Below are 476,443 nucleotides of genomic sequence, written 5' to 3' on the forward strand. Positions count from 1 at the left end.
CTTTAAGAGCCAGTGTACTTCACAATGACCAGCTTATTTTCCTGTGGCCAGAATGGTGTTCCACAGTAGTCTGGGGCCCTGCAGAGCTACTTTAGAGCTGCTGTTGAGGTGGAGGGTTATGTGTGAAGACATTGATTAGGATTAGATTAAACTGTTTATTTTTTTAAATCACAAAGTAACAATGGCTTAAATAAGACAGAAGTTTATTCTTTCACATTTTTACTTCTTTTACAAAGTTCAGAAGTAGCTAGCCTAGAGCTGGTATGGTGATATCACAGGTTATCAGGGATGTAGTTTCCCTCCAGTTCTCTGCTCTGACATTCCTAGGATGTGGTCCTTGTCCTCATAACCCAAGATGGCTGCTAGAGCTCCAGCCATTGCATCTGTGTTTCAGGTAGTGGAATGCAGGTAGTGGAGGGGGGAGGAAATTCCCCTTTCATTTTAATAAGACTAGAGGTCATGTACAACATTTCCACTTATTTCTGACTGGCCAGGATGTAGTCACATGACTGTACATAGCTGAAAAGCGGACTTTGAAAAGAGTCTTTTTTTTTTTTTTCCAGGCAGCAGTATGCCCAGCTAAAAATAAAGTTTCTATTAACAAAGGAGGAAGAGGGGAAAGGATGATGATGTGGACAGTTGGTAGGTTCTGCTGCAGAGGGAGCTGAGACCTTAGAGTTCTGAATTCTTTTCTGTTTTAACCAGAGCTTGCTTCTATCTGCTTAAAAAGTTGGTATCACTGTAAGATTTAAACATAAGAACTCTATATTTTAAAGATGAAGAATCAAAACCACAGTGCCCAAGCAAGTGTCCCTAGCTTATAGAACAAGTGAACAGAAAAAATATAGAGCCACCAATATACCTCCAACTCCTTTGTGGGCCTGGGGCTGCAGCCAGGGAGACAGGGTCCAGACTCACGGTTTCCATCTCCTGGAGAACATATTGTGAGAGCAGGACTTGTCCTCTGTGAGGTGAATCCAAACCTCTCAAGCCAGGAAGGAAAGGCTAAGCCAAAGCCTAGAAGATAAATGGTGGGATTGTGTATTAGTTAGGGTGGGCTAAGCTGCAGAACAAAGATGCCAAACATTCAGTCACTTAACCAAGAAAAGGCTTCTGCCCCTCACATAAAAGTCTGAGGTAAGGCCTTAGGTCAGTGGTGGCTCTTTGCCATGCTGTGGGGTCCATTGGTTAGTGTGAGGTCAAAGAACAAGCATTTTAAAAATATATATTGTACTATGGAAGATTTCAAACATCTACAAAAGAGGGAATGGTATTATGAAGCACTCTCAGAGAAATCTAGACTTTCTTTCGCCTTCCACCTCTCTTAATAGGTAACCATTCAAAAATTTTTTTGGTTATCATCCCAATTAAAAAGACTCTCTGTTTGCATGTGTATGCATGCTCTCTCCCTCCTTTCTTGAATAAATGGCTGTATACTAAACATACTTTTCTTCACCTTTCCTTTTTTCTTGAGAGAGAGAGAGGAAGAGAAGCCTTTGTTCCAAATAGCTTGTCTGTTAGTAGCTTGTCGAAGCATCCCGTGTGAAACAGGCAAAAGTACTGAATGTTCCTGACTCCTATATTCAAATCACACTTTACATACCATTAACTCATTCTGTTTGTGTGTGTTTCCAATTTAGAATCACCCCCGCTTTTATTTTTACTTTTTAACCTTTTTTTATTGAAGTATAGTTGGTCTACAATGTTGTGTTAGTTTCAGGTATACAGCAAAGTGATTCCGTTTTATATATACACACACACACACATATATATAATTTTTCAGATTCTTTTCCATTATAGATTATTATAAGATATCGAATATAGTTCCCTGTGCTATACAGTAGGTCCTTGTTGTTTATTTTATATATAGTAGTGTGTATCTGTCAATCCCAAACTAATGTATCCCTCCCTCCGCACACCCTTTTCCCCTTTGGTAACCATATGTTTGTTTTCTGTCTGTGAGTCTATTTCTGTTTTGTAAATAAGTTCATTTGTATCACTCTTCTAGATTCCACATATTAGTGATATCATAAGATATCTTTCTCTGTCTGACTTACTTCACTTAGTATGATAATCTCTAGGTCCACCCATGTTGCTGCAAATGGCATTATTTCATTCTTTTTTATGGCTGAGTAATATTCCATTGTGTATATATATGCCACATCTTCTTTATCCATTCATCTGTCAATGGACATTTAGGTTGCTTCCATGTCTTGGCTATTATAAATAGTGCTTCTGTGAATATTTGGGGTGCATGTATCTTCTCAAATTAGAATTTTCATCTTTTCTGGGTATATGTCCAGGAGTAGGATTGCTGGATCATATGGTAACTCTATTTTTAGTTTTTTAAGGAACCTCCATACTGTTTTCCATAGTGGCTGTATCAATTTACATTCCCACCAACAGTGTAGAAGGGTTCCTTTTTCTCCACACCTCTCCAGCATTTGTTATTTGTAGACTTTCTCATGATGGCCCTTCTGATCAGTGTGAGGCGATACCTCATTGTAGTTCTGATTTGCATTTCTCTAATAATTGATGATGTTGAGCATCTTTCCATGTGTTCTCCACCTTTTTTCACTTAACATTTTATCTGAGAGATCACCCCAAAGCAGTATATAGAAATAGTCCTCACCATTTTAGCAGCTGCTTGGAACTCCATTGCATGGATGGACCATAGTTTATTCAACCAGTCCCCAGCTGATGGGCATTTGGGTTGTTTCCAGCCTTTTACTACCAAAAGTCATGCTGCAACAAATAGCTTTGTGCAAGTATCTTTTGTATTTTGCCATTGTGCTTTTGGGACAGATTCCTAGAAGTGGGATTGCTAGGTCAAAGGTAAATGCATATGTAATTTTACTAGATACCGCCAAATTCCCTCCTATAGTAGGTATACCATTTTGCATTCCTGCCAGCAATATATGAGCACACCCAGAACAAACATCACTCTCCCAATGCTATGTTTTATAGATGAAAGAACAGAGATACAGGGGCATTAAATAACGTGCCCAGGTCATTGGACCCAGCCAAGAAATGTTTCCCCAGTGGATAAGATGTATAGCATTAGTCTGGGAAGACCTCACTCTCTACCCTTTGGGGAGAGGGCTTAGAGAGGTTAACCCCCCCATAACCAGCATCCTGGCCTCCTGTGACTGGCTCAGTCTCCAGTAGTTACATTCCAGTTCCGGAAAAGCTCTGTGTGTTTCCCACCTTTGGGGCTGTACCTCAGGGACCTCTCAGGATGGGGTGTCATCCTACCAGGGTGACCCCTGTTAGAAGCAGCTTTTCCTTCCTGTCCCATGTGAGTCATCACTGAGCCACCACCAGACTGGAGCTCATGCTTCTTTCTCTCCTAATTAGAGCATCTATTTTCATGCTCAAATGTGATAGATGCATGAAAAGGAGGAACGAATGTGCCTGGAGATCAACCACTTCTCTGGAGACAGTCATTTAAGAGAGCACTTAAAAATTTTAATTTTTATAATAAAATGACTCAGCATCCCTCAGAATGCACTGAGAGAGAGCAGCTTCTGCCACCAAGGAGAAGGCAAAAGGGAGGCACAGAAAGCTTCACACGCAGAACCTAGTACATCCTTCACACAAGTAACCTTCATACAACCCTTTTTTTTTTTCCTCAATATGATTTTTTTTATTGGAGTGTAGTTGATCTACAATCTTGTGTTAGTTTCAGGTGTACAACGAAGTGAATCAATTATACATATACATATATTCATTCTTTTTTAGATTCTTTTCTCATATAGGTTATCACAGAATACTGAGTAGAGTTTCCTGCACTACACAGTAGGTCCTTGTTGGTTATCTGTCTTATATATAGTAGTGTGTGTGTTTAAACATGATTTTCATAGCCAACATGTAAGCTTGTGAAGCCTGCTCATTCAAGTCTGTGTCACCAGTTCCTAGTCACACAACCCTTTTTTAAAAAATAAATTTATTTATTTTATTTGTTTATTTTGGGCTGCGTTGGGTTTCTGTTGCTGCACACGGGCTTTCTCTAGTTGCGGCGAGCGGGGACTGCTCTTCCTTGCGGTGCATGGGCTTCTCATTATGGTGGCTTCTGTTGTTGTGGAGCACGGGCTCTAGGTGCGCGGGCTTCAGTAGTCGTGGCACGTGGGCTCAGTAGTTGTGGCTCGTGGGCTCTAGAGCGCAGGCTCAGTAGTTGTGGCGCATGGGCTTAGTTGCTCTGCGGCATGTGGGATCCTCCTGGACCAGGGATTGAACCCATGTCCCCTGTATTGGCAGGTGGATTCTTAACCACTGTGCCACCAGGGAAGCCCTCGCACAAGGCTTTGATGTGGGTATTATTACCTCTTTTTCACAGGGAATGCAACTGAGGCTCAGAGAGGCTAAATGAGTTCCCAGAACTCACACAGCTGGTAAATGGCAGAGGTTGTTCAGATCTAGCCACTCTGGCACTGTGTTTTTTCCAGTGCATTCACCTCCTCTCCAGTAGAAGATCCAAACTATACACAGGAAAAGTTCCAGAACTGCTGCATTCAGGGGTAACAGCCCCCTTTCTTTGGAAAACTTTCACTAGCCTTCCTCTGGGTCCACCCACCTCCTGGTTCATCTACACTCTCTTCCAAGGAGATGGCATCTAGTGCCATGGCTATTATCCATTGGGTTGTGTTCAGCTGCAAGTAACAGAGATCTCAGCCCAATCTGGTTTAGATCATTGGGTGGATTTCTTGTCCCACAAAACTGTGATGCAGGTAGGCTTCAGAGACTAAATGTCAGAACTTGTACCTTTTTCCCCCCCTCATGTCCTCTCTTCTACCTTCCATTGTGTTGATCTTACCATCATCCTGGCCCTCCCATCACCTTACTCCTGCCTCTTGGTTGCAAAATGGCTGCCAACAACCTCCAGATTCTTCATGTTCAGGGAGAGAAAGGAGGTTTCTTCCAGAGTACTCTTGAAAGGACCAGAAAGCCTTAACACTTGTCTTTAGTTTCTTTGCCTCAAATAGGGTCCAGTGGCCATTCCAGACTGGTTACATGGCCAGAGGATGGGATGCATTGCTGCTTAGGCTTGAGCTTCATGTCCCATGCCTAGTGCAGGGATGGAGTTATTCCCCCAAGCACATGGGAGATGTGGACACCAGAGCATAAATTAGGGTAGTTATCATGAAAAAGCATATGGATATTGGACAAGCAATCCTGATGTCTACCACAACTCCCAAATCCATACCTCTACCCTGACCTCTGAGTCCCAAACTACTAAATCTGGTTGCCTATGTAGTATCTCCACTTGAATGTCTAATATGCACCTCAAGGGTAACATGGCCAAAATGGATCTCCTCATTCACCTCCTGCCATCTATTTCTCCCTCAGTCTTCTCCATCTCAGTAAATACATAAACTATTCACCTGGCTGTTTAAGCCCAAAATGCATTAATCTCTTACCACTCTCCCTTTCATGCAGCAAGCTCTAGCCACACTGGCATTCTTTTGGTTCCTAGAATTGTTCCCACCTCAGGACCTTTGCACATGCTCTGCTTGATATGCTCTCAACTTAGAACTTTACATCACAAACTGTTTCTTGTCATTCAGGCCTTTATTCAATATCACCTTTCCTGGCTACCCCATCCAAATTAGGCACCCACCCTGTCTTCCCCCGCCCCCATCACTGTCTGTCACGTCACCCTGTTTTAACTTCTTCTTAGAACTTATCACTATGTGAAATAATCTTGTTCATTCATTTTGTTTGCTTGTTTGTTGTCTGTCCCTCCTCTAGAATGAAAGATCCATGCCAGCAAAGACCTTGCCTGTCTTGTTCACCTCTGTGTCCAGTGATCTATGCAAATATCTATCTATGTGATACCTATGTGAATATCTACATGCACACTGCTCCCTGGGGTTGTACAACGTAGCAGCCCCAACTGTATCCCAGAACCTGGAATATGCCAGTACATGGTAAATGCTTAATAAGCATAGATATATAATTGGATAGATGAACAGGTGAATGAGTAGAGGGATGAGTGGAGAGATGGGTGGATGGGTGGATAGATGGATGAATGGATGGATGGACGGACGGATGGGGTGGATGGGTATCCTTAATTATAATCCTGCGTGAGAGTAGAAAGACTATATGTCCAATAGGTTCTTGTTGGGCCAGGGATGTTCTCTGGAATCCAGAACCCCATTTATTGCCTTCCCTCTACCATTTCATTCTTCAGTTAGGTTGGGAAAAAAAAGAGTTCTAGCTTTGAAACCCCTAATTATTTCAGTTATCCATTTCTACAATCCCATGTGATTCCCAATCCAATAGTGCATTTTGACCCAGACACCTCACCCCAACCCAGGCAGGCCACTTGCTGCTCATGCCTCTGCCTTAAAAAGTGTCAAAGAAATAGCATCCTAGAACTAAAATAATAACTATTATTATAATAACTAACATCTGTATAGCAGTTTACAGGTTGCAAGATATTATTTGCATAGATTATCTCAGTTATTCATCACAATAAATCTGGTGCCATTATCATTATTATTATGTCACTGAGGTTCAAAGGAAACCGTAAAGATAATCTAGTCCAGAGATAGCAAACCCTTGACACACAAGCCAACACCCTCTCACCTGCACCCATGGCAGACATCACTAATCTATTAAGGCACTCCTTCCTATTTAGCCCAATCTCAACCCTGGAATCCTTCTCAATATTGCAACCCAGGCAGCCACCTCCAGTCAATCAGACTGACACACATGACAGAAAGTTTTCCTAGTGGGCTGGTCCATGTCCTTCATTTTGCATGTGTGGAAACTGGGGACTAGAGATGCTAGTCAGTGAGTTAGTGGCAAAGCCAGCTCTAGAACCCTGGACTCTTGGCCCGTATGTAGTCGGAGGTTTTCCCAATGGCCCCTGCACATGGTTCAAAGTGATCAAGATTCTGATTTAACTGAGCATTGGGCTTTTAAAAGCCCAATTACAGGAGACTGTAATTTGCAGCCAAGGTTAAAAATTACTCAAATGTTCTCCATCTATAACAGTGCTGGTCATATTTTCCTGATGTTAAGAATTACCTGCAGCCACTTGTTAAATGTCTAATGAGCATATGTAAATATACAGGTCTCTCTCTGGGAGAATCTGATTCAGGTCTGGCCTGGGGCCTAGGTCTGGCCTAGGAATCTGCATTTTATAAGCATCCTGGGTGACTCTGATCATCTGGGAAGTTGGGCCATGCAGCTCTGAACAGGCTCAGCTGGGACTCTTTTTGGGGAACCCAAGAATGAGGCCAGTCAGCTCCTGAGTGTCAGGAGGCAAGGAGTGACTTGGGCTTTGGCTCTCTAAACAGTTGCAAAGACTTCTGTCCATTTACCAAGCTGTTGCCTTTCTTTTTAAGTCTCCAGTCTAGATTATTATGTAATCCATCTCAAGAATTTATAAGAATAATATTGCCCTCCTGCCTGGCTTATGTAGAAAAAGGGACAGCAAGGAGAAAGACAAAGTAGAACACAGAAGAATGAAATGAAAATTATTTATCTATTTTAGACAACCAATTTTCTCTAATGTTCTGTTCTCTTGTTTGGTTGTCCTTCTGAGAGCTCAAGGACCTTTTAAGGTGGGGCAAATCCGGGGGTTGTTCTTGAGGCAGACGATTAGCCTTGGATGGCTGGGAATGTGGGGTAGGCATCACTGGGATCAGGGCCCCGGAGGAACCAAGTGTTCAGTGACAACATGTGGGCCAGGAGACCCCATTGCACACCACCTGGCCCTGAGGGGTGGGACAACACAAAAGTGCTGAGATTTCCCCAAGTGTCAGACACTGAGCTGGGTTCCTTTCACCCACAGGAAAATCCTGCAAAGTACTGTTAATATCTCCATTTTACAGATGAGTAAACTGAGGTTCAGGGAGATTGCAGTGTTTTGGGCTTCACCTGGGAACTTCTCACTCTAGAAGGGAAAAAAACAGCATTTAACCCAATTCCCAGTACTACCAGGAAGAGCCAGGCACACTGGAATATCAGGGTGAGAATATGCTTGGGACTTTAAAAATGGAAACTAGAGTCATTTTTTTTTTCAACCATACATATTAATGGAAAGACGTAGCCTGGAGGATTACAAATAGCAGAATCTCTACCTAAATTTATTTGTCCTTGAGCTAATGCTAAAGTGGGTGACAAATCCAGAGCATGAAAGAAATGGGTCTGGAATTAAGAACAAGGCACAAAAATGCACCAAAAGCCTTGAATATGTGCACACCTCTGACCCAGCAATTTCACCTCTAGGAACTTATCCTCCCAAAATAGCTGAGAAAGTGGGCCAAGAAGTATTTATAAGGCAACATTGTTTACATTTTAGACAAACTAGAAACAATGTAATTGTCTGACACTAGACTTAATAACAATGGTAGCACATTCACAGAGGCAAATACCATATAACTATGAAAAATAGTGATGCAGATGTAGATCTGTTAAGACAGAAAGAGGTTCATCACACATTTGCTGTGGGAGAAAAAAGCCTGTGTTGGAGTGGTATGTGTGATTGTGGTGTTAAAGAAATAATATTCCAGTGATGATAAGTGATCTGTTATCTATATCAGATATAAACCAAAACTTAAGCAGTGGATGATTGGATTATTATGTCTATATAATGGGATTAGCGATCATTTTTTAAATATAAATTTATTTATTTTTGGCTGCCTTGGGTCTTTGCTGCTGCGCACAGGCTTTCTCTAGTTGTGGCGAGCGGGGGCTACTCTTTGTTGCAGTGCACGGGCTTCTCATTGCAGTGGCTTCTCTTGTTGCAGAGCATGGGCTCTAGGCGCACAGGCTTCAGTAGTTGTGGCACGCAGGCTCAATAGTTGTGGCGCACGGGCTTAGTTGCTCCGCGGCATGTCGGATCCTCCCAGACCAGGGCTTGAACCCATGTCCCCTGCATTGACAGGTGAATTCTTAACCACTGCGCCACCAGTGAAGTCCCTAGCAATCATTTTTACTTGCTTCTTTTTTTCCCATTTATCCAAACAGGCTGAATATTTATACCTTGCTCTATTTGTTTCCAGTTTTATTGAGATATAACTGACATTCAGCACCATATAAGCTTAAGGGGTACAACATAATGACTGGAGTTGCATATATTGTGAAATGATTACCACAATAATCATTACCACAATAATCACAATAAATTTGGTTAATATTCATCATCTCATATAGATTTTTTAAAACGAAAAAGAAAAAAATGGTTTTTTTTTCCTTGTGATGAGAACTCTTAGGATTTACTTCCTTAACTTTCAAACATACCATATAGCAGTGTTAACTATAGTCATCATGCTATACATTACCTCCCAAGTACTTATCCTATAACTGGAAGTTTGTACCTTTTGACTACCTTCGTCCAATTCCCCCATCCCTCACCTCTGGTAACCACAAATCTGATCTCTTTTCCCATGAGTTTGGGTTTTTGTTTGTTTGTTTTTTTAGATTCCAAATATAAATGAGATCATAGAGTATTTGTCTTTCTTTGTCTGACATTTCATTTAGGATAATGCCCTCAAAGTCCATCCATGTTGTCACAGGTGACAGGATTTCCTTCTTTTTTATGACTGAATAATATTCCATCGTGTATATACACACAACTTCTTTATCCATTTGTCCATCAATGGACACTTAGGTTGTTTCCTGCCTCTTTCTTTCCTTCTTCCCTTCCTTCCCTTCTTTTCCTTCCTTCCCTTCTTTCTTTCTTACTATATTTTTCCTAATTTTTTCTCTTCAGAGAACATGTGTCAATTGCATACTTAAGTGGAAGTTAGGTCCACTTTCAAAGGAGGATACTCCCAAGTTCCTGCATAACTGACCCCTGTCCGTGGTTTCTCCAGAAACTTCAGAACTGAGCCACGTGGAGGGGGCTTATTAATGCCACCAGTGAGGGGGAAGTAGGGGACAGACCTGGGCGTGGGCAGGGGGTAGGGGACATCAGTATCAGGGGCCCTGGCCAGATCATGAGCAGGGAGGTGTGGAGGGCTCATAAACAGCCATGAACCCACCTCACAGATACACCCAGCTTGCAAGCCACATGGGCAGGTTACATCATGCCCTTCAAGCTGGTCCCTGGCTGCTTTGTGGCATGTGGAGCTGGGCACTTGCCACACCCTCTGTCCCCCACCATATATCTAGGTGGGTCAGCTGAGTTACGTGGAGGCTGAGAAGCCTCTTGGGAAGAAACACATGAACCTTGAACCGCACACACAGCTGGAGTCATTCATACTGAGAATGACTGGCCACCCTGGAGATGATGAGCTGGGTGGAATGTGCGGGTCCCTGAAAAGAATTCGTGAAGAGGGGAGGGGCCTCCCACAGAGGGAGCCCCACTTAGAAACGGGCCTCGGTGGTGTCGGCGAGGACCCTCCTGTCTATGATGCGGCAGCTGCTCTAGGCTGAGGTGGGTCTGTGCTCAGGGCAGAAAGCTTGTGCTCATGCGTGACACTCGGGACCCAGGAGAAGAGCAAACTACTGCTGTTCCTTGGAGATTGCCAACATTTCCTGCTGAACAAGCAGAGACTTCCAGACCTTGGGGCCTCTCGGGGAAGCCCACGTGAAGACTGTGACCGGCAGAGGTGGCTGTCTCAGAGTCATCAAGGAAGCAGCGGTGGCCCAGCGGAAGGGGCAGAAGACAGGCAGGGTGGCCTGTAATGAACCTTCCCAGAAGTGGCCATCTGTCCGTGGTAGCTGGTTGCAGCAGTATTCATTTCCTATTGCTACTGTGGCAAACTACCACAAACTTGGTAGCTTAAAACAAATTTATTCTCTTAGAATTCTGGAGATCAGAAGTCCTAAAGCCAAGGTGTTGGCAGGACTGCATTCCTTCTGGAGGCTCTGGGGGAGAATCCATTTACTTGCCTTTTGTGACGTCTAGAGGTTGCCTGCATGCCTTGGGTCATGGCCTTTTCCTCAAATCACTTTGACCTCTGCCTTCTGTCCTCTGCTTCTGTCATTGCATCATCTTCTGGGACTCTGACCCTTCTGCTTCCCTCTTATAAGGACCCCTGTGATTGCATTGGGCTCACCCAGATAATCCAAGATAATCTCCTCATTTTAGGATCCTTAATTTAATCACATCTGCAAATCCTCTTTCGCCATGAAAAGTAATGTATTCCCAGGTTCTTGAGATTAGGATGTGGACACCTTTCGGGGGCCATTATTAAACCTAGCACATAACCCAGGAGGGCAGGCTGGACGTCTTCTTGGGGGCTCTCAAAAAGATGTGAGGGATTAGCACTGCTGAGAGTAGAGTTTGGGGTTTGGAGTTAGCAGGCTTTGGGCATTCATACTAAGTGGTCGTTCAGCCTCACAGGGTAGTGAAGCTTGGGCACACTTATGGGTCAATACAAATGGGGAAACTGAGGCCCAAGGGGAGCTAAGGATCTGTCAAAAGTTGCTGGGCTAGTTCTCCAGCTTCCCTCCATGCTGTCTGTTTCACTCAACTGACATTAGAGAAAGGGGTGCTGTCGTTTGTGGTTGCTCTTGTTTAAAGCAGAGAACAAAATCTACCAGATTTGGTGGGGGTGAGAGTGCTTTGCAAGGGCCTGGAGCCCTCAAGCGTGAGCAGCCTGCAGAGACTTGCTGGGCGTCTGTGCTCTTTGAAAGGCTCTCCCCTCACTGCGGCTTTCCATCCAGGGAGGGTAGAGAGGGGCCAGTGCCACCTCAGGGAGTGATGGCAAAGGGCTGGTTCCCCTGAGGCTACCTGGCCGCTGTGGTTACCTCTGGCTCTTTCCACAAGGAGGAAGCTCTCCTCCGGCCCCAGATTTAGAATGTGGGGTGGGTTCTGGGGATGAAGGGAAAGCATTTGGTACCCAGCCAGCAAGAAGGCATTTCTCTCTCTGTCTCTGACCCTCTGGAGAACCCACAGGTATGCGTGCCTGGGTGGTGAGGGGAAGGGGGAGGCGAAGCTACATGCTTTAATTTTTTTTTTCTTTCTATTTTATTTTATTTTATTTTATTATTTTATTTTTAGGCTGCGCCAGGTCTTAGTTGCAGCATGAGGGATCTTTAGTTGCGGCACGTGGGAATCTTTAGTTGTAGCATGCGGGATCTAGTTCCCTGCCAGGAGTCTTAACCACTGGACCACTAGGGAAGTCCCTTTCTTTCTATTCTTGAGTCGGCCAGCTCTCAGTGAATTTGTTAGAAAGAACCACTGATAACAGAACATCGGGATTTTAGTCCCGCCCCTGCTTCTCTCCCAGCATATGACTCTAGATATGTCATGTGACCTCTCTAGGCCTCGGTTTACCCATCTGTAGCATCAAGGGTCAAACTGGATGATCTCCAAGGTGCCTTCAGATTGATCCAGCTTATGCTCGAATGCTTATGACAGCTCCCATCCCCGCCAGTCGCCCCACTGCTTCCTTGTACTCCTGGGCTCTCAAGCCCAGCTGGTCGCTAGAATCAAATCCCTACCACCACCATCACACTCGTTTTGTTCTCCACTGTGCCCAAGCAGCTAGCCTGGGGCCCGGCCCGCAGCAAACCAGGCTCCCTGAACAAGTAGGGAATGAATGAAAGGAAGAGGGCCCAGGCAAAGGGTCACACTCCCTGTGCCCAGGGATGGGCAGGCCCTGGTTCTTGCTCTCTTCTGCAGAAAACTGCAGCATCCCAGGAAACCGGTTGTTAAGGAGCCAAAGGCCGGCTACCAAGTTAGATAATGAGCGCTTGGGTTTTTCTACCACTGTTTACCTTGTGTTAAGTACATGAAAGTGATGTCATTTCTGCACCCATCCAGCTGGCGCAGCCGACGGGGGCTCATCAGGGGCGCCTCGCCTCCCCATTCCGGCCACCCCAACCCTCATCATTATGGGGTGGGCCGGGGGGGTGGGCATCGGGGCCAGTCAACCGCCCCATGTCATTGCTCTCTCGCAGTCCCCCATCTCTCTCCCTCCCCCTCCCAAGTTCATCCACTCTCATCTCTCACCAGGAAGGCTGTGCTGGTGTCTCACTGGCCCACCTGCTGCCAGCCTGTCTCATCCAACCCTTTCAACCCCGAAGGCCAGAGGGAGCTCACTAAACAGCATCCTGCCTGGAAGCCTTGGCTGCCTTCAGTTTTGTGTTCAGAGGAACGTTTAGCCTCACCCACGGCCCTAGAGAGCTGCCCACCCATCCAGCCTCCTGCTACTTCCCCACCACACCCCGGACTCCAGCCTCAGACCTTCAACCAGCCAGAGGTTCTTCCACATTCTGGAAGGTTTACCTCCTTTTCTTCCCCAAGAGCTTCACCCCTGGGGACCCCTCTTCCCTTCACCCTAGTTCCTCCTCAGGCTCAGAGTACATCTCAGAACCAACCCTCTCCAATCCCCCTCCAGCCCTCTTCCCTCTTATGTGTCCTCACTGCGTCCTGCTTGGAAGAAAAAAGTCAGCAACATTCAGAGACTGTCAGAGGCTGCAAAGTTTGCAAGACACAGAAAAGGCCCTGAGGCTTGCTGATCACCTTAGGGAGGAGATGTGTGTGGGGTGAAAGGAAGGATGAGAACTTTGGTTGGGGAGGTAGATGAGGCATTCCGGGCCAGGAAGGGCCCCTCTTGCCTCTGGCGTCAAGGCAGTGAGAATCCACCTCCTGTTGACCCTGATACCCTCTAGCTGGCCCCTCCCTCCATCCCTCCCTCCCATCCTGCCTGGCTTTGGGACAAGGGCCTGAGCCTTCAACAAAGCCCTCACAGCTGCTTCAAGCATCCTCGGGGTGCAGTGCGCACTGGGTCAGTGAGGATGGCCAGCAGGCGGTCACAACAGCCCCAGAGAGTGGCCAGATCTGGGCCTCAGGAAGGAACCAAGGATGGGGGAGGCCCCGTGGGATATAAAGGAAGGCATGACGGCTCCTCGCACGTTCTCTGAGGGTGAGAGCAGATTTGCTGTATCCACTGCGGCCCTTGGCTGGTTTCCTCTGAAGCAGCCCCAGTAGGCTCAGTTGGAAGGGTCTCCTGTTCCGGAAATTGGTTCCCACCAGAGGACGTGATCAGAGATGCAAGCTCAGCCGAGAACAAAGTAAATAAACCATGTGGATGGTGCTCCATAAAGAGATGGCGAGGGCTTCCCTGGTGGCGCTGTGGTTAAGAATCGCCTGCCAGTGCAGGGGACACGGGTTTGATCCCTGCTCCGGGAAGATCCCACATGCCGCGGAGCAACTAAGCCCATGGGCCACAACTACTGAGTCTGCGCTCTAGAGCCCACGAGCCACAACTACTGAGCTCGTGTGCCATAACTACTGAAGCCCGTGCACCTAGAGTCCGAGCTCCGTAACAAGAGAAGCCACCGCAATGAGAAGTCTGCGCACCACAACAAAGAGTAGCCCCCGCTCGCCACAACTAGAGAAAGCCCACTCACAGCAACAAAGACCCAACGCAGCCAAAAAATTAATTAATTAATAAAAAAATAATAAAGAGATGGCGACAAATAACAGCCAATGTGAGCTCGTCCACTCCTCAGAGCACCCGCTGACAGGGCACTGTAGCTTCCCTTTTGCACATTTTGTACACTTAGTACACATTTGTGCACACGCTTAAAGCCAGGCAAGTACCTTAACCACCCTGAACTTCAGTTTCGACTTCTGTTAAATGGGCTTATTGATACCTATGTTACAAGGCTTTGTGAGACTGAACGAGGGAATACAGGTGACAGGGCTCAGCTCATAGTAGGGTATCAAATCTTAGCTTCCTAGGAATAAGGAGCCATCCTGGCCACGGGGCAAGATGGTAGCTAAGGGCGGGCAGGGGTCTTTGACCGATGAAGCAAGTTGGGACTCCAATATGGGAAGATTAGGATGAGTTCTCTGAGGCCAGACTTCAGGATGCCTGGCCTCTGGGCACTCCCTTCTCCTGGCCTCTTCCCACCGTGCCCACCCTTCCAGGCCCAGCCACCCGGTGTCCACCGCCTCCTGTCACTTGGCTCATGGGTCATGCAGACCCTTGGGCTCATTTCCTGGCCCATCCCAGCCTGGACCGTTCTGGAGTGGAAGGGCTAGTCCAGTTGACTCCTCGTCTGGAAACCCCCGAGGCAGGGGGCGGGGGTGGCGAGGCCTGGTTTCATCCTGGTTCTAGAATCGCTGTTCCCATTCCCCTGACTTGCCAGCCATGGCCACTTCCTCCCCCCAGGCTAGGCCGGCAGTTGCGCTGCCTATAAATAGAAGAGTGAGATTCCTCATGGCCCAGTGAATGGGCCGACATCCTGCCTCTGCCTGACTGAGCCCTGAGTCACAGGCCCCCACTGGAGGCCCGCCTGGGGCGGACCAGGCCCGCTCCACTGACACGGCCTCAGAGGAAGCGCTGGGCAGCGGAGAGTCCCTGGGGAGGCTGAGAGAGGCTTAGAGAAACGCGGCTGGCATTTCCTCCCTGTGAGGCCGCCCGGGGCTCGGCACACTGGCTGGCCCACCGGGGAGCGTGCTGAGGGACCCGCGTGTGCGTGTGCACGGCGTGTGCCAGGGAGGGGTACTGGCTTCGGGAAGCCCAGCGGCCTCTGCATCCTCGTCCGCGAGGGTCACGGGCAGGGGATTCCCTGAGAGCCTCGTCTGTGCTCACAGCGCTCTTGCTCTGGCTTTGCTCGTTTCAAAGCCAGAACGAAACCCACACAGAGAGAGGCACATCCAACAATCGATGGGAAGGCTGGAAAACAGGCCTGGGCAGGGGTAAGAACCTCGACAGCTCCAGAAGGCCAAGTGGCCAGAAGGGCAGGCGCAGACTGGGAGTAGGAATGTCGGGCAGGAGGCGGCGGGGGGGCTCCGGCCCTCTTTGTCACTCTGCCCAAGAGTCAGAGAGAAGGAGGCTCTGATCGGCTGTCCTGGGGTCCCGTGTCCACCCTGTGGCTAGGGCAGGGTGGAGGGCCCCGGGTCACAATCTGATTCCTGGAATGTGGTTTTGCTTTCTTGTCTATTTCTCTCTCCTCCACTAGATCCACTAGGTTACACGCTCAGTGAGGACACGGCAGGGCAGTGTTTGCTCACCACTCTGCACCCGCCACATATTTGTCACGTGAACGCTTGTCTACCCACTCACACTCATCCACATACTCTCCTCCGCAGACTCACTTGCACATGCATTCACACACACACACACACACACACACTTGCTCCCCTCCATGGGCCTCTTCAGTAATTTGGGAAGCTTGAGCAGCCCCTCATCCACTGTCACCTCCAAATCTCTCTTTCGGGACTTCCCTGGCGGTCCAGTGGTTAGGACTGCATGCTCCCAGTGCAGGGGGCGTGGGTTCGATCCCTGGTCGGGGAACTAAGATCCCGCATGCCAACGCAGCGCGGCCAAAAAACACAAGAAAAAAACAAAAAAAACCACCCACAAGTCTCTCTTTCACCCGGCTGCCCCCCAGGCAAAAAATCCCAGCTGGGGAATTGCAACCTCTGCAGTTTGGACCCATGAGTTCTTCCTAGGAAGAGTGAGACATTCTCCTGATTCATACATAGGCATCCAGTGATTTCTTCTTCCAGAGGGACCAGGGTGGAAAAATGTCCTTCTGCCCCCATTTGAAAATCCTTGCTGGTTCCCTGTTGTCCACAAGTTGATGTGCTATCTCCATTGCATGGTTTTCCAGGGGCTACAGGGAACTCCTGCCCTTCTCCAAACACTCCATGCTCCTTCATCCCTCTGTGCCGTGCACGGGCTGATCCTGCCACCTAGAATGTTCTCAGCTCCCCCCCTTCCCAGCCCCCGTCACTTGCTCAATTTGCAAACTCCTAGTTGTATTTCAAGACCCACCCAAATATCATCTCTCTGTAAGACTACAAATCACATTAAGTTTCTGCCCCTCCCTTCCTCAGTTTGTCCTGAATTCTCCAGAAACACAGAACTATGGGCTTGGCGAGGTCCTTAGAGACCCATAGTAGTTTGCAAACCAGGAGTGGTTGGAAATGTGTGGGGCGTTTTCTGGTTGCCACAGCAACAGGGACTGCTGTGGGCATTTAATGGCCGGGGCCGGGAATGCAAACTAGGAAGAATTGTCCATCCCGAAGGTCAATAGCAGCCCACTGAGAAACACGGAGCAGCCTCTTTTTTGATGGGGAACCCAAGGCCAAGAGAGGAATAGCGTCTTGTCGAGGTCATGCAGTAAATTGGGCACTAAGGTGGTCGGCACCAACTTCCTTGGGGGACCACTCCTGGGTGGTGGGCCTGAGAGTGGCCCTCTAACCCTCCAGGTCCTCAGGTCCTGGCCCGGCCACACTACTGGCACCAGGGATGTCATAGGATGTACGTCGGGGAATGACCCCCACCTCCCACCAGCTGCTGCACCTTCTCCTGCCTGTGCTGGTGGACGGATGGCCTGACATGGCTGAGGATGTGCCTGGAATATGAAACTAGTATCCCCCGGGGAGGACAGAGCTGGGCTTGCGGGCTGGGGCCAGGGTTCTACAAGTAGAGTGTCTGACTCCGTGAGCTTATCTGAACACCAAGAAACCTACCCTTTAGGTCTGAGCCTGGGCACGAGTGACTGCAACATTCCAGGGGTCAGCCTGACCATGGGAGGCGGTCAGGGAGAGGCAGGACCTGGTGTCCCCTTTGTTAGCCCCCAGCCCTGCTCCGAGAAGGCATGGCCATCCTTCCCCGATCCCCAACCCTCAGCCCGGCCACCCCTGACCCCTCCCATAGGCTGGAGGGACTTTTTAAAAACTGAAAATTATACACAAAACCAGAGACAATAAATCATTCCGCTGTGAAAGTCATCAACCCATGGCCCATCTTACCTCATCCAGACCCGCCTCCCCATCCACATCCCTCTTCCTGCATCACTTTGAAGCAGATCCCAGGCATGACATCAGCTCATCCATAAACACATCAGTGTGTATCTCTAAAAGGACCCTTCCTTACAAATAAACAGACTAAACCATAATCATAACACCATGATCACACCCCCAAAATTAATAATAATTCCTAATATTATCAGAGTCAGCGGTCACATTTCCAGTTTTGACATAATTATCTTTTTACAGATTGCTTAAATTTTGATCCAGATAAGGTTTCTACATTACAATTGGTTACTATGTCTTTTGAGTCTCTTTGGGCCTAGTGTTTTGTTGTATTTATTGGAAGAAACTAGTTGTCTATCTTGTTGCATTTCACTCCATCTGGACATTGCTGATTGCTGCTCTTTGGTGCAGTCGGATGTGTTCCTCTATCCTTTGTCCTGTAAATTGTTAGAAGCAGAGGTTTGATCAGATTCAAGTTTGGTTTCTTTTTTTTTTTTTTTTTAATTTATTTAACTTATTTATTTTTGGCTGCATTGGGTCTTCGTTGCTGCGCGCGGGCTTTCTCTAGTTGCGGCAAGTGGGGGCTACTCTTCGTTGCGGTGCGCGGGCTTCTCATTGCAGTGGCTTCTCTTGTTGCAGAGCGCACGGGCTTAGTTGCCAAGTTTGGTTTCTTTATTCTTTATTTTATTTATTTATTTATTTTAATTTTTTAAATTTTTTTATTTTTTCTGGCAAGAATACCTCATTAGGTGGTGCTGAGATCTTCTATCAGGACGTCCATGGTGTCAGATTCTCTTTGTGATGTTAGCTGCCATTCAAACAATTAATTTGTTAGGGACTGCAAAATGATACTATATTTTATTCCTTCTGCTTTTATTAGCTGGAATCTGTCTATGGAAGAAACTCTTCTATTATTAGTTACATAGTGATTCTGTTTGAAAGGGACTTCTAAAGTTTATCCACTCCCTCAGACTCTGGGGTAGGTGGTTCAGAGAGGGCAAGTCCCTCCTGAAAGGACACACAGCAAATTGGGAGCAGGACTAGAATTCAAACCCAGCTCTGCTGCATCATGTGTGGCACTGGTCTGGAGGCAGGGTGGTGGAGCAGAGAAGGTTTGGGTCTGGGAATCAGTTACCTGGACTTGAATCCAGGACCTGCCATTTATAAGCAGTGGGACCTTGGGCAGATCATTCAGCCCTGATGCTCTCATCAGGATAATCCCTCCTCCCTCATGCAGCCCAAGGCTCACCAACTTTTCAGCCCCTTTGTAAGAAGGAGCAGGCCAGCCTGACATCACCACGTGGGGCACATTCACAAGCCATCACTCAGGTCCGTGGCCTATCACTTTAATTTTTTGTGGCTACTTCAAGACCTGCCTAAGTACCCCGCCTTTCCTCCCAAGGGAAGGTGCCCGAGAGAGTGTTTCTTAGATCACTCAGGCCTCTAGCAGCAAGGCCGTTAGCTCAGGACTAACCACATAATTGTGGGACCTTTTGTTCAAAAATTATTTAGAATTTCAAAACAACAACAGGAAAGCATCAAACCAAGCACAGGGCCCTTCTGAACCCAGGCCCTGAAACTGGCAGAGAGGAAGCTTTGTCCCAGCGGCCGGAAGGTACATCTCATCCAATTCAATAAAATGTGACCAAACACAAACCCCAATCCAACTAGCTGCAGTTAAAAGGAGGTGTTTACGGTAAATGGTATTTAACGATTATAGTCATGTAAATGCTATTCCATGGCTTTTAATCTTTTGAGTCAACCTGTGGACAAAGCAGTAAAGGCTTGATTGTGGAGCAGAAGAGGATGTGAATGTCAATAACAGGAACAATGTAAAAAACTTAGAGTTTACCGAGGTGGGGTGTGAACTGGCAGAGGAGAGGGTAGGGAAGTTGTCGACTTCTCTTTGAAGATAGCTAATTGGGTTAGTTCCAACTTAGCTTAAAACCAAAATACACTCTTTAGAGTGGTTTTATTATCTGGTCTGCAGAAGAATACCAGAAAATTATCCAAATGCCTAAAATAACCTAAATGTACCAAAATTGTCAACATACATCCCCAGTAGAAGCTCCCTGAAGGCTGGCAAAGCATTGTTCGTTTTGCATCTTTCCCTGGTTCCCTTGACATGTGGGACCTTAGTTCCCCGACCAGGGATCGAACCCGTGCCCCCTGCAGTGGAAACACAGAGTCCTAACAATTGGATCACCAGGGAAGTCCCTCCGTCATCTTACATAGGTACAATAAGAAGAAAAAAATTAAAATGTTTTCTTCCAAAAAGGGGGGGAAAAATGCATATGGATTGGAATGGAAAAAAGTTAAACCATCCTATTCAGAGACAATCTGATAGCTTTTTGTAAAAACAACAACAACAAAAAAAACCCTAAGGAATTAATAACAATAAAAAAAGGTTCTCAAACTAATAAGTGAGGTTCACAAGACCTGAGGTTACCAGAACAATATACAATTATATTTCTATGTACTAGAAGCAAACAACTGGAAAAGAAAAAACAAATTCCTTTTACAATTGTAAAAAAAAAAAAAAATGTTTTCTTCCTTGTGACTCTTAGGATCTACTCTTTTTTTTTTTTTTTTAAATTAATAGCTACTTTATTTATTTATTTATTCTTAGCTGTGTTGGGTCTTCGTTTCGTGGGAGGGCTTTCTCTAGTTGCGGCAAGCAGGGGCCTCTCACCATCACGGCCCCTCCCGCTGCGGGGCACAGGCTCCAGACGCGCAGGCTCAGCAGTTGTGGCTCACGGGCCCAGTTGCTCCGCGGCATGTGGGATCTTCCCAGACCAGGGCTCGAACCCGTGTCCCCTGCATTAGCAGGCAGACTCTCAACCACTGCGCCACCAGGGAAGCCCTACTCTTATTATTATTTTAAATTACTTTTTTAAAATTAATTAATTAATTTATTTATTTATTATTTTTTTGGCTGTGTTGGGTCTCCGTTTCTGTGCGAGGGCTTTCTCTAGTTGCGGCAAGTGGGGGCCACTCTTCATTGCGGTGCGCGGGCCTCTCACTATCACGGCCTCTCTTGTTGCGGAGCACAGGCTCCAGACGCGCAGGCTCAGTAGTTGTGGCTCACGGGCCCAGTTGCTCCACGGCATGTGGGATCCTCCTCAGGCCAGGGCTCGAACCCATCTTCCCTGCATTGGCAGGCAGATTCCCAACCACTGTGTGTGCCACCAGGGAAGCCCCTATTATTATTTTTTTTTAATTGAAGTACAGTTGATTTACAATATTGTGTTAAGGATCTGCTCTCTTAACTTTCAAATATACCATATAGCAGTGTTAGCTATAGCCATCATGTTGTATATTACACCCCTAGTTCTTATTTGTCTTATAATTGGAAGTTTGTACTTTTAACTGACTTCATCCAATTCCTCCTCCTCTCAGCTCCCATGCACCCCCTACCCCCACCTCTGGTAACAAATCTCATCTTTTTTTTCTATGAGTTTGGCTTTTTATTTTTATTTTGTTTTAGATTGCACATATAAGTGATATCATATAGTATTTGTCTTTCTGACTGACCTATTTCACCTAGCATATTGCCCTCAAGGTCTAGTCATGTTGTCACAAATGGCAGGATTTCCCTTTTTATGGCTGAATAATATTCAGTTGCATGCATGTATATGTTTGTGGGTGTGTGTATATACCACAACATCTTTATTCATTCGTCTGTCAATGGACACTTGCGTGTCTTGGCTGTTGTAAATAATGCTGCTCTGAACATGGGTGTAAAGATATCTCTTTGACATAGTGTTTTCATTTCCTTCAGATATATTCACAGAAGTGGAATTGCTGGACCATATGGTAGTTCTGTCTTTAATTTTTTTTGAGGAATCTCCATACTGTTTTCCATAATGGCTGCACCAATTTACGTTCTCACCAACAGTACACAGGGGTTCCCCTTTCTCCTCATCCTTGCCAGCATTTGTTCTCTCTTGTCTTTGGATGATAGTCATTTTAACAGGTGAGGTGACATTGTGGGGTTTTTTTTTTTTTTTTACTTATTTATTTATGGCTGTGTTGGGTCTCCGTTTCTGTGCGAGGGCTTTCTCTAGTTGCGGCAAGTGGGGGCCACTCTTCATTGCGGTGCGCGGGCCTCTCACTATCACGGCCTCTCTTGTTGCGGAGCACAGGCTCCAGACGCGCAGGCTCAGCAATTGTGGCTCACGGGCCTAGTTGCTCCGCGGCATGTGGGATCCTCCCAGACCAGGGCTCGAACCCGTGTCCCCTGCATTGGCAGGCAGACTCTCAACCACTGCGCCACCAGGGAAGCCCGACATTGTGGTTTTGATTTTCATTTCCCTAATGATTAGTGATTTTGAACATCTTTTCATGTACCTGTTGGCCACTCATGTATCTTCTTTGAAAAATGTTTATTCAGGTTCTTTGCCTGTTTTTTAATTGTATTATCATCATCACCATCTTCATTATTATTATTACTATTTTGCTATTGAGTTGTAGGAGCTCTTTATATATTTTGGATGTTAACCCCTTATCAGATACATGGTTTGCAAATATTTTTTCCCATTTCATAGGTTTCATTGATCATTTCTTTTGCTGTGAGAAGCTTTTTAGTTTGATGTAGTCCCAGTTGTTTATTTTTTATTTTGTTGCTTGTGCTTTAGGTGTCATATCCAAAAACATAATTGCCGAGACCCATGTCAAGGAGCTTTTTTCTTGTTTTCTTCTAAGAGTTTTATGGTTTGCAGTCTTACATTTAAGTGTTCAATTCACTTTGAGTTAATTTTTGTGACTGGTTTAAGATAGTGGTCCATAACGTACACTTCGAATAAAGATATTTTAAACTGTATATATGAACGAATAAAAGGATGAATGAGGCCCTAGAAAAGACACTGTGAAAACAAGAGATCAGTTTGCAAGACAGACTCCTGGCAGACACCCCAGTGGGTTCAGATGTCAGCCAAGGACAAGCAGAGAGGGCAAAACGTGAACCTGGGCCTGGGGGCCAGGTGGCAATGGACCAACTTCATTCGTTCACTTAGTGGATGTCTATTAATCACCTACCCTGCACAGACACCAGGCACCTGGGTATATCAGCAGCAAACATGAATCCCCCGCCCTGGGGAGCTGATATCTAGGGTAGGATAACGTATGGAGAGCAGCAGTGGCCCCTGGGGGAACATGGCCTATGCATCCCCAAGACTGCATCCTCCTGGAAGTGTGTTTGTAATAATATTATTAATTGCAATAACAGCAGCGATCATTTATAAAGAACCTATGGTATTAGTCAAGACCATTTCAGTTTTAAGTAATAGAAACACAACTTGAACTGGCTTAAGCAACCAAGAAGGAAAATTTTTGTGTATGTATTAATTTCTAAAAATACCAGGGGTTACCTAGCTGCTGGCATGGTGGATCACAGAACTCCAAGGGCGACACCAGGTGTCTGTGTCCTGCTCCATCTCTCGGCTTTGCTTTCTTCCGCCGTCACTGCACTAACTTCATTCTCAAATGTCCACATAGTAAAAATAGCCTCTGGTAGCTCCAGGCTAAGGATCTCAGCAAAGAGCAAGCATCTCTTTCCTTATTCCAGAAATTTCAGGGCACTGTTGCAGGGACCGGTTTGACTTAGGTCTTATGCCCAGGCCTGAGCCAATATTTGTGGTCAATATTGAGATGTGCTGGTTGGCCTGGGTCTGGTGGCAGGTGTGGGAATGGGGTGGGATGGGGGACAGCCTCAATTTGCCCAGTAGGGACTGAGAATGGAGGAGGGGTGCTTCCCAAAAGAGAGCAGGGCTGTAGTTGGACAGGCAGCCTCAATGATGCCCTTCCCCGACTCTGCACCAGGCACAAACCAAGTGTCAGTTAGGCATCCCAACAGTCCCAGGTAGTGAGACCATTCTTATCCCCATTGTACAGATGGGGAAGCTAGCTCAGAGAGGCTGAGTACCTTGCCAGCCTCACACATCTGGCAAGTGGAGGATAAGGAGCGTGGATTCTTTTGTACCAGACAGAGGTTACTGGGGGAGGCCACAGCCTCTGACATAACAGCATGGAGTCAGAGAGGATTTGGCTGATTAGGCCTAGTGAATGGAGGGGGAGAGAGAAAGGAGAATAATCTGTGATGAATTTGGCACCATGCTTGCCCCCGTCCAGTCCCCAACCCCATGGCCATGACATGTCGTGCATCTATTCTCTTGTTCAACATTCACTGAGGCCGTGTAGTGAGGTCCCAGGAGCCAGGCTACAGAGTTCCCTAGAAAGCGCGGCCCTTGCCAAGGGATTAAGTGCTGATACTTTAGCTTGGAAGTGGAATTCCAGGGTGCCAAAAGTGAAGGAAAAGAGAAAGGAGGTCGGGAAGAATGGGAAGCAATGCAAGGTGATGTATAACCACACTGCTGTACAACAAACCACAGGTGGAAAATGTGCCTTAAGTGGTCCAAGGGACAGAGGATGAAGGAATTTATCCTCATCTCGTCTCCGACTGTTACCGAACTCAGGTCTGGCTGCTCGCTGCTGAGAAATCGACACCCGAGAAGCAGTTGCTGGTAGAAAGGAAAGTTGCTTTTAATCAGAATGCCGGCAATCTGGGGAGATGGGGGACTCAGTGTCCCCCCAAAACCACCTCCAAAGATTCTGCTCGGCCATAAAAGTTTTTAAGGGGAAACAGGGAAGTAATCTCAGTTAATCGTTGAGATAGGGGGTCAGAGTCGTCGCCATCCCGCACCGTGTGCAGGCTTGTCGACTTCTTGTGATTCTTCTTTAGCCGCTATCTTGTTCGCACAGTTTGCTCGTGGGATTACTGCAGGGGAAGCTGGGGAAGAGATCTGGTCATCTGTTAATTACTTATCCTTCATTTCTACTTCTTTGATCTACAGAAAGAACCAGAAAGTTAGGCAAGGTTTTGTGTGATCAAAAGATCTGAAAGGTGTGCTAGGTTACTGGCAAGACAAAAGGGCCTCCTGCAGAGAGCTCTTTCCTGCCAAAAGCTGCTTACACTACCGCTCAAAGTTCCTCCCTCCCTCCCCGGGCGTATGGCTTGCATTCTCCAGCCCCTTTGGCGGCCACGGGGGAGCCAGCCCCCTTACCCTGGGATGTGGGCTGGGAGGGGTCAACTTCACTTGTGAGACAGCCATGGCTGAGGCAGAGCAAGCAGCCAGGAGTCTGGCGGACAGAGAAGCTGTAGAGGCCACACAAGACCCACATCCCAGTAAAATGGGGATAACAGTACCTCCCCTAGGGTTGCTGAGAGGACTTGAGATAATGCATGTAAAGCACTTACTAGTGTCTGGCCCCCAGGAGGTGAGCTGGACTGATGGTTGATTTTGCCTAGGGGGGGGTCCTTGAGGGGAGCTTCACTGAAGGGTGCGGTCCTGGCTGAGCTGTATTAGCCAGGACTCCTTCCGTGGCAAGCTGGCTCAAATGAAGCAAAGGATGTACTGGACCACAGAACTGTGGGACCCAGAGGTGCCTCTGGCTTCAGCACATTTGGACCCAGGGGTGACTCTGAGTCCCAAGGGAAATGACCCACATTGACCCACAACATGAGCATCAGGGAAACGCTCTCCTTGACCTCCAGGGACCTGACCAGAGAGAAGACTGAATGAATCTCTAGAACAAAGGCAGGTCAGTGGTTGCTTGTGGTCAGAAGAACTGACCATAAAGGGGAATGAGGGTACTTGAAATGTTCTACAGCTCGACTGTGGTGGTAGTTACAAGGGTGTACACATTTGAAAAAACTTATGAATTAGACACTTAAAGTGGGTGGGTACCTCAAAGTTGATTTCTTAAGTAAGTGAGACCAAAGAAAAACATAACTTTATTAGGACCCTTTCTATGACAGAAATCCGACTCAGGATAGTTTTAGAAAAAAAGAAATGCATTCATTGGCTCATATAATCAGGTTAGTCCAGAGGTGTGGTTAGCTTCAGGCATGGCTGGATCCAGGGGCTTACTGAGGTCTGGGGACAGCATACTTTCTCTACCACTTGGCTTCGTCCTCAAGTGGAGAGCAGGAGTTCCATCAACCTGGCAACTCCCATGAAAAGTGAATGCCTCTTTTCCCATAGTTGCTGCAAAAGTCCCAAGAGGGAGTCTCAGTGTCCAGCTTGGGACACATGCCTGCCTCTAAAGCCAGTGGATGGGGAGTGGCCCCATGTGAATCCCAGGAGGTGGGGAGAAGTCATCCCCTGAAGGAAAAAAAGGGGAAAGGGCTGTGGACCTTGGGTCGGGAAAGCCGACAGATGGTCATCACATCTCTCCGTACCCAGGGGGCGGTGTTATCACCCATTCCTACCTCCAGACATCTCTGCAGAGGCCAGGCCATCAGGGACAGGCCCCAAACTCATTCAAGACCCAAGTCTGCTTTTCTGCGATGTCACAGGCCCTGTGTTGGTTAGATACAATAGTCAAAACAGAAAGCGAGCACTAATCTCTTCCCCACCAGCCAAGGCAAACAGAAAGCCCTTCCGGCCTGTGCTGGGCTGTCTGTCTGCACCCCAAGGAGGCTGGCGGAGGAGGGAGGAGCTCTGGCCCAGAGGGAACTCCTTGGAGCTGATGGCATCCGGACTTGTAAGATGAACCCCAAGGAGGGGAAGGATGACTCCCTGGGCCTCAGGGGAGGCCAGACCAGAGAGGCACACAGGGCAAAGGGGCAAGGAGGACAGCTTCTCAGTCCAGAACCACCATCCTAACAGGGTCTGGCCAGGGCAGGAGGGCCAGAGAGAGGACTGAAGAAAAGGTCATCTTTGTAGAGATCACGGACAGAAGACACTATCCAACGCCTGGAGATCTACACTCACTTCCTACTGCAACCAGCAAGAAACGAGCATGTTCTCCACGCCAGACACCTCCCCGAGTTCTCTGATGAAGTGTCCTCCTGGAAGGGGAGAGACAGGGAGCCACAACATCCTACCTGTTCAGAATATGCCTAGAAAGTGGACATACTCCTCCAGGGCACTATTATGTCCATTAAACAAACAAGGCAACAGGCTTGGAGGGGAGGGGGCTTTACCCAAGGCCCCGGCTAAGTGGCTGCCCCTGACCTGGCTCCTGGGCAAACGCCCACCAACTCCAGAAGCTCAAAGCTCTGCCCTCATCCTGGCTGCTCTAGGCTTTCAGTTGAGCTGAGGTTATTTCTGACCCAGGTAAGCAAGGTAGCTTAGGGCCACCTCCCTGCCCAGCTCCCCAAAGAAAATGGGCAAGAGAAGCCTGAGCCTAGGGTCCTCACCCCATCTCCCACCAAGCTGCCAGCTGAGTCTGCCTCCTCAACCGTCCTGTCTTCTGCGAAGCAGGTTAAATGGATGTCACTGCCAAGAGCGTGTACTCTGCCGCAAAGATCTGGTCAAAGAATATGGGCAAGAGAAGCCTGAGCCTAGGGTCCTCACCCCATCTCCCACCAAGCTGCCAGCTGAGTCTGCCTGCTCAACCGTCCTGTCTTCTGCGAAGCAGGTTAAATGGATGTCACTGCCAAGAGCGTGTACTCTGCCGCAAAGAGCTGGTGGGGAGCAGGGCGCGAGCCCAGGCCCAGCAAGGGAAGGTGGTGTGGACAAAGCTCTGGCCCTCCCTGCCAAAGGAAGCCCGTGGGCCAGGCCCAGAGCTGCTGGGCCCTGGGAGAGGGGCGTTCTCAGCTCCCAGCTCCCGTCTCTGCTGTCATGTCCAGGCCCTCCAGCCCTGCGGACCGGCCCAGGAACAGTGACACTTCCTAGAGCCAACAGTGTGCCTGCCCACTAGTTCCCTGCCCTGGCAGCCTGCCCAGGCCCTGGGAGTCCAGCTCTGCAGGAATGAGGGAGGCACCCCCAGCAGGGGTCCTGACCCTGAGGGCCGCCAGCTCGGAGCAGGGCCCTGACGAGCAAAGCCCCATGCGGGCTGTGCTGCTTCCTGGATGCCTCTGTCCAGGCAAGGAGCAGGGACCGCTAGGCCTGTGCCACCCACCAGCTGTGTGACCTGAGCCACACCTCTTGCATGTTCTGCAAAAGGGGCTAAACCCTGCCCTGCCCAGAGCTGGGATCCTTGGCACAGCAGGCTGATAGGGGCGGGCCGTGGGTCCGGGCTGGCCATGTACATACTCAGCATCAGGGAGACGAAGGGACGATCACCCAGCCTCCCTGTGGGACAGATACCTCCTCTGTGAGACAGGGGCACCCACCCACCCAGCTCAGGACACTGTGATGACCATATCTTGTTATAACTAAATATGCTAATTATAAATGGCAATTTTAGAAAGAGCACTAGCCTTGGGAGTCAGAAGCTGCAGATCTACACCCCAGCTCTGCTGCATCCTAGACGTGTGTCCTTCAGGAAGTCTCCTGATCTCCTTAGCCTCGGTCCTCCGTCTGTAAAATGAGGATCAAAAGGTGACTGAGTGGCAGAGAACATAATGGAAGTGAAAGTCTGCCAGCTGCAAATGGTCCCATCTCCGCCATCAGGCTCTGAAGGCAGAGCTGGAGGAACTCTTCCGTCACTAACTTGTGGGTGTGGACCTGGAGAGTTCTCTGGCCGCTTAACAGAATCACCTGAGGAACAGAAGAAAAACAAAGGTACCAAGGCCTGGGTCCCTCCCCACACCCAGCAAGTCAGATCCAATTGCTCCTGGGCGGGGCGGGGTGGCACTGAAATTTTTTTATATGTTTATTTATTTATTTATTTTTGGCTGTGTTGGGTCTTCGTTGCTGCACACGGGCTTTCTCTAGTTGCAGCGAGTGGGGGCTACTCATCGTTGTGGTGCGTGGGCTTCTCGTTGCGGTGGCTTCTCTTGCTGTGGAGCATGGGCTCTAGGCGCATGGGCTTAGTTGCTCCGTGGCATGTGGGATCTTCCCAGACCAGGGCTCGAATCCGTGTCCCCTGCATTGGCAGGCGGATTCTTAACCATTGCGCCACCAGGGAAGTCCTGAAATTTTTTTTAACGTTTAAGTGATTCTCCCGTGTGCCCAGAGTCAGGAAGCAAAGCAGCAGCCCGCTTAGAACGCAATCAGGGCACAGCCTCACATTTTGGTTTGTGTTGCTGCTGTCTGGCCGAGCAGCTTGTGGGATCTTATTTCCCTGACCAGGGACTGAACCCGTGGCCCCTGCAGAGGAAGCAGGGAGTCCTAACCCCGGCACCGGCCAGGGAAGTCCCAGAGCCCACATTTCTAGCACCCTCCCCAGCAACTTCACCAGTCTCGGTTTAGAGACCCAGTGCTGCCCCAGCACCTCCCAACGAGCTTGCTAGCTGGAGGTAAGTTTTGGCGCACCCTGGCCCACTTGGCAAAAAGAAAATCAGAGCCTTTCTGCCTCCCAAGGGCCCAGGGCCGTCGCTCAGATGGGTTACGAGCTTCACCACTTTTGGAAGCCCCAATCCTGCTAACTGGGTGAGGGTATACATGCAAAGAGAAAAAAAATGCTGGAAGGATCTATTTCATTAGCAGACATGATCTCTAGGTATGGGTATCTATAAACCTTCTTCATCCTTCTGGATTTTTGAAATGCTCTCCAGTAATCAGTTTTATTTCTTATGCATTATCTTTTTTTGCAGATGTTTTGGGGTAAAGAATGAGGAACACACTCAGGAAAAAGGAGGTCTGTGGGGATGGAAGAGCAGGGCAGACGGGCCTCAGGGAGGGACAGCTGATTTGAGGTGAGCAAATGCTTAGCTGTGAGAGGGGATGGGATATGCTCTATCGCCCGGCTGTCCACTGTGGGATGTGAGCAGCTCATTTCACGAGAGCCCCGCCCACGTTTTACCAAGAAGGAATAAACATCACTCCCCCTGCCCTCATCCCCCCTATCCCGTATTGACCTTTACCTTGGAGCCGTCCCTTCCCCTGGGCAGAAGAATGCTGAGCAAACTCAGCCCCTTAAAAGCTGGCTCTGGGAGCTGGGATGGCAGCACAGTGGGGACCGCAGGGGGCTCGGCTGGCCAAGGAGGAGGATCGTGGCCGTCAGGGTCCCACAAACACCCATCTTCTGGCGCGACAAGAGCTTTTGCGTTGGCACCTGGGGGGAAACCTGAGAAATACCTCGAGGATGAACTTCCTCCGCTGACTGGGAGGCGGACAGGACCCAGGGTGGACCACGGGAGCAGGTACAGTCCTGCTTACTGCCTATCCGGCTCCCCGTCTGCCCATCCACAGGCTGGCCACCTGCCCAGCCTCTCTGCCAGAGAGGACAATGTTGTGGGATCTGGTGACATGTGGGATGGTGGTGTTAAGGGGGGCGTGTCACCAATTGGTATTTCTGCTTGACAGTCCCCCGGGACCCCCACCTCCACCCATAAAAGCCTTGGCTCAGCAGAAGTATCTGTGGGTGGGGCACCTGCTGAGCATGGTGGAAACCCAGGAGGTGAGAGACGGGTAGAGACCACCTGGGCGAGAGAAAGCAGGCTCTAGGGTCACAGCTGGGGGGGAAGACCTCGATCCACTGCAGGCGGCTATGCAAAACGGCCAGCTCACTGGGTCTCAGTGCATGGACCGAGGCTCCTTCCATTTTAAAACCCAGTGCCCCTAAACAGTGCCAGCTTCTCAGGACAGGAAGGGCATCCCGGCCAGCCCAGCACACAACTGCCCCCGAAGCTACCCTTCCTCGGGCTGGACATGTGCAGCTGGGCTCTACGGAACCCTCCCCGCACGCAAACCGGGGAGACCCTGCATTGTCCTGGGCTCCGATCTGCACGGGAATGTCTCGAGGCCCGGCCCTCCCCAAAGAAGAAATTATAACAGTACATGCAAATCAATGCACCGACCAACAACATGTTTTAGTAATCAGTCAGTTCCCCTTCACTCTCACTTCAGGACGACGGGGGAGGACACGCCCGTCGAACCCCAGGTAGCCCTTCCCACCCCAGAGCAGCCGGGTGGGCTGGGGCCGCTGCCTGCTGCACACTGCAAGAACAATAAGGATTTTTAGGGGCATTATGACTGAGTCAGAAAACACAGCTGCCCCTGAAAGTCCCTCATTTTTCTTGCTGTCCTTGAGCACTCTCCAGGTGAGTAAGGAGTCGACCGGCTGGCCCAGGTGAGCCGCGGAGGAGATGGTGGCCCACGGGAAGCTCTGTGGCAGGTGGGGTAGCTGCGGGGTCTCCACGGTGGCATGATTCTCTCCAATGCTCGGCCTGGACTGTGGCCGGCTTCACTGCCCCCCCCACCCCCCCCGCCACGTACCCCGAGGCACGCCCAAGAGTGACCAGCCTCTGTTCAGACTCGGAACCCAGTGCCTTCTGCCCGCAGGGAGCCGGGGGCTAGAATCCTGGTGGAATCCCAAGTGGCGTAGGGGCCCCAAGAACTAGGCAAAGCAGGAAGACCCGGAGGAAGGGCCATCTGGCCCTCGTCTTCACATGCGGGGCGTGGACCCGTCTTGCGGGTACTGAGCTCGAGAGGCTGAGTGACGGTCACAGGCCTGTCGTGACGCAGGAATAGTAGAGACTCCCCACCCACTGCCCGCAAACAGCCTGTCATGGGCAAAGAGCAGTGCAGGCTTCTGGTTTGTCCCGATGGCCTTCAGGTTCAAATCAGCGAGCTGCCCGCTCTGCTGGAAGAGACTGGGGGTAGGGTGAGGGGAGGGCCAGAAAGCGGCCAAGGAGAAAAAACAGGAGGGGCCGGTGGCTGATTTTTTTTCTTACAGGAGGAAGAAAGGGGCTCTGGAATCAGAGCTTGGTTTAAGGTCCTCCTTTATGAGGGACCCTTGTGCCCCCAGACTCAGGTGAGCTTCCAGGGCGGCAGAGGCTCAGCCCCGAGCATCAGGGCCCCCGACCAGGAAGGCCCCAGCAGGCCCCTCCCACAGACCCTGGGCCTCTGACTCCTCGGGATGCCACCCATCAGCCGGTAACCCGTCCCCTGAAGCCAGGCCATCCCAGCCAGGGCCCCAGCTCAGCTGGAATCTGCCCAGCTGGCTGCTGGGAGCCTGCCCCACCCAGCCTGCCACTGCACCCACTCAGGGAGGGGCCTGGGCACCAGTCCTGCCGTGTGTGCAGGACATGTGGCCTCTCAGAACAAGGGGGACCCCGCTGCGGTGAAAAGCGCATCCCACAGAAGACAGACCTGGTGCCACTACCTGCTTACTTGCTGTGTGACGGTGTCTAAGTTACTTTACTTCTCTGTGCCTCCGCTTGCACATCAGTAAATAGGAATAAGCAGCCCCCTTTGCAGGGCGACGTGAGGACTGAAGGAAGCATACAGAGCGGCTTGGTTGGCTCCCAACAAAAATGTCTTCCCCTCTCCAAGCGGTTTCCCCCTTGCCCTCAGACCCCAAGAGCTGGGCCAGGCTCCCTGGAGTCTCCAAGGACTCAGACCATGGAGAATTCTTCCTTCTCAGAGGGCAACTGGGCCAGGTGTGAGGGCACAGGCCTTGCTGCTCCCCGGGCACTAACGCTGCACCCTCTCCCCACACCCCGGGGTCCTGCCTTGTTCAGACAAAAAGCACGTGTTCCCAGAACCCCGGCTGCCCGACTACAGCCTCAGCCCCCTCAAAGCTATGTTACAGCAGCTGTCACCTTGCTGCAACCTTCTGCCCTAACCAAGACCATGGCCGTATACTCCACCAGCAAAACCCAACTGTCCCCACACACTACAAGCCGAGCCATCTGAACCATTCAGCAACATGACCGCATCCTAAGAAGCCCCAGCCCTGGTCTGCACAGCCTCTGCATGAGCGTGTCTTGCTGCCTGGGGTGCCCCAGCCCCAATGCAGTGGAACAGAGGAGGAGGGTGAGACCCAGTTCACCACTGACTAGCCGAGAACCTTGGGCAAGCTCCTTAACCCCTCTGTGCTCCAAGATCATGGGGCTGCTGGGAGGATTAAATGAGTCCATTCCTGGATAAAGAAGATGTGGTACATATATACCATGGAATATTACTCAGCCATAAAAAGGAACAAAATTGGGTCATTTGTAGAGACGTGGATGGACCTAGAGTCTGTCATACAAAGTGAAGTAAGTCAGAAACAGAAAAACAAGTATCGTATATTAACGCATATATGTGGAATCTAGAAAAATGGTACAGATGACTTATTTGCAAAGCAGAAATAGAGACACAGACGTAGAGAACAAATGTATGGATACCCGGGCGGGGGGAGGGGAATTGGGGGATTGGGATTGACATATATACACTACTACGTATAAAACAGATAACTAATGAGAACCCACTGTATAGCACAGGGAACTCTACTCAATGCTCTGTGGTGACCTAAATGGGAAGGAAATCCAAAAAAGAGGGGACATACGGAAAAATAAATGAGTCCATTCCTATAAAGACTTAGAGCTGTGCCTGGCACCAAGCATTCAATCAGAGTTAGCGATCATTACTTTGCCCTGCTTTGTGTTTCAAGACTCAGCTCACCTTTTCTGGGTGACCCTTCCTGACCACAGCCCCTCCCTGGGTTAGAGCCCCTTCTTTCTCCCTGCTCCCCCTGATTCCACACATCACGCTGCTTTACCTACTGGCCACCGGCGGCACGGCCCTGGAACCACCAACATCACAATCACACGCACTTATTAACAACGCTGACCCCAGGACCCCTAGGTCAACCGAGGGGCCCTGGAGTCGTCTGCGCTGCTAACAGGCTCCCTGTGTGGTTCACAAGGACGCCCAAGTATGAGAAGCACTGCTCCGGGCCTTCTTACCACCATGGTACAGGCAGTGCCTGGCCCCGGAGCTCAATAACGAGATGAGGTCAGGAAGGCTGCCCCGGGCAGCGGCCAGAGGATCCCCCATGCCGTGCCAGGTGTGCGACGGGGACCCACCTGAGCCTGGCTCTGACAGCTAGAGCTAACCAACACCGAACACACACACCAGCCCCTAGAGCCATTCCTCGGGGCCTCCCTAAGCCCTCGCCCTGTGCTGAACACACACTGATGACATTGCTGGGGCGCTGAAAAGCCATCGAGTCTTCCAAGGGAGCTGCAGAGCAAGGAGGCTCCACTCCAAACTCAGAGTCCCTAAAATAGCCGGCAACCCACAAAACCACGCTGGAAGGAAAAGAAAGGCTAACGACCAGAGACGTCAGCCCTTGTTCGGAGTTTGCTTAAGAAAGAAAACCGTACAGCGGTTCCACCCGGACTAGGGAAGGAGGTGGTTGAGCAGAGGGCAGCAGTCCCAGAATGTCCTGGGGGCACCCCTCCTGCAGAGAAGCAGCTGGACACAGCCAGGGCCTGCAGCAGGGGCTGGCCTGGGGGCCGGCCTGGGGGCCTGGAGACGCCGGGCTTAGGGACGCCGGTGCTCCCAGCGCTCAGGGGCGTGCGCTCTGCAAGGTGCTGCCCTCCTTCCAGCCACCCCACCGTGGGGTGGAGCCAGAGGGCTCGGCTGGATTTGCGCCTCCACCGCAGTGGAAAGCCGCCTTGGACTCGGCTGGCCTCATCCACCCTTGATGGCCGCTCCAGGGCTGGGATGAACACGGCCAGGAGACCTGAAACTCACCCATCAGAGCCCCTGGGTTTACGTTCACCCATGTGCCTCTGCCAGAAATTCTTTGGCTGAGAACACCTCCTAAACGCTCACGCTCACCCCGCTCAGCTCCCGCCACGCCCCACAAACTCCAGCCCTGCCTGGCCCAATGCTGACAGCCAGCCTGCCCCGAGGTTGGCTCAGCCCCCAAAAAACTCCTCAGTGGGTAAAGGCCCGAGCGATGTGCCTTCGGCGAGGCTAGACCGGAGCCCAAACGCATTCGTCCACACAAACACCCACTCCCACGAACCAGGCCGGTCCAGGGAGGGCAGCGCCTCCCTCTCGGCCATGTGTCCAGAACATGGGAGGAGCCGATGCCAGGGGTGGGCGCTGCCTTTATCTCTTTGGTAAAGAGACTCCACTGGGGCAGGGAAACAAGCAGACCAGGCCTGCAGACAGCAGGGCTAACAGAATGGGGAAGGGTCTACATTTAGGATGCGTTTATCTTCCTCATAGGAGTCAGCCAACTGTGGGCCCACAGGCCAGACCCACCCACCCACCCACCATCCTTACAGTTTTATCAGAACACAGGTACTCACCCATTTACGTATTATCTACGACTGCTTTTCACACTGCTTTTCACAGCAGAGCAGAAGAGTTGCAACATAGGCCCCACGGCCCTCAAAGGCTAAAATATTCACTCTTTGGCCTTCACGGACAAAGCTGGCTGACCCTTGCTTCTGATCAGTATTCACTCAGCACCTAGGAGGCACCAGGCACCCAGCTGGGTACCGAGGATACCACAGTGAGCAAAACTTGGTGAGCCTTCATGGAGCTTAAGGCCTGGGGAGAGAAGGGCTCTGCAGGCCATGGGGCCCGCCGTCTCGGTTAGCTGACGCTCCTAATCCGGGGCTGCAACCTCTTATACCCCAAACCTTCAGGCCCTACCTGGTTCAGAATTTTTCAGGTAACGTGGTGCACAGGCCACATACTATGCCATAGGGCGGCCCCCGGAATCACAGCCAGTAATGTCTCCGCAGTGAAAGCCATGAAGATTCACACCCCCAAGAGAAACATAGACTCTAATAGTCTCAAGTCAGTTCGGGTCAGGATTCCCCAGGAAATTCATTATAAACACAGCTTTTGGTTTTCAGAGTTTTCTGGAGTTCAGAATTTTGGATAAAGGACTGCGGGCTTGGGACTTCCCTGGTGGTCCAGTGGGTAAGACTCCACGCTCCCAGTGCAGGGGGCTCGGGTTCGATCCCTGGTCAGGGCACTAGATCCCACATGCCTGCCGCAACTAAGACCCAGTGCAGCAATCAATCCATCAATCAATGAATAAAATGATCATGGGCTTGCACCGGCAACTGTTACAAAGTGCAAACCCTGGGTCCTGACTTCACGTCTTGGTCTTGGTTGGAGGTCCCTACTCCTGGGGGGGCTACCGACCCCCCCAGGCCACCAGGCACAGAAACCACACACAAGGCACACAGAAAATACGAACTGAATGAACTCAGATCACCAGAACTTTTTCTCCAAAGAACAGCTACTAACATAACTGCTGAAAAATGTAGAAAAAAAAAAAGTAGTATTTAAACCCAAACTTCATCTGCCTGCTCCCCTGGCAGGAGCAGAGAGAGGCTGACATAAATGAGTAACTTTTCCAACTCCATCTACTTGGGACAAGGAAAATAAAACTGTTTTCTTGTCACTGTTGCTGCCTGATGGGCAGGCACATTAGGTGTTTTGGGGGGAGCAGGTGAGTGGGTGGTAGCCAAAACTGAAAACCAGTGATTTTTTCCCCTGGTGTACCTCCCTGTGGCCAAAGTTTCATTGGAAATCTGAAATAACTGATCCCATCACAAATTCCTAACAGCTAAGTAGAAAAATGTACTAATTAGAGAATCTGGTTTCAGGTGTTCTATTTATATTCCTTTTGGGGGTGGGGGGAACCGAAAAACAATTTTATTTTAAATATGTAACAATAGCACTTTTTCCACAAAGTCTAAAGTATAAGATTGAAAAACTACAGACCTCACACCTTGACAGTAGTGACACTGAACTACAGACCTCACACCTTGATAGTAGTGACACTGAAAGAATATTTTAATATGCAATATCTATAAATAGACGAACCAGTTCTTCTGCATTAAAGGATGATATCTGAAAAGATATTTATTTCAGCAATAACTTTCATTAGATGTCCCGGAATTACATGGATTTTTCCTTTTTAATGCAACACAGTTTTAATGAAAGGTTCTACCCTATTTCTTAATAGAGCACACCTACGAATGGACTCTCAGAAATTTCCTCATCGCCTAAGATTTCTAAACCACGAATTGGGAAAGAAGTTCTGGACACCACTGGTGATCTCTACCAACACCCCGGCCCTGGGCAGATTTCTAGGAGGGATTTTTACTCCGTGAGTGATTGGGAGACGTTCTTAGTGATTGCCTGACACAGGGTCTGGGGTTAGAAGGTAAGAGGGGATGGTTGCATGGGGAGGGGGCCTGCAGGTGAGAGCGCCATCCATATGCAAATGCCTGGAAGATGGTGCCTCCAGGGGCCGTGGGCGGGGCCAAGCAAAGCCTTCCAACAAACCGAAAGCCGCAGGGACCTCCAGGACTATATTTAGTCCGGCCTGACTGCCCCAACAGGGGGGGCTTGGGCCAGGCAGAGGACAGCCACCTGCACACACCAGCGCCTGCAGCCCTGCCATCGAGGTGGAGACGTGCTGGGACACCACGACTCCCGGTGCAGAGGCCACAGGCATCCTCTCTGGCATTTCCTTCAGCCCTCTGCCGGGCACGTGCCACCCATCTGACTGCCAGATATGGTCAGCGACAAGGGAGGGACCACGCTGGGCACGCAGGGCTGCGGCCACACTGGCCAGGCGAGTTAGTTTCACTTTCTGTTTTTTTTTTTTTCCCTGGGTCGCTTCTCACCCTGATGGGAGAAAATGTCCTTGAAATGCCAAGCGACAAAAATCCTCAAAAATGTTCCTTGTTGTTGTCTTTTTTTTTTTTTTTCCCCCTCTGAGGACACACTGTTTCCCTCTGAAGACCGGGTAACAGCCTTTGGTGAAAACCCCAACTATGTAACTTCAGTCCCCGGGGCTGCTGAGCCCTAATATGATTACACATCTAAATGCAATAAATGGGGCAAAGTGGTATTATTTTTCTGGGAAAAACCAACATCATAAAAGGGTCTTTATTGAATCAAGGGCCCATGAACTGTTCTCTTGCCTAATTATGGCTCCCAAGTGAACTGGGCTGGGTTTCCAGTGAGGACTCCTCATAGCTCCCTGGCCCAAAGGGCAATGGGATATTTGTCACGACCTGTCTAATTACAACAAAATTCACCCAAAGGACAAAAGGGAGGGTGCCAAGGTAGGCTGGCCGCAGCCCCCCTCCCTCCCCACCTCGGGCTCTGGAAACAGGGGGAGCTGGTTCTCGGGGCCTACTTCTATTTTAAGGAGGGCCCTTCGCTGCTCCACCTTCACCCCTTGTGTTCAAAGTCAGGATCCTGGACCCTGCCCATTTCCACTGTCAAGGCTTAAGTGGTTTTCCAGCATCCCAACACTGCCCCCTCTATCCCCAGCTCCACAGAAAAGGCCCATTGTCGAAATGTGATATTTTGCCAGATGTTTTAACATTCAGCGATTTGGCCAAGGTTCGCATGCACCCAGACCTGGGCGACAATGAACGCCTGCTATCACCAGACATGGGAGGAGAGGCAGGGCAGGGGGAGAGGGAGAGAGACGCAGCCCAGGGCGGCGGGAGAACCCTCCGTGCTAACCAGCTGGGAGCAAGTGGTCTGGTTGACTTTTCCCAGATATACAGTGGTCTGGCCAGGCAAGTTGGAGACCAACATTTTGCTTATATGCAAGTCCTGGTCCAAGTACCTGTTTAATCGCCCTCTTGGTTCCAAGAGCAAAGACACATTTTTTTTTTTTTTAACTTTTTTTCTTCCCCCATGTTTTTAAGCTCACCGCAGCAAGCTCCAAAGGAAAGGATTCAAGAGAACGTTATCCCGCCTCTCCCACTAATACGTGATGAAATACACCCACCCCTGGAAGAGTCGGTGACTTCGCCCCACAGCCACCCCTCTTAGGTTGTACTGGGCATACCTCCCCGGAGAAACAGGAACCCCCTCCAGCCCTACTCCACATTGCTTTTCTTCCAATGTTTTCTCCCCAGATGTTAAGGCAGCAAGCAGGCTCGCCAGGCTCGGGGTGCGCTTCCTTGACCTCACTGGGCTTTCTTCGCTGGCCCCATAGGCCCTGGGGTGAGGTACGGTGTCACTTAAGAATAGCTACCACGTACTCCCCCGCCGTCCCCCCAAACCACCCGGCGTTTCACACCGGCCTTCTCATGTGGCCCCTGTATCACACTACACAGTGGGCGTGTATCATCACAGATGGGGAAACAGTCTCAAGAAGGCATGTCACGGGTCCAAGGTCACCCAGCTAGTCCACGGGAGAGCCTGCAAAGCCAACGCCCTTTCCCCAATGCCTGCCTTCAGCCTCCTGGAAAGCCAGGTGCCATCAGCATATAAATAGCAATGCAAGTGACTTGTTTTCAAAAGGGTGCGGGAGGAGGTCTACCTTACAGTGGACACGGAGACAGAGAATTGAAAAACCAGAATTTAAGCCTCAGTCACCAAGAAGCAGCCAGCGTTCTGCCTTGAACCCCACACACCCCAGGGCAGAAATCCCTGCCCTGGGAAGCGCATTTCATGAGAATGAACCACCAAGTCCTCACAGACTGATCCAAATTTCCCAGCTGCACATCTCTGAGTCCTTCCCCCACCCCTCCCGCCCCTCCCAACCCCAGGCCCAGGTCCCAGGCCCGGTGCCCTCCTCTGCGCCTCGCCTCAGGGCTCCGAAACTTAGAAGGATGTTAAGACTACAAGGGGTGTGCACGCTATTTGGTCCAGCCACCCACTTGACCACTTGACGGAGAAGGGGGCTCTCAGGCCCAGAGTGGCAGAGCTGAGATTAAAATCAGCCGATGGTTTGTCCACACAGCACCTCCTTCCCCAGTCCTCCTGGGCAGCAAACACAAGGGGTCTGGCCACAGGGCAATTTCAAAATTCCCCAGAGCGTGCCAGAGGGAGGAGGGAGGGAGCTGCACAGTGGGTGAGAAGTCACCTGCTCTGCGTCCCAGTAAACCCTGCCCACTGCCCCGGGCTCTAACGCACTGAAGAGATTATGGTCCATCTCAACCTCCAGTTCGAAATGCAAAATAAAAACATCACTAAGCCATAAAAAAGTATAAGGAAGTCCAATGAAATCCTGATTTTTATTTCCCATGGTGATTACTCTGCAGATATTACTTTTTGTAATATCAAAGTATTTCCTTCCCCTCCCCCAGCCCTTCGAGTCTGTACCCTGCTTGACTGGTCCCACTAGAGTGCATTTGGCTTGCCAGCTGGGTCAATGAGTGAGCGGGCCAAGAGCAGCTGTGGCAATTCGCCTTTCATGGGGACCTTCCATGAAACGTGGAGTCTTGGGACCTTTCAGGCTGGACACATGGCAGAGCAGACGTGAGAGGCAGCCACTTCTGCGCACCCAGGGTTCCTTGAAGCAACGGGGCTAATCCAGACCCACCCAGCTCCTGTTCCACAGCCCGCTGGCTCCTACCCTACCCGGGAGGCCCTACTGCACCCAGAAGGCCGGGCTTCCCGCTCCTTCGGCCCCAGAGGCAGCTGTGAGAATCTGGGGGAGCCTTTCCCCTCGGAGTCGCAGCCTCAGATATAACAAGAGGACTCACCATACCCTTCATCTGCGCTCAGAGCTGGGGTACAAATCGGAGTGGGCAGCAACGGGCCATGCCCATCTTACCCACGGTCGTAACCCCAGCCTGGCCGGGTCCCTGCCACGTGGCTGGTGGACAATAGACTCGGACAGGGGAAGGGGTTCCCAGGCATCATCCCGCTTGAGGATTACAAAGCTTCTGTTCCCAGTGGGTTAAATAACTTGCCCAAGGCCCACCCGCGCTTATTCAAAATAAGAGGGCAGAGGAGATGAGGACAACCAGTTGAAGGTCTACTGGTGTGTGCCAGGCACTGTGCCTGCATTTTGCATCTAAGCCTCACCAAAGCGTTACAAGGGAGGTCTCAGAACCCTTGTCCACAAGGGAAGAAATGGGCACAAAGAAGTTACCTGTCAAAGGCCACCCAGCTGGCAAGTGGCAGCTAGGACTCCAACTTGAACACATCTGGACCCCAAATTCGCCTTCATGGCGCTCACACTGGGCTGCTTCGAGAAAAAACCCTTCATGGACCCCAGATGGATCCCTTGTTTCTGAGACAACTCTTCCTCGGACTTGTCCCAGATTAGGAGCGCTGTTCTTTTGTGTAAAAGAACTGAGACAGGCCAAATATTTACCATCCCGCGCAGAGCCGCAAACTGGCCTGACAGCAGAATCGACTCCATGCAGGAGTGAAGGCCAAGCTGTCGCTAAAGTGGGGGACAGAATCCTGACCGTTGCTGAGGGTTCAGACAGCTCAGCTTTGGGCAGAGGAACTGAAGGAGACCTGGGGAGGCAGCTCAGAGGCCGTTCCCCACAACTGCCACCAGAGAAACCCTGGAGGGATTTCTAAGTAGCAGAATTTCCTGAGTTGCTAGGACTTCGGGGTGGAGGGGAGAGGGTCGGCTTCTCCCAGTGCTCCTTTGTCAATGCAAGCATGCTGAACAAAAATTGATCTCTAATCTTTCACAGGTTGGGATATTATTTTTCTAAAAAAAAAAAAAAAAAGGAAAAAAAGCAAAATGGGCAAGGTTAATTATTCACCAGGTTGCAATTTACTTAAGAGTTAAGGGAATGCATGTTTCCTCCCAGTAGGTAGGACCATGAGTCCAGCTGGATTTCACAAGTCTTCCGTGGGTCTCCCTGGGGGTCTGGCTAAAATCCTACCCTCCCACCAGCTTCCCACCTTGCATTTAGCTGCTTTCTGAAGATGGCTCTAGGGCAACCAAGTCTGCCGGTCAAGCCACTTCCCGCGCGAAGCTCCTAGGTACCCAGCTTAGAGGGATGGATTGGGGTTGGGGTGGGGGTGGGGGGGCGGGAGGAGGCATCTGCTTCAGGAACTATGAGAATTCAAAAGGGGCGGCGAAATCAAAAAGCTCGCAGCTAAAACACAATTCCTAAATACCACAGCCTAAATCAGCTGCTGGAGGCCAGGCCAGCCCACGGCATAGCTGACTCGATTACATCTTGCAAAGGAAAAACCTAACCTTTCACTCCCACCCCCACCCAAAGAAATGAAGCCCCGAGGCATTTCCTAAAAATCCTTAAAACCTGGGCAGCCCCTGAGAACCGGGCACAGCCTGAGGGAAAACTGCCGGCTACCTGGGAAAGGCCAGGGGAGGCCTGGGGCGCTGCCCGGCTCCTTTTCCCTTATTCCCAGTGATTTCTGCCCCTCGTCCCCGTGCGTGTCCCCTCCAGGATGGTTGCAATGCTTTTCCGCATCTCACTGCTCCAGACCAGTCCTGCGGATGTTTTATGACCATGCAATATTCTGGAGATTTCCACTTCATTTAATTTAAGGTACTGATCTGCAGGGCCAGGAGAGGCATGGGTTCAAAGGGAGATCTCTGTTTTCCCAACCTGACTCAGTACTCTGAACGGAGCGTTTTCCTTAATTAGGGCAAAGCCTCCAGCTGAAACTCCCACCAGTCCACTCAGAGATGATTATGCCTCAAAACTGATCAAGATGCCTGTACATTTAGATACTTGGCCAAATAAACACTTCTCTCCCACAATTCTGACGTCTGCACAGTCCACTGGTTAGAGCCAGCAGGACAAAGCTCACATGGAAAAAATGCCGGCCAACTGCAGTTTGGGGCTATGCCCACTCCTGGGCTCACGGGCCCAACCCTGCCTCGGTGATCCTATAGCCCATGGGGCTCCCCTCTGTTCACGCCCCCTCATGGCCACCAAAACAGGGACACAGATGTGGTAGGTACCCTGTGAGGTCTATCTCTACACGGACCCACAGAAGTTGGAGAAACCTCTAGAAGAAGCTTCCACAACTTCGAGAGAGGTGGGCCAACCTGGCTGGGCTGGTTTCTCCCTCTCCCTCCTCCCTGCTTCTAGAAAGCTCTACTGTTTTCCAAAGCCAGGAAGAAGGGGGCCCAAAGTGCCCTATTTTGTCAACTGGTCCTTCGCACGGTTCAGGTCACCTCACTGCCAAGACAGCCAAAACACAATACAAATGAACAAAAATAAAAAGTTCCAACGCCAGGCAGACCGGAGGTTTCAGGGGTTAGTGTGGGGTTTTTCTTTTGCAGGAGGAAGGTAGAAGCAAAGTTACTGAATAAATGGTTTAGGAAGGGAATCTCAGCATAAAACATTAAGGGGACTCAGGGTGGGTCAGCATTATGCTGCAAATGTCAGGGAACAAAAGGCTAGCCATTAGGAACACACCCACAAAGATGCATCTTTAAAGAAATGGTGGTGGGGCGCAGGGAGAGGGGGCAAAACCTCCACATCTCGGCCCATACTCCCAGGGACAACTCTAGACTTCGGGCGGTCCTCACCACCCCCAAGCTCAAGGCTGCGGCTCCGGAGCGCGCAGCAGGGCAGGGCCTGGTAGACGAATAGGCTCCGCCGATTAGGAAGAGGGGCTCCGTCTCTCCCTTCCCTCCAGGTCGGCCCCGGCGGGGATCCGGCTCCACCCGGAGAAACAAGAACCGCACGCAGTGACCAACTCGAAATTCCGAGTGCGTTCCCATTGCTCCTGCCAAGCCCAGGGATCCCTCGAACCTCCGCACAGAATTCGCGGCGAGCGTGCCTTACCACCCCACCTCTCCAGTGTGGACCCCGAGAGGTGCGGCCCGGCCGGGGTCCCTGACCCGCCTGGGCGCCGAGCTGTCGCCCGCCCGGGAGAAAACGGTGAAGGGCGAGGAGGAGCCGTCGGTCCCGGGGGCCGAGAACTGGGACTTTGTAGGCCAGTTGAACCGACACCCTCATCTCGCCCGCAAAGACCCAGCTCTCAGCTCCCGCGCGTCTCGGATTCGGGCTGCGCCCCCGACGGGCTTCCTGGGACTGGATCCGGCTGCCCGCTTTCCAGGCGCTCTGCTCGCCCGAGATTCTGGGTTTTCCCCAAGCGGCGTCCCCCAAAGGCGGCATCCTGCTCGCCCGACCTCGACCCGAGGGCTCCGAGACCAGCCCCCGAAGGGTTACACGACACCTAGCGCGCGGCGGCGTCCGGGCCGCCGGGGTGCAGGCCGAGACACTGAGCTGGGGTGGGGGAGGCACAGGAACCTAGCCTTCCCCCCATCCTCCACCCCCGGTCGAGCGCAAGAGTTACACGCCGAGAAACTTCGCCGCGATCCCACGCCGCGCCCGCGAGGCCCAACTCCGCGCCGCCTGGGTTACCTGCGCTCAGATCCGCCGGGCGCAGGGCCGGCCGGGCGGCTCGCACCGCAGGCCTCGCCCTCCCGCGCCGCCGAGCCCGCGCCCCGGCCGGGGGTCGCGGGGAGCAGCCGCCAGCCGAACCAGGCGCCCCGACGTCCCGGGCGCCCCGCGTGCGCCGGGCCGGGGGCCGGGGCCTCGCTCAACCCGCCCGGGACCTGGGGGCCGCTGCCGTCACCTCCCCGAGGAGCGCGGACCGGGCGCCGCGTGGAGAGGAGTGAGGCGGCGAGACCCCTCGAAAGTTAGGGGAGTTCCTCCCGCTCGCGGCGCAGCCCGAGCTGGCTCCACGTGCTGGTGACACATCAGGAAGGCTGCGCGCCCCACGGCTCCCAGCGGGCGGACGCGGCCAGCGCCCGCCCGCACCGCCTCCCGGAGCCGGGCGGACGCGCCCCGCCCCTGCCCGCCCTCCGCCCGCCCCTCGGCGCCCCCGCCCCCGCCCCGGGCCGCGGAGCCCTCTCCAGCCTGCGGCACCCGCGGGAGAACGCCCGGGCGCGGTGGGGGCCGCACCGGCGCCCCTTTCCCTGGCCGTCCGAGCTGCCCTGGGGATCGAATCCGGCCGCGGGCTGCCAGACTCGACAGTCTCAAGTACCTTCCTCCCAGTCACGCAGCCCTTCCCGCCCCCGAGCTCCAGTAATTTTCCCTTTTCCTCCTCTGACCGGTCGGAGCCGCAGCCAGCGCTTCCTCCCGCGAAGGCCGGCGCCGAGAGCCCCCTGCCGGCCGCTCTGCTCCCGGGCCGCGTCGCCGGCCCGGCGGAGCGCGCCTGCGGCCGGCCTCAACCTCCCCACCTGGAACCTGGGGCCGGCCAGGCCCTTCTCGTTGGCAAACCAACGAGAAAATAAATGTAAGGCGCCAAGCGGAGGGCCGTGCAGCACGCTTTTTGAAATGTTAATTTTGTGTTTTCCTCTCCCCGCTTCCAGTTGTCTGCTTACCCACTTCTCTCTTCCTGGCTGCGCTTTCTGAAAACCCGAGTTCCTTTAGGGGGACTGTAGGGAGGAAGGATGGTACAGAAAAGCTTCGAGGCCGAGGGAGAACTTTCCCAAGATTGGAGAGGGATCCGAGTTAGGTGGAATCCCCTCTGGTGGGGACCTGGTGCCTCACTCTCTCTCTCTCTGGAGACGCCGGGACGGGGGGAGTAACCACATGCCTCATCTTGAGACCAGTCTGGGGCATCCATAGGCCAGGATCCCCATCCTCAAGATGGCCAGGACTCCAGGGACCATGGCAGAGGGAGGGATGGGTAAACGCAAATAATGACTGAGATGGAGTTGCCCTGCCTCTCTTAGGATGGAGCCTTGGAGTCAGGTTTAATTTAAATAATGAGACATACCTGCTTGTGGCCACGCATAGGTATTGGCTATGTTCCTGTCTTCTGTTTCCTGGCCTCACCAATGCAAATCGTGCCTTAAGACTTCACTGTGGTGAGGGCTGAGTGGTTTATCTGTTCAGTTTGCCAGCTGGCGCCACACCCCACATGGCGACCCCAGGGCAGGGCAGACAGATGTGCAGGAGCAGGTGCTCCCAGGAGAGCAGCTCTGGGAGGGATGGAGGGCAGATGGCAGCCAGGCACTGCAGAGGTGCCCAGCGCTGGGGCAGGGCGGGCCTCTGGCCCCAAGCCTCTGTAATCCCCATTTTGTGGGAGCCCAGGATTAGAAGGGAAGAAAGAGGAAGATGCCCTGACATTGCTGGTGATGCTGCCGGTGCTGGCAGGGGTCTGGGGTTCGTGCTCTGCTTTCTCTTCCCCTTTTATTGCTGTCTCTAAATCTGACAAACCCTTTGGATCTCTGAGACTTGAGGAGCCTGGAGGAGCCGGTGTCCTGGGGGGATGAAAGTGCAGGGATGTAATGGGTTTACCCCAGCGCTGATCTCAGAGAAGCCCGCAGAAGATTAAGATTTGCTCCCTGAGCTTGAAATCTCCCTGCTACCCCCTGACCACATCAAAGGACATGGCCGTAGGGGGCACCTAATCCCATCAATGGAATCAAAGCTGGACAAGAAAGGAAATCTGCAAACTTGGTGCAGCGTCAGGACACAGCTCACAAGAGAAAAGATAGATACACCAGGGCTCTGGCCTCCTCCACCTGGGTTACATCCCAGGAAAGGTCCCGAGCCAGTCCACAAGCAGACAGGGCCTGTTCTTTGCTTCTTGAGGTGGCCGCTGTGGTAAGGTCAACCACAAGAATTCAGAAAACTGGGCAGTGGGGCTGGGCCTGCCTCCGGGGCAGAACGGGACCCTGAAAGGGTTGGGACTCCTCTGTGTCTCACAGTTCTGTTAGCTCCCAGCTTTCAGAAAATGCTTTCACAAAGATGCACCTTACCACCCGTGTTCCCAAAGCGTGGTGCTCATACGTGAGATGGTTTTAGGCTAAAAATATGTAATATATATTTTTTAAAATAAATTTCAAGAATATTGTGGTTACGATGAGGTTAAAATGAGCTAACTCAAAGACCAGTATTTAGTAAATAATAGCACAAGTGGTATTCTGCTATGGCAAAAGTGATGGCAGTGGCCTGCAAATTACTAATTAGAAAAACACTCTTTAGGATCATCTTTAGAGAAACACTGCCTTAAGAACGGTGGTTTTCAAACATTCAGTCATGCCCCATGGTAGGAAATTTATCTATATATGTATGTAAAATGTTTTATGAAACAATTCTTATACACGCAAATATATTTGATGCAATCCTATTCTGTTCCATGAAAAAGAAATGCTGCTTGCAAGCTATTAAATTTATTTCATGATCCACTCATGGGTTACCTCCTGCAGTTTGAAAAACCCTGCCTTAGAGAACATCAACATGTGATGGTGATGATGATGATGAAGATGATGGTAGCTCTCAGTTAGTGAGAAATTTTTCAGTGCCAAGACCCTGTGCAAAGAGCTTCTCCTTACACTCTCACAATGACCCTAGGTCAGAGGTATTATTATTGCCTACATTCTACATGTGTAATTACTTGCCAGGGTCACTTGGCCAGTAAGTGCAGGCCGAGAGCAGCCCCTCTCCACTCCGGTCTAGTGCACTTCCCACCAGCTCACTCCGAGTAAATATCTCAGAAAGGCCCATTCTTCAGGGCATTCACACCACGTTTGCCCTCCCCACAATGTAGTCCATCCCTCCAAGTCTGCCCTGTGGCTCCTGCCCTGTTTCCCCCCATCCACAAATGACCTACAGGAGTCAGGCTCCTTAACAAGCTGACCTCAGAGCCCCTGAGATGGGGGTGGGGTGTGTGGTGTGACAAGGACAATCTAAATGTCCGGGCCTGCCTGCTGCACACATCCATCTCTGTGGCTGGGAGGGATCGACCTGCCTTGGGGACAAAATCCCATAGATCGGGAGACACTGACCTTTCTTTCTGGCTCCCCTCACTCTAGATTCTTCCCTAGGCCTTCCCTGGCTACTCCAGTTGAAACTGCAGCCTCTTTTTCCATCACTTCTTATCCCCAACCCAGCATTTTTCTCTTTCTGTAGCCCTCATCCCCTCTAAGATGCCACATCTTTTACTCATTTGCATAGGGCCTGTCTCCCTGCTGCTGATCTTTGCCTCCGACTCCCAGGATGTAAGCTCCACAGGGGTAGGACTTTTTGTTTCTTTTGTACACTACTGTATCCCCGTACACATAACGCAGTCTCAGCAAGTACGTGCTGAATGCCTTTCAGTCCTGCACACACTGCCCTGAGAGCTCCGTTTTTGCCATTACTGGATGGGCTTGGCTGCCCCCACCCCCAGGGCTGAGCCACATACACAGAGGCACAGACACACTCTAACACCTGTTGATTTCACCCTTTTCCTCTCAGAGGATGACCACGTTCCCCCGCAAGGCAGGAGGGCCACATTCACCGCGGCCTCCAATGCGCAAACCGTGCAAGGTACTTAATATCAACCCCATGTTACAGTCCTGATTCTCTGCTAATAACGAACACGTGCCATCTCTCTAGCAAGGCATCAAGTGGTGTGACATGGCAGGGTAGGAATGAGAACCCCGATTTTACTGATACGGAAACTGGGCTTGGGGAGATGAAATGATTTACCCAAGGTCACTCCGTACCGAGCTCTTTGCCCTCAACTTCCTCCTCCGGACCATCCAGCCTATCAGATGCCACGATTGTGCATCTTCTACAGTCACGGTTGTGCTGGGCTCTTTTCAGCTTCCTGCCATCAGTCAGAAAGAGCTCGGACAGAAGACACGGGGATCCTGGTGACCAGGGGGAGAGAAGGACTGCAAATAAAATCATTTTGTATGTGAATATGGAATTCATGGGGCTGATTTTCTCAGCAGATTTTGCTCAGGTGGCAAGTTACATGGCTTTTGTTTCTCTCGGCCCAGATGGCTTGGACAGAAGGAGAGCCCCAGAGCTCAGGGGAAAGACAGGTTTTGCCATGAAATCTTTACAGCAGAAAAGCCACTACTGGGATCACCGACTCTGTCAACATCCGAGCCCATTTCACCTCCTCACTCCTGTGCAAACTCTGATAAGTTCTCTGCCTGGGGCCTCCGTTTGTCATTGGCAAAACTGGGATGGGATTTTCTCTGTGATTTCTCCCAGCTTCTCCTCTCTTGAGAAGACAGGACACAACCTTTGCCTGCAAGAAGCAGCAGGAGGGTAAAGTCCCCAGAAAGGAGTTGATTCTTTCCAGGTGTAATGGTATTTCCACAAGGCCAAGGCAGCGCTTCGAGCTGGATTCAGTTTTCCTGCCTGATGGGGGGTGGGGAGAAGGCAGGTGGTCACTCTGAATGTGACCCAGGGAGTGAGGCTGAGAGGGCGATGGGAAAATCCTGGATAGTAAGGACACAAAGGAGTCCTGCTGGCTCAGAGTGCCAGCCCTCTCACTCGGGGTTCTCAGAAAGGCTTTCTCTGGGCAGGGTAAGTGCCTGGAAGATGGGAGAGCCCTTGGTTCAGAAGATCTAGGAGTCTGTCTCCTGGGGAATCCAACTGGTGATAGGGAGTTTCTGTGTCCCTTCCTTGTCTCCACAGCCTGAGTACTGGGGTGAAGCCTAGTGATTTTGTTCACTATGTGCTTTTTCTATTGATCAGGGGTGAATATTAGACAAGAGAAGTACCTGCTTGCCCCATAGGCTGGCAAAGAGATGGGCCATCTCCTGGGTACATGTCAGGTTATAATCAAAGATGACTTTTCCAAGCAGATTTGTGCTCATCCTGCAGAAGAGCTTAACCTATGTCATAAAGGTAGTGCTTTCTGGATGATCTTGGACAAATCACTTCCCTTCTCTTTGCCTGTCTCTGTGGCTGTACAATGAGAGGGTTGGGTGGTTGCTTTCATTCCTATCAGACCATGATTCCAAACTGGCAACTTTTGTCCTAAAGTATAGGGTTGGACCTTTAGTGTTTGCTTATAAAAGCATCGACAGACAGTATTTGTTTCTTAATCTGAAATTTCATTTTATGTGCAAGGTCAGAGGGGTTGGCAGCTGGGGGTGGGGGTGGGGTTTAGGGAGGAGAAAAGCACCCCTGCCTGCTTAGTTGCAACCTAGATCATGATATTTGAGCGTCAACGATGATTGAATGAGGGCAGAAGTAGCCAAGATAGTTTGTGGTGCTCTGGCAAATTCCTGTTCATCCTCCAGAGCCCAGGTATGACGTCACCTCCTCTGGGAAGACCTCCGCAACCCTTTAAGCAGGGTCCTCTCTTGTAAGAGGGCTCTGTCTCTGTACCAGATGCTGGAAACACAGACACAAGCAAGGCACTGTCCCAGTCCTGAGGGGCCTCCCACCTATGGCGTGAAACACACAGAGGGGTCCCAGACAATAAGCTGTGACTCATTACCTGGGGGAATCAGAGGTTTCTCAGAGAAGGTGATACCTGAGTCTCGCCAAAGGGATGGAATCTGACTCTGATCCAGTGTCTGGATCTAGCTGCTAATTTGCAGGGAATACCGAGGACAGAAGAAATAGAACTGCACTAAGAGTCTGCAGTCGGCAAAGTCTAGACTACGGGAAACTCTCCAGGTCAAATGGGCCAGGTTCCTCAACAGACAGACTGCAAGGAAATAAAAGGGAAGGAAGAGGATCCTAGTGACTGGAAAAAAAAAAAAAAAAAAAGCTTAAAAGACATATCAGTTTTTAAAATGGGCAAAGTTAAACTATAGGGTATAAAGATGTACAAGGTGATAAGTAAAAATGCAAGGAAGTGATTACTATAAAAGTAAGGAGTACGGTTGCCTCTGGCTGTAGGGGGTTGTGATTGCGAGGGGGGCACATGAAAGAGGTTTCTGGGTGTCTGGCAAAGTTCTCTGACCTGGGTGGTGTTCTACTTATAACTCATTAAGACATTCACTTGATTTGTGTGGTTTCTGAAATTGTGTTTTATTGTACAATAAAAGATTTAAAAATAGATATCTCCAGGCTGGAATATTGGACTAAAACTGACGGCACAAGGCAAAATATATACAGTTGCCAAATTCTGCTTTTAAGTCACATAATATTTGCTCGCAGGAAAGAAGCGGCCTGATCTAAAGTAGTTTGTATTTTTAAAAATATCCTGGAGGTTTTTAGCTGCCCACAAATGACTGTGCCTGCATACGTGGCTCTCCAACTGCGGTCCCAGAGGCCCTGTGTTTGTCCTAGACTCTGGGGGGAGCCACTGTGGGGAGGTCCGAGCAAGGGGAAACTGATGGGGGGGAGGGGCTTCGTAGCTCTGGTCCTGCCCATCAGGGAGGACTGGCTGTAACTCTGGATGGGGGAACCAGGGCCATATAGTCTCACCGCCAGGGTGCCATGACCAAGTCCCACTGTGAAAGGGGATACTATGATTCACTACTTTGGCAGCCCCAAGAGAGACTGGGCGTGGCGCTAGCTCGAGGCAGCACCCCCCCCCCCCCAACCCCGACTTCTCCAAGGGCCAAGCTCTGAGGCAGAAGCTTTGAATTTCAAGCCACAAGGCATTTAGGAAACATCTCTTTCAACTCTCGAATTTTGCAACTAAGGAAGTTGAAGTCCGGGGTATGTGATTTAACAAGGGTCATGCAATAAACTCAACACAGGTGTCCCCTTCTGCTTCTGCCCTCCCCCTTCAAGCCAATGACCTACCTCCAGTCTCACGGAGGTGAGTATAGATACCTGTGGGCCTACAAGGTAACTGCTAGGCCTCTCGGCTCCCATGCTCACCCTGGTGCTTGTATCTGACCCACCTGCACTTCCATCTCCTCTCATCAACCTTGACTTGGGATCCATACTTGACCCCTGCCTCTGGGGGACCATGTTTCCCCCAACATCTGTATGTTGACCTCTTCTGTACCTTGACCCTCTTTTATTGACTTTGGCTTGGCTCGTCCACCCCCCTCTGGTGGGGTGGAATTCTCTGCTCCAGCAGCTGCAGGAAACCCAGTGTCCAGCCTCCGAGTTCCTTCTCATCAGGAATCCAAACTAAGGGACAGGATTCAAGGCCATATCCAGTATTTCAGGACCTTTCCCCTTCCTATCCCTGAATGTCTGGAATCTGAATGTCTGGAAAATCGATTTGCATTTAGGAACAATTCCATGATGACACTGATAACCTAGCTCAGCATTCCCTTCAAAACCTAAGTGTATCTCTTCCATTTATTGGAATCTTAGCGAAAAAGATCAATATATTTCCCTGCTTCCTGAGCCCCATATCCTGTCTTCTATGATCCTGCCCCAAAGAGACTCTGCTGACATTCAATCCACCTGAAGCTCCACGTGGTCAACTGTGCAGCGGGACCTATGGAAAGGTGTGTTTTTGGGTCACGTTAACAGGAGTATGAGATATAGAATGAGGGAGGTGAAGAAACATTAATAAGACTACACCTGGAGTAGTACGTGTCACTTCAGTCCTGAGTGTCACAATTGAAGAAGGGGACAGATAGACCAGAGCATATCAGGAATGAGAGGCACTAAACATCATGTCATATTAAATTGGTCTATTTATCCTAAAAATGACTTGGGGAGTACCATAACTGGCTAGGGGCCAGATTCAAAGGATCACACAGGCAGGCGCCAGACTTAAAGGGTCAGTTCACAAGGGCTGGGAAAGGAAAAGGCACCCTCCAGCTGAACGATATGGTTGGCTTCCTAGACAAGAAGGCAGACAGCGAGCACCACGTGGAGAACTCACCTTTCAAGCAAAACCCAGAAACCAGAAAACACTGCTCCAGAAACTCAAATGCCCGTTCTGGAAATTTCTCCCACCCTCGAGACGCGCAAAACCAGTGAGACCGGACCTCTACCTCCACCCTACCCGCCGCTGGCAACACCAATGCCTAGCGCGGGCCTTAGTGTCACCGCAGGTAACACAAGGATCCCAGGCCAGCCCCGCCCTGCCCAGTGCGGCTGGGTGAATGGAGGTTCGGGGAGAGGAGACGCAGGGCGGCTAGCGAAGCGCGACATAGCTGGTGCCCACGAACCCTGGTGCCCTGGCTCGGCCTGCGTTGGTGACCGCGGAGCCGAGGAATGCGGGTGGACGGGGAAGGGTGGGACTGGAAGACGCCTGAACACAATATGAAAAGTAAAAAAATGCCACATCGCAGAGGAAAGAGGCGATACACATGGGAACACTGAAGCCCCCACTATCGACCCCAACCTCAAGAACCAGGCACGGACGGGGTTCGAACCCGCGATCTTCGGTTTACGAGACCGACGCCTTACCACTTGGCCACCGCGCCTGACAGCCGAGGGAGCGGTGGAAGCTCTCAGTGGAGGGGAGGCGGCGCAGGCGCGGGAGGGGCGGCGCCTCACCTCCGGCCCCGCCCCCGGCCCAGCCGCCCTGCCCTCCAGACCCGCCGTCCGGGACTTAGCGCTCGGAGCCGCTGGGGCCCTCTCTGCGTGAAGGCCAGGCTCCCGCATCCTGCCCGCGGCGGGATCCGAACTCGCGGCGCCCGCCGGCCCCGCCCCGCCCCGCCTCTAGCGCCCCCAGGGGCACGGCGCCTGCGGAGAGGCCCGAGGGGCATTCGAAAGGAGCGGCGGCGGGCGGAGAACCCAGGCTGGGAGAAACCACGACCGACGCCTGTGACGGAGCTGAAGCGGAGACGGCGGCGGCGAGCGAGCCAGGGCAGAGCGTCCCCGCTGGCGTCTCCGCCGGCTCGGAGCGCCGCCGTGTGACCTTGGCTGGGTCATTTCCATCCGGTCGGCAGGATACTGGGGCAGCGCGCTGGAGCTCGGGCCGAGTCCACGGGGAACCGAGGGGGCAAGAAGGGCGGTACAGGCAGGAACGGGACTGGCCCTCGGAGAAAGATGCAGGGCCGAGTCCACGGGGAACCGAGGGGGCAAGAAGGGCGGTACAGGCAGGAACGGGACTGGCCCTCGGAGAAAGATGCAGGGAGCCGGGAGGGATGGGCGCCACGCTGCAGGGGCGAAGGGAAGTGGGCGCGCCTGGCTGATCCCTCAGGGGCGGCCGTCTGTGTAAGAAAAACCTTCCTCGGTGCTCTCACTACCCTCTTGCCCTTCAGCCTCTGGCACGGGCCTCGGGCCTGGAGACTCCAAATAAACATCTGTTTGTGGCCTTGCCCAGGAGGGTCAGATGTGGGCGCACAAGAGATGCCCCCAGGGATGTTCTGGGGACAGTGCTAGAGTGACCAGCTGGAGGCGACCTGAATGGAGGAGTCTCTTAGTCTGGCCATACCACGGAACAGTAGAACACTCTTAGAAGGAATGATCTAGATTCAAAGGAATGATTATCAGCATAGAAGGAGCACAAAAGCACATGTGATTTTAAGATGTAGAACAATACGTGCCATTTACTAAAGCAAAGGGAAAGACACACAAAGTAGATAAAAGTAAAAACATTAGAAAAATAGAAAGGGGGAGACTGGAGATAGGGACCAAAGGGGAGTTTACTGGTAATGTTTTGTTTCTATTCTGTGAAAGAGGCAAAAAGCTGACAGGTTGGGGATACGAGTGTTTATTACGATACTGTAGGTTTTGTATTTTCTTTAAATTGAAAAGAAAGGAAGGGAATTCCCTGGCCGTCCAGAGGTCAGGACTCCGCACTTCCACTGCAGTTAGGCACGGGTTTGATCCCTGGTCGGGGACATAAGATCCCGCATGGCCGCGAGAGGCGGCCAAAATAAATTAAAAAAAAATTTTTTTTTAAGGAAACAAAACTAGGTCCCTCTGTCCTTGTTTGGCCTGTGGCCATAGCGTCTGTTCCACGAGAGGTGAGTGGGGGTGAGTGGGGGTGAGTGGGGATGGGTGGGGAAGGGGAGGCCCCCCCCCCCCCACCGTCCCAGGGCAGGGCGCGGCCAACTGCCAGCCTCCCTCAGGCCCCAGCCCTCCTTTACACAGGCGTCGGGGGTGGGGACACAAACGAGACCAATCCCTCCATTGCCGACCCTGCCACCTCCACTGCCCAAGTCATCCTTGTGTTGGTGGAGATTTGGGGAAAGTCAGGAAAGCTATAAAAATCACTGTCAACCATTTTGAAATGTACAATAGTGTTAACTACAGGCCCATGGCTGTGTAACACTCTCTGCAACTTTTTCATCTTGCAAAAGGGAAACTCTGTACCCACGGAGCAGCAACTCCCCTTTCCCTCCTCCCCCAGCCCCTGGCTACCACCGTTCTGCTGTTTGTAAGAATTTGACTACTCAGGGTACCTCATATAAGTGTCTTTCTTTTTGTGACTGGCTTATTTCAGTGAGCATAAGGTCAAGGTTCATCCGTGTTCATCTACATATGACATGATTTCCTTTCTTAAGGCTCAATATTCCATTGGTTGTTTCTTTATCCATTCATCTGTCATTGGACATTTAGTTTACTTCCACCTCTTGGCTATTGTGAATCATGTTGCAATGAATATGGGGGTGCAAATATCTCGTGATCCTGTATTCAGTTCTTTTGGATATATACACAGAAGTGGGAACACTGGATCATATGGTAATTCCATTTTTAATTTTTTGAGGTACCTCCCAACTGTTTTCCATAGTGACTACACCATTTTACAATCCCACCGTCTGTGCACAAGGGTTCAGATTTCTCCACATCAGTGCCAATACTTGTTTTGTTTTTATAGTGGCCATCCTAATAGGTGTGAGGTTGTGTAATTTCATTGTGCTTGGATTTGTATTTCCCTGATTAGTGATGTTGAGCATATTTTCATATGCTTGTTGGCCATTTATTTTTCTTTGAAGAAATGTCTATTTAAGTTCTTTACTAATTTTTAAATCAGGTTATTGGGTTTTTGTTTGCTTGGGTTTTTTTAGTTTTAGGAGTTCTTTATGTATCCTGGATGTTAACCTCTTATCGCATATATAGTTTGCAAATATTTTCTCCCATTCCTTAGTTGGATTTTTCACTCTGTTGATTGTTTCCTTTATTGTGCAGAAGTTTTCCGTTTGATGTAGTTCCATTTGTCTATTTTTGCCTTCGTTGCCTTTTTTTTTTTGGTGTCCTCTTCAAGCAATCAATCATTGCCAAATCGAATGTCCTGAAGCCTTCCTCCTATTTTTTCTTCTAAGAGTTATATCAACTCAGGTCTTATGTTTAGGTCTTTAGTCCATTTTGACTTAATTTTTGCCTGTGGTGTAAAGTAAGCATCCAACTTCATTATTTTGCATGTGGATATGCAGCGTTCCCAGCACCATTTGTTGGAGACAGGAGTTTTTAAAAGCATAAAAAGGAGAATTCAAAGGACCCGTAGTCTTACCACCAGAGAGAAGCACAATTGTGCCTGCATTCTTGTATGTATGAAACACACTAATTCATTTTTTCCGAGATACATGGGTTGGTTTTTTTTTTTCACATTTTAACAAATTAGAAATCAATATGACAACTGGTTATAGTTGGAGTTCTACAATTGGCAATTTTTTTTAGTGGCACGTAAGTTTTTTAAATCGATGCATTTGATGAAATGGAGTGTATATATATATATATATATATATATATATATATATATAATACAGTTAGGAGAGTCAGACTCATATTTTCACATTCGTATATTTCATGGTGTCCTCATTTTTCTCACCATTGTAAGATGAGCACGTCCCACATCTTTAAAAGTGGATCATTTCATGGATTGTAACAGGCATACAACTCTGGTACAGGATGTTGGTAGCAGGAGAAGCTGTGCGTTGTGGGTGGGAGGGATAATATGGTAACCATGCTTTCCACTCAGTTTTGCTATGGACCTAAAACTGCTCTAAAAAATAAAGTTTATTTTTTTTTAATACCTTTAAAAAACACTTAAAAAAAAAAGAGGTAATTTTTTTTTTTTTTTTAAACTTTGGGTTTATTTATTTATTTATGGCTGTGTTGGGTCTTCGTTTCTGTGCGAGGGCTTTCTCTAGTTGCGGCAAGTAGGGGCCACTCTTCATCGCGGTGCGCGGGCCTCTCATCATCGCGGCCTCTCTTCTTGCGGAGCACAGGCTCCAGACGCGCAGGCTCGGTAATTGTGGCTCATGGGCCTAGTTGCTCCGTGGCATGTGGGATCTTCCTAGACCAGGGCTCGAACCCATGTTCCCTGCATTGGCAGGCAGATTCTCAACCACTGCACCACCAGGGAAGCCCAAGAGGTAATTCTTGAATCCTCTACTCTGACTCCCGTGCTGTGAGTCACAGCCAACCCTGGCCTGCGCTGGGGCTGCTTCTTGGTGGGGGTCCCTGTGGGTCTGGCCCAGGAGCCTGATTTTGTCCTTCTTCCAGCAGTGAGCAGCCGTAAGAGCATGGTCTAACTTCTGTTTCCTAAACTCACATGTACCATTTTTAATATAGAGCTTTTGCCTTGAGAAAGATGCTTTGAAACTTGACCAAAAGGTGAGAGCTGGTTCCAGAAGCTCCTAGCTGACAATCAGGCCATACCTACTTCCATGCAGTACAGTGATAAGATCATCCAGTCATTCAACAAATCCTCAGTGAGCACCTACTAGGTGCTAGAATCTTTTCTCAGTGCTGGGGCTATAGCAGTAAACTAAGCGTCACAGATTCCTACCCTCATGGAGCTTCTATTCTTAAATAAGCAAAACATATAGTATATCAGATGGTGATAAGTACTAGGGAGAAAAATAAAGCAGAGAAGAAGGATGGGAAGTTCTGCAGGTAGGATGGAGGGTGGTAACTTTAAACAGAGAGATATAGTAGATTAAAAGCAGTCACAAATTCTTTGCTGCTTTTCCCACCCAAAGGTAGAGTCTATTCCCCATCTTTGGGTATGGGCTGCCCGTCTGGCTTTCCTTGACCAATAGAATGTGGGCCAAGTGATGGTTAAGTTCTAAAGCTTAGGTCTCAAGAGACCTTGTAGCTTCTGCCTTTGCTATCTCAGAAGCCTGTCCTAAGACCACTGTGTAAGAAAGGCAGTCCAGCTATTGGAGGATGAGAGGCCGTGAGGCATCTTGCAGCCAGAAGCCAGCACCACCTACCAGACACGTCAGCCTGGCCACCTCAGACCTCCCAGCCCCGCTGACCCTTCAGCTGAGGGCAGCTATATGAGCAAACGCAGGCACACCCTGCAGAGGAGCTGCCAGCCTACCCACAAAATGGGGAAAATAATCAATTGTTCTCGTGGTAGGGTTTTGAGGGTAGTTTGTTACTTAGCAATAATAGTTCCTAGATATAGGAGGTTACATACAACTAACACACTTTCTGTTTCTAGGTTTGTGGGCTGGTGGTTATTTGCATGGAGTAATCGAAACTTTTGTGATGCTGGATGAATGAGGCAGGGGCCATGCCCAGCGGCCCCTCAGAGGTTATTTAATCTCAATTTCCTCATCCACAAAATGGGAGTTTGTTCGCTATCAGCCACAGCCCTGCATTAATTAAAAATTGAACCACCTTCTTCACTATTCACTGCTGAAGTGAGCAGGGGTGTGAAATGCCGCTCAACCCTTTTTCCGTAGGTGCGTGCGGTAGCAACCTGAAACTTTCCCTTTCGTCAAGTTTCACAGCCCCTTTGCCAGCACGAAGGCTCTAAATTAAGTCTGCTGTTAGTAGGAGAAAAAAGTCAACACAGGTTGAAACCTTTTTGGAGAGTGTATGGCCACGTGTGTAGACATTTAAATTAAGGCTGCTTTTCATACTTGGGGTTAACGCGGTTTGATTTTTTTCTCTCTTTCTTCCCCTTCTCAGTGTTTAGTCGGTTACCTTTTCCCAACTCCTCCACCCGTTGGTAGAGCCTTCCCTCATAACAAAATACTTACAGGTGGCTGTAATTTAAAGGGTCGGGGCAGGCTCACAGGTGGATCACAGGCTAAATAAGTGGGGGAGGGATAAATTGGATGATTGGGATTGACACATACATACCCCTATATATAAAATATCTATAGATAACTAGTAAGGACCTACTGTATAGCACAGGGAACTCTACTCAATACTCTGTAATGGCCTATATGGGAAAAGAAGCTAAAAAAAGATATAGGTATATGTATAACAGATTCACTTCGCTGTACACCTGAAACGAACACAACATTGTAAATCTTTTTCTTTTTTTTTTTTTTTTAATTTTTATCGGGGTATAAATCAGGCCTCCTCAGAAGGCCCCAAACAAGGCAGGAGCCTTATTGAGCACCAGCGCTAAGCAGCTACAGCCCTTGGGACCCTTCCTTTCCCTGAACACGATCCTACTGTGACGGACAGTCAGGAGTGTCTCCATGCGGGCTCCCGGACAGTAAGAGATCTACTTGGTTGAGGTCAGAGCACTGATGGACCAAGTCATTCCCCAAGATGGGTCCTGTTTGGGTGGATTTCTTTTGGGAAAGATGGATCTCCTGAAAACAAGCCTGGTAGGGCCGAAACCGCTGAAGACTTGCTATCTCATGCACCTATTGCTGTGTGACCAGCTACCTCAAAATGTAGAGAGAGGTATGCAGAGAGATGTGAGGTGGGGCTTCTTTGTGCCCACCTTCACCTCACAAAATGGAAACATCTGAGGGCTCTCTAGTGGGACAGCTTGGACTACACCCTCTCCTAGTCTCCTTCCTGCCTTGACAGCCTCTGGAGTTGACGTTTACAGCATCCCCTCCCCCACCCCCCAGCACCAACACGATTGCAGGCCGAAGCACTGAGGGTCTGGCCTGACGCTGCCAGAGACCCGAAGAGTCCAGCTTTTGGTCTGGGGGTCGCCTGCTGGACTGGATAACTGAGAAGGCCACGTGGAGACAGAGGGGGCCAGCTGGGCTAGAACGCAGGGGATGAGGGTCTCACAGGCTCCCCTGGGCTTAGTGACACCAAACGGAATCTGGAAAGTGGGCCCAAACTTCAGCGCCTTTGCCCTCTGGGTTTGGGCCTTTCAGGAGCGCCAGCCATTTTTTTTTCTTTTTTGTTAAACCCAGAGGCCACATCAGTTCATGGAGCCCAAATCAGAACCCAACAGCAAAGTCAGAGCTTGGAGAGAAAGTCAGGGCCAAACCAGGGATGGCAGGAGAATGAGGGGAACTTCCTGCAGCCCCAACTCAGCCACCTGGTGAGTTCCAGAAGGACTGGCTTGAAGCTGGCTCCGGGCTTCCTGGGCCCTAGAGCCCACAACCTTGCCCCAGCGGGCTTGGGGCACCACTGACCCCTCAGCCCACATTAAGCTGTAGCCTGGCCAACCAGGCTGACCCGTGGTGGAACCACCATCCTTCCTGGGCCTCTGCTCCTGCCCCCATCAGTGCAAACAGGCCGCACAAGTTCCACCTGTGGGCTCTTGCTCCTAAAGAGCCCACGGGCCCCACGCCAAGCATTCAGAACACTGCAGGGCGCACAGTGAGCCCTAAAGACACGCCAGCTACACGAACCACCTAGTTGTTGCATCTTGTGGGCCAAACACCGCATTCGGCACAGGGATTAGGGAGGGGAGAGGGGCTGTAGGGGGAGGAGTGTTGCCAAATCCCACTTCTCCGCGGCTCAAAGGTCAGAGAGCAGCCACATGGACTGACCGAACCCGACTCACCCCTCACCAAGGGCCCCCTGCTGACCACGGATCTCTGGACCCCACGGTTAGCAGGGCTGCACCTCCTCCCCCTGAGGATCCTGGGCCTGCAAGCGAGAGGCCGCGGGAATAGCTTTTTCCACCCCTGGGCGTAGGTTAGTCATTTTCCGGAGATGGGTTGGCTGGGTGGACCTGCCCGGCAAGGCCATGAGACGCCTGGCTCCCTTGCCCAAGTGAACACCCAAAGCTGGTGATTCCAACTCTCCGCCTCACGCAGCAAAAACCAAAACCAACCAGGTCTTACCTGAGTCCACGCTGCCTTCGTCTCGGTTCCTCTCTCGGCAGCCTACCTGGTCCTGCTGCCGCTCTCTGAAACTCAGCTCGGACCAGGCCGCCGCTGGCTTAAGATCCTTCAGTGGGTGCCACGGCCCTGCCCCCTGCCCCCTGCCCTCTGCCCTCTGACCCGCTAGTTCTCCTAAGGCCTTTGCACCTGTTCTTTCTCTGTTTTTCCCAACCTCTCTCACCTGGCCATCTCCAGCTCCTCCTTCAGGCCTAGTTGAAATCTCCCGACTCCTAAAACAATTTCAGCAGTGATTATGCACCCATGACTCTCAGCCCTGGCCACACACTGGCATCACTCGGGTGGGGGCAGGGAGCGTTTGGAAAAAACCCCAGCGTCTAGCCCCATCTGAATCCAAATCACTGTGCTGGGGCCCTACATCCACGTGGTTTAAAATTCCTCCAGGTGATTCAAATATGCAGCCAAGTTTGAGAACCTCCCTTTCTAGAAGCTGCTATGCCCTGAGGTTGGGGAGCGGGTTTGTTTTGCTGTCACAAACCCAGCACCTCACCCTACACTGAGCGTCTATCAGGTGCTGATGAAACGTTTGCTTAATGGATGATGAGATCCACCCTTGGCCCACCAGGCTCTGCAGGGCCTCAGCTGTCCCATCTCTCCAGCCCCACCTCTCCGCTCACCTCCCGGCCACCGTATCCTGAAACAGCCGTGCTTTCTACAGACCTCCCCCACGTGTGATTCCCAGATCCTACAATTCTTCAGGGCTCTGCTGAAACTGCCCTTCCTCGGGGAAGCTATCCCTGATGCCCACTGGCCTCAGTCCCCTTGCCCCCAGCTCCCATCCCACCCTGGTGCCTGGTAGATTAAGTCTGTTGGTTGATTTTGTATCCAGACATTTTTGACCCTTCAGGAGACTTTGTCCTGGGCCCAGATGACTCTAAAAGGGCCTAAATTTGAGGGCATGGTGAGTTGGTGGGATCCGACAATGGAACTTTTGCAGGAACCGTGACCTCTAAGCGGCGTAGGGACGTCGTCAGTAATAAAGAGGGTGAGAAAACGGTCTCCAAGACTGTGCAGGGGCCCCAGCCTGCACACACTGCAGGGCTTGCTCTCACCTCTCTCCAGAATAGTAAACTGAGTTGAATCGTGTCCCCTCCAAACGGTATGTTGAAGTCCTAAGCCCTGTACTTGTGAACGTAGCCTTATTTGGGAATAGGGTGATGGCAGTTGTGATCACGTTGACGTCATACTAAAGTAGGGTGGCTCTAATCCAACGTCTGGTGTCCTTATAAGAAGAGCAAATTTTGGTCACAGAGATACTGACGGAGGATGGTCATGCGACAGCAAAGGCAGAGCGATGCAGCCACAAGCCAAGGAGCACCAAGGATTGCTGTCAACCGTCAGCCAGGAGAGGCATGGAGCAGATCCTCCTTCAGAGATTGCAGAAGGCACTAACCTTGCTGACACTTTGATCTCAGACTTCTGGCCTCCAGAACTGTGAATCAATTTCTGTTGTTTTAAGCACCATCCCACCCCCTCCCCCGATTTGTGGTACCTTTTTTTTTTTTTTTTGGCCATGCCACACGGCATGTGGGAATCTTCCCTGACCAGGGATTGAACCTGTGCCCCTGCATTGGGAGCTCAGAGTCTTAACCACTGGACTGCCAGGGAAGTCCCCTGTGGTACATTTTTATAGCTGCCCTAGAAAACTAATTTAATAGAGGAGACGTTTCGATAAGGAGCCTTTGGGGGAAGATGAGTTTTGCCTCCCGAAATCCAGATTCTGATTCTGCAAGCACTTACTGGATCCCCATCTGGTGGCTTGACTCCGTGGGTAGGAACTGTTACTTCCCTTGCTTTACGGACGAGGCAACCGAAACTCAGAAAACTTGCCTAGTCACACAGAAGGAAGTCATAGAATGGGGGTCTGATTTCAAGTGCAGGACTTTTTCCATGAACACAGAGTTGGTGCTCAGAAATGGCCTAATTATTGTGAAACAACAGATTGGAAGTTTAGTACTGGGGTTTTCTCAGTGACACCCCGTCCCCACCCTGGTTCCCGAGACCCCATTGCACTCTCCCCCGCTTCCTCAACAACGAGTTCAACTTTTCAGGACTTCAGATCTCAACACACACACCCCAAGGCAGGGTGCAAGGGGGCTACAGCTTCTGGAAAGGCCAGCAGTTGCTTCTGGATGGCTGGGGTAGGGAAGGCAGAACCAGTCTCAAAAAAAAGTAGTGGCAAACTAAGAAGGAAGCCATTTTTGAAACTGGGGTGCAGGGCCAGTGCTCAGGAATTGGAGACACCTGGCTGGCAGCAGAGGGGTCCTAGAAGGAGTGGGGAATAGGGTTGTCAGATAAAATACAGGACACCCAGTTAAATCTGAATTTCAGAAATACAATGAATAACTTTAGTACTGCTTGGGACATACTTACACTGAAAAATTATGTATCTGAAATTCGAATTTAACTGGGTATCCTGTATCTTGACTTGCAGAATCTGGCAACCCTACTTGGGAAGGGAAAGGCATGTTAGGAGGATGGAGAGAGTAAAGGTCCAGATCACAAAACGCCCAGTGTTGGAAGAGGACTTTGCTGTGAGCCCAGGAGGCCATGTGAATCCAATGAATGGGGCACTGTCTGCCCACTTGGGCAGACCTATAGCACCAGGGCCCGTGTGGGGAGGTAAGAGGGCCTGGTCCTCCCTGTCCTGAAGGCCTGGGCTAACAGGAAGGCAGACTCACCTCCAGAGAGGATGGGCCTGTGAACTCTGTTGACACCTGGAATTCCATAACCACCACTAGGGGCAGACAGGAGAGGGCAGGACCCTGGGGGTCTGGGCCACCAACCTGGGGCACCTCCAGTGCTTGGTGGTACCCACGCTGGCAGCTTGGTGTGCAACCAGGTTCAAGTGGAGGACCTGGGCCTGTGACCCAGGGGAGTCATGGGAGCGGACACGGCAGAAGATGGCACGGGGACCCCGTTAGTGACCAGAACAAGTTGAGAGCCCTGGGAGGCCCTTGCTGGGAAAGGGAACGTGGCTGCAGCGAGGACAGAATTTTCAAACATCACAGCCCCGAGGGTGCCGTTATCAGGGCTTCTGGGATGCCCATCTCCTCTCCTAGGTGCTGTCCCTAGGACAGGCTCAAAAGAGGGTCTGCAGGGTGAGCCCCTGCCCCCGGAGGGGCACCAGCCACCCTGGTACACTGGATGAGGCCCGCTCTTCCTACGGGAGACCAACCCCAGGAGTTCTGGGACCAGGCCTCACCTCTTCCGCCCTCCCTCCCCTACCACAGAGACACCGTCAAGTCAGGCAAGAAGAGCAAAGTGTTTATTTACACCTGGGTCTGTGCGTGAGCGTTCCCGAGGGAGCCTGCCTCTGAGAGCCCGCTCCTTCTTGGCAGACGGCTCGGGACCCCGGGACGCAGCCTTGGAGCCTCGCCACCCTCTCCCCACCCTGGGGCCTGGAGGTGGAGGTCTCACTCCAGCCCCAAAGCTAAACCTGCTTCCAGACGGAGGCTCCTGGGGCAAAAGACTCAGGTGAAATCCCACGATGCGTCAGAGCCACCTGACAGACCCTCGGACGAGCCCTCACATGCAGCTCATCCCACCCGGGCCCCGGAGACCCCAGCCAAGAAAGCGGGACGAGCCGGGACGAGGAAGCCAGCGGGCTGCAAGCCAGTCCTCAGCGACGCATGGTCCGACGGTGGTCCTGACCTCACCGGGGATTGAATGGCACCCGGGTCTGAGCACCTTCGGCGGATGAGGAAGAGCTGGGCAGTTGTTAGTGGCAGGCAGGGGATGCAGCCAGAAGCCTCTTCCTTCTGCCTGCTTGGGGTCCGAAGCTGTTTAGACACCAGATGGCGATGGCCCTGAACCCAGGTCCAGTGCCAAGCACCGGGAGCTGCACGGCTGGAGCTTCTCCCGTGGGCCGGGGGTGCATCCTCCGAGGGGCCCACAGAGCGGCCGCAGACCCACGACATCGCGGCCGGGACGACGCCCCAGCTTAAGAAGGTGCGTTCTGCCGGCTACAGGTACTGACACCGACTCAGGGAGGGGGTTGTGGGAGAAGCTGCTTTGCACAGAGTGAGCCTTTTCTAGTGTGCAAGACGCCTAAACAGCGGCAGGCTGGACGACGGGCTGAGTGAGACCATAATGAAACACCTGTCCCAGGTCAGCAAGTCTGCACGGCTGAGCGAGCGGAGGAAGCGGAGCTGGGACCTGTGGACGGGCGTGCGGGGGGCGGGCCTCGCGGGGAGGAGGCACGTGGATGCAAAGGGGGACGCTATGTACACGTTACAGGGCTCGGGTAAACGGAGGATGTAGAAAAGGGGGCAGTGGAAACTCCTGTACAGTGGTGACAGGGGACAGAAGGCACAAGGACGATGACCCCAAACCATGCAGACAAAACACAGCCTGTGCAGCACAGCAAAGCAGAGGGGCCCGGAGAAGGCACGTCTCCCCAGACGACAGCACTGAGATCCTGCAGGGTCGGCGCCAGGGTGCCTCTCCCGGCCACCCCCCTGCTGCTGGCTCCGGGCAGACACCCCTCCGTTACAATCACGAGGAAAAGAGAAGCCTACGAGGTCGGAGCACCAATGTCATGTGGCATCAGGCTTCGCAGGGCCTACGCTTCTAGAAACACACCTTTCTAGAAGGCAGCCTATTTCCCAGGTAGGTGGAGCATGGCAGGAGGGCAGGTAAACAGGCCCACAGCTCCGGCCTCTCCTGCTCCCTGCCTGTTCATGGACGCACTCAGAATGGGATGGCAGGGCCCGGAGGCCCCTAAGGTCAGCGGGGGTGGGGGTGGGGGGGAGGGACTTCCGCAAAGTCACCCAGGAGGGCGTGGCCCCTCTAGCTTGAGGCCTCTTGCCAGCCTGAAGCATAGCATTAGAGGAGCTGGCCTAGTCCCAAAGGAGGAAAGGCCGGGCCGGGTGCCAGGGCTGCAGCCCCGAATGGCCCCTCTCCTTAATCTAAAACCCACCTCAGCCCTGAAAGAGAGTCGCTGTAGATCTGCCGGGTGAACAGTCGTTTCCTTGGCACTATAACCATCCCGACGCTTCCCCTGTTCCGATCGCATCTGAAGTTCGCTTTTTAGGTTTAAATTTGCTAATGCATTAAACACACATACCCACGGAGCACAAAAAGAGGGCTTAATTTCTTCCCGGTCCCCCAGGCCCCACGGGCCCCTGAAGGGCTTTGCCCGTTACTAAGTCCCTTCACTGGAACAAAAGAGCCGTTCTGACCCTCAGGACCTGGCTCGGCCAGGAATCCAGCAGATTAGCGCCTGGAGCCTCCGGGGCTGGGCGGGGATGCTGGTATGGCGACTAACAGGGGAGGTGCTGGGGTGACCTTTAACCCCCCAGCTTGAAAACAGATCAGAGGCAAAACCCCCAAAGCGGGAATCCCCTTGGGCTCAGCTGTGCAAGTCGGTGGCTGCTGTTTCTGAGGCTGCTTTCGGCAGCCACCCCCACCCCCCGCCCCTTCCCCACCCCCACTCCGTTCTACTCCCACTCTGGACTGTGTCTGATACATCCCAGCATGTGCCACCCACCGGCTCCACCAGCAACAGACAGAGACCGGCCCACTTGGGTTCGCTAACCCCTAGGCTAGTGAGAACAGCTGGATCCACCCACTCCTGAAGGCATCTGGCCTCCCATCCTAGGGGCGAGGGGTCTGCTAACCTCTCACCATCGGACATCATTACAGGAAAAGCCACCAACATCCCAGCAGGAGAACCCGCTATTATCCAGCACCTGGGTTAACAAGCCCAACAGAGGTTTTCTCCGCCTTTGGCCAGCAACCGCCTTGGCTGCACATTACCATCACCTGGGGAGCTCTTTAAACAGCTGGGTGCCTGGGCCACACCCACACCAATGAAATCCAAATCTCCGGGGACCCAGGCAGCAGCATTTTAAAAAATCTCCCCAGGTGATTCCAATGCACAGCCCAAGCTGAGAAACCCTGTTTCAGGCCCAGGTACTTTGGGAGGTTGTCCAGCTTTGTGTTTTTAATAGGTGAGAAATAAAGTGTATTAGACGTTTATAGATAAAGGATAACTTCCCTCTGACAATTCTTGAAGAATCTACGCATTTAAGATAACTTGCCTAACTCTGGCAATTCAAAGTTAATTTTTTTTTTTTTTTAAACACTTGCTGGTTCAACGAATTTTGTTGGGGCTCTGATTGAATGCAAAGATAGCTCAGTCATGTAAATGTGAATCTGCTGCAGAACCCCCTCCCCACACCCCCAAACACCTCTAAACTTCACACAAGTTACTGCTAATCCCTACTTGGTACAGTTGCCAGGCTTAGCAAAACCAAAACCCACATGGGGCACCCAGTTAAATTATAATCACCTGGGGAATTCTTTAAAAAAAAAAACACAACACTGATGCCTGGGCCACACCCCACACCGACGGAATCAGAACCTCTGGGGACTGGGCCCAGTTATCAGAATTTTAAAAGCTTCTCCATTTAAAATGTGTCCCAAGTACTGCAGGGAACACCTACTGAAAGTCATTTGCTTACCTGAAATTCAGATTTCACTGGGCATCCTGTATACTATCTAGCAGCCCCACCGCTGAAGAGAGAAAAGCAGAACGCTCCACCGGAAAACAAAGGAAGGAGAAAACACAGGAAGAGAGCACGTTCTGCCCCACCTGGAGCAGTCAGTCCAGCTCTGGAACCTGCCCAGAGGCTGTGGGGCTGGGACCCCTCCAGCATCTGCCCCCCTCAGGCTAAAAAGCTACAGGCTCTTAAAAAGCCAATCTGATATTCTGGCTGAAGTGAAAAGGTTGGACTCAACATGGGGCGTGTGTTAAGTGGAACTCAGTCTCATTTTACAGTCAGCCCATTCCAGAGACCAGGTCCCGAGGGGCCTTCCCGACTAGCGCTTCCTGCGGGAGTCCGCTCCCGTGGCGCCCCCTGCAGGCTGACAGCTTTTTCCACCGCTTTCCGCTTGGCGGAGATTCCTTCCCACATTGTGACTTTATTAACTCAGGCCTCTGCGGCCTCCCCTGGAATTCCACATCAGGGCGACTAAACAGCACATAAACGGTTACACATAAAATGCTCACCCCTGGGGTGAGTCCCCCACAGACCAGGATCCGGATCCGGCTGGCCTCTCTGCAGGACGCCTCCCCATATAAAACCCAGACCAAAGCCACCTCGTGATTCATCATCTTTCCTGTCCTTTAACTCATGCCATTCCTTCCTACTAGCAAATTCTCAAGAGACCCACTCCTCGTGCCTTCTTTCCACCGCTGCTTCTGCTTAGACCCCTGGGGTGCCCAAGGAGACCAGTGTCCTTAGGGGGTTGAGAGACTCCCAGGAGACTGACCCCTGCCCTCATCTTCCTGGTGTGGGCGGCCCCAAAGTCCTGGATCAGACTGATGCAGCACCATGATTTGCTGCAGGAAACAAATCCCATGCATACGCTTAGAAAGAAATCACGAAATCCAACAAAAGCAAACGTTGACTGGAATGGGATGAAGATCAGTCCTGGCCACAGCCCTGCTCTGTGAGCGGGAACACACTTGAGTCCCTAGGTCCCCTCTTCACCCTCTCTTGCCCTCTCTCCTTTGCATACACCCCTCCCCAAGATGCCCAAGCTTTCCTGTTCACACTAGAAGTGCTGAAGGAAACAAGAAACTGCAGGGGGGAAAATAAGACCATACATTGTTTATATGTATTTGGATTAAGGAAACAATTCACAAGCCATACAAAACTGAGACACATTGGAAAACTCAAAGGAAAGTACCGTATCTACTCCCAGCCACCTAGAACAAAACATCACATGAAAGATCCAGAGGGTGAATTTCCACCATGTGTCACCAGGATGGAAGACTAAGGTTTCCCTGCAACTTCCCCAACTGTCTCTCCCACCAGCACAGCGTTTGTTCCCCTGGCTGAGACCCGAGTTCAGGTGTGTTTCTAAAGGCTGGAACACGGGGCCCTCACCACCCAACTGAGCCAAGCCCAGAGCTTGGATTCTGAACATCCAAACCCAAGGCCATCACCAGGGACAGGTAAGCAAGGCCCACTTCTAGCCCGAGGGAGCTGTCGAGAGGGTCCGTCCATGTCCTCTCTTGAAAGGCATCCACGGAAAAGGATGCTGGCAGGGACCTGAGCGTGCTCCCGCCCGAAAATCGTGTCTTTGGCTGCCCAACGCCAACACGTGCCTTAGACTGTCCCCAGCCTCCTTCCCCTTTCTTTTAACCCTTCATGTACACCCAGGTGAACGCTGCTTATTTTTCACTGTCTTAAAAAACAAAACAGAGAGGGAGAGGTAGGTGAGCAGGGATGGAGAAGTTTGCGGGGAACTCTCAAAACGCCAAGAATTCTCAGGATGAAGGTCGCCCCCTCCAGCTCCTCCACAAACCTGAGTCCTTGGGACACTCTGTGCACAAGCCTCACACGGGCTGCCGGCTGGGGGCGGGGGGGCTCGTGCGGGGCCCCTACACGTTCCCCCCATACGCTCCTTCTTCCTCTCCGAGCTCAAGCACCTGGGCCTGAAAGGTGGCCGAAGAGGTTGGTGAGGCATTTGAACTCCTGGAAAAGATCGTAATTTTGCTCCCACTCCCAGGGGGAAACAGGGATGAGGTGGAAGAGCCTGTCTCACTAGAGTACTTTTTAATCCTGGTCCCCAGAGGTAGAATCATTTTATCCAGTATCTGAAACACAAGCTTCTAGCTCTCATCATTACAGTAACTCCTGACCGCCGACCTCGCCCCCGCCCACCTCGGGGACCCTCTGCCCCTCGCAAAGGGACCACAAAGTGCAAGGACAGCTAACAGCCCAGATGGCGCCCGCAGCCACGGCCCACGCTCACCCCTTGCTGTGCGTATGGCCTCCCCCCATACACACCAGTACACGTTACACCACCGTGGCCAGAGACACATTAACGGTGTGCGTGGGAGCCCGGCCTGGGCCGCATCCTCAGGCAGGATCTGGCCCTTAATCCCGGGGTCCAGGGGTCCCGAGGCCACTCTGCAGCCAGGCCCCTTGTCTCAGTGTTTGATCTCGAGGATGGAGGGATTGTGGTCCAGGATGGCAAGGATAATCTTGTCCATGTACTGCCTCAGCCGGAAGTTGATCTCCTCCTGCTCCTTTAGGGCTTCCATGAGCTGAAGGGAACGAGAAAGAGAGGTCAGAGGCCGGGCCGGGGCTGGGGTGCGGGCACAGCCAGTGCCCCAAGACCAGCCTCAGAGCTCGGAGCCAGGGCACGAGTCTAAGTCATCACACCCAGGGAGGGTTAAACACGAAGATGCCCAGGCCACACCCCCAGGGAGTCTCATATCACTGGCCCATGGAGAAGTCCAGGTATGGGTGATTTTCTGATAAAGGTAGAGAACACTGGCCAGAGGCATTTATAATCAGGAGTGACATCCGAAGTCCTTAAGACTGCCAGCTGTTTCCTCTGCCTGGAATGTCCCCCTCACCACCCTCCGGCCCTGCCGTTGTTCTTCTCCAGGTCAACTCCTGCCGTGTCCTTTAGGCTGTAACTGAAATGCTGCCTCTGCCCGCAGGCTGGAGGCTGGTGCCCGGCTCACATGGGAGCTCCTTGAGGCCCAGAGGCCAGCTCTTAGCTGTGTGTCCCAAGCACAGGGTAAGGGTTCAGTGACTCATGATTCGTGTTGAAATCTAATCTGGGTATTTCGGAGGCCTGATCTTTCATAAGCACACCCCAGTGGGGCAGAAAGAGTGGGCTTTGGAGCTAGAGACCTGGGTCCCTCTCCCTTCGTAAGTTGGGTGATCTTGTGTCCTGATCTCCCCATCTGTGACAGGCAAGTGTTCAGAAAGCCTTCGAGTTCTCAGAAGATTAAGCGAAGACATACTGCAAGCAGGTGCCCAAGAAATGCCAGCGTCCTTCCCCTCTTGACTTGGGGGAGGGGTCGTCCAGCCTCCCCTGGATTATAAGTTGATGACATCAACTGGCCATTTCGGCATGTTCCTGGCAGAGCGAAGACTCAGACTCCGTTCTGCTCCCAAACCCATGCTCCTCCCACCACGTACAGGAAATCAGAGCAGATTTAACTCCACCTGCAGCCTCCTCACCTCACCGCTCTGCCCTGTCACTCGGGGTCACTGCAGATGGGGACTTCGAGGGGCCAGGCCCTGGGCAGCCTGAGGCTTGTCATCGAGCCAGGTGAGATGGGGCAGGACTCACAGGTGAGGAGCCAGGCTCCAAGGCGAGAGCCGGTGGGCACATTACCTCATCACGAGAGGCTGTGTCTATTTCCGCAGCCAGTGACTGGGCTTTGGTCTGGGTGGCAAAGAGGTTCTTCGCTTCGTAGAGGCTGAGGCTCAAGATCTGCCCGTTCAAGTCGTCATTCTGATCCCGCAGCTTATGATTCTCCTGGGGAGGGGGACAAAGGCAATACCAACTCCCACCGGAACCCACTTCTCCGCATCCACTGCTCCCTGACTGCCACCAGCACCCTCTCCTCCCCTTGGGCGTGTGTCATGGCCAGTTCAGGACACCCACAGATGATGGGGCATCTGCCACGCTTGAGGGGGAGGAGGGCTGGGTCCTGGGAGGTCCTGGGGTTCTGAGGAGGAGTTACAGCCCTGCTCAGGGAGCCAAGTTTCTAGACAGGGGCATGGCTCCAGGCCACCCCTTCCTCCCTGGAGGTGGGTGAGCCAGAAGAGGGGTCCCGGAGGCCCTGTGTGAGGACACCGCCCACCCAGTGGCTCCTTCTCCAACACTGGCCCTTGGTGAGGAGAAGCAATGCTCTGGATCTCTGGGCTGGCAGGTCAGCTCATCTCCTTGGCTCCTCCTGCAGCCAGGCTCAGGAATCCCGCTCTTGGGAGTTCTTTCTAGGGGCACCCTCACTCCTGAGTACAGCAGGCCCGGTACTGTCCTGCCCAGACCCTGGTGACCAGCCCTGCACTCTAGCTTTTGCCTAAAGGCTCCTAACTGCTCACACTTGGGGCCTAGGGCGCCCCCTCGTGGCTGAGAAGGGCTGGGGTTTAGGATTGCTGTGGGAGCAGCACCTCTGCTTCCGGGGGTCGGGGGGTGGTCAACTCAGAGTCTCTGGGTGCGGGCTTCCCGTGGCATCACGCCCTCTCTGGGTCACTGCCCCCTCCTGATCCCACTTCCCCCACCCCCAACTGGTCTCCAATCGTGGGAGTGCTTCCGGAAACCATCTGAAATGGAATCCTGGGCGCGGGGTCTGCCCCTGGGAGAACCCAACGCAGCGAGGCACTACTGGGTGGCTGGGTAGAGTCTCCCCCCCACCCCATGTGCCCAGGACAGAAGACGGGTGTCTGCTTCTTTTCACGGATGCTGAGCAGAGCCCCTGGGATTTCCATCTGCCTTGGCTGAGCCGTGAGACGGGGACCAGCAGCCCTGACGACGAGGGTGTCAGGAGGAGCAGGCAGTTACGTCGGGGAAGGGGGCGCTACGGCCCTCGGCCCCTCACAGGAGACCCACCCGGAGGGGACCTGGACACCTGATCCCGTGGGCCAGAGGCTCCCAGGGCCCACCTGCTTGAGCCGCTTGACCTCATGCTCCAGCTCCACCTCTCGGGCCCTGGCATTGAACTCGCCCAGGCCAGAGGACGAGCCGCGGCCCCTGCCCGGCCGCTCGCACTCCAGCTTGTACATCTGCAGGTGCTCCAGCTCCTTGCGCAAGTCCTCGATGAGCTGCGGGGGAAAGAGGCTGGTTGGCGGGAGCGGGGGCGTGGGGCATGCGGGGTGGCGGGGGTGGTGGGGGTCGGGGGGAGCCCTGGCACCTGCCGGCCCGGGACCCACCTCCTGCGTCGCCTCCCGCTCCTTCTGGAACTCAAGGCGGTTCTGCCGCAGCTTGTCCATCATGCGCTTGTACAGGTCCATCTCATCCTTGAGCCGCAGGCTGGTGTCCTCCAGCCGGTCGGACATGCGCTGCCGCTCCTGGAGCCGGGGAGACCGGGGCACAGGGAGAGTTCCCAGGGGGCCCGCGGTGCCCCAGGGGCTTTGCTGGGGGCCGGGGCAGCCACCTCGACAAATGGACCATCAGACCAGCCCCTTGGACAGAGCCTTCCGAGGCACGGATTAAAGAAATGACCAGATCCCCTAGGAGTCTAGAGACACAGCTAGAAAAAATCTCAGGTCTCTGAAGCCGTTCAGTGATGCCAGATGGACTTGAATACGAAAGTAAGACGCCCTGGACTTCCCTGGTGGTGCAGTGGTTAAGAATCCGCCTGCCAATGCAGGGGACACGGGTTCGAGCCCTGGTCCGGGAAGATCCCACATGCCACGGAGCAATTAAGTCCGTGCGCCTAGAGCCCGTGCTGCACAACAAGAGAAGCCACTGCAACGAGAGGCTGGCGCACCGCAAGGAAGAGTAGCCCCTGCTCGCCGCAACTACAGAAAGCCCGTGCGCGGCAACGAAGACCCAATGCGGCCAAAAATAAATAAGTAAAATAAATAAATTTAAAAAAAAGAAGGTAAGACCCCAAACAGAAGCTAACCTCTTTCTTTTTTTTATTATTTTACCCCGTAATACAAGGAAATAGATACTCACTATAGAAAATTTGGAAAATAAGAAATATGGAAAAATGAATTATTACTCATGTTTGACGCCTTTTTTTTTTTTTTGGCTAGAGCAATTTTATTAGAATTTCAGAAATTAGAAACTAAAGGCCTCCGATGGCCAACGCAGCCTCTCTGTGGATTTGGCTCAAGATCCAAGTCTGAGCGATGCCTGGACCTGCTGCTTACCTCATCCAACTTCTCTGTTTGTGACTTCAGCCGAGTCACTGTCGTTCTAAGCTCGGTATTTTCTTCCTCTAATTGCTGCACCCTGGGGAAAGGAGAAGGACAAGAATGTCAAAAATGGAGATTCCCTTACAATTTGACAGTTTGCAGCAATTCTCCGCTCCCTGGGGGGTACATACCAGAAAATGAGAGAGAGAGACAGAGAGAGAGAGAAAGAGAGGGAGAATATGAATAATTGTTCCAAATGGTAATATGGCTTTGAGCTTCCTGTCATCCAAGGCAAAATGGTAAAGACTCTGAGTTATTATTATTTTTGGATAAAAGGAAACACTTGTTTGTGAATGAATAAGAACATAAGGTTCTTTCTGCATACTGCTTAGGGCCTGAAACACCCCCGGGGTTGCGGAGCGGGTAGGCAGTGGTATTCTTCTGCTAATGGACAGTCCTCCTGTGGCATCTGGGGCAGGGCCCTCCTGTTAGGATTCACCATTGGAAGGCAACCTTCTCCCCCGCATCTCCCCCAGGGCTCTGCCCTCCGAGCGCTCGCTGCAGCTGACGCCCACGGGCAGTGGTTCCTCTGTGTTCATGTTAACCAGGGACTGTCCAGGTCAGTTTTCAGTGACCTGAGAAGAGGGGTAGGTGAGTTGGGCCGTTGGCCAGTGGCACCAGGACAGTGCAGGGCCATTTCTGGTAGGGCATTCCCTCTCCTTCCCACTGTCATGTCCTCCTTCGTGGAGAGAGGGCTTCCTGGCCCCCACTGCCCTCTGGGCTCCCCAGGAGAAGCCCCTGGGCCAGGGCCTAAGGGGAATTCAGACCACCCCCCCACCCCCTGACGAGGCCACCTCTCTTGAGGCACAAAGCACGCTGCAGACTCTGGGAGCGCTGCCTGCAGCATCTGTGGGAACAGCGCCCCCTGGAGTTGGACAGGGGCATGGGTTAGGGGACAGTTCCCAAGAGGGCCGGCTTTCTGTGCTCGGCCTCAGCCCTGGTCTGCACTCCCACCGTCTTCTTCCACCACCTGCGTCCCAGCCACCTCTCCCAGGCCAGCCGACCGGCCGGCTGTCAGGAGCAGGCAGAGAACGTGATGCTTAATGAGGTACCAGTCTCATTAAGAAACAGATGCAAAACAGCAGCTTCTAGAACACCCGTGGAAACTTAAGATGAAGCCCTGGTCGATAAAGGGGACAAAGCGGGTCTCAGGCACCGGGGAGTTGGGAGGTCTCACCCAGCTGCACAGGGGTCTGGCCCACCAAGTTCCTTCGGGCCTGCCTGACCTCAGCAGGCAGGGGACCACCTGCATGCCAGCCGTGAGGTACAAGGTGGGAGCCCACCTCCCAACCCGCCCCCCACCCCGGCTGGACCTGTCAGACTGCAGAGGCTCAGCTCAGACACCGGGGCCACAGGGGGCCTGAGAAGGGCAGGGGCAGCCATCCTCTCTGCCGGGGGCCCAGGTGGCCTCCCTGGCCTGTGTCGGGGGAGGGCCTTGGCATCATCACAGCCCTCAGCTGTGTGCAGTGTTCTCACGTGCATCAGCCGACCTGCCTTCCTGGTCACTCTCCAGGGAGGGCTGACAGATGGATACTGAGGCCCAGAGAGTGACCGAGTATGTCCAACGTCATGGAGCTAATGGGTGACCAAGCCAGACTCCCAGGTCCGTCCTCCTCTCCCTGCCTGCCGCAGGTTCCAACAGCCATACCCGAGGCCCAGGAGCAGCCCTGCTTATCCTTGGTGTCTGGGGCCTGGGGTCAGTGCGCCCCAGTGTTCAGGGTCGGGAAGAATCTGACAGCAGGGGGCGCTCCAAGCCTGGACATCAGACCCAGCAGTGGACTCAAGGCAAGACCACTGTGTTTTTGTTTTTGTTTTTTTAACCTATTCTCCTATTGATAGACATGCGTCGTTTCCAGTTGTACCTACTACAAACATTCTTTTACCTGCTTCCTAGAGAACACATCCATGTGTTCAAGTATCAAAAGTAGACTTACAGGAGGCTTCCCCTTGGGGCTCAGTTTTCCCATCCATACAATGGGAACGGCGCCTGCCCACAGGGCGAGACCTGGGTGTGAGGGCGCATCAGAGGGCAGAGGGCACTGGGCCGTCCCGCGGGCCCACCTGGTGTTCAGCAGCTCGATCTCCGTGCTGCGCTCCCGTTCCAGCTTGCTGTAGGCCTCACGGTGGCGCCGAGCCTCCTCCTCCAGGGCCTGCTCGGCCATGGTCTCCTGATCCTTCACCATCTCCTCCAGTTCGTGCACCCTGAGGAGAGGGGCGCGGACTCCAGTGCAGGGCAAGCTCTTGCGGTCTGACTCTCCTCCCCTGAACCCAGGCTGCGACCACTGGGAGCCCCGGACCCCAAGACCCTGACACCCCGACTGTGGGCTGGCAGCTTTGCTGACAGATGAACGAGGGACCCCACGGCATCTAAGGAGAGGCGTGCCAGCCACACCCGCCACCGGAGCCGGGAGGGGGCAGTCCTGGCAGTTGAAGGGGCTCTCCCAGGGCGGGCATGGAGAGGGCTGGCCTCGCCACACTGGGTCAAACAGCCCTCAGGCCTCACCGACTCTTTTTGCTCCCTTCCTTCCCGCTGGTCCCCCTCTGATCAATAGCTCAGCTCACTGGGCACCTTGACCGCAAAGATAGGCACATCCTGGCTGGTGGTGAGCCTGCCAGAGCCGGGTAAGGCCAGGCCCCACTGTGGACATCGTAACCCCACTACTGGCGGCCTAGTTGGTATATCAGTCTGGGGCACCTTTCACTGGCAACAGTCCCTCCATGGAGCTGAACTTCTGGGGTGTACAAGAGGACTCATCTTTGGGCCCTACAAGGTTGAGGACCAGACCCTGGACGGGCATCAGTTTACCAAGTTTTATGCCATCCTGTGAGGACTACACCATACACGCACCACCGCACTGAGTCACGTGCAGTGGGCCTCTGTTGGGCGGAGGGCGCAGCAATGCCTGGACCCTTCCCACCGGTGGCAGGTGTGAGCCCCCAACTCGTACCAGCCTCTCCCTCTGCAGAGCTTGTCCCCCAGAAGGGATGTCAGGCTCTCATCGTTGTGGGACAGAGAGAGACAGGAAATGGATCCCAACTCCTCCCTTTCACCCGAGCTGGGGCTGCAGACCTGGGGGGCCGAGGTCAAGCTCTGCCTGTCTCCCTGTCCCCAGAGACCTGTCCTCCTGGGCACCCAGCGTGGGCAGGGCCCACAGCCACGGGCTGACGTATCACAGACCCTCAGAGCTAGAAGGACCTGCAGGTTAGCCACCCCACCTCACTCCGCCCAGCTTCTCCTGGGGGCTCAGTAACACGGACCACCCTCCATGCCCACGTCTCAGCCAAGGCCGGGCCTGACCTGTGCACCAGCTGTGTGTTTTCCTGCTTCAGCTTGCTCTTCAGGTCCCCGTTGGTCAGGCTGTCATTCTCCAGCTCTGTCACCTTTTTTTCCAGAAAACTCACCTACCGTAGGGGGGCAGGGGTGGGGTGGAGGAAACCTTTTAAGTCCACAGGACTGAGAACCTAACAATGGTGGGACTGACGGCTAGGACCCCCGCGTGACTGTGAGTGAAGAGTCGTGCTGGGTGGGGCTGGGGGTGGATGTGCCCATGTGATCGGGGCCACCTACGCCCGACTCCTGGGCAGGGACAGGGTCTCCCAAGTCCCCAGGCAGCCGCCAGGAGCCCCTCCCCCCACAGCCAGGGGGGCACGCCCATGTCACAGCCCCGCCGCCCGCCCGCCCAGGCCCACCTTCTCAGTGATGCCGTTATCACAGGAGTCGATGCTGTCCCGGAACAGGTCCTCGGTGCTGCCGTTGCTGCTGCTGAAGTTGCTGCTGTGCATGAGCTGCCTGCACACGGTGGGGGGAGGCGTGTCTGGCTGCAGGGGCCCTGGGGAGACTGGGGTCCAGACTCAGGCTATGGGCTGGGGGAGCACCCGGGACCCCAGGGAGGGTGCCCTCACCCAGCCAGGGGAGCAGAGTGGCCTGACTTCTGAACTCAAGAGATCACTCTGCTCTGAGGACGGCAGACGGGGCTCCTGAGCCGATCCATCAGAGCCCTTTCCCGCTGCGTCAGTACGCTGTGCACACTGGTGTTCCAGCGGGCAGCTGCCACAGACCAGAGCTGGTGGAGGAGCCCCCCACCCCGGCCCCTTCCACCTGGAAAACCGCCCCGTGCAGGCAGCCTGGTACCACAGCCCCGGCAGAGGGCCTGGGCCCCCTGAGACCACCCAGCCCTCTACCAAGCCGTTCCTGCTACATCTCTGGGGACCCAGGTGGTGGGCAGTGGGAGGGAGACCCACCCAGGCTTTGCAGGACGGTGGGTCGGTGGCTGGGACTGGAAACGGGCCCTGCTGTCCAGGTAACTCTTGCCTGAGGCAGAACCCAGCCGCGTCCCCCTCCCAGCCAGCAGCCAGGGTCTCAGCCAAGAGACTGTCCCACCCCAGCTCCCGGACACTTGCTGGCAGCTCCCAGAGCCCCGGGTGTGGAACTGGGGCGAGTGAGCAGGAGAGCGGGAGCGGGACCCTGGCAGGCCCAGGAGGTCAGCTGTGCAGGATTTAACCTGGACCAGAGGGACCAGCTCCAGGGGGGACACTCACGCCCCATCTCTGCCAGCGGGAAGCCCAGGGCCTCTGCTGGTAGAGCTGCCAGCTCCGGAGCCCAGGGAAAGGTACCGGCAGCCGTGAGGGCGGCTGTGTCTCTCAGGGCACCCCTGGTGTGCCTGCCTGAGGCGGGGGCAACGGAGGGCTTGGAGAGGCCGCCCGCTGCCAGAGGGACAGAAGGGACGAGGGATGGGGTTGGCGAGGAGGCCGGCCCCGCTTTCTCGCAAGCGGAGCTTCCTCGGCCTGCACTGCCTGGGACGCCTCGTCCCCCTCTGCACGTCCAGCGGCACGCAGGGCACTGGCTGGGTCTGGGCTGCTGGCACGGAGTCGGCCACCCTGGCAGCAGGAGCACAGTGAAAGGGGACAGCGTTCAACCCGCACTACCCTGAGGGAGGCCTTACCGTCCAAAGGCTGTGCTAGAGATCTTCCGGTTGGGGCTAGAGACAGAGAGTGGGGTGGGGGGAGAGAGGGGGAGAGAGAGGAAAGGACGGTTGAACAGAGAGGCCTTTAGCCCACTCCTTCCTCTGCCCCGGCTGCAAGAGATCAAAGCGCGGGCGAGGCTTTTTCCTGCCCTCACTAATCAGCTTGGCCCTGAGAAGCAGCCCCCGATCACCTGCCAGGACAGAGCGGGGCCACCTTCCCCGCTGCTTCTCCCTCTGGTCCCCACCCCACCCGCCCCTACGCTGGGCCCCGGGGCCTCACCTGTTGGCCTTCAAGTTTTTCAGTCGGGCTTCCAAATCATTGAGCAGGTTGATTTTCTTGCAGCACTGAGAGCAGTAAACATCCAGCAATTCGCTGTTGTACGCGTGCCGCATCTTCCTAGGCGTCTGCCCCGCGCTGGGTCGTGAGAGGGAAAGAAATCACCTTCTGAACTGCTGTCCAGTCTGGTGCCCTGCCCCGTCCTGCCAAGCTTACTATTAGATTCTCCAAAACCTGTGAGCCTTGTGTGTGTGTTTGGGGGTGGGGGCGGGTGGGGAGTGGAAGTACAGCAATAGATCTCCCTCCTCCAGCGCTCTCAAAGAGAGGAAGTCAATGAGTTGTACCCATTTCACAGAGAAGGCAACTGAGAGCTAACGTCAGAGTAATGACTCAGCTGCGCGGGAAGGTATCAATAGGCCACTTGGAGCCTTCGGCCTTCCAGGTTGGTTGTGTTTCTTTCCCAAGACAGAAGGAAGGAGAAATTCCAGACCCCCAATCAGGGTGCAAAGGCAGCACCCCCCGCCCACCCCACCCCCCACTACAGGAGCAGAGCCCAGTTAGCTCATGACTCCGCCAGCTGAACCCCCGCTAGGAAGAGGCTGGACTGGTTCTGCCACTTTTCCTGGACCCCAAATGCCACTCCAGACCAAGGGGCCACCTGGAGGACACCGACGACCCCAGGTCCGAGTAGACGTTGGTCCTGGTCTCGTCGTCGGGGCAGGGGCTGCTGGGGGCACAGTCCACGTCATCCGCCTCCCCGTAGTCTTCAAACTGCTCCTCGTTGCTGATGAGTGAGGCGGTGGAGTGTGTGGAGAGGTCCGACGTGGTCATGGACGGAGTGCGGCCCAGGGACCTGAGTGTAAGACAAGGGTCGGCTGTGAACGGGGCGCCACCACAGCCTGCAGGGCCGAAACTGGCCACACCTTCCAGGAGGTCCATGGGCGCCAAGATACCAGGAGCCTGATGAAGCCTGTACTTCTCGACCTGGTAAGCACACTTTAGGGACCTCATCCTAAGGGAAACACCTCACCACAGAAAAGGTTTCTGCACGAGAGATGTTCAAACCGATGCTGCCCTAGAGCAGCCAAACATTGCTTACAACTCAATGGATTACGGACAGCTACACTGAATTAGCTATTAAATTATACTATATATCAGTAAATGAAATGGTCACATAAATTATGGACTCTCAAATCATTGTGGATAGGTTTGTAAAAAATATTGGCGTAATGTGGAAAAATTAAAAGTGAAAGTATTTTTTGATTGAAAAACGTTCTAAAAATTAAAACTAAAAACTAAACTTAAAAAAAATTTTTTTGAAGTTTTAAAAATTAAAACTAAAAATTAAACCAAAAGTTAGATATAAAATTTTAGACATAATAAGTCTAAGCATGTAAAGGGTCTACACAGAAGAAGGTAAAGCAGGAAATAAAAATATTTAAAAGGCAAGAGGGCTTGGGTTTGGGTGGTGGGACCATGAGTAAAGTAAGTTATTTGCCCTTCATTCTCACTTTTCCTCCCTTTTTCAAGTTCTGTGTAAGTGCTTATGCTCCAACAATGAATGAGGTTTAAAAATAAACAACAATGAGCCAGTAGGCAGGATGCTTCTCCTAGTTCATAGAGCGGATTTCTAGTCCAAAGAAGCCTAATGCCACAGAACACAGGTCAGAGACCCCAGGCCTCTCACGGGTGACCCAGTGTGGCCTGGGACAGAGTCAGTGGCTGGCTGAACCCTGTCTACAACCTAAGAACAAAGAAGTACAACTAACTCATCACCTGCCAAAACATATCTTCCCTTGAGTCGTTGTGCAGCAGTTTCTGTGTATCCTGAACTCGTAAACTAGGATCTCTCCAACCTACTGATAAGCCTGTGCACTCAAAGAATGGGACAGTGATTTTCAAACTGTGCCCCTGAGGAACCCTGGTTTCCATCTAAGAATCACAGCGTTAATGATAGGGCGCTGAAGATTAGGTCTCTGGGTATCTCCACCTTATTTTATTTATTTACTTTATTTATGTATCCTTGGGCTCCTGAGCACCTCGGGTTGAATTAGTCACATTCCTCACTTCTTTCTCCTGTAAATTTTACCAAATCTCTCGGCACCCCTGCTGCTGGCTGCCTCCTGGTGACTGGCCCCAGAAAACACCCCGAATGATCAGGTGGCAGGTGATTAGCCATATGACCAGCTGTCCTTGGGCTGGCTGGTCACCAGTGCAGCGGATGGACCGCCCCCGGGAAGCAACACGGATGAGCAGCTCCAAAGGACCCCTCCTCGACAGTGTGATTCCCAGAGCCACTTGGGTTTGCGAACCCTGGCACTGAGGAAATATACTAGGTTGAAACATATGCACCTGCCTTTTTCTTGAAGGTCGAACATGATTAAAAATCGACCATTTCGTTATGGTAAGATTGATACCGGAAGCCCTCTCCTCCCTCTCCAAATCTCCAGCCGTGACCATCACCTTCTCCCCCGACACGTGGAGCTCTAGGCAGTTTTAACTCACTTGTCCTCTGGAAGGAACAGGCCCCCGAGCCCTGCATCCTTGTCCTCGGCGGGAATCCCGACCGGCCCCTCCAGGCTCCGGGTGCTCTCCGTGGGGCCGTCCATGTCCGACTCCTGGGGGCCCTCGGGCGGGGCCAGCGTCATGGCCTCGTCCTCATCCACAGGAAAGAAGCCGGACTCCCTGGGGAGGAGCTCGCCATCAGCAAAAGTGGGGTCTGGCACCTCGCTGCCCTGGGGAAGACAGAGGGGGGCAGCGTGAGTGAGCCTGGCTCCCCGAGGCTCAGCACTGCTCCTCAGACCGCAAGGACGCAGGGCCGGGGATGGTGGGGACAGCGGGGACCGCGGTGCCGGGAAGCCCAGACACTGAAACCTCGGGTGTGAGGCCCTGGCAGATGATTCACCTCGGGGACCTCTCACGCAAGGCCAGTGAGGGGTGGAAACCTCCGGGACAGCCACCCATGGAGAAGGGCCACAGCCAGGCCAGCTGCATCATCCAGGGCCCCTGGGCTGCTTGGCAGGGTCCCCAACACAAAGTCTGCACAGGAGGCCAAGTGACCCAGAGAAGGCTTCTTAGTGATTAAAAAGGCACAGCCCCAGTGACAATGACTCTGACCTAGCAGAGTCTGATGCGGCACGGTACAGGGACTGCCCAGCATGGGGTCTGCCCCCCCACGATTCTGGGCATATCAAATAGCACCTCTGAACCTCAGTTCTGGCCTCTGTAAGTTGAGAATGGCGATGGAATCTTACAGAGGGATTGCTGTGTCACAGCAGGACCTCAGTGGGTAAGTCTAGGCCACAGATCTGCCCCCACCCTGTCACAGCCAAGCTGGGGAGCAAGAATCTAGGTCTTTCAAGTCTGAGCTTTGGACTGGTCCTCGGTGCCTAGCACCCTGCCCGGCAATGTCAGCGCACCATAAAGATTTGCCCAAACCTTTTGCTAAAACCATCTTACAGGAGAAGAGCTCTGGCTTTATTCAGAGTTTACCTAGTCCGAGAGGCAGATCTCTACAAACCATTTCTCGGGGCTGCTTTGCCCCTGAGGAGGTAGGGACCTTGGAGGTGATGGCCTCCACCTGCTCCCACAGGAGATGTCAACTATTCCCCAGGTTCTTCAGCGTGCTCCTTAGCTAGGGCTGGCCGGGCCTCCGTTAAAGGTGCATCCTCCAGCCCCAGGACCACAAGAAGAGTAACAGTAACAAGGGCTGTGAAAAGCCTCGGGGCATCTCAGACAAGAACAGGATCAGGGACATCCAAGGAAGGTGGTCAGCGAGCAGCTTGGCTGTGCCGCCCAGGCGTGTGCAGCTGTCCGCTGGTGAGTGCACAGCTCTCCAGGGGGTCTGTCCCCACCAAGACACACGCCAGGGCTAAGAATAGATGGCGATTAATGAGCTTGGCTCCTGCCTGTGCCATGACTCGGGCTGAGCACCAGATGGACCAATAAAGCTGGCATCAGGCAGCCAGGAGCCTCTGACTGCGGAGGCCGAGGGGCTGTGTAATTAAACTCCCCCCTAGTGTTCACACGGCCCTTTGCACCTACACGTCACTAATCAATCCCACACAGCTCCCAACCTTATCAAATCTTGTGTCCTAAGCAAGCTCTTGTCTGCAAGCCCGAAGCTGTCCCAGTAGAAAGAAAGGGAAACCAACATTTACAGAACCACCACCGAGTTCCGGAGACGGAGCCAAGAGTTAATATATTACCCCATTTGGGCTTCATGACCCTTCAGGACAGGGATTCCCATTCCTATTTTACTAACGAGGAAGTCAAGGCTCAGAGAGTCACCTGCCAGAAGTCCACTGGCCAGTAGGCAGAGGGTCCCACCTGCCTCTGGGCACCGCTCGCTTGGTTCCATTTATCACTGACGCAACCCACGCTTCATGGATTTTCAAACCCCATGGTGACCATGAGGAGACACACATCACAGGAACACATTACTGATTATGAAGGCCAGTCACTCCGCCTAATGCTGCAACTTCCACATGCCGCCCCCTTCCTGCCTCCAGCAGGGAATGTCCGGGCTGGTGTGTGGTCACCCGGAGAGAGGCCCTCCATGGAGAGCTGGGGCTCGTGGAGAAGCAAGGCGTGTGCTCTGTTCCCCCACCTGCAGCTTTTCACCCTCCCAGACACACGGCAGGGGGAAGGCAGCACTGGCTGGGAGTCCCTGCTCTGTGGCCCACAAGAGGGCTTGGTCACTTTGCAAGTGGGTGTTTCTTCTCGTCTTCGCAGCCCTGAGAGGTGGGTCTCCTTCCCCCTCTGTGTAGGGAGGTGAAGTGACTTGCTTGGGGCCACGTGGGAGTCAGTGGCAGGGCCGGGACTGGACCGTGAGTCACCAACGCCCATGCTTTCCCCCTGGAACCGCGTCCGCAGGGGTCCGCAAGAGGCTGCCGCCCACCCTGCCCCCAGAAGGCAGGCAGGGGGCCAAGTGGAGCCCAACACCCATGATTAAGCACCTGGCTTGGCTTCTGGCCAACTCACGTCTGCCTCACTGGACACTGAGATACGGACGCCGCGTTTCTGCCAGGCGCTCTGTCCCAACACCCAACTCATGGTACACAGGTGGGGACCAACCCCCTCACCTGAGGTCCCACAGCGACACACCCAGAACTCCTGACACCTGGCCCAAGGCCCTGCCCAGGGTGGAAAGAGTGGTTTCGAGTGGCCTGTCTCAGCCACAGCAGGGGCAGCAGGAGGGGTCAGACACCCCACAGGGGTCCCTCCCTCCCAACTAGACCAACACCTCCTGGGCATATATTTTTTTTTTTAATATTTGTATGGTTTTTTTTAAGGTTTCTCTATCTATCTATCTATCTATCTATCTATTTATTTATTTATTTTATTTATTTATTTATGGCTGTGTTGGGTCTTCGTTTCCGTGCGAGGGCTTTCTCTAGTTGTGGCAAGCGGGGGGCCACTCTTCATCGCGGTGCGCGGGCCTCTCACTATCGTGGCCTCTCCCGTTGCGGAGCACAGGCTCCAGACGCGCCGGCTCAGCAATTGTGGCTCACGGGCTCAGTTGCTCCACGGCATGTGGGATCTTCCCAGACCAGGGCTCGAACCCATGTGCCCTGCATTAGCAGGCGGATTCTCAACCACAGCACCACCAGGGAAGCCCTCTCCTGGGCATATTTTTATCCTCTGACTAAGCAGAGTCCACACCTGCCCGGCCCTTCACACTTGACAAAGCATCCTGTCTGTCTCCCACACACACCGTTCGGCTCTCACAACAGCCCTGGGAGAGCTCCGGGGAGTGTACAGGGCAGGGTGAAGGATTCATCTTCTCCATCTGACACTCAGGGAAGATGAGACTCGGAGAGGGAGGGGACTGTCTGGAACTTCCCGGCTACAGAGGAACCCGAGACCTGAAGCCAGGCTCCCGACACGCCAAGTCCCAGCCCCTCACCCACCCCGACACCCCCCCCCCCCGCTACACACGTGTGCACACACGCTCTCGACACGCCGGCCTTTTCTCTTAAAAAACGGCTGCTCTCCCTACGTCAACACCTCTTCATTCAAGCCACAACTGGTTGCCCAAGGCAAGTGGAAATTTTAACGATAACTTCAAATCCATTTCTAGTGCAGACGGTCCTCCAACTTAACGATGGCTCGACCTACGATTTTGACTTTACAATGGAATGAAAGTGATAGGCGTTCGGTAGAAACTGTACTTCAAAGTTGGAATTTTGCTCTTTTCCCGGGCTAGCGATGTGCGGTCCGACGCTCTCCTGATGCCGGGCGGCCCCAGCTCTCCGTCAGCCACCCGATCACGAGGGTGAACCACTGATACGCTTACAACCATTGTTTTTCACTTTTGGTACAGCGTTCAATCAATTACATGAGCTATTCAACACTTAATTTAAAAATAGGCTTTGTGCTGGGTAATTTTGTTTAAGGTTTTCTAGGCTAAGTTATGATGTTTGGTAGGTTAGGTGTATTAAATGCATTTTCCACTTATCGATACAACGGGGTTACATCCCACTAAGATCTGTAGTTTTCCCCCCAATTTAAATAATATAAAGAAAAGTAACTAACTGTATACCTTGGTTAGTCTGGGATGGTACCAGTTTGGCTTTTTTCCTGGACAAAAGTGGCCCTGTCACCCGTGCTCCTTCCTGGGGGCCTGGGTCCCAGCCCAGCTTCCACTCTCCCCGGCCCTCCAGGGAAGGGCTGAGTGTAGCACTGGGTGGGGTGGGGAGGCAGCGCTGCTGAGGTTGGGGGACAGCCTGCTCTGATCCCAGACGGCTCAGGAAGGGAGGCAAGCAGGGATGGCTGCTGGAAGGTGCTGGAAGGTGCTGGAAGGCAACCTCTCACCCCACCTGGAGCCATCATTCCCCGGCTGGGAGAACCAAAGTCACATCAGAAACCCTTCGGAGCCAGTTTCTTTTATATTTTTTAGATAAAGTTACAGAGGAAGAGGAAGAACTCATCCATAATAAAAGTACCGTCCTCACAGCGTTTCCAGAAGGCCTGGGAAGATGCTGCACCTGACAGCAGGGGCTTCCTGAGGCCCAGTTACCCTCCAGTCAGGGCCCTGGGCTGGTCGGGGCCCCCATGGAGCCCCCGTGTCACACGTGCTTCCGTGAAGAGGAAGAACTCTGGGGAATGTGCCAGAGCTAAAGAGTAATCTGCCTGGGCGTGGTGAGGCAGATTCTCCTGTTGCTCCAAGATTCCAGAGCTCCCAGACAAACCCCAGGCCGATCCGGACAGCAGGAAACTGGGCTGCGGCAGCCCCGGGATGGAGCTGGGGGAAGGTGGGGGGAGAAGGACATCGCTCCACGGGGCACCTCCTGCTCGTGGGCACTTCTAGGCCGAGAACCCCGAGAGCTGCCCGCCCGCCCCAGGCCACCTGGTCCACATCCAGACCTCCCTCCGCATCAGCGAGCTCCTCGGGCGTCAGAGGACGCCTGGTGGTCCCGGATCCTAGGCCTGCTCTGGAGGCGTGGCAGGATCGGGGGAGTGGGTAATGGGATTTCACAGAAAGGGGGTGTCTGATTTTTTTGGGGGGGGCCTTTAGGGAAGGGACAGTGTCCTCAGCAGGTAGCTCCAGGCAACATCTGTGGGTGACCCATGTCCCCAGGGCTCTGTTCCTCAGGACCCAGAGCCACTCCTGCACATGGAGCCCCCTGACCCCCAGGGCCACACGGGTGTGGCTGGCATATGTCCAGCGCACTCCAGGTCACCTGGAGGGGCCCCAGGACACCCCTGTGAGCAGGGCTGGGTGAGGGTGCGGCTCTGGAGCCTGGCAGACTGGGTTTTTAGTCCTGGCTGGCCCGGCCACTCACAAGCAGTGTGACCTTGGGCAAGTGACCTCTGAGCTCCTGCCTGACTCCTTACCTACAGAATGGGGACAGTCACCTCTACCTCAGAGGCTACTCTAAGGACCACACTTGACAATTTTCACAGGCACCAAAGAGCTGGCAGCCGTGGAAGCATTCAATCCTGATCCGGCCTCCTTAGGGGCTGCGTGTTGCAGAAGCCGAGCTGCCCCTGCAGCCCATGGGTCCCTGGCTAGTCAACCGGTGAGATCCTGGACAGACAGGAGGCCAGGAGGCAGGTCATCCTCAAGAGGGTTTCTGGAGAGTTCTGAGGCCCAAGGCTGGGCAAACACGCCCCAGCCAGACGTTCCGGCAGGGCAGGTCTGCAGCACCAGCGTTCTCCAGCCCCCTACCCCCGTCTCTGGCTGGGGCTGGATGCTGCCGGCCCGGGCTGGAAGTGGGAACCTGGAGGCACAAAGTCTGCCCGTGGGGCCTCCTTCTCCAGTCTCAGGAGCAGCCTTCACCCGCCAGCAGGCCCCAAAGTCACGTCTTCCTCTGTAGCAAGTCGGCACGAGCTGAATTCAATGGCTGGTGAGAAGGCCAAGCATCAGTACCCGTGGGGCCCTTCCAGGCCTCAGAGGGGCCAACAACACCCCACCGGCCACACCCTCGGAGGGGGTGCGGCAGGGCCCAGACTCGACCGCTTCCTTTGGTCCTCCCCCTCCCCCACCTGGCCCATTTTCCTGGCAGCTGACTCCAGGTGACCCCGTTTCCACACTCCCGGGGAGAGGGAAGGCCCTAAAGGGGTGACCGTGAGGATTTCCACGTCTGAACCCCACGGTGGGCATCACAGGGAGCACAGGGCAGGTGATCAGCAACTGGGCCCAAGCCGCGCCGCTGAGGGTCAGCCGGCAAGAGCCCGGCGCGGGAGGCCCGAGGCCCGGGCGCTGATCCCCGCGTGGTCGCTGGCTGGCTGTGACCCAGCTGTTGGATTTCTGAGCCTCATCTGAAAACAGGGATGGAAATACCTACCTGGCGAGACTGCCCTGGAGAATAATAATGCCTCACACCTCATGGATGCTTGGAAACACGGCAAAGAGCGGGGGGGCAGAGTGGCGTTAGAAGCAAGCTCTGCAGGTGGACCGAGCGGTTCAAATCCTGGTCAGTCCACCTGCACTGCGCTACCAGCTCTGCGCTTAGGTTTACTGAACTTCAGTGCCTCAGTTTCCCCATCTATGGAATGGGGTTAACTACTAGGATTCAATGAGTTGGTACATATTCTAAGCAGAAAGTGCTCAAACCTGAGCTATTATTACCTTCATTGTATTGAGAAAAAGACAGCCAGGGGTGCATGCTGGCCTAGTGGTCTCTCTCCAGCCCCCGGGATCCTATCCCCCTCTGACCCCGGTGGCACACGGTGTGAAGGTAGGCTGGGTGCAGCTTCTGGAAGCCAGACACCCCATGGTGCAAAGCCGGCCCCCCAAACAGGCCAGGTGCCTCTTTTCTCCCCACCAGGGCTGTCTTCTGCCCACTGTCTGGGAAGGTCTCTCTGTGCATTAATTATACCCTTTATTAAGTGTTAGGACGAGATGCTGCCTGGGCAAGGGAGTCCGCGAGGCTCCCAGGCTCTGGCTATCCACCCCCTGCCCCGGCAATGGCTCTGCGCCCCAGGCAGTAATGCGGAGCCAAAGAACAGCTCCATGGGGACAGGGTTGGGTAAAAATAGCTCAGGCGGGCACATCCCACTTCCCGTGCTGCCAGGCACCAGGCGGCACACGTGGAACCCCACTGCAGGGAAGGTATGGGGGGAGGGGTGGACACAAACTAAGCCCAGCGCCGGGGAGAGGCCAGCCTGCCGCCCGGCGAGGCTGAGCAGGCTTGAGGCGACTGGGGGTGTGGGGCATCAAAGCCCTCATCCACCCTCCCAGCCAGCCAACAGCCCAGGAACAGTGACAGGCCTGGTCAGGGTCTCGCTGCGTCTTTCCCACAGGTAGCAGACGATTCAGGTTAAGGAGCTAACTTGTTGGTGCCAATGCCCCAGGTGCACAGGGAGGGGATGGGGTTATCTGGGCCAGGATCCACTACACACCACTGTGGCTCAGCAGCTCTCATCAAGCAAAGGTGGCGGCGGTAGAGATTAGCAGCAATGCAGGCTGTCCCCAGCTCCTGTCTGTGGCTGCCAGCTCCTGTCCTGAAGCCAGGCCTCGCTCTGCAGGCGGCCGGTGCTCATCAATGGCTCATAGGAGACTTTTCAGCAGGGGGTTGCCCGGGTGCCAGTCAAGGGGTGAGGGTGGGAATAAGAGGGATTTAGGGGTCCACATAGAGGGGCTGGTGCCTCAGCCTTGCCTTCTGAACAAAAGCAACCTTGACTCAGATACAAGGCCTCAGCTTGCCCACAACAGGGCCAAGGGCAAACCTGGGAGCACCAGGTTATCAAACTATTAGAGGTTATCACCCGTCTCAGCCAGCCCTGGGGACTCACCTCACACTGTGAGATCAAAGCTCTGCAGCCCAAGCTTCCCACTCTGATGCGGAGGCCAAAGTCAGGCAAACAGACAGATTGCCACCCCCAAGGCTAGAGCAGAATCCCCTCTAGTTAACTCCCTCCCAGGGGTGGGCACCCAAAGCATCTTTCAGGCTGCCTCCTCCCAGCCAGGGGCTCCAGGATCCACCTCCTGAACCCTTACTTCAGGGAGGGCACCACCGGCAGCTGAAGACCACCCTTGACTGGGTTCCCACCCAAGAGCGGATCTCAGTGTAGACGCCCCAGCAGCTACACTACTTTCATCATAAAGTAGACCCGCAGATCCCAGGAGGGGGACAATAGTGACAACAGGGCTTCCTCAGGAGCTTATTATTAGTCTCAAGTGGGAAATACTAAGAAGGTTTGATTCTCCCATCACCCCCTGGAGGGAGGTACTAAACCAGCCCGTTTTGCAGATGGGGAGACTGAGGCTCTCGGGCAGACTTGGTTCAGTCCAGGATCTGGCCTCCACCAGCTGTGGAGCCTCAAGCTGGTAACGAACGGAAGAGAAAGTCATGCTCGTGTTTCTCACGAACTCCCATTTACATAAAGCCAAGGTGGTCAGATGAGTTGGTCTGCTGTTGTACACACCACCACCACCACCACTACGGAAGGGGTGTGGGAAGGGGCGTGGAAGCCCGCACTGCCTTTTTTTCAGTGTTTTAACTGCAACTCCTCAACTGTCTCTCTGCCTGATCTCCACACCCTCCCCGCAGCACACTCGCTGCTGATAAGGTAGCGCCCCAGGAGTGCAAGGGAAAGGAGGGCATGATGTAGCTCCCAGAAAAACTGTAGAAACGAGGGATGCTGGATTGGCCCCCTGGCAGCCAAACTAAGGCCAGAGGTGGGCGAATCTCCTGCAGGGCAGCAGAACAGAGGGGCTGGAAGTCTTAAGGGTTGGGGTGAGATTCTGAGGCAGATCCTGGCAGCGACCACCCAGGCACCGGCCAGGGGTCTTTTGTCCGGCTGACCCAAATGTCCAGTCTGCCCTAAAGGCTGTGGGGTCTCGCTGAACTGGCACCAGAGCTGGAGACCACTCCATGTCCGTTCAGACCTTCTAACCAGCTCCCCAGGATCCAAGTTCACCCACCACCCTTCGGATCAGGACGAGCTTCCCAGGAGCCTGCTGACAATGAGGGGAGGGCTGCCCGAGCTCATTGCCAGAGTGCAATGCTCACTGAGAATGAATCAGCTGGCGTTTTGGCTCTGTGCGTCCACGGAGGGACAATCTGCGGGCATAAGGGGCACTCGAGTCCCAGGGGTGTGGGAAGGGCCAACAAGATCTGCTTTCCAAGCCCATTAGGCAACGGGTCAGACCCTGGACCCCACTGGAAATGCCGCTCACACCGGGGCCATAGTCCCGCCCAGGAGACACTCTGAGCCCTCTGTCCCCACTTCTGTTCCAATAACACATTTGAGCACGTCAAAAGGTATCAGTTAAAAAATAAAAATAAAAATGTGTTGCTAAAAATCTAATGCAGAAGAAAATGGAAGAGGAGAATACTTAAGTCATCCAAAAGGATTCAGGAAAAGTGAGGAAAAGAGAATCAAAGATCAGACTGGAACAAACAAAAAGACGCATAATAAAGAGTTCAACCATATCAGTAATTCATTAAATGAAAACTGAATAAACCATCCTATTAAAAGAGAAATATTGTCAGACTAGATTTAAAAAACTACATGCCATTTACAAGAGACACAATTTAAGCATAAGGACACACATAGGTGGGAAGTAAACGAATGAAAAAAGATACACCATGCAAACACCAACTAAAAGTTGGAGAGGTTATGTTAATATCAGATAAGAGATAGAGAGACATTAAAAAAACGATAAAAATCAATTTAACAAGATGTAACACTCCTAAGCGTTTATGCATCTAATAAAGTGGTTTCAAAATGTACAGAGCAAAACTTAACTCATCTCTCTCAGTAAATGATAAGGCACACCAACAAGATAATTAGAAGGGAGACAGAAGATGTGAACACAAGCTTGACAGGACACAAATATAACATTACACCCAACAGCTGTAGAATAAAACCATCAGATCAAAGGTTGATGAGCATTTGGATACTTGCACAATACCAAAGAATCACCCTACAGATTACTGCAACCCCCTAACCCCCTGACCCCACCCCCAGTACCACTACCATGGAGAAAACAGGCTACTGTCATTTTAATGCAGTGATCAAACCTGGCAACGCTAATTAGGACCAATCACACACTGGCCTCCTGATGTGCTCCATTATGAAGGACACAGCATCACCTATCATATAGTCTTTACAAAACATTTAATTCTAATCAAGCCTTAAAACCTAACCTCTATTAAACGGGAAAGCAGGGGACAGAGGAACAAGTTACACATCACCACGGGGAAACAATCAGACAGAAAGAATGTGGCACGTTCTAAGACAACTGGCCTGGTCTTTTCCAAAAGAGAAAGTCATAAAGAAGAGGGAGGGTCCCTGACTTCAGACTATATTACAAAGCTACAGTAATCCAGACAGTATGGTACTGGCACAAAAACAGAAATATAGATCAATGGAACAGGATAGAAAGCCCAGAGATAAACCCACGCACATATGGTCACCTTATCTTTGATAAAGAAGGCAAGAATATACAGTGGAGAAAAGACAGCCTCTTCTATAAGTGGTGCTGGGAAAACTGGACAGCTATATGAAAAGAATGAAATTAGAACACTCCCTAACACCATACACAAAAATAAACTCAAAATGGATTAAAGACCTAAATGTAAGGCCAGACACTATCAAACTCTTAGAGGAAAACATAGGCAGAACACTCTATGACATAAATCACAGCAAGATCCTTTTTGACCCACCTCTTAGAAAAATGGAAATAAAAACAAGAATAAACAAATGGGACCTAATGAAACTTAAAAGCTTTTGCACAACAAAGGAAACCACAAACAAGACGAAAAGACAACCCTCAGAATGGGAGAAAATATTTGCAAATGAAGCAACTGACAAAGGATTAATCTCCAAAATTTACAAACAGCTCATGCAGCTCAATATCAAAAAAACAAACAACCCAATCCAACAATGGGCAGAAGACCTAAACAGACATTTCTCCAAAGAAGATATACAGATTGCCAACAAACACATGAAAGAATGTTCAACATCATTAATCATTAGAGAAATGCAAATCAAAACTACAATGAGGTATCACCTCACATCGGTCAGAATGGCCATCATCAAAAAATCTACAAACAATAAATGCTGGAGAGGTGTGGAGAAAAGGGAACCCTCTTGCACTGTTGGTGGGAATGTAAATTGATACAGCCACTATGGAGAACAGTATGGAGGGTCCTTAAAAAACTAAAAATAGAACTACCATACGACCCAGCAATCCCACTACTGGGCATATACCCTGAGAAACCATAATTCAAAAAGAGTCATGTACCAAAATGTTCATTGCAGCTCTATTTACAATAGCCAGGACATGGAAGCAACCTAAGTGTCCATCAACAGATAAATAGATAAAGAAGATGTGGCACATATATACAATGGAGTATTACTCAGCCATAAAAAGAAACGAATTTGAGTTATTTGTAGTGAGGTGGATGGACCTAGAGTCTGTCGTACAGAGTGAAGTAAGTCAGAAAGAGAAAAACAAATACCGTATGCTAACACATGTATATGGAATCCAAAAAAAAAAAAAATGGTCATGAAGAACCTAGGGGCAAGACTTTATTCGACACAGACCTACTAGAGAATGGACTTGAGGATACGGGGATGGGGAAGGGTAAGCTAGGACAAAGTGAGAGAGTGGCATGGACATATATACACTACCAAACGTAAAATAGATAGCTAGTGGGAAGCAGCCGCATAGCACAGGGAGATCAGCTTGGTGCTTTGTGACCACCTAGAGGGGTGGGATAGGGAGGGTGGGAGACACAAGAGGGAAGAGATATGGGGACCTATGTATATGTATAACTGATTCAGTTTGTTATAAAGCAGAAACTAACACACCATTGTAAAGCAATTTACTCCAATAAAGATGTTAAAAAAAAAAGAAGAAGAGGGAGGGGGATTTTTCTAGACAAGTGGTTCTCAAACTTTAGAGTCATTTGGAGTGTGCGGTGGATTGTTAAAACTCAGACTGAATCAGTTTCTGATTCAGTAGGTTTGGGGTGAGGTCTGAAAATGTGCATCTCAATAGGTTGAAATAGGTTTTTTTTTATTTAAGTGCATTTCTAACAAGTTGTCAGGTTATACTGATGCTATTGGTCCCAGGGCCACACTGGGAGAACTACTGTTTTCAATTAACCAAGAGATATAAAAACTGAATGTTATCTTTGATTAGATCCCGGTTCAAACAAGCAAGCAAGCAACCAAGCAAACCACCACCTAGCTGTAAAAGATCTTCTGGGGACAAGTAGGGAAACTGGAGTATGGAGTAGATACTGGGTGATATTAGGGAATGATGCTCGATCTTGCTAGGTGTGTTAACGGTATCTAGTTATGAAGGAGAAATGCCCTTAGTTTTAATAACATCTTGCCGAATTTTATTTCAAATGGCTCAGAAGAAAAACTCCCACACAGAGATAAAGCAAATATGGTAGCAGCACCGGGGAGCACCCGGGCACGAGAACCCTTAACGGTGCAGTCTTCCTCCACGACCAGCTCCCTGATGGTCTGTCCTGGTTGCAGGGGCTGGTCTGGGCTCCCCGTGAAACACTGTGGGGTTCCCTTGTGTGGTGATGGAGGCACGGCTACTGCAGGGGCTGTATGGTGGGCTCTGGAGCCACGAGGGCTGGGGAGCAGGTGCTGTGAGCCACTGCAGGGCACTGCTTACGGCAAAACCTATGGGAGTCCTGCAGGTTGGTGGCCGAGAATGGTGGCCAGCCCCACCCGCAGTGGCCTCCCATAATCAGTTCTTACAGCTCTCATTTTTTTCAATACGTCAGAAGTAAACCTTACATACATAGAGCGTGAAAGATAGTTGCCCCAAGCTTGCTGAACTGGTTAAGGAAAAGTGTAAAATCTCTCATAAACTTAGCTCCATTTAAAAGGAATATGGGGGGACATCCCTGGTGGTCCAGTGGTTAAGACTCCGCGCTTCCATTGGGGGGCGGGAGGGCGGTGCGGGTTCGATCCCTGGTCGGGGAACTAGGATCCCGCATGCTGCGTGGCGCAGCCAAATTAATTAATTAATAAAATAAAATAAATAAAATGCATGAAGGATCTGAATAGACTTTTAAAAAGTTTTTAAAAATAAAAGAACTATGGGGCTTCCCTGGTGGCGCAGTGGTTGAGAATCTGCCTGCCAATGCAGGGCACACGGGTTCGAGCCCTGGTCTGGGAGGATCCCACATGCCGCGGAGCAACTAGGCCCGTGAGCCACAACTACTGAGCCTGCGCATCTGGAGCCCGTGCTCCGCAGCAAGAGAGGCCGCGATAGTGAGAGGCCCGCGCACCGCGATGAAGAGTGGCCCCCGCTTGCCACAACTAGAGAAAGCCCTCGCACAGAAACGAAGACCCAACACAGCCATGAATAAATAAATAAATTAAATTAAATTAAAAAAAAATAATAAAAGAACTATGAAAGGGGGCAGCCATCCTTTAAAAATGCTATCCTAAAGGCAGAGTCAGCGGAAAGAGGGAGCTCTGAGGACCAGCACAACCTCCTCGGGTAAAACCAACCCTTGAGAATAAGAGCTGAAGTTTGAGCAGTCTAGATTACAAATGAATAGATCAAGAGGCAGGGGCGGCTCAAGCTGTAAGAATGTGAAGGGCCCCTCATCAATGGCGGGCTTTTGCCTGAAGGCAGAGCTACCTCCCCTCCTCTCGGGCTCTCCCTGGGGGCCAGGCTCCGCTCACCCTCCTCCTCCTCCTCCTCCCCCCTTGGAGGATGATTCCGGAGAACCTTTCTGTTATGGGCAGAATTGTGTCCCCCTCCCCCCGCAACCAGCAGTCTCTTAGAACATAACTGTGTTTGGAGACAGGGTCTTCAAAGAGGTAATTAAATTAAAATGAGGTTATAAGGGTGGCCCTAATCCAGTATGACCAGCGTCCTTACTAGGAAATTAGGACGTGGACAGACACAGACACGCACATACAGACACACACATGACCAGGGAGTACTGTTAGGGTAGCCCTAGCAAACTAACAATACTCTTTCCTCCTCCTCTAGGAAGGCTGTGTGGAGACCCCTCAACTAGGTCTGTGTTTTCCACCCACCTTCCCACCTGGATAATAAGAGCAAATTCCTTCAAGCTCAATTCAATTCAACCTCCATAGAGAACTAACTACTGAATCTCCAGAACCTTGTCAAGAAACTTGGGATTTTTTTTTTGGTCAAAGGAATCGTTGGCTTCCCTTCCATGATCATTTTGAGATATCGCTGCTTCTAAAGAGACTGTATTTTGCTGACACTGAAGCCTGGTGGATCTACGATTATCAGGACAATGTTTCATAAGCACTTTATACACGGATCTAAGTAAATTATTTCCATTTCTTGCGTTCTCTCAATAGCATAGGTATTATAGTCTCGTTGTAGAGAAGCGTGTGTGCAGTTCAATCACGGGCACTTAAAATTGCAAAGGCAATTTTTGTTTGCCCAGAACTGTACACAGTGTAGTTATAGTACAAATATAAAAGTTATTTTGCCTAAATAGTGTCTGGTTGACAAGAGATCAGCAGTTAGCCCTGGAACCACAGAGCCTCTAACCCTGGGCCAGGTCACCTCTGTGGCCAGCAGTGCCTAGTAATTGAGCAAGATATTACCAGTTTCTCCATGCCAGGCAGTATTTCTGGCTACTTGGAATCTAGGGCAGACTTCTTCCCTCTGTTGTGGTCAGTTTAGGAAGGAGGGCGTTCTACCACTCCTGGGACATGTGGGCACCCTCCTCGGCTGTGATGCCAGCCTCCCCCTGACACTGCCAGAAGCAGAGTCCCCTCCCCCGCCCCAAGGCTGGCTGTCTAGGGTCAGTGATGGTGACCAAGAGGCCAGGCAGACACTGCAGCTGAATTTGGCTAAGTGACCCACCTCCAAGGAAAACCCACAGGGGAGGAGGTCCCAGGGTCGGCTTTTGCTCCCACGGGCATCAAGCCCTTGATGGGGTCTAACTGTCCCAACAAAGCCCAGGGTCCCAGATCTGAGTGCCCTGGTGAATCTACCTCCTGAACACAAAGGGTTCCAACAGGCCAGCTAGTCTCCCCCACTGCCCCTGAAGTAGGCAGAGCCAAAGGTCTTGATTTTCAAAAGAGAACATGGACTTTGGAGGCAAACTGTTGGGGATTATGAAAACAGAACTTAAATTGCTTCCACATCTGGAAACCAAACCCAGCAGCCAGTCCCAAGAATTCCAGGCATGTCAGCCTGGAGAGGCTGCAGGTCAAGGGAGGTGTTTCCTGTTGGCCGAGTACCCCCCATCCACCTCCCCGAATCCACACGCAAGATCTGTCTACAAAAGGCCAGGTGGAGCCACACCTGAGAGGAAGCAAGGAAAGGAAGGTAACCCAAGGGAGCGCCCACCATGTGGCCGGCGTCTGCTACATGCTTTACTGAGGCGGGTCTCATTTTCCTCCCCTAAAAATCCTGCAAGTAAATACTGTCTCCTCCCTACAGATGAGGACCCGGTGTCCAGAGAATTTAATCCACCCTGCCCTGAAGTGATGCTGTGATTTTTCTCTCCACGCCCATTTGTCATCACACAGAAAGGTGGAGCCATGGGAACCTGAATCAGGAACCTTAACTTCCATTGCCCCCTCTAAATTCTCAAAAAAAGATTCCCCAAGTACCTGCCGGGAAGCCCCAGTTCCCACCAGCCGTCATATCTACGGCTCTTCCTGAGGAAACCACGGGCCAGGTGGAGAGCAACTCAAACGTCAAAAGCGAATCCACAGGCTGCACATTGAAAGGGGGGCCCATCAAGGGCTCTCCTGGCTCTCTGAACAGGCAACTATTTTGGGCTACAAATTATAGCTTTGAAAGATGTGGCCGTCTGAAGTGAGGGCTTAATTACTCACACAGCCAAGAGTCTGTGGGGCTTGTCTTGGGGGTTCCCTGTGTTACCATCCTGATAAGAGGAGTTTAAAGTGAAGGCTGGGGAAGGGATGGCAGGGGCCAGTCCTCCGCCCCCGAGAGCCCACCAGGTGGACCCAGCTGCACTCCTTCAGCAGGGCACCCTCAAACGATGTGACAAAACCTCCCGGGGGGGGCGCACCTGGGCAGAGCTGACAGTCCAGAGCTAGGCTGGGTGCCCACCCCAGCCTCTCTCTGCCACAGAAAGCCTCGGGCCTTGAAAGGCCAAGCAGGTGCCAGGGTTTACCCACAGCTGACGGCCAAGGCTCCTTCTGACCCGTCCTCCTGGAGTGGACAGGTTGAGATCAGGCAGGCCAATGACACGGCGACTCTCCTCCTGCTCACCCCACAGAGCCCCCCTGCCAGGCTCTCTGTTTTTGTAACCTTCCAGCACCTTCCATCAGCCCAGAGTCCTCGGCAGTGCTCCCAGCAGGCTCAGTTGAGAGGTCCCTTTTTGTTCTGCAGCCTTTGCCAGGTCCAGCTATCCAAGCTGCCGGTTCCAGGGGTGCAGCCCTGCACTGGGGCCACCAGCGCACAGCTGGCCAGGGCAGGCTGAGCCGGCTCAGGTCCCTTCCCAGGCGCCCCCCGCAATAGGGATGGGGGGAGAGCACTAGGTCCCGCCAGCAGCCATAGCTTGGGGCTCAGAGCGGGGAGGCCCCCAGGGAGTCCTAGAGTACTGAAGTCCCTCAAGACGCCTTCAAAGAGCCTGGGGGAACCCCACTGGCCACAGAACCAGGTCCTGACTCCTCAGGCCAGCACACACAGGCCCCGCGGCAGTCTCAGCCTCAGGACATGACACTGCCGCTCCCCACTCCCTTCATACCCCAAGCTCCTGTCCAGCTTTACCCCCCAGCCCCCAAGCCCTGGCACGTGATGTCCCTTATGCCTGAAACACAATTCCTCCCTGGGTCACACATGCCTGTCCCTAAACAAGCCCCAGTTAGAAAGTCACTGTATCTGGGAGGCCAACGCCCTCTCTCCACCCTCCACCTACGCCCCTCACCCCCAGGCCCAGAACTGAGCTTCTAGAGCCCTCCAGCCATCTCTGGGCACCTTCCCTCTGGTGAGCCCTGTCTCTGCCCGTGACTCTCCCTGGGGAACCGGGTAAGGAGGCACATGCCAGGCTGGGTCCTCATCCTCACCTCCCCCGCCCCTCATGTACCATTTTAAGGAGAGGAGGGGGAAGCTTTTCCATCCCAGCCTTGGCACAGCTACCCACTGGCTCCCCCTGTCCCCAGCCAGGAGCTGTGTGGTAGCCTTGCCTCCTGGGGGTCCCACAGGGGCCACTGCACCAGGTATTATAGGCTCTTTGAAAGCAAAGATCTGCCCCACCTGCAGCTCTGTTTCTCTTAGGGCTGGTTTAATTCATTACACCCCTTGGTACACCCGAAGGACAGAGGTCCACCTTTATGCCAGAGACCCAACACCACCTCATCAAAAGAGGGCTGCGAAGGCTTCTCTGGTGGCTCAGTGGTTAAGAATCTGCCTGCCAATGCAGGGGACACGGGTTTGAGCCCTGGTCCGGGAAGATCCCACATGCCGCGGAGCAACTAAGCCTGCGCACCACAACTATTGAGCCTGCGCTCTAGAGCCCATGAGCCACAACTACTGAGCCCACGTGCCGCAACTACTGAAGCCTGCGCACCTAGAGCCCGTGCTCCACAACAAGAGAAGCCACCGCAGTGAGAAGCCCGCGCACCGGAACAAAGAGCAGCCCTGCTCAACACAACTAGAGAAAGCCCGCGCGCAGCAACGAGGCCCCAGTGGAGCCAAAAATAAATAAATAAATAAAATAAACTTATTTAAAAAAAAAAAAATTGGGCTACCAACCCCTGACACTATACACAAAACTAAGGACGTAGGGCTACTGGCTTTCATCAGCATCTTGAGAGGCAGAGGAGACCTCTGACAAAAATAAGCTTTAAGACCACTGCCCACTCTGAAGGTCTCCCTCCAGCCACCGTCTCTCACTGAGCCCTCGGCCTGCGGCTCCCCCAGCCCTGCTCCTCCCTTAGGGAGCAGCCCCCCTTGTCAATCTCACCCCCCACAGGTGCCAAGGCACTGACTGCTCACCCCATTCCCTCCCCCTGCAGCCGAGCCAGCCCACCCACCACATCCCGCTTATTGAGGCAGGCCCCCATGCCTTCACCCGCGCTATTCCCTGCCCTGAACTCTTCCATCTGTCTCAGGGCATTTACTTGGAGCGACACTGTCAGCTGGCACTCCCTGAGCCCTTGGCATCCAGCTAAAGAAACACAGGGTGGTCTTCAACATTTGAGAAAGACCAGGAAAGAATGCATCTCTTAGGCACCTAGCATGTGCTGGGTGTTTTTGTGCGTCAGTCATCGTTCAGATGCAAAAACTGGGGCTCAGAGAGGTTAACCAATTTGAAAAGGTCACAGAGCTAGCTGGACTAGGGTTTGAACAAGGTCTGATTTCAATAAAGCAAGGAAGGTACAGGAATGCTAAACACACTTGGAGATGGCAGGGTCCAACACTTAGCATTGGAGCAGCCTCTCAGGCTGAGCCCTGCAGGCCAAGGGCACAGGAATTAGCTGGGCTGGTGGCACCAGAACTTGGACTTGAGCTGAAGGTTGCAGGGACCACAGCACACTAGACCACGGACTACTGTCAGCTGAGGCTCCTGGGGCTTGTGCCACCCTGGCCACGGGGCAGAGCCCCCTCCCCTTTCCCACCACAGGGAGCTTCAAAGAGGCTACACGTGGGAAGATTTTATAGAAAGGGAGAGGAGAGAGATTTGAAAGAAAATTGCTAAAGGGAAACATGTGAAAATGAAAACTCAGACAAAGTGGGAAGAGGAGGGAAGGAAGGAAAAGATGATGTTTAAGGATCGTAAACTGAGTCAGGAAGCCAAGATATGAAGGCCAGTTTCCCTCTGCTACCTTGGAAAGGCCAGGGACCCACTCCCTGCCTTCATTTTCCCTTTCAACCCAGGTGGAAGGGAGCAGTATGACCTCAGACAGTACCCAGCAAGAGAGAAACAGGGAAAGGTGCCTCACACACAATCCTGATGACTGTGGAGCCATGACCCGCATCTGGTAGAGGAACAACCCAAGGCTCAGAGAGGTTGCTCTACTTTCCCAAGGTCACACAGCTTCTGAGCTGCAGAGCTGGAAACTGAGCCCAGGTCTGCCCAGTATCCAAGCTCATTCCCTTGAACCACATCAGACTGTTGCTTTTTAAATCCTCCCACCACTACAAGGTGGCTCTACTTCCTTCCTCAAAGAAACTGGGCAAATTATGTAAATTCTCTAGTGGTTACCTAGTTTCTGTGTTTCATTAAATCCAAGATGTCTTTGATTTTAAGATGCACTGTTATTTCGAGTATACCAAGAAACGGCACTGTCAATTAAATTATAACATACCAGCAAACGTATGACACATAGCAATTTGAGATGTTAAAATGTGAGGGAAAAGTTCTGTCTTAGAATCTATAAAATACAGTGTGACTATTGGTGGGGAACGGGGATTCAGCCAGTTCCTCTGTGTGTGCGCGTGCGTACACCGAAGGGTAATGACAACTCCGTGCATGCACGTCCGCGCGCACGCACACGTGCGCACACACACACACACACACATACACACCTGCTGCTGTGAGCTCCTCCTCTGCTAATAACTCTTGCAGATAATCACACAACAATGTGCTGGCCAGACCTGCCTTGTCAACAAGAACCCTCATTTCGCCAGGAGGCCATCAATTCAAGGTTACTCAACGCTGTCAGCCAGAGGCTGTCCTCACCACCACCCACCTGACCAGCCAGCCTGGCCAGCCTCGCCTCAGCGGAGCTGGAGACCTCTGAGCAGCCAAGCTAGACAGACAGGCAGGTTTGCTCCTTGGAAAACTACCAAGGGCAGTCACTTGACGTGGCCGGGTGGCTGCAGAGCCCACACCTTTGTATACCTGGCCCCTCTCCAGATCTCCTGGGGCCTGCAGCCAGCCAGAGCCACAGTGCTTCAACAAGGCAGGGACTGTGTTGGCAGCGGCAGACGGGCAGCCCTGCTCCAAGCTGGCTTTTCCAGCTGAGCACAGGTGGAGAGAGAGGCAGGTCCCGGCTGGAGGCGAAGGGCAGTGGGCAGAGGTGCAGACCCACTCTCCTGGGTAGAGGGGCCACGGCCGGCAGAGCAGGCGGCCCCTGGGAGGAAGGACCAGGCACAGTTCCACACCAAGCCCGGGGAGATGTCCGTCACCTGGGAACGTGCTTTGCATCTCATTCACAGACTGCCTCTCGGGCAGGCGCCAGTCACTTCACCCAGCCCCAGAGTCCACATCTGCAAAGGCCAAGGTGGTTTATTCAAAAGCACAGCCGCTGAGGGAGTGGAATCTTGCTCCTCCTGTCCTCTGGTAGCCCAGTTTTTCCCCTGCCACCTTCCCGTTTTGGGGCTGACATCTTCCCTGCAAGAAGTTCTGTTAGGAGCTAAGGTTATCAGTCACAAGAATCAAACCAGCAGAAGCCTGAAGGAACTAAAAATAACAGCTCGCTTGTAAGCCAAGCATTGTCTTAAGTGCTTTTCATACCTTTACATATTTGATCCACGTAACAACCTTATGAGAGAGGTAATATAGCATCATTCTCTTTTCACAGACAAGGAAACGGAGGCAGAGAGAGGTTAAATGATTTGCCTAAGATTCCACACACAGCAACTGGCAGAACCAGGACCTGAACCCAGACAGCCCGACTCCGGAGCCCAGGCTCGCAGGGACCACACTATCCTGCTTCTAGCTACCTAACCGTCCACCAGGCCCCAGCCAAGCAAGCGTCAGGACCCGCTCTGGGTATTCTAGGTCACGGCAGCTCATTATACCTGCATCATCACCCTGTGAGGTGGCTACTATCATCACTCTCATTCCGGGAGTGGGGAAACTGAGGCTCAGGAAGGCGAGGTAGCTTGCCCAAAGTCCCACAACTAGCAAGCGGCAGGGCCAGGACCTAGACCCAGGTGTTTCCTGGCTCTGACACTTTTTTCCTGTTTTAAGAAAACAGGCCTTGGGTTACCGAGCACGAGATGAAGGCACCTGTGTTTTGAGGCAGGCGTTTCTCCCAGGAAAACCGGTGTGCAGGAAGGAGAAACTTGCTCCTGTGTCTCTCCTATCCCAAGAGGGAGACTGAAGTCTGGTGCTGACAGCAGAGCCCTCTCAGCTCTCTTACCCCGGGTCCACTGCAGACAGCACCGGCCACGTGACACACGTGAGACCCCTTTTTATGGTAATTAGGCCTGCAGAGCTCAGGAGGGTCGGGGTGACAAAAGATGACTCAAGAGTGAGAGGGTTCCCACCCACTCTCCCACACTCCAGTTCTGTTCAGGCCTTCCTCTTCTGGATCCCTTACAAGAGAAAAGCACCCACAAGCAGAGCCACAGATATTAACAATAGCCGCTACGGAGCTTTGTTTTTGTTTGAGTCGTGTTTACATTGCTGGGAAAGAACCCACTTGTCTGGGAAGATGAAGCAGGTTGAATCAATTACAAAAATGCCCAAGAGTCGGGCAACTTCCCCTTTCTTGAAGGAAGTCAAGAAGGGGGTAGAAAAGTCGGTATTGCTCGTACCGCCTGCCAGACGAAGCTGGGCTGAGGTCACCCGGAGTCCCACGCTCTGGGCCACCGAGCTACCTCCTCAGACCTCCACGCGCCCCTCGGAGGATGCACTGATTTCTGGATGCCTATTCTCTCCTTCCACTCCACACACACACACACACACACACACTTGGGGCCCCCAGCTATACACAGATCAGGTGCGTGAGCACCTCTGCTGGGCTCCTAAGGAGACCGGGGCACAGAAGCGAGCTGCCACCTGGCCATGAGTAGAGGGAGTGAAGAGGGAGCCCAAGGAGGGGACGAGGAAGCAGAGCCCTGGGAGTGGCTGGCCAGAGCACCGACCCGGGGGGGCTGCCGGCTACCTTGTGGGTCTTGAGCGCTGCACCTGCTGCACCCCCGTAACACTGGCCCGTGGGGACGGGGACAGCCCCGACCGTGATCTGCCTGCTTAGACAGCTGTACAGACAGCACCCCGGTGGTTTTGGCTCGTATCAACAGTCTGGCAAGGACGGTTTCCATATCCACTCAGAGAGGCTCATCTGACCCGACCCGCGCTGAGGGCAGGAAGTCCACGCAGCAATGGCCACATGCAGGCACCTCTCCCCAAGGAACACCTTCAGGCCCAAACCCCTCAACAGCAAGGGTCTAAAGAGGACAGAGCACTGAAATGCATTCTGTGCCCGGGAATTTCTAATCTCAGCTGTGCTACTGTTCTCCTCCTGGGATCCCGGCTGTTGCCTGGCAGCATCAGGCGCACCCTGGCCTCTCCGTCCCGTCCCCTGGCTCACTCTCCAATCACAGCGGCCTCCCTGCAGGCCCGTGGATGCACCTCGCCAGCCGCGGTCCCACCTCAGGGCCTTTGCGGTTGCTGTTTCCCCTGCCTGGGCCTCTTCGGTCAGAGGCCACCTTCTCAGCGAGGACTGCCCTGCCAACTCTGTTTAAAAACACAACTCCTTGCCCAGCACTCCCCAGGACCCCGCATTCTCTCCTGCCGTCTCTCACGCTGCAGGTTTTACCTGCTTGCCTGCCCTCTGCTGTCATGTGAGCTCCGTGAAGGCAGGGATTGTTGCCAGTTGGGTTCACTGCTGTGTCTCCAGTGCCCAGCACAGAATCTAACACGAATTAGATGCTCAAATATTGCTGAATGAATGAATTGCCTGTACTGGGCAATGTGCCTGGTGGGGGCTGGGTGAACAGACATGGGGAAGGATCTGTGCCCTGGAAGCCACCTGACGGAGGGGACTGTGTACCACAGCCAGGAGATACGTTCACACAACGTCCAGAAGGATGCCAGGTGGATGTGCCCAACCCACACGCCTGTCCCATGCCCGGCTGGCCGTGGGCACATTATCCAGCTGCAGGACTGGGCAGTAGGAAGACCTGAGCAGTCCTCCTCATTCGAGAGGCCAGTGACTTGATGCCATCAACGCTCAGGTGCTGAGTCAAGACACAGAGGACCACAGCCCAACCCCAGGGATCCTGCACGCCCAGCAAGGCCAAAGCACTGTGCCCACTGCCAACACCGGACAGCAGGCAGATCAGACAGATGCTTCCTCTTCCAAGGCAATAAGCCTTGCGCCGGGGGACAGGACCAGGGCACAGGGCCAGAGGGTGGGCTCCCTCTGCCCGGGCTGTCCCTCCCCCGCCTAAGGCCCTGAGTCCCTGAGGTGCCTGCCTTCCAGGAATTGCTCACCTGTTATTTTATTGGGAGCCTCTCCCACCTGCTCCCCTGTGCCTCCTCCCTATCCACACCTAAAATATAAAAAGTGAAGTGAAACTGTGAAGCCCCTTAGAGCAGGATCAGCTGCGAAACATCCCTTGGCATAAAAGGCCACCTCAGAGGAGGGAACGCAACCCTAGGAAAGGAAGTTTCCAGCCACTCTGATGTGGGGTGGGGAGGGTGCTGAAAGGTGAGAGCCGTGAGGGCCCCCGTAAGCAGCTGAAGAGACAGCCCTGGGTGTGAGGGTAGCTGGACCCACCAGGAGCGGAGGGGGCTAGGAGAGGCCATGAAGGGGCCAGTGTGCTTTGGGGAGGGTCCAAACGCTCTGAAGAGAGGCCAGCAGGGAAGGAGAGTGGGGGGCCAGGAGAACACCCACCAGCAAGCGCTCAAGCTGCAGCCTAGTGCCTCCCCAGTTCAGGCTGCTCCGGGCACCCTAATTTCTTCTCCTTCCTGCCCTTGCTAGACTGAAAGTCCTTTCTACGCACAGGCTCCAGATAGTCTCTCTTCCTTGGGGCAAAGGTCTCGCCTCCTGCCTGCTCACCTGGCCTGGTTAGTCCTGTCCGTCCCCAGAGCACTGTCTTATCTCCCGCCCGCCTTAGTCATCCACCCCACCCCTCCATCAAAGCCGGAGTCCCCAAATTACAAAGCTGTTCCCCAGCAAGCATGTGCCCAAGCATCTGCCTGCTACTCAAGAATCCCACAGAGGACACACATGCCTAGTCATGGGGAGCTCAGAGACAACCCACATCAACTTTGCCTGAGAGCTGGGGAGACGGTGTTGGGCAGGGAGCAATTAGACCCAGTTTATCAGTCTCCCACCAGCCTTCAAACACCTTGAGGGGAGGGAAGTGTCTGCATGTCATAGCCCTTGGGCACGTAATCAGCATTTCACGAATGCCAGCCCAGCAGGGTAAGGTTTGGGCCAGTCTATCTGAGTAAGCTGGTGCCAGGTGGGTGGCAAGACCCCAGTCAATGGCAGTGACTCAAGGACTCCACCAGGACTGGGTTAGATGGTTACAGAGAGAGAGAGAAAGAACTCTACTGCTGCAGAGGTCTGAGACACACACAGCTGGTACCCTCCCCCCACCACTCCCGGGCAATCACTGTAACCACATTTCACCAGGGAAAGGACCTGGGGGTGCCCCTTCCCAGGAGCCCCTGCGATTAGCACCCGCCTCCAGGTAGGGAGGCCAGAGGTTTGGTGGATCCACAGGAACCAGACCAGAGGGCTCCCACCCAAGTCCTATAGGCTGAGTGCAGGAACTCGGCCCCCTTACACTCCTCTGAGGAGGCGGCCTATCAATCAGTCAAGGAATACTGGCATGTCCCTCAGGGCTGAAAGATGTGTCACCTCCAGCCATCTGTGGGAGAGCAGGGCTAGCAAGAAAGGGAAATGTGGAAAGACGAACACTGGAGCGTGCAGGGATGAGAAGAAATAAAGTCTGGGGCTGGGGAGGGTTCCTGCAGCACACACACGGTTCTCCAGAGGCTGCTCCGCCAAGACCTCAGAGACGCTTGTCGTCCGCAGAGAAGCGGCTGTGACAACAGCAACTACTACCGGGGCGGACTTGCCGGGTCTTGCGGCCCAGAGAGCTACGAGCTGGGAGGCCGCGCACACCTCCGGCCTCCGCAGCCTCTCGGCTGGGAAAGAGCAGGGCCCTGTTCCCAAACCCCGAACTAGGCTGGTCCTCCCTCTTGCCTGGCAGAGACCCTCGGAAACGAGGGGAGCCCGGGAACGGTGCAGCCTCCAAAAGCTACGGGAAATCTTCGCCCGTGCAGAGCCCGCTTCGGGACTCGGCGGGGCCAAGAGAAAGGAGCTGGGGCAACACTGGTCCCGGAGGGGCAGGCGCGCGGGGAGCCGAGGTGGGACGCGAGGACGGGGGATGTCCCAAGGGAGGCGTCCGGGCAAACGAGCCTCCTTTTCGGCCAACTAGGTCTCCCTAAAAACACTTTCTGAAACGGCGCCGAGGAGAGAATTGGCCTCGTCTCCCCGCGCCCCAGGGCTAGTGCTGCCCAACCTCGCACCTGGGCGCCGGCAGAGGGTCGGAGGGGGAGGCGGGGGGGCGACTTCCCCGCTGTGGCCCAGCGAGCCGGGGGCAGGTAACCCGACCTCCCCGGCCAGGGCCGACAGGGCGGACCCTCCCGGGGCGGGCGAAGTTCCGCGTTCCGGCAACTTCCCCGGTGGCGGGGCCGCGGGCCGGGCCAGGTGCGTGTCGCCGGAGCCCCGCGACCCCGAGCCTCCCGGCCGCCGCTTACCTGGCCCCCAGGGGCCGGCGGGGTGCGCATCCACAGTCCGACCGCGGGTCGGTGTGCTGCCGAAGGGCGAGAAGTGGGCGGGCGCGGGTCGGCGGGGCCGACGGGGATGCCGCCGGCCAAGCGGAGGGCGCAGAAACAGTCCGGTCGGAGCCGCGGCTGCTTGCCCGGTTCGGCACCAGTTGAAGGCGCCGGCCCCGCCCCCACCCGCGCCCGTTGCCGGGAGACCCGCGTGGGCCGAAGGGCTCTTTGTATCAAAGCTGCCGTGACATCACGAGGCGCCCGGGCTCAGGGTTCGAAGGGGCGGGGCCTCGCGCTGGGGGCGGGGCTAGAGGAGGAGGAAGCGCGGCCTGGGAATCCGAGCCGCGGGGGGCGGGGCCCAGGTAACCCCGCCCCCTAAGGTAGGGGCAGGTGGCTGGGGCGGCGCCAACCATTGGCCGCGTGGCCCCGGGGCGGACCCAGGCCACTGCACCCCTCCCCGGGCCCCAGGGGGTGCCTCCGGAGGTGGAGCTCGCCAGGGCCCTGTCGAGCCCGCGCAGCAAGGTTACTGCCGCTGGGATTTGGGCGGCCCGGACCTTGGGATTACGGGAGACGGAGTTTGTAAATTAAAGCGCCTCTCGGGCGGGCGCTTTGGTCGCCGCTGCCCGTTGCAGGCTACTCTGTTTGCTGTCCCCGCTTCCTGGTTCACATTTGCGGACGCGAACGAAGAGCTGCCAACAGCCCGCCACCACCAGCAGCCTGAGTCTGGTGACTCCTAAATTGATTCTCATCCTGAACCCCACCCACAACTTTCTCAATCTTTTCGTGTAAAGTCAAAACTGTCTTTATAACCAGTACGGGAATACAAAGAACCAAGTGGCAACAAGAACTAAAAAACAAAAGAAGGAACGGACTCCTTCTGTTGGATTCTAGTAAATATAATTTAAGTCCAAAATGTGCCCCCTCATAACTCTTCATTATGCTCCGGATTAAAAGAAGGAAACCTGTAAACCAGCAAATTTTGCACGTGTGGTTTCCCTTTGACTTGACGTTGTATTGTGTAACTGGCGGAGGGTGGGGAGCGGATTTATCTTCCTAATTGTCTGGTTCAGGCCCGTATGAAGCCACCTTTGACGTTCCTGAGTCCTCACTGACCAACAAGGTGGCATTTTGGTATGGGCAGGGCCCTTTGGTACAACACCAATTCACACACACACACACACACACACACACACACACAGAGCTTTTCAGCACCCTTGTCTCTGGCTCTTTGCTCTCAACTTCCTTCTCCCCAGTATCTCCCTTGCAAATAAATTCCCAGCTACCTTTCTGTTTACCAGGGCCTGTCTCTGAGGCAAAACATCCCACTGGGGTTCCCAGACCTGCTGGGGACTCTCCAAAAGGGACAGCATTAGCCAGAAGGGGGCCTCCTGGCAAGGGCTACATGTCGGGGGGAGGCTGGGGTAGTGTGGGTGAGGTGGAAACTCCATCACAGCTGGCCCTCTCCTCCCTGCTTATGCCCTGCAGTTCAGAGGTCTACGTGCGGAGGCCACAGACTGTTTCTCACCCTAGTTTGTGTCCACCCCCACAGTCCCTAAACACGCAGAAGCACTGTGGCGTACCAGAAAGAGCACTGGCTTTGGAATCGGACAGACCTGGGTTTGAATCCTATTTGCCAGCTGTCAGTCTTAGGACAAGTTATATAACGTCTCAGACTCAGTGTCTTCATCTGTAAAATGGGAATGGCACAGTCTACCTCATGGGTTGTTTGGCACCCTGGCCCAGTGGGTACACTTGATCTTAGGCATTCATCAAAGGTGTGGTGTGTGAATGAGCCCATGCACCCTGGGCCTGCTCTTTCTGCCTTCCCAGCTCCAACCTGAGGCCTTAGCTCAGCTGCCTTAGGTGAGGTTTTAGGGTGGGGCTGAATTCAGGGTTTCTATCTCGGTTTCCCCTTTACCCTTCTGTGTCTCATGTTGCCCCTAAGTAGTGTGGGGCTCCAGAAAGCAGGTCACAGGACAGGGTCACGCAGAACTGGGGAAGAGAAGCAGAAACCTAAGGTGATCATTGGCTTTCTCCCAGAGAAGGTCAGTGGAGAGTCAGACCTGGCTTCCCTACCCCCACCGGGGGGGAGCGTGATGGACATGGTCCCGAGCTCCATGGAAGGGGGGCTGCTAGTGGTCCCTCTTTATTTTTCCCAAAACTGGTGGGGTGCGGAGCATCTCCAGGTATTTGTCCTGAAAAGTAGCATGACAGAGAGGAGTGTCACAAGGCATTAGCATTGGACACGCTGAGTTGAAGGCTGCCAGTTCCACAATTTGCCATGGGGAAGTCATGTAATGTTTCAGAGCCTCAGTTTTCCAACTTTAGAAAATGGAAACAAGACCTTTCCTCTTCCAGTTGTGAGGTGTAAATGGAATGATAAAATAAGTGCCTAGGGGACTTCCCTGGCGGTCCAGTGGTTAAGACTCCGCGCTGCCAGTGTAGCAGGCACGGGTTCAATCCCTGGTCAGGGAACTAAGATCCATATGCCATGCAGCCAAAAACAAAACAAAACAAAAACAAAAGTAGCTATTATATCAACTGCATTATTATGAACTGTCATCAAATCTTTAACCATGGTCATTTTTAAGTCTTTTCTCATTTACAGACAGTTCTGGGTGTACTCTGATGATTTTGCAAATATGTTCCTATAAAAGGGTTTCATCTTCAAGAAATACATGGAAAAGACTCTGACAAGTACAGGTTTCTGGTAACGGACTGTACTGCTGAACTGAATGAATAAGCGTTTTCAGAACTCTAATGAAAAACTGATGAACTCATAAAAGTGCTAACAAAAGATCAAGATGAAAAAAAAAAAATTAATTACATGGGACTGAGTGAACTGATGAGGATGAGTATAATTTTTGTGACTTTCTGTCTGAATTTAAAAAAAAAAAAAAATTCCACAAGGACTCAGAGGCAAAGAATATACAAATCAATTTTCACTGCAAAGTAAAGGAGCTGTTACAGTGGAGGATTACTGGACTGAATGTCAATACTATGACATAGTATGAGTGTGTTTCATGTTTGGTAATTGCAATCATTGTTGCTTTTGTTGTGGTCATCCATGTACAATGCTTGGTGTCAGTCGATTTATCTCTTGTAAAAATAAAATACAGTGTGTGTGTGTGTGTGAAAAAAAAAAAAAAAAAAAAAAGTAGCTATTATAATGCCTCCTGAGCTGCAAGCACTCAATAAATACCAGCTGCTAGTTACTCGCAGTGGCATGATTGAGCCCCAGTCTGACCCAGTGATTAGGTGCAAGAGCTCTGGAGCCAGAACTGAGGGTCATTTCTTGGCTTTACCACATTGTAGCTGGATGACCCTAGACAGGTTTAATTCCCAGTGTCTCAGTTTCCTCATCTGTAAGTGGGAGATAATAGTGATACATATTTTAGGATTGGTGTGAAGATGAAAATAATCAGGACCCATAAAATACTTAGAACAGGGCCTGGCTCATAGCAGGTGATCAATAAACAGTAGTCATTATCAATTACCATATGGCAAGAGGCTGGCGAGGAACTAGGGGGAGGATTAGAACCTCAGGAGGATTAGAATTCTCAGGAGAACTTAGGACATTGACTTTCTGGAGAGGCCCTGTCGTCTTCCATAGTGTTCAGGGAAGCAGTGATAGTTTTGGGGTGGGGGGGAGGGGGTGTGGGGAACTACTGTTTCTGAAATGGAATGTGGGAACTAAGGGCTCCAGCCCAGACTAGGGCACATGGAGGACTCAGTGTCATCTGATCAAGCGGGGCCTGAGAGACAGTTATTAAGCAATATAGTTCTGCCTCTGAGACAGCCCCACCTACGAGGCTGGGACAAGGAGGGTCTTGAGTTAGCTACTCTGGTCCCTTAGCATAGCTGTGTTTTAGATGTCATAGATTCTAACCATGTTAAGCTAGGAAGACTCTCTGGGTAAGTATCAAAAGTACTCTTCCCCCATGCTATGGATGGTAAGACAGTGGCTCAGAGAAGGCTGGGAATTTGTCCAAAGCCACACAGTGAGATACCAGATAAGCAGGGACTGAAACTCAGGCTCCTGACTGCCAGTGCCGGACCCTCTCCTTCCTACTGATGGGGTCAGACAGGCTGGGGGTGGGGAGTGGCAGGGAGGTTACTCCCTCACAGTACTTGCCTGGCGCTGTGAGTCTCCTAAGGGGTCTGACTTGTCTTTTCAAGAGAAAGAACAATCTCATTAAAATCAGAAACCGTCTCCCAGGGAATGTACCCAAGAGTAATTTTTAGACTGCAAGTCACTCTGATTAATTCTCTTTATGTCAGGAAACTGATTCTGCCATTGTTGATGCAAGAATACTCCCATGACGCTGAATGCCAAAGCCAGAGAAAAGCCAATAGAACACTGACAAGCAGGAGTTAATGATCCTCCAGAAACTTATGGGGGTGGAAAACACATGGTCATCTGGGTGATCCAGGTGAGGGAAGAGATTAGTAAATTCTCTCTGTACCACGGCTATCTACGTATGTCTTCTTTCCTTCTGCTGTCACCACGCAGGAGTTAGCTCAACATCAGAGGGTGTAAAGAGGCCACGTTTTGTACATGTTTGGGGCCATATGGAAGGCCAGGCTAAGCATAAAGGGCATCATTGTAACAGGAAAGAACTCTCTGAGCATTACCCAGTGTTAACATTAGCCAAACAACTGATGCCAACCAACATTAGCCAAATGAACAAACAGAAAACAGCAACACAAATAACCCCAGAGCTGGGGGGGAAAGCATCAGGTCCGGTGGTTCTCAAGCTGGGTTCCTTGGAACCCTCACAGTTCTGTGGAGACCTTGCAAAAGTGGGGTTGGGGGTGTGCTCTAGATAAGCAACAGGAACAGCTCCACTTCTATCTGCTTTACATGTAGACTTCCGCATGAAATTTCACATGAACAAAGAGTTCCATGGCTTAAAAGGTGTTTCAAATCACTAGTCTAGTGAAACCACTCATTTACCAAACAGGGAAACAAGCCCAGAGGTGGGAAATGGCTTCTCTCCTCACAGTTCGTGGCAGAGCCGGGATTAGAGCTGGGACTCAAGACTCTGTCTAGTGCTCTGCAAGACAAACATCAGTTATCAACCAGGACTGTCAACATCGGTCACACCTGGTCACACACTGGACCTTATTTCTGTCCAAACACAATATCACCAGCTGCTGCTCTTTGTGTGGAAAAACCCTCCACGTAGCCTGCTCAGACTTTGCCACAAACACTTGTTTTCTCCAACCTCCTCTTCAGAGGTCCCTTGACTCTGGAGTCAGAAAGCATCAGCCCCAGCTGTTAAAAGTCTCAGCTTTCTAACCCAGGGGACAAGTTCAACCTCTGATGACTTCAGCAGTGGCTTCAGAAAGAGAAACAGGTACTAAGGCAGTAGGTGGGATGCTGGGATTAGAGACGCCCCTTAACCTCAACGACTCCCAGTCGTTCCCAATCTCCCACTTCCAACAAACAGGGCTCTGAATCCCAGAGCCCTTCCGCTCCAGCAGGGGCCTGTCCAGGGGGTCTGCACTGCGTAGGGAAGAGGAGGCATCTGGGACCATCCCTTCCTCTGGAAAGCTGTGGTTTGGACAGCACATTACTTCTCATCCTACAGCCACACGCTCTCCCAGGAGCAGATATTGGACCAGGTGTGAGCCCCAGAAACATAAGCCCCCTTCCACTGGCAAACGCCTCGGGGTTGGTGGCTGTCCTTTGGCCAGGCTGCCTTCAGCAGTCTGCCCTGGGGGCTGGGGTCCTGTGTGAAGTCCGGCTGGACACTGTGCAGACGGGGCAGGACCGGGTCTTACTGACTCGAGACCTCGGCTGAGTGTTCAGAAAGGCTGAGCTCTATTTTTGTCAACCTGTGCAGATGTAAACAATGGGTTTTCTTACACAAACCCAATAAGAGGGGAAAATGGTGAGAGAACCTGCGTTTCCTCTGACTCATCCAATCATCTAAGAGGAGATGGTGGCAGGTGAGGAGGAAATGGAACAAGGTCTTCTTTGACTTGCATCGGGAGAGGGCAAGGAGGGAAAACTTCCCTTTCCTGTACTCTCGGTAACATCAGGTGACTGCAGACCCTTGAGAGCATAAACAAGTCTCCTCTGTTTCAAATGCCTCCCCCCAACCTCCCTACCACCTCCCAGACCTGGCAGCCCACATCTCTGATGTTAGGAGTCGACAGTAAGGCCACAGTTCCAAAATTACACTGCACACTAGCCTCACTTGGGGAGAGTAAAAAAGTCAATGCCCAGGTCACACCAAGAGCAACTGAATCCAAACGGCTGGGGTGGGAGGCAGGCATTAGCCGTTTTTGTTTTTGTTTTTTTGGCCGTGCCACGCGGCATGTGGGATCTTGGTTCCCCGACCAGGGATCGAACCCGCACCCTCTGCAGTGGAAGTGTAGAGTCTTAACCACTGGACCTCCAGGGAAGTTCCACCCCACCCCATCTCACCCCACCCCACCTCACCCCACCCCACCCCACCCCACCTCACCCCACCCCACCCCACCCCACCTCACCCCACCCCACCCCATCTCACCCCACCTCACCCCACCCCATCTCACCCCACCCCACCCCACCCCACCCCATCTCACCCCACCCCACCCCATCTCACCCCACCCCATCTCACCCCACCTCACCCCACCCCACCTCACCCCACCCCATCTCACCCCACCTCACCCCACCCCACCTCACCCCACCCCATCTCACCCCATCTCACCCCACCCCACCCCCGTCAGCCGTTTTTAAAGATCCCCAGGTGACTGCAATGCAGCGAAGTTTGGGAACAATTGAATACTTTGCCAAAGGCTTGCTGACTACATCAGGAGTTGGAGCGATCGCAGGGGAAAGCATCGTTCATTAATTCATTCATGCACACATATTTAATCACGATCTTCTATGGGTCAGACCCTGTTCCAGCTGGGGATATAGCTGTAATCAATAGAAATCTCAGTTCTTGTGGCCCTTGCTTTCTAGTGGGGGAAGTCAGACAATGAACAAATAAATGAATGGACGATGTCCATGACAAGTGCTATGAAGGAAACAGAAGGAGGACAGAAAGACTTTGGGGGCAGGGGATTATTTTCACCCTGGATTTAGGCACCGATTTTTGCTTTGGAAAGAGCAGCTGAGCCCCTGCCTGTTGTCCTGGACTTTACCCTGCTGTCTGGCTAAAACAGCTTTCCCTTGACAATCAGTCCTCAAGGTCCTGCCTTCCACCCCTCACAGGGCACCCTGCTTACCTCTTTCCCTTAAGCTATTTCTTTAGGTGGGGCCTGGCATCCTCTGCGCACAATGGTCTCCACTCCTCCTCTTCCCCCTTTGTCAGCAGTAACATCAGACACAGGGCCTGTGCAAGGCCAGTGATCCATCAAGGATCATTTATGTGCAACACACAGATGGATTTTAGGCCTATGAGTTGAGTTAGAGGTCGTGTGGAACCCCAAACTCAGAGTCAGAGGACCTGGATTAGAGGCTTGGCTCTGCCACTTATAGGCAAAGGGCAAGTCACTTTAGCTCACCAAGCCTTACTTTCATCTTCAGTCAAATGGAGAGAGTACAACTAACTTTGTAAGGCTGGGCTGTGGATTAAAAGAATGTCAAAGACGTTTGGAAAGTGTTTTGAAAATATGGGAACTCTTTAGAAATTAATATCATCTAGGCCGATATAGACATGAAATCACAGCACATTAAAGCTGGAAGGGATCCCATTTTACAAATGGAAAACTGACGCCTGGAGAGAAGAAATGACTTACAGTCACAAAGCTTACTAATGGCAGAAGGGTCCACACTGACCCCAGAAAGGGGCGGTGGTTGAGAGTAGACTGGGGATGCTGTTTGAGTATCAAACATTTTGCCTCCTCTGTCCATTAGGCAAACTCCTATTCATCCTTCAAAACCCCACTCAGGTGTGAACTGCCAATGTGAAGTCTTCCCCTCTCCTTCGCTGAGAATAAATGACTCCTTGGCTTCATGATCTCCATGCCTCAAACATAAATTCTGCTACTGTGAGGAACACAATGTATTGTCGGGATTGGCCTCCTGTCAGGCTCCCTACTGTACTGTATGCAATTCCATATATACAATGGAATATTACTTAGTCATAAAAAGGAACAAAATTGGGTCATTTGTAGAGACGTGGTTGGACCTAGAGACTGTCATACAGAGTGAAGTAAGTCAGAAAGAGAAAAACAAACATCGTATATTAACTCATATATGTGGAATCTAGAAAAATGGTACAGATGAACCTGTTTGCAAGGCAGAAATAGAGACACAGATGTAGAGAACAAACGTATGGACACCAAGGGGGGAAAGCGGGGCGGGGGTGATGGTGGTGGTCGGATGAATTGGGAGAGTGGGTTTGACATGTATACACTAATATGTATAAAATGGATAACTAATAAGAACCTGCTGTATAAAAAAATAATAAAATAAAATTTAAAAAAAAGAAATATTTATTGCTTCCAAAAACGTATTTTGTGGAGCCCCCATCCCACTGTGAAAGCAAAAATGGGCTCTGTGGTCGAATCAGCAGGCGAAACTCTTGGTTCCCCCTTGGAGACGTCACAGAGCACATGAGCAGGAGAGAGACCTTCCTCGCTTTGTTTGAACCTGGGGGTTTCTTAAGGCTGTCCAGCTTTGGACAGGATCTCTTCTCATTTAACTTCTAACAACAAAAGGACTCGGTGCTGTAAGGAACACACTTGGGAAAACAATGCACCAGGCTCCCAACATACACTCACACTCACACACACACACACAACAACATGATGTTATTATCTTCATTTTAAAGATATGAATAGCAAACACCTACAGAACACTTACTATGCATGAGGTTCTGTTCTAAGTGCTTCACATGACATTAACTCATTTAACTTTCACAACAACCCTATGAGGCAGGTATTATCCCCATTTTACAGATGGGGAAACTAAGGCTCAAAGAGGTTACTCAAAGATGTAAAGCCAATAAGTGGAGAGCCAGGCTTCAGACCCAGGGAGCTGATCCCAGAGACTGATGCACCAAAAAAAGGGAGGCTCAGATTTGTAAAATAACTTCCCCAAAGCAACCACAGTGGAACCAAGGCCATTCATTCATCCATTCACTCGTTTATTCATTTATTCAAACAACATTCACTGAGCAGAAACCACAGGCCAGCCACCTGGAAATATAAGAAGGGGATACAGAGCGCCACCCTCCCCCCTCCTGCCAGCACCACTGGACACCCAGGGCTGTGCGCTAAGAGGGGCGAGGGTGCCCTGCCAGGCACCAGCACATGTGCACACACTTGTGTGCTGGGTGTGTGAGTCATCAGAGAGGCCCCGCACTTGAGAGGCTGGGGTCTAAACGCTGCCTTGGCTGCTGTGACAGCCGTGTCCCTGAGCGGCAGTTTCTGTACACAAAGGCTCAGGGAGGGTTGTGGGATTCTGTACCAGCTCCTTCCACTCCCCACAGGAGTGGGGAGGCTGTTTAAAATGAGCCCCGAACGCAAGCCCAGGCTCCTCTCTGGGTTTTACAGCTCGGCGGCCAGGCTGCGCTCTCTGTCGGGTCACCGCAACCCTCCCCAGAGCTGATCCGGGCCGCAGCCTGCCCACCGCCTGCCCTCATCTGTTCTCCGGCGGGGTGGGGCCCCGAGGCCCTCTGAGCCCCCCTCTCCACGGTCACGGCCCCTCCTCACAGTCCTGTGAGCTCTCCCTGCGTCCCTGCTCTCAGCCGGCACTGAGGACCCGCACCAGGGATGCTCCAGGGCGGAGGGCGTTCATCTCAGGAATTCAGCCGGCTCCCGAGAGGAGAAAAACGTTTAGAAAAGGCTGGGAGTGGATGCACACAACCTTACGTCTTTTTCCAGGTCGGAAGGACCTTATCCTGAAGGGCTTGTAATTCCACTTGGAAATCACTGTTCCCCACAATTGTCTCCTACATTATCTGGAGAGGAGAAAAACACCCCAAACCCACAGCAAACAAGCCGCCCCATAAATGACAAAAGTAGGGCTGTGGGCTCTTCACGATGCGAGGCCGTGAGTGAAGGGGGCTGCGGAGGGCCAGGCTGCCCCTGAATAAACTGGCGGGTTGGGCTCATCTGGAGGCCGGAGCTGGCCTCCCTCTCAGGCACACACGCCTCGTTTGTGCCTTCCCTCCCGGGGCCGGGCTCGGCAACGGGAAAGCCAAGGCCCTGGGCCCAGGACACTGAGCCAGTGTTTCTCCCACTTAGGGGAAAACCGCAACCTGGCGGGGCTCAGTGGCTGCAGCCAGGCGGACTGAAGGAGCCGCTGTGTTCAGGTACAGACACTGGTGAGGCCGAGCCCAGAGGAGGCCAGCGCAGGGGAGGGAGGGGCTGCCCTGGAAAAGAAACCTTTCTTCCAGGCCGGGCCCCCTGCTGTCTCACTGGACCACAAGGCCACATTCATGGCCGGGAAGTGCTCGAGCGCCCGGCCAGCCAGGCTCCAGCTCCAGCTCCGCTTCCCATAGCTGGCGTTCAAGTCAATTCCTGCCAGCCTCTGATCACAACATTTTCGTCAACCAATCAATACATAACTTTGTTTTATGCGTGTTTGTTGAAAGACACACGTTATTAGACGTTGTTGATTCATTAACGTTGAACTCACGGCCGAAAGCATTATAATTCATGCTTAAACAAAGCTTACCTAACACGTATTTTCTCCATAAGGTACATCGTAGCCTCCCTGCACTTGGGAACACTAGACGGTACTTCAGGACTACATTTGGGAGGCATTTTAAACAGCGAAATCCACCCCCCCCCAAAAAAAACCCCACAAAAATGCAAAAACATGGCACTAAAAAGACTGTTAAAGGGACACTTGTTTACAGAATGAGCTAAAAAGTAGAGTCACATCTTGTTCGACCTCGGGCGACTCAAATTTTCATCTCTGAGCACATCTGCAAATGGGCACGAAAACGCTGTGAGTATTAATTTGGGGGTTACAAATACATCTTAGCAAGTAAGCAAATTTGCAAGTATGGAATCTGCAAAAACTGAGGATCAACTGTATCTGTGTTACAGGGTGACTGAGGGACAGGGTGGGAGCTGGGGGTTAAATGAAATAACTCGTGAAGGACACTTACAGATGTAGGCCAGTGGCACAGTAGACAATGCATCTGACGGCGATTCAGAAGAATACTTAGCACCGCGATAGCTCCATACCTGTCTGTATTGCTGCTACCTCTATTACCTGCTGACCAGGTAACTGACACCTTTGCTGTTCCTTGTGCTTTCTCCAGCTAGGGAAGCCCAGAGCCCAGGCTTTTTAAGTTAATTTCCGGCTGGGTTCCAATCACACCTTTACGGTTTGCTGGTTGGGAGCCCTCAGGCTAAGTCGGTTCTCCTCCTTTCCATCCAGCACTGCTTCCCCACTGCTCACACGCAGCTGACACTGTGCTTAATAGAAGCGACCAGAAGAGACCCGCCTCCTGTCCCCTCCACAGGTCTGCACACTCACCTGTGCACGTGCCTTAATGCCTTCTGTCCGCTGCAGTAGGTGGTTCACAGATGGACCCTGCTCCTCAGATCCTGGGCCCCGCCCCCTTGAAGGTTCTCTGTCCCCACAGCCACCTCACCCCCAGCCGCTCTGCATCACCAATGTCCCTTTCTCCACTAGTTCATCTCCATACCAGATTATGCCCTGGCTTTGAAAATCCCTCCCTAAACCCCACAGGGTGGAAATAAATAAACCAGAGCCACATGGGTCCTCACCTCACCGCAGCCCTTGACCCAGTGGACCTGTCCCCCTCACTTTTTCAGCCTGGCTTCTAGGATGCCTGCCCTCCTGGTTTCTTCCCCAGGAGTGATTTCTCTTTTTCCTAGGGCTCCCAAAGGTTTATGTCCAGCCTGGACCTCTCCCCTGAGGTCCCAACTATTGTATCCAACCGTCCGTGGAGGAAGTTTACTGAGGAGCGAGTTAGGGATCAACCCAGCAAGGGCACGAGGGAAGCAGGATGGGGCAGAAGGAGAGGTGAACAGCAATGCGGTTGTTAATGAGGTCTCAGACGACCCCACAGGTGCTCTGGCGCTGGGATGGCCCTTCAGAGTTGTCCCCCCAAAAAGGCAAGGGGCCAAAACCCTCGCATCCCCACATGGACCAGTCGTGGGATGCAGGACGCCCCCAGGAAGGGTCTGTAATCTTGGGCCTCTGCCGCAGCCTGGGGAGGGCCTGCTGCGGCCGGCGCTCCCGGCCAATGGGAGAACGAGGGAGGGGCTCTGACCTAAAGGGGATCATCACTGCATGTGAACATCTTCAACTCACCCTCCAGTGGGCGTCTCAAGTAACGTGTCCACACCAACTGCTGAATTTCCCTCCGAGCCCGCTGCCTCCCTCAATCCCCCTCCCTGCCCCCCGCCCCCCCCACCCCAACCCCGCAGCCCAGCTCAGCACAGGGCACCGGCATCCACCCAGGAGCCCAGGCGAGAACCGCAGGCTGGTCCTTAAAGACTCCTTCCTCCCCCCAACATCAGCCAAGCTCACTTCCTCTCACCACCCAACCCACCTGCCTGGCACCGTCCTCGGTGGCCAAGCTGCCACCACCTCTTCCCTGGACGAATGCACAGCCACCTCACTGGCCACCTTGATGCCAGCGCTGTCTTGACACCCCCCCCCCCACACACACAAGGATCTCTTTAAAACACCAAGTAGGTCTTGTCACTTCCCAAGGGAAACCCTTCACCTGGCCTCCACGACACCCAGAACAAACCCTATACTCCCCCACCCCGCCCCGCCCGGCCCCTTCCTCTCAGGCGCCTCTGCCCCGATCCACCTTCTCCATCACCGGCCACGGTGGCCTTCTTGCCAGCTCTCAAACCAACCAAGCTCTTTCCTGCCTCAGGACCTTTACACTTCCCTGCTTTTTGCCCCACCCCAGCTTCACCTGCCTCCATCCCTTACGTCTCTAGTCACCTCTAGAGACGACCACCCCCCCATCACTCCCTCCCCTTCACTCTCTGTAATGTCTTCGAAGCATTTCTCTCTCTCTTTTTAAAAAAATTTGTATTTATTTAGGCTGCGCCGGGTCCTAGCTGTGGCACGTGGGATCCTCGCTGCGGCATGCAGGCTTCCCAGATGCAGCATGCGAACTCAGTTGCGGCATGCATGTGGGATCTAGTTCCCCGGCCAGGGATGGAACCCGGGCCCCCTGCATTGGGAGCGCGAAGTCCTACCCACTGGACCACCAGGGAAGTCCCCTCAAAGCACTTCTCTTTGTCTGCATTTACATTACTGACAATGTTCCTGGGTATGGTCTTGCCTTCACCCCTTAGAATAAAGCTCTTGGAGGGAGGGACCAGCTGGATCTCCGGTGCCCCACACACAGCTGTGGAATGAGTGCATGGCTGAGCCTTGTCAGGAAGCGGGACCCATCTGGGGTGGGTGGGAGGTCTGGAGGTGCAGACTGTTGGACGCACACAGTGGGGGTGTCAGGGAAGCTCTTGGGATGATTACCAGGACTCAGCCTTCAAAGCCCAGCTTGGTGCAGCCAGTGCCCTGTGCTTGCCCCCCGCCCCCCTAGGGCAGAATCAGCTGCCCCCTCCTGGGGTACAGCTGGAGCACGCATCCCTGCGGTTCTTTACATCCTCGTAGGCTGAGCTCCTCCAGGACGGACTGGGTTGTCTCTCCAGCAGCCCACCCCAGGGCAGCTCTCAGCCAAGGTCTGGGGACTTGACCTCCAGTGAGTGGACTCTTTCCTGCTTTGTGACTCAGCATTTGAGGGCTTAAGCCAAGTAGCCCCACCACCTGGCAGGGTCAACTGCTTTCGGACACAAGTCTGGACCCAGCCAGCAGGGCGCACTGCCTGCCATCTCAGGTGCCAGGCGAGGGGCCGACCAGCTGGACGGTAACAGGGTGGCAACTCTCATCTTCACACCTGGCACCAAGAGCTCGGTCGCTGCTTCTGTCAACACCACCCTGTCGCCCAGACCTCAGCTCGGCCCATCAGCTCCTCAGCTCCTGTCAGAGCCCGCTCAGGGCAGGACTAGGACACGGCTGCCTCTCTCCTCTCCAACAGACCTGACTGTGAGTCCCAAATCCACCACTTCCCAGCTGGGCGACCTCAGGCAACCTGTTTAACAGCGGAGCCTCAGTCCCACTAGCTGTAAAATGGGAATAAAACTGTATCTGTTTCACGCGGTAAGGTCTCTAAAGCGCTTGCTTCCCACGACCTCAATATGAGTGCTCTTGTCATTACTACCCTGGCATTGAGTTTCGTGCACAAATATTACAACCCTGGACACTTTTTAAAAAGTCTCGTCTCCCACAGACATACTTCGGTCACACATAATTTTAACACATTTGCTTCAGCTTTTAATGAGGGCTAATAGAAATATGACACGTTTCTGTATTTAAAAACAATAATGTTGGTTACAAAAATAATATTTCCAGAGTTCCCTGGTGGCGCAGTGGTTAAGAGTCCGCCTGCCAATGCAGGGGACATGGGTTCGAGCCCTGGTCTGGGAAGATCCCACATGCCGCAGAGCAACTAAGCCAGTGCATCACAACTACTGAGCCTGCGCTCTAGAGCCTGTGAGCCATAACGACTGAGCCCAAGTACCACAACTACTGAAGTCCGCGCACCTGGAGTCCATGTTCCGCAACAAGACAAGCCACTGCAATGAGAAGCCCGCGCACTGCAAAGAAGAGTAGCCCCTTCTCGCTGCAACTAGAGAAAGCCCGTGAGAAGCAACGAAGACCCAACACAGCCAAAAATAAATAAATAAATTTATAAAAAAATAAAATAAAATAAAATAATATTTCCATAGAAAACTCCATCTACTGTGTGGCCCATTGTCTCCTCAATCATGACCCTCTCCATAAACTCCTGTCAGGTTCAGGGATGAGTCTTTATAAGCTCATCTGACACTCTGAGCCTTAGTGTTCATATCTGAGAAATGGAGATAAAAGTACCTACCCAAGATTGCTAAGAGGATCTCTCAATAACAGGTTTCTAGCACCTAGCAGAGCGGGTGGCACATTGTAGGTGCTTAAGGAGTGTTGGCCCCATCCTGCCCCGCGCCTGCCTACCTGCTTCCCTCCATTGGATCATGGGCGCTATGTTTCACCTATCCCCCCTTCTGCCACGCCTGTCAAACCCAGGAAGAAGCTTATTCCCCCACTGTGGTTTTCTGGGCCCAATACTTGGGCTCCTCCTGCTTCCCTACTTGTTTTTTGAACTCTGACCTCTGTCTTATGGTTTGAGTGCATCTTGTACCTCATGCTGTGAGCACCTCCAGGCCTCCAAGGTAACAAGTAAAAGAGCATCAATGGCCCCTGCAGGAATAAGTGCACCAAGTGGGTAGACCAGAAAGCCAGGACAGGGCTGGCGTCTATGGCCATCGGAGCTGGGCCTGCGGAGCTACACTCACGATGCAGGTGCCTGAGGACACCAGGAGCGCTTTCCAAGTCTGGGAGACTGACTGCTCTTGCAGTCTGATACCTCAGGGAGCTCACAGCCACTTTGGAAGTAGTGGTGGTGTGACCTCTGAGAACGTCATGAGGTCACATGAGCCTACAAGGGCATCTGTGCGTTTGTGTCAGCCATGTGGTGTAGCTGAAAGAGCAGGAAGGCAGTTGGGTGGAGGTTTGAATCCCAGCTCTACCATTGAGTACATACGTCAGCTCAGGTAAGACCACCTCTCCCACCTGGTCTCCATTCTCTCATCTCAGAGTTGTCTAGGGGATCAAACAAGATAACATTTGTTTAGCTTCTAGTTGGAGCTGGTCACTGTGCCAGGCTGCCTTCATGATGGACATGCAGAAATTAAAGTAATAAGAATCCTTTCCTTCATTTAATGTATCAAGAAAGGCCTTTCCTTATATCCCAAGTCAAATGATTTCATTTTCTCTCCCCTAGAGATCACCTAGCACATCTTCACCTTCTCACACCATCACCATTCCATTTGGAACTGCGTATTTGTGTAATTAACTGATGGCCTGGTTACCTCTTCCAGACTGAAAGCGCCAGGAGGGACCATTTGACCCCAGACCTCAACACGGACCCGGCCCATCGTGTGCACTAACTATTAGGTGAGCTAGTGAATGAACACATCTGCCAGCACCGAGCATGGTGCCGCAAGCATAACACTGTACACACCTAATGTTCACGACAACCCTGAGAGGTAATAAGACTAAAAGTTAACACTAACGAGGGGGACTTCCCTGGTGGTCCAGTGGTAAAGAATCCGCCTTCCAATGCAGGGGATGTGGGTTTGATCCCTGGTTGGGGAACAAAGATTCCACATGCCATGGGGCAACTAAGCCTGTGTGCCACAACTACTGAGCTCGTGCACCTCAACGAGAGAGCCTGTGTGCTGCGAACTACAGAGCCCATGTGCCCTGGAGCCCGTGCGCCACAACTAGAGAGAAGCCTGCTTGCTGCAACGAAGAGCCCGCACGCCGCAATGAAAGATCCCGCATGCCGCAACTAAGACCCGATGCAGATAAAAATAAATTAATTAATTAAAGAAAAAACACAAAAAAACACTTACGAGGGCCTTACTCTGGGCCAGGCACTGTTCTAGGAGTTCCACACATATTAGCTCATTTGATCCTTCATAGTCCTACCAGGTAGATGTGTACACGTGAAGCTAATGAAACAAACATCTAGGACACTTATGTGCTCCGGAGGGGCCCTGCCAGTGTGTTCGGATGGTCATGTGCTTTGTAAAATGTGCAAAAGTAAGCTACAACAAGATCCTTCACCTTAAGGGATGACTCCACACATTGTAAGAGCTTCAGGCCCCACAAAATCTGGATGCTCCAGAGCAGAGGCACTACTCTTCCCATTTCACAGATGAGAAAACTGAGGCTCAAAACAATTAAGTGACCTGCCCAAGGACATTCAGAGCCAGGATTTGGATGCAGGCCTGCCTCCCAAGCCCTTCCACTCTGCTGCAGGCTTCTCGAGTCTAGGAAACGGAGCCCTGGACAGTGGTGACATGTGTCTGCCCAAGGGCAGCTTCGCAGCTGTGGGTTCTGAGCGGAGGGAGGGAGAGACGGAAGGAAGGAGGGAAGCAGAAACTCTGATCAGAAGGGTCCCAAGTCCAGAGCCCAGAGCCCTGAGCCCCAGCACTTGGCGGCAGAATCCTTATTAATCCTACCATCTCCTTCTCCACCCACCCCCTTGTGACCCAAATCTACTGTTTGCTTTTGCAACTCCTCAAAGCACTGAGAGCAAACTGCAATGAACCAGCCCAGCTCACCCCAAATAAACCTGCTCTCTGTCCCCTTCCCTTTTCTGGGCCCCTCCATCCACACGGCAGGGCCCAGCCCGTCTCTAATGCCAGGCTAAGGCAAACAAGAGCTGGCACATTCTGCCCTCAAGGGCAGGCCTCCCCTGGCTGTTTTGCAAAGGGCCGGTTTCAGCTGCCCGGGCATTCAGTTACCTTCATTAGAATGGGCCCTGAGAGCTGGCCGGGCACTGACCGCTCAGGGCAGATTCTATCACAGCAGGGATGAAAGAAGAGAAAAAGAGTGGTAATGGAGCTGCCTTTCCCCTGGCCACTGAGAGGGAGAGGGGTGGGTGGTGGAAAGAGAGGGTCCCATTGCCTGCCAGGCCCGAGGCCAGGCCCTCCAAAGGCTTGAATGGCCTTGCTCAGTTCCTGAGTCCTCAGGGCAACCAGAGAGGTACTGCAGAGCCATTTCTGAAGGTGGGCACCAGCCGGATGCTGGACCAAACTTCCCAATTCCATCAGAACCACTCAGACGAGAACTAAGTCAGAGAAGGTTTGAGGGTGGCAGTGGGGAAGGGGAACGCTGGGAAGAAACCACTTTCCAAACACCAGAAAGCTTGAGGCAGAGGTTCTTTTAAGGACACCTGGACTTTACTTTCTTTCCCAGACAAGGAAGTGGCACAAGGACCAGGAGAGCTGATGTTTGAAAACATTCTCTTAGACCAAAATGCAGAGGTTTTAAGTGCAATTTCTTCCAGAAATTGAAAATAAACTCTGAGTACAGATGGGCATTGCCATAACAAAAATTGAGCTTTCGAGATTGAGGGTGGTCGCGTCCCCAGAAGCCCCTGTCCCTGTGAGGGACTTCTGGGACAAAGGTGGCTCTGTACGGCTACTTGGTTTCCAGAGACTCTGCCTTCCTGGCTAAAGGAATTGATAATCCGTCCTAACCCAGAGTGTGTGAGTGAGCAATTGGAGGCCAATCCGTAATCCACCAGCAGAGCTGCAGTTGGCAGGCAGGGCTGGGAAGGCTGTAGACTCCCAGGCAGGGACTATGTGGGACAAGGGTTGAAGCCCAACCAGTTTTGCTGCTTGGTGGCTGTGTGACCTTAGGTCAGTCTCTTAACCTCTCAGCATAATTTTCTCAGCCTGTAAAATGTGCATAATCATAGTGGACATTTCTATAGACCTTACTATGTGCCAGATACTAACCGAAGCACTTCATTTGTATTAACGCATCAAATCCCCACAACACCTCAGGAAGGAAGCCTTGCTTCCTCAACCTACAGATGAGGAAACAAAGGCACCAGCTGGTGAAGAAACATGTCGAGGACCCACAACTAGAAGTGGCAGATGCGGGATACGATCCCAGGCTGCCTGGGTCCAGGGTGCATGTGCTTATCCATGACAGGATCCTGCCTCTGTCCCCTTCACCTGGGACCTACTGTTGTCAGGTGTGCCTCATAAGTGGTGCTTTCAGTGAAAGCAGATGAGTCAGGGGCTGGGATTTTGATGCAGGAGAGGCGCAGAGCACAGGGCTGGGGCTTTCGGCCCAATGGGGAGAGTCCACAGCAATGTTTCCAAACTTTGGTCAGATGAGCTTGCTGAGGATGCAGATCCCCGGGTCCACCCCAGCTCCCGAGTCAGGCACCAGGGCCCAGGGATCTGCATTTCACGTGGAAACACTGGCTGAGGGGTGAGGTCTCTGGAGAACTACCCTTAATTCCTCCCTGGCTGCAGCAGTCCTAGGTGGCAGGGGAAAGACCTCAGACCCCAGAGCCAGGAGAACCATGTTCCAGCCTGGCCCCAACTCACCGCTGGGGAAGTCCAGGACCCCGTGTGGTCTGTTTCCCCATCTGCTGCGAGATGAAAGCATCGCACCAGACAGTCTCCATGGGCTCTGCGCTCTGAAATGCTGCAGTTCTGAGCCTATGGGGCCCTGGCTGAGAAGATCCAAACTCGCCCACCCCACCCCGTTTCTCTACTCTCCGTAACGAGGCTGCAGCGCTAACGTTTCCTTTTGATTCTGGGCTCCCAGAGGGAGGAATAAAAATAAAATAACCATGACAGTGACAGCTGCACTGTCCTGAGTGGGCCCACACGGGGGGGAGAGTGCCACCAACCGTGGCCAACTTCTGCTGCTTAATGAGGGCAGGAAGGCTAGGGAGTCTCCATGCTGGCAGCACAGGTCTCCCCAAAGCCACCAAACACACACATGGGACGGCAATTGAGCCCGTGTGTCTGGTAGAGGAGGAGAGAGGTACGTGTCGGCGGCCCCTGGCCCTGGAGGTTCAGGATGTGCCTGCTGGGGACCTAGGCTGGTGTTCCGGAGACTCCTGAGGCCATGCCATGTGACGCTGAGCCCTCAGTGACCCCGACTCACTCTGATCCGGTGCCCACACCTGCCAGGCCCAGCCTGCGGCTCGGTCGCCTTCATCCCACTCAACCTGCACACTCCCTGAAGCCGGGGAGTACCACTGTGCCCAGTTTACAGATAAGGGAACTGAGGCCGGAGAGGCTGCAGGCTCAGTGTGAGGCAGCACAGCTGACAAGTGGCAGGGCTGGGGCTCAGACCCCGGCCACCTGGAGTCCCTCGCTCTCCATGAAGCTGAGCTGCTTCTCAGTGGGTGTTCATCACACAAGGGGATGAGGCCCCAATGTGCTTACGCCTCCAGCTTTGGTGGGTTTAGCTTTCTTGGCTTCAAGGATGGTTTGCTGGAATCTGGAGCTAGCAACCAGCAAAGTAAGTGCAGAGCAGAGGCAGGCTTACTGATCAAAACCCAGCTGAGGTTTTGGTTCAAGGACCAAGGTGTGGAGGTAGCACCTCTAAATGCCCAGGCATCAAGTGGGAGTTGGCGTCAGGGAACTAAGTGTTGGGTCAGGCTTTGCAACCAGCCAGCTCTGGGACCTTGGGACAGTGCCTTGCTCCCCTGTGCCTCACTGGGGCGGTTCCAAGGCCTTAAATGCTTCCCTGCACATTTCCAAGCCACTACCCCAGACCCTCTCTAATGTACACCCATCCACACACCGGCCAGGGCCACCTGAACCTTATGCCCTTCCTCTCACCAAGTCCTACTTACAAACACAAGCAATAAAACAGCTTATGGGTACAGTGATAAGACTGAGAAGGGTGATTCCCAAACTTCTCTGCACATTAAAATCACCTGAGGAGCATTTAAAACTCTCCACGTCCAGGCCAAACTTCAGGCCAGTGGAATCTGGATCTGGGCATGGGACCCGAGCACCAGCACATTTTAAAGTCCCCAGGTGATTCTCGTTCGCAGCCGAGCTCGAGCCCCAGTGACCGGCAGGCGCGCATCTCAGACTTCAAGGAGCATGTGAATGAGCCACTGCCGTCTTGTTAAAATGCAGATTCTGACTCAGCTGGTCTGGGTTCAGCCTCAGAGCCTGCAGTTCTAACAGGCTCCCAGGTGCCATCCCTGGACCACACTTCCAACAGAAAGGACCTGGAGTGTTGGTGACACAGTTTGCTCCTGAGGGGAAGACAGGGTTCCCTGGTCAAGTCACATCACCCTCTTTGACAGTCCCGAGGGACATCAGTGTATCAGACTGAGGCGTCCTACACCCATTCATATCTGATTGGTTGGTTGGCTCACGGCAGTGCCGGGCACCCTGGTGGTGGTTCTTATCAGTGGGTGTTATCAGTGCCTCTTAGGGACCGGCTGAGGGCTCTGTGGAGAGGATGGAGGTGCAGACAGCGATCTGAGTCAAAGGCCAGGCCTAGGCTTGTGTGTGTGGAGTGGTCTTTCTGCCTCACCTGCACACCTGCTCCTCTGTGGCAAATGGCCGTAAGGTACTGCTCAGACAGGTGGGGCTGGGGAGCTGGGGATGGTGGGGTCTATGAGGTGGGTGAGGGAGCTGCCGGGGGTCACCCTGGCTGCAGTGGGTGGGGGTGTGTGGGTAGGGACCACGGGTGTGTGGGGTCTTGGGTGGGGAGCCGTGGGCAGTGAGGGCTCAGCGCGTGACCCAGCCAGGTTTACAGCAGAGCTGTTCTTCACGAGTCGTGTGTGATCCCTCCTGTGAAGTGATAAAAAAAAAACATACGCGATTTTGCTTCCGTGAAAAAACAGTCCTGGAGGGAAAGCCACCTGCTACTGCCAGTCATGGAAAGCGAGAAAAAAATGAAGAGGTCCACGAAATTCATGGTTCTTTGCCAGAAAATAGAAGTGAAGTAGTAATATTTATAGCCACCAATGTTTCTAGTGCTCTGCTTTCCGTCAGGCTCCACCACATCCTAACTAATGCCACGGGCTTCGACTTGGTCTCCCCGAATCCTCACACCGAGCCTGAAGAAGAGAGCACCAGGCTCGTGCCCATTTCACAGACAAGGAAACTGAGGTCCAGAGACGTGACAGGACATGCCCAAAGTCTCACTAGGAAGGGGTTGAGCCGGGATTCAGACCTAGGTCTTTCTGACCCCAACGTCCATGCTCTCAATGTGAAGCTCCACGCTCCTCCCACGGACAGCAGACACTGACCACTTACCACAGGCCGGGTCCTAAATTAAGCATTTTAAATAATTTTTTTTTTTTAAACAACAGAGAGCCCAATAAGCCAAGACACCGAACATGAGTCTCCAATGCACTTACTCTTCCACCAGACCCAAAGAATACTTTTTCTTTTTTCTATTTTTTGGCCGTGCCACATGGTTTGCAGGATCTTAGTTCCCCCACCAGGGATCGAACCCGTGTCCCCTGCAGTGGAAGCGTGGAGTCCTAACCACTGGACCGCCAGGGAAGTCCCAAGACTGCTTTGGACCCCAAAGCCGAACTTGAAGTGCTCCACCCCATGCCCCGAGCCGGCATTAGCACACCGGTCTGCCCCAGCCCAGCCTGGGCCTGTTCTGGGAAGGCGACCGGCAACCATCCTGCCCAGGATTTCCTCCCTCCTGGGGGAGACTGGAAAGCAGGAAAGAGCCCTGAAGCTGCCACCACTTTCCAGTCCACTCTGGGCCCTTCCGTCCTGAGCCCTGCTCTGTACCTGGCACCATGCAGGCTCTGGGCACCCCAAGCGGGTGCAGTGAAGTGCCAACCCCTCCTCTGCCTAGAACAGAGGAGCCTGGCTGGGACAGAAGGACCCTCCCCTGCCATGGGGGCCGGGTTGGTGTGGAAGGGGGAGGCTGTTTCCAGTGGGGTTTGGGGGAGAGAGCTGGGAAAGGGTTCGGGTGTGGCAACTGAGCTCTCCCCAAAATGGTTAGTGCTGCAGATAGAGCAGAAGGGAATTCTAGGGGAAAGAATGGCATAGGCAAAGCCTAGGAGTAGGGAGGGCAGGCAGTGTTCCAAGAAATCCTGGGCAAATCAATCCAGCATGAGAGGGGGAAGGGCAGAAAGGTTTTGGTCAAAGTGACCAAACATTCACCAGGACCTAGGAGGTGCCAGATGCCAGGGGACAGGGATGAATGACAGACAGCCTTTGGCCTCCTGAAGCTCAGAATCTAATGATAAAGAAAACTATAACCCAAACATTTTATCCTCATTTTACAAATGGAGACATTGGCCCCAAAGAGGTTAAGCCCAAGACGATACAGCTCACCCATCTCACAGGCAGGACTCCTCTCCCAGGGTCCTGCACAGCCGGAGGGTACTTGTAGACCTCTGGCAGCTGGCTTAGGGGAGAAGGGACTTGGAGGAGGGTAGGACTGGAGAGGTGACACAGAGGAGGGGGGCAGGAGACACCAGAGGTGGTAGATTGGAGACAGGAGGTCAACAGAGAGGCTGTTGCAACAGTCAGACAACCAGGATGAGGGCCAGGACCAGGACTGTCATGTTCAGCTGCACAGGTTGTGTACTGCACAACTCCCAGAGGCGCCATTCCCATGGACTACAGTGAGATTAGTCCTCCTTGAAGTTGTGTAGCACAGGGACCCTCCTAGTAGATAGAGGGACCAGACTCACACATGATGGTGTATGTTGCCACGAGCCTTTTGGTCCCTGCGTAACAGTTGCTGACCAAACCCACACTGTTATCACAAAGCCACATTCTGCTTCCTCTGGGGAAGCAGTGGCAGCTACGCCCCAAACACATTTCGCACCACACTCTGGGCTACCCACAGGGCCCATCAGTTCCGTATTTCTGTAACAAAGATGCTGGTGCACGAAGGGTTCCCAGAGCAAAGAAGGCTGGCAACTGCCTTCACCTCCTGCTGGGGTCCCAGAGGTGCACGTGAGCATTCTGAAGGCTCTCAGAAGTCCTGCAGCCAAGAAGCTGCTCATCTTTCCTTGATGAGTTTCCCAGACTCCCTCTCAGAGGAGCCCCCTTTCTTTCTTTCTTTTTTTTTTTTTAATTAATTTTTATTGGAGTATGGTTGCCTTACAATGTTGTGTTAGTTTCTGCTATACAGCAAAGTGAATCAGCCGTAGGTATACAAATATCCCCTCTTTTTTGGATTTCCTTCCCATTTAGGTCACCACAGAGCATTGAGTAGAGTTCCCTGCGCTATACAGTAGGTTCTCATTAGTTATCTATTTTATACATAGCAGTGTATATATGTCAATCCCAATCTCCCAGTTCGTCCCACCACCCCTCCTTCCCTCCTTGGTAACCATAAGTTTGTCCTCTACATCTGTGACTCTATTTCTCCTTTGCAAACAAGTTCATCTGTACCATTTTTCTAGATTCCACATATAAGCGATATTGTACGGTATTTGCCTTTCTCTGGAGCACCTTTTAGCAATCCTGGCACAGCCCTGCACAGGGAGGCTGGGTGTGGCCAGCCTCCTTCACCAAGCAAAAGGCTTTAGGACCCTCTTTGTGCAGGTCAGAGGCCACGTTCAGGCTCCAAAAGTAGTAGGAATGGGCTGGGGGAATTCTTCTGCCTTCTCTCCCTAGCCCAGGCCTCACCCCAGCTCCTGGAATACTTAGTTTCCTTCCTTTCTGTAAAAGATTGTTCTCCAGGAATGCAGACCCTCCAGATGAGTTGCCTTTGATTCTAGGCAGACCCCTCAGGGCAAATGAGTCCCTCTGGTCCTTTCTCCCAGGCGGGGGTGAAGGAAGTGAAGAGAGGCCCGGGAAACTTGAGAAGCCTCAGGAAAAGTGGATGCAGAGCTGCTCTCTGTGGGATCTGGGGTCAGGTAGGTGCAGATTAAAGCCCTGGCTCTGCACACTGCAGTCCTCAGACCTTGGGCAAGCGACTTAACTGCTGTCTGAGCCTCGGCTTCCTCACCAGTAAAATGGGTCTAATGGTACCTACTTGGCAGGGTTGGTCTGAGTAGACAGGACGGGGGTGGGGTGGTGATGAGAGATTAGATATGTAAACTGCCTGTGCAGGGCTGACATTCCATCTGTCCAGCCCCAGCCCTGCCTTGTGCCTGATTCGTGCTGAGACCTGGGGCCAACTGGAAGGGCCTCCTGGATGCTGGAACTGGAGATATCAGGGGGCTAGAGAGAGATGGGCTGGAGAGAGAAAGATTGGATACACAGGGACAGAGAAAGAGAGAGCGCACAGGCAGAGAGACAGAAAGACAAGTTAAGAGAGAAGGGGTCCTGGCCATGGGCGGGGGTGCGGCCTGCTTGTTCCTGCACCTCCCAGAGAGGCGAGCTCCTGACTCCAGGAAGGTCCTCATTCAGCCAGTCAGAGAACACTGACCAAGTAACTCACTCAGGCCCAGGACTGGGCTGGGCAGAGCAAGCAGTGAGCCTGGTCCCTGCCCCTGGGAGAGAACAGTCTAGACAGAGGGAAACTTGGAAGCCACTGGGGTCCACCCTCCAAATTCCCATTCTTGAACTGCTGGTCCTGATGACCAATCAGAACAAAATGCTTGCTATCCAAATTATGATGAAGCTTCCCTTCTTCCCCCAGTTCTGTGAATTCTGGCCACCCCTGCTGAGTCAGCACACAGCCCCTTCCCAACAGCCCTCCAAACACAGGCTGGCCTCAGGGTAAACATTCCCTGATCCACTCCCAATGGCCAAGCCACCCTGTCGCCTCCCTCCCCACACCGGTGGTTCTTCCTTTGTTTATTTCTCCTGCAAAGAAACCCCCTCTTGCCTCACCCTTGAGATGCTTGGAGATCTTACGGTGAGAGCTTCCTCCCTACTGCCATGGCCCCCTCCTCCTATTTCAAGAGTTTCTCCCCCCACCCGCCAGCTTGGAATAATCCTTTCAATTAGTCTCTCCTTATTAAATCCGAACTCCCCCCCCACCCCGAAACTCATTTTTTGTTGTTGTTGACATCTGTGAAATTATTTACAATAAAAGACATTCATAGTTGGACTAATAAGATAAAAAATAAGCCCGACAGAAAAAGCAGGTAAATAAGTAAATGGAAAGTTGATTCACCATTAGCTCTAAGTTTTCTAACTACCAAGACAAAAACGGGAATGCAAGGTTAGTTACACCGCAATTCTTATTATCCGATGAGAGAAGGAAATCATTTCATCAGGAAAGACTTTTTTTTCTGGTGCAAAATCCTAAGAAGAATGTATTAGATCCAAGCGTGCAAAATGGCAAATTGGATAAGGTTTCCAGTAGCAATTTTAAGGAGGCTGAGGAAATATTCTGTTTAGGGTTGCCTTACACTGAGCCAAGGGAATAAAAACAAAATGTACATCCGTGAAGAGGTATTTGCAAGAAGGTAAGATGAAACAGTGCTTTCTGACAGGGAACGGATACCAGGAATGGAAAATCTAAGGAATGGGGGTTAGTGTGCCCTCAGGAATACCTTCTCCCATATCACTCTTCCAAGCTGAGTTTCTGCCTGTAAATTCAGGTGCAGCCCCTTTCCAGGCCTCAGCTGATGTTTACTGCAGCAGATAAAGGTCCTGACGAGCCTCTGCCTGGGTGCCGGACCCCTCACCCATCTCAGGGGTCCTTTCAGCCCGGATTAAAAATTCCCTTGAGGAAAGCAAGAATATTCCAAGTCACAGCACAGGAAGAAGCCCAGGCAGGGAGCAGTAAAGGCAGCTGTTCTGAAACGGGTTCTGCATGTAAATTCTTGGCATGGGTGTTGAGAAGGTGCTCAGCTTCTCAGCCCCCAGCGTCAAAGGAGCCCTCTCTTTCCATCTAGATACAGCGAGTGTGTACAAAGCAGGGGCTGGGCCAGGCTCTGAGGCAGGGACTTGTGCAGTGTCCCTCCTGCCCATCCGCCCGGTGCTGATAATCAAAGAGGCTTGGGGAGGATCATAAACCTGGGACACTCAGAGCCCGCAGAAAGTTCCCCTCAAGAATCAGACTTCTTGCTGTGTCTCATATTATTTCCAGTCATTTTTATTGCCCTGGTCAGGATGGGAACGCAGCAATGACCAGGATGGGAACAGCTGTTTATCCCTCTTATAAAATGTTTGGGCATTTTCCCTCAGGCTCAGTGGGTGTGGTTTTCATGCCCTCAGGCCCTGCCTACCCTGGGAGGTGGGTGTGACACAGGAGTGAGCCCAATTCTGGGGAATGCCCCAGGGGGTAAATCTCCTAGCTGTGCAGGAGCAGCCAGCGGGGGTGGGGGGTGGGGGGTGGGGGGTGGGTGCGCGGTGGGGTTGTGGGATGCAGGTGTAGAAGGAAGCCTGGGTCACAGGCATTGCTTGTCAGTCCCTTGTCAGCAGCCCTGGGGCAAAAAGTATTCAAGTCTCACAATCTGTGCCTTGTGAGCTGAGAGATTCCAGCATTTTCTAGGCACTGTACTGAGTGCTTGCATTCTCATTTCTCGTTTTTTATAATAACCCTATGCAGAAGACACCAATTACAACCTCTGTTTAGCAAGGGAAGAAAGTGAGGCTCAGCGAGGTTAAGTAACTTGCTCAGGATGGTCCACTAGTAAGCGACACGGTCAGGAGTCAAATCCAGGACCCTCAGACCCCAAAGCCAACGCTCTTCCCAAGTTTAAATCAGCCCTTTGCCTCTGGGGCTGGGTCTGCCCCTAAGTGCCTACACTCTGAACCAAAGCCTGGGAGCCCCTCAGCTTCCCAGTTCCCAGCCTGGTCAGCTGTCCTGTCCTGCACCGGGGCAGTGAGCCCGGCCTGACTTCCCCCAGACACCACGCCCCCCGGGAGTCTGCTTAAGGAAAGGAGCGCCGGAGAGACAGCAGAGCAGTGACAGAGCAGGCGGCGGAGCACGATTCCTGGGAGGGAGTGTCTTGTCTGTCACGGTAGCAGACACGTGGAGACGGAAAACCACGAGGGGCTCACCACATGCGGAGGTGACAGCGACTGCTAGAAACAACACTTCCTGGCAGAGGGTGGGAGGGATAGAAGCAACGGGAGCACCCCCGGGCTCTTTCCACATCTTCCCACGGCATTGAAGGCGGGGGTGGGGGGGCGAGGGCGGAAGGGGGGGAAGGGGGGGCCGGACCCACAAGTCACCAAAAGCACGGCTGGTGCGATCCCCAACCAGCGGCGTCACCACCACCGGGGAGCTTGTAGGAGATGCAGTCAGGCGACCCCAGACCTACTGGATCAGAGCCTGCCTTGTGTTAAGCCCCCGAGTGATTCGTACACACATTAAGGTTTCAGAACCCAGGTGCAGAGTCAGAGCAAATAGTCCTCCCCCTTTCAGCTCCTTCCTATGCCCTCCCCCCTCCTCCCCACGCAGCACTGAGTGTGGTTTTACAGCCTCTGACCTGAAGGGGGCGCCCCTCAACTGCTCCCAGGCGGGAGGAAACCTAGCCCTCTCCTACCTGGCAGAGCTGACCTTGCACAGCAGAGGTTCATCCGTCCAATATGTACCGCCAGCTGCTCCGTGCCACCACTGTGCTTGGCGTGGAGGGCACAGCAGTGAGAGGAGGGCACAGCAGTGAGAGGCAGGCACAGCCCTCCACCCACGTGGAGGAGACAGGCAGGACACACGTAGACAGTTAAGAGTGTGGCAAACAGTGGCGCAGGCTCTAAAGGAAATGAGCAGGGTGTTATGACAGTGACAGGGGACGGCTGTAGAGGGGGTTCCTTGAGATGCGTGGGAAGGGAAGGCTTCTCTGAGGAGGTGACGCTTGTGCTGAAACTTGAATGATGCAAGGGCAGCTGTTCAAAGACTTGAGGACGAGGGTTCTAGGTAGAAGGAATAGCCAGGCAAAGATAAGAAACTAGCTTCGGGGGTTTGAGGAACAGAAAACAGGCCAGTGTGGCTGGAACAGCGAGGATCATGGGGAAGATGGGATGGGACCAGGTCAAAGGTTCAGGCAAAAGTGAAAGCTGGTAGGTCACAGTGAGAAGTCGGGGTTTAGGATTTTACCCTAAGATGACAAGTGATTAGAACATCTTAAGTGGGGGAGTTCTAGGACCTGGTTTAAGAGTTTGAAAGGACACTCTGGCTGTTGTAAGGAGGAAGGGAAGAGAGAGTGCAGGTGACCAGGTAGGGGGATGGTGTGAAGCTCTGACGGGGTGTAACGTGGAGTTGGAGAGAAGGGGACACCTCGGGACGGATCCTGCAGATAAAACCAACAGGCCTTGCGGACGGGTTGGCTATGGAAGGAAGGAGAGACATTAAGCACAACTCAGTTCTTGGTCCGAGCGCACAGGTGGGTGGCGGTACCAGTTCCTGAGATGGGGAGCCTTTTCGAGAGCTAAGAGGATGGGGCAGCATCAAAGGGCTTTGTGCCAGACGGGTGTGAAACGCCCACTAGGCGTTAATGCAGTTAGTGCACAGGGCGCTGCGGTTCCATACGAGAGTCTGAAGACAAAGGCAAAATCAGTGGGGAGACAACCGCTTGGGGCCCTCAGGTGATGGTGCACATAGAGCAAAAGGTGGATAAACTATTCCAGATTAACAGAGACTAAAGAGACATGACAACTAAATGTAATGTGTCATCCTGGATTGGATCCGAGATCAGACAGAAAAGCTATAAAAATATTGGGAAAACCTGAATATGGAGTTTATGTTGTGGTTATCTAGGAGGATATCCTTGCTCCTAGGAAGGGTCAAGTATTTAAGGGTGAAGTGTCATAATGTCTGCAACTAACTTTCAAACGGTCCAGCCCCCCTCCCCCCCAAAGAAGCGGGTATACAGAGACGCACACAAATGCAGAGAAAGCAAATTGCCAACATGTTAACAACCGGTGAATCTAGGGTGGCAGATCTGTGGGTACTCGTTATACTGCTCTCACAACTCTCCTGAAAGTTGGAGGAAAAGTACATTTGGTGGGTCTTTGTGAAGTCAGTGTGATCTACTCTCCGTTCTGGCACCTTTTGCAGGGCAGCCTGAGCTCGCAGAAGTTTTCAAAACTGGGTGGCAGACGAGGAACTCTCTAAATGAGATTCCTGTTTGGGCTCTGACACATGGAGCCCCCGCCCTGCTGACCCAGAGTCCCCGTGGGCCCTTGCACGCCTCCCTCTGGGAAAGCAGTCACGGCTCACTGGTCACCAAGAATGCTCCCTGCACGGGCCTGAGAACCCAGGCGGCCCGGTTCTACCGGGGACGGACGCCTCCAGCCAGGGCCCTGTGGTCCCGAACCACTCTCCCCAGAGGATACTTCCGGGGCCATGTGCCAAGGGCAGCCGACATTTGAACACACACGCTGTGCCAGGCATTGGCCATTTTCAAGGTATAAGACTTCTCCCCCACCCCCAGCCTCTGCGTTCCACCCTCAGGGAAAGAAGTGTTGATGTAAACTGACCAGAATCCAGGATGTTGTACGGGTCATGGCTTCATGGAATCCCGTGAGGAGCTTTAAAAAGTGCTGACGCCTGGGTCCCACCCCTAGAGGTTCCGGGTTCATTGTTCTGAGGGACAGCTGGGCATCCAGAATCTTAAAAGCTCCCAGAGAATTCTAATATGCTGCAAAGTCTGAGCATTCTTAGCTTAGATCCTTGGTTTTCAACGTTGGGTGTACATTCGAGTTACTTGGGGAGCTTTTAAAAATAGATGAGTGGACCCCTCCCCCAGACTAATTGAATTAGAATCTCTGGGAGAAGGGACCAAGGCATCAGGATGTTCTGAAAGCAGCCTGCATGACTCGAGTGTGAAGCCAGGGTTAAGAACAGCTTGTTTAGACTCTGCTGTTTCTGAGAACTAGCATCCATCCTGATATAACTGTATGTGTGACTAACATCTGTCCTTATGTGATTGTGTATATTTGTGCTTTCCCACAGTTACCTGTGACAAGAATTAACTCATCAGTGAGGGAACCAGCAGGTTGGGATAGCTGCTTCAAAGGAGAACAGGAGAGATCAAGGTACGTATAGTCAATGAAAGAAGATGGCAAAGTTAGGTACAAAATTGATAATAGCCTATGGGGTAATAAAACCAAACTTTTTTCTTCTCAGCTTTAAAAAGATGGGAATGTAAGTGGTCACTCTCTCAAGTTTGCTCAAACTCTAACTCAGTGAGTCAAAGTTCTAAAGATAGGCGTGAACTTGAGCATTAAGGCTGGAGTTGGCAGGAGGGGGAGTTCAAGAGTGTCCTGGAAGTTGGTCTCAGTGGGCCAGCTGAACCCAGCCTTCCTAGGGTCGGGATGGTCAGGGGCAGAAGATGGGGGACAGATGGTCCAGGACAGACCAAGGCAACCATCAACATTGGCTCTGCTTCTGTCCCAGCCACCTTTGGTTTAATCAGAATTTAATTACTTCTCAAAGATATGACTTAAGGATCTTTTTATTCTTACAGAAATTCTCGGGCTTCGGATAAGTAAATTATTCTTTCCTTTGGAAGGAGGAAGGTGCTGGAACAGAAAAAAAACCCCCAAAAAACCTGGGGCCATATATGAGAGGAAAGGATCAAGTAAGGCCCCTCCCTGAGCTAGGAAACACCCTCCCCCCTCCCCTTACCAGCATAAGCATGGTGCCACCACCTACACCTTCACCAGCACAGCTGAATCAGAGGCTGCCAAGAAAAGTATTTTTAGAATTTAAAAGTAACATTGTTGCGAGTGGTTTTAGAGATGCTTGCTTCAAAATGGATGAAATTAAGCAATGGTGGACTTGGACCTTCAGGCCCTACATACCCCCAGGCCAGTTCTGGAGAGAAGCTCAGGGCAGATTTTTAAAAACTGTTCTGGCAAGACTGGAGGTTGACCAAGCTCCTTCTGATTATGAACAGAAGAGCCAGTTTGGGCTCAGGCTGACGTCCTCATTCCCAGCAAACCCCGGTTTCTTTTGGCCTCCGGGGACCCCTTAAGCATAACCTTGTCAAGAGCTTCTGGTTTCCGTGAGGTGAGGTGGGCAGGAGGGAGGGTAAGAGGGGATGAGGAAAAAAAGGAAAACTGGATCCTTATCTCACCACAGACATCAAAATTCACTCTGTGGATCAAAGCTTTAAACATAAAAACCAAATACATAAAATAAAAATAAAACAGAATATAGTGTCACAGCCTTGGGTAGGAAAGCTTTCTAAGCATTACACCAAAGGCAGAAGCCACAATGGAAAAGACTGAGTTGGCTATAAAAACCTTTTAGATTTGCTGTCATAAACAAAGTTAAAAATAAATGACAGGCTGAAAAACTATTTGTGAGGTATGTCCAAAAGTTAATATTTCTACTTCTTTTATATCAGTGGGAATGAATACATCTATGGAAACGAGGGTGAAGAATGTGGGCAGGCAATTAATGAAGAAAGAACTCCTGGTGACCAATAAAGGCAATTTAAGAAGTTCAACCATACTATAATTCAAAAGAGCAATCCTAATTTTAGCCTCTCAATGAGAAAGATTTGAGAAAGCAGAACAGCCAGCATCCAAAGGGTAGGAGGAATCTGACACAATCCTGATGAAAGATTAATTGAGACAACTTTTCTGGAAAGGAATTTGACAGATGTATTAGAAATTTTAAGATTTGTATCCTTTTGATAAAACGGTTTCCACCTATCAGAATTTATCTTAAAGGTTGGCAAACCTTTTCCGTAAAGGGCAGATAGTAAATAGTTTAGGCTCTGTGGCAGCCACTCAACTCTGCCATTGCGATGGGAAAGCAGCCACACAAGAGTGAGCAGATGGGCGTGGCCATGTTCCAATAAAACTTTATTTACAAAAACAAGCTGCTAGACTTGGCCCATGGGAACTGTCGTTTGCCAACCTCTGGCTTGCTCTATAACAGTGAGTGCTTCTGTGGGGAACAATTTAGCTACAAGAGTGTTTATAACACTGCTTTTGTTAATCCCCCAAAGTAGGTTAAAAAAAAAAAGTATATATATATATATATATATATATATATATATATATATATATATGTATATATATACCCAGTAATAAGGAACTGGTAAATAAATGTGGTTGTCTTCTTGCAATGAAATATTAAGCAGCTATTTAAATTTATGCAGAAAAAAAGAATATGGCTACATTGTTATATAGATTAAGCAGGCTGGAAAATAGTTTGTAAATGAACTATTAGAACTAATAAGAGAGTTTAGTAAGGTTGTCACGACAAGATCAACACCAAAAATCAAAACGTCTCCTAGACACTTAGCCATAACCAATTAGAAAATATCATGGCAAAAAGATCCTACATGTAACAGCAACAGAAACTCTAAAATAGAGTCACCCTATGAAGAAATGTGCAAAACCTATTTGAGAAAATCATAACACTTTCCTGAAGGGCATAAAAGAAGGCCAGAAAAGATGAAGAGATATATACTATGTTCTCAGATGAGAGAATTCAATACTGTAAAAAAGCCAGTTCCCTTCCACTGATGTACAAATTTCAAACAAAATCTCTAGCAGGATTTTAAATGAATTTTGACAAAAAAGAGTATTCTGGAAGAGAAAATATGTAAGGATAACAAAAAAATTTTTAAAAATAAAGAATGATGAGGGAGGCTTTCTCTATCAGATATCACACTGTAAAGCAAGGGTAACTGAAACTGGCTTAGAAATAGGTAGACAAATAGATCAATACAACAGACCAGAGTCCAGAAAGAGACCCACGTTATATAGAAATTTAGCTCACGATAAAGGGGTGAGATTTCAAATAAGTGGAGAAAGAGGGACTATTCCACAGTAGGAATGTGAACAGCTGGCAACATTTGGAACATAAAAATGCCAGATATTATCCTCACCAAAACCAAAAATAAGCTCCTGGTGGATCAAAGAGCTAAACATATACACTTTTTGTCTAGAAGTATTTGAAAAACATATATAGGAGAATAGTATGTTTATAACCTTAAGGTAAAGAAGGCACCACATAATACACAAAATGTAAATGGCATAAAAGGACTGATAATGATGACATCCAAACTTTAAAATTCTATGCAATAAAAGACACCAAAACCAAAATTAAAATATAAGCAAAGTGCATAGACTGACAGAATATATATAGATTTTGTGTATATAGATTTCAAATAAATCGATAAGGAAAAGACAACCCAGGGACTTCCCTGGCGGTCCAGTGGTTAGGGCTCTGCGCTTCCACTGCAGGGGGCACAGGTTTGATCCCTGGTGGGGGAACTAAGATCCCACATGCTGTGAGGCACGGCCCCCCAAAAAAAAGAAAAGAAAAGGAAAAAAAAAGGAAAAGACAACCCAACAGAAAATGAGCAAAGAGGCAATTAACAAAAGAAGAAATCCGAAGGCCCAGTGAACAGAAGGAACGATGGTCTCCTTCACCATAAACGGCAACACAGATGAGAGTGAGAGTGAGTTTTCCTCCATCAGATTGGTGAGCGGGAGAAGGGAGGGGAGAGGAGTGGAAGGGAGGCCTGTAGGTAGATGGAGAACTTCCAGGACTGGCAAAGGGCTGAGGATCCGGGCACTCTCTCATCTACTGTTGGATGATACAATTGGTACCGTCTTTTTGGAAGAAAAATTTGGCCCCATCGATTAAAAAATAAAATCTGCATACCCTTCGATAGAGCAATTCCATTTCCAGATTTCAAATCCTAGAAATACTCAGAGAAACGCTCTATGGCGTTGTGGATAAGGATGTTCGCTACGGGCGCTGTGCTGGGTGTGAAGGAGATGAACTCAGCTCGAGCTCTGCCACCACCAGGTGAAAATGGTGTCGCCGTGTGGGGAACATGGAGCTGTCCTGGAGGGTGAGGTTAAGGCAGGGATGACAGAGGGCACAGGGCCCCAGGGAAGCTCGGCACAGGTCCCACTCCAGGCTGGGGGCAGAGGGAACTAGAGAAGGCCTCCTGGAGGAGGAGGTACCTACTTAAGTCTTAAATGATGAGCAGAAGTTATCCCAGGGACAGTGGGTGGGAGGCCATCCCAGGAGAAAGAAGAACTTGTGCAAAGTCTGGGAGGCAAGAGAGAACAGGGTCTTTTCAGTAAATGAGGAGCAACTGGGTGTCACCTATTTCGGGGTGTGAGAAGTGTGGCAGTGAGAGGTGAGGCTGGAGAAGTGGTGGATTTTATCCCACTGGTGATGAGGCGGCCACCGAAGGGGGGTGGTGACACAATCAGGGCAGCTCCTTAGGAAGATCCTGAGGCGACTGTGGGATGTGGGTCTGGAGAGAGAAAGGCTGGGGGACGATGAGGAGCCAGGAGGCAGCAGAGGGAGAGGGACGAGGGGTGAGTGGGGACCAGAGGACTCAGGCTGGCTGGATGTGGGGTGTCAAGGATGACTTTGGCTTAGGGGCTGGATGGATGGTGACACCATCGCTGGGATGGTGGTTACACAGGAGGAGCACCAGGTGGCCTGACACCCTATTCATTTTATGGGGTTCCCTATAAACCAGCCCACGTGGGAGGACGACGCAGGATCTCACATGAGGGCTTATGAGTCAGATTTCATCCCACTGCCCCCTTGCCTTTAAGGCCCGAGGGTGGGGCTCTCTGTGACTGCCCATGTCCCCACCCTACAGAGACCCCTACACCATAAGGACTGGGAGCTGCAAAAAGGGAGTGCAGTAGCAGCCCGCTAAGCAGGCCAGCCTCACGACGGACTCGCAGGGCGTTTCCTGAGACCTCAGCCTCGGGATGCCAACCCATGGACCCCTGGGACACCCAGCACCCCCTCTGACCAAACTCAAATCCACCTGCATCAGAAAACTTGCCAACAGTTGGGTTTACCAGGCCCTTTTTGCGCCAGGGCGCTGCAGGCTCTAAGGACACAGGCAGGGTGACATCCAGTGAGTTCAAGAGCTGGTGGGACAGATGGCCAATAGGCACGAAAAGATGCTCATCATTGCTAAGTATTTGAGAAATGCAAATCAAAACTACAGTGAGGTACCACCTCACACCAGTCAGAATGGCCATCATTAAAAAGTCTACAAGTGATAAATGCTGGAGAGGGTGTGGAGAAAAGGGAACCCTCATACACTGTTGGTGGGACCGTAAATCAGTACAGCCACTATGGAGAACAGTATGGAGGTTCCTCAAAAAACTAAACATAGAGTTGCCATATGATCCAGCAATCCCACTTCTGGGCATATACCCAGAGATAACTATAATTCAAAAAGATACACGCACCCCTATGTTCACAGCAGCACTATTTACAATAGCCAAGACATGGAAACAACCTAAATGTCCATCAACAGATAAATGGATAAAGTAGATGTGGTATATATAAACAATGGAATACTACTTAGCCAGAAAAAGAATGAAATAATGCCATTTGCAGCAACACAGATGGACCTAGAGATTATCATACTAAGTGAAGGAAGTCAGAAAGAGAAAGACAGATATCATATGATATCACTTATATGTGGAATCTAAACTATGACACAAATGAACCTAGCTATGAAACAGTAACAAACTCACAGACATAGAGAACAGACTTGCAGTTGCCAAGGGGGAGGTGAGGCGGGGGAGGGATGGACTGGGAGTTTGGGGTTAGCAGATGAAAACTATTATATATAGAATGGATAAACCACAAGGTCCTACTGTATAGCACAGGGAACTATATTCATTATCCTGTGATAAACCATAATGGAAAAGAATATGAAAAAGAATATATATATATATATATATATATATATATATATATATATATATATGTATAACTGAATCACTTTGCTGTACAGCAGGAAACACAACATTGTAAATCAACTATACTTCAATTAAAAAAAAAAAAAGAGCCTGTGGGATGCAGGTGTCACCTACCCAGACGGACTTGCATTGTCTGGAGAGCAGGCGGTGATAGCTGGTTTGGGGGGGGTTGGGTTCCAGGGGCCTGGAAGAGGGGTGAATGGGGCGGGTGCCCTCAGGCTGCCGGGTTTGCATCTGTTTACCAACCAGCACCACAGAGTGTTTCACTGCTTCACTACTTTAACTATGACCCTCTCGTCAAGTGTTGACGTCAGAGGTCCCTGCCTCACCCTGTGGGTGGGGGGAGGCATGCTCCTGTGGTCCCATCCTACGTCATGCTCGCTTGGTCCCAAACCACTCCTCCCCTAGCAGCACCTGGGAAGCCCAAGTAATGATCCAGCCTCCCTCTGCTTGGTTGGTCTCAAGCTGACCCCTAGGGGACAGCTGGGACACAGCAGGGCCCTAAGGGCTGAGCCTGCAGGATGAGGATGTGCCCCAGGCAGACCCCCTCAGCTCCCCCCAACCTGAGGAGCTATGGTCTCGCCCCTCGTGGCCTTTAGCCAAACGGAACCCAGAGCTGCCCAGAGCTGCCCAGACGGTGCAGGAGCCTGAGCAGGGAGGGATTCATTCACAACGCGGGGCCTCCAGGCCTTTGCAGCCCCTCACTGTGGGAGCCCACCGGTCCGCAGGCTGGCTTTGCGCTGTGCCCCCTCACCCCTCCCAGCACCGAGGAGCCCGTCGTGAGGAAGAGAGCCCCGGCCCCCCACGCTGCCCACCGGGCGCTCACGGACAAGGCTGCCCAGTGCGTCCAGTGATCAACAGTCACCTCGCTGGGCTCGACCACCCGAGCCACCTGTAAGGGCCAGACAGGTCGGGGGCAGAGAAGAGTTCACCAGGAGGGGCTTACACCGAAAGTCCCGAGAGAGGAGATGAGGGGGGCACTGGGGTTGCTGGGATTCGACCGACCTGATCTTTCTGCTTTTCTGTAACCTCCAGATTTTCTATTGTGGAAAAAACAATATTGCTTTAAAGAGAAGAGCACTCTCGGGACTTCCCTGGTGGCGCAGTGGTTAAGAATCCGCCTGCCAATGCAGGGGACACGGGTTCGAGCCCTGGTCCAGGAAGATCCCACATGCCACGGAGCAACTAGGCCCGTGTGCCACAACTAGTGAGCCTGCGCTCTAGAGCCCGCGAGCCACAACTACTGAGCCCGTGTGCCACAACTACTGAAGCCCGTGTGCCTAGAGCCCGTGCTCCACAACAAGAGAAGCCACCGCAATGAGAAGCCCACGCACCGCAACAAAGAGTAGCCCCCGCTCGCTGCAACTAGAGAAAGCCCGCATGCAGCAAAGAAGACCCAACGCAGCCAAAGATAAATAAATAAATAAACAAAAAGAAGAGCACTCTCTCCGAGGCCAACTCCACCACGCCTATCTCTCCCCTTTTCTCCACCTGCCAGTGTGGCCGGCCTAGTGCGGAGGCCACAAAAGCAGCCCACAGCTGCAGGAACGGGATCCGGCCCTGGTACCGCTGGCTGGTGCGGAAGCCCAGCTAGGGCTCCACTCTGACCTCCAGCTCCTCACATGCAGGCCTTTATTCTGAAACACCGGTAACCAAGGGTGAAAGATGCAGACTTCAGCACCATTTCTCACACGAATCTCTAAGACATGGCACTGGGAGGAAGGGGATTCTCACATATTAGCAGCCTGTTTTCTCACTGAATTTTCACAAGACGGGTATGGCGAGCCCTGTTTCACAGGCTCTGAGGAGTTGAGAGTAACGTGCCTGGGTCTGCAGGGCTCATCAGTGGCCAAAGCGGGGTATGGACCCAGTTCTGAATGATCCCACAGCCCACCTCGTTACCCCACTTCCTGTTCAATCCACGAGGGCCCCACTCCAAGACTCCCAGGACACTCAGTGTCTGTCCTGCATTGGGGTCCTCTGCTCTGGTCCTGGTCCCATCAGTCAGGCCCAAATGCATCTTCACCCCACATCTGCTGCCCCCTGAGGCAGGCCTGGAGCCCTCACTGCTGGCCTCTGCACCTCTTGGAGCCCAGCTCTCTTCACTCATCCCTGAGGGCACAGCACCCTGGGGTCCAACCACCTGAGACCTATCTTGGAGGCCCTGGTACCCAGCTTGGGTCTCTGCCACCTTTGAGCCTTGGCCTTCTGTAACACCATTTTGCTGGGCAGCTCTGGGCATTATGGCCCTGTCAAGAGGGAAAAAAAAAAAAGCACAACCTACAAGTCAAGAATTACGCTTTTTTTTGGCTGCGTGATGGCACGGCATGTGGGATCTTAGTTCCAAGACCAGGGATCAAACCTGCGCTCCCTGCAGTGGAAGCACGGAGTCTTAACCACTGGACCTCCAGGGAAGTCCCAAGAATTATGTTTTATTTGGCAGACTTACTGAGGACTTAAGCCCAGGCAGATAGCTCTGAGGGACTGTTCCTAAGAGGTAAGGAAGGAGCCAGGACATACAGGAGTTTTGCAAAAAAACCAGGTAGTCAAAACATCAAAAGATTACTATTAATTTAAGAAAGACAGACATCTCAAGTTCATGAATTTAGCGCTTTTCTATGTACGGGAAGATGCAAGAGTCTGGGCTCACTGAAATCATTCCTTTATATGCACCTTAGCTCTCTAGGGCCAGTACCCTGTTTTCTCCATCCTGAAGCCCCTCAGGGGGCACCATTTGGGGGGGAGCCCCAGCTGGAGTGGCTGATGGCGTGATGGCCACAACATCCTTTGTTACCGATATGGCAACCTACATTCTTTGTCCACAGCCCTCTGTAGGGACCCCCTCCCCCAGTCCCAGCCCTGAGCCCACCACCCAGCTGGATTCCAAGAAGTATGCCATTGGCCAAAGTGACCTCTTGGTCCTGGGCCTCCTTCAGCTATAGAAAAGACTCATATTTTAGGGTCCAGATGAGGCACCAACCAGAGGGTGGAGAAGAGGTTTTGGAGCTAGCCTGGATGACAAACCAAGGAGATCCTCTTCCAGCCCTGGGGTGTCTCCGCCAGAAGGGACCCCAGAGACTGTCAGTACAGGCATCATGAACTGTATTCGTCTGTAAGATGCCTCTGCAAGTGTTTGGGAAAACGATGAAAGTTTCATAATAAACAAACCATTAGGTGATGATGGCAGTAAGACAGAGCCATGGGGACTGTGGTCCTTGTCCCACTTCCTGGAACAGAGCTCCTAAAACCCTTGGAACTTCCTGGGCGATAGGAGTGACTTTTATTATTCATAAGGAGTCCCTTTCAACCCCACCTGAGTTCATGCTAATGAGGTGACTCAGGTGGGATCCCCAGAGAGCCACAGGATGGGGCTGGTCACCACAAAGACCAAACTGGTGATTTGAAGTTGGGAACTTTAAGCCCCACCCATGCCCACCTGCAGGAGGTGAGAGGGCTGCAGATGGGGTCATACAAACTCTAGAGCAATGAGACCCGGAGCTTCCGGGTTGGTGACACACTGCCGTGCAGGGACGTGGTGCCCCTGGAGAGTGCCCCCGCCTCCCGGCCACATACCTTGCCCTGTGCGTCTTTCCTGAATTGTATCCCTTATAATAAAGCAATAATCATAAACAGAGTGTTTTCCTGAGTTCTGTGAGTTGTTCTAGTGAACTACGGAACCTGAGGGGGGTTGCGAGAACCCCGCATTTGTAGCTGGCCCCAGCAGAAGTGCAGGTAGCCTGCGTCCCGTCTGTGGTTGCTCCCAAGCGGGGCTGAGGCTCTGGCCCTGGGGCCTGCACCACCTCTGGGCAGTTAGTGTCAGGAGTGGATTGGATTGCTGGACACCCAGCTGGTGTCGGAGGAAAGAGAAAAATTGTCACCCTGCCTGCTGTTGACCTCGAGCCTGCCACTTTCCCTCTGGAGCTCAGCTTCTCCTTGGGACCTCAGAGTGGGGGAAGGTGCCCTGTGAGGACTCCCAGCCCCTACACCCTCTGCTGTGGCTTCCCAAGGGGCTGCACTGCTCCAGTTCCAAAATCTCTTTCTTGACTTTGAAGCCAAAGGGCCCTCAGAGGGGGCTCTGGGGTCTCCCTGACACCAAAAAGGTGAAGCAAAGGCAAGAAGACAGAAGACCAAGCAGGGCAAGGCGGGCGGCTGGAGGCTCCCCACCCATCCGCGGCGGCCGCCCCTCTCACCTGCTCCACGCAGTCTGGGATCTCCAGCGCACAGGGCAGTGTCCCAGCGCTCTCCACGGCCAGCACATCCTTCAGCAGCTCCTCACAGCCTGTGGATGGACAGACAGCGGAGGGTCAGAGCCTCAGCCCAGTCCGGCAGCTCTGCTTCTTTTTTTTTTTTTTTTTTTGCAGGATCTTAGTTCCCCGACCAGGGATCGAACTTGGGCCCTTGGCAGTGAAAGCACAGAGTCTTAACCACTGGACTGCCAGGGAATTCCCTGGGCAGCTTTGCTTCTGATGAGTAAGCCTTGGGTGGGTACGGCTGCAGGGAGGCAGAGGCCCCAAGTCTCCAAGAGACCAGCTGATCATTCAGAGGCAGAGATGGGGCACCCAGTCTGAAGAGAAGCGAGTCCAGGGCTGGGCAGAGGGAGCCGAGACAGGTCCTTGCCCTCCAGATGTTCTTCCACTGGGACTAACACCATCAGGGAACACACAGAAGACAGACTCCCAGTTGCAGAGGGGAGGCTGGGGCAAAGAGAATCCAGGAGGCCTTCCTGGAGGAGGGGATATAAGAACATACTCCCTGCCTGGCTCACAGGGACTCCAAACACACACAGTCTGGGGCTGCGAGGCTGAGGCCCTCTGCAACCCTGCAAACTCCAGAACATGGAAGGCCACCTTCAGGATGGCGCTACTTGCTGCTGACTCATTACACAGCTGGCCTCCCTCCCCTGAACAAATGCCCCCAAATCATAATGGACAAAGGAGGTGTGATATTGTGATTTATAAGAAATACATATTTGGCCTTCATCTACAGTTTCTAACTCACAGCTCCCAAAACCCTCAGAACTTCCTAAGTGTTGAGAGTGACAAAGGTATCTTTTTATGTTAATGAGGTGACTTGCGGACCCACCTAAGGATGGGGGCTGGCTGCCAAGAGAACCAACCAGGTGATTAGAGGGCTGGACCTTTCAGTCCCAACCTCTGACCTCTGACCTCCAGGGAGCGGCGAGGGCCTGGAGGCTGGATCAATCGCCAATGTCCAATGATTTAATTGATCACGACTATGATGAAGGTTCCACAGAAACCCAAAAGGACCAGGTTCAGAAAGCTTCCGGGTTGGTGACCACATGGAGATTTGGGGAGAGTGGTGCCCTCCGGGAGAGCATGGATGATCTGCACCTTCCCTCATACCTTGCCCCACGCACCTCTTCCATCTGGCTGTTCCTGAGTCATATCCTTTTGCAATAAGCCGGTAATCTAGTAAGTAAAATATTTCTCTGAGTTCTGTGAGCTGCTCTAGCAAATTAATCCAACCCAAGGAGGGGGTTGTGGGAACCTCTGATTTACAGCCAGTTGGTCAGAAGCATAGGTAACAGCCTGGGCTTGTGACTGGCGTCTGAAATGGGGGTGGGGAGACAGTCTTATAGGACTGAGCTCTTAGCCTGTGGAATCTGATGCTACCTCCAGGTAGATGGTGTCAGAATTGAGCTGAATTCTCCTCGGACACCCTGCTGGTGTGAGAAAATTGTTTGTTGGCATGGGAGGAGCCCCTCACCTCCACACATTGGAACTGGTCTCGGAACAGCAAACAGGAGGTCAAACCTGCAAAGCGCCAGCACAGGGACGTGCCGGGCACAGTTAGTGGCGGCCCTATTGAGTCAAACAACTCCATTCAGAAACCTTTCCTGGGGCTGCCGTGTGCGGTCCCCCCAACCTCTCTGCTCACTGCCTTTCGCCCCTCACTTCTATGCAAGGAATTCCTGCTTCCTTCCCACCCGCCCAGACTCTGAGGGACCCCCCAGGCAAGGCTTCGTGCTGCTCTGAGCCACACAGACAGGGAAACACGGCATCCTCCACAGATAACAGCAAGGCCCTGGGACGTCCAGACGTAAACTGTGCTCTCCTCACAGGCTGGTGAGCTGGACCACTCTCTCCAGATGAACAGTTCAGTACTGAGTGGCCACACTCTGATTCCTGCAGGTGTCTCATAACTGCCTTTGAGTGGGGGGAAAACAAGAGGGATTTTTATATTCCCCCCCTAAAGGGAAGAAAGGAAGGAATTCGGAGGAGTTAGGAGGAGGGAGTGGGGAGGAAACAAATGAAGGAAATTCAGAACGGAGGCAGGGAGATGAGGGGACCAGCTCTGTCCAGGTCTGCCTAGAACCGTCCTGGTTTAAAACTGAAGTCCTGTGTCTTGGGAAACTCCTCAGGAGTCTGATCATCCTTGAGGGAGATGACTTCCCTCAGGAGATGGAGGGGGAGAGAGGAGAGGAGAGAAGGGAAAGGAGAGGAGGGGAGAGGAGAGGAGGGGAGAGGAGGGGAGAGGAGAGGAGGGGAGAGGAAAGAAGAGAAAAGAGGAGGGGAGGGGAGAGAAGGGAAAGGAGAGGAGGGGAGAGGAGAGGAAGGAAAGGAGAGGAGGGGAGAGGAAAGAAGGGAAAGGAGAGGAGGGGAGAGGAGAGGAGGGGAGAGGAGGGGAGAGGGGGGAGAGAGAAAGAAAAGGGAAGGGAAGGGGAGGGGAGAGGGGGGAGAGAGAAAGAAAAGGGAAGGGGAGGGGAGGGGAGGGGAGGGAAGGGGAGGGAAGGGAAGGGAGCTGTTCTCGGGAAGGGGACAGACAACAGGAAGGGTAGAAATGCCTGGATGCAGGTGTGGGACCGCATGGCAGAGGTTCAGTGACACCCACAGCCCCTCACCAGCGGGCACAGCTGTGGGAGCCCAAGACCCTTCCCCTCGGCCCCCCTGGGGGAGTCAAGGGCAGAGCCTACTTCTGGAACCCATCCTGGGCTCCTGGGACCCCCGTAGGGGGTAATCTGAGCTGAAACCCAAGCCATGCCAGCCTTCCCAGCCAGACAGGATCCTGGGAGCCCCTAGGACGCCCCTCCCCCCAGAAGACCTCACCTTTCATGGCGAACACCCCTCGGCAGAAGTCCTTGAAGTTGATTCTCCCCAGGTCGTTGGGATCCAAATACTTCACAAGTTTTTCCACCTGTGGAAAGGAAGGAGGGACAGGTGTGAGGCTCCCAGAAATGCCCCAGAGAGTTCACAGAGCTGGCGTGAGGCTGGCCAGGGAGGCTGGGAGGGAGGGAGGGTTTGTCACTTGAACCAAGGGGACGCCAGCAGTCCCCTTCCTAGCCCTGTCCTCCTCGGCGGGGTCAGCACCGGCCCCAGACAGCGGTGGGGCCACTTTATTCTGAGGCTGACAGACAGCACGAGTGAGGAAAATCAAATCCATCACCGCAGTGCTCAGAACCCGGGTTTGTTTGGCCTGAGCTTCCGTCTCCAAGTTATTTCTCAAAGACTGGCACGTGGAAAACAAACACTGATTTTTTTTAACTTAGCAGTTTCTTTCATACAAAAATAATACAAATTCACTGCAGAAACTCTAGAAAAGACAATGTATCAAACCCCTCCCCTTGGGCTTCCCTGGTGGCGCAGTGGTTAAGAATCCGCCTGCCAATGCAGGGGACACGGGTTCAATCCCTGGTCCGGGAAGATCCCACATGCCGCGGAACAACTAAGCCCGTGCACCACAACTACTGAGCCTGCACTCTAGAGCCCGCGAGCCACAACTACTGAAGCCACAACTACTGAAGCCCACGCACCTAGAGCCCGTGCTCCGCAGCAAGAGAAGCCACGACAACGAGAAGCCCGCGCACCACAATGAAGAGTAGCCCCCGCTCACAGCAACTAGAGAAAGCCCGTGCACAGGAATGAAGACCCAACACAGCCAAAAATAAAAACAAATAATGAATTGAAAACAAAAACAAAAAACCTCCCCTTTCCCACTTTTCTTTAAAACACATAGTTCTAACCACTTTTTTTTTTTTCTAGTTCTGAGACACCCTTGATCTACAGGGAGGAAATAATTATGTGACATACATATCCATTATTTAAAAATTACAAATTACAAATCAAGATTTAAGGCAAAGCCAATTATGGTCAAGATAGCAGCTACATCTGCAGAATTGTGCAGGAGGAAGACACCAGGGTCGTCTCTCTGTCTTGATCTAGGGTCTGGCTACACAGTGAAAACTCACTGAGCTGTCCACTTGTGGTCAGTGCACTTTTCTGTCCTATTTGTACCTTATACTTCAATAAAAAGTGTTAAAAAAATAAATTTGTAAATAAGGTGTAGCCCAAAGGAATCTGCCATTCCTGATGTTGGGAAGTTTCTCCCCTACTTAACAGTATATCAGAAACACCTCCCCTCCCTGCCCAGTGGGTACCACTCACATTTTTAGTGGTTATAAAATATTCTGCTCAGTAGATATACCATAATTTACTTATTAACCACCCATAATAGTTGGGCATTTTGGTTATTTCCAACTTTTTGCTGTTACAACTCATCTTTGGGGGGTTCTACAGCTGTGCGAATGACCAATGGACTCCTCGGCCTTTTAGAACCTTGACTTCCTGTTGTTCCATATCCCACCTCAGCCACCCAGGCCCCTTGGCCACAGTGAGGACCCAGGCATCACCGTTGCTTGTCCCTCCTCCAACATCACTCACTCAAATGTACTACTCCCTGACTGCATCCTTCCTCCCTTCCCACCAAACTCCTCAACATGGCCTACAACACCATATATTTTCTGGCCCCTCCAGCCAAATCTCCTCTCACTGTTTCTTTCACTCACTGCATTCTAGCCACACTGGCCTTCAGTCAGCTCCTCAAGCAAGCCAAGCTCTTTTCTGCCTCAGGGCCTTTGCACATGCTGTTCTCTATATCTCAAATGCTTGTCCTCCCCATTCATCATCTGGCAATGTCTGTTTATCCCACAGGTCTCCATTTGTACCTCTATGGAATGTTTCTCCTGGACAAGCCCATCCTGCCCATCTAATTAGGGCCTACCCCACTGTTACCCTGCCTTGTAGCACCCTATACTTTTCTTTCAGAACCATTTGTTGCAATATGTAATTATATGTTTATGTGATAGTTTTATTAATTTGTAGCTTCCCCCCACCCCTCTAGAAAGTAAGCTCCTTGAGATCAAGGATCATGTTTATTTTGATCACCACTGCATACCTTGTAGCTCCCACCATTACTGGCATGTAATAGAAGCTTCATAAATATTTGTTGAATAAATGAAAATAAATGGTTCTACAAGACATCTAAGTTTTTAAGCCTTTTGATAACAGTTGCCAAATTGTTCTCTGTAAAGATGTCTCAATTTAGTCTTTGATCAGAGCATCTGACTTCAAACTTGTGAGCTCTGGGTATTTTTTCCTAGTTTTTGTCAATGGCCGATTTTGTCAGAACCCGTTTTTTCCCCCTGAAAGTTCCAATACCTGAAATGCAGCCTCTTGATATTTCTTCCAGAAGCCCACTTCTAAATCAACCTGTAATTTAGTGGCAGCCCCTCTACAGCACACCTGCATTCATTTACTTATTTATTCAGTAAGGACGACTCGGTACCGCCTATAAGCCGGGCACTCTGCTGGGGGGTGATGGTAGTTGCTGGCCCCTCTGGCTAACCACACACGGTCACGTGGACACACACGTGCACACACTCTCACATGCTGGTGGTCAGGCACCTTGCCCCTCTCCCCCGTAATCACCATCAGTATCTAAAGCACAGTCGGGCAAGGATGAGCTCTTTCCCAGAGTCCTTTGGGGCTGGGTTGCAGGTGGAGGGCATGAAAGCACTTTGGAAACTGTAGACATAGCATGTAGGGAAAGGATTACCGTCACTGTTGTTATTGTTAATACTGTCACGGCAGACACCCTCCAGCCACCATACCGCCCACCGCATTCTCCGAAGCCCAAGCCATCCTGGGGGATTCACCTATCCACAAGGACCACGTTTCCTGCATGCCCACAGTACACTTTTCTAGTGCGGCAGTTGCAGCAGGGGTCTGAAGCCCGCTCCAATTATGGGGACACACCCAGTGGGGTTTGGAAGATGAGTGAGCAAGGGAAGACCCTATATAAACATCCCTCCTCCCTCCCTGACCTTGGTGGCCCTGAGCTTGTACCTCTGTCCCAGCTGACCCTGCTTTTCCACTCGGGTGTGACTCTGGGGGTGAGGGGTGGGCAGAGGCTGTGCATTGTCTCTCTGTGACCCCCCCCTGAACCTGGCACCTAGCAGGCCCTTGGGAAAGGCTGGAAGAATTCCAGAGCAGGAGGAAGGTGGCTTTCTGCCAGCTCCCGCCCTGGCTGGCGCCTCCTCAGCATTGCGGCTGTCCCCACCCTCCCAGCCAGGCAGCCTCTGACACTGCCAGGCAATGATGTGGCTTCTGAGAATAGAAATGCCCAGATGCCACCTGCAGGGCTGTGGGGAACCCACCCACCCTCCCAGCTGGTGCCCCGCCTCCTCTCCTCCTGCCCTCTCGTCAGCGGCATTCTAGGGGGTCTATGAATGCAGGGATGGGCTGGGGCTCCCGGTGTTCACCCCTACAATCCTCTCCAAGGTTGGGGGTTATGCTTTAATTATTTATCTCTGATGTGAGACGAGGGCAGAGTCGTCACTGAGTGTTGAATGGCTGATGTGGAGGCCCAACCTCAGATCCACGTAAGGGGCAGCAGGCTGTGGATTCAGATTCAGATTCTGTAATCCATGGAGTCCGCAGCTCCCCAGGGCTGGGAGACACTGTGGGGCCAGGCTATCGGTCCTCCTGCCTCCAGGGAAAGCCAGCCTGGAGCAGAGGTGCCAGGGCGCTCGATGACAGGCAGATAGATGGGGTCCTGGGGACCACTTCAAAGTCCCTGGAACACCCCTGAGCGGTGGGCCCAGGACTCCCACAGGGCTCTTCAAAGAGCAAAGGTCCCAGAAAGCAATGGGTATGAAGGTGCCACACCAACCATTACACAGCCCTTTAGAAAACAGGCAGGGTTCACCGAGGGCTTGCCATGAACTCTGGCTGGACTAGCCTCATTTTTTTTTTTTTTTTTTTTGGGCTGCGCCGGGCAGCTTGCAGGATCTCAGTTCCTCAACCAGGGACTGAACCTGGGCCCTCGGCAAAGAAAGTGCGGAGTCCTAACACTGGACCACCAGGGAAGTCCCTGGACCCATCTCATCTGATCCTCACACCAAACTCAATAGCAGCTACTATTTTACAGTTGAGGAAACTGAGGCTCAGACATTTAGAGACGTTATGACACTTAGAGCAGTGGTCCCCAACCTTTTTGGCCCCAGGGACCGGTTTCGTGGAAGACAATTTTTCCCACGGACGGGGCTGGGGGAGGGGTACATGGCTCAGGCGGTAACGTGACCGATGGGGAGCGACGGGGAGCGGCAGATGAGGCTTCGCTCGCTGGCCCGCCGCTCACCTCCTGCTGCGCGGTCTGGTACTGGTCCGCGGACCGGGGGTTGGGGACCCCTGACTCAGAGAATCCCTGTAGTGGTAACTCTTCCTTGACCCCAAGCCCCGCTGACCCGAGTATCAGCCTCTGCACCCTACTGCCTTCCACAGAGGCAGGCTCTTGCCAGGTTGCACCAAAGTATGTTTCAACCCACCCCCCCTCCGTCCTCTTGTATATCGAGGAGCATTACCCCCTAAGGCTGGAGCCCCTCACCTTGATCACCAAGAGTGTCAACCTTCCTGGACACTAGATAAACTTTTGCTGGTACCCCCGAGGGCAGGGGTGCGCTCAGCTGACCCAGCCCTTGAGTCGGCAGACGGGGAAGCCAAGTCGAGGGGAGGGGGAGGGGCTTGCTCAAGGTCACACGGTGAGAACAGCAAATAACCACCCACGGGTGGTCTTCGTGGTGAACCGGGGCCCCAGATGCTGGGGGCCTGCCCGCGGGCTGGGGGAGCGGGGCGCACACACCACGCAGGGCTGGGCTGCGCTGGGGGCGCGCCGGGCTCCCAGGCGGGAGGGCTGGGCGCACCGGGCCTGCCAGGGGCGGCGGGAGCAGCTCTTGCTGCTGGAGCTCACACAGCGGGGCCGCTGAGCTGGCTGCCAGGGAAACTGCTTGTTTCCCTGGCAGTAAAACATTGATCCTCCTTTTTCGGGCCACACAATTAGCAGGCTTCCCCTTCTATTTCGGTTGCCTTTCTCTTCAGGCTGATTTTTTTCCCCCGCTCATTCCCCCGAGGTCACATCTCTTCTAGCTCAGACCAGACGATGTTCAGAGCTTCACGGCCACTGCCCTCTGATCACCAGCCAGATCCTCCCTGAGCGTGGGCCCGGTAACCCACGCCTCTCCAATTTTTTTTTTTAAATTTTTATTTATTTATTTATGGCTGCATTGGGTCTTCGTTCCGGCGCGTGGGCTTTCTCTAGTTGCCGCGACTGGGGGCTACTCTTCGTTGTGGTGCGCGGGCTTCTCATTGTGGTGGCTTCTCTTGTTGCAGAGCACGGGCTCTAGGCGCGCGGGCTTCAGTAGTTGTGGCACGTGGGTTCAGTAGTTGTGGCATGCGGGCTCAGTAGTTGTGGCTCGCGGGCTCTAGAGCGCAGGCTCAGCAGTTGTGGCGCACGGGCTTAGTTGCTCTGTGGCATGTGGGATCTTCCCAGACCAGGGCTCGAACCCGTGTCCCCTGCACTGGCAGGTAGATTTTTAACCACTGCGCCACTAGGGAAGTCCTCGCCTCCCCAATTTTGACATGTTCAAGCCAGACGGACTCAAGCGAGCTATTATCTGAGCAAGGGAGATAAGCTGGCTCAGTCTGCAGGTCTAATAAATGTTAGCCATTAAATTATTAATCAAACAAATGCTTAGTAACTCCTCTTTGATGCCAGGCCTGCTCTAAGCACTGTATACATACAAACTCAACGAAGCCTCACAACCATCTCAGAAGATACTATTATTATTCCCATTGTACAGGTGAGGACACTGATGCTCAGGAAGGCTGTCATTCAGGGTCAAGGTCACACAGCTAGTAAGAGGCAGAGCTGGGATTTGAACACAGGCTGCCTGGCTCCAGAGTTTATGCTCTTAACGAATAATTACTATTATTTCTACTAATATAATGATAATCACTATTATTATCACAAGCTTGGGGCTTGCTCTGACCAGAGAAAGGATAAATTCGTATTCTGCTCTCTCTCTGTTTTTTCTGCCTGTGCCACCTGGCTTATGGGATCTTAGTTCCCCAACCAGGGATCGAACCCAGGCCCACAGTAGTGAAAGTGCAGAGCCTTAACCAGGGAATTCCCAATTCTGCTGTCTTTTCACCTAGAAAAACTGAGTCCAAAGAGCCTTTGTTTAAGAATTTGAATATTTAGGGTCCCTGGCAATCCAGGGGTTAGGACTCCACGCTTTCACTGCCACGGACCCGGGTTCAATCCTTGGTTCGGGAACTAAGAACCCAGAAGCCACGCAGCGCAGCCAAAAAAAAAAAAAGTTTTTTTAGCGCAGTGGCAGAAAAATTTGAATGTTTAAAGGAAAAAGTGTAATTTCAAATGCTGTATTGCTAAAGCACAAGTCTCCAACTAGCATCCCAAATGAGGCTTATAGACAGACTTAAATATTTAAAATGAACTGCCAAGATCCAAAAGGCTTCTGGTGCAGGTTAAGATGGAGTCAGTAACACTACACCCTGTCTCTTTCACTGATTATAACTAAAAACTCTGGACAGAATACATAAAGCAACTATACAAGGACTCTGCAAAGTAAATCGTAACAGGCAAACTGGGAGAAAAATTAAAACTTGAAGTAAACAACAACAAAAACCAAAAACAAACCAAAAAACTTGAAGTAAGATGAATACGGTGGTAAGTCCCCTGATTTATTTTTTCTCACATATTTTCCAGCCTAGACTCAGGTAGCTCAAACCCCAGAACTGCACGGCAGATATGAACAGAAAAAGCTCCAAAAGAAACCCTCTCTTTTAGTTTTTTTTTTTGGCCTCACTGCGCAACATGCGGGATCTTAGTTCCCCGACTAGGGATCGAACCCATGCCCCCTGCAGTGGAAGTGCGGAGTCCTGACCACTGGACCGCTAGGGAATTCCCTGAAACTCTCTCTTTTTGACGAGAGGTCAGGGAAGGGGGCCCTTTTGGGACAGAGAGAGTGGGAGAAATGTTTTTGTTTCTATTTTTGTTTTTAATTCCCTTTCCCAGCCCTACCCCAAGCCGCAGTCTCAGAGGTGGGTGGTAGCAGCAGCTACAGCACCAGGCAGCCACCTAAAACTTGGAGAGGAGGAAAATCTTTCTCTGTGGAATGATAAACTTGGAAAAACGGTCCCTGTGGTCAAAATGGGGAGGGGGAATTCCTGTTACACGTTTCTCTCGTTTTCCTCTCACCACTGCATCCTGCAGGTAGACCAGTCATGGGAGGTGTGAAACAGCACAGCGTGGCCAAGACCTCAGATTTCTAACCAAAGGACCAGGAAGAGGGGCTCCTGGGAGCTTGTGGGGGGCGAGGATCACAGAGAAGAGAGAGTTTGAGATTAGGATCCGATAAGTTGTACTTGAAGTCCTGGGCCCACTCCTGAGCTGCATATACATGGAACTAACCCAAAATAGTATGCCAAAGGCTTTGAGAACTGAACTACAGAGTAGACAGTGAACAGACCGGCCCCAGGAGAGTGCACACTTGAGGTGGATCCAAATAGCACTTCAAAGGCTTTGAGAACTAAACTGACTGAGCAGCTCAGAGGGCAGGTTGGGATCTGAGGTTTCAACCTAACTGGGTTGATTTCCTGATTAAAAAAAAACAAACAAAAATTAATATTCTTCAGAGTATTTTAACAGGACCCAGAGTCTCATAATATAATATTCAGAATGTCCAGGACACAATCCAAAATTACTCGACATGCAAAGAGACAGGAAAACCTCAGCAATGCACAAGAGAAAAGATAATAAATACCAACCCCAAGATGACCCAGATGTTATCATTAGTAGATGGAGACTTTAAAGCAATTATAACCACATTCCATGAAGGAAAGGTGAACAATCTTAAAACAAATGGAAATATAGAAATTCTCAGCAGAAAAACAGAAGCTATGAAAAAGAACTGAATGGAAATTTTGGAATGGAAAAATACAATAACTGAAATATTTAAAATTCACTAGATGGGATCAGTAGCAGAATGGAGATGACAGAAAAAACAGTTGGTGAACTTGAAAACAGTGCAGTAGAAATGATCTAATCTGAGCAAGGAAAATTACCAAAGATTAAGAGGAACATTATGTAAGAGGGTCAACTCACTAAGAAGATATAACAATCCTAAATGTGCATGTACCTAACAACAGAGCTTCAAAACACATGAAGCAACAACTAACAGAACTGAAAGGAGAAACAGACAAATTGACAATTATCATTGGAGACTTTAGCACTTCTCTTCAGTCATCAATAAAACTAGTTAGATTGAAAATCAACAAGGATATAAAAGAACTGAACAACACCATTAACCAGTTTAACCTAATTGACATTTATAGAACTCTCAGTTAATAACAGCAGAATACATATTATTTTCATGTGCGCATGGAACATTCACCAAGATAGATCATATCCTGGGGCCATTAAACAAAACTTAACAAATTTAAAAGAACTGAAATCATATAAAGTATGTGTTCTGACCATATTGAGCACATACTCAATATGTGCATTGAGCATCTTTATGACTATTGCCTTGAACTCTTTATCAGGTAGATTGCTTATCACAACTTCACTTGGTTCTTCTTCTGGCGTTTTATCTTGTTCCTTCATTTGGAATATATTCCTCAGTTGCCTTATTTTGCCTAATTCTCTTTTTATTTCTATGTATTAGGTAGGTCAGTTACATTTCCTGACCTTGGAGAACTAGCCTTATGTAGGAGATGTCTTATGGGGCCCAGCAGTGCACTCCCCTCTGGTCACCACAGCTGTATGCTCTAGGGGTGCCCCCTGTGTGGGCTGCACGGTCCCTTCTATTGTGGTGGGCTGACTACTGTGTACACACTGGTAGGTATGGCTGGCTTCCAGCCCAATTGGTTGCCAGGCCCTACCTAGTGTGGAGGCTGCTGGCCACTGGTGGGCGTGGCTGGATGCAGAGCCCAGGGTTATGGGCTAGTGCCGGCCCACTGGTTGGTGGAGCCAGGTCCTGGGGTCATTGGTGGGGGGCCAGGAGTCCTGGAGCTGGTATCAGTCTGCTGGTGGGCAGGGCTGGGTCCCTACAACTAGCTTTGGGGTCCTGGAGGTCCTAGGGCTACTGCTAGCCTACTGGTGGGGAGGGCCAGGTCCCAGGGTGCCTGGGAGGCTCAGGGTGCCTACAGCAGCTAGCCTGCTGGTGGGTAGCGCTGTGTCCCTGCCCAGCTACCTGCTTAGCCTAGGGTGGTCCCAGGACTGGTGCTGACCAGCTGGTGGGCGTGGCCGGGTCTCAGGGCTAACAAGCTAGAGGGAGGACTCCAGCACGGCACTTGTCAGCACCAGTGTCCTCATGGTAGAATGAGCTCCCAAAGATGGCTGCTGCCAGTGTCTGTGTCCCCAGGGTGAGTCCCAGTTGCCTCCTGCCTCTCTGGGAGGCTCCCCAAGATCAGCAAGTGGGTCTGACCCAGTCTCCTTTCAAATTACTGCTTCCGTCTGGGGTCTTGGAGTGTGAGATTTTGTGTGCACCCTTAAGGGCAGAGTCTCTATTTCCTACAGCCCTCTGGCTCTCCTATAAGCAAGCCCTGCTAGCCTTCAAAGCCAAACATTCTGGGGGCTCATCTTTCAGATGCAGGACCCACAGGCTGGGGAGCCCAATGTGGGGCTCAGACCCCTCGATCCTTGGGCAGAACCTCTGCAATTATGATTATCCTCCTGTTTGTGGGCCACCTACACGGGAGTGTGGGTTTTGACTCTACTGCGTCTCCACCCCTCCTATCCATCTTGCTGTGGTTCCTTCTTTATATCTTCATTTGTAGATCTTTTCTGCTAGTTTTCAGGTCATTCTTATCAATAGTTGCTCTGTAAATAGTTGTGATTTTGGTGTGCCCATGGGAGGAGGTGAGCTCAGGGTCTTCCTACTCTGCCACCTTGGCCCAAACCTCTCCGTCTTACAGACTTTAAAATTAATAGGTTAATAAGTACAGAGGATTTTTAGGGGAGTGAAAATACTCTGTATGATATTACAGTTGACCCTTGAACAACAGGGGTTTGAACAGCATGGGTCCACTTATATGTGGATTTTTTTTCAATAAATTACATACAATACTGTATGATCTGTGGTTAGTTGAATCTGTGGATGCAGAACCACAAATACAGAGGAAACGCGGATACAGAGGGCCAACTGCGGGACTTGAGCATCTGAAGATTTCGGTATCCACGCGGGTCCTAGAACCAATCCCCCTCGGATACTGAGGGACCTATTTAATGATGGACATATGTCATTACACGTTTGTGCAAACCCGCAGAATATACAATATATATTTGTATATTATTTATATATATAAGTAAATTTATTTATATATGAATGATACAACACAGCCACAACCAAGTGGGGTTTATCCCCCAAGGCTGGTTCAACATTTGACCATCAACCGATGGAATCTAAAGATGACTAAAGAAAAAAAACCACACGATCATTTCAATCAATGCTGACAAAGCAACTGACAAATTTGACATCCATTCATGATAAAAACTCTCAGCCAACTCAGAATAGAAGGGAACTTCCTTATTCCAGAGGAATGAAAACTGATGTTCACACACAAAAAACTATACACGAATGTCAGCATTATACACAATCGCCAAAACCTGGAAATATCTCAAATGTCCTCCGACAGTGAATGGATAAGCAAATTGTTCTGTAATAAAAAGGAGCAACTGATAACAGATGGATGAATCTCAAACGCATTATGCTGGGCAAAAGACGCCAGTCTCAAAAGGTTACAAATGACGATTCCACTGACGTAGAAAGGCAAAACTATAAAGACAGAGAACAGGTCAGTGGCTGCCAAGGGCAAGAAGGAGGGGAGAGTTTGAATACAAAAGGGCAGCACCAGGGAATTTGGGGGGTGAACTGTTCTGTACCCTGATTGTGGTGGTGGTTACAGGAATCTATGCAAATATTAAAATTCATGGAATCATATGTCCCCTCCCCCAACAAAAAGTGAAATTTACTATTTGTAAAGCTAAAATTTTTTAAATCTAATTTATTTTTTTAGTTTTTATTTTTTGGCTGCACCGCACAGCATGTGGGATCTTAGTTCCCTGCCCAGGGATCGAAACTGCACCCCTTCACTGGAAGGCAAAGTCTTAACCACTGGACCGCCAGGGATGTCCTAAAATATATATGTATATATTTTTATAAATTTATTTATTTTTGGCTGCACTGGGGTCTTCGTTGCTGTGTGCGGGCTTTCTCTAGTTGCAGCGAGTGGGGGCTACTCTTCGTTGCGGTGCGCGGGCTTCTCATTGCGGTGGCTTCTCTTGTTGCGGAGCAAGGGGTCTAGGCGCGCGGGCTTCAGTAGCTGTGGCTCGTGGGCTCACTAGTTGTGGCGCATGGGCTCTAGAGCGCAGGCTCAGTAGTTGTGGCGCACAGGCTTAGTTGCTCCGCGGCATGTGGGATCCTCCCGGACCAGGGCTCGAACCTGTGTCCCCTGCATTGGCAGGCGGATTCTTAACCACTGCGCCACCAGGGAAGTCCTAAAAAAATTTTTTTTTAATCGAGGAAACTGCACACACGGAGTAGGTTATCTGGCTTTTCTTAAAGATTTGGAAACACTTCCCCACAGCAACAATGGGTCACAGCTGTGTTAGAGCATACTCTTTAGACAGGCCTCTGCTCTGCTCCCCAGTATGCCACAGTAACCCCCAAACCCCAAGTTCCCACCCCTAGTCCCCCCCACCCCCCAGGCTGCTTCCCTTCCTGGGCCTGTGGGCATCCTGGGGAGTCCTGCTGCCCTAGGGCGACCCCCAGCTGGGCTGAGCCCCTGAAGTTTTCTGCACCAGCAAAAGGAGTTCCAGGGATGGGCTTGGGGGAGGGCAGAGTTGAAACTCCCCAGCATAAAAAAGCAGCTGCAAAGGAAGGCAGGCAGGTAAAGAGGGGAGGCGCAGGCCCCTGGAGGGTCAGGGTTCCTTGAGACTCCCTGGGCCAGGCCAGGAAGTGCTTTCAGCTCTGGCAGGAGCCCTGCGACCACCACTGGGAGTCCTGTGTCCCACACAGAGCTTAGACTGCCTTCAAAGTGCTTCTGGGGAGGAGGCCCCCTGGAGGGGCTGAGGCAGCTGGTGGAGCTGAGACCCACTGGGGGAAGACACATGGATGGGGGCATCCTGAATCCCAGGATTAGCTGGACAGTATTCCGCTGGGAGGGGGCTGGTGGGGAAGGACGTGGCCGGCTGCAAAGGGAGCAGAGTGGAGAGAGGGGTTCCAGTCAAGGCAAGAGTTCTGGCGTGTGGGAGGCAAGGTGGGGTGAGCATATGGGAAGCGGGGTGTCATCAAGAATGAGGCCAGGGAGAGAGGGAACAGGGTCTGAAGGAGAAGGGCTTGGAAGCCACGCCCAGGAGGCTGCACTTTATCCCCAAGGTCTGGAGGCACAGACACAGCAGTGACAGTCACAAGTGCCGCAGCTCCCAGCTGAAGAGCGCTTCCTAGGTGTCAGGCGTTAACGTCTCGCTCCGTCCCTCCTTACAGTCCAGCCGTCTGGATAGAAAGAGCTGGGTCACTTCCATCTTTTTCCCACCACCCCAGGGGTTCCTGTCCTCCCTCCGGCCCCAGCGCCACACGCTCAGGGCTGCTTGTTTATCCACTTTCCCAGGCAGCCCAGCTGCCTGACGTCAGGGCACACAATGGGGCCCTGTATTCTGGAGCCCCTACCCCCATCCCCAAGGGACAGAGGGCACACGGGGAGGGGGAGGCAGCCACCCGCCCTCTCCATTAATTCTCAGGACGGGGAGAAGAAGGGGAGGGAAGTCAGGCCAGAGTTTCAGCAAAACCAGCTGGAGACAAGGACAGGGAGGGGTTCCCAAGTGGTCCTGCCAGGTCCTGCTCCTCTGGACCCAGCTGCAGACCACCCCCAGCCTCCAGAAGCCCACTCTCCCCCCGGGAAAGGCTGTCCCACGGAACCCGCCAGACTTGCCCTGACTGGGCCACAGGTGGGTGGGGAAAAGCGCCTTGTACGAAGCACCCTGAGGTGTCAGGAGCTGGGGGCTTAGGGTCAGCTTTGTAATTCGTGGGGCCAGTGCAAATGGAACCATCAGGCCCCTCGTTCAAAATTTATTTGCAATTTCAAGATGGTGACCGCAGAGCATTAAGCCCCGTGTGACTGCACAGGTCACCTGCCAGTAAAGCCGGCTCCGCTGGGGCTTCAGTACGTCCTCATGGTGTGACCTTGAGGCCTCAGCTTCCACGTCTACAGTGCACTCCTGAGCAGCTCACAGGACTATTCTGAGGCTCGAGTGAGACTGTGGCTCAGAAAAGGACCCAGTAGAGTGTAGAGCGCCACGGAAGTGTCCCGTGCAGAGGGGCATAAAGGGGGACGTGGCGGCGAGCCTCCACCCTGGCAGCAGCAGGTAGAGGGCAGCCAGCCAGCAGGGAGGCTGAGGGGTGGCCTTGCAGTGAGGGTTAAGGTGGTAAAGTAGGGCGGCTCCAAGCCCCTTTGTCTCAGGGATGCTGTGCTTCCCTGGCCCTCAGTCCCGTACTAGCTCTGCCATCAGTGACCTCACAGAGTGGTCTTGGAGAGACCCCTCCCTCTCTGGGCCTCAGTTTCCCCACTTGGAAAATGAGGGCATTGAAGCCATTAATGTTGAAGGTCTCTTCCGTTCTGAAGTCTGTAGGATTGTAATGTTTTCCCAGGGAAGTCTGGGGGTGGGCAAGGGGTTAGGCAGATAAAGAGAAGAAAATCAGAGAAATAGATGAAGTAACGGGCTGGGAGCAAATGTCTCCATCCAACGTGGCTTCACTAGGGACCCGGTAAATAAATGGCGTGGGAACCCTGGAGTGTGCCCCTAGGGGATTACTCAACTGCTCTGAGCCTTTTACTTCCCCTCTTCTATAAAGTCAAGAAATTATGACAAGGGGCTTCCCTGGAGGCACAGTGGTTAAGAATCCGCCTGCCAGTGCAGAGGACAAGTGTTCGAGCCCTGGTTGGGGAAGATCCCACATGCCGTGGAGCAACTAAGCCCGTGCGCCACAACTACTGAGCCTGCGCTCTAGAGCCTGCGAGCCACAACTACTGAGCCCACGTGCCACAACTACTGAAGTCCGCATGCCTAGAGCCCGTGCTCCGCAACAAAAGCCACCGCAATGAGAAGCCTGCGCACCACAATGAAGAGTAGCCCCCGCTTGCTGCAACTAGAGAAAGCCCGCGCACAGCAACAAAGATCCAACACAGCCAAAAATAAAATAAAAATAAAATAAATAAATTTAAAAAAAAAAAAGAAATTATGACAAGGACTGAAGCAGATCTTGTTGGTCACCTCTATGCTGCCCCTCCTCTTCTCCCTCCCCTTTGGGCAGCCCTGATGTGGCTGAGATGAACAGTTGCCTTGGGGGCACCTCAACCCCAGGGCACAAGTCCTGATTGGACCAAGCCAGTCAGGTGGGCTCAGCCCCCTTGCCAGTGATTGGCTTAGGCAAAAGCACGTTGTACATTTCTGGCCAATGAGACATGAGGAAACATCTGCAGGAGGCTTCTGAGAGAGGTTTTCTTTGATGATGGGAAAAAGAAAAGACAACTCACAGGAAGTGCTCCCCGCCCTTCTTGACCTCTTGGAGAGGAGACACCACCCTGGGCCTCCCTGTGGGAGCTGATGGAACGGGGTTGGGTCCTGGATGATGCCTCTGAAGCCCTGAAGGAACCAGCCCTGGAGCTGCCCTAACACTGGGCCCAAGTGCTAGGACAAAGGATACATTTCCTCAGCATATAAGCCATTTTGCATTGGTTCCTAGTTCGTAAAGTGGTGGGTTCGGGGGGATGCTGACAGATGAAGGACCCCTCGTTTAGCAGCTGCAGGGGTTAAAGGCGGTGGTGGGAGGGTGGCTGCGGGAGTGAAGCGCTCAGCGCACAACGGAGAGCGGCCATGGGGTTGGGGTGCCTCTGGCCAGGTGGCCAGGAGGGCCAGTCACATGGCACCCAGGCCACCACCTCCAGGGCTGAAAATGCCCTCCTTTATGAGACCCCCAGTGTGTCCCAGTGTCACCGGGCGGCCCCTCATTCACAGCCTGGCTTCTGCTGACCAGAATCCCTTAGGCCACCCAAAAGGGCTTTGTTTGGTGTCTGAACAGTAATGAAAGGGTTAGAAGCCCAGGTGGTCTCTGAGGTAAACCGGCCTATGCATTCATCTGTCCCTCTGTCCATTCCTTTAGCAAATGTCTCCTCGGCTCCTCAGCCCGACTGCCCTGTGGGGAGACAGACCAGCTCCCAGGAGGCTCCCAGGAAAGGGACAGCTGTCCTGATATATTTTTGAGTGAAATAAAAATAGCCTAGGGAATAGCACAGAAGTGTGTAGATGACTGTTAACACTGCCACAAGCCCAGGGGCAGTATAATGTCACCTCCTCCACTTACCAGCTGTGTGACCAAGGGTGACTGACTCAACCTCTCTGAGCAATAGCGTCTGCCTCACGGGGTGTTAGGATTTAAAGGGAAAAACATCGAGACTTAGCCTGGAACCTGGCACAGAGCAAACTCTAGATAAATGGGTGTGTTCCAGGCACACCGTGCCCGGAGGCTGGTCACGAAGCTGTAAACACAGGTTACCTCCTTCCGCTGGGATGGCAGTCCTTTCACCTCTTCTTTCTACATTCTTTAATTGGTTGAATTTTTAAAATGAATTGGGGACTTCCCTGGTGGTGCAGTGGTTAAGAATCCACCTGCCAATGCAGGGGACACAGGTTCGAGCCCTGGCCTGGGAAGATCCCACACGCCCTTCTGCAGAAGCTGGCTGGCCCTCCTGGAGCCCCGACCCCGAGGCGGGGCATAATGGCAATCCCAGGGGGCTGCCCCATCTCAGGCTTACTCGCCCCCATTTCCTCTCTGCTGCAACCGTCCCTTCTCGCAGCCACCCCCATGCAAAGCCCCCGGGGAAATTTCCTCGGGGCCAGCAGGGCCAAATGGTGGTGCAGGGTAGGGTGGGGTAGCTTCGAGTTCATTTATTTCGAGGGAGCTCTTTGCAGACGCAAAGTTCTCTTCCCATCAGCACAGCAGTAAAAAAAAGGGAGGCAAGAGGCCTCATACACAATTTACGCCCTAATTTATAACTTATATCTCTCCCCCCAGAGAAAGTGGGTCGGAGGCCTGGGACGGAGGCAGGAGGACCAAGGCGAGAGGGCCCCTGGCACCATCCTGCGAAGGCCCTGCAGCGCCAGCGGGACCGGGGCTGTAGCAGCTGCCCGCTCTCACCACGCGGACCTTCACGCCAGCCCTCGAAGGGAGGGTCCCCGGATTCATTTACGAGACCAGGAAAGCAAGGTTCAGGAGGGTCAGGGGCTTGCAGGGGGTCTCCCAGTGAGTCCCAGTGAGGAGGGAGGCCAGCCAGGTGTGAGCCTGGCCTTCCGACCTGGAGCCTGTGCGGCCCCCAGGCAGAGGGACGAGGGAGAGTCCCAACCCCGTCACCCCAACACAGCTCTGCTGGGTCTGGTAGCCGGGGTGGAGCCTGCATTCCCTAAGGCCTCCCCCTGGCGAGTCTGAGGAGGCCGGGGAGGGGATCCGAGGTGAACGGCTGGTGGACCTCACACAGGCAGAGACAGTGGGCCGGGCCTCACCCAGGGCCCTGGGGGCTTTGGGCTTTGAGCCCGGCATGTGCCCTCTGAGGCTGGCAAGAGGGCAGTTAGGTGGCTGGCGGGGGATATTCTCGCAGCAGCAGCAGCAGCGGAAACAGAGAGGCTTTGCCATCACCTCCTCCCGGGCAGACTCAGCCCACAAGGGTCACAACCTCTCCAGGCGTGTGATGGGTCCCCGTCAGCCCCCTCGCTGGGCTGAAAGCTCCTTGTAGTAGTAGCAATAATGGTGGTGACAATGATACAATAATCGGTAACACTTAGGAGCAGTTACTAGGAGGCAGGCATGGTTCTAAGAGCTGTTCGTGTATTAATCCACCTACACTCCACAAGCCTAGGAAGTAGCTTCTATCACCCATCCCCACTTTACAGACGAGGAAACTGAGGCACAGAGAGGTTAAGGACTTTCTAGGAAGTGACGAGCCAGAATTCAAATTTAAGAGCCTGCACTTTTTTCTGCTCTGCGATACCACCTTTTCAATTTACTCTTGTACCTGCGATGGCGCCTGTCACAGAGCAGGTGCTCACAGGTTCCTCCACCACCATCACCATCATCATCATCATCATCAACCTGGGGTCACACTGGTGGTAGCAGCAGGCACACCAGCAGCGGGCTATACCCAGTGCCATGCTTCCTCTTCTAAATGTCCCTAGAGCTACAGAGGGTCCATAAAAATAACCTCCCTGCATAAAGGGCTTAGGATGCAGCAGGCACTAAGAGCTCTGCCTCATTCTTTCATTCTCTGCTCACAATACCCCTATGAGGACAGCATCACTGCAACCCCATTTCCCAGCTGAGGCTAAAAAGCTCAGAGACCTATCCCAGGTCATAGAGCCAGCAAGTCGGAAAGCTGGGAGTTGACCTCTGGCCTATCCAGCCCAGAACCTGAGTCCCTGACCACAGAATCCTCCTGCCCCCCAAACCCTCATCAGGCAGCCTTGCTTCCAAGTCACACGATTTCAGGGAGGAGCTCAGGCGGAGGTGGAGCTCCGGGCACTGGGCCGGCCCCCTTCCCTTGCACTTGCTTTATCCACTCCCTCGGTCGTTCAGGTAGCATTCACTGTGCCCTCGTTACGGGCCACATGCTGGGCTGGGTGCTGGGGACTGAGCCGAACCCAGCTCTGGTCCCCACATTCCGTCTCCCAAGAGAACCACAGAAACAAACGCCCCTCACGCGTGTTCCCACTACCTGCTGTTTCTCTCTGCAACGTCACGTTGGCAGGTGCACCCTGCTTTCCTTTGGGGAACTACCCCTCCCCATTCCAGGGAGTTTGGGTGGCCCGCCTCTGGGGATGGGCACCTGACCAGGCCTGGCCTGTCAGCGATTCCCCGCTTCCAAGCATAATTCTTTGCCTCAAATGGGAAAAGAGCAAACATCATTAAAACGTTTAATAGATGTTGGGAAGACATGTGGTACAATGTACCATCTGGTCTTGGATAACACTCTAACAAAAGGAGAATGGGGCAAGGAGGGGGTGGTCTTTATTAACACGCGAAAGATGATAAACCTAAACCCAGGTAGCAACGTTACAGTCAATGGTAGTAAGCAACAGTCACTCCATTTAAAAACCTAATAAGAAAGGGATGATGGGGGTCTGCTTCTGCCACCAACCCTTATGCCTACTGGCTCCACCAACCAGTCCAGGACCAGAGCAGAGGGCAGGGAACAACCTCAGCCCTCCAGCCACTTCTGGCTGCCCGACACCAGCTCTGCAGTCATCTGTGCCCAGCAAGTTTCAGTCTGTCCATCCCCCTGCTGTGCTGCTGCTGTCTTGTCTCCCTGCCTTTGGAGGCTGGCGTCCTCCCCGACCCTCAGTCAAGACGCACGACTACCTCTTGCCAGCCTCTTCCCTCTGCATTAGACTCCCTCCCGCAGCGACACCGGCCTCGGCAGCACTGCCTTTGGGACGCTGTCTGTGAGAGCACCCAGGGCAGCTGCAGCTCAGGCACCCACCCTGGCCTGTTTTCCTTAACTTGCAACTCAGCCATGTGGCCAGCGTCCCAGCATGCCTCACTCCCGAGCCCTCCTAAGTCAGGGCCATGTCTCCAGTACCCACCCAGGCTCCAACTGGTTTTATTTAAAAAATTCTTTTTCACATTATACAATTTCCTTTTTAAAAATTTTTATTGAAATATGGTTGATTTACAACCAACTAGTTTTAGGTACTTCCCTGGTGGTCTAGCGGTTAAGACTCTGAGCTTCCACCGCAGGGGACGTGGGTTTGATCCCTGGTCAGGAAACTAAGATGCCACATGCCGCATGGTGAGGCAAAAATAAATAAATAAATACAATTTAAAAATAATAATAAAACAACCAACTAGTTTTAGAAATGTGTGTGAGTCCCATCTCAGAAGGAAAAGTTGGGACTTCCCTGGTGGTGCAGTGGTTAAGAATCCGCCTGCCAATGCAGAGGACACAGGTTCAAGCCCTGGTCCGGGAAGATCCTACATGCCGCGGAGCAGCTAAGCCTGTGCGCCACAACTACTGAGCCTGCGCTCTAGAGCCTGCGTGCCGCAACTACTGAGCCTATGCGCTGCAACTACTGAAGCCCATGCGCCTAGAGGCCGTGCTCCGCAACAAGAGAAGCCACTGCAATGAGAAGCCTGCGCACCGCAACAAAGAGTAGCCCCCGCTCGCTGCAACTAGAGAAAACCCATGCGCAGCAACGAAGACCCAACTCAGCCAAAAATAAATAAATTAATAAAAAAGGAAAAGTCATTAGACTCATAAATATAAGAAAAGAAGACATAATGAAATTATTTTTTGAAGAGGACATGATTGCTTACCTAGAAAATCTCAAGAAATCAACCAGAAAAATTACAAGTAATAAATGAGTTCATACCAGTGGGGAGATATGTGATAAATTTACAAAAATCAATTGCATTCCTATATGCTAGTGACATGCAGCTAGAAAAAAAAAATCAGTGGAAAAAAAAAGTTTCATTCTCAGTAGTAACCAAACACATTAAATACTAAACACTAGTTTAGCCTAATTGTAAGACATTTATTTTTAATGTTAATATTTTGCTCCTACCGGGAGAACTTAATATATAATAAAGATGGTAATACTCTCTAATTTAATAAGTTTAATGCAATACCAATTAAAGAACTTGAAAATGTGTTTACATACTTAAAAATCCATAAACGGTGAAGAATCAGAGAGCTTTTTTTTTTAAAGCTGACTTTTTTCAATTTTAAAATATAGCAAGTAATAATAATCAAAATTTATAATGTTGCATTAAAAACAAGACAAAAAAAATCTTAGAGCATCAAAAAGGAATAACGATGGTAATGGATTATAACACATGGGAAAGAAAAGAATCCATGAGTCCATAGTGACACTCAGGAAAGGTGGTGAAGGAAAGATCTTCTATACAGAACAACCTCTATCTCTAGAAGGAATGAAAGAAAAATCACCATTTTGCAACCACCAGTGTAATTTATGCAGGCAAGGAGCATCAAGGGATGCTAAAACCATTGTGTGAGAAGCTATTTGAGAACCAAATACTTACACTGTCTAAGGTACCATCCCACAGACTACTTATTAATTATAAAGGGGAAAAAGCACCATTATACTGACGAGATCAAGCAGACGCGGGTTTAACCAACTGATCAAACTCAGCATCACCAATAATGGGACAAACCGATATCATGTGACTCCTTATGTGATGCCCTGAGGAGTACACACCATCCCCTCTCCTTGCCAAAAGTGCGAGGAAACAACCAGACATGTCCAGGCGATGGGACAGCCTATAGGACAACCGGCCCAGGCTCGGCAGAAAATGTCAGTGTTGGTTACAGAAGCAAAGAAAAATCAGAGATAGTTCTAACTTCAAGGAGATGAAACAGGAAAATGACAAACTAGATGCCATATGTGATCCTCAGTTGGATCCTAGATCAAAACAAAAAGAAGCTAGGAAGGACGTTTTGAGGACAACTGGGGGAATTTGAACATGGACTGAATATTAGATGACTGTTGAATTAACAGTAAGTCTTAGGTGTGATGGTGGCACTTGTTTACACAGGAGACTGTCCTTGTCCCTACACTCTGAAGTGTTCATGGGGAAAATGTCAAGATGTCTTCACTTACTTAAAATGCTTCTGCAAAGCAACATTAAAGGAGATAGATGACAGGTTCTCAGTGACAAAATGAAAGAAAGAAAAAGCAATTGTGACAAAGTGTAACAGTGAATCTAGGTGAGGAGTATCCGGGTATTCACCACATCCTTCTTTCAACTTTTCTGTTCGAACGTTTTCAAAATAAAGCATGAGAAAAAAATAGAAAAAAAGAATCAGTGTAATTCAGTTCTAGTTTAGAAATAAATTCAAACTATTAACAAACCAAATGTTGGATGAACCGCATAATAAATTCCAAATGGGTAAAAGTCGAATATTTTTACAAATTGGGGGTTTTAACAAAATAGCTTATTTATCCTTGCTAGAGATGGGAAATAAGTTCCTAACTACTAAAAAGTGTAAATATAATTAGAAATAATGCAGATATGCTATAACTGGAAAAAAGAAATATTCAAATGTAGAACTTTTGAGTAATAAAATGTAATCCAGGACTTCCCTGGTGGCGCAGTGGTTAAGAATCCGCCTGCCAATGCAGGGGACACAGGTTCAAGCCCTGGTCCAGGAAAATCCCACATGCCGCGGAGCAACGAAGCCCGTGCGCCACAACTACTGAGCCTGTGCTCTAGAGCCTGCGAGCCACAACTACTGAGCCTGTGCTCTAGAGCCCGCGAGCCACAACTACTGAAGCCCACGTGCCACAACTACTGAAGCCCACGCGCTAGAGCCCGAGCTCCGCAACGGGAGAGGCGACTGCAGTGAGAAGCCCGCGCACCACAACAAAGAGCAGCCCCCGCTCGCCGCAACTGGAGAAAGCCCTCGCGCAGCAACGAAGACCCAAAGCAGACAAAAATAAATAAATAAATTTATAAATAAATTTATTAAAAAAATAAAAAATGGGCTTCCCTGGTGGCGCAGTGGTTGAGAGTCTGCCTGCCAATGCAGGGGACGCGGGTTCGAGCCCTGGTCTGGGAGGATCCCACATGCCGCGGAGCAGCTGGGCCCGTGAGCCACAACTACTGAGCCTGCGCGTCTGGAGCTTGTGCTCCGCAACAAGAGAGGCCGCGATAGTGAGAGGCCCGCGCACCGCGATGAAGAGTGGCCCCCGTCTGCCACAACTAGAGAAAGCCCTCGCACAGAAACGAAGACCCAACACAGCCAAAAATAAATAAATAAATAAATAAAAATTTAAAATAATACAGACATACACTTTAAAAAATAAATAAATAAATAAAATAAAATAAAAATAAAATTATAAAGATCAAAATAAAAATTCCCCTTGATAAGCGCTCAACAGAGATGGACATAACAGTTTATGCAGAAGGAAATACCAAGAATAAACAGCAACGTGGAAAAAATGCAGTCTCGTTAGCCATTAAAAATGAAAATTTAAACAAGTTTGAAATACTATTACACACTCATTAAACTGGAGAAACAAATCTGAAATAATACTCAGTGTAGATGGGAGAAACGGGCATCCTCATGCTTCGGGCAAGGTCAGATATTCGGCCAAACAGGAGGCAGGAGAGAGAAAGGGGAGGAGACTGAAGGAGAAACAAAGACCACCCACGGCCCCAGAAAGCGTGGCCAGAAGCCCAAATGGCTGTGGCCAGATGAGTGGGCAAACAGGCTCTCGATTCCATCCACTCAGTGTCTAGAACATGGGAGCAGGTGTCCCCTGGCAGTGCCCACTCGGGGTCAGGGGTTTTGAGAAACCCGCGCCAGAGGCCAGTCCTCCGGCTGGCAGCCAAGCACTGGGCTGGGAAGAGCCCAAGCAGGCTGGGACCCAGGGGACGGTCGGTGGCACTGAGGGAGGTCCAGCCCAGCGTGCAGTGCAGGCTTGGGGGTGCCCAGGATCCCGCCCTCCTCACCCGCCACGTCCACTCTTGGGAAGCACTGCTCTCTTTGGGCTCCACCCCGCCCGCACCAGCTCAGGGGCTGGGCCCCGCAGAGGCTGCTGGCGAGCCAGGGGTTGACCGGCCCGCCCAGGTTCCCCTCCAGGTGTACCCGGCAGAATGGAACGCAGTGGAGACATTAGTAGTGACCGATGGGATGGTCAATCCTGGACCAGGCAGAGAGGTGACATGGCTCTGTCTGGGACTCAGACACAGGAAATATCATTAGGCGGAAAGGGGCCAAAAGAGCTCATATACACTGGTCACGACCGCATGTGCGTGACCGCTAAGGACAGGACATAGATTCTGAGGTCTAAAAATACAGCTTAACACTAGTTAGCTTTCTTGTCCTCTAGAGTTGTTTATAAAATGACAACAATATTTGGAACGTTTCTGTTTTTAAAATAAAGAGCAGCTGCCCTCGGGAGGGTTCCTGAGAGTGAGGGCAGGCCGGGGAGCCCGGGAGCTGCCCAGGTGCGTGAGCGTCCTCGAGCTGCCAGGTACCCGCACCTGGGCTCGGGCCCCATCACCCAGTCACCTGGGTGGGGTCACAAAGGACTCATGAAAGGATGCTCTGTCCTGTTTGTCCCAGCTCCGTGCTGTGAGGTCCTGCAGACGGCCCGGCAGCCGCCCTCTGACCCTCCCCTTCTCTCCAGCAGCTCAGACGCCCCTCTCCTTGTCCCTGGACCAGAGCAGAGCCCTCCCAGCTCGGCCTGCTTTCCCCCGCCCCACGTGATTCCAGATGGGCTTGCCTAAAACACAACGAGCCACGTCCCCCTCAGCTTCAACCTTCGGGATAAAGTCCACCCTGTTCTCTCCACTGTGCCTCCACCTGCCTGGTCAGCCCCTCCCCCCTCTCACCTGTCCGCCTCCTGCCAGGTATGTCTCTCCTCTGGCACAGCCATCCTTCCCTTCTGCCCTGGTGGACCCTGGTGTTCAAGACTCAGGCCCAGCATCACCTCTGGGAAGGCTTTTCCATCTCCGGGCAGAGCGAATCTGCTGTCTTCACACCCCAACTACACCTAAACGGGCCTCCAGCCCTGCCCTTCTCACAGGTGGACCAAGATTTCTATCTTAGAGCCCCTCCCCCGCAGAAGTGAGCTCCCTCAGGGAAGGAGTCCTAACCTCTCCATCTGCGTATCCTCTCACACTGTAACTGAGCAGGACCCTGTGGGGCCTTCCCAGCACAGACCACCCCCATGTCCTCACCTGCCTCTTACTTGTAGAAAAACTTGAGCCTCTGAGGCTTTCCCTGAGTTCCAAAGAGCACACTTATCAGAGAAATGAGAAAAGGCAGAAACAAGGGAAAACTGTCAAGCAAGACAAAATAATAATAATTTAGCCACTAAACAAAGTCAAGGACCTTTAGTTCCTCCTCAAGGGCTATAGATAATATTCTGAGCCATAGCCTTGACCTAGTTTGCAGATACTGAAACCCCACCAAGTGGAAGAAGTTAAGTGCATGCTGACCACGAGCATGTAGACCCCAGACCAGCTGGAACCAGACGGTTGATGATGTTGACTCCTGATGACCTCACACCAACCAATCAGAAAAATGTCCGTGAGCTGATCTTGTCCCCTGCAACTCCCTCCCTCACTCTGTCTTTAAAAACCTTTCCCTGAAAGCCACTGGGGAGTTCAGGCCTTTTGAGCATTAGCTGCCTGGACTCCATCCTTGGTGCCTGCAATAAATGCTGCACTTTCCTTCACCACAACCCAGGGTCAGTAGATTGGCTTTACTGAGATTGGGCGAGTGGACCCAAGTTTGGTTTGACAGCACCAAACCTGACACAGAGCAGATGCTCAAAAAGATCTGTAAAAGAATGGAAATGGATAGCCCACCCAGAAAACCTAGAGTTAGCGGTGGTTAACAGTCACATTAGCAAACACACGTTGCTAACATTATCCCCACTTTATAGATGAGGAGACTGAGGCACAGAGAGGTTAAGTAACTTCTCAGGGTCACGCAGCTAGAAAGTGGCAGAGCTGGGTCTCAAACCAGGTGAGCCTGATGCCAGGGCCCTGGTTCCCAAGCTCTTCTCTGTAGCACAGAGAGAAAGTTACAGCTGACCTGGCCTGAACAGAGACACTGGAGGGAGGTGGAGGAGATGGGGAGCAAGAGGGGTCAAGGCCAGCTGGGGCCACAGGGCCTCCGTGGCTGGGAGGAGACAGCAGCGCCAGCCTAGAAGATGGAGGAGCCCGGAGAACGTGGACTGGGTGCCGGCGGGGTGTCCGGATTGGGAGTCCGGGCCCTGCCCCTGCTACACACCCATCTGGGACTGCAGAGGATTGCGGAAGGGCGCCAGGCAGGAAACCGGAGCAGCCAGAGAAATGCTGGCCTCCCAGGGGCTCTTTAATCACCATTTGCACAGGAAGTGGTGGCGATGCATAATTCAGGGCGCGGTTGCAGGCAGCCTCTCTCTGCTCTGAAAAGTCAGCTCCTGCTGCCACCTGCCACCTTCCACAGCATCTTCCGGGTGGCACACTGCCCGCAGCCCCACCTACACGCAGTGCCTGCCCACCCTGCAGATTACAAATCTACTTCTACTTACAGCCCCTGCCTGGCGCTGTTCCGCCCCTGGAAGCCAGACCACCCCAGATTTAGAAAACCAGAGGAAGCCTCGGATTGGAAGTTTCTATGTCAAATTTCTGAAACTCAGATCTGATCATCTTCCCCCTCCCCTGACACTGGAACCTGGAACCCTCCAATGGCAGGCAGCTAAGGAGGCAGCTTTAGAATCAGACAGACCTGGGTTCACATCCTGGCTCCTCCAATTACTGTGGGACCCTGGACAACTCCCATCACCTCTCAGATTCTCAGGGCTATTGCGAGGATGAAGGGGATAAGAAACACGAAGGCAGTCAGCACCAATCCTTCCCTCACCTCCTCTGTCCACAGAGTCACCAGTGGCCGCAGGAGAAATTCTGGCCCTTGAACAAGGGAGGTCAGGCCTGGAAAAGTACCAGGTGGAGGAAAGGGGCCAGAGGTGCACTCCTGGGGCTGAGAGCAGCAGGGGTGCCAACATGGGTCATGGAGTAGGTGGGCTGCAGAGACCAGGCCACCAGGCGTCATGGTCGGCCTTCATGTATTATCTCCTTTCCTCAAAACAGTCCCACAAATAGGGGATCTGACCACCATTTTACAGAGAAGGAAACTGAGGTCCATCCATCATAATAAGCACCTTTTAAATAACCTGGGCTTTCTCTTTTTTCAGAAAGGCTTCAGCTCTTGCCAGACCCAATGGCCTGTGTGGGAAGTGAGAAATCATAAAAACAGCTAACTCCAGTGAGGGTAGGCATGATGCCTGTCCAAAACTCATCTGAGCCAGTCACACAGCCCCAGCGCCTGAGTCCTCCCTAAGATCCCTAAGGTCACCAGCTGACCCCTTGCTCCAGCCTGAGCTCTCACCCTCCTGCCCTTCCTGTGCCTTCACCATGCGGAGCCACTTGTCACTCCCTGAAAATGCCAGTCCCCATCCCTGGATCTGGGCTTAGGCTTTGCGCATGTAGATACTCAATAAATGTTGGGTGGTGGATGGACAGATGGGGAGGCTGGGGAGGCTGGTGGAAGGGTGGGTGAACAGATGGATGGACCAATGGATGGATGGGTAATGAATGGGTAAGTAGATGGGTTGATGGCTGGGTTGATGGATGGATGGGCAGGTACACAGATGGCTGGGTGGATGGATGGACGGATGAGCAGGTAGATGGTTGGATGGAGGGGATGATGAATGTGTAGACAGATGGATAAGTGAATGTATAAATGGATGCATTGTTGAATGGGCAGGTAGGTAGTTGGATGGATGGGTAGAGGGAATGAAGAGCAGCAGTTCTAGGAGATAGACCTTAGTTCACTGTACGAAAGAGAACTCAGCCAGAGCCTTGTCAAGATGGCATGGCCTTGCCTCGGCAGGCAGTGAGTCCCCATCTCTTGGCAGGAATGTTCTACAGCAACACAAGCACTGAATGGACCTCTACTCCCCTTTCGGTTTTTGTTTTCGTGTAAATCAACCCTCTGTCTACCCTGTCCAGGTACTAGCCTCAGACTTGGGATCTCTCCTGGGGACAGTGGCCACTAGAGGCCTATGTGCAATCAACAAATGCTTTTGGAGGAAGGTGGCAATCTTCTCTGAGTTTTGTGCCACAGCAAGTTAGACTCAACGTCCTAGGTCTAAAGGGAACTTAGAGATCCTTAGAGCTATAGTTTGGGCTGTGGCGACCAGGAGGCCTGCTCGCCTCTTGATCACACTGGTACACACACTTCTGGATTCTGAGCTGCTTTGCTCTCCCTGTCCCCAAGAACGTGCAACTATGGACAATGGGTCCCTCAGCAGTGACCCCAGGAGTGGTAGTCTGCAAAGAATTGGTGGCCCTAAGCTATGGCTCCTGGGGGGCCTCCAAGAGTCAGAAGATGCTGGGAATGCAGGAGACAGTGAGGGGCAGAAGGGTGCAAAGAGCCCAAGTCTAGTTGGGGGGTGGCTCCAACTGATCCACTGGAGAGGGCCAGTGGTCATGCCAGCAGCACATTCAAGCAGTGAATTACGGCTCTAGCCAGTTCTTATTCTGTGCAAGGAGGAGGCGAGGGCAGCTCTCAGACTGAGAGGCTGGGCAGACGGGCAGTCAACATCCCAAGATGGGTAGCATCTTGCCTAGAAGATGCCTTCTGGCCTGGAAGATGAGATGCCCCAAGCCAGTCCAGCTGAGTCCTTGGATCCCCAAACTCAAGCCTGGCTTTTAAAGGGGGCTGAATCACACCTTATCAGGTTCTGTGTTCTTCCCTCATTTCTCTGTTGTGGGCAGGGAGACCTAAGGGCCAGGGTAGGAGGAGGCAAGGGTCTGTCAGGAGGAGCAGGGCTGAGGCCAATTCCTTGGATCTGTCCACTGCTGGCTCCACAGCCCCACTGGGACGCCAGGTGCATCTCAGGTTTCACAGGCCAGCGTGGAACTCCTTGACTCCTTGCCCAACCTGCCTCCTGCCTCAGTCTTCCCCATCCACCAAATGGCAGCCTCTGAATTCTCCAAATTCTCTCCTTTCACACCCGCTTCCAACGGGCTCTAGTTATCCAAAGCCAGCCGCGTCTCCCCAGCTGCACCCCTGCTCTGTGCCTCCAGCAAGTCTCACCTGCCTGGAGTGACAGCCTCCCCACCGGTCTTCCCGCCCAGCCCCTGCCCTCTCCCTTAAGTCCTCTTGCCGTACCTCTAACCCCCAGGCCCCCTCCTGCCTCTGCCCGGATCAGTTGCCCCCAGATCTCTGCAAGGCGCAGCCCCCCACTTCATTCCAGGCCCCACTTAAATGTTCATCTATGACAGAAGAGGCCATCCGTGGTCATTCTAAGGGCAAAAATCGTTTTGTCTCAGTATTTTCTGTTTCTTCCTACTCCTGTACCTTCCTCCACCCAACAGTATTTGTCGTTCCTTTGTCAGTTTCTTTTCCAGCCCCTCCCCCATGGAAGCTCCGGGCCACTCCTGATTCCCAGAGCCTGGAAAAGTTTTGGCATAGAGTAGGTACGCAAGATATTAATCGAAAAAAAAACTTTTTTAAATCCTGGAAACATGTATTAAGACAATCACCAGGGCTTCCCTGGTGGCGCAGTGGTTGAGAATCTGCCTGCCAATGCAGGGGACACAGGTTCGAGCCCTGGTCTGGGAAGATCCCACATGCCGCGGAGCGGCTGGGCCCGTGAGCCACTGAGCCTGCGCGTCTGGAGCCTGTGCTCCGCAACAAGAGAGGCCGCGATAGTGAGAGGCCCGCGTACCGCGATGAAGAGTGGCCCCCGCTTGCCACAACTAGAGAAAGCCCTCGCACAGAAACGAAGACCCAACACAGCCATAAATAAATAAATAAACAAATACTTTAAAAAAAAAAAAAAAAAGACAATCACCAACCACCAATGCAAAAGGTATTTCCATTAAGGCTACTCTGTAAAAATTTCAGGGCATTCACCCAATCATGTGAGGTCAGGGGAGGACAGCAGTTCACCCAGGCATGACATTCACTGTTTCCAGGCCAGAGGGCATTTCCCCTCCATCCCGCCCCAGATCTGGGGCACCCAGCTCTAACTGTCCACCGCAGGCAGCTGCCAGCCTCCCCTTCTGTGCTCCACCGGTGGGGACGACCGCTGGGGGGCCCAAAGGGGCCGCTGCAGCACGAGGCAAAGGAGCACCTCCTCTCCACCCCATGAGCCCCGACTCATACACACACAGTCCAGGGCTGGGGCAGAAACCCCCGCCAAACCCCTACAAACGGACCCGTGAACACGGGTGCTCAGGGTGGGGCACCTGGGGGGGACCCGCCAGGCACTTGGTGGCTGCATCAGCCCCAAATCCGCACTGCCCCCCTCAGGCTGTGGCAGTGGAGCCTTGGCCCACGGAAGGAGGAGCGCGGTTCCTCAGCCATCCATCCACCACCCACCAGGGTCCTGGGTTCCCCGTGTGCGGGAATCTGGAGGTCCAGCCTCCCTCCTGGCTCTGCCTCCTAAGCCGTCAGCCACAGGTGAGGTGCTCCTCCCTCTGTCCTGCTCCCACACCTCCCCATCTCCTTTCTCCTTCTTTGCTTCTTTGGTTCTCTTCCAGGTGCAGGGGAAAGCTCCCGGGCCTCAGAGTCAAGGCCAGATCTGACAGCCGCTCTGCCTGCCCAGCCTGGTGACCCTTCACCATCCACCTGGGAAAAGGGATAAATTCTTCTTCACAGGGTGAATGGCCGATACCCATGCTGGGGCTTGTCTGTGCTTTGAGAGTCTCCATCCACTGCAACCGGTCCGAGGGTGTGTCCTACTATTTGGAAGGCCTGATTCTACCCCACTTCTCCACTCAGATCTCAACAAGGGAGGCACGGGCCACACCGCCCTCCACCAAGCCCTCCACGACCACCTGGAGCTTCTTCCTGCTCTAGATCCTGGTACCTTGGGAATGAAGCTATAGCCCAGAGAGGTTTTGCCACATGGATTCAGGCTGTGTCAAGACTGCCCGACAAGATGGACCAGTCCCCCTGGACGCTCTTCTCACACCCCTCCTCCCAGCACAGCCAAAGCGGGGTGCAGGCAGCCAGAGGCCTAAGAGCACTGGGCATCCGATCTGGGGCTTGGCCCCTCCCAGCCCGCCCCCGGAGCCTGGTGCCTCGCACTCACTCCCTACGCCTCCCGAGGGACCGCAGCCTCAGCCTGCCTCCCACAATGACCTCCAAGCTCAGGGGCACCGGCTGCACCCAGGTGAGGCACAAACACAGAAAAGAGAAGGTCTTTCTGGGCCCCACTCCTGTCCTGCTCCCCACTCATGGGTCACAGGCACCCCGACCTTTCCTTAGAGGCTCGGAGAACCTGGGCCTTCCTTCTGTTTTGCCAGCTCTGTCATCCCTACCATGTCCCCATTAGGGTGGGGCACTTAGAGGGGGCCTGTTCTCCAAAAGAGCCTTAAATTCTTCCCTCCAGGAGTGGCATGTTGGGCTTTGCAGGCCTTCTGGACCCCTGTCAGTTCTGCACCCGCTGCCACCGCCCACGTCAGGACCCTCTTCCTCTCAGACCAGGTGTCACAGTCCCCTCCTGGATCCAGCCTCTGTTCTCAAGCACACATCTGACCCTGCTGCCTGGACCTTCCTACCATCCACAGGGAACGGCTGAGTCTTTCCTGATCTGGCCCCGCCCTTCCCTCTAGCCCCTCCTCCTATCACCTCCCACCTCCAGCCACAGACGTAGGGATACAGCTGCTTCTTCCCCAGCATCCCGTCCCCTCCTCTCCTGAGCAGACCCAGCTTTACTTCAGGGCTCTCCCTCCCCTGGCAGCCCCAGGACTGTCTCCTGATAAGTCTAGGCCCACCCTAGCACCCCAACCCCTTTGCCGGTTCAGACACCCAGGCTGAAGCCAGCCAGCACCAGCACTCCCTTGTGGCAGTCCTTCGTCCAGAGGGGACTTGGGGACTAAGGGAGCCCAGTCGGAACCCTTATTTCATCTCCTGCTCAATATGAACGAGGAGGCACGATGCCCCAGTTGCTTTTGGCACCTGCAAAGAAGCGGGGAAATTATAGACTAGTCCCAGGTGGGCTAAAGCTGAGTCACTGCCCCGAAATAATTAACACCACCCTTCCCAGCAGGAAGGACTGGCCACTGCTCAGAGGAGATGGTACTGGGTTAACAAATGGCAGAGACGCCACTCAACTACTTTTGAGTCCATTCTTCTGGCAAGAAGGATGGTTTTCAAACTGGAAAAGGGAGAAGAATATATTTACCAGGGATGGGGCCCAAGATATCTCTGGCCGCTCCCAATGCCTTCCACTCACAGATGCGGGAGGGCTAGAAGCTCAGAGCTGACAAGGAGGGTGGGCCGAGAACACCAGGGACTGTTCGCAGATCTGGACCTCAACCCCGAAGAACCCCCCAGCCTCGAACAGCCTCTCAAAGATGCTTGCAAGTGTTTACCAAAAACACCAATAGTAAGAGCAGCAGCAATTCTGATAGCGGGCCTACTCCGTCCCGATACTGAACACTTTACGTGTATTAACGTGTTCAAGCCCCACAATAGCGCTATGGAATGAGAACTGTTATCACCCCCATTTCATGGATGAGTAAACAAAGCCCTAGAGAGGTTAGAAACAAAAGCAAGCTATCAGAAGTCAACACGGCTTCAGGGCACTGGGCCATCATTTCTCGTCCTTGTCATAGTGGTCCTGCTGCTACTTATTACAGACTTTCAGGGCTGGGACAGTGCCCTTACATTCTTTGAAACGTCAACCTATGTTCTCACACATGACTCATGTTTTCATCAAATTTCCTTGTCTTCTCTTCTCTACTATGATTCCCAAGTCAGTAAATTAGGGAAATATCAGAGGCCAACCTGATACATACATAACATTATTATTAACTAAAGTCTGTACTTTATTCAGGCTTCCTTAGTTTTTGCCTAACGTCCTCTTCTTGTTCTAGGACCCCACCCAGGACACCACATTACATTTAGTTGTCATGTCTCCTTAGGCTTCACTTGGCTAGGACAGTTTCTCAGACTTCCCTTGGTTTTGATGACCTGGACAAATGTGAGGAGCACTAAGCAGGTGTTTTGTAGAATAATGTCCCCCTGTTGAGATTTTTGTGATGTTTTCTCATGACTAGACTGGGGTGATGGGTTTGGGAGGGGGATCACAGTGGTAGAGTGCCTCTCCCATCGTATCGTATGAAGGGTACATACTACCTACATGACTTATCACCGCTGATGTCGATCTTGGTGACCCGGCTGAGGCAGTGTGTGTCAGGCTTCTCCACTGTAAAGCTGCCTTTTCCCCCTTTCCATACTGTCCTCTTTAGCAGGCAGTCATTATGCATACCGGACGCTTACAGGGTGGGGGGTTATGCTCTACCTCCTTGATAGGGAATTATCTACATAAATTATTTTAATTTGTTCTGTATGGGAGACTCTCCTAGTATTTATTTATTAACATTAAATCATTTATTGATATTAGTATGGCCTCATGGACATTTGTTTTACACTTTGCAACCTAGTATATTTTGATTTTTGCAAAGCATTTGATTCTGGTGTCCCTGGCATTCTGGGTATAGTTGATAAAATATGGATAATCAGCTCCGATAAATTCACTGAATTCCATATCTAATGAATGATAGTTATCCACCCTAAAGCACTGGCGGGGGGTGGGGGGTGGGAAATCAAGGTCTCTATGTGATTTTTAAACAAATGAAATAGAAACTGCCAGAAAACATAGCATTTTGAAGGGGAAATGACATCCCTATTTTGTAGTGTATGTGTGAATTTGGTGTGCAGTGAGCAGGGCTGAAAAATGTATTTCTGTGGGTCTCGGTCAATAACACAGTGTGAGCAGAACCACCCCTACGAGGCTCTGTCCGTGGTCCTGCCCTGGGTTTACACCAGCCTGGCAGATTGAGACATAAAGCACCCACTTCTCCAGCCTGTAGGCAGCACAGCATCGGAGTGACAAAGGTAGGACTGTAAATTCTCTCTATTGTCTGTTACAATGGGAGGAAATGAACAAGATGAAATTTAACAGGAATAAGGTCCAAGTTACAGGTTTAGATTTAAGAAAGTACTGACCCAGACAACAGGCCTGATCTCTTCAACAAGTCAGGGTTATTCAAATTAAAAAAAAAAAAAAAAAAAGAATTGCATTAAAGTAAGAGATCAGAATAACTGGATGCACTGCACAGTTCTGGTGAGGAAACTGGTTTGAACAAAAGAGCAAAGGTTGACGTTTTGCGGCCAAATAGGGAAATCTGAATAAGGTGTGCATATTAAATGAGATGAGAATTTATTGAAGCAGAAAAGTGCTGATCATTTACTGGAAAAAAATCAGGTTACAAGACAGTATGCACAGCATGACCTCATTTTATGGAGAAAATCTACATATAAGCATAGAAACAGCTCTGGAAGGATGTGACCAAGGTGTCACAGCTAGGCTCCCTGGGAGATGGGAACATATTTTATTTTTGCTTGTCCATATTTCTAACTTCCCACAGTGCATATAAACTGATTCTGTAATGATATAAGATTATGGTTTAAAAAGAAAAATCACTGACTCTCCTCCAGGGTGGAGGGGAATCTTGGCTTGGCAGAGGCTGCTAAGAAAGATCCCTGGGGGTTTCAGTGGCCAGAAACTTAACATGAGTGCACCACTCAAAAGGCAGCCTCGCCCTGAGCCACCTGTGTGTGTGAGAGGTGTTGGGGCCGGAACAGTCCTGGATGTCTCCTGGTCCAGCCCCTCCACGTCATTACTAGGAGAACTCCGTCACACAATTAGTCGATGGTGGCTTCAGGGCTGGAAGCCAGAGGTTTGGTCCCTGCCAGATCGTATGGAAATGGTCTGGGGCTTCAAGAACAGGGGGTATTTGGCCTGGAGAAGGGAGAATGGTAGGAAGTGAGTGGGAAGGGGACAGGAGTGCTCTTTTCAAATCTTTAAAGGCTGCCACGTAGAAGAGAGACCCACATGGGTCCCCGTCCAGAACCACGATGACTAAGTGACAAGCAGGTTTGGCTCCAGAGTGTATGAGGAAGAAGCTCTAACTAGAGGAGCTGTCCAGCTCAGGGATAAGGTGGGGCTCGTTAGGGGCTCACCGCTGAGCCCATGTGGCCTCCTGCCAGAGCCTGCTGGGAAGCTCTTCCCAACACTGAGACTGCGGTTCTCGAACTCCAGTTCCAGCCAGAGCCAGAGACTTCTCCCCTGCAGCCTGTGTCTTGAGAGGAAGGACTGGGGCTCTCCCCACGCTTGGGGTCTGCTCAGCCTGCCTCAATGAGGGGAGGGGCTTGACCAGCCTTTGGGAAGGAGAAGGACCGGGTGGCTGCAGGAAATGGTCCTGAACAAATCCCAGCAGAGGGAGAGGGTGGGCTCCAAAGGGGCTGTAGCAGTGAGCCTCCTGGGATGGGGTACCTGAGTTCTCGAACTTGACACTTGCCTCACCCTCTTCCACTTACTGGTCTCAGGGACTCCCAGGTCCCAGCCATGCCCAACGGCCATGCAGAGATGATTATCTATCATCTCCCCCTTGCCAGGTGACAGGGAGGCATGGATCCAACCCAGCCATGCCCTGGCTTCTCCTATGTTCTGGAATGCTAGGCTCCAGCTGTCCCCAGAACAGAATGCCAGCCAGTGCCCATGCAGAGCCTGAGGCCTCAGGTGGCCTTGGAAACCCACTACTCAAGGCTTCGGCCCCTGACCATTTCAGAGTGGGCAGTAGCAGAAGGGCGGGGATGCTCTTCTGCCAGGTGGGTGCCTTGCCGTCTCCCCTCCCCCAGACATAGCCACCTGTCCCTGTGCCCATGGCATGAGAGTACACCTGTCTCTGCCCACCCCACTGGCAGCACCCACCCTCCGATTCCAGCCCTGCTAACAACCGACACCGTTCCTGCTTTCGCCAAATCGACGCGGGCCCCCCCCCACTGCTGCAAACACTGCCTAGCTGCCGCTCCCCAGCTTGGCTCTGGGAGGTCTGCCGCAACCGACACAGCCAGCTGTCAGCCAGGCCTGCCCACAGGAGCCCGCATGGGGGGTCATCAGGCGCTGGGCCGAGAATCCAGGAAGGTCGCAAGCAGACACCTCTCGCTGTGTTCTAGGCCGGCTGGGTGCAGTCAAGGAGCCGAGACAGCAGAGTGCCCCTAGTTGTCCTCTCGCTCCCTCGGCCAGGCCCAGTGGGGCGCGTGCCTCCCTCCCCCCGCCCCGCACCGCGTCCTGGGATTTCCGCACACGGACCTCTGCGTCTCGGTCTCCGCAGGGTAGGAAGGGGCGGGGGTCCCGGGACCAGGATCTGACGGCTCCTTCCCCTCACCCCCCAAACCCCGAGTGGGCTGCAGAGCGGTCAGAGGGGCCCGCAAGGGCCCGGGGTAGGGAAAATGGGCAGAGAAGCCCCCACCCCGGGCGTGATGCGTGACTCCCGCAGCGCCGGCGCTAATGTGGAAAGCGAGGGTCCGACAGGGCGGGGATGCCCGGGGGCTCGGCCGAGAGCGGGCCGGTGAAACGGCGGGAAAGCCGGGGGTGGGGGATTGGGGCGCGGACGCCCCCGCCGCAGGCCCTTACCTCCTCGCCTTGGCCGAAGCGCAGTCCGAGCGCCGCCACGCGCTCCACGCGCAGGAAGCCGTCGGGGTCGCGGCCGCACACCTCGAACACCTCGCGCAGGCGGCGCACCGAGCGCAGCAGAGCCGCGGGGGCGCCTGCCCAGCCCGCGCCGCCCGCCATCCGGGCCGGCCCCGCAGCTAGCCCGAGCCCCGCGCCCGCCCGCCCCGCGCCGCCGCCGCCGCCGCCGCCGCCGCCGCCGCCGCCATCGCCGCGCGCCCTCCGCCCGGCGCTGCGACGCGCAGCCTCCGCCCGGTGGCGGCGGCGGCCGAGCCGTGTCAGCAGCGGCGCCGCAGCCCCGCGGCTCGGGGCGGGCGGGGGAGTGGGAGGCTGCAGACAAAAGAGGCCGCGCGCCCCCGAGGGCGGCCGCCCGCGCGGCCCCGCCGCCTCCCCCAGACTCGGTGTCCCTCGGCGGCTCCGCGCTCGTCCCGTCCCCTGGGAAACCGGGAGGGTGGGTGTGCGACAGGCGCCCGGAAACCCAGGGCTGCCCGAAGGCCCCGCCCCTACTTGGAGGAGTCAGCGAGGAGGCCCGAGTCCCCGGACCAGCCGCGCCGGGGTCCAACAGCCTCGCATCCAACCTCAGACCCCCAACCCCAAGGCCAGCCCCTCTCCGTTCACCGCGTCCTGTGTGCGTACCCAGCAGTGTCGAGAGCTCAGTATGTCCTAGGGGTTTCCTACATTAGCGCGTTGGATTGTTACATTCATCTCCGAGGAAGCTGAGACTCAGAGAGGTTGAACTACTTACCCTAGGTCACAGAGCCTCTGGGAGCCCGGGTCAGGATTCCTAGCCAGTCTGGAGCTGGTTGGAGCTAGACTCCCTATTCTTACCCTTCTCTGTGCTGCCTCTTAAAGAACAGTTTCCAGGCTTAGGTCCACACAGGCCTCCCCAACAGAACTCTGGGCCAGCTCTGGGCTGGGAAAGGGTGCAGAGAGGGGGAGCAGGGACCCTGGGACAGGAGGGGGAAAGAGGAGACCAGAGCAGGCAGGAGGAAGGAAAAGCAAGGGCCACCCACCAGGCTTGCCTGTTGCAAGGCCGGGGGCCACCCAGCGCCTTGGGGAGGTTCCCTCCCTTCCCCTGGGTTCCCACTCTCAACCCTTGCAGCCCTGGACCTCAAGCTGAGAGCCCAGGACAAGAGTCTTGGCGCTGGGAGCTGGTGGCAGCCTCCAGGCCTGGACCTTAGCCTTCTCCCAGTCACGCTCAGCTGAGCCTCCACCCCGGCTCCTCTGACTCCCAGCCTCGCCCAGGGCTCTGCAGAACCTGGCCTGGCTCTCCTCTCCTCCTTCCTTGTTGCTCAGCATGCCAGGCCCTTGTGGCACCAGTTGCACCCAACCCAAATACAGGTCTTGGCTGAGCCCACCCCCACTTATGCTTCCCAGCTCAGTTCAGAGGTTTCCTCCTCCAGGAAGCCTTCCCTGATGGCACTCCATCTTGCCTGTTAGTCTGATTTCTGGTCCCTTCCTCCAGATGCCTACTTAGTTCTACAATTCTCTGGTGGGCTGCCCATCTCCCCCAGCATGGTGGGAAACCCTCCAGGGCAGGATGTATCTTAGTCACTTCTTGTCCCTGACCTCCATTCAAGGGTGGTTCCAGAGGAAACCCCTGCCTAGAGGAGATGGGGCCCTGCCCCATCATCTGCGGGAGCCAAGAGCAGTGTAGGGGCCCAGACAGAGAGGCTGGGGTGGGGCCCAGTTCTGCACATGAGCCGTGTGGCTTCTCTTCCCTGGACCTCAGTTTCCCCCTCTGTGGTCTTCCTGCTCAACTGTGAATATATCCTGCTCAGGGGCTGCCACGTGGCTTCTCTGATTCTCCCGCCCAAGAGGCTCAGGACAGAAGGGAGATGGGCAGGGCTGAGTTATCCCCTTTGGGGAGCTGTAGAAATGGCTCTCAGAGCTCTCCCTGCATCAAATCCCCCAAAAGAAGAGACCAGGGAAGCTGAAAGACCTCAGCTGGCAGAGGTGGGGGCCTCAGACCTGAGCATGAACAAATCCCAGGTGAATCAAGCTCGAAGCCCACACCAGATTAGTGGTTCTTCTCCCAAAAGACAGGAGCCCTCCCTGACCCCTGTCTCTCCTCACCCATATCTAGGAGCATCTCAGCTCCCTCCTGCCTCCCTCTTCCTGGGGCACCTCCTCACTCCTACCCTCTCCCCATCCCACTTTCTCTGGCCACCTCCCATCCTTCCAGATTCCATGGAAGTGGTACCTCCTGCAGGAAGCCTTCCCTGACCACACCCTCGCTCACCTTGACTGCCTCTCCGCTGTGCTCCTGTAGCATTCTGTGCAGGGAGGTGACAAGTATAGACTGTGGAGCCACCCTACAGCTGGGGATAAGGCCATGAGGGTCAAGTGATTTAATATGTGTAAATGTCAGAAGAGTGTTGCAGGTAGTAAGTGCCAGCTATTGTGTCCTGATGTCTCTCACTCCTGCTATTTATCACAAGAACATCTGGGAAGTAGGTTTGAAAGTTCACACAGTGACCATGAGGTCCGTGAGGGCAGGGACTGTGTCATTTCTCTTTTGATTTTCTAGCTCTAGGCTCTTAGCACAATGACCAATACACACGATTAAGGTCTATGAAGGAATAAATTAGGGAAGGAATGGGCACACATATGGTGTGGTAAACTGAAACGTGGCCTCTCAAAAGATACCCACATGCTAATCCCTGGGAGCTGTAAAATTACCTTATTGGAAAAAGATTCTTTGCAGGTGTGATGAAGTTAAGGCTCTGGAGATGGGGAGAGTCTCCTGGGGTAGCCAGATGGGTTCTAAGTGCAATCACAGTATCCTCATAAGAGGGAGGCAGAGGCAGATTTAACACAAACAGAAGAGAAGGCGATGTGGCCACAGGGGGCAGAGATAGGAGGGATTTGGCCGTAAGCCAATAATGCCAGCGGCCACCAGAAGCTGGAAGAGGTGAGGATGTGAATCATTCCTAGAGCCTCTGGAGGGAGCATGGCCCTGCCCACACCTTGATCTTGGGCTTCTGGCCTCCAGAACTGTGACACAATGAATTTCTGTTGTTTTAAGCCTCCAAGTTGGTGGTACTTTGTTATAGCAGCCACAGGAAACCAATATATATGGTATAAATATCATGGGGAGGTTATTACAGATTAAGAGCCAGGCTTTGGAATCCAAAACAGCTGAGCCAGGCACCAAGGTCTGCTACATATTTAGCCCTTTGACTCTGGACGAGTTAACTTCTCTGAACCTCAGTGTCCCCAGCTGTAAAGTGAGGATAGTAGCTCCTACCTACAGAAGTCCTGCAGGTTTCACATGAGAAAAATGAATGTAACGTGGCTGGCACAGTGCCTGGCATGTACCTGGCCCGTGGTGATTATGATGCGTGTTGGCCTGGAGAGGTTGAGAACCAGTCTGAACGGGGGAAGCATTTCTGATTTTCACCGCCAGGCCTTGAATTCAGCGTCCATGTTGTGTGGAAATGGGACAGGATTCACAGTTTCTTGCTGCTCACAACCTGCTGGGGTTTTTTTTAACCATGAATAAATATCGCTCTGGCGGAGAGGAGGGGGCTGGGAACGCCTGGTCCTTTTTCACCTGTCCTCCAGGAGGGTGGGAACGCCTGGTCCTTTTTCACCTGTCCTCCAGCATGCGGGGTCCGCAGAGGCAGAAGCAGCGGCACTGCCTGGGGCGCCGAGGACCCTGGCGGGACTGGGGTGAGTCTGGGGTGAGCAGGGCGCCTCAAGACCCTGTCCTTCCTTGTCGGGAGGGGTGCCCGGGCTGGGGTTTTACTCACCCTGGGTGCCCACCCACAAGTTCCTCTGACCCTCAGAAGGGAGTAGGTCCATCTGATTGCTAACGTTCCTTCCAGGATTCTAAGAAGAATGACAAAACCGTACTTATTCTACCCAACTAGGCTCCACATCCTTTCATCAGCCTCAGAAATGGCTCCTAGAAGTGACTTGTGGCCGGGGCGTCTCGCGGTTTAGGAAGCGACCTCCTGCCCGCGTCTCACCTACCGGAAGTCCTCCAGTCTCACCTACCGGAAGTCCTCTCCGATCAGCACGTTCCCTGCTCCCCGCCTTCTCTGCTGCCCCTTCTGCCGGAAAGAAACGCGGGAGTCCTCAGTTACAGACTGCATGGAATAAAGGGGAGAGTGGGAAGATTGGGGTGGGGTAGGGGCCATTTTTTACTGAAAGGTAACCGGCCTCACCCTGGTATAGGAGGAGGGATCCTGGTTTCCACGGAAGGCCTGACATTCAGAGAGCCAAAGACTGTCAGGATGGGAGATACCTTCCTCCCAACCCCCACTCCTCCAAGATCACAAAGCTTTTTGGTGGCAGAATTAGGACCACGGCCTAAGTGGCCTCCTGATCCCCATCAATGCTCCTTTCTGCACAGAAGCTTTGGAACAGAAGATCCTGGAGTAGAATCGCTGGACTAAAGCCCCAGCTACGTATTCTGCCATCCCCACCTGAAAAGCTTAAAAACGAAAGAAAACAGAAATCCGGGGCGTCCAGTCCTGCTGAATACACATCTGGGAGGGAGCAGGGGCTGGGGGCTGCGGTGCCGGCTGGGCCGAACAAGCCAGGATCACTGAGATTTAGCAGTGCAGAGGCCAAGGTCTTCCTCCTGGGAACCTCTCCAACAAGGACAACGCACGGGTGCACGGCTTGGTGACCTTGGGGTGAAGCCCTCCACAGGATTCTCAGAAACAAACTGAGGTGCAGTGTTTAGAGGGGTCTCCAGCAGGGCGCCAGCCCAAGGAAGCAAAGCAGCAGCGAGGGAGGGCTCCGCGACTCCGTCGATCCTCCTCCCCGGGGACAGGCCCGGTTCTCCCGCGCCCCCTGCTGTTCAAGGGAGGTTTTAAAATTTAAGATCACTCCTTAGAAGCAGCATTTCTTTCCTAGACTCATTCTCTTGACAAATAGGTATTGAGCGTCTACTACGTGCCAAGCCCTGTTCTAGGCTCTGGGGATACATCAGTGAACAAGATGGAAAACTTCTCTCCCTTCACCGAGCTCATTTTCTTGTGGGTTCTGGGGAATTCCCAAGGAAATTCTAGGCCTCTTCTGAGCGCCATCCTGGATGTAAATGGTGAGATTTTTTTTTTTTTCTGGCACATAATGTTTAGACAGGAGTTATTAACTAATGCCACCTGGATTTGAAGACTCCATATGAGCCAGGCCCAGGGCAAGGCACCAGGGACATAAGTTGTCACACAGACTCCCCCAGGAGTCTAGGGACCTGGGGTGAGATTAATAAGAAGCCAGCCAACAACCCACAGTGCTCAACCCCCCAGGACAGATGTAAGCTGCCGAGGGAGCAGGGAGAATGGCCCAAGAAGAAAGTCTTGCTGGAGATGGTCTTTCGGGGCGGGGGGAAGGGGGGGGTGTCTCTTGGAAGACAAGGTAGGCTTCCCCGGAAGGAAATGATGTCTGCATAGGCCCCCCCACACAAGAGCATCGCGAGATCCAAGGAAGCAAAACATCCCATTCTCAGGATTCGTGTTGAGGGGAGAAGCTGGAACAAATCTGAATCACCATGAGAAAAGCCATCGCGCATGCGCAGAGGCCAATAAAGAAGAAATCCCTCCCACCAGGCAGTGATGGGCCCTGAAGGTGCCATGTCTCTAGGAGGATTTGTAAGGTGCTGACTGTGGGTTGAAAACCCCCCTGTACCTCCCTGTAAAGCCTTCAGTAAAGTTTTGTGCAAGTGGATTCTTCAGTGGGTAGGAGACGCCAGGCCATGTTTCAGGGTGAGTTTGGGTTGAAAGCAAGAGCAGAGGAAGGAGGGGACCGGTGATATTTAGGTTACGTGTGTAACGGTCCGTCATCTCCGTGCTTGCTCTCCCAGCTGAGGAGCTTGGAATGGCTGGAGCTAGAGTGGGTTGGAACAGGAGATGGGCTTGAAAAGACAGGTAGGGGTCAAATGATGGCCTTGCGTATCCTGGTGAGGACTTTGGACTTTGTCTGTGTGTTGGTGGTGAGAAGGAAGCCTTTGAAGTATGTCCTGGCTGCACCTATGATGGGTTAGAATGTGGTACGCCGGGGACAGTGGGTCATGCTAGGGACCCTTGTAAACAGGCCAGCGAGCTGGGCCCCTGAATGGGCAGGGAGGTAATGGGGATGGTGAAGGAATTTCAGAAGGCACAATCAGTATAATTTGGTGACCATCCAGTGTGGTGGTGGGGATGGGTGGTGAGTGGGGAGGAATTAAGGATAATTCCCAGTGTTCTAGCTCAGGTGCATTGTTGGGGATGGTGGTGCCATTGGCCAAGGCAGGGGCCCAGGAGGAAGTGCACTGGAAATCCTGTGCAGAGGTGAAGAGCTGCCATTAGGTGGTTGGCTATCCAGGTCTGGAGGGGAGGAAGGAGGTGAAGTGGTGACGATGAATTAGAATCACTTCACATAGTGTTAAAAGATGAGAAAGTTCAGGAAAACACTTGCAGGGTAGAGAGCTGAGGGTGAAGAGGCAGGTGGAGGAAGTGCTGTCAGAGCAGTGGGAGGAGAATGGGGACAGGGAGCCAGTGCCTGGAAGCCCTAAGAGCTGAGGAAAATGACCGGACTGTAGTCAGTGTGCACAACCTTCCCGATGCAGTGCACACAACTACGCAAATTTATAGGCCCCTTAATAGACCGAGAGCTTCGTGAGGTCCAGGACCATTTCCAGCCAGCCTTGTTAACCGTGAAAGATTGTAAGCTGTGAGCAGAAGTAGTAAAGTCATAGTGAAGGGCTGGTGGTGGCCAGTGTGCTCTCTTGGGGTCCATGGAGTCAGCAGGTGTGTCCCCAGAACTGCTCTAAACCAGGTACAAAAATATGCCCCTGGAGAAAGAAAACAAACCCAGCTCCCTGGAATCTGAATTAGTTATTAAAAGCTATCTTTTGATAAAAGGAAAAAGACTAAGGTAAAAAGCATCGAGGGGATAGTAGTTGTTAATTTAATGCCTGAGTAAGTTCCATTATTACGAATACCTTTTTAGAACTGAAAGTCAGCATTATCTTCGCCTCTTAAAAACAACTTTTGTTTTTAAATAATGCTCAATGTAAAAAGGTAATAAAATACAAACAAAAATTAACCATACATATTCATCTTTTTCCTATGTATAACTATAGTTTCCTATGTGTAAAATACATAGATATTTTACATGATTGGGGATCTACCCTCATATACAGTTCTTAATCCCTTGATTCTATTGGAAGTTTCCTCCCAAATTTAAATATTATTCTTTAAACCCATTTTTAAAGGGTGCATAAGGAAGCCCTGTTAGCTTCCCAGAAGGTGCTGGATGAATATAGATATTTAGCCAAAAAATCATCCAGGTGTTGTCTCCAGATGTTTTGGTTGTCTCCAGGTGTTTTGATATTATAAATAATGCTTTGATGAAAGTCTTAGCTCTCTGATCACTTATTTCTCTAGACTAGATCCCTGCACATAATATTATTGGGGCAAATGGTGTGGACATGTTTAAGGCTAATGATACAGAAGGATGAGGTCAAGTGCAGGAGCGAGTCCATCCCACCACACTCTGGACCAGCACCGAGTACTGAATACATCTTTGCTAATTTTACAGATGAAGATGGTATTTCACTGTTTCAAGTTTGCATTTTTTTTGTTTACTACTGAGCGTGATGACCTTTTCCATCATATAGTAGTTAGCAAGTGGTACAGTATTTCTTTTCTGTGGATTAGCCGTTCATGTCCTTTGCCCATTTTTTTTTCTACTTGGGTCTTTTCTTAAAATCGATTCTTATGAACCCTATAATTAGAACAATCTCCCTGTTTTTTGGCCTTTAAATTTGAGTGTGATTTTTTTTTTTTTTTGGACATGGGGATATTTTATGGATTAGGTAGTCAAGCGTAATCTTTAGGATTTCTTCCACTGCTTTTAGGTGTACAAAGTCCTTCCCTATTGTGAGAGTAAATGTTCTTGGCCAACATTTCCAGCTCTCCTCCTTCTGGAAGAGGATAGCTCTTTCTGATCCTTGTGATTTTGTGGAGCCGTGTGACAAGTTCTGGCGGTGACTGTGAGCACAAGTGACTGCACATCTGGTCTCCGGCCTTTAACTGCTGATATGAGACCCTCCAGATTCTGGGCTGTTCAATCTGGTAGCCACTAGCCACCTGTAACTATTTACATGTAATTTAAAAGTCAGCTCCTCAGTCTCAGTACCCACATTTCAAGGGTTTGACAGCCCTGTGTGGCTGTGGCCATGTATGGGACGGTTCAGCTATGGCACGTCTCCGTCACTCCAGGGGCACCTGGGCGGCGCTGTCTCAGCTCTCCTTCCCTCTGTCATTTGCTACGGTGGCTGATCAGTCTGTGGGGCCCGAGAAACTGCGGTGAGCAGAGTCCCCCTGCCAACCAGTGATGGACATGTAGCAGGGTGAGAAAGCTTTTGTGGCTTTTAAGCCAATGAAATTTGGGGGCTACTGGTGCTTTTTTTTTTTTAACACCGTACCATAATCCAGAACTTTTTGTCTTTTCCATTCTATTTACCTAATTACCATCATCACAGTTTTAAATATTTAAAAATGTCTATGTTTTATTATCTAGTAAGGAAAGTTTCTATGTATGCTCTTAATTTTTTTTTTTTTCCTTAGCCATGCTTTCTTGTCTATTTTATAAGGTAAAACCTAGGATCATTTTGTTTGGATACACACTCTCTTCTTGTAGGGGTCTTGATTGTAATTGTGTGGACTCAGTGATTAGTTTGGGAGCAATTGGCACTCTGCTTCTTCCCATCCAGCTCTGTGGGCTGTCTCTCCATTTACTCCTCTCCTTACAGCCCGCGGCCCTCACATGCCTGTTTGCTGAGTGACGCTGTGCGGACTGAATCAGCAGCAACGGGAGGAAAGTAAGGACAACACAGTGACCTTCCATAAAGCAAAACTAAGTCCTCTTAAAGAACTATTTTTCCTCCGGTGAGTCCCTCTTGCCCTACTCTTTTTGGGGTTGACATGCCCTATTATAAAAAGACTGTTCCTGGAATTGTTTGTTTTCTATATTCATAAATTGACAAAATACATTTTCGAAACTTTCCTAATGTGTGAAATCTCAAAGTCTGGATTCGTTTTCAACAGATCTTTACTACATAGGCCATCTCCGTTTTGGTAGGGATTTTTGATATTGTGAATGGGGTCTTTTTTTCTATTCTATTTGTATAGTTTCCTGATAGCATAGAGCCTTAGGTGTTATTCAACAACCATCTATCCAGCTCCTTGAACAAGGCATAGTCCCTGTATTTGGAGGCCCAGAGTCTAACCAGGGAGACAGGAACAGTTGATGATCACAACATTGTAACGAGAAGCTGTTACAGGACCAAGAGAAAGGCTCTCAGTGCAGCCCATGGGAGAACAGAGAGCATTTCCAAGAGGTGCTGATGCTGGAGTTCAATGAAAACAAGGGGCCCAATAAATGTCTGATGGATGAATGAATGAATGCTGTAAACTTAAAAAGACTCAGTATTTTAAGGAAAAAAAATTGTTTTGGGCTCCTATAGAATCCTAGACATGAGCATATGGCGAGCGGTGGTACTGTTTTTGCTTAAGGCATACACGACCTAATTCCTTTCTGCCTTCCATCCGCAAGTTATCAAGTTGGTGAGGGAGGATCCCTCGCCATGTATTTCTCATCCTCTTCTGACTTTGGGTCAGACTCAAAGATAGAGAGTAGGGCTTCCCTGGTGGTGCAGTGGTTGAGAGTCTGCCTGCCAATGCAGGGGACACGGGTTCGAGCCCTGGTCTGGGAAGATCCCACATGCCGCGGAGCGACTAGGCCCGTGAGCCACAACTGCTGAGCCTGCGCGTCTGGAGCCCGTGCTCCGCAACAAGAGAGGCCGCGACAGTGAGAGGCCCGTGCACTGCGATGAAGAGTGGTCCCCGCTCGCCGCAACTAGAGGAAGCCCTCGCACAGAAACGAAGACCCAACACAGCCATAAATAAAATAAATTAAAAAAAAAAAAAAAAAGATAGAGAGTACCCTTATTTTTGCTCTCTGGGGCTAAGGCATGCCTTCATGGAGTTTTTAAATGTACAAAATCAGGGCGCATTTCCCAAAGTGGGACGAAAGGAGGAAAATAAGAACAGAACGAGCCAGTCTCGTCTCTGGTGCGCTGCTGTCTGCCCGGATGCATTTCCGCCTGGATGCGACACGTGCTCTCTGGGCCAGGTCGTCCCCAGCCTCAGGTACCCACTGTACATTCAAGACTCCATAATCCTGTTTTCAACTGCTCAGTGGACATATCCACCTGGACACACTTCTTGGTCATTCTTCAGGACCCAACTCCTCAGTCATCGACCCTGTCACTGGTCCACACCTTGGACACTGTGCTCACTGGTTACGTGGCTGTTTCCCTGACTAAACTGTGATCTCGCATAGGGCAGAGACCAAGCTTTCTTCTTCTTTTTTGGCATCTGCAATGCCTGGCAAAGGGCTTGGCACAATTATAGTAACTGAAAATGTTTCTTTGAACAAATGAATGAATCAGCTGAGGTTACCTCTGTTGACATTTTCTTTGTTTAAACATATTTAAGTTGGGGAATGCTCTCTGAACCTCTGACCAGGAAGGGGCCCTATTAAGATTCCGATGTGACTTTCCTATTTTGTATGGAGGAAGTGGCCCCCATGGGGGATGTCTGAACTCTGTAACCCCACAGGATTCTCTTTATCATGACTAGCTTGACTCACAGCATAAACAAATGGTAAAGGACCTAGAAAAATTTGGCCCAATTTAAATGTATGATGCGTCTTTGGAAATTTTAAATATGCATATATACATATATGTGGTGTATGCACATATGTACATATTACAAGATATAAACGGATTTTTAGAAGGTACTTTAAAAAAAAGCCAAATCTACTAAAATTACAATTCCACATTAACATTATGAAATATCCACTTACGATTAGCCAGTACTTTTAAAAGAACAAAGGATGAGAGATTCAAACAAACGGGGACTACGTTGCTGTAGTGTGGCTTAATATTTACAGAAACAGAATCAACATTGTGAAACGGCTTCTTTTAAATTGGCAGCTAAAAGGGTCTTAAGTGGAACTTACTTTAGTAAGAAGACTGACTAATGAAGACAGGCCTGGCATGTTACTCAGGGCAACTGCCCTTGAGAGAGTTTGGATGCCACTGTGTGTTCTGGCGTGCAGCGTGCAGGCTAAGTTTCACAGATAGAAATCAAGGGAGAACGAAGGGTGAGGGCAAGTGTTACAGATGCTGGCCACCACTTGGGGCATGGGGGTGAGGGATGGGCTACTTTTTTCTGGAAAAAGGAACACTGCGATGCTACCTCTTTGTTGTAGGTTAAGTTTTTACTATTCTTCCAGCACGTTTCCGCCCTACCCAAACCCCCTTGGGGATAAACTTCTCTGGCCAGACAGTTCAAAATTGCCAGACTAGCCTGGACTGTCCCAGAAAGCAAAACTGTGCAGGCAAAAATGGGCACACGGGCCTGTAAATGGTGGATGATATTGTCAATGTTCTCAAGGAGCTTACTGTCCAGGGATGGAGAGGTGATCATCCAAAGGCATTCCTACTTTGATTACGAGGCTTTAGCCTCGAGGGAAAAGATAGCTATTTGCAGTATAGTTGACCCTTGAACAAGGTGCTGTATAATTTATAGTCGGTCCCCTCTGCATCCGCTGTCCCTCTTCATCTCTGAATTCAACCAACTACGGACCGTGAAGCACTGTAGTATTTACTACTGAAAAACATCTGTGTGTAAGTGGACCCTTGCAGTTCAAACTCCACTGTTCAAGGGTCAACTGTACTTGAATTTTCAGCGGTCTTTAAGCCTGGGGCCCAGAGAACTCACCTGAAGCTTTACAGCCACACCAACACCCCCCCCCCCCCCAACAGGCTCTTTCTTTCCCTCCCTCCCAGGACCCCACCCCTGGAGAGTATGCACACTCTGCCTCGGAGGTCTGGCCCAGAGCGCTGGCATGCTCTCCAGGTGAGTTTCCTGTGCTTTCTCAGTCTTTCCGTAAACAGACCAGCACTTGCCTCAGACCTGCAGGTGTCTGCTTCATGGTTTTTAGCCCTTTGTCTAACATACCAGACACTCTTGCCATCAGCTCTGTCCTGCCCACAGGGTCTAGGCTGCATTCTTTCTCCATCTGGGAGCTGCCCACATAATGGGGTAGAGAAAATGGTAAAACTCGCAGCAGTGGAGCCATGGAAAGCGTCTGACAGTGTTTACACATGCTGTGCCCGGGAAGGTTCTGTTGGGGAGAGCTGAGAGCTGGAGAGAATTGTGGGCTCCTAATATATGCCCTCTGGTTGATCTCGGGGTGTCCTGGCATTTCTGACTGCTCATTTTAAAAGAACTAAAGTCACCTTAGCCCAGAGAACGGAGTCACCCCTCAGTTTGGCAGGCCCTAAAAAAGTATTTGATGGGGTTCAGGACATGTGACCTCAAAATACGGCACACCGAAGGAGCTTGAGGAAATGGCAGAAGCAGGAAGGTTTCTCTGACCTTTCCCCTGCCATCCTCTCCTGAAACAGGTCGTAAAACCTTCACTTGAGAGGCGCCCTCCCTAACCCCGGAGGAAAGGAGCATCCTTATCTCTGAAGACAAGACAGAGGGACTTCGAGAACTGGAACAGGCCTTGCTGGGTTTCCCGCACTTCACCGCACTTACCTCATAGTCTTTGACCTATCAGATTTTTACACAAGTGCTCACTCTTCATCAAACCTAGGATAGAAATACTCAGGCTTAACTGTTTTTTTCGGGTCTTCTCATCTCTTTTTGAAGGCTCCTGTGACATGTAAAATTTATATTAAATAAATGTGTATGCTTTTCTCCTATTAATTTATCAGTTTAATTTTCAGACTCAGCCAGAGACCCCTAGGAGGCTCGAGGGAAACTTTTTTCTCCCCTATACATTTCACCAAAATTATTTTACCTTTCGTTTAGAGAGGTTCTGGAAATAGAAAGGTCCTTCCCATGGAGTGGGGGTGGTGATGGTGGTTTGAGGAGAACCCAAGACATTCTTAAAAGAAAGGAAACGGCCTTAATGTTTCAAAAGATCAGGGAGGAGTGCGGGGAAGTGAGAAAACAGAGCTGATGCATGTGAAGAAATTAAATAACTCCCCACATCTTAGAGCAGATTGAATTTACATTTTACTTAAAAAAAAGGGGAGGAGTACATACACAGTGAGGAAAATGGGACGGGAACAACAATGATCTGAAATGGATTTCTACAGTTTTCCCCTACAATGGTAGATTTTGTCTGTTGGGCAGTATTTCTCCTGCTGGCGTACAACTGCTTACAATATTAACGAGGTTGTAGACAAGGGAACTGCCAAAGTTTGGGCCTGAATGGAAAAGAGAGGAAGTTATCATATACAATGTAAGTTTACAATACACAGCATTTTCTTTAAATGATGTAACGCAGTCGCAGGAAGAAGTTAACAGTACTAACACGAGAATAATCAAATTTTTGTTTGTTATCCATGTACAGCAACTAACTGCTTTACAAAAAAGCAAAATAATACAATATATCATCACAGGTATTTACAGTGTAGTAAATATACTTTTCTGTCAAATTTTACACAAACTATTTACAGGTGAATATACTGCATTAAAAAAAGCTGTGTGGCTGACACTAAGAGTGAATTTTTGTGTAAGTCCGTTGCGTAACATTGAATAAGACATGCCTCATTATGCCTGGGTTGGGGGTGGGAGGTAAAAACAAAACCAAAAAAACAGAAAAGCCAAAACAAAACTGAAAACCCCTAAAATCCACTGAGCAGGGAGGGTTGCCGGCTTACATTCTGTCTCCCCCAGGACATCCGTTCATGGGGGTGGCAGCTGGCTGTTCTCTGTGGCGTCCTCAGCCCTGGCCCAGGACCTGCACAGAGCCGGCACCCAGTAACGGACAGGTGCTGAGTGGATGCAGAACGGAGCACTTGCCACTTCCCCCAAAGCTAGTGAACTGGGTCTCGGTGCTGGCAAACAAGGGCACACCCCTGGGACAGGGCAGTGATAAAACAGGGAGATCATGCATGCCAAAAAACATGGTGAGTTAATGTTTTCCTTTTTAAAAAGTCAGGGGAAACATCCACAAACCCCAAACAAATTACTTTATAGAACTTACATCCAATTATGCAAAATGGGCAAACTACTATGAACTTCAGAATTTCTTGTGCAGGTTGTAAGTATGAGGCCTAAAAAACAGTTTCATTTCTCAGAGGAAGCATATTGGTGAGAGATTTATCTCATGTGCATCTCAGTTTCTTGGAAAGCTAGATTTTCCTCAAAAGTCAGAAGTTCTTCAAACAAGGTAAATCTTAAACCTTAATAAGTTTTCAAATTCCCAGGGTGTACTGGTAAGAAGTATTTTTGCAATTCAAAGAAGGCTCAATTTTGATTTGTGCAATGCAGATCATTAATTTCATGAGGTACTTCAAGTGAATTCATCCATTCATTACACTAGAGGGAAATAACGAATAAATTTAAGACACAGCATACCTTGGAAAACTTGTTTATGGAAAGATCAATATTTTTAACGGTAAACCTTTGGAAGTTCCTCTATTTTGATAGGAGAAGCAAAATAGCATAACACTACCAACTGTCATTGCACCAAACCAACAACAAAGAGGGAAAAACATGGAACCCAAATGATTAAAGGCTCGCATCTGCCTTTTATTCCAGGAGCCAGGAAGTTGTGATGCCCACCCCAGAAGCTCTGGGGTGTGGGGGAACGTGGACCTTACCAGCAGCTTGGCATCCTTGGCACCGGGCTGTTAATGATCTGTTTCTAAACTCAGCTCTAGTCTTAATTCCTTATCATCTCAGTTGCTCTGTTATTATAAACATTCTATTCTAATGAAGCGTCTACAATAGTTAAAAACAAAAGTTTAGTTAATTGCACCTGTCTTCAATATTTCCCAACAATTCAGTGTCAAAATAACTATTAACACTAAGGTTTTTTTCATTTTAGCTAACGGTTTTTACTTTTCCCAGGACTGTAAACAAATTAAAAAAATTAAATTCTTGTTATTTTCTGAATATCAAAAGCAATTTTATTTACATTAACATATTACATTGTTACTGTGTGGATAAATGTGAAGTGTGTTATATTATTAAAATCAGAACATTTAAATGTACCATTGATTTAGCTGTGGAATTTAATTTACTGAAATCCACTCATGAAATAGCACTTCAGGAAACTCCCCCTCCCCTAGGTTTCTTCTCTCCCAAAGCCATTACACCTTAACGTATAAAGGGAACCCAGGAATAGGGGGATAATATCTTCTTGTAATAAATATGGTTTAGTCCGAAATTGGAACATCCAGATACTAATATATTCACTGAAGTCAAATTATTTTGCACACTGCAGGTACCACAAAGAAATTGGATCTGCATTACTATGGAAATTCCAATGCCATGATAATCCATACCATTCAGTATAGCAGCAACTCTTAAGGTCCCCTATTGTCATAATAATGCAGGTTGACCAGTCTTTTCACAGTGATTAAATGCAATTCTATCATATAGAACCCGAATGTTTTTGCTGAAGAGATTCCTGATTTTTTGGAGGGGAGAGGAAAGATTACAAGACATTTAAAATACATCTCATCAAAAATTTTTGATAATATACACCACATTCTATGTTTCTGGGAAAATTATTAAACAAGATAAAAGCATCGTCTACTCTAATAGTCACGTACCATTCCATTTTGTATGGAGCTAATGCAACCATCTACGGAAATTACCTCCTAGGAACAATTTGCAACACTTTGTTCACTGATTACCCTGCTCGGAATTATTTAGGAAAGAAGAAGAGGAAGGGAAAAATGTATAATTACTATACTTAGTATAGTTTTGGCTTACAAAAACAAAAACGACTTTTAGCATATTTAAAGATTAAAAGATAATCAACTGGAGAAAAATATAAACTTGTTTGGATGACTGAGTTTGGATAAGGCCTCAGAACTCATCTCTTTAATTCAGTAATGTTAAGATACATGTGGTTACACTTATTTTCCTGTAATTATTGCTAATACTCAAGTGTTAGTATTTCTTAAGAACCCACTACAAAATACTAAATCCCTCCTCCCCCACCCCCCAAAGTACCTCGCCTGTGGCTTTATGGTATGAAGTCACTGAGGCTTGACTGCTATGGTTCTTCAGTTTTGTAAGGTAAAAAAAAGTCCACAGCTAAAAGTCAGATTAAACATACTGGGGTTATAATATTATTTCTCCCATAAACTTCTATCTTGAAAAGTGTGTAAATAAGACTAACACTTTACTTTGTATGTTGAAGAAGGGGAAAACATAGAAGGCAGAGCTCTGTGCAAATGGCTTTCATAGCTGGCCAGTAGTAGCAGTATTCAAGAAATCATCCTCTCTCACAACTGGGATGTTCTCAGTTCAAGTGTCCTGACCTCCCACTTTCTTTGCAGTTGTTCTGAACACTTGCTTAAACCAGACAAACCAAAAGTAGAAGAAAAAAACGTTAAAGAAAAAAGCAGCATTAAATTTAGGCAACGCTTCCAAGAGTTGATCATCTGGCAACATGGCAGACTGGATGGGCTCATAATAAAACATGAAGTGCAGCATCACAGCACGGTGGTGAGGGGTCACTAGTGAAGAGCCCGTATAAGTTAAGTCTGTTTGAAAAAGGAAAGAAAGAAAGCTTCACACGATCTTCTTAATGCTATTACGTTTGAAACTGCCAGCGCTTCTTTGCTTCTGCACCTGGCTTGCGGATCCATGACGAGTTCGCCCACTGTTACAGTGCCCAGTGGTAGGGGAGAGTTCAACATTCTCCTTGTCGATTCCTGGAGAGAAACAGAGCAGCCAGTTACCCCCTCTCCTGTGGTGTTAAGCTCCAGGATTGAATCTCACGATTTGTATACGAGATACAACCTGGTGTATTGTTTTTGCCTTCATTTTAATAGTCAGCTGCTAGAGTGTTTACAAAGATCTTGTCACACAGAAAACCTCACACTTTGTTAAGCAAAATTTGCTATCGTGGCAGAAAAACAGCATAAGGAAGAAAAAAAAACAAAACAGAGAAGTTGCAAGGAAAAGCTAGAGGCAGTCAGGCTTGAGCTGAATGAAAGGCTAGCAGCCACCAAAGACTAGAACGCCTTCCTCCAAATCATACCAGAAGCTTCCAGCAGAGGTCAGCTTCTAGCCACGTAGCCTTACTGGTGTTTATACACAGAATATATTCTGTAGTTGCAGAAGGTACAGAAATTTGTTATTTCAAAGAAAGGTAGATGCTTTTTATTTTTTAAATCATAGTGCCTACCCCAAAGGAACTCAAATATTTACTGAGAAAATAATATATCAGAAAGGTCATACTGTAGAATTTTTGCTTTGATCTTCTTTTCAACTCTGGCAAGTCATTTTTTGTTCTGCACCTTTAACAGATGCCATTTATTTCTCTCATGGAGGAGATTAAACCTCCTCAAACTGGGCCCTACAATGTATTTTTATAAATAATCTAATTAGTAACTTCATAAAAGTAACTAGAAGCAAAAACAAGGTATTTTTTACTCATCAGATTAGTAAAGATTACAAATTAGACAGGTGACAGAATAGTGGTTACCTCTGGGGAAGAAGTGACTGGAAGGGGGCATGAGGATGGTTTCTTGGGGTGCTGGCGATGTTGTTTCTTGATCTGGATACTGGATTTTTAAGTATGTTTACTTCTTAAAAGTTCATTAGGTTGTAAATTTATAATCTGTGTGCTTTTCTGTCATACTTCAATAAAATTTACTAAAATAATTAGACCGATTATACCCACCTTTGACATAACTATTGGTAGGAAAGCAAAAAGTATTTTAGCAATTTGTATCAAAATGTAAAGTACTGGGACTTCTCTGGTGGTGCAGTGGTTGGGAATCTGCCCGCCAATGCAGGGGACACGGGTTCGAGCCCTGGTCCGGGAAGATCCCACATGCTGCGGAGCAAATAAGCCCATGCGCCACGGCTGCTGAGCCTGCGCTCTAGACCCCGTGAGCCACGACTGCTGAAGCCCGTGCGCCTGGAGCCTGTGCTCCGCAACGGGAGAGGCCACCGCAGTGGGAGGCCTGCACACCGCAACGAGGAGTAGCCCCTGTTTGCCACAGCTGGAGAGAGCCCGCGTGCAGCAACGAAGACCCAATGCAGCCAATAAAAAAAAAAAAAAAAAAAAAGTAAAGTACTGATTGATATTTACTGATACAGAAAAATGACTATAATTTTGGATTAGGGGGAAAAAATCCACATACAGGGGAAAATAAACAAATAAACAAACAAAAAGGCTGGGAAAACATTTGCCAAAAATGTTATCTCTGGATGGTGTGATTTCAGGTAATTTTTACTTTATTCTTTTTTTTTTTTTTTTGGCTGAGCCACACGGCTTGCAGGACCTTAGTTCCTCGAAGCCATGCCCCTTGCAATGGAAGCGTGGAGTCCTAGCCACTGGACCGCCAGGGAATTCCCTACTTTATTCTTATCTGTACCATCTGAATTTTAAAATAAACAGTAAATTTGAGAATGGAAAAATTTCTATTTTTGGACAAAAAATAGTACTTCAAGTCAAAAAGTATTTATGTTCCTGAAAATGTACATAGACCCACACATCTGTTTGTTGGTTCTTGAACGGGAAATGATCTGTGATGACCTGCTTCTAGGAGCCACACATCTTTGTTTGGATTCAGCCTTGAATTCAACTCAGAGTATGAGGCATCTACAGGCACACGGTCTGGTTTACACAGGCTCCATAGAGGTTTGCTGTCTTGAGCTTATCAGAGGAACACAGGCATATGAAAAAGTGCACTGGGCTGGGAGTGTGAGTGCATCATTAAAAATGTCAGCAGCACCTCTCCAGGAGGCAAGCATAGTGAACCCACTCTTGAATCTGTTCCAATCTAATCCTACGGGTAGAAAGATAAACGGAAGAAAATACACTGTGATGTTCAAAGAACTTTTCTCTGGGTCGCAGAATTCTGGATGATTTTTATTCTCTTCTGCATATTTATTTGCATCTTCTCCAGAGCTATTTAAAAAAGAAATAACAAAATTGAAAGGAGACTGCTCATCATCCCTTGAATGTGCCTTGGACTCTGTAATGTGTGTTTGTGCAGCTCTTTCACTTGCCTTACCAATCTCTACAAGATAAAATGCAACCCGTATTTCTTCTCATCTGTTTCTTTCATGATGCGTTCTCCTGTCTCTTGCCAGAACTATTTTCTCCCTCCCCTTTTTTCTGCCTGTTTTTATATGGCATTTATATTTTGCCTATATTATCAGAACTTGTGTATATGTCATACTTTCTCTACTAGAATAAAAGCACCTAGAAGGGCAAAGATCGTTCATCATTCATTTTTATTTTCCTACAAGATCTAGTTGACGACTTTTTCAACAAACATTGGTTGAACTGATGTTTCCATTTTTAAATGTGATGGCTGCAATTCAGAGCCAAAAAGCATGCAACCCCTGATCTCCAGTGGGGTGGTGCCATATTTTTATTGGAAAAGACAAAGTTTTTTTTAGCTTCTCCCATCTGAAGTGATCATGAACTTGTCTGAGTATTTGACTTTCCATTTCCTCAAATTCGCATGTGGCCTACAAGTTCAAGTCCAACAGTTCCTTATCTAGGTTTATTTCCTTAATAGGAAATAAGATTCGGGCAGAACTAGTACTTTAAAGATAAGGGTTTGAAACAACCAGGGGATGGTCATCAGGAGGGACACAGTGTTGATGACCACTGGAGGGCCAGTGGCCCTCTGCCAGCAATCTTCCACTCTGGGGCTCTTTCTTGTGTGACCACCTTTGGTGTAGCCTTGCCACTGCTGGACTATGGCTCATTCTGGGGGTGTGGGGGGGGAAAGCAGTCACCACGCTGCAAGGTAGCAAAGCTTCTATCTGAGGACAAGGGCCTGTTCAGTTTAATTCTTAAGAATTAAAATTATATAAATTATAATCAGAGTAAGTCACTAGGGTGAAGGTTTTTCTTCAAAGACATACTAAGAATATTCCATTTCCTGCTTTGTTAAGCAAGTGACTTTCAGACCTCTAAATAAAATTTTATTGGGCTGGCCAAAAGGTTCGTTCGGGTTTTTCCATAACGTCTTATGGGATAACCCGAATGAACTTTTTGGCCACCCCAGTAAATGTTAAGGGTAAGAGCAAGCAATAAAGTTTTACACATACTGTGACCTCAACTACATAAAGAAAAGAAATTGGAAGGAGATGCACCAAAATGTTAATAAACAGTGATTATCTTAAGAGTGGTGGGATTACAGGTGATTTTTTCTTCTATTTTGCTGAATTTAAAAATTTTTTCCCTAATGAGCATACGTTCCTTTTAATTAAAAATCTTAAAGTATCACTGACCTAGGACTGTCACTGATAACCCAAAGCTTCAATGCTATGTGAGAGGCTGATGTCCCACTTTTACTCAATTTTCATCTCAATTCATTACCTGTTTTTGTGTATATGTTTTCTTCCTACTTAGTGACCCAACCCTACAAGTCACACACAGGTAAATGTGGCATGATTGTGATTCCTAAGTTCAACTTCACAGCAAAGGTGTTTTATTTAAGGATCTAAGGAGAAGCTGACATAAAAATCTTGGAGGTTTTTTAAAAAATCAATTTAAAAAAGCATTATATATATACCAAAAAATAGCACCTTGAAAAAAGCCAGGTTAGTATGAAACAGAATGATACCAGTATCCTGGTTTCTAAGCATAATTCTCACTTTTGAGAATTTTGGCAGCATTCTTCTCTTTAACCCTTTGAAAATAAATCTAGAAACCTTTCTAGAATGTAGTGAAAGATTTGGTCTCAACATTCTATAGGAAAAACTCTCAGATTATCAGCCTGACTGCCCAATTGGAGACAGATCCTTCCTGCTTTGGTACATACTATATTTTAAGTTGGTGAGCAGACCTTGGTGCTGCACTCCTGCTCATCAAGGCTGCTTGGAGGCTTTGCATCCTGGTCTCTCTTATGCCCCTATGCACTGGCTTTCCCTTTTGACTCTCAGTGGGCACAAAAGCAGAAATCCATGAGGTGACAGAAATCCAAAGGCCACCACCCAAGTGAAATAAAGGTAAAAACCTCTGTGGTCCTGACTTGATAGTTTAAATTCCCTTAGATATGCTGTGGTTAAGCATGCAGCCAGTTACAAACAACATGCAGGGCAGAAGAAGCTGAAGATTCTCTACAGCAGTGTATGAATAAGCACTGTGCTTCAGTGAATTGTGGTGGTTCCAGATAAAGATAAAATCCTAAATAAAAGGTGTTATTGGCCAAAATTCAGTGAACTAAGTGGGAAAAAAATTATTAGATTACACTATAGTTAAATAACATATATAAATAACTTATATATCTATTATATGTCTATCTCCTCTGCTCAAACGTGAGTTCCTTGAAGGCAGGTATCAGGGTTTATTTTGACAACTAGGGATATAGTTCCAGGCTGACAAATAATTTTTAAAAAGTCACCTATTTTTTTAAACACCAAAATGATTTCTCAAACTGGAACCTAATATTTTCATGAAATAATAAAAAGATCGAATCCCTTTTAGCTCTTGAGAAGCTGAGGAAAAATGGGTTAGGTGATTTGTGAGAAGTTTTTCAACAAAAATAAAAGACATAATAATCCAAACCTCCCACCACCTGCACAAGGCGATAGTAAGTTCCCTGAATCTGCATTGCTTAGTTTATCACATGTATCATATGGCAAACCTGTCAGAAAACTCTTATTGCATCTATGAGAAGGCAAAGCTGTCAGAAGGCTCATTTGTTACACACACAGTGAGGCACATCAGAAGACCCAGGTTCCAGTCTGTTTGGATCAGAACTCTTATTTGGTTTCAGTTCTTAATCTGGCAATTAAAAAATAACAGTAGACGTGCCTATTTCAAAGGATTGTTAGAAGAATCAGATAGGCTAGGTGAAGACTTTTTGCACACAGATAATTACTGCATAAATTAAGATGTTCCTAATACCTGAAAAAAAAAAAAAAAAGACCAAGTGAAGTGCTGAAAGGAATTTTAGAACAAACGCATAGGACTTGAATTTTATACTAGAATTTGTAAAATTACTGACGCTAATGTAAATAAGCAAGAAATATAAGTCTTCTTAGAAGAAAAGATAACTATAGCTTGTTCTTATGCTATAGTAATACATTGATGGAAACGTGTTAAATATATATTTAGAAAATTCATATTTTGAGCTAGATATACAAAAGGGTGACTATAAGAATTTAAAAAATATTTGTAATGGTCTTTCATCAATTGCTAACACCTTTTTTTCTATACAGGTCTAATCTTTCTGTATACTAACTACCGAAAGGTAAAAGAAAGAAAAGGCATCTTTTATAAATTAGACATAAGTGTATCACATTTTTTTCTTCTTAGTCCTTTAAGCTAACTAAGGACCACGTTCCTTTCTTTTTAACACGGGTGACAGAGTGGACAGCCAGCTTTAATTTCTACGGAAATGCTGGGGTTGGCTTTGTATCTATATTTGGGGAAAATAAATACTTCCTAAGCTAAAAACCCTTCCCCAAACCACATACCCTCCTTTCTCTATTAACTCTCCCTGGAGTTTCTTGTTCAGCTGCCTGTGTTAGTCCAGGGCTGGGACGGCATCTTCAGTGCTCAGGGGGAGCATGAACAGCTCTTTCATCGAGACAGATCTCAGCCCTGTGGCACCGTAAGCATCCAGACCTTACAGTAATGGCCTTACAAATTCTTTAGGTGCCTGAACCAGACTCTGCTTACAGGGATTGGTGAATGAAGTCTCATGCCATGTGCCCAGGATGAGCGCAGGGTAAGCAGTATTTCGCGCAAAGATGACAAAAGTAAAGAGTACCTTGATGAGGCAACAGCTGCATGAAAACTGCTGATTTAGAGCAAGGCAGAGAAGCTTCACAGACACAGAATGGAAGAAAAAACAAAAGTGAGTGATATCTGTAAGATTTTTAAAGGGTGAAATATGATTAGATACTGGATAATTATTATTTTCCTTGGTTTTCAGGAGGATTCTTGTTTTAATTGCTGAACTCTGACCATTAATTTCCCAAACATTACAATCTCTAAATAAATGGAAGAACTTACAATTTTACAGATAGATGTGTTTTTACCACCTTTATTAGAAGTAAGAATTTTAGTGTAAATCAAGAATTACACTAAAAAATGAAATGGAAAATTAGCAGAAGTTACACCAAGCAATTGCTCAGTTTAAAATTATTTTTCTCCCTTAAATATAGGGTAATAACAAAGAAAAAAGAAGAAAAACCAAATCAAGAATATACCAAATAAAGGTCTGGGATACGGTAAGCAGTTCCCTAAAACATTAAAACTGTTTTGGAGATTTTAAGTAGTCTCAAAATAGAGGCCTCTAAGTTTCTTCTAAGAGGGAGACATTTTAAACCTGGTAAGCACAGCGGAAGTGTGACTAAGTCTACCCTTCGGAGAAATGGTTTTGATAAACTAACCTTTTCTGCACACAGCTGTCAGCACTACTGGGTAGGAATCCTTACAACTCCTAGCTGATCCACCCGGCTTCCTGGGAGGGAGGTCTGCATTACAGAAGCAAAGTGACTGAATAACTGACAGGCCTGGACGTAGCCCCAAAATAAAGTGAAAGAAGTGAATTTAGAATAAAGTTCAACTAAACAGGTCTTTGCTCTAAAAAATCCATGCTCTAACACTAACAGTAAAATAAGGTGATCAAAGAAAAAAATTAAAGTTTTTTTTTTCAAGTGCAAAAACATTTAAAATAGATCACAGGCTTATTTTTGTTAAAAAATTATAAAACATGTGACCTCACATATTTTTGAGGTCAAAAATATATTATAAAACTTTTGCCGTAATTATTACCTGATTTTCCCAAACAGATGTCCCTTTGAATGATCAGAATACTTTATAGTACAAGGTACAACATAAGTACAAAAGAGATCACGAAAGAGGGCAAAATAGTTACCTGTGTATACTTTGCCACTCTTACTATTCTGAAATCTATTTGAGGGCAGGTCTCATGTCCTAGTAGCCCCTGCCACTCCCTTGGGTCTAACAGAGTCCCTTGCATGTAGTAAACAATGAATATCTGGGATAATTCACGATAAAATCTGGATTTCGGGTTATTTTCTACAGAGCATTGTAGTATTAATCTCGTACCTAAAAATCAAAGAACTTGTGTACACAAAGAATTTGTTAAACAACATGACTCAGAAGGAAATAACAGCTTTAGCTGAAACCAAATAGTGAGATCCATAGGCAAAAACTGTCAAGTCTCTGGGGACCAGTGTCTCTCTCATCTTTAAATGTTCCAGCGTACCTAGTGTATACCTACAAAATAGGTGTTCGAATGTTTACTGAATTAAATTACAGTGTGAAAAATATTAGGAGGTCTCGGTAGAGTATAAATTAAATTTTAATACACTGGAAATGAACCTATTTAATTTCTTTTTAATGAGTACTAAAATCCATATAATTCCATCTGGATTTTTATTTCTAGTATACTTGCTCCTTAATATCTAAAGAGGACACAGGAAGACTATCTGGAATGCATACTTGAAATGGTTTATAAAGCACTCACAATATGGCTTTTAAAAAGGCTTCTTTGCTCATCCTGTAAGAGAGCCATTTATGGCTTGGCCTTAAGCACGACAAAGTCCCATATATAACATTTTTAGTAGATAGGTTTTATTTTCTAGTTCTAATCCTGGTTCTTCAATTCATGTCCAGCTCAGCTACACTGGACCTAAGAATGGATCGCAATATCAAATTTGAAATATTCTTATCTATCAGAGAGTAAATATTATGGATTTTCTTCAAGATTCTCATAGTGGCATGTGGGAAAATCTGAAGAGACAAAGTTTTATGTCCATTTGGCTAAGAGGACCACAGTTAACACAATTTCATATGCACTGAACTCTGAGTACAGTCCACTGGCTCCACTGATACCAAGTCAACTTCTACTAGGAGTGGGGTCAGAAGACAGTCATTTATGTAATTTTATATATGGAGTTATAAAACAATCCTTCTTGTGCTAAGGGGATAGACAAGTGGGCTATGATCATCTGTCAAGAAGACTGGATTTTCAGAGACAACTGCTTTATGTAAATGACCGCTACTTCCTCAAAAGCTGGTGACTGATGAATTATCACCAAAATTTTTACCTAAGTAAGGTTTAGTGTTTCATGGGGGAGGGCGAGGGGGTTCATGAATTTCTTATCTAGCTAATTTGACAGCAGAGAATATTGGAGACCAAAAGAAGATACAGCTTAGTGGCCGATCCTGCTAAGTACCAAAGATCTAGAAAGCAAAGTCTTGCACTGACAGGGAAAGTTTGAAGCAAAGGCTTGAGCTGTGTGCAGATCAGCAACTTTTGCTTTTTGACATAAAGAAACAGAGCTTTCACCTGTTTAAAATTCAGTAGACTAGCGCAGGTTGATGTTGGGTAATTTGATGGCAAGCCACACTTATGCTCCATTTCAGGGAGTGACACAGGGCTTCTTTAAATACTTCTGCTTAGGACTTGGCTGATGGAAGTGGAGACAGGGAAATATTCTGGTTTCTATACGACCAAATAGCGAAGCCGAAATGCTGGAGTGAGTTATGAATCTGGATTAGATTCATCACTTCTTTTAGCCCTTTGATATCAGCAAACTCAGATCCACAAAGAATTGAGGAGATAGGGATGTAAGATTACAAGGAGCTAAAGATATAAAACAGCATACCTAGTTACAAAGTATTAACTCTTGTAAGAGGTATTCCCTAAGAGCAAATGACAAAAACACAATAATTAGGTAGATAAATAAATCAGGATCCTTTCATGGAGATGAGCCCACAGTTTAGAGATACAAATGGGTTTCATCGAAGAGTAAAGTTACTACTGAAAAGATAAACTCTTTCTCTAATAACATGTAGTAAAATAATGTGGTGAACCAAAGGACATACAATTTACAATTTAGAGACAGAAAAACACCGTTATTCTACTTAATTAATTGTATTACTTTTAAAGCTTCAGTTTCTTTTGAGAATAGTCAGAGGTTTCCAGGGTGTTATAATCTATTCAAGCAGCCATCTTTGGAGAACTACTGGAGGTGACACGGTAGGTTTAAAACTGTAACCAAAACCACATATGCTATTCTTTGATTTCTCTAAACAATTCTAAGTAAGAGGTTACAGAGTAGGACTACTTTTCTAAGCAAATGATATGGCTAATGTCCAATCAACACAGGACATGAACAGTTAATCAAGTAGCAGAAGAACTTGTACTGGTACCTTTATTCTTAATCTGATTATTTTATTGTCTCCATCAGTGGGCAAATATGGGCAGAAATACCCCTGACAATTAGTTTGGGTTAAAAAAAAAAGTCAATGTAAAAACAACTAAACATTTTGACAGCTTTAACATCACTTTAGTAGCCCAAGAGGCAAAAGATTGGTCAAAATGAACCAAACTTTAAAAACAAGAGGATCAATATAGACAGTCTACGAATTTTCTAATTGTGATTAACTTCAGTGGTTGACTAACCCAGACGATAGAGAGCTCTACAGAAGAAAAGGAGCGGTGGACTTAAGGTAAGGCAGATGGAAGTAATGAGACAGAAAGAAAGAAATGAAAGAAAAAGGGAAAGGCAGGGGAAGGGAAGGAAGAAAGATGACAGATACAGTAGGCAATGAATGTGGTAGAAAGAGCACTGGCCTTGGTTCTAGATAAGAACTGTGTGATAAAGCAATTCACTTAGCTCTTCTAAACTCAGTCTCCCCTTCACACACAACATTGTGAGCCTAGAACTAAATTACCTCTATAGTACCCCCTAGCTCCAAAATGCTAAGATTTTATGGCGGGAGGCGGGGGGTAGTGGTGATGAGGGAAAGAATTCAGTGGCTGTAGTATCTAGAAGAAAGTAAACTTAAAGTTTTGCCCTGGCTTTAACAGTTGAAATGCTGATAATGGGGCAAGATCACAGGCACACTCTAGTGCTTAAGAATCACCTGGGTGTTTATTAAACACAGATTGCCGCCTGGGCCCCACTCCTGGAGTCTCTTGTGCAGGAGGTCTGGGGTGGGATTCTAGCGTTTGCATTTCTAATAAGCTCCTAAACGATGCTGAGGCTGCTGGTCTGGGACCACACTTGGAGAAACACTGTTCTAGGGAATAGGTGACAGAGGCCAAATAAACACAGTTATATGGGGAAAAAAAGTTGGCCAGATTTCTCTTATTTCTTGTGGGGGAGAAAACCTGACTAGGTGCAGTAAGGTGATTGATAAATAAATGCTGGATTAAACAATTTGTTTCCTCTGCTGACCAAGGCTTTGTTGTTGACCAAAGCTTAATAGATGAATATAGTTATTTAATATAATGGTTTATAATATGAATTGGGTATTAGATTTGCCAAGTTCTTCAGAACCTTCAAAACTATATATGTTTAAACATTCATGCAAAACTGAGATTATAAACTGGGAATTCTATTTATGGATCTTAAACATCACAAAATAGTTATAATGCATCATTTGGCTTTTTAAAAGAAAATCCATGCTAACACTTGACTACATCTAATATTGATAACTTTTCCTTATAGCATGAGGTGTTTCATAAGTAAACTTTTCAGATAATGAAACTTTAAACACAAAACCTTTTTAATTTTAACCATTTTAGAAAGATATCTTTCTGAATAGAATACACGACCACAACGGAAGCTTTCCTTCATTACCCACTGTCATCATAAATACACAATGGCGTCAGTTCTGTAATGAACTGAATAACACCTCCAGGGTTTGACCAGAGTCATAAGAAATCATCCGCTTTGTCACTGAAAAAGCCCAGAGTTCTGTATGCTTGCCATTTCTGCCATCTTGTTTATCTCAGCCCCACCCGAGCTATTAGCTGTTATTTCTCAGTTTATCTGCCTCTTAGTTGCATGTTGAATGGGCATACTTTCCCCACTTGGACCTAAGAGTGACTCCAGAGTCAGGAATATGCTTATGGGCTTTAAGATGTTATTTTTTTGAGGTGGCATTTTTGTCTGGTTGTTTATTTACTCCTAGATTTTCAGGTTGTTGCTGGCAGCAGGGAAAAGGGGCACTACTATATTTTGTTTATTTTTGGGATACAGTATGCTGTATCAGAGGCACAGAAACACTAGGGCAAGGTTAGTATATCTAGTAAGGGAATTATAATTCTGTTCACTTACAGGGTCATATACCTTAGGTTACTCTTCTTGCCTAAACTCTAAAAACTTATCAACCTTGGAACACTATGTGAACACTCTAAACATTTCACTATCTTTGTATGACTGTTTGAAAGTAGACAGCTTTACAGAAACCAAAATTCAAATCAGCTACAAGGTAAAGAAGAAATGTGAGATGAATTTCATGATAAAAAGGAGCAAAATCTGCTATAAACTGATAACAAGGGAATTCCTAATGTTGGTATAGTAATATTATTGCTCAAATTTATATAAAGATTACATTTACTGACCTGGGGAATGCTGGGAAGTTGCAAGTGAGGTCATAGAATTAGAAAGGTTAAGGTTAGCAGTAATACTAAGCTGGCTCTGCACTGCAGGAGGATAAGGAGATGTGGGTGTCAGGAGGGACTCCTCACTGGTTTCTTCATCAATTCCAGGCAAATACGTGTCAATCAAGGCATCAAGAAACTTAACAATAAGCTCAGCATAGTCTGGGATTTGTGTTTGCTGTAATGGAAAATAGGACATTATTTTAGCTCTGTTCTTTTTTCTTTTTTTGTAAATCCCCCTTGAAGCCAAAAAAGATAAATTCAATTTTTGTTTTGGGCTTAATTTACTATTTTTCTTCCTTTGTACTACAGATCATTAAAAAAAAAGGGGGTGGAATAATATTTGTAGACTACCATGGGACTTACAACTGGGAATTTTATTCAGCTAACACTTACAGCTTCCAGATGAACCTGTGATTACTGAAGGCCATGCACAAAGACTGAATTAATTCTGAGACAATCCAATCATCAGGAATGATGTCTAGTCTATTTTCCAAAACTGAGAAAATGAGCAGAGCATCATTCCAGCTGCCATGTAGAGATTCAACTAACTAAATACTGTGAAGGGCTCGGAGAGTTACTGGCAATCAAACTACAAAAGTTCCCGCATGATATACTTATTTCTGTGACTTCAGGCCCATTTTTTAAATGACAGCCTTTGCATATCAAGAGATATGCAGTAATAAGTAAACAAAACAAAACTAAGTACTCAACTGTTAAAATTAGAACAAGATTTATGCAATTCATATTGATTTAGCGCCCCTATCTCTAGAACACTGCACTAGGGGAAGAAAAAGAAGTCCTGCCTTCAAGGAACCTCAATCAATTTGGAGAGAGACCATATACAGAGAGAATAATTAAATACACATTTATGTAGCACTATATCAACTAACACCAATCAAAGAACAAACTGAATGGAGCAAATGAGGATATATTCAGGGAAGAGTGAATCTAATGCAACAGGTTGGAAGGAAAAATGTTTTCTTGAGGTAAATTTCTTTTTCATTATGTAATTTTTAAAATTGAGGTTTAATTGACATATAACATTATATTAATTTTAGGTCATGAGGTAGATTTTAAACATATGTAATGCTCCTTCCTAATCACAAGATACCTAAATGTGTGCATTAAGATCATCAATTACATGAGGGACCGAGGGCAGAAAGTTTACAGAGGTTTATCATACGTTTCTGAAAAGTCAAGCATAAATTTAGTTGAATTTTTTTTTTTTTGTAAAAGCTAGTATATAAACATATTAAAGGTGTTGCCTCTTGGAAAGAATCTTGTGGTAGAAAACTTTTAATAAAAATAATATATGTGTTTTTTGTGAATCATTCTGGTTTTCAACATATTGTCTTAAAGCAGGAACAGTAATATAAATAAAACTTTCATTTTGTCAATAGAGAAAAAGATATTTTCTTACCTTTGAAAAGGGTCCTGCAAACCGCCATAGGCCATTAAAACCAAAACCTGCAACAAATCAAATGTTACTCTTATAGCAAGCATGACACTCTTTCAGTCTTAACAGAAATTATATAGTTGATGATATATAAAACCCCCACACACAGTGAAAACTTTTTTTTTTTAGAATGAGTGTCAAAGTAGACTAAAACTCACTGAAAATATACCCAGTATAAAACCATATTTTAGTTAAAAAGTTGTCAACCACTTATTGTACTGAACACATAATTAAAAGTCAGAAAATGGCATATTAGAGAGGTGTGAACAAGCCTATTCCTCATAAGGAATTCTTCAGCCAGTGCATTCTTTAACAGCACACATGTTTCAAGTTCATCAACCATCCTCCTCCCGATACGTTTATTTACTTTGCAGGTAAGATGTTTGGTACTGTGGTGGGGATTCTTCATGGTACACCACACTTTGCACAATCCCATGGATTGGATTTAACAAATTTGGATCTTGGCACAATGACAACAGGGTGTTGATCTTAGAGTCCAACAAATTGTGCCTAAAAAAATAAAAGTCAACAGAGGAACATTTTAAAGGAAAATTAAATGAAAATATATACTGGAAAATATTTTTCCCTAGAATAGTATGATAAAAATGAAGGGTGATGAGTGCTTTTCCAATTTTTCTCTAACGAACGTGTGTATTTGCTTTTTTGTTTTGTCTTTTGTGTTTAAGTCATTAGGAAAATATGGTAAAAGCACCTAACTAGCACTGTCATATAACCATGCTTAACTACATGTGGTGATTATTTGCTCAAGACAAGGTTGGCTTCTGTCTGCCACTCAGCATGCTTTAGGACCATCTCTTTCTGCTGATTATTGATATGTACCCAGGAGTTAAAACTAAATTTAATATTAATCAGTGTTTAATAAATGCTGAATCAGATCGAATGAGGAAAGCAAAATTAGCTTGGAGGGGGTGGAATATATGATCAAATTCAAACTTCTGAGGAAATTAACTATTTCTAACCCAGCTATACCCCATTAATAAAAATAACCAAGAGCCAAGTATATAAAATTCTGAAATTTATAAATAAGATTAAACAAAAACAAAGAAATAATGATACTACATAGAAGGCCTACATTAGGAATAGAGTTTCCCAAGTTTCTTTGGGTTATCTAGATTTGAACACTTTGAGGCTAATATGATTTTAGCCCTTAAGAGAGAATAAAATTCATCTCCCAAATAAGAAGTCAATTTTGTTTTCACGCAGCTGTGGATTAAAAACAAAAGCTCTACTGAAAAAGAAAACAGAACAGGTATGCTGATTTAAATATAGCAATCTAACAGCTTTCTCCTAAGTGAGGAAATAAACAATGCTCATCACAATGAACAATGTAAGAAAATCACAAGATAAAAAAATGTTTTTCCCACTCTGACAAGTACAGGTTTCTGGTAACTGACTATACTGCTGAACTGAATGAATAAGCATTTTCAGAACTCTAATGGAAAACTGATGAATTCATAAAAGTGCTAACAAAAGATCAAGATGAAAAAAAAATTAATTACATGGGACTGAGTGAACTGATGAGGATGATTATAATTTTTGTGACTTTCTGTTTGAATAAAAAAAAAAAAAATGTTTTTTCCGATCGGCAGGCCAAAACTAGTCCTAGGTCCCGTTAAACCCACTGTCTCTAAGCTAAAAATCACTACCACACTACTTTTTTTTTTTTACTATCACACTACTTCACGTTCCCCTCTCCACAACCAGTGAACACTACTGGGTGATACTTTTCCTAAGCTTTTATAAAACATTTGACTTCAAGACAGATACAAAAGTTAAACACAAGTGGAGATACTTACACAACAGGAAAAACTTTGGGGAAAACAACACTAGCTTCTGCTAAGTATTCATAAAGAATTCGTTGATCAAACTCATCCGTGGTGTATTTCACCAGCGTAGCCTGAAAAAAAAAGTAAACAAAAAACATTTTACTTTGTGGCTGAATTGTTACCTGTTTCGGTCAGAAGCAGAATTTGGCCTTCCTTTCATGTTTTTAATATTTAAGGGCCTTCTAAGAGTAGACTGGAAAAAACCCCCCACAAAAAGCAAAAAATATTACCAGAACAGTAAGAAGAAGTGCTTGGATCTTCGGATCAGTAAGTACTTCTTCATCTAAGAGAACATTTGATTCAGACACTGAAACTTTACGTAAATGTGGGTGCTGTTGTGATGAGGAAATCCTTTGAGTTTCTGTGGTAAGATATGGATTAACACAATCAGCTATATTAATCAAATATAACACACTAGATACTACTTCACCTAACATATTTTAATGTCACTTCTAAAATTCGATAGCTTTTTAACAGACACTTAAAATATCAACATAAATATCATACAAAATTACTATTCACCTATACAAAAGTTCTGGCTAGCTGTATACAATGTTGTATATCATATGTATGATTACTTTCTACACAGGTTTCAGGATATCTGTCATTTTAAGGACTGTATAGCTTGTCTTTGTCTTTTGAAAAAGAGCAAATGTTTCTATATTTTATCCTAATGATACTAAGAAATGGCTGGAAAGCAAATATGGCTTTAATGTACTCTCCCTCCTTACTTTCAATGATCTAGATTAATTATTAACTTTGTTTCTCACCCATTTCATAATCAGTTTCTGCTACTCTCCTCATTTTGGGGGGTGTTGTGATCCCTGATTCCATTTCTTGCCTTTTAGGAGCCTTTGTGTCTGATATCAAGTGATCAAAACTTTTCCTTGTTCCTATAAACAAAAGTTACAGAATATGGAAGTTCATTAACCACAGTGTCTGTGAATAGGAATATACTAAAAAGAAAATGTTTGGGCATAAAGTGTTTAAGTTTTCACTTAAGGACCCAAAGAAAGCTCAAACATATCCCTGGGGCAGAGTTCCTCTCCTCTCCTGTTTTTTTCCGTCTTCTCAAGGAATTTTGGCCACACAGCTGTTCTGTTTCAGGACAGGATGTGCCTTATTGGTCCAAATTAAATTGAGATTACATGCACTACACTGGAGGTAAACCAAACTCCACCAACAAGTACAATATTTGATAATAAATACAGAGATATGTGCTGTTTAGTAGCAAAGATCAACTATGTCTGAACAGCCTTTTTTCAATTTAAGGCATTCTGCTGGTGCCAAGAATGAGTCATTAACCTATGAAGAATTTCTAAAAGTAGACAAAATCAAAGTTTTAGTTCTTCAGGCTTTGAAAAAAGGATGTGCATGCCTAAAAGTACTAAATAATAGATACACTGGGAGATGCTTCAAAAATAGCAAGCAGTACCGTTTCCCACTTGGCTTTGAGTTTCTCTAATCATGTATTATACCAATGTTAAATACCTGTCTCTTAAAGTAAAAGTATTGAAACTGGATTATTTGGAACTTATATATTTCTGTTCTTTATATTCTAAGAACTTCTCTTATTCTTCTTGGTACAGCTCTAACAGCAAATCTGGAATACTTTTGACAGTATTATTTTTTAAAAGCCAGAACTGAAGCCACTGTAATTACATATGACAATTGAACACTTGAGAAATTTAATGTTCTATTAACCTCAAGTTTTAATACTAATAATTATTCACAATAGTCATAAAAATCAAGGTCAAATAATTTAACAGCCCAAAAGAATCTAGTCCAACCTCTTCATTTCCTGTACCTGTAAACTGAGGAAGCCATGAGCAGTTAAGAGATTAGCCTGAAGTTGCAAGGCTAGGCATCCAGTTAGTGACCAGACTTTAAATATCAAATTTCCTAAAAACCAATTTGTGTGGGCTTCCCTGGTGGTGCAGTGGTTGGGAGTCTGCCTGCCAATGCAGGGGACACGGGTTCGAGCCCTGGTCTGGACGATCCCACATGCCGCGGAGCAACTAGGCCCGTGAGCCACAACTACTGAGCCTGCGCGTCTGGAGCTTGTGCTCCGCAACAGGAGGGGCCGCGACAGTGAGAGGCCCGCGCACCGTGATGAAGAGTGGCCCCCGCTTGCTGCAACTAGAGAAAGCCCTCGCACAGAAACGAAGATCCAACACAGCCAAAAAAAAAAAAAAAACCAATTCGTGCTTTCATACTGCATGAGATCAGGACACCACTCTCTATGTTTAGTTTTCTTACTTTTCTCATTCTTCCTTTTTTACTTTACACTCTGCATTCTTCCTGGGAGATCTCCTTCCACCGCCATAGCTTCAGCTGTCTAATGAACTAATCAATTCTAAATGTGCCACTTGTCCACTTCTCTCTTCCTGAACTCCAGATGTATGTTCTCATTTATCTCTTACATATACACGCCAAGAATCCTGAAGGGATCTCAAATATAATATCAACCAACCTAAATTTATCTTGTACTATAAATATATTAGTCTTGATCTCTGTGAATGGAATCACTATCCAGCCAGTTTTTTTTTTTTTTTTTTTTTAAAGTAGAGAGAAGGATTTTTTATTTATTTATTTATTTTTGGCTGTGTTGGGTCTTCATTTCGTGCGAGGGCTTTCTCTAGTTGCGGCAAGCGGGGGCCACTCTTCATCGCGGTGCGCGGGCCTTTCACTATCACGGCCTCTCCTGTTGCGGGGCACAGGCTCCAGACGCGCAGGCTCAGTAGTTGTGGCTCACGGGCCTAGTTGCTCCGCGGCATGTGGGATCTTCCCAGACCAGGGCTCGAACCCGTGTCCCCTGCATTGGCAGGCAGACTCTCAACCACTGCGCCACCAGGGAAGCCCCCAGCCAGTTTTTGAAGCCAGAAATTTCTGACATCCTTCACTGCCTTCTCCCTCCCCACCTGGCCCAAAGAGTCAGGCACTAAGTCCCACACCTGATTCCTTTTCTCCATTGTCCCACTGCTCCTGCCTTAGTGTAGGCCTACACCATTTTTTGCTTGGACCGCTGTAACGATCTCTTAAATGATTCCCTTGCGAAAAAACTCTTCCTATTTCTCCATATTGTAGCCAAAAACCTTTCCTAAGAATAAAATTTTGTAACGTCTCTCCCCTACTTAAAGATCCCTGCTGGATACATGATAAGGCTAAATCTCTTAACATGGCACAAAGTCTCCCACAAACTAGTTGCAATTCTTCTCTAGCCTCATTTCGTACCCCAGTGCTTTTCCTGACTTTGCTTTATTTATGCTATTTCCCCCCTCTCTTGAATACATGCCTTCCTTACCCTGTGCCTACCAGGCAAGCATGTATTAAATTTTCAAGATCCGGTTCAAATGTTACCTCCTCTCTGTAGCTTTTCCTAATTTCCTTACTTTAATGGCACCTGGGGATGCTGTTGCAATTGTCTGATTATAAGTCTTAGCCACCAAACTATGAGCTCCTCCAGGGCAAAGGCTGTAACTTTTTCATCTATCACATGGGTTGAATGAATTCAATATTGCATTTTCTCTGAAGTTAGTTTTTCATTTACAACTTCCTTGGCATGAAAACTCAGAATCACAAAACACAAAGTAACCAGGAAACTCCTAGAACATTATTTATGGAAAAGTATAAAGAGAAAGGAACTCAAACAAAAGATAACAGTCCTTGGGACTTCCCTGGTGGCGCAGTGGTTAAGAATCCGCCTGCCAATGCAGGGGACACGGGTTCGAGCCCTGGTCCGGGAAGATCCCACATGCTGCGGAGCAACTAAGCCCGTGTGCCACAACTACTGAGCCCATGTGCTGCAATTACTGAAGCCCGCACGCCTAGAGCCCGTGCTCCGCAACAAGAGAAGCCACCGCAATGACAAGCCTGTGCACCACAACGAAGAGTAGCCCCCGCTCACCACAACTAGAGAAAGCCTGCGCATAGCAACAAAGACCCAATGCAGCCAAAAATAAATAAATAAAATAAATTAAAAAAAGATAACAGTCCTATGTGACTAGTAATAGTGATTAACATTCATGGTTTCAATTTCTCTCATGGTTTATTGGCAGGTTATTTATTTTATACTTCTTTAGCCAAAGTTGTGTAAGAGCACCTTTGCATTCAATCTGTGGTGAGGTGGGATCAGTGGGCTCTCTCGTTATTTACTTCAGTTTTTGAAAAGGGAAAAAGGGTCTCACAGCATTTCAGGTATATTTCTCATGGTCAAATGTTGATATAACCAAGCAATTTTAACTTCCAAGAACCCTATCTTCTTACAGTAATCAAAAACTCTTACCTTTTTGTCTTTTTAAAGAAAAGATGGCAAATAGTATTATTATAGCTTCATAGCATATTCATGTATTCTGCCCTCAGAGGGTAATTTTGGGAAATATATTGTTAAAGGCCCTGCATCTGAATGCTGCAAGACTCTTCCTTTTCTGTGAGTATCTAATGTCTCTCCTACTCCCATTTCCCTTCTGCCTGGCCAAGGCAGAATAAAACAAGTAGAGCCACAATATTTAGTCTAAGAATCCCCGCAAAACTGTTTCAAGATCTCATTCTCATTCCTCTATCTTAACTGATATGGCTTAACTGATCTATCAAACTCTCTCATAATTGGCATCAAAGACTTTGCTACATCAAAAACAGGAAATTTTGATAATCTTGAACAGCTTCAAATAATTTTCCAGGAGTGAAAGTATCTGACCATTTTTGAAAAGAATTCTAAAACTTTCTACATAATTTAGATAAACTAACCAAGCAACTTCTTCGTGTTGGCCTGAGAAGGCTGCCCCATGTCCAAGCTCATGGATTTCCTGGCTCGGGGACTGGTCTGGCCCGCAGGTGGATAGCTGGCTGCAAGGTACCCTTCAGAACCTTTGGGAGAGGACCATGGCTGATTCTCCTTTAGTGTCCTGAGAGATTAAAACAATTGAGAAGAATCAATAAACATGATGACAAATACAACCACTGCTGGCCCTTCTAATTGGCTATTGTATTTCCCAATGGCAGAGACCAAGTAATTTTAAAACTGTACTTTAAAGCTCTTTAGGGTACAAACTCTTAATCTATCCCCAGGAAGTATCCACTTTCTTGCCATGACATCTTATACACAGTAGGTACTCAACAAATGCTCAACTGAACTGTACTGCATTGATTTTTTAATCAGGGAGAATCAAGTCTAAATAAGCAATTGTATCCCTGGTTTAAAAACCAAGGGGGAACACAGTCAAACTCACTTTCTCCTTTTCATAACAAAAAGGGCATATCTCAAAGAAATATAATCATAGGAATGACTGAAGAGTAAGACTACTGAAAGCCAAGTATGCCTGGAAAGCTTTTGCATACACTGTTAACATCTCAGCTGGAAATTGCTGAGGGCTTTTTATCAAAAAGTGGGATGTTGATAAATTTAATGATATAAGCACTACAAACACAAGATTATTTTCCCATGTTCAACACTGTACCTAAAACTTAAAGGTATCTTTGTTTAACTGAAAATATAAAAAAACTCCAAATGATGCTATTTTCATGTAATTTCTCTATGTTTTAGTGAAAAATATACCACTCAAAGCAACATACAACAGGATATAATTTGATTATCTTAACATCTAAATCTGTACTATAGAAAACTTTTTAGTAACTTTAGTGTGATATGAGTAAATACAATAAATATGTTGGCACGTGTATCTTTTTACAAATCTGTATAGCTTAGTTTTCTATCATTAAGCATGTAATGTTGCTTATATTTCACATCAGGTTTTCCTAGGCCTTTTCCTGCAATCCGATACTTTCAAGATCATCTCTTTTCATTATTCAACTGATTTGTGCTTAAAAAGAGGCAAACTAATGTTAACTAATTAGCACAATTAGATTAGAAGAACTTTCCTTCAACTAACACACATAAAATACTGTACATTTATAAAATGAGTTTTGATTTACACACTCTTCCTAGGTTATCTTTAGAGTCCCTTCTATATTACCTTCTGGATTACTCTGCTGCTTGCCTCCATTGGCATGGAATATTGAAATCTGATTGTAATTATGAAATTGTGGGAGAAGAAGTCCATTTACCTATAGCTAGGGTCACCATGATGAATGGGATATGTATCCATAGGAATATTTTCCATTGAAATATCAGTAAGAAGAAGAGACTTTCTATGTTTTAGGCTACAGCGACTTCGAACCTCCTCAGACACTGTAAGTAAAGCTAAAAGGAAAAAGAAGGAAGATTTAAAAATTTAATAAATCACAAGTGTGACTTAAATTAGGATATACTTCTTACAACCTCCTGAAGAGAATAATAGCTGTTAAACATGAGAGTATGAAGTTTAAGGATATAAAACACTTAGGACAGACTTGTTTATGTTAAAGCGTTTATAGTCTGTTTTGGAAGACTGCATGTAAACATGAAACTTATAAAGAGATTTAAATAGCACCTTATATTAGTCAAGTGCTTTAATAAACACTGGACCTCAACAGACACAAAAGGTAGGCAGGGCAGGACTATAAGGTCCATTTCTTAGAAAAATACTCTGAAATGTTAAATGATTTGCCCAAGGTCAAATAATTCAAACAAAAAAGTTGCCACAAACTGAAGTCTGCTAAACTGGGAATCAGCACTTTCCAACAAACAACGATGTTCAAGAACTGTGTTATACATAAGTGCTAAGTGTTGTTGAGAGGAGAAACACAAATCAGATAAGAGCAGATAGGGACGGTATAATGGAATGGTGGGGATGGGCAGACAGTCTAGGTAAAGCAAAGGGCATCAGGAATGAATATTAAAGAAGCATAAAGGCACTTCTAGGAGATGGCAAGTAGATTAGCTTAAAATAGCCCATCCATTTGGAGAGGTAATAAAAAATGAGGCCTATGAAATTAGAGAAAGGGGACAGAATCAGGAGGGCTGCTTAAGGGCCCAGGATGCTAGGCTGAGGCTTCTAGATTTTATGACAGACAACAGGGAGCCACGTGGTGTCTTGAACCAAAGATGACTAAGGGAACACATTTCACATATTAATGCAAATTCTTCTGTAAGGAAAAATGTTTTGGCAAAACTTTCCAAATTTTAACCAATGCCACAGGACTGAACTGTGAACTCTTTACCCTGCCAAGCAACCAGCGGAAGGACCCAGAGGTGTCTGTACCTTTTTCATGGTCCTTAGATATAGCTGTGGTAAGATTAATTTTGTCTATTTTGTGTTTTTACCTGCCAAGTAAGCCACGCTCTGTGTATTCACCTCAAATTTGTCACAATTTCTATGTTTATTAACCAGAGTTAGTAGTGTATGCAAAATTCTGACCGTTCTTGCAACAATGGCAGGTGAAGGATGCCTGTATCCTACAAAAAATAAAAACAAACAAGAAGTTAATTCATTCTTTCATCAAGTATCTGTTGAATTCTTATTCTGTGACTAGCAACTTTGCAAGGAAAGGAAGTATGTAAGGGGAATAGCCATTTGGGAAGGTAAAATATATACATATGTGAATAGTTAATTAATTACCTATAGGATTAAGCACCAAAAATGTATAGAATAGAAGAATGTTCCCTGGAACTCGAAGGTACCTCAGGGAGAGGAAAATTAGAAGATGATGGTGTTTCAGATCTTCTATTCCCTAAAGCAGCACAAGGAATTTTTAAAAACCTATTTAGTGTAGTTTGCCTTAAGATATGCTTTGAAAATAGGGTTCTATCACTTAAATTTTTTTTTTAATTAAAGAAAAAAGTCTTATGATATAGGGAGTATAAGCTCTCAGAGCCCAAAGAATCCGGTTGATTAGAGGGTAAGCTTGCTCTCTGGACAACTTTTAATCACTAATGCTACTCCATTTAAAATAGGGGATTTGTACATTGAAAATATTTGGTATTCTTCTAGAAATATAGAATAAACAAGCATTTTATCAGCCTAGTTGCAATCCATCTTCTTGGTATCCTGTAGTAAATGTAGTATCTTTTAGGCAATGCCTATTCACTTTAGAGATTAAAACTGTCAATATTTTTTGCAGAAATTTCATAAGGTGGTGAAATCAAATGTATACATTCACAATGGTAGGTGTATATATATATTTGGTTAAAAACTGGGGGAACCTCTATGATCCCTCAAGCTTAACAATCATTTAAATTGATACCTAACTGCAGATTCAAGCTCTAGTTTGAGTCTCTAATTTTGGCCAAATCTAAAGCCAGCAATTCACACCAGCTCCTTATCCCAGGCCATACTTTACACTGTTTTTGCTTATGACTCACCCCATTTGCCGTTCCTGTTAACTGCAGTCTTGGGCCATGACTGCCCCACATTAATAAACCAAAACTAACACTCAGCGAAGTCACCAGTAGGGAGTAAAGTCAGGTGAGGGAGTGAACAAGCTGGCTCTGAGGAAGAGCTGGAGATCACTGCTATAAGCAATGCAGAAATGCGGAGGTGGGAGGATGGGGCACCAGAAGGGTGAGGGTCTATGGTATGTGACAACAGGATTGATCAACAGTAAATTAGTAACAAGTTAAGAAAATCTGTGGTCAAATCTCTAACATAACATTTTCTAACATGAGTTACTCAAATAACATTTATTGATTTGCAGTCTATCTTATTTTGATAATCAAAACGATACTTATCAATAAGTAGCATTAATTAATAAAACAGCTATTAGAAAGTTCAGTACTTAGAAATTTTATAAGAATCAACTCCTTTGCTTTTTAAAGGAAATTTGATATTTGATGTGGAAATTAGGTTCTATTAAAATATATACTGAACAAAACATAACTCAATAAGACATACAGTTGCGTTTAAAGTGAGACACATGAGCCAAATTATTTCAAGCACTCAATCATTTCAGTTACTTCTGGCTTCTCGACACCATTTCATAAAAATATTCTGACATAAGGCCTCTACCTTTTAAGAGGTGTCCAACCAGTGCGAAGTTAAAGTTAGAGTTGAAATTGAGTCCAACAAAATGATCCATTTGTTTGCAGTGCCATTCCAGAGGATTCCGGATCGCCATGAATACTTCCTCTGGACTCTATTAAAAAATAATCATGAGATGGCTGATGGGGTTCACAAAGGAAGGATCACTTATTGGTTTTTGTTTGTGTTCAACAGCTACGACAAGGTAGATACTCCTTTCAGGTTGAGAGAAATTATTTTCAGGTGACTACAGAAAACCACAGAACATTTAAGGTACTGCAAATAAATTAGTGCAAGATAGTTAAACATATAACTAATAAGGTGATGGAAGATAAAACAGCTTTGATTTACAATGCAAAGTAAGTGACTGTCAATTTATATCCTGGTGACTTTTTAAAAACTAAAATTATTGTTATTTTAAATAAGACCATGCACTGAACTGTAGCTGGCACTTTGTGTACTATGATGACTGGAAATTCAAGAGAATGAAGAGAGTTCATATTTACTGAGTGCCTGCCGTATACAAGTGTTAGATACATTATTGTATTGAAACCTTAAAGCAATTCTATGTAATAGGTATTAGCTCCACTTTACGGATTGACAGATTCATTCATTCATTCTTTTACTTATCAAATACTCATCACATGTTTTTGATGTGCCAGGCATGGTTCTAGGCTCTGCAAGTACGTCAGTGAACCAAACAGACAAAAACTACTCGCCCTGGTGGATGTGACATTCTGGTGTGGGAAAACAAGGAAATTGAAACTCAAAAATGCGGTGTAACTTGACCTCTAAATTAAGATTTTTTTTTAGATTGGGGTATAGTTGCTTTACAGTGTGTTAGTTTCTGCTGTACAAGGAAGTGAATCAGCTATATGTATACATATATCCCCTCCCTCTTGGACCTCCCCACCCCCACCCCCATCCCACCCATCTACGTCAAAACAGAGCACGGAGCTGAGGTCCCTGCACTATACAGCAGGTTCCCACCAGCTATCTGTTTTACACATGGCAGTGCACATACGTCAATGTTTCCTAAAGTGTGGTACCAGGAATACCTGCTTTAAAGTCACTGATGATGCTTGTTTAAAGGTGGAAAGTACTGGGTTCCATCTCAGAATCATGAGAGGTGATAAGGACCGGGAATTTGCATTTTTAAAAAAAGAAGCCCTGTGATTTCCTTATGCACAGAGATTTTTTTAAAGCAAAAACTGAAGGTATTTAGGGTCATGTTCAGGTCTGTCTAGATTTCTATCTCAAAGAAAGGAAAGCATAAGTCTATAAAATAAATGTAGAGAGATGTTTCGAGCATTTTTTATAATAGAAAAGATGACAAACAAATCAAATATTCATTAATGGGCAAATGGTTGAATAAACTGTGGTTCATGCATACTGTAAAATACTCTGCAGCCATGAGAAAGAATTATACACACACACATACAAATGTATATATATACACACACACATTTATGTGTGTGTGTATATATATATACATGCTTAGAAAGATGTTCACTTAATTGTTAAATAAAAAAGCAAGTTGCAGAATATCATATAAATATTATATAAAGTATTAACCTACTATATGTTCAATTTATATATATATATTTTCAGCTTTATTGAGGTATAATTGACAAATAAAATTGTAAGATATTTAAAGTGTGCAATGTGATGATTTGAACGATGAATGTATATCCTCTCACATACATGTTGTGAAAGGATTCCCTGCATTAAGTTAATAAACACATCCATCACCTCACATATTTATATCCCATCCCCCTTTTTGGTGAGAACATTTAAGTTCTATTCTCCTAGCAAATTTCAATTATACACTACAGTGTTATCAACTATAGTCACCAGGTTATACAACAGATTCTCAGACCTTATTCGTCGTTCATTCTGGTGACTTTTAACAGGCTTTATTATCTCTGATTCCTAGTATCCTGGGGCACTGGAGGCAATATTAGCTTCTGCTAATGGGCTATTCTGGCAATGAAAATGCCAAGGCAGATACTCCTAGACAAACACTTCACTTACAACTATTCTTATATTCACAGAAATGGCCAATAGGTAGCTCTCTCTCTGACCACCACTGTCCGAAGACCACCCCAGAAAACGGCAATGGGGATTAGGAAAGAGAGGTTCTAGTCCCACATCAGATGTACAAACATGAACAAGTTACTTGACTTCTTTGTTCTTTTCTATCTTGTAAAATGGAGGTCTGACTGATAAACTTCAAGGTAGCTTCTACCTCTATAATTTTGTTTCCATACTTCCCAGAGCCCCAGCTGTTCTGGGTCTACATAAGATTGAACGAATAATTTTTAGATGAGGTATCTTCACACTTAAAACCATGCTCTGGTTCTGTTTCTTTCTACCCACAAGCTCTGTTAATTTCACTTCAAGCAAATCTCTTGTTATATGCACACATCTATCTTAAAATTCCTCTCTTTTCTCCTAGACTCGTCCCATTTTTTTTTCTCCAAAGACAAAAGGAATACAATTTCTTACTGTTATATTCCTTCCACTGTCCTCTGTGAGCCAAAATCCAACCTCAATCAAGGCTGATAAATGTTAAGAGGGGTGGTGATGGTATGTTTTAAAGTGGGATTAAGCAAACAAAAACTAGTACAATTAAGTATCCAAAAGTTTCCTTTAGACTCTCCAAACTCCTTATCTGCTTCTAATTATACCTATTTTTCATTAAGTACCATAATTCAATAAAAGTAAGCTCATTTTTAGATTATTTCTTCGTGAAGTGAAATGGGGGTGGGGAATGCTAACTTTTACCTTTGGGTTATGAAATTACAACTGAGTGTACAGTGCATTGGACAGCATAGGGCCTAGCATGGTAGCTATTATTATTACTATTTTTATCCCTATTCTGTTTACTAATATTGGGCAAATACTGTTTTCTGCTATTTTTATATAAAAAATATGCAAAGTTTAAACAGTTTTTATGAGCTGGTAAGGAACTATACTCATAATAAGTTGCATTACAGAAATTCGTATTTAAGTTATGGACCTCTTCTGATTTTAAAAGATAACAACAAGAAAAGAGGGAGGAGCTCTAATGTGCTTGGTATTTAGGAATACCAAGTGGAAGCTTGTTCACCTTGTCATTGAATATCCGGAGACTGTCTAAGGTGTGCAGGTTTTGTTCCAGAAGTGCGGTGCCCGCTGAATACAAGTTGACCTCATCGAGCTGCAGCACGGCCACAGCTACCCAAAAGAGGGCTTTATGCAAAGGGGAGTCCTGGCAAGGGAGACGCACTGCAGGTTAGCAAGATGAACCACAAACAGCCTCATCAAAACGCACTGCAGTATAAAACGGATGTTATCCCGCAAATTATGCATGTTTTCTCTTCTGGAGAAGGTAAATATATCAGCAAGCTCTTCCTCTATTCCATGTGTGTAACTGAAGACACTGTTACCAGGCTGAGAACCTTGGCATTTCCTTTGATTGCTCCCTATTCTTGGATTCTAAAACCCAGTCACCAAGTTTTGTTGATGCTTCCAAAGTAGTCCCTTTTGCATCTGCTTATTGCTAATGACACTGTGCCGTGCCAACCTTCTTTATTCTAAAACCTGGTCACCAAGTTTTGTTGATGCTTCCAAAGTAGTCCCTTTTGCGTCTGCTTATTGCTAGTAACACTGTGCCATGCCAACCTTCTTTATTCTAAATGCAGATTCTTTCTGCCTCCAGTTTCTCCCTGCTCCAATCCGCTGTGCACACGACTGCCAGAATGACCTTCACCCTCACAGTGAAGATGAGAGAACCATTTTGTATAATTTAGGATTAGAATGTTTGTAGAACATACAACTCAATACCAGGAATATACAAGTATTTATTTCTCAGTAATCTCTCTGAAATCTGGCATATCTTTGTACTCAATTCACAGAATACAACTTTAGAGTTGGAAGATAATACTATGCCATCATCTAGTCCATTTTACTCATTTTATCAATGTGGAAACATGATGTCCAGATGTTAAATGACCTGCTTGAGGTCACAAAGCTGAGATGATCTCAGACCACCCTAAAACAGTGGCTATTATCATCTTATTCCTTTTAAACATTACCTTCACTTAGCACCCAAACTTTTGATTATCAGGTATACTTTACCCAGCTTTACATTTCTTCACAATAATGGTCACCAATTAATATATCATGTATTTTAATTACTTTGTTTATTATCTAGCCACTCCTCAACTTCTACATTCACCCTAGAATGAAAGTTCCACGAAGGCAGATAATTTTATTGGCTTTGTTCAGTTATATATCTCTAGCACCTAAAACAGTACTTGGCACATAGCAGATGCTCAATTATTACTTACTGGATAAAAGAATTAAGAATATATACCCATCTGTCCTTTAGCACTGATGAGACAACACGCAAGCATTTGAGAACATACTGCCCATACTTATTCTTCCTCTAATGTAAATACTTCAAACAACGAAATTTTAAGGCAGGAAGTTCTACTTTAACTACAGCTCTTTCTTTATAACTTCTCAATCCATCTTATTTTCTGAATTCTGAAAGAAAATAACATTTAACACTGATACCCAAAATGAATGCACTCATTTTCTGCACAGTAATTACCTTATTAAGAAGTGGTTGTAATTTGGTTAGTGCTATTACTGTAGCTTCTATCAGAACTTGACTGTTGTAAGTATCAGGTCCTTTTAAGCAACTCTCAAGCGCCTTTTAGGGAAACAGAATTCTTTATTTTACTTTCATTGAAATAAAACATTAACTCCTAAACTGAATCTCAGAATTATTTCAGGAACAATTTCTTATTTAATAAGTGTGAGAATTATTTCCAGTGCTGTGGTGATTTTGGTAGCTAGCTCAAAGCACATTTGGGTTCTTATTTTAAAATATCTCTATATTATATTCTAATATAAGAAGTCAGGCATTATTATAGGTAATTACAAATATATAATTTTATATAAGGCTAGTCTTACCATCTAGTTAAATGCTTATAACAAAATATTAAGAGTACCTTCTACCAAAAGAAATACTTAATTTTCTTTTTAAGATAGGTTCTCTAGAGAGAGGTTTTTTTCACTTCAAAGAATTACAATAAAAAAATAATCAAAACCCATTTTTTAAAGATTCAATAAGCAACATACAAGATATTTTATTAAATTCAAATTTAAATGTCCCTTAGAAAAATTCAAGATATACTTTACAACTTGGGAGCAACAAATAGTTGGGAGGAGAGGAGGAGGTACCTTGCTGAGAATACGGATAATCTGCTTTATCTGCCCATGAGACACTCGTTTGCTAATACAGCCAAAGACAACAAGAGCTCTTGGTTGCAGGGATGGATTATATTGGAATGCAAATCTGCAATTTAAAGATCCAAAGAGCTTATGAAAACCTTTGTGTTTATATATATTAAATAATTAATTAAAATATTGATTATGCAATAGTATCTATCTTTTCAACAGTACACGTACTTTTGCAACTTAAATTTATTTGGGACATACCTTTGAGCTAGTTCTGTCCACTGGTCCAGCCACTTGCATGTTGGAATATCTCTCATACATGCCTAAAAAAAAGATACTCTGAATATATTTATGTATATAAATGTTTATAGAAACATTAAAAAATGTTTATTATAATGGCACTAAATAAGTGACATATATATTACCAATAAACACATTCCATGGGAGTGTTTTTATTTAAGCATTAAGTACGAAACAGCAGAATAAACCAGTATTTCTTCTATACAGTACCAGTGGATTTTTAAAAATGAGCTTAGTTTCTTATCATTTTGCCTTCTATACCTCCATGATCTCCAACAAAGCTTCTGTGACTGTTTCCAAGGATGTCAAAGCAAAAGTCTCCCTCTCATAGGAGCCAGGAGAGAATGACCTGTCCCGGTAGCTGGAGCGGAAGGCAATGACAGCAGCTGACTTGACTTTGCTAATGCCAAACAGCAGGTAAAATTTGGGTAATGAGAACTCTGTCAAACTGAGTCTCAAAACTTGCTTGGTCTCTTCTGTAAAAGAAAAAAGGAACAAGTAAAGACTTTAAAGATACTATTTTTTTAATTCTAAAGTGCCATAGTTCATTTTGAATTTAGATAATTTGAATATCATATCAAAATTACATAACAATGCTCCCTAAACCAACCCTCTGGATACACGAGCTTAATGCTCATTACATAACTCCCTTTACGTACAAATTCGTGCTAGTAAAGCAACACTGTCAACCGGTGCTGAGCCTTCAGCTTATGTGATAACTACTAGAGTCTACATGACAAACATGCACAGAACATCTTTGCCATGGCTTGAGATGGAATGGAAGTAATTCATTCTTTTTCTTTTTGATTTGATTATATTTCATATCATTAACATAGGCTTGATTAAGCAGCTTGGTATTAAGGTACCATAATAAATAATAAGGTAATCTATGCCAGTCAAGTGTCAAATGTGTAAAATGGAGAAAGGAACTGGTGAAACACAAATTGCTTTCCTGGAACTCACCACTAAAATGAAGCTGAGAACAAGTACACAGAGAGTGAATGATATTAATGACCAATCCATGTGTGGAAGCTCTAAGGGAGAGTGGCCCTGTGGCTACTAAGAAAGTAACGACGTGGAAGAGGTAGGGGAGATGAGCTGCCACATCAAGGGAATTGTTGAAGGACAGCATCAGCATGTAGCGCGCTAGAATAGCAATATCGTCCCACATAAGATGTTGCTCTAAAGTAGGAGTTGGAGATAAGCATGTCTTGTCAATTATTTTGCACATCCTTCCAATAACCTGTAAAGAAGCAGAATTTTAAAAAACACGGGAGTTAAACAGTTTTATCACAAAAAATTTCAGTTTAAAATGACTCATTATAAAACAAAAAACCTCCTGATAATAAAAAGATACATCAAGCCATAGCCCAGAAGGCAAAGGAAAAGGGATTACCTTGCTTGAAACCAATTTCACATTTCCAGAAGCCAAAGCTACAGCAGTATCTGCCATCACCTCAGCTTTTATTGATCCCAAGCCACCCGTTGCACTGGTTTTGATGAAACTGTCTAGTACAACATCAAGGAGGTCTGTAATCTAGTGGAAGAGTGAAAGATAACTTATGTTTTAGCCATTCTGTCAACTTAATTTTTAACTTAAAAATAGTTCAAGGAGTAGCCCAGTCAACATGAAAATTCTATTTTACCTGAGGCCTCCAAAATACTAGGTTTTATTTACAGACCTGTCAATAAATATAATTTATCATAAAATATCCAGGAAAGGATGAGAATATTCCCTCAATTCCTTCAGAGACCAGCATTCAAAAATTTTAAATCTCTACATATATTATTTTCACTCACTCTTTTTTTTTTTTTTTTTACTATTTTATTTTATTTATTTATTTATTTGGCTGCGTCGGGTCTTCGTTGCTGCGCACGGGCAGGCTTTCTCTAGTTGCGGTGAGCAGGGGCCACTCTTCGTTGCGGTGCGCAGGCTTCTCATTGCGGTGGCTTCTCTTGTTGTGGAGCACGGCATCTAGGTGCGCAGGCTTCAGCAGTTGCGGCTGGTGGGCTCTAGAGCGCAGGCTCAGTAGTTGTGGCGCACGGGCTTAGATGCTCCGCGGCATGTGTGATCTTCCCAGACCAGGGATCGAACCCATGTCCCCTGCATTTGGCAGGTGGATTCTTAACCACTGCGCCACCAGGGAAGTCCTATTTTCACTCACTCTTAAAGCACCTCTGTTCTCTTCTAAGACAGTAATGTATGAGCAGTATAAAGTACAATTATTTTAAAATACAGAAATGACATCAAGTACTGAGATGTTTTGTAGAGCTACAAAAATGGCTGCAAGGTCATTTAAAATTATTTGGAGGATTCACAGCATTGAGTAAGGGTATCACCTCCTTCAATGATTATCTTGAAGAAATGGTAGCATAATTCTTGTCAGATAAAAAATAGTTACATTATACTATTTTAATATTGGCATTCTTATGCTGGAACTGTAAGTGAGAGCAGGTGGCCCAAACAACATCATTAGCAAACATTTACTGACACCTATGGTATAGAGGGTACTAGAATACACTCTAATGCACTATTTATTAGAAACAACATCAGATTTTTACAGTTAAATTCTACATGCAGCCATCCCTTGGTAGCCTTGGAGATAAGTTCCAGGACTCCCTGCAGATACCAAATTCCCGGGATGCTCAAGTCCCTTACATAAAAAATGGCTTAGTACAGTTGGCCCTCAGCACCTGTGGGTTCTACACACTGAGAATTCCGTGGGATGACTGTAATTATGCCATGGAGAAGAGTGCTAAAATAATTAGTGTTTCTCTGGCTCTGAGACATGCATGAGACTTCTACAACTCTGAAGCAGATCAAGAATTAGGTGGGTGTCTGCATGCTTTTTGAAAGAGGGGACTGTCTTTTCTACAGCTACATCCCTAGCTTAGTGCTTTGTACAACGTGGGTATCAGATAAATATCTGCACCAAGGAGGTACTAGATAAATGTTTGAGCAAACTCAATACCTGCCCAAGGCTCCCCCATATTTTTGCTTGAATAGATGGATACATCTGTTTCTCGTTTATAGTCATTGTTATCAGCTTATCAAGAATCGCAGTAACTCTTTGTCTTTTGGCATCATCATTGTGCTTACAAAAACGTACTAGATTTGATAGCCATGGAGTCATGTATTCCAAACAAAGGTGTTTCAATTCAATACCTGGGGAAAAAAATACACTATTAGCACAGATGGTCCATGAAAATTACATCAACAATTATTTTAAAATAAAAGACTGGGGGAAAAACGGTAAAAGATAAAGACCATTACCTAGAATCAGACCTGGAGAAAAGAGACTTGGCAAATATATGACTGAAGATAGAGATGAAGAAAGAGAACAACCCTTAAAGAAAGTAATCTTCAAAGTCATTAAGCCAATTTTTGAAAAGTTTTATTTTTCTCCCATTTAAAAAAAAATAAATTTATTTATTTTATTTTTTTGGGCTGCGTTGGGTCTTCGTTGCTGTGCACGGGCTTTTCTCTGGTTATGGCGAGCGGGGGCTACTCTTTGTCGCGGTGCGTGGGCTTCTCATCGTGGTGGCTTCTCTTGTTGTGGAGCACAGGCTCTAGGCGCACGGGCTTCAGCAGTTGTGGCACGTGGGCTCAGTAGTTGTGGCGCATGGGTTTAGCTGCTCCGCGGCACATGGGATCTTCCCAGATCAGGGCTCGAACCAGTGTCCCGTGCACTGGCAGGCGGATTCTTAACCACTGCGCCACCAGGGAAGTCCTTATTTTTCTCCCTTTTAATAACTTCTCTTCTAGTTAAAATTTTTCTTGCTTTACTCTAATTGTAAAAGGAATATGTGGGTAATTACAGGAAGTTTGGTAAAAGGAAAGTATCACCACAATAATGAAACCAATATCAATATATTCGTGGATCACTTGATCTCTCCATAGGCTTTCAAATCTATGCAAAGATAATGTATATTCACATGTGTGTATACACAGACATAACCCATCCCAACTCCTCCACAAAAAATTAGGGTTATGCTATATACGCAGTATGATCTGAATATATTTTTCACTATATATTATACTGAGATTTACTCAGCATTAAAAATTCTCCAAAGACATCTCGTAACTTTTTATTTTGAAATAACTTCAGACTTACAAAAAGATACAAAAATAAAGCAAAAATTCCTCTATATAACTTCACCTAGAGTACAGTACCCAAAACATTTTTTAATTATGTTAAAATATACATAACATAAAATCTGCCATTTTAAAGTTTACAGTTCAGAGAAATTAAGTACATTCACATTGTTGTGCAACCATCGCCACCATCCATCTCCAGAACTTTTTCATCTTCCCAAACTGAAATTCTGTACCAAAAACGTTTTTAATGGCTTCATATTATTTCATCATATGGAGATCCAACAAAGTAGTCAGTTCTTCATTATTTACTTTTAGACTGTTTCAATTTTTTGCTATTATAAATAATGTTATGTGAAGTTCAAAATAAATCTATGGCAACAGAGGTCATAATACTGGTTACTCTTGGTGAGGACAGGTATTGACTGAGAGGAGCCTTCCGGATGCTGGAAATGTCCTGTATCTTGACCTGGGAGATGTTTTGTGGTGTATGCACATGTAAAACTTAATCAAGCTGTTGATTTAAAATTTGGGCACTTTATCGATAAGATATACCTGAATTAAAAAAACCTAAATAAAAAATAATGCTATGATAAACATATGAACATTAATTCCTTAGGATAAATTCTAAAGAGTGGAATTATGATTCCAAAAGCTATAAACATCCATAAGGCTATTGATATCCATGTCAAAACTGCTTTCTAGAAAAGCTGCTCTCTTCACAATTCCAAAGACATTGACACTGAATTTTTTAAAAAATATCTTTGCCAATTTGATAGTTGAATATATTATCTTACTATTCTTTCAGTTTGAACTTCTTTGAATTTATTAGTGAACTCTTAAAAACATACTCTTTCTTAGTATGACCTGCATGTTACTGTTGATGCATTTTTCTTATTAATCCATAAGAATTCTTCATGATAAAGATATTACTCTTTTCTCATATCTGCTGCAAGCATACTTAAGTTTTTTCTTTTTAATCTCTTTTTTTTTTTAAGTAGAGATTTTGAAGTTTTACATGGTCAAAACTGTTCACCATTTCCTTTGTTTCCATCTGTCACTTTTTTGCTTCATTAAGTCCTTACTCACTCACAAAAACTAAATATTATTCTTCCTCATCTTTTTTAAATGGTCCCAGTTTTTATATTCAATTCTTTTTTTTTTGAATTTTTGAATTTTATTTTTTTACACAGCAGGTTATTAGTTATCCATTTTATACATATTAGTGTATATATATCAATCTCAATCTCCCAATTCATCACACCACCACCCTCCCTCCCCCTGCCGCTTTCCCCCCTTGGTGTCCATATGTTTGTTCTCTACATCTGTGTCTCAATTTCTGCCCTGCAAACCGGTTCATCTGTACCATTTTTCTAGGTTCCAAATATATGCGTTAATATATGATATTTGTTTTTCTCTTTCTGACTTCACTCTGTATGACAGTCTCTAGGTCTAACCACATCTCTACAAACGACCCAATTTCGTTCCTTTTTATGGCTGAGTAATATTCCATTGTATATATGTACCACATCTTCTGTATCCATTCATCTGTCAATGGGCATTTAGGTTGCTTCCATGACCTGGCTATTGTAAATGGTGCTGCAATGAACACTGTGGTGCATGTGTCTTTTTGAATTATGCTTTTCTCTGGGTATATGCCCAGTAGTGGGATTGCTGGGTCATAAGGTAATTCTATTTTTAGTTTTTTAAGGAACCTCCATACTGTTCTCCATAGTGGCTGTATCAATTTACATTCCCACCAACAGTGCAAGAGGGTTTCCTTTTCTCCACACCCTCTCCAGCATGTTGTTTGTAGATTTTCTGATGATGCCCATTCTAACTGGTGTGACGTGATACTTCATTGTAGTTTTGATTTGCATTTCTCTAATAATTAGTGATGTTGAGCAACTTTTCATGTGCTTCTTGGCCATCTGTACGTCTTCTTTGGAGAAATGTCTATTTAGGTCTTCTGCCCATCTTTGGATTGGGTTGGTTGTTTTTTTAATATTGAGCTGCATGAGCTGTTTATATATTTTGGAGATTAATCCTTTGTCCGTTGATTTGTTTGCAAATATTTTCTCCCATTCTGTGGGTTGTCATTTCATCTTATTTGTAGTTTCCTTTGCTTTGCAAAAGGTTTTAAGTTTCATTAGGTCTCATTTGTTTATTTTTGTTTTTATTTCCATTACTCTAGGAGGTGGATCAAAAAAGATCTTGCTGTGATTTAGGTCAAAGAGTGTTCTTCCTATGTTTTCCTGTAAGAGTTTTATAGTGTCCGGTCTTACATTTAGGTCTCAAATCCATTTTGAGTTTCTGTGTATGGTGTTAGGGAGTGTTCTAATTTCATTCTTTTACATGTAGCTGTCCAGTTTTCCCAGCACCACTTATTGAAGAGACTGTCTTTTCTCCATTGTATATCCTTGCCTCCTCTGTCATAGATTAGTTGACCATAGGTGTGTGGGTTTATCTCTGGGCTTTCTATCCTGTTCCATTGATCTATATTTCTGTTTTTGTGCCAGTACCATATTGTCTTGATTACTGTAGCCTTGTAGTACAGTCTGAAGTCAGGGGGTCTGATTCCTCCAGCTCTGTTTTTTTCCCTCAAGACTGCTTTGGCTATTCGGGGTCTTTTTGTCTCCATACAAATTTTAAGATTTTTTGTTCTAGTTCTGTAAAAGACGCCACTGGTAATTTGATAGGGATTGCATTGAATCTGTAGATTGCTTTGGGTAGTATAGTCATGTTCACAATACTGATTCTTCCAATCCAAGAACATGGTATATCTCTCCATCTGTTGGTATCATCTTTAATTTCTTTCATCAGTGTCTTATAGTTTTCTGCATACAGGTCTTTTGTCTCCCTAGGTAGGTTTATTCCTAGGTATGTGATTCTTTTTGTTGCAATGGTAAATGGGAGTGTTTCCTTAATTTCTCTTTCAGATTTTACATCATTAGTGTACAGGAATGCAAGAGATTTCTGTGCATTAATTTTGTATCCTGCAACTTTACCAAATTCATTGATTAGCTCTAGTAGTTTTCTGGTGGCATCTTTAGGATTCTCTATGTATAGTACCATGCTATCTGCAAACAGTGACAGTTTTACTTCTTCTTTTCCAATCTGTATTCCTTGTATTTCTTTTTCTTCTCTGATTGCTGTGGCTAGGACTTCCAAAACTATGCTGAATAATAGTGGTGAGAGTGGACATCCTTGTCTTGTTCCTGATCTTAGAGGAAATGTTTTCAGTTTTCCACCATTGAAAATGATGTTTGCTGTGGGTTTGTCGTATATGGCCTTTATTATGTTGAGGTAGGTTCCCTCTATGCCCACTTTATGGAGAGTTTTTATCATAAATGGGTGTTGAATTTTGTTGAAAGCTTTTTCTGCATCTATTGAGATGATCATATAGTTTTTATTCTTCAATTTGTTAATATGGTGTATCACATTGATTGATTTGCATATACTGAAGAATCCTTGCATCCCTGGGATAAATCCCACTTGATCATGGTGTATGATCCTTTTAATGTGTTGTTGGATTCTGTTTGCTAGTATTTTGCTGAGGATTTTTGCATCTATATTCATCAGTGATATTGGTCTGTAATTTTCTTTTTTTGTAGTATCTTTGTCTGGTTTTGGTATCAGGGTGATGGTGGCCTCAGAGAATGAATTTGGGAGTGTTCCTTCCTCTGCAATTTTTTGTAAGAGTATGAGAAGGATGAGTGTTAGCTCTTCTCTAAATGTTTGATAGAATTCACCTGTGAAGCCATCTGGTCCTGGACTTTTGTTTGTTGGAAGATTTTTAATCACAGTTTCAATTTCATTACTTGTGGTCTGTTCATATTTTCTACTTCTTCCTGGGTGCGTCTTGGAAGGTTATACCTTTCTAAGAATTTGTCCATTTCTTCCAGGTTGTCCATTTTATTGGCATAGAGTTGATTGTAGTAGTCTCTTAGGATGCTTTGTATTTCTGCGGTGTCTGTTTTAACTTCTGCTTTTTATTTCTAATTTTATTGATTTGAGTCCTCTCCCTCTTTTTCTTGATGAGTCTGGCTAATAGTTTATCAATTTTGTTTATCTTCCCAAAGAACCAGCTTTTAGTTGTATTGATATTTGCTATTGTTTTCTTTGTTTCTATTTCACTTATTTCTGCTCTGATCTTTATGATTTCTTTCCTTCTGCTAACTTTGGGTTTTGTTTTGTTCTTCTTTCTCTAGTTCCTTTAGGTGTAAGGTTAGATTGTTTATTTGAGATTTTTCTTGTTTCTTGAGGTAGGCTTGTATTGCTATAAAATTCCCTCTTAGAACTGCTTTTGTTGCATCCCATAGGTTTTGGATCATCATGTTTTCATTGTCATTTATCTCTAAGTATTTTTTGATTTCCTCTTTGATTTCTTCAGTGATCTCTTGGTTATTTAGTAACATATTGTTTAGCCTCCATGTGTTAGTGTTTTTTATGTTTTTTTTCCCTGTAATTGATTTCTAATCTCATGGCGTTGTGGTCAGAAAAGATGCTTGGTATGATTTCAATTTTCTTAAATTTACTGGGGCTTGATTTGTGACCCAAGATGTGATCTATCCTGGAGAATGTTCCGTGCGCACTTGAGAAGAAAGTGTAATCTGCTGTTTTTGGATGGAATGTCCTGTAAATATCAATTAAATCTATCTGGTCTATTGTGTCATTTAAAGCTTGTGTTTCCTTATTAATTTTCTGTTTGGATGATCTGTCCATTGGTGTGAGGTGTTAAAGTCCCCCACTATTATTGTGTTACTGTCCATTTCCTCTTTTATAGCTGTTAGCAGTTGCCTTACGTATTGAGGTGCTCCTATGTTGGGTGCATATATATTTATAATTGTCATATCTTCTTCCTGGATTGATCCCTTGATCATTATGTAGTGTCCTTCCTTGTCTCTTGTAACATTCTTCATTTTAAAGTCTATTTTATCTGATATGAGTATTGCTACTCCAGCTTTCTTTTGATTTCCATTTGCATGGAATATCTTTTTCCATCCCCTCACTTTCAGTCTGTATGTGTCCCTAGGTCTGAAGTGGGTCTCTTGTAGACAGCCTATATGTGGGTCTTGTTTTTGTATCCATTCAGTGAGCCTGTGTCTTTTGGTTGGAGCATTTAATCCATTCACGTTTAAGGTAATTATCGATATGTATGTTCCTATGACCATTTTCTTAATTGTTTTGGGTTTGTTTTTGTAGGTCCTTTTCTTCTCTCGTGTTTCCCACTTAGAGAAGTTCCTTTAGCATTTGTTGTATGGTGGTGCTGAATTCTCTTAGCTTTTGCTTGTCTGTCAAGCTTTTGATTTCTCCATCGAATCTGAATGAGATCCTTGCCGGGTAGAGTAATCTTGGTTGTAGGTTCTTCCCTTTCATCACTTTAAATACGTCATGTCACTCCCTTCTGGCTTGTAGAGTTTCTGCTGAGAAGTCAGCTGTTAACCTTATGGGAGTTCCCTTGTATGTTACTTGTCGTTTTTCCCTTGCTGCTTTCAATAATTTTTCTTTGTTTTTAATTTTTGCCAACTTGACTACTATGTGTCTCGGTGTGTTTCTCCTTGGGTTTATCCTGTATGGGGCTCTCTGCACTTCCTGGACCTGGGTGGCTATTTTCTTTCCCATATTAGGGAAGTTTTCGACTATAATCTCTTCAAATATTTTCTCGGGTCCTTTCTCTCTCTCTTCTCCTTCTGGGACCCCTATAATGCGAATGTTGTTGCGTTTAACATTGTCCCAGAGGTCTCTTAGGCTGTCTTCATTTCTTTTCATTCTTTTTTTCTTTATTCTGTTCCGCAGCAGTGAATTCCACCGTTCTGTCTTCCAGGTCACTTATCCGTTCTTCTGCCTCAGTTATTCTGCTATTGATTCCTTCTAGTGTATTTTTTATTTCAGTTATTGTATTGTTCATCTCTGTTTGTTTGTTCTTTAATTCTTCTAGGTCTTTGTTAAACATTTCTTGCATCTTCTCGATCTGTGCCTCCATTCTTTTTCCGAGGTCCTGGATCATCTTCACTATCATTATTCTGAATTCTTTTTCTGGAAGGTTGCCTATCTCCACTTCATTTAGTTGTTTTCTGGGGTTTTATCTTGTTCCTTCATGTGGTACGTAGCCCTCTGCCTTTTCATCTTGTCTATCTTTCTGTGAATGTGGTTTTTGTTCCATAGGCTGCAGGACTGTAGTTCTTCTTGCTTCTGCTGTCTGCCCTCTGGTGGATGAGGCTCTCTAAGATTCTTGTGCAAGTTTCCTCTCAATTCTTAAATATGTTGATAGTTAGAACTTATTTTAACATCTTGTGGTTTGGCGTTAAGATGAAGACCCAACTTAATTCATTTCCCAGCCTCATTTCTTAAATGATTTACTCTTTCTTCTATTAGTTTGTGATACTTCTTTATCAATCTGTTTCTCTTAAAGTGATGTGACTGCTGATTATTGAACACCCGTTTTAATTATTGTACTGTTGTTATGTGTTAAGATATCTGTTAATTCAAGCCCCTCTCAGTTTTCTTTCCTTTCAATATTTTCTTAGCTATTGTACTTTCTAGTGAAATGTATAATCATTTAAAGTTCTACCTCATTCTTAATCCTCAAATCTCATAGATATTTTAAAGGAATTACATTGATATTGTAATAATCTGGGAAGAACTGTTCATCCAGGAACACAATACCTGTGTCCATTCACTCAAATCTTTTCTTTTCAAATTAATATGCTTCAATAAAGCTTTATACTTTTCTTGTTTTGTCAGTCTTACACATTTTCTTTTTAGGGTTATATTCTTACATCTCTTAACTGTAAAAATATATAGTGATCTGGTCTCACGGAATTTTCAAAGCTTTCAATTACTCAATACAGAAAAATCAAGAAATATGTATGAATGCATTAAAAAAGTTTTATGTATTATAGAGAGAGAAAGGGAAGGGAAGAAAACGTCAGGAGGAACTTCCCTGGTAGCGCAGTGGTGAAGAATCTGCCTGCCAATGCAGGGGACACGTGTTTGAGCCCTGGTCCGGGAAGATCCCACATGCCGCGGAGCAACTAAGCCCTTGTGCCACAACTACTGAGCCTGCACTCTAGAGCCTGTGGGCCACGACTACCTAGCCTGCGTGCCACAACTACTGAAGCCCGCGTGCCTAGAGCCTGTGCTCTGTAACAAGACAAGCCACCACAGTGAGAAGCCCATGATCTTCATCGAAGAGTAGTCCCTGCTCGCTGCAACTAGAGAAAGCCTGCATGCAGCAACGAAGACCCAACGTAGCCAAACATTTAAAATAAATAAATAAATAAATAAATTTATTTTAAAAAACTATAAAATATTATTCATGACATTGATAAATTAAAAAAAAGAAAACGTCAGGAAATAAGCTGGGAGAAGAGCAACATTTATACTACTATAGGATCTGAAGACGGACAGACATAAAGAGTAGATGTTAAATTTATGACACTTATCAAAGCCAAGTCAGGAGTTGACTCTGGACCCTGTATTTTGTGCCACTGCATTCTCCATGAACTGTACATGAACAATAAAATCACAGTTCAAAGTCAACCTGAAGAAAAGAGAAAATGACTACTTCCCTAAAATCAAGGAAGTGGATACTTTACTCATCAGGAATAACCTGCTAAGAAGAGAAATACTGAAGCTAATTAAACTGAAATAGTACGAAAAATGCTTTGTAAGTTGCCCAGAGACACAGACAGTATCAAAATCTTGTCACCTTGCTTGTATTGCCAGAATTTTGGTGGATTTCTCAATGTGGTCTACTATGAAGTTTCTTCAGTCAGACGAAAAAACAGAAGAAGTGGAACTATACTAAAGATTTCACTGGCAAATTCTGAAATGAAACGGTTGTCTTTGAATCTTCTTAGAATCATTGTTAGTATTAAAGAAAATTATCATTACTTACTAGATTTGCTAAATCCAGAAATACACTCTTCCAAAAATTCTAAGGTGAGGTGTGGCTCATTGGCTGCCAGTGTCTTACTAATAGAGACAATAAATAAGGTGTTGTTGGCTGGGATACATAAACCTGATGTCTCTAGTAACTGGCCCTCGATTTTTAAATTAAAGGTACAAGTTAAGGCACACAGAAGATTATAGGCAGCTGACCTAGGAGAAAACACAAATTAAGTTGTTTTAAAACTTATTTTTTCTTATAATTCCAAAATTTTTTCATAACATACAACTTAACGATTCTATAACCAAGCATAGATCAGCTATTTTTAAATTTTATGATCAATTAGAGATAAGATTTTGTGATTCTATGGTAAACCCAAAATACCCCTTTATCATTTAGGGGTTTTTTTAAAAGGGAAATCTTCACATAACCAGAAGAGAACTGTGAGGCTCCTGAGACAGCGAATATAAGGCCTTTCTAAAAGACATTTCATTGGGATATAAGATATGAGAATTTTATGGTCTTAAGATGGATCAATATAAAGAAAGTCAAAATAAGGCATATCATATTTTCAGTGAGGCCAAAACTCAAACTGTGGCTCCCGCTCCCACTAGATCCAGTTTTAACTGGGATAATGAGAAATGAGATGGCCCTCATCAAATTAGATTGTTAAAATCTTTCATCAGCATCTACTGAATTTCTTTCTAGGTGTCCTACAAGTTATACTACAAACTAGAGGTCAAACATTTTTTTAGTATAATTAAGTCCCCCCTGCCATTTTTTTCTTTTATGAACTCCTACTATTATACATAAGCACTGAATTTTAAAAAAACCACAAAACCCAAACCATAATATATATCCAGGTTCCATGAGAACTAAAAGCTCCCTTATAAATGTCTAAAAATATACTTAAACAACTTAGGAAACAGCTCAAAAAACTCAATTTTTAGATTGATTTTTCTCCCCTATCCACAAAAGAAATGGTTTGCTCAGTAAATTTCAGGTTTTCCTTACCTCTGAACTTTCATCATGCTAATATATTTATGCAACAACCATATGGGGGGAAAAAGCCACTGAAATTATAAGTCTGCCTCCAGGCTTTTTCTCTGCGACAACATGCTTCAGCAAAAAGCAGAAGCTGTCAGCTTGCTTTATTTCACAAGAGAATAGAGGTTCATTCAAGCTAATAATTGTTGGAAGTTTGCTAGCATTCTTCTATAAGGAATTTTGAATTAGAAATTCAAGACAGACTTATAGTTCCATTTTCCTAAAATGGAAATATTAAGATCATTGTTTCTAAGTTTATCTTTTGTTAACTCCTAGGAATTCTGAGTGATACTATTTTGACAGTGACTTTCACTCTGTATATTTCAACAGCTACAAAGAATTGGGATTCCTCAAACTGGGAGTAGGTGTCACAGACTCCTCTGAGATAATGAAAGCTAAGCATACATGAAGTTTTGTGTATATTTTCCAGGAGTTCATGCACCCCATGAGGCCCATCCAGGTAAAGAAATCTTGCTGATTTTTTTTTTCCTCTCAAATAAGGGAGAATTTGGAATTCTAAAAAGCCCATTTATAAACCTGGGTTATATTATACCCAAGGGAAGATTTTCTGAAGCTAAGAATTTATATCTGTAAAAACTTGACAGTCCCAAGGTACCTGGAACAAAAAATTATCTTAACATGAAAAGGAGAGGGGCACAAGAGGGAAGTGGTGCAAAGAGACGATGGCAGAGAGAGGAAAGGGTGGGTGAAAGTTGGGAGGAAATAATATTTGCTAAGCACAAACTATTATGCTAGATGCTATACTATACTACCACACATTTATTAAACTTTTGTAGGTTTATGAGGAAGGCAATGTTACCTTTATTTTAAAAATGAGGCAACTAGAGCTCAGAGAACTTCAGTACCTTGCCCAAAGTCATACAGAGAAGCAGGTCTAGATTTAAACCTAATCTACTGACTCCATAGGCCCTGCCCTTTCCTCATTCATGTTTCGATTACTAAGCCTAACCAGAACCAATTATATTCTGCTCATCTGACATCTGTATTTGTCTTAAGCTTTCTTTCAAGAATTTTGTTAAAGTTACACAGGTGGAAACTATGCTATGTTACTGAGTTACTGAACACTAAGCCCTCCTTTTCTTTTTTTTTTCATTTAAAATGCTAAAGTTATAAGCCCTCCTTTTCAAACAATGATAATCTAATTTGACTGCGAGCAAACTTAATAGTGATGTACTTTCGAACATGGGAAAAATTTAGAGAACTCAGAAAAGGAGAAACTTAATTTAGAAATAGACTTTTAGGGAAAAAAAAGACTTTTGTTTTAAAAAAACCAAACGAACAAAAAAACCCCCACCAAAACTGCTATGCTGTATGTTTCAGCTGAAAGTTGAAAGAACATACATTGGTTTAGTGTGAATCACCCTATTCAGAATTCCACAGTTCATGCGAACTGGATGAGGTCATACTGGTTAACCAATATAGAATACCTGCCAATTTACAGTATTAAGGTAGAGGCTGCTTTAAAAGTTTATTAATTGGTCTCTTTTTAAAACCAATAAACCTTGAATAAGATTGAAATGAGTTTTTTATAAACCTACCGTAAACTAGGGTCTGAACTGCCTAAATTAAGTAATGCGATATTGAGCAGTGTCCCAGGGACATCTTTTGGGCGAATCTTGGTGTGCTGGGGGATGGAGTCAGGCTGTGACAGCTCCCAACGTGTCCGGATGTGAATGATAGACTGAACGATGGCTTCACACTCCTGGTGCATGAAGGTCAGCGGTGTGCCCTGGTTTGCGATAGTTAAGGTGAACTGGTTCTCATCCACTAGGCAGATCTCTTCAATTTCCGAAGCATAATAGATATCATTTAGAAAGACTGACTGCCCCAGGACTTTTGTTCGCTCTGCTGAGGTTACTTGAACAGCAGTAGAACCAACCTGAAAAATGGTAGCAAGAGGGTAGAGCGGAAAAGAATTAAATTTCATTACGCAGAATTCTGAGAGGTTTCGAAAACCAACCAAACAAAATACCATGTTAGCCATTTAAAGAAGAGTTACCACCATTATGTATTCAAATAGGTTCAATAATTATTGTCATAAATGCTGTCAAAAGAGACTGAAAACAGCAGAAAAAAGTTATTTTTTAAAAGGTCAAGAATCCTATGGCTAATTACAGGTTTTATCCTGAAGGTTCACCTTCCTCACTCTGCAAAAAGCATGTAATAATCAGAAGAACTCTCGATAGGTAATTTCCACTGTTCACATATTCCTACTGTAAGACTGATACACAGCAAACTGCCCATTCTACAACACTCTCCTGCCTCCAATCCAACCTGGAATGTTATTAAGGGTACACCTCTCCAGTTTTCTGCAGGACCTCCATGAAGATATAGAAAGCTTGCTTTTCCTCCATCTGGACTTTATGTTTGATACATTACTACCGGGACCCTGGGGAGTCCAGTATATAGTCAGGTTAGTCAAGAAAGGCAATGAATCACTTACCTAACAGGGAGTGAAACTTACTTTAATAGAAACCTTGGTGTCTTTGTGAGCTAGCTTGAGAGCATTGTGGAATACCTTCAGGTCCTCTTCTAAAGCCAAGGTGGCAGCGGGTAGTTTCTGTTGTTCATGCTCAATGTGCTCGGCCAGTTTCCCAGGACAGTCTATGAAAATGAGTCTTTTGCTGCCTTTGAGGCCAGTCAGCAGCCGCTCGTGATACTTGGTGTATTCCCTGACCCAGGAGTTACAGTTATAGATATAGACTGCAGAGACATTATCATAAGCAAAGCCAGGAAAAACAACAAACCACTTGGAGAGAAAGTCTGTTTTAAAGCGATTGCTAGGCCCAGTATGGGTAAGGTCCACTACAATTTCATATGGCTTTGCATAATATGGCTTTAAAGTAAGTAAGACGTGGTATATCAGCAAATCGCCATTGATTTGACCAGTTTTGAACCTAAAGAAGATGAAAAAAAGTACACAGATCATTAACAGAGTTCTGAATGAATATACAGATGCTACTAATCTATTTTATTCCCTTATATTCTGACTAGTTTTCTAGAGAAAACTAACTATAATATTAAACAATTATACAAAGTCTGAATCCATTTTTTAAATCACTTGTTCTTAAGACACTGAGAAGGCTGAAGCAAAATGGAAGAGACAAATCCCCAGATCAATAACTTTGAGCAACAATAACAACAACAAACCTGCCCACCACAGTCAAGCAAGGAGGAAGTCAATGGACATTCGTTGGTTGCTTCTAGGCCCATCCAAGTTCCCAGGTGAACAGTTTGGGTGGGAATGACCTACTTGGGAGTTCTGGAGTAAACTGAATAACTTACAGTCAATTCATTTATCCCACCGTGACCAGAGAGAATGGTTCAACAATGATCACTTGAACAACCAGGGCCAAAGAGGCCCAATTCAAAGACTTCAGCTTAAACTGTTGGGAATCGAGACCTTTTTCTTTCCTGATGTTTACAAGGGACCATATAGCTCTGGCAGCTGTTAGCTTACATCTTGAGATATGAAGGAAGAGCCTGTCTAAAAACTGAAGAAATGGAGCAGAGAAATGAAGAGTGAAACTGGGGCCCTGGCCATTTCATCTGAGTCCTAGATAAAGCCCCTCTCCTGGGATCACATTTATCCCTGTACTACTCAGTTGTGGGAGCCAATAAATTCCACTTTTTGATTAAGCTGTATTAGGTCATATGTTGCTTACACTCAAAAGAATGCTAATCAATGTGAGTAGTCAAAATAAGGACTATCAGAAAGCCCACAAATTACAGTACAAGAATTTCAAATCAAAACAACCAGTGTTCTATACTTGATGACTCAGGTGGTACTACGAAGTAGGCTAAGATAAATATCCTTTCCTAAGAGTTTTAAATCTTACTGGGAGAAAATAAGACAAAACTATGACAAGTCAAATGATTTTAAAATAAAAGAAAAATATTTCAAGAACAAAGAAAAGATATGAGGTAGTATGTAATCACTTGTCAAAGAAATTGCAGAGAAAAATACTTTTGTTAAGTTCAAAAGAGTGGAGAAATCAACACAAACTGGGTAACCAGTGAAAACTACATAAAAGATGCTGAAGCAGGCAGGAGGAATTTCAAACTCAACAAGAAGAGGGATTGGCAGGCCTCATGGAGAGAGGGAAAGGAGAAAAATAGGTAACTAGATGTGTTGAGGTAAGAATCAGCTAGTTTAGCTAGAATGGAAGATTCATGTAGAGAAGTTTTAAGAGATAAAGATGGAAAAATACAGAATAGCTAAATTGTGAATGGACCAGAACTGTTCAGCTAAGGGGCTCAGGCTTTCTCCTAGGAGCCTGGCATTTCTCAGAGGATGTTCTGTGGAGCACCAGCATCAGAATCAACTGTGGTGCTTGATAAAAGTGTGGTTTCCTGTCCCAGCCCAGACCTACTACATACGAATCTATGCAGTGGAGCCTGGAAATTTTCACTGTTTTTAAACAACCTTCTCATCTGATAGTTATGTGCACAAACATTTCTGAATTGCTGCTGTAGGTGTTAGGGAGTTATTCAACCACACTTTTTAAAAGAAAGGGGTGTTATGATCACAGGAAGTGATATATACAACATATATGAAGGAGTCGGGGCTAGTAAAAAAGATGTTGTAGTAGTCTAGGTATGGTTTAATAAGCATCTAAAATACTAGGGTAATGGTGAAAATAAGTGACAGTGAAAGAAGAAACTGACTCAAAAATATGAAGAAAGGACCGACATGATCCAAGGTCTGATCAGGGTTGAAAGAAAGGCCTTGAATTAAAAGGACTTGCTGTATACCAAGGCTCTGTCATTACAAAGAATGTTGCTACCATGAACAAAAACAGAGATCATGAGGGGCAGCCACTTAGGGGGAAAAATGAAATCCATTTTAGACTGAATATGAAGTGATGACAGGACATTCTAGGGTAGTGTGTGTGTGTGTGTATACACTAAACCACACAAAAGCATTTTCTGTCCCTTATAATCTAAGTGTATCAGATATTCTCTCCAAATTATTGTTGCAGTTCCACACTTTGAGAAGTTTGTTATATACATTACTGTTTCTATTATCTGACCAATACCCCGGGTCTCCAAACTCATGTTATCAAATCAGTCTGTGGTATACAAATACAATTTTTAGAGAAGATTTTAATGCTCAATCTCAGGGAAAATGCTATTTTCTCTTCATTTTAATGATACTAACATATCATTCAAGAGCATATAGCAGGCATACATAATTAATGTAAGGTCAAAAGGCATTAAGCAGAAAACCCTCCCTGCCCTGGAGGCGGGGATTTGTTCTACAAAGCCTCCTGTTATGCCAGTGGCCAACTAGACAAGTTGGAGTTTTTTTCTTTTTTTTCCCCTGTGACATGTGCTTTAGTTGCAGTGGAAAGGAAATGTGTCATCTGTGGTTAGTGGAAAGCTAGCTGTACATATCCTTTTTTACTGCAGATTTACTTTTAGGCTCAGATTCTTCAAGTCTATTCTGCCTTAAATTACTTGGAAGCTGTGCTTCAAGACAAGAAAAGAAGTGGCTTATTAAAATCAGGTTATAATAAGATTTTGACCAAGCATTTTGTAAGGTAGGTCATATATATGGCTTTTCTTATGCCTTTTCACTTATAACTTCATACAGATTAGTGTTTGAGGAAGTGCTTTCAAACAGTACTTAAGTATCTTACTAACAAAGTAGATTTAGTAATGGAAAACGTATGTTGTTTTTTTCTCTCCTATTAAGTAAAATTTAAGTAAGAAATGGAAAGATTTACCATCAACATAGAGCTTTAAAGTAGGATTAAGAAGGATCTGAGCTTAGACTCCAGGGTGAATTGCACAGTTTTGTTATTAAAATAAGTTTAAAAAATAAATTTCTCATTACTAATGCTTAGGCATTATAAATTTTATTGAAAATGACCAGAGATAAAGAAAACTTTTGATAACAACCTGGCCTCCACTGCATAAATTTGGGATGTAGAGACAGCTCTCTATTCTTAGGCATTTGTAAGGGTAAGAGAAAGTCTCATTTTGTTAACAGTTTGTTTATTTGGGGATGACAGTACATCTGGCTGAAGACAATCAACAGCGGGCCTATTATCTATCCCATGGTGAGCACTGTTAAAATGTGTACGAATACTATGATGCATATTACATTGTTAATGAACTAATGTGACAAGAATAATAACCCGCTTTAAATCATTTTAGCATCTAATGCAGAAGTCCAGTCTAGTTTAAAAGGATGGAAATTACTTGCTAACCCAATTTAAAGTATTTCTCTTTGTGGAAGAATCATAAAGTATCCAAAGATTTATGTCATTCAACTTAAAAATTGAAGTTGGACACTATTAGATAGAAGTCAGTGCACAATATCTTTAACTGTCTATTAAAGATCACAATCCAAAAAGTAATCTTACTTCTAGAACACATAAGAAAGGTTTTTTTCCCCTCCCTACTATCAATAGAAAATATTACTTCAGAGGTTAGTTTCCAGTTAGCATTGTTTACTATATGCTATTTTTGTTTGTATAACAATATATCACATTTGTTATTCTTAAGTCAACTATAGTTCAATTAAAAAAAAAGAAGAAGAAGAAGAAGCAGAAGAAGCATGAGTAGCAGCAGTATCTGTGTCACCTGAGTGTGGGTTAGAAATCTTAGGTACCTCCTAGACCTATGGAATAAATCTGCATTAAAAAAAAACAACAACAACAAACTCCCATGTACATTTTTTGAGAAGAACTTATATAAAATAAAGTTCTTAAACAGGCAATTTTATTTAGTACATCTCAGGAGAATAATCTAGTTTTTGCTTCTACTTCCCTATTCGTATAAATGCTAACAATAAAATACTCTTACAAAAGTGGCTCAGACTGGAATACTATTATAAGAGAGACAGCTCAATAATGGTAATAAATCTTTCCTGCTTGTTTACCAGTACCTGGAACAGATATGCTAGTTGTATTTAAATCTTCAATCTGACAGTGAATAATGAAAATCAGGATCAGACTTTGTTCCCTTCGTGGACTAGCTTCCAGAGAGCTCAGAGCCAAAACTGAAATTCCACCTTTTCCTTTATAGGTTGAGACTCTTATGATCTGCCTTGACTTCCCACTTGAGTCTAAATCCCCATGATCTTGATGTTGTATTTATTTCTATTAAATATTTTATTGTATAATTTATTTTAAAAAATTATGTCAAAATATTCACAGAAAAATTCTAAGCATAAATAATAATGAAACAAGTCAATAATTTTTGTTGAACTTTTGAGATTATTCAAAAGAAACTTGCCTCTTTTTCTCTGTAATGCCAAATGTTTAGGATGAGAAAAGTCGCATGCCTTTGCTTTCAGAAAGCCACAATAAGTCAGGGGATATAGAGGTGAAGGGAGACCCACCACAATAAAACTGCTTTCACAACTACTAGGAATGTATTTCTAAGTACCAGCTTTATTCTAAGCTTCAAGATAAACACCCAAGAAGAAAAAAGAACATCTTGAATTCCTACTTGAAGTCCGTTTTCTTTTGGTTGCTACCACACTTCCCCGTTCCTGAACTGCCCCCCCTCCCATCACCACAAAGCCATTTGCGTTTTCTTTTCATACATGAAGCAAAATGTCCCATTTCTCCTTTACTATAAAGAATGGTGACTCATTTGTTAGAGGATGGGGAATTTCTACAAGGAGTTTCCTTAAATGGTCAGGAAAAAAAAAAGGAGGAATCAAAAAAGTAAAAGCCGAAGTATCTGACTCAAAGCTAAAGTCTAGCATGCTTAAGAGGGAGAAAACTATAAAACCATGGTATTCAGTTTACAATGATTAGTAGATATCTGTAATGTTACCTTTTAGCATTTAAACAAATAACAGAAATTATATTGTTTCTTTATATGTAGCCTAACAGGAAAAAAAAAAAAATCAGTTCAGAAGGAATTCAAACAGGATAGCAAATGTTAGGCATGAGCTTGCATCTAATTTATAACATTATCAGCTGTCTTTTAACTACAATTACCAAAACGAGGAACCATTATTCTTTCACAAGTTAACAAATTCTATTGCTATCCCAACAGATTACCAGTATACTCACGGACATGGAACACACAGGACATTACCTGCATCTTGCCTTTCTGATGACAACAGTTTTTTCTTTGTCTCCTGGAACAAAAGCAAACTATGCCCATCTGTGGGCTAATAATACTACTGTCTTGGATCCAGATATTCAAAATAAGACGGGCAGAAGCCAAAATGAAAACATTAACACAAACCCTACAACTCTTGAAGCAGATAAAAAAGTTATTTCTACAAAAATGCCTGAAATAGCAACATCATCTCACTTCGCGTCTTTAACTCCTAAATCTGAACTGGAGCTTTATATATCTTCCGTCGTCAGGAACAATTCTCCAGCAGTACATAGCATTGAAAACACAAGCAAAAGTCACAGTGAAATTTTCAAAAAAGGTGCCTGTGAGGAAAACAACAACAAAATGGCTATGCTAGTTTGCTTAATTATAATTGTGGTGCTTTTTCTTATCTGTACAATTTTATTTCTATCAACTGTGGTTCTGGCAAACAAAGTCTCATCTCTCAGACGATCAAAACAAGTAGGCAAGCGTCAGCCTAGAAGCAATGGCGATTTTCTGGCAAGCAGTGGTCTATGGCCTGCTGAATCAGACACTTGGAAAAGAGCAAAACAGCTCACAGGGCCTAACCTAATGATGCAATCTACTGGAGTGCTCACAGCTACAAGGGAAAGAAAAGATGAAGAAGGAACTGAAAAACTCACCAACTAACGGATGCTTTAGTGAAGAAAAATGCAAAGTAGCAATGAGAAAGTTTCTGGAGTAAAAATGAAGTCAGTTTGATATTTAATGCCAAGGTGTTGTTCTGATGGTCTAAAATTTAACATGGCAGGCTGTGCAATTTAGAATCAAGCAGGTGAGAAGGGGAGACGTATGCCTGCTTACTTAATTACTTAAACTGTGTCTGACACTATTTTAAAAAGCAAAAATAAAACAACCAAGCATCTGAGGAAGGTTTTAAAGACAAGCTGAAGGAACTGACTAATAGAGGTAGAAAGGGACAATTAAATATTTCCTGTTCAGCAATAGTAGTTAAGTGATCTTTGTCCGAATGTTATTAAATTTTGAAGAGTTTTAGTGTGTCGTTAGAGGCAAGTATATGCTTTAACATCTAACAGAAGTCACGTTCTTAATGCATAGAGTTGAACTGTACAGTTACGTGGTACCTTCTTTGCTGAATGTGACAGAATCCATACCAGCTCATCTATCAACACAGCTAATGTTATGCTAGATGTTTTCATCTTTATATATGGCACACATAAGAAAGTGGTTTTCTACTATAAATATTTAATTAAAACTTTAAATTTTGTATAATAAATTAAGACTTGTTAGAATAAAAGTGACTACGTACATTTTCATTCACTTTATTATTTTAGAGACTACACTGTCACGATCAATAAGAAATAGAGCACAACTGAAACAGATGAGATTTATAGCCACAACAGAAGGCTAAGTGTAAATGTAAAGCATATCTTACTGTTTAAGTGTAACATAACTCTACTCTATAAATATTGCTTATTGGATTATTTATAGCAAATATCCAAAGGCTGATTAATTTTTGGACTTTGAGAATGCCAAGTGGACTAATAAATGACCAATTTTATTTATTACCCAATATGACATAAGCAAAGGAAAGATGTGTGTGTGTGTGTGTGTGTGTGCGCGCGTGTTTATTCTAATTTGGAAAACAGGATACTTCAGGTAATTCTTTAACCTTTAAAGAAACTGGGTTCAAGTAAAATAATGACTTACATTTAAGTCAAGACTTCCGTCATCAATTCAATGTATTACAAAAATTGGTTTGAGAGACTTTCCAAATGTCCACTGAAACTGACACAGGGCATACTTAATTAAAGATCAGACCACATTTAAAAAATCTCATCCCTTATTGAGCATTTATTTTGGGCAATATGCTAGACATTTAAGAAAAGATTTTATATATTTTTTCCAAGTATTACCACCATCTTACCCTCCCTTCTAGGTTAGTGATTCTCATCCCGACTGCAAATCAGAATCACCTGAAGAGTTTAACTCACCAATGCCTAAGTCACACCCTTTCCTTCTGATTTAATTAGAATGGGGTGAGCTCGAGCTCCAGGCATTGATAATTTTTGCATAATTCCCTAGGTCATACTGCTTTGGTCATCAAATTCAATTCTTAAAATTTCCATGGCTCCAAAGATCTAGGTTACATTTTCTTTAAGGTTACCTCTTAAAATGAGAGGGGGAAAAAAAAGCATCAATTTTATTATCAATTTATTACCAATTTATAAAAAATCCATTTCCTAAATGACAAATCATAATCACATTATTTCAGAAAAAGGTAAACATCAACAAAGGAAAAAGGAAAGCAAGAGAATACTCATGCTGATTGTGGTACATCAGGTTATTTTTTGAGGGGTAAAAAGGATCAGACTTGAAAGGACACTGGCTGGGCAGAGCTCCCATTCTGTGCAAATAAAAAATCTGAGATTGTATACTAGAACAAACAGTGACAACACAAAGCAGTCCTTGAATCAAGTGTCATATATAAGGACTTGTCAGTAAACTGAAACAAATTAGTGTCCTTTTAAAAAGAAGAAATTAACTAGGCAACTACTTTCCTATTCAACATACATTTTCTCACAAATCAGAAAACTCCTACTGCAGGAATATTTAAAATTCATCACTCACTATCTTGGCTATTAAACACACATCCTCAGATTGACAGCATCCAATGGTAGCTCATGAAAAGTGGCTCCTTTCCCAACTTGACCAGTGTTTAAAGATGATAGGTTAAGATATGTTTTGAATTCAAATTTTAAAAGTTATTTCTGAACTAAGACACTTTTGTTTTCTACCCTTGGGGTGCTATGGTCCACATGCTTATTAATTCAGGGATTTAAAAATAGTGAAACAAAAGTTTATAGCATATTTTAAAAGCTTATAGCATATTGTATACTATATATATAGCAAATTATATTACATAAAATAAGTTTATAGCATATTAAAAAAAAAAAAACTATTCTTTTTCCAAGTTATAAGTGCCTTGACATTAAGAACTAGGTCTTAACCATCTGTGTTCCTCTGCAGTGACCAGGGGAAAGCGGGGCATGGTTTAATGCTTACTGTATCTACTGTAATAGGTGCTATGCTAGGCACTTTACATTTATCTAATCCCATAATACATTTATAAATTTAGAATTATGATCTCCATTTTTCAGATGAGGAAAGAGGCTAGAAGGTGACATGCCCAAAGAAATCTGTATTCAGACTGACTCATACTCTTCTCAACATACTTTGCTTATTAGTTAACTTATTTAAAAAAATGATTCCCAATTTATTTTACTTTGCACCGACACTTACTTTGTGGGTAACGAAAGAGTTGTGGACTTGAACTCAAAAATCATTTAGGAAAGTATTTGGTCAAAAATTAATCACACTTTTACCTGGGCTTAGCCTAAATTATGTATGAGGAAATAACATTAACATTTACTGGCTATCTACTGTGTGTAAGGCATTTACACATGTTATGTTATCTTACTTAATCCTCACAAAACTCAATAATAGAAATATTCCTCCGGAGGAGGAAATGGCGACTCAGAAGTGCAGCGACTTGCCTAAGGTCATACAAGGAAACAGGACACATCATTCACTTGTTAGGAAAAGAAATCTCACTATGGGTAATAACCTGACTGGCAGTTTTTCCTTACAACATATAATTTTCTCTCCAAGGTTCTATTTTAAATAACTAAACTATGTAATCACATTACTAGAGAGTCTCAAATGTTTACCTATAAATGTTAATTAAAAGCACTCAAATCATGTAGCTCCAAATTGTTTCAAAATAAATTCTGTTAAAGTAGTACATTTCTTAGTCATTTTGTGGCTTACTGAACTTCCGGAAACAACTATTGATAAACTTCCTCTTTTTCTACAGAAACCGTTTCAGTTTGCTAAAGGACCATTTTTAATCTGAACTGAACCACCCCTTCTGCTTTCTTAGCCAAATGACCAAAATGTCCAGTTAGAACAAGAATTCAGCATTCTGCAAAAGAAGTTAACAGCTGAGGTAAGACAATTTTCACACAGGCAATCTGGTTTGATCTTTGCTTTATATAGAATTTATTTTTAAAACTAAAATTTCATTATTGTTTTAAACTTAAAGTCTGAGAGTCTAAAGATGTCTATAACAGGTATTGTGGTTTTGTTGCATGGGATTTTAAAAATTCAGTGTTGAGCCTGCCTTGGAGAAAAATTTTCACCTAGGTTTCTATAATATTAACCCTTTAAAGTTTATTGATTCACTATGTTTGTTGACCTTAGCTCTGTAATTAAAAGAAAGAAATCTATAGCCATGACAGAAAACGCTAAGGGTTGGGAATAAAACTAGAATTTATGGGATATGACTGAATTTACAACCCCAAAATACCGATTGCTAAAAGTTCTGATTTGCTGTCTATAAAATTTTCCTGTATATAAGCATAATCCATAGATTTAAATTTTTACTTTTTAATCCCCTTTAGTTTCCATGGTAAGAATGGTCACCTTCACCTAATTAAAAAAAAAAAAAACCAAAGGTGATTAGATGAGATATTCAATTATCATTATCATATATGCTTTTTCACACAAATAGAATTTTAAATTTAAGTAAGAATGATGACATGAAAATATTATCCTTCATTTTTACAGCTAAGAAAAAACTGCTATGATAAAATGTGTATATATTTACTCATATCATCTACATATTTATGTCATGTATTATTATCTGAGTCTTTAGTAAACAGTGTAAAATAGAGGAAAAAACACCCACAGAATAGAAAGTTGTTAATATGGAGAAAAGATGCTTATTCTGTAAGTAAGCTGGACAATTACAAAATGAATATCCTCCAAAATAAAAACTGCAAAGAGTTTACATAGACTTGTAATATCACAGAATGATAAATTCATAGTGGGTGATGATATCCTATTTCAACATTTTATTAAATACTTATGACTTTCCCTCATACAAGTCCACTTTGGATTTCTTCTAAGTAACTATTACAGAAGTTAAAAAGATAAAGATTTGTATCTCTTTTTTTTGGCAAGACTTGTCTATATATATACACATATATTTTTAAAATATTTAATTAATTAATTTATTTATTTTTGGCTGCGTTGGGTCTTTGTTGCTGCGCGCGGGCTTCCTCTAGTTGCGGCGAGCAGGGGCTACTCTTCGTTGCAGTGCTCGGACTTCTCATCGCGGTGGCTTCTCTTGTTGCGGAGCACAGGCTCTAGGCATGCGGGCTTCAGTAGTTATGACATGCGGGCTCAGTATTTGTGGCACGTGGGCTCAGTATTTGTGGCTCACGGGCTCTAGAGTGCAGGCTCAGTAGTTGTGGTGCACGGGCTTAGTTGCTCCGCAGCATGTGGGATCTTCCTGGACCAGGGCTCGAACCCGTGTCCCCTGCATTGGCAGGCGGATTCTTAACCACTGCGCCACCAGGGAAGTCCTGTCTATATATTTTTAAAGGGTCAGTCTCAAGTGTAGAGTTTAATAGTGCTTGTGTTTTTTAACTAATGCCTATATAATTCTACTCAGAAGGAAATTATGAATTCTGAATTAAGTCTGAATTTGTTAAATATAAATCTGATGCCTGTCAATGTCCAATCTTTAAAAATCACCTCAAATATGACAGCTTATAGGCTAACCATTCAAAACTCCCATAGCTGTTTCCATAGTCACAGGGCTAAAATGGCTTCCTGGTAGTTCTTGTCCAACCTTTTATACAAGACTAACTCCAAAAGTTCCTTACATATCTGTTCCCAGAGAGCTCACATCTCTTTCCCTCATAAAGCATTCCTATTTCATAATTTTACTACGAATGTAAACAGAAGGAAAGAGCTCTAGTACAGGACTGGTTTCTGTATCAGTGCCACTGTTTAGAGCTGCGACACTTTGGCAAGTCACCCAACTTCTCTGTGCCTCAGCTTTATCTGTAAGATGATGATAACATCACCTTGCTCATTAAAATAGGATAGTGCCGGGCTTCCCTGGTGGCGCAGTGGTTGAGAGTCTGCCTGCCAATGCAGGGGCATGGGTTCGAGCCCTGGTCTGGGAAGATCCCACATGCCACGGAGCAACTGGGCCCGTGGGCCACGATTGCTGAGCCTGCGTGTCTGGAGCCCGTGCTCCGCAACAAGAGAGGCCGCTATGGTGGGGGGCCCGTGCACCGCGATGAGGAGTGGCCCCCGCTCGCCACAACTGGAGAAAGTCCTCGCACAGAGGCGAAGACCCAACACAGCCATAAATAAATAAATTAATTAAAAAAAAAATAGGATAGTGCCGAACATTTGGCATGTACTCAGTAAATGGTAGCTATTACTATTGATAAAAAATAGTCATCAAATAATTCCTATCATAGTTCAAAGTTAACTTCCCTTTCTGCCTTTCCTCAAGATATGGAACTGCTGTGTTCTTCCTTTTCTGGTTTCATAACATTACTAGTTGGAGATACAATAAAATTTAGATACACTAAATTTTAATCTATTATATTATAATATTATATCAAAGTAACCGAAATTCAAATGATATTTTTGATACTGCTACCTACACTTGCCTTGTCTAGGATATGCTATCCAAATCTCCTTGATTCCCCTTAAAAGACAATGACATCTCTCTTATCATATCCAACTTAGCATCAATTTTAAATGCTAAATCCTTTATGTACTTATGCATTGTATTTATGAGAACATGTCTAATATATGCGGACTCCTACTTCACTATAACTGCCTTTAAAATGCTTAGTTAAAACTGCTGATTTTTTCCTTCTTTTTAAAAAATGTTCTATATTCAGGAAAAACAAAGGACCAAAATCACAAACTTAAACCTCAAAGTCCAAACCTAAAATAATGAGCAAAATACTGCTGTGTAAAGGTAGACAAATTCAGGGTTTCCCAGAGCAGCAGACTAAGGGATTTCTAGAAAAACGCTATATAGATTGTGCATAGGTTATTTAGAGTAATTAACAAGTATGCTTCTGGGTAGTGCCAGGAAAAAAAGGGAGGTGGGGAATCTTAAGGATACTTAGAACAGATAGGAGAGCCTGAAATGAAAGGTAAGTGAGTTTGAGAAGGTGGGTGATTTAAGTCCTGTCCTCCATTTTGGGAAGATCGTTCCTCTTTGCTGGTTCCCTGTATCTGCAAAGACGGAGAGCAGCATTTTGTGGTTCCTTCTTTCTTCTACTTCAATCTTCTCCCCCAACGTCTAGTTTTGTTCACTTTAACCTTCTACCCTAACTTCTTGCTAAATACATAATCACTATTTATTCTTCAGCTTTTTTATTAACTTTTCTTCAATACCTTCTCAATTTACCTTCCCCTTTTTCCATGTATTTGCTGCTTACTCTAAGTTTTGCTTTATTTTTCTCCTTTGTGTTATTTTGTATTTCTTTATATTCCTCTTTCATTTCATCCTAGCCAACATTTTCTCCTCCTTTTTACTCCCCTGCCCCATATGGTTCTTTCTACCTTCTTTGCCTGCAGAAGCAATGTTGGTATTTCAGGTACACACGGCTTATACATATATATTTAAAATACAAATGTTAAATAACTTTCTGCATTGGTAATAAAACTGGCCTCACTGTCTCTGAACTAGAAAAAAAAGCCAGTTTCTTCACTATTATACTCCCTATTTATTCTTTTTTAAAATCCTGTTCCTTTTTTCTGGACTATTCTGAATTGCTGTAGTAGAATTCTAGGACATTCTAGTATTCTGATGTAGCAGAACCTAGGAGGTTAGATAGCTAACTGAGGAGTTGGAGAAAGGAGTAGGATAGGTGAAAAATAGAATTTGGTGTTAATATTGCTGTAACCCTTAAATGACAAGTGGCAAATCTCATACACTGAAGGTCTACGACGTTCCTATTGACAAAAGAGGCTATGAACCTATCAAAATTGATCTTACAGACTAAACTGGGCTTATAATTATGTTCCTATTTGGGTTCTTTCCTTCTCTAATACCTTTTTCAGCTAACTGAAAGAAGGAACTGTGTGGGTTTTTTTAAAAAATTTAAGAAAAGTCACAAAAGAAGAAACATGTTTTGGCAAAGACAATTCATGGCCTATGTTTTCTGTTGCTTTGGATGGCATTTTTTGAAAACTAAAGTGAAACTCTAAAGAATAACACTTTCCAATGAGGCCTTTTTTGGGGGGAAGGGGTAATCTGTAAGAATAGGAGGTGGGAATTGCATGGATGATAACCAACTAGAGATGATTTAAATTCCCATATTTATGCCAAAAGTTTCAAATTTTTTCCTTATTAAACCTTTTGCAAAGTTGATATAAAGTATAATTTAATAACTCAGATTTCACCTTCTCTGCTTACATTCTGGTAGAAGTATTAATAAACAGTGAAAAATTGACATGGAAAAGAACCAAGAAGCCCAATATAGGTTAAGCGTTTACTGAGCTGCTAACATATACAGCACTCTGCTGTAAAGGAATCAAAATATAAAAACATGAGGCAGTTTGGGGGTAGTAGAATAGAGCATATGCTTTGGAATCAGATGGTCCTGGGTATAAATTCCCAATCTGTCACTAATAATGATATAACATTCAGCAAATTGCTTAAAGCGTTTGAATTTGTCTCTTTATCTATAAATCAAGGATTACTCCATCTTTCTCAGAGTTATTTAAAGGTTAAATGAAATGAAGTATGTAAAACACCTGAGATGGTGCAACACATAGGATGTTCTAGATAAGGAATTTTCTTTGTTTCTTTCTGCCTTCTTCACGGTTCTTTAAAATCTTGTTTGGGGGGTGGGGATAATAAAAAGAAAATGTTAGAAGTAATTTAAAAAACACAATTATTTAAGAGAAAAGAAGCGTGAGTGAGCTACATACATGAAGAATTATCTAAGGAACTATAAAGATAACAAGAACTTCGGGGATTCAGGGAATGGCTGAGCTCTTTGGGCTGTGGTCAGTCACAGAGAATTTGGTCTAAGAAGGGAATTTAAGCTGAGGTCTGACAGACAAGGACAGGTTCAGTTAGGCAGCCAGAGGGGGAAGAGGCTGGGTTTGGAAAAAAGAACACACTCTCAGAGGGTGAAAAATAGCATAATGAAAAGTGCCTGTTTAAGAAAAAAAAAAAAAGTGTGTGTTCAGGAAGTATGTAAGATGAGGAATGAGAAGTTTCAGTCATGAGATATGAATCTGGACTGGTAAACTCAAGCCAGGTGGAAGAAAATTCAGTTTAGAATTTTTATCTTGACAGCAATGGGGAACTCTCAAGCAAGGGAACAGTAACCTGATCATACATGCCTGTAAGAAGACTAATTCATCAGCAGTGTGCAGGGGGTTTAAAGGAGAAATATTTTAAAATTTAGGCTTGAAGTATTACAGAGAAAATAAAGAGACTGTATAGGAAAAAAATCACGTCTTTTCTTCTACTGTGTACCGAGTGGCAGAGGAGTAAGCAATGAAAACTACTCAAATATGCTGAAAAATCTATTTGCAAAACTTGAGGGAGTTGTTCTTCTCCTATTACTGTATCTTGCACAGACCATCAAATCTCTCTCAGATTGGCCTAAAAATCAGAGAAAAACTATAGTTTCAAATCATATAGACCAGGATCTAAAACCCTGAGATGTTCCTTTCCCTAATGTTAAGAAATAACCAAATAGTTACCATTATGTTTAATGATGTGCAAAACAAGAATATTACACACAGAGCTGAAAACTGTCCTCACTTGAGAGAGAAGGCATTTGAGAACAGGAGAGATTAAGTGACTAGTTCTCATGGTTAGATAGGTAGTTAGGTGGTAGAAGTAGAACTGGAACTTAAAACTCTTCAAGTTTTAGCATCTGCCACATCCCACAAACTTATAGACGTGCCTTCTTTTCTTAGGCCCTTATGTTGTTCCCCTGGCTGGAATATTTTATTTGCTTAATTAATTCTTACAGACCTTTCAAGATTCAGTTCAAGTTTTACTTCTCTGAGAAACCTTCCCTGAAGCCCTCCCAGGCTAGCTTAGTTCCTCTGTGCATCTTCTGCATACCTTTGTGAGAAAACTTATCAGATTATTATATTTATTTATTTATTGTTTCTACCAATAGAAACTTAAAAAAAAATTGGGGGGGGGGCTATCTCCTAAACCAGAACAGGGCCTGACACAATGGTGGTGTTTATCAATTAATAAGTGAAAGCAGCAGCAAGACTACTTACTCAAGCAGATTCGAAGAGCACTTTAGGATTTTGAGCCTAGGACTATGAGTTGAATTGAATCCTTTAAAAATACGAGGTCCTAGTATAAAGACGCTGTGCTGGACACTGATGCAGCTGCAAAGATTACTTAATACCATAGACTCTGTGCATGAGAAACTCACAAAGGTAGTACCATTAACAAAAATAGAGAAGTTAGGACAGGAGTCACTATCGAGATGAAGATGAATACTGTTTTTAATATGTTCAATTTGCTGATAGTGAGATATATACATGGAAATGTCCACCAAGAAGTCACACAGATGGAACAAGAATTAAGGAAATTTAGGCTGGACATACAGGTTTGGGAGTTAGAGCATAAAGGTAAGAGCTGAAACCTTACAGATTCAGGATTAAGAAAAGTAGTTAAGAGTGAGGACAGAATACATATCAAGTTATCAAGTACCATATTTAGGATGCAAGAGAAAGACAGGAGCTAGTGAGATGAGCATGAAAGAAAGATGACTACAAAGAGCTACTCGAATAGCAGTGAAGGAGCAATCAACAGTGTCAAATGTGATCAAGACAGGAAAAAAAGAGAAAGAAAAGACCACTGGATTAGGTGATAGACGGTTAATGGTGTCCTTCGAGGCAGCAGGATCAATGTATTTCTAGTAGTAAACAGAGGAAAAAGTAGCATGCACACACATGGTACCAGCATATAGAGCCTAGGCATTTGAGATGTATGACTGTGAAACGAAGGACTGTAATGTAATAAACCTACAGGGGAAGCAGGGCCAAGTACAGATCTTATGAAAGAATTAAGAGAGATCACTGCCTATGAATTCCAAATGTTATATGATAAATTAGAGTATATTTAAGAGTTGATCACATTAGCCTATAGTGTATCAAGTCTAAATTAGGAAAGATAAATACTCATCAAGTACCTACCTACTTTATGCCAGATAGTAAATGATATCTAATTTTCTTTCTTTCTTTTATTATAAAACTACTGGTAAAGAGGAAACATTCTGAAATGGATCCCAAATATTTCACCATAATTTTGTTTTGTGGACATCTGAACGATATTTTTTTCTCAGAGACAGAAGCAACTACAACAGAGAAGCAACCACAGTCTACTTTACTTAGATCATCAAGGCCATATGTCTCGGCTAATTCTCAAAGCACAATAGAGAATCCTTCGGGTCAGCCAACACAATTCAACAACCTTTCTTCTGGACAACCAATAACAACTGCCGAAGTTGCCGCTGGACAACCAACACCAGCTGTCTATGTGTCTTCTGGGAAACCAGCAGCACATACTTCTGCTGGACAACCACTTGCCTATAATGTCACCAGCAAACCAAAACCAATGGCCAACACCTCCTCCCAAGGAACAGCACTACCTGTGTTCACCTCTGCCAGACAACGATCAACATCTGCCCATTCTTCTACCAGACAACCACCACCATCTGTCTATACTCCCACTCAACAACCATCATCTACCCACACCTCCTCTAGAAAATCAATACCACCAACTGCTCATAATCTATCCATACAACCAACACCAGCTGTCAAAAGTTCACCTAGGAGTACACCAGGATTCAACCTAGAAACTACCACTAAAAACAAGAGCCCACAGAAAACCAATTCTAATTCAATAGTGGTCATATTAATTGGTTTAGTTCTGACTTCTATGGTGGTAGCTATAATCATGATTGTATTGTGGAAATGCTTGCGAAAACCAGTGTTAAATGATCAAAATTGGGCAGGTAGGTCTCCATTTGCTGATGGTGAAACCCCTGACGTATGTCTGGATAACATTAGAGAAAATGAAGTGTTCCCAAAACGTACATCAATTGTTTCACTTACGGCCTGGAAACCAAGCAAAAGCACACTTTTAGCAGATGACTTAGAAATTAAGTTGTTTGAATCAAATGAAAACATTGAAGATTCTAACACTCCCAAAACAGAGAAAATAAAAGATCAAGCAAATGGTACATCAGAAGATAGTGCTGATGGATCAACAATTGGCACTGCTGTTTCCTCTTCAGATGATGTAGATCCGCCTCCACCACCTCCTCCCCTTCTTGATTTGGAAGGACAGGAGAGTAACCAATCTGACAGAACCACAGTGACAACTGTATCTCCTCTTCCAAATGATTCCACCAATCTCCCACCATCTCTGGACTGCCTCAATCAAGTCTGTGAAGATCATGATTCTGAGTTCAAACAGTCATTTCCACCTCCCCCTGACTCACTTAACTTGACCCTGCCTCTAGGAGATTTTATGACAAACCAGGAGATCCAGTGTCAGCAGTTCCCTAGTCCTCCTGACTCTGATCAAAATCTCAATGAATCCCTGCCACCCCCACCTGCAGAACTGTTATAACTACTACTTGCTTTTTAGCTGATTTTCTCTTCTTCTCAAAGGACTCCAATCTTTTGTTTTTCTTCACGTGATGAAATACATTAAATGGCAATTGGTAGCCAATTTTGATTTTTATTCGGGAACTACCTGAAATCTGCTCAAAGCCTATGTGCATAAGTGGAACTTTTAAAAAAAATTATATAACAGTGGTCTATTTACTGGCTATAGGCCCTAACTTTAATGTACAGTACATTTTACATATGTGGATGGTATGTGTATCAGTAACTTAGCCATTTTGGAAACAAGCAATCTACATGTACTTATTATTACCCAATAGATATTTTTTTCCTGAAAAGCTGTGTATAAATTTACCTTGAATAAATAAAATTTTATTTTTCCATTTCAAAGTTTGAGGGAGAGTGTGTGTGAGAGAATTTAAATATATACTCCAAGTTTTAAACAAAACTGTAAGTTTTAAATTAATACCTCGGGTATTAAATAAATATTCCAAGTTTGTGGGGATGAGAGATTAAAATGCATGTCTATTTGAGAATAAATTTCCTTTTAGCTCTCATTGGAAACTGTCAGACAAACATATTAAAGCATCAAATTGGGGGGCTGAGTTGGGGACATTTACTCTGAAAAAAATATGAGCACACACCATAAAATGTAGACATTTTCCTATCTTGTTGGGGGAACACAAAGTTTAGAACTAGCCACTTAAAAAAGTTTCTTCTTCTTTTTTTTTGGCTGTGCTGCACAGCTTGTGGGATCTTAGTTCTGTGACCAGGGATTGAACCCGGGCCCTCGGCAGTGAAAGTGTGGAGTCCTAACCACTGGACTGCCAGGGAATTCTCAAAGTTTCTTTATATGCCTCAAGCACCCCCCAAAAATGAAATCTTATAAAAGAAAAACAAAAAACAAAAAACAAAAAACCAAACCTCTATGGCTTCATTCCAAATCCAGATGACTTTTTTCAGGAAAAAAGGATTGTATCAAAATACAGATGGTTCTCAACTTTAAAAAACTCTTAAACTACCTTTCTTACACAGAATTTCATCTTTTATTCATTACCTGACAAGTGATAAATCTGAGTTATCAGAGTAGGGGCGGGCCCAAACTTTGTCAAAGTTAAGACGGAGAGAGTCCACTGGCTGATCCTTGTGGAGATGCCAGCCCGTGCCTGCAGAAGTGCTCCTCTGCCCAAAAGCGCACATTCTCCTGCCTTACCCCACCCGAACTCGGGGGACAGTCACTTAGAATGAAAGACGGAGGCCACAGTGGTAACCTACCCTTGGAGAACCTCTCATAGTTCTGGGATTTTTCAGAATAAAATATAGTACTTACTGGCAGCACTGGTGTTCAAGAAACCAATAAAGCTCCATCTTAATAAAAACTAGCAGACTTTTGGACATTGACATTTTATATACAATGTTCCCTTTAAATCTTTAGAGGAGTCCCTGACTGACTCTTAAAACTTTTTATCTGCAGACACACTTCCTTTGCACTTCTTATTTTTCCTGAATAAGCATGATGTTTATTGTCATATTACATTGGTTTTCCTCTGTCTTCCACATTAAAAAGTTCTTTCATGTATTTTTCAAACTTACCATTTTTGAGGTTAATTTATTTAGCAACAATTAGGAGGTTAAGAATCTCCTCTTATTCGTTGGAATTTTAAGTATTCTAGTTAGGGTAAATAAGGTATAAAGTTTTTATATTTGGTCAAGACTTTGACATGCCTTAAATCATCATAACCTTTCTTGTTTTACATATAGGATTGTTACCTAACGGGCTCTTTCCACACTTTTGCTCTTCTATTTCATCACTTTCTTTCCTGACCTCTTGAAGGAGAAGTATTGGGAAATACCAACCCTCATAGACAAATCAAGAGCTGATGACCTGGTCATAGTCACGTCTGATTTCTTCAAACACTACAGAGGCAGCTTTTCTCCTTCTGTTTTTTATACAACAGAAGAACAGACTCCTGTCAGCAGCTGCTTTTTGTTTTTTAGGAAATTCTCTGCCAGGGGGAAAGTAATTCCTATTTACTGAATGCAATTTTTCCCCCTGAGGTCAGTGGAAGCTGAGCAGCCAAACAGTGGCAATCCTTGCCTAATCAGCAGAAAGAAATGCAAGCTAAAGAAACACAGGAGAAAAGAAAATGCTGGAACAAAGAAAAACCTACAGAAAGACTAAAAGAAGCAGGATTCAGAAGACAAAGTTTATTTCATGGCTACGGCAAAAGGACAAGGCACAGGGGAATAAAAGGTAGACTGAACTACATACTACACACCAGTGGTGCTCTTACCAGATCCCATTAACCAGATTCAGAACAACCCTCAAGACCATCTAGTTCAGCTCCTTTTATTTGTTAAATGCTGAGAAAACAGGCCCAGAGAGAGTAAGTGACTTGCTTAGAAGTGGTAGTGAAAGCTGAGTTTGTTCCCTGACTCCTGGTTCAGCATTCTTTTCACTAACATAGGACCAAAGAGCACCTACCTCACACATTGCAACATACATTTATCACACATGTGTTCCATTTGGTGTTGGTGGTGGGCAACACAATGAACTAGATGAGAGTGACTCTAATTGTTGTTATTACTTAGTTCTGAACAAAAAGTAAAGTAGCAAAATATATGGGCACCTACAAGTAAAACACTGCGATATTAGTACATGATTAGACAGATCAATGGTACAGAATGGAAAGTCCAGAAACAGACTCGAATCTCAAATCAGTATTGGGACAACTGGATAGGTACTTGGAAAAAGATGAAACTGGATCCATACTTCATACTACATTGGAATAAACACCAAATAAATCAGAGATATAAATATAAAACATGAAATTATATAAAATTATATAAAAAAATAGAAGAAATATGAGTGAATTCCTTTATAATCTGAAAGTGGGACAAACCTTCCTAGTTGAGACTCAAAATCCAGAAGCATTAATTAAAAAAAAAAAGGAAGTCCAATTACATAAAACTTTTAAATGTAAAACAAACAAACACCATTAAAAAAGAAAAAACATACCTTTGTCAAAAGACAAAGGACAAACTGGGGAAAAAATGTGCAACTTAAGTTAAGACAAAGGGCTAATATCCCTAAAGTTTAAAAAACCTAAATACAGATTGGGGGGTGGGGATACCCACAACACACTAGAAAAAAAAACATGCAAAACATATAAAAGACAGTCACAGAAGAAAAATTTAAATGATCCTTAAAAACATATATAAAGATATACAACTTTTCTTATAATAAAAAAGATGCATTTAAAATTAAACTGAGATACTATTACCCATCAGATGGAAATAAATCCAAAAGTTCAGCAACAAAGTCTACGGCGAGGCTCTACAGAACTAGACACCCTGATATACTGTTGGTGGAACTGCAAAATGGTATAGTCAATATATGGTAATATCCAGAAAATTTCCAAACGCGCTTACCGTTTTACTCAGCAATCCTACTTACAGAAATTTTTTTCAAAGACTCATTGGACAAAATATAAAATTACTTAGGCAGGCGCAAGGGTATTCACTGTGGCATTATCTGAAACAGCAGAAGTCTGGAAACAATCCAGATGCCCATCAACAGGGCACTGGTTAATAAACCATGGTACACTCCCAAATGGAGTACTATGCATCATGAAATAAATGTGAAAGATCCCTATATGCTGGCATGGAGTGATCTTCAAGATATATTATTAAGAAAAAAAGAAGATGTGTAGCAGTCTACTTAGTATGCAACCTTTTATATGAGGAGGGGCGGGGATAAGAACATATGATACATACATACATATTTTTGTTCTTTTTCAAAAAGAAATACTGTTAAGATACAACCAAAAGCTAATAAAAATAGTCACCAATAAGAGGAGGAAGGGAATAGGGTGGAGGGGATAGAGAAGCAAGATTTCCCTGAATATACCTTGTTATACAGTTTTGACTAAAGCAGTCCCTAAAAACTGATAAGTAACTGAAACAAATGAAGCTAAATTTATGTAAAGTTGGTGATATAAAAATATAGAGAAAACAATTATTTCAAGGTGCATTAGGACACAGAATTGATTATACATCCTTAGTGAAATGTATTCTAAGAATAAATAAGGCTGCAAAGAGTCTTAAACTTTATTCAGTAGTCTGTAATCTAAGTATCTGTAGCAATACTAGTATTATTTTGAAACTATTATAGGATGATACAAATAAGCAATTATGTTAATGCTGTTAGAAACCATCTATAGGAAATATGGGGGATAGAGGAACAAATTAAATCTTCACAAGGAAGCAAACAGATAAATCCAGATGAGGGACATTCTAGGGAACAAGTGACTGAGTTTTGGCAACAAGCCCGTGACACGGGGGAAAAAGGGTGGTGAGGTAGGAGAAAGGATTGATTCACTTGAATTTTGACCTGATAATTTCTATCTTGTCAGTTCTTCCATGCTTTTAAAATACTTTATTCAGTACTCTTAGCTGTTTTCAGCAGTAAGTTCAGTCTGAATAGCCAACTATGTTACCAAAAATAGAGAATATAATACTTTTACTCTCAAATAAGCACAACAAATGTTATCAACTTAAGTAACAAAGATAAACTGATTGGGTTTCCAAACTGTTGATTTAATATGGGATAGTTGTGCCCTGGCAGGTAATTTGTTATACCTTTCACAATGTTGGGGTAATGCATCCTAGAACGGTGTGCTTCACAAAAGAATATGTAAGTTAATTTACTGCTTAGTCTAGAATATTTGACTTATCTAAAATGTAATGCGTCTGAATAACATCTAAAATAAGTTGTAACAAACACTTAAGCCTACAAAAAATTATTCTTTTTTTGGAGTAATGTAATATACTATTGTTTTATTTCATGAGAACTTCTAAAATCATACGGACAGATGGTTACGATTCAAGCACACTAAAATGAACTCCCCCCTTTTTCTCCCATCCAAGTACTAACCAGGCCTGACCCCGCTTAGCTTCTGAGATTAGACGAGTATCTGGCACATTCAGGGCTGTATGGCTGTAGGCAATACTTCCACCCTCTTTTTCTTTTTGAGAATTTTACAATAGTCTTTGAATAACAGAAGCAATTTGGTATGTCCCCAAACTTGAAATAAGAAACGTTGCCCCTACTATTATATTGGAATTTTCTATTATATGCTGCAAAATCTGATCTCGATACAGCCTAAACCCTAATTCATATGATCCATAATGAAATAGCATGTTCTTTCTTTCAAACAAAAACACCAATAAGTATAATGGAACTGGAGAACTCTACATCCACATGGATGTAATGAGACTTCCTAAAATTAAAAGGAGAGATTTAAGTGTTTGGTAAACTGACCCTCAGTCACATCCCTTGAAGTTTAACATACACAGAAGCTGAAATGGAAGAAACCTAAATGTCAAAACAATCATTCCTTATTTCCACAACAATATTGCTGAATGTTGTATTTTTAACGCATTATTTTTAAGCACTAAGACTGATGACTGGTTTCTGAAATCCATAGAAAGAATCTTATTAAGAGTCCAAGGCTGAACCCTCAAAGTAAAGTGGGAATAAAGTATCTAATCAATAGTAAATTTCTAACACTTCAGACTTTTAAAATGTAGGTACTTTTTGAGGAACATTAATCTCATACAAAAGATGACTCCTAGAGTATAGTTTCTTTTCTAAGAAAATAAATTTCAATTTTTAATACAATAAATTCTATTTAGGGTAAACTCTGGGGTTAAAAAATGGCAAATGTAATTTAGAGAAATACAAAGGATTTAGTAAATAGGCATAAAGAGATTTTCCTTACATGTAATGTGCTAATAATTGCTGGTTTTTAAATGGTAACAATTTGGTAAAGAAAATGTCATGACTTTGTTTTCTTTTCTAAGGTAAACTGGCTATTCTAGAAATTAGATTCAAGTTTTAGCAGATTATTTACACTATCAGTCCACTAAAGAGTGGAGCAGAAGCTGTCATAAATCTGGTCGTATTTTATAAAGCCCCTAATGAAAGTTTTCCCTTTTACATTATTTCATGTAATTTAAAAACAATGTAAATTATTTTCTCAGTAAGATAAAATGTGAAACATTCTGAAGAAATCAACTAAAATTTATGCTATTATTCTTAAAACATAAAATCAAATAAATGGCCATTCATATAGTACCAAAGATGTCTCTGGAGACAACAATATTCATATCGACTGACCAAAGTAATTTCATGAAGAAAAAAATCCTTAACCCAAAAGACATAAAATAAAACACATTTACTTTACTACATGAACTGATAATTGAAAGAATTAGATGCTCATTAAAAAATGTAGCCTCGTTTGTGCATAGCCTAGGTCAAACAATCCTTGTATCAGAAAGATAAAAACAAAATAATCATATTTAAGTACTTTTGTACTTCTCCAAAAGATGAACAGTTAGGTGGTTGATAAATTTGAAAACCTGACTGTATATAATAATCACCATATTTGGCTGGGGGGGGGTACATAAAAAAATCAAACAGATTGTAATATGTTATTTTAAAAAGTGATAAGACAATTGTACCATTTTAGAAAAGATAAAAAGGCAGAGTTAAAAATAGTTAAACTAATATCTTAGAAAACCATCCACAAGGAAGCTCAAATTCATTTTCAACATTTTTCAATGTATAAAATGAATGAAGAGTAGGCGCATTAAAAAGAACCACAAATTCTTCACGAGGTGAATGTTAAAATGTGGAGCCTAAGCTCAAATACACAGAAATGAGTAAAGGCCAGGTCTAATGTGCACGAGGTTTTCCATCCTACAGCAAATCTGAGATATATGGGTACACTCAACACTAAATTAAAAAAAAATTTCTTTTGGTCCATTCTGTTGCGTGTGCACCTCTTGCAATAAATTTGAGTCAGCACCAATGACAGCTCTGCAGTCCTCCTATGTGGTACTGATCAGGTGGTTGCAGAGCTTCAGCTCACAGCAACACAATGCAGCTGAGCAGGCAAGCACAGCCCACAGCCAGAAGCGGTTCCTACTTTCCAGAACAAGGCGACCTTTAAGCTTAAGTTTCCCGGAGAAAATGAGATGCTGATGTAGAAGACAACACTATGGTAAGCTGTTATTTAAATCAGTAAAAAATCGACTTCGGAATTTTTTTCTTTTTCCTTGTCTTAAGAGAAAGTCACCGTTAGGATTGAATATATATTCAATAGCAAGTGCATGCACCAGAAATTTGCTGCAGTGTCAGTTGAGGGATTTCTTTCTAATATTCATTCACTTTGTAAATATACACATTGTTTTCCTTTAGAATCGGCACTGAAATATACAGAAAAGAAATCACTTTATAAAATGTGAGATTTAAAGGTATGGTGTTGGTCAGATTTTTCAAGTGCCTTAAAATGTTTTGCAAGGATATATTTATCCTGAAAAGACAAAGATGCATTTCAAAGTATTGTTTTAATATCTAAATAAAATCTCATCCTACATACACATTGACTATTTTATTACTGCAGAGATCTGAAAAAAACAAAAAACAAAAAAACAAAAAAAAAAAAACAAAAAAAACAACCAAAACAGACACGACAGCCATTTTTTCCCATCTGAGTAAGGAAGAATATTATCAAAAATAGTAATAGCTTAAGATTCCGACTCTTTATTTGCAGAGAATGCCATTTTATAATATCAACATTCTGGGAAGATAAATAAGAAAGACTAAGAAGGGAGAAAATAAATGAGAAAATGCAGAAGACAGTAGGGGGAGAGAGTCTCTCTCTATCACATAGCCCCAATTGAAGGATTAAGCATTTGGACTATAAATGAAGGGGAGCTTTGTTAGTTTAATCACTGGAACAATTATAAAAGAACTCAACAACAATGAGGTTTATTGAAAATTTTGCCTAATGCTAACTGACCCATGCAGATGCCTAATTGTATTTGCATATTAAAAGAAGGGTGTATCTGTTTGTTTCCAGGCTTTGATGGAATATCAGATATTGAAAATGTCTCCCAGCCTGTTCATCCTTCTGTTTCTCACACCTGGTATTTTATGCATTTGCCCTCTCCAATGTATATGCACCGAGAGGCACAGGCATGTGGACTGTTCAGGCAGAAACTTGACTACATTACCATCTGGACTGCAAGAGAATATTATCCATTTAAATCTGTCTTATAACCACTTTACTGATCTGCATAACCAGTTAACCCAGTACACCAATCTGAGGACCCTGGACATTTCAAACAACAGGCTTGAAAGCTTGCCTGCTCAGTTACCTCGGTCCCTCTGGAACATGTCTGCTGCTAACAACAACATTAAACTGCTTGAAAAATCTGATACTGCTTATCAGTGGAACCTTAAATATCTGGATGTTTCTAAGAATATGCTGGAAAAGGTTGTCCTCATTAAAAATACACTAAGAAGTCTTGAGGTTCTCAACCTCAGTAGTAACAAACTCTGGACAGTTCCAACCAACATGCCCTCCAAACTACATATTGTGGACCTGTCTAACAATTCCTTGACACAAATCCTTCCAGGAACATTAATAAACCTGACAAATCTCACACATCTTTACCTGCACAACAATAAGTTCACATTCATTCCAGATCAAGCTTTTGACCAACTCTTCCAGTTGCAAGAGATAACCCTTTACAATAACAGGTGGTCATGTGACCATAAACAAAACATTACTTACTTACTTAAGTGGATGATGGAAACAAAAGCCCATGTAACAGGGACTCCCTGTTCTAGCCAAATATCACCTTTGAAGGAACATAACATATACCCCACACCTTCTGGATTTACCTCAAGCTTGTTCACTGTAAGTGGGATGCAGACAGTGGACACCATTAACTCTCTGAGTATGGTAACTCAATCCAAAGTGACCAAAATACCTAAACAATATCGAACAAAGGAAACAACGTTTGGTGCCACTCTAAGCAAAGACACCACCTTTACTAGCACTGACAAGGCTTTTGTGCCCTATCCAGAAGATACATCCACAGAAACGATCAATTCACATGAAGCAGCAGCTGCAACTCTAACTATTCACCTCCAAGATGGAATGGTTACAAACACAAGCCTCACTAGCTCAACAAAATCATCCCCAACACCCATGACCCTAAGTATTACTAGTGGCATGCCAAATAATTTCTCTGAAATGCCTCAACAAAGCACAACCCTTAACTTACGGAGGGAAGAGACAACCACAAATGTAAAGACTCGCTTACCTTCTTCTGTGGCAAGTGCTTGGAAAGTAAATGCTTCGTTTCTCTTAATGCTCAATGCTGTGGTCATGCTGGCTGGCTAAGGGTCTGCATTTTCTGAAATTAATGAAAGCACTCCTCCCTGATGTATAGTTGGGAAAATATGCCCCTATCTAACCAGTGACTCAAGCTATATTAAGTATTCAAGAAAGCCAGTCTTACATTTCTGACTCTGATGTAAATGAAGCAACTCGTCTTAAATAAAGAAGTGCACAATGTCTTGGTACTTGCTGCTATTTTACTGTCTTAATGAAGTAAAACTAATGAGTTTCTTTTTTTTAAATGAAATGTTTTCTTTTTAAGGCTTCAATTTACTGCACAAAATATAAAGCATCTCAACTTTAATATGTATTTTATGTATGTTTACACTGTCAAACATCTGGGAAAAAATAAAAGGTCTATGCTCATAACTGTGTCATTTGGCTTTCTAGTCATACCAACTTAATCTACTTGGTAGAATCAAAATGACTTAACCTTTTTTTTGTTCTAGGGTACCCTGGTCAAGTCTTTATGGTAAATGTAATATTGGAGGTATCCAAGAGTTCTGTCACTACGTAGAGTAAAACTGTGGCTGCCTCCCCATGAATGGTTATGTCACATCATTATTTTGCACACAAGCCATGATTGTTTTAAATCTAAATGATGTCCTGCTTCTGAGGAACTCTTGGCTACTTTACAGATTATATAATGGACAAAAGCTCTTCAAAAAGCTAGAAGACACTAGGCTTTGCATTTTAATAAGTAAAGTTTAATGGCGTTTTTTGTATTTAAGGGAAGTATTAAAAATGTAATAAAAATTTCAAGCTTAAAGACATGTAAAGGAACAGTTTTAGTGCATATTTAACAGACTGTTCATTAATGGAAAATTAAAATATTTAAAAAATTAAAAGCCTTTTATGTGCAGGAGAGGGAAATTTATCTTTTACACATCAGAAGTTAGAATCTGACTTACCTAAGTTAAAAATAAGATTAGTTTCAGGATAAAATCATGGGGGTCTAACAAACATGGGCAATACTAAGGAAGGGAAGGAAAAGGAAAGGAGAAAGGGAAAGAAGGCTGGGATTCATTTGGTGCTACGACCAGGTGATGAACCCAATAAAACAGACAATAAGCCTACAGCTGGGCATGGGACAGATCTTGACACTCCAAACTGCACTGGGACTTCAACTAGAAGAAAATTGAGAATTTTCTACAAATATACAAGTAAGCCATCTTTTGAATCAGAGAAAAACATAAGTAATAGCCAAGAGTCAGAAAAAGAGACCCAGAAACACGGCTAGATTAAAATGCAAGACAGCATAACTGAAATGGGTGAGCCACAAATGAGGAATTTAATTTGTGAGACATAAGGAAGAATCTATTTCAAGCATTCTTAGAGTTGGTAAAAGACTACAGATAGAAATTTTGGGGCTCCTTCCTAAGGACTTTTAAAACTAAGATTTCTTTCCACATTTGGAAGCATTTCTACTCAGAGAAAGAGAAAAGTAACAACCTTCTAATGTGCTCTTTCTTTTTTCTTTCTTTCTTTCTTTTTAAGGGGCAGGCTTATGGAAAAATTACTTTTAAGGTTCAATGAAGCAGTTCCTCTCCTATACTGACTTAGTACAGTGACTCTTGAACATTTTTCTGCCCTGGCAAACCTAACTGGCTCACTATTGTCAGGAGGGAATCTCACCATGAAGAAAAGAAATTATTTGAAATAGTCCCTAAATGATTTGAAAATGGGCAAGCTGTTTCTCCTCCCTCCCAATCAACAATCTAGTATCTTCACCATCAATGGTACAGGCTAATTGCTTAGATATTTCCTAATCTACGACATACTTGCATCTTGTTTTCAAAAACCACACACACTGAATTGCACAGAAAGTAGGTTTCTTAAAGGTAACTGTCTTTCACTCTGAGGGTGCCAAAAATTCAGTGCTGTCTTAGAAATCCTATGAGGAAAAGTGACCAAAAAGTGAAATTGCGCTTTATAGCATTAGCAGCACCTATAAATTATGCCAATCTTAATGATGTGTCTGCAAAATGCAGAGAAAAAAATGCAGTAAATTTACACGTACAACATATGTCAACCACACAGACCCAAGTCCTCAGAAAGAAGTATTATCTAGCCTTACAGTAATTACATACTTCCTTCTAAGGAAATTGTGTTCTTATCATTACCGATGGAGGAGGGAGCAGTATTTGCCACTCAAACAAGAACTACCGTATTACTGGGCTCCATAAACATTTCAAAATGCATTATCCTCAGTGTCTATCTCTCAAGCTCATAAGTTATATATCCATCCATCCATACCTAAGGTTTGATTTCATTTTACAAGTAACTTTTGTTTCTCCCCAGTCAAGAGAATTAAAATAAGAGCACAAACACAAAAGCAAATGCAATAAGGGATAAAATAGTGGTGAAGGGTATTGTGCTCTGGTGTCAAATGTTCTAGGCCTAAATCCTGTCTCTGCCGCTTCTCAACTGTACAACCCTGGGCAAGTTACCAATGCCCTAAGTCATATGGGCTGGCAGAAATTATTCATAGTGGGTATTTTTTCCTGAGGAATAAATGGCATAATTCATATACAGTCTTATCACAGTGTCTTGGCTCCCCACATTCTACACGCAGTAATTTTGCTGTTAGTATTATTATACGTGTATGTCCAAACCCAGTGCTTTGAGAAATTCCCACATACGTAAACACCCAAGTGCCACACTCTAAGAGCAAGAAAATGAAATAGTATATTTTTTGCTTCAGTCCCTGATCCTTCACCCTCCAGGATTCAGGTTCAGATGTTAGTGAGACGGGGACCCAGAAGAAAGTCAGAGAAACATTCTCTTATCACAGCAGGATGAGAAAATGTCTTCTATGCCTAACTTAAAAGATGACAAATATGTGCTATTCAATAATCTTCCATAACAATGTTCTGAAGCAACAGCAAATTCCTTTACACCAAAAATGTCACACAAAAGTCAGTTTTAAAACCTTTATAAGATTATTCCTTATGAAATATATTGTAAGAACTAGATAAGGAATGATACCATGAACTGCAAATGTCATGCTTAAAAGTGAAAAATTATATTTCTATTAAAACCAGAATCAAAACAACAATGCCCATTACCATCAATCTTTTAAACATTATTCCAGAATAAAAGACAACAGATATAAATAAAATTATAGGAAAAACCCAAAATGGTTATTATTAACAGGTGAAATAATTATCTATCCAAAGGATTCCTCAGGAATGCCTCCAGAAGAACAACTTTAAATAAATAACAGCAAAATAAATATGCAAACATTAATGGTTTTCTCACATTCTGGCAACAAATAATTAGAAGATTACAGGAAAAGGATACTATTCATGACAGCAACAACAAACCAAAATATATAATGCCAAGAAATAACATTCACATGAAATGTGCAGGACCAAATGGGGAAAAGTTAAAAACCGTTAATGAGAAGTATAAACCAAGACTTGATGGAGACGATAAACAAAGGTCTCCCCATTCATTTATTCTTTCACTCAGTAAGTATTTTTTCAGCATCTGGAATGTCCAAAGGCACAAAGGCTAAGCACAGGAGACACACCTTGACTGATATTGTAAAGATGTGATTAATTCCAGATAATCTATGGATTAAGCCAACTCTGACAAACATTCCAATGAGATTCTTGTTAGAATAAAACACTTAAGTCCATCTGGAAAAATACACAGGCAAGAATAGAAAAAGGAGGAAACAGAAGAAGTATCTTAGCCTTTCTTCATCAGCTATAATAATTAAGACAGAATGGTAGTGGCATATAAATAGAAAGGAAGATAACTACAATATAGAAATGATAGCACAATTAGAGCACAGGACACATATGAAGTTCTCTGTGCCTCCATTTCCTCACAGGGTAGTTGTGAGGAAAAAATGAGTTAATACACACATATATATGGAATCTAAAAAAAAAAAAATGGTTCTGAAGAACCTAGGGGCAGGTCAGGAATAAAGACGCAGATGTAGAGAATGGACTTGAGGACACGGGGAGGGGGAAGGTTAAGCTGGGACGAAGTGAGAGAGGGGCACTGACATATATATACTACGAAATGTAAAACAGCTAGTGGGAAGCAGCTGCATAGCACAGGGAGATCAGCTTGGTGCTTTGTGACCACCTAGAGGGGTGGGATAGGGAGGGTGGGAGAGAGACGCAAGAGGGAGGGGATATGGGGATATATGTATATGTATAGCTGATTCACTTTGTTATAAAGCAGAAACTAACACACCACTGCAAAGCAATTATACTCCAATAAAGATGTTAAAAAAAACATGAGTTAATACGTATAAAGTGCTTAGAACAGTACCTACCATGTAGTGCGTTCTCAGACACTGTTAACTTTAGAAGGAAAAAAATAAAAAAATCAAAGGGGAAGGGAAAGATTCAAAAAACAATGCTGGGAAAATTTGAAAACAGTCCAATTTAACACTTACTTCATGTGATACACCTACATAGTGAACTAAAAAAGATAATATAAAAAAGGAAGTCTTAAAACCAGCAGAAGAATAAAAAAGAATATAAATCTCTGGGTGGAAGGCTATTTTTAATTATAAAAAGAAAAAGAAATCACAAAGAAATCATCAATAGGTTTGTCATACAAAATCCCAAACTTCTTGGGCTTCCCTGGTGGCGCAGCGGTTGAGAATCTGCCTGCCAATGCAGGGGATACGGGTTCGAGCCCTGGTCTGGGAAGATCCCACATGCCGCGGAGCAACTAGGCCCGTGAGCCACAGTTACTGAGCCTGTGCGTCTGGAGCCTGTGCTCTGCAACAAGAGAGGCCGTGGTAATGAGAGGCCCGCGCACCGTGATGAAGAGTGGCCCCCACTTGCCGCAACTAGAGAAAGCCCTCGCACAGAAACGAAGGCCCAACACAGCCATAATAAAATAAATTAAAAAAAAAAAAATCCCAAACTTCTTATGCTGCAAACAATGAGCCTGATAAAAATACTCAAAGAGAAAAATGTAAAGGAGATTGTTAATCAAATGCTCATAAAATTGATAAGAAAAATACTTAGATTTCCCAATGGACAAGTGGGTAAAGGACACAAACAGAATGTTTAAAAGACAGGAAGCATGGGGATTGATAAGTATATGGGAATATGGCAAACCACATAATAACTGAGAAATAAAAATAAAATGTGATACCACGCTTATTACTAAAACAGCAAGCAATTTTTTTTTTTTTTTTTTTAATAATCTTCTACGTGTACATGTGTGTTTCTTTTCATTTGTCCTAAGATTTTTTTCTGGGGGAAGGGGAAGATTCCTTGAATCTATGGAATTTTTTTTTTTTAAGTTTAATTTTATTTATTTATTTATGGCTGTGTTGGGTCTTCATTTCTGTGCAAGGGCTTTCTCCAGTTGTGGCAAGTGGGGGCCACTCTTCATCACGGTGCGCGGGCCTCTCACTGTCGCGGCCTCTCTTGTTGCGGAGCACAGGCTCCAGACGCGCAGGCTCAGTAATTGTGGCTCACGGGCCTAGTTGCTCCGTGGCATGTGGGATCTTCCCAGACCAGGGCTCGAACCCGTGTCCCCTGCATTGGCAGGCAGATTCTCAACCACTGCGCCACCAGGGAAGCCCCAGCAAGCAATTTTTTTAAAAGTAAAAAAAAAAAAAAATCAATGCTGGGGAAGACATTAGGAAATAGTCACATTCACATACTGGTACAACTCTTTGGGACAGCAATTGGCAATTGCGATGAGAAAACAGCTATTCTGAGTTGCTGCCTAAGCATTTTACAGTATGACAACCCTACACATACCCAGAGTCTGGACATTTAGATAAGGACTCAAATTAGGATTACCACCAGAAGTTCCCACTTTGCTATTCCTGGGGCACCTTTTAAAATAAGCACTTAGAGTCGAGCCTGTAAAAAGTTAAGTGACTGTCATCCCAACCAACTTACAAGAGGTGCTTCCTACCCTGTACTGTATCTCTTGAACTGGGGCAGAGGACTGCTCTTCCCCCAGCTCACTGTGCACCCCCCCACCCCCCCACCCCCGGCGACGTTTCTGGGATCTCTAAATAATAAATCTTGTGACTTTACTTCCTTTTTCTGAGTGTACTGAAACTGAGCCTTCAATCAAAACGACCCCAGGGGTTTTCACTTCCCTTGGAAATTGAGGGAGCTACTTTCCAACCCCGAGTGGGTGGCTTGTGCCTCCTCATTCAACAAGTCATAATCTGCATATCTTTAAATTAATATACCAATGACGGGGGAGGGCAACACAGCAATGATCAAAAACCTAAAATATTTTAACCTTTAACCTAGTAAATTCTAGGTAAATACCAGCATTCTTTCTAATAGCAAGAAAAACAGAATGCTAAATATCTACCATTAGGAAACTGGTCAAGTAAATGATGACCCACTGGCCAGAGTATTACGTGTCCAATACAAATATTTATGTAGAGGTTTTTTTTTAAGTTTGAAAAGTGGAAAATGCATATACTAGAAAGATAGGCAAAAACTATAGGATATATAAACACGTATGTTATAGAACTATGTATAAAAACAACGAAAAAGATAAATATACCAAAATGCTAATATGTATACCAAGTGTGTTTTATCACCTGCTTTGTCTTTGAAAAATGCAAGAGATCTTAGAAAAGAACTATTGAAACAGCTGTCCAAGGGCTCTAGGTTGAGTAAGAAAATGAGACGATGCAAAATGAACTGTGAATAGGGAGGGGTGGTTAAGAAACTGGAGGGTATCATGGAATAAAGATCAGAGACAGAGATGCACTATCAGATTTTTTGGAAGCACATACTTACTATATTAGCTTACATTAGCTCTACACGGTTAACTGCTGTCAGGATTGTTCTCCAACAAATCTAACCAAACAAGCTCTTTTCTCTCCTAATAACAAAGCAAATGAACAATAACAACAACAAAAACCCCTCCAAAAAACTTTCAATAATTTTCCATGTCTCAGAATAAAATCTAAATTCTTAATATGGCTTACTGTATGATCGGGCCCTTGCCACCCTTTACAGTATCATCTTAAAATTTTCCAGCTCCCTCACACTGTATAGTTCAAACAAAACATCTTTCTGCCCCTGTAATTCACCATGCTCTCTCTTGCCATCAGGCTCTCAGAGATTCTTCATGTCCTCACCACTACACTCCTTTCCTCCTTCTTCCCCTGGCAAACCTTTATTTATCCTTTTTATTTCAGTGTAGATTATCACCTCCTGCTAGGAGATTTTTTTTCGTGGGGGGCGGGGGGGAGAAGGGCCAGCTTGATCTGAATTTATTAAATAAAAGGATGAATTAATACAGATCAAAGATATGACTGGTGCGCTAACAATAACCTACTTAAGACAGACCAAGTCAAACCTCCAAGTCTTTCTTATTCTAGAGCCTAAGTTTCTTCCAATAGGTCAAAGTCTTAGCTTCATAGTCCAGAGAAAAGAGAGATGAAAGAAAAGTTATGAATGAAGGGGATTTGGCTAGGCTGCTACTTGTCATATAAGAAATTAGTTCTGGGCAGTGGGGAGTTACCTTTGGAACAATTTCAGAGAAAGGTTAATTCTGATACCTGTGAACAATTTAGTATAAGTAGATTGCTCAAGGGAAATCAAGGAAACAGAGAAAAAAAAAGCCACCTCAATGTGTTAATAATGTGTTAAGCAGATTAGTCTGCTCCACACTTTCAAAACTGTGATACAAGTGAGGTTCTTAAGAAGCTCATTTTTTACGAACTGTCACTTTGGTTCAACGGCCCCAACTCTGTTAAACACGTTCAGGAACCGGTTGAGACATATGCCCAATACACCCATTTATCTTTTCAATAAACCATGGCCTGATATTCTGAATTTGTTGGAAGTTATTGATGAAATCTAAGTACGGAAATTAAACATACACACACAAACACACAATAAAAGCAGCAAAACTGTACAGTATTTTCTGATCAAAACAATTCTAAGAGTATTTAAAGTACACTGTGATTTAATAGAGAGAGCATGAGATAAGACCGTCACCAAAAGCCTGTGTTGTTATCTTGGGTAAACGATTACATGTGTCCTCTGGTAAAAATCTTGTTAAGAACACGTGTTCCACATGGGTATTTTAAAGAATAGATAAAACATGTATATTAAAGCACTTTGTAGGTGCTATATAAAGGTTGTAAATATTACTCCTATGTCTTGTATAAGAGATTCTCGGTAATTAAAAACATCAGAAATGGAGATAACTGAACCCATAGTGGTACATAATTCCCCATGTATCTGTCTTCCTTAGTTACACTTCAAATAACTAATTTACAAGGTTTGTTATTTATTTACTCCATGGAAAATATGATTTATCAGTAAAAAATTAGATATCTGAATATTTCAAATGGGTATCTCAAGGCCAAGTATCAAATAAATCTGATGAAATACTCAACACCAGGAAATGTAGTTTTTCACTTTGTGCTATTTTGTTGCCCATAGTCACAGCTCGAAAAAACAAAGTGAACACTTCTGGAAGGCTGAGGGAGTTCAAATGCCTGTCAAATGCTTGCCTCAACAGAAAATAAACTAAGATTTAATGGCTTTTCATTGAGAAAGAAAAGAACAAAACACCACTAGGGAAAAATAAAGATGCCATACACCACAAAAACCATTGGAAGGCCCTTCCTTGCCAAGCGAACCCTCAGTAACCACAACTGCACCTGAGACACCGTATAGTGTAAGAGTAACTGGCACACAGCCACATCCATTTACCAGTTCTATTACTTGGAATCAGATACTCAGCTGCATTTCCTCATACCAATGACAAATAAAGAAAGCCAATAAATGTTTAAAAATAATTTCATTTATCTACAGGCTCTAGTATTTCCTCATGGTATGGCTTTTCTACAATGAGTAAATGAAATCTTTTTTGCTTAACAAAGTATACTCTGATGAAGTGTTATGAGTCTCTTGCCCTGAAACTAAATTAAAAAAAAAAAAAAGCTGCAGGACATTAAATATAAACTTAGAAACACACTGTAAAGGCTAGTCTCTTTAACACATAGTAAAAGTGGGCTTCCCTGCTGGTGCAGTGGTTGAGAATCTGCCTGCCAGTGCAGGGGACACGGGTTCGATCCCTGGTCTGGGAGGATCCCACATGCCGCGGAGCAACTGGGCCCGTGAGCCACAGTTGCTGAGCCGGCGCGTCTGGAGCCTGTGCTCCGCAACAAGAGAGGCCGCGATAGTGAGAGGCCCGTGCACCACGATGAAGAGTGGCCCCCACTTGCCACACTAGAGAGAAAGCCCTCGCAAAGAAACGAAGACCCAACACAGCCATAAATAAATAAATAAATAAATTAATTAATTAAATTAAAAAAAAACATAGTAAAAGTAATCAAAGGATGAAGGAGTCACCTGAAACTAGTAAAACATCTTCATATATTAATGATGAGTTGACTATAAACTGATTTAAATTTTAAACATAAATGTCACATATCTAAATTTCTTTACATTTTTCTTCAAAGCAGGCATGTTTGAGTCTTTAAACTCTTATTCCAATGAGGCTGTCATTAGTGAAAACACCTTTGGGGCCCCTCCTTTCAAATATTACTAAGAGCCAGTTTATATGTCACACAAGAAAAAACTCATTTTAAACAAATATATTACTAAATGACATTTTGCCTTATCAAAAAATTTCAAATATGAAGATTTTCCCACCCCATTTAAAAAGAACATGTTTTAGACTTCGACAACACGTCCAAAAATGTATTTCCCTAAAAATGTGTGCTCAAAGGCATCAGGATTTGAAGTAAGTACATCACCTCCAACAGCGGCTCTTCTGAAGGGAGCAATATTCACTTGGATGTATTTACCCTCGGATGCTTGTTTTAGAATTTTTCCCTATTGTTTCATAAAATCAAACCTCATAAATATATCTCAGGATTATTTCCTTTCAAGGATTATATATTAACACTAAAAGAGGTGAACCACAGTTGATTCAAAAAAATCAACTGTGTTTTCATAACAATAGACGGATTGCAGCCACTGTTTCTTTTTAAGTACTGTCAAGTCATAAATCACTAAATCGCCCTTGATGAGTAAACCAAAGCCTTGTTTCACTAACAGCCAAGGCCACTATACTTCTATAAACCAAGAATAACAGAAAACAAAACCACTCGAGAAATCTTTTGGCTCAATTCAGGACTCCAACTCTAATCACTGTTATTAAATCAAGTCTTCTTCCTTTAAACTACAGTCATGTGTGTCCATAATTAAAACTGGCGATTAGTCTTAACACTAGCACTGAATGATTACATACATATAATAATTAAAAGCTAAGTTCATTTATTAAGTGTTCTATGAAATGCCACATGCTCTGCTAGATTCTCTGTGTATCCAGATGAAGACATATAAGATCTAGGAGCTAAAAGTCCAATAGATGAACAGGAAAATAATATTCTATGTATCCCCATGTTTATTGCAACGTTATTTAAAATAGCCAAGATGTGTAAACAACCTAAGTATCCATCAGTGGGCAAACTGATAAAGAAAATGTGGTGTAAAAAGACCCCGAATAGCCAAAGCAATCTTGAGAAAGAAAAACCGAGCTGGAGGAATCAGGCTCCCGGACTTCAGACTATACTACAAAGCTACAGTAATCAAGACAGTATGGTACTGGCACAAAAACAGAAATATAGATCAGTGGAACAGGATAGAAAGCCCAGAGATAAACCCACGCACCTATGGTCACCTTATCTTTGATAAAGGAGGCAAGAATATACAATGGAGAAAAGACAGCCTCTTCAATAAGTGGTGCTGGGAAAACTGGACAGGTACATGTAAAAGAATGAAATTAGAACACTCCCTAACACCATACACAAAAATAAACTCAAAATGGATTAGAGACCTAAATGTAAGACCGGACACTATCAAACTCTTAGAGGAAAGCATAGGCAGAACACTCTATGACATAAATCACAGCAAGATCCTTTTTGACCCACCTCCTAGAGTAATGGAAATAAAAACAAAAATAAACAAATGGGACCTAATGAAACTTAAAAGCTTTTGCACAGCAAAGGAAACCATAAACAAGACGAAAAGACAACCCTCAGAATGGGAGAAAATATTTGCAAATGAAGCAACTGACAAAGGATTAATCTCCAAAATTTACAAGCAGCTCATTCATCTCAATATGAAAAAAACAAACAACCCAATCCAAAAATGGGCAGAAGACCTAAATAGACATTTCTCCAAAGAACATATACAGACTGCCAACAAACACATGAAAGAATGCTCAACATCATTAATCATTAGAGAAATGCAAATCAAAACTACAACGCGATATCATCTCACACCGGTCAGAATGGCCACCATCAAAAAAATCTACAAACAATAAATGTTGGAGAGGGTGTGGAGAAAAGGGAACCCTCATACACCGTTGGTAGGAATGTAAATTGATACAGCCACTATGGAGAACAGTATGGAGGTTCCTTAAAAAACTAAAAATAGAACTACCATACAACCCAGCAATCCCACTACTGGGCATATACACTGAGAAAACCGTAATTCAAAAAGAGTCATGGGGCTTCCCTGGTGGTGCAGTGGTTGAGAATCTGCCTGCCAATGCAGGGGACACGGGTTTGAGCCCTAGTCTGGGAGGATCCCACATGCCGCGGAGCAACTATGCCAGTGAGCCACAATTGCTGAGCCTGCGCGTCTAGAGCCTGTGCTCCGCAACAAGAGAGGCCGCGATAGTGAGAGGCCCGTGCACCGCGATGAAGAGTGGCCCCCGCTTGCCGCAACTAGAGAAAGCCCTAGCACAGAAGCGAAGACCCAACGCAGCCATAAATAAATAAATAAATAAAATTAAAAAAAAAAAAAAAAAAAAAAAAGAGTCATGTACCACAATGTTCACTGCAGCTCTATTTACAGTAGCCAGGCCATGGAAGCAACCTAAGTGTCCACTGATAGATGAATGGATAAAGATGTGGCACATATATACAATGGAATATTACTCAGCCATAAAAAGAAACAAAATTGAGTTATTTGTAGTGAGGTGGATGGGCCTAGAGTCTGTCATACAGAGTGAAGTAAGTCAGAAGGAGAAAAACAAATACCGTATGCTAACACATATATATGGAATCTTAAAAAAAAAAAGGTCATGAAGAACCTAGGGGCAAGACGGGAATAAAGACGCAGACCTACTAGAGAATGGACTTGAGGACACGGGGAGGGGGAAGGGTAAGCTGGGACAAAGTGAGAGAGTGGTAGTGTATATATGGTCATATATACACTACCAAATGTAAAACAGATAGCTAGTGGGAAGCAGTCGCACAGCACAGGGAGATTAGCTCAGTGCTTTGTGACCAGCTAGAAGGGTGGGATAGGGAGGGTGGGAGGGAGGGAGATGCAAGAGGGAAGAGATATGGGGATATATGTATATGTATAACTGATTCACTCTGTTATGAAGCAGAAACTAACACACCATTGTAAAGCAATTATACTCCAATAAAAATGTTAAGAAAAATAAATAAAAAAAAATAAAAGTGATGCATTCTGAACAGCCTAACACTTGTATGAGGCTCTGCTTCAGCAAATCACAATGCCACAGTCATTTCTCCTTAATGACTGAAGGTGATTCAAGAGATGGGTTACCCACCAGAGAAGGCTCTTCATGCTGAAAAATCTGTGCATTAAAAAATATATTTAAGACCATGAGTATGAAAATTACCAAGTAGCGAAAGATATGGAAAGACTCAGGAACTGTCACAGCTTGGAGAAGACGAAGGACACAGCAACTATATGTAATGTGGGATCCTAAGTGGATTGTGGAACTGAAACGGGATATAAGGCGGAAACTAAAATTTGAAGAAGTCTTTAGTTCAGCTGACAGGAGCATACTAATATTAATTTCCTGGTTTGATCATTGTACTGTGGTTTTGAAAATTATAAACATTATGGGAATCTGAGTGAAGGGTATGTGTGAACTCTCCGTATTATATATTTGAAACGTTTCTGTAAGTTTGAAGTTATTTCAAAAAAAAAGGTTTTATTATAGAAGAAAAAAATAAAAATATATTTAATAGCAAAAAAAGAAAAAAAGAAAATGTGGTGTATATATGTATGTACACACACACACACACACACACACACACACACACACACACACACACAATGGTTGCCAGGGACTAAGAGGGTTGAGGTGAGGAAGAATGGGGAATGACTGCTGATGAGTATGGGGTTTCTTTTTGCGGTGATGAAATGTTTAAAATTACGTAGTGGTGATGATTGCCCAACTGTGTGAATATACTAAAAACCACTAAATTGTACACTTTTAAAAGGGTAAACTTTATGTGAATTATGTCTCAATAAAGCCGTTTTTTTTTCTTAACTTGCCTAGAGGAGTGAGAGTCAGGTTACTGAGATGGGTCTTGAATCAAAAGTAGGAGTTTGCCTATATTAACGGCACCCAAAGGCAATGGTAAGCCTATGCAGAATCACAGAGGCATGCCAGAGTAGGAAAATAGTGAGATGGTCAGTGTTGCTGAAGCAAAGGCGAGACATCTTTCTACAGCTGTTACTACAAACTGTGATGACTAGTCTTCTATTATTAAACTTAAATGACCAATTGAGAAAGTTATTTTAAGACTTTATTGACCAATATAGGAGGTAATGTGCAGAATGCTCATGTGGCATTCTGAGCTCTCTGGGCAGACTTTGTGGCTTTGCCAGCTCCTAGAGTCTTCTTGACAACTGCCCTTAAAGATACCCTCAGCAGTGTGTCATGAACACACTTTCCTGAGAACAGCCCAGAAAGCATACAAGGCTTACTTGGAACCACATCAATGACGACAGCATCATGAGATTTCCAGAATAAGGCCAGCATCTCTAGCCTCTTACCAAAATGACTTTCAATCTCCTGCTTTAGTTCAGCAATCTTGCAACTACTGTGAACCGTGTAAAAGATTATGAAGAGACTTGTATGACGCTAAGGAAAAAAGGTTCATCTTATAAGTCAGTGGTTTTTTGAAGTGTGGTACCTATATGATGGGGTGGTATATGAAACAGTCATTTAATAATTCCGTATTTCTTTTTTACTGTTATCTTTTGTTTGCTGGTTTTCTAGTTATGGCAATCAATACTGATTTTCTGTTTATGGTATAATACAAAATTTCCTTTAAGAAAAAAGTCAATAAAAAAATATTGATTAACTAATAGGATAGATCTTACGAAGAAACACAAAAACCCCAGAGGTGGTATATGAACACCTTAAGTATAAAAACTTAGTTAATAGAGCACATAAAAGGTTTTATCTAAAAGTCACACGGTCATATTTTAGAGCGATCATTCTGGCAGTAATGTGGAAGAAGGAGGGGATGGGGTAACATACCGGTGACAAAGAATCCAAATAGGAAGTTATTTCAACAGCCTAGAACAGAGTGCAGCAAACTATGGTCCACTGGTGATATCCCGCCCACATGCTACTTGTGGCCTGTTTTTGTATGACCTGCAAGCTAAAAATGGCTCTTATATTTTTAAAGAGCAGTTAAAAACCAAAAACCAAACAAAACAAAAACAAGAAAAAAAGAAAAACTTTATGTGGCTTATAAAGCCTAAAATATTTACTACTGCTCCTTTGACAAACAAGTTTGCTAACCCCAGCTTAGACAACTGATAAAGCTACAAACTGAGTCTGTAATGTAAGGATAAAGTACAAAAAATTTTTTGAGGCAGAATCAACAAGACTTAGTGATTAATCAGATGTATGTGGTTAAGAGAAGGTAGAAATGAAGACTGATGTTTAGCCTCCCATTTAAAACTCAAGGTGGATGGAGATACCATTATCCAAGAGAAGGAAACACAAGAGCTTCTTTTTAAAATTAAATCACTTTTTTTCATTTATAATGAAAAACAAGAATAAATAACAAGCCAAAATTAGATAACAGGCTTACGGTATTATACTGTAATAATACTGGAAGACAAACTTGTTCAAAGACAGACATTTCCCCTCAGAACATGTATTTTGCCACTAAGGAGAAATGTGTTCTTTTTCCTGTATTAGATTCCTACAATGAAGAGGCTGAAATTTTACTGTAAAACTGCTTATGTACAATTCTGAAAGGTACTCACATTTAAGTCTAACATAACAATAGCCTGTTTTTGCACATTTGCATATCCACTTTCTCAGGAAGCTTCCAAAAAGATTTTTGAAACGTAGATGTCCACACTGAAAAGCCACTTGCTACTACATACTATTGAAAAAAAAAAAACCAACAAGCCCAAAATGGAGTCACTTGTGCTAAAACCGAGACTTAATACCTAACCTAACTGCAGTTACAACCTTCTCCAGGAATGTAATCCTAACCAGTCGAAGTGGAATTTTCTGGTCAGCACCAAAAGGAAGTCGAGATAATCTGCCACACAGACAGACCCTGTCCATCCCCCGTCCATCCCCCACGGTAGGTTACTTAAGCCTGAAATAACTTTTGTTTATGACTTCCTTGTCTCGCCTTTAAAAACTTTCCATAAATCTAAAAAAAACGGTACTGATGAACCTAGTGGCAGGGCAGGAGTAAAGACATAGACAGACACAGCGGGGGAAGGGGAAGCTGGGACGAAGTGAGAGAGTAGCATTGACATATATACACTACCAAATGTAAAATGGATGGCTAGTGGGAAGCTGCTGAATAGCACAGGGAGATCAACTCGATGCTTTGTGACAACCTAGAGGGGTGGGATAGGGAGGGTGGGAGGGAGGCTCAAGAGGGAGGGGATACGGGGATATATGTATACATATAGCTGATTCACTTTGCTGTACGGCAGAAACTAACACAACATTGTAAAGCAATTATACTCCAATAAAGATGTGGAAAACAAAACCAAAAACTTTCCCTTTCCATAATCCTTTGGAGCTCCTCTCTACTTGTTAGATGGGATGCTGTCCGATTCATGAATTATTCAAATAAAGCCAATTAGATCTTTAAAATTTACTCGGTTGAATTTTTGTTATACAACACAGGTAAAGAATATGAATGTACATTATGATCCACATCATACAAATAAAGAAATCCTCTCAAAACAGCTGCCAGAAAGTAGAAATAGGACTTTGTAATGCAGGGAAAACTGTAAATGACCAAATGTTTATTATTTTAGACATCACTAATGGTATCAGCCCTCAGACATGAAGAAACAAAGAGAAGTTTCAGTAAATTCCAGTGTTTGTTGTACCCTATTATGTACAAGTACTCACTGTGCTAGCAGGTACAAAGAATAAGAAGTAGTACCTGATCACAAGGAAGCCAGAATCTGGCTGAAGAAAGACTGAGGATACATCTATAGTTAAAAAACAGACTCTGATAAGTGCTCTAGAAGTACGAAGTCCTAAAATGTCTGATTCTGAAGTATAGAATTAAGGAAGGCTCTCATAAAAGGTGCTGCCATCAGAGTTAGACCTTGAAGGAAGAATGGAATTTTGAATGAGGAAGAAATACTTTGGGCAGATGGGGAAAGCTGCACAAAGATAAAGAAGTGGGAGGTATTTAAAGGCCTAAGTAATTCCAAATGATTTTTTGGGGGGCGGGGGAACATTTAAGTGCTGGAGCGTTCAGAATTTTAAATTTTACTTAATTACCATCGAGAGGCTTGGGCAGCTTAAGATCAATAAGAAGACAATAAGAAATTCAAGGTTGGAGAGCCATTTGGCTGGGTAATGACGCAGTTACCTGAGAAAGAGATTATGAGAAAAATATGTTATCGGCCAAAAAGTTTGTTCGGCTTTTTCCATAAGATCTTACCAAAAAACCCAAACGAACATTTTAGCCAACCCAACATATCTGGGTATAAGAATAGGAAGGGGAAAATGTTGAATTTAAAATTTTAAATAAGTTGAGATTGAGGTGTTTGAAGCATCAATAAAAAGTTATCTGTGCATTATCTTAGTACTCTGATTTATAATATCTACTCTGAGGCTTTTTATATTTACTTCTTAGGTCTGATCACACAAACCTCCGGTTAAGTTAGGTTCTATACAATATGTACCTAATATAAATAAGATTTAGCAAGCACTGGTTCTCTTCATTCAGGAGGAAAAAGAAACCTACATAGCAAAGTAAAACAAGTCAGAAACATGTACTGACTTGAGCTTCTGCCACTTATGTAGCCATTTCCTTGTATGTCAACACCATTGTTCACAGCCTTGCAATTCTTTAAAAGAGCCGGCTAATGTGATGAAAACGTTAGCACAATACAACCCAACTTCCCTGTATACCACTTATCAAGGAAAAGGAGTGACCGAAAGATGAAATTCCTTTAAAGAATTCACTTAATGTGCTTCAATGTGGGTGATTTAATGTACTAAAAAAAATCTTTGTAAACTCAATATGAAAAGTATCACTTTCAGATGCAATTCTTTTCTTATTTAGCTTTATGTTAATAAAGTTTAACTTCTTTTCTAATAGAATAATTATTTACTAGAAATTAAACTCCTAGAATGCTATATTCTTGAATTATTTTTAAAACTTCAAAATAATCCTAGCCAAAAACTACCTACCCTCTAAACATATATACAAGATGCTTTAAGAAAAAAAAATCTATCTCTAATATACTTACTTGATTTTAAGTCATGATAATCACAGCAGGCAAAGAGTATATTCCTCCAGTTAGTGTTAATCCAATGAAGACATTCACTAATATACACATGGATAAGAGGAATAACAAAGTGGTATTCACAGGGTTCTTTAAATAAGACACTAGATTTTAGAGGAACTTTATTTGAATTCCTTGATTTCTGCCACAGTCCATCTGTTTGCACCAGTTTGGAAAGCACTCAATAGGTTATTTCCAAAGAGCAAATAGCAGATCAAGTTTATAACATGTGACTTACTAATTTTATTTAAACAGCACACAGTGAGTGAGAAATTAGATCCCCCACGGGACACTGGAGAAAGCCTGAAGTTTTAATCTTCAAAGAAAAAACGTCAAAAGGTAATATTAATTTGAAATTTTCTCAATTACACATTAGAACCAAATGTAAATTTTAGCATATATTAGACTTCTAAAATTAAAGTTTGGGCTTTAAGTTAAAAAAAAGAATAGTTAACCATGTTCAACATGGGCTAGCTGCTTTATCTCAAATGCGGCAAACCATTAGATTTGAATACATGATTAAAAAAAAATTAGCCTTACTTTAAAAATGGTTTACTAGTAATCTTTTGGTGTATGTCTATACTATGCCTATGTCATAGTCCCCATCTACTAAAGAACACTAGACTAAGACTCAGACTCAAGTTCTAGTTCTGGTCATTTTTAGATATGCATCCTTTTGCCTTTGTCTGAGCCCATCTGTAAAATGGAGGAGTTGATATCGATCTCTTCTGAATTTCCTTTTATCTTAAAAACCATGAAATTTGTTAAACCAAGGTTGGCATTTCCCCAGTGCTGAGATTAGGTTTCCTTCATTCCCCCTGCCCCCTCACCACCACTTTTAAAAAAGCAAGTTCTTAGATTTGTTTGTGATCCAAGTGTTAGATTAATTTTCCATAATTATTTTGAAACAGGAAAATGATGTTCAAGCTATTACTCAGTCTGCTCCTCCTGTCTGCTGATGACACTTTGCAGTCAACTCCAACACTGATGACCTCAAATTCTGACAGCTTCTAAGCAGATCAGCCCAAATTCTGAGACAACCCCAAATTCCAAGATAATTCCAGAGTTCCAAATATTTCTGGATCCCAAGACAACTTCAAATCCCAAGACAACTAAGAATACAGAAGTGACCCCAAAGATAGCCACAACCATGAACACGAAAAGTGGTGGCACCACACTGAACGCAATGGACAGCACTCACTTTCTTTTCTACGTAATATTTTTGATGTTTTGTGTACACTCGGGCTGAAGTGGACTTAGACTGTTTGCATTGCTCTCTCAGTTCATTATATCTGCTGAATGACAAGCACACTAGGAAAATCAAATTTATTTCAACTTACTTCTGAGTAAATTATCATATCCTAGTTTAATTTAATTGTTTGCAAATTTTAATTGTGTAAGCTTAATTATTACCTTAATATGATGGTTTCCTTCCTTATTAATGCTAAAAAAGGCAAAATACCACGTTTGCCTTTTAAATGTTTGCAAAACTGAGTTGAAACTCAGGTTTTTACATTAAAGGTATAACAGAAGAAATTATGTTGGCAACGTTTAATCAAAGTATGCTTCTGTGTGTGTGTGTGTGTGTGTGTGTGTGTGTGTGTCTGTGTGTCTGTGTAAAGGATAGGGGGTTGGGGATGGGGACTGAGGAGTGGCATGTGTTGTTTTTGTATTTATTTTATTTTTTAATTAATTAATTATTTATTTATTTTTAAAATTTATTTTATTTATTTATTTATGGCTGTGTTGGGTCTTCGTTTCTGTGCGAGGGCTTTCTCTAGTTGTGGCAAGCGGGGGCCACTCTTCATCGCAGTGCATGGGGCTCTCACCACCGCGGCCTCACTTGTTGCGGAACACAGGCTCCAGACGCGCAGGCTCAGTAACTGTGGCTCACGGGCCCAGCTGCTCTGTGGCATGTGGGATCTTTCCAGACCAGGGCTCGAACCCGTGTCCCCTGCATTGGCAGGCAGACTCTCAACCACTGCGCCACCAGGAAAGCCCTATTTTATTTTTTATTAAATAGACAAAAGGATAAACTACAGTGCTCTACAACAGGGGTCCCCAACCCCCAGGCCTGTTAGGAACTGGGCCGCACAGCAGGAGGTGAGTGGTGGGCAAGGCAAGCGAGGGAAGCTTCATCTGCCCCTCCCCATCACCCGCATTACTGCCTGAACCATCGCTCACATTACCACCTGAACCATTCCTTCCCCTCCCCCCGACCCCGCCGGGTCTGTGGGAAAATTGTTCTTCCACGAAACCGTCCCCGGTGCCAAAAAGGTTGGGGACACCTGCTGTACAAAACAATACATCTATCTGTGTCACCATATTCCATGAATGTGTAATAGTAATAGGTTGTTACAGTAAAAAAGGTTTCAATTCGGCTAACCTTTGGAATGCAGACTGCAGCTGCTCCAATGACAAAATTATCTTAGAGTAAACTTTCGTCTTTTATTGCAAAAGGTCATTTGTAAATCCGATGCCTAGAATTCAGAATTCTTCCCTACAGAAATATGTCCCATAACTACTGGTAAGATTTTCATGCTGGTCTACAAAGACTGATTTAACCTAAAAACCTAGTGTATAATTTTAACAGTGATAATAAACATGTTACCTTTTTAATAACCATGTTATTAATAGTGCAGTCGTTAAGGTTTGAAACCCAGCTCTGATTCTTACTAGTTGTGCCACCATGAATTAAATACCTGACCCAGTGAGACTCCCAAACAAACCAGTAATAAACTGACTATGAATGAATCACTCGGGGTGTCTGTTAGATATACAGATTAGGCTCTACCCTGAAATTTTGATTTGGCAGCCCAGGTAGGGCCTTGGGATATATACATTTGCTTGTTTTAATTTTCCAGGTCATTCTGATTGATACCTAGATTTCTGAATGACTAACAATTTCTCTAAATTTCAGTTTACACACAAGTCAGTCACTGGTAATAATAATAGCTCAGCAGGTTACTTTAAGGGTTAAATGAAAAAGTATATAATACGCACAGTTTGCCTGATGCAGAGAAAGCACTCAGTAAGTTTTAGCTATTATCATTATTACTACTGACACCCAAAAAGCAATTGCCAGGTATCACAATATTCCTAAGAGGAAAATTCTTCATTGTACTTTCAGGTTTTATATTTTTAATTACTCTGACAAAAATAATATGTGCCCCTGGCAACAAGTCAAACAACAGAGATATATAACAGAAATACTATAATTAATCCTCTACCTGCTCCAATCATACTCCCCTGAGATAAGCAATGTTAACAGTTTAATGTGTGTACTTTCACACACTTCACAGTCTATACATATCATATGCCTGTGCACATACACACCCACATTCCTCTGCACCTTGCATGATAAATGTCAGAGCCATCCTTCCGGATCCTTTTAAAGGCGCATTAGAGGACTTCTGTTACTTTCTCCTGCTCAGAATCCATTTTTCCTCATTCTGATATCGGCAATCCAATTTCCCTTTGGGAAACCCTGCTCCCATCCCCCCACCCCTTTTAGTTCACGCAGTTCAAGCTGGCTTCACCACTGAGCTCCAGGGATGGGCACATAATTTGGGCGTAGACAACCAAGAAATTCCATTCCCCTTGCCATAGTGAAAGCCTCAGAAACTGGCAGGTGACTCAAGGCCAATGAGACCAGTACTTTTGCTGTTACTACTGGGAAAGAAGTGTTCTTCCACTGGGTTGTTAAGCTGGGAGAACACAAACCATCACTGGCTATAGTTTAGGAAGAGCTGCCTGGGAATGAAATCAACACAAAGAAACTAGAGTCAAGACACAGAGAAGACAGATGTTCTCCAGATGACACCGTTCAAAGCTCTGCATGTAGTCATGCAAGAAGCCAGTCCATCTCTTGATCTTCTTGGGTACATGTGGCAATTGATATCTTTTCTGGTTTACACAAGTTTAAATTTCATTTCTATCACTTGTAACAAGCAAACTAGACTTAACACATTGCATATTATTCCATAATAGAGATGTATCATTATTTATTCAACAATTTCCTTTTGATACACAGTTTTTTGCCACTATAAACAATGCTGCAACAGCTGTCCTTATATTTATGGTACTTTAAATATTACAGGCTAGGAGCAAAAGTGTACGGGAGGGAATAGCAGGAAAAGATTAGAAACTAAATTAGGTCAAAATTATGGAGCACCCAGCATGCCTGGCTTTATATGAACCTGGACTTTATATGGGGACTCCATTTAACAAATGGAGAGAGACAAGATTAGATCTGAACTGGAAACTGCCTCCAGAAGCAACGTTCAGATGACGTGGAAGTAGCCTGTCAATGCAGGGGACACGGGTTCAAGCCCTGGTCTGGGAAGATCCCACATGGCGCGGAGCAACTAAGCCCGTGTACCACAACTACTGAGCCTGGGCTCTAGAGCCCGTGAGCCACAACTACCGAAGCCCGCGTGCCACAACTACTGAAGCCTGTGCACCTAGAGCCCGTGCTCTGCAACGAGAAGCCACTGCAGTGAGAAGCCCGTGCACTGCAATGAAGAGTAGCCCCCGCTTGCTGCAACTAGAGAAAGCCCGTGCGCAGCAACGAAGACCCAATGCAACCATAAATGAATGAATGAATGAATGAATGAATGAATGAATAAATAAATAAAAAGATGACGTGGAAATAGTTATGTGGGGTTTAGGGAGTAGGAGAATAATGCTGCATTAGTACAGGTTAAAGCTAATAAGAGACTCTCACTAATGGCAGTGGGGGGGGGGATGAATTCAAAAGACATTTCCAAAGTACCGAAAAGTAATATTAAACCATTAAGACTCAATTCAAAAAAAATTAAGACACAGGACAGCCCCTGATAAAGGAACAGCACTAGGAGGTTATTCTGAATCACATGACTGCTAGGCTAGGAACACGCACTTGACGTAGGGGCAGCCAGAAATCTAGTGGCCGGCCAGCATACAGCATTAAGGGCTTTGCCAGACAGGTACTTCTAGCGGAACCATGTCCTCCTTCTGGAATCTGAAGTGTGCAATGTTGAGGTAATGAAGGACCGACTAGCTGGGGCTAAAACTGAAGAAATACAGACAGAGGAAAATAATGAGGTAGAGCTGAACGTGAAGCCAAGAGAGAATTAGCGCAAGCCAGTGCCAGGACTGACAGACATCTAAGTTCTGTCTACATCTGGGCAGGCCCTGCTCTAATTCATGTTTTTCCTGAGGCCTATCTTCTTGAGAAAGTAAGAATGACTTCTTTGTAATAACAGGGCCCTGACTAAAACCGCCTAATTGATGTGCCTAGATCACACAACTAAAATCAGATGTGGTGACTGATACTGAGGAGGATAAAAGAAAGAAGGAAGAATTTTAAATGATTAGGGTTTCTAGAGTGAGACGGGATGGTGATGCTACTGAGAAAGAGAATGTGGTGTGAAGAAGAAGTTGATTTGAATATACACTGAATTAAGTTTTGGACATTTCAAGTGCAAAATGTCTGTGGAGTATCTGTAAGGAGACTGGAATCCACAGCTCAAAAGACATAAACTAATACATGGTAGTCTAAGCCACAAAAACAAAGGAATATCAAAAAGTCAAATCTAAGTGTTCTCTGACAAAGTTGGCTGAGTTACTCCCTTCTCCTGCTTTTGTATACAGTGGAGGAACTGGGCCTTTCTCTACTCTGAGCTATTACGTGCTCATCTGTCCTGGACCTGAGGCTTCACACCAGGTGACAATAAAGGCCAGGAGGCACTCTCATAGGTCTAAGTAAGAAACTGAAACATCTGAAAGTCTGAAATTAGCAAAGTCATATCCCAAAACAAAAACAACAAAAAAAGAAAACCTCAAATATGCTCTGTACAGAACTTTATAGGTCACAAAATACTTTATGGGAGAGGTAGGCAGGATAGTTTTTATAAGCATCTCCCCCTCTTTAACATATGAAGAAACAGATTCGTAAAAATTAACTTTTATCTAAGAAGCAGCAGAGCTGGGAATCCTTAGCACTCTCAAAGTCACCATATTGTACAGGTTTCTTGGAAATCCCACTGATTTAATACCACAGAGGGTGTCTGCATCAGGCCCATGCTACTTTCCTTTTGGCCTGCATAGTACAGACCACTGCAGAGAACGAACACAATCTTACACTCTGATCCTGAAGAAAAAACTCAGCTTTGAGGTTTTCCAGAAATCTTTCTGACTTGTAAACTAACAAGAATTTAAAGGGGGGAGGGGGGGAAGACACATGTCTATCTACCTCTCTTACCAATGTCTCACTTTTAATTACTTCGACAAAATAGGGAAAATCAAAATACACTGGTGGTGTTAAAGATTGGGGATGGAATACAAATATGGTTCATCTCAAATGCAAAAGAAAATTAAAATCATCTTAGGCAATTTAGAAGCAGCATCTGAGATAAAAGGTAGAGAGAAGACTTTCATGGGAAGGTGAAGAGATGTTACTCAGAGTTGTTAAAGAGGAGGGCTAAGGATAAATGCAAGTTTCTATGCCCTCTTGATTCCCTAAGACCCCAGTTCTTAGGACTTCTTGGTGTTAACGCTATCTGAATTATCCAGTTAACTGAGTTTCCCACCTCCCACCTTCCTTTTTTCACTCCTCTGCCACTACTTCTCAACCTCCGTTTATTTCCTATACACTGCCAATTTTTTGCCATTCATGACCATTAAGTCTACTGACATAATTCCTCAATTTATGTTAAATTGAGGTAATTCAGAAAGATTAATTCCTAGAGCCTAGTGGAACAGCAGAACTAAGAGCAAACATAGTCCTTGAGATTCCAAAGCCAGTGGTCTCTCTATTATATCACACTGTCCCTAAGGTTCAATTACCATGAGTTTATGTCACACTAAATGGGAAGAAGTAAAACTGACTAACGTCACAGACAAGTTCTCAAAAGGAAGGCAGAATGAGGCAAGAAAGAAAAGACAATGGCAGGGAAAGCAATGCAAGCATTATACTTATTGTGAAGGAGGAGCACTGCAAGAAAGGTTTTCTAGGAACTAGCCTTGACTGAAAGACAGCATGAACAAATACAATCAATTTTTCAGGCTGTCACCTGTGCCATATCTTTATAGAAATTTCCCATAGTGTCTCTGAATTATTTGTTAAATCACCCTGATGTTGTATTACACAGCATATTACTAAAAGTTCTCAGACTCTTAAAGTTTTATTTCCGTTTAAAAAAAAGTTTCTGAGTATCATGTTGTGGATAGTATTTAATCAGAATACACCAGAAAATAAAAAATTGTGATTTTTTTTACTCTTGGTAATTAATTCATTGTAACGTGGTATAAAAAAACTGATGTAACAAAGAGAAGCCAATACGAAACAGGTAGTCTGAAAAGCAATTTCTAATGTACTGAGCATCATTTGGGGACAAGACGGCTGTTTACCCAGCTACATTCTCCCAGAAAAACTTGTCTTCAATTCTAGTAAAATCAAATGGGAAAAACCAAACTTCCTGTCTCTCTACATTTGATATCATTTTAAAAGCTCTGGTAAGATAAAACGTAGTGTTTCTTACCTCCGTGCAACATAATAAAATATAGGATTCCCGGCTTTGGAAGTCCCAGCTTGGTAGAAAATACTTAAAGTTTTCAAAGCTTTGAACTCTTCTTTTTCATGTACTTGATGTCTGAAAGAAAAAAAAGAATAGAGTAACTCATAGGCTTTACATTGTCCACTGAATATCTACAAAAATCCACAACTGCACCAATGATAAAATATACAACATGACAAAATATTTTAAAAGCTTTCTGAAGGGCAATGTGGTTAACATGTACCAAAAAATTCAAGGTGTTGTTCTTTGAACCACAAACAGTGGTTCTTAGGAAAATGCTAAGAAAACTACTGGACAGGGATATTAACCATAGAATTGTTTTTAATCATTTTTCTTTCTAGACAGAAATTTTTGAGTTTTTACTTGTTTGTTTTTTAAGAGTTCATTTTATCAACCTTTTCTTTCCTGGCTTACTGATTCTGAATAAGTGAGAAAGGCCCACATGTTCTTCTTTATGGGAATTTATCCTCACAAATAGCGTTATCTTTTTCCAGATGGTTACTTACTGGTACAGTTGTACCAACACAATTTATTAAAAGTCCATTCTAATCTCCCTGATTCTGAATATCACTTTTATAATTATACTCTTATATATATTTAAATATACTTCCAAAAAAGGCATGGTTTAATTTTTATATATTCTGCTCAATACTCAGTGTGTGTCTTTAACAACCTGAAGATTTATGTCATTCAACAACCCTGGAAAATTCTCATTTGTTGTCTTTCATATATTACCTCTTCACTATTCTCTTTAAGCTCTATTTATTAGACATGCTGGACCTTCTCATTCTATCACTTGTATCTCTTAAACGCTTTCATATTTTCCATTTCTTTATCTCTCTGTACTGACTGTATACTAGGTAATTTGCTCCAAAATTCTCTTCCAGCTATGTATGCATTTATTATTTTTTTTAATATCTTTATTGGAGTATAATTGCTTTACAATGTTGTGTTAGTTTCTCCTGTACAACAAAGTGAATCAGCTATATATATACATATATCCTCATATCCCCCTCCCTCTTGAGCCTCCCTCCCACCCTCCCTATCCCACCCCTCTAGGTCGTCACAAAGCAATGAGCTGATCTCCCTGTGCTACTTTATTTTTAAAATACATTTTCTTTTATCTAGTATTTCTATGTGTCTTGGGGGTGGGAGGAGAGGTTGTATTACCTCAGTTCATCATATTGCTTGTACCAGGTCAGCACTTGTTTAATATTAATGGAACAACATAGATATCATTTGATAAGGGAAACAGGTGCACACGTGTATAGGTAAATGACTGGGAGGCTATCTGCCCAATGTTAACTGAATTATCTCTAAGGGATGAAATAACTGAAAATTTTTTACTTTCTTTTTTAGATTTCTATGTTTTGAATAACTTAACAATTTTTATTTTTATGGTTGACAACATTATAAAGCTATTTCCATTTTTTTAAAAGAAAAATGAGTCTCAGAGAGCATCAGTGGGAACTTAGAACAAAAATATCACCTAATATTTATTAAACACTTTATATATACACCAGACATTGTTCTAAGTATCTTACACATATTAAATCATTTAGTGTTCAAAAGGACAGAAGGCTGTTTTGTAAGGAAGGTAGGGTCTTAGGTAGAAGGACTAATAAAGAGGTTTTCTCTGAAAAATGGAAAAACGGCAACGACATCCTTAGTAATGTTGAATAAAAAATAGTTTTATATTTTTGGACTGCACAATTTTCAACTAGGTAACATGAAAATTTTGTACGGAAAATATTCCTTTAATTACATAGGAATAAACATTTGTTACACAGAAAAATGTAACAGAGCTAAAGATAAAAATTAAGTAACAGAGCTAAAGATAAAAATTAAGTTTGAAAGGCGATTGTTATACATTCATACATTCTTTTAACAGTATCAAAATATGGGAGTCATGTGTACAAAACTATGGCCTGTATGTAATATGATTAATAACAGGCACTTACAATGCCCGGGACATTATGCGCAAATCGTTAATGTGAATTAACTTCAGAATGTCATATTCTGCTTTTTTCTTTCTGCCTCTGGCACACACCATGAACAAAGCACTTAACCCACACTCACTATGAAACACTAAGTGACTAAGTGTAAAGTAGTATGAAAGGTACTTTATAAAGACTAAAGAATTCAGCAAACTATCTTCACTGTAACATCATAGTGGTGAATGTCTAACAATGAGGATCCAAACTAAATCCATCTAAATGAGATTCAAAACAAATGTCTACAGAAATTTTATAGCAATATTAAAGTATACTATATTTTCTGAGCCTCAATCTAAAAGAAGCTAGTATCATTAACTTTCAGGAGGGTTCTAAAAAATGTTACAGTGTAGTAGAAAGAGTTCAGCACTTAGAACCAAAGGACCTATGAATCAGGTATGGAATCTTAGGCAAATTAATTATTCACTTTGAACTCTGTTTTCGCTAATTATAATATGAAAATAATGTTATCTACCCTCCCTTTTAACTATTAAATGCAAAAGCACCTCAAAACAATATGACAAAGTACTATTCAATAAGATGCTATTATTTTTATAAGAAAATCAACTATGAAACAAAGCATATTTCAACAATACACAGGGTAAGAGAAAAGTGGGATTCCAAAACATGGCAATGTGGTCATTAAGTACATCCTTCCTAAGAATTCTCTATCAAATATACAAGCATAGCTAACAAGTGGCCTGGTGGTAAACCTTGCATCTCATCGAAAAAGAAAGCAATCATCATTTCAAGGTGGTACTTTACCTAGTCATAAATTCCTCAAACTTTGAACTGGTAAGGTTAAGGCTGGACCAGTGTGTATCTGCCACAGGTTTGTGCTCTGGAGGACCCAGGTATGCAAGAAGTGTTGCCATCTTATCAAAAGGTCGTCTTCCAACAGCTTTGTGATCCCTAGATATAGCAAGAAAAAAGTAGCAGTTCACATTTAGCAGAACACATTTCTTTAGATTGTCACTGGCTGCTTTTCTTTTTACTGTCAGCTGGTGGTTCCTGCTAATTTGTAAACAGCATCCAAAAGAGCTCAGGCGTTTTAAGTTTACACTGAGACGTCTTAGAAATATGACCACTCCCCAAACTACAAAATTCACATAAAAATTCATTTTGTTCTAGTATTAATCCATTACCATTAAATGGGCAATCAGTAAGTAAATATAACATTCTGATCCACTTTTTAGGAAGTGGACATACTGTCCCTGATATCAGATTTCTGCTTAACCAGGGTAAATATGAATTTTCAACAACTATTAAACATTTAAAACTAAAGATAACGATATTATTTCACAAACATCAAACTGGCAAAAAATTATGAAGTCTGCTAATGCCAATTTTGATGAGGATGTGTATAAAGAGGTACTCTCACACAGTGCTGTCAAAGTGTAAATAAGCATGTACACTGTGAGAAGTAATGTGGCAACATCTAGTACAGTTGAGGTTGTGTATACCCCAGAACTCGGCAATTACACATTAGGTAATACACAAGGAGACAAACATGAAGAATATTTATTACATCACTATTTAAAATAATAAAAAACAGGAAACCCTAAATATCCATCATTTAGGAAGTGCAAAAATAAACTGTGATATAGTCATTCAATGAAATACTAAGTTAAATAAATGATAAATCTCAAATAGAATATTGTGTGAAGAGACTATACTCAGTGTATCATTGCTGTAAAATTTTAAACCACACAAAACTATATTATATGTACCTATGTTATACCTGTAATTTCCTTTTTCTTGTCAGTTACACAAGAGAGAAGTAATACCTTTTTTTCCCCAAGAAATAAAATGGTATAAAGATCTGAAGTAATTACAGCAAAATAAATAATGTTAAAGCTAGGTGGTAGACATGGGTCTCTGTTACATTATGGTCTATACTTCTTTGTATGTTTGCAATGTGTCTTTTTTTAAAAAACCAAATTGAAGAAAAACTCTCTAGTATTAAACTACATGAATATGATTGTAAGTTATATAAGAGTTTGCACTTAAAAAATGCATTTAAAAGAACGTTTGCATTTAACAGTTCCACAGTTTAAGTGTCACACAGATATAGAAAGCATCTTCCTCTTTCTATCTTAGGCACATATTAGTCATACCCATGTCTACTTCAATCCATTAACAACTCTTAAAGGATTAAAATGCTCTCTCTTTTAAACTTCCATTTCCTAATTAGTTGCTAGCCTTAGCTTTATGGTCTTCTATTTTACCCATGAATGAGCAAACCATTTTTATTGCCATTTAAAAGTAATCTAGACTCATTTTACCTACGTAAGAGAACTCATACATAGGAGTTTGGGCCCTTTATAAACATACATAACTAGAAAGGACAGCAAATGATTCAGGCTACAAGAGACTTTAACTAAAAACAGCGAATGAAACAATTCCCAAATTAATAATTTTCAATTATTAAGTATTGTCTATATAAAGCTATTTGCATATACTTAGAGTATCACAAATGGGATTATTATAGGATTGCAATAGAATAGCAATGTTTTAATTATTAAATTCCTAAGAATTAAGCTGCTCTTCAGATTCAGATGCCAATACTCATTTGAACTTCTAGTATATTTAAACTTCTCTATGTCTTGTTGTACATTATGTTTGCAAACCAGAAAAAAACCCAAAAGGCTAATTTGTGAATTCTCAGCTTAATTTTTTTTTTTTTTTTGGCTGTGCCGCACGGCTTGTAGGATTCTTAGTTCCCCCACCAAGGATCAAACCCAGTGAAAGCGCCAAGTCCTAACCACTGGACCACCAGAGGATTAATTCCCTCTTAGCTTAATATTTTTAAAAAAGTCTGTAGCACTGATGTAGGTTGGTTGATCATTTAATATGACTTAACCTGTTGCCTATATACTTTTAAAAAGAGTCTACATCTCTCTTTCCAAATCATAATTCTTATCTAAGAAGATGCAAAGTAAAAAGCATTATTCATGACCAATAATTTTATTAGTATAAATTTAAACTGGGCCTTCCCTGGTGATCTAGTGGGTAAGACTCCACATGCCCAGTGCAGGGGGCCCGGATTCGATCCCTGGTCAGGGAACTAGACCCCCACATGCATGCCACAACTAAGAAGTCCGCATGCCACAAATAAAGATCCCGCATGCCTCAACGAAGATCCCACGTGCTGCAACTAACACCCAGCGCAGTCAAAAAATAAATTATAAATAAATAAATACTAAAAAAAAAAAAAATTTAAGCTGAGACTTTTCAATATCCCCATGACAGGGAAATTTTACCTGTTGCTGGAAAGATACTGGCCAATTTTCTCTTGATTGTTCCAGAGTAGACGATGTAAAGCAAGCACATTGCCATCACTGATGAAGGAAAGACTATGATTTACTGCATCACTTGTAGGACAATCGGACGCTATATCAAGGAAAAACCTTCAAAAATGCAAAGTTATTAGAATTTCAAAAACCAGATATACTCATATCTATGTTTGAATTAAATCTATGTGAAGTAACTTTGTGAAATTACTGCTATTACAAATATGGAGGTTTTATTCACACATGTGACTATCGTTAAACGAAACAAGAAGAGACAAGGAGATAGTTGGTCTTCCATTTCTGATACCTGGCTACAGCTTCAGAGTAGGCTCTGAAGTCAGACAACGAAATTTAAACAGATGAGACTTTGTATAGAAGCCAGTACTTTACAGATAAGGAAACGGAGGCCCAGACAAGACAAAAGACCTCCCCAAAGTTATACAGCCTCTTAGGTCAAAGCCAGGATCAGAACCTTTGTTCTTTTAACTTTCTATGGGTAGTCAATCTGCCAGAATATAAATCCTATGCTGACATTCACTCTTTCCAATGTGATTTGCAGTCCAACAGTACACCTTTTAAACTCCAATTAGAGAGAAGTTCGCAGGAACTATAATGAAAAATTGGAAGAGAGTGTTGTACAAGTATAGCTTAGACTGTGAGCCAAAACAATTAGATTCACACTGTATGAAAAGTAGAATTCTTGACGTGAACTTACATTTACAGAGCACTTTGTCATAAGTTATGTCATTTGCTTCTCTAAAATCAACTCACAGGCAAACATAGTGTTATACCTACTTTACAGATAAACCAACAACTCAGAGAGATAAGGAGAAGCAACTAGTTAGTTATGGGAACCTAGCAGAACTCAAGTTTTCTAAAATCATAAAACTTCAACAGTTGTGCAGTTAGTCATGAACAAAATCTTACGCATTTGCATCACGTGGTTTAAAGAGTAAATTTTTAGTTTACATACATATCCAAATTAAAGTATCAAAAATATTCTAACGTCAAAAAAACCTGTGATTATACACTATAATGCATCATCTGTACCAGTTTGGTTTTAGTTTTTACTGAAAGAAATCTTTTTCCTTCTTCCTCTCCTCCATATTGTGGCAAACTCAAATCCTTTATTTTAGTAGATATGTCAAAAATCCCTCCTGGTTTTTAAATATGGAAATCACTACCAGATTATAAAGAATATCATTTTATTTCATTACTGTCTTTTATAGTGAAATAAAATAAGATTATGTTCTTGACCAAGAGAGAAAAAAGAAAAAAAACCTACACAGGAGCTTCATGTAGATCAAGTACATAGACGTGAGTGAAATTGAAAATATTTGATCCAAACAGAGCAACTGGCTAAGTAGCAGGCTGCTCACCTTCGTGCTGCGTCAAAGTTGCTTTTCACAAAATCATTAAAAGGCCGCATGTGCTCTTCTTTTGTGAAAAGGACATGATTGGCAATACTCTGAAGTATCTAAACAATAAAATAGGGTTATAAAGGATCTGATTATTTATTTATGAAAGCTACACATTCATATATTCTTTAAAAAATATTAATTTTCTCACTGATACAATTTCTACTGGTAGTTAAAATCAATTATTGCTCATTCAATAAATACTAGGTTTTGTTTCTATGCTTTCCCAAATATGAATATAATTATATAAACACGTATATATTTACATATACAAAATACAAATTAAAATTTTAATGTATTTTTTAATTTAAAAATCACATAGTATACATTTTGGTTTCCATTTCAGAATTTCCATAATGATTACATAGAAAACCATCTTCAGAAGACATTTGCTAAAATATTTTCAAATGATAATAAGGTCCATCGGTATCAGTCTAATGAATTTCTTTGTAATATAAACAAATAAAAATAAAAGCACATAAGTGAAAACCACAGGGCATTTCAAAACTTAAGAGAAAGTACAGTGAATATGAAAAACTGAAAATTTATGGAAGAGAAATTTTGAATAGTTATATTATCAAAATGATTCTTCACCTTTGACATTAACTTCAAGCCTCTTTCGATTCTAGGTGGTGGCTTTTTATCTAAAATCCCTGCTTCATATGGTGAGACAATGGCAGGATTGATAAATCTGAGAAACATGGCACTTCCCACTGCACCGATGCTGTTCTGAGGGAAACGCTGGCTAACCACCTAGAAACAAGGAGTTGAGAATTCAGTATATGGTTTGAATTAAAACAAGGAAATGGGAAGAAAGGGCTCGAAAGTCAAACTTTGCACAAAAACGCTGAATAGACCAATCCTTGTGAACAACACACACCTAATTTTTCCTACTCCCAAAACATCATTAAACAAAAATTTATCCTCAATTCTTGCCCTCTATCATTCAAAAGCACAATAAAGGCATCTAAGAAAAAAAGAGAAGTCTCATAGATGAGTTGTGTAGACGAGATCTGAAAAAAGATCTTAATTTTATCATCACTGTTTATACTGCAAGTTTGATGAGCAACAAAAGCAGAACAAATTTTCACACAAGGATTATCATATTTTACTAAGATCACAAGACATGAGAGTGTGGTCAACTCTTGTAAGGCAAAGCTAAATAAGTTTTCAACAGCATACCCCTGAAACATCCAATACCTAACGGTAAATACTTACATTTTGCTGTATACCAGGTACAATTAAATTTCTTGAGCAAAACGCTTGCCATATACAAAACAAAACTTAGTTTTCTTTGATTCCTATCGAGAGAAAAAACTTACTTACAAGTAACATTATTGCCAGTTCTTTTTCTTCATCAGAATGCTTTATAATATAAGGACCTACTTATTATTTAAACCATGGAGGAATGGGAATTCTTGGGGACCTAAAAGAAAAACGGATCCCACCAGCAAAAGAGAGCACCCCTATGTGTACCTCAATTTGTAATTCTGCCAAATAAAAAAAGTTAAAGATACAAGGAATCGTTGCCCACACTGAAAAACAATGTGAGCCCAACATTTTAAATGGATTTATTTTCTCTTTTTCTCTTTATAGAACATTCCACTTTGAAGGTAAATTAGACTGGGAAAGTGTTATGAAGCTGGCTCAGCTCCCATCTTTTCCTAGCGTGTCCTGCTTTAAATTAACACATGAAAATTATAGTATTCTGAAATTTACATTTGTTACAGATAACACACACATATTTATTTTTAAAGAACACTCATATAACATTTAAATCTTGACAACTATTCATGCTTAGCGTGGCTAACTGCTGCTTAAAGCAGTGTTGCCTAACGGCAAGGCGCAGTACTCCACTCAATATTCTGGGATTCCAAGGATATACCTGCATTTCAAAGGCTATTGGGGGAAAATGAGAAAACAAGATTTATATGCAGAATCTCACATAGCTCTAGTTTTCTTCACAATGCCTCAAAAAAGTAATACTTCTTGTCATGAATTCTCATGGCTGACTGACTCAAGATTAACTCTGGAAAGAATAAGAATCATTTCACTTCATTCTATTTCCTTCAGTGCTTCATGTGGTATACATTTTAAATGTGTTCTTATTCACTGCCGAAAATCTCAAAATAATTTTCAACTATATATGATACGAAGTTAGTAAAAATAAGACTTTAGAGAATGACTTTTTAAGCTGAGAAAATCTTTGTGAGAGGTGATAACAGGGGTGAGTTATAACTAATATATTCTCACCTTCATGTATACTGCATAGCTCAGGAAGCTTTCTTGGTGTTATAGTACTTGGAGTGCTATCGCATGAAGGACAACCTTACACCTCAGTAAGAGGAAACTGGTGAAGGTGGCTAAACACAGCAGTCTTAGAAGAATGGCTTTAAAATCTAAATACTGTTTTAGTTATTTTTAGCTGAAATACAGTTTTGGAAACAGAATTAAGAAGAAAACACAAGTGCTTTTACTACTCTAGTACAGTGTTTAACCTTTCGGGGAGTAGGAACAGAAAAATGAACGTTTACTTTCGCACAGACAAAACTCTTCATAAATTTTAGAATGTTCACAGACCACCATTACTACTGACTGTTTCTTTTCGAACTCACAAATTTTAATCTTAAAAGATAAGAAACACCTCAACAAACCTACAAATTTTTAAAGCCTTTAAGGAGTGAGTTAGCAAGAAGGAACGGGATTAAAAACTGCTTTATATTTATAATTGCAAATAGGTTGTTTTAAAAGAATCGCATGTATTCAGTTTAATCCATTAAAATCCTGAAATGGTTTTTAAAGAAGTAAAAGTTAAGAGTTTGGTTTCCAAAGAACTGGTTAATTATAAAATACTAACCCGCTGGGAAAGTGTCTCAAAAAAATCAATTACTTATATGCACACAGAGAACTCTTTTAAAATGCATTTTTAGAGTAGTTATTTCCTGGTTTTCTCTAGGACAGAAAAGCTCTTAAAGTGTGACACACATTTATACCTGATCTAAACTCAATATTACGCAGTCTCAGAATTTAATGAATATCTGAGTGAATTATTTCCCTAATGGAATACTGTAAAAATTATGAAAGGTACTACACCTTCACTAACTTCCACATCTTCAAAAATAATTCATGTCAAAACTCAAAAGTATCCACACTACAAGAACACATTGTTTCATGTATCATAAAATTATGTATCTCACCAATGACAGTATATTTTTGGAACTAAAACCTGATAAAATAATCAATATCCATAAAAATGCTCAACAACAAATTTTATGAGTTAATTTACTAAAATACTTCTTTTCCTTTCACCACAAATTAACATCAGTGTAATTTTACCTCATAATATACACATACTCAAGTTGTTTTTATTTTTAATCTGCAAAAATCTAATTTGTATCCAAAAGACATTCTGTATAAAAGGTCAAAGTAGGGCCAGTCTGAATGCTGAAACCAATTATCAGTCAAATGTCCCCTTTACTTACCTCCCCGCCCACCCCCCCATAAAAGCTGAACTACAGGTTACAAATAAAGGCAGTCATACACTGTACATCATCAAGAGAATCACAACCCATCTATCCTTAATTACCTGAGTTAGGTTGACAACTTCTCAAAGGAAATCTAATTTACAGTATATGTTTGAGTATGATAAAGAGAATTATCTATAATATGATTACACAGCTATATACCAGAAGCCAGAACCTTCTCTCCATATCTTACACATTACAATCGATGGTACATACACCCCAAAAGAAAGTTAACTGCTTTTTAGATCATTAGATTCTGTTAAGCCAACAACTCCATAAACCAACATTTTAAATTTATAATAACTATACTGTCTTCATACTTCGGAATGTGTTCTAAAATATCTCAAATTGCCAATTAGATTTCCTTTGTTTCCACAAGGACCTCATATCACTTGTGCTGAGAAATACATTCCAAAACTTAGTGTTACCCAGAAACATTTTTTTTTAAATCTGAAAATAACACTAGTAGAAAAAAACATTTCAAGGAACAATTTTAGACAAAATCTTAATAAATAAAGCAATGTTAGGAAGGCTAAAAAACATGCTCTAGAGAAACAGAGAAAGCCTGAATTTTAATTTATGTGATATACTACACAATGGTATTAGTAAAACACCAAACAAGAGTGTTAGAAATAGTAAATTAATTTCAACAGTGATGGTGTATATTATGTTAAATCCACATATGCTGAGAATTAGAAGGCTGAAGCATTAGAAAGAAATGTTTTTATTAAGATGGCCATCCAATCCAATCCATTTGCTCACAGCTGACCAAATTTACTTAACATATCCAAAAAAGAATCTCTTGAATGGACATAAAAGCATGTCTCTAAATTTTAATTTAGTTCTGAATTTAAAATAGAAATTTATTATATGTAAAGCTCAGACGAGAAATGAAAGATGAAACCAGATGAATACTATACACTAAATTTCACCTTTTAAAGTAAACTACCTACATGACTCCTAAAGGTTTTCTTTACATCTTTCTCTAAATTCATTTGGATTGTATGAACAAAGGTAGTACTGAGCCTGATAAAGATCAGTCATACTGACAGATAATGGCAAATTTAAAATGAATGCACGTTAATATTTTGGACAACTATCACTCACAGGAAGAAAATAACTATGACTATCATAATTTTCTTCCTTTTAAATTAGGGCAAGTTCATAGAAGCAGGTAAGTATATGCATATCATGTTTGCAAATAAGGTGCTTCTCTATAAATATGGACTCACTGTTTTCCTTTATTTCAAAGTACTATATTCTCAGTCCCAATAGTTTAATAATGATTTTCTCTAAAGTAAAAGTGGTTTTCTTTTACCATTAGAATTTTTATAATCTAAGCACAATTATCTAAATCCTGGCCGAGACTGTCTAGATAAAAATATAAGAAGTAAAAAATAAACCTTAGCTACTTTTAGGTAAGATTTAGAAAGTGACACTTTCCTTCCATGTACTTCTAACAATTAAGAAAAACTTTCATCTCTAGGAAAAGAAATCACTCACATTACCTGCAAACAAGAAGCAAGAATGAAGAGAGTCAGCATTTCCTAAGGCCTTGAAATTAAGTTTCTTTTGCATTCATTTATAATTTAAAAAATAAATAATAAAATTAGACCAGGGATATCCAATGCAACAAATGCCCCCAAAATGCCTTTGGGATAAATCAAACCAAAGGAACACAGAGAATGTTTCAATGTAACTTAATTCCAGGGTTAATTGAAATGAAAGCTATTTTGTGCCAGAATTAGTAGAATGATTTTACAGTGAAGGTCAAATAGGCTGAAGTGAAGATGTTCTTAACAAACAGCAAAAGATTTTTGTTTTGCTTTGAAAGAAACAGCTAAAAAAAAGTTCTCCAAACTTACTGATTTTTTGTTTTCCTTTTTTTCTTTTACTGTAGCTTTATTCAGTAGGGAGTGGCAAGTTGCCTACAGAACAGAGATGAGCACAAACAAGTCACAGCACCAACTACATACAGCAACAAAAACAATGTTGGCTTGTACATAAAATTACATGATCAAAATGTAACACAAATGGAATCAACAAAAAATTAGGAATCAACTTAATTTTGAGGGATGAATTTTATCTCTGGATTTTAATTTTTATTACATTTTTAAGCCAAAGCACTAAATAAATAGCAAGAAATGTTGAGACAATCATATCTACTATTTCTGGCTATAAATCACAGAAAAGCTCTCCTCAAGTGAATGTGAGGATATTTAATATTTACATTTCAGTTAAATCCTAGCTTTTGATAAATTTTATATAAAATGTTCATTACAAATAGATCATACTCTAAAAACACTTCTATGCATCTACATAATTTTTTCTTGATACATATATTTATATATACTTCTCTGTGTATCCTTCAATTGACTTAAAAAGTTCTTTTTTCAATAGCTGGCATTGAATTCCTATCCTACTGATTAAAAAAATAAACATTAAATGGCTAAATATAATAGAAAAATACACTTTAGAGATTCTGAGCTAAAAGTCTCTCTCTCTCTCTTTAAGAAAGATTACTCTTACAATTTCACTTATTTTTCTTTGCAGGCTACTTCCTGAAAAAGTTCTAATCAGAGGAGGTTAAAAGCTCTGCAACATTTGGGAAAAGAATGTTATCAGCTCAACTAGAAATAAGCATTAATATTAAAGTGAAGAAACTGCAGAGAAAATTACAGAATAAAACTGTAAGCCTGCTTAAAATTTTTCACAGATTTGACCATTTATCAGAATGTCTCCAAAAAAAAAAAAAAAAACACACAAAAAACCCAAAAAAACCCCCAAAACCCACAGAGACATATTGGTTTCATCTCTCAGAGCTCCTCCTAGGCCAAAGAGCTCTGTTAAAATTAAGACTCCTGATTGGACTAGACTAGGCACAATAATTATTTTTTAAATATTTTGAAAACAAATTAGAATTCTTTAATCCACCATACATGGCATTTTATTCTAGGAATTCTGTGCATTCAACACCATAACCCATAATAACTTGGCATTAGTTTGATATTTGTTCATCCATCCGTCCATCCATTCATCCAAGTACTTACAGTGCACCTACTTGCTAGATACCATTCTAAGCACTGGAAGAAAGCAATAAAACAAGAAGACACAGTCCTTTTCTCAAGGAGCTTTGATTCAAACTTTAGACTATATACAAAAGCACTAGTAACCCAATTTATCCCAAAAATGCAGTTTTATACACTTTTTATTTTCAATTATGGTATATAACCATCAATTATAGCCTTAAAATTTTTGTGTAAACTACTTCTGTTTGGAGAAGCACATTTGCTAGGAAAAGACGACATTTATTTAGAATCATATTTAGCTCTTTCTCAGAATTCTCTCACCACAACTTAGGAGAATATCCACTCTGGGAATTATTTTCTCATTATTCCAAAACTATCAGGAGGAAAAGTGGAAATAACTACATGAGAAAATGTCTCAGTTATAAATCTAACATATGTTCACAGTTGACTATTCCTATATAATCTTAACCCAGTCCACTAAGTAAGGAGGCATATAAAATGAAAGACCTGGTTAAACCATGATTTTAAAAAGGCTTAACAGTCAAAAATACTAACTCAAGTAAAAAGACCTAAAGCTCAGAGAAATTTATTAGCTAGCAATATACTCAGCTTTCAAATTTTCCCCAGTAGGTCCCAAAGCAGGAGACATATTTACTAGAGGGAAAAAAACAATCGACTACTATCCCTCCCAGCAGAACATAAAAGTACAAATGGACCATTATGTTATTGCCAAAGTCAAAAGGGCAAGGAAAAGCCAGAAGAGGGAAGATGAATAAAAATAAAAGAGCAAACTAAGGGAAAAACTACATTTGGAAGGAGACTCAATGAAAGAATATCTTGAGATCAAAGTTTATTTTTTTTTCATTTTTAATTAGTAAATGTAAAATTTCCTGTTATCAGTCACTTATTAAAAAACAAACTCTTATTTATAAATAACATAGCATATATTTCCTCTATAGTATTGTACATTCCAACAATAAGTTTATCCAATACGTCCCCAAAATGCACTAGCATTTAAATAATATTATTAAAGGGAATAATTGTATGTGAAATTTTAATACAATAATTCAGGTCTGTTGTAATATGGGATATTGTATTATGGAATGTTTTAAAAAGCACAACACACAGTGGTTAATAAGCCACCAATTATCAACTAGCTTTATTTTCTGCATTATTTTCACTACCTCCCTCCCTTCCTAACTATGAAAGCTGGCAAGAATCTTGTTTACTTGGGTGGGAGGAATGGGGTTATTTATTCCTTCATTAAATATTTTCTAAGTACTTACTAATAAGTGCCAAGCACTTAGTTCCTTTTTCCTTATCAAATGGGACTCCAAGTTTGCTGATGATACAAAAATTGTTTTCTTTTAGGGAGACAACCACATGAAGAATTTCTACTAAAATCTACTAGACCATATATGTAACCAGGTAGTTAGTACCCATTCACTTCTAACCAGCTAAAGTCAAAGCCACTGCCACTTGAGAAATTCATTTGCTCTCTGAAAACAGTTACTATTAGGCCAACCAAGAAGTTGGTCCAGACTATTTTTAATATGTGCTCACCATTTCTTATCTGCCTAGTTTTATAAACAGAAGAAGGACTGAATTTGATTTAAAGAGAAACCTGAATAATGCCCAAACTTAAGCTATTACTTACTGTACTAGATTTCATATTATAACTAAACCACCCTCTGGCCTCAGATTTAACTAGATGAAAAAATTATGTGGGGCTCTCCTAAGCTTCCTTGAGCTATTTTGAAAAGGCAGGAAAAGTCATGATAAATTAAATTAAGAGAGTTTTAATGCTAAGTATGCTTCATCATCTACAAACATGATGAAACATTTTTTTTATAGATACAGCAGATACATCTTTATAAATAGCAATGGGAGAAAAATTCACACAGAGCAGCCTGAAACAGCTTTTTTAAATGACAATTTCACTGATCTTGCTAACGTCTCTAAGCAACCGAAGCCCTGTGCTAAAAAACAAATGGCTGGGGATAACTCTGCAAAGAAAAAGACACAAAAGGCATGGGTTTTGATAAATGCATAAATTTTTTCCCCTATACCTGCCCCTGTCCCAAACTCCAGACCCACTAATGTTTCTTCCAGAATCACAGTTTTAACAGGCTAATGTGGATTTGCACTAATCTCCCTTGGAGTGATTAAATCATTTCTGAAACTGCATATGCCGATCAAAAACACAGTGGAAGCCATAAAAGAACACAGATGCAATTTCCTTAGCAAGGAGGGGATGACTGTGGACATCTGAACTCAGAAGCATTACTTGCAGTTCTAGTGTTGGAAAGTCTAATAATTTGACGTGAATGATGATGCAATATATTTTATAAGTAGCATTCTACATAAAATAAACATCAGCCTGTCCTGGCAAAACCTGACACAAACACAAGAGAGCTTAATGAAAAAATCAAAATTATGGATCAAGCATTTCACAACACAAAGAGCAAGGAGTAGACCAGCCTCATATGTGAAAGACCCTATTTTGGTACAAGATAAAAACAACAACAAAAATTCCATAATATATCTCATTTCAATCACATCTATTATATCCAGTAGATCTGGTGCATTTTAAGCTTGTTCTCAACGCAAGGAAAATTTATTATTTTTAAAGTACCCCCTTAAACTACTTCATATTTTTAAAGCCAATTTAAACAATTCTTAATGCATTATTCATCCAAATTGATTCAGTATTATCAACCACCCACTATTAGCAGCTAAATCCCTCTTTGGTAAAGCATTCTTTTAAATTTAGCTGTGGATTAATAATGGTAATCTCTAACCTTAAGCATACCTGGTACAAACAGTGGCACACACTTCGTAGCTGAGGGGGAAATTCGGAGGAGGAACTGATGATGGCATGGAAGAACTTTTCGGTCATCTGAAGGAGGTTCCGCTGGTTTTCCTCAAGGCTCTCTGACTGTTCTAACCTATCGAGAGGAAAAAGAAAAAAAGCAAAACCAATTAAAAACAAACAAACAAACAAACAGACATACTCCTTAAAAGAGACTCCTTAAGAGACATTCAGCCAAATGCAACGTTTGGACTTTGCTGGGAACCTGATTTAAACAAACCAACTATAAAAAAGGCAATTTTCAGAACTGTGTATAAAAATTCTGCTCCCCCTATATTTTCACAAATTTAGTATATGATTTTTATTCCTTTGTCCATCTAGTAGGTAGGAGAGTGCATCTCACATTTTTAACTTTTATTTCCATGACTTCAGTAAAGTTAGACATGCTTTCAATATTTTGTGGCCATTCAGGCCCTATTTTCAACTGCCCTTCATATCCAGTTTAATATCTCTAACTGCTAGGCGTCCCTCTTGCCAGTACCTAAAACTCAGTTTGTTCAAAATCAGCTGATTTTTTTCCTCCTACTTGTATGTCTCATCCTGTGTTCCCCATGTTGTCAATGGCACCATTACTGCTTCAATCATGTCATTCAGGTGACCTCTGATGTCGTCTTTGCCCGCAGTATTCCATTATTCCCCACATTCAATTACTGTTGCTAATTCGTCTGTATGATTCCTTTTTTTTTAAAGGTATTTATTTATTTATTTATTTGGCCGTGCTGCACAGCCTGCAGGATCTTAGTTCCCTGACCAGGGATCGAACCCGCGCCCCCTGCAGTAGAAGCACGGAGTCTTAACCACTGGACCGCCAGGGCAGCCCCTCTTCTGTATGATTCTAAAGTCTTCGTGCTGTGATTAAAGGCAGATATTCAGAAGGCAGACTCACTAGGTTTAAATTTCAGCTTTACCACTTATTGACCATTATGACCTTGGTCAAGATACTCAACTTCTCTGAGCCTCATTTTTTCCATCAATAAGACAGGAATAATTACAATGCCTCCTTTATGGGGTTTAAATTTTACCCAGTGGCTCTCAGACCCACAAACCTTTACTTGAGCTGCCCAATCGAACTCTCAAAACACATTCCCTATGAAAGTCACTACTTAACTACTTGTTATATGTCTTATCTCCCCTACTAAACTGTAAGATCCTTGAAGGATGTAGTCATCTTTGACCCCTTAAAAACTAGCATAGTACCTTACCAAAACAATTATTGAATAAATACTTGTTTTCAATCTCTTAACTAGTAATTTTCTTTCTATACTAATTTACATATTACATAAAAGTTGGGGACACTCCAGATTCCTTGCAGCTCACCATGTGGTGCAGCATATGGATACAGTAAGAGTTTGGAAATTAATGTAGACGACAGGCAGGAAAGATTTCATGGACTAGGTGAGTTCTAAAGGAGGGAAAGAATCTGCATAGGCAAAAAGAAGTAAGGGCATTTCAGAAAGAAGAAGGCAGGACAAGCACACAATTCAATCCGATAAACATTTATCATGCGTCTACTATTTGCCATCTTAATGCCAGGTGCTGAGGACTCAACAATAATTGGCCTTTGAACTTCTCAAAGAGGGGAGACAAGTACACACTAAGCAATGAGTACAATTATTCAAGGATATAAAAGACAAAATAGCAAACCAGAGATAGACACGATTAATTCACATGGCAACTGGTTGCCGAGAAGTCAGAGGCAGAAGATGAACTTGGGATATATGGGGAACTAAAAAGAGATTGGTCTAAAAATGGGGGCTTTATGCAGGGAGATCACTTAAGAAGCTACAATAGTAACTCAAATCTGAGATACGGAGGGCATAGAAGCTTTGCGTATGAAAGAAAAGATTAACAATATATTTAACAGGGCTAGAAGAGATTCCTAGAAACCTTGACAGTTCTTGTCTACTTTGTGGGAACTTTTTCTTAATGAGTCAACACAGCAGCAGGTGTGCTGCTGGTCTGTTTCAGATGTCCCTCTAATACACCTATCCCTCCTGCCTCCCACATGCCAATGATAACTTATTGGCTATTCCATTAATTCTGATCTATAATGAAGCTTTGTGTTCAATTAAGTGTTTGTGTGTACAAAAATTTTTCCCTTTGATTTTCAATCAGCTTTTGTTTTTGTTTTTTTATCCTATTGTTTTTCTGTTTTTAATTTCATTGATTTCTAATTTTTATTTCTTTCCTTCTGCTTGCTTTAGGTTTATACTGAACTTTCTCTAATTTTCTAAGGTGAAAGTTTAGGCCATTCATTTTAGATTGTTCTTCTTTTCTAATACATGCATTTAATGCTGTAAATACTACATTTCACTACATTCCACACATTCTGATAAGATGTACTTTCATTTCCATTTAGTTTTTCTTTTTCTTTGCATTTCAGTTTTGGAAATTTCTATTGGCATATCTTCAAGTTCACTAATTCTTTTCCCATTTGTGTCCAGTCTACTGATAAGCCCATCCAAAGGCATTTTTCCTTTCTGTTACGATGTTTTTGATTTCTAGCATTTCCTTTTGATTCTTTCTTAGAGTTTCCATCTCTGTTTAAATCACCCACCGGTTCTTGCAGGTTGTCCACTTTTTTTCCATAGAGCCCTTAACATATTAATTATAGTTATTTTAATCCTTGTCTGATAATTCCAAAATCTGTCACATCTGAGTCTAGTTCTGATGCTTGCTTTGTCTCTTGAGACTGCGATTTTTATTGCTTTTTAGCAAGCTTTGTAGTTTTTTTGTTGAAAGACCTAAGACATAATGGGTAGCAGGAACAGAAACAAAGAGGTCTTTAGTGTAAGGTTATATGTTAATCTGGCTAGGACTTAGGTTGTGTTTAATGTTTGCTGTAGCTATAGGTGTCAATTTCTTCCAGTGTCCTTGTTTTTGTCTACCTAGTTGTCTGGGATTCCCTAGTTTTCCCTAGGAATTTCTTCTTAGAGTCTCTGTGTTGAAGCTCTCGGTTGTAACCCACTTTTAATACACTGGAGTCCTGTTGATGTAGTAGTGAGGTACTGGGGAAGGGAAGCAGTCTATAATCTTATGCTTATATCTCCATTGTTTTATTGGGCCAGAGTGGCTGGGCTGTGACCTTCAGAAGAATTTCTTAGGCTTTTTTCTCCCCTTATGTGAGTCAGGAAGGCTAGAGGAGGCTGAAGTTGGGTAACTGCCCATCCTCCAGGTCAGATAAGGCTCTGATAGTTTCCCTTAAAGGCAGGCCTTTGTAAGGGAGAACAGAACACTATGCGCATATTACAAAATGGTTACTTTTCCCCTTCCCCTGCCCAGAGTGCAAGGGGACTTTTCTTCCATCTTCACCATGAGAACCTGGTAGGGTTTCTAGAGGTCAAACTCACAGAAGTGTGGGGGTACCCCTGACACAGGGCCCCCAGGAGCTTTCATTCTCAAGCTAATCCACGCTCAACCTCCAGCAAGTTGTCTATTACAGCCTAAGTGTTCCTACCAGTTACTGACTCCAGCAGCTGTTTCTCCCTGTAAGCTGGGATTCTCTGAATTTGGCTGTCACGCCAGTTTTTCCCCTTTTTTTTGGGGGGGGGGTGCCCTTCAATTCTCTGATGAATCTAAGAAGAGTTGCTGATTTTCTGTTTTCAGCTTTTTCTTGTTGTGAACATAGCAGTGTCAACTTCCAAGCCCTCTACATGTCAGAAAAGACATCAACTTGATTTTAAGTAACCTGAATATAGGAAGTTTGTCATCTAGTTTCCTTCTCTGTACCAAAGTACTTAGTACAGTAGATTTCTTTCAGGCAGTAGTTCACTCTCTAAGTAATTTTTACCCTTTAGAAAGTGAAATTGCTAAATGGTAACAAAATACAAGATGACATTAAAAGAATGTTGCTTTTAAGTTTTAAACTACAACTTTTTAACCATTTTAACAATAACTGGTTAATTTAGGTGCCAGAGTTCTGATTAGATATTACAGTTGATACTTCAGCAAAGGCAGAGCCAAAAATAACTGATACGAAGTTGCCAAATAAAATTATTTAGGAAGAGAAACCATCAAGAAGCTCTGAACTTGAAAATAAAAAATAAAATAATGTTAAGGTCCTAACTGAAAGACAAGAGATGTGGCTTAGAAAAAGCAAGCATAAGTGTTTAAAATTTCATTCAACAAATATTTATGAAATGCCAACTATAAGCCAGATACCATGGGGACAGGTAGAAAGCTTCATGGAGATGGTGGTTTTTATAATGCACCTTACATTACCCCTTGGCCTCTTTCCCTTCTCCTAAGTCAATCCTCATTATAGGAGGAAGAGCGAGATAGATTAAAAAAAAACAGAGTCAAGCATGCTCAGTTCAGTGCCATCCTCTCCATTCTAGATATGTCTGCCTGCAGAAAAGACATAATCTGGTCTTCTCTCCACTTGTGATAAAAAGCTTGCCAGTCCCTGTGATGGAAGCCTGTAGTTTACCCAGCTGTGCAAGGGATGGGGAAGATGATTCCAATTCAAGGTGATGTATTAGCAAGCCTATACTATATGCCCACAGGATCTAAAGCCCCACTCTTTAATCATTTTTATCAGAAATAAAGGAGATAGCTGATTCCTGCGTGCTTCCCTCCCATCCCTCCCTCCCTCTGACCTTTTGGTTTTGAACTTGGCGAGGGGAAAATGGGTATTACTTATTCGGCAACTTTAATCCCAATGAACCCCACGTTGTCAAGCCACTTTAAAAATGTACAACATGCGCATATTTCACTGGAGTTAAAGTACAGAGATCACATGAAAGAATGACAAGTAGTGATGTGGATTATAGTCAGATGAGTTTTTTTCTTGCAGTCAATGGGGAACAACTGATGGTTTCTAAGAAAAAAAGTGACAAAAAATTTTAGGTTTCAGAATAATTCCTGCAGTAAATGATCTGCAAATAAAAAGATAATGCTAGGACAATAATTAGAAAGTTACTACAAAAGTCAATGGGATTGGGACTTCCCAGGTGGCACGGTGATTAAGAATCTGCCTGCCAATGCAGAGGACATGGGTTCAAGCCCTGGTCCGGGAAGATCCCGCATGCCACGGAGCAACTAAGCCCACGCACGTGCCGCAACCACTGAAGCCTGCGTGCCTAGAGTCCATGTGCCGCAACGAAGAGTAGCCCCCGCTCGCCACAGCTAGAGAAAGCCCGCACGCAGCAACAAAGACCCAATGCAGCCAAATATTAATTAATTAATTAATTAATTAAAAAGTCAGTGGGATCGATATGGCATTGGCTAAATAAATTATGATATTGCCAAACCACAAAATATTATGCAGCAGTTAAAAAGAATCAGATTCATTATCCTTCTATACTGACAAAGAATGATCTAAGATACAGGATTATGTTAAAAAAAAAAAAGTTGCAAAAACATGTATATATTGATAATATCTTACCATTTATATTAAGTGCCCACATTATAATATAGTTTCTACCACTAGAAATATGTATATGCAAATGGATTGAAAAAAGAACAGAAGAACAGCCTAACTAGTAACAGTGCTATGTCTCTAGAGGTGATAGTCAAAGACACCTTTAATGTTATTTGTAACTTTCTTTAAGAAAAATGTATTTGAGGGACTTCCCTGGTTGTGCAGTGGTTGGGACTCCGTGCTCCCAGTGCCGGGGGCCCGGGTTTGATCCCTGGTCAGGGAACTAGATCCCACATGCATGCTGCAACTAAGGAGCCCGCAAGCCCCAACTAGGGAGCCTGCCTGCTGCAACTAAGACCCAGCGCAACCAAATAAATAAATATTAAAAAAAAAAAAGAAAAGAAAAATGTATTTGTGTGTAACTTTTATAATTAAAGACTAATCTTAAGAATCAAGGGGAGAAATTATGAGGGCCTTGCCTCATGTAGTGGAAATGAAAAAATGGAGAGCTGTTGCAGATGAGAGGATGACACACCTGGTAGGATCTACTTCAAAGCTAACATGCTGCCAATCAGAGGATGTGATCACAATCCGTAATAAAGGATCCAGGAGTTTCTGTAGGTAGGTAGCACCATATACCTAAAGAAATACACAAGTAGGAATTTATTATGCCTGCTCCAAATATCTTGCATTAAAGAAGACATTCTGCTCTGTACAGTCTGTACATAATCACTGTTTGGCATACCTCTGGCACCAAAAAAAAAAAAAAAAAAAGATAAATGGATAGAAACCTTGAAACAGAAGGTCATTATTTTACTGGCCAAGCTGTTGCCTCGGAAAAGAGTCTGCATGGAGTCTGCCAATTCTACTTCCTTAGAAAACATGTTCCAGAGCAGTTGGTAGAGTAAATGCCGAGAGTCAAATAGAGTCACTAGAACTCGAGCTAGTTCATCCTGGGAACAAAATAAAATTGTGTCAGTGTAAACAGTTCCATTTTTCCTTAAGCAGAACACTGAAAGGCAAATCCAAAGCTGATAAACCACCTGCTGAACTGAGGTACATGGTGACTGATTAAGTTTTCCCCTGGGATTTATCTGTGTATATCTGTCTATGACAGATGACTATTTCTATACACCTACAGTAGCTGCTAACTCTAAGGATTAAATGATAAAAGGTAAGAGAGGCCAAGGCTTTACCAGAAGACAAAAAAAATCTAGGATTCAGTTCAAATTCTATGACAAAATAAAAGAAAACAGAAATAGAAGATGATGGCAAAGAATTTGATATGCACAGATCATTTTCTTAGAAAATCAATGAGGGCGAATAAGACTTCGGTGACCACAGAGCTCTACTCTCTTCTCATACGGTCAGGGAAACTCAGTGAACACTGAACACGGGCTAGGCAAGAAACAACAAAAATGGAAAAACTACAGGATTTTCAGCAAGTCAGGAAAAAGACCTAGGCTGTGCATTCAGAACCAAAAGATAAGCCAGATTTACATACAAAGTGGGGATGGGTGGCTAATTTGCATCTAGTTCCTAAATGATAAGCCTCATAATTCCCCACAGTAAAGTATCTTTTGGTACACTCGAGAAAAATGAATGTGATAGTAAATCACTGTTTAACCATGCATGTTGGGAAGAGATTTAGAGAGAACAGGGGTAACCATAATAAGATGGCCCAAACTTCAATCAGTGACAACAAAGCCAGGATCATGGCCTGTAGCTCCTCTAATTCTTGTCTGGTCCCAGGATTATTATAATCTGTTATTCGAGTAAAGGAAAAAATTTAACAATCCTAACCACAGATAACTGAAGCCAAATACGACCCAATACTCTGCTATACTTCCTACAGTTACACACTACATAATTGACTAGATATAAAAATTCTATCCTCCACTTTAAAGCCAAGTATAATTAAGAGAGATAATTCAGTTACAAAATAAAACTATTTTTAGACTGCTGTGCTAGTTTTTTCCACTCTAATCCCTCCCCTGCAAAATTCTGAAAACTTTAAGCACCAGAATTTATTTATTTATTTTTTATAGTATTTTAATTTATTTAAGAATAACATAATAAAAATAACACCATAAATCCATAATATGTTAGCATAAACAATATTTTTTGGAAAAATAATTATATTTTCCAAAACAACAACAAAAATCTGTGAAGAGTAGTGTTGTTTTGTATTTTTGCATTTTTTAAAAGTGTCTGGCTTTATAAATGATAGTTGAATTTTCATATAAGCACCAGAATTTAAATTTACAAAATAGACTTAAAATTTTTAAAGTTATCTTGTATTTTGTTTAGATACAGTTCGAATAGATCTGGCCTAATATAAAAGTCCTTCTCTAAAAAAAAAGTCAGTTAGTATAAAACACATAAGAAATGATTTACTGAAAGAAAACAAAATGATTAAAGCCTCTTGGACTTAACTAATTCTATTTTATTGAAAAAATTACTGATAATTTTTAGCGCTAATTATAGGTAGGTGCTAAAAGGTAACTCAGAATATCCATTTTCAAAATATATGAAGATTCGTGAACTAATGTTAGGCTTCAAGAGGATTTCAACAATTTCCTTTTTCTAATTCCCTAGCTACAAGCAGGATTCCATCTTCATTCATTAAACAATTACTTACTGAGTCATTGTTATATGCCAGGCTGTACTTCAAGACCTGGAACTACAGCAGTAAACAACATAGACACAGTCTGCTCTCATGTAGCTCACATTGTAGTGGAATGAGACCAAGCAATCAAATAAACAAGATAATTTCACATAGTAAATAACTGCTGCAAAGAAAATATAACAAGGAATGGAATAAAATGACTGGGGGTGTGGTTTTGATTGGATGGCCAGAAAAGACCTCACTAGGAAAGTGATATCTGACTTGAAACGTGAATAACAAGAGACCAGGGAATAAGTATTCTAGGCGGCAGCAGCAGCAAGGGTGCTCAAGGGTAGAAATAAGCCTAACATGTTTGATGGCCAGCGTGGTTTCAGTCTGGTGAACAAGAAGGAAAATGGCATAAGATGATGTCAGAGATGAGGCAGGGCCCAGGCTGGGTAGAGCCTTGTAGACCAGGGTAAAGAGTTTGAGTTTCACTGTAAGTATGAAGAATAAGATCCTACAGCTTTTAAGCAGAAACACATCTACAGGCAACAACAGATTAGATATAATTAGATATAATTATAGATATAATTATAAATTAGATATAATTTACTAAAATGAAATGAAATGAAATCATTTTCTGTACAGTATAAACTAAACAGCTTTATAACATGGAAAGGGACAACCTTTCTCAAATGTTTAGCATATGTTACCAAAAATGATATGGTTCTAGGAAATTTTTTATTAAGAGATGCCAAATAGCCATATTATGTCTTCTGTATTTAAAACAAGCAATGTCACAATTTCAAATGCAAATAAGAGTGGTTAAATTTTTTAAAAATTGTATAACGCATTACAGAAAAAAAGAGTTGTGAACTAGAGATATATCAATAGTAAACAGGCATAAGCCTTGAATTCTAGTTCTACCATTACTAAACAACTATATATGAGATTTGACCCTAATTATCTCATTTAATATATGAAGACACCAGACCAGATCAGGGGTTTTAATTTTCTTTTGATGAGTGTTCAAATGGAATTTTTCAGTGGGTCAGGTAAGGAGTTTGAGTTTTACTTTAAATATGTGAAATAAGATCCTCATATTTAAGAAATCTAGTGAGGGCTAGAAGAGCCAACCACTTTCCACAGCTGAAAATCACTCAAATAATATCTGAAGTTTCTTCCAGCTCTAAAAGTTTTAGCAATTAATTCAATTCATTGATACACACTACTATACAGAAAACAGATAAACAAGGACCTACTGTATAGCACAGGGAACTATATCCAGTATCTTTTAATAACCTATAATGGAAAAGAATCTTAAAAAGAATATATATACATGACTCAATCACTTTGCTGTACACCTGAAACATTGTCAATCAACTATACTTCAATTTAAAAAAATTCATTGAATGAATGAATTTTGAAGCATCTGCTATGTGCCAGGCACTGCTCTTCTGCTCTTACTCAATGAACTTACCCACTGAGAACAAGGGACCACATTGGCCAGAGCCATAGCTATTGGGAGCTCTCCTTGATCACCCATCATTGTGACCAACTCCACCAGTCTCTCAAAACGATCTGCCAACACCGTTTCTGCAAGTGTGTCAAATTCTGTGCCTTGTTGAAGGATTTTTGTCAGAACTTCCATAAATGTAGCTCTTGTCTGGAGATCTTTGTGATAACCTAAACCTGATATGGACAGACAGATGCAAATTTACTAACATGGTCTTTCTGAAGTAATTCCACTTGTCTTACATGCCAGTTCTCTAGGTTTTAAATTTCTAAATGAAGCTTTCATTTTATCTCACCTATGGAGTGCATGAGGCCACTGTCCACGTTAGCATTGAGTAAGTTTGACATTGCCAGGACTGTACAGTGCCTCAGTGATGCCAGCCTCCGAGACATGCCACGTTTCCTGCCACCTGTTTGTGCATTTTCATCTTCAACTTCACTACAGTCATTCAAAAGGTTCATAAACAATGTGAAATACCTGAGAAATAAAAAGACTGACCCTTACCCAGTGAAGGCCGCATCAACCAGACAGCTAATCAGACATTCTGAAACCATCACATCTGCATCACATGAGTGGCTCTGGGTATCTGCTTCTCTCCAGTCTTGGGGTAATCAGCCAGCATGGCTCATTATGAAGTGTTTTGTGTTGAATATGATTTTATCCTGACAAAGCTCAGTACATATTTCATAATATAAACACCAAATAGATGCAGTGTTTCCTGGTAAATGCATCACTTTTAATGTTTAGAATATAAAAATTAGTGGTCCAAACAGTTTAGACAATAATGTTTTAAATGACGTAAGGAGGTGATCTGGGTTTTACTGTCAATAAAAATTCACCAATCGGACTTCCCTGGTGGCGCTGTGGTTAAGAATCCGCCTGCCAATGCAGGGGACACAGGTTCGAGCCCTGGTCCGGGAAGATCCCACATACCGCAGAGCAACTAAGCCTGTGCGCCACAACTACTGAGCCTGCACTCTAGAGCCTGCGAGCCACAACTACTGAGCCCACGTGCCACAACTACTGAAGCCCACACGCCTAGAGCCCATGCTCCACAACAAGAGAAGCCACCACAACGAGAAGCCCGCACACTGCAACGAAGAGTAGTCCCCACTCGCCACAACTAGAAAAAGCCCACGCCCAGCAACCAAGACCCAATGCAGCCAAAAATAAATAAATTAATTAATTTTTAAAAATTCACCAATCAAATTATTTTCTTTAAAAACCACAAAACACTGGATTACTGGACTGAATGTCAATATTATGACATAGTATGAGTGTGTTTTGTGTTTGGTAATTGCAATCATTGTTGCTTTTGTTGTGGTCACCCATTTACAATGCTTGGTGTCAGTTTATTTATCTCTTGTAAAAATAAAATACAGTGTGTGTGTGTGGAAAAAAAAAATACAGAGTGTTCAGTAGAAAAGAAAAAACAAACAAACCACAAAACACACGTGCATCCCATGAGTGGCTCTGGTATAGGACTTCCTATACCAGCCCTATCATGGATAATAGTGCTTCAAGCACATGTTATATTTTGTGAGACAGCGGCCGATGGCCATAAAAACAAAGCAATTGAAGTCCATTTTCTAAATATAATCATTTGCTACTTTGGTTACACTTTGTTTTGTTGTGTGTGGGGCTTTGCTTTTTCCTTTGTATTTTTGGTGACTGAAATTTACTTAAGAAATAACTGTGATTTGGCTTCCATCAAGTCCACACCATCTCCTTCCTCAGGCTGCAGCGGAAGACCAGCCAGGAGTGAAACTACTGCTTCCATGCTTGCCTGGTCCAAATCTCTGAAGAAAAAAAAAGTTTAAAGACCACAAATCTTTCAGGTTCTTCCACTCCACCTTCCCCTCAAATAAACTTCTTCCTAACAGACACAAACTTTAATAGCTACCTATTTCATTAAACAAATTACTACGAAAACCTAAATAATCTGAGTTAATATGCAGAGCCCAGAATGCCAAGACATTTCAAGTTGGGGAGAGGGCGATAATAACTTTCTACAAAGTAATCTTGGCAAAATGACTACCTTAAATTCAAAGCACATACTATGGAACCAAGGCTGGCCAAAGAAATATATGTGAATGGTTTTTGTGTAATTCATAATGTTTAAATACTTCTGACACATTGCAGTAAGTGTTTATCATTAGAGCAAACTTAAGCAATTACATTTTAGAAAGACTCAAAACGACTAAGTTCCTCAAATAATATCTTTATCCAATCAAAAAATAAAAACAATCTAAGGTTTTATATACCTTATTTTCCAACTGTAGACCATCCTCCCTAAACAGACAACACAAACTTTCCAAACATAACACTCTCTCACATTTGTTTTTACTGAAAGTCTTTTAGTTAAAAAGAAAAAGAAATAATAAAGATTAGTATATCTTTATATAATTCAAATGCAAAAGCTTGATATCCCAAAAAACAATTTCAAAACACATAAAATATATGTATACAAACTATAATGAAGTAGTACTAACACCTAGAGTAAACCTGCTAATACTTAGTTAAAGGTCTTTTTTTGTTTTTTACCTTGTAAGACATTTTACATCATCATCTGCCGCTTGGTTTGATGTTCCCATAACCCAATCTGTCAGGTATTCTACCATCTTATTCCTATAGAATGGCAGAGAAAAAGAAAAGAGGACACAGCTTTTTTAAAGTCACACATACACTTTTAGTCATATAAGAATTTTTAATAGTTCAAGTAATTTTCCAAATCACCCAAGCAACGTGACAATTTCATAAAAGAGATACTGCTATTACAAATTTAACAGTGAGAAGGGCACAAACATAAGCTACCTGGGTACTGATCCACCACATCAGCCCTTAGCTATGGTATCCATTTGGATACAAAATCAAATTCTTGGCTCAAGTGTAGTATAATTTTAGAAAAAGGGAGCACTGTCATGGGCACAAGGGTTTGGGAAATTTGAAAAGATATGAAGAGAAAAACACACACACACACACACACACATAAAATGCTCCTTTTTCACCTTCCCCACTTCCCATGATAACCAGGTGCCCACTATTTTTCTGTACTTCACTCAACATAATAAGATTTACAAGACTTAACTTTGCTTTTTTGAGAACTCACCTAAATTTCATCTCTTGACAAAATGAGAGGTCGTCTCTCCTCGCCATCATTACCTCCACTAACTGACACAGTTTCGTTTTTATTTGAATTGCATGGACCATATTCCCAAGCACACGAACATATCTAGACACAGAAGCATTAAAAAAAAAAAGATCCGATATAAACAAAAGAGAAGATTTCCTAAATGCTTTCATCTCTAAGTAAAATGATTAAATGTAACCATAAGAACTATAAGATTTTCATTTTGTTTATATGAGAACATATATAACTTCTAATTACCTTATTATTACACCCTAATTTGGGTGCAACAGAGAAAAGGATGGCAAATTATTTCACTACTAACTACCGATACCAGTGTGTGTCTGCTACACTTCAGTAGAATGCTTACCTGACCAGATTTAACATCATTGTTTCAATGCTGGCTTGCCCCAGATGTTCAGAGCTGCCTTCAGTATGATTATCTAGTAAGTTCTTCATTATAGCTATGGTTTGCTCCACGAACTGAGTATTGGTGTCAGTCAATAAAACCTATACGAAGAGCAAAACATTGGGAATTGATTTGGGAATCAATGCACAGCAGACAGACCACAGAGAGATGAAGCTGCCTGATCTAAATGTCATACACATGCAGAAATTCAACCATGGGCACATATCCAAACGTGCACATAGATACACACAGACACCCATATCCATACCCAAGACACTGTTAACCCCAGGCACGCCCATGCACTAGAGTCCCTAAAAAGCAAATTGATTCCTACATTAGACGATTCTTCTTTTTGCAATGTTTTCATCTATTTTTTTAAAATTATAAGTGAAAGTTCATGCCAGTATCGAAATTAAATAATCTAAAAGGAAAAGGCTTCATTATTTCAAATGAGTCACTCTATTCACAGGGAAGGGTGAAAAATAAAACAGAGAACACTTTACCTGTCCTTGGGAGTCAAAAAACTTGCTGATGGTATTCTTCAGTTTGTTAAAGAGCATTGGATAAAGAGCAGGACTCAATTCTAGACCCACCAGATCCTTAACGTTGGTCCGTATTTGAAGTCCCACTTTCTCATGGTTACAGACCATTAAGGATAGCAGCCGATCCATAAATTTGCTGACAGGTGTATCTGTGTTTCCCTCTGAGGACATCACTGAAATCATGGAACCCTTGCGTTCACTGACTGGGCCCATGGGTGGGCTATAGGTTGCCAGGCCAGAATTGCTTCTCTGCTGCAGGCATACTCCCCCAAGGGCACAAAGGAAGCCAGTCATGTTGATCCATTCTTGTAGGGAGTCCGTGTCAGACAAATCTATGGATCCTCCTCCACTCACGTGAGACATTCGCCTCTTAACAATGGTCTTGTGAAGGCTTTCAGCAGCCTAAACACAAAATTTTTATGGAAAGCATGAATTCAACCTAAATTGGTTGAGAGATTTGACAAATTACTTTTTATCCAACATTTCTTCCATGACAAAAGAACATTTTTTACATTTAAAAAATCCAAGTCTTCACTCTGTAATTTCTAGTCACATCAAGGTATCTTACTGCTTGAGGATGGATGAGTCTTAAGTTACAGAATTGAAGGTAGTGATACACGTATATCCAGTATCAGATACAGAAGGTGGTAATGGACTGCAGTTCAGGAAGGAACATACTTTCAAAACATTTGCTTATATCAATTCCTGGACACAGAGGCCATATCTGTGCTGCTTCAAGGAATATAAGCATTTGGAGATTTTTAACCAAGTAGTGTGTGCACTTAATAACTTAGTGATTGCTGAAGTTCAAGTGCTCTGGGATCAGCTTTGTAAACATTGTACTACTATTAACATATTGGGCTGGCCAAAAAGTTCATTCGGATTTTTCCATACGCTCTTACAGAAGATCTTACAGATTCCCACATGGCAAGATGAGAGTAACCAAGTGGAAGAACCAGTGAATATAGAAAAGAGTGTAATGAAGGAGGATAGAAAGATAAAAAGTCAATAGAAAAAAATAATACTCTAAAAGAATTTGTAACCTGACAGAGGAGGACTCTTCCAGGAGTTCTGGTTCTTTTAGTTTACAGAACAGAGATGAGAAAGAAAAACTTACTATGTGTAGCAAAAATTTTTCAGATTCAATTTCCCAACTGCTTGCAAGCATAATACTCACCTTAACTATAGAGGATATATCAACCTAAGAAAGCAACATATTAGGGATAATCTGTGACATGGATGATGTAGAAGTACCACTGCATTTGTTTCATTAGGTATGTCTGTTTTACGGGGAAAATGACCTCTCATGAATGACTGCTTTGAATATGGGACTCTTAAAACTTTACCATTTCTTACAGCAGATGGATTTACTACAGTTGTATCTAGTATTAGAATATGGCTACATATCTCTGCTGTCATGTAGCACATTACCTCTTTTAGGACCTACATTATCAGGTATTTATGCAAGTTCCCTGATCAGGAGTTAAGACAGAGTGGGGCTCACAATATGGATGACTTAATGTGTAGCACAGTGAAAGAACCATTGGATACAACGCTATGCTTTGATAAAGTAAGCCTAGATCTTGCATTTAAGTACTTTACGTGATCTATTTTGACTAAGAGGTTGACTAGGCTCAGTCAGATAATGAATCAACTTCACACCTTCAACGATATATGCAATAATGAGTCACTAGCATCAGCCATAGAAAGTCCATTGCGAAAGAACTTGCAGACTGGCTTATAAGCAACAATGTTGTAGAGCATATATATGGACTGAATTTCATACTGAGATTATCAAACACTGTCAGTGACTGAATTTTTTTTAGCAGCGGAAGGATGACTGAGTACTTAGCATATTGACTACATTTGGGCTGCAGCACAGCTGAAAACACTGTAGTTGGTATATGCTGATTTATTTCCTTTATTCATCAAGAATTTGGATCCAGTACCACTTAGACATCTTCTTAATCTGGTTTCAGCTCTTCAGCCAAGTGTTCGTACTGAACAGACATTATACTTGGCATTGATGTTAATTAACGCATTATAGAATAATGTATTAGCCGCTAAGGCTCAGCTACCTAAACAGTTCTTTGGCATCTTTATTAATCTTCCCATTGAAAATAAGAAAGAGGAAGAAGAGCTCAGAAGACCAGCTCCATCACCTTGGTCACCTGTAGTTAGTCCTCAAAGCAGCAATAACAGTGAAACTCATCAGAATGGAGGCAGTGATATTGAAATGGATGAGCAACTTACACACAGAACGAAACAGATGCAACAGCAACTTTCAGACACAAAGAAATCCAAGCAAGGAAGTTCTGACAAAACTGCCAACAGTGGTGAAGATGGAAGCAGTGGTCCTAGAAGCAATAGTAATGGATCTAGCAATGAGGTGAATTCTAGTAATGCAAGCCAGTCAGCTGAGCGCTCTGGCAATGAGGTACAGTCAGAAGACACTGCAGATTTGAAGCCCTTCAAGAAGATGAAGATCATGGTCATAATCCTCTTAAAAGTAGTTGTGGTACGGATCTTTGGAACAGAAAGTTAGAAAGTCAAGCAGGCATTTGCTTAGGGGATTCCCAAGGCCCATCAGCAAGCAATGGAACAGGAAAGGACCTGTTTTTTAACACTGAGCCAATGCCATCAGTAGATAATCAAATACAAATGCTGGATGCGTGTTCACACGCTGAAGACCCAGAACATATTTCAGAGGAAATGAATGCTGCTCATATAGCACAAGGATCTCAGGAATCTTGCAGTATTACACGCACTGGGGACTTTCTTGGGAGACGATTGGAAATGAATTATTTGCTTGTCGGCAATTTAGCATCACTAAATTCAGCATCACTACCACCACCACCACATCGTCATCACTACCATGATGGGCATGTGGCTGATGATAAGCTAAGTACAGATGATGTCAGTTGCAGTAGCTCCCAGGTCAGTGCAAAATCAGAAAAAAATATGGCTGATTTTGATAGTGAAGAATCTGGGTGTGAAGAGGAGCTAGTTCAGATTCATTTCATAGGCAGAGCTACCATCTCATCTCTAACAACATCTTGCCAATGTAGCATCTATTTACCATGAACATCTTAATCAAGGACCTATAATTCATAAACATCAATTCAACAGTAATTCTGTGAAAGACATTAATTTGGATATTGTTTGCAAGAAAGAAAACACCTTGTGGTGGGATACAGTCCAAGATGATGATACAGTTAATCTTTCTGAAGGATTAATAAATGAAGCAGAGAAACTTCTCTGTTGCTTAGTATGTTGGTTTACAGATAGATCTGAATGAGATTCATTGAAGGTTGCCTTGAAAATTTAGGAAACAACAGGTAAATAGGAATTTAAAAATTTTTTATGCAGTAGTCAAAGTTCATTTTGTGTATTCTTATCAACTAGGTGTGGTGAATTCATAGCATTTAATGTACCATTATCAACCTATTTTTTAGTAATTGTGGTTTTCATATTAGGTTTAAAGACTTCCCTTACAGGGTTCATACTGGGCTGGTCAAAAAGTTTGTTCGGTTAATGAATATGTTGTTCAATAAAGTTCTTGGTGAAAATGAAAAATGTCCTTAAAACCCAACGAACTTTTTGGCCAACCCAATATTTTATCACTGTCTTGCTTTTATCAGAACTTTTCGGCACTTTTCTTGATTAGATCATCTCCAACAGAAACAAAGGAGTAATAGTAATACTTATTCTCTTCTTGACTCTGGGAACATAGTGGTGATTACTCTGGTTTCAAATTACAGTTAAATGTTCTTAAACTGTGTCACAGTGTATATAAAAGAAGCTAAATAAGTGACGTTAAACTGAAGCTGAAATATAAACATTTTGATTATGACACTGTTCTTTCATCTGGGGAATCTTTTGTGTTTTGACTTTTATAGTGCATAAAGAATTAGATTGGTGTTTCTTCTCTAGTTTGAATTCTGCTATATATTTATATACTTCTTATCGGGGCTCAAATGATTACCACAAGTTTCTTGATTTTCAATTCTGTTCCACTGGTACAATTTCAGGTTTCCCTTGTCTTATACTGTTTTGATAATGTTGTCCCATTCTCTGACATAGAGAATTCAGTTATTAACTGAATACATTATATTACATCATATTGTACCATATTATATATTTTCAGCTTAGCTCTGCCCAGGCCTGATATAAATGTCTAATTTTATTGAATATTTAAGTGCTTCAAAATATTTATCTAGTTGAATTAGAAAAAGTATGTACAATATTTTATTTCCTACTTTTGGTCTTTAAAGGGTTATAATTTGAACAATCCCAATAGAAAAATTGCTTGTTCATGCAGGTATAAGAAACCACTAATAATAGACCCCTGTTAGTGGATCAATTCCCTCATTTTGTATATACTCTTTAAAAGGAATGCTTTTCATGGCTGGATGATATTTGATCATTTACACAGATATTATGGCAGTTCATTTTAAAATGTTAGTTATCTTTTAAAAGTTTTTGTGAAACTGTCAAACAGTTTTTTAATGTGATTATATCCATTTATATTCCCCATATGTGCATCTGCATACCCTGTGACCCAGCAATTCCACTGTTAAGTGTGTGCCTTACAGAAATAACATCTATAAGGTCAGCAAAAGACACATTCAAGAATGTTCATAGCAGCACTATTCAAAATAACTAGTCGTTGTATAACTATCCAATGCCAAAAAAGAATAGAAAAGAAAAATTAAATTGAGGACTGTTAAACAAAATAATATATTGCAATAATAATAAATGAACTACAACTGCACGAAATAGTGTGGCTGAATCTCACAAACATTATGTTAAGTGAAAGAAGCCAGATATTAGAGTATACTTCTACTGCTCTGTTTATATAAGTTTAACAACAGGAAAATGACTGTATTCAATCAGGATAATGGTTACTCTTGGTCATTAGTGACTGGAAGGGGCACAATGAAAGCTTCTGGGATGCTGGTAATGATTTCTTTCTTGATGTGGGTGCTGGTTGCACAGGTATGTTCACCTCCTAATATTTTGCACTGTCACTTTGATTTACACATATTTTTGAATGTATACTTCAATTTTAAAAAACTATGCGAAAGATGCAAAAAAAATTTTTTTAAGTAAAAAAACCCAAACTTAAGATTATCATATACATTTTTAAAGAGCCACTAAAATATTTTTATCATAGACTAATATAATCAACACAGGATATCAAATTTCTTTTAAAAAGCTGTGATTTACATGAATGAACCTTGCAAACATTATGCCAAGTGAAAGAAACCAGTCACTAGAGACCACATGTTGCGTGATTCCATTTATATGAAATGTCCAGAATTGGCAAGTCTACTCAGACAGAAAGTAGCTTAGTGGTTGCCTAGGGCTGAGGGCTGGCGGCAGAGGTGCCGGGGAAGGTTAGGGAATGATAGCTAACGGGTGTGGGTTTTTATTAAATTGCGGTGGTGGCTGCACAACTCTGCATATACTAAAAACCACTGAATCATACCTTTTAAACAGGTGAATTTTATGGTATGTGAATTATATCTCAACAAAACAGCTACCAAAAAAAAAAAGCTTTCAGTTTAAAGCCACGTGTCCCTCTCCCAATAATGATATTAGGTACAGATTTTTGCTTCACAAAAACATAACTTTTTTTCTTGTTCTAATTAAGCATGACAAGAAAAAAACAATGGGAGACTAATGAGTTTTTCTAAAACACCTAATAATGAGAACAATATGGCCATTACAAATCAAACATACAGAAATATCAATTGTAAATGTCCAGGGTAACAGATGATTACAGCTGATGAATGAAATGCCCAAATTTTAAAACTTCATTTAACCTACGGTTCAATCTTCTGGCCACCAGATCCCTTAATTAGAATACCTAATAAAATAGTAAAATGTATCGTTTCAATTTTAATTTATTTTTCTCTATCTTTGTCGCTCCTTTCCTGAAAATTCTGTGAAATACTCTGATGGAGAAAGAGAAAGAAAAGAGGGGAAAGAAATGGTCCTACCATAAATCATCTCTAGCTCAGAGCTGTCCAATATTTCTGCAATGATGGAAACATTTAATATCTACGCTGTCCAATAGAGTAGTCAACTTCCACATGTGGCTATTGAATGACAGAGAAACTGAATTTTAATTGTTTTTCATTTTAAATTAAACTTTAATTTGACTAGTGGCTAGTGGCTACCATATTAGTGCAGGTTTAGATTAACCACAACTACATATCAGTCTTAAGACATCTACATACTTATTACATTAAGAGGTCACTCACAAAAGATGAAGTAAAGTACATATGTTTAGGAGATCAATCAATAGACAAAATCAACTTCACAAACTCACCTGGCCATCTTCCATTTTGGCTTTTGGGTAGTTGAGGATTAGTTTTGTAGCTTGTTCCCACTTTGCATGTGTATCTTCCCAAGCCTGAAATGAAGGCAATTACCACTTGAAAGCAACTTTAAACCTAGAGCTAAAAATCAATCAGTAATAGGCAGGTCTCAAACCTGGTGCATATTATAATATCCTACTTGTAATATGCACATATCTTAGATTTGCTTCAAAAGCTATTCCTGGTCACATACGCATAACACAAGGCTTCTAAGATTGAGGGTGGGGGCCTGAGAGGGATATTTCTGTTGCCAAGGGCATACCTCAGTGTTTCCTGCAGTGGGATGCTCAATTCGCCGTAGTAATGCCATAACTCTTTTCTGAAGTGCTGCTCTTCCTAAGCAAAGACAACAACAGATCAACCTACTGCACTTAGAGCCCTGCTTGCCAACGGAGAACCTGGCAAGGCCAACCCAAAGGCAGAATAGGAGGAGCGGAATGAATACTTCAAATGATAAAGGTGAACACTTCCTTTTACCAGCCTCACAGGAAAGGGGCACTTAACTGGGACTCCACAATGTCCACAGCCTAAAATAGCTACTCCCACCTAAACTTACTCATAATATGTGCCAATGTTTTTAAAACTTCACTACATACAGTTCCGGCAGAGTAAATTATATACTCTATAACCGAAAGCAATTTATACTGCCAGTTTTTAAACAAATGTATATGGCATATTAAAAACTCAGTGAGAAATTAACAACTTATTTCAGATACTATTTACTTTCACCTTACCTTGTGCAGAAAAGGATTTCAGGTAAGCTATCTGAATTAGCCCTGTAAACTTACAAAGTGGTAATCTTAAATACATTCCTATGTTCCTAGAGCAATCAGACGTCACGTGATTCAAGGCAGACTGAGTAAAAAAACATTACCCATGATTTACCTGTTGACATCATATTGCTGACAGAGGCAAACTCCATGAATGTGTTATAGTTGGGCAAGAAGTTGTGCACTGACACTTCATCCACCCCACAACGGATATCCGCTTCCTCACAGAGGTGACGAAAACAGGACATGGCAACCAGAACAGCTTCGGTGTCAGGGCTCCACAGAAACATGTACAGGGCCACTTCCAGTTTGGTCTGGGCTTGTCGGCATATCGGCGGGATTCCGCTGTAGCCTGCTGCGCTATCCTGGAGTCAGGAGTGGGAGGCAAATATTTGCAACTTACATAATTTTACTTACAAAACCCAATAATACAACAAGCTGTGTACCAGGTACGTCTGCATACAATAACCCACAAGAGCTTTTCCCCTTTAACCATGATAGGATTTTCAAACCTCAAAATATCTCGCCTGAATGAGAACTCAGATTATTTGGACCAACACAATACTACTATCTGTTCAATTTCAACTAGAATAGGTATCCTTTCCAGATCCCAGAAATGTAGATTAAGTCTAATATGAACACAAATAAAACAGGCACAACATAAATCTACTCAATGAAAAATATAATACACTTCTCAGTCAATCATAAACGACAAAGGAAGAGGAAGTAACATGAAATTCTATCCACCCTGAGGAAAGAAATAAAATAATCATGCTGCAAAACTGACTTAACAAAGGACATGAATAAGAACTGAACATTACTGTAGAAGATACATTGGGCTCTGGATAACATATTCCCAAAACACGGAATAGAGAAATCCTCATTTACAAAATGAATGCAAATTCTGCAGGTAAGACAAGAGTAAATACCACACTGCTTAGTAGTTGTTTTTTTTTCCTTCAACTGAAGATTATGTTGTAAATTATGGATTAAAAAAAAGCTTTGGTCTGAAAAAGAAACTCTAATCATTTGATATTTTCACTTGTATTATGATTTATTTTTAAAGGGAATTATGGACACAGAAGTCATGAAAACACTTACGCATAACATCAAGCAACATGCTTTTTTCCCCAGTAAATCTGTACTCTTTTTAGTTCACAGAACTTTTAAACTTCTGGGGTATGAATGGTCTTTCTTATGGGATAGAGAGTTATAATAATTATAGTTATCAGTTAAAGCTTAAAAGTGTCAAAAAATCAAGTGCTGTTTACACATAATCTCATTTAATCCTCACAACAATTCTGGGGCAGAAATTATTATTATCCCCATTTTAAAGTCAAGGAACTGAATCACAGAGATGTTAGGAACTTGCCTGAGGGTCCACAAAGAGCAGTAACAGAACTACAAGCTAAGCAGTTCTTCACTATGCTATATTACCTAGTTGAAATTTACCCAAGTTCATTCGGAAAAAAATACAGAGCACAGATGACGATACAAGAAAACTACAAAAGAAACTCCTTACCATGGATGAATTTCCTTTTCCCTTTCGGAGAGAGGTTCCAGGAGTACAAGTACGTAGTAATTCCTCATGATCCATGGACACCTGACTGGGATTTCCACTTGAAGGAACATCACATCCTACTCCATAAAGGAAGAGAAAGTGACAGGAACTTCTATCTGCTTGCTAGAAAGAAAAAATAAGCCTTTTCAAAGTACTGATAACCAAGAGAAATAAATATTTAACATAAGTTGTCTTTCTGTTTGAGACTATCCTGGAAAACCTCTCCTTCCAACTCCTGTTCCCCTCACATTGAAGAACATTCACTAGAAACCCAATAGTACAAATAATGTTTCCTCAATATCTCTGAAACTCCTCTCAGTTTTCCACTCTTCAAATCATCAGAATCAACAGATTCTAGAAATGTAAATTAACGTTTCTAGGTTTAACAGAGACACAAGTAAAACATCAACAACATAAAGCTACCACATGAAAAATATAATGTACTTCTCGGTCAATTAAAAACGACTAAGATTGCCTCCCATAAGATTTATATCCTGTGCTATAGTCAGGATAACTGGAAGTTGACTCTTTTGAGATTAAGTTCCTCTGGACCAGAATTAACACTGGTATATAAGCCATATATAAGAGTGACCTCACTGACCAGAAGACTACAGATTCATTACTGGATTACTAATGCTTGTAACTCCAGAGAATTATACCACAGGCAAGGGCATGAAACATGAAACATCTTGTTCCTTATCTTTGGAATAATGCCAAATTCCACGATATTAACACATTAAGATAAGCCAGATATAAATAAATCCAACTTACCATTAGCCCATTTCTAAACAAAGAAAATTTAACAAGCTGCATGGTACACTGAAAAGCATACGCATTTGATACATTTAAGATTTCTCATAGATTTTATCCATTCTAGAAATGGATAAAAATTCACTGAATCAAGTACTCCTAAAACTATGCTGTAATAGAAGAACTTTTTAATTGACTAATTATAGAAACTTTATGTTAAAAAAAAATTAAGGCTCTTCTCTAGCCCCCAAAACCTTGTCACCATACTTCAATAGCTCAGGATCAAAACTTTTCACTCAACCCCAAGGAAGAAGATGCCTGATATTTTCAAGAGGTAAAAGCTTTCTCGCAGAAATATAAATAAACCTAGATTGAGGGCCCTCAATCTCCTCCCTTCAGTTTCTTTACATATACAGATAGATAACATTCTCTGGACTAGCCTAGCCATAGGATTCAAGTCTTATGTATGAACTTGAGAGGAGAGCTAGACTATGTTGTTACTCAATCTTCTTTGGTTATAGCAGCCCCCACTCCTCCTAGCACTGCCCCACAGAGTCCTGATTAACTCAGCTAGACTTTATCAGGATTGTGGCTTTAAGGCTAAAGGCTCAGAATAATTTTTAAAGAGTTGATTTGTCAGCCATTGTCTTCTGCACAAAATTTCCCTTGAAGACTGTAGGAGAGAGGAGCTGAATTAGGACTTAATTTGGCTAATAAACATTTCCTTAATCTCTTCTCATTACCATTCCAAATATTCTTCCATTATGAAAGATGTCATTTTGCTTACCTTATTTTTAAGAAGAAATTTATTCCTGCAGATCAAAATTTCCCGCAACCATTTGAGAATTTCTGTGCTACTAAGCATTTGATGGCTAGTTAATTTCTTGCAGATGTAAAAAAGCATTTGTGAGCTGCAGAAACAAAGTTCACTGTTACCAGCATTGTCAACAAACAACGTAATGCAGATAAAATCAGTCCATAAGAATGGCATTCTCTAATAATGGACAAAGTCTAGAGAAGCTTATTTTCCTTTCCAGGATTTGTTTTAGAGAAATGGTTATCAAAATGTTAATAGCATGATCATCAAAGGATGTAAGTATACGGATTACGTTAAAAAAAAAAAAAAAAAAAAGCAAGTACTTCTAAGCCCCCTACTCTCCCAACTCCCAGCTGTTTCATCCATGCATCTCATCCTTGCAGAAGACTCAAGAAAAAATTATAGACCAGGTGCACAGCACAGACTGTATGTGAACGTAATGCTCTAGAGCAGGGGTCTGCAAATGACTGCCTGCAGGCCAAATCCAGTCCATCATTTGCCTTCGTAAATAAAGTTTTAGTGGAACATGGTCACACCCCACTCATTCATTTACATATGGTCTATGGCTGCTTTCATGTCCCACCAGCAGAACTGAATAGTTATAAAAGACACTACCTGGCTCACAAAGCCTAAAATATTGACTACCTGGCCCTTTAGAGAAAAAGTTTCCTTATTCCTACTCTAGAGCTGCACTGTCCAACACAATAGCCACTAGCCAGCCACATGTGGCTACTGAGCCCTTGAAATATGGCTTGTCTAAATTAAGACGTCCTGTAAGTATGAAACATAATAAATTTTGAAGACTTTATTAAAAAAAGAATGTAAAGTATCTTATTAATAACTTTTATATTAATTACATGTTGAAAAATATTATATATATACTGGGTTAAAAAATATACTATTAAAATTAATTTTACCTGTTTCTTTTTACTTTTGAACGTGGTAACTAGAAAATTTTAAATTACATATATGGTTCACATTATATTACTATCAAAAAGCATTGCTTCAGAGTCTAGGATTTAACTCAGATGCCAAGTGACTTGGTGTACCCACTTCTATTATAAGAAAATGACAAAACCTGAGGCTTACACACTTACATTTTCCTCAATGTGTTACCTCTGTGCTCACTGAAAGGTAATAATTTATATAACCAAGGAAATAAATTATAAAATTTATATATATTTTGCCTTCTAAGCAGATATTCAGTATTAATTCATCCACCAAAAACACTGGTATTATCAAAAATGTATGAAAGATCACAGTTTAGAAAACTGAAATAAACTATTAACATTACAAAATTTTAATACTCTAAGCTTATAACTGTAAAAATCAATTTAAAACACAGTTGTAACCACATAAAAATCCGAAATAGAAGAGAACATACCAAATAACAGTACTTATGTTTAGATAATGAAATTTAGCACAATTTTTAAAAATTTATTTTCTAAACTGCTGTGACAATGTTCTTACAGTTAAAACAAGAAATAATCTAATAATTTCAAGTCAAATAAAATACAAACTCATAAAACCTCTGGAGGTATAAATGAATGAAGTTTTATAATAAACTAAGTACTACAGAGTTAATATTCAAAGACAAAAAATACAAAATAAAACTTTAAATTGAATTAAAAAATAACAGTGCATATACCTGATTTCCCAAAATGTTTCTACAGGAGCATCAGGATTCCACAAATCAATGCTATCTAACTGATGAAGAACCAACAGAGCCTGAATTTTTAAAAAAGAGAAAGAGAAGACTTATTGAAAAGAGTTTTGGTAAACATAACACTGGAGTATTTATTTTACAAATGCTAACAAACTGAGCTACTTAATTGTAGCCTCAACACACAGTATAGGGCACAACAGAAAAACTCTGAAGAACCAAAATCTCTAGGGGATTATATGTATTATATATATATAATGTATATATATAAAAAATGAAGTTACTTTATTCCTATCAGTCTTACTTTAAATGGCATATACACATAAGTTATATACTGATGAATTCAGAAGAGCAATATACATGTGTAAAAACTTCTTTAAGACACAAACAAAATAATTTCAATAAGTATCAAAGAACTCTATGGAAAACAAAAATAATTCCCAAGTAAGGAGATCTCTCCAAAACTAATACACACCAAAATATTTTACCTCAAGACAATATGGTACTGGCACAAAAACAGAAATATAGATCAATGGAACAGGATAGAAAGCCCAGAGATAAACCCACGCACATATGGTCAGCTAATCTATGACAAAGGAGGCAAGGATATACAATGGAGAAAAGACAGTCTTTTCAATAAGTGGTGCTGGGAAAACTGGACAGCTACATGTAAAAGAATGAAATTAGAACACTCCCTAACACCATACACAGAAACTCAAAATGGATTCGAGACCTAAATGTAAGACCGGACACTATAAAACTCTTACAGGAAAACATAGGAAGAACACTCTTTGACCTAAATCACAGCAAGATCTTTTTTGATCCACCTCCTTGAGTAATGGAAATAAAAACAAAAATAAACAAATGAGACCTAATGAAACTTAAAACCTTTTGCAAAGCAAAGGAAACTACAAACAAGACGAAATGACAACCCACAGAATGGGAGAAAATATTTGCAAACAAATCAACGGACAAAGGATTAATCTCCAAAATATATAAACAGCTCATGCAGCTCAGTATTAAAAAAACAACCAACCCAATCCAAAGATGGGCAGAAGACCTAAATAGACATTTCTCCAAAGAAGACGTACCGATGGCCAAGAAGCACATGAAAAGCTGCTCAACATCACGAATTATTAGAGAAATGAAAATCAAAACTACAATGAAGGGGGCTTCCCTGGTGGCGCAGTGGTTGAGAATCTGCCTGCCAATGCAGGGGACACGGGTTCGAGCCCTGGTCTGGGAAGATCCCACATGCCGCGGAGCAACTGGGCCCGTGAGCCACAGCTACTGAGCCTGTGCGTCTGGAGCCTGTGCTCTGCAATAGGAAAGGCCGCGATAGTGAGAGGCCCGTGCACCACGATGAAGAGCGGCCCCCGCTTGCCACAACTAGAGAAAGCCCTCGCACAGAAACGAAGATCCAACACAGCCAAAAATAAATAAATAAATATTTAAAAAAAAAAAAAAAAACTACAATGAAGTACCACCTCACACCAGTTAGAATGGGCATCATCAGAAAATCTACAAACAACAAATGCTGGAGAGGGTGTGGAGAAAAGGAAACCCTTTTGCACTGTTGGTGGGAATGTAAATTGATACAGCCACTATGGAGAACAGTATGGAGGTTCCTTAAAAAAGTAAAAATAGAATTACCATATGACCCAGCAATCCCACTACTGGGCATATACCCAGAGAAAAGCACAATTTAAAAAGACACACGCACCCCAATGTTCATTGCAGCACTATTTACAACAGCCAGGTCATGGAAGCAACCTAAATGCCCATCGACAGATGAATGGATAAAGAAGATGTGGTACATATATACAATGGAATATCACTCAGCCATAAAAAGGAACGAAATTGGGTCATTTGTAGAGACGTGGATGCATCTAGAGACTGTCATACAGAGTGAAGTAAGTCAGAAAGAGAAAAACAAATATCGTATATTAACGCATATATGTGGAACCTAGAAAATGGTACAGATGAACCGGTTTGCAGAGCAGAAATTGAGACACAGAAGTAGAGAACAAACATATGGACGCCAAGGGGGTAAAGCGGAGTGGGGTGCGGGTTGTGGTGTGATGAACTGGCTGACTGGGATTGACATGTATACACTAATGTGTGTAAAATGGTTGACTAATAAGAAAAAAAATAATAAAAAAATAAAAAAGAAAGTCAGTCCATAAAGTTTGAAAAAAAAAAATTTTACTTCTAGGCCATAAGATAAAGTAGAAGTTATCTTATTTGCCACAAATTCTTTTGGAACAGACAGGACAAATTATTTTTCAAAAAGGAGAGAGGGGGAGGAAAATAGATTTTGTATTTCATAGCAGATTATTCATCCTAAAATACCTCAATTGACCACAGAATTGAAATTGGATTTGGCTCATAGAACATTAACAGGAATATACAACTAATATACAAAAACACTACTATTAAATAAATAAATGCCATTAAGGGTATAAAGAGTAAAACTAGACTCTTCCTTCAAACCAGCCCTATCCTAACTCCAGCTCCACAACATTTCCCCCAGACGCACACTGTTGAGCTCTGCACATTCTTCTCAGTCCTTGGTCAGCACATTTGGAGATTCTTTACTCCTCTTTAAAGCCTTTTATTAAAATTCCAATGAAACACTGTTTGGAACACATAATGAGATGTGATTTCTTCTCTTAAAACCAAATTAAATGCATAAACTGCAAATACAGCTGCAATGATAACCTGCCTCACATTAGGAAAAATAACTAAATTTCTAACCTTGTTCAACTTTGTAACTCCATAAGTTATAAATTATATAAACACCAGACCTATATTTTCTTATTTCAAATACTTTCACTGTAATTATTTTGAGATGTTTAGTGAAAACTGCAATTCGTTGTGAGAATCTTCAAGAATTATATAGGTTATACCTCTCATATCAAGGAAAAACAGCACAAATTAACATTCAATTTTGTTACTGTTGTGCAAAAATTTAGTACAATTTACTGACACTTTAAAGTGGCAAATTCTGTAACATTTTTGACAAAACATTTTTTTGAAATATTCAAAGAAAATGTGTTAGCCTTTTCTCTGCCTTAATATGAATGTTTTCCTTTTCATGTTCCTTTCCATTTTTAAATTTTCCACATATATTTTAACAAAACTGTAAACACAGTATACTCATTTGACATTTCATAAATATTTTTCCATATTGCTATGTGATCTGCATGGTTTAATGGATTTTTTTGAGTTTTTGAATTTTATTTTATTTTTTTATACAGCAAGTTCTTATTAGTTATCCATTTTATACATATTAGTGTATATATGTCAATCAGTTCACCAAACTGAAATATCATTCTCTTGTTATTGAATATTAACACATTCTCTTACTAGTGAATATTTAAAATTCTCCTAATGTTCTATTACAAATAAGAGCAATAAGCATATATGTGTGCAGCTTTTTCCTTTTAACTTACATTCACAGGATTAAAAAATTACAGGATTGGAATTATTTGGACAGAAAAATGGACATCTGTATAGCTCCTGCTAAATACTGTCAAATAGCCTTCCAAAAAGAATGTAAAGTATATACTGTTTTATAGAACCAACAGCAATGTACACAAGTACAAGCAATGAGTGTAACAATGAGTGCTGAAACACTTTTGGTAAAATAAAGCATGATAAATAATGAAGCAGCAAATCTTAAATATATAGTTCAATGAAATTTCACAAATGAATATACCTCATATAACCATTACCCAGATCAACATTATTAACACTCAGAAGCCTTTTTCACATTCCCTTCCGGTCATCAGCTCTTGACAAAGGTAGCCACTGTTCTGACTTCTATCACCATAGGTATTTTTGCCTGTTTCTGAACTTTATATAAATAAAGGGAATCATACGGCATGTTCTCTTTTGTGTTTGGCTGTTTTCACTCAATATTATGTCTGTGAGATTCAACCATGCTTTGTACTTAGTGGCAGCTTGTTCTTTTTGCATTGCTTTAATAAGTGGAATGATAATGTTGATACATTTGAGTTGTTTCCAGCGTTTTTGCCTACTACAAATTATGCTGCTATTAATATTTTTGTACGTGTCTTCTGGTAAACATACATATACATTTCTGTTGGATACATACCTAGGAGAAGAATTGCTAAGTCATATGTTTAGCTTTTGTAGATATATTACAAAACAATTTTTAATGATGGCTGTACTAATTTACTTTCTTACGAGCAGGATATGAGTAAAAACAAAGCACAGTTTGATCCTTGAACAATGAGGCTAGGGGTGCTGACCCCCCATGCAGTAAAAAATGCACATATAACTTTTGACTCTCTAAAAACTTAACTACTAATAGCCTACTGTTGACTGGAAGCCTTATTACCAATACCATAGTCGATTAACACAAATTTTGGATGTCATATATATTATATACTATATTCTTACAATAAAGCTAGTAAAAAGAAAATGTTGTTAAAAAATCATAAAGAAAAAACATCTATAGTACTGTACTGTATTTATCAATACTGTAAGTTTACGTCATGTTTACAAGATGAATCAGCTTTTTCTGTAACAATGATGGCATCTTCGATAGTGTAATCCTTCCAGACTTTCATGATGTTCTCTCTATTTGGATTCTCTTCCATAGCATTGACAATCCTTTTCACAGAGTACCGAGTGTAACGAGCCTTAAAGGTCCTTATGAACCTTTGACCTAGAGGCTGAATTAGAGACATATTTGGGGCAATCAGGCCACTTTGACACCTTCAGTGTTAAACTCATGGAGTTCCGGGTGGCCAGGGGCATAGTCCAGTATCAAAAGAACTTTAAAAGGTAGCCCCTTACTGGCAAGGTACTTCCTCATTTCAGTGACAAAGCATTGATGGAACTAATCCAGAAAAAGGGTTCTCACTGTGCAGGCTTTCTAGCTGTACAACCAAAAGAATAGCAACTGGTATCTATCTTTTCCTTTCAAGGCTTGGAAGTTAGAAGCTTTATAAATAAGGGCAGTTCTGATCATAAACCCAACTGCATTTGCACAAATCCTGGTGCTTGCTTCTCTTCCTTACATTTATTAAAATGTCCTTCGTGGCATTTTTTTCTAGAGTAGGGCACTTTCATCTGCATTATAAACCTGTTCAGGCTTACATTCCTTCTCCTCAATGATTTTCTTAATGGCGTCTGGGAACTCATCTGCTGCCTCTTGGTCAGAAGAAGCTGCTTCTCCTTTACCTTGACATTTTTAAAGCCAAACCTCTTTCTAAAATTATCAAATGATCCTTTGCTGGCATTAAATTCTCCAGCTTTTAGATCCTTCACTTTCCTTTTGCTTCAAATTGTCAGATAAAGACTTCACTTTTTCTCGAATCATACTGAAGTCAATAGGTATACCTTTCTTATAGCAATCCTGCACCCACATAAAAGCTGCCTTTTCAATACAAGATAAAAAGATATTGCACAAAAAGTGCAAGGTTTCATGCCACCTGGAGTATCTGCAGCAACAGCTTCATGAATTTCCATTCCCCCCTCCAACCAATAGTCCTTACGCTGGATTCATTTATCTTGAAATGGCAGACAACCGCAGCTGTCTACAATCTACAGCACATATCAAACAATTCAACTTCTTGTAATGTCATGACTTCTGCGTTCATCACTAGTGGCACTTCATATGGGTCACATGGTGTTATTCAAAGTATGTTACTGCACTAAAAATGATGAAAAATACACGAGAACCACAAGAGATCGCTTTTTACTGATACACAATTTACTGGAGAGATAAACTGCTCATGCAGAGACTATGAGCCTCACATAGCATTTTAAGTGGATACTCATGACACTTGAGCTCACCAAAATAGTAACAAAATGCAGTTATGAAATTATTACAGTAGTACAGTATGTACTACTTGATTTTATGCAGTTATGATTTAATACTGCATCTGTACATTTGTTTATATTTCTTTTGACTGTGAAAGATGCCATGTACAGTCTGTAAGTGTGTGTGTAAGTTTTGATAAATTTCAACTTTTTATAATAGATTTATAAATGATAATATATGGATAAACAAGGTCTTACTGTATAGCACAGGGAGCTACATTCAATATTCTGTGATTAAAACGTAACAGAAAAGAACATTAAAAAAAAGAATGTATATATATGTATAACTGAATCACCTTGCTGTACAGTAGAAATTAACACAACATTGTAAATCAACTATATTTCAATTAAAAAAAGTAAAAAAGTGTAAAATAAATAAATGACCCAAAAAATGATAATACAGACTGGTATCCATATATATTTTATGTCATGACATACCTTTTTCTTAATTTTTTTGATATTTCTAGGTTAGCAATTCATCGGCAAGTTTTTTCAAATGGTCGCAAATACTCAAAAGGTTTTCCAACATATTTTTTGAAAAAATCTGCGTACAACTGGACCTGCACAGTTCAAACCCATGTTGTTCAAGCGTCAACTGTATAGTCATTTGATCTTTCATAAACCTTTTTGTTATCTGCTATCTAGCTTAATTTCAATGTAGTCATAAAAAAAATTTTGGGTAATTTCAATCCTTCAAAATTTGTTGAGACTTGCATTATGCTCAAGATATACTAAATGTTCCACATGTACTTGAAAAGAAAATGCATTTATTGAATGCAGTGCTCTGTAAGTGTCAAATAGGTCAAATCTGATAACCATGTTGTTCAGATCTTCTACCCTATTTGTTTGCTTGCTTATTCTGTCAGATACTGAGAAAAGTATGCTCAAGTATCCCACTATAACTGTATTTGTCTACCTCTCCTTTTACTTTACATGTCTTTATATATTTAGAAATTTTATATTTTTGCTTTATATATTTTAAATCTTTGTTATTAGACTCATATAAAGTTTTATCTTCTGGATGGATTAGAACCCTCTGCAATAATGAGATGTCTCTCTTTATCATCCAACATAGGACCACCTAAATACATAAAGCAAATATTAACAGACATAAAGGGAGAAACTGACAGGAACATAATAATAGTAGGTGATTTTAACACACCATTTACATCAACGGACAGATCATCCAGACGGAAAACCAATAACGAAACACTGGCCTTAAACGACACATTAGTCGATATCAACTAACAGATATGTAGAAAACATTCCATCCAAAAGTGGCAGAATACACACTCTTTTCCAAGTGTACATGGAACATTCTCCAGGATAGATCACATGTTAGGCCACAAAACAAGTCTCAGTAAACTTAAGAAAACTGAAATCATATCAAGCATCTTTTCCAACCACAACACTATGAGACTAGACACCAACTACAAGAAACAAACTACAAAAAACACAAACATATGGAGGCTAAACAATATGCTACTAAACAACCAATGGGTTACTGAAGAAATCAAAGAGGAAACAAAGATACCTGCAGACAAATGAAAATGAAAACACGACGATCCACGAAAATCTATGAGATGCAGCAAAAGCAGTTCTAAGAGAGAAGATTACCTCAGTTCTAAGAGGAAGCCTAGCACAGGAAACAAGAAAAATCTGAAATAAGCAAGTTAAACTTACACCTAAAGGAACGAGAAAAAGAAGAACAAACAAAACCCAAAGTTAGTAGAAGAAAAATCATAAAGATCAGAGCAGAAGTAAGTGAAACAGAGACTAAAAAAGCAATAGAAAAGATCAATGAAACTAAGAGCAGTTCTTTGAAAAGATAAACAAAATTGATAAACCTTTAGCCAGCCTCATCAAGAAAAAACGGGAGAGGGCCTAAAAGAATAAAATCAGAAATGAAAAAGGAAAAGTTACAACTGATACCACAGAAATACAAATGATCATAAGAGATTACTATGAACAATTATATGCCAATAAAATGGACACCTGAGAAAAAAACAAATCCCTAGAAATGTAGTCTCCAAGACTAAATCAAGAAGATATAGAAAATATGAACAGACCAATTACCAGTAATGAAACTGAATCAAAATAAAAAAAATTCTCAACAAACAAAAGTTCAGGACCAGATGGCTTCACAGGTGAATTTTACCATTTAGTGAAGAGTTAACACCTATCCTTCTCAAACTATTGCAAAACATTGCACAGGAAGGAATGCTTCCTCACTCATTCTACGAGGTCACCATCACACCCTGATACCAAAATGAGACAAAGCTATGACAAAAAAGAAAATTACAGGCCAATATCATTGATGAACATAGATGTAAAAATTCTCAACCAAATATTAGCAAAATGAATTCAACAATACATTAAAAGATCACAGGGCTTCCCTGGTGGTGCAGTGGTTGAGAATCTGCCTGCCAATGCAGGGGACATGGGTTCGAGCCCTGGTCTGGGAAGATCCCACATGCTGCGGAGCGACTAGGCCCGTGAGCCACAATTGCTGAGCCCACATGTCTGGAGCCTGTGCTCCGCAAGAAGAGAGGCCACGATAGTGAGAGGCCCGTGCACCGCGATGAAGAGTGGCCCCTGCTCGCTGCAACTAGAGAAAGCCCTCGCACAGAAATGAAGACCCAACACAGCCATAAATAAATAATTAATAATAAAAAAAAAAAAAGATCACACACCATGATCAAGTGGGATTTATCCCAAGGATGCAAGGATTTTTTTTTATATCCACAAATCAATCAATGTAATACACCACATTAACAAAACTGAAGAATAAAAATCATATGATCATCTCAATAGATGCAGAAAAGGCTTTTGATAAAATTCAACATCCATTTATTATAATAACTCTCCGGAAAGTGGGCACAGAAGGAACATACCTCGACATAATAAAGGCCATATGCAACAAACCCACAGCTAACATCATACTCGATGGTGAAAAGCTGAAAGCATTTCCTTGTAAGATCAGGAACAAGACAAGGATGTCCACTCTTGCCACTTTTATATGACATAGTTTTGCAAATCCTAGCCACGGCAATCAGAGAAGAAAAAGAACTAAAAGAAATCCAAATTGCAAAGGAAGAAGTAAAACTGTCACTGTTTGCAGATGACGTGACGCTATACATAGAAAATCCTAAAGACACTACCAAAAAACTATTAGAGCTCATCAATGAATTCAGTAAAGTTGCAGGATGCAAAATTAATATACAGAAATCTGTTGCATGTCTATACACTAAATACGAACTACCAGAATGAGAAATTAAGGAAACAATTCCCATTTACCATCGCATCAAAAAAATAAAATAAAATAAAATACCCTGGAATAAACCTACTTAAGGAGGCAAAAGACCTATACTCTGAAAACTATAAGACACTGATCAAAGAAACTGAAGACAACACACAGATGGAAAGATACACCGTGTTCTTGGATTGGAAGAATCAATACTGTTAAAATGACCATACTGGCCTTCCCTGGTGGCGCAGTGGTTAAGAATCCACCTGCCAATGCAGGGGACATGGGTTCGAGCCCTGGTCCGGGAAGATCCTACATGCCGCGGAGCAACTAAGCCCGTGCACCACAACTACTGAGCCTGCGCTCTAGAGCCCGTGAGCCACAACTACTGAGCCCATGTGCCACAACTACCGAAGCCTGTGTGGCTAGAGCCCGTGCTCCGCAACAAGAAAAGCCACCACAGTGAGAAGCCCGGGCACCGCAATGAAGAGTAGCCCCAGCTCGCCGCAACTAGAGAAAAGCTCGTGCGCAGCAACGAAGACCCAATGCAGCCAAAAATAAGTTAATTAATTAATTTAAAAAAAAAACAATGGAAGAAAATAAGTGGTGCTGGGGAAACTGGACAGCTACATGTCAAAGAATGAAATTAGAACATTCTCTAACACCATATACAACAATAAACTCAAAATGGATTAAAGACTTAAATATATAAGGCCAGAAACCATAAATCTTCTAGAGGAAAACATAAGCAGAACACTCTTTGATATAAATGGTAGCAGTATTTTTTTAGATCTGTCTCCTAAAGCAAAGGAAATAAAAGCAAAAATAAACAAATGGGACCTAATTAAACTTAAAAGCTTTTGCACAACAAAGGAAACCATTGACAAAATGCAAAAACAGCCTACTGAATGGGAGAAAATATTTGCAAACTATATGACTGATAAGAGATTAATATTCAACATATATAAACAGCTCATACAACTCAACATCAAAAAAACAAACAACCCGATTTTAAAAATGGGCAAAAGAACTGAATACACATTTTTCCAAAGAAACATACAGATGGCCAACAGGCATATGAAAAGATACTCAATATCAGTAATCATCAGGGAAATGCAAATCAAAACCACAATGAGATATCACCTCACATCTGTCAGAATGAACCAAAAGAACACAAATAACAAATGTTGATGAGGATATGGAGAAAAGGGATCCCTTGTACATTGTTGGTGGGGATGTAAACTCGTGCAGCCACTGTGGAAAACAGTTTTTTTCTCAAAAAATTAAAAATAGAACTACCATATGACCAGCAATTCCACTCCTGGGTACATATCGGAAAGAAAAAAAATACTAATTAGAAAAGATACATACACCCCAATGTTTATAGTAGCATAACTTACAACTGCCAAGATATGGAAACAACCTAAGTGTCCATTCATCCAACAGATGAATAGATAAAGAAGATGTGGTAATGAATACATATACATACAACAGAATACTACTCAGCCATAAAAAGGAAAGAAATTTTGCCATTTGCAGCAACATGGATGGACTTAGCAGGCATTATGCTAAGTGAAATAAGTCAGACAGAGAAAGACAAATACTTTATGATATCACTTATATGTGGAATCTAAAAAATCCAACAAACTAGTCAATATAACAAAAAAGAAGCAGACTCACAGATACAGAGCCCAAACTAGTGGTTACCAATGGGAGGGAGTTTGGGGGGCAGGCAATACAGGGGCTGGGGAGTGGAAGGTACAAACTATTGGGTGTAAGATAGGCTCAAGAATGTATTGCACAACATGGGGAATATAGGTAATATTTTGTAGTAACTGTAAATGGAAAGTAACCTTTAAAAATTGGATAAAAAATTTTTTTAAATAAAATAAAAATTAAAGAAAAAATTTAAAAGGAATAGATTAAAAAAAGGAATGTACGTAGTTACAACTTTACCTTCAAGAGCCTAGAGTTCATTTTCCCCTTACCTCCATTGCTTCCTGAGCAATCTCTGGCATGTGTGACTGAGGAACCAGTTGGACGAGCCCTGTAATTAATTCTGCAGTACTGCCTTGAGTTTCAGGCCCCTGTTTTCTTGGATTCTGCAAAGAAAAAAGCAAATTTCAATTTAAAAAAAAAAAAAATCGCTGGACACAGGTTGAAGGGTGGAGGGAATGGAGGCTGACTGCTAATGGGTTCTAGGTTTATTTTTGAGGTGATGAAAATGTTCTAGATGTTCTAGACCTAGATAGTGGTGATGGCTACACAACCTTGTAAATATACCAAAACCAGTGAATTGTACACTTTAAACAGGTAAAAACTTCATGGTATGTGAATTTTACCTCAAAAATAATAATAATTGTGGGATTAAAAAAAAAAATCAAAACTGCTTTTGTTAAGAATTCTCTTAATCTACATCTATACTTGTTCATTAATGTGAATAATATCCAGAGAAAATCCTAATTAAAAGAAAACAAAAACTAGGTATTAGCTTTTTAGTTAAGAAATTACATCAATAATGGAAGTAAATAATTTTTTTTCAGCAACACTACATTGGCTAAATAATATACCTCTGATTTGGAACTTCTGGTTTGGGATCTTAAAATTGTTGTGATGAAAGGCAAAGAATGTGCATGCTTGATGAGGACTACACGATTATCCTGTGTAGCCCTCTTTTCCAGTACAAGGACCTACCCAAATCCACACAGGGCTAGAATCCACACCTCCAGATACCCATACTTCAGGCTTTTTCATTGTGGAAAGACATTGTATACAAAACAAAGCGGTATATAAATGTGAGTGTCTACCTACTTAAAGAGACTAAAATGCTTCCTGTAACTTGGAAGAATCTATTTACACTTCAAGCATATATGGTTCATTTAAGTGAGGCCAATACAATTAGTGCCCGTATTTTATTTTGTTAACTACACACTCTTTCCCATTACAACAATTAAGGTAAGCCCTTACCCCAGTGTATCTATAATTCAAAAACTGTTTGCCTATTTTTCTGACATTTGTATTCATTCATTAATAACCCAATAACATTTACTGAACACCAAAGACACAACAAGTAAAAAAGACATGTTTCCTACCCTCTTGGAACATGTAGTCTGGTGGGAAAGACAAACATCAATAAAATAATTAGATCAACAAGTTTAAATTGCAAATGAGAAAGAACCATGACGTTACATGCTGCTATGAGCACCTGTAACAGGGAAATGTGGTATAGGCAGGGATGCTTCCTTAGGGCAGTGATAACAGCTCAGAATTAGGAATTACTATGTCAAGAGGATAGGGAAGCATTCTGTAGGCAGAGGAACTGCAAGTGCATGGATAAGCATGAAGGAATGTAGTAAGAGGGAGTGAAAGGCCGTCATGACTAGAGTAAAGAAGACAAATATAATGCTAGATGTTGCAGAGATGGTAGGTGGGAGTCAAACGCTGCAAAACCATGTAGGTCTATTTGGAGTTTGCTTTATTCCCAAAGCAACCTCAACTAAAAGGTTTTAAGCTGGGCAGGAAGCATAAGATTTGTTTTTTGAAGATATCACTGTAACTTCAGTGCAGAGAAATGATTAAAAGCAACAGATGATGCAAGCTGAGCAATTAGGAGGCTTGAAAAATTGAGAGTAGTATGAATTAGGATAGAGAGGTAGAGATAGAAGACAATAAAATCACATTACTTTAAAAAACCATGACTGAAATCACTTAATAGTTATTCCTATATTTATCCTATTTACTAAGATTTAGATTTTTATAGGTAAAATATAAAATAATCAAATATTTACAATGAATCTTTCACAATTTTAACTTACCTTTGATTACTCTGAGAAAAGTTGTTTAACCACTAGATGGCAGCAAAGAAAATAATTTCTATTTTAAATGCTCCTTTTCTGCTTGCTAAATTTTAAACGTGGAAAACAGCACTTTTTGCTTAAATTCTTGTTCCTTGACAATAAAATATTTAACACAAAAGGCACTGGTGACTTTGATGTATTCTCTGATTCTGAATTATAGCTATGCAAACAGAGTGGTGCTAATATATGACATGCATGATGAAACAACACCACAAGTAACCTGGGCTACATAACAAAGAAATGAGGGGAAAAAGTTATTTCATTCCGTTTATAAAGTCTTAATGATAGATTTTAGGACTTTTTCCACACCAAAGTTCTAACAATTTATTCTATTAGACTCCCAAATTTGGATGGGCTTTTCAAAGAGCTCAAAACAACATAGGCCTTTTTTTGGGGGGGGGGGGGGGGTCACTAATACTTTTGGGAATTCTCTCTCTCATCTCTTTTCTCTCCAGAAAAAATATTTACATAAATACTTTTTTTAATTCAAAGGACTCAAAGAACTCTTGAAACTATGGACATCAAGTTATGAACTCCTATAGTATAGTAATTTGAAAAATATACCATCAAAATTAAAAGTACCCTTAGCACTTAAAAAGCCTGTTGCTGAACAAACCAATAGGAAATTTTTCTGGATGTTGCGCTCCAAGGACTGAAGAAATTCCACAGGAGTTAAATATGTTATCCTATGAGCTTCATGATATATTTCTGTTATGTTTGGGGCATTAATAATATTAGTGTTAATGTTAACTGTATTTTATTAATAGTAATAATACGTAACATTTATTTAGTGCTCATTATGCATTTATTTTGCATTGTTCCTAAAAGCATGACATGTACTATCTCAGTCTGCTTAACAAGCTAAGGTAGGAACTATTATTATCATCACAATATTTCAGATAAGAAAACTAGACAGAGAGGTTAAGTCACCCAAATCACATAGCTAATATGTCTCCAAAACCCATATTTTTCATCCTTTCATATAACTGTCACTCATTTTCACTTGTTAGTTCCTAATTATCTTGTGTACTATACAGTGATGCTTTCAGGAATCTAATACCATCTGAGGCTGTTAAGAGCAGAGTTACCACAATAACTGAGTGCTAACCATACCCATTTTTAACTCCTTTTCCTCCCAATACAGTATTCACAGGCAAAGCCAGTGATATTAAAAGGCTGATGACAGGAAGAAAGGGGGATGGAAAAACTCAATTTTTTGGCAATAGCAATTGGAGACTTAAAAAACCAACTGTGTAGATATAGGAAGCACTCAATTTATGGTTGCTTCATTACATCTAAACCCCATCCCAGGATTATGCCCTGAATAATATATAATCTGGTAGCCGGGTATGGACAGAAGATCTCACCAAAGTATGTTAGTTTAATGATAAGAAAAATTAAGACAAAAGGTTAAGAAATCTGATCTAATTATATTAGTATTCTCTGTAAGTTCGTTTTCTTAGGGATCTCTTAGGTTTCATGTATGATCAGGAAGGTCAGTAGGTATTCTTGAGCTAACAATCACCTTCAAGGTTTTGGCTTTTCAGCTAAACCAAACTAAGTTAGTATGATAATTTCAAGGCATTTTATAAAAAATACTTACACAAAGCAAGAGCTTTGGATCTGCATGAATTAGTTTCACCATGGACAAGAGAAGATACTTATAGCTTCTTGTCTCCAGGTCTGTAGGTTTTTCTTTAAATTTAAGGCTTGTTACTTTTTCTTTAAATGTAAGACTCTAAAAATAAAAACATGACATTCACCTTGTAAGAATCAGACATCAGAATCAGGATAATAGCTATTCAACTTTTTCAAGTAAATCTATTTTTAAAAAGCTTCGAAAAATAAAGGGACATATTTTACACCACCAAATGTGTAGTATTAGTAGAAACATTCAATAGAAAGTATAAGATTAATATAAGTAAGCTTGAAAAGCAAATAAAAATTATTTTTGCAACATTTATATTATTCTTATATAATAAAGTTTAAGTGAAAATCTGCTAAGATACTAAAAGTTTTAATATAAGGTTGACTCCTATGCTAAAAACAATTTTCCAAATGTGAAAATATTAGAGATAAAATATTTATTCTATAGCTCTCACAGATATATACAGTGAGCAACTCATTTAACAAAACATCTCATACAGGTATACACAAATATTTCATAGAATCAATGACGTTATCAACTGTAAGATGCATCATCATTTTATGTACCACAAGGAATGAAAACTCACTGTCAACTGTAAGACATCATACAAATAAGATGAACCCCAATTTCAGAAATGTTAAATAGGTACTTCTTAGAATTGATGAAATATGCTATACAGGCAATCTCTGTATTTAACAGTTTAACTGTAAGATTTTCTTTTTCCTATTTAATTGTATTCCATCTCTCTCAAGTTACAGAATGCATGTATTTTGCCTGAAGAACACCGATAAAACAGAGAAAGAATTCTTTGAGAAAAATTAAATCATGGAAAATGTGTTTCAATTACAGAGATACTATGGTAGATGCTGTGTTAATACCATAATTATGGATGTTATTCAACCGGAAATCCAACAATTATACTCTGGATCCAATACCACCTTTCTATCTATTCTTACAAAACATTTCCCCTTTTCCTTTAAAAGGAAACAAAAATGTATGCTTTTGACATGTATGTTTTTATATGCAAATACACAGATAGGAGAATATCCAGCATCTATGGACTCATAATAAAAATGTCCTTGTTGGGCTTCCCTGGTGGCACAGTGGTTGGGAGTCTGCCTGCCAGTGCGGGGGACACGGGTTCGAGCCCTGGTCTGGGAGGATCCCATGTGCCGTGGAGTAGCTAGGCCCGTGAGCCACAATTACTGAGCCTGCGCGTCTGGAGCCTGTGCTCCACAACAAGAGAGGCCACGATAGTGAGAGGCCCGCGCACCGCTATGAAGAGTGGCCCCCACTTGCCGCAACTAGAGAAAGCCCTCGCACAGAAACGAAGACCCAACACAAGCCATAAATAAATAAAAAATAAATAAATAAAATTTTTTTAAAAAGTCCTTGTAAAAGGCTGAACTTCAAAGGTAAAAAGTAGAGATGCATATCTATAACATACAGCAATTACTGTCAATGTTTACGTGTGAGAAATGCATTTGTTATTATGCCCAAGAACACTGAAGGTTTTTGTCCTCAGTGTGGAAGAAAAACTATCTAATGTACTACAGGAATGTCACTACAGAAAATAAATAGCAAAACTTAAAAATACAAGTTGCTTTTATATTTATAATCGCACAACAAACATCTTACCAAATACATTTAATAAATTCTGTTTTTACTGTTTGCTCCCATTAAACTTCTTTTCATTCTAAGTCGAAGTAACACCGTAGATCAAGGTAAAACTTTCATCATTAAACAAATTTATTTATTAAAGTGTCACTAAGTGTAACTGTTCTTCCATGATGTAGCCATTGCACAGGAAAACGGAGCAGAGAACAATTAGCAGATATAAAAATTATCTATTTATTAACCATTTCCAAAAAGTAAATAATAGTTTGATTATATCATATCAATCTCAGATAGCAGCATACAAATTTTGTTCCAGCATGGCTGCCTAATACAAAATGTAAAACTTGAAAAATTCTACACCACTCACAATTATTAACTTGAAATAGACTAAAGACTTAAATGTAAGACTGGAAACCATAAAACTTCCAGAAGAAAACAGAAAAAAAAAACCTCCTTGACATGAGTCTTGGCAATGATTTTTTTGTATATGACACCTAAAGCACAAACAACAAAATAACAAGTGGGGTGTTGTTTTTCAAACTAAAGAGCTTCTGCACAGGAGAAGAAATGATTAACAAAATGAAAAGACAACCTAGGGAATGGAAAAAAATTTGCAAATCATAAATTGATAAGTGGTTAATATCCAAGATACGTAAAGAATTCATGTATCTCAACAGCAAAAACCAAATAATGCAATTTTAAAAGAGGCAAAGGACACAAATAAACATTTTTCCAAAGAAGACATACAAACAGCCAACAGACACATGAAAAGGTACTCAAATCACTAACCATCAGGGAAATGAAAATAAAGCCACAATGAGCTATCACCTCACACCTGTGACATGACTATCATCAAAAAGACAAAAGATAACAAATGCTGGTGAAGATGTGGAGAAAAGGGAACCCTTGTGCACTACTGGTGGGATTTAACTGGTACAGCCACTAGGGAAAGCAGTACGGTGGTTCCTCAAAAAATTAAAAATAGAATTACCATAAGATCCAGCAATTCTACTTTTGGGTATTTGTCTAAAGAAAATGAAAACACTATGTCAAAGATATATCTGCATCCCTATGTTCACTGCAGCATTACTTATAACAGCCAAGACATGGAAACAAGTGTCATGAAACTGTGGTACACACACACACACACACACACATAATGGACTATTATTCAACCATAAAAAAGAAGGAAATCCTGCCATTTGGACAACATGAGTGGACCTGGAGGGCATTATGCTAAGTGAAATGAGTCAGACAGAGAAAGACAAATACTGTATGATCTCACTTATATGTGGTATCTTAAAAACAAAACAAAACAGAAAACAAACTCATAGAAAAAGAGCTCAGATTTCTGGTTACCAGACACAGGGAGTAGAGGTTGGGAGAACTGGATGAAAATGGTCAAAAGGTACAAACTTTCAGTTATAAGGTAAATAAGTACTGGGGATGTACAACATGATGACTATAGTTAACACTGCTGTATGGAAAGTTGTTAAGAAAGTAGCTCCTGAGTTTCCATCACAAGGAAAAAACCTTTTTTTCTTTTTTTTTCGTATGTATATGAAATGATGGATGTTAACTAAACATACTGTGGTAATCATTTCACAGTATATGAAACTTAAGTTATTATGCAGTACATCTTAAACTGATATAGTGCTGTGGGTCAATTATATCTCAATAAAACCGGGGAAAAACTCATAGAGTGCTGTGGGTCAATTATAGCTCAATAAAACTGGGGGAAAAGACTTGAAAAATTTAAATAAATTTTTCAATTCAAATACCTTTTAATTAGTGACCATTAGTGGGTTACATTAAGTAAGAAATAACATGCTAAAGAAGAAAGATATTTCTTGGCTAGAAATGTAAGAAAAATAAACCACCCATTAGTTTATTAATTAATCTTCCACATTGCAAATAATAGTAGGAATCCAACCTGGTATATACACATTGGCCAAAGAGGAGAGGCAGTCACGCCCAGGAAAAAATTCATGAATCAGAGTACTCAGGTGTTTACAAAGGGCCAAAACCATCTGTTAAGTTAATTAAGGCCATGACTGAATTATAGGCATGTAAGAAGCATGTGCTGAGCCAGGATCCCCTTTAAGAAGGAAAATTTTCATGCAGAATTTACACATATTATTAACAGGCTATCTTATTTTTAAAACATAAATGATTAGTGCTGAGATAAATATCTCAAATTTTAAAAAATACTACAAAAGTACAAAATGGAGAAGCTATGGCTCAATGTTCATATGAAAAAGGCTAAAGAGTTTAAATGATTAAAAGCTTAATCTAAAATAATGCAATCTTTGACTGTATTAGTAGAAACATCATATGCAGACACAGCAGGTTAACAGTTTTCATCAATTATTATACCACATCTAGAACACTAAACTCAGAGCTTAATATATCATTTTCATTGAAAAAAAGCAATGAAGATTCTTTCCAGAAGAGAAGCATATCAGATGGAGGAGGGTTTTGAAAGCAGGTCAAGTAAGAAATTCAACAAATATGTACTAGATGCCTATGACATGCCAGATACTGTTCTAGGGACCAGGAACTGGGTGCTGGACAAGCCAGACAAGGCTCCTGCTTTTATCAAGCTAAAACAAGGGTAGGGGAAGACAGCTGAAGAACTGGAAAGACACTGGACTGAATGTTGACTATTTACTAACCATGTGATGACATGTCATTCATTTAATAGTACTTGTGCCTCAGTTTCCTTAGCTGTAAAAACAGAGGAAACAAAGCGCATACCTACACACACTTTTGAAGAACCCTTAGCAGTACAGTATAACTTTATTCAAATATCTGCAGTGCTGTCTTTGTGTGCGTGTGTGTGTGTATGGATCTTGTTTTCTTTATTTGATCTCCTGTGCCACTTCTTTTTTTTTTTTTAATTGGAGTATAGTTGCTTTATAATACTGTGTTAGTTTATACTGTACAGCAAAGTGAATCAGCTATACATATACATATATCCCCTCTTTTTTGGAGTTCCTTCTCATTTAGGTCACCACAGAGCACTGAGTAGAGTTCCCTGTGCTATACAGTAGGTTCTCATTAGTTATCTATTTTATACATAGTATCGATAGTGTATATATGTCAATCCCAACCTCCCAATTAATCCCACCCCCCCTGCAGTGCTGTCTTATGGAAGAATCAGAAGGGTTCTATAGAGCTCCAGAAAGAGAGAGAGGATCATGATAGCTGGGAGTGATAGGGACATGAGTTGATCTTGGTTGGAGAAAAATTTTTAAATACTTGGCTCTTTACAGAAAGAAATTTATCCATATCCAAAATACAGAGTAGTTGTAAAGCCTAGAAACACATATTATTTTAACTTGACACAATGAACTCCTTGATTACTTCTGCAGCAAACTGAAAGCTAAGGTTTATCAGAGCCACAAATTATCTGAGGCAATGCAAATAAGGACAACCCACTGAACATATCATGTCATACAGTGGTTCTCAACTGGGGGCAATTTTGTTCCCCAGGGAATATCTGAAAAATGTCTATAGACATTTTTGTTTTTCATGACTGGCTGGGGGGTAAGAGATGCTACTGGTGTCTAGTCGGTAGATGCTAAAGATGCTGTTAAACATCCCACAATGCACAGGACAGTCCCCTACAACAAAGAATTAACCATGCCAAAATGTCAGTAGTGCCAAAGTTGGGAAACCCTGATGTAAAGTATCTCTAAACCATTCATTATGTATATTTGACTGTTTCCAGACTTTATGGGCACTGTAGTTGGCTCTTCATTAGAAGTTTTCAAGCAAAACCTACAAGACTGGCATCTCTGTGTCTGTTTAGCTCATCATGCTTCCCTGGCATTAACAATGTGTTTGGCAGCTAGTGCAAATTCCATACTTCCTATATTTGTTGTCAGACTGTTCACTCACCAGGCTTAAGAGGGGTAAGATTCACCTTAAGGATCATCCAAATTGAAGCATTTTCTTATCCTAAAAAATTATTTCATAGTAGATTTGATAATTATTTTCCCTGATAAGAGTATCAGCCAGAGCTTGGATGGGAGGGGAGTTTGGGGGAGAATGGATACATGTATATGTATGGCTGAGTTGCTTTGTTGTACACCTGAAACTATCACAACATTGTCAATCAGCTATACTCCCATATAAAATAAAAAGTTAAAAAAAAAAAAAAAAGAGTATCAGCCAGGAAGCTGTCCCGTGGCCATTATGTACAAATACACATACATATAAAATTTCACAGACTTCCCTGGTGGCACAGTGGTTAAGAATCCACCTGCTGGGCTTCCCTGGTGGCACAGTGGTTAAGAATCTGCCTGCCAATGCAGGGGACATAGGTTCGAGCCCTGGCCCGGGAAGATCCCACATGCTGTGGAGCAACTAAGCCCATGCACCACAACTACTGAGCCTGAGTTCTAGAGCCCGCAAACCACAACTACTGAGCCCACATGCCACAACTACTGAAGCCTGTGCGCCTAGAGCCCAGGCTGTGCAACAAGAGAAGCCACTGCAATGAGAAGCACACCCACTGCAACGAAGAGTAGCCCCCGCTCACCGCAACTAGAGAAAGGCTGCGCACAGCAACGAAGACCCAACATAGCCAAAAATAAATAAATAAATAAATAAATTTTAAAAAAAAAGAATCCGCCTGTCAATGCAGGGGACACGGGTTCAATCCCTGGTCCAGGAAGATCTCACATGCCGCGGAGCAACTAAGCCCACGAGCCACAACTACTGAGCCCACACGCCTAGAGCCCGTGCTCCACAACAGGAGAAGCCACCGCAAAGAGAAGCCCGCACACCACAACGAAGAGTAGCTCCCACTCGCCACAACTAGAGAAAGCCTGTGCGCAGCAATGAAGACCCAATGCAGCCATAAATAAATAGATTTATTAAAACAAAAAATGCCTTAAAAAAAATTTCACACACATGTATACATATAAATACACGGATATAAACAGCTTAAGAAAGATTTTTGAAAACTATATATATACTGATACTTTCAGAGAATAATTAGAAATAAAAACTAAATTCTTATCACAGGTGTCCTGGGACCAAAGTAAGTCTAGTTATGGCTTTTATGAAATACTTATCATAAATAGTGTGTATAGTATGTAGCTCCTAGAATCAGCTAATAACTAGGGCTAAGAAGTAAAATAACTTCTAAATGCAGGGAACATTTTCAGACTACCAATAAAGTTTTGTTTTTGTTCAAAAAAATAATTTAGCTTCATTTTCTTTCATTTTTCTTACAGACAGCGGGTAAACTAGATACTGAAGTCAAATTGGAAATGAATATCAACTTTCCACCAATTCCTGTTACTGGTGGCCATTAATTTTCTACTGAAAGAGGCAGAAAACTTAAAACAAAAGTCAAAGCTCTGGGACTTCCCTGGTGGCGCAGTGGTTAAGAATCCACCTGCCAATGCAGGGGACACGGGTTCGAGCCCTGGTACGGGAAGATCCCACATGCCACAGAGCAACTAAGCCCATGCACCACAACTACTCTGAGTCTGCACTCTAGAGCCTGCAAGCCACAACTACTGAGCCCACAAGCCACAACTACTGAGCCCACCTGCCACAACTACTGAAGCCCGCGCACCTAGAGCCCATACTCCACAACAAGAGAAGCCACCGCAATGAGAAGCCCGCGCACCGCAACAAAGAGTAGTCCCCGCTCTCCACAACTAGAGAAAGCCCGTGCGCAGCAACGAAGACCCAACACAGCCAATCAATCAATCAATAAATAAAATAAAATAAAATAAAATAAAATAAAAAAGTTAAAGTTCTAACTTCCCAGAGGATATTTGGAATGAATAAATAGGTCAATAAATAATTTTTAAACAGTTTAAGTCATTTTCTAAAACTTTTTAAAAATGAATGTCAAGTTAATAACATTTAAGTAGCTATTATTTATGTTTATCTCCAATTAATTTATACTTGGATTGAAATTTTCATTTTTTTAAAAAATTAAGTACTTGGCATTACAAAAACTAAAGATAACTTTGCATTTTATTTACTAAAACATGACTGCCATGCTCTTTTGGCTATAATTTTTGGGGGTAAATAATCCCAAAATATATGGTGTAGCAAACTTCTGTATTTGAACATCAAAGATAAACAATCCTCAGAAACAATGGCTGATAACTGGATCAGAATGAACTAGAACTGTATAAAACCAAAATATTTTACTGACTGAGGGAACTTGGAAAAAGAGATGTATGCCAGGAAGAAAGCTGTTTAAATTATCTTTTAAGTGTGAAGTGGCTAATTTACTATTAAAACCAATAGGTGACAACATGCCACATTTTCATGTAAAATGACAAGATATGACTATAATGGTAACTATACACAGAAAAGTCAAAGAAACCAAGGACTTTTCTGAGGTAGTTACAATGGTCATACATACAGCCACAGAAGCCCACTGCCATGCAAAACAGTGACTGGTTGGCATCTGATCATGTGAGCGACAGCAGCCAAAAAGAATAGAAAATAAGAAGCAGGGCTTCCCTGGTGGTGCAGTGGTTGAGAATCTGCCTGCCAATGCAGGGGACATGGGTTCGAGCCCTGGTCTGGGAAGATCCCACATGCCGCGCAGCAACTGGGCCCGTGAGCCACAACTACTGAGCCTGCACGTCTGGAGCCTGTTCGCAACAACAGAGGCCGCAATAGTGAGAGGCCCGCGCACCGCGATGAAGAGTGGTCCCCGCTCGCCACAACTAGAGAAAGCCCTCGCACAGAAACGAAGACCCAACACAGCAAAAATAAATAAATAAATAAATTGATAAAGTTCCTACCAAAATTCTTAAAAAAAAAAAAAAAAGAAAGAAAATAAGAAGAAGACAAAGCACTACCAATCAATGTCAAGAGTTGCCATGTATAATACTCCTGCTATACATGAATACCAAGAAATGACTTCTACCATCTTCTAATTGTCTTTTTAAATTGGTTCTATATGAGTTTCCAAATTAAGAGTATTAATCTGTGAGAATGCTTATTTGAAAATATCTACTTTTATTAAGTTTAAACAGAGTCAAACTTTAATATCAAAGTGCCTATCATTTTAAATGTTCAAAGCATGTTTAATTAAATATGAAATATTATTTTGAATATAAACTTTAAATTTTATTTGTAATTTCCTGTGTGTAATATTCAGCATCCAATGGGCAAAACTGTGCATTAGTAGGAACATTCACTCTAACCCAGGAGTCAGCTTCCCTTACTCACCCCCAAAAGATGAGGAGCTAATCAAAATATTTTGATTCATAAGGAAAAATTAAAGGAAAAAGAAACTAAGAAAAGAAAGAAAAAGTGACATTCATTAAGATTTTAACAGCATTTTGTTAGAAAATATCTCTAAGAAAAGTAAGTTAAACTCACTGAAATAGTGGAAAACATACATCATTAACTAGTATTGCAACAATATTGCAGTATTCAACATACCACAATACTTACTGAAAAGAAAGGTCTCATTTGATTTTCTAGAAAAATCAAAACAGCAAGAATGGGATAAAGACACTGAAAACGCAATTGCAAGAAGGTGGAATTCAAAATTCATGATTAATCTTACCGGTGCCATTCGTATCGCTGGGTGCGCTCCACAACCCTGGATTGCTTTATGAAGTGTTTCACCAAACATATTTCGAAGTTCAACTGAGTGACAATATACGGCATCAATCTTAGGCCACCAATCCAATGCAGACTGGAGAAAAACAGAGACCATAAGAAAGGAAAAGTCCAAATTTGCATGAGTTATATGCTCTGGTAATCACTGTAGTTTTATGGTTTATCACTTTGTGAGAAACTTCCTAAGACCATGCAAACACACACTATGATTTCCAAAGTCTTCAAGTAATGTCTTTAATTCAAACACCAAACCATACATCTATTTTAAAATATCATAATGAACATGAAACAAATCGCTCACTACATAAGCGTGAGCATTTGAGACTGTCTTTTCTCACTGATAATCTAGTGAATCTGAAAAACAAAGTTTTTAGAGAGCTAATTCTGTAGGCAATCTTTTTCTTTTTTATAAGTTTAATGTTTTACACATTTCAGAAACTTAAGCATATATAGTATATATTTTCCCAAGGCAAGAATGCTATTATCAGTTTTAAAAGAGATTAGTGGTTCAACACAGTGTTGAAGGAATATGTGATAAACCATTACTTATATGCCTACAGACAAACAACAATGATAATTACAACATGAAATTAGTAAATGAGATAAAGCTATTAGTAAACCTATAATCTTAAGTTGATATGCAATGATGGCACAATACATGAGAAGACTAATGATCACCACAAAGACAAAATGATCATAGCTAAATATTTTTTAAAAGTAATTATTTTATGTAAATATTTTTCTACAGTTTAACCTGTTTATTTAGCTTTGATTCTAGTTTTTAGTGCCTATTTTTTTTAAAATTTATTTATTTATTTAGTTTTGGCTGTGTTGGGTCTTCGTTTCTGTGCGAGGGCTTTCTCTAGTTGCGGCAAGCGGGGGCCAATCTTCATCGCGGTGCGCAGGCCTCTCACTATCGCAGCCTCTCTTGTTGCGGAGCACAGGCTCCAGACGCACAGGCTCAGTAGCTGTGGCTCACGGGCCTAGTTGCTCTGCGGCATGTGGGATCTTCCCAGACCAGGGCTCGAACCCGTGTCCCCTGCATTGGCAGGCAGATTCTCAACCACTGCGCCACCAGGGAAGCCCTTTAGTGCCTATTTTATTTGAAAGTGTATCTTTTACTTTTACTTTTAAATGAATTAATTACTATATTATGAAAAATGACAATTATGAAAATCACTAAAACTATTAAGTTTGTCTATCAGTGAATACAAAAATGACTGGATGAATTTTCACTACATATAGAGAGCATGCAAGGAATAGGATGACTTAAAATACAGGCTTCCAAGTTATAATACTCCTGCTTAAGAAATACCTGAAAGAACAATTTGAAACACTAGATAAGGGGATGTGATAGCTTCACATCTTATTCCCAAGTTCCTTCTAATTTGAAACTAAGCTAATTAAATTCTCAACATTTAATTTTTTTAGCCATAACTCTCAGAATATTTAGAGTAGCATCAGGTTATATTACCTAAATCCCAAATTTTGGATTACAAACTCTATTTACTGGATAGTATACTATAAAACCAATTTATAAAATACAATCAATACTGAACTCCATTTATGAAAAAACTCCTAAGTTATGAGGGAAGAAATACTTTTATTTGGATAGTATGATTGTTTCTATTTTTCTCTCAAACTCTTACTTTATTTACTTCCCAACAAATGATCAAGTTTTATTAGTTTCATTATATAATGAATTCCTTAAATGTTAGTCAATTTGGTCACCTGACTAGCACAGAGCAATCAATACACCTTGATTTGCATATATCTACTAATTTATACAGCTTGTGTTAATCAGCTTAAAGTAACAAAGACTGAATAATCACAAAATGCTTTGAGATAAGGGTCTTCCTCACTCTACTGACCCTATAATATCTTGTCAGAAACTGCTGAACTAAAGACATACGCATCCCATGTAACATCCTATCCAAACTACTATGTCATTTTGATAGCTGTTGGAATTGTATCATGGTACCAGGTATACCCTATTAAATAACTTGATTTTAACTTAAGATTTAGTTATTTTCAAATTTTCTATTTTTCATAATATATAAAATCATTCATTTTAAAGTAAAATTTAAAGATACACTTTCAAATAAAATAGGCACTAAAACCTAGACATCATGTAGTTGGTAAAAATTTTAGTGTTCCAAGCAGTTATTAAATGTGTCCTTTCTGAAACTAGTCAATTAAGGTAGACTTATTCTTTCTTGTCCTTGAAAATTCTAAGTTCATTGCCAAACAAATGGCAATACTTTCATAATATAAGCAAACCATGTGGCAATTCTTCAAGATTATTTCAATAAATTTCACATGCCTTGGAAATAATTTCTTCAACCAAACCCTCTCAATAGAATGAGATCATCTCATTCTCAATATGTGAACTATCCATAAGTAAACTACAGTAAACTACCATAAGGAAAAAACAATACTAAGTACTATACCAGCTATAGCATGTTCCACTGATGGGAGAGATATTTGGTATATATATGTATATATTATTTCTTTAATTGCTCATATATAACAACATATCTAATCTAACCTAAAGGAAGCATATAAAGATTAAGCACATAACACAGATCTTTTAACTACAATTCATCTCTTATGGCATTCCGTAATAAAAAAGGTGATGGTACTACACGTACCATTTTAGAAACTGATGAAAGCTTAAATTATAATCAAATTCAAATAGTGACTGGATTTTCAGATTTCTTAAGAAGAAACAGTGGACTTTTTTAGACCTAAACACAGTACTTATGAACTGAATATGAGTATGTTTCACGAAAGCAAAACAAAACTGCAAACATCATTACTGCTTCTACATACACCCCCAAAACCACATCAGTAAAACATTTATCTAATTTGAGAATGTGGTAATTTTAAAAAATCTGTGAGCTGGCTGAAAAAGCAAGGAAGAAGAAAACTTATGAGGTGTATTGAACCAAGAATCATTTAAAAGGAAATCTTATACTACAAATAAATTTAAGATTAGGAGTCCAAATATCTAAGAAAAATTTTATGTGACTTCAAGACAGAATATTTCCATAATATCTGCATTAAGTGAGAGTCTATAATAGTCAATTCCATAAATTTGCATATTTACTTTATACATAGTCCTTTTCAATCAGAAATTACTTCAGATTCAATATCTCTTAGCCTCAAACCAAAGGAAAGAAAAACCCTAACAAGAAACAATTTATCAAACAATCTATTATAATTAAGTATCATTATCTAAGGTCCAACTATAAAAGATATTTTATAGACTCAAATTTGTTCCTTTTCAAGCTAGTCATTAAAAGGTTACTAACACTTAATATTTTAAAAGTTAGTCAATACAGGTTTTTCTTTATAAAAATAGATTTCGTATTTATGTGGCCTCTGATACAGACACACTCCACCTTCACACATGCAGTACTCATTAGAGTACAGAAGGATGCACAACCACTTCACCATATACATTGAGGCATGCATGAAGTACCACTCCAGGCATGCTTTAAACCCACAAAGGAGCAGCTCAGCCACTTACAGCAGTGCCAAGTCCATGCTTGAAAGTGCTCTATATATTCAATTGTAGACAAAAATATTTCACAATTAAAGTAACTAGCCACAGAGTATCAAAAAAGTATACACTTGGGTTTATTAAATACAAGCTTTAAGCATTTATGTAAACCATCCACTCTAATAAATAGAATGTTTTTAGTATTATAAACCAAAGGAGAAAAAAGTAATAATATTTTATTTCTGAATTACACATAAACATGAAGGGTAAAAATCATTGCTTTTTTAAACTAATGGCCTTGAAAGTAAACCTTAAGGGTACAGTGTCTTAGCTCATTACACTGGCAAAAGCAAAATAAAAATTTTTCTAAGTTTTTAATACAAACATACCTTATCTGCAGTATCAGATTCATTAAACTTTACCTTTTGCAAGAAACTGTAGTTAATGTTACTTCTACCTATAACTGATCCTCAACTGAGAGAGGAATCATTCCCTCAGGAATTTTTAGTTATTCATAGTGTCTGGGGGCAGAGATGGGAGAGGAGGGAAGTGGCACAAATGGTATTTAATGAAATGAGGACCAAGGATGCTAAATGTCCTACAATGCACAAGGCAGTCCTGCATTGTAAAGATTGTCCTGACCAAAAATGTTACTAGCACCCCACTGAGAAAAACCAAATGTGTCACTACATAGCTTTATTAATAGTTATTATTCCTCTGCAGGAATGGATAAAAGAAAATGTGGCAGAATTTGATATAGTTCAATACATCCAAGGCAAATGAAGGTGAGAAGGATATTTTTAACTCACTAGAGACACTCCTTTAAAATGAAATTTGATTATAAAGAGGACAAATATACCTAAGTTATCAATGATTAAAGTCCTTTTTAAGGGAGGAAAACAGGAAAAAGTTGAACAATTTACACTTACGTGTGAATATCTAAAAATGGATAAAAGTGGAGCTATGGTAAATAACACTTGAAAACCTTCAAAATATGATCAGAAGAACAGAATTTTTTAAATCCATGGTCCAAATCTAATACGGTTACTATCTTTCTACTTGATGCACGCACATCAGAGTCGAAGGTTTCACAAGTACCTTTTAATGAGTTTGCTTATTTTGTCTGATATGCTTTTATATCATGTAAACACCTCTAAGTGTTCATGTTTCATTTGTTTAAGGAAGACTAAAAAGTGCAATCAAATATGGTCCCACCATTTTTTTAATATACATAATGGGCTACAACATAAATACTGCTACTTTTAACTTAAACAGTAAGGTGACAAGTCAGAATGTATCAAATGCTGGGAAAGGGCTAAGAGTATTAAAATAATATATGAAGAGCTTTGGGATGAAAATGTTAAATTATATTTTCAGTGGCACTGTTCTCAAGGGCTTCTGATCCAAATATCTTTTAAGTTTAATCTTTCCAAAGGATCCTATTAACTCCACCTTCCTCAATAAGGGCCCTGAGGTCAAGATTAAATATGAAAAATACAATTGTATATCAGTTATTAGATAGAATCATGTGTGAGAAATCTTCCTATATCATACAACTAAATTCAAAATCTTTTGTAAACCAAAAACGTCTTTCTTAAAAAGAAATAAAAAAGGAGTAAAGAAAAAAAAATTTTAAGTAATTTAGCAATACCTTTTGGACTTACATTGGTGATGATTCGATGGAGTGAATTTACCAGCACATAGTGAAATGTAGAAGGGGAATTCTGAGCCAGGCAGATCTAAAGAGGAAAGAAAAAAAGTGATTATTACTTCTATGAGAAAAATATATAGTAATATATATGAGGACAAAAGGAACAACAAAAAGAAAGTTTTTTTAAAAATAGAATAGATCTTTAAGGTCTTGAAATTAACATATAATAACGAGCAATACTGATAAAGCTGTAATCTATTCATTTTTCTACTCTTTTCACATTTAAAAGGATCAACAGCATCAGTAAACACAATTGGATCAAAACCAATGCTCTCACCTTAAAGTGTTGGTTGTTGTGAGGGCTTATACGAAAGCAAGAAACAAGGCAGTCAATCATTAGATCCACATCTGCAGGCTGACTGCCTCTTGAGAATGGTTTACTTGGATTAAAAAGCAGGTTCTATGAAAATCCCAATAGAAAACAAAAGTCTTTAAACAGTCATGCAGTATTTTTTCTACTAGTATTTAATAATAACACATCATCCACACAGATGGCAGTAACATTTAGTTCCCAGACAAAACACAAAGCACTAATATTGTGGTTCATCAGTCTGACAAAATTCTTACTATACCATATATGGTTCCTTTCAGGCCCGAATTTCTACATTATTTTAAACCCAAGTCTGAATATTTATGCTAATTTAAGAAAATGGATTCATTCTGTGTTTTCTTCATATTCTAAGCCACTTTATGTAGCCGGGGGAACAGTAACAAAAGCAGGTCCTAAGAACTTAATAAAAGAAGACTCAGAACTTCTGTGTTGCAATGATCTTTGACAGTGATCTAGTATACTATTTATACTACAAGTTTATTCTTCGTTTAACGTTTTTTAAGTTTGTATAAGAGAAACAATAAGCATGTTACCTTAAGATCAACCACCATGGACTGAACTAGTAAGAAGATGACAGAGTTATCTTCCCAATTGATGTAAGTACTTGCTTTACACAGTTTGACACAGGCGACTGCAGCGCTTTCAGTCAGCTGCCTGCTTCCTCCGTGGCCGGCAAGTGCTTTTCGTAGACTGTCCAGAAACAACTTCTACAAAATTCAAATACAGCAATTAGATAATATGTGAAGTTTCTTAGATTTCAGACTTACTTAATAAAGTAGCAAATTAGCCTCTAAAAATTATACTCTAGAAATATATAATTGATATATTGATATTTGTGGTTTTAAATTTCATAATTTAAGTAGCTGTCATCATTTAAATGTTTGTTGAATCCAAAAAAAGGAACCTGTTCTTCCCTTTCTTTGTTGAATTATTAAAGGAACATGAGAAACCATCCTTCCCGAACAATGTAGTTGACTTCCCAACCCTGAATTTAGCTGATCAAATTCTCTTTTTTATATTATCTTTAATTTCTAAATATTATACTTCCTTGGTTACTGTCTATTCAAATTGTTCCATCTTTATCTAAAACTCCAGGCTATATTCAAGCTTCAGCCTTCTAACTAAGGATATATCTAAGGCTGTTCTATTGTTCTAAATTCCATTCCTCATAGAAAGTTAAGCATTCTTGTGATCTCAAGCCCTCTCTACAGCTCATTAACAAATTTCTCCCTTTGGCCTTACTCCTAACTGAAAATAATACATCTATACTTACACACATTCTCAAATATAACATGCCAAAAGCTAAACTCACGCAACAACAGCAGAATATACATTCTTCTCAAACACACAAGCAACAATTTCCAGGATGGACCATATGTTAGGCCACAAGTCTTAATAAATTTAAAGAGATTAAAATAATATATATAATATTTCTGATCACAATGAAATGAAACTAGAAATTAACAGCAGAGGGAAAACTGGAAAATTCACAAATGTGTAAAAATTAAACAACACCCTTGGTCAAAGAAAAAAATCACAAAGAAAATTAGAAAATATCTTGAGACAAATCAAAGTAAAAATACAACATACTAAAAATTAAAGAAAACAGTGCTAAGTGGAAAACTTATAGCTGGAAACTCTTACATTAAAAAAGAAGAAAGTTCTCAAATCAATATGAAATAGAGAATAGAAAAACAGGGGAAAAATGAACAAAATCAGAAGTTGGTTCTTTGCAAAGGTCAAGAAATTTACAAACCTTTAGCTACATTAAGAAAAAAAGAAGACTCAAATTACTAAAGATCAGAATTGAAAATGCGGACATTACTGTTTTTACAGAAATAAAGATTATTACACTATGAAAAATTATACACCAACAAACAGGATAATCCAGACAAATGGGCAAATTCCTAGAAACACACAATCTACCAATACTGACTCATTAAGAAACAGAAAATCTAAATAGACCTATAACTAGCAAGGAGATGAAATCAGTAATAAAAAACCTCCCTAAAAAGAAAAAGCCCAGGATCAGACGGCTTCACTGGTGAACACTCTATCAAGTATTTAAAGAAGAATTAACACCAGTCCTTCTCAAACACTTCCAGAAAATTAAAGAAGGAACACTTCCTAACTCATCCCATGAGGTTAGCAATACTCTATTATGAAGGCCAGGCAAAAACAATCCAAGAAAACTATGGATGAATTTCCCTTAAGAATATCTAAGAAAGAATCCTCAACATGAATTAGCAAACCAAATCCAGCAGTATAGTAAAAGGATTATATACCATGAACAAGTAGGATTTATTCCTAGAGGACATGAATGGTTCAACAACAAAATCAATCAACGTAATGCATCACACAAATAAAATGAAGGGAAAAAAATCATCACCATTGATGCAGAAAAAGCATTTGGCAAAATTCAACACCCTCCCATGACGGAAACACTGAATAAGCTTCCTCAACATGATAAAAGCTATATATGAACAACCCATAGCTAACATCATACTTAATGGTGAACAACTGAAAGCTATTGGTCTAATATTAGGAACAAGATATGGACGCCTGCTTTTGCCACTTCTATTAAACATACTAGTGGAAGTTCTACGCAGAACAATTAGAAAAAGAAAAGGAAATGAGAAAAGAAAAAGAAGTAAAAGTCATCCAAACTGGAAAGGAAGAAGTTATCTCTGTTCTCAGATGACATGATCTATGAAAATCTTGAAGATAACACACAAACACACAAAAAGCCTGTTAGAGCTAATAAACAAATTCAGCAAAGTTGCAGGATACAAAATCAACACACAAAAGTCTACTGCATTTCTATACACCAGCAATGAACAATTTAAAAAGGAAATTAAGAAAACAATTCCACTTATGAAAGCATCAAAAAGAATAAAATACTTAGGAATTAACCAAAGAGATGAAAGACTTGTACAATGAAAGCTATAAAACAGTGCTGAAAGAAATCAAAGAAGATATAAGCAGAAGCACATCCCATGTTCATGGATTGGAAACTTAACACTGTTAAGATGGCAATACTATCCAAAGCACTCTACAGATTCAATGTAGTCCTTATCAAAACCCCAATAGTGTTTTTTGCAGAAATAGAAAAACCCATCCAAAAATTCATATGGTATTTCAAAGGAAGCCAAAAAGCCAAAACAATCTTGGAAAAGAAGAACAAAGTTGGAAGACTCAAACTTCCTGATTTCAAAACTTACTACAAAGCTACAGTAATCAAAACTCTGTGATACTGGTATAAAGACAGACATATAGACCACTGGAATAGAACAGAAAGTGCAGAAAGATATCCTCGAATATATGATCAAATTCAGTGGAGAAAGCACAGTTTTTTTCGACAAAGAGAGCTGGAAAAACTGGATGTCCACATGCAAAAGAATGAAGTCAGATCCTTCCCTTACTCTATATACAAGAATGAACTCAAAATGGATCAAAGATCTAAACAACTAAAGCTATAAAATCCTATAAGAGAACATACAAGACAATCTTTACAACACCGAATTTGGCAATGATTTCTTGATATGATACCAGAAAAAGCACAAGCAACAAAAAATAAACTGAACTTCATCAAAATTAAAAAACTTTTGTGTATCAAAGGACATTACTGAGAAGGTGAAATGACAATCCACAGAATGAAAGAAAATATTTGCAAATCATATATCTGAAAAAGGATTAATATCCACAATATTTAAAGAACTCCTACAACTCAACAACACCACAAAAACACTGTGAGTGTACTCAACACCACTGAACTGTACACTTAAAAACAGTTAAAAGGGTAAATTTTTTGCTACTTCACCACAACATAAATAAGTAAATAAAAGTTTAAAAGCTAAACTCGTATTTCCTCTGAACCAACTCCCACTTTGGACTTCTCTTTGATCAGTCTCAAACACTATTCTGCATATCTCACCTCTAACCCTAATCTTTAGACTTTTCCTAATTGCCTAAAGAATAAAGTTTAAACCCAAACTGGCTCACAATGTCTTCCAGGTTACTCACATCTGCTCTTCATCTTCACTTCTTTTAACTGCCTGTGTGAACCTTCCACTCTCTAGCTAACTTTTCTGAACATACCTTCAACATTTTTATATCCATTTTCTTGATTACCTTGGCTTGAACAACACTCACTTTCTCTAATCTAAATTCCTTTCTTATTTCAAGTTCAGCTAAGTTCCACACCTCTTCCATAAAACTTTCCTAACTATCCAAGCTTCATCTGAATTCTTACAGCACATACAGCCTGTATTATTATCCTAGTAAACAGGTACTCTTGATAAATAATTTTTTATCCATAAAGGAATAACGGGGACTTCCCTGGTGGCACAGTGGTTAAGAATCCACCTGCCAATGCAGGGGACACGGGTTAGATCCCTGGTCCGGGAATATCTCACATGCCGCGGAGCAACTAAGCCTGTGAGCCACAACTACTGAGCCCACATGTGCCTAGAGCCAGTGCTCCGCAACAAGAGAAGCCACTGCAATGAGAACCCCGCGCGCCGCAATGAAGGGCAGCCCCCACTCACTGCAAGTAGAGAAAGCCTGCACGCAGCAAGAAAGACCCAACACAGCCAAATATATATATTAATTAATTAATTATTTTTTTAAAAGAGAAATAACTGGGAATTCTAGGGAGACAGCAGTCTTAAGCCATCCTTGACTGCCGATCTCTCCTCTAGCTCCTTTATTCCTTGGTTCCCATGTTCACCTCTTGTTCCTGGATACATAGCCATATTTCTCAGCCTCTCTTGCAGTTAAATGTGGCTATATGACTGAGTTCACCTAATGAAATGTGAATGAAACAGATGCATGCTATTTAAGGGCCTGATCCATAAAAATCCTCAGCATGCTTTTTTTCTATGTTATCTTTTTCCCTCAGGCTCACAGAATGGAAACAACTCCCATAGAAGCCACGTATGGAAAATGGCAGTCGCTGCTGGCCAAGGTCCTAAGAAACCACAAAGAGGAGGACTGTCCTGCAGAGCTACTCAGTTCGGCTGCTCAATACTATTTCATTAAGTATAATAAAGTTCTATTTAGTTGAGCTGTTATACTACCTACCCTAATACAGTAAGATAGTAATACAAATAAAAATAATAATAAAATTTAGAAACTGAAAAATAGAACTGCTTTCCATACATAGTCTGCAGTCTAGGATTGGTGTAAATGAAAGCCTGATCCGATCTGTTTAGGGTTATATTTGTTTGTTGTTTGTTGCCTTGCTTGCTTTATAATAAAGCGCTACGTATGATTACCAAAGCCTGGAAGGAGTTCTGCCATACTGCCAAAGTCAATTGGCTACCTGTGGGAGCCCAGCCAGCTAAACCAAGCATTTCTAACAGCATACTATCTCAAGCCACCTACAGGGTACTTCTAAGAGTGGCATTAAAGATTTGCATTAAATTCTGTGTCTTACTAAAATTATACACATTCTACTCGGATGAACATGAAACACTTTTTTAAACAAATATGTACCACAATTAAACTTTTTTAAATCACAAAAAACTAACAATTTGGAAACCATAAAACATTCCTCTAAGTCGAATATGGCATCATCAAGTAAGAGAAATTAGAAATTGGAAATCACTAAAATTGAGGAAACTTCATCTGAAAACCAAGACTGCTGCTAAAAAGTAAAATCCAAAGCCTTACAGATACTTCTACAATTATTTTAAAAATTGCAAATAGATGAACTAAACCATTACCTCAAAACATAAACGTTAGAAAATATAAAGTCAAAATGTCAGGTTTTGGGCTTCTCTGGTGGCGCAGTGGTTAAGAATCTGCCTGCCAATGCAGGGAACATGGGTTTGAGCCCTGGTCCAGGAAGATCCCACATGCCGCGGAGCAACTAAGCCCGTGTGCCACAACTACTGAAGCCTGCGCTCCTAGAGCCCATGCTCCGCAACAAGAGAAGCCACTGCAATGAGAAGCCCGCGCATCACAACAAAGAGTAGCCCTCGCTCACCACAACCAGAGAAGGCCCACGCACAGCAACGAAGACCCGATGCAGCCAAAAAAAAAAAAAAAAAAAAAAAAAGCCAGGTTTTAAAGACCAATAGAATAGATAAACCCTAGTAAACATGAATGAGGAAACATGAGACATATTAGAAAAGAAGAAAGAGTTATAAACATGGATATTGAGGAAAATAATTAGAAGAGAATATATAAATATTATAAATAAACATTCTGTCTATATTATAAATAAAATATGTAGATATAGATATACATAACTCTTTGTTGATGAAACTGAAAAATATATTTCCTAGCAAAGAATAAACTGTCAAAAGTAACCTTAAAAGAGACAAAACTTCCTCAAAAAATTAAAAATAGAATTTACATACAATCCAACCATACCACTTCTGTGTATATATACAAAAGAATTGAAAGCAGGGTCTCAAAGAGATATCTGTATACCCATGTTCACAGCAGTATTATTTGTAATAGCTAAAAGGTGGAAGCAACCCAAAAGTCCAGGGACAAATGAAATTGGATAAACAAAATATAGTATATATATTCAATGGACTATTACTCAGCCTTAAAGAAAGGAAATTCTGATACATGTTACAAGGTGGATGAACATTGAGGACATTATGCTAAGTGAAATAAGCCAGCCACAAAAAGACAAACACTCTACATTTCCACTTATATGAGGTATCTAGAGTAGTCAAATTCATTGAGACAGAAAGTAGAATGGTGGCTGTTAGGGGGTAGCGGGAGGGGAAAATGGGGAGTTATTGTTTCATAACAAAATGAACAATGGTTCTTAAACTTTAGTGTGCACCACAATCACTTAGAGGGTTTGCTAAAACAGGTTGCTAGCTGTGTCCCACCCCGAGAGCTTCTGTTTCAGCAGACCTAGAGTGGGGATCTAACAATTTGCATTTCTAACAAGTTTCCAGGTGATGCTGCTGCTGCTGCTCTTAAGACCACACTCTGAGAAGCACTGAACTAGATCTTGATCTCAATCTCTCTGTCTCATAAAAATTTTAAAAAGTAGACTAGAAGGATGTATACCAACCCCTGACAGTGGCTATTCCCAGGGAAAAACGAAAGAATATGGAATTAGTGGAATCAAAGGGGACTTGAGCTTTATCTGGAATTAAAGGAGAATTTATGCAACTATTATTTGTTCAATTTTCAAAATCATATGTAAATAGAAAAAAGATAAGCAATATATCATAATGTTAATATGAGTATGGGTCATTGTTATATTCGTTGTATACTTCAAATATTTCTGCTAAAAAAGGTAATATAGTCAAAAGAAATAATGGTCTGGAAAAAATATTTACAACTTACTAAAAATAATGGATTACTGCTCCTAATAAACAAAAAGTCCCATTAAGCTCTACCCACCACCAGTCCCTCCCAACAGGAAACTTACACAAGCCTCTTAGATAGCCTCATCCACCAGAGGGCAGACAGCAGAAGCAAGAAGAACTACAGTCCTGCAGCCTGTGGCACAAAAACCACATTCACAGAAAGACAGACAAGATGAAAAGGCAGAGGGCTACGTACCACATGAAGGAACAAGATAAAACCCCAGAAAACAACTAAATGAAGTGGAGATAGGCAAACTTCCAGAAAAAGAATTCAAAATTATCATAGTGAAGATGATCCAGGACCTCGGAAAAACAATGGAGGCACAGATCGAGAAGATGCAAGAAATGTTTAACAAAGACCTAGAAGAATTAAAGAACAAACAAACAGAGATGAACAATACAATAACTGAAATAAAAAATACACTAGAAGGGATCAATAGCAGAATAACTGAGGCAGAAGAACGGATAAGTGATCTGGAAGACAGAATGGTGGAATTCACTGCTGCGGAACAGAATAAAGAAAAAAGAATGAAAAGAAATGAAGATAGCCTAAGAGACCTCTGGGACAACATTAAACGCAACAACATTCGCATTATAGGGGTCCCAGAAGGAGAAGAGAGAGAGAAAGGACCCGAGAAAATATTTGAAGAGATTATAGTCAAAAACTTCCCTAAAATGGGAAAGGAAATAGCCACCCAAGTCCAGGAAGCACAGCGGGTCCCATACAGGATAAACCCAAGGAGAAACACACAGAGACACATAGTAATCAAATTGGCAAAAATTAAAGACAAAGAAAAAATTATTGAAAGCAGCAAGGGAAAAACGACAAATAACATACAAGGGAACTCCCATAAGGTTAACAGCTGATTTCTCAGCAGAAACTCTACAAGCCAGAAGGGAGTGGCATGACATATTTAAAGTGATGAAAGGGAAGAACCTACAACCAAGATTACTCTACCCGGCAAGGATCTCATTCAGATTTGATGGAGAAATCAAAAGCTTGACAGACAAGCAAAAGCTAAGAGAATTCAGCACCACCAAACCAGCTCTACAACAAATGCTAAAGGAGCTTCTCTAAATGGGAAACACAAGAGAAGAAAAGGACCTACAAAAACAAACCCAAAACAATTAAGAAAATGGTCATAGGAACATACGTATCGATAATTACCTTAAACATGAATGGATTAAATGCTCCAACCAAAAGACACAGGCTTGCTCAATGGATACAAAAACAAGATCCATACATATGCTGTCTATAAGACACCCACTTCAGACCTAGGGACACATACAGACTGAAAATGAGGGGATGGAAAAAGATATTCCATGCAAATGGAAATCAAAAGAAAGCTGGAGTAGCAATACTCATATCAGATAAAATAGACTTTAAAATAAAGAATGTTACAAGAGACAAGGAAGGACACTACATAATGATCAAGGGATCAATCCAAGAAGAAGATATAACAATTATAAATATATATGCACCCAACATAGGAGCACCTCAATACATAAGGCAACTGCTAACAGCTATAAAAGAGGAAATTGACAGTAACACAATAATAGTGGAGGACTTTAACACCTCACTTACACCAATGGACAGATCATCCAAACAGAAAATTAATAAGGAAACACAAGCTTAAATGACACAATAGACCAGATAGATTTAACTGATATTTACAGGACATTCCATCCAAAAACAGCAGATTACACTTTCTTCTCAAGTGCGCATGGAACATTCTCCAGGGTAGATCACATCTTGGGTCACAAATCAAGCCCCAGTAAATTTAAGAAAACTGAAATCATATCAAGCATCTTTTCTGACTACAACGCTATGAGATTAGAAATGAATTACAGGGAAAAAAACGTAAAAAACACAAACACATGGAGGCTAAACAATATGTTACTAAATAACCAAGAGATCACTGAAGAAATCAAAGAGGAAATCAAAAAATACCTAGAGAAAAATGACAATGAATACACGACGATCCAAAACCTATGGGATGCAGCAAAAGCAGTTCTAAGAGGGAAGTTTATAGCTATACAAGCCTACCTCAAGAAACAAGAAAAATCTCAAATAAACAATCTAATCTTACACCTAAAGGAACTAGAGAAAGAAGAACAAAACAAAACCCAAAGTTAGCAGAAGGAAAGAAATCATAAAGAACAGAGCAGAAATAAATGAAATAGAAACAAAGAAAACAATAGCAAAGATCAATAAAACTAAAAGCTGGTTCTTTGAGAAGATTAACTAAATTGATAAACTATTAGCTGGACTCATCAAGAAAAAGAGGGAGAGGACTCAAATCAATAAAATTAGAAATGAAAAAGGAGAAGTTACAACAGACACCACAGAAATACAAAGCATCCTAAGAGACTACTACAAGCAACTCTATGCCAATAAAATAGACAACCTGGAAGAAATGGACAAATTCTTAGAAAGGTATAACCTTCCAAGACTGAACCAGGAAGAAACAGAAAATATGAACAGACCAGTCACAAGTAATGAAATTGAAACTGTGATTAAAAATCTTCCAACAAACAAAAGTCCAGGACCAGATGGCTTCACAGGTGAATTCTATCAAACATTTAGAGAAGAGCTAACACCCATCCTTCTCAAACTCTTCCAAAAAATTGCAGAGGAAGGAACACTGCCAAACTCATTCTATGAGGCCACCATCACCCTGATATCAAAACCAGACAAAGATACCACAAAAAAAGAAAATTACAGACCAATATCACTGATGAATATAGATGCAAAAATCCGCAACAAAATACTAGAAAACAGAATCCAACAACACATTAAAAGGATCATACACCATGATCAAGTGGGATTTATCCCAGGGATGCAAAGATTCTTCAATATACGCAAGAAGAAAAAGGAGAAAAACCATATGATCATCTCAATAGATGCAGAGAAAGCTTTCGACAAAATTCAACACCATTTATGACAAAAACCCTCCAGAAAGTAGGCATATAGGGAACTTACCTCAACATAATAAAGGCCATATATGACAAACCCACAGCCAACATCGTCCTCAATGGTGAAAAACTGAAACCATTTCCACTAAGATCAGGAACAAGACAAGGTTGCCCACTCTCACCACTGTTATTCAACATAGTTTTGGAAGTTTTACCCACAGCAATCAGAGAAGAAAAAGAAATTAAAAAAGGAATCCAAATTGGAAAAGAAGAAGTAAAGCTGTCACTGTTTGCAGATGACATGATACTATACATAGAGAATCCTAAAGATGCTACCAGAAAAGTACTGGAGCTAATCAATGAATTTGGTAAAGTAGCAGGATACAAAATTAATGCACAGAAATCTCTTGCACTCCTATACACTAATGATGAAAAATCTGAAAGTGAAATTAAGAAAACACTCCCATTTGCCACTGCAACCAAAAGAATAAAATATCTAGGAATATACCTACCTAAGGAGACAAAGACCTGTATGCAGAAAATTATAAGACACTGATGAAAGAAATTAAAGATGATACAAACAGATGGAGAGATATACCATGTTCTTGGATTGGAAGAATCAACACTGTGAAAATGACTATACTACCCAAAGCAATCTATAGATTCAATGCAATCCCTATCAAACTACCACTGGCATTTTTCACAGAACTAGAACAAAAAATTTCACAATTTGTACGGAAACGCAAAAAACCCCAAATAGCCAAAGCAATCTTGAGAAAAAAAATGGAGCTGGAGGAATCAGGCTCCCTGACTTCAGACTATACTACAAAGCTACAGTAATCAACACAGTATGGTACTGGCACAAAAACAGAAATACAGATCAATGGAACAGGATAGAAAGCTCAGAGATAAACCCACGCACATATGGTCACCTTATCTTTGATAAAGGAGGCAAGAATATACAGTGGAGAAAAGACAGCCTCTTCAATAAGTGGCGCTGGGAAAACTGGACATCTACATGTAAAAGAATGAAATTAGAACACTCCCTAACACCATACACAAAAATAAACTCAAAATGGATTAAAGACCTAAATGTAAGGCCAGACACTATCAAACTCTTAGAGGAAAACACAGGCAGAACACTCTATGACATAAATCACAGCAAGATCCTTTTTGATCCACCTCTTAGAGAAATGGAAATAAAAACAAAAATAAACAAATGGGACCTAATGAAACTTAAAAGCTTTTGCACAGCAAAGGAAACCATAAACAAGACGAAAAGACAACCCTCAGAATGGGAGAAAATATTTGCAAATGAAGCAACTGACAAAGGATTAATCTTCAAAATTTACAAGCAGCTCATGCAGTTCAGTATCAAAAAAACAAACAACCCAATCCAAAAATGGGCAGAAGACCTAAATAGACATTTCTCCAAAGAACATACACAGATTGCTAACAAACACATGAAAGAATGCTCCACATCATTAATCATGAGAGAAATGCAAATCAAAACTACAATGAGATATCACCTCACACCGGTCAGAAAGGCCATCATCAAAAAATCTAGAAACAATAAATGCTGGAGAGGGTGTGGAGAAAAGGGAACCCTCTTGCACTGTTGGTGGGACTGTAAATTGATACAGCCACTATGGAGAACAGTATGGAGGTTCCTTAAAAAACTAAAAATAGAACTACCATACGACCCAGCAATCCCACTACTGGGCATATACCCTGAGAAAACCATAATTCAAAAAGAGTCATGTACCACAATGTTCATTGCAGCTCTATTTACAATAGCCAGGACATGGAAGCAACCTAAGTGTCCATCAAGAGATGAATGGATAAAGAAGATGTGGCACATATATACAATGGAATATTACTCAGCCATATAAAAAGCAAAATTGAGTTATTTGTAGTGAGGTGGATGGACCTAGAGTCTGACAGACAGAGTCAACTAAGTCAGAAAGAGAAAAACAAATACCGTATGCTAACACATATATATGGAGTCTAAAAAGCAAAAAAAAATGGTCATGAAGAACCTAGGGGCAAGACGGGAATAAAGACACAGACCTACTAGAGAATGGACTTGAGGATATGGGGGGGGGAAGGGTAAGCTGGCACAAAGTGAGAGAGTGGCATGGACATATATACACTACGAAATGTAAGATAGATAGCTAGTGGGAAGCAGCCGCATAGCACAGGGAGATCAGCTCGGTGCTTTGTGACCACCTAGAGGGGTGGGATAGGGAGGGGGGGAGGGAGGGAGACACAAGAGGGAAGAGATGTGGGGATACATGTATATGTATAACTGATTCACTTTGTTATAAAGCAGAAACTAACACACCACTGTAAAGCAATTATATTCCAATAAAGATGTTAACAAACAAACAAACAAAAACTATGCTTAGGGACTCCCCTGGTGGCGCAGTGGCTAAGAATCTGCCTGACAATGCAGGGAACACAGGTTCGAGCCCTGGTCCGGGAAGATCCCACATGCCGTGGAGCAACTAAGCCCGTGCACCACAACTATTGAGCCTGTGCTCTAGAGCCCGCGAGCCACAACTACTGAGCCTGCATGCTGCAACTACTGAAGCCCTTGCACCTAGAGCCCATATTCCACAACAAGAGAAGCCATCGCAATGAGAAGCCCACACACCGCAACGAAGAGTAGCTCCCACTCACCGCAACTAGAGAAAGCCCGCGTGCAGGAACGAAGACCCAACGCAGCCAAATAAATAAATTAAATAAATAAATAAATTTATAAAAAAACTATGTTTAATACTGTCCTTTCTGGTAAAAGAATGCAACTACAGGATTATTTTAAATCTTTAATCAATGAGTGTTATCACTGATATCATATTTTTCCTCCAACTAAATCTATGTCCAAGTATGTCTCTGCTAAGGACAGGAAACAAAAAAACCTACAATGATGCAACTAGAAATGGTCACCTGAAATATCATGCTTACAGAATGCTAAGCTTAAAGTAATATACACCTTGAGTAAAATAAATTGCTTCATGGGAATTCCCTGGCGGTCCAGTGGTTAGGACTTGGTGCTTTCACTGCCGGGCCTGGATTCGATCCCTGGTCGGGGAACTAAGATCCTGCAAGCCGCACTGTGTGGCCAAATTAAAAAAAAACAAGAAACAAAAACTGCTTCACATCTGGACATGATGGAAACAACTTTGCCCTCCTCACCTTATTCATGTTGTTTTCATCAACCACATCCTTGGATATATCCTGGATTATTTCTGGACACAAGATAAGGAGAATGATTTGTAATGGCCAAACTGCTGCTTTACGTTTGGTGCTTTCAGCAAAACCATCCACTAGGTCAAACAGTTTTTCTGCACACTCTATGTGAAAAATATAAATATTAAATGATATAATTAGATGAGAAGAAAATCTCTGGCATTAAATTAAAAGCTGGTGCTATCCAAAAACCCAAAGGCCACATTTTTAAAAGATAAACTTGGAAGTTCACGTAACTCAGCAAATTCTTTCAATTCAAGCAATGTTATATGGTCTATGTATTAGAAGAGGTTATATTGTCTATGTATTATAACAGCTATCTTGATCCATCTAGAAAAGTCCAAATTTTAGAATGGCCAGACTTGTATTTAGTCTCAATTTGCAGGGCAAAGTGTGATGTATCCAAGAAACGAAGACTGAATAGCTTCTCAAAGGGAATTACCAAAGCTCTCCAGGAGTCTATTCTCCTTCTTGCAGTTGTGTCTTGAGAATTCCAAGTGGGGATATTCCTACTTTACACACATCTCTCTAAATACAAACTAAAGCCTCAGAGCACACACAGAAAAAAGGTGCTTCTCTAAAACAAAGAGCCATCAGTATCCAATCTACAACTCTAATTAAAGATCAGAGCTTCATTTCAAACTTCCTTATCCATTTGCTCAAAGGAAAAAGGTTGAGGCTAATTTAGAAATATAAGAAAAAAGTAATATTTCCTATTTGACATAAGTTGAAAAGATTAAAAGTACCATAATAACAAAAATAACTTGGAAAATGATAGGTTTTTACCTCATAAGAGTTTAAAAGACAAAAACAAACAAACAAACAAACAAAACCAATCTTATCCTTACCAGCCATATCAGTCTGTGGAATCTGGTATAACTTTGTAAATTCATCTGGATAATTTTCTACCCAGTTCCAAAATGCCTACAAATAACAAAACATATGTTTTTATGTCATATTTTCTTAATATAGTAAATAAAATAACATATGCCTCCAATTATATCACAAAATTCTAATTTCCTTCAGAAGAATATTGCAATGCATTCTTCCTAAAAATTAATGTGAAATTATCACTCAAGTCATAACTCCTTGATTCAAAATTCTGAAGACAGCAACACTTACAACCAAAAATTAACAAAACTTTAATATCAAAGAGGTTATTACTTACTTTTTCCAGGCTATTTATAACTGCTAACTGTGCAACTTTCTTTAGGGCTTTAAATTTAAATGCTGTTTCTGGAGAAAAAAAAAAAAGTTTTACAATTAACTCTAGTTTAATTAGTTAACACAAATACAATTCAGAGCTACTGGTAAAAATAACTTTCCTTTTATATATAAACTTTTGTTCCAGTATTATTTATAAGCAATGTAAAGGTAAAGGTAATTAGTGTAAGCCAAAACCTCACTGGTTATGTCCACTAAAGACCAAACTGAACCTTGAACTTCAAAGGTTGTTGTGAATTTTTTCCTTTGTTTTGTTTCTAATAATAACTACATTTTTAAAAAATGGATAAAATACACGGTCATTGTAGAAAATTCAAAAAATACACAGCAATCTAAGGGAAATTTAAAACATTATCTATGATTCTACCATTCAGAGACAATCATAGTTAACAGTTGGGTGAATTTTCTCCCTTCCCTTTTCCTATGCATGTATAAGGCAAATACATTTACCATAACTGAACAAAACCTGTTCATATCAAACCTGTTCTTTACATTTCACATCATACCCCCAACTTTTTCCATATCACTAAAAATTCCTCATACATATATTTGATGGTTCTATATACAATAATAACTATTACTTGAACAATTACAACATGCCAGGTATTTTCAATCCAATATATTTAATTCTTTCAAAATCTTAATGCTTTCAGGTATTACAGATGAGCCAACTGTGTTTCTGAGGTTACAGATCTAATAAATGATTGAATTGGGCTTCAAAGCCATAGTCTTTTCAGTACGCTTTGATGTCTTTCAGAATATTTAAGTCACTGTATTAAGTCACTGGTTATTTAAATATTTTCCAATTGTTGGATATTTAAGATATTTCCAATACTGCACTATTATAAGTAACATTAATACTTTTATATCCAACTCTTTTCCACATTCTGATTATTTCTTTAAGGCACATAAATACCTAGAAAAAGAACTGTCCAAAGAGATGAATATTTTTTTTTAATTAATTAATTTATTTATTTTTGGCTGTGTTGGGTCTTCATTTCTGTGCGAGGGCTTTCTCCAGTTGCGGCGAGCGGGGGCCACTCTTCATAGCAGTGCACAGGCCTCTCACTGTCGCGGCCTCTCCCATTGCGGAGCACAGGCTCCAGACGCGCAGGCTCAGTAGTTGTGGCTCACGGGCTTAGTTGCTCCGCGGCATGTGGGATCCTCCCAGACCAGGGCTCGAACCCGTGTACCCTGCATTGGCAGGCGGACTCTCAACCACTGCGCCACCAGGGAAGCCCGAGATGAATATTTTTAAGGCTCTTGATAAATATTGCCAACCTGATTTTCAGAAGGGTTGGGCCAAAGGCCACTCCCACCAAGCAGCATATGAAAGTGCCCTTATCACATCCTTGCCATCATTAAATGTGTTCATTTCTTTTATTCTGCTAATTTGATTGTTCAAAGAAGTAGAATGCATTTTTAAAATAAGACTAAACATTTCTCCATATAAATATATTAGATATTTTAATTTCCTCTTCTATAAATGTACTGTCCACATTTATAAAAAGATTTATATCTGGAAAAGATGACCCTTCTATAAACTATATTACTGATAACAGTCTCTTGGCAGAGAACTCCCCATATGGACTTTTAATGAAGGGATGCAGGTACTTACTACAATTACATAAATATCTTTATAAGACAGAGATGAGTCTACAAGTTATAAAAGTGTCTAAATAATCCTTTAAAAGTCACTTTTTTTCCTGGACTTGGAAATGAGCAACTTGCTCTCCAAGTCAGTTTTAAAACATACCCTTCCAACCTTCTTTGCTCTTGCTCTCCTTTGACTTCCAAACAATAGCATTACACTTCACAGTGCTCTTGAGTCTTTTTGCCTTCCTATATTCATCAACTTTACCTTTATGACACTTTAAATGTGTTAAACACAGTAGTCTATTCTCAATTCCAATGTATAAATATTTTAATACTCCAGTTCTACAAGTTTCTGACTGGGTACCCTACCAATACCTCAAACTCAATAGATCTAAAACTGAATTTATCATTTTCCTGGCCACCTTCTTCTCTGCTTTAACCAGGTTGCTCTGTAACACTTGGTGATACTTCCCTTTAACATCACATTCCTAAATTAATCACCAAAAGCTATGCAATGTATTCTACTTCCTAAATACCATATCAAATTGGTCCCCACCCTACCCCATTCCATCCAGACCTCCACTATCCTTATTTCTACCTTACGTTACGATATAACCAAGTCCCAGAAGTTCATGTAACTTTCTAGCAAATCATCTTGCAAATTTCAAGCAAAGTGGCATATCTAAAATAAAATACTGATCAAGGTAATTCCCACCCAAAAGCCTCTGCATCACTTCCCATGGCCACTAAAATAAAGCCTAATAACCCATAAGGCAAAACAGTATAGCAGTTAGGTACTTTGGTTCTAGAGACAGACAGATGTGACCCTGCCACTCAATAGCTGTATGATCTTGTAAATGTTACTTAAGCCTCAGTTTCCTCATCAATACAGGGGATGATAATAATAATATCTGTTTCACAGGGTTACTGTGAGTATTGATGAAAAAAGCATGTGAACTGCATAGCGTGACATGTGGCACATACTGAAAATGCAACAAATGTTACTATGTTTTTATTAATATAATCTGACCTACTCTTGTACCTCTCTATATCTTGCTCTTTTCCTCTTAACATCTCCCACCCCCAAACCCATAGATACTTATTCTCTCACTTTATGCTCACTCTATTTAGCTTTGACACACTGCTTTGCAAATAATCTGATAATATATTGTCTGATAAACCAGGCCATGAGCGCCAAAGGGAGAGATTCAATACTTTGTTAATCTTTGTAAGCCCAGCACTTAGCATGGTTCCTTACATACAGTTTCCCAACAAAAGCTGCTGAATCGAATTTAAAACACATTACTACTTCTACTATTCCATATTACAGGAAGTTTCCATTCCTTTCACCATTATCATGTAGAACCATCTTTTGCTGGTCTATTTCATATTAGCTTAATACTTAACATTTATCAGCATAAACTCTAAATTTATGATCATAAGGAAGCTGCATTCAATGGGGATAACTTACCACAATAAAAAGAAAGTAATTTATCCACACACTTAGTTTCTCTCATTTGTGCATGGAGAACCATCTCAATTAATTATTATGGATTAAACATTTCTACGAAAACTGATCTTTTAAACAAACATCTATCCACAGGCACCCTGGACTAGATTTCCCAAATGTCACTGAACAGTTATGAAAAAAAAATCACAAAACCCCACTTAATTTCTTAAATTTTATACAAAGATTAAATCTCTAAATATTACCATTCACTTCCTTAACTTTTCAATGTTTAATGATAAATATTAAAATCTTGAAATTTCAACTGAATTGAGTGGTGGTTTATAATAATCTAAAATAATTGCTGCCCACTTGTCCGTATCTTGACATAATAGCTAAAATGATCCATTTTTCCTTTATTAAAGTTACTGAAAAGTGATTTAATTGTTGCTTGGTTTTATAATGGTAACGATCTAAAATCACAAATTCTGAACAAGGTAATATAGCTGGAACACAGCCTTATAGGATTCATCTATATAGATACAGCCTTTTTACATCTCTGGTGAATAGTTGTTGAGTTTAAAGCAAATGTTAAGAAAACTAAACATGGTATTTTGAAAATTACATACTGTAGAACTGTTGAGGTTTTCAAAGTTAGTATAACTAAATCTCCTTTTAGGTCAGACATTAAAAAACATTAGTGACAATTCCTATATCAATATACAAAGTAAAATAAAAATGAGTGTGAATCATATACTATAAGGTTCCACATTTAAATTAGCCAGGATCCAATATTACATAAAATTAAAACACAATTTTTGTGAAATGAATTTAGGTATTTATACTCAGTTTATTAATAATACTCAATGATATTTGATTTATATTAACACATTCCTGCTTACCACAAAAATTCTCTCAATTCCTTCTGATAGTTTATTTCAATCAGCATAATCATAGAAAGCACTTTCCAAAGCTTTAAAAACACACATTTTAGGCATTATAATATTCCCATGTGTGACTACTATTGACATGTTCTACAAGGAAGCAAAACTAACTTTTACTGAAAGAGTAAAAGACTTTGTAATGCTATAAAGTCAGTCAGTAAGTCAATAACAGAATTGAAAACAGAATGTCAGAAATGAGATTCCTGACTCAATTTCTCCTCTCATCGTAAAAGCACAATCTTCTGGTTCCACCTGCAAGGAAACTTCTATAGCCTGCTAAGCTATCTGCTTTTAGCACTACCAATAGCTAAACAAATAACTTCTATAACCTACTAGCTACCCTCAAGAGGTGAAATTCTAGAAAAATTAAATAACAGCATCCTCACATTCTCTTTATTAAAAGCAAAAATTGTAGTTGAACAAAACTTTCCATTGCCAAGACTTAAGATACTCATTTTCGCTAATGTATTGTTTTCAAAGGTTCAAAAATTACTGAACCATAAAGTATTACTGTCCATTTCTCAAGGACATTTATTTGCACTATGAAATCCACTTTGATGTTCTAGTTCAACACAATTAGTATAATTAGTACATTCAACATACTGGTTTTTCACCCACAGTGATTAATTTCAGATATATCATACATTTAAACTTACCTTTCAGGAGTCGTTTTAATTTTGCACAATCCACATTGATATACTGTAACAATTCTATATCATGAACATCAACATTGTCTTCTGAACAAACAGTCAATTCCTGTAACCTGAAAAGTAAAAACCAAAAATAATTTATCAACTGAAGTCTTAGGATAGTCCGAAATTCTGAATTCAACAGACTCTTCTCACTCTAATGATGAGTATATAAGAGAAAATACACATATAAAAATAAGAGAATAAATTTTTTAATGAAAATCTAAAGGAACATAACTAATTCAGGGGCTGTGATAAAAGAAACCGTGATAATCCAGTAAACTTCACAATGTATATCAAATCACTATGTTGTACAATATACAGAATTTAATATACAGAATTTTTATTAAAAAAAAGGGATCACAGCATGCTGATAACTGCTGAAGCACAGTAAGAGATACTTGAGTATCTGAAATACCTTCTCTCTGCTATGTGTATTTTAAAATTTTTTCTATAATATAAAATTCAAATTTCAAATTATAAGTTAAAAAAAAGATAAATTTTATTAACCTCTATTCACATCAACTAGACTTCAGAAACATGAATGACATTTTATCTACATTCACAGGATACATTTACTTTGTATCAAAAAAATGAGTAAGCCTTTATTCACTGCGCTTTTCAGTCTGTACGTGTGCTTACGTGATTATCTAATTAGTGTCCCTCTCTCACAGAACTTAAGCTTGTAATGACAAAAATCTTTCTAAACCCCAAATTTCCCTCTTATTAAATATGAAGTTACCAAAAATGCAGAAAAATTTAGCACTTAACAAAAATATAGATGTTTAAACTGCTAAGAAATTCACTTAAGCCTAATAAATAAAAGAGGTTAAAGTTTTCTTCCTTTTTTTCACTAACAACCACAGAGGTCAGCTTTTCAAATGTTGGTACTGCTAATCTATTGTTGTGTGCTTCCTAATGAAGCTTGCTTATTTCAATTAATATCAAAAATGTAAGCAATAGAATGAAATTACTAACTTTCATAAATGCAGAGAGAAATGTGTGAAAAAGCACAAATAGTACAGGACCTTATTCAAAATATTAGCTCAAAGTATAACCATTTCAGTATAATTTAAAATTGACATTAATCATCACACTAAACCTTCAGTTGCTAAAAATGAAATCAATGCTATTTCTTCCTTCTCAAATTCCTCTTTCACTCACTTTAGCCCATAGATGTATAGCTAACATTAAAATTATTCTAAGCACTTACACTAATGTTCTTCTTATCATCAGGGTGAGAAAAGCTTAGCAGTTCACACTGGGAATGAGAAGGTCCTCAAAACTGATTTACATGCTACAAATTCCACAGCTGCTGCAAAGAGCCTAAAAATATGGAATATGACTCCTTAGGAAACACAATAAATCAGCAACACCAACTTTTTAAAAGCTAACTCTTGTGGTTGTTTGTGAGAAATGGAAGAAAAGTTTAATTCCTTTTATGGTCCAGTTTTTACCACAGGGAAGAAACATTTTGTGAATTTATAAGGCAGAGAAATCAAATAAAGGGTAGTCTGGGCAAAAGAAATGAAGTGGAAAGCCTATCACTAAAACATCTAGAAAAACTAGGTAAACTGAACAACAACAAAAAGATATTTTAAATGTATAGAAATAAAGCAAAACAAACACTATTTACCCACCCAAGTCCAGAAATGGAAAGGAAACTGAAAACCGGAGATGGTTTTGAAGGCATGATCTAGCCAACAAAAGAAGGGTGAGAGTCGGTTAGATTTTTTTTCTCTCCTTAACCTAGGGGTCTGGGGCTAAAAACATCCACATGGGACTGGATACAAAGTCCTGTACCCTCATAATGCAGAGAGTAGAATCAGGGGCCTGCATAAAACATGGCTAGAAAGAGCTATGCACTTCCTTAAAAAAAGAAAGAGACACTGAAAGAGAGACAGAGACATAAAGAAAAGAGAGGGAGGGGGGAAATCTATCAGCACAAGAAGTCTGTCTGCTCTGCCTAAGATTTGGGTAGGGGAAAAAGTCACCCAGGGCTGTCACCTTACAAGGGTTTGAGGCCCACATTTGTACTACCCATACAATCTGGGGCTGAGAAATTAACAAAAATATAGGTCCAGAACTGGGCACTTGGCAAAAGCAAATGCAAAACCATCACTAGGATACTCCCACACTCCCAGGCTACAAGAGATTCCCAAAGAAAATACAGACTGCACTAAAGATAAATTTGCAATCAAAGTTTACAAAACAGAGAGAAAAAATTCACTGTGAATGACAGTTGGCACATACAAACAAATGAGATTATTTAACAATCTTAAAGAGAATATATAATAAGTATGTTTTAAATAATTAGACATATAAGAAGAAATTTTAAACTATTAAAAACAATAAGAAACCATTTAAAAAAAAACAGCAGATTTGTAAAAGAATCAAATAGAACTTTCAAAGTCACTGAGTCTTCTGCTTCTGGTATATGTCAAATTAGATATTTTTCAGGACCCTCCAACTACAAAACAATTAGATCCAGTGCATTGTATAATAATTCTGTGGAGAAAGCAGCTAATGCTCTACAAAGAAGAGTACTATGAGCCGCAGAACATGGTATACTTCAGCAGAATAAAAAAGTTATCCTATGATCTGTAACTCATATTATTCCCTTAAAGAAAAGCAAAGGACAGAAATATCAAAAGCTAATGTTAATCCTAAAAGAGAAACATCCATAGACAGGTAGAATGGTCAAGCACAACAAATTTTCATGATACTGATTCATCTAGTACATACGAAGTATAAATTCAATCTTCAGAAAGAACTGCCATTCCAGTTCCTTGCATATTTTGTCACCTAATGCTACGACAGCAGTGTCACAGGATAACCCCATCTAAATTAAACCATCATAATGGTCTTTTAGGTAAGTGACCCTCTAATAAGATCAGCTCCTATTTCTGGCACCAACTAAATGAAACAGCAAATGCAGTTGTCTGAAACATGAATTTCATAGATCCCATTTCTGAGCAGTCTGTCCCCTGAAAGCTAAAGAAACTGGCTTATTCTGGAGACATTTAACTTCTACTCTGCAAACAGTAAACTAGATTCAGGAAATAACCAAAAGTTGTCTATTTTTACACGTGCCAATGCTGCAAAATAAAACCTTTGGTGACTAGAAGATTTTTAGAGTTTTCAGAGGTGGCACATTTGCTGTGTTTTATTAAGGCAATTCATGTTTGGATAGACTAAAAAACATTTTACCCTTTTGATCATTTTCTACCTTCAGTGTAAGATTATTTCAAACAGTAAGACTGGTCTAGTAGTCACCTAAACAAAGAAGGGGTTTGGTTTTGTTTTTTATCATTTTAATGCGTCCTATTACCTAGGTGTTTGCTACCTTGCTGCTTCAACTAGCGTACTATTTACTCAGAATATGAGATGTTAACACTCAAGAGATTTCATGAAGACATCGTTCTATTGTATAACTATTACCCTACATTATCAGTCATATTATAACATTAGATAAAATTTTAATTTTCTTTGCACCACAATTCTGATGAGAGGTTGGAAGAATACTGTTGCCCAGCATCACGATCAAAGAAATGCCATTTTTTATTAAAAAGACTGCAGGATTTTGAAGTTAGCCAATTCCGCCTAAAAACCACAGCACAAATTCTCAAACTATGATGTATGTTCTCATTCACATCTGTTGGAAAACAACATAAGAATGAACTAAGCTAATGGACGTCCATTGCTCACACAACAGACAAATCAAAGATGCAGGTGCCATTAAGCAAAGGAAATTGTTTTTCTTTATTCTGCGTTAGTCTTTGATCCACTGAATCACTAGGTGATTTACGTTATACCTCCTACTTGGTCTTAATTAGGGACCCATTTGACTCTACTTGCATGAGAAAGGCAAATCGTCCGCATGAAATTAAGATCCAGAGTTACCTGCTACCATCAGCTACAGTTCTATACCCATTTCTCCATCTCTAGCATTATCACAATGAATGATCACATGATGATTTCTAAGCATCAATAAAAGCTTAAATTATACTTATCATACAATTTTAAAGCACAGCAGTGGATATTATAAAAAGGATTTCATCAAAATGCGGCTAAAATAGCGGTACCAGGAAGCAGCCGGGCACAACAAAACAGACAGACTCTGAAGCCAGCCGGACTTCAAAGTTTTGGGTCCTCCGTCACTTGGCACAGCACCTTGATAACTTCTTTAGTATTAGTTTGCTTACCTATAAAATGCGGTATCACCTACATTTCAGGGATACTGTGAAGATCAAACAGCATAGCACATGCTGTAAATGCTCAACAAATGGGAGATTTCACAGTTCATACACTTACTAGAATTACTTTCTAGAATTACTCATTTCCTTGTGCTTCCACACTGCTGGTTTGGTTTTTTGTTTTGTTTTGTTTTTTGATAACTTAGGAGCTTGTGATAAGGATCAGAGCATTAAGATCATTAGAATTCTGACTACTCATCTATTATTCTGATTGACTAATTTCATTACAAGGAATAATACGTTAAAAAGCCAAACCCAAAATTTATACCTATCAATAGTATTTAAAAAAAAAAAAAAAAAGAGCCCGGTCATGGGTGACATTTTTTTCCTAAAATTTAGACTTTCAAGTTTATCGTAGTACTCGCATTTAACTGTACCCACCAATAACACAACATTACAAAATAAAAATTTCAAAGAAATCAATGCATAAAATTTCAACAGAAGCCCAGGTTAAACTCATTTCTGTCAACTTTTTACTTTTATGTAGACAAATTTTACATTACTTACAACATTCCTATGTAAATTTACACACTAACCTGGTAGAAATTCGACTAAAGACTGCATTGAAGTTGTTGCAGCTGAGAGAAAATAAAACTCCAGAGGCAGAATTCCGAAGTTCAGCTGCATGTTGGTTTCCCTCACGACAAGTGTGAAGAAAATGGCAGATTTCTGGCAGCAACTGTTTGACCAGCATCGTTTCATCTAACCTCATCGTGTCCTTTGGTTGCTAAAACAGAAATAATCACATAATTCTAAAACTTTCTTAAACTTACCTGTAAATATTTTCTATTATGGAAAATTTCAAACATACATAAGAGATGAAACAGAATAACAAACACCCATATACTCATCACCTAGATTCCACAATTGTTAATATTTCATCATGTTTGCTTTATCTATCTACAATTAGTTTAATAAAGAGGGTGGTTCCATCTTTCACTTCTTAATCACAAGAAAAGTCCAGGTACCCCCATCCATCCTCCTCAGCACCCCAATTTCTGCTTGTTCCCCTGTTCATCAAATCCCTTCCTAAGCCCTTCCCTTCCTGGGAATCCCTAGCTTATTGTGAGTCCTAAATAAACTTTATTCATATTCACTGGTGAGTGCACTGCGTCATCTGTCTCAACGTCCAAATTAATTCCTGGGTGAGCAATCACATCTACCTTTGGGCAGACTGACCAAAACAGGTAGATATTACTTATTACAAATAATTTTGTTTTGGTTTAACCACTTCAAAGTAAATTACAAACATCATTACTTCATTACTAACTTACTTCGGCATCTCTAAAATATAAGAAAATTCTCCAATATATCTTCAATGCAATCATCACACCAAGGAGAAATAAAAAATTCCCTTAGATCAGCTAATACCCAAACCGTATCCAAATTTCCCCAACTGCCCCCTAAATGTCTTTCATAGCTGTTCTTGTTTTATTCAACCAGGATCCAAAAAAGGTTCACAGATTGCAGCATGATTGTAACATTCCTTTAGTCTCTTTATCCTAAAACTATTTCCCCCTTACACACCATATAGATCATTTTTATTTTCCATAACATTGACTTTTTTTAAGAAAATAGACCAGTTGCCTTACAAAATGTTGTATATTATTGACCTGATTATGTCTTAGTGGTGAAACTTGTTCTCCTAGTTGTTACATTTTCTGTTAAGCTGGAATCTAAATATAACAGTCTGATTAGATTCAAGTTAAACACTAGGTAAAATTCACTACAGTTCGTATTACATCACATCCGAAGTACATAATGCCAGGTGGTCTCTCTGTTAATGACACCAAGTTTGATAACTTTGGTGTTAACACTGAAGTTTCTACTTTGTAAAATAAATCTCTACAATTAACAAAACAGCCAATGGATAAGCTACCCTTAGTTGAAAATAGACTGTTCCACATCAGTATTTTACCTAACGGCTTTAGTATCCTTATATGAATGACAATTTTGATAATACCAAGCATGATGACAAAGAACAAATTTTTGTAAGTGTGCTATGATCAAATCTGTAATTGCATTCCAAAAGCTTTCAGATGCAAATACATTGAAATATTTGGACAGTAAATAAACAGATATCACAAAAACCTGCAAAATTTGAGTTACAATGCTCTTTCTTATTTATAGGCTAACCAGACAATACAGGTGTTGAAACCAACTCCAATTAATATACAAATAAAAATTATAGAAGTGTTCAATCTTTTGAATAATGGTCATATATACAGGATCAAAAATACTTAAGATTCCTCAAATTCTACAAAATTTTACTCACAAAATTTTGGTTTTAATCATGATATTGATAATATTTGTTCACTTTCATTTAGCTAGTTCAACTACTAATATGATAAATATGTACTATAGGGCTCAGTTCTTAAACTGTCTCAACTTACTTTGATCTAAAAAGGAAAATCAATAACCAGCAAGGACCTACTGTAAAAAAAAAATTTTTAATAAAAAATAAAATAAATAAATAAGTAAAAAGGGAAATCAGGACACAACCATAAAGTCATTGAAGGCAATCCAGAAAAACACAGCTGTTCAATAATATGAACAGTATTATTTTTAATTATAAATTTAATTTAAAAATTTATACATTTTCAATAGAGCAGAGCAAGCTAATATATATTTTATGTATTATAAAAGCTGTACCATGCCCACTTAGTAGGGCTTCAATTAGGCTATCTCCAAAGAGTATCAAATTAAACAGGGATCAATGATATCAGTGATCATTATCCAAAATACCTTTACCACTACCTCTCAATTATAAATGTTAATGGAGAAAAGATGTAGAACTGAAGAGGCAATAAACCAGCCTACCCCCATTCAAACACAGGTGTCACTGATATATTGGCATCTACAATCAAAGTAATAAGACCACTACAAAGAATTGATTCAAGAGAAGTTGAAAAATTGTCCACCTTCAAAATTCCATCATCCTATTTAACAGCTTTTTTGCTCTTTCACTCTATTTTACAAATGAACAGCCCATCACAAATTAATACATAGCACAAAGCTAAAACAGAACTAGCTCGTCCTCAATTTAAGAAGAAAATTTATAAGCACTGTCGCACAATTTTGGAATGTGGACAAGGGTCAGTAAAAGAATTTAAAACATTATGCTTAGGTTTTGTGGCCTATAGTCTTAAATATTATACTTCTCTTCCCTAAGGATACATCATTGTGTGAATGTAATTATTTTTTCCAATTCCCTACCCTACCCCTTTTCCAACTCCCAACGCTACCCCTTCTTTAAACACTTTGACTGTTCTCTCTGTTCTCAATTGATCAGTCCTCATATGTCAGAGTCCCTTCCCATCTAGTTTTACTAAAAAGAACAATTGTAACATATGTGGAAGAGAGAAGCAATTCTGAATAAAAGCAAAAGATGGGTCAAAGGAAGAGAGATTATAATCTCAGAAGAAATAAGTTAACCCCAATACATATTGAATAGACAGATCTTTAAAATGGAGGTATTAAATTTATATACTTATGTAAACTCCTACCATTCTCCAGGAAGAATTAAAGCTACTGAAGTATAGAAGCACTATGCTTTATACAACAGAAACATTCTTGGGGACTTCCCTGGTGGTCCAGTGGTTAAGAATCCACCTTCCATGCAGGAGATGCAGGTTCAATCCCTGGTCGGGGAACTAAGATCCCACATGCTGAGGGGCAACTAAGCCGATGCACCACAAATACTGAGCCTGCACGCCGCAACTACTGAGACCGCGCACACTGGAGCCCACGCACCACAACTAGAGAGAAGCCTGTGTGCAACAACCAGAGAGAAGCCCGCCTGCGACAACTAGAGAAGGCCACACGCCGCAATGAAGAGCCCGCGCACTGCAACGAAAGATCCCGCATGCTGCAACTAAGACCCGATGCAGCCAAATAAATAAGTAACCAGAAACATTCTTGAAAAATTTCTAATTAAGTCATGGTTGAAAACTCTGAGATAACTATTTAGAGGAAACATGAGAAACAATTGTTTTGTACTCAACTACTCCTCCACATATCTATTTTATATGTTCATATTTACATAACAAGTGTTCTTAAGGTAGGATCTATCACAGTAATAGTAACAGTTTTAATTTTTTAAGTTCTCTTTTACATAGATTTGAAAAGTAAAATATAAAATCAGATTCACACAGGGGGAAACAAGATTCTCTTGGTCTTTAACATCACATTCTTTGACAGCTAAGCAATGCCACAGGCCTAACCAACTGGAGAAATTAGTCAAATGAAATAGTAACTTTTCCACAAAATTTTTTCTAGAAAACCTGAGAGAGAGAGAGATGTAACTCAAGCTTAACACTTTATAAGTAATCTTAATATCTATTTAATTTACAAAAGATGAGAATATAATTTTTTCTTGAAAACTTCTCTATGCTACCCAGTCAGCTCTGTTAACAAAATTCATTTTCGTACGTCTTAGACAGAAAGTCCATGCCTCTTCTTGTCCACACCTGTGCTTTAGTACATCAGATCATTCTCAAAACTGAAGGCACAAAACCTGCCTATTCAAGAATAGATTTACTCACCCCAGCAAGACATTTTTCCAGTGTATCCAATATAATCAACTGAGAGAGATATAAATTTTTTTCAGCAGCTTCTCCAAATATTCTCTAAAAGAAAAGATATTCAGAACACTAAAAGTTGGTTATTACTCTCCACTACAAATCAGCACACATCTGAAAAGTGAGGGACTAAGGATCAAGAAAATCAATAGATAAAATCATTGTATCTCCCAGATCATAGTATAATTAAATCTATTATTTCTGATTTTATCCTAATGCTCACACAAAATAAATTCTCAGGCAAACAATCTGCCATCAGCCTGCCACAGTAAAAGATACTCTGGTTTATACTTTAAAAATATGTAGTAAATGTACTTTGAAACAAACAGCATTAAAGAGATGGTAACATTAGGAAAATCCCATGTTCTGTTATTTTTTAAGTAAAATTTAGATTTGAACAATATAGAAAAAAATATGTAGGATTTAGATACACATATAGATCTTTACCAGAATCTTGAACTGAACATTTAACCACACTTTGATGCCACAAAATAATCAAAGCCTAACTCTTACAGCAACAAAATGCTGTAACACCAATTAAAGCGAGTTTTAAGCATTCACTATCTTTAAATCCAATACTACACTATTAACAGCAGACTATGGTTTCCGCAATTCAGTTTACTCAATAAGCACTAAATGAATGCCAATATCTCAATACTGTTTTTGTTTTTAAAAGAAGGGTCCAAATACTAAAACATTTTCAATCTGAGAACATGGCCACTTATCTATAAAAGTAAAATCCTATCAGTATGACCCACACACTATGCAACAGAAGAGTTCCATAAAATCTTAAATGTATTTCTGTAAGTCACTTTACATATTTATAAAAGGTCCTTTTTTCAGAAAATCTTAATTTTTTTCCATAAAGAGAAAATATGATTGCCCACTCCTCCAGTTTACCAATTTTGTAAGCCCGGGGTATCTTCCAATCAACTTTTTAAAAAGAAAACACACCAAAGATGATGTGACTATGAAAATGGTACTGATTTTCACAATCTACAACCAGAAATCAGTTTCACTGCTCAATGCAAACAGTATAAATTGTGGTTATAAGTGCTCAAAACAAGCAGAGCAGTTTGGAGTTAATCAAGGAATAACCAGATCAGTTGTTCTGAACTGAGTATGAAGGAGATTTTAGATAGAAACTGACACAGAGGAAAGAATCACCTGACAGCAAGAGGAGAAATAATATGTTCAAAGGTACAGAGAGAAAATAATTGGAGCACCTTTAAGTCTAGGGAATGTAAACAGATTTTATAAAACAGGAAAAAGAGAGGCAATTATGAGCTTTTGACAGTGGAAATACTTGATGAAATAGGTATTTGAGGAAAACTGTTTCAACACAGGTTCTCTACCATGGAATCTGTTACAAGTTACAGGACGAAGGAAATAAAACAGCATCTTCACAAAAGCAATCTCACATTTTAGGACTACAAAGTCATATTTTATTTACCATCTACTTAGGACTGGGACAATCTGATATGTAAACATTCAAATGAGAAGCTAAGGAAAAGATTTTAATAGATTACTATGGTCAATTTAAATATGACAAAATCTGTATGAAATCGTAATTCCAGAAAAATGGAACAGTAGATAGGGTCACAAATAAGACAAGTATCTAAGAAAAAGAATTAAAATCTAAAAAGAAAGTTAAAAGGTTACCTGTGCTCATCCATAAATTAAGATGAATGTTTATGTCCAGAGTCCACAGAAAATGACTTTACATACTTCAAAATATGCTGTTCCAAATTTTAAAATCAAAAACAAACCAAATTCTCCCGTAAAACAGTAATGCAAACACTCACCATATTGTTAACATTCTTTAAGATAGTGGTGAGGCCGCTTATAACCAAAGAAAACTTGTATTTGGAAATATTGATAAGACATTCCTTGTTGTGTTCGGTACTGACTTTGGTATGTGTGTTCTGCTGTCCTGTTTTTATTGGAAGCTGAGGAAAAAAAAAAAAAAAATGTTAGCTTACATTTTAAAATGACTACCGAGAACTCTATTTCTCATTGAAAATCATGAGATATTAGGAAAATTTTATCAACCACAATTACCTATATTTGTATCTCAAGCTCCAATTTTCAATATATAAAGGAATTTATAGCAAATCTAAAATTCTTTAGAAATTTCAACTTTTTGCAGCTTTCTTTCTAGAAGTCATAAATCTCTATCTACAAAATTAAATCTTTACCCAGCACTATGTAAGACAGAATGATGACTCAGAAATAGAGCTACTTCCTTGTAGCTAAAAATTATTTCAGAGAAAAATGTCTGCAATAAAATGCAATCTTTTCCTTTATATATTGAACTCAAGCATTAAAAGAACAACAGACCAAGAAAATCTATGCCTTAGACCTCTAGTCAATAATGGCAAATAACGGCAGACTGTGCAGAAAAGAAAACAAGCTGTAAAGCCTGGAATATACATAGTAAGACTGATTCAGGTAAGATAATCACCCTCAGGTACACAGCTGAGGGAGTAACAGAACAACAAAGAGATAAATCTCATGGAAAAAAATATCTTTTAAGGGAGATATTATATTTATATTTACCTATATTTATCTGAGAATGAACTAAGTCGCACTACCAGGAAGTTCATCTCTATCCTGTTTAAGAGCAGCATTCTGTACTGAAAGCATCACGAATATATTTACTGTTTAAATATTAGATCCTGCTAACACTAACAGAGAACACTGATGAGGTTCCTCCGTGAAGAAACAAACCTGAGTCCAGCTTCCTCATTTTTAAAATGGTGCAACAAAAGGTGGAAAGAGACCAAGCAGCATGCCCAAGTTTGCTTAGTCAGTTAATAATGTGACTAATTTGATGGTAAAGAAATACTAAATAAAAGAGGAGAAGCATGTTTAGGGTTTAGAAGATAGGGCAGAACAGAAGCTACAGAATTACATAATGTTACAAGATTATGGAGAGAAAAAAATCTGAAAGACCAAAAAAAGAGGATTGTAGAAGATGGCAGTGGCTGCACCAAGAGGAAACTGTAATGCAAACTGTGGACTTTGGGTGATTATGACACGTCAATGTGGGTTCATCAATTGTAACCAGTGTACCACTCTAGTGGGAGATGCTGATAATAAGGGAGTCTGTGCATGTGTGGAGGCACAGGGCATATGGGAAAACTCTTCACCTTCCACTCAATTTTTCTGTGACCCTAAAACTGCTCTAAAAAAATAAACTGTTAAAAAATGCAAATAAATACCCATAAGATCTTTTACATTTGATATTAAGAAAATTAAGAATTGTTAATATCCTTAAAAAGAGAGAGAGAGAGAAGATGGCAGTGGCTGCAATGTAGCTTGTGAATCTCCCCAAATCCCTCTGTGAGGGTTCATTTTACATGTCAACTTGATTGGATCATAGAGCACACAGATATTTGGCTAAACACTATTTCTGGGTGTGTCTCTGAGGGTGTTTCCAGATGAAATTAGCATTTGAATAGGTGGACTCTGTAAAGCAGTTTGCACCCCCTCCAATGTGGGTGGGCATCAGCCAATCCACTGAGGGCCTGAATAGAATAAAAAAGGCAGAAGGAGGAAGAATTGGTCCCTTTTGCTTAACTACTTAAGCTGAGACATTGATCTCCTGCCCTTAGTGTTCCTGGTTCTCAGGCCTTCAGACCTTTCTATCTCCCCTGTATTGGTTCTGTTTCTTTAGAGAACCCTGACTAATACACCCCCTCATAAAATAGCAAAGAAGCTAGAATCGCAAAACCCATGGACCATATCTACATCAAAATTAGGGGACAAGGCACCCCACAATAACCAAAATACAAGCAGCAAATAAGAACAAACCACTTACAGCTACAAAACTGGTGTGGTATAAGCATCTGTGCAAGAGAGAGCAGAGGGAAGCAGAATGTTTGATGGATCTGACAAGGAAAATCCCCAAACTGCATTACATCCTCAATGAAAATTACAGCAGGACAAGTTTAGAAGCTTAGCTAAAATACAGGGGTTTTTGTACACATGGCAATTGGCACATGTGTGCAAAAGGTCTACAATAAAGTCTGAAAAGAAGAAAGCACACTTTAAACCATCACTGTCTAACAGAACTTTCTGTGGTTAGGATATTATACTATATCAACAGTGTTTATTACAGTAGCCACTAGCCATATATGGCTATTAAGCACTTGTTATGTGGCTAATGCAAATGATGAATCAAATGTTTAATTTTATTTTAATTTATTTTACTTAAATTTAAGTAGACATTGTACCCACTGGACAGCACAGTTCTAAACTAACCAGTTAAAGAAACACTCCCTTCAAGGATGAAGCCCATGCTGAGAAGAAATTGCTGAGATTCACTCCAGACTGAAACAAGAACAACAGGGCAAAAGAAAAAGATCCAGATAAAGGTGGAAAAGAGGAAGGAAGCCAAGAGAGCTCACAAAGAATGAGATGACGTATTCATTTAATTTCATGAAAGCAATAGAAGAACTCCACAACCATGAAGATAGAAATTATCCTGGCCCACATTTCTCTCCTACCAATTCAGGAAAACTAATTTCACATAAAAATGAGCAACAGAAAACACTGTAGTCAAATCATATGTGAAGTTATTTTGAGAAAAAAGAAGAGACAGAATAACATTGCAACAGAAAATGAAAACATGCCAGAAAGATATGTTCACCAACAGATGAAACTGTAAATTATTAATTCAAAATGAGCCAAGAGAAATTTTTTAAATGACTAAAGATATGAAATAACAAATTAGAATTACAAATAGAAATAAGTTGACAAAACTCAGGAAAGAATTAGAAAAAAAAAGAAAAATCATTTCAGAAGTGAAGACTAACCAGAAGATATTAAAGAGTGAATAAAACAAAATATAGGGTTTCCCTGGTGGCACAGTGGTTAAGAATCTACCTGACAATGCAGGGGACATGGGTTCAAGTCCTGGTCCGGGAAGATCTCACATGCCGCGGATCAACTAAGCCCGTGCGCCACAACTACTGAGCCTGCGCTCTAGAGCCCGCGAGCCACAACTACTGAGCCCACGTACCACAACTACTGAAGCCTGCACACCTAGAACCCATGCTCCGCAACAAGAGAAGCCACCACAATGAGAAGCCCATGCACCGCAGCGAAGAATAGCCCCCGCTTGCCTGCAACTAGAGAAAGCCCGCGCACAGCAATGAAGACCCAATGCAGCCAGAAATAAATAAATAAAATAAATTTATTTTAAAAAAAAATATATATATAATGCTTTAAGAGAAAAAGAAGGTAAATAGGAGGAAAATTCTAATATAAAAAAAAAAGAAAAGAAAAGAAAAATGAGATGGGATTTGCAATGAAGTGACAGACAGGCAAACAAGATCCAACATATGTATAATAGGAGTCCTCAAAGAAGGAAATCAAATCAATGGAGTAGAATGAATATTAGAAACTAGAATTCAAGAAAACGTTGCTGAAATTTTTCAAAAGCACTTGAAACTATATATTTAAAGGGCATACCGCATACCTGGAAAAACTGACCCAGAATGACCAATACCAGGGCATATTTTAGTACAACTATTGACCTTCTGTGAACAAGAAAAAAAAAAAAAATCCTTTGAACATTCAGGCAGAAAGAGAAAGCCACTTACACAAAAAAACAAAAATTAGACTGTCATCAGACTTTGACAATACTATATGCTAATAGAAAATGAAATAACATTTTAATATTCTCAAGAGAAGATAAAGTAAACCAAGGATTTTATATGCAGGCAAACTGACTCCCAAGTACAATGGTGACAATCAAACTGTTCTGAACTGCAAGAACCCAGGAAATATTGTTCCTGTAAGCCTTTCCTGAGGAATCTACTAGAGGATATACTTCAGTCAACCAAAGTAACAGGAGACACATCCACATTACGAAGGACCATTAAATACACATTTATTAAAAGAACTGAGAATAAATGACGATAGTAAGAGAAAAAACACACTATGTAATTGCTATGTGTAATGACAGTATAGATACAGTACAATTATCAAAAATGGGGAGAGGGTAGTGAGAGTATACAAAAAGTAGGATGTTTCCTGATTACCTTATGGTACTAAGAGTAAAAGGGTATTATTTTAAACCAAATGCTGGCTGAGGAGATGAGAATAAGTTACTAGCTGTTTCAATATTGCTTACAGAAGAAAACCACTATATAACAACTTCCCCTCCCAAGAAAGGGAGGAAAGTAGAGTACTATACAAAGGCATCAATATAAAAGTAACCAACAGAACAAAAATACAAACTGCTGGTTTGTGCTGGGTGAGCAGTGGCACAAGCCCACCACCAGATGCTTAGGTGAAAACCTCTACAGAGGGGGTAACTAAACACAGCAAGAGTTTCCCACGTGGCTCTCTTTAAGCTTCTCCTTCACAGTCCCACTTCAGTGGCTGGACATAGTTGGCTTCTCAGATTTCCCTAAAAGCTCCAACTTGTCTACCCATTGCCACTGATTTAGAGGATCTGACTAGTGACTCCTTCTCTGATTCTCCAATTCCCCCTTCTATATCTTCACCCCGTGAGTCCTCTCAAAATTGTATATGGTCTAATTTCCATAATAAGTCCCTTCCCACATTACACAATCAGCTTCCCTGACTGAACCCTAATACAAAAACCTTCTGAAATACCAAAAAATACGCTGGGAGAGCAAATAACATAGACCACACAATTAAAAATGACTTAAATAAAAGACTTGTATAAATATAAATGTAACATAAAAAATATGACAGAAATGAGTCCAAATTCATCAAACTACGGAACAGTCTCCAGGATATATCTTTAAGTTAAAAAAACAGGGTGAAGAAAAGAGTATACAGTATGCTACCATTCATCTAAGAAGTGGGAGGAGAAATACACACACACACACACACCTCTTCACACATACAAAAACAGAAGGATGAAACTTAAAAACTTTTAAGTGGTTACCTTTAGGAAGTGAAAGAAAATAAAGGAGAGGTGTCGAGGATAGAATCTATATTCCCTGGTTTTTATAGATTTTATTTTGAAATTATGTAATTTATGTAAATATAAAATTAAAATTCTAAAAAATAAAATAGAAATCAAAAATAAACAAATGAACTGAAATTTGTATCCAAATTTTTAATGGCATAGTCACAAAGAGAAGAACTATTCTAAGTTATTTTAAATCATATTAGGTTCACTTCCTAATGGAATATACTCTAGGGACAAAAATATGAAGATAAATCTTGATCCTGTATGTATTGTGGGATCATGGAAATAAGTGATTCGGTGATATTTTAATTCTGTCACTACTGGTGTCATTAAAAACTGCGACTCTCAGTACAGGAGAGGAACAGTAAAGTAAAAACCCTGTAGTCTTGAATTGGAACTGGAAGTATCTATATCAATTCTTAATGTAGTTTTATCTTGTATGAAGAAAATAAAATATATTTTTCCCCCTTTGTTTGCTGAAAATGCCTAGAAACAATGACCAACCCTGCAGTAATGATCTTGAGATTCCATTTCCTGGTAAAAGGAATTGGGACGCCTTCAGAAAATGGCTGATTCCACATCTGAGGCAAAAAGGTACATGATGAACCTGGAACACTTTGTCATACCAGATAGCAAGAAAGCTGCCAAAGAAAGCTATCAAAGGGTCGAGTCAAAAAGACTCAGGAATAAATTTTGAGGAGGCTCCCACTGACCAGAAATGGAATAATTTGAACACTGTTAAGGACAACAATTTTAATTTATCGAAACATCAAATATGTTTTAGTCTATACTTCTGCTTCCAAGGTAGAGTAATTCACAGCAAAACAACACCTCCCTCCCCCAAATTCACACACACAAAAAAAAGAAAAAATACAAAAATCAACTGTTTAAAGATTTTAGAGAGCTACTGAAGGAATGAGGACTAGAGAGGCTAAGTTTCCAAAAAAGGGTGAACTATGGAGAAGCCAGCAAGGTGATCTTCTGCAGCTGTTTCCTCCTGCCCTGGGGCATTTGCAGAATCTGGGCCCCCCTACACACAAAAAAAAAGTCTTTTTTTTTTTGCCTTTCCCAAGCAAAGTACCTCTGTTGAGGGAAAGAGGAACCATCAGAGATTCTGGTTGTCACTGAGAGCTGGAGTGACACAATTGAAGACATGAGGGAGTCTCAAATGCATAGTTGGGTGGAAAATGGTAAAAAAGCTAAGCCAAAAACTTCTGAAAAGCAGAACAGAATTTCAAAATCTCACAGCCGCAGAAGACAAAGATTAGAGTACAGAAAGAACCTGCTAAAGAGAGAGGGACCCTAGTAAATACACCCAGTTCTTAATTGTACAGCCTGGAGGGTAACATCCTAAATAAACAGGGGCAAATCAGAGCAAATGGAACTTTTGTACATTACAAGTAGGAGTGTAAATCAGTAATTACTTTGGAAGACTGACATTATCTGCTAAAATGGAACATATACATACAGTCATCCCTCCAAATCTGCAGGACACTGGTTCCAGGAGCCCAGAGGATACCAAAATTTGTGATACTCAAGTCCCTTATATAAAATGGCATAGTATTTGCACATAACCTACGCACATACTTACATATACTTTAAATCATCTCTAGATTACTTATAATACCTAATAGGATATAAATGCCATGAATAGTTTTAAATACAATGCAAATGCTACGTAAATAGTTGCCAGTTGCTTGGCAAATTCAAATTTTGCTTTTTGGAACTTACTGGAATTTTTTTTCCCCAAATATTTTTTATATGCATTGGTTGAATCCACAGGTGTGGAACCCACGGATACAGAGGGCCAACTGTACTTAGCAACTTCACCAAGTATATACCCAAGAGAAATGTGTACATATGTTCACCAAAAGATATGTTCAGCTATGTTTATAGCAGTGCTTTCGTAATTTCCAAAAACTGGAAACACTCCAAATGTCTATCAACAGCAGAAATGGTTTTTAAAAATGGTATATTCAAACAAAGAAAAACTCTACAGCAATGGGAATAAATGACTTACAGCTATAAACTTAATTTCATAAATATAATACTGAGTGAAAGAAGTCAGAACAAAAGATCCCTTACTGTATGATTGTTACACAAATTTCAAAAACATGTTAAATTCAAGTCAGGATAGCAGAGACCCTTGGGAAGAGCAAGTAATGACCAGAAGGAAAAGGAAGGGGAAAGAGGAGCTCCTGGATTGCTAGCACTGTTCTATTTCCTGATCTCTGTACGGGTTACACTGCTGTGTTTACTTGGCAAACATTTATTGAGCTGTATATTTACATACATTTGTGCATCTTTCCATACTTATAAGTCAATGGCAAGTTTGCTAAATATATACATATTTAAATCCATGAGTTAATGAAACTAAAAAAACAAAAACAAACTGGTCGCTCCTAGTGGATACAGGGGAATTTTGGTAGACACTGAGGCACTGCTCAGCTCCCCCTTCACGTAAGGACTTAACTGCCGGAGAGCTGTCAGTCAGCACCTTAGGGATCGCCTCACCTGCAGAGAATGATCCTGCCCAGGTGAAACCCTTCCTGGGCAGCCCACATCCAATGACCAATTGATATGGCAATATAAAGGCCGGAATACGTCAGTCCAATTCTGGGAAACTCAAAAGGGCCATTCTAGCTCCAGAGCTCCCCAAAGGGGTTGGCCAAACCTGATTCTGGGCCTGCATTATACCATGAATTCTGCATCTGCAATCCTCCCTTCTCTCAGGTGTGCATCCCAAGGGAACACCTTAATGAACATCCTGCACTAGGCTCTCAGGGCAGACGGAGCAGGTGCTAAGATGTGAATTTAAAGCTGGCAATGAAGGAGAAATAGTAACCTCAAAAACAATTGAATTTGAAGAATATTACTGAACTATTTGAGCTCTGTGAAAAAAGATAACAGAAAGCTGACTGCCAATTAGAAGCTAAGTATGAAAGCCAGAAGGCCTCTCTGGAAGCACACAAAGATGCTCTCCTCTCCTCCAGCAGGAAGGCAAAGAAACCTAAGGACAAGAACCAGAATTATCAGAGTTGCTAGGCTCCAAAAGTTAAACTCCCAAACAAGGCAGGTCTGCTACGCCAAGATGAGAGAGCTGTGGTTCGCAAAGAATAATAAGACTCTGACACATGTAATGGAAACATCTGGGTTGGTGCTCCCCAAAATCTTTTATCTCCAAACTGCCCTGAACTGTCAAAGTCTACAGAAGTGGCCCATTACTGTTACTAAGAGCAAGCATTCCCCACGCCTGTGTGAAGACAATTCAGAGGCCTCTCCCCTGCAAGACAACAGATGTCCCCTCAGGATTTGCCACCACCTCCCCTCCTGGCCAAAGGGGTACGAGGGAATTTTGGGGGTAATGAAACTTCTTATATCTTGATCATGGTGAGGATTACATGAATGTGTGTATTTGTCAAAACTCAGAGTTAAGCAGTATAAATTCAAGTGAGAGTGTTATAACATTAGGGCATTCAATGTAATCCCTCTGGTAACCACAAAGAAAATAGCTGTAGAATATACAAAAAGGAAATGAGAAAGGAATTTAAACATTCCACTACAAAAAGTAAACACAAAAGAAGACAGTAATGTAGGAAATGAGGGACCAAAAAAAGCTATAGGGCATATAGAAAACAAATAGCATGATGACAGCAGTACATCCCCTCTTATCAGTAATTACTTAAAATGTAATTAGATTAAACCCTCCAGTCAAAAGACAGATTTGGCAGAATGGATAAAAACACATGACCCAACTATAAGTTGCCTACAGGAGACTCACTCGACATCCAAAGACACAAACAGGTTAAAGAAGAAGGAATGGAAAAAAATATTCTATGCAAACAGTAATCAAAAGAGAGTAGGCTATACTAATATAAGACAAAATAGATTTTAAATCAAAAAAAGTTATGAGACAAAGGAGGACATCATAAATTAATACAAGGTTCAATACAGCAAGAAGATAGATTATAAACATTTACATAGCTAATTACAGACCATCAAAATACATGAAGCAGGGACTTCCCTGGTGGCACAGTGGTTAAGAATCTGCTTGCTAATGCAGGGGACACAGGTTTGAGCCCTGGTCTAGGAGGATCCCACATGCCACAGAGGAAATAAGCCCATGTGCCACAACTACTGAGACTGCACTCGAGCGCCTGCGAGCCAGAACTACTGAAGCCCACATGCCACAACTACTGAAGCCCGTGTGCGTAGAGCCCATGCTCCGCGACAAGAGAAGCCACCGCAATGAGAAGCCCACACACCACAACGAAGAGTAGCCCCTGCTCACCACAACTAGAAAAAGCCTGCGTGCAGCAACAAAGACCCAACACAGCCAAAAATTAATTAATTATTTTTTTAAAAAAAACTTCATGTGACATGGTCACAATTAAAAAAAAAAAAAACACATGAAGCAAAAACTGACAGAATTGAAGGGAGAAACAGAGAGTTCTACAATAATAGTTGGAGACTTCAACATTCCACTCACAATAACAGAGAAAACAACCAGACAGAAGATAAGTCAGGAAACAGAGGACTCAAACAACACAATAAAACAATTTGACCTAATATACATGTACAAAATACTCCATCCAACAATAGAATATACAATCTTCTCAAGTGTACATGGGACATTTTACAGGTTAAACCATAGGTAAGAACACAAATAATATCTCAATAGATTTTAAAAGATAGATATGCAAAGTATCTTCTCTGACCACAATGGAATGAAGTTGGAAATCAGTAACAAAAGTAAAACTGGAAAATTCACAAAACTGTGGAAATTAAACATTATACTTTTAAACAACCAATGTTTCAAAGAAGAACTCACATGGGACATTAGAAAATACTTAGAGACGAATGAAAATGAAAACACAACAAATCAAAGCTTATGGGATGCAGTGAAAGCAGTGCTAAGGGGGAAATTTATAGCCATAAATGCTTACATTAAAAACAAGGAAACTAAAAAAAAAAAAAAAACACGGAAACTTTCAACTCAACAACCTAACTTTACAACTTAAGGAACTAGAAAAAGAAGAACAAAGGAAACCCAAATCTAGGAGAAGGAAAGAAATAAAGATGAGAGCAGAGATAAACAAAATAGTAATAGAAAAACAATAGAGGAAAATCAATGAAATCAAGAGTTGGTTCCTCAAAAAGATCAACAAAATTGACAAACCTTTAGCTCAATGGACCAAGAAAAAAGAGAGAACACTCAAAGCACTAAAATCAGAAATGGAAGTAGGGACATTACTATCAATTCTACAGAACTAAAAAGGATTTAAAGAGAGTACTATGAACAACTGTATGCCAAAAAGATTGGAAAACCTAGATAAAATGGAAAAATTCCTAGAAACACAAAACTTACCAAGACTAAATCACAAAAAAAATAGAAAACCTGAACAGACCTATAACTACTAAGGAGATTGAATCAGTAATCAAAAAATCTCCCAAAAAAGAAAAGTCCTGTACTTGATCACTTCACTAGTAAATTCTACCAAACATTTAAAGAAAAACTAATACCAACCCTTCTAAAGCTTTCCCCCAAAATTAAAAGAACACTTCTAACTCACTCTATAAGGCCAGCATAACCCTGATACCAAAGCCAAAGACACTACAAGAAAATTATAGACCAATACCCCTGATAAACATTGATGCAAAAATTCTCAACAAAATACTAACAGAATTCTGCATCACATTAAAAGCATTGATTATACACCATGACCAAGTGGGATTTGTTCCTGGAATGCAAGAATGGTTCAACATATGAAAACTGATCAATGTGACACACCACAGCAACAAAATGAAGGGAAAAAAACCCCACATGATTATCTCAGTTGTCAATACTACACAAAATGATCTACAGAGTCAATGCACTCTCTATCAAAAATCCTAAAGACATTATTTGCAAAAATAGAAAAACCCATTCTAAAATTCATATGTATCTCAAGGGACCCTGAATAGCCAAAACAATCTTGAAAAAGATGAACAATCTTGGAAGATTCACACTTCTTGATTTCAAAACTTATTAGAAAGTTACAGTCATCAAAACAGCATGGTACTGGCATGAAGACAGGCATGTAGACCAATGGAACAGAACAGACAGCCCAGAAATAAACCCTCTTGTATATCATCAAATGATTTTTGACAAGGGTGCCAAGACCAATTAAAGGAGAAAGGACAGTCTTTTCAACAAATGGTACTGGGAAAACTGGGTATCCACATGCTAAGGAATGAAGTTAGACCCTTACCTAACACCATATACAAAAAGGAACTCAAAGTGGATCAAGGACCTAAATGTTAGACCTAAAACAATTAAACTCTTACAAGAAAACATAGTACACTTCACGACCCTGAATTTGTTAATGATATCTTGGATATGACAACAAAGGTACAGGTTACAAAGGAAAAAATAAACAAACTGGACTTCAAGAAAACTTTAAAATTTTGTGCATCAAAAGACACTATCCAGGGACTTCCCTGGCAGTCCAGTGGTTAAGACTCCATGCTTCCACTGCAGGGAGCATGGGGTTCGATACCTGCTTGGGGAACTAAAGCTCTTGCATGCCACATGGTGAGGCCGAAAAAAAAAAAAAAGGCACTATCCACAGAGCAAAAAGGTAAACCACAGAATGGGAGAAAATATTTGCAAATCATGTATCTGGTAAGAGATTAATACCCAGACTATATAGAGAGCTCCTAAAACTCAACAATAACAAAAACAACCTAATTCAAAAATGGACAAAGGACTTGAATAGTTATTTCTCCAGAGAAGATAAACAAATGGCCAATAAGCACATGAAAAGATGCTCAACATCACTAATCATTAGGGAAATGCAAATCAAAACCCATTAGGACGGCTAACATCAACACACACACACACACACACACACACACACAGAAAACCAACAAGTGTTGGTGAGGATGTGGAGAAAATGGAACCTTTGTGCGTTGCTGATGGGAATATAAAATGGTACAGCCACTGTGGAAAACAGTATGAAATTTTCTCTAAAAAATTAAAAATAGAATTACCATATGATCCAGCAATTCCACTTCTGGGTATATACTCAAAAGGAGTGAAAGTAGGATTCAAAGAGATATGTGTATACCTACGTTCATGGCAGTATTATTCATAACAGCTAAAACATGGAAGGAACCCAAGTGTCCACTGAGAGATGAAAGGATAAGCAAAATGTGGTATATACATACAATGGAATATTATTCAGCCTTAAAAAGGAAAGGAATTCTCCAGAATGCTACAACATGAATGAATCTTGAAGACATTATGCTAAATGAACTAAACCAGTCACAAAAAAGACAAATACTGTATAATTCCACTTATACAAGATACTTAAGGTAGTCAAAATCAAAAGACAGAAAGTATAATGGTGATTGACAGGAGCTAAAGGGAGGGGAGAATGTGGAATTACTGATTAATAGGTACATAGTTTCAGTTTTATAAGATGAAAAATTATGGGGATGGATAGTAGTAATGGCTGCACAACAATGTGAATGTATTTAATACCACCGAACTGTACATTTAAAAATGATTAAGATGGTAAATTTTATGTGTATTTTACCACACACAAGAAAAGAAAAAAGACTATATACATAAAAGGACACATAATATAAATTTATACATTAATTTTTCAAAATCTGAGATCAGGGAAGAATTCTAACAAACATTTATTGAATATCCGCTATGTACCAGATAGCAATGTAGGTGCTACAAACACAAAGATGAATAAATGTACCCTCAAGGTATCAATAATTCTGAAATTATCCCCTAATCTCTCTTCTGTTCTCCCTTTTTCTTGGGCAATCTTGTGTATTCACTGACTATCCTACTGATTACTACTATGATGACTGCTAATGACTAAGCCCCAAGAGTCTCATTCCTTGGTGGACACACCCTGTATAATTCTCTTCCTTAAGAGTGAGAAGGACTTGCAACTATGAAGGGATATCCCTTTCATGACTGTTATATTATATGGCAAAAGGGACTTTGAGGACGCAGTTAAGGTCCCTAATCAGTTGACTTAAAAGGGAGATTATCTCAAATGAGTCTGTCCTAACCAGGGAGGCCATAAAAGAGATCTGAAACAGCAAAAATACTTTCTGTTGGCCTTGAAGAAGCAAACTACCATGCTGTGGGGAAGGCCACATGGCAGGGAACAGCAAGAGGCCTCTCAGAGCTGAAGGCCTCAGTCCTACAACTGTAAGGACCTAAATTCTATCAACAACCAGTGAGCTTGGAAGAGGACCCCAAGCCTCAGATGAGATCATAGCCCTGACCGATACCTTGATTTCATCCTGGTGAGAACCTGAGCAGAGAACCCAGCTAACCAGTGCCCAGATTCCTGACCCACAGAAACTGTGAGATAATAATTTTGTATTGTTTTAAGCCACTATGTTTCTGGTAGTTTGTTACATAGCAATAGAAAACTAATACAACTACCAAATCCGTATGTTCAAATGTGTCATCCAAATGCCTATTTGGTATCTCCACATGGGTATCTTAAGGCACTTCAAAGTCAGTGTTTCTAAAATTTAATTTATAATCTTCCTACCATGTTTCCTATCTTAGTAAATAGTACCACAATCCATCAAGTTTCTCAGATCTGAGAGTCATCTCTGACACTTCCATTATTCCCCTCCTTTCATCCTCCTTTAGTCAGTCAGATTGATAAAAATGAGAATAATAAATGGGTACACACAACTCAGCTCTACCCTTCTTTACTTGGGAACAGGCTTGTTACAGAGTACAAGAATTTTCCTCTATATCAACATTCCAAGAGTTGATCAGGGGACTCACCCTGCAGAAGGGAGTAACCAACACTGCCTGAGACTAGGTGGGTAAGTCTGCCTAATTCTGAGATTTAGATAGCAGGCCCACTGGGTCTCCAACTTCACAACTTCACACTGAACACACACATACATACATATACACACAAATATTTATATATTTCATATATATTTTGGTCTCTACCTTTGGTCTTCTGTTTCTCAACTTGTTCAGAAAACAAAGAGGGAAGAAAAGTATACGCAGGCCCCCCAGGCTCTCATACCAGCCCTAAAATCTATGTAGAAAAAAAAGCAAGATTAGGGGTACTAAGTGACCAAGAGTGTATCAGATAAGGTGGTCAGGAAGAGCTGACATTTGAGCAGAGACCTAAATGAAGAGAATGGGAAGACCCATGCAAAGGTCTAAAGAAGAACATTCAAGGCAGCAGAGGCAGGTAAAATACATCTGACGCTGGAATGAGTGTGGCACATTCAAAGCCTAGCAAAGAGGCCACTGTGGCTAAACTAAAGGGAACAAAAGAAGAAAATACAGGGGATGAGGTCAGAGAGAGAAGCAGGGATGGGTCAGATCATGAAAAGCCTTGTGGGTCATTTTGAAAGCTCTGAATTTATTTTGAGTTTGATGGTGTGGCAGATTATATTTTTCAAATACAGTCATGGTATCTCTCAACCCACATGCTCTCCTGTAATAAGATCTTGCCATTCCCACATCAAAAAGTGGAGTCTATTTTTCAACTTTCTTGCAACTAGGCAGGTTCTGTGACTGTTCTGACCAATAAAATATGGCAGAAGGGACACTGTGCCAGTTCTAGGCACAGCCCTTAATTGGTCTGACAGTTTTTCTTTCCCTCCTCCCTAGAAGCCAGCTGCACGTAAAAAGTGTGATTATTCTGAGACCACCATGCTGTGAAAAGTCCACGCCACACGGAGAGATTGTGAAGAATGAGATGCCATGTGGAGACAGAGGTCAAGAAGCACTGAGGTGCCAGACATGTGACTGAAGAAGTACTGGGAGGGATTCTCCAGCCCCAGCCACCCCAGCCAACACCTTGTGGCACACTGTTGAACCCGTCATGAATTCCTGACTCCCAAAATTGTGAGCAAAATAAACAGGCCATTTTAAGCTATAAAGCTTTGGAGTACTTTGTTATGCAGCAATAGGTAATGAAAAAGAGAGGGGAAGAAGATATTGAAGGGATGTAAACAAGGGAGCAACATGATCAGATTCACGTTTTTTAAGAGTCTTCTTGGGACCTCCCTGGCAGTCCAGTGGTTAAGACTTCCCCTTCCAATGCACGGGGTGTGGGTTCGATCCCTGGTTGGGGAGCTAAGATCCCACATGCCTCGCGGCCAAAAACCCAAAACATAAAACAGAAGCAATATTGTAACAGAATTCAATAAAGACTTCAAAAATGGTCCATATCAAAAAAAAAAAAATCTTAAAAAAAAATTGTTAAAAGAGTCTTCTTGCTGCTGTATGTTAGAAGATAGTCTAGGCAAGAGAAAAATGGTAGCTTAAATTACGCTAATAAAAGTAGAGGTGGGACTTCTCTGCTGTCGCAGTGGTTAAGAATCCGCCTGCCAATGCAGGGGACACGGGTTCGAGCCCTGGTCCGGGAAGATACCACATGCCGCGGAGCAACTAAGCCCATGCACCACAACTACTGAGCCTGCGCTCTAGAGCCCGCGAGCCACAACTACTGAGCCCACGTGCCACAACTACTGAAGTCCATGCACCTAGAGCCCACGCTCTGCAACAAGAGAAGCCACTGCCATGAGAAGCCCACACACCGCAACGAAGAGCAGCCCCTGCTTGCTGCAACTAGAGAAAGCCCACGTGCAGCAATGAAGACCCAATGCAGCCAAAAACAAATTAATTTTTTTTAAAAAGTATGTCCTTAAAAAAAAAAAAAAGCAGAGGAGAAGTAGTGAGAAGATATTATAATGGATTTGGAAGATGGGGGGCTTATTTAAAATGGCAAATTGATTCTGAAGTTCACTTGAAAGGACAAATTTGTGAGAATACCAAATAACTTTCTGAAAAACAAGAACCAGAGGAAACTTGCATTATCAGGTACTTAAACATTCTATTCAATATTAAGCTTTTATAACAAAACCAATATATTATAAGGATAAACTAATTATAGTCATAGAGCAGATATTAGTATGTACATAGAAAGTAAACATGATAAAGTTAATATTTCAAATCAGAGGTAAAAGAATGATTTGTCAACAGAGCATTTTAAAATACGTGTGTGTGTGTGAGAGAGAGAGAGATTAAGAACCTAATGTAAAAAAAGAAAAACAGTCATAAAACTATTAGAAAAAATACTGAAGAATAATCTCATAATATTTGGGTAGGACAGATTTTCCTAAACAAGACAAAATCCAGAAGCCATTAACAAAAAAACACCAATATATTTACTTACATAAAAACGTTTTAATCCTGCTTTAAAAAAACAAGACACTACTGACAAAGAAAAAGACAAGTAACAGGAAGTAAAAGAATGTGCAACAACTAGCAGCCAAAAGGTTTACATACTAATCTAGTATAAGGTTATACTATATTTATTTATGTTTATTTATTTATTTATTTATTTATTTATGGCTGTGTTGGGTCTTTGTTACTGCACGCGGGCTCCCTCTAGTTGCAGTAAGTGGGGGGGCTACTCTTCGCTGCGATGCGCGGGCTTCTCATTTTGGTGGCTTCTCCTGTTGAGGAGCATGGGTTCTAGTCACAGGGGCTTCAGTAGTTGTGGCACGTGAGCTCCATAGTTGTGGCTCACGGGCTCTAGAGCACAGGCTCAGTAGTTGTGGCGCACGGGCCCAGCTGCTCCGCAGCACGTGGGATCCTCCAGGACCAGGGCTCAAACCCGTGTCCCCTGCATTGGCAGGCAGATTCTCAACCACTGTGCCACCAGGGAAGTCCCAGGTTACACTGTACATTAATAAGACTATTTAATGCAAAAACTGAAGAAATACGAAGCAATTCACAGAAGATGAATAGTCAATAAATATATGAAAATGTGTTCATTTCACTAATAATTTTAAAAGTGAAAAATAAAATGAAACCATTTTTGTGATTCTACAGTTTTCCAAAATAAAGTTAAATCCTATTGGAACTCATAATAAAGAAATGACTATGCCTGGAGTGGGCATATTTAAAAAAAAAAAATTTTTTTTTTAAGATAAATTGTATTTGAGAGGTAAAAATGAGTTAATTTTTTTCCTCTCTTTTACTTTTATGAATTTCTCTTACTGTCAATTGGCATGTATTACTTTCCCAATTGGGAAAAAAACTCCTTTTTGAACACTTCATGCTACTTTATATAAAACTTTGGGTATTACCGCAGAAATGTAAAGGGCCTAAACTACAGGAAGAAAAATAACCTTTTAATATGATCTGTATTAAACTGTTAGCTACTTAAGATAGAAGATTTCAACAAGTAAGAGGATTTAGCAAGAGAAGGCATAACATTGAGCAAAGCACTGTGAACAATGGATAATTTGTTCCTAGTTGCACTCAGAAAATTCTTGAAAAGGTCATAGGCTAAAATCTTTGCCTCTGTGTACATTTTAACCAATTTCTAAAAAGCCCTCAGACCATGATGGGGTTGGGAATGACATTAAAATTCACTTAATATAAGTCTTCATCTAAATGAGAAAAAAAGCAAAGAAAAAAATCATACTGGGGGAAAAGACACCTAGAAAAAATCATGCTACCAAAAAAAAAAAAAAAAAAAGACAAATAGGCTCTAGATACCAAGTAACAAACACAAATCAGGAAAATGTATCAAATATTTATACTGGTTATATTAACACATTTCCCAAAGTGGACTCTGCACCAGTGGGTTGACTTTATATGACTTTATATGGCACCTAATGAACTTCAAAAAATTTAAGTTTTACATTCATTTTAACATGTGATACAAAAAAAATATAATTAGCACTATGATTACAAAGATACTATTCCTTTGACAAGGCTAAGTGAAAAAGGTAAGCCAACTTAAAGTTAAGCTAAGTAAAGGACACAGGATATGGCTAAACTAATAGTACATAAATGATTAAAGGTAGGAAAATACTGCAATAACATTCTGAAATTTAATACCGAGCTCATAAAACAGGTTATTAAATAATTAACTGTTGTTTTTTTTTTAATGGACACTGTAAGACGATATGGACACTTGTAGGCAAGGAGATTAACAGAGAGCCAAACCAATTTTATCAAGAAGTGAATTCCAACATCATCCTTCCCTAAACACTTCTTACTTTTAGTTTATTCCCTTCCTACTATTCTGAACTTACCAACTACCCAAGTTTTTCCATACATAGAAGTCTCTGATTCACAAATAAAGAACCTATTTATACCAGTAGTCCCAAATACTAATGAAGTTCCAAAAGCAGATTCCCAAATGCCCTTTCCATTGTCTCCAGATATCTACCACGGCAGGGGAAGATTTGTTTCTGTCAAACATAAACTTGGATCACACTGTTCCCATAAAATACGTTGGCTCTTCCTGTCCCTTCCTCTCCCTTCCCTTCAGTAAATAATTCAGTACAAAAGCCATTAAGAGGGGTAGAGCAAGGTAGGCATCTGTGTGTATTTCGGGGAGGAGATGCAGGAGTCGGAGCAGGATGAGTAAGGCATTTGTGTAGAAGAAATGGAGCATGAACAGGGCGAAGAGGGTGTCCACATGTGGAAGGCAGCCCAGCAAAGGGTGTCAGAGCATGAATGGAGTAAGGAAAGACTCCCATTGAGAGGGTAGCCAGGCATGGGGTATTAGAATCTAAGCAGGGTGAGAAGGGTACCTACATGGGAGAGCAGGCCACATAGGGTGTCAGAGCTGAAATGGGATAAGGAGGGTGTCCATAAGGAGGATAGCCCAAAGCTGGGTTTCACAGCCTGAGTGAGACTAAGAGACAAGAGAGTGGGGCCCAGCCAGGGGAGTTGGGCTGTGTTGGGCATCTGCATGACGAGGGAGAGGGTGTTCTGGCACAGAACAGGGTGAGAGGGATGTCCACATAGGGAAGCAGCACAGGGTAAGGAATACGAGCTTGAGCAAGGCAAGGAGGGCACCCACATAAGGTGGGGGTGGCGGTTCAAAAATCAGGGGCGTTGGAGCCCAAGCAGAGTGAGGAGGGCATCTGCACTTGGGAGCAAGTGGTGACAGGGAATGACAGTGATGGGAGATTGGTTACATGAAGGGAGAATAATCAAAGAAGTATATATGTTAAGAATAATGACAGCCAGGTTTCTTAACCGTCAGAGAAAGAAGTTACAAATAAAGAAAGGGAGAAAACTACAAAGGACCCTCGTGTTGAAATAAAATTAGAGGCAGTGTAAACACAGAGCTTTCAATATATAGATATGGAAATTAATATTGATATAAATATGTATACACACACACATACCTGGAATGTGTGGATAGGACTACGTCTATTCCCTAGCTCTGTCCACTAAGAAGACTTAGAAACAAGGACAACTCAGTAGTAATGAGTCAACCTAGCCCCTATATCTTGGTTTTTAAAAACCATTCTCCTCTGAAAGGAACCAGGGCTCCTTAGAGAAACAGCTGATGATTCCAGCTCCGAAACACAAGGAAGATCCAGAGAAGTCTGGAACATTTTGTTATGTCAGAAAAAAAGGAAATGCTCAAAGAATGACGGAGACATGTCAAAAGGACACAGAAGCCAGACTAAGGGGGCTCTCACTGGCCAAATCTGGAATAATTTGAGCATAAAAATAAATAATGATAAAACATATCATCCATTGAATAACAGAAACAATTAGTCTGTACTCTTAGGAATCGCTGAATAAACTAAAAGCTTGATGAAGACTGAGATATTGGGATTCCCTGGTGGCGCAGTGGTTGAGAATCCGCCTGCCAATGCAGGGGACATGGGTTCAAGCCCTGGTCTGGGAAGATCCCACATACCACGGAGCAACTAAGCCCGTGTGCCACAACTACTGAGCCTGAGCTCTAGAGCCCATGAGCCACAACTACTGAGCCCGCATGCCGCAACTACTGAAGCCCGTGTGCCTAGAGCCCGTGCTCTGCAACAAGAGAAGCCACCGCAATGAGAAGCCCGCGCACCACAGCGAAGAGTAGCCCCTGCTCACCGCAACTAGAGAGAGCCCACGCGCAGCAACGAAGACCCAACACAGCTAAAAATAAATAAATAAAATAAAATTTTTTTAAAAAAGGATCCATTTAGAAAAGAAAAAAGACTGAGATATTTACACAGTTTCTAAGCATGCCCATACAATGTAAAGAGTAATTCTATAATGAAGAAGTTTGGCTCATCATCTTAATGAAGTTATCAAAGTTAGCATCATCAATAGCTGGACAGTCTAAATTGTGTCACCTGATGGGATATAATAAGGACACAGCATTGCATCTGAGATATTCCTATCAAATATGTATACCATAAACCTAACCATGAGGAAATGTTAACAAGTCCAAATTGAGGAACAGTCTACAAAATAGCCAGATGATACACTCTTCCAAAGTGTCCAAGTCATTAAAGTCAAAGAAATACTGTTCCAGAATGAAAGGGACAAAAAAGACGTAAGAACTAAATATAACATGATTCTGGACTTCATCTTTCTGATATGAAGGACATTATTGGACAAATATAAAACCTGAATGGGGCCTGAGAATTAGGTGGTAGTAATAAGGCATCAATGTTAACTTCCTGATTTTAATAGGTGTATTATGGGTAATACAGTAACATTTTAATTTGTAGAAAAGGCAGTGAAGTATTCAGGGGTGATAGGGCATCATATCATCAACTTACGACTAAAATGGTTCGGGATTAAAATCCTTTGTGCTTTACTCGTAGCTTTTCTGTAAGTTTATGATTGCTTTAAGATTTTTAAAAAAGATTTAAAAATTCTGATTGAGCTCTGATTCAATACAGGCTAAACTTCAGGTTTTAGAGGGGGAGGAGTTTAGAGGGTAGGAAGAGAACCTAATACTATTTAAAACAGCATTTCCATAGGGATCAAGTATCTGAATTCCACATAGACTTACAAGTGAAGTGTCAGCATATAACCTATTCACAGGCTGAGGGCTGTAGTGCCCTCAGTAATAATTCAGCTTTCTGAAATCTGATGCTCAAACTCATGATTTAGGAAGGAAAAGTACCTCTGAAAGCTACAAAATAATTTTGTTCCTAAACTCAAACAAAAATCTCCTGGCTCTTAATTTATAGAGAAGGCCCATGTTCTCTATCTGTAAGTGCTAAAGCCCAGCAATCATTTATTTTTTAATAAAATGTATAATAACCACATACAAGTAAAATCAAATATGCCTACAAATAATACCTTTTATTTACTTTATTCACTTCTCCTTGAAGACTTAAAACCACAAAATTAGCATTATTATACACATAAGGAAAATCATAAATTTCTCTACAGCAGGACACCAAACTAAGTCAGAATTGAATCACACACGAACATGCCCCAACCCGCCCCCATTTGTGATGGGCCTTTCCCAATGTGCAATGTGTATCTGCATTACACATTAACCAGACCTCCTCTAGGCAGGAGGATATAATCAACCTTTGAGAAAAATGGTGCCTTTCTTCTGATACCAACATTGTAATTTTAAGATTAATATTTCTTTCTCGTCCTATATAGGGGGTCACACTGACCTAAAGGCTCGCTCTGAACATGCATACCTGACCAAAACATCTCTGATGAACTTTATGTATAATATGATCCATAATTGTCTCAAAAATGCATAACACTGCATCTCTAGCTCCTAACTGGTAGAACCTCAGACAGCTTGAGAGTCTGTCTCCTGCGTTATAATTCTCAGTTTGGCTTGAATAAAATTCTCTTTTTTTCTTCTTAGCTTGATTGTTAATTGAATTTTTATCTACATTCATTATTGTAAGAGACTGAAATTTATAATCTAACAGGATCTACAAGCTATAAGTATCTAACCCAATTTTCTCTAGTACCCCCAACATTAAGTTGAAAGTAGGAAACAATGAACAATTTTCTGAATGAATCTGAGAAATATAAAAAGGACAAGGAAGGCTTCCCTGGTGGCGCAGTGGTTGAGAATCTGCCTGCCAATGCAGGGGACACGGGTTCGAGCCCTGGTCTGGGAAGATCCCACATGCCGCGGAGCAACTAGGCCCGTGAGCCACAACTACTGAGCCTGCGTGTCTGGAGCCTGTGCTCCGCAACAAGAGAGGCCGAGACAGTGAGAGGCCCGCGCATCGTGATGAAGAGTGGCCCGCACTTGCTGCAACTAGAGAAAGCCCTCGCACAGAAACGAAGACCCAACACAGCCAAAAATAAATAATAAATAAATAATAAATAAAACAAACAAAAAAAACAGTACAAATAATTTGTTTAAAAAAAAAAGGACAAGGAAGGGAAAGTGGGAAAAGCCAAAAAAAGAGAGAGTAGCAAAAATGCCAAACTAAAAAGCTCAGAAATGAGGGAACTCTCAATTTACAACAGAAACAATGTACAAATATTAATCAAGTTCTAGTTTAATTAACCTATACTTCTAAATATATTTGATACACTGGGCTGGAAGAAGTTGATCCCACTGATTGAGTGTGGGGCAGTCAGTCTCTGAGACGGCTCCCAATGAGCCACACCTCCTGATATTCACACCTCCCACACTGTACCAGGGTTGGTCATTCTAATCGTTAGACTACAACAGATGTGATGATGTCTGTCTTCCGATATTAGGTTATCAAAGACGGAGGATTTCATCTCCAACTGGCTTGTTTTCTCCGCCCCTCCACCCCCCAATCCCTGCCTCTTCCTCATCACTCGCTCTAGAGAAAGCCAAGAGCCATGTCATGAGGACACTCAGGCAGCCTATGGAGAGGTCCACATGGCAAAGAACTAAGGCTTCCTGCCAACAATCAGAGAAGTGAACTTAGAAGCACATCCTCCCACCAATCTTTCAGATACCTGCAACCCCAGCCAATAGCTTGACTGCAACCTCAAGTGAGACACTGAACCAGAGGCAAACAGCTAAGCCACTCTCATATTCCTGACCCACAGAAACTGTGAGATAATAAATGTCTGTTGTTTTTTGAGGTAATTTGTTTTGCAGCAATAGATAACTAATACATTGTAGGTCTGAGTGCTGGAGGGCTAAAGAGCACCAATTACACTCCCCCAAGAGAAGAAAAGTACTTTGTCCTTAACAGATCCTTGCTGGCTACAGAAAAGGTATTGAATATATATGAAAAGGATAATATTTAAATTCTAATCAAAAGGCCACTTGCAATTCCCTTGAAGGAACATGACCAAACAAATGCCTTAGTAAGGAAAAAAGTAAAGTATTTCTTGTATCTGAAATCACATATCCTTCCCAGCTTCTAGGTTACCCGGAATTTCTAGTACTCATTTCGGATTCTTTTTTTTAAATAAATTTATTTATTTATTTATATTTAACTGCATTGGGTCTTCATTGCTGCGCGCGGGCTTTCTCTAGTTGTGGCGAGCGGGGGCTCCTCTTCATTGCGGTGCCCGGGCTTCTCATTGCGGTGGCTTCTCTTGTTGCAAGGCATGGGCTCTAGAGCGCAGGCTCAGTAGTTGTGGCGCACGGACTTAGCTGCTCCACGGCATGTGGGATCTTCCCGAACCAGGGCTCGAACCCGTGTCCCGTGCATTGGCAGGCGGATTCTTAACCACTGCGCCACCAGTGAAGTCCCCCAAAGTGCTCAGTCTTAAAAAAAAGAATCTGAGGGACTTCCCTGGTGGCGCAGTGGTTAAGAATCCGCCTGCCAATGCACGGGACACGGGTTCGAGCCCTGGTTCGGGAAGATCCCACATGCCGTGGAGCAGCTAAGTCCGTGCGCCACAACTACTGAACCCTGCACACATAGAGCCCATGCTCCCCAACAAGAGAAGCCACAGCAATGAGAAGCCCATGCATTGCAACGAAGAGTAGCCCCCACTTGCCCACGCGCAGCAATGAAGACACAATGCAGCCAAAAATAAATTAAAAAAAAAAAAAAAAAAGACAGCACTTTGTATGTGTCAGACACTATGCTGGGTGCTGGAGATATAACTGTTAAGAAGTTAAGCACAATCTCTGCTCTAGCAATAATCTGAAACACTAAAATTTCTATACAACAAAGGATTTTTTTTAGTAATAAATGATTCTATGAATATATTGTTTTATTGTACTGTTAACACAAAACTTTTATTTTTATAAATTAAATGCTAAAAATCAAATGTCTTCTATTTGATCATCCAATATAATAATATTCCTACAAATAATATAATTACTAGTTAACACTTATTGAGCACAAGTACCAGGCACTAAACACATTCTACACCTCATTTAATCTCACAATTATTATTATCCTGAATAAGATCTTTAGTCTCATTCTTTGCCACTCTCTTCTCATTTTCCCACCACTTTCCTGATTCATACTTTCAGAGATGCCATCCCTGAACCCAAGAGCAGGTCTCCTATATATGAATGCTCTGTGAGCCTCCAACAACTGTAATTAAATAACCAGATGATAAATTGTTTAATGTCCATCCTTATGCAAAAATGCAAGTCCCACGGGAGCAGGGAAGTATCTTTCTTGTAACCTACTTTATTCCCTGAGGTCAGGGGTTTTAAAAGGTAATTAATAAATGCTTGCTGAATAAAAGAATGAGCTAGTGTGTCACACCAACTCTTATCTCCCTTAACAACAGCCTCTTTATTACCTAATGCAGTGTTCCTCAAACTACGTCCAGAAACAACAGATGGTCCCTGCTAGTCTATCACCCAGTCTACAGATAGTTAGGGGACTTCAGGGGAAGAAACCCAATTAACCATTTCCTTCAACTATATTTTACAAATATGAACCATAAAATAGTATTTCCACAATAATCCTATTACTTCCTAGTTGAATGAAAACCTCCACACCATAAACCACCAGCCCCCATTCATGTGGCTCTCAGAATCCTGGAACTAGACATATATCTTCCCAGGTAAGCAACTGGGTAGTATTTTCCTGGAGAAACTGAATGCCCAAAGAAAATATCTGCATTTGGAGGGCTTCCAACAGTGAAGCTAGCTCACCACCAACTCACCCTATAGTCAAGCCGATGTGCATAAGCTTCCAATTGTCTCACATTTAAGAATAAATATTTAAAGTGAGAACAGACAGCCTAGAATCACCAGGCACAAAGAAGGCTTGTTAGCATGAAAGAAAGGGAACCAAGTAAACACACACAAATTAATTTTTAGAAAAAAAAAAAATGCGGGAATCAGAAGAAAATTTCACACATTAAAAAAAGTTAATTACTAACATCCTAAAAGACATTAGGAAAGATTTTAAAGGATGCTATTTTTAAAAGAGAGAGCAGGGGCTTCCCTGGTGGCGCAGTGGTTGAGAATCTGCCTGCCGGTGCAGGGGACACAGGTTCGAGCCCTGGTCTGGGAGGATCCCACATGCCATGGAGCAACTAGGCCCATGAGCCACAATTACTGAGCCTGCGCGTCTGGAGCCTGTGCTCCGCAACAAGAGAGGCCACGATAGTGAGAGGCCCGCGCACCGCGATGAAGAGTGGCCCCCGCTTGCCGCAACTAGAGAAAGCCCTCGCACAGAAACGAAGACCCAACGCAGCCATAAATAAATAAATAAATAAATAATTAAAAAAAAAACAAAAAGTTAAGGATGTACCTCACATATCTTATTTAAAAAAAAAAAAAAAAGAGAGAGAGAGCAAGTGAGAATAAAAAATAAAGAACATTGGGAAAGTTAAATATGACAGTGTGTCATGAGCCCCGAAGACCACCCCCAGGTTCGGTAGTATGCTAGAAGGACTCACAGGACTTGACATACAGTCACATTCACAGCTGTGATTTATTAGAGCAAAAGGATACACGGCAAAATCAGCAAAAGGAAAAGGTACAAAGTCCAGAGGAAACTAGACGCAAGCTTCCAAGGGTCTTCTGCTTCCAAGGGAGTCAGACGGGGGATGCTAAATTCCTCCAGCAATGGGTTGTGACAACATATGTGAAATATTGTCTACCAGGTAAGTTCATTAGAGACCCAGTGCTCAGGTTGGTTTTTTTTTTTTTAAGATTTATTTATTTATTTATTTATTTTATTTTTGTCTGCATCGGGTCTTAGTTGCGGCACACAGGATCTTTTGTCGGGGCTCTTCGTTGTGGTGCACGGGCTTCTCTCTAGTTGTGGCGTGCAGGCTCCAGGGCGCATGGTCTCTGCAGTTGTGGCACGTGGGCTCTAGAGCATGGGGGCTCTGTAGTCTGCAGCACGCAAGCTCTCTAGTTGAGGCACAAGAGCTCAGTAGTTGTGGCGCGTGAGCTTAGTTGCCCTGCGGCTTGTGGGATCTTAGTTCCCTGACCAGGGATGCCCTGCACTGTAAGGCGGATTCCTTACCACTGGACCACCAAGGAAGTCCCTGCTCAGGGTTTTTATTGGAGGTACCTTCTGCCTAGCCATACCAAAGTTAAAGACACCCAGATGGAAAGCAGGTGTTTAGCATAAATCATGTTTGAACAGTTTAAGCACAGTGAACCACTCTTACTGAGGAATGGTGGGAACCCTTCCAAAATCCAAGGTCCCAGACACCAGCCAAGGTCCAACCTTGCAAGCAGACCTTTCTAAGGGTAACAGTCTCAGGCCTGCTATGTTAACTCTGCACAAATGGATAAAATAAAAAATTAAAGAGTTGGAAGATAAAGTCAAGACCCTCTCCTGGAAAAAGAACAAAAGAAAACACTATGAGAGGAATATGGTTTTAAAAATCACAGGATGAATCAATTCCAAAATGTGAAAAAAAAAAAAAAAAAAAAGGCAGAGGAAAAAAGAACATGGAAGGAAGAAATTACCAAAGAAATAATACAAGAAATATCTCAGATCTGAAGAATATGAGTCTCCAAACTGAAAAAGACCCATTAAATACCCAAGTATGTTATTACTCAGGGGTCCCCAACGCCCAGGCCGCAGACTGGTACAGGTCCAAGGCCTGTTAGGAACCGGGCCGCACAGCAGGAGGTGAGCAGCGGGCAAGCGAGCGAAGCTTCATCTGCTGCTCCCCATAGCTCACATTACCGCCTGAACCATCCTCTCACCACTGTCCGAGGAAAAACTGTCATCCACAAAACTGGTCCCTGGTGCCAAAAAGGTTGGGGACCACTGTTATTACTGAACTGCACAACAGCAAGGACAAAGGAAAAAGTCCCAAGGGCTTCTACAAAAGAAAAAATTTAAAAAGAAGCTGCTCACAACATTATAGGAACCAGAATGTCATTAGATTTAGCAACAATTTCAGTGATAAACTAGAAGACAATGAAGAAATGCTTTCAAAATTCTGAGAAAAATTTTCTTTCTAGAGCTTAATACCCAGACAAATTATCAAATAACAAAAAGGTAGAATAAAAATATTCTCAAACATTCTGGGTCTCAAAATTTATCTCTTCTGCACATTTTTGTTCAGCAAGCTGTGGAGGATGTGCTACAAACTAATGGGATCCAAAACACAGGGAAATCAACACAGGACACAAGCAATGGGAATTTCCAAAATGACAATGAAGGGAGAACCTCAGGCTGATAGCTACACACCTGGCCTAACAAGGAGCCATCTTTAAACAGGAGAACGGGAGGAAGTCTTCTGGGAAAACAATTTCAATGGATAGATTAATAGGCTTGACCCTGTGTGAAAAACAGTACTGAAAGCATGTTAATAATATGAACAATTAACAGGTAAACCAAAAACAAAGCAAATGGAAAAAAAAATGAGGCAGTTACCAACTTGAAGAGGCACAAAACATTGTACAAGAAATTAAACTTAATCACAGTACACTAGCTGGCTCAGCCTCAAACAACATTATAAACATATAACGGTAGTCCCAGAAGTAGATTTATAGAGATAATAGGTAAGAGGCAATATCTGAAAAGGTAATGACTTACCATATGATCCAGCAATCATGCTCCTTGGTATTTACCCAAAGGAGTTGAAAACATATGTCCACACAAAAATCTGCCATGGAGGTTCACAGCAGCTATGTTCATAACTGTTAAACTTGGAAGCAACCAATATGTCCTTCAGTAGGTGAATGGATTAATAAACTATGGTTACCTCAAGACCATGGAATGTTAATCAGCACTAAGAAGAAATGAACTATCGAGCCATGAAAAGACAAAGAAACTTAAAGGTATGATGTTAAGTGAAAGAAGCTAATCTGAAAAGGCTACATACTGTATGAGTCCAACTCTAGAACATTCTGAAAAAAGCAAAACTATGAGACAATAAAAAGATCAGTGGTTGCCAGGGTGGAGTTGGGGAGATGAATAGGCAGAGCAGAGGATTTCTGGGACAGAGAAAATACCCTGTGTGATATTATAATAATGGAGATGTCATTACAGATTTGTCTAAACTCATAGAACATAAAACACCAAGAGCAAACCCTAAGGTAAAGTTTGGACTTTAGGTGATTACGATGTACCGACGCGGATTCAGCGTTGGTAAAAAATGTACCATTCTGGGACTTCCCTGGTGGCGAAGTGGTTAAGAATCCACCTGCCAATGCAGCGGACACGGGTTCAAGCTCTGGTCCAGGAAGATCTCACATGCCACAGAGCAACTAAGCCCATGCGCTGCAACTACTGAGCCTGCATGACACAACTAGTGAAGCCCGCATGCCTAGAGCCCGTGTTCCGCAAAGAGAAGCCCACGTGCCGCAACTAGAGAAAGCCCGCACACAGCAACGAAGACCCAACGCAGCCAAAAATTAATTAATTAATTAATTAATTTAAAAAGATGTGCCATTCTAGTGAGTGATGTTGATAATGGGGGAGATTATGCACGTATTGGGAAAGGAGGTATATGGGAAATCTCTGTATCTTTCTCTCAACTTTGCTATAAACCTAACACTGCTCTAAAAAAATAAAGAAGGCCAAGGTCAATTGCGGGGGGAGGGGGGAAGTTAATGGCTTACATTTTTTAGAACTTTAGACAATGACAATCCTTAGCTCCAGGAAGTCCAAAAATCCAAACCATAATAAATAAAAAGAAATCCATACATCTACAAACATTTCAGTGAAACTGCAGAGCAACAAAGAACAAAGCTAAAAAACAGCCAGAGAGAAAATATCACCCATAAAGTAATGACAATTATGCCTAATTCTCAACAGCAATGGTAGAGCTCAAAAAGATAGCTAAGGGCTTCCCTGGTGGCGCAGTGGTTGAGAACCTGCCTGCCGATGCAGGGGACACGGGTTCGAGCCCTGGTCTGGGAAGATCCCACATGCCACGGAGCAACTGGGCCCGTGAGCCACAGCTACTGAGCCTGCGCGTCTGGAGCCTGTGCTCTGCAACAAGAGAGGCCACGACAGTGAGAGGCCCGCGCACCGCGATGAAGAGTGGCCCCTCTTGCCACAACTGGAGAGGGCCCTCGCACAGAAACGAAGACCCAACACAGCCAAGAATGAATAAATAAATAAATAATAATTTAAAAAAAAAAAAAAAAAAGTGCGTTGTCCGAGGTGGACCTTTTAAAAAAAAAAAAAAAAAAAAAAAAAGATAGCTAAATGGTATCTTTAACATACTGAGAGAAAAACAAATCCCTACAATTCTATCTTCCCAGTAAAACTACCATTCATGAATAAGGAGGAATAAAGACACTGACACTGAAAGACACAGAATGAAAGGAAAATAGCAATTACCACAACAGATTCCCATCAAAGGAAATTCTAAAAAATATGCTTCAAGCAGAAGAGAAATGAACCCAGAAAGAAAGTCTGAGATTCAGGAAAAAAAAAAAAAAAAAAAGAAAAAGTTGTACAAATAAAAGGCATATAATAAAATGTCAGAAACGAATCCAAATATATAGGTAATCACAATGAATATCAATGGGCCAAACTCCACTTACAAGGAAAAAAAATCAGACTGGTTACGTATGTGTTGTTTATAAGAGATGGACTAACATAAGGGAACAGAAAGATTACTGGTCAAAGAATGGAAAAAGATCTACCAACCAAATAGAAAACGAAAGAAAACTAGAGCAAATGAAAGCAAAAAGCACTGGAAATAAAGAGGATCACTACATAATGACACAAGATTCAAACCATCTGGAAGATACCATTTTTAAATCTCTACTTAAAAAAAATAATTAGGGGCTTCCCTGGTGGCGCAGTGGTTGAGAATCTGCCTGCCAATGTAGGGGACACGGGTTCGAGCCCTGGTCTGGGAAGATCCCACATGCCGCGGAGCAACTAGGCCCGTGAGCCACAATTACTGAGCCTGCGCATCTGAAGCCTGTGCTCCGCAATAAGAGAGGCTGCGATAATGAGAGGCCCATGCACCGCGATGAAGAGTGGCCCCCGCTTGCCGCAACTAGAGAAAGCCCTCGCACAGAAACGAAGACCCAACACAGCCATAAATAAATAAAATAAATAAATAAAGATACATGAAATTGCTAAAATTATAAAAAATAATAATAATAATTAACACACACACACACACACACACACCTGACGCATCTACAAGTAAGTTACAAAGAGACCCTCTGCAAAACAACCAGCTAGCAGAGAAGCAAGAAGAACTACAATCCTGCAGCCTGTGGAACAAAAACCACATTCACAGAAAGACAGACAAGATGAAAAGGCAGAGGGCTACGTACCACATGAAGGAACAAGATAAAACCCCAGAAAAACAACTAAATGAAGTGGAGATAGGCAATCTTCCAGAAAACGAATTCAGAATAATGATAGTGAAGATGATCCAGGACCTCGGAAAAAGAATGGAGGCACAGATCGAGAATATGCAAGAAATGTTTAACAAAGACCTAGAAGAATTAAAGAACAAACAAACAGAGATGAACAATACAATAACTGAAATAAAAAATACACTAGAAGGAATCAATAGCAGAATAACTGAGGCAGAAGAACAGATAAGTGACCTGGAAGACAGAATGGTGGAATTCACTGCTGCAGAACAGAATAAAGAAAAAAGAATGAAAAGAAATGAAGATAGCCTAAGAGACCTCTGGGACAACATTAAATGCAACAACATTCGCATTATAGGGGTCCCAGAAGGAGAAGAGAGAGAGAAAGGACCCGAGAAAATATTTGAAGAGATTATAGTCAAAAACTTCCCTAACATGGGAAAGGAAATAGCCACCCAAGTCCAGGAAGCACACAGAGCCCCATACAGGATAAACCCAAGGAGAAACACGCCAAGACACACAGTAATCAAATTGGCAAAACTTAAAGACAAAGAAAAAATTATTGAAAGCAGCAAGGGAAAAACGACAAATAACATACAAGGGAACTCCCATAAGGTTAACAGCTGCTTTCTCAGCAGAAACTCTACAAGCCAGAAGGGAGTGGCATGACGTATTTAAAGTGATGAAAGGGAAGAACCTACAACCAAGATTACTCTACCCAGCAAGGATCTCATTCAGATTCCATGGAGGAAACAAAAGCTTTACAGACATGCAAAAGCTAAGAGAATTCAGCACCACCAAACCAGCACCACCAAACAACAAATGCTAAAGGAACTTCTCTAAGTGGGAAACACAAGAGAAGAAAAGGACCTACAAAAACAAACCCTAAACAATTAAGAAAATGGTCATAGGAACATACATATCGATAATTACCTTAAACGTGAATGGATTAAATGCTCCAACCAAAAGACACAGGCTTGCTGAATGGATACAAAACCAAGACTCATATATATGCTGTCTACAAGAGACCCACTTCAGACCTAGGGACACATACAGACTGAAAGTGAGGGGATGGAAAAAGATATTCCATGCAAATGGAAATCAAAAGAAAGCTGGAGTAGCAATACTTATATCAGATAAAATAGACTTTAAAATAAAGAATGTTACAGAGACAAGGACACTACATAATGATCAAGGGATCAATCCAGGAAGAAGATATGAAAATTATATATGCACCCAACATAGGAGCACCTCAATACATAAGGTAACTGCTAACAACTATAAAAGAGGAAATGGACAGTAACACAATAATAGTGGGGGACTTTAACACCTCACTTACACCAATGGACAGATCATCCAAACAGAAAATTAATAAGGAAACACAAGCTTTAAATGACACAATAGACCAGACAGATTTAATTGATATTTACAGGACATTCCATCCAAAAACAGCAGATTACACTTTCTTCTCAAGTGCGCACGGAACATTCTCCAGGGTAGATCACATCTTGGGTCACAAATCAAGCCCCAGTAAATTTAAGAAAACTGAAATCATATCAAGCATCTTTTCTGACCACAACGCCATGAGATTAGAAATCAATTACAGGGAAAAAAACATAAAAAACACTAACACATGGAGGCTAAACAAGATGTTACTAAATAACCAAGAGATCACTGAAGAAATCAAAGAGGAAATCAAAAAATACTTAGAGACAAATGACAATGAAAACATGACGATCCAAAACCTATGGGATGCAGCAAAAGCAGTTCTAAGAGGGAAGTTTATAGCTATACAAGCCTACCTCAAGAAACAAGAAAAATCTCAAATAAACAATCTAAACTTACACCTAAAGGAACTAGAGAAAGAAGAACAAAACAAAACCCAAAGTTAGCAGAAGGAAAGAAATCATAAAGATCAGAGCAGAAATAAGTGAAATAGAAACAAAGAAAACAACAGCAAATATCAATAAAACTAAAAGCTGGGGCTTCCCTGGTGGCGCAGTGGTTGAGAGTCTGCCTGCCAATGCAGGGGACACGGGTTCGAGCCCTGGTCTGGGAAGATCCCACATGCCGCAGAGCAGCTAGGCCCGTGAGCCACGACTACTGAGCCTGCGCGTCTGGAGCCCGTGCTCCGCAACAAGAGAGGCCGCGACAGTGAGAGGCCCGCGCACTGCGATGAAGAGTGGACCCCGCTCACTGGAACTGGAGAAAGCCCTCACACAGAAACGAAGACCCAACACACCCAAAAATAAATAAATAAATTAATTAAAAAAGGAAAGGAGGGGGGAAATTGATAAATGAAGATTAGTGTTACTATACGTATACAAATACATATTATATACATGTATCAAAAAAAAAAAAAAAAAAAAAACTAAAAGCTGGTTCTTTGAGAAGATAAACAAAATTGATAAACCATTAGCCAGACTCATCAAGAAAAAGAGGGAGAGGACTCAAATCAATAAAATTAGAAATGAAAAAGGAGAAGTTACAACAGACACCACAGAAATACAAAGCATCCTAAGAGACTACTACAAACAACTCTATGCCAATAAAATGGACAACCTGGAAGAAATGGACAAATTCTTAGAAAGGTATAACCTTCCAAGACGCACCCAGGAAGAAGTAGAAAATATGAACAGACCACAAGTAATGAAATTGAAACTGTGATTAAAAATCTTCCAACAAACAAAAGTCCAGGACCAGATGGCTTCACAGGTGAATTCTATCAAACATTTAGAGAAGAGCTAACACTCATCCTTCTCAAACTCTTACAAAAAATTGCAGAGGAAGGAACATTCCCAAATTCATTCTCTGAGGCCACCATCACCCTGATACCAAAACCAGACAAAGATACTACAAAAAAAGAAAATTACAGACCAATATCACTGATGAATATAGATGCAAAAATCCTCAGCAAAATACTAGCAAACAGAATCCAACAACACATTAAAAGGATCATACACCATGATCAAGTGGGATTTATCCCAGGGATTCAAGGATTCTTCAGTATACGCAAATCAATCAATGTGATACACCATATTAACAAATTGAAGAATAAAAACTATATGATCATCTCAATAGATGCAGAAAAAGCTTTCGACAAAATTTAACACCCATTTATGATAAAAACTCTCCATAAAGTGGGCATAGAGGGAACCTACCTCAACATAATAAAGGCCATATACGACAAACACACAGCAAACATCATTCTCAATGGTGAAAAACTAAAAGCATTTCCTCTAAGATCAGGAATAAGACAAGGATGTCCACTCTCACCACTATTATTCAACATAGTTTTGGAAGTCCTAGCCACGGCAATCAGAGAAGATAAAGAAATAAAAGGAATACAAACTGGAAAATAAAAAGTAAAGCTGTCACTGTTTGCAGATGACATGATACTATACATAGATAATCCTAAAAATGCCACCAGAAAACTACTAGAGCTAATCAACGAATTTGGTAAAGTTGGAGGATACAAAATTAATGCACAGAAATCTCTTGCATTCCTATACACTAATGATGAAAAATCTGAGAGAAATTAAGGAAACACTCCCATTTACCATTGCAACAAAAAGAATAAAATACCTAGGAATAAACCTACCTAGGGAGACAAAAGACCTGTATGCAGAAAACTATAAGACACTGATGAAAGAAATTAAAGATGATACCAACAGATGGAGAGATACACCATGTTCCTGGATTGGAAGAATCAATCTTGTGAAAATGACTATACTACCCAAAGCAATCTACAGATTCAATGCAATCCCTATCAAATTACCAATGGCATTTTTTACAGAACTAGAACAGAAAATGTTAAAATTTGTATGGAGACACAAAAGACCCCGAATAGCCAAAGCAGTCTTGAGGGAAAAAACGGAGCTGGAGGAATCAGACTCCCTGAGTTCAGACTATACTACAAAACTACAGTAATCAAGACAATATGGTACTGGCACAAAAACAGAAACATAGATCAATGGAACAAGATAGAAAGCCCAGAGATAAACCCACGCACCTATGGTCAACTAATCTATGACAAAGGAGGCAAGGATATATAATGGAGAAAAGACAGTCTCTTCAGTAAGTGGTGCTGGGAAAACTGGACAGCTATATGTAAAAGAATGAAATTAGAACACTCTCTAACACCATACACAAAAATAAACTCAAAATGGATTCGAGACCTAAATGTAAGACCGGACACTATAAAACTCTTAGAGAAAACATAGGAAGAACACTCTTTGAGATAAATCACAGCAAGATCTTTTTTGATCCACCTCCTAGAGTAACGGAAATAAAAACAAAAATAAACAAATGGGACCTAATGAAACTTAAAAAATTTTGCACAGCAAAGGAAACCATAAACAAGACCAAAAGACAACCCTCAGAATGGGAGAAAATATTTGCAAATGAATCAACGGACAAAGGATTAATCTCCAAAATATATAAACAGCTCATGCAGCTCAATATTAAAGAAACAAACAACCCAATCCAAAAATGGGCAGAAGACCTAAATAGACATTTCTCCAAGAAGACATACAGATGGCCAAGAAGCACATGAAAAGCTGCTCAACATCACTAATTATTAGAGAAATGCAAATCAAAACTACAATGAGGTATCACCTCACACCAGTTAGAATGGGCATCATCAGAAAATCTACAAACAACAAATGCTGGAGAGGGTGTGGAGAAAAGGGAACCCTCTTGCACTGTTGGTGGGAATGTAAATTGATACAGCCACTATGAAGAACAGTATGGAGGTTCCTTAAAAAACTAAAAATAGAATTACCATATGATCCAGCAATCCCACTACTGGGCATATACCCTGAGAAAACCATAATTCAAAAAGACACATGCACCCCAATGTTCGTTGCAGCACTATTTACAATAGCCAGGTCATGGAAGCAACCTAAATGCCCATCGACAGACGAATGGATAAAGACGTTGTGGTACATATATACAATGGAATATAACTCAGCCATAAAAAGGAACGAAATTGGGTCATTTGTTGAGATGTGGATGGATCTAGAGACTGTCATAAAGAATGAAGTTAAGTCAGAAAGAGAAAAACAGATATCATATATTAACGCATGTATGTGGAACCTAGAAAAATGGCACAGATGAACTGGTTTGCAGGGCAGAAGTTGAGACACAGATGTAGAGAACAAATGTATGGACACCAAGGGGGGAAAGCCGCTGGGGGGTGGGGATGGTGGTGTGCTGAACTGGGCGACTGGGATTGACATGTATACGCTGATGTGTATAAAATGGATGACTAATAAGAACCTGCTGTATAAAAAAATAAATAAAATAAAATTTAAAAATTAAAAAAAAAAACTAACACTAAACTTTCTTTGGGTTATTTGTATGGAAATATGTTAACATAAATGTTTCAGACATTACATGAAATTCCTAAAAACCTTATATGTTCTTGTATAATAAGTCATAATTCTAGTTATTATTACTTTAAAATGTATATCTAAGAAATAACTAAATTTCCTTGTCAATTGCATTATTATGAACTTTCATCAAATCTTTAACCGTGGGGCTTCCCTGGTGGTGCAATGGTTGAGAATCTGCCTGCCAATGCAGGGGACACGGGTTCGAGCCCTGGTCTGGGAAGATCCCACATGCCGCGGAGCAACTAGGCCCGTGAGCCACAACTACTGAGCCTGCGCGTCTGGAGCCTGTGCTCCACAACAAGAGAGGCCGCGACAGTGAGAGGCCCACACACCGCGATGAAGAGTGGCCCCCGCTTGCCGCAACTAGAGAAAGCCCTCGCACAGAAACGAAGACCCAACACAGCCAAAAATAAATAAATTAATTTTAAAAAAAATCTTTACCGGGGTCATTTTTAAGTCTTTTGTCATTTACAGACAGTTCTGGGTGTACTCTGATGCTTTTGCAAAAATGTTCCTATAAAAGGGTTTCATCTTCAAGGAATTCATGGAAAAGACTCTGGCAAATACAGGTTTCTGGTAACTGACTATACTGCTGAACTGAATGAATAAGCATTTTCAGAACTCTAATGGAAAACTGATGAATTCATAAAAGTGCTAACAAAAGATCAAGATGAAAAAAAATTAATTACATGAGTCTGAGTGAACTGATGAGGATGATTATAATTTCTGTGACTTTCTGTTTGAATTTTTTTTTAAAATGTGTCAAAAATTAAAAAGCAGCTAGCAAAAAACTGAGGCCTCCAGCCAACAGCTGTGTAAATGATCAGGCTGGAATTAAATCTTCCAGGCCCAGTCAAGCCTTCAGATGACTGCAGCCCAGACAAGAGCTTGACTGGAACCTCATGAAAGACTGTGAGCCAGAAACACCTAGCTAAGCTGCTACTGGATTTCTAACACACAGAAATGTTATGAGATAATAAATGTTTCTGGTCTAATATTGCTACATTTGGGGGAATTTGTTACATAGCAATAAATAACTAATACAATGTTCAAGCTCATAAAGCTAACTTCAAATTTGAAAATACTGGTATCATACAAACCATATTCACTGGCCACAGAACACTTAAGATAGAAATTACCAACCAGAAGAAAACCAGGAAAACGTCTGAAAATCAAGAAACACTCTGGGTGAGTGAGCTATAACTAAAACAGCATTTAATAAATAATTACTATGCTTTATTTTTATTTTTAAATTGTGATTTTTTTTCCTCAAATTATTGCTCAAGGAGCTTCAAACGTTAATTTTTTTGTTTTAAATAGCCAAGTGCCTAGACTTCAGTAGCCTAATCTTAACGGGAGATACCTCCTCTACCTCAAGCAAATTTGGTCTGATTCTTATTCTCAATTATTGGGAGGTAAATTACTTCTTTGATGTCTCATGCTTTATCTTAAAAAGAGATGCAAATTCTGCATTCTATTCCATAATAGCCATATTTGTTTAAATTTTCAAATTTTTTCAAAAAAATTTAAATAAAATCATCTTCCAAAAAGACTACCCAAAATATGCTTAAGAGTTGGAGCCTAGCATACCTACTTGGACTTAACGTTACATATGCCTAAGAATGAAAAACACAGTATGCAATTTCTGTAGAGTTTACAGTACTGAATATTAATTAATCTCACATCTGAAACCCAAAGGTGAAAGAAGAAAAAAAAATACCACTTCAAAAATCAGGAAATACAGGAAACTGGTAAAAACAAAATAAATTTTTAAAGTATGTGAATTATTTGGGAATTTGTTACTGACAAACTTTGAGTATGGACCGTGTATTAAAGAGAACAGTATTGTTATCAAAGTTAAATTTCCTGACTTCAGTAATTGTACTGTAGCTAAGTAAGAGAAGTCCTTACTTATTAAGACATACTGAAGTATTTAGGAATTAAGGAACATGATGCCTACAACTTACTGTCAAATGCCTCCTCCACATGCAACAAATGCATATATGTGTGTGTGTTTATATTATATACACACTCATGCACAGACACATGGACAGAGAGAAAGAGAGAATAAATAATAAAACGTAAAACAAAGAGCAAAATATAAACAGCTAGTAAATCTGGGTAAAGAATATATGGGACGTTTTATACTACTGCTGCAACTTTTCTGTAAGTTTTAAATTATTCAAAATTCTAAAAGTACATAGGTAGCATTGGCAGCCCCAGAATTCCAATGTAGTGTTTACCTACCAAAACAATCTGCCTCCAGGTGATCATTTTATCTAGTATTTAAATTATGTTCAATTGTGAAAATTATTTTTCTAATACAGTTTTTTTAAAGTCATCAACCAAACTTCCGAATCATCCTGTTTTTCTAGTTACGTGAAGAAATAATGCAGTTGATGTTAAAAATGAAAACGGACATCCAAATAGTAGAGAACAAATATGCACACTAAATGTTTACGGTGTTTACCTCTGGCATTCAAATTTTTAAGAACATGTTAACAAAATATTCTCATACAATTCACAAATTGTAAATTTTAATAAATTTAAAATTGCAGAAGAAAAGTCAGAACGGTCAGTGAAGAGTCCAAACCGGGCTTCACCTCTTTCCTGAGGCTGAGAAAACATTTTTTGAATGGCAAAAATTCTGTTTGCTGGTTGTAACATGACATTTAAAACGATCCTAAGGACTTCCCTGGTGGTGCAGTGGTTAAGAATGCACCTGCCAATGCAGGGGACACGGGTTCGAGCCCTGGTCCAGGAAGATCCCACATGCCACGGAGCAACTAAGCCCATGCACCACAACTACTGAGCCTACGCTCTAGAGCCTGCGAGCCACAACTACTGAGCCTGCGTGCCACAGATACTGAAGCCCGCATGCCTAGAGCCCATGTTCCACAGCAAGAGAAGCCAGCGCAATGAGAAGCCCGTGCACTGCCACGAAGAGTGGCTCCCACTCGCTGCAACTAGAGAAAGCCCACGCAGCAACGAAGACCCAACACAGCTATAAATAAATGAATGAATGAATGAATGAATAAATAAATAAATAAAAAAGATCCTAAACTCATTCCAGGGAAGGAGAGGCTTTTCAAATAACAGAGCTCAAGAACCTGCCACTGTGCTTAGCTTACTACTTAGTTCAAGCCAGAAGCCCAAGCTTCTGTACTAATGGCCATTTGTTACTATCAGGCTGAATGAAAGAGAATTTCATTCATAAAAAAAGAAAGCTAACGATCAAAATAAACTTGGAATCATCATGAAGAGGCGAAGAAGAGGGTCATTCTACTAGCTGTTGTAATTCATCTGGGTTACCTAGGAGATAAAGGACTACTGCTACATAAGGACAGGGGAGGACTCTGCCTGGAACCCCAAGGATTCTCTGAAATAATCTCTTATACGTGTGTAATAGTAAAAGTTAATGGAAAATACACACACACAAAGCAATGTGTGAAGAATACATGAGGATGTTGTGAAGAATATGTGAGGACACATATTCTTCACTAATGAAGGTTTGGGTTACCCCACCAGCTGAGGCCCTGAATGAGGGCAAAGGAAACATGGAATGAGCAGTAGAAGACAGTAGTTTTAAGGATGAATTTACAATCACTCAACTAGTTAACAAAAGCAAAGACTACAGCAGTTACACATATATTCTTCTTTGCTTACTACGGAAGATTTTGCGTGAATGTATAAACCAATTTCTTCTCCTTTTCAATATGTTATACAAATTTTATTAGTAAAGGTTAACTTTACAACTTAGTCTTTAGGTAGCATGATATTCAGATGGGACTATGAATTTGAGACATAATTAACATAGCTTAAAAATGGATAGTGTGAATGTCACCCAAATATGGATACAATGAGTATTGGGACTTGCTTCCCATTTTGGGAAGAAGGTAAGGACATCTTCAATTTTTTTTTAATTTATTTATTTTATTTTAGGCTGCGTAGGGTCTTTGTTGCTGCACACGGGCTTTCTCTCGTTGCAGCGAGTGGGGGCTACTCTTCATTGTGGTGCGCGGGCCTCTCATTGCGGTGGCTTCTCTTGTTGCTGAGCATGGGCTCTAGGCGTGTGGGCTTCAGTAGTTGTGGCTCATGGGCTCAAGAGCACAGGCTCAGTAGTTGTGGTGCACGGGCTTAGCTGCTCCGCGGCATGTGGGATCTTCCCAGACCAGGGATCAAACCTGTGTCCCCCGAATTGGCAGGCAGACTCTTAACCACTGTGCCACCAGGGAAGTCCCAGGACATCTTCATTTTTATAAAGAAGACTTCCATCTTCTTAGGCAAAAGCATAGTGTTTGTCTTCTGTACACAAGATCAAATATCTGTATAAAGGCACGCATGGCTGCTGAGTGGCCAAAGGAGTGGACTGTGCCAATTGCTAAGTTGCTGCCTCTCATCTTCACACCTATCCTTCTCTACCTTGTTTTCTGATGGCTGGGCTACTGCGCAAACTACATTTCCCTTTGCTAGCTGGCTCCTTGTTAAGGCTCTACCAAGGGGACACTAAAGAAATCCTGTCAAGACTGGAGGAGGTGGGACTTCCCTGGTGGTCCAGGGGTTAAGACTCCGAGCTCCCAAGGCAAAGGGCCCAGATTCGATCCCTGGTCGGGGAACTAGATCCCGCATACCACAACTAAGAGCCCACATGCTGCAACTAAAAGATCCTGCATGCCGCAACTAAGACCCAGTGCTGCCAAATAAATAAATAAATAAATAAATAAATAAATAAATACTTTTTAAAAAAAGACTGTAGGAAGGACAAAGGACTTGATTCTTCCTCTTTGCAAAATATCTACACTAACTTAATCTTGAGAAAGAACAAACTTGAAGTATTTACAATACCTGATTTCAAATGACTATAAAGCTACAATAATCAAGACTGTCGACTGGCAAGACAAAATAGGCATATAGAAGCACACTGAGTACAAAAATTAACTAAAAATGAGTCATAGACCTAAGTGTAAAATCTAAAACAAGATTTCTAGAAGAAAACATAGGAGAAAAATCTTTGTGACCTTGTGTTAGACAAAGATTTCTTAGATATACCATCAATAACATGATCCTCTTATTTTTTTTTTTTAGAAAATCTGATAATTTGAACTTCAGCAAAATTAAGAACATCTGCTTTCAAGACTTTGAGAAGAAAACAAAATCAAAAAAAACAAAACAAGCCAGAAACTGGGAGAAAATATTTGCAAATCACATATCTTGTAAAAGACTTGTATTCAGCATATATTACAAGCTCTCAAAAATTCAATAATAAAAAATCCCAATTTTTAAAAAATGGGCAAAAGATTCAAATATACACTTCATCAAAGAAAATATTCAGATGGTAAATTAAGTGCATGAAAAGATGCTCATTAGTCACTAGGGAAATGCAAATCAAAACCAGAATGATATAGCATTTCCCACCCACTGGATGGCTACAATTTAAAAAATTTTTAGTCAAAAAAAATTTTTGTAAGCAAAAAAATGTTGGCAAGGATGTGGAACAACTGGAATCCTCATATACTCCTGTAAAATGACATAATCACTTTGGAAAACAATGATTGGCAGCTTCTTAAAAAGTTAAATATACACCCACCATATGACCCAGCCATTCTACTCCTTTGTATTTACTCAAGAGAAATGAATGTATACGTCCACACAAAGTCATATACATGAATCTTCAGGACAACTTCATTTGCAGTAGCTAAAAACTGGAGCAACCCAAGTGTCTACCAACAGGTGAATGAATAAATATTGAGAAAAACAGCTCAGCAGGTGCCCAGAAATGGGATGGAGGTACAGAATGGATTATGGGGGCTGGAGGAAACTTTTGCAGGTGATATATATATTCATTATCTTGATTGTGGTGTTAACACAGGCTTAAAAATATAGGAAAAGTCATCAAATTGTACATTTTAAACATATGCAGTTTATTTATTTATTGTATGGCAAGTTTGCCTTAATAAAACTGTAGAATGTCTATCATTCTAGAAACTGTAGAAATCCTAGTCTAGAATTTCTATAATAATAAAAAATGAAATTCCTAAAATAAAGTTCCTAAAAAGTTCCAAAGAACATGGGGGGGGGGGGGGGGGGGAGGCACTGTTTTTGTATATTTATTCATATTGGGTGTATATTTACTCATTTTACACCCAATTGGGTGCTCTTCATTATTTCCTATAGTTTTATCCTTCCACTTGACATGTTTCCCCTCTGCCTAAAGAACTTCCTTTAGTGTCTTACAGAGCAGGTCTGCTGGTGATTAATTCTCTCAGCTTTTGTTTGTCTAAAAATGTCTTTACTTTACCCTTATTTCTGAAGGATACTTCTGCTGGGATCAGAATTCTAACTTGACAGGTTTTTTTGTTCAACACTTAAAAAATGTCATTCCATTATTTCCCAGTTTCCACTGTTGTGTTCAAAATGCAGCCATCAGTTATATTAGTTTCTTTGAAAGTAACATGTCTTATTTTTTTTCCATCTGGTTGCTTTTAAGAGTTTGTCTCTAGTTTTCAACAGATCAATTAAGATATGTCTGAGTGTACTTAGAAAGTGTAATTTTCTTTGTATTTATCTTGCTTGGGGTTTGCTAAACTACTTGAATCTATGGGTTGATATCCTTCATCAGTTTTGGAAAATGTCTTACCATTATCTCTTCAAATATTTGCTCCCACACTAAGTTCCCTTCTCTACTTCTGGGTTTCCAATTACACATTACTCAACTTTTTTTTTTTCTTTTTTTGGGGGGCCACGCTGAGTGGCATGTGGGATCTTAGTTCCCCAACCAGGGATCCAACCCCGCACCCCCTGCATTGGGAGCATGGTGTCTTAACCACTGGACCGCCAGGGAAGTCCCACACATTATTCAACTTTTTACTAGAGTTGCACATATCTCTTTTGTTCTGTCCTACTTTTTCCATTGTTTTTTCCTTCCTGTGCTTCAAACTGGATTATTTTCTATTAACTTGTCTACAAGTTCTGTACTCTTGTCTTTTATTGGTATAGTCTATTAAATCCACCCAACGAATAATTAATTTCAGATACTGTGGGCTTCTTGTTGTTGCATGTTTTTTGTTTTATTTTTAATGTGCCAGGCACTAAGCCCTGGGAACACCGCAGTGAAAAGACAGACACAGCCCCTGCTCTCATAAAACTTAAATGGTATATATTCGATTGACCTGTTCTCCCATTTTTTTAGATAAATGAAGAGTAAGGCAAGGGGTGGAGTGAGATCCTAGAGTCCTGCACCAAAGTTTTCTCAGTAACATATAAATGACAGACCTTAAGCTACTGACATGTTTTTGATTCTTAGAATATCCATTTAATTCCTTTTCATGAATTCCAATTCTCTATAGAAATTCTCCACCTTTCCATTTTGTCCACGTTTTCCTATATTTTCTTTATCATATCATAGTTATTTTAAAGTCCCTGTCTGATCATTTCAATTACCTGTAGGTCTACTTCTACCGCTTATTTTTCTTCTTGATTAAGGATCACAGTTTTCCACCTTCTCAAATTTTTAGAAATTGTTCATTGTACGCTGGATACTGGAAATGAAAGAGCCTCAGAGACCCCAGAATATATCTTCCCAGTGAGCATTCTCTATCTACTCTATTAGGCAAAAGGGATGAGAGAGGCTCATCATTTCAATCCATTCATGAATTGAAATGTGTCAGTGCTATGCTGCAGTTTTAGTAAGACTCAGTTCACCTCTGGTTCATTCTTTTTCTTCAGTCTGTGTCCAGAATCAGCAAATGTCAGCAATCCTCTTCTCACCTACAAAGGGCTCTTCTGTATCTGGAATTTTAATTAATCTAGTCGTGATTACTTCTACAGGCCTCCAATATTTTTTAAAATATGATTTTAAAATTTCATTCAGTTTTTTACTACTCATTGCAGTGATACAGATGACTGTACTATGTACTATATAGATGACTGTACTATGTACTATATAGATGACTATACTACCCAGAAGCTGAAGTCTCCCTGCATATCATACAGTGATTCCCAAACCCAGCTTTACATCAAAGTGACCTGGGGAGAGTTTTTAAACTACAACTCATTGTCCATACCTCTAGAACTCATAGATGTTCAGTGGGGCCAGGAAATCTGTACTTTTAACAAGAGTCTTAAGTGATCTGGTAAAGCTGACATTTCTAAAGAAACTAATGTGGGAGTTCCCTGGTGGCCTCGTGGTTAGGATTCCGGGCTGTCACTGCCGTGACCCAGGTTCAATCCCTGGTCCGGTAACTGAGATCCCGCAAGCTGCCCGGCGCGGCCGAAAAAAAAAAGAAAGAAAGAAACTAATGTGCCTGTTCCTCCTGTCCCCCATCCCCAGCTCAGTATTGATAAGGCCATTAGAGAAAGAACACACACTACATACAACAGATAAACTGATACATGAATATAAAAAGTTAAAAGTTCAGAATCACTAAAGACTTTAACGATAAGATGTTAAAATAAATATGTAAAGCCTTCAAAAAATATATTACGATCAAGAAGAGGAGGAAGGGGCTTCCCTGGTGGCGCAGTGGTTGGGAGTCTGCCTGCTAATGCAGGGGACACGGGTTCGAGCCCTGGTCTGGGAAGATCCCACATGCCGCGGAGCGGCTGGGCCCGTGAGCCACAACTGCTGAGCCTGCGCGTCTGGAGCCTGTGCCCCGCAACGGGAGGGGCCGCGATGGTGAAAGGCCCGCGCAACGCGATGAAGAGCGGTCCCCGCACCGCGATGAACAGTGGCCCCCACTTGCCGTAACTGGAGAAAGCCCTCGCACGAACCGAAGACCCAACACAGCCAAAAATAAATAAATAAATAAATAAATAAAATAAATAAATAAAGTAGCTATAAAATTTAAAAAAAAAAAAAAAAAAAAAAAAAAAAAGAAGAGGAGGAAGGAAAGGCAAGAATCACTAGTTAGAGTACATGGTATAATACCTATAGGAGACTGAAAGTAGAACTATTCAATTCAATTTTATTTCTAATTGTTTTAGCAGAAAACAAAATTATCTTCAAATGTGAAAAAGAGCATTGTTGACAGCCACCAGAACACTTAGATAATGCATAAAGACCCCACCTACCTGCTTATCTGAATTCAAGTCTATATGAATTAATCCAAGGGGACAGATGAAAATTTTGAAATGTGACAAAGGAAACGCTGTCTGTGAACTCTGAGAACTCACAAAAAACAGAAAGGTGCCAGACTGGGAACGAGAAAACAACAGGTGCCTCAAAATGCAGGCGCGGCTAAAGGTGAAAAGGTCATCTTAGGACTATGGACTTAATTTAATGTCAACACCCAAATAATTCTAGGACTGATTATTACGCAGATGACTTTTAAGCACTTACAGAAGGAAGCATTATTTACTAACAATAATGAAATCTTACCTGTGTAAAGCAAGTTTACAAACTACCTTCACGTACATTCCCTTGTATCTTTGATTTGTGAAAAAGGGCAGGTAGCATATGTCTCCTCCCCAACCCTCATATACACTCTTCAAAATACTCAGATAGCTTGACTTGCCCAGGTTAACTCATTCCTCAGTAGACAATTAGGACTCAAACTCAAGTCTTCCCCATTGAGTACTGTATTTATATCACACAGCTCTTAAGGTCAGCATGAGTTAAGAATAAATCACACGGAAATGATAACTGGGATTGCTTCAAAATAATGAAAACGCACAGAGCAGGAAAGGGGTAGGACTATTGATGAAATAAAACTAAGTAGAAGCTGGGTAATGGGTACATGGGGGTTCATTTATAATCATCTCTCTATTTTTGTATATGTTAAAATTTTTCATAATAAAACTTAAAAAAAAAATACACATGCACACACATGCTCTTTGATAGGTTAACTGTACTGGTAATCAGATGAATACCAAAAATACAGAGTACCTGAAGCTCAGCATTTTGTAAGCCTTTTTTTTAAGTCTCACATAACACCTTCATATACAAAAATACTTAGAAAAGGGATGACAAATGATATGCCTGAATACTGACCACCACTTCACCAAGAGAAAAAACAACCATGATAGTGAAATATCTTAACAATTTATACTATAAATAATTGAATGAATAATATATTTCGGGGTGGGGGAGACAACCCTGAGGAATACTTAAGATCTGTCTTCCAATATTTTTAAAGTAAAAAAGACAAACATTCTGAAGAGTTATAGAGAATAGAATTAGGAACAATGAATATAAGACTCCAGGAGGCCAGGTTCCAAACTTTTCTACTCTTCCCACTCTTCCTTGAGGCTCATGACTCATGTGCTACTCACTAACAAACCTTGTCACAGTCACCTACCAATTTTCTAGATATTTTCCCCATCATCAAAACAATTTGACTCCTGGCTCAGTTTTTCCTCTACCTCACATCCATTACCATCTAGGTGAGTGTTGCCTGATAAAGTACAGGACTCCCAATTAAATTTGAATTTCAGATAAACATAAGTAATATTTTTAGTGTAACTATATCCCATGCAATAATTGGGAAATACTTATACTAAACGTTTACTGTTTATCTGAAATTCACATTTAACTGGGCATCCTATATTTCCATTTGCTAAATCTGGCAACCCTAATCTAGGTGACTTCAATGTCAAGGTGGACCACCTATCCAACAACTGGTCCTCAACACTCCTTGATCCCTTCAATTCTAGTGACTATGACCATAACAAAGACACTGTCTCCAAACTCAGCTGAGTCCTTAATACTGCCCAATATTGCTAAGTGCCCTTAAACTGCACTCTCTCATTTACCCCAACAGTTATTATAGACCAAACCCATTCTTTCCCCTTCTCTGCCATCTCAGTCTCTAAATCCACCACCTGAATTTAGATCCCTATCTTCTTCTACCTCCTATGGTACTGCATTCCACATTTCCCTTTATTATATTTTTCAACCTCTCCCACTAAAGCATAAGCCATTAGATGAAATTACATTCACTCAAAATCTTCAAATGAGAGCTTAAACATTTTAGTATGGCATATAAGAACCCACAAGATTCACAACTCAGTTCAGGCTTCACTTTCTGTCAAGCTCTCCCTGACTGCTCAGTCTAAATTAAGTGCTCCTCTCACACACTCCCATAGACTTTAGGTTCCTTGAGACCAAGAGCATGTCTTGTCTTTATTTCCGCAGCATTTACCACAGTGCTCAGCATCTACCACAAATAATAGGAACTTGAATGTTTAGTGATCAAATAAGACAGAGGAGGCTCCATTTAAGGGACAGTTTCTAACAATTACAATTCTACTAATGGAATGTGTTACCTTGAGATGTAGTACCCCTGGCTGCCCAAAGGGCAAAATAAGATTGCATATCATAGTACCATTTATAACAGACAGGAAAAAAAGGATTTATCCTATTGTCTTTAGAGGAACTGGTCAAATTTTGTGAGGTACAACCATACAACCAATCCTTGAAAACTCTGAAATCAACAGACCTGTCAAGAAGGCTTCTCTTGTGGGCAGGTCATGATCCCCTCTCACCTGGACAGCTGAAGGCACTGTAACAAGTTCTTGTACTTTAATAATTTTATTATAGTCACCTCATTCTGATCCTACTTTTATGTTAACATTACGCTGCTAAAAATTGAGATTTTTTTTTACATTAATACATTCCAGTTACATTTTATAAAGTAACATTTATTTGCTTTGTTACCGATTGTTTTTCTGATTATAAAAATACATATTCAGTGTAGAAAATTCAAAATTTATTTTTAAAATATTAAGAAAAAATAATTACATATAATACCTTAAATTTTTAAATAATGTAAAAGAAAGTATAATCATATGGGCAAATGCTCACGTTATATTATGTTAAAAGAGCAGATTATAAGACAATGTATCTCATTCAATCCCAACAACCTAATAAAAGCAACAGTATCTAACATTTATTGCTAGAAACTATGCCACGTGCTCTACATGTATTTCCTAATATAAATCTCACCTCAATCTCTGTGAAGTAAGTACTATTATTGACCCCTTTTTACAAGTGAAGAAACTGAAGCCTGAAGCTAAATAACCTGGCCAAGGACTAGTAAGCAATGGCAGAGCCCAAGCTCAAGAATTCAAACCCAAGGGGTCTAATTTCAGAATTTTAACTGTGGTTCTCCTCTGAGTTGTGCTATTATAAATGGCCTTTATTTTTTTTATTGTGATTTTGTTACATTTCATATTCCTACAATGAATTACCACTCTTTTTTTTTTTTTTTTTTTTTAATAAATGTCCAAGTAGAGGTTGAACAATTATCTGTCAGGGCTATTGCAGAAGTGGATTTAAGTAATCTCAGATTCCTTCTAACTAAGGATCTGTCACTAATCAATTAGTGACTGGAATTATTTTCTTACTCAAAAGGACTGGCTCTAAAAAAATGAAACAAACATCAACCCATTTTAAGAATTATAAAAGTTTTGGACTGTCAGATTATATTTTTCCTGTTTAACATACAGTAAATGAAATAGCTCAGAATTGAGGAGATTTACATAATATAGCAAAGGTAGGTTGTGTTAGGGCAGAAACCAGAGCACAGGTCTTTACTGATCTTTGTTACCAACATTTAACCAAAACAATACTTTCTGTCTCTCCCATTCCCTACTGTAAATTCAGTTATCAGAGACCAAAAACTGAAACATAACAGGAAATACAAATGCTTCTTTTCTTTCCCCCTTAGTCCATTACCCAAAAGGAAGAAGACCTGCCTGGAGCATAAAGTTAAAACATCTTCCCAGCCCTGAGCTGGGACAGAAGTGAAAGGCACTGATAAAGACAGGAGATTTGGAAAGATACTCTAAGAGACAAGATGAATGATTCGAAAGTTGTTATTGGGGATGGGGACGGGAAGGAGCTGAAAAAGTAGACAAACGAAGGAAACAAGGAAGGAAAGCAGACGGGCACAGACAAAAAGAAACACCCAGAAATCCAACAGAACAAGACACTCAAACACTACCAAAGTTTAAAAGGTTGTCTCAAATTTAATCAAATCCTAAATGGAATGTTCTTAGAGTATGAAAAGCAACTTTACAAAACTTGACTGTGAAATGCCAGATAAAAGAATGAAATAAAAACATAATCTCATATTTATAATTATACATTCCTGTTGGTACTCTCACAAATTCTACTCTCTCACCTTCAGAATTCAACTCTCCTCACCTAAAAATCTGCAGTGAGTTATAAAATGTTATAAAACTAAATAAAAGGGGAACAATGTTACAACTTCTAACAGCCAAGAGAAGCTTTGATAAGGTGAAAAGAAGAATGATAAACAATGAAATCAGTATATAATGCTTAAAACTTGTCTAACACATAACCAATTGAAAAAGATTTCCAGATACTCTCTTATGAACATAAAAGGTAAAATGTAACATGTCATTTTTGAGTGAAGAAGCAGTAATACTTTCCTCACTCTACATATTTGTGCTACCTGTTCACAAAATTTAGGCCCTTTTTATAAAGCTCTATTTATTGAAAGTTACTGCTCTAAGGATTAAGACACCCACACTCTAGTTTAAACTCAATTAATTACATGTCATATGATTGTGAACAAGTTGCTTTGCCTCTCTAGGTTTTTTTTCATGCATTATAGAAATAATAATAATCACCAAACTATCGATATAAAGAAAAGACAAAAAAATACTGCACAGGATAATAATCATGGCAATACACTTTTATGATTATTTACAGCTTCCTTTCACATAGAAGAGTCACACCTAAGACACTAAACAAGCCCATGACGTAAGTAAGGCAGATATTATCCCCATTTTACAGATGAAAACAGAAAACTGAAGTTCAGAGAGGCTGACTTACCCAAGGTCACTCTGAAAACTGCACAGTCAAAAGCTCTTTCTCTTACTACATAGTATACTGCCATCACAAATTTGAGGCAGTAAGAGTGGTTTTCTCATGCCCAAATGACTATGAGGACTATCCAAGGAAAGCTGTCAACAATTAAACAGAAAAGGGTCGCTTGAGATTGTTATAGCCATAATTACCCACAAGGCCAATATCTGGATATAAAACTATGATTTAAAATAAGTTAAATAGGGCTTCCCTGGTGGCGCAGTGGTTAAGAATCCGCCTACCAATGCAGAGGACACGGGTTCGATCCCTGGCCGAGGAAGATCGCACGTGTCACAGAGCAACTAAGCCCGTGCACCACAACTACTGAGCCTGTGCTCTAGAGCCCATGAGCCACAACTACTGAGCCCACGTGCCACAACTACTGAAGCCTGCACGCCTAGAGCCCATGCTCTGCAACAAGAGAAGCCACAACGAGAGGCCGCGCACCGCAACGAAGAGTAGCCCCCGCTCGCCGCAACTAGAGAAAGCCTGCGCACAGCAACGAAGACCCAACAGACAAAAATAAAAACAAATAAATAAATTTATTTTAAAAAAAAAAGTTAAATAAAAGTCCTTTAAAGTAAATTTCTAAAAGTCCTGCTATTTACTAACTTAACTTCATGCCTCTTGCACTAGACACAACACCCTACTTTGGGGGATGTGAAACGGAGGGGATAAGGATTTCACCAGAAAAAGTTAAGTATGTTCTCTGAAATCCAACAGGATAAGACACTCCAAACTATAAAATATGAATAGGGGCAGGCAACAGCTTGTAGACCGTAGTGGCAACCCTAAGCCAAACCAGAAGAGTGCCAGGCTGTGGTTTAAAGAAAATATGCAATCTGTAAGTCTGCACCTCAAGTTATTGCTACAGCAAAGTGATTAGTACCATTTATAGCAAAAATATGTAAAGTTTAGAAGATAATTCCAATTTTTCATTATAACAGGATGGGATTCCATATGAGCTCGGGGCTTTCTTGTCTTAACAGAAGCCCTTCTGATGACATGATCAATGGCTCAAAAGCCACTCAGAGAACCAAAGAAGGTAACTATATATCTCAGGCATATAACATTTGAAGTGGTCAAATATGCCATCGACAGCAGGCACCTGGTGAGAGTTTATTGGAGGCACTATCAATTCCAGTTATTTATATTCTACAACATTAAAATTTTCTTCAGCACAACTTCTGAGTGTGCTCTGTTTTCCTGAAGGCTCTACCACACAGTATGAAACAGAAATTTACAAATTGCTGAAACCTTAAACTTAATTCAGTCACCACAATGTAAAAATACCTTTTCTATTCTTCAAGGTCAAAACAAACTTTGTCTCATCCTTCCCTCTCCACACCCAAGAAAATGGGGTATTCTAAAAGATGTCAGACGGAATAAGCCAATGCTTTTCATAAATCCAACTCAATCCTCAGCAAAGAAAGGGCTTAAGATGCCCATATTCTACTTCAGTATTGATTCTAAGTCTTTTAACAGTTTAAGCTGACCACAAATCTCCCCTTCTACTTCTTCTATAGTACATTCTCCTTAAACTTCCTTTAAAAAATGAGCCTTCCTATAACTCCCGTCCCTTGTCTTATATACATACAGACACACACAAAACCCCCAACGAAGAGTAGACTGAGGCCTAGTGAACACATGTGCAAAACACATTTTTAATACACTGCTCACCCTGAAAAGTATGTTGTTATAATGCAACAACAGAGAGTCTATATGGAACCCCATAACAACAAATATGAAAATAAAACAAAAAATGCCCCACAGCAGTCTGAGTAATTTAAAGAACAAAGATGCAAAAATAAGGCATGCTTACTATTATAGTATATCTCTAACCTTTTCTTTAAGGACAAAATTCTCCATGCTAAATACATCCAAAAAAAAAGAAAGGAGATTTAAGATTCTAATTTCCTATTGGCCAAAAATGGCAAAAACTGTAGCAATATTTAAAATCTAATATAACAATATTGCTGGCCCAAGTCACACACACCTTATGACATTTTTCTACTACACTTCCCAAACTTGAAGAGCTGTATATTATGTATGCCACAAATTAGATGATAAACAAGAAAAGAGAACGATTACAGTCATCCTAAGGACCCTCTCAGTATCCTAAGTATTCGTCAGTGAATGCTAAAGTAAGGTATATATTGGCCAAGGTACATACAGGGGCATATCCAGAGACTAGTCAATCTCCTTTATTTAGTGAAAACATAATAATCAGTCAGCAGTGAAGAAAATGTATAAATTTTACATTTGAATAATTTTAGTCTTTTCAAAGTGTTTCACATTCATTATCCTATCAGACCACTGCAAAAAATTTCCTTATGTAGAGACTTGCCACTAAAAGTAAATGACAAATTCAAGATCACAAAGGTAGTTAACTGGATCTGAAACTTGATTTAAAAATGTTAGCTCTGTTGGAGGAAATATAAATATATACAAGTTCCTCCTTAAAGCTCTCTTTTCTTAAAAACCTATTCCTAGTTAAAATATCACTTAACTTAATAAGACCGAGGCTACCATAAACACTAAATTAAAATTCAGTTATTTACATTTAAAACAAAGCCAAAATTACCACTCTTTTTAGTCAGTCTACCTTTGAACCAGGAATCATATGAAAACCATTCCATCAATGACTCACTGTGTGCTTCTAACTGTGCTGGGCCCTGGGGTGACTATTAGGAGAATTCTAACAGCGGCTTCTTGCTTTTAAGAAAGTTTATACTCTATCTGATAAAAAGATAAAAGAAAACAATGCTAAACTATGTTCAACCTACCCTCCCAAAGGGAGACATGTTAAAGAGGGGTTCTGTAGAACCCCAGGTGACAAGCACACCAAGAAGTGAGGCTGCAGTGAGTTTAGTCTAAAAAGACTTCGTGGGAAAAATGAAGCTTGAGCTGCCCATTTAAGTGTGGACAGGAATTAAAAAAAGATAAAGGAGGAATTAAAGCATTTAGGCAGGGGCTGGTGTAAACAAAGGCTGAGAAGCAGGAATAAGCTTGACATACACAGAAGAGACTAAGCCAGCTTGCCTGGAACATAGGTGCACACTGAGGCATAATGAGAAAATGTTAAGTAAATTAAGTGGGGTCAGCTCCCGATAAGACTGTTGTGGCATAGGTAGATGCTGTTAAAGTATTAAAATCATCGAATATTTAAACTAGAAAGAAATCTTACAGATTTTCTAGTCAATTCCAACAGATGAGGAAATCTAGGATCCACAGAGATCTAATGGCTAGCATAAGGACTGAGGCTGTAAATAGCAGAACAAAACTCAGACCCTCATTTAGGAACCGCAGTTCAACAATGGGCAGCATGGTATGATAGAGAAAGCACAAGGATTGATGAGAACATCAACATATAAGGATCTGCAAGCGTACATACAAGACAGTATCGTGTCTTGGGAATTCGAGGAGACTGATTTCCAGGGGTAACGGAACACCACAGAGGCATTACAGTTGATCAGAAAACCACTGTTTTGCCAGAAGGAATCACTTTCTGGAAAGAAGCAATCCAGAAGGAAAGCAGAGGCAAAAGCTAGTTTTCAGAGAGTTATGAAGGATATAGGTGGATAAACAGTAGAGGCAGCAGGTATCTGGCAACAAAGGAAGAAAAAGATTGATCTATACACAGAAAGCTACAGGACCAAGTAAATGTTTAAAAGAAAAAAAATCTAAGTAAGTTTGAAGGTGAAAAGGAAGGCGCTCACATAAAGATGCTAGATAAGGTGGGGGGAGTGAGGGAACACAGAGAACTAACTGAGGACCAGTTGGAAATTGTTTTTAAAAGATGAGTTCCAGAATAAAGAATAAGCATTTTTTTCTCACTCACCATAACATACCCCTTGTCAAAAGAATATTCATTTTCAACTACTTACAAGGCCTTACAAAGCAGACCAGGCTTTAAGAACAAGGCTAAGGAGATTTTTTTTTAAATCCAAAACAACTTCAAAGTTTTACAAATGTATCTGGCCAATTAACATGTAGCTTCTAACTTCAAAGACACTTGCCAATCATTTTATAATGTGAGTTTTTTTACCACATATTCGAAGGACATTCCAATTAGCATCCAATTTACAACAACAAATATGCTATTATTAAAAATAAAAAATCAGGGTTTACTCTCTAATATGTTCTTTAAAATGTTATTTTTTGGCCTTTTATATACCATTTTTACTTGACCAGATATGGAAAATATAAGTGCTTAAGTGAACATATTTACAACAAATCATTTGGTGACATCTTTTCTCAATTTCTTAAAACAAAAACCTTCATATGACCAGTTTTCCTATACTCCTTTTCAGGAACAAAGTCCTACAGAGACCGGTGGGGCATATGGAGCTAGGTGAGGCATGTAAGAAGGTTCTCCCTCTCATTTAAGTAACCTGGATAATGAGCCGCAAATTAAAGCTGCACACCTAAAATTTGCCAATTTCAATTTAGAAACTTACCACTCAGCACCATAAAGGCAGGTTAAGAAGAAGCAGAAGATATAACTTATCCATTCAGCTTTCTAGCTGTCCGCCTTCACAACTCCCATGCCTAATCACGGAAGTACTTACTTTTTGTTTGTTTTTGTTTTAGCCGCTGTGCACGCGGGATCTTCCCTGACCAGGGATCAAACCCGCATGCCCTGCAGTGGAAGCACGGAGTCTTAACCACTGGACCGCCACGGAAGTCCAGTACTTATTTTTCAAATTGTTAAGAATTGTTCAACTCAGGCCATAAATATTAGGTTTAGCTGCAAAACCAGCAGGTTACAGGAATTTTACTTTACCCACTTGGAAACAAGGACTTGAGCTCAAAATGTCAAGACGGAACACTACCACTTGCTTAAACTGGGTCTACTGCACCAAGTGGCTGAGCAATACCCATCAGAGTACAATACGTAATCAACAGCGGCTAGTAATGCATTTCTACTTTAATCACCACAAATATTAGAAGTCCAACCAAAACATCAATTCAGTCATAAATAGAGCTGCCATCTTTAGAGATGCACATGCTCTCTGCCTCAACACATGTCTTAGCTATAATAAAAGGAAGCAGCCCACCTCCCCCTGGACCCAGTGAAACAAAGTACAGTCAATATATCCAAAATTTAAAACTTTTAGACATAGTTGAAATGCTTAAGACTCCCATACAAATATCTCTCACTACATGCAGGTTGTTTTCCCCCCTCAATAAAAAGGTAAGTTCTTCTCTCCTAACTATACTTTTGGATTATTAAAACAAATCCTATGGGATACTTATCAGAAAAAATATTCCTGATTGTCCAGCATTCAATGCTTTTCAAACTGAGGCTCTTATTATTAGGTCTGCTATGTGACCTTGGAAAGTCATTTAACCACTATGAGGCTTAGTTTTCTTGCTTTCCAACCTCAAGGTAAACTCTAATTTGAATTAAACGTTTATTACTTCTATAATAAGTTAATGTATATAAATGCCTTATGTTAAACACCGAAACCCTTATACTTTTACATCTCGAAGTCAGTGGGCTTTAACCTTGTAAGAGAAAAATGTGAGGAATAATTTGTCCTATGGATCTTTCTCTTAATTACAACCTAAGGAATATATTTTTTTAATGCTTCTGTTTAAAATTCTTACATCCTTATTTTTTAACAGATGGTGGTGAGTTTGATTCCACAATATTCATAACAAAGCAAACAACAAAGCCTAAGGTCTTTTAACCCTGGGGACAAAAAGAAGGAAAAATTTACTTGCATTACTGGGCATATAATCAAAATCATTCCTCTTTTAAAATATAGAAAACTATGTTTGTCATATGTGGCAGATAAGCCTAAAGATCAACAGGTAAGAAGTGAAGAAATAAAGTTTAAAAACTGGAAATAATTTTTAACTAAAAAAAAACTGGAAACTACAGTCGTGGTGTGAATCCATCAAATTCCCGCATCCAGATTAAACTGTCCACACAGATCAGCTTTGGGGTTCTTCTGTGTGCCTTTTAAATCCTTTTTTTAAATTACACAGAGAAAGTCTTTTCTTCAAGTTTTAAATCTAAGGCTCTATCAATAATACAATCCAATATATGCAGTAACATTTCACTTCCTCAAACAGATTAGTAGCACAGTCGTTTAGATACTTTCTGGTCTGGAAGCATAAGGATATGTGAAAGAACTTCAAGTCTCTGACAGCTTCATAATTCTATTTTATCTAAGTAGTTTCTTCTCAAATTTCTTCTCAATTCCTCTGCCTATTCCCAAACATCTTTCAGATAGGTCAGAAACACTATGAGTCCCATAAGAAAATGTTTATGGATCAAATAAAAGTGGAGCCCTTCTCCCCCCTCCATTCAGCTCCCATAGTCAGTTTTATGATTATATCCAGTAAACAAAATAGATTGACTCAATCTCAAACAGTTCCCTCATCACAGGAAGCCCATGGTAGAACTGCAGCTGCAAAAAGCATCCCTTTAAACGATCCCCAACTACCTACAGCAACACAAAGTTAAACTAAATCCTACTGACAAAAGGCTCCGGGTGCATTCATTCAGATCAGCCCCAGGATTCAGAGTCTGAAGCTCAGGGAATAAAAAGGCACCTCTCCAAGCTATGAAACTTTTCTTTTCCATCTCAAATATTCTCAATGAAAGTTCTCTTGTCAGCTAAGAGGTGAGAGTTTAAAAAAACAACAAAACACTAGCAGAATTAACGGCTTCAGGACCACTTCCCAGCTGTCTTTGCTCTCTGTTGTCAGTGGCTCAGATGCAGTTTCCCACTTTGCTTTCACTCTTCTCCCCTTAATCCCCAAGATTCCCACTACAGAAAGCAATATTCACATTCTCAGATCGCTGGCAAAAAATAAAGGGGGAAACTGCAACTACCAAGGAAGGGGGAAAAAAAAAAAAAAAAGGAAAAATATTTCAGAAGCAGGAGGGAACCAGAACCATGATTTCCACTGCAAACGGCAATGTAAAAGCCAGTCTTGTCTTATCAGGGTATGGGGGGACGCCCGTGTGGGGCATCAAAAAGACGTGCAGTGTGTTTGCACTTGGAGCTCTCGGGGCGGGCTGAGACGACGGAGCAGAAAGTAACAAAACCTGTGCTTTCCCTGCTTTCTTCTACTCTTCCCCCTCCAAGAGAGGAAGCTGAAGAAACTGGGGGAGGGGCGGGATGTTATCGTTCTCCCATTGGGGGTACACAAGACGGGCCTTGGGGGTTCCTTCAGTTACTCACCCCCAGTTAGGAGATCCACTGAGGCAAGAGGAAACCCCTAAATGTTACCCACCTCCGTTCACAAAAAAATAGTAAGGGGGGGGGATGATTAAATCCACATGGAGAGCCCCTGAAAGCGTCCCCAGGTCACTCATCCCTATTAGCAAGCGGAAGGGCTGGGATAAAGGGGATGGAGGGTCGGAGGGGTGGTCAGGGAAAAGGCCCCACCCCCGACTTAGGAGGGAAGGGGAGCTCGAGCCACCAGCTGTCCCCTCCTTGCCGCACCTCCCCCCTAGGCCACCCCCAATTATCCCCCCAGTCTTTCCTCTAGAGCCCGAGGCGGCCGCGGGGGAGGCGGCCGCTCCTTCCTCCCCTCACCCACTCCGTCCCCACCCCCGCTCCGCTCCCACCTCCCGCCGGCCAAGGGCCCGTTACCTGCTCGTCGAAGCGGCTGACCACGGCCTGGACCCATTCCACCGGCCTGTGCGCGGCCATGTCCTCCCCGCGGCCGGGGGGCGGCGGAGGGACCGGGCGGCCGGCGCCCAGGGCCGGGAAGAGGGCGGGGAGCGGGGGCTGAGGTGAGGGGAGAGGCGAGGAGAGGGTCTGAGGAGTGCAGGCGCCGAACGTTCCCACGGGGGTGGGGATAGGTGGCCGGCGCCCGGCCGGGAGGGGGAGAGGGGAAGGGGGCGTTGGCGTGGAGGCTGGGGGGAGGGGGACGGGGAAGGGGGACTCGGGGAGGGGAGGGGGCCTCTTGGTCGCTCTCCCCACTAGCGCCGTCTCCCCACAGCCATCACAGTCCGAGACGCCGCCATGACACCCCACCGGAAGTGGGATCTTTTCCACGGCCTGGGGAGAGGGAGAGCGAGCGAGCTCGAGATTGAGAGCGCGGCTGGGAAAGGGGAGGGGGAAGCGAGAGGAAAGGGGGCCTGTCGCGCATGCGTCCGCTCCGGCCGGTTTCATTAATGAAAAAGCGAGTCCTCCTGGAGGTGACGTCACCTAACTCCTCCGGGCCCCGAGGCGCGCGTCCCTCATCGCCGCCGGGCTCACCTCGACTCGGGCTCTGGTTGTAGCCGGAGGGAGTCCGAGCCGACCCGGGAGCATCCGCTCTCATCCCACCACCACCTCAGACTCCCCGTCCCCCGCCAGCCTCCGAGTTTGGATTGCTCCCCGGGTTGGAAGTTAGGGCGCCCTGGGGCTAGCATTTCTCCCTGCACACAGATCTCTGCCGCTGATTTCTGGGGAGCTATGCTCTGCCTTAAGCTCTCTCAAAAAATAAGGCACACAACCTCAGGTTTCCAGGTTCTTCGTAGCTACTATAGCCTGCTGAGTAACAGGAAAAAGTAAGGCCAAGGGCCAAGGGAGATTCGGTGATTTTTTTTTTTAAACGTTCTCTTAAATCCCAATGCTAGACCCAATGGCAAAGTACTCAGACTTCGGAATCCCAGTCGACTTCCTCTGCTGAACTGATAGGCACCCGAGTTAATAAAACTTTTGCGCAGTTGATAATAGAAAGATTCAAGTTTCACCATCCTCAAAAAGCCTTTAAGGGCTTGGCATACATTATTAATTCAACACATTCATCCTCTCATTTAACTCTTTTCAACGAGGCTTTCCAATAGGTATCATTACCCTCATGTAATGAGGCTGGGTCACAAAGGTTCTGTGACTTGGCTGAAGTCATAGAGTTGGTTGGTAGGTGTCAGAGTCAGGATGCAAACCCAGGTGGTTTGACCCTAAAGACAATAGAGACAGATTGTGGCTCTTCTGAAACAAAGGCGTTCCCTGTGCCCCCAATACCAGAGTTGAAATGGTTTCGTGTGGAATTGGGTTATGATGGTTTTCCAGGTTTACATCCAAAACAATGGATGATCTATCTATATCTAACACGAACTTTGGAATGAGTTATTTTTAATTTCATCTTCCTCAATACACTTTACTTAGGCTAATGTTTAAGTGAGTTTACACATTCTAAGCACATACTAATTAAGAGCCAGTGAGGCCACATAGCAGGATACTAACTGGGTGACAAGGTAGAGCGAAAGCAGAATTTTAATTTTACCACAGAAAACCCACAAAGCCGATAGCACTTATACAGAGAGATATATCTGTGAGAGAAGTTTCCAGTCTCTGCCGGCTGGTGATTGTCCAAAATACGTATTAAGTTAATTAATATTTCATTCCAATAGAACAAGAGGACAGAGTCTGGATGGTTCTTTTGTCCATTCTTTAAGGATGCAACATGAATACTGACTAATTTCTTTTAGATGATGTCAGAAATGATGCTGACAGTGTTGAAGAAAAGGATGAATATTAAACCAATGTCCATCTATGCCTTCCCCAATTAGGACCCCCCAAAAAGCTCTCATTCATACACCCACAAAGTATCCCAGGGCTTCTACTTCAGGGCCAAACTTCCAGACCCACAATCTATCTTTCCTTTTCTCATACTTCCTCTGAAAGTCCCTAATTACTTTCCTGTTGGCATGGCTTTTTGCCTGCCCATTCCTCTCATCTTTGCTAGACTGGATGTAACTGCCCAAACTCTTGGCTCCCTTGCCTCCAGTGACATTTCATTGCCAAGGTCCCTCTGTGCTTCCCTTTCCTCTCCTTCTCTGGTTCCCCTAATTCCCCATTCCTCTCTAACTCTATGGTAAGACACCCAAACTTCAGGCCTTTGCCCTCTGCTCATCTTGCTTTACCCAGGCTCCAGCCAGCATGTCATTAATTTATCCTAATCAGCACTTGTTGTCCCGGGGCCTCCCCTGAGTGCCAAGCCATTCATTACAACTGGAGGTCTAGACTTCACTCCAAACTTCCTCTCCAATCAAATTCATTCAATTCCACTGAACCAATATTAAGTGCCCAAACACCTATTATATATATCACGCACAGTGTAGCAGGAATTCTAAACAAAAATGCCAAAGAAGTTCAGAAATTCACACATAGAGACTGGTGAACTATGGAGCACAGCCCCTCATGTAAAGGAGCAGCTGTCACTCAACTCCAGTCAATTCCTGCCCTGCAGGAATGTTGACACAGTGTTGCTAGATCTTCCATTACTCAAGACAAGCAGGAGCTCTGAACTAACATATAAACTCTTCCAATTTTTACATAGTGGCAGCCAATTCACATTTTTTTAAACACTGTGCAGCCAAACAAAATACGTCTGCTATCTGAATTTAGCCCATGGAGCACCAGTTTGACTAGCTCTGGTCTAGTAGGAAGACATGGCCTTCAGAGTAGAACAGAATTAGATTTGTGTCCTAACATCCCCCATTCTGCACCGTCCCACACAAGAGGGTTTAGGGGAACTACTAGTGTTTGGTATAGTTTTAAATGCATCTCTTTCATTCATCTTCTGTTTCTTGGTCAGGCAACAATCTGCCAATTTTTTTCTTCAAGCTCTTCAAGAGGAGCATTCCCTCTATTCTCCTCTCTCTCCCACCTCCAGCATGCCAAGGAGCAAGCAACTTCTTAGGACCGAGGCGCCCATTTCCCCAGCCCTGGAAGTGTTGGTGGCCAACAGCTCTCAACATAATCCCTTTCCGGGAATTGCCCTCATTAAAACAACTACCTGGAGCAGGTCACACCATTGCCCAGGAGAGCCCGCACAAATGACCAGGAGATGCAGTCTCAGGGTGAGACCACCCTGGAGGGCCCTTCCCACTCCAGAGTCCCCTTAAGGGATCAGCTCCCAAGGGGTCAGCTGAGGCCTCAGCTGTGACTGCATTTAGTCCAGCTTCTCTTTCTACTGAATCCTACCCCTTTCACTCTTTAAAATATGGGAGAAATAGCAATTTAAGAACTACGGGATTGGATAGCTATCGATGGAGTAAATCTAAGCTTCAGGAAAAGACAATGCAAAGTTGAGGGTGATTAATCACCAACTAAAGGCTAAGGATGAAAGCTAGAGTGTCTCCTTAGCAGCATATAAATGAGGTGGGGGAGGGGGAGGAGGCAGAAAAAGCGGGGGATCAGGCCCAGGACTGAATTAGCAGAGTAGTAGAACTCCCAAAAGGTTGACTTCTCAGCTCTGGGAAGTCTGCTATGCCAAGATCAGGGCTGTAGCCAGGAAGCAGAGGGGTCCTGACACTTCGGACGGGGTATCTGGGTAAAGGCACTGAGACACCTTAAAACCCCACATCACCCTGAGCACTGGGTTTGTAGAAGTGCCCTGCCCCCTGCTTGAAAATGAAGTATCTACCCTGCAAGGCTCTCAGGATCTACCTGTACATTTCCTACCAGACCAATAACTAAAGCCAAGTCACAAAGTAACCCCACTGAGGAAATGCTGGACCTGCCAAAGGAGGAGAGGTACTATGCAACCGGAAAGAGCTAAAGGACCTAGCTAACATATATATACTTGCAGAAGCTGGGAGTATATGTGTGGGATCAAGTCCCCAGGGTGCTGAATGGGGGAGGGAAGAGGACAGCATAACACCAGACAAAGCAGAGTTTACAGACATGAGCATATTCCTGTTCTACAGTATTTACATCCTGGCAAGGACTCCAGGAGATAGTGCTAACAGGTTGCTAGGATGGTTCTAGGAAGCTTGGAGAAAGCAGTGGTCCACCTTAGGTGAAACAGAAAGGCTGGAGCTGTCATGGCAGACAATAGAAGAAGGGAGCAAAAGACGCAGTGAAGTGGGCAGGCTAGAGGGATATACCGTGTACATCCCACCAACTGACTACGTTCTGCCACTTAGCACAAGCCAACAAGGAATGCACTAGGGGAAGGGACATCAGCCCCACTGCTACACTCCTCTCTGCGGGCCTGGGCTGATGACAGAAGATACTGTTACAGAGCTAGACTTCCTGATAACAACAGGCCTGATAGGATCTTGAAGAAATAGAGACCAAGTGGCAGCGCTTAAGCAACAGAATTAAGTGGCATTGTTAAGAGTGGCAACCAAGGGGACATGAGCCACAGAGAGCTATGGAGATAGTTAATAGAACACTGTGTACCTAGAGGAAACTGAGATGGGCAGCCAACCAGGGTTCATTGTGTACACTTTTTTTTTTTGAAGTGTAGTTGATTTACAATATTGTGTTAGTTTCAGGTATACAGCAAAGGTGATACAGTTACATATATTTTTTTTCAAATTACTTTCCGTTATAGGTTATTACAAGATATTGAATATTGTTCCCTGTGTTATTCAGTAAATGCCTATTGTTTATTTTATACATAATGGTGTATATCTGTTAATCCCATACTCCTAATTTATCCTTCCCCCAGCCCTTTCCCCTTTGGTAACCATAAGTTTGTTTTCTTTTTTTGTGTGTGATTGCGTTGGGTCTTCATTGCTGCACGTGGGCTTTCTCTAGTTGAGGCGACCGGGGACTACTCTTCGTTGCGGTGCGTGGGCTTCTCACTGCGGTGGCTTCTCTTGTTGCAGAGCACGGGCTCTAGGTGTTCAGCCTTAGTAGTTGTGGCACACGGGCTTAGTTGCTCCACGGCATGTGGGATCTTCCCAGACCAGGGATCGAACCCTTGTCCCCTGCACTGGCAGGCAGATTCTTAACCACTGTGCCACCAGGGAAGTCCCTAAATTTGTTTTCTATGTCTGTGAGCCTGTTTCTGTTTTGTAAATAGATTCATTTGTATTATTTTTTAGATTCCAAATATAAGTGGTTATAATATTTGTCTTTGTCTGACTTACTTCACTTAGTATGATATTCTCTAGGTCCATCCATGTTGCTGCAAATGGCAATATTTCATTCTTTTTTATGGCTTAGTAGTATGCCATTTGTGTGTGTGTGTGTGTGTGTGTCTGTGTGTGTGTTTATTTATTTATTTATTTATACTACATCTTCTTTATCCATTCATCTGTCAATGGACATTTAGGTTGCTTCCATATCTTGGCTATTGTAAATAGTGCTGCTATGAACACTCAAATTAGAGTTTTCATCTTTTCCGGGTATATGCCCAGGAGCGGGATTGCTGGATCACATGGTAGCTCTATTTTTAGCTTTTTAAGGAACCTACATACTGTTTTGCATAGTGGCTGCCCCAATTTTGTGTACACCTTTTAAAACTCATGGATGAATGAGGAGGAGGCTGAGGGAAGCTGCCCCAATAAAAAGTCACAATCCTCTGCCTGGTTTCTGGACCTCAGCCAATGTTCAGACCCAGAACCTAATGACTAAAGAAGACTGGATTTCCAGTAAGTACATATAGTACTTACTATATGTCCTCTGGTCCTCCCTGAATGTATAATTAGAATAGACATACTTGGTAGTTAGCAGAAGCCCCACATTAGTTCCTTGGCCTGTGGGATGAGTAGTTATAGTGGGGAAAGCCAAGCGAAAGCTTCTGAAACTGCCCTGCACCAACCTAGCCAAGATTCTCAATTAAAAAAAAAGAAACAAAAACCCTGCATCCCCTGGGGGAGTGGCAGAGATTAGAGTGCACTTAAGAGTAGCCACAGTGGTAGAGGTGGAGACTATGCACGGGTCCGACAGCATGGGCTCCTGCTCACCAAGGCTGATTGAGCTACTGATGCCTCCAAGTGCCCAACCTGCCAGCAACAGAGACCAAAACTGAGTCCCCACTATGGCACCATCCCTCAAAGGAAACCAACCAGCCAGTTGATGGCAAATTGACTTCCTGCATCCGAGAAGGAACAGTAGTTTATCTTGACTAGAATAGATACACATTCTGGGTATGGGTTTGCTTTTCCTGCCCTCAGGTTGGTTGGTTGGTTTCTTTATTTTTAGCCAGCACCACTGTCTAAGGGTCTACAGAATATTTGATCCACTGACACAGGATCCTACATAACATAGCATTGGACCAAAGAAACCTTCCTACAATAAAAGCGGTGTGTAAAGCGATGGATACATGACCATATATCTATTGGTCCTATAACATACCCCACTAGCCAGAAACTGCCAGTCCAACAGAGTAATGGAATGGCCATTTGAAGGCACAACTGAGGTCCAGATTAGAGATGATACACTGAGAGGATGGGGCACCATCCTCCAGGACAAATAACGCACCCTAATCAAAGACCATTATGTAGTGCTATGTCCCCAATAGGTAGGATTCATGGATCTGAGAGCTGAGGGGTAGAAGGGGTGGCCCTGCGTCACATCAACCCCAGTGATCCATTCGGGGGGTTTGTGTTTCCCATCCCCACAACTCTGGGCTCTGTAGGACTAGAGATCCTTGTTCCCAAAGGGAGAACACTTCCACCAGGGGACACAGCAATAGTCCCATTAAACTTCAAGCTATGACTGCCTCCCAGTCACTTTGGGCTGTTCGTACTAAGACACTAGCAGGCAAGGAAATAAGTCACCATCTTCAGGGATAATTGACCCTGATCATCAGGAAGAGGTAGAGCTGCTATCACACAACAGGGGGCAGAGTAGAATATGTCTGGCAATCTACAGGGACATCTCTTGGTATTCCCTTGTTCAGTTATGATGGCAAATAGACAACTACAGCAGCCACATCTGAAAAGGATGTGGTGACTAGGGGCTCAGACCCTCTCAGGGATGTGTGTTTGGATCATCCTACCATGAAAGCCACTGAGAGTAGCATAGACGCTACCTTAAGGTCAGTGGGCTCCAGAAAGGCAAGGGAAGGGAGATGATCAGTGTGGTCTTAAGACCAGTGACAGTGGTGAGGGCTATAATTCATCCTACTAACTATACTCTTGTAAATTTCCCCCAGAAAAGAGACCAACCAGAATCTGTAGGAACTATTCCCAGAACTTTTATGAAGAAAGTGGATTTGAATAGTGCAAGGGTTTGACAATAGTGGACGTCATGGTATCCACTTCAGGACTGAAGCCCTCATTCCCCACCCCTTCCCCTGCTGCTGGGAGGGTTAGTAGCCGATGGCTGTCTGAGACCCTATAGAGAAATTACCGTCAGTTGAAGAGAACTACCTTGCCCAAGGTCAAACCCCCTCCCTATGAGAACCCACTTCCAGTTTAGGGGACCCCACTTCCAAAGGCCTGGCCCTTGAGAACTTTGCCTCCAGGTGGGATTACACTGATGGGCCTTCTCAACTCCAAAGCTCCTCATGGGATTGGCCAAACCCTTTGTTGCAACTATGTCTTAGCTTCACTTCTTCTGGCCAATCCTGCTTTCTTGCTCCCCGACAGGTATTAATCCTGAAGGCACTTTACAATGAACTTCCTGTCTACAAATTTCCATCTCAAAGTCAGTTTCTACCTGAGACATCAGAGTTCAAATGACAGCACTACCTCTTACTCTCTAACTAACTACGTGACCTTGGCAAGTTAATTCATCACTCTGAGCGTCACTTTCCACATCTATACATGGGATGATAATAAAAGTACCTGCTTTGTAGGCTGTAATGAGAGTTAAATAAAATAATACTTATAAAGGGCTTGGCACAGTGCCTGTCATCCAGTAGGTATTTCCCAGTTGAGGAGAGGAGCCCCCAAAAAGCTGGAATAAAAAAGATCCAGTTTGACTCCTGAAAGAAAGAAGAGAACAGCAGTGGAAAGAGAGGGGGAGACGAGAGGGGAGTTTATAAGTGTACCTGTGTGTTAGCAGAGGTTCAGGGAGCACTTCGGTGGAGAGAAATACAGCACACACCGCCAGCTGCCTAACCATCATTCTTTCCTTTCTCCTCCATTTTTGTTTTTAGGGGGCAATGTGCCCACCTTAAAAAAACAAACAAACAAAAATCCTTACCTTTCCAGACTCTCTTTCTGCTAAGGATGGCCAATTGACCCAATACTCCCAATGAGATATAAGCAGAAATCCAAGGGGTAGAGTTTCTAAAAAACTATTATTTTCCTGAATTTAAAGAAAAAAGAAAAATAAGAAGACAGACTCAGCTGGCATGCATGAAGCTTTTGTCATTTGCTTTTCATTCCTCTCCTTCTTCCTGCTGAGAACACAGATTCAAAGCCTTGAGGTGAAGCAACCATTTTGCAAAAGATGAAAACTAAAGGGAACTGTGGTCCTGGACACTTCCTCAAGCAGTGATACCAGCCCTGAAACGCCTACCCCTGGAATTCTGGTTACATACGGACAATAAAACCTCCATTTAGTTACACAGGTGTGTACAGGTGTCATTACATGAAGCTGAATGCAACCCCAACTGACACCAGTGGGTATTAAGAAATGGAAAGAGGGGCTTCCCTGGTGGCGCAGTGGTTAAGAATCCACCTGCCAATGCAGGGGACACGGGTTCGAGCCCTGGTCCGGGAAGATCCCACATGCCGTGGAGCAACTAAGCCCATGCACCACAACTACTGAGCCCGCACTCTAGAGCCCGCGAGCCACAGCTACTGAAGCCCCAGCACCTAAAGCCCATGCTCTGCAACAAGAGAAGCCACCACAATGAGAAGACCGTGCATGCCAACGAAGAGCAGCCCCAGTTCGCAGCAACTAGAGAAAGCCCAAGCGCAGCAACGAAGACCCAACGCAGCCAAATATAAATTAATTAATTAATTTACAAAAAAAAGAAAAAAGAAAGAAATGGAAAGAGAGAGGGCTTAGCAGCTGCTGATTGGAGACCAGGGGAATTGACAGAGAGTGACTTTCTCAAGTGTTACTTTGAGTTGTAAAGTGAAGAAAGTACATTATAGGAATTACCTTTCACTTTTGGTTTCTGGATTCTTTTTCTGAATACAATACCACCCCAACACTGGGCCATGTGAAGCCTAGGACTTATTTGAGTTATTTATTGATCAATAAATATGACATCAGGAGTAGCAGTAGTATCATTAGAACTATTTAAACACTGTAATAGGAACAGCAGGGGCTGGGGGAGAGCCCACAAAGGGAAACGGGAGATAGAAATTGACTCTATTATGCCTTCACTCGTTTTATCTGGGCCTGAAATAATTTTTCTTCTGTTTATCCTTCAAAACCCACCTGAGCCAGACAGAGAAAGACAAATACTGTATGGTATCACTTACATGTGGAATCTAAAAAAAAAAGTCAAACTCATAGAAACAGAGAGTAAACTGATGGTTGCCAGGGGCTGGGGAGTGGGGGAAGAGGGGAGATGGTGGTCAAAGGGCACAAACTTTCAGTTATAAGATGAATATACTCTGAGGATCTAATGTACAGCATGGTGACTGTCATTAATAATACTGTATTGTATATTTGAAATTGCTAAGAGAGTAGATCTTAAGCATTCTCACCAAAAACAAAAACAAAAAAGACCAAAAATGGTGAGTTGATAGATGAGTTAATTAACTTGATTGTGGTAATCATTTCACAATGTATAAGTATCGCAAATTATCACATTGTATACTTTAAATATATTGCAATTTTATTTGTCAGTTATACCTCAATAAAGCTGGAGGGGGAGGGGGAAGCCTATCTTATGCCCCCATGGCTGAACGTTCCCTGGCCACCCCAGTCCTTACTCCCTTGACCTTTAAAGCACTCGTAGTCATCTTGTCTTCATCTCAGGTTGTGCTAGGCTTCTAGCTCCTAGCAATACCAAACCACAGGAGAACCATAATACATTTGTTTTGAATGATGAATCAAAGGGGAGCAGATGGAAACAATTAATTACTGGCTAATTGTTATCAACTGTCTAGGTAACAAAAGCTACTATGAATACTCATCCTATATGAGTGTTCTGGTCTAGTCATTAAAAGATGAGTTATAGACAACCAAGAAAGAAATGTTTTTCCTTCAGTCTTTGGTGCTATACTTAGTCTCCCAAACTTTCATTTCAGAGAATTCTACTTCTATCATTCATTTCTTCATTCATTCATGAATGTCTATGGCAGCTAAGTGTTGATAGGACTTGTAATAGATGACTCAACCCTTGCCCTGAGGAAGTGTAGTTGTGAAAGATGACAGCTCTCTAAACAATTATCCTAACTTTCTATTATCATGTAATAATAGAAGCTTCCTTTCAAGAAGTGATTACAAGATGTCAGGTACTATGCACTTATATATAATACTAGACACTTATATACAGTATCATTTTAAAAGTTTATACACGCATATGAGGTGCTATTCCTAGCCCCATTTCACAGGTAAGGAAACAGAAGGTCAAAAAGATTTAGTAACATGTTCAGGGCACCAGCTAGTGTGTGATGAGGCTGGTAGTTAAATCCAGCTCTGACTGCCATTCAGGGCCACTCTCTTAACCATCAAACAGCATTGTCCACAGAAGGGTTCTTAGAATACTCATCTCTCCGTATGTTCCATGACTAGAGGAGTTTGAGAAATGCTATGCACTATGGCTCCTTAAGGTCAATTCACAGGGTCATTTTGCTTTATAATGTAATAGTTTAGGCCCATGGTACTCAAACTTTTTTGAAGGCGTATTTCTATCACTAAAAAAATTTAAGCACTCATGCCCAGTATAGGTTTATTTATTTACTTAAACATTCTACACATATTCTAAACTATTCTGTGTCTTATTTAATAATATATTACTTTTTGTTCTCACTAAAATGTCTAATAGTAGCAATATTATTAATGATATTTAATATATTGTTATAATATATTATAAAACATAAAATATTATGAATGTTGTTTATCATAATATTTTTACCGAGAGCATTGTGATGGGACTTTTTTCATTATTTTTCAGCATCTTGATTTATTGCTCTTTTCAAAGTTCTGGCTCTAAAGTTCAGTTTATTTTGTTACTTCTTTAATGGCTACCCTAACTTACAAGTTTCCTCTAATGATATTAGTTTTTCAGCCCTAGTCACTAACTCTGCAAGGGTGCTGCTACTCTTGTAATGCAGTTAGTGTATTTCCATTTTCCCTGAGGTCAGTCAGTTGTTTTTCTAAACTAACAAATGGATTCAAAATCCCCTGAAACATGTCCTTCTTACCTTAAATTAGAAATTTTGACTTCCAAATTTAAAAGTGTGCAGCTATAAGCATTTTCGTGAGTGCACACTTATGTTTTTTAGGAACAAACCACATAACTACAAAATATTTAAAGATCTGTTTTCAAAACGCCCTCTCCATAGCATGTTTCTTTAGGAAAGGAGTTAGTCTCTCTCTCCATCATTGTCAGATAACACCTTTATCTTATGTGAGTGCGTGTGTGTGTGTGTGTGTGTGTGTGTGTGTGTGTTGGGTGTGTGTGTGTGTGTGTGTGTGTCTGTTTTTTAATACTTAGAGTGCTACTGACAGCCTCTGGCCTTCACAGGAAAGCTCCTTATAGCCCCAATGTACAAAAGATTGTCGTTACCCAAGTACAAAGACGTACTTATGTCCCTAGGCTTGGATCTCAGAAAAGAGTACATTCTTTATCATCTGTGGAAGTCTAAGATAAGGGTTTATCTTCACCTCTACCTATGTAATTCCAAATGCAGGAATAATTTCGTACTCGTCAGGTTCTTGGTTGCACACATCAGAAGCAGCCTGCAGTTTACCTGAACAGAAAGAGAGAGTACTGGAAAGGTATTGGTGGGTCATAGAATGGGTGGGGAGGCTGAGTGACAGGCCCCAGAAAACAAGCAGGAACCAATGGAAGTGAGTCAGCAGGAAACCCAGCCAAAGACGTGACACAGGAATATTACTCACGGCCACAGGCACTGCTGTGAGTGCTCTCTAAGGGCTCCTGAGTATTTGCATCACCATCCCTCCATAGCCATCTTTCCCTGCTGGAGCATCCCGTTGGCTGAGCCAGGAAGCAGGACCGGGACTATCTGACCTCTTTGAGCTTCCGCTGCAGGCAGGGACCCTCCCTTCAAGACCTTCCAAAAATGGAATTCCAACTAAAAGGGAATGAGATTTAGGTGCTGCATAGGCCAAAAAAAAAAAAAAAAAAAAAAATCACTATTTGGAAATATCTGAAAAAAGGACTATTCTTTGACCTTTTTCCAGCTTTAATTGAGAGACCTGGTAGGTTTTTAAGGACATATTTGAGACCCAGACTATTCAATTTGTCTTATGCTTAGTACTTTGGAGGGCAGTATAGGAGAGGGGGTTAAGTATGTGGCTTGAACTCAGACCAGATCTGGGTTTGAAGGCCAGGTCTGCTGTTTCTGAGCTGTGTGGCCACGGGCAAGCAAATCAGCCTCTCTGAGCCTATGCTCATCTGTAAAACAAGGTCACTATACTACCTGCCTCACAGCTTTGGACTTTGAGGTTTAAGTGAGATAATGCTCATGAAGATCTTACCAGTGCTTGGCACCTGGGAAACACTCATAAGTATCAGCTATGATCATTGAGTGACCTGTCCTAAGGTATGAGAAATTCACATGGTCCCTTTGGGCCACACACCTTGGAGGCTCTGGCCTGACTTTAAGTCTAGGCAGGCAGAGCCACACAAGGGTAGAGGGGTATCCAGGTGTTCACTTACATGTACTTGTATTTCCCCCTCATTCCTTTTATTGTTTAAGGCCAAGGGCTTTGGTGCTAGAGATTTTGATTTGAATCCAGACCTGCCAGATAATTGCTGGTCACCTCAGGTGAGCTACTTAACTTTCTGTAACCCTCCGTTTTTTCACTGAATAATGCTATCTCCCACATAGCAGCGCTGTGAGAAGTAACTGAGATAACTCACATAGGGTGCTTAGCACAGTGCCTCATAGGTGAGGGGTCCTCATTGTTGGTTCTTATGGGCTAGGAGAGAAGCAACACCTCCCAAAAGGATTCAGTTCCTTCTGTAACACTCATCACATGTAAATTCCCCTCTTTGATGTGAAAGTCACCTGGCAGGGATTCTTTGAGCTTCTACAGAAAATATTTTTTAATAGTCCTTTCCCCCAACCCCCAGTTTTATTGAGATACAATTGACATACACACAACATAGTAATAAATACAGCTCTGTTCAGAATCTACTATATTATAAATTTGACCTAACAGTAATATGTAAGCTGTAGTAAACATTCAATTAAAGGTAATTTTGTATGTCCCCTTAGACTTTAAAAAACTTTTAGGATGATTGAACAGGCCAGCTGTGTTTTAAAAGCTTCCCAAAGAAATTTTATAATTTGCCTTCTTTTTTTCCTCAGTGCCTTCTATTTTTCTCATTACATTTAAAATTATATCATTTGGTTCAGAGCCACACTTGACACTCTGTTGACAGCCATCAGAGTCCTTCATACTCCTCTGGGAAGCTATACAAGTAAAAAGAAGCATGAGGAGATTCCTCAGAGAACTGCTTAGGCAGACAGACGGGCAGAAATCTGTATCCTAACTATGGCACATATATGTGTATGTGTGTGTGCATGCATGCATGTGCATGCATGGTTTGTGTATGCATATATATGAGTATTGTGTGCATGCATGTGTATTTGTACGTGCATGTACAGGTGCATGCATGTAAGCACATGATTTGTGCACATATATGTGAGTATATCTGCATGTGTGTGTGTGTGTGCATGCTTGTTCACGTGTGCATGTCCTGGGGGACAAAGAATGACTTGAGATACTGCTTCCTGAAAGGTGGGAGGGGTTTGGGGTAACACAAATTTTTAACCCCTGTTTAAGTCAATCCTTTCCAGTGAGTCCCTAGAGAGAGGAAGAATTGCAGAAACCTTTCAAAGAAATAAAAGAGCAACATAAAGATTGGGCGCTATTAACTCTTACAAAGATGAATGAAAATGTAAATAAAATGCTCAACTGAGCATTAAATCCATCAGGATGCTAAGAAGGAACAGGCCTGGCTCTATTAAATTATCCTGAAATCAGGGAGCACTATTTCTTTTAACATTTAAGGTGTTTTTCTTTTTTTTAAGTTTTTTCTAGGTTGGGTTTCCCAGAACCAAAGCTTGAGGTAAGGAACGGTGTGCACATGATTTATTAAGGAAGGGCTCCCAGGAGAAATCAGTAAAGGAGTGGACAAAGGGGAAAGGGAAGAAACCAGCAAGGCTGCCATTCGGCCTGATGTTGCAGGGGACTCTGGAATGCGAGTCACACCTGTGTCTCTTCCAAACGAAGGCAAGGCATTCGTACTCCCCACCGGTGGTCATCTGTTAAGGACCACCCCAGGAGGATGAAAACTCAGCACTTCCAAAACCTTGCCCTTGAGGGAAGAGGGGCTCCCACAGAGTCACAGGTTAGGCTGTTGTAAACAAAAGCACACCTGAAGCTGGGAAGAAATGACCAAAATGATAAAAAAGATCTGGGAGGATTTCGGCAGAGACCCAGTATCCTGCCCTCTCTAATGGTCGTTTACTGAGACCCGGGCCTTGGGGGATATGCAGACAGCACTACGATGAAGAGGGAATCAACAGCCCAGCAGCACAAACCATGAAGGAATGTTGTAAGAGGCATTTGAAAGTCTTGGAGGACCATAAAGAATTAAGATGTATCTGCTAATTGCAAACTGCAAACTGTAATGCTATGTATAAAGCAGATAACAAGGCCCTACTGCATAGCACAGGGAACTATATTCAATATCTTGTAATAACTATAATGGAAGAGAATCTGAAAAGGAATATATATGTAAAACTGAATCACTTTGCTGTACACCAGACACTAACACAAGATTGTAAATCAACTATATTTCAATTAAAAAAAAAAAGAATTAAGATGACTTCCAACTTCCGACCTTCTCTTGTTGCTTTTTTTTTTTTTTTTTTAATTATTTATTTACTTTATTTATGGCTGTGTTAGGTCTTCGTTTCTGTGCGAGGGCTTTCTCTAGTTGCGGCAAGTGGGGACCACTCTTCATCGCGGTGCGCGGGCCTTTCACTGTCGCGGCCTCTCTTGTTGGGGAGCACAGGCTCCAGACGCGCAGGCTCAGTAATTGTGGCTCACGGGCCCAGTTGCTCCGCGGCATGTGGGATCTTCCCAGACCAGGGCTCGAACCCGTGTGCCCTGCATTGGCAGGCAGATTCTCAACCACTGCGCCACCAGGGAAGCCCTCTTGTTGCTTTTTGTTAACGCTTTTCTTTTGGGAAGCATCAGCATGTGGTGGCTAAGAGGCGCCCACCAACTGGAGCTACACAATCTTGGTTTTGAATATAAAATCTGTCATTTATTTGTTAAGAGACCCTTTGGCAAGTTTCCTAACCTCTCCGTGCCTCAGTTTCCTCATCTACAAAACAAGGATAATGATAGTACCTACCTCATAGGGTCATTATAAGGAATCAACGAGTTACTCATTGTAAAGCACTTAGAGTGGTGTTTGGTAATAAGGTAAGCACTCTATTAGTGATTGTTAAATAAAAATGATTGTCATGTCCCCTCCACTGTTACTAGCAAAAAAAAAAACACAAAAAACTTTCGGAAATCTCCAAGGGGTTCTCTGCTTTTTCCCCAGGAGCAGCAAAATGGGGGTTGGGTGGAGAGAGAGGAAAAAATTGTGTTCAAGTCAGTCATGGGTCTGGGAAAAGGGAAACTAAGTGAGGGCAGGAGCAGGAGTGTAATTGTGGATCAGACAGTAGGTAGGCCCAGCACTGGGGTACAGAAGGAAAGTGAATATGAACAAGGGACCTAGCCTGAGAACCCAGAGTGCTTTCAGAACATGAGGAACTCCACTGCAAGTGGCTGGTGAGCCCACACACAGGTGAACCCTCACACCAAAGACTGTACAGTGACATAGAAATCACCCATGATTTAGCCAAGAGCAGCATGCTTGGACCACGGCTGCCAAACAACTAGATGAATGGGTAGAGTCTTTGAAAGTTGGCTCATGGATGCTGGGTAACTGGAAATGTGCAGGGCAGCTGTATGTGAAGTTGAGATAAGTGGGATTACCTGGATGGTTATATTGCTGGAGATCTCCAACCCCCAGGATACTGGCCTTCAGACTAGGGCACCTCACTCTCTCCTCCCAGGGGCAAAAACAGCAATACAGGTGAAGGGTTTGGATTCACACTGCCTGGGTTATATCCTGACCAGAAACAAACTGGGTGACCTAAGCCAAGTGCATAACCTCTCTGAGCCTCAGCGTTCTCATCTATAAAATGGAGTTAATTATACAACCTACCTCATGGTGGTGGTTTGGTTTTGTTTTCAATTTTGTTTTGTCAAAACAAAACAAAATCTATAGCACAGTGTCTGGTATATACTATGTGATCAAAACATGTTATCTGTTATTATTCGGCCAAAATTCCTGAAACAAGCCTCACTCTTGTTGAGCTTATTTAAATATCATTAGCTTTTTGGTTAGTTATGGTTTATAAAAGCAAAATATAAAAATATTATATTTTCAGGCTGAGAGGAACACTTTCAGACTTTTTTAAAATCAGTGAAACCCTGTTTTCAAACCAATTTCTATTAGAAGCCTGATAAGTAAAACTAATGAAAGCTGCTCTGGGGGCTGGAGCCTAGAGAGCTGGCCTCATCCTTCTTCCTCAGCAAGCCCCTCAGACACCTTGGGGAGCCCTGGGCTCCTGGAACAAGAACAGCCCCACTTTCCAACATTTCCCCTAATATCCCCTCTTATTTTACAACCTGAAGTTTACCAGAGGAAGTGACTTGCTCACGATCTCCCCAGCTGGGTGGGGGAGTGGGAGGTACAAACTACCGGGTGTAAGATAGGCTACGAGGATGTGTTGTACAACAAGGCAAATATAGCCAATATCTTGTAATAACTGCAAATGGAGTATATTTTTACATTGTGTTAAAAAATAAAAATTAAAACAAGGTCTCCCCAGCTGGACATAACAGACTAGGTGCCGGAATCCAGTCACCCTCCCCTTTGACAGTTTCCCACATTTCTATCACCTGAGCAATTTGCAGTTTTGCTGACTAAAGTAGCATTTGATTGGTTTATTTAACAACTACTTGGTTAATATATGTACTTCTTGCAGTGATTCCTCCTTTTTTAATTTTTTATTTATTTATTTACTTATTTATTTTTGGCTGCGTTGGGTCTTCGTTGCTGCAAGCAGGGGCTGCTCTTCTTTGCGGTGCACGGGCTTCTCATTGCGGTGGCTTCTCTTGCTGTGGAGCACGGGCTCTAGGCGCCCGGGCTCAGTAGTTGTGGCTTGCAGGCTCTAGAGCGCAGGCTCAGCAGTCGTGGCGCAAGGGCTTAGTTGCTTTGCGGCATGTGGGATCTTCCCAGACCAGGGCTCGAACCCGTATCCCCTGCATTGGCAGGCGGATTCTTAACCACTGTGCCACCAGGGAAGTCTCTCCTTTTTTTAAACTCTTAGCCGTGTTATAAGCAATCATATCCATGAATTTCATATTTGATGTTATATATTTTTCTCAATATACATTTAAACTAAAACATGTGAAAATTAAAAAATACTTGTTCATAAACCACTTAAAGTTCATGTATGTACACACCCCCTGACCCCTCCAGTGATTTCCACAGTACATTTTGGAAAATACTGCTCTGTGTGCAAAAGAGAAAATACCTTAGCTTTAAGGAAGCCAGTTCAGGGGAGGAACCGTGTCTTTACCAGAGACCAGGAGGTCCAGGGATTTGCTGGGCCCTGTTCCCTGTGGGCCTCTATTCAACAGGATGACACAAGTTTAGAATGAGATTAAAGGATGATTCCAGTGGAGTTGGTTTGAGTCTTAGTTTTTTGTTTTGTTCTGTTTTAACTTAGAAACAAGAGGTGGGAAGGCACTGAACCGCAAGCTCTTTAGAAACTGTCTCCTGTTCTGTGATTAAACGGGTTCTAAGCACTATGCAATGTTTGGGTTTATAACTTTTAAGAACTTTTCTGTATATCTTTACTGTGTACACTTTACCTTAAGAAAGTTGCAGTTAGTCTAGCCTTTGTAATCACAATAAGATGCTTCAGGGCTTCATATGGTGAGGAAATAATTCACACCTTGGAATGTTAATTGCATTTGTTCCTCAGCCTGGAGGCTCAAAATACAGCAGGATTTTGTGCAACAGTATACGCCCTGTCTTGTCTGGCTGGCTCTGGCTTTCAAAATGAAGAAAGAGAAGAAAATCATTTAAGTTTTGCCTAGAGTTAAGGTTAGTCTTTTTAAGGGTTCCCCCCACTTTAAATAAAGCAACCTATATAGGTTGTACAGGATATAGAATTGTCATGCTTTTTCCATCCTCTTCAAAGGTCAATTTGTTTAGCTGACTTTTTCCATTTAGTGCATCTCTTATCATTGGCTGGTCACCTTAGATCTGACACAAAGGTGATATAATCCAGGACTGGTCAGATGTACCCCTTCTTTGGATTTCACACTCAGAAGATCTAATATTTTTTTCCAGTAACACAAGTATCAGAGTCCCAGTGTTTGCAAAAGTCTTCTAGAAACTTAGGAAACACAGATTAGCTAGTCAAGCTGGCCCTCACAGATGGACTAAAAAAATGGTAAAAAATAAAGCATCATCACTACACTAGCTGAAAGCACAGACTCGTTTTAGACAGACCTGAGTTTGAATCTTGACTCTACTGACTGCAAGACTTGGGGCAAGTTCATTAACTCTTTGTGCTTCTATGTCTTCACTTCTAATGCAAGGGTACAAATAGTACCAACCTCATAGCTTTTCTTTGAGGATTAAATGAGATAATGTACATAAAATATTTACCACAGTGCTGGACACACAGAAAGCACTCCAGAAAATGCTAGCTATTATTTTTATTGACCCTCATGATTACCACCATTCTGTCACACAAATCACCTGAAGTAGATATGGTCATTGTGACAGATTCCATGGATTGGCTTGTGCAACATCCACTCTGACCCTTTCTAATACTCACAGCACCTGAACTCTTTTGTAATTAGGGTTCTGCATATGACCCAGGTTCTGCTAAGTAGATGCACGTGTGACCCCGGAAGGTGAAAGTGATTCAAATGGAGTGGCAGTTGCACATGGGTGGGATCCATCTTTTTGCAAGCACGACGGTGGAGAAGCTTTGGTAAAAGTTCCAGTGTCCAGGACTTCCCTGGCGGTCCAGTGGTTAAGATTCCGTGCTTCCACTGCAGGGGGCTTGGGTTGGATCCCTGGTTCAGGGAACTAAGATACTGCATGCCGCGCGGCCAAAAAAAAAAAAAAAGTTCCAGTGTCCAACCCCTAGTATCACAGGTATTGAGTGGTGAGCAGCCACAATGGGGTTTCCATGAGAACAGTCCTGTTTATGGCTGGGCATTTCTCCTGGGACTGTTCTGGCTGTGTGTGGTATCCTAGTCTGTTTCCCTGGCACTGCTGGAAATCCTCTAATCTACCTAGTACTCTGCTCCAATCCTGTTCTGTTAAAACAAGCTAGAGTGGATTCTATTGCCTGCAACTAAGGACACAGTAAGTTATCAAACGATCAGTACAGTAATTATCAGAATAATAAATACAGTAATTATCAGAATAATCCTAATGACCACTGTCAGAAAGTTTTCTTTATTAAGTATATTGTCTCCTAAAGGGATCAAGAACAGCATGTATAAAAAACCTTGTCCTTGCCTTCAAAATGCATTCATCCTAAAAGATACCACATGTATGGAAACTTGTTTTGTTGTTGTTGTTTTTAAGGCTTAATTTTCTTCAGCAGCAGAAAGCCTTTTGTGAACAACTAGCAGAAGGAACTGATTAAACTTGAAGCTTTCCAGAAGAGAATTCTCGTTTGGGTCTTTATGGAGGATGACAGGTGAACCTAACTGGCTGAGTGTTCTCCATAAATTATAACGGGAGAGCAGAAAGGAGTCCTGGAAAGC

The 476,443-nt window shown here is 43.2% G+C and overlaps 5 protein-coding genes, 1 long non-coding RNA gene and 1 other non-coding gene across 18 annotated transcripts in view; 3 read left to right on the forward strand and 4 right to left on the reverse strand.

The window, feature by feature from the left end:
- The window catches only part of LOC132355625 (uncharacterized), a 14,088-nt gene extending 13,079 nt beyond the window's left edge, over window positions 1-1,009 (reverse strand). Inside the window, exon 1 of the long non-coding RNA XR_009499667.1 lies at window positions 863-1,009. This is a non-coding gene — a long non-coding RNA (uncharacterized LOC132355625). The remainder of the gene's footprint in view (window positions 1-862) is intronic.
- Window positions 1,010-51,997: 50,988 nt separating this feature from the next.
- TRNAT-CGU (transfer RNA threonine (anticodon CGU)) lies at window positions 51,998-52,069 on the reverse strand. Its single transcript has one exon. It is a non-coding gene; the product is annotated as a tRNA-Thr (tRNA).
- Window positions 52,070-62,848: 10,779 nt separating this feature from the next.
- On the reverse strand, window positions 62,849-183,740 carry RAB11FIP4 (RAB11 family interacting protein 4). 2 transcript variants are annotated; one of them, XM_059906485.1, is made up of 15 exons: window positions 183,582-183,740; window positions 148,424-148,511; window positions 145,547-145,635; window positions 80,035-80,264; window positions 78,188-78,382; window positions 77,533-77,667; window positions 77,232-77,267; window positions 75,979-76,078; window positions 75,587-75,690; window positions 74,350-74,490; window positions 72,244-72,325; window positions 71,296-71,433; window positions 71,029-71,187; window positions 69,755-69,898; window positions 62,849-68,666 (listed from the first exon to the last, which is right to left on the reverse strand). In XM_059906485.1, the coding sequence occupies exons 1-15, from the start codon at window positions 183,738-183,740 to the stop codon at window positions 68,550-68,552; spliced, it is 1,917 nt and encodes a 638-aa protein (XP_059762468.1). In that variant the 3' UTR covers window positions 62,849-68,549. The 2 variants fall into 2 exon arrangements, with proteins under 2 accessions (XP_059762468.1, XP_059762469.1); XM_059906486.1 differs by lacking the exons at window positions 145,547-145,635; window positions 148,424-148,511; window positions 183,582-183,740 and adding an exon at window positions 105,387-105,667.
- Window positions 183,741-196,698: 12,958 nt separating this feature from the next.
- NF1 (neurofibromin 1) lies at window positions 196,699-456,782 on the reverse strand. Of its 11 annotated transcripts, none has more exons than XM_059908689.1 (60): window positions 456,383-456,782; window positions 398,906-399,049; window positions 397,065-397,148; window positions 393,057-393,247; window positions 388,232-388,338; window positions 383,533-383,600; window positions 383,213-383,288; window positions 382,311-382,468; window positions 369,387-369,560; window positions 368,800-368,922; window positions 368,476-368,550; window positions 366,839-366,868; window positions 363,251-363,382; window positions 354,028-354,162; window positions 350,556-350,669; window positions 339,450-339,529; window positions 337,772-337,895; window positions 336,196-336,357; window positions 334,789-335,038; window positions 334,166-334,239; window positions 333,855-333,938; window positions 327,479-327,919; window positions 326,937-327,076; window positions 326,549-326,671; window positions 325,984-326,067; window positions 325,122-325,238; window positions 323,735-323,916; window positions 323,404-323,615; window positions 320,104-320,265; window positions 319,848-319,951; window positions 313,891-314,026; window positions 309,915-309,977; window positions 305,120-305,278; window positions 304,487-304,584; window positions 303,078-303,224; window positions 300,580-300,726; window positions 297,785-297,895; window positions 245,331-245,763; window positions 244,405-244,745; window positions 241,808-242,010; window positions 232,781-232,974; window positions 231,205-231,345; window positions 230,772-231,051; window positions 230,070-230,284; window positions 229,770-229,831; window positions 229,512-229,626; window positions 228,877-228,978; window positions 227,389-227,529; window positions 224,265-224,391; window positions 222,584-222,715; window positions 221,446-221,581; window positions 220,129-220,286; window positions 216,153-216,275; window positions 215,613-215,743; window positions 215,353-215,453; window positions 213,903-214,045; window positions 213,500-213,546; window positions 212,038-212,254; window positions 207,041-207,124; window positions 196,699-200,376 (listed from the first exon to the last, which is right to left on the reverse strand). In XM_059908689.1, the coding sequence occupies exons 1-60, from the start codon at window positions 456,440-456,442 to the stop codon at window positions 200,234-200,236; spliced, it is 8,640 nt and encodes a 2,879-aa protein (XP_059764672.1). In that variant the 5' UTR covers window positions 456,443-456,782; the 3' UTR covers window positions 196,699-200,233. The 11 variants fall into 11 exon arrangements, with proteins under 11 accessions (XP_059764672.1, XP_059764674.1, XP_059764675.1 ...); XM_059908690.1 differs by lacking the exon at window positions 196,699-200,376 and adding an exon at window positions 205,969-206,469; XM_059908691.1 differs by lacking the exon at window positions 366,839-366,868.
- Window positions 250,892-252,142, forward strand: EVI2A (ecotropic viral integration site 2A). The gene has a single exon (XM_059907850.1). It carries the CDS (start codon window positions 250,907-250,909, stop codon window positions 251,603-251,605), a length of 699 nt encoding a protein of 232 aa, XP_059763833.1. The 5' UTR covers window positions 250,892-250,906; the 3' UTR covers window positions 251,606-252,142.
- On the forward strand, window positions 254,906-263,508 carry EVI2B (ecotropic viral integration site 2B). Its single transcript, XM_059907695.1, has 2 exons — window positions 254,906-254,945; window positions 262,077-263,508. The coding sequence occupies exon 2, from the start codon at window positions 262,092-262,094 to the stop codon at window positions 263,445-263,447; it is 1,356 nt and encodes a 451-aa protein (XP_059763678.1). The 5' UTR covers window positions 254,906-254,945; window positions 262,077-262,091; the 3' UTR covers window positions 263,448-263,508.
- Window positions 271,378-272,703, forward strand: OMG (oligodendrocyte myelin glycoprotein). The gene has a single exon (XM_059907928.1). The coding sequence runs from the start codon at window positions 271,378-271,380 to the stop codon at window positions 272,701-272,703; it is 1,326 nt and encodes a 441-aa protein (XP_059763911.1).
- Window positions 456,783-476,443: the final 19,661 nt, after the last annotated feature.

The sequence above is a fragment of the Balaenoptera ricei genome, chromosome 20 (genome assembly GCF_028023285.1).
Source record: "Balaenoptera ricei isolate mBalRic1 chromosome 20, mBalRic1.hap2, whole genome shotgun sequence".
Taxonomy (NCBI): Eukaryota; Metazoa; Chordata; class Mammalia; order Artiodactyla; family Balaenopteridae; genus Balaenoptera; species Balaenoptera ricei.

Coding starts and splice junctions, on each gene's coding strand:
- EVI2A (XM_059907850.1), top strand. CDS start 250,907: ATGGAACACACAGGACATTACCTGCATCTTGCCTTTCTGATGACAACA.
- EVI2B (XM_059907695.1), top strand. CDS start 262,092: ATGGATCCCAAATATTTCACCATAATTTTGTTTTGTGGACATCTGAAC.
- OMG (XM_059907928.1), top strand. CDS start 271,378: ATGGAATATCAGATATTGAAAATGTCTCCCAGCCTGTTCATCCTTCTG.
- NF1 (XM_059908689.1), bottom strand. CDS start 456,442: ATGGCCGCGCACAGGCCGGTGGAATGGGTCCAGGCCGTGGTCAGCCGC. Junction 366,869..368,475: donor TCCATCGAATCATCACCAAT/GTAAGTCCAAAA, acceptor TTGAATATATAG/AGCACTTTCAAGCATGGACT. Junction 303,225..304,486: donor AACTTTGACGCAGCACGAAG/GTGAGCAGCCTG, acceptor GCATTTTTGAAG/GTTTTTCCTTGATATAGCGT.
- RAB11FIP4 (XM_059906485.1), bottom strand. CDS start 183,740: ATGGCGGGCGGCGCGGGCTGGGCAGGCGCCCCCGCGGCTCTGCTGCGC. Junction 77,668..78,187: donor GGGTCGTCGGTGTCCTCCAG/GTGGCCCCTTGG, acceptor CTCACGACCCAG/CGCGGGGCAGACGCCTAGGA. Junction 75,691..75,978: donor ATAACGGCATCACTGAGAAG/GTGGGCCTGGGC, acceptor CCCCTACGGTAG/GTGAGTTTTCTGGAAAAAAA.